This window comes from Puma concolor, chromosome D4 (assembly GCF_028749965.1).
Source record: "Puma concolor isolate L17-30 chromosome D4, mPumCon1.1.hap2, whole genome shotgun sequence".
Classification (NCBI taxonomy): Eukaryota; Metazoa; Chordata; class Mammalia; order Carnivora; family Felidae; genus Puma; species Puma concolor.
The window spans coordinates 41,050,924-41,627,639 of NC_141679.1; the positions used below are offsets into that span (position 1 = coordinate 41,050,924).

The 576,716-nt window shown below is 39.5% G+C and overlaps 3 protein-coding genes, 2 long non-coding RNA genes and 1 other non-coding gene across 19 annotated transcripts; 3 read left to right on the forward strand and 3 right to left on the reverse strand.

Annotated features, from left to right (window-relative positions):
- The first annotated feature begins 3,181 nt into the window (after positions 1 to 3,181).
- On the forward strand, positions 3,182 to 14,497 carry LOC147574819 (uncharacterized). Its single transcript, XR_015243314.1, has 4 exons — positions 3,182 to 3,744; positions 4,687 to 4,793; positions 9,085 to 9,234; positions 14,444 to 14,497. It is a non-coding gene; the product is annotated as an uncharacterized LOC147574819 (long non-coding RNA).
- Positions 14,498 to 44,045: 29,548 nt separating this feature from the next.
- SNAPC3 (small nuclear RNA activating complex polypeptide 3) lies at positions 44,046 to 90,209 on the forward strand. Of its 2 annotated transcripts, XM_086685342.1 has the most exons (9): positions 44,048 to 44,463; positions 45,191 to 45,268; positions 62,063 to 62,147; positions 65,678 to 65,782; positions 74,555 to 74,704; positions 81,226 to 81,308; positions 83,813 to 83,977; positions 87,132 to 87,239; positions 88,458 to 90,209. In XM_086685342.1, the coding sequence occupies exons 1-9, from the start codon at positions 44,147 to 44,149 to the stop codon at positions 88,603 to 88,605; spliced, it is 1,239 nt and encodes a 412-aa protein (XP_086541468.1). In that variant the 5' UTR covers positions 44,048 to 44,146; the 3' UTR covers positions 88,606 to 90,209. The 2 variants fall into 2 exon arrangements, with proteins under 2 accessions (XP_086541469.1, XP_086541468.1); XM_086685343.1 differs by lacking the exon at positions 81,226 to 81,308 and having other exon boundaries at positions 44,046 to 44,463; positions 83,940 to 83,977.
- A 1,962-nt stretch (positions 90,210 to 92,171) lies between these two features.
- On the reverse strand, positions 92,172 to 132,738 carry PSIP1 (PC4 and SRSF1 interacting protein 1). 3 transcript variants are annotated; one of them, XM_025925236.2, is made up of 16 exons: positions 132,594 to 132,738; positions 131,839 to 132,053; positions 128,686 to 128,762; positions 117,343 to 117,481; positions 114,710 to 114,814; positions 113,765 to 113,827; positions 107,825 to 107,921; positions 106,839 to 106,914; positions 101,332 to 101,560; positions 100,382 to 100,500; positions 97,670 to 97,725; positions 96,984 to 97,054; positions 96,674 to 96,775; positions 96,343 to 96,556; positions 94,598 to 94,709; positions 92,172 to 93,787 (listed from the first exon to the last, which is right to left on the reverse strand). In XM_025925236.2, the coding sequence occupies exons 2-16, from the start codon at positions 131,908 to 131,910 to the stop codon at positions 93,727 to 93,729; spliced, it is 1,593 nt and encodes a 530-aa protein (XP_025781021.1). In that variant the 5' UTR covers positions 131,911 to 132,053; positions 132,594 to 132,738; the 3' UTR covers positions 92,172 to 93,726. The 3 variants fall into 3 exon arrangements, with proteins under 3 accessions (XP_025781021.1, XP_086541466.1, XP_086541467.1); XM_086685340.1 differs by lacking the exons at positions 92,172 to 93,787; positions 94,598 to 94,709; positions 96,343 to 96,556; ... (1 more) ...; positions 96,984 to 97,054; positions 97,670 to 97,725 and adding an exon at positions 98,411 to 98,970 and having other exon boundaries at positions 132,594 to 132,737; XM_086685341.1 differs by lacking the exons at positions 92,172 to 93,787; positions 94,598 to 94,709; positions 96,343 to 96,556; ... (1 more) ...; positions 96,984 to 97,054; positions 97,670 to 97,725 and adding an exon at positions 98,411 to 99,025 and having other exon boundaries at positions 132,594 to 132,736.
- A 24,607-nt stretch (positions 132,739 to 157,345) lies between these two features.
- LOC147574820 (uncharacterized) lies at positions 157,346 to 192,926 on the reverse strand. Its single transcript, XR_015243558.1, has 2 exons — positions 192,894 to 192,926; positions 157,346 to 157,511 (listed from the first exon to the last, which is right to left on the reverse strand). It is a non-coding gene; the product is annotated as an uncharacterized LOC147574820 (long non-coding RNA).
- Positions 172,286 to 480,497, forward strand: CCDC171 (coiled-coil domain containing 171). 11 transcript variants are annotated; one of them, XM_086685347.1, is made up of 27 exons: positions 172,334 to 172,397; positions 175,016 to 175,070; positions 179,744 to 179,899; positions 190,412 to 190,547; positions 201,083 to 201,257; positions 204,051 to 204,241; positions 206,275 to 206,406; positions 215,585 to 215,731; positions 236,463 to 236,555; positions 240,727 to 240,887; positions 254,933 to 255,071; positions 276,088 to 276,190; positions 292,485 to 292,591; positions 294,363 to 294,452; positions 295,509 to 295,709; positions 298,275 to 298,442; positions 300,014 to 300,202; positions 315,352 to 315,859; positions 316,908 to 317,024; positions 335,778 to 336,004; positions 336,726 to 336,908; positions 343,511 to 343,696; positions 383,205 to 383,350; positions 385,453 to 385,507; positions 400,483 to 400,614; positions 434,929 to 435,081; positions 478,031 to 480,497. In XM_086685347.1, exons 3-27 carry the CDS (start codon positions 179,856 to 179,858, stop codon positions 478,241 to 478,243), a joined length of 3,996 nt encoding a protein of 1,331 aa, XP_086541473.1. In that variant the 5' UTR covers positions 172,334 to 172,397; positions 175,016 to 175,070; positions 179,744 to 179,855; the 3' UTR covers positions 478,244 to 480,497. The 11 variants fall into 11 exon arrangements, with proteins under 11 accessions (XP_086541476.1, XP_086541473.1, XP_086541471.1 ...); XM_086685345.1 differs by lacking the exon at positions 172,334 to 172,397 and adding an exon at positions 172,849 to 172,992; XM_086685344.1 differs by lacking the exon at positions 172,334 to 172,397 and adding an exon at positions 173,014 to 173,316.
- On the reverse strand, positions 186,848 to 186,949 carry LOC147574821 (U6 spliceosomal RNA). The gene has a single exon (XR_015243600.1). It is a non-coding gene; the product is annotated as a U6 spliceosomal RNA (small nuclear RNA).
- Positions 480,498 to 576,716: the final 96,219 nt, after the last annotated feature.

A 576,716-nucleotide genomic window follows, 5' to 3' on the forward strand; every position in this document is an offset into this window, starting at 1 on the left:
ATGAGCCGAAGTCAGGTGCTTAACCAACTGAGCCACCCAGGGGCCCCCAAACAAATCTTTTTAAATTAATCCTTATCTTCCAGTTATTTCTTCATGACTTACTCCTTTTGGTCCCCACCCCTTTGTCTTTTTTTTTTTTTAATGTTTATTTATTTTGAGAGAGAGAGCACAAAAGAGAGGCAGAGAGAGGTAGGAGAATCCCAAGCAGGGCTCCACTGCTGTCAGCAGAGCCCAATGAGGGACCTGAACTCACAACCTGTGAGATCATGACCTGAGCTGAAATCAAGAGGGGGATACTTACCGCACTGAGCCACCCAGGCACCCCCCAACCCCTTTGTCTCGTCCATTCTTCACAAATTAATTGTTTATTAGTCTAAAAGGTAGAAAAAGGGCGCCTGGGTGGCTTGGTCGGTTAAGCGTCCGACTTCGGCTCAGGTCATGATCTCACGGTCCGTGAGTTCGAGCCCCGCGTCGGGCTCTGTGCTGACAGCTCAGAGCCTGGAGCCTGTTTCAGATTTTGTGTCTCCCTCTCTCTCTGCCCCTCCCCTGTTCATGCTCTGTCTCTCTCTGTCTCAAAAATAAATAAACGTTAAAAAAAAATTTTTTTTTTAAATAAAAATAAAAGGTAGAAAAGCTTCCTGCTCTAGTCACCACTTTGGGTCTTTGTTCTCCTGTGAAGACTCCCACATACATGTAAAAATCCAGTCAAATGTGTATGCTTTCCTCCTGTTAATCTGTCTTTGTCAGTTTTTTTTTCGGGGGTCCTGAGAGGGTGAAGGAAAACTTTTTCCTCCCCTTTGCTGGCAACTCTTCTGACCATTCTGGGAGTGGTGCCCCAACAACGCAGATTTTTAAAACTTAGTGCTGATTTTTTAAAAAGTTAGAAAAGAGGGGCACCTGGGTGACTCTAGTCGGTTGAGTGTCCGACTTCAGCTCAGGTCATGATCTCACAGTTTCTGAGTTAGAGCCCGGGCTCCCTGCTGTCAGTATAGAGCCTGCTTCAGATCCTCTGTCCTGCCCCCCCCTCCTCTGCTCTTCCCCCACTCGAGTGCTCTCTCTGTCTCTCAAAAATGAACAAGAATTTATTAAAAAAAAAAAAAGGAAGAAAAGAGAAAGGTTTCTGACAAAAGACCATTTATGTGAATTTAAAAACATGCACCCAGGGATGCCTGGGTGGCTCAGTCAGTGAAGTGTCCAGCTTCGGCTGAGGTCATGATCTCACCATCTGAGTTCGAGTCCCACGCTGGGTTCTGCACTGATGGCTCAGAGCCTGGAGGCTGCTTCAGATTCTGTGTCTCCCTCCCTCTGCCCCTCCCCCACTCACTCACACTCTGTGTGTGTGTGTGTGTGTGTGTGTGTGTGTGTGTGTGTGTGTCTCAAAAAAATAAACATTAGGGGCGCCTGGGTGGCGCAGTCGGTTAAGCGTCCGACTTCAGCCAGGTCACGATCTCGCAGTCCGTGAGTTCGAGCCCCGCGTCGGGCTCTGGGCTGATGGCTCAGAGCCTGGAGCCTGTTTCACATTCTGTGTCTCCCTCTCTCTCTGCCTCTGCCCCTCCCCCGTTCATGCTCTGTCTCTCTCTGTCCCCAAAATAAATAAACGTTGAAAAAAAAATTAAAAAAAATAAAATAAAATAAAATAAACATTAAAAAAATAAAAATAAAAAAGCGACACACAAAACACCACATATTATATGAGAATACATTCAAGTTCGAAGAGGCATGTTAATACATTGGAATGATTGCTGGTTAAAGAAGGAAATGGGAGTGGAGAATTAATCCATCAAAGGTAGCAACGATGGCATTTCAAAAATGAAGTTGTATTGGTCAGAGTTCTTCATTGCAAACAGCAGAAACCAACTCTGGTTGATTTAAACGTAAAGCGGAAAAAAAAAAATGTAAGGCTACTGATTGGGTAGCTCACTGAATCACCTGGAGGACCCAGAGTCTATGCAATAAGAATCGTAACCACAAATTACACCACAGAATTGGTTGGGGGAGGCTTCAACAGTTGCGGTCTCTGAGGACCAGACTGTTTGTATTGCCTGAACAAGGAGAAACTGAAAGCTGTCAACATGTTTCTCCAATAGCAGAGGGAAGTTTGCTCACCCAGATTCTTTGCCAAAGAATGGATTCAGCTATGGATTCACTGTCTGGGGCAGATGCACCAGAATGACCAAGCCTGAGTCATGGGCAGTGCCCTATCTGCAGAGGACGCTGGCAATGACTGTGTTTAGCTCCCCAAGTGAGATGTAGTATCTGCCTCCCCCAAGACTCATAGAAATGAGAGGGATCATTCAGCAGAAGAAAAGGGTCCTGGGGCGCCGGCGTGGCTCAGTCAGTTGGGCATCCGACTTTGGCTCGGGTCGTGATTTCACAGCTTGTGAGTTTGAGCCCCTGTCTGTGCTGACAGCTCGGAGCCTGGAGCCTGCTTCGGATTCTGTGTCTCCCTCATTCTCTATACCTCACCCACTCACACTCTGACTCTCTCAAAAATAAATAAACATTAAAAAAGAAGAAGAAGAAGAAGAGGGTCCTATGGTGGGCATTCAAAAGGATGACAAAAGCTTACTAATGAAAGCATGGCCAACACTGGTAACTTCTGCACTGGGATCAAATCAGAGTCCGTTGAGTTTTTCAACTTGAAAGCCACTGGTAACATTTTCCAGAATCGTTTCACTGGAACACTAGAGGCAAGAGACAGATGGTAGGAAGATGAAGACATAATCAGTGTAGACTATTAAGGAGCTTAACTGTGAATGGAAGGGCTATGGTTTTATGTTTGAAGATAAAAGCGAATTGAGCACATTTTAGGCTAAGGAGGAGCTAGCAGAAAAGGGTTGCCATCGTTAGAAAGTAAACAGATGATTTTAAAAAGCCATAACCTAATCAGAGCCCAGGTGGAAAGTTTAACCTTAAAATGCTGTAAGCAGAGGTACGGCTTCTCTGAGAGAGGAGGAAAAATATATATATATATACGTGGCTGCATGTAAATGTTTATGTTGGGAAGTCCAGGTGGTGTCTATTGGACGGCTTTTATTTTATCTATGAAGTGGATATGCAAGAAAAACTGAAGGAAGCAGAGCTTGGGTGCTAAGCCTAAAAATAAAACTGCCAGTTCTTTTACCAGCAAAAACAGGTTTATTTGGAATAGCAGATAACTGCAATCTGGGACAAGCAAGCTGTGGCAAAACCGCAGACAAATCCAGAGGACAAAGGTAAGGAACGGACTGCTCTTTTACGGAGGAAAAGGGGGGAGCAGGGAGGGCTGTTCTAGGCAAAAAGTCCATTGGAATAAACTGGGAGTTCCAAGTATAGGGGCCTTTCCTTGGCTGAGCTGTGACAGAATCCCATTGGCTGGGCTGTTGCGGGAGCGGAAGGAAAAACCTTCTTCCTCCTGCTGGGATAGTAAAGTAGAAGCTTAAGGCGTTACCAGCTCGCAAGCTACCCCTCTTCCCTTTGGGTCTGCAATTAACCAAGGGTGGCCTGGCGTGAGAGGTCCCCGCCCCCTGCTGGCTCCTGACTGTTTTAAACCAGCTTTCCTTTTATTAATTTTCTTCGGGGTCAATGAGAGAGAGGCCTTGCCAAGAGGGGTGTAAGTCTCTACCTGCTAAACGCAAGAGGAGCTGACCACCACCAGGTTAAGAAAAAAATACACATATATTACAAGATGGGTGCCGTCATGATTGAAGAGTTTACATCCAAAGTGGTTCTGATCGGCTGATTGTTTCTCCTGCTGCTGCCCAGGTGCGGAAGCAAACAGGCAAAAGCAGGTGTGGCTCCTTGGGTGTGCGGGGCAGGTACAGACACTAGCAGACGCGAGCCTGGAGCTGGCAGGTGAGAGTGTCGTCAGAGTGATAGTGCAGCAGGCCACAGATCAGATAAGAAAGGAAATGTGGCCCGGACGGGGAGAGAGAGGGATTAAGATATTTCAGAGTTCCTCCGAGGTTGAGGGTTAAAGGTCGTGGAAGTAGAAGAGCAAGGGTGCCTGGGTGGCTCGGTTGGTTGAGCATCTGACTCTTGATTTTTCGGCTCCGGTCATGATCTCCCTGTTCGTGGGTTAGAGCCTTGCATCAGTGTGAAGCCTGCTTGGGATTCTCTCTCTCCCCCTCTTTCTCGGCCCCTCCCGCGCGCTCTCTCTCTCTCAAAATAAATAAATAAACTTAAAAAAAAAAGGAAGTAAAAGAACAAGAGCTAGAAGGATGAGAGTTTGTGGTCTCAGTGTGGGCTTTTAGAGTTTTAGATTTTTGAGGTAGAGTTAGGTCCATCCAAGACGTGACCATTAAAAAACAATAACCTTTGATATGAGGTGCAGAGGACAGAAACCATTTAGAGAAACAGCTCAGAAGCCGGAGTTTCTGAAATACCTACCGGTCCTGGCCTTGTTTTCCTTTCTTATCTAATCTGTGGCCTGATGGACTATCACTTTAACGACTCTCTCACCAGGCGGCTTCAGGCCCTCGTACCATTTTGTACCTGCCCTGCACTCCCAAGGAGCCAAACTAGCATTCGGGGGCACTTGGCTTGTTCAGTCAGTATGTGGCTCTTGATCTCGAGGTCGTGAGTTCGAGCCCCACAATGGGCATAGAATTTACTTAAAAAAAAAAAAAAGATTAAATTAAAGGAAAAGTATTGCACTCAGCAAGAACTAGTCTTAGAGATCATCACACGCCCATCTGTTACCCACAGGTGGTAGACATGACCCACAATCAGGATTCTCGAAGGCGATGGAGATAAAAGGAAAATCTGCCCTCTCAGAGGATAATCATATAAATGAAGAAAGAGTTATATCAGAGGTAGGCAATGAGACATTCCCAGGCCAGTAAAAGGGAACCGTACCTTGAAGCATCTTTGTTAACACTCCTCAAGAAAGAGGATCTGTCAGGTTGTAGTTGGGTTGGGAATTGAAGCATGAACAAGAATCAGAGACAGCGACTCTGATTTGGTAACTCTAGCACAGAGCCAGGCCAGGGGGCACGTGGCCCACGGACCAAGATAACCTGACACAGCCAGACTCCTGCTATAGATCATACCTACGTGACATCAGCCATTCAAGTCGTCCAACTGATTCCCTTTGTGCCACTTCTGTGCTCACCAAGTAATCCTACTGGAATCTGGCTTCCCACATAGATTTTGCAAATAGGACAAAAATGTACTGGGGCGCCTGGGTGGCTCAGTCAGTTAAACATCTGACTTCGGCTCAGGTCACGCTCTCACGGTTGGTGAGTTTGAGCCCCGTGTCAGGCTCCGTGCTGACAGCTCCTCCCCCTCTTGTGCTCTCTTTCTCTCAAAAATAAATCAACATTTAAAAAAAAAAAAAATGTATTGGTTAGGGACACAACTATTTGGTCGTGATAATTACAGATCTACTTAATATATGAACAATTAATTCATTAATTAACAAACAGGCATTTTAGGTTTATATATATGGTTTTGGTCAAAGAGAGTCAGGCTCCCAGACCCAAACACCTAGGGATGCCCTAACAATAGAAGTTTAGAGCCTAAAAAGCTAAGTATCATCCCCTGGAAAGTGGCATAAAACACCGGCACCACGTGAAGTCAGATTGGGGTGACAACAGTCCTCCTCTGGGTAACGCTTCTCTGGTTCCACGTCTCTCCTGTAAATCCATCCCGGATTTCTGCATGCCACCTAAACAGAAAAAACACTCGGCTTCTCTTTCTCTCTAACCAGAGAGTACAAACCAAAGTTAAACTAAGGAAGTTGGGCTGATTGGTTCTGTGGCGGCATATAAATGTATAAATACATCTGCAAGTCGGTGTGGCACTCGCACAGGATACAGGGCAAAGAAACGGGAAGGAAAAGACCTCTCGGGTCCTAAAATGATAAGGAAATGAACAGGTTCGTTGCCATCCCAGTAGGGCAAGGTTAATGATTTGGTAACCAGGCCAGAGCTAGGTAGGCCTGCGTGCAGCTGAACTCTCAGTTGGGCTCCACCCCGTGACCTATGCTGTGCAAACAAGCCTTTCTAGAGCTGTAACAATCGCTCCTACGGCTGAAACTAAGGGCGCATTGTATCAAATAGCATGCCCCGGTATCCCAGAATAAAGTAAATCTATCTTCCACTCCCCTTTGAAATAGATTTGTTGGGGCTGTTCTTCCTCTCCCCCCTGGAAGCAGGCTCTGTGGCTTTTCTAATTATTCTCAGATGATGCAAGGTCCCCTTGCCCGTTTGGAACCTACAAATTTCATGTCGCAGTTCAGGCTTTGAACTTCACGTTGAGCTGGAGCCCCTCCTCCCATCGCTCCAGCTCTGGCTCATGGCCAAACAGCAGCAGCTCCTCCTCTTTTTCTCCCACTTTGGGCTAGACTAGTCCACCCCTAACTCACTACCTGTGTTTCTAATGTTTCCAGAAAAATTTTTAGGGAGCAGGGAAATTATTACTTGCGTTATTATGCTTAACTAGCACTCTTTGGAACTGCCAGACCGTGAAAACTTTACCCTCCTCTAGCGGGCGCTTTCACGAGTTCTGTGAGACCTCTGATCAGTCAAGGTCCTACGGAAAAGAGCACTTGCCCTAGATGGTTCAAGCAGACGCCAAGAAAGGGCCTGATGATAGAGGTGTGCGGAGCGCTAATGGAAGAGATGTCCAGAAGAGAGCGCTAACAGAAGAGATGATGTCACACTGGAAAGCCGTTTCCACTCTGGACGTGAGAGGACGAGGAAAGAATAGCACGAGAACCCAGAGAGAGCTGAGGTTATAAAAAAGGAACCGCTTGGACGTAGTGTAGTCCTGGAAGGGTGCAAGCACTGCCAATGGCACAATGCCAGTACAGGGAGGCAGCAGGGGAGAAATGCCTAGAACGTCCTCTCTGATTTGCTGCTAGTATGTCAGCCTGGCCAAACCCAGCTGGTAGTGAGCCAGCAATAGAGCTCAAGTCACAGAGCTCTCAAGAGGATAGCCTCCTGGGAAGGATGAAGGATCTAGGTGAACAAGCAGAAAAACCAGTAAGCCCCCATCACGAGGGATGTCTCACCTCCACGTCCCCTGATGAAGGCAAGTGCATCCCTGTTATGACAAGTTGCTGACTCTTTCCTAACCCTCTAGGAATTACTCCTGCAATGCTATCCCTCTGCTATGTAGAGAACTACAGAAAATATTTACACATCCTGTTACATATAACATTTACTATTCACTGAGCTACTTGGAACGAGGCATTGTGCTAAGATGCCCTGCGTGCGTTCTCTTTAAACCTCATAATAGCCCATGGAAGCAGATGGTGTTTAACCAGAAAGAGTGATTGAGAGGAGAGAGAGAGAGGTGGACCCAGAGTGGTCAAGTGACTCACTCGAGCCCCAAAGCTGTCTTTCTCTACCAAGTGTTCTCTAGAAACAGCAAAAAGAACACGTCTTTATTATCATTTGTTTTTGCTCTTTATCCCTCTGCCTCGTCCTTGAAGTTGACATCAGTATATTTACTTGGACATTGCAAACAGCTGACCTTGGCTCTGAGCGCTGAGATTCCCCCTGGGGATTGCTTTGCGTCAAGCTGGTTAAAGAAACCAAATCCCATGTGCCCTCCTTAATTAGCTGGCTCATGCTTTAGCTCATTGGATGTTTCATTTGGAGTTCTTTAAGAAGAACAACTGTCCTTCTCCCCTGAGTAAGGGTTCTTTCGTGTATTGAGACATGATTTTTTAAAGGGCATCTCCCAAGGGGTGTGAACAACATATGGTATTCACATATGGAAAATTCAGCTTTCCAAAGAGATTGGTTTTCATCACCAACCATCCTCTTACTTGATCAGATCGTTAGGGGAGCTGAACGTGGGCCCTATTCATTCAGCTAGGGGAACACTCAGAGACCAGCCCAGACTGAACACAGCCTGTATTCCACTTAGAATAATGCTCCCCTGGGCTATTCCCAGTGTGGAATGAATCTTCACTGGCAACCCTCTTCCAATGTCTTAATTTCACCAAGACATGCTCTGAAGGAGCAAAGCAGCCTTACCTGGATTGCCAGGTATGAATAAGTAACAGGCCTATTGTAGTGGTTAAATCAGCTAATTGGCTCCTAGGACCCTCTATTGAAAGTCTCTGTAATAAGCCTTACAGTTTCGCTCTGAACATTATTAAACACAAATTAAACCTTTTCTTCCTTCCTCCCTCCCTCCCTCCCTCCCTCCCTCCCTTCCTTCCTTCCTTCCTTCCTTCCTTCCTTCCTTCCTTCCTTCCTTCCTTCCTTCCTTCCTTCCTTCCTCTCTCTTTCTCTCTCTTTCTCTCTCTTTCTTTCTTTCCTTTTCTTTCTTTCTTTTGTTTTTAGAAAATCTGTAGTGCTTTATTTGATTTAGTAAGTAAATAGTCTCATGGCTGGCTCAGCATGAGACTCTTGATCTCAAGGTTGTGAGTTCAAGCCCCATTTTGGGTATGGAGCCTACTTAGGAAAAAAAAAAAAAGGAAATAGAATTACTTCTTTCTGTAAAGGCGGTATTTTTTCCTACAAATTAGTTTTACTAAGATGTAATCTTCATGCAATAGAATTCACCCATTTTAAGTGTATAGTTTGATAAGTTTTGACAAACATAGTTCCGTAATCAGGACCCCAAACGACACAGAGAACATTCATCCCTTGGTGCCAGTTTGCAGTCACTCCCCGCCCCAACCCCAAGCCCAGGCAACCACTGACCTTTTTTTTTTCAACAGAGGCTTTAGAAGTAGAATTTCTTTTTTCACTTAAAAGCAAATTTCGTTAAGATTCATCAGTGTCGGGGCGCCTGGGTGGCGCAGTCGGTTAAGCGTCCGACTTCAGCCAGGTCACGATCTCGCAGTCCGTGAGTTTGAGCCCCGCGTCAGGCTCTGGGCTGATGGCTCGGAGCCTGGAGCCTGTTTCCGATTCTGTGTCTCCCTCTCTCTCTGCCCCTCCCCCGTTCATGCTCTGTCTCTCTCTGTCCCAAAAATAAATAAACGTTGGAAAAAAAATTAAAAAATAAAAGATTCATCAGTGTCTTTGCCTGTATTGGTGGTCTGCTCCTCCTTACTGGTGAGTAGTATTCCATTACATGGAATGGACCGGGGTTTTGTGATTTTTTTTTTTTTTTAACATCACAATTTGTTTGCCCATTCATCAGGTGGTGGACATTTGCATTATTTCCAGTCTGGGGCTATTGTGAATAAAGCTACCATGAACATCTGAGTATAAATCTTTGAGCGGACAGATATTTTCATCACATCTCTTGGGTAAATATCTAGCATTGAGATCGTTGGGATGTATGGGAAGTGTATTTTAACTTTATTTTTATTTATTTTTTCATGTTTATTTTTACTTTTGAGAGAGAGGGGCACAGAGAATCCGAAGAGGCTTGGCACTCAGCATGGGGCCTGCCATGGGGCTCAAATTCACGAACTGTGATATCATACCTGAGCCGAAGTCAGATGCTCAGCCAAGTGAGCCGTCCCGGGGCCCCTAACTTTATCTTTTTAAAAGTCCAGCTGTTTTTCAGAGTAGCAAGTGCTTCACATCATTGCCAAAATTAGTATTGTCCTTCATTGAATGTTATCATTCTAGCAGTCTGTAGTGTCATCAAGTTATGGTTTTAATTTGTGTTTCCCTAGTGAATAATTATGTTGAGCATCTTCCCACGTGCTTATTTGCCACTTTTTTCATGGCAAAATGTCTGTTCTAACCTTTCTCCCACTTTTAATTGCACTGCTTAGTTTACTATTGAATTGTAAAATATACATTTTAAATACAAGTTTTTTTTACAAGATGAATTTGGCAAATATTTTCCCTGTGTGACTTGTTGTTGATTTTCTTAACAGTGTCTTTGGAAGAGCAAAAGCTTTTCATTTTGATGAAATCCAGTTTATTAATGTTTCTTTCTATGGTTAACGCTTTTGTGTCCTGCCTAAGAAAACATTGCCTAACCGAACACTGCAAAGATTTCCTCCCTTGTTTTCACCTAGCAATTTTATAATTTTAAAACGTTTTTATGTTTATATCTATGATGCATTTCAGGTTAATTTTTATAAATGGCGTGAGGTAAAGGTCAAGTTCTTTTTTATAAGTATATATTTTCAAGTTCATCCAGCACCCTTTAAGACTATCCTTTCTTGCATTGAACCTTGGCACTTGTGTTGAAGATCAACGACCATATACGTGTAGGTCTATTTCTTTTTTTTTTTTAATTTTTTTTTTTTTTATTTATTTTTGAGACAGAGAGAGACAGAGCATGAGCAGGGGAGGGGCAGAGAGAGAGGGAGACACAGAATCCGAAGCAGGCTCCAGGCTCTGAGCTGTCAGCACAGAGCCTGACGCAGGGCTCGAACTCACAGACTGTGAGATCATGACCTGAGCTGAAGTCGGATGCTCAACCTACTGAGCCACCCAGTCGCCCCTGTGTAGGTCTATTTCTGCACTTGATCATCTATTCAACTGTTATCATTATACAAATATTACACGGTATTGATTACTACAGGTGTATTATAGGTGTATTACTGCAGGTGTATTATAATATATAGGTGTATATATTCCTTAAAATCAAGAAGTGCCCATCCTCCAACTTTGTTCTTCTTTTTCAAGTTTATGTTGGCTATTGTCAGTCCTTTACATTTGCACATAAATTTGAGAATCATCTGATTATTTTCTACAAAAAAGTTGCTGGGATTTTGATGATCAGGATTCCATTCAATTTACAGATAATTTGAGGGATAGTGGAATTTAACATTTTAAGAATATCGAATCTGCCGATCCCTGAATAGGTGTACATCTCCTAAGTAGGTCTTCTATTTTTTTTTAAGTTTATTTATTTTGAGAGAGAGAGAGAGAGCTCACACACGTGAATGAGAGAGAGGCAAAGAGAACAAGAGAGAACTCCAAGCAGTCTCTACACCATCAGCGCAGTGCCCAATGCAGGACTTGAACTCATGAGCCATGAGATCATGACCTGAGCCAAAATCAAGAGTCGAGCACTCAACCAACTGAGCCACCCAGGTACCCCCTAAGTAGGTCTTCTTTAATTGTTTTATTGTTTTCAGTGAATGGGTCTTAGTCTATTAAATTCATTCATAAGTATTTCATATTTTTGATGATACTTTAAATCATTGATTTAATTTTAACTTCCAATTTTCTTTGCTAAAATGTGGAAATATAGTTTATTTTTTATTATTCATCTTGGGTCCTAAAATCTTGCTGGTTCACTTATTAGTTCCAGTAGCTTTTTCATAGATTCCTTAGAATTTCCTATATAGAAAGTCATGTTGTTTGTGGCATTTTTACCACTTATTTGCCAACATTAATACTACCTGTATTCCTTTTTCCTTGGTTTATTAAACTAAGTAGGACATCCAGTATAATATTGAATGAAAATAGTAGGAGTGGACATCTGTCTGAGTCCATTTGAGCTGCAGTACCAAAATACCATAAACTGAATTGCTTATCAACACCAGAAATTTACTTTCTCACAGTTCTGGAGGCTGAAAGTCTGGGTTCACGGTTTCAGCATGGTTGAGTTCCGGTGAGAACTTGCTTTTGGGTTGCAGATAGCTGACTTCTTGTATCCTCATGTGGTGGAAAAAAAAAAAGAGGAAGCAAGATCTCATGACTCTTATAAGGACATTAGTCCCATGCATGAGAGCTCCACCCTCAGGGCCTCATCTGTTCCTAATTACCTCCCAAAGACATCACCTCTAAATACCATCATGTTGGAGAGTAGAGTTTCAGTTTAAACATTCAATCCATAACAGTATCTTGCCTTGTTCACAGCCTCATGGAGAAAGCATTCAGTCTTTCATCATTAAGTTAACGTTAGATAAAATGTTTTGTAGATGTTCTTTATCAGGTTAAGGGAATTCCCTTCTTTTTGTAGCTTGCTGAAACTTGTCGTAAATGGATGTTTAATTTTGTGAAATGCTGTTTCTGTATCTATTGAGATGCTATAACTTTTTTTCTTTCACTCTGTCAATGCAACGAATGATACTAAGTCTTGAATGTTAAACCAACCAGCCTTCCATTTCTAGATAAACTTCATACCGTAATGGTGTATTATCCTTTTGTATATGTTTCTTGATTCAATTTCCCAGTATTTAATTGAGGTTTTTGTGTCTCTTTAAGAGATATTGGTCTAGGGACGCCTGGGTGGCTCAGTCGGTTAAGCGTCCGACTTCAACTCAGGTCACGATCTCGCGGTCCGTGAGTTTGAGCCCCACGTCCAGCTCTGGGCTGATGGCTCAGAGCCTGGAGCCTGCTTCCAATTCTGTGTCTCCCTCTCTCTCTGTCCCTCCCCCATTCATGCTCTGTCTCTCTCTGTCTCAAAAATAAATAAACGGTAAAAAAAATTAAAAAAAAAAAGAGATAATGGTCTATAGTTTGTGCTTATAATAGTCTTGTCAGGCTCTGTTGCCAGAGTTTTGTTGGCCTCAGAAAACAATCTGGAAGTGTCACCTTTCTCTTTTTCTCTGAAAGAGTATGTGTAAGATTGGTGTTATTTCTTCTTTAAATTTTTGATAGAATTCACAAGTGAAGGTTTTTAAAATTACAAATGCAATTTCTTTAGCAGTGTTATGTGGCTATAATGATGTTCTGTTTCTCCTTGTATCAGTTTTAAGTTAGGTTTTTCCAAGAAATTGTATGTTTCATCTAGGTTGTCAAATTTATTGGCATAAAGCCCATCATAATATTACCTTATTATTCTTTCTCAATGATTTGTAGTCATATCTCCTTTTTTATTCTTGATATTTGTAATTTGCCTCTTCTATTTTTTACTTTAATCAGTTCTTCTCAATTTTATTAATCTTTTCAGAAAATCAACTGTTTTAATGATCGGTTCTATGTATCCGCAAAATGACCTCCTAAGGCCCAAGGAGTCTTTTTTTTTTTTTTTTTTAATTTATTTGAGAGAGAGAGAGAGCACCTCATGAGTAGGGGAGAAGGGCAGAGGGAGAGAGAGAATCTTAAGCAGGCTTCCCACCCAGCACAGAGCCAGACATGGGGCTCAATCCCACGATGCTGGGATCATGACCTCAGCCAAAATCAAGAGTCAGATCCTCAACCAACTGAACCATCCAGGTGCCCCAGGCCAAAGAGTCTTAAGACTGAAGAAATAGGCCAATGAGGCCAGCAGGATAAGATATGGTTTATTAAGGGGAGCTATGGACAGAAGGACAGAAGCATGTCTTAGGCAGCCCCAAGACAAGAACCCCACATCCTGTAAGACCTGCTATCTCCAGAGCCGATCAAAGATGTTATGCCTCAGGGTGTACTGAAGGGTGTGGTTACACTAAAAGAAAGAATGTGGGTGGGGTAGGGGCTGTGCTCTGGAAGTCCTCAGTGAGCAGAAGTACAGAAAAGTTGAATCACTGTGTTGTACAGCTGAAACTAACATAACATTGGTGTCGTGTCTAAATGTGGTGTCTCTCTCAATCAGGTGGGGGCCCCCAAATGTGGGGTGACGATTGGGTGGAAGCCCATGCACAGAGGGTGAAAGAATTCACCTGAGTCAAAACAAAGGAGATACAAGTTTATTGAATATACCACAAAGGAGCAGTGGGCAGAACAGCGAAGGAGAGCCTGTCTGCAACTAGGCAGTGGGTGGGGGGCTATTGTTGTTGTTGTTGTTTAAACTTTATTCATTTTTGAGAGACAGAGAGAGACAGACCACCAGTGGTTGAAGGACAGAGAGAGAGAGACAGACAGACAGACAGACAGACAGAATCCAAAGCAGGCTCCAGGCTCTGAGCTGTCAGCACAGAGCCCAACACAGGGCTCGAACCCACGAACCCACGAACGTTAAGATCAGACATCTTGGTTGTATCTGTGTTGGTTAAGTCCCTGACTGTCATTTCTTCCTGCTCTTTCTTTTGGGGTGAATTCCTTCGTTTCATCATTTTGAATGGAGAAAAGGAATTAATGAGGTAGAAAAAGTTAAAATTAAAAAAACTTAATTTTTTTAATTTTAATTTTTTTTAACTTTAACACACACACACACACACACACACACACAAATCGAATAAATGATGCTAGAGCCTACATGTGTTTTGTTCTGAGTGTTGAAAGTGGCTTGACAGATTAGAGAAAAAAAGGGGAAAGAAGAAAAAAAAGGAAATTGAAAATTTGAAAAACTGAATACACTGAAGAAGACTAAAATGAAATGATGGAAGTAAACTAGAATTTGAAAAAATGTATACCAAAGTAAAAAATATAGTAGAAAAAAATTAAAGAAAAATATTTTTAATAAAAATTAAAGCTGAATTTTTTTCTTTCTGTATTCAAGAAAAAGAGAAAAAATGAAAAAGAAAAAAGAAAAAAAAGGAAATCGTTTGAAAATGTGAAAAAATGAATACACTGAAGTAGACAAATAAAATGATGAAAGTAAAATAGAATTTGAAAAAGTTTACACAAAAGTAAAAAATATGGAAAAAAAATTAAAGAAAAATATTTTAATAAAAATTGAAAATAAAAATGATTTTTTTCTTTCTGTATTCAAGAAAAAGAAAGGAAATGAAAAATAGAAAAAAGAAAAAGAAAGAAAGAAGGAAAGGAAGAAGGAAGAAAAAAGAAAGAAAGAAAAAAATTGAATAGATGGACCTGATAACAGACTGAAATACAACTAAAATTACATTGTTTTCCCCTAGAAGTCAGACTATGAAGCGCTTTATAGTCCATAAAAAAAGCAGGTGGTGAGACTTCTGTTCTTGAAGAGCGAGGTTGGCCCAGTTGCGTGGGGCTTAGTGTAATGGCTCCGTTCTCCACTAGATGGCGCTGTTAGCCTAATGGGGTGGATTGTTGTGGGGCTTGTAGGTGTGTATGCACATGCAACAAAGCAGTAAAAGTGGTGTCACTCAGCTACCCAGTCTCTGGTATCGGAACTCTGTACTCCCTAATCAGCAATCGTGCACCCATTCTTTGTCTTCAGCTTTCATCCACTCCCCAGTTTTACAGTCTGTGACCAAGCCCCAGGTAGTACCTCTCTCCCGAGTTTTGTCTCAGATGCGGCTGTTTTCCCCAGCCCCTTACTTCTGAGGGACTGCAGCTTTCACCCATTCCGTCCCTCTGCGGAGGGTCTCACCGAGCAATGGCTGAGTGCCGGCCGCACCCAGGAATGTTCACGGGACCATACTGCTGCTGATGCCCAGAGACTGTGGCCAGGTGCCAGCCCGCCCTAGAAAAAGTTCACGAGATCACGTAGCAGCAGCGTTTCAGGGATTATGGAAAATCACAACACACATCTGGCACCAGGCTTCACCCTTACCGACCTTGTCCCAGCACCAGTGAATGTGGCCATTCTCTGGGGTCTGCTAGGACCAGGTGGCCTCACAGTCTCTACCAAATGTCCTTTCAGCAGTGGAACCGCTTCTCCCTGTGTGGCCCGAGAACCTCCCAGACCCCACTCTGCTCCTGGGGATTTGCCCTTCCCAGTGGAGCACCACCAGGTATCGAGCTGTGGAGTTGCAGACTCCCGCTGTTCCCGCTGTTTACAGTCTTAATGGAATTTAAACCCTCTCCTTTCTCCTTTCTCGCTTTTTAGTTCAGTCCCTGCGGCTGTTTCCAATTTTCCATTTTCTCTCCAGCTGCTTTTGGGGACGGGTGCTTTTCCCATATTCTCCCCACATCTCCATCCTCTCTCTGCATGCAGAAGGACCCCCCTGCCCTTCGCAGCTTCTCGCTCCCCAAATTCACCTCTCTGTGCCGCTTACCTGCTGAATTCTGTGGTTCAGGTTGTGCAGATTGTTGTGTTAATCCTCAGATCAGTTTTCTAGGTGTGCAGGATGGTTTAGTGTTGGTCTGGCTGTATTTCATGGATGAGAGATACACAAAAAACTTCCATGCTGTTCCACTATCTTGGCTCCCTCCTGGATTGTTTTCTTAATTTCTCTTTCTGTTGCATCATTAGTGATGTATAGAAATGCAGCAGATTTATGAATGTTGATTTTGTATCCTGGGACTTTACTGAATTAGTGTATCAAATTCTAGCCGTTTTTTGGTGGAGTTTTTCAGGTTTTCTATGTAGAATATCATGTCATCTGCAAATAGTGAAGGTCTGATTTCTTCCTTGCCAACTTAGATGCCTTTTATTTCTTTTTGTTGTTCAATGGCTGTGGCTAGAACTTCCGGTACCATGTTGAATAAAAGCAGTGAGAGTAGATATCCCTAGTTCTTGACTATAGAGGAAAAGCTCTCAGTTTTCGCCTATTTAGAATGATATTAGCTCTAGGTTTCTCATAGATGGCCTTTATTATGTTGAGGTATGTTCCATCTAAACCTACTTTGTTGAGGTTTTTATCATGAATGGATGTTGTACTTTATCAAATGCTTTTTGTTCTTCTATTGAAATGATCATATGGTTCTTATCCTTTCTTTTAATAATGTGATATATCATGTTGATTGATTTGTGAATATTGAACCACCCTTGTAATCCAGGAATAAATCCCCCTTGATTGTGGTGAATGATTTTTTAAATGTATCATTGGATTGGATATGGTTTGCTGGTATTTTGTGGAGGATTTTTACATCTATGTTTATCAGAGATATTGGCCTGTAGTTCTCTTTTTTTTTTTTTTTTTTTTTTTTTTTTGTGGTTCTTTATCTGGTTTGGGTATGAGGGTAATGTTGGTCTCAAATGAATTTGGAAGTTTTCCTTCCTTTCCTATTTTTTGGAATAATTTGATAATAATAAGTATGAATTCTTTAAATGTTTGATAGAATTCACCTATGAAGCCATCTGGTCCTGGACTTCTGTTTCTTGGGAGTTTTTTGATTACTTATTCAACTTCTTTGCTCGTCATCAGTCTGCTCAAATTTTCTATTTCTTTATGTTTCAGTTTTGGTCATTTATGTGTTTCCAGGAATTTATTCATTTCTTCTAGATTATCCAATTTGATGGTATATAGTTTTACATAATATTTTCTTATAATTGTTTGTATTTCTGTGATGTTAGTTGTTATTTCTCCTCTCTCATTTGTGATTTTATTTATTTGGGTGCTCTCTTTTCTTTTTGAGAAGTTTGGCTAGAGGTTTATCAATTTTATTAATTTTTTTCAGAGAACCAGGTCCTGGTTTTATCGATCTGTTCTATTGGGGGTTTTTTTTAGTTTCTATAATCATTTGTTTCTGCTCTAATCCTAATTATTTTCTTCCTTCTGCTGGCTTTAGGCTTTGTTTGTTGTTCTTTTTAAAATTCCTTTCAGTGTAAGATTAGGCGGGGTTTTTTTTTTTTTTTTCAACATTTATTTATTTTTGGGACAGAGAGAGACAGAGCATGAACGGGGGAGGGGCAGAGAGAGAGGGAGACACAGAATCAGAAACAGGCTCCAGGCTCTGAGCCATCAGCCCAGAGCCCGACGCGGGGCTCGAACTCACGGACCGCGAGATCTTGACCTGAGCCAAAGTCGGACGCTTAACCGACTGCGCCACCCAGGCGCCCCTAGGCGGGGTTTTTTTGAGATTTTTCTTGCTTTTGAGTTGACCTATATTGCTATATACTTCCTCTTAGAACCACTTTTGCTGCCATCCCAAAGGTTTTGGACCACTGTGTTTTCATTTCATTTGTTTACATGTATCTTTTTACTTCTTCTTTGATTTTCTGGTTCACCTATTGTTTAGTAGTATGTTATTAACCTCCATTATTTGTGGCCTTTCCAGATTTTTTCTTGTGGTACTTCCACTTTCATAGCATTATGGTCAGGAAAGGTGCATAGTCTGACTGCAGTTTTCCTTAATTTGTTGAGGCCTGTTTTGTGGCCTAATCCATGATCTATTCTGAAGAATGTCCCATGTGCACTTGAAAAGAAAGTGTATTCTGCTGTTTTGAGATGAAATGTTCTGAATATATGTGCTATGTCCAGCTGGTCCAGGGGCACCTGGGTGGCTCAGTTGGTTACACGTCTGACTCTTGGTTTCAGCTCAGGTCATGATCTCACAGTTTGTGAATTCGAGCCCCACGTCAGGCTCCGCACTGACAGATGTGGAGCCTTCTTGGCATTCTCTGTCTCCCTCTCTCTCTGCCCCTCCTTTGCTTGCTCACTCTCTCTCTCAAAATAAATACATACATACATACATACATACTTTTTAAAAAATAAAAATAGGGGTGCCTGGGTGGCTCAGTTGGTTAAGCATCCAACTTCAGCTCAGGTCATGATCTCACCACTCATGAATTCGAGCACCACGTTGGGCTCTGTGCTGACAGCTTGGAGCTGGACCCTGCTTCGAATTCTGTGTCTCCTTCTCTCTCTGTGCACCTCACCCCCCCCCCCTTAAAAATAAATAAACATTAAAAATTTCTTTAATTTATTTTTAAAATGTTTTTATTTACTTTTCAGAGATAGAGGGACAGAGCACTAGCTGGGGAGGGGCAGAGAGAGAGGGAGACACAGAATCCGAATCAGGCTCTAGGCTCTGAGCTGTCAACACAGAGCCCAACGCAGGGCTCGAACTCATGAACTGCAAGATTATGACCTGGGCCAAAGTCAGACGCTCAACTGACTGAGCCACCCAGGTGCCCCAACATTAAAAAACATTTTTTTAACAAATAAATAAACTTTATTCATTTATGAGAGACCGAGAAAGACAGAAGAGGAGCAAGAGAGGGTCAGAGAGAGAGGGAGACACAGAATCCAAAACAGGCTCCAGGCTCTGAGCTGTCAGCACAGAGCCCGATGCGGGGCTTCAACCCACAGACTGGGAGATAGTGACCTGAGCCAAAGTCAGAAGCTCAACCAACTGAACCATCCAGGTGCCCCTGTCTTGCTGCTTTTAAGATTTTTTTTCTTTATCATTACATTTTGCAGATTTAATTACAATATGTCTTGTTTTGGACCTGCTTTTGTTGATTCTGTTGGGAGTTCTCTGTGCCTTTTGGATCTGGATGTCTGATTCCTTCCCCAGATTAGGGGCGTTTTCAGTTTTATTTCTTCACATAAATTTTCTGCACCCTTTTTTCCTCTCTTATTCTCCTGGGACTCCTGTAATACAAATGGTACTACGTTTGAGGGAGTCACAGAGTTCCCTAAGTCTGTTCTCGTTTTGCATAATTCTTTTTTCTCTCTTTTGTTCAGCTTGATTACTTTCCATGAGTTTGTCTTCTAGGTCATTAATTCATTCCTCTGCTTCTTCCAGGCAGCTGTTCATGGCATCAAGTGTGTTTCTAATCTATTTATTGCACTCTGTTGATCTGATTCTTTTTTAACTCTTTTATCTCTGTGCTAAAGGGTTTCACGGTCTTCCATTCTTTTCTCAAGTCCAGCAAGTATCCTTATAATTGTTTCCTTAAATTCTCCATCAGGCATGTTACTTACACCAGTTTCACTTGGATCTCTGGCCGTGGCTTTGTCTTGTTCTTTTATTTGGGATGAATTCCTCTGTCTTCTCATTTTGTCTAAGTCTCTGCCTGCTTCTCTGTATTAGAAAAGCCAGTTATGTCTCCTGCTTCTGAAACTAACGGACTTACGAAGAAAAAGTTATGTAGTGTCCAGGATCTGGCTCTTCGGGGAGTATCTCCAGTATGTGCTGTGTCCACGCTGCTGATTTGGTGTTCTGTGTGCTCTTTCCTTTTTATTTTTGAATGTTTATTTATTTTTGAGAAAGAGAGAGACAGAGTGTGAGTGGGGGAGGGGCAGGGAGAGAGGGAGACACAGAATCCGAAGCAGCCTGACGCGGGGCTCAAACCCACGAATGGCGAGATCATGACCTGAGCCGAAGTCAGGCTTTCCCTGTGAAGCTCATTGGCTTTTAAAACTCCAAACTTTAAGCCTCTCTGGTTACAAGAACTCACAAAATTCAGCCCCTCTCGTTTGCTAAGCCAATGACTATAGGGAAATGTTCTTGTGCATTTCCCTGTATGCCTCTCTCTCTGTCACCCTTCTCTGAGACCACATCTCCCTCCCTTCCACAGCAGCCAGGATCCATTTCTCCCCTAAACACATCTCTTGCACTCCCTACCTTCTTGGACGTGGCCGCTTTTCTCCCTTTAGTTGTGGAGTTTGTCCTGTCAGCCTTCAGATTGATTTATTGAGTGTTTAGGATGATTTGATAGTTACATAGTTGTATTTGTGGGACTATTGAGTGTTTAGGATGATTTGATAGTTACATAGTTGTATTTGTGGGACAATGTGAGCCTAGAATCCTCCTACTCCACCACCATCTTTCTGTCTGTCTCTATATCCATGATTTGTGTGTGTGTCTTTTTGTTCTATGATACAACAAATTTCAGAGAGGGGAGTTAAACTCTCCAAGTAGAATTGTAGACTCATCTACTTCTTTCTTTCAGTTTTTGCTTTGCTAGGTTTCAGTGAGCCTCGTAAGTGTGCATGCGTCCCCACCTCAGCCAGTGAGCCAAGGGAGCTACCACGTGACCATTTCTGGCTACTCTCTCCTCTCCTGTCCCCTAGGCCAGTGCCTCCTCGTTGGTTCCTTGTCCCACAAACTCCAACCTTCTCAGCTGCTCCAGAAGCCCGGTGTTCTTGACTTGAGCTCTGTGTTCCGCAGTCTGGAGAATGCCCACAGGCATAAATCAGAGCAAAACAAACGTGGAGCACACATCACTTATTTTCCTCCTTTCAAGGATTATAGCCCCACCTATCTGTTATCTGTGCCTAAAAACAGCTGTTTCATAACTTTTTTTCAGCTTTAGAATCGTTTATGGTAGGAGGGAAAGAACAGAACTGGTTACTCCGTCAGTCTCTAAGTTATGTAATAACACATAGATGCTGTATATTATTACCAACAGAAGTTAATGTTATGTGTACATTTAGGTTTTTTTACTTATTAAATATAAAATCTTTTTTTTTTTTTTTTCAACGTTTTTTATTTTATTTTTGGGACAGAGAGAAACAGAGCATGAACGGGGGAGGGGCAGAGAGAGAGGGAGATACAGCATCGGAAACAGGCTCCAAGCTCCGAGCCATCAGCCCAGAGCCCGACGCGGGGCTCGAACTCACGGACCGTGAGATCGTGACCTGGCTGAAGTCGGACACTTAACCGACTGCGCCACCCAGGCGCCCCTAAATATAAAATCTTTTAATAGCAAAACTAAAACAAATTCAGGAGGAGGAAGATAAAGAAGAGTAGAAAGCATAGCTTGCGCAGAAGTGTAAACCACACTTTCTGTCCATAAACGTCTTTCCCAATATAAAAACCACTTTTCTCCCAACGGGATTTTTTAATCCTGCTGTTTATGTAGTAACTTTTTCCCACACCCCATTACATTTGGTTTACATTTTGGAGTTCTACATAAGAATTTCATTTGAAAAATATTCACTACCAAAAATGGGAAGAAAGTTTTAAACTTTTATGCACCAATCCAAAAAAGTAAAGAAGGCAATGTACCTCATGCCTGAAATAATGTTGTGTGAACCAGACTAACGCCATCTTAGACAAATTGGCCATGATGGCTGCTCTGTGACTTGAGGCCTTCTGGAGCATAAGCCCTGCCCTCCACATTCTTTCTTATGTTTAACCACACACCCTTAAGTCCACCCTTGGGGCATAGCATCCTTGATCTGCTCTGGAGATAGCAGGTGTTGTTTTTTTCATTTTATTTTATTTTTTAATTTTTTAAAGTTTATTCATTTATTTTGAGAGAGAGAGAGAGTGAGCATGACTGGGGTAGGGGCAGAGAGAGAGGGAGAGAGAATTCCAATCAGGCTCTGTGCAGAGCCCAACTCGAGGCTCAACTCAACGAACCATAAGATCATGACCTGAACTGAAATCAAGAGTCTGTGCTTAACTGCCTAACCTACTGAGCCACCCAGGCACTCCTTTTTTTTTTTTTTTAAGTGTATTCATTTATTTTGAGAGAGAGAGAGTTGCAGGAGGGGCAGAGAGAGAATGAGAGAGAGAGAAAATCCTAAGCAGCTTCTGTATTGTCAGAGCAGATGGGGCTCAAACCCAGGAACTGAGAGACCATGACCTGAGCAGAAATTAAGAGCGGGGCTCTCAACAGCCTGAGCGCCACCCAGGTGCCCCTGGAGATAACAGTTCTTACGGGAGGTGAGGTTTGGGAAATGTATTCATCTTGCAAGTGCCGGAGACATGCTTCCGTCTGTAAGTCCCTTAATAAACCATTTTTTTGTGGGCCTTTTTCTTCAATCTTATGACTCCTTTGGCCTTTGGAGGTCATTTTGCATGTACTGTCCTTTCATGGAACAACTGTATAGGTAAGTTCAAAGTTTCCTGAGAATGACAGACCACACTGATCTGGTACATTAAAAATTTTTTTTTCTAGGGGCGCCTGGGTGACTCGGTCGGTTAAGCGTCCGACTTCAGTTCAGGTCATGATCTCACGGTCCGTGAGTTCGAGCCCCGCGTCGGGCTCTGTGCTGACAGCTCAGAGCCTGGAGCCCGTTTCAGATTCTGTGTCTCCCTCTCTCTCTGCCCCTCCCCTGCTCATGCTCTGTCTCTCTCTGTGTCAAAAATAAATAAACGTTAAAAATAATTTTTTTTATTTTTTTTTTCTAAAAATTAGCAAAGGAATAATGAAGAATGTCAAGAATACACCATAACCTTTGCAGAGGCTAACAAAATGTCACACCAGTATGGCACATATCTACAGAGCAAATTACCATTCTCTAAAGCAGAAGGGATCCTTAACGGACTCAAAGGCCATGAAATCAGAAGCATGGCATGTTTAGAGCAATGCAAGAGCCTCCATTATACACTAATTCAATCTCTTCACTTTACAGGTGAGTAAACTAAGCCACCACCTAATTAATAACGCAGCTGAGCTCAAGGTTGAGATTTCCCAACCCCAAGTGCATTCCATTGTCCCTGACATCATGGCTGCTGCCATAGAGTCAGTATGGGTACAGGCCCCCGGGTGCATGTGATAAGACCTAAGAGAATCTAGAAGTCGCTGTGAAGAGGGAAAAATGAGTGTTTGGTCTGAGAACACTTTGTTCAAGTTCCTACGCCCTCTGCTATGGTCTGAACGTTTGTGTACCCAGGTGTCTGTGCAAATCCATATGTTAGCACCTATCCCCCCCACCGAGTGATGGTATTAGGAGGGGGTACCCTGGGAAGTGACTGGGTCCTGAGAGCAAAGCCCTTATGAATGGGACTAGAGAGAGAAAGGTTTTTCCCCTTCTGCCATGCGAAGTTACAAGTGAAAAGTTGGGAATCTAGGATGTGAGCTGTCACTAGACACGATCTGCTGGTGCCCTGATCTTGGACTTCCCAGCCTCCAGAGCTGTGAGAAGTAAATGCTTCTGGTGTATAAGCCACCTGGTCTGTGACAGACTGAAGCAGCTTATCTTCCTTGGCCAAGTTAATTCATCTGTAAAAAGAGGCCTCACTCAAGTGGCCATGTTGAGGATATTTTTAAATGTAATAATGCATATGCGATCTCCAACACCACGTCTGCAACACAGTTGGCACAAAATGAAGGCTAGTATCCTCCCTTTTCTCAGTCACACTGGCATGCAAGTTGGATTCAAGGCCAAATAACCTCAACTAAAAAAAATAAATAAATAACAAGCACCAGTAGTTGAGAGACAATGAAATTCGTAAGCATTTTTGTTGGTGCACTTTGTTGGGACGAAGGCAGGCTGCAGCACAGAGGAATGCTACGTGCCAGACCCCGCCTGGTTTCCAGCCTGCACATCCCTCCTACTGGCTCCCCACTCACATCCCAAGGGCAGGCGCAGTCTTCCTCCAGTTCCCAGGACCAATCTTGATCCAGGGCCAGATGTGCTCAGATGACTCCACCTCTATATCTGGCTGTCAGTCTAATTCTGACCTATTGCCCAAGTCTTGATGGCTGGATTTCTTGGTGCTTTCCTATTTGAGTCCCTGTCCCACTGACCTGATTTCTACTTTTCCCTGACCTCATTATCGTTCTGCTGTACACACCTGATAAGAAAGCCCTGACCTTGTCACATTGGCTACTCTTGCAAGCCCAAAATTACCATGGTTTCCTGGCAGATAATGGTTTCCCAGAAGCCATGAGGTTGTTGCCATGCCATCGTCTTGTCCTTAAGCTATGCCTAAATGATCTAAGGAAAGGGGCGCCTGGGTGGCTCAGTCAGTTAAGCATCCGACTTCAGCTCAGGTCACGATCTCACCAGTCATGAGTTCAAGCCGCACATTGGACTCTGTGCTGACAGCTCAGAGCCTGGAACCCGCTTTCGATTCTGTCTCCCCCTCTCTGCCCCTCCCCCACTTGTGTGTGCACGTGCACACAGTCTCTCTCTCTCTCTCTCTCTCTCAAAAACAAACATTAAAATAAATTTTTAAAAAATGATCCAAGGAAAGGGAGTGGTGATGGAACAGGTTCTTGCCTGTGAACTCTGAGAACTTAGAGACAGAACATGGTAAGAGCTGAGTCACTCCTGGTGATGTTCAGGAGAAAAGCCCATAAGCGCTTCCTGATTCTGAAGGACCCACCCTGTTGCTACCTTTCCTGAGACTTGGCTCTTTAGCTCTGCCTTCTCTTGAGAGCTTCTAGAATTCATCGAGTCTTTGCTTAAGTGATAGAAGATCCGTGTCTGGTGCTCACCTCCACATGAGCCTTATCCAGTATACGTCTCAACTGTTGACTATTTACCTGAACTCAGCGTGTCCTGCTGTGAGTCCGGGACCTCTCTTTCCATCGACGTGCCCACCCAGGCCAAGTCTTAAAGCATAAAAATACACACTGGTATTGGGGCGCCTGGGTGGCTCAGTCGGTTGAGCGTCTAACTTCGGCTCAGGTCATGATCTCACAGGTTATGAGTTCAAGCCCCGCGTCGGGCTCTGTGCTGACGGCTCAGAACCTGGAGCCTGTTTCAGATTCTGTGTCTCCCCCTTCTCTGCCCCCACCCCGCTCATGCTCCGTCTCTCTCTCTCTCTCTCTCAATAATAAATAAACGTTTAAAAAAATTTTTTTTTAAATACACACGGGTATTTCACATTGAGATTTGCCCCAGCTTCTCCAGAGGATCATAGTTTTGGGAACTTACTCTAGTAATAGCAATTTCTTCAGTCGTATTCACTTATTCATCTACCCATCCATCCATTCAGCCCTGCATGCAACATCTGCACACAAGGCACTGTCAGTGGGTCCAGGGTTATGAAAACACAGCAGATAGCATTTCCGGTTTTCAGCATCATAGACCAGTGAAGGTAACTGCCATACCAATAAATAAGGTCGGTACAAAGGCCTAAGAACTCTTACGGACATACAAATATGGGCAATGAAAGCACTGAGTTAGGAGCAAATGGTATCTTTACAAAAGGGGTCAGGAAATCTTCAAAGAGCAGCTAATGTTTAAAATGAGTATTGGAGGGGCGCCTGGGTGGCGCAGTCGGTTAAGCGTCCGACTTCAGCCAGGTCACGATCTCGCGGTCCGTGAGTTCGAGCCCCGCGTCCAGCTCTGGGCTGATGGCTCAGAGCCTGGAGCCTGTTTCTGATTCTGTGTCTCCCTCTCTCTCTGCCCCTCCCCCGTTCATGCTCTGTCTCTCTCTGTCCCAAAAATAAATAAACGTTGAAAAAAAAAATTTAAAAAAAAATAAATAAATAAATAAAATGAGTATTGGAGAGGGGCGCCTGCGTGGCTCAGGCAGTTGAGCACCTGACTTTGGCTCAGGTCATGATCTCACAGTTCATAGGTTCGGGCCCTGCACCAGGCTCTGTCCTGACAGCTCAGAGCCTGCAGCCTACTGTGGATTCTGTGTGTGTCTCTCTCTCTCTCTCCGCCACTCTCCCGCTTGTGTGCACGCCCCGCCAAAGGTGAATAAATAAACATTTAAAAATAAAATGAGTATTGGAGAAAGAATGAGTTCACCAAGAGAGAAAGGGTAGTACTGCTTTAAGAAAACACTGTAATAATGACATATTTGTTAACCATTTAACCCTGCAATCCCACTTCTGGGATTTATCCTACAGAAATATATGTACATGCAACAAATGACTTATGCATGAGATTAACAATTGCAGCACTGTTTGTAAGAATTTGAGATCATAAACAATCCACGCGTAGGGGCCCCTGGGTGGCTCAGTGTAAGTGTCCAACTTCGGCCCAGGTCATGGCCTCATGGTTTGTGAGTTCAAGCCCCACATTGGGCTCTCTGCTGTCAGCGCAGATCCCGCTTCAGATCTTCTGTCCCCCTCTCTCCCTGCCTTTCCCCTGCTTGTACGTGTGTGTGTGCACACGTGTGCTCTCTCTCTCTCAAAAATAAACATAACAATGGGGCGCCTGCGTGGCTCAGTCGGTTAAGCGTCCGACTTCGGCTCAGGTCATGATCTCACGGTCTGTGAGTTCGAGCCCCGCGTCGGGCTCTGTGCTGACAGCTCAGAGCCTGGAGCCTGCTTCGGATTCTGTGTCTCCCTCTCTCTGACCCTCCCCCATTCATGCTCTGTCTCTCTCTGTCTCAAAAATAAATAAACGTTAAAAAAATTTTTTTTGAATAAATAAACATAACAAAATCCACGTGTACATTAATAAATCCACGTGTACATTAATAAATACGGCATCTTCACTTGGTGGAAGACTATGCAGCTGTAAAAAAGAATGAAGAAGGTCTCTCTGAAAGCTCTCTAATCTGAGACATCTTTAAGATATAGTGCTCAGTAAAAAAAAAAGAATAGCAACATTTAGAACAATACTGTCTGTCTTTTTTTTTTTTTTAACTGCGGTAAAATAAGAATATACACTTGTGTTCACGTTTATATGAAAAGGCTATACACATAATAGACATCGGATAAAAATGGTTACTATTGAGTACGGGGACAGTAGAAGGGGAGAGAGTGACACTTTTCGTTAAACACTTAAGTTTTTCAGGGTTTTTTTGACAGATACCTATTAAAAACGTGAGTAATTTTGCAAAGAATATGTTGCAGGGAAACACCGAAGTTGGATACAGAGCTCAGAAGACTTTTTTCTTAACTGCTCCATGAGTCAGAAACTTTGTAGCAAAAGAAAATCAGAAGAGAATATTTTGTTTCACCTCCCTCTTACGTGGGTAGTGATACTCTAAGAGCAATGACATAATATGAGAATAGGTGTGTGCAAAAACACAAACATGAGTGGAGACTTATGGCTGATGAGAGAGCAAAACATTGTTGGCAGAGAAGCCTTCCATCTAGATTTGGAAGCAGAATTTCGATTCCTTCTTATGTGGGTGTATTCATTCAATGTACACAACATTTCTTCTGCCTTATTCCTGAAAGGATATGAAGGCTTTTCATTTAAAACCCTGGGAAAATAAAAACAAATATTACTGTGTATCCTAAAGTCATCTTCCAATTAAAAAATAATCCACTGAAATTTTAGGTTTTTTTAATGTTTATTTTTGAGAGAGAGAGACAGAGAGACAGAGTGAGGGGAGGGAGGGGCAGAGAGAGAGGGAGACACAGAATGTGAAGCAGGCTCCAGGCTCTGAGCTGTCAGCACAGAGCCCGACGCAAGGCTCGAACTCACAAACTATAAGATCATGACCTGAGCCGAAGCTGGCCGCTTAACCGACTGAGCCACCCAGGCACCCCAATCTACTGAAATTTTGAGCTTTAGAAGCCTCTTTCATGGAGAGTGTAGGATACAAGGTGGAAAAGTCTCGATTTACTCCAGGCAATGGGCCAGTGAATGTCATCAGACGGGCGTTTTATATGTTTTTTCCATCCTTTCAAGCCTCAGTGCCCTCCTCTTCAAAAGGAGAACAAAAACCCCCCTTAGCCATTTCATGCCATCTGATTATTATAAAATTCATTCAGACACTCAACCGAAAGAAGATGAAATTATGTAAACTCAGTGTCTTTCAAATTAGAGTGTCCCCTAACATTTAGTGTTACCTGAGAGTTCAGTCCTAAGTTTAGAGAGAGTTCAGTCCTGGTTTCAAAACTTTTGCTTTCAGTTCATTAAGGGTGACCAGATTTGGGGGGATTGGGTCATTCTACCAAAACTCAAGAGAATCTTGGTTGTCGTAGACAGCTGTTGTTTTTGTCTGCCCATTATTGCCTCCCTTTCTTTGGGAAATTATTCTTCTCCAGTCCACTTGCCAACTCAGATTTGGATTCTGCTGGAACTGTCAACTACAGTATCTAATATGTGGCCACAGGGTAGCGTACATCTGGCCAAACATAACAGGTCATTCCTCTAGCCCCAGTTATTGTTTCAAAGGAACAGGGACACGGTGGTTGGTGGGCATGTATTCCAAGCTGGATGAATCATCCTCCTGGGTGGTTGTTTTGGAGCTAGGTCAGAGGGAACCTTGCCTCTCAGATCACAAGAGCTGGAAAGATATAAATATGGCAGACAGCAGCCATATAAACTATATGTGAATGTTATAAATGTTTATTTATTTATTTATTTGAGAGAGAAAGTGTGAGCAGGGGAGGGGCAAGGAGAGTGGGAGACAGAGGATCCAAAGCAGGCTCTGCACTGACAGCAGAGAGCCCCACGCCGGGCTCGAACCCACAAGCCGCGAGATCGTGACCTGAGCTAAAGTCAGATGCTTAACCCACTGGGCCACCAGGAGCCCTGTGAATATTATAAAATTTGGAAAGCTACTTGATGCATTTTTAAAGTCATTTGGGTTGTTACCATTATGTATGATTAAAAAATTTTTAGTGCTGGGGTGCCTGAGTGGCACGGTCAGTTAAGGGTCCAACTCTTGATCTAGGTTCAGATCATGATCTCCCGGTTTGTGAGTTCGAGCCCCAAATCAGGCTCTGTGCTGATGGCATGGAGCCTGCTTGGGATTCTATCTCCCCTTCTCTCTGACCCTCCCCCACTTGTGTGTACTCTCTTTCTCTCTCAAAGTACATAAACTTAAAAAAAGTTATTTTTTTTTAATTTTTAGTGCTATGATTTTGTTTTTCAATTTAAAAAAAAGAAAAAAACTTCATGGGAATGTATAAAAATATCAAACCACTATGATGTACACCTGAAACCAATAGGATATTGATGTCAATTATACTTCAGTTAAATACACACACACACACACACACACACACACACACACAAGATAACAAACAGGCCGATTAAACATTTGAGGTAGTAAAGTATACAGGACAACTTAGAGAATTTGGTACAGATTGGAGTGGGAAAGCCTTCATAGAAATAAAGAATTTTAGTTGTACCTTACATGGATGAACAGAGGAAAATGGTGACCACGTTTTGTGCAGAAAAGAGAGCTAGTAAGAAGACTGACCTGACAAGAGGAAGGAGTGGGTGTCAGTAGAAGTGCAGTGGGCCAGAAAACATGAGTCGTATGTGAGAGTTTCAAGACTAAGGGAGGAGCAGGGCCAGCCCGGAGTTGAGGTAAGGGGGAGTACATAAAAGCCCCCTCCAGCCTGAGGAGTAGAGGAGGCGGCAGGAGCAGGCCTGGCGTGAGGTGCCTACCCCGGACTCACGTGCACTAGACATAATTACATTCCTAACTGCCTTGTGTCTATGGAAACAAACTCCGTGTATGCCCCTACACCCCACCTCCCCCCAGCAGCCCATCACCATGGCCTCAGCTGGTTAGAACAGAAATGGAGGCAGGACAGGGCCATCTGAATGCCCACCAATGGCCTAGCGTGGCCTGGTGCTCAGGGTTTTTCCCACACAGGGAGAACTGGGCCAATCCTCTCCTTTCTTTCTGCCTCTGGCATTTGCTTTCTCTCTCTCTGGAGAGCCAGAGAAAAGTTTCTTACAGCTCCAGGGGCTGATGTGAAAGATTATGAAGCAGGCTGTAGGCCAGGCACAGTTCTCCAGAAAAAATAAGAGTTAACTTTGAATTTCAGATCAACAATAACAACAACCATTTTTTTTTTTTTTTTTTACTATGAGTATGTGCCAGGTAGTGCACGAGACATACTTACGCTAAACATCGTTTGTTCATTATTTATAGCCGGAGGTCAAATGTAACCGACCTAGCTACATCTCCAGCTTTGTAACATTTCTAGTTACACGTTCTAGCTTTTTCACTTGCTAAATCTGGCAATCCTGTCAGGTATCCTTTAGCAGCTTGTGAGTGTGGAGTCTGTGGAGTGTTAAAAACCAAAGTTCAACTAAGTAAATTTAAAGATCTATTTGGCTTTTATTAGACAATGTATGAATAAGGCAGAAGGGCGACCCAAAGAGTTGTACAGAACGGAAGGCTTTAGTAGGAAGAAGGGTGAAGCAAGGAAGTTATTTAGCAAAAGTTGGAGCGCCTGGGTGGCTCAGTCGGTTAAGAGTCCGGTCACGATCTCACAGTTCGTGAGTTTGAGCCCCGTGTGGGCTCTGTGCTGACAGCTCAGAGCCCGGAGCCGGCTTCCGATTCTGTGTCTCCCTCGCTCTCTGCCCCTCCCCTGCTCAAGCAGCGCAGGAGCCCTCTCTCTCAAAAATAATAAGATAAACATAAAAAAAAGTGATTAGCAAAAGAAAAGAAAGGATTGTTTCAGGCAAGATAACCTTCCCTTACTGGGATGGGCATTGGGGTCTTGATGAAGAAGACCCCTGTGACAGATTACCTCAATGCTACTGATCAGAAAATTCCTGACGGACCAGTTAAGTCTACATTTCCGGGGGAGGTTAAAACTACCATTAGATTAGGCATTCGGCCCGGGTTCACTGACTTGGGGCCTTAGCCATTTGATGCTCGAGGTTTTCTTTGTAACAGGAGCAAAGCAGTGCGGATCTCTCTTTCTGCCCTAAGGAGACTCTGCCTCGATGCGGCTGGTGTGTGTCTTGTCCTCTCCCTGCTGGAGCCCCGCTAAGTCATGGAGAACACTTACTGTTCCTGCCTGGGAATCCCAGCTGCCCAGTCTTCCCTGACCGGACACCCGATGTACTATAAGTGAGCCATAGGGTTTCATCTCCATGGAGTCAGGCTGTAACTGTGCCAGACTTTATCCTCCTACACCCCAGGGAAAGCCTCCCAGACTAGGCCTTCAAAAGGAGGGAGTCTGATATAAATGCCCCCTCTCTCCTTCTTCAACCTCTCTCTAGCTAATGTAGTCTGTCTTTGAAGCCCCCATTTGGGTGCCCCCATGCCCACCCATCCCTCAGGAAAACCCTGCCCTCCCCGTAGGAGGACGTTCCTCCCCTCGGACTTTGGTAGGGACTTGCAAACTTGAGCACCCGAGAGGCTGTGCTTTGCTTAGTCACAGCTGACCCTGGGAGGGCGAGGATCATCCCCAGTGTTTGATGTCTTTGGCATCCTTAGAAATGTCCCTAAAAAGCAATGCACACCTCTCTAAGGTGTGAAACAGGGTGCTGTCGAAAAAAACCACCAGATGCCCAACAGAAGCAAGGCAAGATTTTATCCACGGCCTGGCCAAACCTGATATCCCGATCTTAAGGAGAAAAGTGCCGAGAATGGCCCCAAACAAAGGTAGCAGTGAGCTTATATGGATTTTAGCAAGTCAGAATACGTCATTATTTAGTTAACCAATTACAATTTACAACATTTCATGGTAGCCAATTATACCGTGACACACAGACGTTAGTTTTGGCGGGAACCTATCAATTTCAAGTTCTTTGTCCTAAGAGGGTTTAAAGTGGCCAGTCATAGACACCTAAGATACCATGGGGCAGTGAGTTCGTGACTTTTTACATGTTGGTCTTGGCTAGGCCAGATCTGGGTAGAAGGGGTGGGGGAGCGTTTTGCCACCTAAGTTATCCATTTAGCAAGCAGGCGAAGTTACACAAGCGAGATAGGGTGGTTAGTAATATCCGATAACCCTAATAGGGAACTACATAAGCTTTTATCTCATTACTCATGAAAGGTGAGTTTAAGCCGAAGTTACATACAATAAGCTTTCTGATATCTTATAAGTTGACCTATTACAAGGTGAGCAGTTTTTTCTCAGCTACAATCACATACAAGGGAAGGATTATTCTTCCTGGAAATGGTACATATTTGACAAGGTGCAAAAGAGTAATTGTGTTGAGAAAGGATAGCTTCTGTCCCTTAGATCTAGCTCACATGACCAGAGGTGTAGATGGCTCTCTTCCCCATCCTCAGGGGTGGTGCCAGCTCTGCTTAGATCCTTCTTTATTATACACCTCCTCCTCCTAGACTAGCTAGAAGGTGCAAGTTTTCCCAACCATTTAGCAGTCTACAGAGGGAGGAGGTGAGAACTACGTGACAGAGAGGAGAGGAATGGAGGGGAGATGCACAGTGACAGTCAAAATGCCACAAGAGAAAATGTAGCGTTGATTCCTGGTATCAGATCCTATGTTTTGGACTTCCATAAAACCTCTACATATATTTTTTTTAATGTTCTTTTATTTATTTTTTTTTAACGTTTATTTATTTTTGAGACAGAGAGAGACAGAGCATAAACGGGGGAGGGTCAGAGAGAGAGCGAGACACAGAATCTGAAACAGGCTCCAGGCTCTGAGCCATCAGCACAGAGCCTGACGCAGGGCTTGAACTCATGAACCGCGAGATGACCTGAGCCGAAGTTGGACGCTTAACTGACTGAGCCACCCAGGCGCCCCTTAATGTTCATTTTTAAGAGACAGAGAGAGAGAGACAGAGTATAAGCAGGAGAGGGGCAGAGATAGAGGGAGACATAGAATCTGAAGCAGGCTCCAGGCTCTGAGCTGTCAGCACAGAGCCCGACACAGAGCTCGAACTCACAAACCGTGATTTCATGACCTGAACAGAAGTCGGTCGCTTAACCAACTGAGCCACCCAGGCACCCCTTTTGTGTTTTTTTAAACGTTTGTTTATTTTTGAGAGAGAGAGAGAGAGAAAGAGAGAGTGTGTGTGAGTGGGGGAGGGGCAGAGAGAAAGGGAGACACTGAATCTACGAGGCAGGTTCCAGGCTCTGAGCTGTTGGCACAGAGCCTGACACGGGGCCCAACCCCACAAACGATGAGATCATGACCTGAGCCGAAGTCAGACACTTAACCAATTGAGCCACCCAGGTGCCCCATGTCTACATATGTTTATTAGAATAAATACAGCAACCAGTTTCATCTAGAAAAGGGGTCAGCCATTTTCTGTGAAGGGCCAGATAGTAAATATTTCAGGCTTCACAGGCTATACAGCCTCCAGCAACTACTCTACTCTGCATTTGTAAAAGCAGTGGTAGGTGATATGAATATGAATAAGCATGACTGTGTTCCAATAACACTTCATTTACAAAAACCAATCACAATACCATTCTCCAATAAAAGAAACCGGGACTCTTTGGGAGAAATGGCTTGTTCTAGGCACTGGGCAGAGAATGTAGGAGTCGGGAGTATCTTGTAGTGCCAGAAAGTAAGAAGACAGGGAGCATGTGAAAGGGACACAGGAGCCAAGCCGAAAGAGCTCCCCATTGTCAAAGCTAGGACAGTTTGAGCAACAAAATAAGTAAGTACAGTAAACCTCGGAACGCGAGTAATTTGTCCTGCAAGTGTTCCGCAAGAAGAGCAAATAATTCTAATAAATTTTAACTTGATAGACGAGCAATGCCTTGTAATATGAGTAGTATGTGACACCAAACATCACACGATCACAAAGGAGCCAATGGTTCTTCCCTCTCTGGGTCTCTCTCTTTCGCTGCAGGATTACAGGTGATGTCAATGCAATGTCACATTTCTGCGAAATCTTAAACAGGAGGCAAAAGCAAGTGTCATCGGATAGGTTCCTTGTTAAAGTTGCCCAAAAACATTCCATTGAGCCAATACATAGCAGTGATTCCATCAGTGATAGTGAAAGTCGTCCTACACAATAACCCTTCTCTCTCTCTCTCTCTCTCTCTCTCTCTCTCTCTCTCTCTCTCATCTCCCTCACACCAGCCCTGGAGGTTTTCAAAGGTAAGTTAATTTGTTTATTTTTCTTTATATTTTGTATTTTCTTTCTTATTTTATATTACAGTAATGTAATCATCTTATATAAATATTTTTGGATTGTAGAACAAATCATCTGAGTTTCCATTATTTCCTATGGGGAAATTCACTTTGACATACAAGTTCCTTGGATTTCAAGCATGCTTCAGGAACGAATTATGCTCACAAATCAAGGTTTTACTGTACTTTTAAAATGAAGGTTTTTTTTTCTTTTTGTCGTTCATGTATGGTGAAGGCTAACACGTCAGGCGACAGAGAGGAGGGGCAGGCCACACCACAGGGGCCACACAAGAAAGCACCAGTGTTGACCCGGAGGCCAAGGGAGCAAGGAGGAAATGTGGGCAAGAGCTCTTAATGCAGCTTCTGCAGGAAAGAATATGGTAAGGCAGGATAAGTGGGTTAAGTGGATTTGGGGCCAGTTTGAATAATTTCAGTGGCTGGGGGGCATAAGGGCTGCCCCTAATACCTGGACCTGGCGAATCAAGGCAGGGGGATAGTAGTCCTGAGTGTGAGAACCCAACAGAGGAGGTGGTAGGATGATGGCTCTGGAGTGGTTGGTTTGCATTTGAAAGGAGCACTCAAAAGAGAGTCCTTTACTATCTCTAGGAATTGGCTGTCCCTGGAGGGGTTGTCGCTTCAGGGATGTCAAGCATCAGTAACACATGGTTAATACAGTAGTATTGGATGATACCCAATGATTTATTTTACACCCGGAGTATAAGATAAATATCCAGGAGTCCACACTGGTGTAATAAAAGATTAAAAATTTAAATAAATGGAGGAGAGTCAAGTCTTCCTTATAGAATTCCAAATAACTTATGTAACTCCTCCCTACTCTAAGAGATGGAACTTAATTCCTACCTTGCTGTCTTGAGAATAAGCTGTGTGTCTGGAGTATAAGCTATGCATAGTGACTTGCTTCAGAAGAGTAGAGGATAGGAAGAGAGGGAAAAGATGTTTTTGTCCAAGAGCAGGGCAGAATCTTCTATCAGAGAGTATTTCATTATCTGTTCCCTCACTTCTAGCCTTCAATCATTTTATACCATTTCCAGGATCTATCCTCCTTACATGAGTGAATGTGTCTCATAGAGGAAGTAGGGTTGTTGCATCCACACGACTCCTGAAACAGAATGCTATGGGCACCAGTGACAGTCCCAACAAAATTTATTGCAATGAGAGGCAAGGCCAACCGATCGGGACTGACACTCTTGACCAGAGTGCGGTTTCGAACAGCCGGGGTACAGAGTTTCTGTAGCCGACCACATCGTCTTATCATCACCTGGGGACAGAACAAAGAAATCATTCCCAGATGGGGGTGGAAACAGTTCAGACATGCCCTTGCCCCAATCCAATCAAACATAAACCAGTTGATTTCCCTTGAACTTTTGTTCCCTTGATTGATAGGACAAGGCTGTTATCTCTTAATCTACAGTGTAAAAACAAAGCTGTTATTTCTTAAGGCTACAGGTTAGGCCTACACTACAATTTAACCCTTACAGGGTAACTTAAGCAGATAAAACAATATTTGGTTGGAGGGGCACCTGGGTGGCTCGGTCGGTTAAGCATCAGATTCTGGATTTTGGCCCAGGTCGTGGTCTCATGGTTCATGAGTTCTGTGCTGAGGGCGCACAGAGCCTGCTTGAGATTTTCTGTCTTCCTCTCTCTCTGCCCCTCCCCCCCATGCACACACGTGCTCTCTCTCTCCAAAATAAATACACATTTAAAAACAAAAAGGAATGTTTGGTTGCAAAATCTTAGGATGATCTTCCAGGATCATGGAAATTAGACAATGTCCCAAGTTCCCTCCATCAAAAATCGCAGCCTCTCCAAGTCTGTTCTTCACATCCATAGTCCCTATAACCAAAGGGGGCTGAACATTTTCTGATCGTTTTCTACAGTTCTATATTTTCCATTAGTGGCCATTCTTATTCCCTTTGCTCACTAACGTGGAACAGTACAGGTATTCTAAAGCAATTCATTGGAGGCAATTCAGAGAATAAAAAGAAGGTCATTATCATTATGCAAATACGTATTAACTGTTATTCAACCTTGAAAAGCATCATTGCTTACAATGGAAGGGGATGCTAGACTCACGTTTTCCACCTGGCTGTTAACATTCCTTGCATTCAGTGTCAGGCCTCTGAATAGTTCTCTTATTCCTCACTAAAATGGTTATTATTCTACCAACTGCCTTTATGACTAAGAGCACTCCAGCTGTCTTTCCCAGCCACACCATTCCATTTCTGTCCTTCTACTACTGCTCCTTTCTTTGGCAGAGAGGAAGCCCCAGGTGGTCCCCTGGCTTCAGGAAAATCTCTCTCCACCTGAACACACAATCTGTTGAAGCAGAGAAGCCAGGAACGGTACCGAGGAAAAAGATTTTCTCGTTTGCGTTTTCAAGGAGGACCCCCCAACCCTTCTCGTGGAGAAGAGCTGGCTAGTTCCTCTTTTCCTGAAGCCTCACAATGTCTAAAGGGCATTGGGTGAGGCCGAGGCCTTTGCCTCTACCCCCTGCTCACTAGAAATGCCAGAGGGTGGGCTGTGGAGGCAGGGCCTTGGAATCTGGTGGGAATGTCTGCCCCAGAGAACCTGAAGGGAAGAAGGGTCACGAAAGGCACCTTGTGACTGTCATTTACATTTTAGAATTGAGGTCTGCTCTCCTGCTAATTGTGAAGTGGTTGGTTTGCATTTGAAAGGAGGACTTAAAGAAGAGTCCTTTATTATTCCTTGGAACTGGCTATCTCAGGGAGGGGAGATCTCTTCAGTGTTTGCAAGATATCTAAGCGTCATAAACACACGGTTAAGACAGCAGTTTGGGATGATAACCCAAAGCATAAAAAATGAATCCATGATATAAATAAAAGATTAAATACTTAACTCAATGGAGAAGAGTCAAGTCTCTCTTACAGAATTCCAAATAATCTATGTAACTGGAAAATCAGTTGGCTTAGAATAAGATCAGAAACAGTGTAGCTATGGTAATTCATCAGTAGGGGTTAAGTTCAATTGAGGTAATAGATGGCAAAGAAGTATTTTTTTAGAGACACAATTTCTATTTTTCAGTTCAAACTCATCAGTGCTTTGAAACGCAGCCAACTCTCAACCAAAAGAATCCGTGTGTGTGTGTGTGTGTGTGTGTGTGTGTGTGTGTGTGTGTATTTCACAAAGGTGAAAGCAAAGGAAAGATCAAAGAAGAAGGTAAGTGGGCCTTCGCTCCCTTGTCTCCCTTTGATTGTCCAGATTTTTCCCAAACAACATGGCAGGCAACACCACAGGCCAGGTGTCCCACATTTGGAGATGCTAGCCAACAAGATGGGACTGAGGAGGAAAGCTGGTAAACGCAAATAAAAAGGACCAGCCAGATGTCCCAGGCCCGATACTCCCCTTATATGCTTTTGGCTTCTGCAGTCTTTCTCGCCTCTTGCATCAGCTAGCAGTCAGGAACCAGAAACTTGACGGTACTAGTCCTGCCCAACCCGGAAGCATGTATGTATAAAAGATCAGTAAAACCCGAACTGGATGCTCAGCCTTTGGAGGTGCCTCTGCTGGGCCGGCACTGGTGCGAAATAAACAGACTTTTCTGATTCCCCGAGTGCTTGTTGCTTGTCTCTCCCTGGACACTGAGTATTTGCTGTAACAGGATGAACAGAGTCAAAAATGATCTGAGGAATGAAGAGGCCACTGGATAGGAAAAGCCCATTCTGACCAAACTCACAGCTGAAAGGTGACTTCAATGGGTGCAATGGCATTTAGTGTTCTGAATCAATCATTCTTGGAAATAGTGCTGTTCAAGCATACAAATCTTCATGCATTTTTATTATCATCACACATAATTCTTGCCCCTGCCCTAGCAAACTCTTCTCTTTGTAAGATGTACCCTTATGTGTTGTGCTGGCTTAAACCCTAGGGCTTTGCTCCACGAGGGTCTCCTCTGGGTGTTGCATCTTCCATGCTGTCTTTCTACCACTTTTGTGCTCTCTTCTGTCTCTCGACAATCTCGTTTTTTATTATTACTTTATCTACCATCTTCCTAAACGACCCTGCAGATCTATGTCCTTAGCACGGTTCACTTTCATTTAGGTTCAGATTTTTCTCTCTACTGGGCATCTCCACTGGATTTCAAATTAGGGTGCCCTGTATATATTATCATAAAAGGATGTCCAAGATATAACCTTACGTGAACAACATGAGGTATAGAATATAGAACGTGAGGTACAGAATATACTATATATACTATATATAGTATATAGTATACTATCACTTGTGCAAATGTACGTGTGTGTGTGTATGATTTTTTGGAAAGATACCCAGGAAACTGCTAACTAGAGGTATGAATGCCTCCAGGAATCTAGGAAGGGGCTCTTGCATGGCTTGGGGAGAAGGGAGAAAGACTTTCCCTGTATATTTGTATCTTTTAAATTTTGTGCCACGTGAGCCATTGCCTGCTTAAAAATTACTGTTGTTATTATTATTATTTTAAAGTTTATTTATTTTGAGAGGGGAGGGGCAGAGAGAGAGGTAGAGAGAGAATTCCAAGCAGGCTCCACACTGTCAGCATGGAGCCCAACGCAGGGCTTGATCCTACCGACCACGAGATCATGACCTGAGCCAAAATCAAGAGTTGGATGCTTAACTGACTGAGCCACCCAGGCGCCCCTATGTTCCTATTTAAAAATTGTTTTTAAAAAATCTAGATCAGTTGTACATCTCAGAGGAAAAGAAGCTAAGGCCAGAGAAGAAGAATAAAATAGATGACTTAGGAAAATGTAGACATCAGAGAGAACTAGATGGAAATACAGCTTGGACAGTCAACACTGAAATGATGGAAACATGATTTTTGTCTCAGGTGAGGCTCTCAAGTGCCTATAGTTGAATTCTGATAAGGAGAACTTGGGGTAGAATTATTCTGGAAAGCAAACTGGAAGTTCACATGTGGAATCACATTAATTGGGAATGGGGTGGATTGTAGAGATATAATACATCAGAGATTACAAACTGTGGGCCTCAGGCCAGATGCCTCTGTGTGCTGTATTTGGTCTAAATATTATTTTTTAATTTTTTTTATATTTGTTTTTGAGGTGGGGGGAGGAGCAGAGAAAGGGGGAGACATGGAATCCAAAGCAGTCTCCAGGCTCTGAGCTGTCAGCACAGAGCCCGACGGGGGGCTCGAACTCATGAACTGTGAGATCATGACCTGAGCTGAAGTCAGACGCTTAACTGACTTCCACCCAGGCGCCCCTGAATATTATTTTAAAATGTTATATGAGCTGTTAAAAGGTAAACTGAGGTGTATGAAGAAATTTTTTTTTACAAGTCTATCTGACCAAAAGTGGACTCAAATCAGGCAGGCAGTGCCACATTGAAGTGATTAGGAGCATCCCCTGGGAGGAGCTTGGAGAGAGGTGATTATGGAGAGAAGGCAGCAGGAAAGCAAGGAAATTGACCGACTGGAGCTTAAGCCTGGTTGGCTGTTTGTGATTGGTCATCCTTAGCATTTTGATTTCATAACTTGGATACGTTGATGGACTTACATTGGGTTTGCTTACTTTGGCCACCATGGCATTAGAGCCGTCTCGGTCTAATGGCTTCTTTGTTTAACAAACTTAAATTTGTCACTTCTTTTTTGAAAGCTGAATATCTGACTTCTTTAGGACTTTTGGAGGCTCCGGTAGATGAGGCCTGCATTCCTGCACGTTGGCCATTGCAGCTCAAGGTGTCTGTGTGTTTAGAGGAACCGGTTCCTGTGCACTTGGCCTCTCACCACACCTCATGTCCTCCTGTGTCTCACACCTCTGGTTTACTGCTCCTCCTCAGTTTGCCACAGTGCTCACAAGCAAGCCAGTTTTCATCACCTGATAAGCCCATATAAGCATCTCAGGCGAGGAAACTAGAAGCTCCGAGGCAAACTTTGAGAGCTCATGTCTCCCTAATTCCTACTACTCAACCAAGAGCCAGATACTTCATAATCTTGGTTTGTGCCATTACCCAGAATCCCAACTCTTTTTTTAAAAAAATTTTTTAATGTTTATTTTTGAGAGAGAGAGAGAGAGAGAGAGAGAGAGAGAGTGCAAGCCAGGGAGGGGCAGAGAGAGAGAGGGAGGGAGACACAGAATCCAAAGCAGGCTCCAGGCTCTGAGCTGTCAGCACAAAGCCCGATGCGGGGCTCAAACTCACAAACCGTGAGATCATGACCTGAGCAGAAGTTGGATGCTTCACCAACTGAGCCACCCAGGCACCCCACCAGAATCCCAACTCTTTTTTTTTTTTTTTTCAACGTTTATTTATTTTTGGGACAGAGAGAGACAGAGCATGAACGGGGGAGGGGCAGAGAGAGAGGGAGACACAGAATCAGAAACAGGCTCCAGGCTCCGAGCCATCAGCCCAGAGCCTGACGCGGGGCTCGAACTCACAGACCGCGAGATCGTGACCTGGCTGAAGTCGGACGCTTAACCGACTGCACCACCCAGGCGCCCCCCAACTCTTAATCATAGGCCACCACCTCAACCTAATGGTTCCAATATCCACAACTGGGAAGCCTTGGAGTTTTTTTTTTTTTTTTTCCTCTGTTCAGGAATCATACAGAGCTCACCAGAATTAGAGGGACTATACCTATCCTGGGTGTGGGTATATACCCGCCTTTCTGCCTCCTTTATGCTATTGTCAAGTTCTAGGGCCAGATCCAGCAATATTCCTGTCTTCTGCCAAATTCACCAAAGGATGGGAAGCTGCCTTTGCCACGGCCTTGTTGGGAAGGAAAAACTTTTCCTCTACTCTCTGGGATTCAGCCATTGGCAGTCTGTGAATCAAACTGACCTTAAATGACTGATTAAAGAGAAAAGATAGGGGTGCCTGGGTGGCTCAGTTGGTTAAGCATCTGACTTTGGCTCAGGTCATGATCTCATGGCTCGTGAGTTTGAGCCCCGTGTCAGGGTCTGTGCTGACAGCTTGGAGCCTGGAGCCTGTTTCAGACTCTGGGTCTCCCTTTCTCTCTGATCCTCCTCTGCTTGTACTCTGTCTCTCAAGAATTAATAAATATTTTTTGAAAATTTTTGTAAAGAGAAAAAATAGATTTTTATTCACATATGTATGATGTATGGGAGAGTTCACAGAAAAATGTGACTCAAGGAGATGGTTCTAATTTTGGCTTATATACCATCTTAATAGAGGCAGAAGGGGAGAAGGGCATTTAGGAAAACAAATGACTTCATAGGGGGAGGGTAAGGGCACTTATCGGAAAATAAGTGGCTTTTAGGAAAGATAAACTGGCCTTGAGGAGAATAGATGGGAGATATGATAGTTTTATGACAATGTCCGTTTGAGCGTGTGCCCACTTCTAAGTCAATCTTCTTTGGCTGCAGGGAGGGGATTTATGACAATTGTGTTCCTTGGGGCGGCTCTGCATTTCGGCAGACGATGGAGTTCAGGGGGAAATGTGTATTCTCAAACACCTTCAGTTCAAAATACTTTTTATTCTGCAGTGGATATTATGGACCTCTTCAGCCTTATTCCAAGGGGAGGCTGCTGATAAAAAGACTCACCTGAGTACCATATTGCAATGGCCGGCTGCTGGTGCTCATCACAAATCCTTTCCCCACGAATGCTTGCAATCCACACCTCTCAAACTGCAGCTCCCAGCACCACACCTTAAAGTGATGAGAACCACCTTTCCCTGATACGATTATTCTGGTCCTGCCCCTACCCACTGCTGCTCAGGGACCATTGTGGCCTCCACTCCAGAAGTCATTGTTAACTAAATCCCAGATGTGTTTTAGAATTCTGCCTGAAGTGTGACCTCATTGTCTGGAGTGAGAGCTCCCCCTGTTGAGAGGTTTGGGTGAAGTCTTACAGGCACTGGAAGGATTGTGCAAGAATCCAACTCAAACTAGTTTAAGTTAAAACAACCACTGGCTTACATCATGAGGGGAAGATGGCTTTAGTTACAATGACACATGACTTCTCTCCACCTTCTGACTTTGCTTATTTAAACTCTTGGCTTTCTTTATTCTCTTAGGCAGGCTGTCTGGGTCACATCCTTAGGTACTCAGAAGGGAAGAAAAATTTATCAGTTTACAGATAAAACCCCAGAGGAGGATTCTGCTTGGTGCTAATTGAATAATCTACTCATCCTTGAACGAATCACTGTGGCAGAGTTGGAAGGATTCTATGTTAGGCAGCCCTAGGAGGACCAAAAGGAGTAGGAAGGTCAAGTCTAATGGGTGCCTGGTGGCTCAGTCGGGTAAGTGTCCAGTTTGGCTCAGGTCATGATCTCATGGTTTGTGAGTTCGGTTCAAGCCCTGCGTTGGGCTCTGTGCTCATGGTTCAGAGCCTGGAGCCTGCTTTGGATTCTATGTCTTCCTCTCTCTCCCTCTCTCTCTCTGCCCCTCCCCTGCTGCTGCACACATCTGCTCTCTGTCTCTTTCTCTCTTTCTCTCCCAGAAATAATAAATGGTAACTTAAAAAAAAATGAACAGTATACTAAGCAAAAACAACACATGTTTCCTACAACAATATGTAGAGAAATACCAGATCTCCTGTAAAAAGACATATAACCTAACTAAAAATTGGCAAAAGACTTAAATAGACATTCTTGCAAAGAAGATATACAATTGGTCGGTAAATACTGAAAAGATGCTCAATATCACTAGGTATGATATGCAAATCAAAACCACGAGATACCACTTCACGTCCATTAGGATGGCTACAATAAAAAAAATCAGATAATAACAAGTGTTGACAAAGATGTGGAAAAATCTGAATCCTCATACAATATTGGTGGGAATATAAAATGGGGCAGCCACTATGGAAAATGGGCAATTCTTCACATGGCTATATAGTCACATAGTGACTATATACATATATAGAGAGAGAGAGAGAGAGAGAGAGAAAGAGAAAAGAAAAAATACCTATGAAATAAATGAAAATATACATCACAAAAAACTTGTACATGAATGTTCATAGCAGCATTGTTCATAATAACCAAAATGTAAAAACTTTATATATATATATAAAATATATATATATATATATATATATATATATATATATATATATATTTTTTTTTTAATGTTTATTTTTGAGAGAGGGAGGGAGGGACAGAGAGAGAGGGAGGCAGGATCCTAAGCAGGCCCTGTGCTGAAGAGAGCCCCATGTGGAGCTTGAACTCATGAGCAGTGAGATCATGACCTGAGCCAAAGTCGGTTGCTTAACCAACTGAGCCACCCAGGTGCCCAGAAACAACTTTTTGCTGGGATAAACAGAATGTGCTTTACCACGCAATGCAATATTATTCAGCCATAAAAAGAAATAGATACATGCTACAATATGGATGGATAAGCCCAGAAAATATTATGCTGAGTGAAAAAAGCTAATCACAAAAGACCACATAAACGTGCCATTTATACTAAATGCCCAGAATCTGTGAATCTATAGAGACAAAGATTGGTGACTGGGTAGGGCTGGAGGAGTTAAGAGGATTGTGGGTGATAGCTCAAAGGTGCAGGGTTTCTTTCCGGAGCGGTTAGTTTATCCTCAAATTGATTATGGTGATGGTTGCACAACTCTGTAAATAGCCTAAAAACCACTGGATGAACATTCAAAATGGGTTAATTATATGGTGTGTGAATATATGGTATATCATACTGGTATATGATATATACCAATAAATAACCATCCAGAGCTCCTTCTATATGTCCTGCTGAGTCCTTTGGGGCTTCTGAGCGAGGGAGAAAAGTTCCATCTGAAGCTAGACAATTCCATTCCTGCTTCTATTTCCTAACAGTTAACTCCTTCCTCAACAGTTACGATGGGGCCGATAATCCCTTCCTGAGAGGGTTGTGATTTTCAAAAATATACATTAGAGTTAATAATGTATACAGTATCTGATACATAGTTGACGCTCAATAAACACTATCGTGCGTGCGTAGAGCGATGCATACGTTTATACTCAAGAACATGGGGCCGCTGGGGAGATTTTTAACGACCAGAACCTGGAGGTCCGGTAGAGTCAGTGGTCTCATCCCTCGCCCCCCAGGTCTCTCAAGCTCTGGGACAGTGAGGCAACAGCGCAGCGCACGAACCCCGGAGTCAAGGAAAAGTCTCGCATCTCGGAGCCAAATACTGCAATGATCTGGGATCAAAGGGCGTACAGAGGCCGCCCTACCTAGCAGAAAGCGACGCCACGTAACCGTGGGGGACGGGAATGCAACAACACAGGTGACCCCGCACTGAGAACCCAACCAACAGCTGCGCGTGAATCCGCGAGCGGAGAACAATGCGCTCAGCCCTGAGCGCGGAAGCTCGCGGTGCCGCGCCCGGGGGCGTGCCCGGCCCGGGGCCTGCTGGGAAATGTAGTGTCTGAAGCTGAGCCTACGCAGCCCCGCAGCCCCTCGGACCGAGCCCCGTGCAACTACAAGTCCCATTACGCTCCGCGTAGTCTTGATCGCCCGGCTTTTGCAGGGAAAGGAGTGGGTGAACATGGCTGAAGGCACCCGGATCGGCCCAACGTGCCACGGGATGGGTAGCAGGCAGGACCCCGTCTCCAGCAGTGGGAGCTGCAACTTTCCAGAGTACGAGCTTCCCGAGCTAAATACGCGTGCATTCTATGTGGGCGCTTTCGGGGAGCTGTGGCGTGGCCGGTTGCGCGGAGAAGGGGACTTGTCGCTGAAGGAGCCGCAAGCATCCGCGCTGCCAGGGAGCCAAGGGGTCGCCGAGTGGGGCCAGGAGGATGCTGCGGTGGCCCGGGATCTGGGCTGCAGCTTGGAGGCGGCAGCAGAGCTGCGGACCGTGTGCGGGTGAGTGCGCGGCCGAGGGGCTCTTGTTGCTTGGGGCCAACCTGATTGCAGCCTTGCTACTGCGCTTCCCTGGGACCCACCTTGGGAGGGCCTGTGATTTACTCCCCGGGGTAGAAGGGCCGCCCTTTGAAAGCTTTAAACCTGCTAGAGCTTTCCTGGAACCCTGGGAGATGTCCCGTGATCGGAATGCACAATTTCTGCGAGTTGGAGTGAAGGGACGGGAGAGCTGCATGAAAGATTAATTCCCCCCCTTCCCCCCGTGATTTTTTTTAAGTCCTTGTTAATATAGGAAAGCGGTCAGAGTAACGGGATGTGTACCTGCCATTGACAAGACACTTTGACAATGGAGGAGCTTTAGCAATGATGGGGCTGGAAGGAGAGGAGCGTTAACCAGATGAGCGTTAAGACCTTGATTCACTGTGGTCCCTTTTGGGGACCTTCCGGGTATGCTATTACGAAAATTTCCCCCCCAAAAGTGGCTTCAATGGGGTGAAAATATAAACAATCTCTTTCTCCATGTAATAGCATTAGCCGCCATATGTCAATCGGCCACGTATCCTTTCTTTATAGAATATCGGCACAGAAATCATTGTCTTGAATTCTGACTTCCTCTGAGCCGCCTGCCGGATTTGATCTGACTTAGTTATTTAATGATATTTGTAGGACACAAACCTGACTCTCTATGGACAAGATGGGTGATTGCTTTTCCTTTTTGTTTCTGTTTTAGCCTTGATAAATTAAAGTGCCTTGAGGCGGGTGAGGACCCAGAAGTCATCCCAGAGGACACCGACCTAGTGACTTTGGGGTATGGAAAGCTTTACTTTTATTATGTGGTACTTATTTAACTATTTTTTCAACATTATGTTATTCAGAGGTTGAAAGTACCTATAGTTATCACCCCCCCCCCCCCCCCCCATTCAACCATTGTTAACATTTGGCTGTATTTGCTTTAGCTGTGTGTGTTTGAGATACCTGCTGCAAGGCTTTATCTATTGCCGAACTATTCAGTAAGTTATCAGACAGTAATTTATACCTAAATATATCAGCGTATATCTCCCAAAAGTATCATTCTCCTACGTAATGAGTGGTATTATTACCCTAAGAAAATTAGCAGTAAATAACAACTAATGTCCAGTCCATATTCAGAGTTGAGTTTATTTAAAAAAATTAAAAAAAAATTTTTTTTAATGTTTATTTATTTTTGGAAGAGAAAGAGAGACAGCATGAGAAGGGGAGGGGCAGAGAGAGGGGGACACAGAATCCCAAGCACGCTCCAGGCTCTGAGCTGTCAGCACAGAGCCCCAACGCAGGGCTCGAACTCACGAATCATGACCTGAGCCGAAGTCAGCTGCTTAACCGACTGAGCTACCCAGGTGTCCCTTAAAATTTTTTTTAATGGTTATTTTTGAGAGAGTGAGAGAGAGGGAAGGGGAGGGGAAGAGAGAGAGGAGACAGAGAATCTAAAGTAGGCTCCTCACTGTCAGGGCAGAGCCCATCATGGGGCTGGAACCCACAAACCATGGGATCATGACCTGAGCCGAAGTCGGATGCTCAACCGACTTGAGCCAACCAGGCACCCCAGATTTATGTTTATTTTTCAATGTGTGTAGGGGCACCTGGGTGGCTCAGTCAGTGAGCTCAGGTCATGATCTCGTGGTCTGTGACTTTGAGCCCCACATCGTTGAGCCTGGAGCCTGCTTCCTATTCTGTCTCCTTCTGTCTCTGCCCCTCCCCTGCTTGTGCTGTCTCTCTCTCTCAAAAATAATAAACATTAATAAATAAATAAATAAATAAATAAATAAATAAATAAATAAAATGTGTGTTTACAAAGAATGCAGTTAATCTACTTAGATTTCAGTGTAAGTGAAATATGCTGATAGTGTTGTCAAGCTGTTGTAAAGAACCAGTTATCTTTTGTTTTCAATGTTTAATTTTTGACAAATTCATACTTTTGTAAAATAGGATACCAATGAATTACTAGGAAAGTGGAATGACAAGACAAACATTCTTGTCTGGTTTTTGATCTCAGCTCAGGTCTTGATCTCAGGGTCTTGAGTTCAATCCCTGCATTGGGCTTCTTGCTGTGTGTGAAGCCTGCGGGGGGGGGGGGGGGGGGGGCAGGGGGACAACAACCACACAAACACAATAAAAGTTTGTGGTTGTTTTTTTTTTTAGACCAAAGTTTATTATTACTATTATTTTTTGAAGATTTTTAAAAAAGGCTGTCAAAGACAACTTTTCCCAGAAAACTTCCAGGTCATTATGCATTTTGTTTTGTTTTGTTTTGTTTTCACTTTTTTTAAATATGTCATTGCCTTGAATTTGTTTTTATTGAAGTATAATTGATACACAATGCTTCGTTGGTTTCAGGTATAAAGCTTAGTGGTTTGACAGCTATATATGTTCTATGCTTACAAGTGTGGCTACCGTCTGTCTTCACACAAGGCTATTTATTACAATATTATTGACTGTATTCTCTCTGCTGTCCCTTTATCCCCATGATTACTTATTCCACAACTGAAAATTTGTACCTGTTACTCCCCTTCACCAATTTGTACCCCCCCCAACCTTTCCTGGCAACCATCTGTTCTCTGTATTTATGGGGCTGTTTTCTGCTTTTTGTTTGCTTGTTTTGTTTATTAAATTCCACATATAAGTGAAGTTGTATAGTATTTGTCTTTCTCTGTCTGAATTATTTCATTTAGCGTAATACTCTAGGTCTGTCCATGTTGTTGCAAGTGGCAAGATCTCATTCTTTTCTGTGGCTGAGTCATATTCCGTTGTGTAAGTATATCACATCTTTATCCATTCATCTATCCATGGGCACTTGGATTGCCTCCATATCTTGACTTGTAAATAATGCTGTAGTAAATCTAGGGACGCATATATCTTTTCAAATTAGTGTTTTTGTTTTCTTTGGGTGAATACCCAATAGTGGAGTTACTGGATCATATAGTATTTTTCTTTTCTTTTCTTTTCTTTTCTTTTCTTTTCTTTTCTTTTCTTTTCTTTTCTTTTCTTTTCTTTCTTCCCTTGCCTCCCCTCCTCTCCCCTCCCCTCCCCTCCCCTCCCCTTCTAGAACCTTCATACTGTTTTCCACAATGGCTGCACCAGTTAATTGCCACGAACAGTGCACAAAGGTTCCTTTTTCTCTACATCCTTGCCAACACTTGTTATTTCTTGTCTTTTTGATTCTAGCCATTCTGACTGGTGTGAGATGGTATATCATGGTGGTTTGGGATTTTTTTTAATGTTTATTTATTTAAAAAATTTTTTTAATGTTTATTTTTTTGAGAGAGAGAGAAAAAGAGAACGTGAGCAGGGGAGGGGCAGAGAGAGAAGGAGACACAGAATCTGAAGCAGACTTCAGGTTCTGAGCTGTCAGCACAGAGGCCAATGTGGGGCTCGAACCCACAAACTGTGAGATCATGACCTGAGCTGAAATTGGACTCTTAACTGACTGAGCCACCCAGGCATCCCAATGTTTGTTTAATTTTTGAGAGAGAGAGAGAGAGAGAGAGAGAGAGAGAGAGAGAGAGAGACATAGTGTGAGCAGGGGAGGGGCAGAGCGAGACGAGACATAGGCTCCAGGCTCCTAAGCTGTCAGCACAGAACCCGATGCAGGGCTCAAGCCTGAGCCAAAGTTGGACCCTTAACCGACTGAGCCACCCAGTCACGCTCATGGTGGTTTTGATTTGTATTTCCTTGATGAGTGATGTTGAGCATTGTTGGCCATTTGTATGTCTTCTTTTGGAAAACATCTGTTCAGGCCCTCTGCCATTTTTAATTGGGTTATTTGACTTTTTTGCTGTTGAGTCGTGTAAGTTCTTTATTTTGGATATTAATGCTTTATTGGATATATCATTTATATCTTCTCCCATTCAGTAGTTTACCTTTTTGTTTATTGATGGTTTTTGTTGCTATGTGAAAACTTTTTGCCTTGGTATAGTCCCAATAGTTTATTTTGGCTTTTGTTTCCCTTGCCTGCGGAGACATCTAGAAAAATATTTAGAGATTAATGTGTGTTTTCTTTTAGGAGTTTCATGGTTTCATGTCTCACATTAAGGTCTTTAATCCATTTTGAGCTTATTTTTGTATGTGGTGTAAGAGAGTGATTTGGTTTCATTCCTTTGCATGTAGCTGTCCAGTTTTTCCCAACACCGTTTGTTGAAGAAGACTGTCTTTCCACATTATATATTCTTGCTTCCTTTTTTTTTTTTTTAATTTTTTTTTTTTGATGTTTATTTATTTTTGAGACAGAGAGAGACAGAGCATGAATGGGGGAGGGTCAGAGAGAAGGAGACACAGAATCTGAAACAGGCTCCAGGCTCTGAGCTGGCAGCACAGAGCCCGATGCGGGGCTCGAACTCACGGACCGTGAGATCATGACCTGAGCCGAAGTCGGACGCTTAACCGACTGAGCCACCCAGGATCTTGCTTCCTTCTTCATAGATTAATTGACCATGTAAGTGTGGGTTTATTTCTGGGCTCTCTATTCTGTTCCATTGGTCTATGTGTCTGTTTTTGTACTGGTATCATACTCATTGATTACTACAGCTTTGTAGTATATCTTGAAATCTGGGATTGTGATACCTCCCGAATTGTTCTTTCTCAAGATTGCTGTGCTGTTTGGGTTTTTTTTTTTGGTTCCATACAAATTTTTATGTTATTTGTTCTAGTTCTATGAAAAATGCTGTTATCTTGATAGAGATTGCATTGAATCTGTAGGTTGTTTTGAGTAGTAGGGATATTTTACCTATATTAATTCTTCCAGTCCATGAACATGCAGTACTTTCCATTTCTTTGTGTTATCTTCAGTTTCTTTCATCAGTGTTTTGTAGTTTTCAGAGTACAGGTCTTTCACCTCCTTGGTTAAGTCTGTTCCTTACTATTTTATTCTTTTTGATGCAATTGTAAATGGAATTATTTAAAAAGTTTCTCTTTCTGCTACTTTATTATTACTGTATAGAAATGCAGCTGATTACTATATAATAATTTTGTATCCTGCAACTTTATTAAATTCATTTATTACTTCCAGTGTTGCTAAATGCTTACTCTCGAGAAAAAATGCTTACTCTAATTGTCTGTACTGATTGGATTACAGATAGCTGTCAGATCAGTGCTGGTCTGTCAGTCACACTTTATACTGCGCTGTGATAACACTAGAGGAAATGTGTGTGTAATAGTGATGTTTATAATTTTCCAGTTTGTAGCCCACTTCCTTCACACCACATCATCTTTCTGTAACCTTGATCCTACCCTTCCTGTTGTCCCCCTCGACCATTTAGTCAGGCGTTTCAACTCCACCCTGGTTTCTTTTATAATATCAGCCAAATCTGTTTGCCTAATCGCCATGGCTAGTGTTTACATTAGCGATGCTTGGAGCACTGTGAAAGCCTCCCACCTCTCCTGGGCCCAGTTTTTCTCCTTTTGATTTATTCATCATGCTACCACCCGAGCATGCTCATCTGCTATGGACTTTTCAATGGCTGTCCCTCTTCTCTGCGACATATTTCAGGTTCCTTAGACATATGAAGCCTTCCACCTATAGTCCAAATCTGCCTTTCAACCACTGTCTCTTTCAAATGGCTCAGGACGCACTTGGCCCCTCTCCCATCTAAAACTCCATTTATTTTGGCCCTAAGATGCCTTTCCACATGACTACAACTTCTCTCTCTTCCTTGGGAAATAGATGTACTTCTAATATCCGGAGCTCTTCGTGTAACATTCCTAAAGTTTTTGAAGGGTCTTCTAGAGTCCAGACTCTTTCATCTATGTATTGCCCTTAAGCCTATCGTGTTGTTTTGCTTCCGTTGGTGCTCTCTATTGTTGGTTGATGCGTTGGAGTTTTCTGAGGTGCACATCTGGTTGTGCCTCTCTTAAAACCTTTCAGTTTCTCTTAGGCAAAAGGCTTGAATTATTCATTGGCTCACAGGGCGTCTATCTTGCTAATGTTTTCAGCTGTATCTCTGCAATGCTTCAGCTACACTCCAGTTTGTGGTTCAGTTCCTGGAATGTGCTCTCACTCCAGGCCTTTGCCTAGAACTTTCCGTTCTTATCGTTCTGGTCTTGCTGACTTCTACTCATCCTTCAAGTCTTAACCAAAGGACTATGGACTCCCATTTAGGTCCCCTTTGATGCTCATGTAGCCCCCTGTACTTCTGTATTTTTAAAAAGTATTTATTTTTGAGAGACAGTGTGAGGTGAGGGGGCAGAGAGACAGGGAGACAGAAGATCTGGAGTGGCATTTTCGCTGACAACACAGAGCCTGATGCAGAGCTCCAGTTCACAAACATGAGATCACAACCTGAGCTGAAATTGGACGCCCAACTGACAAAGCCACCCAGGTGTCGCTTCTTCCCTCTTGAAATACTCATCAAACTTATGATACACTTGTTTACTTTTCTGTCTTCCTACCTAGACTTACTTAAAATTTCCATAAACTGTGTCTGTTGCACACACTGCCGTATCCCCAGTTCCCAGAACTTTGGCACATGATAGGGAGTCAGTAGATATTTGTAGAGTGAGTAGAATGAATGAAACGTACATAAAGCTGTGGAAGTAGTTTTAGGCAAATGGCTGAAAAAAGATTGCTACAAAGCAAACTTCTTTACTATATTAAAAAAATTTTTTTAACATTGATTTATTTTGGGGACATAGATAGAGCATGAACAGGGAGGAGCAGAGAGAGAGGGAGACACAGAACTCGATGCAGGCTCCAGGTTCTGAGCTGTCAGCACAGAGCCCGACACGGGGCTCGAACCCACAAAATATGATATCATGACCTGAGCCAAAGTCAGACACTTAACCGACTGAGCCACCCCGGTGCCCCATGCTATATTTAATAACATACCAGTTGGCTTATTTTTTTTTTAACTTTATAAAAAATTTTATTTTAAAATTTTTAAAATTTACATCCAAATTCGCATACAGTGCAACAATGATTTCAGGAGTAGATTCCTTAGTGCCCCTGACCCATTTAGCCCATCCCCCCTCCCACAACCCCTCCAGTAACCCTCTGTTTGTTCTCTATATTTATGAGTCTCTTCTGTTTTGTTTCCCTCCCTGTTTTTATATTATTTTTGTTTCCCTTCCTTATGTTCATCTGTTTTGTCTCTTAAAGTCCGTATATGAGTGAAGCCATATGATTTTTGTCTTTCTCTGACTAATTTCACTTAGCATAATACCTCCAGTTCCATCCACATAGTTGCAAATGGCAAGATTTCATTCTTTTTGATTGCCGAGTAATACTCCATTGTATATATATACCACATCTTCTTTATCCATTCATCCATCGATAGACATTTGGGCTCTTTCCATACTTTGGCTATTGTTGATAGTGCTGCTATAAACATGGGGTTGCATGTGTCCCTTTAAAACAGCACACCTGGGGGCGCCTGGGTGGCTCAGTCGGTTGAGCAGCCGACTTCGGCTCGGGTCACGATCTCGCGGTCCGTGAGTTCGAGCCCCACATCAGGCTCTGTGCTGACAGCTCGGAGCCTGGAGCCTGTTTCGGATTCTGTGTCTCCCTCTCTCTCTGACCCTCCCCCATTCATGCTCTGTCTCTCTCTGTCTCAAAAATAAATAAACGTTAAAAAAAATTAAAAAAAAAAAAAAAAACAGCACACCTGTATCCCGTGGATAAATGCCTCGTAGGGTAGTTCTGTTTTTAATTTTTTGAGGAACCTCCATACTGTTTATTGTACCAGTTGGCTTATAATGATTTTATTAAGCCATGTTGAATAGTAATTTTCAGATTATTTTACACGTTGCTTCACCTAGCTGTTGTGTATTACTAAATCAACTGAATCTCATCGGTTGTCTTCTAGTCCCTTCCATAGGAAATGTAGGAGAATTTTATGTATAATCTAATGTAAAAGGAGTCAGTACAGCATTACTCTGCTGGGATTATTTATGTGTACTTTTTTTTTTTTTTAACGTTTATTTATTTTTGAGACAGAGAGAGATCGAGCATGAATGGGGTGGGTCAGAGAGAGAGGGAGACACAGAATCTGAAACAGGCTCCAGGCTCTGAGCTGTCAGCACAGCTGGCATGGGGCTCGAACCCACGAACTGCGAGATCGTGACCTGAGCTGAAGTCAGACACTTAGCTGACTGAGCCACCCAGGCGCCCCTATTTATGTGTACTTTGAATGAAACTTTTATTTACTTATTTATTAAATATTTTATTTATTTATTTTTTGAGAGAGAGAGAACGAGCACGTGGGCAAGTGAGTGAGGGGCAGAGAGAGAGAGAGAGAATCCCAGGAGGGGCAGAGACACAGCGAGAGAGGGAGAGAGGGAGAGAGAGAAGCAGAGCTTATGCTCACCTGAGGTGGGGCTTGAGCTCACCTGATATGGGACTTGGACTCATGAACTGTGACATCAGGTCCTAAGCCGAAGTCAGATGCTTAACAACTGAGCCACGCAGGTGCCCCAAAACTTTTGTACCTAAAATATAATATTGGGGTGTCTGGGTGGCCCAGTCAGTTGGGCACCCGACTGTTGGTTTCGGTTCAGGTCATGGTCTCACAGGTTGTCAGTTCAAGCCCCATGTTGGGCTCTGTGCTGACAGTGCAGAGCCTGCTTGGGATTCTCTCTCTCTCTCTCTCTCTCTCTCTCTCTCTGTCTCTCTGCCCCTCCTTCGCTTGCTCTCTCTCTCAAAAACAAACTTTAAAAAAATAAATAAAAAATAAATAAAATATAAGTAATATTAACCTTAACAGTACTGCAAGTAAATTAGACTTGTGCCAAAAGTTAAAATCTGTATCTTTATGCTTTCTTTTTCTCTAAACTGTCCTTTCTTCTCTCCACCAGTAACTTCAAAACAAAAATAAAAACAAAACCTGATTACATGGCATAAAATAAATACATTTTATTATGGCATAAAATGAATCAAACTCTAGCACCTTCTTTGCCCTAATAAAGGAGTTACTGGGTTCATTTTATGCCTGTAAGGAGAACAAAAGTCCCTTGGAAGAGATTGATTCTCCTTTGATACATGCTACCGTGTGTATACTAAGCTAAATAACTTGTCATCAGCATTTTTCACATTTTTTAACTGCTTAAAGATTTTAATTCCTAGAAATAGGAGAGGTAATTGCTACTACATGGGTACTACTGAAACTTAATCTGTCACCCCAAAAGTTTCAACAATACTACGTTTAAGAAAATAGCAGTTTCATTTAGTCTGCCCATCCCTGTCACTTTGCTAGGCAACAAAGCACTGCTCAGTGCACCAAAAGGATTGAAAGGGGAAACTTCAGCGGCCTGCAAGAAAAAGAGAACCACAGAACTGAAGGGCTCTTAAGCCTGTCACCAAAATAGAAACAAACAAAAAAACACTCTTAATTTACCTGGACTTTGTTAGAATGACAGAAAAGAGTACCATTAAACTAGGAATCTTATAAACCCCTTCCCCACAACTAACACAGAATGAATAAGAAGAAATAAAATCCATAGGGACTTTATTGCAGAAAATCAGGAAACATCTGTTTTTACAAATCAACTGAGGAAATCTCTCCCCTTCTCCCAGAAAATAACTAAGAAACTATGAGTCTCTCCCCTTCTCCCAGAAAATAACTAAGAAACTATGAGTCTACATTCCAGACAAAATTGAATATGCTAAAACAAGCATTTGAGGGTGTGAAAACACCTTGAATCTGAAATTTTATTTTATTTTATTTTGTTTAATTTTAGAGAGGGAACATGCACACAAGCAGGGAGGGGGTGGGGGGTGGGGAGGGAGAGAGAGAGAGAATCTTAAGCAGTCTCCATGCTCAGCACAGAGCCTGATGCGGCACTCTATCCCACAACCCTGGGATCATGACCTGAGCTGAAATCAAGGGCTGGACATTCAACCACCTGAGCCTCTCAGATGGCCCTGAAATTTCAAAACTAAGAACAGGAATGATGAGAAAAAGAGGAATGGGGAAAAAAATTGATGGAATTTGGAAAACGGAAGAGAAAGACAAAATTACCTTAAATGAATTATGAAATAACTGAAACAGAATAGATGCTAATGAAAATTTACTAAGAGGCGATGAAGAAAGACATGAATACAGTTAGAATGAAGTGATGTAGGGGCGCCTGGGTGGCGCAGTCGGTTGAGCGTCCGACTTCAGCCAGGTCATGATCTCGCGGTCCGTGAGTTCGAGCCCCGCGTCGGGCTCTGGGCTGATGGCTCGGAGCCTGGAGCCTGTTTCCGATTCTGTGTCTCCCTCTCTCTCTGCCCCTCCCCCGTTCATGCTCTGTCTCTCTCTGTCCCAAAAAAATAAATAAACGTTAAAAAAAAAAAAGAATGAAGTGATGTAAAGAAAGAAGTGAGTGAGAGAAGTAGTGGGAATGGAAAACAGACAAGGAAGACAAAGTACATTCATATTATATGAGTCCCTCAAGAGAAAAAACAAAACAATTGAATAAAATTGATGCTCAATATAACCCAAAAGGAGTTTCCAGAATTGGAAAAAAATCTGAATCTACAAATTAAAAGGGTTCACTGGGTATCTGGGAAAATTAACCCAGAATTATCAATTCTGAGGCATAGCCTAATAAAACTATTAGATTTCAGAGATAAAGGTAAAACCATTAAGGCTTCTAGGCAAAAAGAACACATAACGCACAAAGGCGAAAGAATTAGAATGACATGAATTTTACAAAGAAGACAGCAGCTGAGCAGGATTTTTTTAAAAGCTCAGTGAAAGGATTTTCTATCCAGTTGAAATGTCCTTCCATATTGAGGCTATAGAAAAAGAATTGTACAAAATCTTGGATAATTACTCACCCGCCAGCCATTTCTGAGGAATATACTAAAGGATGAACTTCGTCCAACCAAATGATGAGTGGGAAATTTTCACCAGAGGACTGATAGAGGAAGGATACAGGCAGAAGGCTAATGTACAAGTGTTGTATGTTGTAACAGATTAGAAGATTGTAGCTAAAACAATGGGATAAGAAAAGAAGAAGAAGATAATGTGTAGGCAGTAAGTGGATTTTAAAAAATACTGATGAAAAACTTGACAAATTTAGTAAAATATTAAATAAGGCAATGGGTAATGAAGGGTATTAAAATATATGTAAGTACAGAGGTAACCACTGGAACAAAAATAAGTGCCAAACCCTCCTCAATTTTTAAAAAACAGACAAGCAAAAATACACATCTCCCAATGAGCACAACAGCTAATATCATAAAATACATATAATTAGAAAATGTGATATAATTGAAACCAAAAGCATCAGTTCTCTACAACCTGTTAAAAGGGGTTTAGACTTGGCTCACAAAACAAAAACCTTGTGGAGACAACAGACATATGTAAAATAAAGTGATTCAGAGAAAAATAAAGGATTGGACAAAAATATTACAGATAAATGAAAAGAGAAATTGAACAGGTGTAGCTGTTCTGATACAAGGCAAATTGAATTCAAGCCCTAACACATTAAATGTGACAAAGGACACTTCTTTTTTTTTTTTAATGTTTATTTTTGAGAGAGCACGTGAGCCGGGGAGGGGCAGAGAGAGAGGGACACAGAATCTGAAGCAGGCTCTAGCCTGCTGTCAGCACAGAGCCCGAGGACGTGGGGTTTGAACCCACAAACCATGAGATCATGACCTGAGCTGAAGTCAGGGGCTTAACTGACTGAGCCACCCAGGCGCTCCAACAAAGGACACTTCTTAATGCTATAAGCCACAAACTCCAATTAAGATAGGATACTTACGAAATATATATTCACAAATATATGTATGTATACACACATATCAACTAATACAGCAATCGGGCATCTGGGTGGCTCAGTTGGTTAAGTGTTTGCCTTTTGAGTTTGGCTCAGGTCATGAGATCATGGTTCGTGAGTTTGAGCCCCGCATCAGGCTATGTGCTGGCAGTGCGGAGCCTGCTTTGGATTCTCTGTCTTTCTCCCTCTCTCTGCCCCTCCCGTGTTCATGCTGTCTCTGTCTCTCTGAAAATAAATTTAAACTTTAAACATACTAAGAAAAAAATAATACAGCAATCAACTTTATAGAACAAAACTATAGGAGATGCAAAATGCATAGTTAAACACACTAACAATAGGACACTTTAATAACAAATGGTAAAAAAAAAAAAAAAAAAAGAGAGAAAAGCTCTCAACAACATAATAGGCTGTATTTTATGGAGATCTGTACTTAAAATTTATAACCTGATAGGAAAAGACAACGTGGCGTACTCAAAAAAGTTGTTTGTATATTAGATCACAAAGAAAACATCAGTAACATCCATAAAGTAGAAATTTTACTGTAAACAACACTTTTATAGCAACATAACAAAACTAGAGCTTACTAACAAAAACAAAAATCAGGCCAACCTACCTGGAAATTAAAATTTAGTTAGTTAGTTATGGGAGAGCACAAGTGGGGAAGGGGCATTGGAAGGGGACTAGAGGATCTGAAGCGGGCTCAGCACTGACAGGCTAACAGCAGCAAGCCTGATGTGGGGCTTGAACTGTTGGACTATGAGATCGTGACCTGAGCTAAAGTTGGATGCTCAACTGACTGAGCCACCCATGTGCTGCCCCACCAAATTGTTTTTGTGTTTGTTTATTTTTGAGAGAGAGAGAAGAGAGACAGAGGATCCAAGCCTGATGCAGTGCTTGAACTCATGAATTGTGAGATCATGACCTGAGACAAAATCAAGAGTCAGACCCCCTACCTGGAAATTTTCAAACTTTCATTAAATACACACATGCCTTGGAGATCTTGTGGGGCAATTCCAGACCACCACAATAAAGCAAACATTGCAATAAAGCGAGTCAAATGAATTTTTTTTGGTTTCCCAGTGCATATCAAAGTTATATTTACACTATAGTCTATTAAATGTGCAGTAGTTTAATGTCTAAAAAAGTACCTATTTCAAGTAAATACCTATTGGTAAAAAATGCTAAAATTTGAGCTTTCAGCAAGTTGTAATCACTGATGACAGATCACCATAACAAATATTATAATAATGAAAAAGTTTGAAATAGTAGAGGGATAAGAGTAGATAAAGAAGAAACACTAACTGTATCTGCCAGTGATACAATAGTATACCTGAAAAATTTGAAAGAAATCAATGCTAAAACAAACAAGAAAAATAAGAATTTAGTATAAGAGCAGGATACAAAATTGATAATTATAAAAAAGTAGCTTTCATATATACAAACAATTAGGGGACATAATGATGGAGAAAATCCCATTTATAATAGTCAAAAGGAAGACTAAATATGTAGGAATAAATTTACAAGAAATATGTAAAAGTTAGGTAAGGAAATTTTTAAAACATTCTGGGAAGATTTGGAAAAAGACTTAAACATTGAAAGATGTCCTCTTTTGGATAGGAATACTAAACATCATGATAACAGTTATTTATTTTTTAAATGCTTTGACCTCTGCAATGGCAGTAAAGATTTTAATTTGAAACTACAGGTTTCACCTATAAAGCTGAATTTAGCAACAAGACAAAAAATTAAATAATTTGGTAAATGCGGTGCTTTAAAAAATTTTTTTAATGTTTATTCATTTTTGAGAGACAGAGTGTGAGCGGCAGAGGGAGGACAGAGACCGAGGGAGACATAGAATCCAAAGTAGGCTCCAGGCTCTGAGCTGTCAGCACAGAGCCCGATGTGGGGCTTGAACCCACGAACCGTGAGGTTATGACCTGAGCTGAAGTCTGACACTTAACCGACTGAGCCACCCAGGCGCCCTGAAAAATATTTATATTCATAATTAGAGAAATGCAAATTAAAATGACAATATTTTTTCTCACCTATCAGACTGGCACACATTTAAAAATATGTATTCTTTTGGTGAGGCCATGGAGAAATGGGCATTTTTGTACATTGCTGATGGAAATGCAGACTGCTACAAGCCTTCTCTAGGGCAATTTGGGAATGTGTAACACAAAGGACATGGGTGCTTACCTTGTGACCCAAGCGATCCTACTTTTAAGCAGTCTCTGCTGGAGCTACACCTCCAACAGTATGAAAATACAATATGTACAGGGTTATTTATTGTTTGTTTATATTGTTGCATTGTTTATAATTGCAAAATATTAGAAATGCCCTAAATATATACATAGGAGAGTGTTGAACAAACCATAGGACATCCATACAGTTAAGTGTTGTGCAGCTATACTAAAGGCTGAGGAAGGATGAACTGATAGCATAGTTTCTAGGAGATACTGTTACATGAAAAAAGCAAAGCCCCATGGGACGCCTGGGTGGCTCAGTAGGTGAAGCTCAGGTCATGATCTCACAGTTCATGAGATTAAGCCCTGAGTTGGGGCTCTGCACTGATAGGATCCTGCTTAGGATTCCCTCTCTTCTCTCTCTCTCTCTCTCTGCCCACCCTCCCACCCCCACGTGTGCTCTCTCTTGCTCTCTCTCAAATAAACTTTATTAAAAAAAAAAAAAAACACAAAAAACAAAGTCCCAAAGCATATGCCACCTTTTATGTAAAAACTCAGTTTGCCAGGTATCAGTTTGTTGGGTCTCATCTATAAACTTGCCTTTTTTTGCCTTCTCTGTAAAAATGGGCCTTGGCCCTTATCCTTGGCCAACTGGCACATTGTTAAGCTTTGTCAGTAAAAGTGCAGAAGAGATTTTGCAAGAGGGAAGGGTTTTGCTTGCTGGGCCGCTGTTCAGGGCGCACAGCACCTGGCTGTCTGCAGCTCCCATTGCCCAGCACTGTTCCCTGCCCCTCCACCCCCCTTCGTGTTTCCCCTGTGCAGCTCCTCCTCGTACCCTGCATTTCCAGCAGTTTTGCTGCTGGAGCACCATAGCAACTTTCTCTGCCCTTCAGGGAGTCACAGCCATGGCCCCTTTAACAAACTGTGGATCTCAGTCCTGCGGGGAGAAAAGGAAGACTTCTTGGGCACTGTGTCTCAGCCCAGAGGACAGGATGCTCCTTAAGTATGCTATGCCTATATTCTGCAGTTCTTTACTTCTTACTTACTAATCACTACTCTAATCATCTGTTAAAGTTATTACTTCCTTAGATTAAGCTTTCTCTGTTCTAATTACCGTGTAGGTTTTTTTCTTCCTAAATTGAACTCTGATAGAAAAAGAATTTTTTTTTTTTGAAAGAGAGAGGGTGAGTGGGGGAGGGGAGAGAGGGAGACAGAGAGAGAATCCCAAGCAGGCTCTGCACTGTCAGTTCGGAGCCCGATGTGGGGCCAAACTCACAAACTGTGAGATCATGACCTGAGCTAAAACCAAGAGTCGGATGCTTAACTGACTGAGCCACCCAGGTGCCCCACAAAACTTAAGAAAATACACAGATATTTGCTTATTTGAACAAAACAAATGGAAAGCATAAACCACAACTGTAGAGATTGGTTGCCTACAAGGGGTGGGTGGGAAAGGGGTGGGAAGTAAGGAAGGAATGGGAACAAGTTAGTAGGGATGAGGAGGGAATGGTGCTTCTTCGGGTGTGTGTGTGTGTGTGTGTGTGTGTGTGTAAACACATTATATGTATCTATAACTCTGACCGTTAGGACCATAGTGAGGTCTCACCTATCCTTTACCTGTCTCCAAAGCAATCAATTAAAACCAGCCAGGATGTGAGTTATTTGGGGGGACCCAAAATAGAGCACAAGAACTAACAAATGACGCTGTGTCACAGATAACAACACTGAAGAGAATGAGGAAGAAAGAACTGACCTAAGTCCTGCAGAAGCGTAGCTTGATTCAGTGTTGCAAGGCTAAAAGCAAAAAGTACTGTTCATGACTTAGTGATTCTGAAACTGTGTTTTCTAGGCTTGAACAAATAAGTGAATTAACTAATGGGTAAGGGGAGCCAGGTTTCTCACCCGTGGAGAAAGAAGTTACAAGGAAAGGTTGAGGGCTAAAATGAGCCCTCTGAGTTTCGTTTGAGATTAGAGTGTCGGTATAAACTCATGGTTAAATATATACCAGATAGAAAAATACAGAAATGCAGATGTTTGTACATGCGTGGGATAATACACATCTGCATGTTTTCTGCCTCTCTCCGCTGAGAGGTTTGGAAGCACTGATGGCAGTGGCATTGAAAACACCCAGGGCTGAGACCGGGAAATACAGGGTGAGCCTTGAGCATCTTATGGTGCTAGGCGAAAGTAAGGAAATGCTCAAAAAAAGGATGAGGGTTTGTTGAAAGAACGGGAGCCAACTTGAAGGAGTTCCTGATGGCCACAGTTTGATCAGCAGAGTAATTTAATTAGATATTAGTTAACTAGGTACTAACCTACAGAATGAAGTAAATACGAGTTCGTGTTACTATAAATGACCAAATAAATGGGAGAAAAGAGACCGGTCTTTCTCATAATGCTAGTGAATAAATGTAGAAGGAGGGAAATAGAGAATTGCCACGAGGCATATTCCACAGTAATATATGTGCAGACAAAATTTTTTGTTAATTTTTTTTAACATTTATTTATTATTGAGAGAGAGAGAGAGAGAGAGAGACAGAGCATGAGCAGGGGAGGGGCAGAGAGAGCAGGAGACACAGAATCCAAAGCAGGCTCCAGGCTCCGAGCTGTCGGCACAGAGCCCGACACGGGGCTCAAACTCACAAACTGCAAGATCATGACCTGAGCTGAAGGTCGCTAACCAACTGAGCCACCCAGGCGCCCCAGACAAAATCTCCTTTTGAATGCTAAAATTCCTGGGTGAAAGTTCTAGGAGAAACAAGATTTGCATGGTTTCAAAGGATCTCCCCCTAAATACTCAGCAACTACAAAGGAAAATAAAGTATCTTTTTAGCGTAGGAATCGGGCAGACAGGAACCTAACCAAGGGCAGCCTCACCAGTAACAAGACATGTGAATATCGACACCATGAACTTCTTGGTGTGAACCGTGAGGACATCATTCTTGTGGTATTCTTGCCCCAAATGTACAACCTTACTCTAATTGTGAGTAGACAGTAGTCAGTGCAAATTCAAGGATATTCTACAAAGTAACTGAGCGGTGCTCTTCAAAAGTGTCAAGATTATGAACGGCAAGAAAAACTGAGGAACTGCAGCCACCTGGAGGGAAAGGAGAAGCAAGAAATGCAGCACAGTGTCCTACAGAGGATCCTGGCGGCGGAAAAAAGGCATCACGTTTAAAAATTTGTGAAATTCGGGGCGCCTGGGTGGCGCAGTCGGTTAAGCGTCCGACTTCAGCCAGGTCACGATCTCGCGGTCTGTGAGTTCGAGCCCCGCGTCGGGCTCTGGGCTGATGGCTCAGAGCCTGGAGCCTGTTTCTGATTCTGTGTCTCCCTCTCTCTCTGCCCCTCCCCCGTTCATGCTCTGTCTCTCTCTGTCCCAAAAAAATAAATAAACATTAAAAAAAAAAAAAAAAAAGACTTCAAAAAAAAATTTGTGAAATTCGAAAAAGACTTACAGTTAATAATGCTGTATTAATGTTAATTTTCTGATCTTGACAATTACTCTCTGATCATATAAGGCATTAACATAGGGAAACCTAATGAGAGGTGTAGGGGACTCTCTACTAATTTGACAGCTTCTCTTTAAGTCTGACATTACTTCAAAATAAAAGTTGAGTATTGAAGATACCTTGGAAGACTCAGTAAAGAATATTGAAGTTTGATTTTTCTTGTGTCTCTGGCAGGGTTAGAAAGAGGCTTCTGGAACAGCGGGAAGAAACCATAACGATAGATCGGGTTTGCAGGCAAGAAACCTTTGCTTACGAGATGGTAAGAGTCTCCTCTTTTGCACCTTTTCCCGTGAAACAATGAACTGTGTCATTAGGCGTTAGTGGTATCTCCGTGGTGGCTTTCTATTGGATATGCTTAGTTGAAAACAAACCGGAGAAACCTCGTTGGGACTGGGAACTGGTAGGAGAAACAGACCCATACCTGGGTCTTTCAGATCTCTGCCTTTATTTTTGCTTTCAGCTTAGTCTTGCTCTGTGTGTTAGGCTAACTTCATGCCTTTTCATCATCCTATTCCTGATACTTTTGTTCTGCTCCGGATTTTGATTTCACCACTTTCTTCCTTAATCTACCAGCTCTTAATGTAAACCGTCAGAAAAATTTAAGATGCGGAGTAGTGAGGAATTAAGTGTTAGTAGACATGATGGTTTTATTCAGTACATATTCTTGAGGACCTACTGTGTGTCAAATGCTGTGTTGGGCACATTATAGTACATAAGGGCATCTGTTTTCTCTCCCATGTATATTTTTATTGTAAAATTTGAGTAACATAAACCTTACTATTTTTTAAAAAATTTTTTTTTTTTTAACATTTATTTATTTTTGAGACAGAGAGAGACAGAGCATGAACGCGGGAGGACAAATGCAATATTTGTCCTTTTGTGTTCAGCATATTTTACTTAGTATATTGGTTCAAAGGTTTATCTGTGTGTTATAGGTATCAGGACTTCATTCTTTTTTTTTTGACTGAATAGTATTCCATTGTATGGATATACCACTTTTTTTAAATCTGTTCATCCTTTTTTAAGTTTATTTATTTATTTTTGAGAGAGAGCACAAGTGTGCGTGAGCAGAGGAGGGGGAGAGAGGGAGAGGAAGAGGGAGAGAGAGAGAGAGAGAGAGAGAGAGAATCCCAAGCAGGCTTCTTGCCATCATCACAGAGCCCAAAGCAGGGCTTGATATCATGAGCCTCAAGCCCATGACCTGAGCTGAAATCAAGAGTCAGATGCTCAACCGACTGTCACGCAGGTGCCCCCATCTATTTATCTTTTGATGGACATTTGGCATATTTCCACTTCTTAGCTATTGTAATAATGCTGCTGTGAACATGAATACACAGGTATCTGTTTGAGTCCATTTTCATTTCTTTTCAGTACATATCTGGGAGTGGAATTGCTCAGTCATAAGGTAATTCTAGGCTTAACATTTTGAGGAACCACCAAACTGTTTTCCAAAGGAGCTGCATCGTTTTACATTCCCACCAGCAATGCACAAAGATTCTAGTTTCTCCACATCCTCTTTAGCATTTGTTATTTTCTGGGTGTTTTGTTTTGTTTTGTTTTGTTTTGTTGAGAGTAGCCATCCTAGTGGACCTAAAGTGGTATCTCCTTATGGTTATGCATTTCCCAGGTGATAAGTGATGTTCAGCATCTTTTTATGTGCTTGTTGGCTCTCTATATATCTTCATTGGAGAATGTCTATTCAAGTCCTTCACTAGTTTTTTAATTGGGTTGTTTCTTTGTTGTTGAGTTGTAAGAGTTCTTTGCATATTCTGGATACTAGACCCTTACCATATGTGTGATTTTAAAAATATTTTCTCCCATTCTACAGGTTGTCTTTTCACTCTCTAGATAGTGCCCTCTGATACGCAAAAGTTTTAAAATTTGATTAAGTGTGGGCACCTGGGTGGCTCAGTCATTAAGCATCTGATTTCAGGTCATGATCTTGCTTGCGGTTCGTGAGTTCGAGTCCCACATCGGGTGAGCATGAACCCCACTTCGGGTGGGCTCGAGCCCGCATCAGGTGAACACGAGTCCCACTTCGGGTGAGCCCTACTTCTCTTTCTCTCTCTCTCTCTTTCTCTCTCTCTTTCTCTTTAGCATTTCTATATGGCAAGTCTAGTAGCAATGAACTCCTTCATCTTTCTTTTTTTTTTTAATCTGAAAATGTCCTTAATTTTTCTTTCATTATTGAAGGATATTTGCCAGGTATAGAATTCTTGCTTAATGGTTTTTGTTTTCCTTTCTCTCTCTCTCTCTCTCTCTCTCTCTCTCTCTCTCTCTCTCTCATGTTTTAAAATATGTTGTCCTACTCCCTTATCTCCATGGTTTCTGTGAGAAAATACCTGTTAATCTTACTGAGGAACCTGATTTCCTTTAGTTGTTTGGGGTTTCTTTTAGCTTATTGAGTGCATTTAAAAAGACTGTTGATCTAACATTTTTGACCAGTAATGTCAATATCTGGGCTTCCTCAAGGATGGTTTTTGTCAGATTCTTTTTTTTTCTTTGAATGTGACATATTTTCTTGTTTTTTGTGTGTGTGTGCTTTATAAGTTTTTATGGTTACCTGGACATTCTGAGAGTAATTTTTTACTTGTTGAGGGTTGGAGCTATCTATGACTTTTCCAAACTTTTCTCAATGTGTGTATTCCTTGTTGTGTATGTTTATGGATATTTCTGTTTCATTACCTCTGTGGGCAGCCGGTGACCTGTTGAAGATTTCCTTAAATGTCTGCCTCCACAAATGGGGGGGGGGGGGGGGAAGGCCCTGTCTCTAAATGTTCTAGTAGCTGCTGCTGTGGGAAGCCACTGCTGGCAGGAGGCTCAATACCAAGGCTAGTGTGGGCATCAGGCCATCACCAGACCAACCAAAACACCTAGTTTTGGGAAAACAGGGTCCCCACAGCTTGTCATATGACATCAGCCATTTGTTCCAGGAACACAGGCCACTATTTCCACACCTGCAGTGGAGCTAAGGAATGGGGATGGGAGCTGATTTGTACCCTGTGCTTACTTGTGAAAGATCAGTGGCTTGTTTTCTCATCAGACGCTTCCCTGCTGGATGTAACTGACCGATCACTTTCCAGAGTTTCAAAATAGTTAATTCCGGTCTCTCTCCATCTTATTGGTTGCTTTGGTGGAAGGACTGACCCCCAGAGCTGCCTACTATGCCATTTTGTTTAACATCACTCCCTCTTATATTTGTACGTGTACTTATTTTTGTACTTCTTAACTAGTCCACCCTGGTGGCCTCTATTCTGTAGTTACCGCACACACATAATAGAGGGTGTAAGGTATTAAAGATGTGATAATGTTGTAAAAAGCAAGACAGTGTTGGTTTTAGAGCTAAATAGATGTGTATTTGCATCTTAACTTGCTGATTTACCATGATTAAATCTGAACCTCTGTGCATAATCTGTCAAATAAGCGTTCATAGTGATATGAGAGGGGGTATGTAAAAGTGTTAGCAACTGTAAATGCCAGTGTTGTACCAACATTCGTTGATAGCTCCTGTTTTATCATCAGTGGCTAAGCACTTAGTGCCAAACATTGTCAGATGCTTTATGTACACACTCCCAGCAATACTTCTATAAATTGAGTATTTTCTGGTTTTTTACGGAAGAGGAAACTAAAGCCTAGAGAGATTTTTAACAATTTTCTTAAAGTAAAATTAAGAGTCAGACTCAGGGCCGTCTGACTCAAGCTCTTGCTGATGGCTGTTGTTCCATACTGCCTCTTACCTATGTCACAGTGTCTGATTTTTAAGGTCTCTTACTCGTTTTTCTCCTTCAGGAGTCACATGCCATAGGAAAAAAGCCTGAAAACCCAGCAGACATGGTTGAAGAAGGGGAGCTTATCCTATCTGTGAATATCTTGTACCCCGTTATATTTCATAAGGTCAGTAGTAAAATCTTTTGAATTTTGCAGATAATATGGTTGACTTTTGTCAAAGGGTTTCATTATTTGAAGAGTCACAATCCTTAGGGCTCAAAATAAATGAAACATATGCTGCTTTATCGGACATCCTGCCTATATCCTTGGTTTCTTGTTTTAATGAGAATTATCATAAATAAGGTCAAATTTCAAATAATCTCTTAAGAGGATTACAGTTATAACACTGGAATGTATACCTAATTGCTGCACTGGAAGCAACTGAAAGTATATGCAAATCTTCAGTGATTCTAATTATATGAATTATTGAGGGAGTTGTTTTTTTAGTTTTGTGTTTTTTTTTAATTTTTGTAGTATCAGAATACAGACATTTATTAGGTTTTAGTAGTAAGCACACGAGATGTATTTGGGTAGAAAGCTGTGAAGTTTTGACTTTTTTGTGACCATAGTAGGGAAGTGAGCCAAGGACACTGGTGGAATATGACCAGGGATCTTGGCTAAGGACGATGGCGTGAGTCTCCTTTCTGATTTCTGGAGTTTTGAGTTACCTCTTTTTAATTTTCTTTCTCTATTTATTGGTTTTTAAAATTACATCCAAGTTAGGTAGCATATAGTGCCTTAATGATTTCAGTAGTAGATTCCAGTAGATTCCAGTCCCTGTGTATAACACCCAGTGCTCATCCCAACAAGTGTGTTCCTTAATGCCCCTTGCCCATTTAGCCCAGCCCCCCCCCACAACCCCTCCAGCAACCCTCAGTTTGTTCTCTAAGAGTCTCTTGTGTTCTGTCCCTCCCTTGTTTTTATATTATTTTTGCTTCCCTTCCCTTATATTCATCTGTTTTGTGTCTTAGATTCCATATATGAGTGAAGTCATATGATAATTGACTTTCTCTAATTTCGCTTAGCATAATACACTCTCATTCCATCCACCTTGTTGCAAATGGTGAGATTTCATTCTTTTTGATTTCTGAGTAATACTCCATTGTGTGTGTGTGTGTGTGTGTGTGTGTGTGTGTGTGTGTGTGTGTGTATACACACACACATCATATCTTCTTTATCCATTCATCTGTCAATGGACATTTGGGCTCTTTCCTTACTTTGGCTATTGTCAATTGCGCTGCTATAAACATTGGGGTGCATGTGCCCTTTCGAAACATCACACCTGTATCCTTTGGATAAATACCTAGTAGTGCCATTGCTGGGTCGTAGGGTAGTTCTGTTTTTAATTTTTTGAGGAACCTCCATCCTGTTTTCCAGAGTGACTGCACCAGTTTGCATTCCCACCAACAATGCAAAAGAGATCCTCTTTCTCCACATCCTGGCCAACATCTGTTGTTGTCTGAGTTGTTGATGTTAGCCCTTCTGACAGGTGTGAGGTTGTATCTCATGGTGGTTTTCATTTGTATTTCCCTGATGATGAGTGATAAGCATTTTTTCATGTGTCTGTTAGCCATCTGGATGTCTTCTTCGGAAAAGTGTCTGTTCATGTCTTTTGCCCTATCTCACAGGATTATTTGTTTTTGGGGTGTTGAGTTTGAGAAGTTCTCTATAGATTTTGGATACTGACCCTTTATCTGATAAGTCATTTGCAAATATCTTCTCTCATTCCATCTGTTGCCTTTTAGTTTTGCTGAATGTTTCCTTTGTCGTGCAGAAGATTTTTATCTTGATGAGGTCCCATTAGTTCATTTTTGCTTTTGTTTCCCTTGCCTCCAGAGATGTGTTGAGTAAGAAGTTTCTGCGGGCTAAGTCAAAGAGATTTTTGCCTGTTTTCTCCTCTAGGATTTTGATGGCTTCTTGTCTTACGTTTAGGTCTTTCATGCATTTTGTAAGAAAGTGATTCAGGTGCATTCTTCTGCGTGTCGCTGTCCAGTTTTCCCAGCACCATTTGCTGAAGAGACTGTCTTTATTCCTTTGGATATTCTGTTCTGCTTTGTCAAACATTGTGGCCGTATGTTTGTGGCTCCATTTCAGGGTTTTCTATTCTGTTCCATTGATATATATGTCTGTTTTTCTGCCAGTACCATTCTGTCTTGATGATTACAGCTTTGTAATACATCTTGAAGTCCGGAATTGTGATGCCTCCAGCTTTGGTTTTCATTTTCAGGATGGCTTTGGCTGTTTGGGGTCTTTTCTGGTTCCATACAGATTTTAGGATTGTTTGTTCTGGCTCTATGAAGAATGCTGCTGCTATTTTGATAGGGATTGCATTGACTATGTAGATTGCTTTGGGTAGTATCAACATTTTGACAGTATTTGTTCTTCCAACCCGTAGCATGGAATAATTTTCCATTTTTTTGTGTCTTCTTCAGTTTCTTTCATACACTTTCTGTAGTTTTTAGTGTATAAATTTTTCACCTCTTTGGTTTGGTGTATTTCTAGGTATTTTATGGTTTTTGGTGCAACAGTACATGGGATCGATTCCTTGATTATTTCTCTTTCTGCTACATCATTATTGGCAACCGATTTCTGTGCATTGATTTAATATCTTGCAACTTTGCTGAATTCATGGATCAGTTCTAGCAGTTTTTTTGGTGGAATCTTTTCGGTTTTCCATATAGAGTATCATGTCATCTGTGAAAAGTGAAAGTGTGACTTCCTCCTTGCCAATTTAGATGCCTTTAATTTCTTTTTGTTGTCTGATTGCTGAGGCTAGGACTTGCAATACTATGTTGAATACCAGTGGAGAGAGTGGACATCCTTGTCTTGTTCCTGACCTTAGGGGGAAAGCTCTCAGTTTTTCCCCATTGAGGATGATATCAGTGGTCTTTCGTATATGGCTTTATGATCTTGAGGTGTGATCCATCTACCCCTACCTTCTTGAGGGTTTTTATGAAGGATGTCGTGTTTTGTCAAATGCTTTCTCTGCATCTATTGAGAGGATCATGTGGCTCTTGTCCTTTCTTTTATTAATGTGAGGTATCACATTGATTTATTTGCAGATGTTGAACTAGCCCTGCATCCCAGGTGTAAATCCCACTTGATTACGGTGAATAATTCTTTTAATGTATGGTTGGATCCAGTTGGCTAGTATCTTGTTGAGAATTTTTACATCCATGTTCATCAGGGAAATTGGTCTGTAGTTCTCCTTTCTGGTGGGGTCTTTCTGGTTTTGGAATCAAGGTAATGCTGGCCTCATAGAATGAGTTTGGAAGTTTTCCTCTCATTTCTATATTTTGGAACAGCTTCAAAAGAATAGGGTTAACTCTTCATTAAATGTTTTGTAGAATTCCCCTGGAAAGCCATTTGGCCCTAGACTCTTGTTTTTTGGGGAGAATTTTGGTTACTAATTCAATTTCTTTACTGTTTATGGGTTTGTTCAAATTTTCTATTTCTTCCTGTTTCAGTTTTGGTAGTGTATATGTTTCTAGGAATTTGTTGATTTCCTCCACATTGCCCGTTTTATTGGCATATAATTGTTCATAACATTCTCTTACTATTGTTTTTATTTCTGCTGTGTTGGTTGTGATCTCTCCTCTTTCATTCTTGATTTTATTTATTTGGGTCCTTTTTCTTTTTGATCAAACTGGCTAGTGGTTTATTAATTTTGTTAATTTTTTCAAAGAACTGTCTCCTGGTTTCATTGATCTGTTCTACTGTTTTTTTCGGTTTCAGTAGAATTGGTTTCTGTTCTAATCGTTATTATTTCCTGTCCTCTGCTGGTTTGGGGTCTTACTTGCTGTGCTTTTTCCAGCTTTTTAAGTTGTAAGGTTAGGTTGTGTATCTGAGACCTTTCTTCCTTCTTTAGGAGGTCCTGGATTGCTAATATACTTCCCTTTTATGACTGGCTTTACTGCATCCCACAAGTTTTGGGCTATGGTGTTATCCTTTTCATTGGCTTCCATGTACTTTTTAATTTCCTCTTTAACTTTTTGGTTAGCCCATTCATTCTTTAGTAGGATGTTCTTTAGTCTCCAAGTATTCATTGCCTTTCCAAATTTTTTCCCGTGGTTGATTTCGAGTTTCATAGCATTGTGGTCTGAATATATGCACAGTATGATCTTGATCATTTTGCACGTGTTGAGGGTTGATTTGTGTCCCAGTATGTGGTCTGTTCTGCAGAATGTTCCATGTGCATTGGAGAAGAATGTATGTTCTGCTGCTTAGGATGAAATATTCTGAATATATCTGTTAAGTCCATTTGGTCCAGTGTGTCATTCAAAGCCATTGTTTCCTTGTTGATTTTCTGCTTAGATGATTTGTCCATTGTTGTAAGTGGGGTGTTAAAGCCCCCTACCATTACGGTATTATCGATGAGTTTCTTTTTTTCCTTTTTTTAATGTTTATTTTTGAGAGAGAGAGAGAGAGAGAGACAAAGCTTAAGCGGGGGAGGGGCAGAAAGAGAAAGAGACACGGAATCTGAAGCAGGTTCCAGGCTTTGAGCTGTCATCATAGATAGAGCCTGATGTGGGGCTCGAACTCACAAACCATGAGATCATGACCTGAGCCAAAGTTGGATGTTTAACTGCCTGCACTACCCAGGCACCCCTGAGTGAGTTTCTTTATGTTTGTGATTAATGGATTTATATATTTGGGTGTTTCACATTGGGGGCATAAATGTTTACAATTATTAGTTCTTCTTGGTGGGTAGACTCCTTAATTATGATACAGTATCCTTCATGTCTTGTTACATTCTTTATTTTAAAATCTAGGTTGTCTCATATAAGTGTGGCTACTCCCACTTTCTTTGGTGACCATTAGCATGATAGATGGTTCTTCAACCCCTTACTTCCAATCTGAAGGTGTTGTTAGGTCTAAAGTGAGTCTCTTGTTAACAGCACATAGATGGATTTTGTTTTCTTATCCATTCTGTTACCCTGTGCCGTTTGATTGGAGTGTTTAGTCCATTGACATTTAGATTGAATATTGAAAAATCTGAATTTATTGCCATTGTGTTGCCTGTAGAGTTGGAGTTTCTGGTGGTGTTCTCTGGTCCTTTCTAGTCTTTGTTGCTTTTGGTCTTTTTTGTTATTTCTTTTCTCCCCTCAGAGAGTCCCCCTTAGAATTCCTTGCAGGGCTGGGTTAGTGGTCACGAACTCCTTAACTTTTTGTTTGTCTGGGGAACACTTTTATCTCTCCTTCTATTTTGAATGACTGGCTTGCTGGATAAAGAATTCTTTGCTGCATATTTTTCTGATTCAGCACATTGAATATATCCTTTCACTCTTTTCTGGCCTGCCAAGATTCTGTGGATAGGTCTGCTGCGAACCTGATCTGTCCTCCCTTGTAGGTGAAGGACTTTTTTTCCCTTGCTGCTTTCATAATTCTTTCCTTATCTGTGTATTTTGTGAATTTGACTATGATATGCCTTGTTGATGGTCAGTTTTTGTTGAATCTAATGGAAGTTCTCTGTTCCCAGGTTAGGAAAGTTTTCTGCTATGATTTGCTCACCTAAACCTCCTATCCCTTTTTCTCTTTCTTCATCTTTTGGGACTCCTATGATTCCGATGTTACTCCTTTTTAGTGAGTCACTGAGTTCTCTGATTCTTATCTTGTGCTCTTTAGCCTTAGTTTTCCTTTTTTTTCCTTCTTCATTATTATCTGTAATTCTACTGATTGGCTGATTTGCTGCTGTGCTTCATTCATCCCTGCCGCTGTGGTATCCATTCAAGATCACATCTCAATTATAGCGTTTTTAATTTCACTCTGACTAGATTTTACTTCTTTTATCTCTGTAGAAAGGAATTGTTTTTTTCAACCTCAGCTGGTATTCTCATTATCGTGATTCTAAATTCTAGTTCAGACTCTTGCTTATATCTGTGTTGAGTAAGTCTCTGGCTGTCTTTCCTTCCTGTTCTTTCTTTTGGGGTGAGTTCCTTCATTTTGTCATTTTGGAGGAAGAAAAAGTTAATGAAATAAAAATATTAAAAACAACACAAAAAATCAAATAAAGGAAGCTAGATCCTAGGTATGTTTTCATCTGCTTGTTGAAAGAAGCTTGAGTGAATAGAGAAAAAAGGGAAATAAGAGAAACGAAAAAGTGAGAAAATGTTTCAAAATTAAAAATAAATAAAATAGAATAAAATGAATTGAAGGTAAAGTAGAATAGAAAAGTAAATTAAAAAATAAATATAGTAGAAAAAAATTTTAATTTCACATAAAAATGGAAAATAAAAACTTTTTCTGTATCCCAGAATAAGAAGTCAAAAAAAGAAATTACAAATACCAAACCAATACACCAAAAAAACACAAATAGATGGACCAATGAACAGAATGAAATTACTACATCTAGTTTCCCTTAGAGGTCAAACTATGAACCACTTTATAATCCATACACTAAGCAGGAGGAGAGTCCTGTGGTTGTCCTTTTGGGCTTGGTTAACGGCTCCGTTCTCCACTAGGTGGTGCTGCTTAGCTTGCTGGGGTGGATCGTTGTGGCGCATATACGAATGTATGTGCTTGCGCGGGAGAGGTGAAATGGAATGCCCAGCTTCCCAGTTTCTGACTCAGGAACTCTGTGCTCTCACCAACTGGCAGTTAAGCACCCCTCCTTTGTCTCCAGCCTCTGTCCACTCCCTGCTTCTACACTATCTGTGTCCAAGCTGTCAGCCTTGCAGGTGGCACCTTCCTCCCAAATTTTATCTCCAATAGGGCTGTTTCCAAACCCCTCCCTCTGAGAGCCCTGCGGCTTGGACCGGCAGGTACTCCGGTCCTCTACGACCCTCTAGAGGAGGATCTCATGGAGCAATGGCCAGGTGCCGGCCCACCCCTCAGGAACATTCACACAAGCACGCTGCTACAGATGCCCAGAGACTGTGGCCAGGTGCCAGCCCGCCCCAGAAAAATTCCTCATGATTGTATAGCAGCAGCATTTCAGGGATTACGGTAAATCACAACACATCACCAGCGCCAGGTTTCACCACACCCTGGCATCTTTGTTCCAGTGTCAGCAATTATGCTCTCTGGGGTCCCCTGGGACCTTTGCCTGTGGGGAGGCCGGAGACCTCTGCCAAATGCCCTCCTCGCAGGGAAACTGCTTCTGCCTGTGTGGCCTAAGGACCCCTCTGACTTTTCTGCCTGCTCCTGAGGATTCACCCTTCCCACCAGAGCACCACCAAGTAATGGGCTGCGAGATTTCTGATGCTGTCCTCCCTTGTTTTTGAGTCCTGATGGAATTGAAACCGTCTCCTTTCTCCTCTCTCCCTTTCTTGTTAAGTCAGTTGTGGGTGTTGCCACTCTTTCTCTCCAGCTACATTCTGGGAGAGTGTATCTCCTGGACTCTTCCCCCTTTCTCTGTTCTCCACAAATATAGCTCCCTGCCCTCTGTGGCTTCTCTCTGCCCCACTTCACGTCTCTATGCCGTGTACCTGCCGAGTTCTGTGGCTCAAGTTATGCAGATTGTTGTGTTAATCCTCAGATCAGTTTTCTAGGTGTGCAAAATGGTTTGGTGCTGATCTAGCTGCATTTGAGGGATGAGAGAAGCAGAGAACTTCCATGCTGCTCTGCCACCTTGACCTCTCCCCTCAGAGTGTGTGTATTCTGGATTCCCAAAATAGATGAGTCATACACTTTGATAAGGTTTGCTTGCAATATTACTATACATGAGTTGTACTTTTGAATGAATAGTTACTAATGAAGCATCTGGGATATAGTTAGTACTAATTACCTTGTTTGATTAGGTTCTGAAGTTACCAATCAAACCAAACCAATAAGCCTGAACCTCTGGGGTCTGTAACATGAGAGTATAAAGATTGCTTGACTTCAGTGAGGTAACTTCCAGGATATTTTAAAACACAGTGCTGCTAGATGAAGTTATATGCCAGAGGTTCTTCTTGCTAATGTCATTTTAATAGCCTTTTGATTATAACTTTACCTTAAACTAAAAAAGTTCATTGCCAAGTGTCTTAGTCCCTTTTGGCTCCTTTAACAAAATATCACTTACTGAGTGGCTTATAAAGAGCAACTTATCTATCACAGTTCTGGGGCCAGCATGGTCAGGTGAGAGCCCTCATCCAGGTCTCAGACTTCTCATGTGGCGGAAGGGGCTCGGGAGCTCTGTGGGATCTTTTATAAGAGCACTAATTCCATTCATGAGGGCTTAACCTTCATGACCTGATCACTCCCCAAAGACCTAGCCTCCTAACACTATCACTTGGGCGTTAGGATTCCAGCACCTGAATTGGGGGCGGACACAAACATTCAGACCTTTCACCAGATGTCTCAATCGTGCCCTTGCGATTTTAACTTACGGACGTGACTGAGTGACCACACTGGAGGCCAATGCCATTGAAAGGAGACTTTTATTACTTACATTTCTTGAGAGGAGCGAGTATGCCAAGATGCAGGGCCACAGGGGGAAGCACCAGTGAATTCAGGAGGCAGAAGGAGTGGGGAGAAGCCAGAGGTGACAGCCTTTATTAAGGTTTCCATGGGAAAGGCTGGGCAGGGCAGGGCAAACAGTTTGGGATTGGCTAGTTTGGATAATTCTGGTGGGCTCTGGGGTGCAGGGGCTATCCCTAGTTGTCCGCTCCCTGACCTTACATTGATTTAGGATGGGAAATACTGGCTTGGTGTGTGAGGGTTAAACCAAGGAGGTGGTTTCAGAGAACAGGGTGTGAATCACAGGGGAGAGGTAAACAATTGTGGCCATTAGTTGGGACCTGTGATTAATGGGTTCCAAATAGGCCAGTACAGAAACCGAGAGAACACAGAACACTAAGTTATGAGGATAACTTTAAGAAAACCAGTAACTTCATTGAGATCTGGTCAGGACAGGATTTATTGTTTAATTGCTTTGTCTCTAAGTGGACACTTACTTATCTACCATTTGACTTTCAGCACAAAGAACACAAACCATACCAGACGATGCTGGTATTGGGCAGTCAAAAGCTCACGGAACTGAGGGATTCAATTTGTTGTGTCAGTGACCTCCAGATTGGTGGCGAATTCAGCAACACTCCTGATCAAGCTCCAGAGCACATAAGCAAAGTAAGATGGTTTTTGTTGTTTTTTAACCCTTATAAAATAAGAAGAAATCATCATCATCATCATCATCATCTAAGTAAGTAGTGATATTACAAGGCTGCTAGTAAATCTTCCAGTAGATGCTTTCTTCTCTGCCACTCCATCAAGCCTATCTCTTCCCTTCTTTATCTTCAATGAGACTATGCTCAATTTTGATTTCCTTATCTCCCCTTCAGCTCCCCTTCAGCCATTCAGTATACACCCTTCCTTTTAAGGCCGCAGGGACCACCTGTTGTCTAACCTCTTCTCCATGTTCATACAACTTTTCCTCACTGTGCCGGTTGAATTCACTGTTCACTGTTTCCTCTTTCAAACTCTGAATTTCAGTCTGTCATAACTGCCCCCCACCACCTGAGAGCCCCATCGGCCATAGAAGGTTCTGTCAGTCCAAGCACCGGCACCAAGCAGGGATATAGATACCAACTGATGTTGGTCTTTGTCGGTGTTTCCCACGGAGGTGCTCTCAAAAGGACAGAGAAACTCTACATAACCCATTGGGTAAGGATGGAAAGGGTCAAAGTGGTAGACCAGCCACCCACAAAGTTTCAGAAGGGATTGTTTGGCCAGTAAAGTAGTAGGTCCTTGTGAATTCCATTGGCGGGCAGACTTGAACTCCTTCTGTTACTTGGTACAGCTCTGGTAGAAGCCCTCAGGTTTACTGGCCCCCTTGAAAGGGGCAGCATCTCCTGTAGGTCAGAAAAAGATATTTGGGTCAACTAGAACGGACATGGAGTTTGGACACGAACCATCATAATCACTATTTTTGCTGGTTCCTGTGCCACCAGCCAGATAAATGTTGTTATAACCCAGGTTTCATCTTGGTTCTTCTAAATTCTCCTGGTCTTTCCCCAGTTTTCATGGTTTTAAGTGGACTCTTACCTTTGTTAGTGTCTCTCTCTTCTAGCCATGTTCTCTCCTGATTTCCAAATCGTTTCTTTTATTTTTATTTTTCTTTTCTTTTATTTTATCATTTCACTTCATTTGATTTCATCTCAGACCATTATTTTAATTGCCTCCTGGACATTTCCACTTAGCCTCACTGCTGCCTGGCATTGTATTGCATTTCTGTAGCGACTCACTCTACCGCCTTTTAGGAGAATTGTTTCTTTCATTCTGAAACTGCTGGCATCTTTTCCTCATGACTTACCGTCAGCTGAAACCCTTGCTGTTTGTTTCACTGAGAAAATAAAGTTACCAGAAAGGCATTTTCCATCACCCCTCACCTGCATTTACCCCTCTACCCGTCTGCCCGTGAGCCCTGCCTTCCCACCTGTGACGGTGGCTGGACTAAGCCTGCCGCTCCCTGCACTGGGATTCCATGTCCTCCAGCTGCTTGCCGTCACGCCATGGTTGTGCCATCCTGGCATCTCCCCCATCATTACAAGTGTGCCGTCGGATCTCCCGTCCAAACCCTCTTCTTGACCGTGCAGCTCCCTCTAGCCACCACCTCATCTTTCTACTTCCTTCTCAGCACACTGACTCATAGCAGGTAGTAATAATGAGTTAGTAATCGTACCTAAATTCATTGTTTTCTCTTTTTCTGCCACCACTTTGGCTTGCACTCACTTTTGTTCCCTACCAGTCCTCAAAAATCACTTTTACTGATGTCACCGGAGACTTTGTTCTCACCTTTTTTGACAGCTCATCGACATAAGACACAACCGAATAGTCCTTCTTCCTTGCCACATTTTCTTTACTTAGATTTTAGGATATTATATGCATTTGATTTTCCTTCTTTCTTTCTTTTTTAATATTTATTTGTTTATGAGAGAGAGCACCCAGGCATGGGAGGGGCAAAGAGCGGGGGACAGAGGATCCGAAGCAGGCTCTCCGCTGACAGGGGACAGCCAGCTGCAGGGCTTGAACTTCTGAATGGTGAAATCATGACCGGAGCTGAAGTCGGACATTCAACCGACCGATCCACCCAGGTGCCCCCAAACTCACTACATAAAATTTTTCCTGACCGTCCCTCTCTTGGGCACTCCGGCACCATTTCTTTTGGCCGTATGGTGCCTAGAATTATAGGCTGACGCTGTTTGATTTCTCTCTGCCCCACAAGGCTGCTGTGTCCCAGTCTTTTCAGTGATTGGCAAGGAGACCAGCATCGTGACTCACACGCAGATCTCACTTAAATTTAGTCACGTTGAAAATGGGTTTAAGATCATTGGTTTCTTCACATTTGACATCTTGGTGCCCTTGGAAGTAAACATTAAAGAGAAACAGGTTGAAGTTCCAGGCTGTGTGCAGAGCAGAAGTCTCTTGTAGGGTTTTCTCAACCCTACCAAAAAAGCCCCAAAAAACAGAACCAAAAAAACCCCAAAACAGGTGGAACTGTAGTTTGTAAGTTTAATAAGCAAAATCTGAATTTATTCTCCTTGCAACCGTGTCGTCAGTGCTCAAAGGAGCTCAAGTCCAATATGCGAATTCGTTTTAGCTCCAGGAACCCCAGAGAGTGTTTTTAACCAGCCTTGGCTCGTTTGTCGTGTTTGTCCATCAGGGCTGATGTCTTTCCAGCTCTTTCCAAGTGGGGAGGCCCGCTGACCCATAGTCCTCTTTTAAATATTTTCCAGCTATGCTTTGGAAAGTGACCTCAAAAATAAGTGAAATTTTGCAGATACTAACATTTGGCCCGTGGAAAGATTTTTAGGTCACCAGTTGGCATTTATGTTTTATGGTTTGGGATTTTTTTAAGTTTTGCTTTGGAATTTTTTTTTCTATTTATGTGAGTCCTCTTTCTTCTTTCTTTTTACTTTTTTTTTTTTTTTTTTGATGTTTATTATTTTTGAGAGAGAGAGAGACAGCAAGCAGGGAAGAGTCAGAGAGAGAGGGAGACACAGAATCAAAAGCAGGCTCCAGGCTCCGAACTGTTAGTGCAGAGCCCGATGTGGGGCTCAAACTCACAGACCACAGGATCACGACCTGAGCTATAGTCGGCTGCCCAACCGACTGAGCCACCCAGGCGCCCCGAGTCCTCTTTTTTCTTGAGTAGTCTGGTGGCTTGGAAAATTCTGAACATGCTCACAGGAAATGTTACGATGAGTCCTAATGTACCCATTACCCACCCTCACCAGTTCTCAGCATTTTGTCAGATTATTTTCTCTGTTCACCTCATGCCTTTGTCCCACCTGACAACATTGAAAATTGGTCCTTCAGTTATAATCCTCTTTTTGACAGCTATTTGGCATGTATTCCACTGGTGATTGTAGAAGAAAAAATCAGTGAGTGGCAGTTCTTGTAGTCGAGGAAAGGAGAATCTTTATTCCAACCAATAAGCAAGAATTTTGAACATTATCTTAGGTGGCTTAGTATGTGAGAAGTCTGGGAGAATTGGGCCAGGATATTTAAATCTCTTTTAAAAGCATATGTCTAGGGGCGCCTGGGTGGCGCAGTCGGTTAAGCGTCCGACTTCAGCCAGGTCACGATCTCGTGGTCTGTGAATTCGAGCCCCGCGTCGGGCTCTGGGCTGATGGCTCAGAGCCTGGAGCCTGTTTCCGATTCTGTGTCTCCCTCTCTCTCTGCCCCTCCCCCGTTCATGCTCTGTCTCTCTCTGTCCCAAAAAATAAATAAACGTTGAAAAAAAAATAAAAAAAAAAAAGCATATGTCTAAAACGTAGTATGTTTTGCTATAACATTTGTTTCTGGACTATAGTAGTTAAATAATGGAGTGCATTTTAAAAATGTATGTATATGATTAGTGCCAGTATTTTCTACTCAAGTGTTTTTTTTTTTTTTTGTTTTTTTTTTTTTAGTGTTTATTTTTGAGAGAGAGACTGAGCACAAGCAGGGGAGGGGCAGAGAGAGAGACACACACAGAATCCGAAGCAGGCTCCATGCTCTGAGCTGTCAGCACAGAGCCTGATGCGATTCGGGACTCGAATTCACAAACCACAAGATCATGACCTGAGCTGATGTCAGACGCTTCACCGACTGAGTCACCCAGGCGCCCCGAGTGTCTTTTGTTTTTTTTCTTTAATGGTCCTTCACATTTTAATCTCTGGTCTATTGATTTTTTTTTTTTTTTTACATTGCTCAGATTAGTTCTTTTTTTTCTTTTTGTTGGTAATCTCTTAAAGGTCTTGCGTAGAGGAAGTTTAAGAAAATACTTTGCACACCTGTTTCTCTGTTATGTATTGTAAATAAAGCCCTGTTCTAGGACACAGAGTAACAAATCTAAGTCGCAACAATTTCCTTACCCATAGTTCTTCCGCACCTTCCTCCCGTTACCATTTCTCTGACAGCAGATCCTAGGATTATTTCTGAAATTCTAATATAGCTGATTTGAATGTTAGCAAGAGAACAAGTGACTAATGGATGCCTAGAAGGCTATATAAATGACTTTGTTCCGATGATACTAGTTGTCGACAGTGACGTTGTTTCTAAAATGGAAACGGTAACAGTAGACTCTTAGGCTACATTAGAAGATAACAGAAGTAACTTCTCACACTAGCTTTTCCTTGTTGGTTGGTGATCCTCCCTCCCCAAAGTTGGTCAGCTAAATTAACTGGCAGAATAGGGGGACTGTTTAGTGAGGGTCTCTGGTTACCACTGAAAATGAAAATTACCTGGTAATGAGATTGCTAACATCTATTCTATTTGTATGCTGGGACAAGGAAAGGTTATTAATGGATGAATTAATTTAGAATTCAGATGGAAAACATTTTTGGTCTTGTAGAGTTGCCCTTCTGAAAGATCATAATGGTGCCAACCACAAGCCTTGAGTTGCCTAAATTGCCTAAAATGAAGTTCTGTAGAGGCGTTTTGTAATGAAAAAAAGTAAACTTTTGTGTTTGTTCCCCAAATAAGGCAGTATTCTTTCAGACCCTTTATTTGGGACCCTAGCTTACCTCTTTGAGTGTTCAGAAGTATATTTAGTGGCAGTTTAAAATTTTTTTTTTTTTCAACGTTTATTTATTTTTGGGACAGAGAGAGACAAAGCATGAACGGGGGAGGGGCAGAGAGAGAGGGAGACACAGAATCGGAAACAGGCTCCAGGCTCCGAGCCATCAGCCCAGAGCCCGACGCGGGGCTCGAACTCACGGACCGCGAGATCGTGACCTGGCTGAAGTCGGACGCTTAACCGACTGCGCCACCCAGGCGCCCCTTAGTGGCAGTTTATATGTTAACAGCAGCTACATATGGCACTCTAGTCCATATTATCCTTTTGTCTCTACAAGCACCTGGGAAGGAGGTACTGGTTTTACTCACATGTTACATGAGGAAACAGGGGGTCAGGGACACTTAGTGAGGGTCTGAGGAGAAACAGCACGGCCAGTCTTGTAAGGGTGTCTGATGCTGTTACCAGATAATTTATAAATAGGGGAGTGAAGAAAGAAAAATAGAAGCTTCAGGGGCGCCCGGGTGGCTCAGTCGGTTAAGGGTCTGACTTTAACTCAGGTCATGATCTCCCGGTTCGTGGGTTCAAGCCCCACGTCCTGCTCTCTGCCGTCAGCACACAGCCCACTCCGGATCCTCCGTCTCCCTCTGTCTCTGCCCCTGCCCCGCTTGTGCTCGCTCTCAAAAATAAACAAACATCAAGAAAAAGAAAAGAAAGATAGAAGCTTCCAAGGAGGAGATAAATTTGGCTTTCTTTAGAGTAAGATTTAATACCCGAAACTTACATGTTTTTATAGTTCATAAACTGTTCTGGAGTCCTGGAAGATAGCATGGCAGATGTGGTCATTATAGGTGAGGAAACTTCGGTCTGAAGAGTATATATAAACTAAGAAAAAGAACCCCCCTCCCCCAGGGGTCTGATGTATTCTAAGGACATTGTGAAGAGTGAGTCTAACATACAGAATCTCCTGGGGAGCTCGGGAAAACAGTGGTGCCCGGGTGAGTCTCATTTAACAGCTCTGAGGGGAGACTTGGGCTCTGGTGTTTCTGTGACTCTGTTGTGCAGCAAGAGACACCTGTCTGGAAAGTTGCTGGACGGAAGGTTAAGAAACCTCAGGGTTCAGACCAGCTGTGTGACTACAGCGGTACTTTGGGGCAAGATTGCTTGAGTAAGAATAGATACTCAAATTCTGCCTAAGAATTACTGAAAATTTGAAGGGAGAATTTTTATAAAAGAATGCTGAAAATATTAAAAAATAACAGAAAGACATAACTCTCTGATTGATCACTGTTATCATAGCTGGGGAAATACCAAAAACGTGACTTCCAGTTTTTAATAATTCTAGAATCCGAAATAAATCCCTGCTGTGTATGCATATAATAAGATAATATTAAAGTTTATTTCTAACTGGGTTCCTTTCATAAATCTCATGATATCTTTACGCTTTTATCCCTGGTAAGTAGCATAATACTTGTCACATAGGAGATTCTCATTAAATATTAAACTAATGAGCTAAGCATATTTTGTGCAGTTGCCTAAAGTTACTGTAAAGCACATTAATAGGTGTGATTTTATGACATACATTTTGAATTGTAGCGATTCGTAATTGTTAATAGTGGACTTTCTTTTAATACCATCTCGTTTCTTATAGGACCTGTACAAATCAGCCTTCTTTTATTTTGAAGGAACATTTTATAATGATAAGAGATACCCTGAGTGCAGAGATTTGAGCAGGTACAGTCTTCAAAAAGCTTCTGTCTTTCCTGTTTCTAGTTCTCAAAATGGTGAGAGCTCCACAAACTGGTCTGTTAGGGACCTTTGCCAAGGAATTGTTTTGTTAGACTGTTTTGTTTGTTTTGGGGTCAAAAATATCTCTGTTTCTTTTGTTTGTTTGTTTGTTTTTGAGGGAGAGAATTAGCGTGCACACAAGCAGGAGAAGGCCAGAGAAAAAGAGAGTCTTTTTTTTTTTTAACTTAAAAAAAGAACTTTTATGTATTTTGGGAGAGAGAGCATGAGCATGGTCGAGGTGGAGAATGAGGGAGAGAATCCCAAGCAGGCTTCGTGCAGTCAGCACTGAGCCCCACGCGGGGCCCGAACTCACAAACCATGAGATTATGACCTGAGCCGAAATCAAGAGTTGGACACTCAACCGACTGAGCCACCCAGGTGCCCCATGATTTGCTATAATTTCTAAGACAGTAGATAACACAAAGATTTTGAAGTGATCTATGCATACCTTTGGTCAGAAAAGTTTCTTTCTGAAGAAAAATTTTAACTTACCAGTACCTAGGGCAAGCACATGAAATAACTGAATACATTTTAACAACAGAGAGTGGCCCCTGGGTGGTTCATTTGGTTGAGTGTCCAGCTCTTGATTTCAGCTTGACTCAGGATCCCAGGGTCTTGGGATCAAGCCCCACACCTGGCTCCTACTGGGCCTGGAGGCTGCTTAAGAATTGGCGCCTGGGTGGCTCAGTCAAGCGTCCAACTCTTGATTTTGGCTCAAGTCATGATTTTACAGTTTGTGAGTTTGGGCCCCACATCGGGCTCAGTGCGGACAATGAGGAGCCTGCTTGGGCTTCTGTCTCTCTCTCTCTGCCCCTCCCCTGCTTGTGCTCTCCTCTGTCTCACTCACAATGAATAAACTTTAAAAAAAAAAAAAAAGCCAATTTACAGCAAATCTTGTATTAAGCCATAGATAAATCTAAAAAAAAAAAAATGTAAATCCCACTTAAAGAATTTATTAGTCTCTTTCATATTTAGATGATAGCAGTAAATTAATCGTTCACTATTTTTTCTGCTTGTCCAGCGTATACTGTTGTTTGCCCGATGGGAGTATGTAAATCCATGGTTAAGTACATAATATGAAAAATCTGTAGCTAATGACCATGTTAATTAGGCCATACTTCTGTTGTCAGTGTCCCAGTGACTAGAGTACATATGTGTATTTTTTTCTTGAGTGTTTATCTGCATTCTTTCATTAGAGCAACTTGTGTGTGTATTCTAATGTGGTGGTTCTCAGACTTGTTCTCAGCATTCCTCACTACTCTAAATACTTGTGGACTCCAAAGAGCTTTTGATTATGTGGGCTATAGCTATCCATGTTTACCGTATTCGAGGTTGCAACTAAGAAATAATTTAAATATCCGCTAATTTAAATGATTCCATTAAATGTTAACAATAATTTGGCGGGGGAAATAACTTTTCCACAACAAAATGAGAGGAGTGGCATTCTCCATTTCCCATTCAGTAGCTTCTGGCCTATCGGTCCTTTATGAGTGAATAGGAATTGAAAAGGGCAAATGACATTTTTTCATAAAGATAATTTTGACCTCAGGAAGCACACTTTGAGAACTGTTGCTCTAATGGATACAGAAGGAGTCAGAGTTCTTTTTTTATTTTTATTAAAAAAATTTTAACATTTATTTATTTTTTTTTTTTTTAAATTTTTTTTTTCAACGTTTATTTATTTTTGGGATAGAGAGAGACAGAGCATGAACGGGGGAGGGGCAGAGAGAGAGGGAGACACAGAATCGGAAACAGGCTCCAGGCTCTGAGCCATCAGCCCAGAGCCCGACGCGGGGCTCGAACTCACGGACCGCGAGATCGTGACCTGGCTGAAGTCGGACGCTTAACCGACTGCGCCACCCAGGCGCCTCCTAACATTTATTTTAGAGCGCACGAGCCGAGAAGGGGCAGAGAGAAAGGGAGACTGAGTCCGAAGCAGGCTCCAGGCTCTGAGCTATCAGCACAGAGCCTGATGTGGGGCTTGAACCCCCGAACTGTAAGATCATGCCCTGAGTTAAAGTCCGGCGCTTAGCCGACTGAGCCACCCAGGCGCCCCTGTTTTTATTTTTAAAATTTTTTAAAAATATTTTTGAAAGAGAGACAGAGACAGCGCAATCGGAGGAGGGGCGGAGAGAGAGGGAGACACAGAATCCCAGGCAGGCTCCAGGCTCTGCGCTAAGAGCCCGATGTGGGGCTCGAACCCACAAGCCGTGAGATCATGACCTGAACCCAAGCCGGACACTTAACTGAGTGAGCCACCCAGGCGCCCCAAGAATCCAGAGTTCTTAATTTCAACATGTATCAACCACTAAGATTTTTGCCTCAAGACGGCAACTGTCGTTGAGTGAGTGAGCCAGGTTTTAAGAAATAGTTGCGGTCATAGAGCATTTTCTGTCATTTCTAGGTTTTTGAGGAGTAATGAAATACCGTTGCCTTTTTGCCCCCTTCAGAACTATCATTGAGTGGTCAGAGTCCCATGATAGAGGCTATGGAAAATTTCAGACCGCTAAAATGGAAGATTTTACCTTCAATGACTTGTATATTAAACTGGGTTTTCCTTACTTATATTGTCACCAGGGAGACTGTGAGCATGTTGTCGTCATCACTGACATAAGGTAAGTGGCAGCATTTGGCAGCATTTTCTGTTTTTGTTTTTAACGCGAGGAATAAAATTAGTCACCGCAGCCTGGCTTGGGAGCAGCAAAACTGTCCACTTTCCATAGAATGACCATCCATTTGCACACTTTCTTTTGGGAAGATCTGTGATAAATACTTTACTGGTTATCGGAGGGTTGAAGGTCTGTAAAGAAGTGTCTCCTTTGGAGGATTAGACAGGCAGTCTCCACCCACTTTGTACGTAGCCCCTTAGCTTATTGCCAGATTTGCAACTACGTCTAAGTTGCTTGTCTCTTTGCCAGAATTTTTAAGATTTTTTTTTTTAATTTTTTTTTTTCAACGTTTTTTATTTATTTTTGGGACAGAGAGAGACAGAGCATGAACGGGGGAGGGGCAGAGAGAGAGGGAGACACAGAATCGGAAACAGGCTCCAGGCTCCGAGCCATCAGCCCAGAGCCCGACGCGGGGCTCGAACTCACGGACCGCGAGATCGTGACCTGGCTGAAGTCGGACGCTTAACCGACTGCGCCACCTAGGCGCCCCCAGAATTTTAAGATTTAAAAGCAACTGGGGGAAGGGAAGAGTAATTCTCATCTTTGACAAATGTGAAGTCTTAATGCTTTCATAAGTATAAAGGGGGAAGGACCAAAGTGGTTTAAAATCAGATTCCTTTTATTTTAAAATGAGCTAACTTTTGTGTAGCTGGCATCTCTCATGAATAAGGCCAGTCATCTCCTTATTTCGGAATCTCAGCGTATGAAGGATCAACATATAGGAATAAGCCCTGCTCTCTCCCTGCTTTGGTTCCGAGGGACTGTTTTTATGTTTTATGCAAAGCACTGATCTACCCGTGCTTTTTATTATACCGGTGGTAGGAACCGATGCCCGGACAAATCCCTGTGTCCACTTCTCTTGGGTCTTAGGGACCGGTCTCTCCGAACATCTGGCCTCCCATGCAGTCATTCTCAGGAAGCTCCCAGAGGAAGTACTTGACACAAAGAGTAAACCTTGGAATAGGGGGAGACATGAGGAGGACTCTCGGAGCCAGGAAAGGGAAATCCCAGCACGATGGCCGCGTAGCCGAGCTCGCGAGCAGCTTAGTCCCAAGACTGGGGCGCGGCCGAGAGCTCGGGAAGCACGTCTAGAAGTGCCAGACCTCCCGCTGACGCACAGCACACGTGGAGAGCACGTCTGTCCTTCTGTCAGGAAATACAGAACTGAATTAGCGACAGGTGCATCGAAACCTCATTAAGCAAATGCAAACACGAGGGCATTAGCAGCTAGAAAGCCACGTGTTACACGATAAAAGGCGCCTACGGTCAGTTGTGTGGTTTAGGTGTAAGTATTAGTTTGGCAGCATGTGAACATGCAATATTTTACCAGAATTAGTCTGGTTCCTTAGAGGAATGTCGAGGACCTAAATTTAAAAGAAACCGTTAAGAATGCAAAAACAGTTGCCCTGAGGGAAAAAGAATTGCTCAAGCCAGAGCCAGGAGAGCTCATAACCCTCAGCTTTATAGGCCTTGAAATTATGTACGTTTCTTTGATAATGTGTTAAATTTTACAGAAGCTGTCACTCAAATGAAGGGGAATGTGCCTGAGAATTAGCATAAGATGGGTGACAATCCAGTTTTTTATGATTTTAGTTTTATGGGTGTTTTTAAGTTTATTTATTTTGAGAGAGAGCACAAGCAGGGAAGGGCAGAGAGGGAGAGAGAGAACTCCAAGCAGGCCCCACACTGTCAGTGCGGAGCCGATGAGGGGCTCGAACTCATTGACTGCAAGATCATGACTTGAGCCGAAATCGGGAATCAGACGCTTAGCCGACTGAGCCGCCCAGGCCCATTTTACATTTCTTACTGAACAGCGAGCGTTACCAGTCCTTACACTCGAGGCAACTTGGGGAAACAGTTGACACTTACTAAGCATTTACAGCATGGGACTTTTCTAAGGAGTTAAAAATAAATTTTTTTAAGATTTAAAGTTTTTTAACTGTCTTTTAAAAGATTTTATTTTTTATTTTAGAGAGAACATGTGCACAAGTAGGTGAGAGGGGCAGAAGGAGAATCTTTTCTCTCTTTAAATTTATTTTGAGAGCAAGTGAGCACAAGCAGGGGAAAAAGATAGAAGCAGAGGGAGAGAGAATCCCAAGCAGGCTCCTTGCCCAACGTGGAGCCCGATGCGGGGCTCAATCTCAATAACTGCGAGATCAGGAACTGAGCTGATAACCAAATTTGGATGCGCGACAGACTAAGTCCCCCAGGTCCCCCAAGGTTGTATTTTTAAGTAATCCCTACACCCAACATGGGGCCTGAACCCACACACCCGAGGCCAAGAGTCATTTGCTCTGCCGACAGAGCAGCCAGGTGCCCCTTTTAAGGAACTTCTAGGTGTAGTTTTAGGCTACAAATCATTTTTACCTTCTAGGTGGATTAAAGTCTAAGACTTGGTAAACGGTTACAAGTGTATTAACCATTTGCTGAGGGTAAAGTTGATATATTGCTACCCTTTCTTACTAAAGGAAAATCATTACATTTTAGAATTGTCAGGGACATTCAGAATACTCTGGTGCAGTCCCTTCATTTTTGGGGTAGAGAATCTGAGGTCCAGCATGGTTCAGGGACTTATTCAAACCCAGTCATCCGATCAATGGCGTAGTTGAGAGTGCCTTCCGTTTTCAGTTTACTTAATGCTGACACCTAAAACTGAAGTCCTGTCAGCTCACATTATACCAGGAGTCAGATTTAGATTTTAATAAAGAGGACAGTAAACAGAGCCACGTACCACAGAACCAAGTGGGTAAAACAGTTGCCCAAACTATGTTTCATAAAAAGGTATTGAGTAAAGCAGGGGCTCTCTGATGGAATACCTTTAAGATATGCTCCCTCTTAGTTCAAGCATATCCCCATAAAGAGCTTTGGGAAGTTTCACAGGAAAGAAAACATTGTTTAATCCAAAATGATCTTTCGGAGAATGTTTTTGTGGAACGGTTTGGTCAGACCTAGTGAAACGAGTTTACACCTAAATCTTTTGGAAAAAAAAAAATGAAAAATATACCTACTATGTTAATGTTGAGGTACAGATACATTTAATTCTTTACAGATCACACCAATTTGCATTTTAATATCTTCATTTACTCCTCATGTACACAAGGCTTGTGCATCGTGATGACTGCTTGGATAGGACCCTTTATCCCCTTCTTATCAAGAAGCATTGGTTATGGACCAGAAAATGTTTTGTTTGTAAAATGTACACAGCCAGGTAAGTTCATAATTATTTGAGAATTCCTGGTTTTCAGTAGTCAAGTACTTTCCATTTCTAGTATTTCAGTTTTTCCTATTTTGAATTTGAATCTAGGGACTTCTACTTTGGAGGTATAAATAGAAATGGTTTTATCTGGTAGGTTAAGTGCTGCAAAGTAGGTTACAACATTTTTAAACAGTAAGGAAACAAATAATATGTAATGAAAGTCCAGGGGTGGGTCAGACTTTGGATGAATCAATTCTGTGTCATCAGGGAGCCACGCTGTGTCTTGTGTCTGCAATTTACAAAAGAAGCTTCATCCACAGCTTCTCCTCCATGAAAAAATAACACAGCGTCTCATGTATATAATGAGGTTAAAATACGGTTTCGTAAAATTTTTACTCTGTGGTACTTCACATTTAGTTTGCTTTTTAACTGTGGATCATAGTTGGAAAGAAGCATTCAGAAGAAAAGAGAGTAACTGCGTATCGTAGATTTCTTTTGGGCTCCCTGCCCCCACCGAAATATGCTTTTCTAAATGATCAATAAGAAAACATGAGATAAATCAGTTACCAAACTGGCAATCAGGGAATGTAAAAACATACCAGGAGATGCAGAATTCAAATAGACTGAAAAAGTCTTTTCATCTCACTGTGACCAGTAACATTTCAGGCCAAAAAACAAAGTATCAGTTGAATATTACCCATATTCCCATTTGTATACACACTGTAACATTTTAACCTGAATTCTAGGTAAAACAGCTGGAGTTTGCAAATTAACCAGTACTAATTTACTGGTTTACACAAAAGTTTATCAGGTCTGTAGCATATATTGTGGGTTTTTCAAAATGGTGTAAATTTTAAGTTACTTGGAGGATAAGTGAGTCGTGGCTAAAGTGTATGACACATTCACATACGAATTTGTAGTTTTCTCTACTTACCTTTAAGAAGTCTTTCAGAGAAACAGCATTCTACAGGGTTTCTGTTAAGTTGCCCTTTTGCCTTGCAGAGTATTGGTAATAATATATACATCTGTATTTATCTATATACACACATATACACATACGTACATACACAAAATAATATAAAGGATTATAAAGTATTAAGATAGAATGATAAGGCAATAGTGGGAATGTTATATTTACACATTACCACGAGTTATAACTTACAGCATGTTAAAGAAAGTCCATTGTAATGATGTTTTTTGTTGTTGTTTTTTTGTTTTTTTTAATTATAGATGGGTGACGAACAATGACAGTTTTGCACCAGAGGACCCATGTTTCTTTTGTGATGTTTGCTTTCGGATGCTCCACTATGATTCAGAAGGCAACAAACTGGGAGAATTCCTTGCTTATCCTTATGTTGATCCTGGAACCTTTAATTAATAACAAAAGTACACCCTTGTGAAGTAACTACCCTGTGGATGGTTACTTTATTTCCAAAACATGTCACTGAGGAACAGGATCCACCCGACACAATCAGCCAGTTACCCACCCCCCTGCACAAGTTCAGATCACAGGTTTTCTTACAAAGTAACTTGTGTTTAGAAATACATTAGTTTAGTATTTATTCCAAAATATGGTTATTATTTAGTGCCTGTGCCCATTAAGTGTGTTTATCTAAGTTGTAGGAGTACTTTATATATTTTGAATACAAATCCTTTGTCAGATTCAAGTGTTCTGATTTTTGCCCAGTCTGTGGCTTGTCTATTCATTCTGTGTCCAGAGTGGTTTTTGCTAATCTGTAATTAGAAAAATTCAGTTAATGATACATCAAGTGGTGGGAGTATTTTGAAAATTCTTTGAAGAGTGCAAGAGCTACACCTTGTACCGTGAGGCTTCCAAGGTAAACATCATTCAATTATCTGTAATAAAAATGAGGAACAAGAATAAAAGATTTAACAAATAACAGCATTAAGAATAGCTATTGTGTAATCTGTTCTCACAGTGGGTTCGTTTATAGTGTTTTGTTTTGTTAGAAACTAGTAGGCACACTAAACATTTTAATGAGACTCGCTGCATGAATAATGAATGTAAAAAGGATCCTGAGTATATACTCCTACCTTCACAAAAGTCACCTTTAAATTGAAGATTGATTTCTTGGGCAAGAATTGTTTCAGTTTAATGTTATTAAAAGAAAACAGCAGATTTTGAGGCACCTGGCTGGCTCAGCCGGTACAGCATGCAACTCCTGATCTCAGGTTAGAAGTTCAAGCCCCACGTTGGGTATAGAGGTTACTTAAAAATAAAATCTTAAGAATAGCGGATTTTATGTACTATGACCACTGGGACATGGGTGGGACATGGGAAGTCAAGATCCTGTGGATTGCTAGGATCACTCACTCTTGGGCAAGAATACCCAATATTCTATCAGAATCAGTTGGACCAGAGGTTTTCTGGTCCAGCTCTTTCATTTTTCTGGCCCCCTCACTCGGATAATCCTACTTATTCTCTTTCATTCTGGTCCGGAGGACACCTTTGATGAATTCCAAGATCTAGGTCATTAGAGAAAATTGTAGTTATCTAGTTGTCTGTGTTGAAATGTTTTCTGGAAACTTTTGGTGGAAAGTTTAAGACTTCTAAGAATGCTGTAAAATTGTTCCTTTTAAACGTGTCATAAATTCTGCTCTCTCTCTTCTAGGTTATTTAAAGTCAATTGAGTTCCACATTCCCTGGATGGTTAAGAGCATTTACCATACAAGTCAAAACTGATGAATCCTTTAAGCCTGTATGTTTAAAAGATTGGCAGTGAAATGTTTTGTGGACTTAAGTACCACATACCCAATTAAGTCCATTGCTGTACAGAGGACACGCACCTGTTTCTGGTATGTGTAGTGACCGTCTCTTTCACTCATTCGGTGAATACACCACCAGAGGATCAGTATAAAGAACTAAGAGATCCCTCCCTCCCTTGCCTGGCTTTAGTTGCTGCCTAAATGTTTACTTTCATGTTTCCAATGATGCTAATAAATTCAACAGATTGAAAGTTCTGCTACAAACCTATTGATTTAACCAATTCCTAGAAGTTCCAGGGGTAAAAATGAATTTCTGCATCCTTTATTTTTAAACTGTATTCCTTATAGTTCTTGCATTAGTATGCAAGGGTCTGTTTACTTCTATTCATTTTCCTTTCCTAGTCTCAAAACAGAAAATTCCAAAAAGTGCATTGTCCCAGCGGAAGCATTAATCCATATGTGGTGCCCATCAATTCATTTTAGTGGACGAAGAAGACCGTCAGTTAAAATATTACTGCTAGTAAAATTCTTACTTTATCATTAATATTGTCCTGCTGGCTCTTAAGGTTAAACTTTCCCATCAAAATTACAAAGGCTCTGATATCTTTTTATCATTTCCTTGTGAAATCTAGAGGAAGAAAGGCTAACCTTGTTACTCCCAGAATTTGCCAGTGTATTGTTGGATACACAGGTGTCCCACCAAATTCAAGTCAAAAGAACTTCTAACTTTGAAATAGTCCTAAAAGAGGTCTTGAGTGAGGGATTTTATAGCTGTAAAATTCAGTGTTAAACATGACTTAAATTACGTATTTTACCTGATGCAAAGCAAATATGAAAATACTGTAATGAACTTTATTTAATCAGTATCCTCTGTAGTTAGAATAAGATTTTGATATAATAGTAGATGAGTGTGTGCAAAAATCAGTATTTAGAAAAGCAAAATTGGTTTATGTCTTTCAACCCCTGGTATCTTGTAAGGATAATTTTACCTTCTCCCAATCCAGTCACAATATCTTTATCATCTCTAAGGTTAGAGAACTAAATTAAAAACATTTCTACCTACGTAGCGGTTCATTTCTTAAGGTTTGTAATTATGGGTTTGCTATTTCCAATAGATCATCCTTTCTCTGACCAGTGGGACAAAATAAGGTGTTAGTGAAGCCCTCACAGCCTTGTAAAAGCCTTTGCTCTTATGTAGGATTAGTTGGCAGACCTCATCTTGACCCGACCTCTTCAACCAGGTAAGTGTGTGTGGGTACACTATAATCAGTGTTATCAGCCAAAAGCGGGTAAAATATCTTCCTACTGTTTGAAATTACAGGATAAAACAGCAGAAGGCTTAAGATAGTCAAGTTGTTTATACATTGTTTCTCCAATTCAGATGGTACCTGTGAAATTTCTCCAAAGCAGCTAAGAAAACTTTAGACAATTCTTTCTATAGGGCCACAACGTACTCTCTTTTTCCAGAAAACTTTAACATTGATTTTTGAGAGAGAGGGAGACATAATCCAAAGCAGGCTCCAAGCTATCAGCACAGAGCCCACATGGAGCTCAAACTCACAAACTGTGAGATGACGACCTGAGCTTAAGTCAGATGCCCAACCGACTGAGCCACCCAGACACCCACTCTTTTAAATGTTATCCAGTGGTTGAAAAAACATGAAGTAGGTGGTTTATACCTACCAAAAGAAAAAATTTTTCCCCACTTTTGTTAGCTATCTCATTTAAATTATCTTGGTGACTTGACTTGTTCAGCACTGGAGTTTTGACCAAATACACAATTTAAATTGAGAAAATGCTCCTGAAAGTTATTGGTATTTATGACTTTTTAGGAGTTCTCACAGTGGTAGTTACCTGTGAATCAGCCTATGACAAACCGAAAATAGAAGGCCAGTTACGTTTAACACTATGTAAGTCAATGGTTTAGAGCAAGGCCAGCCCAAACACGCAGACATAAGTTATCAGAAAGCTATTATATAGATCTCCTGAAGTTGAATATTCTGTGGTTTCTCAGTAAAACTGTTATCAATCTGCTGGGTCACAGAAGAAAAGGGGAGGGTGAACAAAAAATAACATTTTTAGCTTCCTATAGATTTAGTTGTTACCCTGTCTCCCCAGGCAACACAACCTATATACCAAGTTAAGAAATTAACTCCGCTAGAAGCAAATCCAGAATTCCAAAAACATTTTTAAGTAGCAAAGAATTTACTAGTAGAGTTTGATAGAAAAATCCTTTAATCAAAACAAGTTTACAATGTTGACACTTATGGCTTAACTAGAATAAATCTGTTCAAATTTAAGTTGTATTAAGGACCAGATATAGTGTAATATCAATAGTTCCCTCAAAACAGTGGGTCCTGGTTTCATTGTAAGACCTCTCAAAAAGCAAAACTCCAACTGTTGAAATAATTCACTTTTCATCTATAGATGAAAGCAATTACCTGAGAGGTCAAAAACATACAATGCATGTCACATGCAAACACTGGTATTAGTATTAAGCCTTTTCCCCATATTCATAGTTTTGAAACATGAGAAGTGTCTTAGCTACTGAAAACCACCAACTGACCTAATATTCAAAATATCTTAGAAATTCTATCTGCTAAATTACCCTTAAGTTTTGTTAACGTTGGTTTACCCTGACTTAAGTCCATATATATGAATATAGAGACCATCGAAATACTCCTTTACTTAGTCTTACTGCCTCAGAGCAACATGTATTTCTAACTCCTCACAATTCTGTCACATGCAGGATCTCTAAATAATAATCCCCTTCTGATATAGCCTTGTTTTCAAATAGGTTAGTTTTCTTATATAGTATTTACTATTTACTGCGTAAGAATCATGGATTTTTTTTCCAATTAAAAAAATACTCAGTGACTTCCTTAAATGAGTGTGACTTTTTAAAAATTCAGAAACTTGAGACAGTTCTCAAAAATAAACTTTTATCGTTTACTTTTAGTTTCACCTACTAGTGCCTGTAAAGGATCTTAGATGGTAGAACCCTAAAGCCAGATTCATTCCTATATATACCTATTCTGCTTTCTGCAGGGAAGTCACGTGACTTCACTGAATTCCCAGCCATAAAACCTAAATTACCTTCGAAAGTTAACATGAGTTTTGTACCTCGTAGAATTGTCAGTTCAACGTCAGTTGGGTATCTAGTTGTCATACAAAAAGGCATACAGACCACAAATTGTTACAAAGCAGCAGGATAATAATGTAGCACAATGTAGACTGTGAGATTAAAATTAACTTTTGATAAAATAAGTGAGTACTTGTATAGAAGTAACATTTTATCTACCATAAAAATGCATAACTTCTACAAAACCCACAAACAGTGAAAAGACAACTCTGGTAAATCCAATATTTGTAAAAACTATGCACAAAACCCACAGTATTTGGGAAAGAGGAAAGGTTTATACAAGTAGCAGTTTTAAAAATGTAACTTTTTTCTACTATCAATTACACGTTAACATACACACACTAATTGAAATTATGCTACAACCAATGTCTGGAAAAGCAGTTTAACATTTCCTAAATGAGTTTTCCCTCACACTTAGTGAATAATGTAGCTGTTAATACTGCACAAGTACAATTAGCAATAATGTTTAATTACTTTTAAACAAATATAAAGGGATTTTTCTCCCTCCAAACAAGTTTTCAACATCAAAACCTATGCTTATAAAAATTTAAAATTTTCAGCATTCTAAATATTTCAAATGAAAACCATTACAAACTTCTCAAATGTTCTTTATATTCCAGGTATGTCAACCTAATTATCTAGTGTAGAATCCTTCAGAGATATTTCAGTCTCTCTCTCTTCATTGGATGGCCTAAAGAAAGGAAAGAAAGGTGTGTCAACTGGGATTAGGGGCTCTTTTCCTCCGGGAGGAGGGGGAAAAACACATTAAATCTGTGCATTATGTTTTTAAGGCCACCAAAAGATTAAAGAAATAATAATCTTGACTTCCTTTTGTTCAAAATTTTATTTGACCATGTTGTGTCTTCTTCCTAAAGTAATACTGGGATCAAACACAAAATAACTCAGGAAGCATCATGGCCCAGGCCCTTTCCATCACTTCCAGCTTTAAAATGAATTCTCTTTGAAAAACATGAAAAGGTTAGATCTGTGATACCAACACATTATAAACCTTAATAAAGAGAAGGGGTGACAGACACAGATGACAAGATTTCCCTGACTTTCAGAATTAGAAGGGATGCCTGATTCCAAGCCCTTCAAATGTGTAGCAGAACAAAGCCAAGACTTGGAGAACCCCAGTTCAGTTAACTAGTTATTTAGAGTGGGTGCAGCAGAGAACAGCCTGTGATTTTAGTCTAATTTTTGTATTATTCTGTCACAATTCAAGAAAGTATAAATGTAAGTCACTATTAGAGCTGCATTAGTGAAAGAAATCCAAATACTTCTTTAAACTGGAATCCTACCATCTAGCTCTAATCCTTTGAATACAGGCAAATTAACTGTAAATTGTATTTTTTTGTTTTTGCCTTTTTGATTTCCGTCTTGCTTCCTGAATTCAGGAACTGAGTGATCAAAATAGAATTCTTCTACAAATAACCTTGGAACAGCAATGTGACTTAAGAATTAAAAATCTACATGATGACCCATTAAAACCTGTCCTCACTTTTTCTTACTGCTGGCCTCATGCTTGTCTTTGCTTTCTTCACTGCTGTCTCCATTGTGCTGTGCTTGGTTACTGTCTGGAGCATCGGATCCTCCATTCAGAGTCTTTGAACCTTTAGAAGGGTTCCAAAGGAAAAACCGTTAGAGCTTCTAATGCTTTTAAGATATCCTCTAAAGAGTCAAAATAAAAAATAAAACCTGGCCCTGAGGTCTCTAGTACTTAATGTACCTCATCTGAAACTACACTGTAATCTTTTGGGTATAACTGAGGCACAGTAAGAAGCAGGGTTACTCTATATACCTATCTGTACAAGAACGGGGATTTTTTTTTTCTTTTTTAAGTTCTTTATTTTGAGAGAGAGCCAGAGCAAAAGCACAAGCAGGAGAGGGGCAGAGAGAGAATCCCAAGCTGGCTCTGCACCGTCAGCACAGAGCCTGACACGAGGTTCAGTCTCAGGAATGGTGAGAGTGACCTGAACTAAAATCAAGAGTCGGATGCTTAACTGACTGAGCCACCCAAGCACCCCAGAAAGAGCATTTTTCATCTGATTATTCTATTTCTTATAAAAATGTGAATCAGGGGCACCTGGGTGGCTCAGTCGGTTGAGCGTCCGACTTCAGCTCAGGTCACGATCTCATGGTATGCGAGTTCGAGCCCCGCGTCGGGCTCTGGGCTGATGGCTCGGAGCCTGGAGCCTGCTTCCGATTCTGTGTTTCCTTCTCTCTCTGCCCCTCCCCCGTTCATGCTGTGTCTCTCTCTCAAAAATAAATAAACGTTAAAAAAAAAATTTTTTTTAAATGTGAATCACAGTAAAAATTTTATATTTCCCATTGGTATTTTATTTAAAAATTTTTTTTTAGTGTTTATTTTTGAAAGAGACAGACAGTACGTGGGCTGGGAGGGGCAGAGAGAGAGGGAGACACAGAATCCAAAACAGGCTCCAGGCTCTGAGCTGTCAGCACAGAGCCCGACGGGGGGCTCGAACCCACGAACTGTGAGATCCTGACCTGAGGGAAGTCCGTCGCCCAACTGACTGTGCCAACCAGGCGCCCCTCTCATTGGTATTTTAGAACAAAAAGTGTCAAATGTACTATTTACTAATTGACACGATTTTATGTCCTATTACTAATTAAATGATGAGGGCACTTTCTAACAAATCTCTAAGGAGACCTGCATCATCATTCCCTAATAAATGAGTAAAAACAATCCAACTCCTTTTGAATATTTTTTCTACATTAAGCAGCTCCTAAGACATTTAATAACATGGAATTGGGGGAAATTATAATACTGTGGTTCTAGGAGTCTGTCACAGAGGTACCCTAAAATATCTGTGGTGGAAATTGCGTATCTGGAATTGGCTCCCAAATTATCTTCAGGGAGGTCACAGAGAAGCCTGATGAGAGTAAAACAGAGCAATAATCGCAGAAGCTAGGTGATGGGGACCTGGAACTTCCTTTCTTGTCTACTGTGGGGTCAGAAATTTTTCCTAATTGAAGTGAAAAGAGAATAGTAACTGCTTATAGTATTATTACTAAACACTAGTATTTACTACTACATTAAGCTTGATGAAAATGATTTAAACTGAATGAAAAAGAAAAACCCAAGTGTTTAACCTTAGCTTCTCTTTTTCTAAGTGCTTTATGAGACCTCTTCATCATTTAATGCAGAGAAGATATTAATGAAATTACATATCAAAGCCATTTTTAAAAAGCAGTCCCAGCAGCAAACAACTTATTATCACATACCTGTTTGTTCCTTTTCTAGCTTTTTGTTTGGCCCTTTCTTCCCTTGATCTTTGGTTTTATTTGCTTCCTCATGCTGTCTTTGTTCGGCAAGAGATTTATTCAGCACTTGTGTGATCACAGAATCTCCTTCACCAACCAAAAACATATTCTTAAACTTGTTATACAACATTGTGGACTTTTCCATGATAATCTGACTGACTTTGAATCGCCGTATCTGAGAAAACAAAATGTACACTCACAATTGTTTTCTTCACTGATTTTTAAACCCTTATTTCTTAACCAAGTGGTAATGAGAAAATTTTTAAAATCTGCACGATTCACGATCACTCACTTTTTTCAGCGTGGTGATCATCTCTGTGTGTTTCTGAGCTTGTTGCATCGTGACCTGAAGTGACGCAAGTTCATCCAAGGCCTCAATACATCTGTTCACGTCCTTCATGACAAAACAGTAACGTCATAACTGTTAATTACCACAGCCTGGATAACCTACTCCTAAAGAATACTTTAAAAATCTCAAACAAGGCAATACAAAATAGCCATAATAGTCCCACTTCTTAAATTATCCATACTTACAACATCATGAGAGAACATGAAGCTATAAAGGCAGTACTATATTTTTAAGTGAGGTATGAAACACTTACAAGATTATCAATTTTGAGTGAATTTTTAATTTCAGCATGTATCCTCTGAAGTCGAGAATCCATTGATGTTTCTATAAATTGAAATGTGAAACACAGTGAATAGTTTTTCCAAAACCCGTATTTCTGTATAAATCTACTAAGCAAAGCACAGTGACAAGACCTGGTGAATTTTTAAAAACGTTCTTAGTAATCTGCCCAGATCACTAAGAAGTTATTTGGCACATTTTAGGGTTTAGGAAAGCAGCGTTCATCATTTAAAGAAAAAAAAATCACCTTCTAGCTGCATAGGTGTCTAAAATAAGCTGTCTGCATCCAGTAATTAACCCCTTTATGCCAATCCTTAGACAGCTGTTTCACCTTACACATTTAACCAAATAGAGAAACTCTATCTGAAACAATGAGATCTGTCAAAAATGGGAAAACATCTAACTTTTGGCAGTGTTACAAAAACATGATCATCAAATAATGAGCAATAAAACCGCAAGCATGACTCCTTATTAGCAAGTTCACCTGATTATACTTAAAATACAAGGACTATAGAATCCGTTAGGGATCTGAAAAAGCACAATTATAGGGGATTTGAGAACTCTTACGAAATGATTTAAAAACCTACACATGAAAAATTAAATATATAACTTCCTTTCTATGTATAATTTTTATACATCTTAGGAAGGAAAATAACTAACCTCGCTTCTTCTCCACTTTCTTAACTTCTGGCTTCTTTCCTTCATCTTTATTCTGCCTATCAAATGTTAACACAAATATTTCAAAACGTTGGAACTTTGTGACTGATTACCAAATGCCCACAATCCCTTATGTAAAAGCTAAAAAAATTTTTAAGGTAGAAAATAGCCTAGATCACAAGGAATTGACTTGTAATGCATACAACTTTAGAATGCCACAGCATTAACTATAAACAAAAAACACATGTAAAAATGAACATGCTAAAATCTAGTGTTTCAGTGGCATCACAAATAATTTTGATGCTAGTCATGGTGAAACTTTTTTCCAATAGTAAATAGTGTGCTGCTTAAAGGCCCAATTTCAGGGTCAGTGGACAAACATACCATAGTGGGAAAAGAATGCTTATAAACATTTCATGAATTCTACATAATTATTTTTAAAAGTAGTATGTCAAAACAGACTAACTTTTCCCACATCTCCAAGAGGGCAGACAGTTGAAGGAGTTGTTAAGTTTCAAGGTTAAACAGACTGTTCAAAGACAATAGTATTAAAACGGGGGTTTGGCCAATACATCAAACTTAAATGACATTCACTGACATTTACATACCATTATACAAAAGAAAAAGTACCATTTTACGTAAATAACCCTTTAAAACAACTCCTAATTTCTAGTGTCTTGGCTTTGAGTTCGGGCCCTATTGTAAACCAATTGAAATAGACAAGAACAAAACAATATCTAAAAATCAGGTTTTTTTAAAAAAGACTTTATTTTAAAATTTTGGTTACAGTTTCATTTTTGTTTTCTTAACAAGTCTACTGTTTAATCTCTCAGGATTAAAAAAACAATTATTAAGGTTCTAAAGAATTAAACAACAAAGGAATGTCAAGGGAAGGGCACAACTGCCCCCATTCTCTGGGGTATAAGAGCTATTCCAGTTTAACACCTAACTTCAAAACAAAATGAATTTTTATATTTTCTAAATGAAATAATGTACAACCACCATCTTCTAACTTTCAAACACAAAGCTTCACCTTAAGCTTGGAAAAAAACCAAAAAAACAAAAAAAAAAAAACTTAACAGGAATGATGGCCGACCTTAGTATGTAGTGTGTACCTTACAGGATTTTTTTTTTTTTTAAACAATCATAACACAGTAATGCCATTAATGAAGTCCTCAATTTAGAATCTGCAACATTCTTCCATCAAGGGGGGGGAGGGGGGAATTCAGTCCAATGAGTCTGTCTCGAGATCTTCATCTCTTGTTTGCTCCACTTGTATTCTCTTTTCAGTAACTGGATTAATGCTTTGAGCCCAAAATGAGATATATTTTTTATTACTGTAGATTACATGTTGTTTGGCTGGGAATACAATACAATAAACTTTATTTTGCATAATGCATTTCACACAAGCTGCATCTGAAATGCTTTACAGAGCAAAACTGTCCAAGTACAAAGTTTTGTAATAACAGGAGAAGGAAAGAAAACACAAATATTAGAATTTGAGAAAGTTACATTCGGAGGACATTCAAAAAGAAACTGAAACACATAAAGATAACTTTGAGATACTGAAGAAGGGCCGGGCTAGATTTACTAAGCAACCACTAATTTTCTATCTTAGTTTGGGGAGCACAATAAAGTCAAAAGTAACAAACAGTCCAACAACTCTTCAGTAAAAGGATAGAAAAGGATAGGCAATAAAAAGTAACATATTTACAGAAACGGTCAAGTCTAACAGACTGGAGGGAGTAACATTTCTGAGCTTTAGATCTTTGATGTCACTCCACTCAAGCAGCTGAAACTGCTTATTATCCTCCAAACAACTAAGAAAGCAGATAGTCAAACGCTATACTTGTGAAGAGACTTTGGCTCACAACTCTATCTTATAAAGAGAAAGTACAAATTAATTAAAGAATTCATTACTTATCGTTAAATGTGTCTTAGTGACCTACAGCATGTTTTTAAAATCACTTCCATTAACAAGAAACCAAGTTTAGTCAGAATAATGCAAGACGCTTCGCAACAAAATGCTTTTCAAAGAAAACTCAGAAGTGGCAGTCTAAAGATAACTAGGAAAACAAATGTAATAAGCACATGGAGTGTAATCATCACCAGTGCTATTTTCCTCCTAATAAAATTATGTTATAGAATAAAATTAAAGGGGAAAGAAATTCCCCACGGTAAGTGCGTATTGTCTCCAAGTATCAAAACTTAAGTCAGCTTGGAGCTTTTGTATCGCACACATCCAACTCAAACCCTGTCAGCCTCTAGATTTACTTTTATTGGCTTCTCGGGTTTCCAGCTGTGCTCCTCTTATTGTTGCTGTTCTTTTGGGAAGAGGTCTGCTGGTGGTATGACAAGGATGTTTCCTTCTTCCTCCACCAACATATTATCACCACTTTCTGTATTTAATACTAAACAAGTAAACAGTAGAGGATGAGGACATTTTCAGCAAAGCCACTAACAGTTAAATCCTATCTGCACTTTCAGTTTAAATTAAAAATATTCACAAGTGATTACCTCTGAATTTCCTCCTCTTACTCAGCAAAGAATGAAGCCTGAAACATGATTATCATCATATATTGAAGACTGTTTTCTAACACAGGGGAGAAGTCACTTCTCTTAAAGGCTTCATCAAGGTCTGAAAAATGAGATTCTATCGTTTAAAAATTTCATGCTAGCTTAAAAAATCAAAATTTAGAATAAAAAAATACTTACTGCTCCGTTTCCATCTGTTCCTCTTGCTTGCGTTTTCTATCTGCTGCTTCTTTCTCATGTTGGCCTTTCAACATATTCCTTCTATGAGCAGTCTGAAAGTTTCTTCCACCTTTTCTCTTCTGTTTTGAGGATTAGGATGAATTTAGTTAACTACCAAGTCAGTGACTATGATTACAATCTTGGGAGGAAAAAAAAGCAACTGGTTTTCTTAAGGGACAAATACTTAAATGACTGATTTTTAAAAATCTCAGAATTATACATGTTGCTGTCTAAACTGAACTTTCCCTTGCTGATTCGGGGAATTAAAATCTATTTCCTGCACTGCTGTAATATACTAAGCGATGGCCTTTGGCTCAAAGTATGTCAGGCTGTTGGCCTCCACACTATGGTTCTGATTTCAGTACTGTTTACTGACAGGTACATTGCTTGGCTTCTCAAGTATTTGGAAATCAGGAAAAAAAAAAGAAAAAAAAAAGATTCACCAAACCAGGTCTGTAGATCTCCAAGGCTACATACAGTACTTATTCCTAAACAACTGTGGCATTCAAATACCACTGATAAAACGTTACACTAAATAGGCCTGAAGAGTAGTTAAGAATTTCACTGTAGGAAATAATAAAAATCCCCATATAAATGCATCGCTTTTAGGTCTTCTCTCGTCGCAGCTCATCTAGCTTAATTTCTACTTTTCTACCTTTTCTAGATAGGTGGGTTACTGGAGTAAACATTTGATTTCCGTATCATAATTGTGAAGGGTGAGATAAACTTAGAATTATAATAAAGTTTCAAGTACGGTTTTTAACACAGCTAATTCAAGTTTACTCAGAAAGGCAGGGAAATTCAGTTTTACTTTTAATCACATTCATACTTTCACAGATACTGAAAGCTTACGAGAGAAAAAGAACTACACAGGAAACCAAAAATAGAATAAGTATTTTACTTGATAGTACCTTTTCACTTTCTTGATCATCCCCTTCCTCTTCAGAATCAGAGGTTGATGTAACCCCTGTTTTAGCTGAATTTTTTCTTTTGGATTCAACTTCTTTCTTCCCCTCTTTTTTGTCTGGCTCTTTTCTTGGCTTATCTTCTTCTTTCTGGCCCTCTTCATCCTTTTTAAGCTGCTTTTTAGGTTGTTTTTCTTCTTGCCCCTTTTTCTTACTTTTGTCTTCTTCAGTTACCCTATTTTTGAAAATACAGCAATGGAAAATGAATTTTTAGGTATCATTATTCATTGTCTTTTAGCCATACTCTCCCAATCAAAGAAGTATTTTGGCTAAAAATGAGCAATAATTTACTTAGACAAATTTAACATATCTTCCAGTAAAATAGTATCTTTACCATCCAGTAATAGAAAGAAAAGAACATCCTTTTCATATAAATTAGAAGACACAAAAATCACAGTGGCATTAAGGTAATAAAGTGATTTTCCCTTTGTTTTCCCAGTTTCTTGTCATGTTACTCATTCACTGAAAAAAAGAATACAGAGTAGGACCTTCTGTGCCAAGATACTACTCTTCACTGTGGGGCCACAGCAGTACATTAGATGGGTGAAAGAGCCAGACCTTCTATTCTACATCATTATAAGAATAACAGGTTTTAAAAAGAGTAGACTGGGAAAAGTACAATTGTAGAAGTGAACTGGTTATTATCAAATATGGCCATTTTAGAATTCAAAGAAATACTCCACAAGGTAAAAGGCTCCCAAATTACGCACATAATGGTAAAATATATGGCCACTAAGCATAATGTCTAACAGTGCTAAATTCACTAGCAATAAGCATTCCCATCACCAGTGGATTTACAGACCTCATTAAAACTAAGTCAAAGCTACCAAAACTGTCCAGTAAGCGTAACATCATTGGATGACATCTATGCTAATGAATACAGCAGAAATAAATATGAATATTTAGTATTTATGATACGATGTTATTAGGCTCTAGCAGAATCAAAGGATGCCAGTGCAGGGGCCCTTGGGTGGCTCAGTTGGTTGAGCATCTGACTTCAGCTCAGGTCATGATTTCCCGGTTTGAGTTTGAGCCCCGTGTTGGGCTCTGCACTGACAGCACGGAGCCTGGAGCCCACTTCGAGTTCTGTGTCTCCCTCTCTCTCTCTCTGCCCCTCCCCTGTTCATGGTCTCTCTCTTTTTCTCAAAAATAGGTAACATTAAAAAAAAAAAATGATGCCAGTGCTAACCACATAATTACTTCTATGGTATATACGTTCAATGAAAGCAACCCCATAAAAAACTACAACAAGTTTTAACAGCTGTTTAAAAAATCTTTTTGGGGGGGCACCTGGGTGGCTCAATTGATTAAGTGTCCGACTCTTGATTTGGGCTCAGGTCATGATCTCTCAGTTTGTGAGATCAAGCCCCACGTCGGACTCTGTGCTGTCAGCACAGAGCCTGCTAGAGATTCTCTCCCTCCCCTTCTCTCTGCCCTTTCCCTGTCCATGCTCACTTGCTCTCAAAATAAACTTTTAAAAATAAAAAAATAAAATTAAGATTGATTTTTTACTGTTCTAGGAATTTCAGTGAGATTTTCAAAAATTACACAATTATATCAATGGGTCTGAGAGGTGGAAGAGACTTCAGATCATATAACTGGTCCAATATCTCAGTTCCAAATCCACTGACCACCTATCAGACACTGCTTCCTTGAACTCTTAGGAGATTATTAAACTGGAAGAGAAAAAATTCACTTTTTAACCTCTTTAGAAATTTGTCTTATTAGGGGTGCCTGGGTGGCGCAGTCGGTTAAGTGTCCGACTTCAGCCAGGTCACGATTTCACGGTCTGTGAGTTCGAGCCCCGCGTCAGGCTCTGGGCTGATGGCTCAGAGCCTGGAGCCTGTTTCCGATTCTGTGCCTTCCTCTCTCTCTGCCCCTCCCCCGTTCATGCTCTGTCTCTCTCTGTCCCAAAAATAAATAAACGTTGAAAAAAAAAAAATTAAAAAAAAAAAAAAAAAAAGAAATTTGTCTTATTAACAACCATTATTGGCTATGCTTATTTTCAAATGTCATATGGGTTTCCTCATCAATTTCTAACCGATGGAAGAAAAGGCATGCGAGTAAAATCATTTAAAATTTTAAGTTTATATAAACTTTATATCTTAAGAGTGATACATACAGTGGAATACCATTTGGCTTTTTTTTAAAACAGATTAAGAAGTGTACAATAAGGTCATAAGAGATGGGATTATTATTTCAAGGGTTTTTGAACAGTATCAAAGCAGATTGCCACAAAATTAACCATCAGAGCTTGCTATAAACAAGTATTTTCCGAATGGTCCTCCATACCGCCTTTCATGAAAAACACTTCTCCATAGCAACAATTTCCCTTTTTACTAGGTCAAGGCACAGTAGGAAACTATTTGTAAATAGTTAAAAAAACATGTTAACGTAAGCAAAAACTACTGCAAATACAACCCCAATTATCTCAGTCGCTTATAACAAATATTTCTTACTTTACGTGAGAATTATAAGATGGTTTCAGCTCTTCTGGGTTCTATACCACTGTCATTTCAGGACTCACGGCAAAAAAGCTACCACTAACACATACATTCTGTTCTCATGATGGGAGAGCAAAAGTATAAGAAAAGCTTACATAGTTTAACTGCACTCCACACTGAGTTTGTGCTCAGATACACAGCTGAGAACAGCTATAACCGATACCCAGCCTACACATAATGTGAAGTGTCATTAAGTTACCACTATGTGAGGCTGTCCATAAATTGCCTTTGCAAAAAGCTCATGGATACAGAAATTTATGTAACACAATGTGACACTGACTCTGGGGCTGAGAAATTGAAAATCCTAATATATTATTATACAATAGGTAAAACTGTCATTTGTGATAACGTGAAAGAAAATTCAGTGAATGTGTGGCTTTGAGTGACAAGTTTTCAAGACCGAATGCTAGCATCTTAAGTTGGTTGTTACCAGGATAGATTTGATAGGGTACTTCAAGAAAGGAGTTTAAAAAAATGACAAAAGGAAAACCGAAAAATTCCACGCATTTCTGTGTTTAAAGTCACCTCCATCTTGTAAAAACTTCAAATTCAGAAAAAGACTAGGGTCAAAGATCCAATCAAGGGTATGAGCTGCCAGCTTCTCCTTAAGTATTCAAATTGGGCTACCGTGGTCCTTCAGATGAACAAATAGTTTCTAGGAAAGAGACCAAGGGGTTCTCAGGAAAATCTGTAAACTCAAAGTGAGTGCAAATTAAGTATAATAAGATAAGCATGTGGGGGCAGGGGGACAGTGTGAATACAATTTTTTAAGCAAAAAAAATTGAGAAAAGGATTGAGAAAAAGGATTGAGAAAATCCTATAAAAAGACCACCTGCATGGCTCAGTTGATTAAGTGGCCAACTTTGGCTCAGGTCAGGATCTCACAGTTCGTGAGTTCGAGCCCTGCATTGGGCTCTCTGGTATCAGAGAGGAGCCCACTTCAGATCCTCTGTCCCCTTCGCTCTCCCTAAAATAAATAAATAAACTTAAATAAAAGACCACTAGGCATGAAGCTGGCTCAAATAAAACACACACACTCACAATAAAGTATTATTAGCAAATGTAATACAGCCTGCATCAAGAGAAATTAATGGAGATCTAAAAAGGAAACTTGGGTCCCTCCAACTCCCTACAGCCTGAAAGCAGACGGAATCCTACCCAGCTGATGAAGGTAATATTTTCCAATGACCTTTTCAGACACATCTAAGGACGATACTGAAAAAGTAAACTGTCACAGGATTAGCTAAAAGCCACGGAGAGATATGGTCTGGCAAGAGACTCTCAGGGAAAAACTGGGGCCTAATCAAGGGAACCTTCCTTATACCTAAAATCAGGAGATCTCACACTATTTTCCCAGAATTCTAGATTTCCTAGGGAACAATGACTACTCTATGCCTCTTAATCTTCTCCTTTCCAAACAGTCGTATTTATTTATTATGGTTCCCTATCCCAGATCTGGGTGTGTGATAAAAGGGAGAGGGGAGCAGATACCTTGTGTTTTCAGTTCCTAAGTCTCCAGATCAAGACCTTGTATCAATTATGAAATCCTAGACTTTATACCTAATGCCACGATTAGATTAGGAAGGGAATGAATAAGATTTGGCATGTTTAAAAAGAAAAACTCATCTGCATGTACCTAATTTCTTCACTGCAGCAGTTAAAACCACGTTGTAATATTGTGCCAGTATTTTTGAGGAAAATTTAATAGCTAGCTTGGCAGTAAAACTCTTTAAACACATTTTAATCAAAAAGTACAAACTTCCATGTTCTGTAACTAAAATGTCCTATAAAAATGTTTCATATAAAACACTGTAAAAGCCCCTCTTAAATGACCAACACGCTTGAGCCTTCTCTATAAAATCTTTAAACATAAGAGCTAAAGAAGACTTTTGCCCTTTGTCTAAATATATACTCTCTCTCGTGAAGTTTCCACCCAGAAAAGTCCTATAACAATACCCATATGCAGAAAAGAAAGGTGGCGGGGCGCCTGGGTGGCGCAGTCGGTTAAGCGTCCGACTTCAGCCAGGTCACGATCTCGCGGTCCGTGAGTTCGAGCCCCGCGTCAGGCTCTGGGCTGATGGCTCAGAGCCTGGAGCCTGTTTCCGATTCTGTGTCTCCCTCTCTCTCTCTGCCCCTGCCCCGTTCATGCTCTGTCTCTCTCTGTCCCAAAAATAAATAAACGTTGAAAAAAAAAAAATTAAAAAAAAAAAAAAAAAGGTGGCAAGAAAAAAATTTTTTTTTGTTGATAACTAAGTAGTTAGCATATCAAAATACTTTAAATTCACATTGCAAAAGTAATTTTAGTAGGGTTTTTTTTTTCTTTTTTCTTTTAAGTAATCTCTATACCCAACGTGGAGCCTGAACTCATGACCTGGAGATCAAGGGTCACATGCTCTACTGACTGAGCCAGCCATTACTAAGGAGCCCCTTAGTAGTATTTTTAAAAGTTATTCTAAAGGAACTAGAAAAGATTTGTGGAAATTGCTCCAAAAATACTTTGTCTGAAAATTCCTTGGGGCACCTGGGTGGCTCAGTTGGTTAAGCATCCAGCTCTTGGTCTCAGCTCAGGTCGTGATCTCACGGTTCATGAGTTCAAGCCCTACATTCGGCTCTATGCTGACAATGCACAGTCTGCTTGAAATTCTTTCTGTGACCCCCCCCACCCCGTGTGTCTCTCTTTCAAAATAAACTTTAAAAAATAGTTTGCTTAAAAAAACTATATTGCCTAACTTCTCTTTTATAGATTTACCCTGTATTATCTAAGTATCTTTATAACCTTGATATACCAAGAAAATGTCTTTAATGAAAGGATAATCACATCAGATTTTTCTGGATTCCCCATCAATTTTTACTTTTTACACAATGAAAAACTTTTCAATAGTTTTTTCCCATAATTTTTAGAATTACTAAAAAGTAACAGCAAATATCCTACATTAAAAATAAACTCACATGTCACTCTCTGAAGGGCAGGGCTGTTTTACCATTTTGGGTCTGCCTCTTGGTTTCGGAATCTTGACTTCTGTAGCTAACATTCACAAGGAAAAACAAAGTCAGTAACTACCCACTTTTCCTTTTAAGATGCAATTCTCACATATAAAGATTACAAATGGTATGTACTATAAGACTATTGGTTAGTGGTTTATTACAGATACTATCTTATTTATTAAGTTTTAAAGATAATATCCCCCAATGATTCAAATGAACAACAGAATATTTAAAAGGGGTCAATCAACAGAGTAATTTTCAATCTGTCCTTAGTATGTCTGAGAGGACTTCAAAGAACATCCCTCATTGTTTTAACAGGAATATCACAAAATTCAACTTTATAACAATACCACTTATAGTCAATCTCCATATACATATTACAATACTGTATATATATGGTACATTTACATCTCTGAAAATCTGTATAATTCACTGAATTTTCTAACACCACTAATTTGATCCATTAAAATATTAAATTCCAAAATAAAAATTATGGAAACAAATCTCAGGATTTTTCTGGGTATTATGGATTTTCCCTTTTCAAAGAATCCTATTATGCAGTAGAAAAAAATGGGCTCTATTTTGTTGATTTTCTTTGTTTTACTTTGCCTTACTATTAGAGACATATCCTTCCAAACTACAGTGAAGCTTATGCTTTCTACAGTGAGAGGTAAAATAGATCCATCATTCATGGAATTTCATCTCACCACAGCCTCATTTGCAGCTATTAGGAGACATTTAGGTAAAACAGAAAATGAAAACAGTCCCAAGCAATTATTTTAAATCTAAATACTTTATCATAAAGCAGAAACCATGTTTATCTCCTTTGAAATGTATATATTATCCATAACCAATTACCTATCCACCTATTCGAAGGTATCTGAGGTACAACACTGTAATGGTTTGAAATATTAATCACAAGCCAGAGATTTAAACATTAATAATCCTACCTGCAGGTCGCCCTCTTTTAGGACTCACTTTCAGATTAACAGATGCTGCTGCTGTTGTCACTACTCCTGCCTCCTCAGTTTCTACTTGTTTTTCTGCCTGAATCACAAAGATTTAATTAACTTACTTAGCAAACAGTAGGCATTTCAAATTTAATTCAACAGCAAAGATATCCCACTTTACGATACAAAGTTTACATGTAACTGTAACTTGTACATGATTATTATTTTTCAGTAGTGAACTCATCAGAGCGACATCCCCAAACACCACAACTAGCAGACTCTAGTGAACAATTCTAAGAAACAAAAAACATCAGGGGCACCTGGGTGGCTCAGTCAGTTAAGCATCTGACTTCAGCTCAGGTCATGATCTCGCAGTTCATGAGTTCAAGCCCTGCACTGGGCTCTGTGCTGACAGCTCAGAGCCTGGAGCCTGCTTCAGATTCTGTCTCCCTCTCTCTGCCCCTCCCCCGCTCACGCTGTCTCTCTCTCAAAAATAAACATTAACAAAACAAAAACAAAAAACATCACTTTTTAGATGTTCTCAGGCTAAAAAACACCAATTTGTAAAAATACAGCTAACACACGATGCAAAATGATGACCCAAGTATAATATGCTTAACCCACACATGCTTATAAATGTACTTTCACCGAGTACCTTAAAATCCTAACACTTTACATTGTGTACTTATGAGGGAACTTAAGTTAATATTCTAATATTAGTAAAGGGAAGAAATTAAGTTGCTGATATTTCTTATTCTTTAACTTTGTTAATATATACATGTTTTACTTTTGAATTAAGACTGAGATCTGCTGTGTTTCTCTAGGAGTTACTATTTTCTGTAAAGAGTGATTTACTACAGTAATCAATTGCAGTGCCCCTTTGCAAACTATGATGCCTGAAGAGACAAGAGCCCAAAATGAGTCAGTTTAGTGGAGTCAAGCAGTAGAGTAGAACAAAGGTTAAAACCACCAATTAGAAAGTAAATGCAAACAACTTGATCATGATGGAAATGGGAGGAAAGAGACAGTGAAGAAAACAAAGACAAGGATGGGAGGGGCCCTAGGAGCTGCTTCCCCATGACCCATTATTTAAAATTCAGCATTAACTAAATTAACAAAAAAAGGCAATAAAGCATGAAAAGACATGCACAATCCAATCTTATTGACAAAACAACTTAAAAATCTTTTAATCAACAATCTGATTCACAAACATTTAAGAGATAATGCCCAGTATTGGTAAGGAAATGAAGAATCATATACTGATTACTAATGATCAATAAACAGGCAACAGCTTTCTGAAAGAATATCTTTATATCAGCAATAAACAGGCAAATTTTTGATTTATCAATCCTACTTTTTAAGTTTTAGTTATCTATGTAATCTCTATACCCCAGGTGGTGCTTAAATTTACAACCCCTAGATATGAAAAGTCAGGCTCTTCTGACTGAGCCAGCCAGGCACCCCAGTAATCCCACTTCTAAGAATCTTTTTTATTTTAAACATTATTTTTGTTTTTATACTTTGAAAACAACAATGCATATTCAGAGCATTATCAAAAGTCAATTAACTCAGCTATGTTCACCCCTGAACTGTTCTCAAGGAACATTACAAAAATTGCTCCCTTAAACATTAGCTAAGGTTGTATTTCTAGAATTTTAATAATTTACATACCACCCCCCCCCCCTTGATTCAATAGCTCCCCTGGTGGGGAACCAGGCACCTGTTTTTTCTTTGTTTACCATTACCAAGCTCCCTACGTACCTAAGGTTGAGAACCCAAGACTGTATGACAACTCTTCCTAGTGAGGTGTTAAGAGGGCAAAATCTTCTAAAATTCAGTTCAAACTGACGAGCTTTTCAGTGCAAAAAACAAAAACAAAAAACACACACCTCTCTTTATTTACACTTTCTATTTTTGAAAATAAATCAAGACATCATACAAGAATTAAAGGTAGAATGGATCTTTTGGAGGAGATACCAATAAGAGGTAACAAATTCATAAATAATTAGTATCATAGATAAAAAGATATTAACACTAATACTGAATAAAAAAACCAGCCCTATCATGAAGATGTATTCTTCACTGTTAGAAAAATTAGGCAACTCAAAAGCTTTCCTTATGAAAATAAAATCAACTGTTAAGCTCAAAAAAAAAAAAAAAAAAAAGACTAAGTTATTTCAAATATACAAATATCCAAATCTTAAATGTAAATACACTGCAAATTAATTTCTTCTATATTTTACTTGATTCACAGAGACCTCTAACCCTTTGACACCTGCACTCATTTATCACCCCACTCTGTAGCTACTCCCTTCATCATCTTACCTAAAGCACCCCCTCCCACAAAACACCCCATGAGATTATACTATTCATATGCATCCTCAAGTCCTCTGCATTCTTGTTTTACTGCACCTGTCCCACAAATCTCCAGCAGAGAATTACTGTAAAACTCTACCTTTTCTGCTCTATTATTCCCTGATGCTGAGATCTGCTGGGGAAAAAAAAAAAAAAAAAAACCCTATACAAACATGCATTCATTTAATGCCTCTCAGTTGGAAATCTCCAAGCCATCCATTAATACCTTTACCCTGTTGTGTATGCCCTCTTCTCCCCTCACCAGCATGAACTTTCTATCCTTCCTTCCTGCCTTATACATGTAGTTCTCCCTTGAACTGGGCAGTGTAGAAGAGATTGAGGCCAGCAGGAAGGAATTCCCTTAATTCCCTAGTCTCCCTAGAATTTTTTTTTAAATTTATTTTTGAGAGCGAGTAGGGGAAGCACAGAGAGAGGTTGAGAGTGAGAGAGTGAGAGAGAGAGAGAGAGAGAGAGAGAGAGAGAGAGAGAGAGAGGCCAAGCAGGCCTCACGCTGTCACAGCACAACTTGGGGCTCAAATTCATAAACCAGGAGATCATGAACTGAGCTGGAATCAACAGTGAGATGCTTAACCGCCTAGACCACCCAGGCGCCCCTGCCTAGAATTTTTAAATAACCTTTTCCATATTTCCCTTTAATGTTAAAAAGGATGAGATGTCCATCTCCTTCTCCCTGTTATGTTTCTTCCTTCAAATGTACCTCTCCCTTCTCTCATCCAACATCTCTTTACTACAATTCATACTTGTTCCATACCTTTAATCTCTCCTAGCTTTGCAAACAACTTGTTAAATCTTTCACCATATCTTTTCACTTTAACCATGCAAATCCCTGATGCTGCATTCTTTCTACTTCCCTTCAAAAATTTCAAAAACAGCGTAACTCTACCATTAAATATTTTATTCTCCAACCTCCTTCATCTGCCCTTATCATCTGACTTTAAGTATCCTGGGGCAGGGGTGCCTGGCTGACTCAGCGGGTTAAGCCTATGACTTTGGCTCATGTCCTGACCTCACCATTAGTGAGTTCGAACCCCACATCAGGCTGTGTGCTGACAGCTCAAAGCCTGGAGCCTTTGGTTTCTCTGTCTCCCCCATCCCCCTCCTCTCTGCCCCTCCCCACTTGTGCTCTCTCAAAAATAAGCAAACTTAAAAAAAAAAAAAAAGTATCCTGGGGAAGCCCAACTGTCAAACATCTTCCAGTATCCTCTCCATTACCAAGACATAACTGACCACTCCCCTTTTTAAAAAAATTCTCTCCACCCAGGCACCAGGGTGGCTCAGTCGGTTAAGCCTCTGACTTCGGCTCAGGTCATGATTTCGGCTCAGGTTATGATTTCGAGGCTCAGCATGAGTTCAAGCCCCACATCGGGCTTTGTGCTGAAAGCTCAGAGCTTCAGATTCTGTCTCTTTCTGCCCTTCCCCCGCCCCCCTGCCTCGCACACCCATGCCCACCCCCCACACCCTCTCTCTCTCACAAATATAAACATTAAAACATTAAAACAAAATTCCTCCCTTGTTTAGCTTGACATCCTCCTTTTTTTGATAGTTCATTCTCAGCCTTTTTTTTTTTCATTTTTTTAAATGTTTGTTTTTTGAGAGACAGTGCAAGCAGGGAAGTGCACAGATAAAGAGGGAGACACTGAATCCAAAGCAGGCTCCAGGCTCTGAGCTGTCAGCACAGAGCCTGATGCAGGGCTCGAACCCATGAACCTTGAGATCATAGTTGAGTTGAGGTCAGACGCTTAACCAACTGAGCCACCCAGGCACCCCTCTCAGCCTTAACTTTACAAAGCAACTTCTCATCTCCATTATGTTCCCTCAGGGTTCTGGTTTCTGCATTCTTCCTAGTAAACTTTCTCCCTTGACTACCTCATCTATTTCCTGTCTTTGTATCAGTGACTACATCTTTAACTTTTACCTTTTCCCCTTTTGATATCAAAAGAATGTATCTTCAGTCCAATTCCCCTAGATGTTTCATTTCCTCCTCCCCACGCCTCTGCTCCCAAAACCAAGCCAACCTTGGAGTCATCCTAGATTCCTCCTTCCCACTCACTTCCAATCAACCATCAACTTTACCTCCTGAAGTGCTCTTAAATCCCGTTTCTCATTCTACACTACCAAACAACCTGCTAGAAGGTCCCTCTTCCTTCCTATCTCATGCTAACTCCTTAGAAAAGCCTTTCATGACTTAGTTATTACCAAGCCACTATCGTAACACCCCATTTTAACTCTTACTTTATGTATTTATTGTGTCTCAATAAAAATGTAAGTTCAATGAAAACAAAGACCTTATCTCCTTTATTCAATACTACTCCATTCTCTGCCTACACCTGTGAGGTCAGTACTAAAATCCTGAATGAATTAATCAGTGAATTTGTCTCACCACCCAATCTAGTCTCCATCATTCACACTGCTTTAAAAGAAGATGCATGTGAAATATTGTTCCCCTCCTCCCGCCTCCATCTGCCTGACAAGACTCAGCCTATGTTTAAAATCTTGTTAAAGTTATCATAGCCCCTTCCACAGGAAATAAAAAGCCACAATTATTTGTTTTCATATTTTACTTCCTCACAAGATACCGAAGCCTTAGTTTTCCTTGAATCTTTGGTATATGATAGTCTGAGACAATAAATACGTTAGAAAAAGGTGAAGAACAAAACTTCATATAGGGAAGAAGAAACTTATTTTTTATTATTATTTTTTTAATGTTGATTTTTGAAAGAGAGAGCTTGAGCGGTGGAGGGGCAGAGAGAGAGAGAGACACAGAATCAGAAGCTGGCTCCAGGCTCTGAGCTGTCAGTACAGATCCCAACGTGGGGCTCGCACTCACAAACTGTGAGATCATGACCTGAAGTAGGACGCCCAACCTACTGAGCCACCCAGGCGCCCCACTTACTACATTAATTAAAAGCACAGACTGTACCTCCCACTCAAGTGTCACACAGTCTCATTTTATGCAACAATGTTGCTAATACTAGAATGAACAATACTTACACAGATATTACTGTGTATCAGGATTTATTATGGATATGTAACGTGTTAATTCACTTAATCCTCTCAAAAACCTCGAGTATACATTATTATCTATTTTACAAAGAAGAGTTGAAGTGTCATTAAAAGCAATGAAAACAGATGCATTTTGTTTCCTTTACTATTCATCTTAAGGGTGCTGTCACTAAAAAGAAACAGCTAGTTTTCGTAACTGAACGGTATAACCTACCCTTTAATAAAATGAAGGATTTGGAGAAAAGGGCCAACTCTAAACTTAAAAAAAAAGTAAGGTTTCATTATCTCTACCTTCCTCAATTCAACTAAAATAAAAATTATTTTAAGATCCCTGTGGTTAAGGGGCACCTGGGCAGCTCAGTAGGTTACGCACCAAACTTCAGCTCGGGTCAGGATCTGCTGATCCAACAGTTTGAGCCCTACATCAGTCTCTGTGCTGGTGTTGTGGAGCCTGCTTGGGATTCTTTCTCTTTCCCTCGGCACCTCCCTCACTTGCATTCTCTCAAAATAAATAAATTTGAAGGGAAAAAAAAGATTCCTGTGGTTAAACAATAACATTACCTTTCTCTTTCTCCCTCTTCTGGCAGCTTTTGGAGTGGTTATGTCAATTGCTTTAGTCACATCCTAAAATTGAAAAAATATATATACAGATGAAACTGAACAAATTATATCAAGACTTAAAGAAAATTTCTTAAACTAAAAATTACAGCATATTTCACTAAAGGCGCTAGGGAAACTTGTTTTGTTTCTCTGAAATTTGAAAGCAATATCATAAAAGTGAAAGTAATAGCCAGTGTCTTAAAAAAAAAAAACAAAAAAACAACACTTTCCTCTGTCAGATAAAATAGAGGTCATGCTTGCTAGTACACATGGAAGTTTGTCTTTTTAAATTTACAAAACGACTTTTTTCTACATTTTAGGGTTGTAAATTTTAAATGGCTGAGACTCTGGAGATCATCTAACAACCCACGAGACCTGAAAAGGCTCAGGTGAGCATCTCCCCTCAAAGATAATCAAATAGAGATGGAAGTAAACCTAGATTTAACAAAATTCAGTTCAATGCCTTTTCTAGTATCTCCCCATCCCACAATATCTTGAAAAAGATTCCTAATAAACAGTAACCCACTCTCTTATGGGTGGACCTCATATTTTGCACAGCAAAACAACTTCAAATAAATATATCCGTGCATCTTTTTTTTTTCCTTCTTTTTTGGAAGTAATCTCTGCTCCTGAACTCATGACCTCAAGATCAAGAGTTGCATGCTCTACCGACTGAGCCAGCCAGGCACCCCAACCATGGCCCCAGCCATGCACCATAAAGATGCAAAAATTATTTTACAATACAGTGTTTATATTCACACAAGGAACTAAGTTTTAAACACTTTCTCATTCAGTACTCAAATACTTTAAAGATTACTTTCTATTATGAGATCAAATGATCAACCCATTTTCCAATTTCTTCCCTGCAACAAAATGGGTTTAGAATGTAAGAGAAATTAAACATACCTCATTGCTGGCTTTTTCTTCATGGTCAGTATCTTCCTTTGAAACACTTGTTTCTTTTTCTTCAACTTCAACATCAGATGATGCATTCGATTGCTTAGTTGATGCCTATAAACGACCAGGTCTATTAACTTCACAAAGTACGATTTTACCCCATTTCAAAATTTTCTACCCATGAAAAAATTCAAAAGCCTATTTAGAAGTTATAAAAGTATCTTCATTTCTGTTCCACAAAATGCTTTTAACATATACAATTTTTTAAAAAGCTTTAAATTCTATTATTCCTTTAGAAAAGTATTATAAGGGGTTGTATTCCTATAACTGAGTGTAAAGGATAAAACAGGGAGGCAGAAATGGAAGTAACATTACAAAGACCATTCTAGTGTTCTAACCAATAAATATCCAACAAGATACAATGTAACGTGATTTAGAATAGCACAGACCTATACTGTATTCAACTACTGGCATATTCTAAAGAGAAACTTATCTTAGAGCCTTAGCAAAGGACATACAAGAGCTTTCTTGAAAGACTTTGATCTATATCTCATATTTAGTTTATTTAAAATTCAGACTCTTGAGACGGGATTCTGATTTAATAGGAGGTACTGAATGGGAGTCCAATCATCATTTTTTTTTTTTTTTTCAAATTCATGAACCATAATTCAATCAGGCCAGCGATTCCTCTGGGCTCGGGGCAGCGGTGAGAACATACCCCCAGATGACAAGATACTTACACAGAAGATCTACTAGGGGCCTAAAAAGATGAGTAACAGAGATAAACACAGTACACACTGGGAGGTGAGGGTAAGCACAGGTCTATACGACGACAGCACTGCAGTCTAAACTGTGCCCCTTTCTAATGGTTTCCTTTTCAAGCCTAAACTTTTTTGCCTCTTTTATAAAAAAGGCAATGCTGATAACCCACAAAATGATAAAGTTACAACAAGAAATATAAAAGCATCCCCCCAAATTACTTCTAGCACTACAAATTTTTGTAAATCATGATGGCCAACTTTTCTATTATGTTATGTTTGAGGTTCACTGCTTTCTCCATATCCTAGGTATGTGCCACTGGGGACCTATCTGGGCCAGAAACACAGAGTATACCACATCAGCACAATCATTCATACTTTTGTTAAGGACAGTACATTGCTAGGTTTCATGCACACAAACCACCAAAAATTTCATTGTGAAATGGAAAATCCTGAATATAGATGGTGAAAACCACCCGGAGATTAAGTAGGTACATAGGAACATAGGATAGGGTGACCATGCTGGGCTATCTGGAGGATGAAGAAGTCCTTGAAGGTACAATCACAATCACAGGACACATGATCCAAGTGAAGTTACAAACCGTCAGTTTCAGGAAATAATCAATTCAGTGTCTTTGGACTCCCATTATACAGCTGAGGCAACAATGATGGGAAACCATCCAGTCTTACATTCATGGAACAGTATTTAGTGAATAGTTATTCTTGCCATGCATATGACAACGCCAGGCACATAGGACAACTTCTTTGTTCATGGAGCTAATAACCCGTGGCAGTTAAGTACAAAAGCAAACATAGTATGGTATGATTAACAAATAAATTTGGGTGATAATGAAGGTACTCAGGATCATCTAACACACTCTTGGAGCACCATTGTAAGATTTAAAACCTTCCAGACAGAATAGCACCTGAAAAGTTCTCTAAAGGTAAGAAGCAGCATGGCACATGCTACTTTTTGCTACTATCTCTTAGTTCTTACTACCTCAGTCTTATTATTTATTTTTTTAAAGTAAGCTCTACATACAATGTGGGGTTTGAACTCGTGACCGCAAGATCAAAAGTCGCATGCTCTACTGACTACCAGCCAGATGCCCCTTTCTCAATCTAATTTAAATGAACAAAACCTCTGGATACACGAAAAACAGATTAAAAAGAAAGTTTAAGTCTGCTCTTCTAAACACCAAAAACATGAAGTATACTTTGCACAGTGCTATCAGTACTTCTGTCACATATTTAATTTAACCCATATGAGGTTTGTAGTCTAATACAATTTTATGGATTTAGGAATTAAAATGAGTAAGAAAAAGGGGCTCCTGGGTGGCTCAGTTGGTTAAGTGTCCGACTCTTGATTTCAGCTCAGGTCATGATCTCATGGTTTCGTGAGATCAAACCCTGCATTGTGCTCTGTGCTGCGAGCACAGAGCCTGCTTGGGATTCTGTCTCTCCCTCTCTCTCCCCTTCTCTCAAAATAAATAAAAATAAACTTTAAAAAAAATGAGTAAGAAAAAAATACACTCTTCAAGTTATACTACCTAAATTTCAGAGAACAGTACATATGGCTTTAAATTCGGTGACACATTAAGTAATCAATCAGAAGGACTTAAATAATTGACTATTTTCCAGTATTCTGTTTACCCATGAAGGTAACATTTTCATCAGTTCATCTAGATATGAACGGTCAAGATTCAACCTCACAAATAAGCACAATTTAATCTGAAATTTACAAGGCTTTTAATATTGATATTAAATATTACATATTATTTATAATATACATATTATATGTATATTTATAATATACATATTATATGTATATAAAATATACATATTACATATAAATATTACATATTATTATGTAATATGACGCACCTGTTGACTTGAAAATTTCACTTTCGGATTATTATCTATCTCCCATAAACCTTCATTAAAGCCTTTTCGTTTATTTGGTTTGCCGTACTTTTCCTTATTTTCTGAGTAAGGAAATATATCCTTTGGGCCTAAAAAAGCACTAAAAAAGGAGAGGGAGAAAAATGTGAGTGCAAAGCATTCTCAAATATGTAAGTTATTAAACAGTACTACCCTAGGATGCAATTCTAGACAATTCTTAACCCAAAATGCAGTAAAAATCTTACATAAATTAAAGGGCAGACACAAATGATTCATTAGATTTAAGTTCAAATACTTTTGTTAAATTCAATCATAAGCTCCTAGGATCCACAGTCCCGTATTAAAAAAAACACTCAAGTTGCACGATGTGAATGTACTTAATGCCACTGAACAATACACTTAAAAATGGTTACAACGGTAAATTTTATGTATAATTTATAATTTTAAAAAGCCCCAAAATGAAAAGAACTGTGATAAAATTGCATTATCACCCAAATACTAATTTCAATGTAATCTGGTACAAGGCACAATTCAAAATACTGTCAATGAGGTACATTTGTGTGTGTGTGTGTGTGTGTGTGTGTGTGTGTGTGTGTGTGTGTCGTGTGTACACGCAGGCTTTTGGAATAAAATACGGTAAGAATTTTACTTTATTCTGTGAAGGAAATCAGAGGTTATAGCTGGTTAATTTGTTCATTCATATACTCATTAAAGTCACTCTTTTATTTGCGGTAGTGTGTTCTACAAAGTCACCACACACAATTAATGAATAATGCACACCACTGCCCAAGGGAAAACACAGGGTAGGGTTCCTGTGAGCCTCTGGTCACCTTGTCACCAAGCAATACATAATCTGGTTTTTCACATGTTTCTGTTTAAAGATCTCTTAATATGTATTAGTGACTCACTAATAATGAACTCATAGCTTCAACTTCTACACCACAGATATTCTCCATATGGCACAAAACAGCCTTCTTACACTTAGGAACGCTAAATAGCACCTTGGCACCATATCTGGGGGCTATTCCAAACTGCATAATGACCAACAAAAAAAGCACAAAAATGCAAAAATTATAGCACTACAGAAAACTGCAAAAAGGACACTTGTTTACGGTAAGAGAGTGAAAACAAGAAGGCGGCAAAGTACTGCCATGGTCAGCCTCAGCTAGGAATGTGTGCATCAAACTACTCAAATTTTTTGCCGTTTTGCTTGCACATGAAGGCACCATGAGTACTGACTGATGTGGGATTACAAATATATTTTCAGTGAGCAGGCAAATTCACAAATATGGAGTCTGTGGATGATGAGAATAAACTGTGTGAGCACCTACTGGAGATGTTCTCCAGAACAGACCCCTTGTATCTCCCTCAGTCAGTCCCGCAGAAGTCTGTCAGTTCCATAAAGGAAGATGCACCAGTATGTGGGAGTTTTTTTGTTATGTTATTTGATGTGTATGTATTCTCCAAAGGAAGAGGAAAACCAGATACTATTCATTTCCTCTAAAATGTGCTACAATTTGGGGCGCCTGGGTGGCGCAGTCGGTTAAGCGTCCGACTTCAGCCAGGTCACGATCTCGCGGTCCGTGAGTTCGAGCCCCACCGTCGGGCTCTGGGCTGATGGCTCAGAGCCTGGAGCCTGTTTCCGATTCTGTGTCTCCCTCTCTCTCTGCCCCTCCCCCGTTCATGCTCTGTCTCTCTCTGTCCCAAAAATAAATAAAAACGTTGAAAAAATAAATAAATAAAAAAAATAAAATGTGCTACAATTTAATATATAAATTATTACGTACATGTCAAATTACTTACCTGGTGAAATTCTTTAAGAATTAGGGACCTAATGACTACAGGTATCACTCCAGTTAGAGTATTTTAAAAGGCTTTAGGATGATATTTTAATTAAAAAGAGACATGGAGCTCGATTTAAGTAAAGCCAGTGCATACAACAGTCAGCTTTATAATTTAAATTCTGTAATTTAGGAATATCCCTGTATACATGAATTTTTAACTACACACTGATTAAAGCACATTTAATAATTATCTCATTTGATCCAGAAATTCAGCCTTTTACTAGGAATCATGCATTCCTACCTATCTTCCCAAATTAGAAAAACACATTTAGTTAAAATAGTAAAACAATTCTTCCTACATGTTTCAAATTCCAAGTAAATAACTTGAGTTAAATCTCCATCACAAATATACTTCTATTTAGACCAAAGCAATTCAACACAAATTATCTCTCCTAAAACCTTACAAAAACAACCCATAAGGCCAAAGACGACAAGAAAGATAATACCATCAGAGTAGAAGATGGAAAGACAACTGAAAAGGCTGGATACTAAGTAGCAATGTACAAAGTCAGCATCATCCCTTACAGTTCAAAATGCCCAACGGGCTCAAAACTGGCATCAGGAACTTCCAAAAGTGGTAGGGACCTTAAATACTTAATAAAATTATAGAGAAATGTTTTAGAACTTCAAACATGGGGTATTTTAAGATGACTCTAAACCTAAAAGCTATTCAAAAGACAGATTCTACCATGATATTACTTACCATATAAACGTTTGACAATTAAATTTACCTGGATTATTTTTCTTTTCTCAAAACAAGCAGTCCTCACTTTGCATGACAACATAAGACTTAAAAAATGACCATGCAATGGGAAAAATTATGATTGTTCCATAACTTTTAAAAATTGTCAAAACATTAAACACTATTTCTGACAGTGAAAAGACATGAAATAAAAAAAATAGTAAAACTAGTACTTAGGGTACATTGTAATTGAAAACATTAGAAAAAAAACTAAGTTAAAATAATTTGAATGGTTCTTGCCTTCTTCTGATCACATAACTTATGTGTAGAGTGAGCATATTTTCTATGCCTTGGCGAACTGTCATACTCCTTTCTAAGCCTGATCAGCTTCCAACATTTTATCCTTTGCACTTTCAATGTTGTGAAATATCTTTAATGTTTTTTGTTGGCATCATTTCCTCTGAGACATCTTTATCCCTTTTATTACAACCACTTTCCTCATTTATGTTGATAAGCTTGCCTTCACAAATTCCTCTGGCTGCATATCCAGTCTCTCCAAATGCAGCATGTCTACATTCGAAGGTTAGCGATTTCTGCTGTTAACTCGATTTACATTCAGTTCAAATTTCACTTCTAGTGTTACTGTTTCTCTGCTACACTTTCATCTATGTTGGCTAATTCCCGATTTGGTTCTGTAAGTGTAACTGGGCAAGTAGATCACTGAGAGACAGAGGCAACCCCACCCACCACTAAACACTGTGCCATCTACGCGTGAATTGAAAAACAGATGCACAGTGACCAATCACCAAGAGTCTTTTGAAAAAAGGGACATGCTATGCATTTGTCATTTACATTTTGACTTGTGGACTGAAGAGCTAGCGGCAAATTTTGTAGTTTATGCAATTAGTTAATATTCTAGGGTATGTGAAATCTGAACAATGTTGCTGGGGGAACTGGTGTTAAATCATGGTAGCCAAAATTCATGTGTACTGTGCTTATATGCTTCTCTCCTCCTCATGCTCTGACTTTAAAATTCTACTTACAGTAGACAGTATATACACTGCCATTCTTGCTCCCTGTGACATTATATTGTTTATTTGGTCATGTCTTGTTTAAGCCTTGTCTCACAAAATAAGACATAGCTAAGATCATTAATTAATCCAATCTGAAAGTCTTAACAGAATTCTATTCATACAATGTAATAATTTATATTTGTTCTAATTCACACCACCTTCTTTGCATACACACCTTTTGATTATCCTTGGATAACTGTTATTCTTACTTTTGCTGAATAGGTTTTAAAAAATTCTCCCCTGATCCTCCTCCAGACTCAGATTTCAAGCTCTACTTTCTATTATTTTACTATTCATGATGCTCACATTATAGCTGACCCTTGAACAAAATGGGCTTGAACTGTGCAGGCACACTTATGAAGGGATTTTTTTTTTTTTTAAACAGCATTGTCAAATGTATTTTCTTTTCCTCGTAATTTTAACTACATTTTCTTTTCTCTAGCTTACTTTATTGTAGGAAGACAGCATATAATACATATAACATACAAAATATTTGCTAATTGACTAAATTATTCATAAGACTTCTAGTTAACAGTAGGTGATTAGCAGTCAAGTTTTTGAGTCAAAGTTATTTGCAGGTTTTCAACTGCATGGTCAGTGCCTCTAACCCCTATCTTGTCCAACAGTCAACTATAGAAGTCATACTTCAGTCTGCATCTTTAATCAATATATCAAATTTAAGTAACTATGCCTTTCTAAATGAGAAAAACTTCATAAATCTAAATAATTTATGTTATGCACAGAAGCTTAGAACATTTACACATGAATAGATGCTCAAATCATTAGTCACCAGTAAAATGTAAATCAAAACCACAAGATACTACCTTCACACCCACTAGGATAGGTCAAATAAAAAAGAGAACACATTTTGGCAAAGATACAGAGAAATTAAAATCCTCATATATTGCTGGTAGGAATGTTTAAATGATGCATAGCTGACTTGACAACAGTCTGGCCAACTCCTGAAAGGATTAAACCTAAGTTATCATTTGACCCAGGAATTCCACTCCCACAAAAGTAAAAACATGTCCATGCAAAAACTGATACAAATCTGGCATTATTCGTAATAGTCAAAAGTGAAACAATCCATATATCTACACACTGATGAATGGATAAATAAAATGGGACAGATTAATACAATGGAATACTTGGCAATAAAAAGTAATGAAACACTATCACATGCTACAATACACATGAACCTTGAAAACATGCTACATGGAAAAGGTCAGTCATTAAAGACCACATACTGTACAGTTCCACTTATATGAAACACTCAGGACAGGGAAATAGGTTAGGGACTGCCTATGGGAAAACAGGAAGACACAATGGGGAGAAGTGGGAAGTATCTGCTAACAGGTACAGAGTTTCTTTCTGGCATTAAACGTTCTGGATAAAAACGTTTTAAAATTGTGCTAACGGCTGCACTTCTCTCTGGATATACTAAGATGAACTGTACACTTTGTCTACGATAAACTCGCTTTATTTTTTCTGAATTGTACACTTTCAATGAATTGACATATGAATTATATCTCAATAAAGCTATTGAAATATTCTTCAGTGAATACCACATCCTACCAAAGAAAACAAAAATGATCCAAAATTTTACCATCAATAGCCACTGTTTCAGCCTGCTTTTTAGCTGTATATATACATGTAAATATTAATTTGATGTATATGCTACACACTCTTGCATACTTCTTCAAATTAAAATGAACATCTCTTCGTGGCAATAATTACTAACAGCTACCTATTATTGCACTGAATGACTATATCAAAATTGACCGGCCTATTGTTGGGACTATTTTCTGTAACACATTTTCTACCATAAAATAACACAGCCACAATGAATATAACATTGCTCAATCTTTGAACCTATCTTCATAATATATCCTCAGTAGTACTGCTGGGTCATGGAATATGCTCAAGACTAAGGAACCCCTTAAGGGGAGTCAAAAAAAACCATGGAGGAAGAAAAGAAATCCTCCCACGTTCTCATCATAAATAAGAAATGATAATTATGGAACATGACGGGAGGTTTTAGCTGTCGCTATAGTGGCAATCATACTGAGATATATATGTGTATCAAATCCTGGTGGTTATTGTATTGCGATATATAAATGTATCAAATCAAAAGGTACACCTTAAATTTATACAATATTATAGGTCGGTTATATTTTAATAAAATAAGAGCACGAGCACCCCCTCCACCACACATACACACACGCTTCTCTGTGGGATGCAATCCCACAGGTTTGATAAAGAGGGTCCAGATTAGCGTTTTTTTCGGTTTTCTTAATGTTTATTTTTTAAGAGAGGACAAATAGGGGTGGGGCAGTGACAGAGGGAGATACAGAATTCAAAGCAGGCTACACGCTTTGAGCTGTCAGCATACAGCCTGATGTGGGGCTCAGACTCATGAACCACAAGATCATGAACTGAGCTGGATTCGGACACTTACCCGACTGAGCCACCCAGGTGCCCCCAGATTAGTTTTTAGACAGCCATCGCTAGTCCCCAAGGGCACAACTTGATGTGGCTATGGCCCTGATTCATTCTTCAAAGCATTCCACTTTAAAATGACATACCAAAAAATAATAATAAAAATAAAAACTAAAAATGTAAAAATAAAATAAAATGACCTACAAATCTCAAATACATCAAAACATTAACACATTTTAGGGTCATTTCTAAAAAACAGGGGTGAAAGTAATTTGTCTGCTTTTTAGAAAACTATGGGTTTTTTGGTTTTTTTTTAGTTTTAACAATGAAAAGATATACATTAATTCAAAGTTACCAAATTCCAGAGGTGAAAGGAAACTTAAGTACCACCAAAATCTTCATTTTAAGGATTAGAAAACTGAGGGTCAGAAGCATTAACTCATTCAAGCAAGGCCATCTAGCTATTAAACAGTAGAGCCTCAACTTTGTACAGAATTCCTTAACAGGGTTCCAGGGTTTCTTTTATCCAGTGTAATACAGTCTTTGAAACATCTACTAAAATACTGATACTGTACCCCTATATACATGAACTCCTGACTTTAAATACCAAAGTCATAGCCCATAAGAATCAAGATTAATGTAAAACGTCCTAAATACAGGAAATCATTAACCGTTGGCCCTTGAACAACATGGGGGGGTTTGGGATGCTGACCCTCCCATACATTCAGAAATCCGCAAGTAACTTTGACTCCCCCAAACTTAACTGCTAACAGCCTACTGTTAAACTGGAAGCCTTACCAATAACAGTCAGTCAGTCAACACACATTTTGTAGGTTGTATGTTATAAAGCTCAATTATCACACACCCGGAGCACTCTACCTTTAAAGCAAACCAGAAGTTGCACATAAAAAATGGGAAAGCTTATCAGAGCTGAAAATACAAAGCTCAAAACTCATTTAATTGTTGCCAAGTAATAAACAGAAAGTGTTATTTCTTAAAACACTGATTCTAACTTGCTGCTTCATTTCTCATTATTAAATCACAAAATATGAAATATACTGTTTTATAACTAGTTTTATAACAGCACGCATTCTTTATAATAGCAAATGACTCAAAAGACAACTGAATATATATTTATTATGTGCCACAAACCTGCTGGTATAGAGATGAGTAAACAGTTCCTCTCCTCACTACTTGGTACAAGGCTTATAACAATCTACACAAGTCCCATAGCAACACACACAGTTATGGCTAGAGTACAGAAGCTGTATATAAGAACAAGTGTAGGGGCGCCTGGGTGGCGCAGTCGGTTAAGCGTCCGACTTCAGCCAGGTCACGATCTCGCCGTCCGTGAGTTCGAGCCCCGCGTCAGGCTCTGGGCTGATGGCTCGGAGCCTGGAGCCTGTTTCCGATTCTGTGTCTCCCTCTCTCTCTGCCCCTCCCCCGTTCATGCTCTGTCTCTCTCTGTCCCAAAAATAAATAAACATTGAAAAAAAAAAAAATTATAAAAAAAAAAAAAAAAAAGAACAAGTGTAGATGAAAATAAAATCCTACACTATGATTTCATTCCTTTATTCCTTTCCTGTGGACAAGTTATACACAACCCTGACTGTCCCCTCCCCATTCACCTTCACTCCTAAAACTATGTATCTGGCAGGTTTTAGAACAGCCCGTGATAGGTATTTCTTGAAGTTCCTAGAATTGAGCATCTCAGTTAATACGAAGAGCAACCTCTTTGTATTAAGATCAGTAAGGAGATACACTCAACAAAAATACCATCTTCATTTAAATTTCCTAGACTTTAGAGATAGAACTATGAGAGTATTTCCTCCGCAAACAATAGCAAGCAGTCAGCAAAACTCAAACTGCATTTCAAACAGTTTAACACAAGTCTTCAAAAAATAATACGCAACATTATCTTTGGTAGCTGACATTTGTTTAATACATGCAAAGCGCTCTTCTAAGCATTTTTCATGTAGTATCTTATTTGCAACCCAAAATTCTGAGATAAAATATATTATTCCCATTTTACAAATGAGGAAAAAAAAAGACACAAGGCTAGGCAACCTGCCTAAGGTCATGTAGCAGGTAAATGGCAGTCAGAATTCACAGCCTTCTGACCTAGTTGTTTTAAACACTATATAAATGTTGGTTAATGGACAGTAAATTCATAATCAACATATGATTTCATCTAAAGCAACTTTCAATATCACCAAGTATTTATTTAATACCTACTATGCACCAGCACTTAAGTAAATGACGATAAACAAGATAGACCAGGTGTCCCTGCTCTCCAAGCTCACTTGTAGGTGAAGGAAAAAGAAAAACAAAATTCAGTCATCATAGCAAGGAAGAATATAAACATAAGAGGATCTGAACTAATATCTAAATGACTGAAAATCTGAAGCGCTTCCCATCAAAGAAAAAACAAGCAAGGATCTGAGACAAGAGAAAGATTTATGTAACAGTGGAAAAATGTGATGAGGCTACAGAGTTAAGCACAGGCTAATTCATAGAAGTTCTTACAACAGCACTTACAGATAAAAAGTTGGGGGTTCTGTTTGTTGGCAATGTTAATAAGGAAGCCACTGAAGATCTCTGAACAGGGAAATGACATGATCTGACTGGGATATGAAAAGTACAAACAGACCAAGATATCATTAGGACACTATTTATAAGTAAGCTGTAGAAGGGACAGACAAAAATGGACAGATCAGCATGCACTTTACAAGAGGACTTGCTAGCTGACTAAACGTGGAGGGGAAGGGGAAGACTTTAATACCTAATCGAAGATAACACCAAGACTTGGCTCCAGGAAAAGCACTAGGTCCTTGTCAGTCTCGTTTACGAAGAATCTGTCTTGAATGTTTTAAGACACCTAGCAGATGGTCACAGTTGGTATACATAAGGGCTCATTGTTGTCTAATATTCAAACTTGATTGCTGGATGAATTTACTGTGAATGTCATAAAATGTTAAGAAAAACCAATGTTTCTAGGTCAGAGCAAAAATGAAGCTACAAAAGGGTTCTGCACTAAATTAATTCACATTTTAAAAATATCTTTTAAAAAATCTTATCTATAAATCAGTTACAAATAAGTAGTTCTCCAAATTGGCATTTCTTCTCCCATGTTCTTCCTTTCCCATATCCCTAATTACAGGCTGTTAGAATAAACTCTCATATATGCAAAATCCAAACCGAAAGGCTCAAATAACCACATCCCAATGTGGGGGCGGGGCAAGGCAAATCATCAGAGACCCAGTTTCTGAAAACCTTAAATACAAAAAAAGTCACCAGACCAAAAGAGATCTAGCAATGCCGCCTTTCCAAAGATGAAGGGTATACTTATGAAAGCACGAAGGCACAAAACATTACAAGTGCATTTTGATTTTTTTTAACATTTATTTTTGACAGAGAGAGAGAGCACGCGCAAGCGAGCGCGCACAAGCGGGGGAGGGGCAGAGAGAGAGAGGGAGACAGAATCCAAAGCAGGCTCCAGGCTCTGAGCTGTCAGCACAGAGCCAGATGCAGGGCTCAAACCCACAAAACGGGAGATCATGACCTAAGCCAAAGTCAGATGCTTAACCAAGTCACCTGGGCGTCCCGACAAATGCATTTTGAAAAGAAAATTTAATATTAGCTCAATTTATATTTATTTTTGAGAGAGGGAGAGAGGGGGAGGGAGACAGTGCAAACTGGGGGGGGGGGGTGCAGAGAGAGAGAGAGAGAGAGAGGGAGACACAGAATCCGAAGCAGGCTCCAGGCACTGAGCTGTCAGCATAGAGCCCAACGAGGGGCTCGAACTCACAAACTGTGAGATCATGATCTAAGCTGAAGCCAGATGCTTGACTTACTGAGCCACCCAGGTGACCCTAGAATTCTAAACCTACAAAACTGGAAAATTCTAAAGAATGTCTACTCACTAGTGTTCCAAACTTCATCAGAATCACCTGGAAGGCTTGTTAAAGCAGATTGCTGGGTCCCACACCCGTTTCTGGTACAGTAATTATGAGGTGGGGGTCCAAGAATTTTTGCATACTAAAATTCCCATGTGATACTGGTACAGCTTGACCTAGCACCACACTAAGTAAACTGCCACTCCAGTATGCAGTACACAAATTTCTCATCAAAAGATACCTTCTCCTATTAAATTTATGGAAGCTTTTTAAATGGTAGATTACTCTAATGAATCAGAAATTCATGATTTCTTACAAAACTAAGTTTTTATATATGGGATATACCCTAAACCCAGCTCAAAGTTATTTTGAAGGCCAAACCAATTCTAGACTCAAAACTTTATTAAAAAAAAAAATTATGTGGCATTGTATGATACCATTAATATGAACTATCCAGGACTGATAAATCTACAAACAGTAAATTAGTGGTTGTCTAATTCTCAGAAGGGAATGGAGAATAACTGCTAACGGGTATGAAAATTAATGTACTAAAATCCACTGTTAAATACTTTCAACAAGTGACACTTCAGGACATAAATTTCACCTCAGTAAAGCTGTTAAAAGAAATTATGTGAAAGTTCATACAGTGGCTAAGCAACATTACACCAAATGTTGCCACTGTAGACACTCAGAAATGTATAATCCTAATTAGAATCAACAACTTTGTTTCTCCCGTCCAAGGTAAACAAGCCTACTTTACTAAAATTATTGCAAATTTTAAACTTCAAGAGCAAAATCATCAAAAATCAATGAAATAGCACCTGGAGTAGTCCTATGCACCTAAAAGTAACAGTTCAAGAATATTCAGTTGCAATCTTTGAAAACTTGATGTGCTCTACCAAATCAGTCCTCTGCCCATGTATATAGTCACAGTGGCTCTCAGGACCACATAAATAGAGAATTTCCCAGATTTCTTCTTGGTTTTCCCATAACAAACCATTTGCGTGGCTAATATCACAAAGCCTAAAATAGGGTGTCAGGTTGTCCTTATGAAAAGCATTTATTGTACCCATAACTGTATCAATACCAAATGCTCTGTTAAAACTTTCCTTACATACTGTTGCTGAAAGATTCCATACACATCCCCCTTTTATTAAGGAAAACGTCTATTCCAATAAAAGTTAAACCTGCAGTATCTAATTTTTCTGCCCTAAAAATAAATTTTAAAAGGGAAACTTGAAGACTTTTTCCAAAGTTCAAAGATTATTTTAAAGTTTCCTATTATTACTCTACTGCTTTCTCTTTGAACTAATCTCTACTTGTTTTTCATTTTATGCTCAATGACCCCACTAAATTAACTCTGATTTGCCTTTAGAGCTAAAAGGACTTACGTCTCATGAGTTCCAAAAAAGAATATGGGTAGTTTGTTTGTGGGTGGTTTTACAGCTCCATCAGGAACTTCATCTACCTAAAAGAAAGATCAGAAAAATTAAAATCTTTTAAATCATACACACCTCAACACACCAGAATAAAGTGAAAACAAGCCATCCAAAAAGGATCTGATAAAAGTAGACCAGTTCTACAGGTCATAATCCCTATCCCAATTCTGAAACCCAAGAAGCTCAAAAACCCAAAATATTTCTCAGAACTCATTTGGTGGCAAAACCTGGACTGACACTGAAGCAATTTCGTCGTATCTTTTATCCACCTAGTGTTTCTGATGCTTCTCTGCGAAGATACTCTGTTAGATTACCACGTGCCATTCCAGAAGGCCCTAACCAGGAGCAAAATACATGCCACATGTACCACTGTTACCTTTCTAAAATCCTCCAACACTGAATTGTTAAACATATCTGACCCTAAGCATTTCAGATAAGGGAGTCTGAACCTGTTCAAAAATCATAAATGATACTTCCGCACGAAGGCTATACAAATATTGGAGTCATGTAAAAGACATTAATGAAAGTTCCAAGCAGTATTTCTAAAAGTTTGAGACACACATTCTGGAAAGATCTTGCACCTACATAGTTGAATCACAGGAGGTTCTTTTCCTTTTTTCATTTCTCTTTCAGTCTTTCTAATTAAGGAAAAAAGTATTAGGTGCTGTTAAGTCTAACATCAGTAATACCTGTTACTTTCCCTTATCAACAAGGGAAAGCAGACCTGAGAGGTAAGCCATCAGGCAGTACTGTCAAGCCAGGATTTAACCTATTTTTTCATCACTTATTTAGACTTCATAATAACACTTGTGTCATAACCTTCACAAATTGAAAGACATTAAAAAAAAAATCAGTTAGCTTTGTTAAGAAGAGAGCAGACCACTCGAGGACCTACCCTGCACTCTTTATGCATTATCATGTTGAAGAAAAGACCGTGAGGGTGATTAGACTGTTTGGCAGTCTGAGGTTGCAGAAATCCATAGAATCATTATCACCTAACACTCTTAGAGACTTTAATTTCCTCACGTATACCATCATTGTACCGGTCATTTCAACTTTGTGACAAGGCCCCCAAAATTGTGAAAATGCTTAGAGCCCTTACGATAAGGGGTATTTTTCTGTTAACCCAGTTCATATGTTCTTTCTGCTAGCAAACAGTTTTAAATGTGCAGTACCTACAGAGTGTAATAAATGTTTGGCAACTTTAAGTTGACTGTAAAAACAATTATTATTGATACAGGATTACGAGAACATGCAAAACTTAAAAAGTAAGGAAGTTTGGAATGTGGAGACAGAAAATATTAAAATCAAATTAGGAACAATTGTCACAGTCACAGATGAGACCTAATCTCTCTTAAGCAAAGACATAATTTAAGATTGGAGAAGATGGAAAAATGAATATAAATTTTGCACACAGATAATATCAAACCAGAATCAGCAGCTTCTAAGAAAAAGACAAAAATTTCCCATTCCAATCCAAATGAACTTGTTGAATACAGAACTTATTAAACAAAGAAGAAAAATACTCTTGCCTTCCTAAGGTTACTTTATTTTGCTTTCAGCAGTACTAACTCAATCAAAGGAGGTAACTTTTTAAACATTTTCACTTGGCTTTTAACTGCACCGTAGCATCAAAATGTGACTACAGCTATATCCTGTAATCTCAGATTTTAGAACGCCTCAAAATAAATTTGGATGTAAAAGCCATGAAAACAAAGTGCCTTGGAGGGGTCTTAAACCTGCCCAATTTCCCTCTGCTCTAGTCACACATGGAACAGTGTTTTATATAAATACATGATTACATACTAAGGACGGGGCGGGGGGGGGGGGGGGGGGGGCATGAAGACATTCAATTTATGTCTACTGCCCTCAAGAAGTTTTCAATCTATTTGGAAGTCAAAGCATGCACGCAAGAGTTAAAATGTTATCACAAAGGAAAGAGTGTCAAATATATAGGTAAGAATTTTGAGTTAAGGATCATTCAAGATAAGGCTCCAACCAAAAAGCAGACTTGATAGACTAGGGGGAAAAAAAAATCTGTCCAGGTTTAGGAAGGAAACCTGTAAACAAGAAATGGATGGGAAAAATCAAGAAACAGTGAACACCTTACACTTGGATAGCAGTCAGCAAACACGCTGCAGGATTCTCTATGGGTATGTTTTCTCCCAGCTGACATAATTAAAACTACAGGATTTAAATGTCTTTAAGAAACACACTCCTCAAAGAAGAGCAAGTTGGTGGAAATTACAACTTTAGAATATCAAGTTTATATTTAAAAAGGCTCTTGAACATTCTAATGGATCTCAACACTCTTTTGGTTCTATCATGATCTCAGAACCTGAGTCCTACCATAAGCTAACAAAAAGACCTCTTTTTCCGAAAATGGCGCTTAGATATTAAACAGTCTCAATTCTTAAATGTCACCAAAAAACCCTAGGCCTTAATTACCTCTCTGTACCACTAGATGTGAGCCTAGGAATCGGAGTCTATTGCTTTTGCCTATGGGAAACAAAGAGGAAAAACAACTTTTTCAAGGTCATAAGGCAAACTTCACCAATAAAAATGTGAAAATACATTTACATCTTATTGTAAAATTTTCAAGAATATCCAGTCCTACATCTCTGTATGAAACAAGCAAATCCAGAGGCCTCATCAACTACAAAACGTTTTTAAAAACCCTGTGAATCCAATTTAATCACCTCTTTGACATCTAAGAGGCTGCATAAACTCCACGGATTCTCTACATTTTACTCAAAATTTCAAAACCGTCCATGTTTCATTAATTTGTAAACATCAAACCCCACACGTGATTATTTTCCCCTACAATGGAACATTAACTGGCATCCCGTTTCAATATTTCCTATTAAGAAAACCTGCCAAAGTCTGTCAAAAACAAACCATAGGGAAATGCTTAAGTAGAAACACCTGGATTTTTGCAATTCCTTGCGCGATTCCCGGGCAAAAAGCTAAAACGAAAGGTTGCAAATGAGCCCGAAGGAAAGCGAGGGGGAGAAAGGACCCGGAGAACAAAATTAAGAGGAAGGGTAGGAGGTAGGCCCCTGGGGAAGGTAGCACCGCTGAATCGAAGGCTAAAAAATCACTTACTCGAGCTGGCCAATGAGGATAACCTTTCATCTTGGCGAAGATGAGGTCTCCAGGTTTGAAATCGCGAGTCATGTTTCGGGGGCGAGGCCGGGGGTCTGAAGCCCGGGGAGGAGGCGCGGCGGTGCGCACAGCGAGGGGATGCGGGAAGGCGGACGGGAGCCCAGGCTCCCGGGGCGGCGGGAGGGGGGAAGATGCCTCCCGGCGTCCCGACGCGCCTGCGAGGGAGAGCACGGAGGGCGGTTAATGCTAAGAAACCCGAAGGGAGGGGCCGCACGGGGAGGCCCGGGGGAAGGGGAGGGGGAGGGGAGGCCCGAGGAGGGGTGGGGGTGGGAGAGTGAGGGGAGAGCCGCCTCCCGCTCCTCCCCCGCGAGTGCGCGGCCTCCGCAGCCTAGGAGCTACCCCTCCAGGCTTCGGCAGGTCCACCGCTCGACGCCCGAAGAGACGCCACCACCTGAGACAGAGATGCTTCTCAGCCCCCGATTCCCCTTTCTCCCGCCCCATCTTTCCTCTGGCTTTTTTTCTCCGGGCTTAAGCGCCGAGAGGGAGGGGGTCTGGGGAGAGGGAAAAAAAGATGGCAAAGGGAAGGGGAACGTTCCCCTCTCGTGCACACAGGACCTCTCCCCCCGACCTGCTCCCCGACGGCCGCAGCCCCGGGGCTGCCCCTGGGCTCCAGGGCGGGCCGCAGCCACTTCCCCGCTACAGCCAGGAGCGAGGCCACTGAGGGGGGGCGGGGCGAGTCCCCGCCGCCCGCTCACCTGCCGGGGCCGCGGGCGCTGAGGCTGCGGTGGCGGGCCGGCCGCCTCTGCCCGCGTCCACGCAAGCCACCTGCGCCACCAGCTGCCGCAGAGGCGTCTCAACGGCTCCGAATCGCAACCGCCGCCGCCGCTGCCGCCGCCGTCGCTGCGCTGCTCCCGCGCGGCTCCCGCTCGGCGCCCGCTAGCACTGGGGCGAGACCAACTGCTCGCCGAGGGAGGGGGGACAACGCAGCACCGGCCTGAGGTGTGTGACGCGGGAGCGGAACTTCAGAAGACGACGGATCCGCAAGTTGGCTTTTGCCCATCAGTGACAGCCAGATGCAGAGAGACGCTGGAGCGAAGGAACAAAGAAGTGGGCGAAAATAGCTCGGCCCCAGGCGGCTCCCCCCTGCGGTTTGCAGAGTGGTCGGGCCCGGCCCGCCCCTGCTGGCTCCTCTGCGTGTGTGTATTTGTATGTGTACTGTATGTAAAAGGCGGGGAGGGAGGAAACGATTGTTGTGGACGGGGTTTGGGGGCGGGTATCCGGGCCTCCAGCCCTCGGCTGTGTGTTAGGGAGAACCTGGCAGCCTAAGTTGCATGTTCTTGCATCGTTTCCCAGGGTGGAGAGGCTTTAATGCTGCACTTGCGCGGTTTGCACCATCCATCCAAAAAAGAACTGTACAAAAACCCATAGATGAAATCGGAGCAGGAGGGTGTGCAGCTTGTAGGCCTCTTACAGCTCGCTGAATGGGCCTTACAGTAGCCTTTTCCTTGAAATTGTAATATGAGAAAGCCCTATTTCTTTTATTTTAAATTTAAAGCACCAAAGAAAACTGCAATCCTAACGAATGCAAAATGTGAAAGGAATAAAACAATGACAGGAAAGCATAAGTCTTTTAGATAGGATGTGGGTTTGGGCCCGTACTAAATTTTAGCTGCATCTAAATTTTATTTCTCTAGTAGAGTGGTAGCTGGGAGGTGGAAAGTGTAGAAGTGTTTGTAAGGCTCACATAATTTATCTCTTAAAATAGTCTTCAAGGGATTTCTAAGATTTATTTTTTTGATCCTTCAGCTAATGCAGTTTTTAATATGTTGGTAGTAATATGCCCGGCTTTCTAATGTGCATTATTGGTAGCTTAATATTTTTACTGTACCAGAACTGTGTCACTAGATTGTCTAATTTTATTTAACCATTAACATTCACCCAAGTTCCTAATAAATGTAGTGAATAAAAAGGCATTTTGAAAATGAGTAAATATTAACCTTAAGCTTTGTTTCATGCTCCATTGAATCCCACTTCCCCAAAAAGTACCTACTGTGTGTCAAGCTTTTTTAGGTGCTGGGGTTACAACCGTGAACAAGCACAAATTCTTCCTGAAACAGAATGAAAACATGGAAAAGCCTAAATGTTAAACTATGTAAATAATGGCATGTAGCTCATACTTGTTTAAATGAACTCACAACTGGGAATAAATCAGGAAAAGCTGTAGTAAGTAGGTAAAAATTGAGAAGAATTCTCTAAAAGCGATACACATGTCTTCAAAAGGAATGTAGACATTCCCAGTGCAAATTGTCCTGCAGGGAATTTCAGGAGACTAAGTCATACCACAGCAACAGGCAGAGGGTTCCAAGTGTTGCAAAAAGAGAAATTGACTGGCAAGGGAAAGGGAAGGGTTAGAAAAAGGTCTTGAAGCCTTTCATCCTGATCAGTTTGATATGATGTATGCTAGGCAGCTAGGTTGCTGAGCTAGAAAGGAAAGATGAATCTTTAAAAAGTTACTCTTGCTTGCTACAAAGTAGATGACAGTAGAAAAAGCCTGGAGGTTACTGTTCTACTCCCTAAGTGACCCATTTCTAGAAGAGACTGGTGACTGAAAAAGGGAAGAGCTAAGAACACGAAAGAATGATTTTCAGGCATTAGCCATAAATCATGCACAGGAAAAGTGGAGAAAGATGTAGGGAAGAAAATTCCAAGACTGTTGAGTAGGAGAGACCAAGGCATCATCCAGCAACCATTTCTTGTGCACCTCCTTTGTTCTAAGCCTTTTAAGGCTTTGCAGTTCCAAGTCTTGGTCCTGGGCCCAGCAGCATGGGCTTCCCCTCACCAGACTTGCTAAATCAGAATCTGCATTTTAACGAGATCCCCAGGTGATTCTTCTGCATATTCAAGTTGAGAGACTTCTGCTGTGGAGGATACTACAGGCTACAGGAACACAAAATCAAGTAGGAAAACAGAACTGGAATAGATGAATTATAATTAATACTAAAAGATAACTTTTTATTAGTGCAAAATGATAGAACAAGTAAAAAGGGAGTGGTTACTGTGGGCGGGGGGGGGGCGCTTCTCAGAAAAGAAATGAAAATAGAAGGCAAATGGAAAGGCATTGGTGCTTTGGTGTTAATGTTAAAAATATAAAGTACAAACCTTGCTCTTGCTATCTTTAAGTTTGGTAATTTCAATTTGTGATAGCCTATAGGCAACAAGCTATACCCTTGAAACAAGAAGTCAGGGCAAAACGACCTGGTAGTTTAAGCCTCTACGGAACAAAAGCCCAGGATCCCTGGGAGCAAGCAGTTCAGAATGGGAGGGAAAGGGGGAGTGGGGAGGGAGGAGGGAGGCTTGTGCTCATCAGAACCACTTGGAGAGCTTTTCTGAACGGAGAGCCTGTGCCCCCCTCTCCAACCGTGCTAGATGCATCCCGCACCCATACTCGGCCTTCTTACAGGGCATGCCAGGAAAAGTACCGCAAGATAGACATTAAAGGGCAATGATGAAGTTGTAAAGAGAAAGAATACAATCTCCAAAACAAATGAGGCAAGAGGGTGGGGGGTGGGAGAGCTAAATGAATCAAGGAAGGAACATGATTCACATTCTCTCATTTTATCTGGGTGTTCTTACCCCCATTTTACAGATGAGAAAACAGGCTCAGCAACTTGCCCCCAAATCACACATCTAGTCAAGAGGCCAAGGCAACATTCCAGCCAGTCAATTCTCAGGTCCACGCCTTTGTGTGGTCCCACGCCACCTCTAGGTGGAGCAGGGGGCCAGTAGTGCTGGATACCAAGGAGCTTATAATTAGAAAAAGATGCTGGAAGGAAAAGCACCCAGCCCTTACTCTTGCAACTTCTGTCTGGACTTGGAAGTATTTCCAGCTTAAATTTCCTAATGACCTTCCTCTACCCCACCCCATTCCCCAGCTTGGCCCTATCATCGGCTCATGCTATTAACTCCCTCCAGTTTTAAGAGATTCAGCCCAAAAATCACCTCTGGAAAGGCTTCTAGCCTCATCTTAATGTGACATAATTTCTTATTTACAATCCTTATGACTAATATTTAAACTACTTAGAAATAGGCACGACCTTAGTCATCAGTGCCTGGCATTTAGCAGGCACTAAATAAAATTTTTCTCAAGAAATATTTGTTGAATGCATGAGAGGAGGGGCCAAGTGAGAAACTCCCTTGACCCCTGGTCTGAGAAAACAGATAAAAAGACACTTTAAAAGACATTTGTTTTTGTTTTGACTTTGTGAATTGTTCATGTCACAAAGCTTAGCCCTTTAAAAGCACTGATATGTTTTCATTGACTAAAATACATCCATTTACCAGTTTTGTTAAGGGAAATCTTTCTAAATAAGAGTTGATACATATCCCCCAAATTTAGCAAGAATAATCCCTTCCTTCACATCTTTTGCATAGAATACATATAATTCCCTACCTTAATATATAGTATTTGTAACATACCTTAAACTTATCAGTATAAACTCCAATTATTAAACTTTCCTTATGTGTAATACTTCAAGCCTCACAAATAGGGAAGTTAGCAAGAACATGGGGAAGACAAAGGGCATTAATCAAAGAGCTAGTTCAGTTAGAGATGTCATAAATCTGGTCTAGACCCAGCTTCACGCTTGTTTCCCTGAGCATTTGGATTTTCGGCCATATGGAAGGGAAAAACCAAGATGTGCTGGTTTGTGAGACAATGACTGAGCTACTGTACCAATGGCTATGGGGGAGTCATTCTCAGACACATGGAATAAGAGAAGTCTTAATGAGTGTGAGTGCTCATTAGAACAGCTGTCAAGAAGCAAGGCTAGGACAGGGATGGCCAGTTGACCTGTGAGTGCTGTTGGTACCTATTCTGAAGGCTGCCTAGCTGTGTGTTGTTCTAAGGGAATTTTAAAAATCACTGCACGACCTCCTCTGTAATCACTTCTTACCTCAGAAACTTGCTTTGCTTTTTTCTTAGATCTCCACATCCAGTCTCATCCTACATGCTCCTCTTTATTCTTCTGCCCATTTTTTTGTGAATTTTCCCTTTTTCATCTTCTTTCTTGTACATTCCTCATCATTGCGTGCTCTCGCTTTCTGACTTAGGTCGCCCAGAAGTACAGCTTTGAAAATGGAATGATCCCTTGTTTTGGTCAATCGGCCTACTAACGTGATAATATCTTTTATTATCTTTGTGCCTTTGGCTTTTCTAAGGGTGGAAAAATGAGTACTGATTGCCAAGGGTTAGGAATGGGATGGCTACAAAGTGGGGGATTTTCATGGCAATGGAATAGTTCTGCATCTTGATTGGGGTAGTGGTTGCCGGAATCTACACATGCTACAAAAATGGCATAAAACTGTACATGCACCTTGCACCAATGTCAGTTTCCCCTCTTTGTCATAGTACTTACAGTTGCTTAAGATGTCACCATTAGAGGAAATGGGTGAAGGGTTGTAGAGGACCTTTCGGGATTCTTTTTGCCATTTCCTGTGAATCTATAAATTTTTCAAAGTAAAAGTGAAAACACCAGGTACATATATTGACAGTTCAAGAGAGGTCTTTTGTTCAGGGCAAGGAAAATCTGCTTGTGTTTATAGGCATTAGGAAGTTAGGAACAGGGCTAGGAGAAGGAGAGAAATACAATATTGCAGTGTCTTCTCACCTATGTGTGTGGTTGGTTGTATGTGTGACACATGGCTCCTAAAATGCTTTCTTCATATGCATCATCATGAACACTTCCCTAGGGCTACCACCCTTTATAGCCATCCAAACCCCTTCCCCTTGCAATTCCTAACCATTGACAATCACTAATGATTTCTCCATCCCCATAATGTTGTCATTTCGAATTTTGTCATTTCATTTCATTATATACATGGAATCATACGGTGTGTGACTTTGCAGATGGGCTTTTTCCACTCATCTTAATACTTTTAAAATCCATTTAAGTTTTTCTGTGAATCAATAGTTCATTAATTTTTGTAAATTTACATAGTTTGTTTAGCTATTCACCTATTGAAGGGCATTTTGATCGTTTCCAGATTTTTGCTACTATAATGAAAACTGCTGTAAACATTCCTGTACATGTTTTGTGTAGCTCAAAGTTTTTATTCCTCTGGGATACATGCCCAGGAGTGCAATTACCGGGTCATATTGTAGTTGCATACTTAATTTTGTAAGAACTCGCCAAACTATTTTCCAGAATGACAGTACATTTTACATTCTCACCAACAATGTGCAAGAGATCTACTTTATGTACACCTTCACCACCATTTGGAATTGTCACTAATTTTTCCTTTCACTGTTCTAATAAGTGTGATCTTAATTTCCATTTTCTTTTTTAAAACTATTTAGTGCACGTGTGTGCGTGTGTGTGTGTGTGTGTGTGTGTGTGTGTGTGTGTGCACGCACGCATGCGCACCAGCCAGGGAGAGGCAGAGAGGGAGACAGAATCCCACGCAGACTCTGCACTGACAGATACAGGGCTTGATCTCACAAACAGCGAGATCATGACTTGAGCTGAAATCATGAGTTAGACGCTAAACTGACTAAGCCACCCAGATGTTCCTCAGTTTCCATGTCCCTAATGATTAGTGATATTAAACATCTTTTCATGTGCCTATTTACCATCTGTATATCCTCTTTGGTGACATGTCTCTTCATGTCCTTTGCCCATTTTCTAATTGGATTAGTTTTTACTGTTGAGTTTTGATCATTCTTTACATATTTTTCTTTATTTAAAAAATTTTTTTTTACATTTATTTATTTTTGAGAGACAGAGAGAGACAGAGCACAAGTGGGGGAGGGGCAGAGAGAGAGAATGAGACACAGAATCCGAAGCAGGCTCCAGGCTCTGAGCTGTTAGCACAGAGCCGGACGCGGGGCTCAAAGTCACAAAACGTGAGATCATGACCTGAGCTGAAGTTGGATGCTCAACTAACTGAGCCACCCAGGAGCCCCTCTTTATATATTTTTCATAAGAATCCTTTGTCAGAAATGATTTGTAAATATTTTCTCGCAATCTATACGTTGTCTTTTCATCTTCTTTACAGGATCTTTCACTGACTAAAAGTTGTTAATATTGATGAAGTCCTATTTATCAACGTTTTTCTTTTATAGATAACGTTTTTGTTGTCATGTCTAAGAACTCTTCACCAAGCCCTAGGTCCCAAAGATTTTTCTCCTATGTTTTCTTCTAAAAGTTTTAGAGGTTAATATCTTATGTTTAAATCTATGATCTATTTTGAGTTAATTTTTTCGGATAAGAGATGACATTTAGATGGAGGTTCTTTTTTTGGGGGGTCTATGGATATCCAAATGCTCTAGCAGCTTTGCTGAAAAACTATCTTTGTTTCATTGAATTGCTTTTTTACCTTTGTCAAAAATAATTTTACTATATTTGTGTGAGAATTTCTCTATTTTTTTCTTTTTTTTTTTTAATTTTTTTTTTAACGTTTTTTATTTATTTTTGGGACAGAGAGAGACAGAGCATGAACGGGGGAGGGGCAGAGAGAGAGGGAGACACAGAATCGGAAACAGGCTCCAGGCTCCGAGCCATCAGCCCAGAGCCCGACGCGGGGCTCGAACTCACGGACCGCGAGATCGTGACCTGGCTGAAGTCGGACGTTTAACCGACTGCGCCACCCAGGCGCCCCTATTTTTTTCTTTTTTTAAAAAACTTAAAAATATTTTTTTAAATATTTTTGAAAGAGAGAGAGACAGAGCATGAGCGGGGGGAGGAGCAGAGAGAGGAGGAGACACAGAATCCGAAGCAGGCTCCAGGCTCTGAGTTGTCAGCACAGAGCCTGATGCAGGGCTCAAAGTCATGAACTGCAAGATCATGACCTGAGCCGAAGTTGGAAGCTTAACCAACTGAGCCACCCAGGGGCCCGTCTCTATTTTTTTCAATTGATTATTTTGTCTTTCTGTCTGAGCCATGGTTTTGATTAGTGAAGTGTGATATACTATCTTGATTACTGAATCTCTATAATAAATCATAAAACAAGATAATTTCTTCCACTTTATTTTTGGCATTCAACTTTTTTTTCTGGATATTCTAGTTCTTTGGTTTTCCATAAAAATTTTAGAATAGCTTATCTATATCCATTTTAAAATCTTCCTGAGATTTTGATAGGAATTATGTTAAACTTACATGTGAGTTTGGGGAGGATTTACTTTTTTTTTTTTTTTTTTGAGGGAGAGAGAGACAGGGTATGGGTGGGAGAGGGGCAGAGAGGGAGACACAGAATCTGAAGCAGGCTCCAGGCTCTGAGCTGTCAGCACAGAGCTGGACACGGGGCTTGAACTCATGAACCATGAGATCACGACCTAAGCTGAAGTCAGATGTTTAACTGACTGAGCCACCCAGGTGCCCCAGTTTGGGGAGAATTTATATCTTTACCAGGGCAAGTCTTTTAATCCATGAACACAAATGTCTTTACACTAATTTAAATAGTCTTCAATTTCTTTCATTAGCATTTTGTAATTTTTATCCTATAAGCCCCACGTATGGTTTGTTAGATTTACAACTAAGTATTTAATGTTTTGGAGCTATTAAAATTTTAATTTTAGTGTCCATGTGTTTATTGCTAGTTGGTAGAATTGATTTTTGTAAGTTTATTTTATATTTTGAAAACTTGCAGAACTCATTTATTAGTTTTAGGAGGATTTTTGTTTGTTTGTTTTGTTTTTGTGTGGTGTCTTTGGTAATTTCTCGGGATTTCTACATAAACAATCATGTTATCTGCAAATAGAGCAAAAAACACGCTTTACATAATTTTAGTTATTTAAAAATTTTTGAGGATTGTTTTATGGCCAGCCCAGGATATGGTCTATCCATATGTCTGTGATGACTGCATATTCTGCTTTGCTGAGTAGAATTCAATAAATGTCAATTTATATCCTATTCTGCTGGTTGATGTCATTGAGTTCTTGAATATTCTTAATTATTTTTGTTTATTTGTCCTATCAATTATTGAGAGAGAGATACTGAAGTCTCCAACTAGAGTTGTAGTTTATCTATTTCTCCTTTCAGTTCTATCAGTTTCTGCTTTCTGTATTTTGTAGCTCTGAGAATTGCTATGATTTTGCCATGTTTTCTTTATCATCTTTTATCATTATTTATTATTTTTCTCTATTTCTGGTGATTTTTTTGTTCAGAAGTCTACTTTATCTGATATTAATATACCTATTCCTACTTTCTTCTGATAAATAGTTTCACAGTATGGACTCTTTCAGCCTTTACTAACATGTTTTATATTTGAGGTGGATTTCTTGTAGGCTGCAGATAGTTGAGTCATATATTTTTTTAAGATTTTCTTTTAAGTAATCTCTACATCCCACGTGGGGCTCGAACTTACAACCCCAAGGTCAATAGTTGCATGCTCTATCAACTCAGCCAGCCACGTGCCCCAGTTGGTACTGTTTTTAGTCCACAGTGCCAATCTCTGTCTTTCAGTTGGAGTATGTAGACCACTTACATGTAATGCAATCATTGATATGTTAGAGCTTGGTTCTGGTATTTTTTGTCTCCTTTTCCCCACCTTCCTGTAGGTTATTGGAACCTTTGTTAAAATTCCATTTTGATGTATCCAGTTTTTTTTAAGTATATTTCTTTGCATAAATTTTTCAGGTGTTGCTGTAGGTATTACATTATACCTACCTAATTTATCAAAGCCTACTTCTGTTGATATTTCACTAGTTTGAGCAAAGTGTAGAAATCTTACTGCTCTTTGAGTCCTTTTACTCCTCACCATTTATAAGATGATTATCTTAAATAATTCTCTTACACACACTGAGAACCACATTAGAAAGATTTGTAAGTTTTGCTTCAACCATCAAACAGAATTGATAAATACTCAAAGGGGAAGTAAAGTCTATTGTATTTACCTATATTTTTATTCTTTCCATTGTTTTCTTCTTCCTTCCTGATGTTTTAAGTTTCTTTCTTTTCTTTTTTTTTTTAAATTTTTTTTAATGTTTATTTGTTTTTGAGACAGAGAGAGACAGAGCATGAACAGGGGAGGGGCAGAGAGAGGGAGACACAGAATCTGAAACAGGCTCCAGGCTCTGAGCTGTCAGCACAGAGCCTGACGCGGGGCTCGAACTCACGGAGCGCGAGATCATGACCTGAGCCGAAGTCGGCCGCTTAACCGACTGAGCCACCCAGGCGCCCCAAGTTTCTTTCTTTTATCATGGAGGTAGGACTACAGTTTTTCTCCTTGGTGTTTGGTTAGAGTAGGTATTAATTATCTAAACTTTTCTGTCTTGCTAGGCTGCCCCTTTCCTGGTTCATTGGCTATGAAGAGCAGGCTTTTTTTTTTTTTTTTTTTTTTTTTTTTTATGGTTTCTTTTGTTTGTCCAAGCACCTAGTGCAAGATGTATGAGGCAAAAGGAAAACCCAGGAAATAATTCATCACCATTGTCATTCCTTGAATCCCAAAATCGGTAGCCAGCCATCTTTCAGAGACTTCTTATATTTGTTTTATTTACAATGGCCGGTGGACCTATTTCTCTCTTTCTTTTTGTCACCAAGCTTGTGGGGAGAAAATAGTTTACTAACAATAGTTTACCCCTACTTCATCATTCACACCTTAACCTTCATCTCCAGTGGAATTGAACTCCATGACAGCAGGGACTTGGTTTTGTTCATAACTGTGTTGCAAGGATACAGTGCTGACACAAAGAAAATCTGGTAAATATTTCCTGTCACTACATTATCCTAGTAACTTTTCCTTCTTTATTTTCTCCATGTACCATCCCAGTATAGAAACTTCATTAGCTCATGCATAAAATAAAATATGTATGCTTTTCTTCCTGTGCCTTTCTTTACACCATTATCTTACTCAGAAATGCCCTTCAATCATTCTGTTTATTAATTTTTTTTTTCTTCTCTTGAAAGTCCAAATCTAGTTACACTTCTTAGGTCTCTTCTTAGCTTCATCATCCTATTCTAAGGTCCTATATATGCTACTTTCTGCAGTACTCGTTTTTTAAAATTAACATATTGTCTCGATGAAAAATGCTTTCGGCTTTAATTAACAGAAAACTCTACTGTAGGGGTTTACGCAAAAGAAGTTAAGAGATCGATGCTGGCATTGCAGCTTGATTACTTCAAGGCCAGTGTCTCTTCAATTCACTTGACTTCTTCTTCATGCTGGCTTGTTTACTTGTGAACAGAAGATGACTGCTCTTCTGGGAGCCACATCTGAATTTTAGGTAGGAAGAAAGGGCGTAGAATGAAGAGATAGGCTACCTAGGTCCATCTCTTTTTATTTAGAAAACAGAAGTTCTTCCAAAAATCACGTCGAGCAGACTTCTCATTTTATGTTATTGAACAATATTTTCTTACACAACCACACCTAGCTGGAAAGTACAAGTGAGAAAAGGGTTATCAATAGGAATTCAGTTAGCCAAACATTGATATATCTGCCATATGTGTGTATGTATGTATGTATGTATGTATGTATGTATGTATGTATCTATCTATCTATCTATCTATCTATCTATCTATCTATCTATCTACCATGTCTCCAAACTAATTAGAGAGACAGATTTACCTAAATGTAAGATCTTTATGATCAGAGATCTAATGAGAGTTAGTCATTTCATACTTCACACCAGATGAATGTAAGGGTCCCCCTAATCTCATACATTTCTGCTACAAACAACAAAGAAAGTTCTTAAATGGGGACTTTAAACCTAACGTAATTATTTAAGAATTATTTAGTTACCTCAGTTTTTTCTGAAATTAATAACTTTTTTAGTCAGGGAGAACCACTGTGTACTCATAGAATCACTAGGAGTTATGGGAGAAGAGTTTCTTTTTTCTTGTTCTTTTTTACAAGAAGTAGACTTTACACAATCATGGGGGGAACTGGAGAAGTCAAGGTTCAAGAAACACATCAGAAGATTAGAGAGGTAGAAACTAAGGAGTCAATCTAAGAAACCAAGCATGTCCAGCTGCCAAAATAGGACTAGATAGGGAAGGCTTATGGGGAGATCTCTGGGAAATAGTGCCTCCATTCAACTACCACCTCTGTGGATCAACTGCCAAACATCCAATGTTGGGCCTGGGGCCACCTTTGGTCAACAGGGTCAAAAGTTGGGAAGAAGAGCCAGATGTGAATTGGTGGAGAATGAAGACATGCTGAAATCTGCTGGTCCTCTACATCTGTCTCTTCCAGCATCTAACCACAATGCCCTTCAGAGCAATGGCTGCCACTTCACTTCCACCTTCCAAATATCTCTGAAATTATTATTTTTTTATTTTTTTCTGTTTATTTTTGAGAGAGAGAGAGAGAGAGAGAGAGAGAGAGAGAGAGAGAGACAGCATACAAGCAGTGAAGGGGCAGAAAGAAAGGGAGACACAGAATCCCAAGCAGACTCCAGGCTCTGAGCTGCCAACACAGAGCCCAACGTGGGGCTCTAACTCACAGGGCGTGAGATCGCGATCTGAGCCAAAGTCTGGCGCTCAACCAACTGAGCCACCCAGGCTCCTCTCTCCAAAATTCTTTTGGCCAACTCAAATTTGGAATCTTTCGGGGAAGAGGATTTGGGGAAATGTGATCCAGCTTAATCAAATTAACATAGGACAAAACCATCACATTAAGTAAACTACACAAATGGAAGTTGAAACTCATCATTTAGGGACTCAAAATGACTGGAATCCCTGAAGGGCCAGGACTATGTCTTAGTCCATTTCTTCTGTCCTTTTTATCCTAGCCACTAATTTGATTCTTAAATCATGTGTTGTCCTCATCGATCTTCCTGTGCGAGCTAGTTTTTCCTCTGCCCTGGTACCCATCTCTTGGAAGGAAAAAGGAGTCCCTTCTTGGATTCAGGCATTAACATGCTGCCCAGGCAGTCTTGTCTTTTAACTTTTACTGGTCATTTGCTCTACTCTAAGTTCTTCTATTTCTGTTGGCATTCCTCTTCTGTTTCTCTATTCTGGCTACAATCCTTGTGTGTTCTTTAGTACCTTTGGCTGCTTCTCCCCTGCCTGAGTATGTTCATGTAACATTACTTTTAGGTAGTAATCTATCTTTGGGTGATGTAGTTCTCCCATTTTTGTTTTAACTAACCAATATATATTCAACTGCAGATATTTATTGAACGCCTCGGATATCATCTTACCCTCCAGAGGAATTTAAGTACAAATATATCTATATAACAAGAGAAGAAGTAGAATATACCAACATAGAGCAACAAATTTCAATAGCTCTCAGAGTTCAGAGAAGGGAATTGAATTCTGCCTTCCTGTGGGCCCTTTTCACCTTTTCCAATCAAGGAACTTCATATAAGATTTCCAAATCTTCATAATATTGCCCTAGTATTTATATTATAAGTTAGCTTTGAATAGTAAAATTAGTTGTTTTAGTACACAGAATTTAAGCAATATGAAATAAAAGAGTATTGGAAAAAGCTATATACAAATGTTTGTGAAGGAAGACGTAATAATTATTTTAAACCACATTAAAATTGAAGAAACTCTGACTGTGAAAATGTAAGTACAGAACTAGGAAAATTAGGCTGTAATTTTATTCCACTGGCTCTATTTGGAAATTATTTTCTTTTTTGCACTGCCTTAGTGACATAGACTTCTGGGGCTCAGAATTATTTAGTGTTGCCTACATTCGTTCAAGCTTAGCTTTCAATTCATAAAGGCTGTGATTTAATGGCATGAGTAAGCAATAGTGGTTTTAGAACATTTTACCCGCATACAACATCATCATCAATGAATGCCAGACACCTTTTGGGGACAGCACAGACGTAGAAAATGTTGTCTTTTTTTTTTTTTTTCAACGTTTATTTATTTTTTGGGGGGACAGAGAGAGACAGAGCATGAACAGGGGAGGGGCAGAGAGAGAGGGAGACACAGAATCGGAAACAGGCTCCAGGCTCTGAGCCATCCGCCCAGAGCCCGACGCGGGGCTCGAACTCACGGACCACGAGATCGTGACCTGGCTGAAGTCGGACGCTTAACCGACTGCGCCACCCAGGCGCCCCAGAAAATGTTGTCTTTTTAATGCAGTTGTACACTTCCCCTTTTTATAAAAATTAAATACCGTGAACTATTTCGGTTGTAGTTATAATTTCACATTGATGTTTGTGAATAGGAAAGGGAAATATGACCATGCTCATTAGGAAGTTCAAGTGTGGATTTACATATAATAAGGTCCAATTGTCCAAATAGCAGGACTGAGGAAACAGTCATAAATGTTGTGCAGAAGCAATGCTGAGAAGCTGTCATAGGTTTTCTTTTTCTTTTTTAAATTTTATTTATTTATTTTGAGAGAGAGAGAGAGAGAGAGAGACTGTGGGGGGGGGGGCATAGAGAGAGGGAGACAGAGAATCCCAAGCAGGCTCCATGCTATCAGCCAAGAGCCCACATGGGGCTCAAACCCATGAACCATGAGATCACGACCTGAGCTAAAATCCAGAGTCAGATGCTTAACCAACTGAGCCACCCAGGTGCCCCCATACTCCATTTTAGAAGTAAAAGAAATGCATAGCCTCTGATTGTCTTTAAACTACTGGTTTAATTATACAATGTAGCAAGAAAGATAGATGACCTGAAATATCCCATGATCCCAAACTGGCTTGCAGTTTGAGTTTGGAGTGGCATGTGTAAATATGAAACATGATTTTAAAGCAGGAGTCATAAATTAGAGCCCCAGAAGTTGAATCTGACAAGTAATTTCTTTCTTTTTTTTTTCTGAGAAGTAATTTTCTTTTTTATTTTTAAGTTTATTTATTTTGAGAGAGAGAGAGAGAAAGAGAGGGAGTGCACAAGCAGGGAAGGGGCAAGAGAGAGAGGGAGTGAGAGAATCCCCAACAGCCTTTGCACTGTTAGCATAGAGCCGCACGAAAGGCTCCATTTCACAAACCCATGAGATCATGACCTGAGCTGAAGGCAGGAGTCAGACCCTTAAGGGACTGAGCCACCCAGGCACCCGTCATGTGTTTTCTTTGCTGACATTTTAGGTAAGGGGAGCATAAAGATGCAGAATTTGTTCTAGAGGATGCCAAACTCAACTTCTCCTTCAGTCTAATCTCATCAATCCAGCTTAGATTTGGTCAAGCCTCTCAAATTCAATATAGTATCTTTTCACCCACTCGATCTTCATGCTTCTTGATTAGTGTAGAACAAAAAAGAGGAAAAAGATATATTGAATTTTTATCTTTATCTCCTGTTTTAGTTTACTCTCGATACGGCACCTTAAAGCTTTCAAGGGATTTTTTTTTTTTTTCCTATTTCAGGATACTTTACAAAAGCTAGGAGAGCTGCATTTAAAAAACACTTTTTTATTGTGGTAAAATATAACATAAAATTTGCCATTTTAACCATTTTTAAGTGTATATAGTTCAGTAGCATTCAGTTCATTTCCATTGTGTTGCAACCATCACCACCATCCATTTCCAGAACTCTTTCCTGATCCTAACATGAACACTTCTTGTCCTAATTTACTTGTTTGGGAGTAGGGTCATGACTCTGTGTTAGTCATGTCGCTGATTGAAAGAGAGTGAGAGTGTCTTGACCTTGGTGAGTAGCCTACTTCCAGAAGTCATAAAGAGATATGTATAGAGAACAGCTCACATAATGCACAACGTTCTTTGCTAAGGAATAATGCCTTTGATCCCCAAGGTGTAACTCTTGGATTTATTGCGCTGGGTTGAATCTCAAGGGATCTTATGGTATTTTTTTTTAATCCCTATAGTCTCAAACCTCACTACAAACAGGCTAAACTTGGCTATTCCTATGGGCTATGAAAACTTTTCTCTGGAGTTGAGAAGAGGCTCAGAAAGATAAAGCCAAAGAAAGAGTGACAAAGAAAGAGAAGCAGTTCTCTTGAAGGCATAGAGCAACAGGTCTAAGACATCTACACCCTTCCCGTCTTCTTAATCTTGGGCCCTACTCTGAATTCTCCTTGTTCTAGACAGGGTAGGGGGTGGGAAGATGAGACTCTAGGCTTTCTTACTGCACCAGCTACATAAAACAGGATAGGATTAAACAACACAAAGAAATAGGACATTGAAAAAGAAGGAAATTGCAAAACCAAAATAAAAACCTAAAATTCCAGAGGGAATAAAGCAATCAAAAATGTCCTCCCTAAAGATTCTAAAATCATGATGATCATAATAATTTTAAAAATTATTGACTGCTTATTATGTGCTCACAAAAATTCTACGAGGAAAGGGCAATTTTTCCCATTAAAAATTTTTTTCTAATGTTTATTTATTTTTGAGAGAGAGAGAAGCAGAACATGAGCAGGGGAGGGACAGAGAGAGAGAAAGACACAGAATCTGAAGCAGGCTTGAGGCTCTGAGCTGTCAGCACAGAGCTGGACCAAGGGCTCGAACCCACAAACCTGGAGATCATGACCTGTGCTAAAGTGGGACACCTAACTGACTGAGCCACCTAGGCATGTCAAATTTTTTCCCATTTTTTGATGAGAAAACTGAGGCACAGAGAGGATAAGAGGCTTTATTTAACCCATTCATTCCACTAATACTTACCTGTTTGGTGAGAGGTGCTAGGGATTCAACATATTTGATATGGGCCATCTGCCCTCATGTAATTTACAATCAAATGGAGGATGTAAATAAACAAAAATGCAAGCAGACAAAGGAATGTTTCAGGTTGAATCAGGTGATATGAAAGGAACATATGAAAAGGCAGGTGAGTTAGGGACTAATTTAGGCAGGGTACTCAGGGATGACATTTCTATAGAGATGAGGTCTAAACAGTCCCTCAAAGGAGGAGAAAGAGTGAATCATTCCAAGGGTAAAGGAGGAGGTCCAGGCAAGATGAATCGGGTATGCAAAGAGCTTGGTGTATTCCTGAAACTCAGATAAAACCTGTTTGGCTGGAGTGTGGAGAGATGGGTGGGAACAAAGCATTAGCCGATGTTGAAAGACTCCAGATCATGCTGGGCCCGTAGACCACAATAAAAGGTTTCGACTTTACTCTCTCTTTTTAATATATGCCCATATGTTAAGGTCATTAGCGCCTGGTAGTGGAGTTAGAGTTGTTTTTTTAATAGTTTTCTTTTTTTTTTAACCTGTATTTTTGAAGTTTGAAAAGCAAGCATACATTACTTATGTAAAGACAAATACAAATCTTTTTTCTTTTAAAAGTGGTCGTGATATTATATGATTGCCTATAATATTCACATTCACGTTTATGTAAAATGTCATTAAGTGGCAAATCTACAGAAACAAGGAGCAGCTCAGACTGTGCCGATGGTTGTTCAGCTGTATAAACAACAAACAAACAAACAAACAAACAAACACATATTTAATTGGTTGGGCAAATTTTACGGCATGTAAACTATACCTCAGTACATCTGCTTTGAAAACTGGAAGTGAGCACAAACATGGGATAATTTCTAAAACCAGAGACAACATAAATTCTCCATAGAAGGGAACAGAAAGGTTTGGCTGTTCTGGGCCTGTAAAGGACCTTAAAACTTTGCCCAAATTTGAGCCCTTTTGCAAAACTACTCGAGGCCACTCCTTCAAAGTCCTCTTGCTTCTAACATCTGCTCTTAATTGAAAAGGAGTTACAGTGAGAAGCAGGGTGGGGGTACAGCCAGAATATAAGAATAATTCATAATTAATTATATGTTCAAAATAATAAAATTAGCCATAACCAACTTAAAAATAAGGGCTTCAGGTGTGACCATCAAACTCCTTGAGCTTCTAGAACAGTTTCTTTCAGGGTTAAAATATCTTGCGGTGCTTAGAATCTTTTGAACAACTTCAAAATTTGAGAACTGTCCTAAGAAGGAAATCTGTTTTCTCAAATCAGAATCCCCCAACTTACGTTTCGCATGCTCTCTTGTCCCTAGGCTTGTAACCTAAGTTCCAGCAATCATAAGCATTTGCGTGAATCTTTGATTCAGAGGTGAGGACACAGGTAAGGATAGAAGCAGCCATGTCGCTGGAGGAAGTACCTGCAGAAGCAGTGTGTTTGAGTGACTGCTGGTGATAGACACTTTCTTACCAAATCTATTCTGTCGTGTGATTTTTTTTTCCCCCTCAGAGTTTGGGAGATTTTTCTGGTTATTTATTGCTGTGTAACAAACTCCTTCAAAACGTAGTGGCTTCGAAAGACAACTACATTACTATCTCTCATGATCCTGTGGGTCAAAAATTTGAACAGGGCGCAGAAGGAATAGTTCATACCTGCTCCGTGTGGTGCCCGCAGTGGCTGCGCCATCCAAGATGGCTTCTTCACTTCACGCTGGTGCCTTGGTTAGAGTCGCTCAGGTAGCTGGAGGCCGGCTGGAAGAGCCCAAGATGGGTCATATGTCTGTGGCCTTGGTTCTCGAAATTGGCAGGGCTCCCCCTCAGGGCTTCCCTGTATAGTCTTGTGCGTCCACTCCTCCATGTGGCTTCTGCAACTGGTTTCTCCCCTGGGGTAGCTGGACTTCTTATAGGCGGAGAGTTTTTCCTGAGTGCAAGAGCGAATGGTGCTAGGTCTTCCTAAAGCTTAGGACCAGAACTGGCACAGTACCACCTCACTGCATTTTATGGGCTAAAATAAGTCCCAGGGCCACTCCAGTTTTAAGGGATGAGGTCTCCATAAGGGTTTGACAACCAAGAGGCATGGTTCATTACAGGCCACCAGGTTACTGTCTCCTACACTCAGCGTAAACCTTTTCCTTCAGCCCTTCTACTCAGTAAACTCTTGTATTAAATATAATAAATACTTTCTGCTTGAAATATATAGCTTAAGATTCTCCTGACTGAAATTTTCAATGCAAATATATTCTCTATGATTGAATTAAAAACTAAGGTCCCAATAATAGTAGCAACATTATTTCTCTCCTTCTTATCCCTATGTGATTATCAAAATTCCCACATCGTCCCCTAAAACCTTCCACAGTTATTTCTAGGAGCCCATGTGGCTGTCCTAATTCTGTCAAAAATTCTCCCACCACAAAAGATGTTAGTTAGGCATAGAAGTTTTTTAAATTTTTATTTACTTTTATTTTTTTGTTTTTAATTTCTTTTCTTTTTTTTTTTTTTTTTGAGAGAGACAGAGAGACAGTGTGAGTGGGGAAGGGGCAGAGAGAGAAGGAGACACAGAAGGCTCCAGTCTCTGAGCTGTCAACACAGAGCCTAACACAGGGCTTGAACTCATGGATGGTGAGATCATGACCTGAGCTGAAGTCAGGTGCTCAACCGACTGAGCCATCCAGGGGCCCCAGGCACAGAAGTTTTAAAGGGAAGCTTTAGCAACCTTTCAAAGAAAAGGTTATTCTCGTAGTATTGAAATATGAATATGAAAAGATTGCAAATTCATTTTTACAACTAGTGTAATGCTAACGCTAAAACATAAAAAACAGCATGAAAGGAAAAGTATAGCCCAATCTCATTTATGAACACAATTACAAACTTGAAACCATGGGGCCTCAAATCCAACAGTTACTACAAATACAATAAATTCAAATATAAATTTGAATGTGCTGATCAAGTCGTCTCGGAATTACACAGATGGCTCGATGTGAGAAAATATTGATGCAACTTATCATATTCATAGGGTAAAGTAGAAAAATGATTACGTGGTAGGACATTAAACTTCACATTTCAGCTGAGGTGCTGGTCAGCTTTGAAGTGAGTCATGAGGCCCATGTAAATACAGAGAACAAACTGATGGTCGCCAGAGGAAAGGGAGTGGGGGCTTAGGCAAAACTGGTGAAGGGGAACGGGACATACAGGCTTCCAGTTATGAAATGAGTAAGTCACAAGAATAAAAGGAACAGCATAAGGAATGGAGTCATGGATATTGTGATACCATTGTACAGTGACAGATGGTAGCCTTCCATGCTAGTGGAGAGCATAGCATAACGTAGAAACTTGTTGAATCCTGGGGCGCCTGGGTGGCTCAGTCGGTTGAGCGTCTAACTTCGGCTCAGGTCATGATCTCATGGTCCGTGAGTTCGAGCCCCGCGTCGGGCTCTGTGCTGACAGCTCAGAGCCTGGAGTCTGCTTTAGATTCTGTGTCTCCCTCTCTCTCTCACCCTCCCCCGTTCATGCTCTCTCTCTGTCTCAAAAATAAATAAACATTAAAAAAAATTTTAAAAAAAAGAAACTTGTTGAATCCTTAAGCTGTGTGCCTGATACTAACATAATACCGTGTGGCAGCTACACTCAAGAACGACAACAACGATAAATTAAACAAAAGAAATACAACATCTTTCACAAGAAAGGGAAGCTTTTCTTATTTTAATTACTTGATTACGTTTATTATTTTTTTTTAAACTTATTATTTTTTTTTAAATGTTTCGTTAACCTAGAGGGAGAGAGACAGAGTGTGAGCAGAGGAGGGGCAGAGAGAGAGGGAGACACAGAATCGGAAGCAGGCTCCAGGCTCCGAGCTGTCAGCACAGAGCCCGACGCGGGGCTGGGACTCACAAACTGTGAGATCATGACCTGAGCCAAAATAAAAATTCAGATGCTTAACCAACTGAGCCCCCCAGGTGCCCCAAGATTTTTTCTTTTTTAATTTTTTAATATTTTTGAAAAAAAATTTTAAAACATTCTGGTTTATTATGATTGGTGTTGTAATTTTTTTTTTTAATGTTTATTTCTTTTTGAAGGAGAGAGAGACAGAGCATGAGCAGGGGAGGGGCAGAGAGAGAGGGAGACACAGAATCTGAAACAGGCTCCAGGCTCTGAACTGTCAGCGCAGAGCCCGACGCGGGGCTCGAACTCATTAACTGTGAGATCGTGACCTGAGCCGAAGTTGGAGGCTCAACCGACTGAGCCACCCAGGCGCCTCCAAAGAATTTTATTTTTAAGTAATCTCTACACACCCAACATAGGGCTCAAACTCGTAACTCTGAGATCAAGAGTTGCATGCTCTCCAGACTGAGCCAGCCATGCACCCCTTGATAAAATTAATTATTTATATATTATTATTTGTTTTATTTTTTGGATTATTTTGTTTATTTATTTATTTTGAGAAAGAGAGAGTGTGCATGCTCGTGTGGGATAGGGACAGAGACAGAGGGAGAGAGAGAGGATCCCAAGCAGGCTCCACACTATCAGTACAGAGCCCTACGTGGGGCTCGAATTCACAAATCTGTGAGATCATGACCCCACCCAAAACCAAGAGTTGGATGCTTTACCAACTGAGCCATCCACGCACCCCTATTTTATTTTTTTAAGATTTTATGTTTAATGTCTACACCCAAGGTAGGACTTAAACCTACAACCCCAAGATCATGAGTTGTACACACACTGTACCAACTGAGCCAGACAGGTGCCCCTGATAAAATTAATTTTGAACATTTACAGGAATAGGGGTCACCTGGGTGGCTCAGTCAGTTGAACGTCCGACTTTGGCTCAGGTCATGATCTCACAGCTTGTGAGTTCGAGCCCCACATCGGGCTCTGTGCTGACAGCTCAGAGCCTGGAGTCTGCTTCAGATTCTGTGTCCCTCTCTCACTCTGCTCCTCCCTCGCTCATGCTCTGTCTCTGTCTCTCTCTCTCTCAAGAATAAATAAAACGGTAAAAAAAAAAAAAATTGAAACATTTACAGGAATAAGCAACAATATTAAAAAAGTTTTTTTAATGTTTATTTCTGAGCTGTCAGCACAGAGCCTGATGTGGGGCTCGAACCCTACGAACTGTGAGATCATGACCTGAGCTGACATTGGGTACTTAACCGAGTGAGCCACCCAGGTGCCCCAATAAGCAACATTATTAAAAGTCCTTCCCCTTGATGTTGCTTTCCAATGCACATAGTGACTGTGATGTGGACTGATGGCCAAAAAAGACATGTATGAGATGTTCATAGCAGAATTATTCATATTAGCCAAATTGAAAGCTTTCTAAATGTTTGTCAACAGTGAAATGGATTCATACAATGGAGTATTATCCCATAGTAAATTAAAGAATGGCTTACTGAATCATTTAATAAGATTGATAAATCTCACACACACTGAGTGAAAGAAACCAGATACAAAATAGTACATTCTGTATAATTCCATTTATGGAAAAGTAAAAAAAAAAAAAAAAAAAAAGGCAAATCTAGCCTATATTGATCGCAGTTGGCATCGTGGTTGAATATAGAGTAAGCATAGTGAGTGAGAGGTGTATAAGGAAGAATTCTGGGGTGTGGCAATATCGAGATTCTTGATCTGGGCTCTAGGTACATGGATGTTGTCATTTTGTAAGATTCTATTGAGCTGTATGATGTATAATATTTTATTTTGGAAATTTACAGACACAAATTTTCCAGATCCAGAGAGTATGAGATCATCTTACTATAGCAAAAGTTAAGTATAAATTGTCTGCTCCCCTTTTACCTCCTTCCTCCAGGTAGTAAATGAGAAAAGAAATTTACTGCATTTTCCTCTATAAAAGCTAGCTTCCCACCTGAAACCAGACCCTACTTAAAGTTGTGTGTTGGGGAAATCTTAACCTTTGCATGCAGTTTAAAATGTTAATATAGATAGATTCATATATTGGATAAGACATCCAAATCTATTATTGAATCGAAAGTAGATTTTTGCCTCTTACTATGATATCTGGAGTTGATTTCAGAGCTGTGAGTTGTGAGTTCAAACCCCACAATGGGCATAGAACTTAGTCAAAACAGTCATTATTTAGAGGCAATATAATTATTACCAAAATATTCCAAGAGAATGAACTAAATGGGCATTGGCATTAAGTCTGAACTATCTTAAGGTAACCATAAGAGGAATATATTAAAAATGAATAGTTACTCTATATATTATATTTACATATTCATATTATTATATTTATATAAGGATGAACAAACAATAGGCAAAACTAATCTGTCTGATAGAGGTTAGGAATTTAGAGTAATAGTCATGAGTGAGAAGTGGTCCAGTTAGAGAATGTAATGGGGGGGTGGGCGGGAATCTCATTTACAATAGAAAAATCCAAGCCAGGGGCGCCTGGGTGGCTCAGTTGATTAAGCGTCCGACTTCAGCTCAGGTCATGATCTCACAATTTGTGAGTTCGAGCCCTGCGTCAGGCTCTATGCTGACAGCTTAGAGCCTGGAACCTGCTTCAAATTCTGTCTCCCTCTCTCTCTGCTCCTCCCCCGCTCATGCTCTGTCTGTCTCTCCTTCAAAAATAAACAAAAAGATTAAAAAATTTTTTTCTAATAAAAAAAAGAAAAATCCACACCAAACAAAAATAAACCCTTAAAACCTAGTAATAAACTTAATAAGAATTTCAAAGATTCATAGGACAAGAGCTACTAAGGTTTACTGAAGTACATAAAAGAAAGTCTAGAATAAATGGAGAGATATGACATATTCTTGGATGAGAAGACTCAATATTGTAAAAATGTCAGTATCCCCTAAGTAATCTATACATTTCATGTGATTCTTTGATAAATGGATTCTAAAGTTCCCCTGAATAGTTTCCCATCTCATTTAAAGAAAAGGTCTTATTTCCCTTCTATTATTCCTCATATCTCAAGTCTCTATTTACTCTCTATAGCTATACTGGCTTTCTTCTTACTTCTTCAACCTGCCAGGTAAGCTTCTGCTTTATATTCTTTGCAATTGCTATTCCTTCTTTCTGGAATGCTCTCTCCCTAAATAGCTGCATGCTTGCTCTCTCACCACCTACAGGTCTTTGATCAAATGGCATCCATTCAGGGAAGACTTCCTTGATCATCTCATCTAAAGTTGGAACAACCACATCTACCCACGACCCACATGCATTTCCTTTCCTTGGCTTTTTTTTTCTTTTTCATAGCACTTATGCCTATCTGTCGTGAAATATATTTTTTTGCTTTCTTGTTTATTGCCAGTATCAAGTGTTGACCTCCTCTAACACACACACACACACACACACACACACACACACACACACATGCACACCCAAAACCTGTTGATCAAAAAAAGTCAGCTTACTTTACTTTTGTTTAAGGGAGAACATCGTAATGACTGAATCTAAGGAGTGCCTCAAAATGAGGAAACTAGGGAAAGGTAAAGAGACTTAGGGCCTGGGCTAGCTGATTTAGACTGGTCTTTCAAGGTGAAGAACTCGTTGGGAAAGAGCAAAGTTTATGAAATAAGAGTTTTGGATTAGTGGCCTCAGTGAATCAAGAATGTTGAAGTGGGTCTTAATGGGCTAGCTGTTTTGATAAATAAGCGTTTTCGTCCACTTGCATTACGTTCCCCAGCCAGCAGCTAATATATTGCTTTGTTATTAGTTAACACAGGGACTTGAGAATTATGTCAGTTTGAATTCCCAGTTTCCCCTTTTATCATTCTTCAGGCTAATCGGGAAGAACATTATCATTTGGGGATATCATCAAACCAGATATATGACATGTTTGATATGTTGGTATATGACATGTTTGATATGTTGTGGTTGAGTGTATTTTCTTTTTTTCTTTTTAAGTTTATTTATTTATTTTGAGAGAGAGAGGGTGCAAGCAGGTAGGGGACAAAGACAGAGGGGGAGAGAGAGTCCCAAGCAGGCTCCACACCATCAGCGCAGAGCCCGATGCGGGGCTTGAACTCACAAACCGCAAGATCAGGACCTAAGCTTAAATCAAGAGTCAGACGCCTAACCAACGAAGCCACCCAGGCACCCCAAGTGTATTTTCTGATGGGAGTTGTTCCAATCTCTACAAGTCCTGACTTTTCTTGTTCTTGGTAGAAGTTCATCAGGACTCACAGTGACTGAACAGCAGCATTTAAGATTCTGGAGTTCCGCACTTGTACATTGCAACACGAACAGATGCTAATCTAATTTGGGTAAACATATCCTAACTAAATTAAGAAAATAGGTTCCATTTCAACTACAAAGAGTCCACAGAACCAGATATTTAGGCGTTAGACAAATTATTTGATTTCATGATATCTATATTTGTTTTTCAGATCTTTCTCGTGATATAAAGGGCCCTGGAGAAATCTGCAAAAATATAAGAACAATATTATTTCCCTTACAGAGCACACAGTCTCCTTCAGGAAAAGAGTATTATGTCTAATGACTCTATGTTTTGAGCTATCATCTGTCTAATCTCATGAAATTCTTAGGGGAGAAGTTCCATGGCCTTGGACACATTATTTAGTTTTACTATTTTCTGAACCCTAGCATGTAGGATTAGTCCTATCTTTCAGGCCTTTTGGAAAGCATAAGATGAAAAGTTTGGATATAGAAAAAGGCAGTCCAAAAAAAAAAAAAAAAGCACTTCAGTTTTTAAGTTTTTTTTTTAAATTTTAAAATGTTTATTTTTGAGAGAGACAGAATGTGAGCAGGGGAGGGGCAGAGAGAGAGAAGGAAACAGAGAATTCGAAGCAGGCTCCAGGCTCTGAGCTGTCAGCACAGAGCCTGACACGGGACTCGAACTCACGGACCACGAGATCATGACCTGACCCGAAGTCGGCCGCTTAACTGACTGAACTACCCAGGTGCTCCCCAGTTTTTAAGGTTTTTTAACTCAAATCACAGATATGTTTCCCTCCTTGCTGAATTAAATTATTTAGGTAATTAAAAAAAAATTTTTTTTAGTGTTTATTTAATTTTGAGAGAGACAGAGACAGAATGCGAGTGGGTTGGGGCAGAGAGAGAGGGAGGCACAGAATCTGAAGCAGGCTCCAGGCTCTGAGCTGTCAGAACAGAGTCTGATGCGGGGCTCGAACTCACGAGCTGTGAGATCATGACCTGAGTCGAAGTCGGACGCTCAGCCGACTCAGCCACCCAGGAGCCCCTAGGTAATTTTTTGTTGTTGTTCTGGGAAGGGAAATTTGTGGGCTAAAATAAATGCTGGGTGATACCAAGGCTTATCCTGAAAGCGGTGTCAATTAACCAAGATAACATATCTCTGTCCATTCTGCTGCTAGCAGTCAGTGTTTGTGCCACAAATTTAATACCAATTGCAAGGGGCCAACCAATGATATGTTCTTGGTGATAATTACTGTATGGCGTTGCAATATTACATATTACATATGATGGCGTTGCAATATTACATAAGTATCGCTGGTGTCAAGAAATGATATTTGTAATAAAGAGATAGCTAGGTAGCTCTAAAGTAAAAGATCTTGTGGTGAAGTACAGTAGTGTGCCTTTTGCGTAAGATCTATAAAAGTGAAACAGTCTTGGAATATACTCCATCTCTTTCTGAATCTTCTCCAAGCTCTATTTCTATTGGTTGCAAAGGCTAGCTTCTACAAAAGCTTCCTACAGTGAGTTTGTCAAAATGCAAATTTTGAGAGCACAGCTCTTCACATGCTGCCTTCACTCCAGATACCAGCCACAAATGTGGGGCTCTCCAGGGTGACTCTCCTTTCTGACCAGTTGGCTACAAATTGAGAGGGTCCCATGGCCACCTTCAGGTTTGAGAATTTACTAAAGAGACTCACAGAACTCACTAAAATTGTTACACTAATGATTGCAGTTTTATGTTAGCAAAAGGCTACAAATGAGAACCAGCCAAAAGAAGAAATGCAGAGGGTGAAGCCCGAGAGAGTTCCAGATATGAAGCTTCCATCATTCTCAGGGATGTGTTGCCCTCCCGGCAACTAAGTGTGAAAATACTCAGAGAACTAACCAGGGAACTTTATCTGACCTTCAGTGTCCAGAATTACTATTGAAGTTTTATGACATAGGCATGATTGATTGAATCATTGCCTGTGTGGTTGAACTCAATCTCTAGGCTTCCTTTCTTTCCCAGAAGTCAAGATGATGTCACATGACTCAAAACCCTAATACTGTAAGCACATGGTTGGTCTTTCTGTCATGGCCACCCCCATCTGAGTCACCTCACCGGGGGTCCACCATCACACCTCTATCACTCAGGAAATTATAAGGGTTTAGAGATTATCTCCTAGGAATTGAGGCCAAAAGCTAGCCAAATTATTTATTACACAGTCCCCAAGTATTGTTTCTTTGGAGGGGAATATGATAAGGGATTTCTGGCTGCCTGGCCTATTGTGTTACCCTAAAAAATGTCACTCTGTCACTCTGTGTGGCGCTTGGATGGCTCAGTCAGTTAAGCATCAGACTTTAGCTCAGGTCATGATCTTGCAGTTAATGAATTCGAGCCCTGCACCAGGCTCTGTGCTGACAGCTCAGAGCTCAGATCCTGGAGCTTACTTTGGATTGTGTGTCTCCTGCTTCCTCTGCCTGCACCCCCACTTGCGCTCTCTCTCTAAAATAAATAAGCATTTACAAAATTTAAAAAAAATTTAAAAAAAGTCACTGTGATTGAACTCAATTACCCAGGAAATTAATTTATTACAAGGAACCAGTATAAAAGGAAAATGAATGGCACCCTAAGGAAAGCAAATATGAATTCAAAAGTTGATTTGATTTTGTGTTTTAACCAAATCACAAGGAAAATGTAGCCAAGCATTAGACTTTTACCAAGAAACGACTAGGAATGCAAGAAGCATTATTGAGCATAGGGATTTAATAGATATCATAGTTAATTAATAATCCCAAACCTTAAAGCAACCAAGAGGAAATAAAATGGCTTGGTAAATGACAAACACAAGCTTGCTGATGGAAGCAAGGCAGTCTGTACCTCCAGTCATCCAGATTTGATTTCATGAGCCTTCGCTGGAAGTGATGTACTTCATGCAGTCATCTTATCAATCTGAAAGTCTTACGTTGTAGCTGTATCCTCCTGATGTTGTCGTTTCTGGTTAGTACAGTTTTCCAGTAATTTACAGTGACTTAAATTTCTTTAGTAGAGATGTGGTTCTAAGAAATAACACTCTAGATTTTTGCTGTCATGCTTGTTGTTTACAGTAACTGATCAGATCCTTTTCAACAAGCCTCAAAGGCTGTATTTCTCTGAAGTCTCTTCCTCAAGATGAAGTAACGTGGGACTAGAAGGCAGTAGAAGTCTTTCTTGAGATGTAACAAAAAATTAATATAGAAGGATATGATCAATGATTATCTTTTGAATAGAAACATATTATGAACAGGAAGGAGACTCCAAGGCTTTTTGATTTGTACCACAAAGTGTATTATGATGGTCCCTGATTGACAAAGGCATTGGAAGTTAATAGCCTAGAAATGAAATCTTTTTGGAGACAATTACTGTAGCAATTCTTGGACATGAACAAAAGTATATTTCTAAGATATGTCAGTCAGTGACCGGTCAGGAGACAGAAACCACATCAGTTTTTTTGAACAGGGAAAATTAATATAAAAAATTATCACTTAAAAAAAAAAGAATTATTAACTAGGAAGGGGTAGAGATAAGAGAAGACTCTAAGGGATCCAGAATAGCAGGTACAAAAGTGTAGCTACTACCTCTAGGCTGAAGGAAAAGGAGTGATACGGGAACCTGACGACTAAGAAAAGAGCCTCCTTCCATTCTCCACTCACTCCCCCGAAGGCTGAGATTCAGACCTCTTCAAAGGGGACATGACTACCACTTGCACAGCCACACAAGCTGCTAGGGGTGAAGAAACTTGCTACAGGGGTCTGTAGAGGTGATCTACCATTGCTGGAGAGTATTGGCAGACTGAGTCAGTCTGTAGAAATATCTAGCTTTTGCCAGAGGATGTAGGTGGGCCGGAACTTGTCAAAGGAGCTTTAAGAAGAGCGCACAGGCTGAAGGTACAGCTGGAGTGCCTGTATTCGTTTCCTGTCTTCAAGAATAATAATGGAAGTTGAGAGCCCAAAGGAAAAGTGTCTTCCTGCTGCTGTGGCCATGCAGTGTCACTCCATTGCCCTCTGCTGATCAATCATAACATCTCATCTGCTGGCAAAGGAGAAGGGATTGGATGGTCCAGTACTGGAATCACAAATCAGGGCAACAAAGTACAGATGCAGAGCACAGCAAAAATATTAAACTGATAACTGGTGCAGAAGAAGTTCACAGTCATTGAAAAATACCAATAATTTTATTTTTATCCTAAATTCCATAAAGAGTTATCATAATAATGTTTTAAGTTAATTAAAATTTGGAGAATATCAAAAAAAGCCTAGTTGTTTCTACTATCTTTCTTGCATAAGTGGAGGGAATGAGCCTTTGCCTTGAATTGATTGCTATTCCAGCAAACTCAAAGTTTTGATTTACAAGAAAGCTTAACAGTTGTTTTGAATTTGGGACGTGACTATGGAACAAAATCAAGAAGAGTTGTCAGAGGTGATAAGATACAAATGTAAGTCATTTTATTCAAAGACAAGAAATAGTTGTACACATAATAAATAGGAAACACACAACAATAGGTAATAATGTTATTAGGAACTTAACTTTTTTTTTTAAACTTCTTATCAAAATGATTCAGAAGCATGCCAAAAATCTAGAGAATTAACTGAATATTTTAGGACTGAAAAATAACTCTTGTTTATCCGAGCCAGAATAGGCTGTTTTACAGAAAAAAATGCAGATTCTAATTTTACTTTTTGTTTTCCATCCATATAATAATTTACAGTAAAGAATACCTAAACCTTCAAATTTGTCTCTTATTACTTTATTTATTTATTTATTTATGTTTTATTTTATTTTTTAATGTTTACTTATTTTTGAGAGAGAGAGAGACAGAGAGAGAGAGAGAGAGCATTAGCAGGGGAGGGGCAGAGAGAGGGAGACAGAGGATCTGAAGCAGATTCTGTTCCTACAGCAGCAAGTCGCATGTGGGGCTTGAACTCATCAACCGCGAGGTCATGACTTGAGCTGAGGCCACACGCTCAACCACTCAACCCACTGAGCCACCCAGGCGCCCCTAAAGCATTTTTAAAAAGATTTTTGAACTCATGCCAAAAGTTCTTAGTGTCTAGTTTTTCTTATTTAAGGATCAAAGCTATTGCCTAAACTCACCTCTGTAGTGCCTTACAGTGAAGAAATTAAGGAAGAATCTTTTCTAGAAAGATTTTTAAAGGTGGGTTTTACTAGCAAGGAACTTACTAGTGTGGCTGGATTGTTAGGCACAGTGTGGAGGAATGTCTTGAGGCAAATTATAAGAAAGCTGTTAGTCCTGATAAATAAACTGTTTAGTTCACAGCATTATCTTCTAGGAATAGGTATTTTCTGGACAAATAGGTGAATTACTTTTACTTGGTGTAAGTCCTATTTAATATATAAGCAAGAAAGCATGCTTGGTGTCATGAGGGTGTGACACGTGGGCATGGATTATGTTGGTTTCACTTTTCACCTGTGTCCCCTCACTAAAATGTAAGCTCCATGAGAGCAGAGAGTTTTGGGTATATTGCTTGCTTTTATATCCCCAGAACCTGCAATATCTAGCAAGTGTTCAATAAATATTTTTAACAAATCTAAATTAATAAGTGCATAGAATAACAAAGAAAATTTTGGAAAGTGAGGAGATGATCTAGCAGTTCAAAAATGTACTACAAAGTTACAATACTTAAAGCAGTGTCATATTGGAACACAGATCCATTGAACAGAGTAGAAAATTCAGAATATATACATATAGAGATGTACGTACCTATTTATCCATCTGTATGTATATGTATATGTATATGTATATGTATATGTATAGATAGGTATCTTCCAAATTTTACTCCACTTTAAGAGACATTTTCTCAAGTATATTTTTTTTAAATTTTTTTTTTCAACGTTTATTTATTTTTGGGACAGAGAGAGACAGAGCATGAACGGGGGAGGGGCAGAGAGAGAGGGAGACACAGAATCGGAAACAGGCTCCAGGCTCCGAGCCATCAGCCCAGAGCCCGACGCGGGGCTCGAACTCACGGACCGCGAGATCGTGACCTGGCTGAAGTCGGACGCTTAACCGACTGCGCCACCCAGGCGCCCCTCAAGTATATTTTTTAAAAGGGAAGGGATTTATCTCATGGTTGCTTCTGATCCGACCACTGCTTCTCTGTAAGCCCCCACAACGCTTCTGTGTTCCTTTGGGTGCTCACAACCTGGAATTCATTAACTGCACATTCCTCCTTCATCAGTGCTGACCTCTCCACAAGGGCTTCTTTAGAGAACTAGCAGAGGGTAATAAGGGGCAGGCCTAGCTTTCCTTCATGAACTGGTTCTTACTTCATCAACAACTCCAACTACAGAGTTGTTAATTTCTCCAATGGAGTCATGACAGTTAAAATTATACATTAGGGGCACTTGGCAGGGTGCGCTCATTTGGTAGAGCATGCAACTCCAGATCTCCAGGTCATGAGTTCAAGCCCCATAGAGCTTACTTTATAGTATTTATTTTTTATATATTTTTTTAATGTTTAGTTTTTGAGAGAGAGAGAGAGAGAGAGAGAGCAAGCACGAGTGGAGGAGGGGCAGAGAGAGAGGGAGATACAGAATCTGAAGCAGGTTCAAGGCTCTGAGCTGTCAGCACAGAGCCCGACATAGGGATTGATCCCAGGAACTGGGATATCATGACCTGAGCTGAAGTCAGACGCTTAACTGAGTGAGCCACCCAGGCACCCCAAGCTTACTTTATTTTTTTTTTAAGTTTATTTATTTATTTTGAGAAACAGCGTGTGTGAGTGGGGGCAGGCAGGGAGCGAGGGATAGAGAAAGAGTCCCAAGCAGGTTCTGCACTATCAGCGCAGAGCCTGATGGGTGGTTTGAAGTCACAAACCTCAAGATCATGACCTGAGCCGAAATCAAAAGTTGGATGCTTAAACAACTGAGCCACCCAGGCACCCCTAAAGCTTACTTTAAATAAAAACCTATAGGGGCGCCTGGGTGGCGCAGTCGGTTGAGCGTCCGACTTCAGCCAGGTCACGATCTCGCGGTCCGTGAGTTCGAGCCCCGCGTCGGGCTCTGGGCTAATGGCTCAGAGCCTGGAGCCTGTTTCCGATTCTGTGTCTCCCTCTCTCTCTGCCCCTCCCCCGTTCATGCTCTGTCTCTCTCTGTCCCAAAAATAAATAAACGTTGAAAAAAAATAAATAAATAAATAAATAAAAACCTATACATTAAATGTAAGGTTTCATGAGTTTGGGGACAAAGATGCTCAGTAAGTTGTACACTTCTTGGGGGTCCAATATGGACTCACTTGGTTTCTAAATTGTCTCTTTATTCCTCACATCCACCTCTCTTGTGCATAGTGCCTCCTTTTTCCTTTTCGGAAAGCCTAACTTCTAACCACGGAGACTGGTCTCACTGTGGGAGACATTCTTCTCCCCGGAAGTATGGTTCTTTAGATTTGAGTTATTTCATCTAGGACAATAGCTCAGAGCCTCAACAGAGAAATCTAAGGTGAGCTTTGGGAGATGAAATTCTGTCTGGCAGTCGCATACATGCAGGTTGTTCACAAATCTGGACCTCTTTCAGATCTTCCCACCCAAGATAAATGCACATACTCTCTTTACTTCTCTGGAAGTCTATCGTGTGAGTAACTATTAGATTAGAGATATGTACATTCATATCATTTAAGGATAGAGAATGCTTGCCTATATTTGCAAGTAGAAGAGAAACACTTTCCTATTACATATAATTTGCAAGAAGACCACTATTCATGGTGAAGTAATTACTTTACATTGTTTTGCATACCAATTTTAGTTCCTTTCTTCCATCATTGCCCTCACTAACGCCCTTCAACAATTCTGCTTTCCAGCCGTGCTTCTTAAATTGGTTGAGAATAATAATAATAAAAAGGCTCAATACTTATCAACATATTTCTTATAGGATACCACCTCACCTATAAAGACTTGGCTATAGCTTTATAATAATTCTTTGTAAGGCAAAAAAAAAATTCTTTGTAAGGTTATGCCAAATGCTATGGGGATTCATCTTCCCCTTGTGGGCTCTCCTGTGTGAGGGTCTATTTCTCTCTCTTCTCTGCCTCTGCGATTCTGCCCATGAGTAGCTCATGAGTCCATTTAGCTCTCCATCACATCTCTGCCCTTCCTCTCCTCCTGGATGTAGTCTCTTCTCTACATTTACTTGTGGAGTTTATTCTGCCAGTCTTCAGGTCATTTTATGAGTTGTTTATACTGATTTGAGTGTTACGTAGTTACATTCATGGGAGAGGTGAGCGTAGTTCTTCCTACTCCACTATCTTCCTTGAGGACTTCCCTGAAGTCGACGTTCTTCTTTGTAAAGTGATGAATTGAATTCTTAGGCTTGGCAAATTCTCCGTTCTAATTTCTGTTGGGCAATGGTGGTGTAACAGTGGTTTCATGCTTCCTGGAATGTAAGATTAAAATGGCATTTCTAGAGGTTACCGAACTTCATTAATGATCAGATAAATGCAAATTAAAAGAACTTTAGAACAATGATGCATCACGTTTGGCCTGTCAGATTGGAAAAGTTTCAATACTGCAAAAATATCTAGTGCTGGGGTGCCTGGTGGCTCAGTCAGTTAAGTGTCTGACTTCCTTTTAGGTCACGGTCTCATGATTTGTGAGTTCGAGCCCCGCATCGGGCTCTGAGCTGACAACTCAGAGCCTGGAGCCTGCTGCAGGTTCTGTGTCTCTCTCTCTCTCTGCCCCTCCCTGACTCACACTCTGTCTCTCTCTCTCTCAAAAATAAATAAGCACTAAAAAAAAAAAATGTAGTGCTGCCAAGGGCAGAGGGAAGCAGACATTCTCTCACAATGTTGTTATCTCTTTATTTCTTTCTTTATTATTATTATTATTATTATTATTATTATTATAATTATTATAATTTTGCCTTTATTTATATTTGAGAGAGACAGAGACAGAGTGCAAGCTGGGGAGGGGCAGAGAGAGAGGAAGACACAGAATCTGAAGCAGGCTCCAGGCTCTGAGCTGTCAGCACAGAGCCCGATGTGGGGCTTGGACTCGTGAACGGCAAGATCATGACCTGAGCTAAAGTCGGATGCTTAACTAACTGAACTACTCAGGCGCCCCATCTTTTTTTTTTTTTTTTTTTAAGTAATCTCTACACCCAACGTGGGGCTTAAACTCATGACCCATGATCTCTTGATCAGATGCTCCACCAACTGATCCAGCCAGGTGCCCCACCTCAATTTCTTAAGTGACAATGTATTATTGGGACAAATGATAAAGGTATTTGCATTTTTGAAAAAAAAGAGGATAAATGTGAAACCAATCAGCATAGTGCTTGACACATATATTTAATAAAAAATGTGTTGGAATTCAAATCTTTTATATTAATCTATATATCTTAAAACTTAAAAAATTTTTTTAATTCCAGTATAGTTAACATACAGTGTTATATTAGTTTCAGGTTTACAAGATAGTGATTCAATAATTCTATATATAACTCAGTGCTCATTGTGGAAGTGTGCTCTTAATCACCCCCCACCTATTTCACCCATCCCTCCACCCACCTCCTGTCTGGTAACCATCAGTTTGTTTTCTATGGTTTAGAGTCTTCTTTCTGGTTTGTTTCTTTTTTTCTTTGCTCATTTATTTTGTTTCTTAAATTCTACGTATGAATGAAATCATACACTATTTGTCTTTCTCTGACTTCTTTCGCTTAGCATTATACTTTCTAGACCCATCCATGTTTTTGCAAATGGCAAGATTTCATTCTTTCTTTTTCTGGATGAGTAATATTCCATTGTATATATACCACACCATCTTTATCCATTCTATGAACAGCTGGGATGCTTCCATAATTTGGCTATTGTAAATAGTGCTGCAATAAACATATATCTTTTCGAGTTTGCATTTTTGTATGCTTTGGATAAATACCAGTAGTCTAATTACTGGTAATATGGTAGTTCTATTTTTAGTTTTTTGAGTAAGCTCCATACTGTTTTCCACAGTGACTACACCAGTTTGCATTTCTACACACAGGGCATGAGGTTTCCTTTTTCTCCACATCTTTGCCAACACTTGTTGTTTCTTGTGTTTTTGATTTTAGTCATTCTGACAGGTGTGATTTAGATTCACATTTCCCTGATGATTAGTAATTTTGAGCATCTTTTCATGTGTCTGTTGGCCATCTGTATGTCTTTGGAGAAATGTCTGTTCAAATCTTTTGCTCATTTTTTTAGTTGGATTATTTTTTTGGTGTTGAGTTGCATACGTTCTTTATATATTTTGGATACTAACCCTTTCTCGAATGTGCCGTTTGCAAATATTTTCTCCCATTCTGTAGGTTTGTCTTTTAGTTGATTATTTCCTTTGCTGTGCAGAATTTTTTTATTTTGATATAATCCCAATAGTTTTGTTTGTTTGTTTGTTTCCCTTGCTTCAGGAAACGTATCTAGAAAAATGTTGCTACAGCTGATGTCAGAGAAATTACTATCTGTGATTTTGTCTAGAATTTTTGTGGTTTTAGGTCTCACATTTAGGTCCTTTATCCCTTTTGAGTTTATTTTTGTGTATGGCATAAGAACATGGTCCAATTTCATTCTTTTGCATGCAGCCGTCCAGTTTTCCTGGGACTATTTGTTGAAGAGACTTTTTCCCATTGCGTAGTCCTACATCATTTATTGAAGATTAATTGACCATATATCATTCTTAAAACTTTTAGGGGTGCCTGGGTGGCTCAGTCGGTTAAGCAACTGGCTCTCGATCTTGCCTCAGGTCATGATCTCACAGTTCATGGGATCGAGCTCTGCATCAGGCTATGTGCTGACAGTGTGGTCTGCTTGGAATTCTCTCTCTCTCTCTCTCTCTCTCTCTGCCCCTCCCCACTCAAAATAACTTAAAAAATTAAAAAAATTTAGTTTAAAAAATTTTAAAAACTTTTACTATAAGTCCTTGCCTATGTCTTACTACATTTATTCCCCCAATGTTTTGTGTTTTCCATTGCTATGTGAATGAAAGGGAGGATTTATTGTTTAAAAGGAGAAAGCAAGGCTGGAAAGGCAGGAAGGGACAAGACTAGGGGCCCTTGATTGATGAGGGAGGGGGAAGAGTTAAGTTTGGGTTTTATGCAGTAAGGACTGAGGAGCCATTAAAAGAATTGATTGATAGGGTAACATAATCTGAGTTACAATGTGATAATTATATATGTAACTCTTATTTTCCACCAATGAACTTTTGTTCAAAACAAGTCCTCCCAATTTTCTCCTTTCCTCTGTAAAAGGATGCTCTCTTCCTTTTGTTCTCTGGACTTGCCTATGGTTCACCATAGTTGGTATGTTCCGAGTTGCAATTCTTCTGCTATTTCTGAATAAACTCATTTGCTGCTTGATAACCTCTGTTGTTTAATTTTTAAGGTTGACAATGCTTTAGCAGGGCCATTTCCGTTGTAGCACACAGAACGGGGACTGAAGGAACAAAGGACCAGAGCCACTGAGAGAAACAATTATGGCGAGGTCTTGTAGTTCTGAGAATTGATACCAAAGCAGCATAATAATCAAGCACCTGGTGCTTGAACCTTCTGAGGGAGGTTACTGAAGGGTCAAAAGGATGCGGTTCATCTGGTGCTTAAAAAACCCTGGGGCTCACATGCATAAAATCAGCTCATAACACTCCCCTAGTGTCAGAAAGGTACACATGTGCCCTTAGGCCTGCTTTTGATTTTTTTTTTTTTTAAGTTTTTGATCTTCTCTCATATTTACCAGCTTAAAAATGCCCTAGGTGTTGAGTTGTCAACTTATAAAAATGTTGAGAATTTGCACAGAAAGGTGGGGAGAGTGACTTACATTAGGGCCACAGCACAGGTTCTGATCACAAGCGTCCGAATATGAAGCAGTAAAGAAACGCACACACGAAGATGTTTAGTAGTAGGTATAGAAACAAGACAGGAGAGTTAAAGGAAGTAGGATTTAGTGATTCTTAGATGTAGGAATTGGGAGCTTGAAGAAGAAGAAAGATTCTTTGAGCTTTTTTCTTTTTGTTTTTTAAGTTTATTTATTTATTTTGAGAGAGCAAGTGAGAGAGAGGGAGAGAGAGAATACCAAGCAAGCTCAGCACTGTTAGTGTGGAGCTTGATGGGGCACTCAATCCCATGAACCGTGAGATCATGATCTGAGCTGAAATCAAGAGTTGGACGCTTAACTGACTGAGCCACCTCAGTGCCCCCTGAGTTTTTTTCATTGGGGTGTCTAAGAGGTAAGTTAAAAAATTTTTTTTAAACATTTATCTAGTTTTGAGAGAGAGAGAGAGACAGACAGACAGACAGACAGAATGTAAGTAAGGGAGGGACAGAGAGAGACGGAGACACAGAATCTGAAGCAGGCCCCAGGCTCTGAGTTGTCAGCTCAGAGCCTGATGTGGGGCTTGAACTCAGAGTGAGATCATGACCTGAGCCCAAGTTGAATGCTCAACCAACTGAATCACCCAGGCATCCCAGAGATTAGTTTTATAAATTGGTAGAGGAGCGGTTTTCGGGGGGCGCTCCATGAGGAATTTAAGAAAGATCGTGTTTAGATATGTTGAATTCAATATTTCCAGATATTATTCAGATGAGAGTTAAAAATTCACAACCACAGGGGTGCCTGGGTGGCTCAGTCAGTTGAGCATCCAACTCTTCATTTTGGCTCAGGTCACAATGTCATGGTCATGAGATGGAGCCCTGAGTCAGGCTCCACTCTGAACACGGAGCCTGCTTAAGACTCTCGGTCTCTCTCGCCCTCTGCCCTTTCCCTGCTCATACTCTCATGTACTCTCTCTCTCTCTCTTTCTCTCAAAACAAAACGAAATCACAACCACAGCTGAGTTTATGACATTATATGTCACATGGACACAGGGATGGATGACATCACCGAGGACACTTATGTGGTGATATGTGAAAGTTGAGGGCAGAAACTAAGAAACTATCACCTTGAGGGGCAAGAAGGAGATAACAGTTCTCTGAGCAGCAAGCAATAAAAAGGTCAGAGAGTCGGAGAAACCAAGAGTCTTACCTATGCTGGAGAAAAATCAGAGGAGGATCAAAGTGTCAGTGAATTCAAGGGGTCTGGGATTTAGCAATGAGGTCATTATTGACTTTGGAAGCTGTTTTGGTGGGGTGCTGGGGATGAATTGAATATTACCTTGAAAGTAAAAAGAACGAGGTGATTATTGGGACTTTTAAGACTAAAAGGGTAGTGAATTTGAGAACATCCTTATGTACAGCTTTTTGTAAGTAACCTTAGGCAAACAGAAACAGCAGAGAATTAACCTTATAACTATTAGAAAAACATAGGAAACGTCCAAATATTTTAAGTCAGTCTGATTGTGTAATTATTATAACTTTTCTGCTCAACACCTTTTGTTAGCTTCATTGCTTGATAAAGTAAGTATAGTAGTAGTCCTCCCTTGTCTGTGGGGGATATGTTCCAAGACCCCCAATGGATGCCTGAGACTGGAGATAGTACTGAATCCTAGATACTCTATGTTTTTTTTTTTAATTTTATTTTTTTTAATTTACATCCAAATTAGCATATAGTGCAACAGTGATTTCAGGAGTATGTTTCTTCGTGCCCCTCACTCATGTAGCCCATTCCCCCTCCCACAACCTCTCTAGTAACCCTCAGTTTGTTCTCCATATTTGTGAGTCTCTTCTGTTTTGTCCCCCTCCCTGTTTTTATATTACTTTTGTTTCCCTTCCCTTATGTTCCTCTGTTTTGTCTCTTAAAGTCCTCATATGAGTGAAGCCATATGATCTTTGTCTTTCTCTGACTAATTTCACTTATCATAGTACCCTCCAGTTCCATCCATGTAATTGCAAATAGCAAGATTTCATTCTTTTTGATTGCTGAGTAATACTCCATTGTATATATATACCACCTCTTTTTTATCCATTCATCCATCGATGGACATTTGGGCTCTTTCCAGACTTTGGCTATTGTTGGTAGTGCTGCTATGAACACGGGGAGGGGCATGTGTCTCTTCGAAACAGCACACCTGTATCCCTTGGATAATGCCTAGTAGTGCAATTGCTGGGTTGTAGGGTAGTCTATTTTTGGTTTTTTGAGGAACCTCCATACTGTTTTGCAGAGTGGCTGCACCAGCTTGCATTCTCAGATGTTTTTTCTTATGCATACACACCTATGACAAGGTTAAATTAAAAATTAGACATAGTAAGAGATTAGCAACAACAATAATAAAAGAAAAATTATAATAATACATTGTAATAAAAGTTATGTGAATATGGTCTCTGTCTCTCGGAAAAAATATTTATTGTACCCTACTCTTTTGATGATTAAAAAAATGTGATGAGAGAAGCAAGGTGAATGATGCAGGCATTATGACATAGACTTAGGCTACTACTGATCTTCTGAATATGTGTGAAGGAGGATGATCTGCTTTCTGATCTTGTTTGACCTCAGGTAATGGAAGTCCTGGAAAGAGAAACCATGGATAAGGGGGACTAGTGTATGACCTAGAAGGTCCTTGTGATCTGGGGTTGGCTTACTTCTCCAGCCTGTTGTCTTACTCCGCCCTCTTCTCCCACTCTGAAGACTTCACACAGAACTTCTTCCAGTTTTCCAAATAAATACTCCTGCTGTTTCCTGTGCTGGCCTGTGTAGCTTCCATGTCTTCCAGTTCCTTCTGGAAGTTCCTTCCAGTTCCTTCAGCTTGATGAATCTATAACCATCTTCCCAGAGTAAGCTAACTGTACTCTTTAAAGCCTTTGGGGGTGCTCGTGGTTGTTTATTAACATTTGCCTGTTCTGATTCCCATTGTACTTATGTTAAATATCCTGTATTTCTATCACCTAGCTCCAAGCTAGGTATATAGTCTGTATTCAATAAATACTGAATGAACAAATAAATAAAGATTGCAAGGCTTCATTCTCGGCTTGAAAAAGTGCAGTAATACCTTTGCCATTTATCCTTGCCATACAATATTCAATTTTGTGATTAAAATAACTTTTTTTAATGTTTTATTTTTTTGTATTTTTGAGAGAGACACAGTGTGAGTGGCGGAGGGGCAGAGAGAGGGAGACACAGAATCCAAAGCAGGATCCAGGCTCTGAGCTGTCAGCACAGAGCTGGAGGTGGGGCTCGACCCCAAGAATTGGGAGATCAAGACCTGAGCTGAAGTCGCCCCTCGACCCACTGAGCCACGCAGGAGCCCCAATTTTGTTATTTTTTAAAAAAACATAAATAAGTCTTATAAATATTTGAAACTTGTGAAGCCAAACAAGCCCTAATCTCATTAGTCTGTTGTAATTTTCCACTGCATTTCTAAATGTTAGAGCGGGCTCGTTTTTCCTTTCCATAAACTCTTTCCTTTGAAGTAATTATCCTCTTTCTGGCGAAATTAATAGGAAGGGGGACGGGCTTCCTTTTTTAATGTAAGTGAAAACTCAAACCAATTAAGTTTCAGTGTTACAGGAATCAAGGATGTTTTAATCTCAATTTATATTTGCATTTATGACCGTTGGCTTTCCCCAAGGAGACACGGAAAAGCCGGCCCCTACACCTGGTTTCAGGTTGATTACAATTAACATGGCACAATTTTAGCATTAAAGGTTCATTTTCTATCAGACGCCTTTTTGTGCGGAGGAGGTGGAGGTGGTGAAGACAAAATCCTCAATCAAAATCCCCGCCAAATTGCATTGTTCTTTGGGGAACAGGTTTTCAAATGCCAAGGAACAAAAGAGGGTTTGGTTTTCCAATCTTCCTGGGGCGGCAGCAGATTGTGAAGCAGCGACCGGAAGAAACCAAAGTATAAATTATCAACTGGAGGAAGGCGCGTGTGTGTGCGCGTGCACTAACTAGGGGGCTTGGAGGAAGACTGGAAAGAGATGGGAGCACATGTTAAGGCTCTAAGGACTTTTTTTGCAAGGTACCTCGTTACGTAATATTTATAATGAAAGGCGCTGCAACAGTATCAGCGCGCTGACCCGTATTTTCCCGGCCCTGTTTACCACCCCAAGCTGGGCTACAATGGGGATGGGGGGAGGGAACAAGAAGCGTCTGGCAGGCAGAGAGCAGGCTAAATAGCGGGAAACCAGCCACTTGCGCAGAAGCGGAGTCCCGAGAATTTCCGTCAGGCTTTGGCACCAATCCACAGACCCCGAAGGGCTCCACTGGCCTTAGGATCCGCAGTTTAATGCACAATCGGGGATCCAGCCTCCTAAGATTTTTTTTTTTTTTTTAGTAAACGCGGAAAGGGTTTAAGGCTTAGGAAAATGCATTGTCTGTCGGCTCTGGGATTCTGAGACTGGGATTCTGAGGTCCTGGGGACCTCACGCTGAGAACAGCACATTGGAGCGTGGGCCAGGCCGTTCTCGTGGCGGGAGGGACGGGCGCGGCGCGGGAATGCGCGCGGGCACGGGCGCGCCGCTTCTCAGCAACGGCGCATGCGCCTGCTCGCCTTCCAGCGCGGCCGCGCAGCTTCGCGGGCTTAGCTCTTCCAACCCGAGCTCGGCTTTCTCCGAGTGCGTATCCTGGAGCTTCGGGCCCCGGGAGGCGGGAGGAGAGAGGTCGGCTGGGGCGGGGCCGGGAGGCCTGCGAAAGTCTGCGGAGGTCTGCGAGGGAAGCCCAGTCTCCGGAAGTGGCCGTTGTAAACACCGTCTCCCTAGGGCTTGTCCACTCCTGTCCCCTTTCTCTATTCGTTCCCCCTCCCGGGTCCTAGAGTCCGTCGGGTTCCGACAGTTTTTGCTCTGACCCCCGCGATCGGCCTAGACCTCTTTCTACCATTGAGATTTGGAGCTGCCCCTGGGGTCTTGGGTGTCTTGTCTGGACTACGGGAGCCCCCTGAGGTAACCACAGGGTGTGGGGGCTTCGAGGCGAACGACTTGGTCGGGGAGGTGTTGACAGGAACGGTATGGGTGGCTGCAGTGAGAGTTATGGGGAACCCCGAGTTAGTTTGTGGTTGTCCTGGGACTGTTGCTGTTGTTTGTGGGGACACGCCTCCAGCTCCCTGGGCTGGGCCTCTCCGCATATTTGGGGGAAAGATCCCCTTGGAGAATCTTAATCTGAGACCGCTGCAGAGGTACCCAGAGGACTGAATAGGGACCCAGAGGGCATGCCCTTGCTTCTAAGGTTTACCACTCCTGACTACCGAGCTATTCCCCTCCGATAATCCGTAAGATCTTGGAGGACAAGGACCACGTCTTTTTCATCCTTAAAAAAAAAAAAAAAAAAAAAAAATGCCAGCCACACATTAGACACTGTATAAATGTTTGATAAATGAAAGAATGAATTGTGTTAGGCTGTTATCTGTAGCTTCCACTGCTTACTTTCAGGACTCTAACAGATGTAGAAAATTTGGCTGTTTTTCCAGGGCTGTACATTTTCTACAGAAGTAGAGCCTCCTTTTGACTGTTCTTTATTTCATCGTGACAATTATCCTAGGCAAATAAATATTTTTTCATTTTAAGTAGATCTCTCATGATTCTGCGCAAGTTTACTCACCAATTTCAGTTGGTGCTCACCTCTTTCGAATACAAAACACATCGATGTTTTGTATAGTTCACATAATTTTGGAGAGAAGATCCTCCCATTTGTCACCTCCCATTTTGTCACCTGTTTTATTGAAGAGTTAGTGCCTAACAACAACAAAACGAAGGTAGAGCAGAAATTACAGTGGTTTCTCATGAAATGAAGAAGAAACAAAGGCAGTGCAACCTGCTAAGAGGAAAGAAGGGAGTGGTTTTAAGCTGGAGCTTTGTGTATTAGTCCTGGTATAGTTTTATTAGCCTAGTAACCTAAGGCCAATCACCGAAGCTTACTAGACATTAGATTCCTTATCTGTGAGATTAGGAGGATAGACTTGGTCTTTAAAGTCCTATTTAATTCTAAAATTCTTTGATTGTCTCAGCCCCCTTGTCATGGTTTGTTTTGATGAAAGAACCAGACATCCTTTTATTTATTTATTTATTTATTTATTTATTTATTTATTTATTTAACGTTTATTTATTTTTGAGACAGAGAGAGACAGAGCATGAACAGGGGAGGGGCAGAGAGAGAGGGAGACACAGAATCCGAAACGGGCTCCAGGCTCTGAGCTGTCAGCACAGAGCCCGACGCGGGGCTCGAACTCACGGACCGTGAGATCATGACCTGAGCCGAAGTCGGACGCTTAACCGACTGAGCCACCCAGGTGCCCCCAGACATCCTTTTAAAGGTGAAATACAGAAATCTGCAGATAGGATTCCCCAACACAGATGTTATTGAAGTCAGCATTGTGTTATGAAAAAGGGTGGGCTTAGGAGTCAGCCAGAGGTGAATTTGAATTCTGATCCTCCCATTGAATATCTTTATGCAAGTTACTCAGCCTATCCAAGCCTTAGTGCTCCTTATCTGTGAAATGGGCATAATCATCTCATAGACTGTCGGGAGGATTCAGTGACATCAGGGTATGGTTAGTGCAGTAAATGGCACATAGTAAGTGCTCAGTAATAGTGGCTTTTATCTTTTCATTCCCCCCTCCTCCCTTTTCCCCCTGGATCTGTACAGACACACTAAGAGATGAATACATTCTGGATGATCCACTGAAGGACTCGACTGTGAGGTAGGAAAACTTTGTACCAGCAGTGGCTCTGAAATCTAAAGTAGAATTGTGTTTCTGGCTGGTATTTACTCTTAGGATGTCTAGATCATTGATCCCTTGGTCTCAATTGCCCCATTACCTATTTCTAAATAACTTGTTATTGAAGAAGGATATACATAATATCCCTCATCTATTTTAGTAGGAATGGTGAGAATAGTCCAACTCCACTACCAACAGAAGATTAATCTATTAATACATTAACATAAAAAGCTGAATTAAACTTTGCCTTTATCGATCACTGCTACAGGATAGCCTGGTTTGGGCCCAAGCCTGTGGTAGTGCATTTGGATTGAAAATCCACTGGAGATCTGAGTCCTCCTTCATTAGGAAGCCCCTGACTTGTAGTTAGTTTGGATGGGGTAGGGGTGCAGGGAAGAATGAGATGTGTTTGAAAAATCTGCAGTAGTGAGTAGAAGTGCTTCCCTGACAAGCAACGCCTCACATGTTCTCTGGCTGGGCATGAACCATGTCTTGAAGGCCAGTGGCAAGGCACACAGCAGACCTATGGAGTCAGCCAATATGGGCTTGAATCCAGACTCTGTCGTGTACTAGAGATTTGACTTTGGACAAGTGATTGAATATTTTTAAGTCCTAGTTTCCTTAGGACGTTAACAATATCTCCCCCTTGGGTTTGGTATAGACAGAAATCAGATAATCTATAGAAAGTTTTTAGCACTCTGTCTGGAGAGGGGATCTTTGTTACAGTTGTTGTGATGATAGTAGGAGTGGCTTTGAGGTATCATAATTTGTTTATAGATAATGGCGTATTGAGTGTTTTCAAAAGGAAAGCATTATTTACAGAGTTAGATACATGTTGGAGGAAGGCTGATGTTGATTGCATGTCATAAGAAATTTGTAATTACTCGTACAGATTAGCTAAAGTGTTTATTTTAATTTGTGGCATCTCATAGAAAGTTTCAAGTAAAGCTTGGAACGCATTATGTGAGGAACCTGTAATTCTTTGACCGAACTCCCTATTTCATTGACATTTTCATTACTGTACCTAGCTACTTGCCTCATCATTCGTTATCTTCTTTTCCTTTTTTTTTAAAGTTTATTTATTTTGAGGAGAGAGCATGCACGTGTGCAGGGGAGAGGCAGAGAGAGAGGGAGAGAGAGAGAATCCCAAGCAGGTCCCACACTGTCAGCACATAGCCCAATGTAGGGCTCGATCCCACGAACCATGAGATCAGGACCTGAGCCAAAATCAAGAGTCAGACACTCAACCAACTGAGCCACCCAGGCACCCCTAATTATTGTTATTACTTTTAAAGTTTATTTTTATTTTTGAGGTGGGGGAGGGGCAGAGAGAGGAGACACAGAATCCTAAGTAGGCTCCAGGCTCTGAGCTTTCAATACAGAGCCCGATGTGGGGCTCAAACCACAAACCGTGAGACCATGACCTGAGCCAAAGTCGGATGCTTAACCGACTGAGCTACCCAGATGCCCCTAAAGGAGACTTTAGATAGGATTTTTTTCTTTTGATGATGAATTTAAAAAATTGGAGTATAACTTACATCTCAAAATTCACTGTTTTAAAGTGTACAATTCATTGGTTTTTAGCATATTCACCATGTTCTACAACAATCACCACTATCTAATTCCAGAACACTTCCATCAGTCCCAAAAAGAAACCCAGAACACTCCCCAGAAGAAACCTCATACGTATTAACATTCAGACCCAATTCCCCTTCTCCCTGTCCTCTGGCAACTACAAATCTACTTTTTGTTTCATGTATTTGCCCATTCCATACATTTTATATGCATGGAATCACAATATGTGGCCTTTTGTGTCTGGTTTCTTTCACTTAGCATACTGTTTTCAAGGTTTACCCATGTTGTGACACATATCATTACTTACTTAATTTTTTTTAAAGACTCTATTTGTGAGTAGTCTCTACACCCAACATTGGGCTTGAACTCAGTGGGCTCAAGAGTCGCATGTCCTACCAACCGAGCCAGCCAGGTGCCCCTACTTAATTCCTTTTAATTTAGCTTTCTTGGAACAACTTTATTAAATTTGGTAAACTACCTCTTCCCATACTTCTCTGCCCAAGATAAAATCAAAACACAACACAACAGACATTATTAAAGCCCTATCCTTTTCCTGTGAGTTAGGGGTTCTGTTTGTGCATTTTGTGACACATATGTATACCTGTGTGTGTGTGTGTGTGTGTGTATGTGTTTCATCTTTTTCACAAAAATAGAAACATTTTATATATCTGATTTTTAGCCTTGGACATTACTGTTAAGTATAGAAGATTTTGTTCTTTCTAGGTTTTAACTCTTTAACTTCCATTGTGAATTGTGAGGACAGTTTCTCTGAAGTCTGACCTTTGGGGGCACGGTGGTAAGGTGAAAAGATTTGGGGACTCAGTATCAGAAGAGCTTGATTAAGTCCTTAGTATCCACCATTTAGTTGGTCACTGGCCTTACGCAAGTTGTTTAGCCTTTTTGAATCAGATGAGTTTCCTCAGTTGAAGTGAGGATATAAACCTCAGGTAAGATAATCTTTGCATTGCAGTGTCATAGGGGCCAGGGTTCTGCGTATGAAGCACAGGTACAGGGTTTGGCACTGTATTAGGTGATCAGTAAACTGACAGTGGTATTTGTTTGTCTGCCACTCTTTCCAAACTTAGTCTTTAGGGTCCATGGGGAAATAGAATTCTTCCCTCCATGTTGGTAAAAATTCCATCTTTGTCTTGGGTCACACTATTGTAGTATCAGCTAAATCACTGATTGTTTTTAATTTTTTTTTTCAACGTTTATTTATTTTTGGGACAGAGAGAGACAGAGCATGAACGGGGGAGGGGCAGAGAGAGAGGGAGACACAGAATCGGAAACAGGCTCCAGGCTCTGAGCCATCAGCCCAGAGCCCGACGCGGGGCTCGAACTCACGGACCGCGAGATCGTGACCTGGCTGAAGTCGGACGCTTAACCGACTGCGCCACCCAGGCGCCCCAATCACTGATTGTTTTTAAATATCCTTAGGTGTTTGTCTGTAGGAATCATTACTAGGTTCTCAGCATCGAGGTTCTGTCTCCATCTTGATTGGCAAAGCAAAGCAATGGCCTAGACCAAACTGCAGGAGGAAACAGGGCCAGGAAATCTCAGAAACAAGCCACCATAACTTTTAACACACAAAAACACAAAACGGCATTCCATGAAGTCAGAAAAGCTTGCCTGAAGTTTGTCCCATTCTCAAAGTTTGTGTTCAGTAAAAGAGGGTAATAGAGAGTAGGGTTTGTGCTCAGTAACAGAAATGTACAGTGACTGAGAACTGTATATATGCTGGATGTATTATTTCTATCTCAAATATATGAGATTGATGTAATTATTCCCTTCTTAAGGTTGAGGAAACAGGCTCACACGGTAAGCCACTTGCCCACGGCAACACTCATAAAGATACTTAAAGGCATCCTAAGTCACATCTCTCCAAGTCCAAAGCTATGGTCTTTCTGGGATGTTGCACTTCTTCTAGGGATACCAAGGGACACTTCTGGGATCTTGATTATTTGTATCTGTTTGGGCTTAATTATTGTTATCTCTGTTTAAAATATTTCTCCAGAGATTCCTTCATACTATAAATATAGTAAAGCAACTTACTTTAAATAGTGGGCTTTGTATAATTTGGATTATCTCTCATAGAAGGGGGTTCCAGAGAGGTCAGTGTAAGTGACAACTACTCTCTTTATTCTTCCTTGGTCCCTTAAGAGAAGGACTTTAAAAATTACCATGAGATTGTTTGTTGGGAGTACTTTGGTCTCTTTGATTGTAGCATTGCATTAAAAGTATCTCACTTATGCCCAGCGCCTGGGAGGCTCAGTCGGTTAAGCATCTGACTTCAGTTCAGTTCATGATCTCATGACTCCTGAGTTCGAGCCCTGAATCAGGCTCTGCATTGACAGTGTGGAGCCTGTCTGGAATTCTCTCCTTCTCCCTCTGCCCCCCAACTTGTGCGCACGCTCTCTCTCAAAGTAAATAAATAAGCTTAAAAAAATCTCATTTATGAAAAAGGCTTTAGGGACTTAAAAACGTCCCTGGACTTCACTTTCTTTCAAACTGAATTCTGTTCCCTAGAAATAGGTTCTACATTCCTTTTCTAGTTCAAGAGTAATTGGTCACTATTTAAAAAAATTTTTTTTAATGTTTATTTTTGAGGGGGAGAGAGAGAGAGAGAGAGAGACACAGAGGGGTAGGGGTAGAGAGAGGAAGACAGAATCCACAGCAGGCTGCAGGCTCTGAGCTGTTAGCACAGAGCCCTACTCGGGGCTCAAACTCATGAACTGTGAGATCATGACCTGAGCTGAAGTTGGATGCTTAACTGACTGAGCCACCCAGGCGTCCCATTGGTCACTATTTTGTTGAGATAATTTTTCCTTTTATTAGAGAAATTAAAATAATATAATAGAAACTTGTTGTTACAAGAAGGAATATTTTTTTAACATTTTGCCATTTTTGCTTCTAATCTATCTTAAGTCAAACGTAATAGCTTTTTAAAAATATGAGTATTTAAATGTGTGTTAATGGAATAATTTTAAAAATACAAGTAAGTTGAAGAAAAACACGAAAATCACCCGTAGTCTCAAGACTCACATATATAACCACTGTTGTATTGTTTACTATGTTAACAGACTTCAGCCCATCTAACCTGTAAGCCACAGACATCTCAGACGGTTTTAATCATCAATAACGAAGTATATCATTGAGAAACAGTGGGCTATTTTGAAAGTTGGAAGACTTACCATGAGTTTAAACACTTTGAGTGATGCCCCTGTTGATACCCAAAGGTAAGCCTCCAGTCTCTTCCTTTTGTTGAGGAGAGCTTTTGGGTCGTAAGCAGCAGGGAGAAGTGGTTGGGGCTGCTGACTGTAAGGATTCTCGCAGTGTGCGAGAACGGACACACACAGTGTGCCAGAATGGACCCTCGCAGGGGGGGCGAGGCTTTGTGCGTGCGCCTGGAGGAGCAGGCAAGATGCTTCACAGGCACCAGAACAGTCTGTTTTCCTTGGTTAACTCATCCGTGAGAGTCAGAGTGTGTGTGCTTTCTCCTGTCCTTAGAGAATTGCTTATTCGTTTCTACTTCTCTAAATCTTTTGTCCTCATATTTCTGCGGCTTCACATTTCTCTGTGGTCCTTCCTTTGGTCAGCCCCAGTCTCGGTGGCTCTGGTTCTTCCTTCTTGCCCCGGTGGTAGTTCACGACTTCTGGTCAGGCATTCCTTTGGTTTTAGCTCCCATCCCAACTGCTTTTACTTGCAGTTTGTATTCCAAGAATTGCTGTTGCTCGTCTCTTTTGCACCCGGATATCAGCCTTTGGGGGAGGTGCCTACTTTTGGTTGATTCACCTCTAATGTGAAAAATATAAAACTCTAAGTCTGTCGTGTAAAACTGAGTCACTTTGGGGAGCGCAACCCAAAGGGTGGTTTACAAAGGAACAAGTACAGAAATTGAAAGTGTTTAGAAACTTTTATAATCACGTAACAGTAATTTTCTGTTCGTGGAATCTGGTAATAAAACACTTGGGGTTGTATTTTATCTGTTTTTAAAATTTCGTATTTAGTTACTCATTTTATATATATTTTAGGAGCACCTTGGTGGCTCAGTCCGTTGAGACTCTGACTGCTGATTTCAGCTCAGGTCATGATCCCTGGGTCGCAGGATTGAGCCCTGCATTGCGCTCCATGCTGAGTGTGGAACCTGCTTCAGATCCTCACTCTCTCTCTCCCTCTGCCCCTCTCCCCTGCTCATGCTCTCTTTCTTACTCTGTCTAAAAAATTAAAACATATTTTACATTTTACAAGAGCATCATGTATGGGGTTGAGGGGAATAGTGCTGGCGCATGTTTAGTTTGAGAAGAACTGATCTAGACTGCCTTTTCAGCCAGGATGTGTGGGTGGGGCAAAGACCATGACTAACATGTACTTCAACTATAAATAGGATTTGCTATAGAAACATTTTCCACCTATCTTTAGAAGCTACCTTAAGTCCTTTCTGGAGAAAGGTAGAGAATAACATATAAACTTTTTATTTTGCTGAAAGCCTTTTCACTTTTGGAGGGAACATTTTACCACATAAATATTTATCTGCCATGATTTTTAATGACTAAATCATTCTTTAGAGTTCTAGAATCTGGCTAAATGAAGTTAAACTTTGCTATATACCACTAATTTACTTTTTATTTCTATAGATTTTCCTTTTCTGAACAATTCATATAAATGGAATCACACAATATGTGGTCTTTTGTGTCTGGCTTCTTTCGCTAGGCATGTTCTTCAGGTTTATCTTATTGTTAACAGGAATCAGTATTTCGTTTCTTTTTTATTGCTGAATACTATTCTGTTGTATGGATATAGCACATTTTGGTTACCCACTCACCAGCTGGTGGACATGCAGGTTGTTTACACTTTTTGGTTATTATGAAAAATACTGTTGTGACCATTTGTGTACAAGTCTTTGGGTGGAGGTGATTTCTCTTGTGTAGATTCTTAGGACCAGCATCACTTCATTGTACAGTAAGTTTATGTTAAATTTTTTTTTTAAGTTTGTTTACTTGAGAGAGTAAGAGTAGAGGAAGGGGCAGAGAGGGAGGGAGAGAGAGAATCCCAAGCAAGCTCGTCGTTGCCAGCACAGAGCCCGATGTGGGACTTGAATTCACAAAACTGTGAGATCGTGACCTGAGCCGAAACCAAGAGTCCGGCAGACCTTTAACCGATTGAGCCACCCAGGCGTCCCTATGTTAATTTTTTTTAAGAAACTGCTAGGGGTGCCTGGGTGGCTCAGTCAAGCGTCCAACTTTGGCTCAGGTCATGATCTTGCAGTTTGTGAGTTCGAGCCCTGCGTCAGGCTCTGTGCAGACAGTGTGGAGCTTGGAGCCTGCTTTGAGTTCTGTGTCTCCCTCTCTCTCTCTCTGCCCCTCCCCTGCTCAAGCTCTGTCTCTCTTTCTCAAAAATCAATAAATGTAAAAAAAACATAAAAGAAACTGCTAGATTGTATTCTAAAATAGCTGAACCATTTTACATTTCTACCAGCAGTATATGAGGGTTTTAGTTTCTCCACATTCTTGCCAATACTTATTTTCTGATCTTTTTAAAAAATTTATTTTAATTCCAGTGTGGTTAATTAACTTGATGTGCTATATTAGTTTCAGTTGTACAATATAAGTGATTGAATTTTTTTGATTGACTTTTTGATTATAGCCATTACAGTGAATGTGAAGTGGCATGTTATGATTTTAATTTATATTTTCCTAATGAGTAATATGTTAAGCATCTTTGTATTTGCTTTTTTTTTTTTTTGCCATTTATAGATCTTCATTGGTGAAAAGCCTATTCAGATCTTTTGCTTATTTTTATTTATTTTTTATTTTTTTACTTTATTATTATTTTTTTTTAACATTTATTTTTGAGACAGAGAGAGACAGAGCATGAACAGGGGAGGGGCAGAGAAAGAGGGAGACAGAATCTGAAACGGGCTCCAGGCTCTGAGCTGTCAGCACAGAGCCCGACGCGGGGCTCAAACTCACGGACCGTGAGATCATGACCTGAGCCAAAGTCGGATGCCCAACTGACTTAGCCACCCAGGCGCCCCTTTTGCTCATTTTTAAATTGGTTGTCTTTTGGTTACTGAGCTTTAGGAGTTTTTTATATATTCTGGATACAAATCTTTTATCAAATATATAATTTACACATATTTTCTCCCATTTGTTGCCTTGGCTTCATTTTCATTTTCTTTCTTTCTTTCTTTCTTTCTTTCTTTCTTTCTTTCTTTCTTTCTTTCTTCCTTCCTTCCTTCCTTCCTTCCTTCCTTCCTTCTTTCCTTTTCTTTCTTTCTTTCTTTCTTTCTTTCTTTCTTTCTTTCTTCCTTCCTTCCTTCCTTCCTTCCTTCCTTCCTTCCTTCCTTCCTTCTTTCCTTTTCTTTCTTTCTTTCTTCCTTCCTTCCTTCCTTCCTTCCTTCCTTCCTTCCTTCCTTCCTTCCTTCTTTCCTTTTCTTCCTTCCTTCCTTCCTTCCTTCCTTCCTTCCTTCCTTCCTTCCTTCCTTCCTTCTTTCCTTTTCTTTCTTTCTCTTTCTTTTCTTTTCTTTTCTTTTCTTTTCTTTTCTTTTCTTTTTTTTCTTTCTTTCTTTCTTTCACCCAAGTGTGTGTCTCCACATGCGGGCAGGGGACGGGTAGAGAGAGAGAAAGAAATCCCAAGCAGACTCCTCACCCAGCATGCAGCCTGACCCCTGGGCTTGATCCCATGACTGACTGGCTTACTGACTGACTGACTGTGAGACTCTGACCTGAGCCAAAATTAAGAATTGAACACTCAACCCCATTGACTTCATTTTCTTAATAATGTCTCTTTGAAGTGCAAATGTTTTAAATTTTTTTGAAGTCCAGTTCTTTTTTTTTTAAGTATGCTCCATGCCCAACATGAGGCTTAAACTCACAACCCTGAGATAGTGTCACATGCTGTACTAAATGAGCCAGCCAGGCACCCCTCCAATTCTTTTCCTTTATGGACTATGCTTTAGGTTTCATATCTGTGTATTTATGAAATCTTTGCCTAACTTAAGGTCATGAAAATTTTTCTCCTATGTTTTCTTCTAAAAGTTATATAATTTCAGTTTTTACATTTAGGTCTGTGCTCCATTTTAAGTTATCTTTTATGTATGGTGTGAGGTAAGCGTCTAAATTAATCTTTTTGCATGTGTGGATAGCCAGTTGTTTCAGAACTATTTGTTGATAAGACTGTTTTTTCCCTATTGAATTGCCTTGACACGTTTATTTAAAATTAATGGGCCAAATATAAATTTGTTTCTAGTCTCAATTATGGTACATTGATCTATATGTCTTAATTTAATTCCATGCTATTTGTTTGATGACTGTAGCTTTGTAGTAAGTTTTGAAATTAGGAAGTAAAAGCTCTACCATTTGTTCTTTTTAAAGATTGTTTTAGTTATTCTGAGTCCTTTGCTTTTCCATGTAAATTTTAAGATGAGCTTGTCAATTTTTTACCAAAAAAGCCTTCTGGGATTATGATAGGGATTATGATGAATCTGTAGATCAATTTGGAGATGATTGCCACCTTAATGGTACTGACTCTTCCAGTGCATGAATGTGAATGTGCATTGTCTTTCATTTATTTAAATCTTTAATTTCTTTAAACAATAATTTGTATTTTCACTATGGAAAGCTTACACTGCTTTTGTTAAATTTAATCCTACATCTTTTTTTTAATGCTATTATACATTGAGTTATTTTTTTAAATTTAATTTTTGAATTGTTCATTGTTAATATATGGAAATGTAATTGATTTTTGTGTATTGATCTTACATTCTGTGACATTGCTAAAATCTTTTTAATTCCAGTGTTTTTGTTTCTTAATGCATTTCTTAGGATATTCTTAAAGGATCATGTCCTTTGCAATTAAAGATGGTTTTACTTCTGGGGTGCCTGGCTGGCTCAATTAATAGAGCATGTAACTCTTGATTTCAGAGTTGTGAGTTCAAGCCCCATATAGGGGCATAGAGCTTACTTAAAAAAAAAAAAAAAAGACAGTTTTACTTCTTCCCTTCTAATATATATTCTGTTTGTTTGTTTGTTTGTTTTCTTTCTGCATGATTGTACTGCCTAGAACCTCCAATAGAAGTGGACATCTTTGTTTTGCTTCCAGTCTTAAGGGAAGCTTTCAGTCTTTCACCAATAAGTATGCCAATTGTAGGTTTTTCATAGACGCTTTTTATCTGATTGAGTAAATTTTCTTATATCCCTAGGTTGTTGAGGTTTTTTTTTTAATTTATTTTTTTAACGTTTATTTATTTTTGAGAGAGAGAGAGAGAGACAGAGTGTGAGTGGGGGAGGGGCAGAGAGAGAGGGAGACACAGAATCTGAAGCAGGCTCCAGGCTCTGCGCTGTCAAGCACAGAGCCTGATGCAGGACTTCAACTCATGAAACATGAGATCATGACCTGAGCCAAAGTCGGATGCTTAACCAGCTGAGCCACCCAGGCACCCCAAGTTTTTTTTTTTTTTTAATCACAAATAGGTATTTAATTTTGTCAAATGCCTTTTCTGTATCTATTAAGATGATTGTGTAATTTTTGTCTTTTATTTTAGTAAAATGGTATATCATGTCAATTGATTTTCAGACATTAAATCAACTTTCTATTTTTGGGATAAATCCCACTTGGTCATGCTGTGTAGTCATTTTAAGATGTTGTTGGATTTGGGGGGCGCCTGAGTGGTTCACTTGTTTGAGCATCCAACTTCAGCTCAGGTCATGATCTCACAGTTTGTGGGTTCACGCCCCGCGTCGGACTCTGTGCTGACAGCTTAGAGCCTGGAGCCTGCTTCGGATTCTGTGTCTCCCTCTCTCTTTGCCCCAACCCCGCTCGCACTCTGTCTCTCTCTAAAAATAAATAAACAGGGGCGCCTGGGTGGCGCAGTCGGTTAAGCATCCGACTTCAGCCAGGTCACCATCTCGCGGTCTGTGAGTTCGAGCCCCGCGTCAGGCTCTGGGCTGATGGCTCAGAGCCTGGAGCCTGTTTCCGATTCTGTGTCTCCCTCTCTCTCTGCCCCTCCCCCGTTCATGCTCTGTCTCTCTCTGTCCCAAAAATAAATAAACGTTGAAAAAAAAATTAAAAATAAATAAACAGAAAAATATTAAAAAAAAAAGATGTTGTTGGATTTGGTTTGCTAATGTTTTGTTGAGGATTTTTTGCATCTCTATTCATGAGGGAAATTGGTCTGTAGTTTTCTTTCTTGTGATGTCTGACTTACTTTGATCTTAGGTAATGCTGGGTTAATAGAATGAGCTGGAAAGTGTTTCTACCTCCTCTAAAGTTAGGATTGGTATTATTTCCTCTTTAAATGTTTGGTAGAATTTACTAGGGAAACCATCTGGACTTGGGCCTTGTTTTTAGATTTTTTAAAATTATAAATTCAATATCTTCAGCTGTTATGAGTCTATTCAGATTTTGTTTGTTTTGGGGTTAGTTTTGATAATTTCAGTCTTTCTAGGAATTTGTTCATTTGATCTACATTGTCTAACTTGGCATACAATTGTTTGTAGTATTTATTACAATCCTTCTAGGTTGGCATTCCCTCTTTCATTGTTTATTTTTATAATTTGAGTCTTTTCTCCTTTTTGTCAATCTAGCCAAAGATTTATCAAGTTTGTTAATCTTTTCAAAGTACCAAATTTTGGTTTCATTGGTTCTCTCTATTGGTTTTTTAGTTTTATTGAAAAAAATTAACTTTACATGTATACATTATTTAAAGAATCTAATGTTCTACAAGACTTACTGCTATTAGGAAAAATGACAGTACTAATTTGCTTGATCACTGTCTTGATCCCTAGAAACAATCATTTTCAACTCTCCAAGATGATTTTTATTTAAAAAAATTATTAAAAAAATTTTTTTAATGTGACCCTCAGAATTTTTTTTTTTTTTTTAATTTTAGAGAGAGCAGGGGAGGGGCAGAGGGAGAAAGAGAGAGAATCTTAAGCAGGCTCCATACTCAGTGCAGAGCCTGACTCAGGGCTTGATCCCACGACTCTGGGATCATGACCTGAGCCTAAATCAAGAGTTGGACGCTCAGCCAACTGAGCCACCCAGGTGCCCCTTAAAAAAATTATTTTTAATTTTATTTAAAATTCTGTACTTTCTGTGTTGAAGTATAGTTGACACACAATATTACATTGATTTCAGTACAAGATAGTGATTCAACAAGTCTATATGTTATGCTATGCTCACTAAAAGTATAGCTGTAGCTACCATCTGTCACTATACTCTGGGCAGGGGCCAAGCTAATCTCTGTGTCATTCCAATTTTGGTGTATGTGCTGCCAAAGCAAGCACTGTCACCATACTCTGAGATGATTTTTAAAATCTGTATCTCTTAAAAATTTTTTGAAGTTTATTTATTTTGAGAAAAGGGGGGGGATGAGTGGGGGAGGAGTAGAGAGAGGGGAATGAGAATCCCAAGTGGGGTCTGTGCTGACAGCAGAGCGCCCGATGTGGGGCTCAAACTCATGAACTGTGACATCATGACCTGAGGCGAGGTTGGACGCTTAACCGACTGAGCCACCCAAGTACCCCTGTATCTCTTAAAATTTTTTTATATTGGTATTAGATTTTTCAGGTTTAGCCATTATCTGTTGACTACAGAAGATCATAATTTCATTTTCATTCATGCTTGCCTCCTTTTTCTGTCCCCTTTATATTTATTAATATTGCAATCTTGGTTAGTTTTCAATGATTATGGTATAATTTTGGAAACTTTCTGGTTGAGCCTCTGAGTATTTAGTTTTTTCTCTCTTGTACATTGTTTTTCTGGGATTTGATAATTGTTTCATTGATTGTTTAGTTTGCTTAATTTCTATGAATTTATCATGACTTCAACCTCATATTCCAACCAAGTTATAAGATAGTTGAAATATTCTGGTTTATTTTTAATTTTAATGCCAGCATACTTCACATACAGTGTTATGTTAGTTTCTTTTTTTTTTTTTTAAATCTTTTTTTTTTTTTTTAATTTTTTTTTTCAACGTTTATTTATTTTTGGGACAGAGAGAGACAGAGCATGAATGGGGGAGGGGCAGAGAGAGAGGGAGACACAGAATCAGAAACAGGCTCCAGGCTCTGAGCCATCAGCCCAGAGCCCGACGCGGGGCTCGAACTCCCGGACCGTGAGATCGTGACCTGGCTGAAGTCGGACGCTTAACCGACTGCGCCACCCAGGCGCCCCAGTGTTATGTTAGTTTCACTTGTACAATATAGTGATTCAGCAATTCTGTACATTTCTTGGCGCTCATCCTGATAAGTATGTTCCTAAATCCCCTTCACCTGTTCCACCCATACCCCGGAAGTATTCTGTTGTGTTCTGTTTGCATCTTCTTCAAGAAATCACTCCTGGAAGCTGTGGCCAGTCCAGTACTCCAGCTGGGACAGATTGCCATTTAGTGCTGTGCTTTACTGACCAATTATTACCTGGTGCTCCTTTCTTTACCATCCTGGAAGTCCCTTTGCTGCCTTTTTTTTTTTTTTTGGTCTTACCCTACTTTTGGGATCCCCTGTCTTTCTCAGTTTAAGTCCTTATTTTAGTGGAATCTTCCATCAGCCACTTCATAGGAGGTAAATGTTTTGGTGCTTGGTAGGTATGAACTAGAACTTTCTCATTCCCTTGTCTTTGAAAAGTAACTTGTTGGGCATAAAATTCTAAGTGGAAATTATTTTCCCTTGGAATTTTTTTTCAGGCATCCAGGAGATTTTTCTTTTACATTTACTTATTTGGCCTTTCTTTTCTTAGTTTGTGTTTTGATTTCCAAGAGTTCTTTTTTTTTTTTGTTCTCTGATTATTTCCTTCTTTATTACATTCAGTTTTTGTTTTATGGATATTAGACCTTCTCTTTTTGTCTGAAGATATGTTTTTTTCCTCTTTTTAAAGCTATCTTTCCCCTGCATAGTCTTTGAGGACTCTTCCCCTACCCCCACAATTTTGTCTCTTTCTAACTCTTGCTTCCTAACTTCTGGTGATCCTTAGCTGTCTGTTCACATTTAAAATAGGGGGATGCCTGGGTGGCTCAGTCGGCTGAGTGTCCAACTTTTGATTTCAGCTCATGTCATGATCCTAGGGTCATGGGATTGAGCTCTGTGTTAGGCTCCACGTTGAGTGTGGTGCCTGCTTGGGATTCTCTCTCTCTCTCTCTCTCTCTCTCTCTCTCTCTGCCTCTTTCCCTCACACTCTCACTCTCTCTCTCACTCTCTCTCTCTCTCAAATTAAAACAATAAAAAATAAAAAAATAAATGGAGAGGGGTGCCTGGGTGGCTCAGTTGGTTAAGCATCTGACTTCAGCTTAGGTCATCATCTCACGATTAGTGAGCCCCCTGCATTGGGCTCGCTGATGTCAGCGCACAGTCTACTGTTCCCTTCTCTTTGTACCCCTCCCCTGCTTGCACTCTCTCTCTCAAAAATAAACAAACATTAAAAAAAATAAAGGCAGGGCCTATCAAGCTGATTGGAAGCTCAGTGGGTAAGACTTTGTGTTTGTGGCATTCTCTGTAGGATGATGTAGTTAAGCTGTTCATTGGAGAACCCCTAGCATCAGTGTCTTTAGGTCTTTTTCACCTTGCTGGTTAGATTCTCTAGGGAAGACCCTTCCATTCTCTCCTTGGCTGCCATTGTTCTGGCAGGCAAGATGTTTTAGAAGACCTGGGCTCTCGCTTATTACACAATTTTTGACTTGAGTCTCCTATTTTTGGTGTGAGGTTTTACACCATTTGTATCTGATGTCTCTAATCCAGAGACCTTCTGTTTTATCCTCTCCAGGGAATAAACCCTTACCTAGTGTTCTGCCAGAGTGGGGAAGAGATTGGTACCCAGTTGTGTCATGTATAGGGTACAGAATCTGAGGATCTCATTTGTTTGGCAGACTTTCAACCAATTAATCTTGTTTTCTGCTCTACTTTCATCCCATTTGCAAAGCTGTTGTCAATTAATTGAGCTTTTGGGGGCTCAGGTGTAAATCAGGTTGCTTTCTCCACTTTTGGCTTTAAATTCAAATCTCTTATGTAAATCAATGACCACTTATCCAACTGCTTTCTAACTTCTAATATGTTATTACTATTTTCTCATCTTCTGTGTTCTTTCTCCTTGTGGATTTTTATCTCTTAATACTCTTTGCTGATATTTTCATTAACTTTTTAATTTTAATTTGGGGAGAGAGTGCTTTAGTCTGCTGTTATTTTTTTTAAATAAGTTTATTTATTTATTTTGAAAGGGAGGGAGAAAAAGTGCAAGTGGGGGAAGGTCAGAGAGAATCCTAAGCAGGCTCCATGCTGTCAGCACAGAGGCTGACGTGGGGCTTCATCTCATAAACTGTGAGATCATGACCTGAGCCGAAATCAAGAATGGGATGCTTAACCAATTATAACTGAGCCACTTAAGCACCCCTGGTCTGCTGTTTTTAAGCCTGAATCTATATTGTTACTTACACTTCATTTTGTAATATGTATCTATTACATTTGCGATAAGTAAATATAGTATTTAAAAAAGAAAAAGAATTCAATATTTTTCAAAGCTACACAGCTTGTGATAGGATCATTCTTTAAGTACCATCTTGAAATGGTGGTTTCTTTCTAGCCATACACTCCTTTGTATTTCTACCTAGATTTTGCGATCAACATCTTTTATTAGGTTGTAAGTTTCTTTAGGGCAAAAACTGTATCATGTTCCTTGTGATTTCTGAAAAATAAGTTATTAGAATATCAGAAATGTTAGAGATTATACTTAGAATTATATTTTACTATCTCATTTTATAGGCTGAAGAATGCCTCCTCTGATGTAAAACAAATGTTTAAAAGTGAAACAGACTTGGATATTACTGCTGATCTCAGAAAGAAACTTCATCGGGCTAAGAAAGAAAAATTAGAAATAACGACTAAGCACAATGCAGAGGTAGAATTTTGTTCTCTCAAAGAATGTTAAAAGCAGAGTTTGATTATTTGTGATTCACTTCATGTTACAGACTCCATGTTTAACATCCCCATGACATTCTTGTGCTTAAAGAGAATTATAAGAAAGAAAACAGGTTTTTTTTAATACAGTGGAATTAAAGTACTTAGTCTAATGAATTATGTTTATTTGTATGTTGTCTTAAATTTATTTTAATTAATGGGTTAAACTTGATAAAAAATTAATTGATGAATGATTGTAGTGACTAAAAGATTTGTAAATTAGACATTTTTGAAATTTTAATTTAGTTTTTTATGGCTCAATTGTGGAATAGTCTTAAGTAGATTTGAGTATGGAATTTTTTTTTTAGGAGAGAGAGCAAGAGAGATTGTGAGCGTGAGTTGGGGAGGGGCAGAGGGAGAGAGAGAGAGAGAGAGAGAGAGAGAGAGAGGGAGAGAATCTTAAGCAGACTCCACACCCAGCATGCAGTCTGATGTGGGGCTTGATTCCGTAATTCTGGGATCATGACCTGAGCTGAAATCTAGAGTCGGACACTCAACTGACTGAGTCACCCAGGTGCCCCATGGAATTTTAAATTACAGTGTGATTCAGGGGTGCCTGGGTGGCTCAGTCGGTTGAGCATCTGACTTCGGCTCGGGTCATGATCTCGCAGTTCGTGAGTTTGAGCCCTGTGTCGGGCTCTGTGCTGACAGCTCAGAGCCTGGAGCCTGCTTCGGGTTCTGTGTCCCTCTCCCTGCCCCACCCCTGATTGTGCTCTGTCTCTCTCTGTCTTTCAAAAATGAATAAACATAAAAAAAAATTAAAAAATACAATGTAATTCATAAATTATCCTAGTTTATTTTTGTTTTATTATATCATTATATCTTTTATTAGTATGTATGTATATGTATAAATAGATACTTCATGTTATATGTATATATTACAAAGATAGTACTTTCTTTCCTACTAAGATAATTCATAAATTATATGTTTATGTCTCTTCTGTCTGTTGTATTTTTCTCTGTTTTCTTGTTTTTCTCTGTTTAAATCTTTTTTTTTTCTCTGTTTAAATCTTACAAGTTCTTTAAGCTTAGCTTAGGCAGCCTGGTGTGGTGGGAAGAATATCGAGTTACACAAACCTGGACTCATTTCTTGGCCCTTCTATTTACAAGATATGTGACCTCTGAGTTATTTATCCTGCTCATCATTGTTTTCCTACTGTGAAATGCTGGTCTCAAAGGGTTGTTGTGATTAGGGAAATAACATTTATAAAGTGTGCACTGTAACGGTAGCTGTAATTTATTGATATTTACACATAAACAGTATATTTACCTTCCTTCTTTGTTAGATTCTGATGCTGTCCTGTCAGGAAACCTTTTAAAACCTTCCTAGGTGAAACTAATCACTCCTTTCTTTGCTCTCCTACATCCTGTTACCGTTATAGATATTTTGGACCTAAAACATGTATTTCATGCTTACCTGCTCTTCATTTGTCTGTAAGCTTCTTGAGAGCTGGAAGCAATGGCCATGCTTTGTCTCTGTATCTTCCATTTCTCACTGACACATAGTAGGCCCTCAGTGGCTGTGTGTTGAATAAAAACAAACAAACTTTTTTTTCAGGTTATTTAAGGAACAGTAGCTTCTGATTAAAATAATAAGCCATGGGGGCGCCTGGGTGGCCCAGTCAGTTAAGCGGCCGACTTCGGCTCAGGTCGTGATCTCGCAGTCTGTGAGTTCGAGCCCCGCGTCGGGCTCTGTGCTGATAGCTCAGAGCCTGGAGCCTGTTTCAGATTCTGTGTCTCCCTCTCTCTGACCCTCCCCCATTCATGCTCTGTCTCTCTCTGTCTCAAAAATAAATAAACGTTAAAAAAAAAAAAAGTTAAAAAAAAAATAACAAGCCATGAATATATGACTGTTTTATTTGTACTTTCAGTGGCAATTGAGGTCATTTTAAAGGGTAATTGAAGTAATTGCTTTTATTTGCATTGTAATATTATATACTGAATATGAAGTGATATTTGTTAAATGTATGTTATTTATAATCTTCAAAATTTATTTTTCAAAACCAAATGTACATTTTACTTGAGAATAATTGTGTCATTATAGATAATCATTCATCTATACTCTTTCACAACTACTCACAGGTGTCATCAGAAGTCTCACTTAGACCATACTATTCTCTCCCTCTTTTTTTTAAGTTTATTTATTTATTTATTTAGAGAGAAGATAGAGCGAGCAAGCACGGGTGAGGGGCAGAGAGAGAGGGGGACAGTGGATCCAAAGTGGGCTCTGTGCTGACAGCAGAAAGCCCAATGCAGGGATCAAACTCGTGAACCACAAGATCATGACCTGAGCCGAAGTCGGATGCTCAACCGACTGAACCACCAAGGCACCCTGCACTATTCTCTTTTATTTGATCAGAATGTTTTGAAATATGTGTTCACATTAAAGAGATAGGAAATTATTTCAGGGAAGAAAGATAATTCTCTCACAATAGGCAGTTACAATTGGTTCAACTCCAATTTCATATTACTATTCATTTTACTGTTTCAGTTATTTGTTTAGATAATTTTAAACTCATATAGTTCTTTTTTTAGCCACATAATCTCTAAATATGTCCCATTGTAAAGCAAGGCAGAGAGGAATGAAATTATCTAAAAACTAAGGCCATATATTAGCTTTATCAGATACTTCCAGTGCTAACACACATCATGCTGGTGATCGGCCTAAAACATCTTTAAAATCTGGGGCACCCAGCTGGCTCAGTCAGTAGAGCATGCGACTCTTGATCTCGGGGTTGTTGAGTTTGAGCCCCATGTTGAGTGTAGATATTACTTAAAAATAAAATCTTAAAAAAAAGTCTATGTCCATTAGTGGATGAATTGATACAGAAAATGCATGTGTATACACACACACACACACACAGGAATGTTATTCAGCCATAAAAAAGAATGAAATCTTGCCATTTGTGACAACATGGATGGATTTAAAAAAATTTTTTTTTAGGGGCGCCTGGGTGGCGCAGTCGGTTAAGCGTCCGACTTCAGCCAGGTCACGATCTCGCGGTCCGTGAGTTCGAGCCCCGCATCGGGCTCTGGGCTGATGGCTCAGAGCCTGGAGCCTGTTTCCGATTCTGTGTCTCCCTCTCTCTCTGCCCCTCGCCCGTTCATGCTCTGTCTCTCTCTGTCCCAAAAATAAATAAACGTTGAAAAAAAAAATTAAAAAAAAAAAAATTTTTTTTTTAAACATTTATTCATTTTTGAGAGTGAGACGGACAGAGCATGAGTCGGGAGGGGCAGAGAAAGAGGGAGACACAGAATCAGAAGCAGGCTCCAGGCTCCGAGCTCTGAGCTGTTAGCCCAGGGCCCGATGCGGGGCTCGAACTCACGGACTGCGAGATCATGACCTGAGCGGAAGTTGGACGCTCAACCGACTGAGCCACCCAGGCGCCCCAATATGGACGGATTTTGAGGGCATTATGCTAAATGAAATAATTGTCAGACAAAGAAAGACAAATACAGTATGATCTCATATATGGAATCTAAAAGCAAAAACCAAAAAAACAAGCTCAGATACAGAGAACAAATTGGTCATTGTCAGAGGTGGGGTGCAGGGAGTGGGCAAAATGAGTGAAGGGGGTCAAAAGGTACAAACCTCCAATTATAAAAGAAACAAGTCATGGGGCTGTAATATGCAGCATGGTGATTGTAGTTAATACTATATTGTGTATTTAAAAATTGCTAAGACAGGGGCGCCTGGGTGGCGCAGTCGGGTTAAGCGTCTGACTTCAGCCAGGTCACGATCTCGCGGTCAGTGAGTTCGAGCCCCGCGTCAGGCTCTGGGCTGATGGCTCGGAGCCTGGAGCCTGTTTCCGATTCTGTGTCTCCCTCTCTCTCTGCCCCTCCCCCGTTCATGCTCTGTCTCTCTCTGTCCCAAAAATAAATAAACGTTGAAAAAAAAAATTAAAAAAAAAATTGCTAAGACAGTGAATCTTAAAGTTCTTATAACAAGAAAAAATTTGTAATTATGTACAGTGACAGATGTTAACTAGACTTATTGTGGTGATCATTTTGCAATATATACAAAATATGAAATCATGTTGTGCACCAGAAACTAATACAATGTTATATGTCAATTATATCTCAGTAAAAATAAACTAAAATACATATCTTTAAAATCTCTAGGAGTTTTATTGTTGTGGGTTCTTGGATGAGTTATCTAATTTTTCTGAGCCTCAGTTTTCTTTGATAGGTATGGAAAGAGCAGATCACTGTTGAGATTTACTAGTAGGCAGCGGGTATGGAGAGAGGGATTGCTTGTAAGACTCACTGCTTCCAGATGAGACTAAGTTGTGTTGATGTGGATGATTGGATGGGACAATGCCACAAGATTTTCGGTGTTGCAGTGGTTGGTAGAATCATTTGAGCAGAGTAATACAGATGTGTGAAATAGGATATGCAAGCATGAAGCTATTCAGATGTCTCCCTGGCCGAGACGGTGATGATAGAGCAGGAAAATCTAGAGAAATGAGAATGGGAGAGGATAAAAAGAGCAATATAACTTTCTTTAGGTAAAAGGTCCTGGGAACTTAGGACCGACAAAACAGTAGACTTTTTAGGCCTCAGGACCTGAAGATACTGTTTGACTGATCCAGCCAGGCCTCTTAAGAGTAGGGGTTCTTAAACTGAGGTCCTTAGAAACAGCGAAATCAAGGAATCCATGTACTTGGATGGTTTTATTAAAAATAAAATTAAAAATTTTTTTACATTTATTCGTTTTTACATAATTCATTTTGAGACAGAGACAGAGCATGAGTGAGGGAGGGGCAGAGAGAGAGGGAGACACAGCCTCTGAAGCAGGCTCCAGGCTCTGAGCTGTTAGCATAGAGCCTGATGCGGAGCTCGAACCCACCAACCGTGAGATCGTGACCTGAGCTGAAGTCGGACGCTTAAAATTGACTGAACCATCCAGGCACCCCTAAAAATAAAAAATTGTATTTGATGTTTATTACCCTCTAACTCACATTAAGCATTTCTTTCAGTTATGAAAGGCATAGCCCAGTTAGCCCTCCTTCAACAAGCCATAGTGGTATTAGCAGGACTTTTGACTTTATCCTCACCAGAAGTCACAGATCTACAATTCAGTTATAGAAGTATTTCAAAATATTGTTTATACTTGCCACTACTTTGAAATGACAGTGGTTGTTAGACCTGTCAGTAGAGCTTGTTGTTCAGTGTGCTATTAAAGAAGTACATGATGGCATCACAAGGTTGCTTTTGTCTTATATATTTGATTTTATACTTTGATTCTTCTTGTTGTGTGTTTTATTTTATGCATTTAATTACATTATCCTGAGAAGGCTCTGCCAGATTGCACAGAGGGCCATGGCATACAAATTGTGAAAAACCTTTCTTATAGAGGCTGAGGCATGCTCTAGGGGGCATAAACGTAGATACGGGGGATGACATAGTCGGTTGAGCGTAAAGGTGTTAAAGAACGCAGACATGTTTTAAAAAGAAGGGAGACACCATTTTGTGGCTGTTGCATGTATTGAAGCTTAAGCGAGAAAACAATCTCATGGGCAGAGGATATGTTTCTCTTAGCTGTGTGGGTAGCTGAAGAAATCAAATATGGTCCAGTCAGGAAAAAAGAGGGACGTTAATAGAGGGAATTGGTTGTACACATGATGGAAGACCTAGGAATCCAAATAGGGAGTGATGAGGCCATTCAGATTAGTAAGAGCAGGAAGCCCCCACCACCTCTAGGCCAGAGGGCCAGTGGGAAGAGGTGATGTGATCAGAGTCCTGAAGTTGGGTCTGTCTGATGGAAAGTAGAGCCATGGTAAGGGCTGTTCAGTGTTGGGGTGCTGGAGGGGAGGGATGGGGACATGGACCTCAAAAGAGTGCAGCTACCGCCAGAGATGCTGCTGGAAGTAGAGATATTTGGCGGTGGAGCATGGGAATCATATAATAGAGTAGAGCGGCTGAAGGGGGTTGGGGAATGGATCTGAGATCAAACGGGCAAATGGTTGGCGGTCCACATCTTATGCTTCAGCGTTATCACCCTTATACTCGTATGTAACTCCCATACGGCAGTACCTTCCAGGCTGCAACTCAAATACCCTCTATACAAAGGTGCTCCCACACTCACCAAAATGGGCTTATTGGTCATTGCGTCCATCTCACAAATGGTGCATATTGTCACTACTGGGTCTTTATGTTGGGTGCCTCATGAATTTAATTGAAAAGTTATTACTACCAACATTTTTTTGTATGATGCCAGAGGGGAGGGGCAAAGAAAAAAACCACTAATATATATATACATGTCTTTTGAGCACTTGAAATGTGACTAGTCTGAATTAAGATGTGCTGTAAATGTAAAACACTAGATTTCAGAAACTTGGTACAAAAAATGCAAAGCATGTCACTAATCATTTTTCATAGGATTACATGTGGAAATAATGGTAACCTTGGATACATTGGGTTAAGTAAAAGATTAAAATTAATTTCATGTATTTATTTTTACTTTTTAAAATACTGGTACTAGAAAATTTAAAGTTACGTACGAGACTTGCCTTATGTTTCTATTGGACAGCGCTGCTTTAGAAGGCTGCCCATGTCTTTAATTCCTATGTACGCCATAATCAGATACCACCACAAATACTGGGGGTCAGACTGCTATGATTACTACTGTAATCCTGGTACCTACCGAGTACTGTGCTGGTTAATTGCTACCACTGGGACTTTGCCACTCTGGAAGTCCATTATTTCCATCGAAACTGGGGAGTTCATTTCAGTTGTGATATATTCCACCATTATCTCCACCATCTCCTGTAATCTCTGGCACATAGAGATTAGCTACCAGAGTTTTCTAAGGGTGCTTACGTTTTCCACTCCAGTGTATTTTATAGCATTTAATTAGGAAAAGAATATCCTTTGCACTCTTGAAGAGGATGTAGTCGGGGAAAGGGGAGGTTTTGGTTTGCTCATGATGAAATCACACCCATCTCCTTAAATCTCCATATTATGTCAGGAAAGTACTGGCATTTTGACTTTATTAAGTGATTGTAGGCTGGTGTTAAGTTCAGCTTAACAGTCACCCATCCTAGTAAACTGTTGGAACTAGCTTATTAAGTCCAAATCAATCCTATGTATGTTCTGCACATTCCTACTAATACAAGATTAGCAAGATTTTGCATTTGTTTTGCTACATAAGCTATTTTTCCTGGAGCAGGCTGCGTATTTCTCCTCCTTTGGCACACTAACATCTGGGTCAATCTATGGTGACAAAGAGTGGTGGATGTGGGTCTTCGCAAATCCTCTTGCAAGGCAACTGTTTCAGGCGCACTCATTAGTAAGTCTTTAAGCAAGAGGCTTAATAATAATAAGCAAGGCTAATTATCCCAGGGAGGAGAAGCTGCTTTTGCTGGTAAGGGATGTGTAGGGGGATTTGGAAGTTTATAATTTTCAGGTTTGTCTAATTCCAGAAGTCCTCATCCTATCTCCTACCTTCCTACTTAATGCCCAACTGATACATACTATCTTAACATTAGAAACTTGGTGAAACTCTTCATTCAACCTGTAGTGTAATTCTGCATTCCCCATAATTAGATTTTGTGTGTGGTCCTTAACCTTGTCTGCCAGGGGGTGACAAGATATAAGAGATTCTTTTAAAGTCAACATAGAAACTCTGACTTTCTGACTGTTTGAGCTGAGCTTCTAAAGCTCTGAGATTATCATTTTGTTTTTATCTAAGTTTTCTAACATAGTCACATTTAGCCTTCCCGCTCTACAGGTCTTGAAATAAACAGTGCTGCCCTAATGGTTATGTGCAGTTGCTACCTCATTTCTCCAAAGCTTGTCCTTAAATGACATTTTATTCTAAACTGCACGTGATAATTTAACAAATTGTGATCCCACTGTATGCCATGGGTCACTGCAAAAGTATCCCATTTCTGCCTGCAGAGAGGTCTTCACTGATTGATAAGAGGGACTGTCCAGAAGGATTTGAAGCAACAGGGGAGACAGAGAAGCTGCTGGAGGTAGATCCTGAGCTAGATCTAGAACCACCCTGGCTTCACTACTTCTGCCCTTATAAATGTATCACAGGTGCTTCCTATTGGCCAAACGTGAGAGGCCAGTTGTCAAGGGAGCCTGGGAAATGTAGTTCATACAATACAGAGCAGAGCTGTAGAAGAACAGGGAGGGGATCTGAGGGCAAACTGGTGAATGACTGGCACGACTGGAAATGCCCAAATATTAACAACTTTATTCTCCTTGGGCATTAGTGGGGGAGACAGTGGGCAGGGCGGGATGGAGTGATTCTGAAACAAAGTGAGTTATCTTGAATATGTAATTAAGATTCTGTGGTTTTATTCTTCACTATTAAAGGATATTTGTCAATTCTTGTTTTGTAAGTGTGTTTTGAAGACATTTACTTTTCTAAAATTTCTTAAAGACAAAGCATAAGAGACTCTTAAAAAATGAGAACAAACTGAGGGCTGATGGGGGGTGGGAGGGAGGGGAGGGTGGGTGATGGGTATTGAGGAGGGCACCTGTTGGGATGAGCACTGGGTGTTGTATGGAAACCAATTTGACAATAAGTTTCATATATTAAAAAAAATAAAATTTCTTAAAGATAAAATTAGTACTTTTTATTCTTTATATGTGGAAAAAGGTGTAACTCTTGCTGTACTCTACGTAATAACAGCTACTTGTGGTAAATTCTGAATTCTGGAATTCTTTTGTCTTTTCTTATCTGATAATGGGACCGTCTTTTTCTAGCCTGGTATAGTAGCTCAATGCTTTCCTACACGATGCCTTTCTAGCATTGTCTCTCATCCACCATCTCTTTCTCAACTGTCAGCAATAAATAATTATGTTTTCCTTGAACTATCATAACATTTTTACCTCTTTTAGAAAACCTATTCCACATGCCTTTCTATAGCATTTCATTATTTGAGATCAGGGACTCCATAATGTTTTTATATATTTCTCTGTACTTGACAAATAGGAAGTGTTTTTTTTTTTTTTTTTTAATTTTTTTTTTTTCAACGTTTATTTATTTTTGGGACAGAGAGAGACAGAGCATGAACGGGGGAGGGGCAGAGAGAGAGGGAGACACAGAACCGGAAACAGGCTCCAGGCTCTGAGCCATCAGCCCAGAGCCCGACGCGGGGCTCGAACTCACGGACCGCGAGATCGTGACCTGGCCGAAGTCGGACGCTTAACCGACTGCGCCACCCAGGCGCCCCTTGTTTTTTTTTTTTAATTTTAATGGTTATTTATTATTGAGAGACAGAGAGAGACAAAGCACGAGGGACAGAGAGGGGGAGACACAGAATCCAAAGCAGGCTTCAGTCTCCGAGCTGTCAGCACAGAGCCCGATGCGGGCTTGAACTCACAAACCGAGAGATTGTGGCCTGAGCTGAAGTCGGACGCTCAACTGACTGAGCCACCTAGACTCCCCGACACATAGGAAGTGTTTAATGTTATTTAATGAATTATTGATTGGATTATAGAATTTTAGAGTGGGAATGTACTTTATAAATCATTTAGTTCTGACTCTCTGACCTATCTTCTGTCATACTACTCATGGAAGTGTATTAGATAAATTAGATCTAGTTATTAAATATCTAGTTGTCTAGATATTAGATAAGCTAGATATTATTTCATTAAAATCCCTGAAAAATTGGCACTTTTAATACTTTATGCTCCATCAGTAATGTCATAATCAAGAGAAATAAAATAGACAGTGTTTATTAAAGTATACTTTGATGCAATTTTCTTCTTAAAAAAAATTCGTTTATTTATTTTGAGAGAGAGTGTGAGTGGGGGAAGAGTAGAGAGATGGAGAGAGAGAAAGAGAGAGAGAGAATCCCAAGCAGGCTCTGTGCTGTGAGCTCGGATCCCGACTCGGGGCATGATTTCACGAACCGTGGGGATCATGCCCTGAGCTGAAATCAAGAATTGGGCACTTAACCGACTGAGCCACCCAGGTGCCCTGATGTAATTTGCTTCTTGATTTCATATAAAGAATAGGAAGAAGAGAGGGGAGAATGAATTTTGAAGTACTTAACTATGTTCATGCATTTTTTCACTCCTTGGTCATGACTATTTCTGATGAAAACTTGCAATTATTCAGGGGTGCCTGGCTGGCTCGGTGTCTCGGGGTTGTGAGTTCATGCCCCCAAATTGGGCATAGAGCCTACTTAAAAAACAAACAAACCAAACAACAACAACAAAAAAAACCCAAAAAACCTTGTGATTTCTCCTTATTTTTGTAAGATCATATAAGAATTTTTTGCTTTTTATTTTTTTCTCTAGCGGATTCTCTAGAATTAGAAAACTAATGAGTGTCATTTGGTGAGGCTAGTGCTTCTTTTCCAGTCTTCTAGAAAAGTATAAATTGATAAATTCTTGTCTTATAAATATTATAGAAACAAATTCCTCTAAGACATTTAAATGTTTGCGTGCACGATCTCATCATCTTGGTGACATATTTTAATATTGGTTCATGATCTCGAAATCTGTTGTTAGCTGGCAAGCTATGAGAGCCAGATTGCCAAGCTGCGATCCGAGGTTGAAAAAGGAGAGGCATTGCGACAAAGTCTGGAGTATGACCTGGCTGTTGCTAGAAAGGAAGCTGGTCTCGGAAGACGGGCTGCTGAAGAAAGGTTAGCTGAGGCACATAGGATCCAAGAAAAGCTCTGTGGTAAGACTAGTTTTATTTTTCCCCATGCTGAGGGTTTTGCCCTTATTGTATATCACTGCTCCCTGTTGGGTGTGTTTACCATCTAGGGTCAGAGGTGGGGTTTTGGATTTTTGGCCTTTGATGGACAGACTTCGCTGCATGGGTATAAAGCCTTCTACAGTATGTGAACATTCATCTACTTTGCATTGATTTTTTTTTTTTTATGTTGTATATGTATGGAAAAAGGGATTCAGAATTCTTTTCATTACTTTGTAGAGCAGTTGTTCCATGAATAGTCAATCAGCAGAATCACATAGAGCTTAAAAAAAAAATTCATAGGCCTCCTATCGCATGTAGTCTGAAAGAGAATTTCTAGCTCAAGAGAATCTATATGTCCAAGAAGCACTAAAGAAGAAAAAGGCAGTGGATTTAATCCTCAAACACTGTTATATAGCATATGAACACTTAAAAATCTTTGAAGTATAATATATGTAAAGAAATGTGCCTAGTATAAGTGTATAACTCAGAAGAAGCACCCATACCATGAAATGGGAAATTACCTGCAGTCCTTCCACATGGATAACTACTACCCCCCTTTTTTTTTTAAGTTTATTTATTTATTTTGAGAGAGAGAGAGATAGAGCACAAGCAGGGGAGGGGCAGAGAGAAGGAGAGACAGAATCCCAAGCAAGCTTTGGTCCATCAGTACAGAGCCCATGTGGGCCTTGAACTCACAAACTGTAAGGTCATGACCTGAGCCGAGATCAACTGTCTGATACTGAACCGACTGAGCCGCCCAGGTGCCCTTACTACCCTGATTTTTAATAGCAAGGATAAATTGTGCCTGTTTTTTGTACTTTATATTAAATGGAATCATATAATATGTACTCTTTTATATCTGGCTTCTTTCCTTCAACATTGTGTGTGAGTTTATTCATATTGTTGTATGAACTTTGTATTGATGCTTAATATTATATTGTATGACATACCACATTATATTTATCCATTTCTGCTAACGGGCACTTGAGTAATGTCCGGTTTTTGGTTATCAAGAATAATGTTGCTATGAACATTCCTTTTTTTTTTTTTAAAGATTTTATTAATTAATCTCTACACCCAAAGTGGGGCTCGAACTCACAAGAGTCGCATGCTCTACTGACTGAGCCAGCTAGGTGCCCCAGGGTTGCTGTGAAAGTTCTTGTACGTAGCAGGTCTTAATTAAAAGAATATTGAGCATGAATTCAGAAGATTTAGGTTTAGGTCTTGGTTTTACCACTTACTTACTGATATTTGAACTTAGGTTTTTTTTTTTTTTTTTTTTAATTTTTTTTTTTTAACGTTTATTTATTTTTGAGACAGAGAGAGACAGAGCATAAACGGGAGGGGCAGAGAGAGAGAGGGAGACACAGAATCCGAAACAGGCTCCAGGCTCTGAGCTGTCAGCACAGAGCCCGACGCGGGGCTCGAACTCACAGACTGTGAGATCATGACCTGAGCCGAAGTCGGACGCTCAACCAACCGAGCCCAGGCGCCCCTAACTTAGGTTGTTTTAAGGATGAAATGAAAAAAAAAAAAAAACAAAAACAAAAAACCGAAAGTATTTTATTAAGCACGTGGGACTGAACCAATGTTAAGCTGTAGTCATTGTAAAGGTTCTGGTCCCTAACTGGCCAGCTGTCTTAGGTTATTGCCATCGGTTGGAAGTATTTTTGATTACCTCTGGCATTTAATAACCACACCACTACCTGGAACTTAGGAATATAAGAATTGAAAGGCACTAGATATACAAGTTAATGACTTTTATTTAATTATGAGGAGATTGAAGTCCAGAGAAGATAGGATGTTATTTTCCTGATGTCAAGTGATTTCAACAGACACTTTACAGAGGAAGATAGAAGAATAGCCGTTAATGAAATTAAAAATTTTTTTCTTTAAGTTTATTTTTGAGAGAGAAAGAGAGCAAGCACGAGTGGGGGAGGGGCAGATAGAGAGGAGACAGAGAATCCCAAGCAGGGTCCGTGCTGTCAGTGCAGAGCCTGATGTGGGGCTTGAACTCATGAACCATGAGATCATGACCTCAGTTGAAATCAAGAGTCAGACGCTTAATCGACTAAGCCACCCAGGCGCCCCAAGCCCACATTTTTTCTTAAAAGATTTATTTATTTAAGTAATGTCTACACTCAGTGTGGGACTTGAACCCTGAGATCAAGAGTCTCATGCTCCACTGACTGAGTCAACCAGGTGCCCCCCCCCCCAAAAAAAAACCCCACAACATTTGACTTATTTTCTTGAATAGGAGAAAAAGCAGTAGAATGTAGCTGGTGCTATAGGTACACCTAAACTTGGGCATGATTCTAGGAATATGTCATATTGGGGCGCCTGACTGGCTCAGTCGGTTAAATATCTGACTTCGGCTCAGGTCATGATCTCATGGTTTATGAGTTTGAGCATCGCTTTGTGTGAGCCCCGCTTCTCTCTCTCTCTCCCTCTCTCTCCCTCTCTCTCTCTCTCTCTTTCTCTCTCTCTGTCTCTCACTCGCACCCTCACTCTCTCAAAAAAAAAAAAAAGGAACATGTCATACTATTTCATGGCAAAATCACCATTGTCTGGAGGGGAAGAAGAGATTAGGAAATTAGAGAATAGATTGTTCTGAAACAGTGAACTCTCCTAGAGCTTACTGATGTGAAGTGGTTAAATCTTTTGTCCTAAGATCATGCTGTAAATGGAATCAACTCCAACGCCTAGGTGTTTGAACTCCTAGGGATTTAATCTGTGGTTGGAAATATACCTATTATTCTTTTATATTTTTAACAGCTCAGAATGCAGAACTTCAGGGAAAGGCAAATGAGATCGAGAAAGCATTCCAGACTTCTCAGCTGAAATGGAAAGAAGAGTGCAGAAGATTTGAACGTGATTTGGAGGAAAGAGACAATATAATTCAAAATTGCAATCGAGAACATGATTTACTTATGAAAGAAAAAAGCAGACTAGAGAAAACTCTACAGGTACCTTATTTTTATAAAGGAAATTTTCTATATTCATTGAGATGTGTTACATGTTATTTGAAGTTATCCTTGGAAAGGAAAATAACTACCAGAAATCAAGAAAATCTGGTTTCCTCTCACCCACCCTGTCTCTTTCCCTCTCTTTCCTTTCAGGAGCATTTTTGTGGGTCTCTTTTGTAATATGCTTTAGCAATACGTTAATATGTACACTGTCTCTTTTATGAAAAACAGTTTGAGATCTCTGATCAAACTAAAAGAACTCAATTTATGTGGGATTATAAGAAGATGAGAACCTATAGCCCTTTAGGTCCAGTAGCATGAAAATTTAGAATTTTAGAAATGTGGGCCCTAGATTTAGGTCTGAATATCTAATAGATACAAAAAATATTTATGTCTCTGATGTAAACTTCATTATCTATGTAGACCCCTTTCTATTTAGACATGACATCAAAAATATTTGATGACCTTTTACTGAGCTATTTATTTTCCCATTTTTTCTTTTTTTTTCTTTTTCTTTTCTTTTTTTTTATTCTCTAAAGTAAAAGTATGACTTAAGGTTGAATTTGCCTACACCTTAAAAGATAGCTTTTTGATTGCTTATATTTGCCATTTTTTTTGAAGCACCAGTTTAAAGTAAAAAATACATGATAGAAATGCTTTATATTTGCCACTGGCATATATGGCTTTTCTGAATTCTGGAAATCTTTATTAAAAGTAATTTTACACAAGCATTTAGTCAGTGTGAAAGTTTCAGTATAAGGGTTCCATGGCATTGTCAGCAGATCTTCTGATTTTCTCCATGTCAGACACAGTTTGTCTCTTGTCTTTGTGTGATGTTCCCAGACCATAGAACAGTGCCTGGTATGTGCAAGGGCTCCCTTAGTAGCTGAATGGGTGGAGCCTAGGTGCCTACTGGTGCTCCAAGTCCCTGGGTGGCCCTGTATAACCTTAGGTCTTGCGGCTACGGCTACGTGGAAAGAAACATAATGGCAGTAGCCTTCCTTAATAGTCCATCAGCCTGCACCTCAAATTATAAGATCTTTCTGTGATCTTGCCTAGCTACTGGATAGGAGAACTCTGCTTAATTTTATGCTATTGGCTTTGAATTGATCTGCACAGACTTTGCGGGTATTTGGGGTTGAATAGGAGTCACACTATTTCAGCAGAGGGGAAAAAGCTTGAGTCCCTTTGTGATGGTTTCCATTAGTGAAAGTTATAAGGGTAATCTTTATTATGCAGATCCCTTCTGTTTATTTAGACACAGAAGGCTTCTTCTCATATAAGCCACAGACTCTTTCTCCTTGTGTTAATGGGAACTTAGTTTTAAACCCTATAGATTAGAAAATTGGGCTTCTTGGGGACCTGCATTTTATATTTTTAAGAGTTTGAACCAAATTAGATCTTGTAAATGTAGTACAACTAGGAAAACCCAAAAGAAAAACCTTTTGCAAGTATTATCTGTAGAACTAGAAATTAGTTGCAGTCCAAACCTTAAAAATTTTTTTTTTGACTTTTCAAATTTTTAACATTCTGATTTGTTGCACAAAACTCCTTCCTTCTCACCTTTGGTAAATACAGGTTCTCTGTTAGATTTGTACGTAAATTACCAGGAATAATCCAGTTTGTTCATAGGTAATTAGATCTTTACATGTTACCTACTTTACGTGTAGATTTACATATAGATTACATATAATCTACTTTGTTTTTGTCTCTGTGTCATATCATTTTGTTCAAACCTCTGAAGTTAAATTTTTTAGAGAAATTGGGTTAAACATATGCCTCTCTCTCTTTCTTTCGCTCTTTCTCTCTCTCTAACGTTGTTTAAATTAAATGGATAACCTTAGTTTCTTATTCACATCTACATTCTGATGATCAAAACATGATATAGTTCTATTAATAATTTTAACATAAATTATGATGAGTTTTAGCAGTCTGTAGATAAGGCGAGCCCTTTGTATGCTTAAATTGGGGCTGAAGGAAGAAAGATGACTTTCACTGACCTAATAGTAAAGCAAGATTTTATTCATATAAAGGAAGCATTGGAAAAACATCAGCAGGAGAAGAATGAGATGGAGTGTCATATCAGGGAGACAACATTGGAGGAGTTTAGATTACAAGCAGAACAATGGGAAGCAGAAAGAAGAGAGTTACAATTTATAGTACAGGTATTTAAAAAATAATAATTCAGTTCCTTAAATGTCTTTTTAATGCTTATGATATTAAAGCATTAGTGCAATAGTTGGCTAGCTTACTCAATGTAAAAATGATTCCTAGTCTTTGATTTCTGGAAGGTCATGTTTCATTTGTAGTTACATGATAATATGGGCAACTGTTACCAGTAGATACTATCAGAATTAGAGTAGGGCGACTTCATTGCACAAATTATGTGATTTTGAGAAGGACATATATACATTTGGTATTTTATTTTTCCAATTTAAAATATGCAATGGTTCACTTTAATAGCATAAAGAAATAGAATAATTGGATTTTAGATATTAAAGGATGCTTATAAGTTAATATAGCATAGTGATTTTTCAACTCTTTTTGTTAAGAGCAAATTCTTTTTTTTTTCTTGCTTTTTACGAAGATCATATTCTTAATTATGTTCTATTTACTCCTTTCTTCCAACACACCGAATCCCCAAGGCTTCAAATAGTCCAGTTGGAAAATAACTGATTACATCCAACCCCCACCGTAGATGAGCAGATGGAGATTTATGATTTACTCAGATCATAGACCGAGTAATTAATGTGGGAAAAGACAACCAGTCACCAGATTCTCACTCTGGGGTACTTTGCATTTTATTTCAGGAGATTACACATACATTATTTTGAAGGGAAGATAAGATAAATTCAAACTGTTAATTCACTAACCAACTAACTTAAAATTTAAAAGAAATTTTCGTCATTTCTTCTTTACTTATTTTTGTATAAGGCATTTTTTCTATATAAACCAATATAGTCTTTGTACATGTCCAAGATACGCATTCTTCACAGAATGAAAAATATCCATCTAAAAATTTTGGAGTAGTTTTGTGTTAGAAACAACTGTGCAAGACAAAGGCAGCCAAAAACATGCAGAGAATAAAAGCCACCCTATTTCTTTAAGAGTAAAAGCTGGCAGTAAACAGTGGAAATACTGGATTTGTTGTATATGTAAGTATTCAAAATACCAACAAATACTCAAACCTTTGGTCTTTGGGCAATGCTTTTCTTACTAGTTACCCCATCTGTAGAATCTGGTAAAACATTACAATCACTCTGTAGACCTCTTGGTATTCTTAGAGTTTGATTGTAATTTGTGTAGTTCACTCATTCATTCATTCATTCATTCATTCCTTAAGTACACACTGAGTTTCTGCTATGGGTATTGAGGATACAAAATTGAGATACGATTTCTGTCCTAGAAGATTTTAAAGCAGAGAGATATGTAAAGAGAGAAAATATATTGTAATATAATAAAGTTTTGAACAAAATTCTGTGGGATCATAAAAGAGAAATGTATTAACTGCCTAGGAGAATGGGGAAACCATCACAGAGTAGATGATATTTGAACTGTTGATAATGTTAAAGCCTACCTAAAACAAACAAGTAAACATTAGTAAATGAAAATAACCTCTTCATTTCTAAACACTCAGAAATCTCCAGTGCCCCCAATCAGTAGCCTGAAACTTATCAAATATGATTCAGAGACCTTTATATTTAAATGTGTGGATGATGTGATTTATTTATTTTTATTTATTTTTTAACATTTATTCATTTTTTGAGAGACAGAGAGAGAGCACAAGCAGGGGAGGGGCAGGGAGAGGGGGAGACATGGAATTCGAAGCAGACTCCAGGCTCTGAGCTGTCAGCACAGAGCCCGATTCGGGGCTTGAACTCATGAAACGCCAGATCATGACCTGAGCTGAAGTCAGATACTTAACCGACTGAGCCACCCAGGGATCCCTGGATGATGTGATTTAGATGCGATTTCTAAGTCACTGAACTGTATGTCATTATACCAGACTTTGTATTATGAAGTACTAAAGGAATATGGTACCAATCTTTTTTTTTCTTTGTTTCTTTGTTTCTTTCTTTTTTTTTTTTTTTTTAAGATTTTATTATTTCTTTTAAGTAATCTCTATACTCAACGTGGGGCTCAAACTCACAACCCTGAGATCAAGTCGCATACTCCACTGACTGAGCCAGCCAAGGAGCTCCTGTATCAGTCTTTAATTATTATGCATGGGAAAGAATAGGGAATATACTCCTAGTTACTACCACCTTTTGTAAGATATATTTTTTAAAGTTTTTATTTAAATTCCAGTTAGTTAACATGTAGTGTAATGTTTGCACAAGATAAGTTTTATTGTATTTTATAACTGAAATGTTCAGAGCTCAGTCTCTCACTTTCTTGTCCTTTTAGCATTAACAAAAGAAAACTGTCTTTCCTTTTTAAAGCAAATTTAAGAAACTATTCATATTTTTAAAAGTCTTTTTTTAAACAACTTGTGGGCTAGATTGAAATTCTCTGCTCTCCCTATTGGCTGTTGATGGGTTTAGGTTTCCATCCTATAATTAGATGTTAGTATGGTATAGTGTTCTCTTTGTGTAACTAACTCTCTAAGGGAATTCAGTTTTTAAAATAAGTTAAAAAAAAAAAAAACCTTCTAAGTGAAACCCCATCTTTAACAGACAAAGCAGGTGTAGTATTTCTTTCATCTGGGCTTTAGAATTCAGACCCACTATAAAAAAAAAAATGTTAATTTTATGTCATGTCTCCTTTCTTTCCTAGTAATTGAAACGCTAAATAGAGGTGTACTTCTCTGGAATATTAATGGGAACTCTAGTACAGTTACCTCATTTTAAAAAAGTGTTTCTCATTTTTTTAATGCATGCCCTTTTTTGATAAACATAAAAACTCCCCATCTTTCTTTAGCATCATTGAAATTTCAAAACAAATCAAAGGCAAAAATCCCCCACCAAAACAACAAATCAAAGCCAATTTAATTTAAAAACAAAGTATTAATATTGATTTTGAAATATATTACCTTTTTTTATCTTTATTAAAAATTTTAATTTAAAATGGCCGTTTGTTGTGTGGTTATTAGGTTTTCTTTATTCCTGCTATAGCAATGTGAACTTTGAGGATTCTTATTTGTTCTAAGCTTTTCTATTGTAGACAATGTGGGACAGGCAGCAGTAAAGGGTTGTTTTAAACCACCGTGCCCTTTTCTTTGTCATTTTTCCAGTTCATTTCAACGTATAAGTTACCAGTAGATTGAAAGCATTTGGGAGACCAGTGTATATTTTTACATATTTATTTTGTTTCCCAAATTCTATAACTCAACCAAGGAATAAAATGATCCTTTCCTCCTTCGTTGACTAAATTTGGTTTATGTATCTAGTGATTAAGGGGTAGGAGAGTTTGTAATGGCAAAGAGTATGAGAAATGTCAATTGAAAATTATATTGTACCCTAAAGACAGAGGGGGAAGAGTGGGGAGCAGTGAAAGGAGATATTAGAGCAGACTTAGGCCCTCAGCAGGCTGCGTATTAGGGATTGGAGGGCAGTGTGTAGAGATTGACCTGGTGGGCATGACTGCTTGGAGAAAGCCACATGGACAGGAAATATTTCAGATCATTCAGAGATGATCTAGACCAGCTAGGAGCATTTCTTTGCAGTTTCCTAGGAAACTGCCCACCGGGGCCCCATGTAAGCAAATGGCATAGACAGTGACTCTGGCATTGATACTGCCTGTTATTTTCAAACGGGAAATGCCTTTATACTCAATTTATAAAATTGCTATATATTGTGCTCATTGTAAAAATGCCCTAATTTAGGGAAACTTAAAAGCAAAAGTGAAGGTCTTACGACCACTCCTCGAGTCCCACTCCTTATCTGAGGGTATATAAACATATATCATTGAATTACATAAATGGAATTATATTCTTCAGTGTGTTTGGTGTCCATCTTTTGATATCCTTATATTATTCTTATAGGTGTCTGCATGGTTTTCTGCTATGTGGACATTCCTAATATATATTAAGGAATCCCTTATTGATAGACATTTCATTTCCTTCGAAAATTTTTTGCTCTAGTTAAAAATGATCTGGGGGTGGGGGGTGCCTGGGTAGCTCAGTCGGTTAAGTGTCCGAACTCAACTAGGGTCATGATCCTGCGGTTCATGAGTTTGAGCCACACGTTGGGCTGTCTGCTGTCATTGTGGAGCCCACTTTAGGTTCTCTGTACCCCTCTCTGCCCCTCCCCAACTCGTGTGTGCGCACAAGTTTAAATAAACATTAAAAGAAAAAAAAAAGATTTGGAGCACCTGACTGGCTCAGTCGGTAGAGCATGCAGCTCTTCGTCTTGGGGTTGTGAGTTCAAGCCCCATGTTGGGTATAGAGCTTTAAAAAAACAAAGAAAAGAAAAAAAGTAAAAAGCTAACCTTCCTGGCCATATCTTTGAGCTGTTGTAAAGTTATTGAACTGTGTAAATGCCTACAAGCATCACTGCTTTGGTGTGCAAGTTTATGGATTTATAATTATGATAAGTACTACACAAAGTTAGTGCCATTTTATACTGTATGGCTGCAAACACTATTTCTGATTGTAGAACTGTGCTGGCTTTGCAGATTTAGGGAAGAACAGCTTGTTCTGGTTCTTTCAGGAGATAAGCATTACTAGGTTAAGGTGGTAACTAGCTAAATTGATATATTTCATAAGGTAAGAAGGAGGGGTACTTTAGCTCTGATAAGTTTCTTTTTTTTCTCTGATATGTTTCTAACTATACTCATAATTCTTCAGACTTGAAACTGTATTTTGGAGTCTGAGAAATGTTTATATGAGTACAAATGAAATTAATACTTTTTGGGCTATGTTTCTGAAAGATGTGGAAAGAAAGCAAGTTTATTTTCTAATAGCACAATGTGGTTTTCTGGGTTGGTAAATGTCAGTTCAAAAATAAGCCTCATTTTAAAATATTTTAAGTTCAACACCTCCCTCTAGTGGAAGAAAGAAAAATTCCTTCAATTTCCATTGTCTTTAATTATGATTTGGTTACACACACACACCCACACACGCCACACTTACTTTTTCACTGTAAGCTTTTTGTTTTATTAGAAAATAAATTCTGTGACAAAATTTTTTAAAGTTTATTTGAAAGGAGCAAATTAATCTTGATATATAAATGCAGGAACTATTTTATAGCTCTTTTGGAATTTTCTTGTATGTTATAATGCATCCCAGACTTGGATTGTGTTGATAGCACCATAAACTTAAAACAAATATTTGAACATACAAAAAGTAACAGGGATTAATATAACCAGTACCTAGTATAACCTACCAATGCCATTGATAAAACTAATATTTACCATTTAGATCGTGTGTTTGTCGTATTTGTTTCAGAATTAAAAATAGATGAGCAATAAGTTGTTATATTATTTAAGACTGTTTTTTAAAAATGTTTTTTTATTTATTTAGAGAGAAAGAGAGAGAGTGGAGGGGGATGTGGGGGGAGGAGCAGAGAGTGAGGGAGAGAGAGAGAGAATCCCAAGCAGGCTCTACGCTGTTAGCACAGAGCCCAACTTGGGGCTCGATCCCACAATGTTGAGATCATGGCCTGAGCTGAAATCAAGAATAAGACATTCAACCAACTGAGTCCCCGAGGCTCCCCAGAACTTGCCATTCTTACAGAGATTTCACTGATTTTCTTGAATAAGTGCTTATTGGATTATTGCAAGCCTATGGTTAATTTCCAGTTATGAGAAATGTATTTTGGCATTTTTTGCACATGTTCTTGCTGCTTTTATGGAGGAAAGAATTTTTGGCAGTCCTTATACTCTGCCATTCTGAAATTACTTCTGTTCTCTGAAGATATTGTCAAGTTTTATTCTCTTTATATGTGTTTCTCTCAGGTTGTTTTTCCCCTTTCTCCTTGATTTAGATTTCATCTTTTATGTTGTCCCCCCCCCACCCCCCATAACTTTTTCATATGTTTAAGAGTTGGGGACAGAAGAGCTTATTAGAAGCTCTGAGCGTTTGTATTTGTTTTTTCAACTGTGATCTTCACTGTAGGGTTGCCTGGCTAGGTATTTGAAATGGATGCGTATATAATTCTCCTACCTACCCCAAATAACTTAACAAGAGGCAGAAAGTAGAAAACCTGATAGAATCAGTGTCGGAATTCCAGGTTATATTGCTTCACCAATAAGCAAAAAGAAACTCCAAGGAGTAAATAATTTCAATCTCATATGAACTCTGACAGAGAATGGAAAAATCTTGATAACGTACCAAACTGATAAATCTCTTAAAACAGTTTTTAAATTAATTAATTAATTAATTAATTAATATTTTTTAGAGAGAGAGAGTGAGCGCATGTGAGCAGGGGAGAGGGGCAGACGGAGAGAGAGAAAGAATCTTAAGCAGGCTCCATGCTCAGCACAGAGCCCAACTTGGGGCTTGATCCCATGACCCTGGGATCATTACCTGTGCTGAAATCAAGAGTCAGAACTCAACCAACTGAGCTACCCAGGTGCCCCCCATGTTTTTATGGAGCCTAAAAGTAGGCTCCACACCCAGCGTGGGGCTTGAACTCATGACCCTGAGATCAAGAGTCCCACATGCTCTACTGTTTGAACCAGTCAGGCACCCCCCAAAAACTGATAAATCTTGATGCTAAATTGACAAAGATACAAGAAAAGATAATTATAACCAATCTCACTAATGAATATACACACAAAAGTATTATATAAAATATTAGCCAACTCAATGCAGCAAAATATAAGAGATGTAAAAAGCCTTTATGCAATAAATGCCAAGTGAGTTTAACATCAGAAAATTAATCAGTGTAATTGTAAATTAATGTAATCCCATAACTATGTAATACAAGTTTCTTGGATATGTAAATAGAATTCCTATAAAATCTATAACTATATGCAGAAAGCAGCTTTTAAAATAAAAACTGTGCGTATGTTTTTATATCCATATTCAAGAATATATAGGAATTGTCACATAATATTAGTGACTATTTGACCTCTGCATTAAAACTGATTGTTAGGTCAGAATTTCATCTACATATTGAAAGACTTTTATTTAAAAGCTATTTTACCGTGTGTGACATTTAAAATAGGTCAAATATCATAAAGTTAAAATCTCACCAATAAATACAATATGTCCTAACTGATCCATCATTGATTTTCCAGTTGTTCTTTTTTTTATAGGATTAAATTTAAACTGTCATGGAATGATGGACATGCTCTTTGTTTAGTGTAATGAAATAATTGCATGTTGTCTTTCTGTGCTGTTTATCAATAGCATGGGAATCACAAGCTATATTTTCTTATAAGTAAATTTCCTGAGACTTCCTGGATACTTTAGGTTCTTTGCTTTTTGAATAAATATCGTTTGAAATAATTGCCATCAACTAGGATATAAGCATTTTTTGGTTGTAGACTTGATTTTGTTCTTATTTCAGATTATTTGGTTTACTTTGTGATTAACCTTGTAAATGGCTGTTTATTCATTTAAAAATACACGTAGTAATTTGTGTGGACGATAGAAAGTTCGAGATTATGTGTCAATCAAGAGGGCATATAATTTAACAGTGAATTTGGATTAATGCTGGTAGTATTGACTGCTTGAAGGAGGGGGACCTATCCTCCAGAATAATAATAGTATCTCATACTTGTATAGTGCTTAATGGTCTTAAAAGTACTATTGTATGTGAAGGTACTGTTATGATGAAATTAGATTACATATGGCTGTTTATAAACCCATTTATTCCTGAATCCATCCAGAATGTTAGTAAAAACTACGAGTGCTATCTGCACAGTGCTGGCACACTTTTGCTCTGGTACCCAGCTTTGCTCTTATCTGCGGTAGTTCAAGGATTGAAAATATGTAAGTAGATGAACTTCTGTATATGAAGACGTTTCCATTCCCAGAAGAAAATAATTCTTAAGAGTTCATGTGTAGTCAGCTACAGAGTAGTAATCTCATGAATGAGGGGATGTGGAAAGAAGAAATTAAATGACGTTTTGTACTTCATCCTTTGGCTGTGGACTGTACTGCTGGGTACTTTCCAAATTAGAATCTTTTATAGAGAATTGTATTTGATGCTTGCGACATTTTCACTCAGACTCTGGTGACATCATTTGAGTGGCTAGTAATACTTGAAACCATAATAATACGTATTTGTGAAAGTCCCTGAATAAGATTGTGCTGGTGGGGGCAAGGTGGGAGAGAAGCCTTTGTCAGAGACCTCAGTGAGAATGATGAATCTAGACACGTTACTGTGGAAAATACCTTTGATACGTGTGTTACTTTATGTTTGAATTCTCACAAAATTCACCTCTGTCTGATTTCTGAGTTTAGTTGGGAAAGGGGATTGAGAGATTTAAGTAGAAGACTACCTGATGTTATCGTTCTTTCAATAATACAACAAAGAGTTGAAAACTTGAAAGCTGAAGGAAATGAAACACAGCCACCTAGTGGATGCAACTTTAAGAGCTATAACCATAGTTAAAGTACCATGAGCTCACGTAAAAATCTCTCCAGGGTCATTATTAGGCATTCAAGCTAATCATTTCTTATCACACAAAAGGGCAATGTACATTTGTATTACAGAATATTTTAAAATTTTAATGAGAGGGAAAACATTGCATATGGCTGTTGGACTACAGCATTATGTAAATAGCCTCAGAAGTCAATTGAACTAGCATAACATTATAGAGAGCTGTACACATTTTCAACTATAACATGTATTAATCAGATTTTTAAAATGTTAAAATTCCAGTAGTGTGTTTTGAACACGTGTATATTCTGAAACATCGCTGGAATATCTAGACCCCTCTTGCCTATAAGGGCAAGTGTCTATAAGACCCTTGAACAACATGGGTTTGAACTGCATGGGTCCACTCACATGTGGATTCTTTTCAATATGTTGGAAAATTTTTTGGAGCTTTTGGACAATTTGAAAAAAACTTAGAGATGAACCGTGTTGCTTAGAGATACTGAAAAAATTAAAAAGTTAGGCATTTTAAGAACACAGTATCTAATACATGTAACATACAAAATATGGGCAGTAGACTATTTGTGTTATCAGTAAGGCTACAGTAGACTACAGTCAACAGCAGGCTATTGGTAGTTAAATTTTTGCAGAGTCAATAATTAATTAATTAATTAATTAATTAATATTTTTTTTGACCGTGCATGGGTCAATGTCCCTAACCCTCATGTTGTTCCAGGGTCTATTGTGTAAATTAACCTATTGTGGTCGAAGCACAGATTTAGTTACTCGTGGTCTACTATAAAATAAATTTTTGTCATTGTTGGCTTATAAACTTAAATGAATTATTTTCCAGGAGCAAGATAATGCTGTGCAAAATATGCACAAGAAGGTAGAGAAATTAGAAGCTGAACACATGGACTGCTCTGACCTTTTACGGCAACAAACGAGTGAGCTTGAATTTAGCACTCAACGAGAAGAACGTCTTAGGAAAGAGTTTGAGGTATATTTTTCTCATTCTTTTAAAACATATATATGTTGGGGCACCTGGGTAGCTCAGTTGATAGGGTGTCCGACTCTTGATTTTAGCTGAGGTCATGATCCGAGGGTCATGGAATCAAGCCCTGAGTCAGGCTCTGTGCTGAGCATGGAGGCTGCTTAAGATTTTCTCTCTCTCCCTCTGCCCTGCTCCCCTGCTCACACACTCTCTCTCTCTCTAAAATAAAAATTAAAAAAAAACCCAAACATATATATGTTATCCAGTCAGTAATTTAAGGCCAGAGAAGGTTTTACTCTGTAATAAAATATAAAACTAATTTTTTCAGCATTTATTTATATTGAATATTTGGATTCTTTGAAAACATTGTGTCTGAGTAAATTATATTTTTCCCCTAATTTTTAAAATCTATCCATTTTTAACAATTCTCATGGAATATTTGGAAAATATGAGGGTAATTGTTTAAACTGTAAGGTTGAGGAAGCAACACAGGAAAGGTTTTTGCACACATAATATTAAATTCTAATTTTGTAGTTTGAATCCTATACTAGCTGCATGGTTTTGTGGGTAAGACTTTAAATGGGAAAGAAGCATCAATTTACAAATTAAAAATGTGATTTTTATGAGAGAATGATACTGATGATCAATTTAACTAATTTTGAGAGAAATCTATTTGTTCATTCTTCTTTTTAAAATTTCCTTTTGTTTGTGGGAAATGAAGTATTTCATTGATAAAGAAGTTTTGTTTTAAACATAATTTATAATTGTCATTAGGTAAATAAACATTTATAAAGAGAATTCCATGATAAAATGCTAGAGATGCTCTGGTTAAACTCACTGCTGTCATTTAACGTTGTTCTGGAAATTTTAGCCAAAGAAGTATATGATGGAAGAAGAGCAATAAGAATTATTATTGTGGGAAAGAAGGAGGTATGACTCTTATTATTTTCAGATGATACACTTATACCCTAAATAATCAAGAAAATCAACTTTAAAAATATTAATACTAGTAAGAACATTCAGTAAGGAGGCCAGAAAGAAAATAATATGTAATAATTATATATACATTCTTATATAGCAGCAATAATCAGAGAATAATATATTTAAAGTATTTAAAAAGTTTTCTTCACAGCGACAAAAATAAGAATATAATCAACTACAAACATCTTACAAGTTACAAAAAGTAACAGAGTCTTCAAAGAAAATGGTGAGACATTTTGGGAACACTCAACCCTATAATGATATGAATCCTCCCTAGGTTATATTATGGGGTAAAACAGTTCCAATAAAAAAATTCAGTGGAATTCTTTGGGGAAGATAGATTCAGAAATTCATGTTGAAGACTAAAGAGCTACCCGAGAGTCTCTAAAACATTTTGATAAGGGTAATGAGCGGGGACTTACTATTTCAGAAGTTAATATGCATTATAAAGCTTTAGTATTGTATTGCTTATGGTTATTTGGTCGTATGCAATAGAAACCAACTTTGGTTAGCTTAAATAGGGAATTCAGTGAAGAATATGGGAATCATATTTGCAGAATCAGGATGAAACCTGGGGAATTAGGCTCAGAAATGAATCCCAGAGCATCTCCAGAAGGCTTGGGAACAGAAATGATGGATGAAATTGAGATGAATTAGTATCCATAATTTTTATTTTTATCAGTAACAATTTGGTATCATTCGTTTTGTACTTGTATTTAGGATTCAAGTCCCAGAGAGAAAATATTTGACTGGAAGAGGTAGTTTGCCCCAAATAAATCTTTCTCAGTTCTACTAAAAATAAAGCCCAGGGGCACCTGAGTGACTCAATCGGTTAAGTGTCCGACTCTTGATTTTGGCTCAGGTCATGATCTTGTAGTTCGTGGGTTTGAGCCCTGTGTTGGGCTCTGCATTGATATTGCAGAGCCTGCTTGGGATTTTCTCTCTCACTCTCTCCCCTCTCTGCCCCTCCCCCCACTTGGACCTCTCTCTCTCTCTCTCTCCCTCAAAATAAATAAATTAAAAAAAAAAAAATTAAAGCCCACAGAGCACCTAGTTGGTTAAGCATTGAATTCGGCTCAGGTCATGATCTTGCAGTTCACGAGTTCAAGTCCTGTGTTGGACTCTGTGCTGACCTCAGAGCCTGGAGCCTGCTTGATTGGTGACTCCTTCTCTCTCTGCCCTCTCCTGCTGGCACCCTCTCTCTCTCTCTCTCTCAAAAAAATAAGTAAACTTTAAAAACATTAAAAAAAAATTAAAGCCCCAAAAAGAAATTTTTATAAAGAAAATTAGGGTCCAGTACCAAAAGAAGGGGAAAGAGATTGTTGAGTGGCTAAAAAGTACGGTAACTCTAAGAGCAGACTAATGGCATAGAATTGAAAGGCTGGTAGTAGACTTGTTGAATATATATAAAATCTAGTATCTTAAATCAGTGAGGATAGGAAAGATTATTCAGTGAGTCATGTTGAAACAATTGGTTAACTCTTTGGGACAAAATATAGTTAGATTCCCATCTTACATTATATTCTAAAATAAGTTCCAGTTGGATTAAAAAAGAGTAAAACATTAAAAACTGATAAACTAAGAAGAAGAAAATTTAAGTCCTTTTGCTCTCTGAGTGCAGTATGACTTACTACTAATCGTAAAAGCAGAGGAACAAAATCATAAAGAAATGGACTTATAGCTTTGATTATAAAAAATTAAAGTAATATACAGTAATACCTTGGTTTGTGAGCATAATTTGTTCCGGAAACATGCTTGTAATCCGAAGCACTTCTATGTCAAAGCGAATTTCCCTATAGGAAATAATGGAAACTCAGATGATTTATTCCACAGCCCAAATATATTCATATAAAAATGATTACAATACTGTAATATAATACAAAATAGCAGAGAAAATATGAAGAAAAATAAACCTACACTTAACTTTGAAAGCCTTCATGGCTGGTGTGAGGGAGATAAGAGAGAGAAGGGTTTTTGTGTAGGACAACTTTCACTATCACTAATGGAATCACTGCTATCTGTTGGCTCAATGGAATCTTTGTCTGCACGGGGGCCCTTGTATATGCTCCCACGGATGTTGACTTCAGTATAGTATTAATAAACTCTTGTCATAGACTGTATTTAATGTAACTGGCAATAAGGCAGCAGAGGAAAGGGTCTATATCTGCAGGCAGCCTGACCTAGAACCAAGCAAAGCATTCCTAAGCTTACTCTTGAATGGAAAAGGAAAGGACGGTCCAAAGGTGCTCTGAGGTGACAAAACATACTCTAGTGCCGGTTGTGGACACACCTGCCAATGTTCTGAAAAATCACTGATTTCTGCCAAACACCACGGCCTGAGATCAGGCATCTGAACATGGGAGATCACCCACAATCCTGCAGTGAATGACAGAAAGAGACGAGAGAGAGAGAGAGAGAGAGAGAGAGAGAGAGAGAGAGAACCATTGGCTTAGTTGTGATCATGTGAGTCTCGGCATCAAGTACTACTTGTATTGCAAGACATCGTTCATTTATCAGGTTAAAATTTATTAACATGTTTGCTAATCTTGCGGAACACTTGCAGAATGAGTTGTTCGCAATCCAACATTTTACCGTATAAGTAAATTCTCCACTTCAAATAAAATAAAAAGGCAAACAAATGAGAAAAGTATTTACAGGAAAGGGTAAATAAAACTCTATCTCTGTATCTCTCTATGTAAATCCCACACTATCTGATGAGAAAAAGGAGAAAACCTTTTTGAAAAGAAAAATCTACCAAGGACATCAAAGAAGATGTGAAAGATGTTCATATGGACAACAAACACATGAAAAATGCTTAATCTCACCATGATGTAAGAAAGGCTATAACACTCATTATGCTAAGATTAAAGAAAAAGAAAGCACCCAGTGTTGGCGAGGGTGATTTTAAAACTTCCTTTACCTTGCTGGTGGGAGTGTAAAGGCATAAAGCCTTGAAGGAGGTTCATTTGTCGGTGATCCTTTGCTCATTCTCATCGTCTCTGTAAGTTTTCTTGGTCCTCTGTTTTTTTCAAACATTGTTTTACATGGAAAGCTTTAAACAGATTTTAAAAGATGAACAGAATAGTATAATGAACCTAATGTACCAATCACCAGCTTCAACAATGATTTATATATGGCCAATATGTTATCATTTATACCCCCAGTCACTTTCCCCCCTTCTATATTACAGTGAAATGAATTTCAGGCATCAAATTATTTTAACCATAAGTATTTCATTGTGACTAAGAAATAAGGTGTCTTTATTTACAGCCACATTATCAATATCAAACCTGAATTGACAGTGATTACTTAATTCAGTCAAATATCCAGGCATTATTCAGACTTCAAATTGCTTCATAAACAGCAAAAACGTGTGTAAGATTGGGGTTTAAGTCAGAGTTCCAGTTAGGTCTATACGTTACAATTGGTTGATATGTTTTGTGAATCTCCTTTTTTTTTTTTATTAAAATTATTTTTTTAATGTTTATCTATTTTTGAGAGAGAGTGAAAGAGAGACAGAGTGTGAGCTGGGGAGGGGCAGAGAGAGAGGGAGGCACAGAATCTGAAACAGGCTCCAGGCTCTGAGCTGTGAGCACAGAGCCCGACGCGGGGCTTGAACTCACGGACCATGAGATCATGACCTGAGCTGAAGTCAATTGCTTAACCAACTGAGCCACCCAGGCACTCCATGAATCTCCTTTAATCTACAGATTCTCCATCTATAGTTTTGTTTGTTCCTTGTATTTGTAAGGACTCCAAATTATTTGTGGTATAGAGTTCCCACTGACTCTGCAGTTGCAGAACATCAAACATAAACAATGTTTCTTAGTATAGATCTTTTTTATTTAATGCAGGGGTGGGGGGCATGGTGAGCATTTTAGTTAGGAAACTCATGTCCTTCATTTTGAGGAATTCTTTTGTGTTATTTCTGCATGATTTTTTTCTCAGGGTTTTTTTTTTTTTGTTTTGTTTTGTTTTTGTTCTTTCTCAGGCTTTTATTATTCAAATGTTAGACCAACTGGATTGATGTTTTACTTTTTTTTTTTAATAGCCTTTCTGTTGTCTTTCTCTTTGTTTTTTACTTATTGTGGCTTCTTGGGAGATTTACTTGACTTTACTTTCTAATATTCTATTTTTTTTTTTTAATTTTTTTTTTTTTCAACGTTTATTTATTTTTGGGACAGAGAGAGACAGAGCATGAACGGGGGAGGGGCAGAGAGAGAGGGAGACACAGAATCGGAAACAGGCTCCAGGCTCCGAGCCATCAGCCCAGAGCCCGACACGGGGCTCGAACTCGAACTCGAACTCGACCGCGAGATCGTGACCTGGCTGAAGTCGGACGCCTAACCGACTGCGCCACCCAGGCGCCCCGACTTTCTAATATTCTAATTGAATATTTTCCTTTTTATTTTTAATTTCTGAGAGCTCTGGTTCTCTGTACCACTTAAAATTTTTTTTTTTTTTTTACATTTATTTATTTTTGAGAGACAGAGAGAGACAGAGCACAAGCAGGGGATGGGCAGAGAGGGAAGGAGACACAGAATCTGAAGCAGGCTCCAGGCTCTGAGCTGTCAGCACAGAACCCGATGCAGGGCTGGAACTCACAAACCACGAGATCAAGACCTGAGCCGAAGTCAGATGCTCAACCGACTGAGCCACCCAGGCACCCCTTTCTGTACCATTTTCATAGCATCCTGTTCCTATGAGTACTGTATTCATTTGTTTATTCAGTATTTATAGGGAGTTTTAGGCACACTAGGGTGCTTGAGGCATAGCAGTGAGCAAAACAAAGTTCTTCCCTCTTGAAGCTAACACTCTAGTCAGGGAGAATCACACATTAAATGAAACAAAACATGATAAGCCCTGTGGAGAGTAATAAATCAGACTAGGGGAAGTAATGAGTGATGGGACAGGATGGTTACCCTTTTAGGGTAGTGTTCATGGAAGGCTGACTTGATAAGATGGTATTTGAGTAGAGACCTAAAGGGACAGCCATGTAGATACCTGGAGGAAGAGCATTTGAGGTAGAAGGAAGTACAAAGGCCTTGAGATGTGAGTGTGCTTGGAGTGTTTGAAGAATAGCAAGTAGGCCATTGGGACTGACATGGAGAAGCTAGTAGGAGATATAGAAAGGTAGGCAGATTTTCTAGCCTTGACAGTCTTCTGTAATTCATTGTAAGAACTTTGGCTTTTGTCTGAGTGAAATGAAAGCTATTGGAAGGTTTTGAGCAGAGGCTTGATATGCTTCCTCAGATTTGTTTGAAAAGCATCATTCTTTATATACTCTTTGGAAAATAGCTTGTAAGAGACCATTTAGGACACTATTAAAGTCACCTAGATGAGATATATAGCATAGAGGAAGGGGTTGGATTTGTATGTATTTTGGATGATGGAACTGATAGAATTTGCCAATTAATTGCATCTGGCTTGTGAGAAAAAAGGAGGGAGTAAAGGAGAATGCCAAAGATTCTGGCATGTGCAAACAAGTGAATGGCATTGCCATTTACTCAACTGGCAAAGAGTGCAAGTGGTGTTGATTTGGGAGTGGTCAGGATTTTGCTTTTAGGTATGTTAGATAGGCATGCCTGGTAGACATCCATGTGGAGATTTTGAGTAGGCAGTTCAGTAGAAGTATGGGGGATGGTAAGGAATTTGGGGAAGTATTGCGTTGTGAAACTTTGAATGTTATAGGTCTTCTCTCTGTGTTGTTATAGTTTCTGCAGAGTGCTCTGCTAGTTTGCTCTGTGGTGGTTATAAAATGGAAGAAGGACATGGGGGGAGAATTCACATATCATACTGTTCAGCACACAGACTTTCCCCTGGTTTCAGTCTTGTGTACTCCCCTCCCCACCCCCTCTCTGTGTATTCCTATGTCCAGCCTCTGGTTCAGATTCACATCCTTCAGATGATAAACCTCAAGTGTGTATGGTGGTTAGGAAGGAGTAGTTGTTTGGCTACTTGAGGTGGAGATGAGTGTCTGGACGTTAAACTTCTAATGCTGATGGTATTTAAAAAATCTTTATTGAGATTCACCCATCAAGCATCCGACTCTTGATTTCAGCTCAGGTCATGATCCCAGGATCGTGGGATCAAGCCCCATGTTGGTCTCCATGCTGATTGTGGAGGCTGCTTAAGATTCTCTCTGTCTCTCTGTCTCTCTGTCTCTCTGTCTCTCTGTCTCTCTCAAAGAAAAAAATAAATAAATAAAGGAACATTTTTACCACTCAGGAAAAAAACCCATTTCTCTCAGCTCTAAGCAACTGCTACTCTGCTTTCTATCTCTATAGATTTGCCAATTCTGAGCATTTCCTATGAATGTCATCATGCAATATGTGGTCTTTTGTGATTGCCCTTCTTCGCTTAGCATGACGTTTCCACAATTCATCCATGTTGTATCATGCATCAGTACTTCATTCCTTTTTATTACTGAATAATATTCCATCGTATTATATACCACATTTTGTGTATACATTTCTCAGTTGATAGGCATTTGTGTTGTTTTCACTTTTTAGTATTATGAATAATGCCTCTATGGATATTTGTGTACAGGTTTTTGTGTGAACATGTTTTCAGTTTTCTTGGATACATACCTAGGAGTGGAGTTGCTGGGTCATGTGGTAACTCTGTATTCTATTTTTTGAGGACTGTTGCACTGTTTTGCACAGTGGTGGCACCATTTTGCGTTCCACCAGCAACGTATGAGGGTTCCAGTTTCTCCAGATCCTCACCAGTACTTGTTATCATCAGTCTTTTTGACGAAAGCCACGCTGGGTGGTGCGTAATAGAATGTTATTTTGGTCTTGGTTTGCATTTCTCTAATGACTAATGATATTGAATACTACTTCATGTGCTTGTTGGCCATTTGTATGTTATTAGAGAAATCTATTAAGATTCATTGTCCATTTTAATGGGTTATTCATACCGTACAAATGTCAGATGTTAATAATAAGGGAAACTTGGTGTGGGGTGTATAGGAACTCTCAATGATAATGCCATGTGTGAACGTGGCAAAGATAAAATTACTCACCCATGGTCTAATTTTATGTAAAGTTAGAGAACAAATAAAAAATCAGATTATATTCTAAATAATATTTGTAGCCTATTTGTCACTTGTGATGAACATTTTTTTCAGGCCAATGAATTCGGGAATATATCATCATATTTTAATTATCATTTAAAAATATTGTGTGGCTTATGGATGGCCTATTAAAAGATTAGAATAAAGTCTGAATATGCTTAGAATTAAAAAAAAAAACACCTTATTTAGAAGTCACTTTAGGAAGTGCCTGGCTGGCTCTTGATCTCAGAAGAGCGTATGACTCTTGCTCTCGGGCTTGTGAGTTTGAGCCCCACACTGGGTGTAGAGCTTACTTAAATAAGTAAACTTAAAAAAAAAAAAAGTCACTTTAGGATGTTATAAAACCCTATGATCATCACTGAAAATATTTTAATTGCCTTACAGGTGTGAAGAAATACTACATAACAGTGATTTCTGTCTTTTTTGTTTGTGTGTTTTGTTTTGTTTTGTTGTTGTTGATAAAATTCTTACAAAGCCAGTTTTGACTGAATTGAGGGAATGTCTAATGCCTAAACTTTAGGATTTGTTTTTGGATAACTTAGTATTGACTTTTCCTTGTAAAATAACTTGCCCCAGTTTCTTCTTTTATTGATTGATGTTGTAGACATAAAATTGTTTTAGCGTAGTTTTACTTTATGGTTTTCCTTAGCTACCCTGTAATTACTTTTGGTAATAACTAGGTCTCTGCTTTTGGAGAATTTGAAGCTTTGAAGTGTAGTCCAGATAGTCTCAATTTTTGTTCTGTTTATAAGAATTTTATAAGTGGACAATATAGTTCCCTGACTCATCTACAATTCTTTATATTTAAACATTTAAAATTTTAAATTAAAAAAATTTTGCTTTATATGGGCACCTGGGTGGCTCAGTTGGTCACGCGTCCGACTCTTGATGTTGGCTCAGGTCATGATCTCATAGTTTGTGAGTTTGAAACCCGCATCTGGCTCTGTGCTGATGGCACAGAGCCTGCTTGGGATTCTCTCTCTCCTTTTCTCTGCCCCTCCCCTGTGTGTGCACGTTCTTGGTCTCTCACTCTCTCCCTGTCTCAAAATAAATAAACTTAAAAAATTTTTTTTGCTTTATATTTAAGTGAATATATCTTGTCTTGGCTTTTGGCCAGATGGTGACATAGTGAAGGAAAAGTTAAATTTCCAGAGAGCATTTTATGCTACTTTTATATTCAATTGTGGAGACATTAACTATTAGTAATTCTAGGTACTTAAGTAATTGTCAGTGGTATTTTTTTAAAAAAGGATTACTATAAGATACATGAAATATGAGGATTAATATAAAAATAAATGAGACAATAATGTTAATACAGAGGGAAATTGTTAACATTTTAATTTAATAGAACATATTATCTAACGTTAATAGTATTACATTAAAGCAACTAATACAACAGATGTGTAGCCTAATCAGTGTTTTAAATTTTAGTGAAGTTTTCTAACAGTTGTATTTCATAAAACGGTGATTTCGTAACATGCTTGGATCAAAGCAGTTTATATATATATTTATATATATATATATATATATATATATATATAATTTGTATTAAAAAATCTGATAAACTATATACCACTGTGTGGCTTAATCATCTTAACACGGATCAGTGGTTTCTGAGATTTAAAAAAAGAAAGCAAACTCCCAATCCAATTTTATAAATGTGGTGCTGGATACCACAGAACCAAGGGAAAAGTGAACTGGAAAAAGAAATATCTGTGGCTTTTATAAACCTCTTTACAACTAGGGGAGCCCTTTTTTTTTTTTATCATGGGAAATAAACTTAACTCAATAAGAAAAGAGAAAAGAGAAGATGCAAACCTAATAGCGAGAGGACTGAAGAGTCCTGCGAAGATTACAGTGGAATGAGAACAGCCTGCAAATAAATTCTGAATTGCTTCTGTCAGTCATATTCTGTGGCATAGTAACAGAAAGCAGGGTAGAGTAGCTTTTTTCTCTGTATGTGTACTATACTCAAGTGAAAAAGGTAACGAAAAATGTACCTCACCTTTCCTGTTGTCCGTGAAGCCAACCTTATCTGATTTCACTTTTTAAAGGCATCATGTGTTTGTAGGAATTATTTTTAAACACCTATTTGTGTTCATTACTAATTATAAAGTAGGTAAGTGATGAAATCACCTGGGTTATGTAATTGTGCTTCGAAGTATTACATATTTTTGTTTTTATGTGCGTAACGGACTTTAAAATTGGGAGTTTATTAAAAAATTTGTTGAATACTGCAGTTTTTGTTACCAGGAAAGGTAAAGGTGATTTTTAGAGATGCTAAATTAATTTATGACCAGACTTTGTGTTGTGTCAATTCTGTCCCTGAAATTTCCTATTTTTATTTTTTGTGGTTTCTTTTATTATGTGTAAAAGTAATAAAAGCTCTTTTTTTTCCATTAAGCTGATTTACAGTCTGAATGATAGACTTCATTATTCACTCCTGGTGAATAAAAATGTGCTGCTGTATTTTCCAGTTGATTCCTGTAGTCATCAGGTTGCTTTCCTGTGTCGGTTCTGAAACTGTTAAGGCCCTGACTGTTGCTGCCCTCAGTGACTAGCTTTGTGTTTCCTCTCCTAAAACTGCGCAGTGAACCACGGTTGAGATGATGGGCATGGAGGGCTCTGAATGTTTGTACATTCACCTATTTCTTGAAACTGCTGTGTGATTTTATTTATATTTTGATGTATGTATGTATGTATGTATGTATTTATTTATTTTAAGTTTATTTATTTTGAGAGAGAGAGAAAGCACGAGTGGGTAGGGGCAGAGACAGAGGGGGAGAGAGATGCTCAAGCAGGCTCTGCACTGTCAGCACAGAGCCTGATGTGGGGCTTGAACCCATGAACCACGAGATTGTGACCTGAGCCAAAGTTGGATGCTTAACCAGCTGAGCCACCTAGGCACTCCTATTTATGTTTATTTTTAAATTAAATTGGATTTAACCATTTAGATTAAATGAACTCGAACTCATGATCCCAAGATCAAGAGTCGCACGTCTACTGATTCAGACAGCCAGGTGCCCGCAGGATAATAAACAGTAAAGGACTCATAGATTTTCTTTGTTACAGTCCTTTAATATTTGACTCCGTTTAAGTGATACGGTATTGTGGGGCTTCTGTTGTTCAAATACTTGTCAGATACTTAGAGACCTTGACCCTTTAAGATTTTTGTTTCTGATAATAAAAAATACTTTGAGATCTTCACTTTAAAGCCTCATAGTACAGGGGCGTCTAGGTGGCTCAGTCAGTTAAGTGTCCAGCTCAGGTCTGATCTCATTGTCGTGAGATCCACCGTGGGACTCGCGCCTGGCATGGAGCCTGCCTTACATTTTCTCTCTCCCTCTCTGCCCCTTCCCCGCTCATGCATGCTCGTGGGCACACACATATTCTCTCTCTCTCTCAAAAAAAAATTCTCAAAGTACAGTAACTCCTTCCCCTCCACCCCAGGTAGGAATAAGTATTGCAGTTAATTGTTTGCACAGGTATAAAAAATTATTTGCAGTCACTAAAATGTAACAAAATACACTGACCACTAAAATAATGATTAATCAGTCTATGATGATTCAGTTCCTTAGAATTATCTTCTTGAAGATGGATTATTACTCTATTGGTTACTGTGAAAGTGTCCATTAGTGGGAAATACCAGGTGATAAAATCTGGAAAAAGAGTTCAATAAACAGCCACTTTCTATTTATACAGCTGTTGACATTCTGGGGTAAACTTTGTGCAACTGTTTTGGAAACGGTGCTGTATAATGTACTAGTGAGAAATCCCTAGTATGCACTTTTGTGACATTTCCTCCCCTAGTTGTCTTGTTCATTTTAGTGAGCTAAATTTGGTGTATCAGAGCTTTGCTGCTTGACTAATTCCTTTAAGTTCACTGCTACCCTCTGAGCTGCTTATATTCTATTTGAGGAGAAAATAATGTAGTAGGAGCGGGTGTTTTTGCTCAGTCTTTCAGCAGTGTACGTGCACGTTTTCATAACTTTTGTGAAACTTTTGAAACAGGCCCATGGAAGCCACAGGAGCAGATGTGGTGCAGAGAGCAAATGTGGTCTGGAAATGTTTGGTTAGTTCTGCTGCTGAATTGGAGCTGGCGGCTTATACCCTGTGTTATGATAAAATAACATGTACCAAGGGATTGAGCCAGAGACATCCTTCTCTAAACTACCTTCTTCAAACAACAAACACTCACTTTTTAAAAGTGAAGTAGATTATCTAATTGGGCTGAACATGATTGAATGAGATGTAAATCATAAAATAATGAAATAGTTATGATGAATATATAGTATTTATTGAAGTAAAGATCTCTTGGTAGTATATTGCAGTAGGAAAGGTCACAAAAATCAGCTAATACATGATAAAATACGTGCTCATGTTGTGTTAGATAAAGAACTCTTGTTCGTAGTGTAAAGGAACAAACATGGGATAGTGTAGCACTTGTATTATAGGCAAACCTGTGTATGCTTAAATTGACCTGTGGTATGTATGAATTTGTGTTGATTTTTGTATTTTAACCTGAATCCCGTTACCACTTTTGCCCTTGCTTTGTAGAGTATGTTAGGACTGGGTACTAATGAGACAGTTCATGATTGTACTGGTTCTCTTAGACAGTATTGGAAAAAAAAATTTTTTTTGTGAACAGCACGTTGATGTTCCTCTAGCGCCCTCTGCTGGATATAAGACTTAATTCACCAGACTAGGAGATGGAAAAAAAAAATTATTAGGAGGGCCTTAATTTAATTATGTCTATCAACAAAGTCCACTTTTGGAAGTTTGTTTAAAGATTTGAAGATTTTTTTTCTGTCCTTACTGATTAATTGATAGTTTTAGTAATAACAGTTGATAGAGTTGTTTTCTTCTGGACATTCATTCAAAGCAGGAAGGTATGAAAATAAAGATGTGATCTCTGGCATATTATTTCAACCCATTTAGTTTTGGCCTGGGCAGGAATAACAGAGCCTCTCCTTGACTTTTGGAGTGTAAATCAGATGACTAATTAATTAATATGACATAACATATACATAAGAAATGAAAAGAAGACGTGAATTGTTGATTCTTTTATCATAGAATCACTGAATATTCTGTATAAAATACAGAATTATTATTCTGAAGACTATTATTTTGATAAGAGAAGCTTATGCATATGATTTTTGGAATCTGAAAAAAATTGTTAGATTGGTTTCTTCCCTCTGTCTTTATTAACTTTTTTTTTGTTCTAATTTTTTGTTTTCAGTGCCTATGGGCTATTTTCTTGTGACTGGTTAGGCTTCTTCTGACTTACAGAATCTAAGCTGAGCATTTTGTAGAGTTTACATTAAAATTTTTTTTAGGGGCACCTGGGTGGCTCAGTTGGTTAAGTGACCAACATCTGCTTAGGTCATGATCACACGGTTTCTGAGTTCAAGCCCCACATCGGGCTCTGGGCAGACAGCTCAGAGCCTAGAGTCTGCTTTGGATTCTGTGTCTCCCTCTCTCTGCCCTTCCCCCCATTTGCTCTCTCTTTCTCTCTCTCTCTCCTAAAAGTAAATAAAACATTAAGAAAATGAAAGAAAAAAGATTTAAACTAGTATTGGGCCTACCTAGAGTAATGCTCATTTTAATCTGGCTAAATATAAGAGTTTTTCTGCTATAGTAGATACCATGCTTTATACCTAAAACCAATGGGGATCCCTGTTCTAAGGATCAAAGTCAGCATTTAGAGGGAATTTTTTTCAGAAATTATGAAGTTGCCTTAGGGGGCTGTCACTTCTTTGACATTGTCTTTGGTTCTCATACTCAGGATTCTTTTTATTTTTTGTTAAGATATATTTCACATATTGTAACATTCATCCTTTTAAAGTATATTTTTAGTATATTCACAAAGTTGTGCAACCATTACCACTCTCTAATTCCAGAACATTCTCACTACTTCATGTCCATTAGCAATCACTGCTCCTTCCTCCCTCCCTCCCTAGCTACTGGCAATCACTAACACACTTTCTATCCCTATGGATTTGCCTATCCTGGAGATTTCATATAAATGAAGTCATACGATACATAGTCTCTTTGTGTCTGGTTTCTTTCATTTAACATATATTTTCAAGGTTCATGTATGTTATAGCAGGTATTGGTACTGAATGTTTTTTGGCTGAATAATATTCTATTATAGGGATACACCGTATTTTGTTCATCATTCATCAGTTGATGGACATTTGAACTGTTTCTACTTTTTGGTGGTTATGAAAAATGCTGATGTGAACATTTGTGTACAAGTTTTTGTTTGCACATGTTTTTATTTTTCTGGGGGTATATACCCAGGAATGGAAATGCTGGATATGGTGACTCTGTGTGACTTTTTAAGAAACTCAGAAACCATTTTCCATAGTGGTGGCACCAGTTCACGTTCCCACCAGTAATTTATGAGGTCTCTCTAATTTCTCTACATCCTCACCAATGCTTGTTATTTTCCACTTTTAAAATTATAGCTAGCCTCACATGCATGAAGATATATCTCTTTGTGGTTTGGATGTGTATTTCCCTGATGACTAATAGTGTTGGCCATCATTTGATATACTTGTCATTTTCATATCTTTTTTGGAAAAATGTCTATTCAAGCCCTTTACTAATTTTTTAAATTGTGTTGTTTGTCTTTTTATTGTAACAGCTCTTTGTATATTCTGCATACTAGACTCTTATCAGATACATGATTTATAAATATCTTCTGTCCTCTAGGTTGCCTTTCACTTTTTTATAATGTCCTTTGATGCTCAAAATTTAAAATTTTTATGAAGTCCAATTTTTTTTTTCTTTTGTTACTCATGCTTTTGGTGTTGTATTTCAGAATCTGTTGCCAAATCTGAGGTCATAAATTCTATGTTTTCTTCTAAGAGTTGTATGGTTTTAGCTCTTATATTTACGCCATTGATCCATTTGAATTCATTTTTATATATGATGTGAGTTAGGGGTCCACATTTATTCTTTTGAATGTGTATATCCCATTGCCTCAGCACTGCTTAATAAAAAAATGATTCTTTCTCATAGAATGGTCTAGGCTCCCTTGTCAAAAATCAGTTGACCATTGATGCATGGATGTATTTATGGACTCTCAGTTCTTTTCTGTAGATCTATACGTCTGTTCTTATGCCAGTTCCACATTGTTCCGATCACTGTAGCTTTGTAGTAGTTTTGACATCAGGAAATGCGAGTTTTCCAACTTTGCTCTAACTTTTCAAGATCATGTTAACTTTTTGGAAAGTGCTTTAGTAAAATTGGCTTTAATTCTGTGTCTGTCACCTTATGATGGTGAAATTGCTTTTTCATATAATAGCTAATAACTTTCCATGGGACTAATGTTTGGTGTGAAACATGTTTTGAGACAGGTGGTAATGAGTATGAAGGGAATATTTTATTTGATACATCTTAATATTTTGACAATATAGGTAGGAATTGATTGGTTCAAAGTCTCACCTTCCCACTGACCTTTTTTTTGCTTAGGAATGAATGGCTTAGTTTATTTTAATGATCTTTTCTGGTCAGAATACAATTTTGTTGGTAAATAATGATACCAGTACCATACTTCCCCACCATACTTCCTTTGCTTTTGTTGCTGTTTTAAAATGTTTTTCAGGGGCGCCTGGGTGGCGCAGTCGGTTAAGCGTCCGACTTCAGCCAGGTCACGATCTCGCGGTCCGTGAGTTCGAGCCCCGCGTCGGGCTCTGGGCTGATGGCTCAGAGCCTGGAGCCTGTTTCCGATTCTGTGTCTCCCTCTCTCTCTGCCCCTCCCCCGTTCATGCTCTGTCTCTCTCTGTCCCAAAAATAAATAAAAACGTTGAAAAGGAAAAAAAATTAAAAAAAAAAAACAAAATGTTTTTCAGTGTGGAAAATTTCAATCATCTGTGAAAGTCAGCAGAATACTAAAATGAACTTCATGTGCCTATTACTCAGCTTCAAGAATGATCAACTGATGGCCAACATTATTTCATGATTATCAGCTTCCCTTCCTAACCCCCGGTTTATTATTATTTTTAAAGTTTATTTATTTATTTTGAGAGAGAGAGAGAGAGAGAGAGAGAGAGAGAGAGAGAGAATCCCAAGCAGGCTCCACACTGTCAGTGTGGAGCCCAACATGGGGCTCGAATTCACAAACCGTGAGATCATGACCTGAACCAAAACCAGGAGTTGGTCACTTAACTGATTGAGCAACCCAGGCATCCCACCCCCAGTTTATTATTTTAAAGCAAATCCAGACATCATATAATTTCATCCATGAACATGTTAGTATGTATTTCAAAGAGATAGGAGTTAAAAAATACTAATTATTAAAAAAAATTTTTTTTAAGTAAACTCTATGCCCAATGTGAGGCTTGAACTCATGACCCTGAGATCAAGAGTTGCATGCTCTACTGATTGAGCCAGCCAGGTGCCACAATACCAATTACTATTACACCTAAAAAAGTAATAATAACTCTTTAGTTTTTTTTTTAAGTTTATTTTTATTTATTTTGAGAGAGAGAGAAAGCACATATGTGCACAAGTGAGGGAGGGGTAGAGAGGAAAAGAGAGAGAATCCCAAGCAGGCTCTGCACTGTGAGAGCTGAGGCTAACGTGGGGCCTGATCCCAGGGCCTGTGAGATCATGACTGGAGCGGAAATCAAGAGTTGGATGTTTAACTGACTGAGCCATCCAGGCACCCCTCTTTAGTTTTATATTTCCTCATTTCCCGTTTTTTTGAATCTTGAGTCTTGAGTTGTCAGACTAAATTATGAATATTTACCAGTTTCATCTTTCAGTGGAATGCCCGTTATTTCAAAATACTGTAGCAGTATAGGATATAAATGTCAGATTTTACCTTTAAAGATACTGTATTCTACTGACTTAAAAAAAATCATTTTATTGTTTTGGATTTAAATTCAATTTAGACCCAAAAGATCACATTTGGACTTACTGCTTTTTCTGCCCTCTGGAAGAAAGTCTTTTCTAGTAACTCACTAAGAAATATTATTGATAGGATTGCAAAATCTAACTAAAGCACATAAGTCGGTGTAAAAAAATATTTTGTGAGTTTCATATTTGTGAAACGGAGTGATTGACTGTCGAAGCAGAATTGCTTCTTGACTATGAAGGCTATTAGTAGCAAAAGGACTACAAAGTCCTCTAGAGAAGAAGGGATATTTGTGTTTTTGCTCTACTCTAAAACAAGACATCATGGGAACATGCTTTGCTCAAAAAAAACTAGTCATTTCTTACATATTCACAGACTGCTTGATTCATTTGTGAATTATCCAGTTTTTATTTATGCTGCTCCCTGTGTGATTCATTACATTACTGTCTCTGCAAAAAAAAAAAAAAAAAAAAAAAAATGGAAATAAGGAAAGGGTAGGAGGAAAGAGGAAAAATCAAATTAATCAAGTTGGGCCTTTAAAAAACTTCAGCTTTGGGGCACCTGGGTGGCTCAGTCGGTTGAGCGTCCGACTTTGGGTCAGGTCACGATCTCACAGCTCGTGAGTTCACGCCCTGCATCGGACTCTGTGCTGACAATCGGAGCCTGGAGCCTGCTTCGGATTCTGTGTGTCCCTCTCTCTCTGCCCCTAATCTACTCACATTCTGTCTCTGTCTCTCTCAAAAATAAACATTAAAAAAAAATTTTTTTTAAAACTTCAGCTTAGGCTAAATGATAAAGTAAATATAATTAATAGAAACTTCTTTCTTGTCCAGATTTTATTTGACAAGGAAATCAAATTAGTAATGCCTTACTCCATCACTATTGAACCATCTTTATTTGACAGACAAGACTCTAGGCATGGCTTTTCTTTGCTGCTGTTACCCTGAAACATCTATAGCTGTCCTTGCCCCCAACAGGCTTTTGGTCATGACCAGTGACCTCTTTGGGACTAGGAATCCAGTGCTTCCCAGGGTTGCATTTTCTGAGCAAAAATGGCATTCAAAAATAAAGCTCTTGACTTCTGATTCTGGCCAGAAGTTGACCCCTATCTGAAAATTAATAAATTGGACTTCATTATAATGAAAAAATTTTTTAAGTTTATTTATTTTGGGGGGGGGATGAGTGGGGGAGGGGCAGAGAGAGAGGGAGACACAGAATCTCACGTAGGCTCTGTGCTGTCAGTGCAGAGCCCAACGCGGGGCTCTAACTCATGAACTGCAAGATCGTGACCTGAGCTAAAACCAAGAGTCGGTTGCTTAACTAACTGTGTCACCCAGGTGCCCTGAAAACTTTTGCTTCGTGAAAGACACTGTTAACAAAAAGACAAACTATAGACTTGGAGTAAATGTTTGCAAATCACATATCCAGTCAATGACTTGTATCCAGGTTGTATAATGAACTCTCAAAACTCAATCAGTAATAAGAAAACAACCTAATTAAAAAATGGGGAAAAGATCCGAGTAGATATTTCACCAAAGAAGGTATACAGATGGTAAATAAATATGTGAGAAGATGCTCAATGTCATCTGTCATTAGGGAAATGCAAATTGAAACTGAAATGGAATACCATTACATGCCTTTTGGAATGTCTTAAATCACCCTCCTCCCAAAAACGAAAAAACAAAAATTGACCATGCCAAGTGTTGTTAAGGGTGTATAAAATTATAAACAATTCAGAAAAGTTTGGGAGTTTCATAAAACATTAAACATACACCTACCACATGACCTTGTCATTCTTCCCTTCACTGTTTACCTCCAAGAAGTCAAAGTACATGCCCTTACAAAGACGTGTGCACAAAAGCTCATAGTTTCATTTGTAATCGCCTATACTGGAAACAACTCAAATGTACGTAAACTGGTGAACAGATAAGTCAGTTGTGGTGTATCAACACAGTGGAACACTTTAACAATAAAAAGGAATAGATGGTTGATAAATGCAACCACATGGTGAATCTCAAAATAGTTATGCTGGGAGAAAGAAGCCAGGCGATATAGAATATATGCTGTATGACTCAATGTTTATGAAATTCTGGGAAATACAGAGTGATTAATAGTGACAAAACCAGATCAGTTGTTACTTGGAGATGGGGGTGGGGTGTTAAGCGCTGGAAGAAATTACCAAGAGATAGAAGGAATCTTGTAGGCGTCATGGAAATATTTCTAATCTTGATTATGGCAGTGACTTCATGTGCGTGTATATACACTTATCAAATTACACACTTTTTAAAAAATGTTTATTTGTTTTTGAGAGAGACAGAGACAGAGTGTGAGCAGGGCAGGGACAGAGAGAGAGGGAGACACAGAATCTGAAACAGGCTCCAGGCTCTGAGCTGTCAGCAAAGACCTTGATGCGGGGCTTGAACTCATGAGCCTTCGAGCTGTGAGATCATGACCTGAGCTGAAGTTGGCCGCTCAACCAACTGAGCCACCCAGGTGCTCCAAATTACACACTTTTAATGCATATAATTTATTACATATAAATTATACATCAATAAAAAAGAAAAAAAAAGCAAGGACTGGAGTATTCTTCCTGAGCATGATTTTCACACTTTTTTTTACCATGTCTTTTACAATCTTCGAAAAGCAGTTAAAATGAGGCTACAGTAATCTAAAGTGTGATTTATATCCACTTTAAAAAAAAGTTTTTAATTTTAATTCCAGTATGTTACCATACATACATTCAGGTGTACAATATTGTGATTCCACAGTTTTATACATTCCTCAATGCTCATCATGATGAGTGTGCTTTTAATCCCCTTCACCTATTTCACCCATCCCCCCCACCCTCCTCCCCACACCCCCCTCCCCTCTGGTCACCAACCATCTGTTTATCCTCTATAGTTAAGTCTGTTTTTTTTTAAATTTTTTTTTTTTCCAACGTTTATTTATTTTTGGGACAGAGATAGACAGAGCATGAACGGGGGAGGGGCAGAGAGAGAGGGAGGCACAGAATCGGAAGCAGGCTCCTGGCTCCGAGCCATCAGCCCAGAGCCTGACGCGGGGCTCGAACTCACGGACCGCGAGATCGTGACCTGGCTGAAGTCGGACGCTTAACCGACTGCGCCACCCAGGCGCCCCAAGTCTGTTTTTTTATTTGTCTCTCTTTTGTTTTCCCTTGGTTCATTTGTTTTGTTTCTTAATTTTTTTTTTTTTAACGTTGATTTATTTTTGAGGGACAGAGTGTGAGCAGGGAGGGCCAGAGAGAGAGAGAGAGAAAGACACAGAATCTGAAGAGGCTGCAGGCACTGAGCCGTCAGCACAGAGCCCGACGCGGGGCTAGAAATCACAAGCCGAGAGATCATGACCCGAGCCTAAGTCGGACGCTTAATCGACTGAGCCACCCAGGCGCCCCAATTTGTTTTGTTTCTTAAATTCCACACGTGAGTGAAATCATATGGTGTTTGTCTTTCTCTGAGTGACTTGTTTTGCTCAGCATTGTAGCTGCGTCCATGTTGTTGCAAAGATCCATGTCCACTTTAAGCACCAATGTCTGGGGCGCCTGGGTGGCTCAGTCGGTTAAGCGGCCGACCTCGGCTCAGGTCACGATCTCGTGGGCCGTGAGTTCAAGCCCCGTGTGGGGCTCTGTGCTGACAGCCCAGAGCCTGGAGCCTGTTTCGGATTCTGTGTCTCCCTCTCGCTGACCCTCCCCTGTTCATGCTCTGTCTCAAAAATAAATAAAACGTTAAAAAAAATTTTTTTTTAAATAAATAAACACCAATGTTTGTGAGCTTAACCTTTGAATTTGTTTTCAGGCAACTACTCTAAGAGTGAGGAAATTAGAAGAAAATATTGAAGCAGAAAGAGCAGCACATTTGGAGTCAAAATTTAATTCTGAAATTATTCAGGTAAAGCCTAAGCCGAAATTTTTTTGGTATGGATTTTATTAGGCAGGGAAAAGTGGGATTCTGCTCAGAGAGCTAAGGTGTGCGTTTAGAATGGGTAGCATATTAAGGCACTCATTATCATATTTGTATCAGGATATAGTTGAGGATGGTTTTTGCTATATTAGAGGAGGGGTTGACACACTACAGCCAACAGGCTAAATCTCACCCTTTGCCTGTTCGAGGGAGGTTTTGTCTTGTCTGTGGGGCTTCTGTGCTGCAGTGGCAAGGTGGGGGGGGGTTTGTGACAGAGACCTTATGGCCGGCAAAGTCCAAAATATTTACCCTCTGGCCTATTACAGAAAGATTTACTGATCAGAGTATTCTTTTTATCAACAACCGTGGGTTGAATTTCTTTTTTGAAAACACTGAAAAAATAAGCACCTCCATTTATCGTGTGTATATCTTGTGCACATTACTTATCACTGTATTAAGAGCTGAAGGTGGGGCACCTGGGTGGCTCAGTCAGTTGAGGGTACAACTTTGGGTCAGGTCATGATCTCATGGTTCTGTGAATTTGAGCCTGGCGTCAGATTCCCTGCTGTCAGTGCAGAGCTTTGGATCCTCTTCCCCCCCCCTCTGCCTCTCCCCCATTTGTCCCCCCCCCAATAAATAAACATTAAAAAAAAAAAAGAGCCCAAGGGATAAAGGTGAAAGAACTCCTTTTGGAACTTACATTTCATTACCAGAAATACTGTATATTTGTATCTGTACCTCTACATCTATACAGATACACAGATAAATGTGTGGATAGAAATATCAAATACTAAAATACTACAGGGCATAATAAAGATTAAATGTGAGGGGGAATTAATTGAAGGCATCCTTAAGGAAGGTGTCCTTTAGGTTTTAGAATGAGAAGGAATTTCTAAGAGAAGTGAAGGCATTACAACTGGGGGTTGGCAAACTACTGTGCATGGACCAAGTCTGGCCCATAGCTTGTTGTATATAAATCAAGTCTCACATAAAGTTCCAGAAATCTAAATTCCTTAATTTAATGTTTCTAAAGTGGACTCCACACCCAGTGTGGGGCTTGAACTCATGACCCTGAGATCAAGAGTTGTATGCTCTACCGACTGAGCCAGGTGCCCCTAAGTTCCTTAATTTAATTTGGATTTTTTTTTTAAGACATACACTTTCCCTTATATTAAATTTTAATTAATAAAACTTGCCAAGTTTTACCTTATTTTTTAAACATGTCTTGATATAGGGCGTAACTAAGCTCATAAGAAATTTATAATAAATTATTTTTTTACTTTTATCTTTAATGAAATGCCTCCTTTACCTGCAAAATTCTCAGGCCCATGTATTTGAGTGTTTGTATTTTAGGCAAACTTGTACAAGTTAAGCTTTTCTTTAAAAAAAAAAAAAAAGATTAAATCACCCAAAAATAAGCAATAAGGCTAAAGTTTTAAATTATGAAAGAAGCACAATTCAGAAATTAAGTTTTTCATTGTAGTTATAATTTATACCTGGATGTATAGATAGTTAATAGCTATAAAAATAATTATTACATGTATAGTTTTTACTTATATACATTAATATTTCATATTTAACTTAGGGTTTTGACTGTGAAAAAAAAGCCAAAGTTTATATTTGAACCATATACATCTATAAATACCGACAAGTATTTTCAGTGAGGTACATCTAGTAAAATTCAGATTAGTTTAAAAGCAAATGAGACAAATGAGACTACTAAATAGTTGTAATGAATCACCATTTTATCATAAACTGTAGTTAAGTTTGTTTAGATGCTATATCATAAAAATGAGAAAGTAGAGTCAGAGAGTTGACTCAATTAGTAATTTGAAAACTACTTCTCTTTCAGTTGGATTGATTTATCCTTTGTGATTGAGTGTGCTTATTTTCTGAAAGGAGATAGCAATGCAGATAGAAGAAAATGTTGTCCACATTTATTATTTTACTTGTAAACATTGGATTTAGACAAAATAGCAGAGAAAAATAAAGTTTAGGGGCGCCTGGGTGGCTCAGTCAGTTAAGTCTCCGACTTTGGCTCAGGTCACGATCTTGGGGTTCATGAGTTCCAGCCCCGTGTCGGGTTCCATGCTGACAGCTCAGAGCCTGGAGCCTGCTTCATTCTGTGTCTCCCTTTCTCTTTGCCCCTCCCCTGCTCATGCTCTGTCTCTCTCAAAAATAAATAAACATAAAAAAAAAAAAAATTGAAAAAAGAAAAAGAAAGTTTAAAAGACCGAATCTGAAAAATTACCAGGTTGTATCTCCATATCTATTCTATTTCCTTACGTTAGTGTAAGAATGTTTCAGTTATTCCAAAATATTTTTGGATAATTACAAATAATAATTCTGGTGATTATTTTTTGTATGGATTAATTTAAGAACATTTTTATGTTGTCCTAGGCTTCATTTCTTGGTGACTTAATCTTTTTTACCTCAGATTGTCTTTTGCCGTCCCCATGAGGCTTGTTCAGAGCTTTTCTCTGATTTCATGGCCCTTTGTGCCTGTTTCTGTGACAGGAGCCACTTACATATTCTCTTGTGGTGTCTCCTCTCCTAAAGACTAGGAGCTCTTCAAGAACTAAGACTGTCTATTTTCATGACTATCATATAATACCTTGAGCACTAGCTCATTGCCTGACACATATTAAGTGCTTAATAATATTTATTCAAACATTTATTAAACAAATATTATGTATTCATATGTGATATTAAGTATATATTGATATTAGATAAATATTCTCTCATTAGATCTTTGTAGCAACTCTGTAGATAGTCTGTTTATGAGGATGATGATGATGATTTACTGTTTACAGGTGAGGAACCTCAGGTTTTTGGAGGTTTAGTAATATGCCAGAGGTCACCTAAGTTAATTTGTAGAGCTAGAATTTAAACGTGAGCTTTAGGATTCTGAAGCTGATTTTCTATCTAGTATAAAGCGTTTTCTACCACCCCCCCCCTTTTTTTGAACTTAGCGTTCTAATTTTTGTTTTTAACTTAATTTTCTGAAGAAGGTAAAACATAGTTCAGAAATCAAAACAATATTAAATGGTTGAGAACTCTTGCTTTCACTTCTGTGTCTCCCTTCAATCTACCCTATTGCATCTTACTTATTCTTATTCTTTCCACTTGTTTACCCAAAATATAGACTTTATCTGGACTTTGCTTTATTGATATATGTTAACCCTACATAGAGAACCACATAGAGAACTTCCTTTTCAAAAACTCTTTTTTTTTTTTTTTGAGAGAGAGAGAGAGAGAGGGTGCAAGTGAACGAGGGGCAGAGAGAGAGAGAAGTGGGGCTCACCCGAAGCAGGGCTCGAGCTCACCTGATGCGGGGCTTGAACTCATGAACTGGGAGATCATGACCTGAGCCGAAGTCAGATGCTTAACTGACTGAGCCACTCAGGTGCCCCTCAGAAGTTGTTTTGTAACTTTTTTTTTTTTTTTTAACCGCTGCATATTCTTCTTTTATGGGAATATACTGCTTTGTTCCTCTGTTCTGCTGTCATTGTTTACATGGAATCCAGTTTTTAAAGTGTTTTATTATATAAAGTTTCAAGTATATGCAGAAGTAGAGAGAATGGAAAAATGAGCTTCCTGTGTAGCCATCACTTCAAGATTTACCTCAGGCCAATCATGTTTTTTATTTATTGCCCCGTCTACTCCCATCCCTATATCACGTTGAGGCAAATCCTAGATATCCCACATTTACAAATATTTTAGTCAAATAGTATTATTCGGTAATAAAAGTTTTACTTGTCAACAGTAAGAAACCTGTAGGAGTAAAACTTTATTGAGAGTCTAACGATGTTAATGTAACAGTGTTTCTCTTAAGAGGGGAAGAATTCTTTGCTTTTGTTTTCAAAACCACTCATTTTATTATGTTTCATACAAAGTTTTGAACGTGGATTTGTAGGTCGAAATTAGGCACTTTGATTAGGCATTTCCATTGCACAGTTAACTCTTCTCCCACTCTTCCTTCCATTAAACATGTTCAGAAAGGGAATACACTGTCTTTTGTTTATTTTCCTTTTTAAACCAAAGCAGAAAGGAAGAAGTTTAGGTAAATGATGATCTGCTACTGATAAATTACGCTGTTCAATTTGACTGACGCTAGCGTTTCCTTCCTTGCTTTAACTACTTCTCTGACATCTGGTAGTTACGGATTCGAGACCTTGAAGGAGCTTTGCAGGTCGAGAAGGCCAGCCAGGCAGAAGCTGTTGCTGACTTGGAAATGATCAAGAATGAATTCAAAGAAGTTGAAAGTGCATATGAGCGAGAAAAGCATAATGCACAAGAGAGCTTTGCAAAATTAAATTTGTAAGTCTTTTACTGTAAAATTCTTTAAATTAATGTAAAGGGTTTATGAAACCTACATAAGTATGAATGTGTAGTATTTAAAAAAATTTTTTTTTTAACGTTTATTTATTTTTGAGACACAGAGAGACAGCGCATGAACGGGGGAGGGTCACAGAGAGAGGGAGACACAGAATCTGAAACAGGCTCCAGGCTCTGAGCTGTCAGCACAGAGCCCGACGCGGGGCTTGAACCCACGGACCGTGAGATCATGATCTGAGCCGAAGTCGGACGCTTAACCGACCGAGCCACCCAGGCGCCCCATGAATGTGTAGTATTTTAGATGTAGTTCTCATTGATGTCAGTGCTAGTTTGCGGATAAAAGATTTCATAAAACAGATCTATACTTCTCTACTTTTTTGGATTTTGAAGTATCATGGCTATTCCAAGTGGTCTCAGAAATGCAATTTTTACCCTAGAAAGTAAATATGTTAATGTATTTTGTATTTGCTGATGTAATACAGTATCTTTAAAGACCTTGATTTCTAGGCCACCTGAAAAGGGCTATGTGGAGATGGATAACGTTTGAGATTTTCTCAAACTACGGGCATAATAGCAGTGGGACTAATACCACTCTTAGTGGCTCGCATGCATTGTGGCTCACTTGGCATCTAGCATTGCATGATTTCATTTAATTTATATAACACCCCATGAGGTAGCTTCTTTTTTTATCCCTGTTTTACAGATGTGGAAATTGAGGCTTAATGAGGATGGGGACACACAACTAGTAAGTGGCAGAGTCAGGATCTTTTTGATTCCTACTGATTTTAACCTTTATCAGTTCAAAAGCCTTTCATCTGGAATGTTCTGTAGGATGCTTTAAAATTCATAATTCTTTAATATGTTTCCAAAAAAAAGTTGATATTAGATTTTTTAAAATATAATTTATTGACAAATTGGTTTCCATACAACACCCAGTGCGCATCCCAACGAGTGCCCTCCTCAATGCCCATCACCACTTTCCCCTTGATAGTAGATGTTTTAAAGCATTTCTCCCCAGAGGGTGAAGTACATACCACCATTGGTACATGACATGATAATAGGTTGGTATATTAAAGTTGTGTATTTATTTTTAATGTTAGTTTGTATATGACAAATAGATCATGATTTTCCACTTACAGCAATGACATGAAGATTCCTCTTAAAATACTTCATTTGACATAAAAAATGAGTTAGAGAAAAGCATTATTAAATAGTAGTAATTATTACAGGTATAGCAAAATCATAAAGATGGCACTTGAAAGACTGACTTAAAAAACTGATGTTGAAAAAATTTAAAATTCTTTACCTGAGATTACTGTTATTGGTAATGCTTATAATATTTTAAACCAGTAATTCTGAACTGAAAGTTTTTGCTTCCTCTGGGATGACTTAGATGACCTTCTGTGAATGTTACTCTAAGGACTTATCCTCCTGTATTTCCTTTGAACCATTGCTTGAATCTGCACATTTATATATAAATATGTTTGAAGGGCCTTTATATAAAATATAGTGCAGACTTTTTAACTGTTGTTTTGAGATAATAATTAGAACCTGCAAGTGAAAGAAGCCAGACTGTACTCCCAACAAGTAAAGCTTTCACCAGTGAAATAATAGGCTACTTTGGGGAACTAGTGAGTTCTCTGTTTTGGGAGGTTCAAAACAGAAGGTAGAAGATTCTTTGTCATGGATATTGAAGAAGAGAATCCTGCAAAAGTTGGACTAGTGGAATTTTAAAAGACCTGCTAACAATGAAGCTCCAATATTTTGTTTTAAAGTAAACTCGGGGCGCCTGGGTGGCTCAGTCAGTTGAGCATCTGACTTCAGCTCAGGTCATGATCTCACGGCCTGTGAGTTCGAGCCCCGCGTCGGGCTCTGTGCTGACAGCTCAGAGCCTGGAGCTTGCTTCGGATTCTGTGTCTCCCTCTCTCTCTACCCCTCCCCATGCTCATGCTCTGTCTCTCTCTCTGTCAAAAATAAATAAACATTAAAAAGAAGTTTTAAAGTAAACTCTGCCGACAACGTGGAGCTCACACTCAGGACCCTAAATCAAGAGTTGCATGGTCCACCAACTAACTGAGCCAGCCAGGTGCCCCAATCTCCAGGATGTTAATCTATGTGCTTTTCTAATCATACCCCAAGCCAATTTTTTTCTTTAGGTTTGTTCTGGTATTATTTGTGTTTTGGTGCTTGAAAAATTTTACTCAAATTTTGTATTCCAACAAGCATCAACTAACAATTCTAAATATTAGTTACATATTCCAACTAAGCATCAGCTAACAATCCAAAATACTTTAACACAGTGTCCCTTATCCGTTCTTCGTCTCTATATAACTGTGCTATAATAATAAACAGTGAATATTAAATAGTAATTAAAGCCCACTGCTCATTTCTGTGACTCCGTTCCTGTGACTTCTCTTCTCCATCACATCTTCTTTTTCTTTGTATGTAACATGACAGCCTCTTCCGTTCCAATGATCTGTGGTACTACAGGGAATGATATGGCATGAGGAATGATTGGTTAAGCTATTTCATTGTCTATTTGTACTTCTGACTTGTCTTCAGAACCTTCTTTTTTTTTTTTTTAAATTTAATGTTTATTTTTTAGAGAGAGAGAAAGACAGAGTGCAAGCAGGGGAGGGGCAGAGAGAGAGGGAGACACAGAATCCAAGGCAGGCTCCAGGCTCCAAACTGTCAGCACGGAGCCCTACGCGGGGCTTGAACTCACCAACCGCGAGAACATGACCTGAGCCGAAGTCGGTCACTAAACCGACTGAGCCACCCAGGCGCCCCCAGAATCTAATTTAAAAAATACTTTAAAATGTTTTAAAGTCATGAACTCTCACATATTGATTTTTCAAAGTAGCTCTAAGTTTGGGATCATGTATGTCAAAAGGAAACTTAGTAGATTTTAGGTCTTTAAGGTAAATGATACCTTAAAAAAATTTTTTTTTTAATGTTTATTTTTGAGAGAGAGAGAGAGACAGAACGTGAGCAGGGGAGGGGCAGAGAGAGAGAGGGAGGCACAGAATCTGAAGCAGGCTCCAGGCTCCGAGCTGTCAGCACGGAGCCTGACTTGGGGGCTCGAACCCACGAACCGTGAGATCATGACCTGAGCCAAAGTTGGACGCTTAACTGAGCTGCTTAGGCACCCTGGTAAATGATACCTTTAATTTACAACTTTGAGACCAGGGAGTTCGGGGTAGGACATTGTTTTACCTGTTGGATAGAACTGATACAACAACTGGTGATAAAGATTTTGTAGAGAAAATGCTGCCTGAACTTTGCCTAAGGTTCTTAAGCTTCTTTTTTTTCCTGGGTAGGTCTAGGTCAGGAGAAAAATCTTGTGTGTGTATTTTGGATTTATGATTTTGGTCAATCATTTCATAACTGTGAACATTCCTGCATGAAATTATTTTAGGTGGAATATATATGTGTTTATATATATTTTACATACATATTGTAAAGATCTCAATGAAGAATTTGATACCAATAACAGGCTACTTTAAAAAAATATATATTGTATATAGAATTTTATTTTATTTTATTTATTTATTTTTTTTTTCAACATTTATTTATTTTTGGGACAGAGAGAGACAGAGCATGAACGGGGGAGAGGCAGAGAGAGAGGGAGACACAGAATCAGAAACAGGCTCCAGGCTCTGAGCCATCAGCCCAGAGCCCGACGCGGGGCTCGAACTCACGGACTGTGAGATCGTGACCTGGCTGAAGTCGGATGCTTAACCGACTGCGCCACCCAGGCGCCCCTAGAATTTTAGATAGAATAGATCCCTCTTCTGTATTTCTATAATCAAATTTTCTTAGTTATAAATTTTTTTTTTTTTTGCATCTATAAGTTGTAGTATGAAACTAAAGCTTTTAAATAATCTTTTCATTTTAGAGTTTTTTTTTATGCCAGGTCTTTATTAGCTGTGGTAACTGATTGCCTAGAATTGGTAGGGGGAAGGAGATCATGGTAACTTTACATCTAGTTTGAAATTAAATAAAAAATTTTTAATGTTTATTTATTTTTGGGGGAGAGAGGGAGGGGCAGAGAGAGAGGGAGATGGAGGGTCTGAAGTAGGCCCCCCGACACGGGGCTGAAACTCATGAACTCTGAGATCATGACTTGAGCTGTAGTTGGATGCTTAACTGACTGAGCCACCCAGGCGCCCCTAAAATTAAAATTAAAACAACACTGTTCAGGAAGAAATGGACAGGTTCCTAGAAATATATAAACTACCAAAACTGAAACAGGAAGAAATAGAAAATTTGAACAAACCTGTAACCAGTAAAGAAATTGAGTTAGTAATCAAAAATCTCCCAAAAAACAAGAGGCCAGGGACGGATGGCTTTCCAGGAGAAGTCTACCAAACATTTAAAAAAGAATTAACACCTATTCTTTTGAAGTTGTTCCAAAAAATAGAAATGGAAGGAAAACTTACAAACTCATTCTACGAGGCCAGCATTACCTTGATTCCAAAACCAAAGACCCCACTAAAAAGGGGAACTATAGACCAATTTCCCTGATGAACATAGATGCAAAAATTCTCAACAAGATACTAGCCAACCGGATTCAACAATATATTAAAAGAATTATTCACTAAAATCAAGTAGGATTTATACCTGGGATACAGGGCTGGTTCAATATCCACAAATCAGTCAATGTGATGCATCACATTAATAAAAGAAAGGACAAGAAGCACATGACCATCTCAATAGATGCAGAGAAAGCCTTTGACAAAATACAGCATCCTTTCTTGATAAAAACCCTCAAGAAAGTAGGTATAGAAGGATCATACCTTGAGATCATAAAAGCCATATATGAAAGACCCTCTGCTAATATCATCCTCAATGGGAAAAAAACTGAGCTTTCCCCCTTAGGTCAGGAACATGACAGGGATGTCCACTCTTGCCACTGTTATTCAACATAGCACTGCAAGTCCTAGCCTCAGCAATCAGACAACAAAAAGAAATTAAAGGCATCCCAATTGGCCAAGAGGAGGTCAGACTTTCACTCTTTGCAGATGAGATGATACTCTATATGGAAAACCCAAAAGATTCCACCAAAAAAATGCTAGGACTGATCCATGAATTCAGCAAAGTTGCAGGACATGAAATCAATGCACAAAAACTGGTTGCATTTCTATACACTACTAATGAAGCAGCAGAAAGAGAAATCAAGGAATCGATCCCATTTACAATTGCACCAAAAATCATAAAATACCTAGGAATAAAGCTAACCAAAGAGGTGAAAAATCTATACACTGAAAACTATAAAAAGCTTATTAAAGAAATTGAAGACAACACAAAAAAATGGAAAAATATCCCATGCTCATGGACTGGAAGAACAAATCTTGTCAAAATGTTGATACTACCCAAAGCAATCTACATATTCAATGCAATCCCTATCAAAATAACACAAATATTCTTCATAGAGCTAGAATAAACAATCATAAAATTTGTATGGAACTAGAAAGACCCCAAAGAACCAAAGCAATCCTGAAAAAGAAATCCATAGCTGGAGGCATCACAATTCTGGACTTCAAGATGTATTACAAAGCTGTCATCATCAAGACAGTATGGTACTGGAACAAAAACAGACACATAGATCAATGGAACAGAATAAGAGAACCCAGAAATGGACCCACAAACATATGGCCAACTAATCTTTGACGAAGCAGGAAAGAGTATCCAATGGAAAAAAGACAGTGTCTTCAGCAAATGGTGCTGAGAAAACTGGGCAGCGACATGCAGAAGAATGAACCTGGACCACTTTCTTACACCATACACAAAAATACACTCAAAATGGATGAAAGACCTAAACGTAAGACAGGAAGCCATCAAAAGCCTCGAGGAGAAAGCAGGCAAAAACCTCTTTGACCTCAGCCACAGAAACTTCTTACTCAACATGTCCCTGGAGGCAAGGGAAACAAAAACAAAAATGAACTATTGGGATCTCATGAAGATAAAAAGCTTCTGCACAGTGAAGGAAACAATCAGCAAAACTAAAAGGCAATTGACAGAATGGGAGAAGATATTTGCAAATGACATACCAGATAAAGGGTTAGTATCCAAAATCTATAGAGAGCTTATCAAACTGAGCACCCCAAAAACAATCCAGTGAAGAAATGGGCAAAAGACATGAATAGACACTTCTCCAAAGAAGACATCCAGATGGCTAACAGACACGTGAAAAAATGTTCCACATCACTCATCATCAGGGAAATACAAATCAAAACCACAATGAGATACCACCTCATACCAGTCAGAATGGCTAAAATTAACAACTCAGGCAATGACAGATGTTGGCAAGGATGCGGAGAAAGAGGAACCCTTTTGTACTGCTGGCCGTAATGCAAACTGCTGCAGCCACTCTGAAAAACAGTATGGAGGTTCCTCAAAAGTTAAAAATAGAACTACCCTATGACCCAGCAATTGCACTACTAGGTGTTTATCCAAAGGATACAGGAGTGCTGTTTCGAAAGGGCACATGCACCCCAATGTTTATAGCAGCACTATTGACAATAGCCAAAGTAAGGAAAGAGCCCAAATGTCATTGACAGATGAATGGATAAAGAAGATGTGGTATATACATACAGTGGAGTATTACTTGGAAGTCAAAAAGAGTGAAATCTTGCCTTTTGCAACAATGTGGATGGGACGAGAGTGTATTATGCTAAGCAAAATTAGTCAGAGAAAGACAAATATATGACTTTCCTCATACGTGGAATTTAAGATATAAAACGGATGAACATAGGAAAGTGACGCAAAAATATATAAAAACAGGGAGGGGGGCAAAACATAAGAGACCCTTAAATATAGAGAACAGGCTGAGAGTTGCTGGAGGGGTTTTGGGTGGAGGGATGGGCTAAATGGGCAAGGCGCATTAAGCAAGACACTTGCTGGGATGAGCATTGGATGTTATTTGTAGGGGATGAATCACTGGGTTCTACTCCTGAAATCATTATTGCACCATATGCTAACTAACTTGGATGAAAATTAAAAAAAAATTAATTAATTACCAAAAAACACTGTTCAAAGATATGATATTAGATGGACTGAATCTCAGTTTATCTATTTCATTACACTCAATATTTAGGAACTTCCTTATTTTTCTAAATGTAACATCCAAAAGCATAAAAATAACAAAAGTATTAAAATTTATTAGCAGAATTATTACTTACATGGTGGATAAAAGACCAAAGATGGTTATTTGTTAAAACAGTCTGTGGTGAAGTTCTTAGCTCAGCTCTTTTATTTTTATTTGTATTTTTTTTTAGATTTTTAAAAAATGTTTATTTTGAGAGAGAGTGTGTGAGCAGGGACTGGCAGAGAGAGAGGGAGAGAGAGAATCTCCTCCAGGCTCTGTTCTGTCAGCACAGAGGCCGGGATGGGGCTTGATGTCACAAACTGTGAGATTACAACCTGAGCCGAAATCAAGAGTCAGAAGCCTAACTGACTGCCACCCCAGCACCACTCAGCTGAGCTCTTTAAAAAAATAATAGCCTGGGAATCTAGTAGGAAAGAAAGCATCTTAACTATAGGTTTCCTTCCTCTCCCTTCTCTTTCTTGCCTAAATCCTCCACCTGCCAAGTCCTAGTCCTTCTTCGGAATTCAAAGAGATGGGGCTCCCTTCATTATACCCCCGCCCAACTCATTGCCCTTGGTGGGGCTTTTCAAGAAGCCCAGGAACCGATGATTTCTTGGGTTATGCATTACATTGCTGACAGTGAGGAGCGTCCCCCATTTCAGTGGACCTAGTTTGAACATGAACTCAGCCCCAAATGACAGAGGCATTTAATTTTATATTTGCTGAGTAATAATAACTTTTAACTGAAACTGTGATTTTGTCAAAATCTTGTATGTAGTCTGAAAAGTAAAATAGTACTTCAAGGTCAGCAGTTTCATACCCCTTGCTCTCTACTACCAGTTTCCACTCTTTTGAAGCAACTGTTTTTAATTCTTCAATAAAAATTTTTTTAATGTTTTTATTTATTTTTGAGAGAGAGAGAAAGAGAGAGAGAGAGAGAGACAAGTGTGCAAGCAGTGGAGGGGCAGAGAGAGAAGGAGACACAGAATCCGAAGCAGGCTTCAGGCTCTGAGCTGTCAGCACAGAGCCCAACACGGGGCTCGAACTCACAAGCTGTGAGATCATGACCTGAGCTGAAGTCAGACGCTTAACTGACTGAGCCACCCAGGTGCCCCATACTGCTTTTAATTCTTATTGCTGTTTCTTCTGATATAACCTCATATGTCTGAATAACATGCATATCCTGCCGTGTTTTCAATTTCCACCTTTACAGATGGTCTGTTGGCTCCCACTTACTTATCTCCATTGTACCCCTTCTCCCACACAGCACACTTATTCCTTCCCTCCTCTCATCCTTTCTGTGGGGTTATATTTTGGCGTTTTTTTTTTTTTTTTTCCTGTAACTTTTTTTTTGGTAACTCATCTTTATTTCTCTTCATAGGACAATTTATGATATTCTTTGTTGTTTATTGTCTTTCCTCTTACATGGATGGGAACTTTGTTTTGTTCATTGCTATCTCCCAATGCCTAGAATAGTGCCTGGCACTTAAGAGCTGCTAAGTAAAGATTTGCTCAATTATCAAATGAAGGAATAGTTAGTAATTGCCTCATTTTAAATTGGATTAGTTTATATGCACCAATTACTGAATTACTCTTAAATTACTCTCTAACAGGACTGAAAATCTCTCATTATGTTCCTACACCTCAGCAATTCTATTGTTTTAAGTTTCTTGTAGGAGACATCCATTCTGGACTCTTCTCTCCACCTTCTCCATTCTGAACAAATTATTTTTTAGGCTCCCTGTCACTGTCATCCCTTTCACCAGAATAGATCCCATACTAGGTCACAAATCAAGCCTCAGCAAGTACAAAAAGATTGAAATCATACCATTGCATATTTTCTAACCACAACTCTATGAAACTTGAAGCCAACCACAAGAAAAAATCTGGAAAGACCACAAATACATTCATCCTACTAAAGGATGAATGGATCAACCAGGAAATTAAAGAAGAAATAAGAAAATACGTGGAAACAAATGAAAATGAAAACACAGTGGTCCAAAACCTTTGGGATGCAGCAAAAGTGGTCCTAAGACAGAAGTGTGTAGCAAGACAAGTCTGCCTCTAGAAGCCAGAAAAATCTCAAACAAACAACCTAACCTTACACCTAAACGGGCTGGAGAAAGAACAACAAATGAAGCCTACAGCCAGCAGATAAAGGCAAATAATGACGATAGGGCAGAAATAAATGATATAGAAATGAAAAAAAAAAAAAAAAACCCAGTAGAACAGATTAATGAAACCAGGAGCTGGTTCTTTCAAAAAATTAAGAAAATTGATAACCCCGAGCTAAACTCATCAAAAAGAAAAGATAAAGGACCCAAACAAATAGAATCACAAATGAGAAAAAAGAAATCAACAATCAATATGACAGAAATACAATTACAAGAGAATATTATGAAAAATTATATGGCAACAAATTGGACAATTTTGAAGAAATGAATAAATGTCTAGAAACATATAAACTACCAAAATTGAAACAGGAAGAAATAGAAAAATTGAACAGACTGATAACCAACAAAGAAATTGAATCGGTAATCAAAAATCTTCTAGCAAACGAAAGTCCAGGGCCTGATGGCTCCACAGGGGAATTCTGTCAAACATTTATGTATTTATTTATTTATTTTAAAATTTTATTTATTTATTTGGAGAGATTGAGGGAGAGAGAGGGCAGAGGAGGGGCAGAGAGAGAGAGAGAGAATCCCAAGCAGGCTCCTCACTGTCAGTGTGGAGCCTGACATGGGGCTCGAACTCATGAACCGTGAGATCATGACCTGAGCCAAAGTCAGGAGCTGGTTGCTCAGTTGTCTGAGCCAAACTCAATTGCCTGTCTACCAAACTTTATTTATTTATTTAAGTTTATTTATTTTGAGAGAGGGAGCGAAACAGAAAGAGAGCGAACGTGCGTGCACAAGTCGGGGAGGGGCAGAGAGAGAGGGAGAGACAGAATCCCAAGGAGGCTGTGCACTAACAGCGCAGAGCCTGATGCGGGGCTCAAACTCACACTGCAAGATCATGACCTGAGCTGAGATCAAGAGTTGGACACTTAACCGACTGCGCCACCCAGGCGCCCCTCTACCAAACATTCAAAGAAGACTTAATACCTATTCTTCTCAAACTATTCCAAAAAATAGAAATGGAAGGAAAACTTCCAAACTTATTCTATGAGGTCAGCATTACTCTGATTCCAAAACCAGACAAAGACTCCACTAAAAAAGAGAACTACAGGCCAATATCAGCAATGAATATGGGCATAAAAATTCTCAACAAAATACTCGCAAATTGAATCCAACAGTACATTAAAAAAATCATTTGCCATGATCAAGTGAGATTTATGCCTGGGCTGCAGGGGTGGTTCAATATTTGCAAATCAATTAACATGATACACCACATTAATGAAAGAGAGGATAAGAACCATAAGAACCTCTGAATAGATGCAGAAAAAGCATTTGACAAAGTATAACATCCATTCTTGATAAAAACCCTCAACAAAGTAGGTTTTTAAAAAATGTTTTTAATGTTTATTTATTTTTGAGGTGGGGGGTGCAGTGAGAGAGGGAGACACAGAATCTGAAGCGGGCTCCAGGCTCTGAGCTGTCAGCATGACCTGAGCCGAAGTCAGATGCTTAACTGATTGAGCCACCCAGGTGTCCCAACCCTCAAAAAGTAGGTTTTGAGGGAATATACCTCAATGTAATAGAAGCCATATATAGCATACCCACAACTAATATCATTCTCAGTGGGGAAACAGCTGAGAGCTTTTCCTCCATGGTTAAGGGTAAGATAGGGAGGGGGCACCTGGGTGGCTCAGTCAGCTAAGCATCTGACTTTGGCTCAGGTCATGATCTCATGGTTCATGAGTTCAAGCCCCATGTCTGGTTCTGTGCTGATAGCTCACAGCCTGAAGCCTGCTTCAGATTCTTTGTCTCTCTCTCTCTCTCTTTCTGCCCCTCCCCCACCCATGCTCACTCTCTCTCTCTGTCTCTGGCTCTCTCTCAAAAATAAATAAAACACTAAAAAATAAAAAAAAAATACAAAAAGAACAAGGTAGTGAGGTCTACTTTCACCAGTTATTTAACATAGTACTGGAAGTCCTAGCCTAAGCAATCAGACAACAAAAAAGAAATAAAAGTCATCCAAATTGGTAAGGAAAAAGTTAAACTTTCACTATTTTCAGATGACATGATACTCTATGTAGAAAACCCAAGGACTCCGCCAAAAAATTGCTAGAACTGATGCACAAATTCAGTAAAGTTGCAGGATATAATATCAACAACATACAGAAATCTGTTGCATTTCTATACTCCAATAATGAAACAGCAGAAAGAGAAATAAAGAAATTGATCCCATTTACAATCTCACCAAAAATCATAAGATACTTAGGATTAAACCTAACTGAAGAGGTAAAAGATCTGTACTCTGAAAACTATAAAATACTGATGAAGGAAATTGAAGATGACACAAAAAAATGGAAAAACATTTCATGCTTGTGGATGGGAAGAACAAATATTGTTAAAATGTCTATACTACCCAAAACAATCTACACATTTAATGCAATCCCTATCAAAATACCACTAGCATTTTTCACAGAGCTAGAATAAACAATCCTAAAATTTGTATGTAACTATGAAAGACTCTGAATAGCCAAAGCAGTCTTGAAAAAGAAAAGCAAAGCTGGAAGCATCAATTTCAGACTGATATTACAAAGCTATAGCAATCAAGACAGTATGGTACCGGCACAAAAACAAACACATAGATCAACGGAGCAGAATAGAAAATCCAGAAATGGAACCACAACTATATGGTCAACCAATCTTCGACAAAGCGGGAAAGAATATCCAATGAAAAAAAGACAGTCTCTTCAACAAATGGTGTTGGGTAAAGTGGACAGCAACTTGCAAAAGAATGAAACTGGACCACTTTCTTATACCATACACAAAAATAAATTCAAAATGGATGAAAGACCTAAATGTGAGACAGGAAATCATCAACATCCTAGGGGAGAACACAGGCTTCTTTGACATCATCTGTAATAACTTCTTACTAGATAGGTCTTCTGAGGCAAGGGAAACAAAAGCAAAAATAAACTATTGGGACTTCACCAAGGTAAACATGTTGTACAAAGTGACGGAAACAATCAACAAAACCAAAAGACAACCTTTGTACTGGGAGAAGATATTTGTAAATGACTTCTCTGATAAAGGGTTAGTATCAAAATCCATAAAGAACATATCAAACTCAACACCCAACAAACAAATAATCCCAAATGGGCAGAAGATATGAATGGACATTTTTCCAAAGAAAACATCCAAATGACTAACTGACACATGAAAAGATGCTCAACATCACTCATTATCAGGGAAATACAAATCAAAACCATGATGAGCTACCATCTCACACCTGTCAGAATGGCTAAAATTAGCAACATAAGAAACAATAGGTGTTGCCAAGGATGCAGAGAATGGGGAACCCTCTTGCACTGTTGCTGGGAATGCAAATTGATGCAGCCACTCTGGAAAACAGTATGGAGGATACTCAGAAAGTTAAAAGTAGAATTACCCTATGATCCAGCAATTGCACTACTAGGTATTTACTCAAAGTATACAAAAATCCTGATTCAAATGGGTTCCAGCACCACAGTTTTTACAGCAGCACTATCAACAATAGCCAAATTATGGAAAGAGCCCAAATGTCCATTGACTGATGAATGGATAAAGAAGAGGTGCTGTATATGTGTGTGTATTTACACACACAAACACATACATAGTGGGATATTACTCAGCCATCAAAAAGAATGAAATCTTGCCATTTGCAATGATGTGGATGGAGCTAGAGAGTATTATGCTAAGTGAAATAAGTCAGAGAAAAACAAATACCATATGATTTCACTCATATGTGGGATTTAAGAAACAAAACAGATGAACATAAAAAAAGAGACGAGGGGAAAAAAAAGAGAGAGGCAAACCAAGAAACAGACTTGTAACTATAGAGAACAAACTGAAGGCTGCTGGAGGGAGGTGGGTGGAAGATGGGCTAAATGGGTGATGGGTATTAAGGAGGGCACTTGTGCTGAGCACCGGGTGTTGTGTTTGTAAGTGATGAATCACTATATCCTACACCTGAAACTAATATTGCACTGTATGTTAACTAACGAGACTTTAAATACAAACTTGAAAAAGAAAGAAAAGCAAAGAATTCTATGTGTTTCAATCGTGAATATGAATGTGTTTTGAGGATTCTTTCTTTTGGATTTTCTATGCCATCACACTAAGTTCCACTTGCAAGGACATTCACGAATAAAGCATTTGTTCCATTTCCAGTGTTGTATTTTAATCTGAAAATTGTTTGATAGAACTGTTTTCTGTCTTGAGGCAGTTTCTGAGCTACCTGAACTATGGTGTGGGTTTTGTTCATCAAAGATAATGGTGAGACCAAATCAACGCTAACCAAATCGATTTTGCTTATAACCTTGGGCATAGTAAAATACCTGCTAACAAAGGGGCAAGGTATTATTCCTTTAAAGTCTTTCATTTAAGAATATGCAATCCTAGGGGCGCCTGGGTGGCGCAGTCGGTTAAGTGTCCGACTTCAGCCAGGTCAAGATCTCGCGGTTCGTGAGTTTGAGCCCCGCGTCGGGCTCTGGGCTGATGGCTCAGAGCCTGGAGCCTGTTTCTGATTCTGTGTCTCCCTCTCTCTCTGCTCCTCCCCCGTTCATGCTCTGTCTCTCTCTGTCCCAAAAAATAAATAAATGTTGAAAAAAAAAATTTAAAAAAAAGAATATGCAATCCTTTCTGTTCAGAAAAACGAGAGGTGGCCTTTAAAAGCCTTTGGCACAAACACATGATAGATAATACATCTGCCAGTCATGTTAAAGCTATGTAATAGGACTTGATAAAACCATATTTGAAAAATCTGCTCTGACACTTTAACTTTTCAGATTAGAAAGAGAGTATTTCTCCAAAAACAAGAAACTAAATGAAGAGATCGAGGAACAGAAGAAAGCAATTATAGACCTTTCAAAGAGACTCCAGTATAATGAAAAAAGTTACAGTGAATTACAGGAAGAACTTGTAATGGTAAGGATAAAAAAGAAAACCCTATGGCAATTACTTTATTGGGTCAAATCTGATGTTTAACAGGTTTTTTCCCCTCACTACATGCCATGAGATAATAGTATGAAAGTAATTTTAGGACATTGATATAAAATTTTGAAACCAGAGATGCTGATTACAACAAAGATATATGTAAGAATCATCTCTTCTTTAGAAAAATTGGGAAAACTAGTCAAATTAGTGAAAACTGAATTGTAGAATATTTTAGAATTTATTCAGGGGTTTACCTTTTTCTTGCTTTTTTTTTTTTTTTCGGTGCATAGAACAATGATACCAAGATGAGAGGGGGTCAGGGTTTATAATCAATAAATCTAATGATTTCAAAGACTCCCTTTTGTAGTCATTTTGTACCTGATCATTTTGTTTCCATTCCCCAATAATCAAGCTTTCACACCATCACCACATTTGTCTTCCTAAGATATTGATCTGATCTTGTCACCCTCACTTTATTAAAAAACCATCAATGTCTGCCTGTTGTTTTCAGAATGAAGTTCAGCTTCTTGTCATACAATCTAAGGCCCTGGCTTTGTGACTCCGTGTTAACTCTTTCAGCTTCTTCTCTTTCCATTAGCCCTCTTATCTTGCTTCAGCCACATTAGCGTGCTCTTGGCTTCCTAAACACATTGTATATTTTTGTATCTTCCTGCTTTTTAAGGCTGTTCATTTTTTGGACCCACATTGACTGAACTGCGTCTTTTTTTTTTCTTTAGTAAACTCCTATGTATCCTGTAATGCCCTATTTTTTTTTTCCTTTAGTAAACTCCTATGTAACCTTTAATGCCCTATTTTTTTCCCCTTTAGTAAACTCCTATGTATCCTGTAATGCCCTGTTCTGACATCTTGCAATCTGTGATGCCTTCCATGATTCCATCTTTCCTCACTCTCCCATCCTACTAGTCAGAATTTTTCCTTTTCCCAACTTTGTTTTTCCTTAGTACTTAGTTTAGCATCTTCACCACAGTTTAGCATAACACTCACCCAAATCTGGTACGTGTATCTCTCCCATGAGATTGTGAATGCATTGAGGTTAACAATTCATTTTATATACCAAGATTCCACCATAGTGCGTGCTTCCATAAACATTTATTGGATGCATTTATTTGGGTGATGCAGCACACTGCTATTCTGCATTTGCTGGGAATCCCAAGGGCATAAAATCTAGAGTGATACCTTGTTTCTTCTTTGTCTTGTCCCCACATGTATACCTTCTGCAGATACTGGCTACTTCACTTTATAAACTCTTAGTGATATCCATTATTGAAGAAAATGAATGGGTTTTTTTTTCCCCGTGTCAAAAAAGATGGAGACTCTGGGTTATGTTAAGAAGTAGTGGCCTAATCAGTGCTGCTCAGATAGAAAGGTGGTGTTGGGATAAAAGTTATACTCTGTCACTTTCAAATTATTTAATGTTTTGTACAGTCTTCATTCAACCCAAGATATTCAATGTGTTCTGATTCAGGGACTGATATTATTTTTTTGCTGTTTGGTTAAATTAGTAGTTTGAGTACTTTGGATGTGGATTTTAGATAAGTTTAGAGCTCTCTGTGTAGCATACTTTACTGTCTGTTCACTCTTATGTGCTACCCTAAATTTCATGGGCTATCCTACCTCTTAGCTCCTGGTTCAGGAGGTGAATCAGTGGTGGAGAAAAACATGTGAGAGCCATCGAGCTGAGTCATGGATTTGGGCTTCTTGCTTAGGGACCCTGTTTTCAGTAGTTTGGAAAGTTAGCCAGTTATGACTAAGAATGTAACAGGGAAGATAGTCACAAACATAAGTTGCATGAATTTTCCTAATTTAGCCTTCTAGCACTCCAGTGACAAGGTGCAAAATAAAAGCAGCCTGGGTTTTTCACCATAGAGGATACTAGTGCTTTGTGATTAAAAAATTTTACTTGGGGGGTGCCTGGGTGGCTCAGTCGGTTAAGCGCCAACTTCGGCTTAGGTTGTGATCTCATGGCTCGTGAGTTTGAGCCCCACATCGGGCTCTGTGCTGACAGCTCAGAGCCTGGAGCTTGTTTCAGATTGTGTCTCCCTCTCTCTCTCTCTTTGACCCTTCCTTTGCTTTGTTTCTGTCTCTGTCTGTCTCTTTCTCTCAAAAATAAATAAACATAAAAGAATTAAAAAATATTAAAATAATTTTTTTACTTGGTGCCAACAAGTTTTTATTTTTCAGCTTTGCAGTGTGGCACATGATCTGAAGTAAGGCACGTTGCAGCCTTGTTTGGGTCTACTTGCTTGTTTGGGTCTCATCCTGTAAAGCACTATTGTTCTGATCATAGCGTGAAAGATTGCAGGCTGATTGTTTCTTCAAAGCTTAATGGATTACTAAATGTTGTTGCTCTGTGAATAATAGTCCTTGCTGCAGAGCTTATGGGATGTTCAGAAAACTTATTCGGGTTGTACCTAAGTGATCTCCAGTTATATGGTTCAGCCTGACTATTCGTACTTTCCTCTCTTTTCTCATTTCTCTTAAATCCATAGCTTTGTGTCATATTTTTCTTCCATCTTTCTGTTTCTTTTGCTCCTTTTGTTGCTTTTCTTTCCCTTCCTCGTAATGAGCTTTCTGACTTGTTCTGTTTTCTGATTAGAACTATTGTTCTCGGGGCGCCTGGGTGGCTCAGTGGATTAAGTGTCCGACTTTGGCTCAGGTCATGATCTCGCGATCAGTGAGTTCAAGCTCCGCGTCAGGCTCTGTGCTAACAGCTCAGAGCCTGGAGCCTGTTTCAGATTCTGTCTCTCCCTCTCTCTCTGACCCTCCCCCGTTCATGCTCTGTCTCTACCTGCCTCAAAAATAAATAAACATTAAAAAAAATTTTTTTTAAAAAAAGAAAAAAAAAGAACTATTGTTCTCTATCTCTTTACCTGGCCATAATATGAAATTCAAAAATTATTTAATGAAAAAAAAGTTTTTAAAATCAGTCTGCTTTTATTATTTATTTTTTAAATTAAATTAAATTAATTAATTTATTTGTAATTTAACTTTATTTTTTATTTTTTAAAATTACATCCAAGTTAGTTAGCACATAGTGCAACAATGATTTCAGGACTAGATTCCTTAAATGCCCCTTACCCATTTAGCCCATCCCCCCTCCCACAACCCCTCCAGCAACCCTCAGTTTGTTCTCCATATTTATGAGTCTCTTCTATTTTGTCCCCCTCCCTGTTTTTATATTATTTTTGTTTCCCTTCCCTTATGTTCATCTGTTTTGTCTCTTAAAGTCCGCAGATGAGTGAAGTCATATGATTTTTGTCTTTCTCTGACTAATTTCACTTAGCATAATACCCACCAGTTCTATCCACTTAGCTGCAAATGGCAAGATTTCATTCTTTTTGATTGCCGAGTAATACTCCATTGTACATATATGCTGCATCTTCTTTATCCATTCATCCATTGATGGACATTTGGACTCTTTCCATACTTTGGACATTGTTGATAGTGCTGCTATAAACATGGGGGGGCATGTGTCCCTTTGAAACAGCACACCTGTATCCCTTGGATAAATGCCTAGTAGTGCAATTGCTCGGTCGTAGGGTAGTTCTATTTTTGGTTTTTTGAGGAACCTCCATACTCTTTTCCAGAGTGGCTGCACCAGCTTGCATTCCCACCAACAACGCAAAAGAGATCCTCTTTCTCCGCATCCTTGCCAACATCTGTTGTTGCCGGAGGTGTTAATGTTAGCCATTCTGACAGGTGTCAAGTGGTATCTCATTGTGGTTTTGATTTGTATTTCCCTGATGGTGAGTGGTGTTGAGCATATTTTCACGTGTCGGTTGGCCATGTGGATGTCTTCTTTGGAGAAGTGTCTACTCATGTCTTTTGCCCATTTCTTCACTGGATTATTTGTTTTTTGGGTGTTGAGTTTGATAAGTTCTTTGTAGATTTTGGATACTAACCCTTTATCTGATATGTCATTTGCAAATACCTTCTCCCATTCTGTCGGTTGCCTTTTAGTTTTGCTGATTGTTTCCTTCTCTGTGCAGAAGCTTTTTATTTTGATGAGGTCCCAGTAGTTCATTTTTGCTTCTGTTTCCCTTGCCTCTGGAGATGTGTTGAGTAAGAAATTGCTGCGACCAAGATCAAAGAGGTTTTTGCCTGCTTTTCCTTGAGGATTTTGATGGCTTCCTGTCTTACATTGAGGTCTTTCATCCATTTTGTGTATGGTGTAAGAAAGTGGTTCAGGCTCATTCTTCTGCATGTTGCCGTCCAGTTTTCCCAGCACCACTTGCTGTTGAGACTGTCTTTATTCCACTGGATATTCTTTCCTGCTTTGTCAAAGATTAGTTGGCCGTATGTTTGTGGGTCCATTTCTGGGTTCTCTATTCTGTTCCATTGATCTGAGTGTCTCTTCTTGTGCCAGTACCATACTGTCTTGATGATTACAATTTTGTAGTATAGCTTGAAGTCCGAGATTGTGATGCCTCCTGCTTTGGTTTTCTTTTTCAAGATTGCTTTGGCTATTTGGGGTCTTTTCTGGTTCCATACAAATTTTAGGATTATTTGTTCTAGCTCTGTGAAGAATGCTGGTGTTACTTTGATAGGGATCACATTGAATATGTAGATTGCTTTGGGTAGTATCGACATTTTAGCAATATTTTTTCTTCCTATCCAGGAGCATGGAATCTTTTTCCGTTTCTTTGTGTCTTCTTCAATTTCTTTCATAAGCTTTCTATAGTTTTCAGTGTATAGATTTTTCACCTTTTGGTTAGATTTATTCCTAGGTATTTTATGGGTTTTGGTGCAACTGTAAATGGGATGGATTCCTTGATTTCTCTTTCTGTCGCTTCATTGTTGGTGAACAGGAATGCAACCGATTTCTGTGCATTGATTTTATATCCTGCAACTGTGCTGAATTCATGAATCAGTCCTAGCAGTTTTTTGGTGGAATCTTTAGGGTTTTCCATATAGAGTATCATGTTGTCTGTGAAGAGTGAAAGTTTGACCTCCTCCTGGCTGATTTGGATGCCTTTTATTAGTTTGTGTTGTCTGATTGCAGAGGCTAAGACTTCCAATACTATGTTGAATAACTGGAGAGAGTGGACATCCCTGTCTTGTTCCTGACCTTAGGGGGAAAGCTCTCAGTTTTTCCCCATTGAGGATGATAGTAGTGTTGGGTCACTCGTATATGGCTTTTACCGTCTCAAGGTATGATCCTTCTATCCCTACTTTCTTGAGGGTTTTTATCAAGAAAGGATGCTGTATTTTGTCAAAGGCTTTCTCTGTGTCTATTGAGAGGATCATATGGTTCTTGTCCTTTCTTTTATTGATGTGATGAATCACGTTAATTGTTTTGTGGATATTGAACCAGCCCTGCATCCCAGGTATAAATCCCACTTGGTCGTGGTGAATAATTTTTTTGATGTATTGTTGGATCCAGTCGGCTAATATCTTGTTGAGGATTTTTGCATCCATGCTCATCAGGGAAATTGGTCTATAGTTCTCCTTTTTAGTGGGGTCTCTGTCTGGTTTTGGAATCGAGGTAATGCTGGCTTCATAGAGTTTGGAAGTTTTCCTTCCGTTTCTATATTTTGGAACAGTTTCAAGAGAATAGGTGTTAACTCTTCCTTGAATGTTTGGTAGAATTCCCCTGGAAAGGCATCTGGCCCTGGACTCTCGTGTTTTGGCAGATTTTTTATTACTAATTCCATTTCCTTACTGGTTATGGGTCTGTTCAAATTTTCTATTTCTTCCTGTTTCAGTCTTGGTAGTGTATATGTTTCTAGGAATTTGTCCATTTCTTCCAGATTGCCCATTTTATTGGCATATAATTGCTCATAATATTCTCTTATTATTGTTTTTATTTCTGTTGTGTTGGTTGTGATTTCTCCTCTTTCATTCTTGATTTTACTTATTTGGGTCCTTTCCTTTTTCTTTTTGATCAAACTGGCTAGTGGTTTATCAATTTTGTTAATTCTTTCAAAGAACCAGCTTCTGGTTTCATTGATCTGTTCTCCTGTTTTTTTTTTGGTTTCAATAGCATTAATTTCTGCTCTAATCTTTATTATTTCCTGTCTTCTGCTGGTTTTGGGTTTTATTTGCTGTTCTTTTTCAAGCTTTTCAAGTTGTAAGGTTAGGTTGTGTATCTGAGACCTTTCTTCCTTCTTTAGGAAGGCCTGGATATATACTTTCATCTTATGACCGCCTTTGCTGTACCCTACATGTTTTGGGTTGTGGTGCTGTCATTTTCATTGACTTCCATATACTTTTAAATTTCTTTTTTAACTGCTTGGTTAGCCCATTCATTCTTTAGTAGGATGTTCTTCAGTCTTCAAGTATTTGTTACCTTTCCAAATTTTTTCTTGTGGTTGATTTCGAGTTTCATAGCATTGTGGTCTGAAAATATGCACGGTATGATCTCAGTCTTTTTGTACTTACTTAGGGCTGATTTGTGTCCCAGTATATGATCTATTCTGGAGAACGTTCCATGTGCACTGGAGAAGAATGTATATTCCGCTGCTTTAGGATGAAATGTTCTGAATATATCTGTTAAGTCCATCTGGTCCAATGTGTCATTCAAAGCCATTGTTTCCTTGTTGATTTTTTGATTAGATGATCTGTCAATTGCTGTGAGTGGGGTGTTGACGTCTCCTACTATTGTGGTATTACTATTTATGAGTTTCTTTATGTTTGTGATTAATTGATTATCTCCCACATTTGGCACAGAAATGTTTACAATTGTTAGGTCTTCTTGGTCTATAGACCCCTTGATTATGATATAATACCCTTCTGTATCTCTTGATACAGTCTTTATTTTAAAGTCTGGATTGTCTGATATAAGTATGGCTACTCTGGCTTTCTTTTGTTGACCATTAGCATGATAGACGGTTCTCCATCCCCTTATTTTCAATTTGTAGGTGTCTTTAGGTCTAAAGTGGATCTCTTGTAAACAGCATATAGATGGATCTTGTTTTCTTATCCATTGTGTTACCCTATGTCTTTTGATTGGAGCATTGAGTCCATTGATGTTTAGAGTGAGTACTGAAAGATATGAATTTATTGCCATTATGATGCTTGTAGAGTTAGAGTTTCTGGTGGTGTTCTCTGGTCCTTTCTAATTTTTTGTTGCTTTTGGTATTTATTTATTTATATATATATTTTCATCTTTTCTCCCCTCAGGGAGTCCCCCTTAAAATTTCTTGCAGGGCTGGTTTAGTGGTCACAAACTCCTTTAATTTTTGTTTGTGTGGGAAACTTTTTATCTCTCTTTCTATTTTGAATGACAGCCTTGCTGGATGAAGAATTCTTGGCTCCATATTTTTCTGATTCAGCACACTGAATATATCTTGCCATTCCTTTCTGGTCTGCCAAGTTTCTGTGGATAGGTCTGCTGCAAACCTGATCTGTCTTCCCTTGTAGGTTAGGGACTTTTTTTCCCTTGCTGCTTTCATGATTCTCTCCTTGCCTGAGTATTTTGTGAATTTGACTATGATATGCCTTGTTGATGGTCGGTTTTTGTGGACTCTAATGGGAGTCCTCTGTGCTTCCTGGATTTTGATGTCTGTGTCTTTCCCCAGGTTAGGAAAGTTTTCTACTATGATTTGCTCACATAACCCTTCTACCCCTATTTCTCTCTCTTCCTCCTCTGGGACCCCTATGATTGTGATGCTATTCCTTTTTAATGAGTCACTGATTTCTCTAATTCTTAAATCGTGCTCTTTTGCCTTCATCTCCCTCTTTTTTTCTGCTTCGTTATTCTAAGTTTGTCCTCTATATCGCTGATTCTCGGTTCTGCCTTGTCCATCCTTGCTGCCACTGCATCCATCCGTGATTGCAGCTCAGTTATAGCATTTTTAATTTCATTCTGGCTATTTTTTAATTCTTTTATCTCTGCAGAAAGGGATTCTACTCTGTTTTCGACTCCAGCTAGTATTCTTATATCGTGATTCTAAATTCTGGTTCAGACATCTTGCTTGTGTCCATGTTGGTTAAATCCCTGGCTGTCGTTTCTTCGTGCTCTTTCTTTTGGGGTGAATTCCTTTTGGGGATTCCTACTCCCCAAGTTCAGCTCTTCGTGTCACATACCTGCTGAGTTCTATGGTTCAGGTTGTGCAGATTGTTGTGTTAATCTTCCAATCGGTTTTCTAGGTGTGTAGGATGGTTTAATGTTGGTCTGGCTGTATTTCATGGACGTGAGGCACACAAAAAGCTTCCATGCTGTTCTGCCATCTTGGCTCCTTCCCCCAAATTTAATTTTATTTTTAAATTGACATCGAAGTTAGTTAGCATATGGTGCAACAATGATTTCAGGAGTAGATTCCTTAATGCCCCTTACCCATTTAGCCCATCCCCCCCTCCCACACCCCCTCCAGTAGCCCTCTGTTTGTTCTCCATATTTAGGAGTCTCTTATGTTTCCCCCCTCTCCCTGTTTTTATATTATTTTTGCTTCCCTTCCTTGTGTTCATCTGTTCTGTGTCTTAAAGTCCTCATATGAGTGAAGTCATATGATTTTTGTCTTTCTCTGACTGACTAATTTCACTTAACATAGTACCCTCTAGTTCCATACACGTAGTTGCAAATGGCAAGATTTCATTCTTTTTGATTGCTGAGTAATACTCCATTGTATATATAAACCACATCTTCTTTATCCATTCATCCATCAGTGGACATTTGGGCTCTTTCCAGACTTTGGCTATTGTTGGTAGTGCTGCTATAAACATGGGGGTGCATGTGTCCCTTCGAAACAGCACACCTGTATCCCTTGGATAAACGCCTAGTAGTGCAATTGCTGGGTCGTAGGGTAGTTGTATTTTTAGTTTTTTGAGAAACCTCCATACTGTTTTCCAGAGTGGCTGTACCAGCTTGCATTCCCACCAACAATGCAAAAGAGCTCTCTTTCTCCACATCCTTGCCAACATCTGTTGTTGCCTGAGTTGTTAATGTTAGCCATTCTGACAGGTGTAAGGGGGTATCTCATTGTGTTTTTGATTTGTATTTCCCTGCTGATGAGTGATGTGGAGCATTTTTTCATGTGCCTGTTAGCCATCTGGATGTCTTCTTTGGAGAAGTGTCTATTCATGTCTTTTGCCCATTTCTTCACTGGATTATTTGTTTTTTGGCTGTTGAGTTTGGTAAGTTCTTTATAGATTTTGGATGTTAACCCTTTATCTGATATGTCGTTTGCAAATATCTTCTCCCATTCCATTGGTTGCCTTTTAGTTTTGCTGATTGTATCCTTTGCTGTGCAGAAGCTTTTTATTTTGATGAGGTCCCAATAGTTCATTTTTGATTCTGTTTCCCTTGCCTCCAGAGACATGTTGAGTAACAAGTTGCTGCGGCAGAGGTTAAAGAGGTTTTTGTCTGCTTTCTCAAGGCTTTTGATGGCTTCCTGTCTTACATTTAGGTCTTTCATCCATTTTGAGTTTATTTTTGTGTATGGTGTAAGAAAATGGTCCAGGTTCATTTTTCTGCGTGTTGCTGTCCAGTTTTCCCAACATCACTTGGTGAAGAGACTGTCTTTATTCCATTGGATATTCTTTCCTGCTTTGTCAAAGATTAGTTGGCCATATGTTTGTGGGTCCATTTCTGGGGCCTCTATTCTGTTCCATTGATCTGAATGTCTGTTTTTGTGCCATAATGAATATTTATTTAATTAAAATACTGTTCCTTTACATAGTAAGTGCAGTGTTTTTCTTTTTATAAAAAATTCATCTATCACGTTTCCTTAATACATTTTTCTTGTATATATTCCTTTATTATTATTATTTTTTCCTAATTAGTGGCCTTTGGAGTGGGGGTCAAGAGTTTAAAAATTTTTTCTCTTGGGGGCACCTGAGTGTCTCAGTTAAGCATTGACTCTTGATTTCAGCTCAGGTCAAGATCTCAGTCATGGGATCAGGCCCCACATTGGGCTCTGTGCTGTCAGACTGGAACCTGCTTGGGTTTCTCTCTCCCTCTCTCTTTGCCCCTTCCCCGCTTGTGTGTGCGTGCACTCTCTCTTTCTCTCTCTAAGTAAATAAATAAATAAACATTAAACATTTTTTTTTCTAAAAAGATATCTGCCAAATTAAAAATTTTAAACCATAAAAAATGAAATGTTTCTGGTTTTGCATCCTCAGAGCTGGCTATTATTATTTTTGCTTTGAATTCATAATTGGTTTTGACTGAAGAGAAAATGACTTAAGAGAAAGCATTTACCTTTCGCTTTTGGAAATGAAACTGTATTTTATTTATTTATTTATTTAAAATATTTATTTAGTTTTGAGAGAGAGAGAGAGAGAGACAGAGTGTGAGCAGTGGAGGGGCAGAGAGAGAGGGAGACAGAGAATCTGAAGCAGGCTCCAGACTCCAAGGTGTCAGCACAGAGCCTGACATGGGGCTCAAACCCATGAACTGTGAGATCATGACCTGAACCAAAGCCAAAATGCTTAACCGACTGAGCCACCCAGGTGCCCCCACACTTATATTTTTTGAACATAATATTTTCAATATTTTATAGAATATAGATGAGAAGCATAAATTACCCACAGGTAATTTTTCTCTGCCTTTGAGGTAACAGCTTGTTTTCTAGTTTAGGTCATGTTCATGGTCATTATTCAAGTCTTTGTCTTTATCTTCTCTGTTGCATTGCAAGAGAAAATTAAAGAGAATTTCCTCTCTAAAGTTTACTATTGAAATCAAGGTGTTATTAATAATATGCAGAGACTTTGGGAAGTTTTGAGGCTTAAAAATAATAATTGTAAACTAGTTGTATAATTTAGCTTTTTAGAACTGGAGGGGTTCTTAGAGATTTTCTAGGTCAAGATGCATGATATATTAATAAGCCAGTTGGAAAGTGTTAGCTCCCCTGTTTCAGGAGATATAATACAAATACAGAACATCATTCTGGAAAAGTCCAAACTCGGTATATTGAGTCTTTTGTTGGTATTTAAGAAATATAAACCCAGAGGACTTTAATTGTACTTTTATATTAATGAAATTCCCATTCAGTGTATGGATTTGGAAGATATGATTGGTAAATGAATCATATATTATTATTATATTTAATGCCATAGAATTAATAGAATTTCAACATAAGACATCTAAAGATTTAACAAAATTAGTTTCATGTTCTGTGTTACACACTATTGAATTTGACTTTGAAAAGTTTTGATTAAAATTGAACTATTAATTTCACAATCTATGAATTTAATAATGATTTAATCAACCACTAAATAAAACTGACTTTCTAATTTAAGTTGCTTAGTGATTATGCTCATTAAAGTCCATCAGAGGCTCAACATATCCTGTTGGGTCTTTTAGTCATTACGGTGAGTTTTTATATTTGCTTCTTTCGAAGCAGGGGAGCTATCATTTTAAAATTGGTATTATTAGGATTTGCTTTGTGCTTTCTACAATGAAATTTTTTAAGTCCATCATTTCTTGAGATTTGTTTTTCTGCCACTCAGTAATATTTAGTTACAGCTCTAGGAGAGACCATATATTGAAAAGGGAATTCTGGTTCTCATGAGGTTTAGTTCAAAGAATATTTTATTCTCTAAAGAACTTGTGATTGAAAATGGTCAAGTGTATGTTTTTTCCCTGTACTTTGGGGGTTTAAGTGATTATATAATATAATGATTGCTAGCATTAGATCGGATTTTGAAAAGTGTTTTGATTGCTATGCTTTGTGGTAAAGTTAATGTTCCCTGATAATATTTTTGCTTCATATGATCTGTTAGGTTTGCTTTAGAATGACATGTCTCTGATTTTGCAGGAGGTGTTAAAAACTAATGGGCCAATAAACATTCTATTCTGACTTTTTTTTACTAAAAAATTGTTGATTCCTCCAGAATAGGGCTAGTATTTGTATGTGAACATTGTTTTTGCTTATATAAAAACCATTTTCTGTCTTTCTTAGTGGCCCTTAAAAATTTAATAGTATTAAATAGCACTAACTGAATGTGTATGTTTGTATCTGTGTATTTAAATGTTCATTAAATGGCTGGCTTTCTAAATTTATAATGTGAGCATAAAGCTTTTTTTTTAGTAAGCTTTTTGAAATTAATTCTTTTTCCTTTTATTTTGAAATTTATTCTTACATAAATTACTAAGTTTTGAAAATTCAAATTTCATCTTTGACCTGGGAATAAATAAGATGGTATTGTGTGTGTGTGTGTGTGTGTGTGTGTGTGAGAGAGAGAGAGAGAGAGAGAGAAAGAAAGAGAGAGAGAGATAGAGAGATGTCTTTATGTCAAGGCCCATATTCAGATTGGAAGGTAGCACCTATGAACAATGAACTAATTATAGATCTGCATAGGGAGGGTGACATTTCATCTTATGATACAAACAGTTGGAAGCATAGAATACTTACATCCATGGAAATAGCATAGGCAAGCAAAGTAAGAGATATTATTTATCATTAATACGATCGAGGGAGGGGTGCCTAGGTGGCTCAGTCAATTATGCCTCCAACTTTTGATTTCAGCTCCAGTCATGATCTCACAGTTGTGAGATTGAGCCCTGTGTTGGGCTCTGCGCGGAGTTTGGAGCCTGTTTGAGGTTCTCTGTCTTTTTGCCCTACTTCCCTGTTTGCACTTGTGCTTGCTCTGTCTCTCTCCCCCCGCCAAAAAAATTATGATTGAGGGAAAGCTGCAGACAGTGATGATCATGAAAGCTGACCGGATCAAATTCAGTTCAGCTGAGCAAACTCTGCTTCTGTCTTACAAATGCTTTGGGTATGTAATGATTCTTAGGACGAAGATATGATGAAAATGTGAGAGAAAGTATGTGATGTTGATTATAGATTCTGATGTTTCCCTGGTTTAGTTAGAATTCCTTCATAATGGCATAAAATATATTTGAATAAAATTTTTTTTTTTAAATTAAAGGGAAAAACAGGCACCTGGTTGGCTCAGTCAGTTAAACGTCCAACTCTTGATTTTGGCTCAGGTTATGATTTCATGGTTCATGAGATAGAGCTCTGTGTTGGGATAGAGGCTGCTTGGGATTCTCTCTCTCTCTCTCTCTGCCCCTCTCCTGCTCATGTGCACTCTCTCTCTCTCTCTTAAATAAATAAACATGAAAAAAATTAAAAAAAATTTAAAGCTTACTTGAGTTAAAAAATATTCACAGGGGCGCCTGGGTGGTTCAGTCAGTTGAGTGTCCAACTCTTGATTTCAGCTCAGGTCATGATCTCACGGTTTGTGAGTTTAAGTCCCGCATCGGGTTCCGCGCTGACAGTGTGGAGCCTGCTTGGGAGTCTCTTTGACCTGGGAATAAATCTCTCTCTCTCTCTGCTCCTCTCTGCTCACATGCATGCTCTGTCTCTCAAAATAAATGAATAAACATTTTTTAAAAGTTCAGAAATTATAAGGATTATGTATCACTGCTGCAAAAGTTCAACCTATGTTTAAAGTGAAAATTTCATTTAAAAATCTTAGTGATTAAATAAAGGTATTTATGTTGTTTTTTTCTTTTTTTTTTTTTTTACTACTTTTAACCTTATTAACAGTGTCCCTTATTTACTTTTACTGTTATTAATGGCTTGAGTCAACTTTTTCCACTGCAGATCAGGAAGACCCATTTGTCAATTTCTAGTTATGAATATTTGCATATGCTTTTTGTATGTTTCTTCAAGAGATTGCATTAGAAATTTTTATTCATATGCATATCCATTTGAGATATTTATGCATGGTTAGTAAAAAAGTGAAGGATGTGTCTTTGTAGACTAGAGAAAGATAAGATGCTTATGGAAGAAACAAAGAGAATGATGCATTAGATTGAGCCGGCAGCAATTCATTCATTTTAGCAGTGTGTGAGATATAGCATACCAGGGTGGAAATATAACTTAGGTCTTTGTCATCTCATTGTGCTTTCTGGGTAAAGGTATTTTATAACCAACCTTGACTCCTCTTTAATAATACATTAAGGTCTGCCAGTCACATATTTTTCTGAATTTTCTTTGAATATTTTTATATTTTTAGTTCCCTGTCTACACTGGTTGTAGATTCATTGTGACATCTAAAGTAGTCGTTGGTTCATCGTGAGTAATCAATAAATGTTCATCTAAACATCATCTGGTTACCCGACACAGCTTAAGAGATTTTTATTGTGAGGGTAACAAACTCTTTATGTGGATTATGTCCAAGGAAAAAAGAAGTGAGTCCTTTTATCCTACAGTTTTCCTTTTAAACTGCTGTGGATGTTTAGAATTACAGAATTATAGAATTTGTTAAGTCAATAATGTGACATTTAACCTTAACTTACTCTTTATTGACACATGATAAAACATGTTAATCAAAAATTAGAAACTTAGTATTTTATTCTTGCTTGGCACTTTGTTTTCAACCCAACAGTTTACTTAGCAGATAAATTCTGTTTTCATTCTAGAATTTTTTTGCCCATCAAAAAGCTATTAAGGGAACTAACAACTTTGGGAAAAAATATTTAAATATAAGTACAATCCACATTTCAGAAAAGCTCAAACACTTCTGATATATGAATAAAGAATGAAAGCTTCAAAATTATAAAACCAAAACGATTTATTGGGAAGGAAAATTGTCATCTGTAAAACAATGACAGTTTTTCTGGTCAGTAGTTGGTTCATAAACCTAGTTATTAAATGTAAGTTAGATTTGTATTAAGAGATTATTAGCCAGATATCTTTGTAGAAAATTATAATCTACTAATTATGAATGTAATAGCAACTTTTTGGCATATTTAATTCTTTTTAAGCCTCGTCATTGGTCAATCCTCTTCTTTATTCTTGGAAACATTTTATACTAGTCAGTGTCTCCTGGCTAATTTGCCATTAAATTTGGTTTTGAACTGTAATGGTGTTGAAATTTTAGCTTGTCTTTTAGTCAGGATTGAGCCCTATAGTTGGGAGAGAAGAATTATTGTTGAACTAGGATTTTAATTGAACCTTTATATTAAACTGACTCCAAGTGTGCAATTTGTCTGGCTTTTTACATTTATATTTCTGTTAAGTTTTATTCCTTGATATTGGTGAGGACTTAGCCTCAGTCAGCATACATTTTGGAGACAGATTGATCTGGGTTTCAGTTTCAGTCCTGTCTTGTAATAGTTGTGTGACCTTTAGTGATATTATACTTCTGAATCTGCTTGCTCATTGGTAAAATGGTGCTAATAATCTCAACTGTGCAGGATTTCTTTTCTTTTTTTTGAAAGAGCATGTGCTTGTGCACATGTGCACGGGAGGTGTGTGTGGGGAGGGAGAGGAAGAGAGAGAGGCAGAGAGAGAAACAGAGGATATTAAGCAGGCTCCACACCCAGCTGGAGCCTGACTCAGGGCTAGATCTCATGACTGTGAGATCATGACCTGAGCCGAAATCAAGAGTTGGATGCTTAACTGACTGAGCCACCCAGGCACCCCTCAAGTGTACAGGATTTTTAATGAAAAAGATACTATTACATGTACTATTAAAGATAGTACATGTATTGAAATAGCAGAGGGGCATTTTTGTGTGTGTATCTGCATATAACTTGTGAATATGATGCTGGAGTTCTTCTGGAAATATAATTATATGATAATATCCCAGGAAAATATTGATTCAGAAGATCTTTAGGATATTAAAATATATTACAGGGAAGAACTTCTGGAATGATAGTGTAAAGAGCTTGGAAAACTCTCTACTTAGCAGAACAACAATTTAACTGATGAAAAATTAAAAAAAAATCATATAAAGCTTTAGAAATTGTCCTGAGGGCAAAGGAGAAACTATTATTTAAGAAAATATACTAATCAAATTAAAAACCTTGGTCCTTTAAAGAACAGCATCAGAAAAATAAAAAGACTACTCATAAAAAGAGAAAATATTTGCAGATCATGTATCTGGTAGAATATATAACGACCTCTTACAATTCAATAATAAAAAAATCCATTTGAAAAATGGACAAAAGATCTGAACAGAGACTTCTCCAAAGAAAACCTATAAGTGGCCAATAAACACGTGAAAAGATGCGCAGTCATCAGAAAAATGCACATCAAAACCATAATGAGCTGTACTCAAAAAAATTAAAAACCATAATGACAAGTTATTTCACACATACTTAGATGGCTATAATAAAATAAAAGCAATTAATAACAGGTTATTAGTGAGGATGTGAAAAAATTGGGAATTCTCATACACTACTCTTGGGAAGGTATAATGATACCCCCCACTTTGTAAAACAGTTTGGAAGTTTTTCAAAATGGAAAAATTGTAGTTACCATATGACCTTGCAATGGTACTCTTAGGTATATAGCCAATAGAAATGAAAATATGCACTCACATGTTCATAGCAGCATTTTATATGACAGCCATAAAGCTGAAACAACCCAAATGTCCATCAACTGCTGAGTGGATGAACAAAAGTTGTTACATCCATAGAATGGAATATAATTCAGGCATAAAGAAAAAGCGAGGTACCAATCATCAAATGAAGTTCATATGGATGAGCCTTGAAAACATTAAGCTTCGTGAAAGAAGCCACACATAAAAAGCCACATAGTGTGTGATTCCATTTATATGAAATGCCCAGAGAAGGCAAATCTGTAGAGATAGGAAGTAGATTAGGGTTGCCTAGGGCTGATGGGACTAAGGGAAGATAGTAACTGCTGATGGGTATGGGGTTTCTTGCTGGTGTGAAGAAAGTGTTCTAAAATTGACTGTGGTGTTGGTTGTATAACTCAATGAATCTACTAAAAACCGTTGAATTGTATACTTTAAGTGATTTCTTTTTATGGTATGTAAACTATATCTCAAATTATCAAAAAGAAGAAAATCAATGAAATTTCAGTAAGAACAATGAGAACCTGGGGGCATTTGAGTGATGGTTGGTTCCATAACCCCTTTTCCATTGTACTCCCTGTTACAGAAGCTATACCCTGGGTGGTTGGGCCCTTCCTCTCTCCTTGGCCTTTAGGCTGGGGCTATGCTTTCTTCCTGGGAGTGGCAGATTGCTGGAATGTCTCATCCCTCAGAGCCCTGTGTTGCAGCAATTTTATTCTGGGCAGGGATGAGTGAGAGGACCAGATCACTCTTCCTCCACCCAGACCTCATTTGTAATGCTGACGCTCTATCCCAGTCTTGGCAGGTCAACAAAATTGGGGCAATTGCTCCTGCCCCAGAAGACCAGACGTTGCAATGCCCCAATGGCCACTTACAGAGCAGGATTGTTGTCCTGGAAAAAGTGGGTCTTCACACCCAAATCCAATCAGAGGCACAAGGGTTCTGCCCAGGAGGAAAGGCAGGCTGGCTTTCAGGGAAAAGGGCTCTGTACCTCTGCTTGAGGAGACTTATCTTATGTGGAGTAGAGAGTGGAAAATTCCATGGTTAAGGACATGGTTGACAACAATATAAATCTGGGTGAAGAGAGATTAAGAGGAACCTGGTACCTCTATGATATAATAAAATGACACAGCAGCCAGAAGTTTAAAATAGAGAACTAGAGAAAGAGACAGCCAAGAGGACCCCTCATGGGGTGACAGCTGAGTCGGCAGTTGGGAAGGCCGTGTACGTGTGGTAGGTGGCATCCACTCAAGAGCAATCTGAGCAGGATGTGAGGCAGACAGGAAGCATGCCTCAAGCTACACACAGACACATCAACGCAGAGTGGAAGCCTTACTGGTGCAAGGGGGCTTAAACACAACCAAAGACCGACTGAACATTAAGACCCAGAGGTGATTGCTAGGAAGCCAGGCTTCAATATAATGTCACAGTCATTCCTGACAAGTCTGTCAGACTGTGTGCATGCCCGAGGACAAGCGCTCCCAGGCATTGACATAAACTGAGGTGTGGTTGAAAGGAGTTTGCTGTGAATAACAAAAGACATCCATTTTACCTTTCTGACCCTGAAGTTATTTCAGGAATTGGGAACAAAACTGAATAATATAATAAAAGATGGACTTAGGACTGTTCCAAAAGGAAATTACCAGGGTTTTAGGAGCTATGTGCCTGGAACCATGGATAAAGACCAGAATTATATTTCTTACTATAAATCACAATATCACAGTATGCCAAATCAGTGTTTTAAAGATAAATTATCCCAGAGTTTTCAGGTAACGAGACATACATAAGAGGAAATAATGTAACTAAATCCCTGCCATATTGCTTATATCAAACAAACTTTAGATTGATCAAAGAGCCATAAAAAAAGAAGGTGAAAAGGCACTGGAAGAAAAAGGGAATTAATTATTTTATAATCTCGGAGTAAAGAAGGTCTGACACAAAATTTAGAAGTCCCAAAGCAAATTATTGATAAATTTGGTCACTTAAATACAATTTTGTTTCTACGAACATGATTGCAAGGTGAGTGACAAATTGGCAATAATGATCTGCAATATGTATGACAAAGGGATCGTTTTTATAATTTAGAAAAGACTAAGGGGTGCCTGGGTGGCTCAGTCGGTTGAACATCCAACTTCAGCTCAGGTCATGATCTCACTGTGAGTGAGTTTGAGCCCTGCGTCTGGCTCTGTGCTGACAGCTTAGAGCCTGGAGCCTGCTTCGGATTCTGTGTCTCCCTCTCTCTGCCCCTCTCCTGCTCATACTCTGTCTCTTTCTTCCTTCAAAAATAAATAAAAACATTAAAAAAAAAAGAAAAGACTATTATAAATCACTATGGTCAATATGGACAATGTAATGTAAAAACGGGCACATGATGTGGAAAGGCGTTCACAGGAAAAGAGGTACAGGTGGCTAGTAAACATGAAAAGATCCTTAATGTTAAAGTTAAAGAAATGCACATTAAAATAAGTTGATAATTCCTATCATTGGGAAGATATTGAGAAATAGGCACTTATACTGGACATGGTATTATACAAGGTAGGACTCTTTAAAGAGCAATTTGGTAACAATTGTCTGAAAATAGATGTTCATACCCTTTTACCCAGCAAATCTATTTCTAGCAGTTTATGGAACAGGTATACTTGCATGTTTATGCAAAGATATATGAGTACACATACAAGGATGTATATTGTACTATTATCAGTAATAGCCAAAAATGCAAATAACCTGTAGATTTTAGCAATAGGAGACTAGTTAATTAATGGTACATCTAAACAATACACTACTACGAAACTAAAAAAATGTGATGTGGAAAGATGTCAAAGACGTAATATGAATGGAAAAGTAAGTTATATAGCAGCATGTGTACTATGATCCTATTTGAATTAAAAATTATAGACATGTAATATGTGTTTTATATAAAAATGGTTTTTTAACTATTACTTTTGATATTCAGTATTGTCTAGGTGGTGGCAATACACTGGTGAGGACAAAACCCCTCCCATATCTCCTTTCACGGGGCTTAAATAGTATGAAATAGAGGCTAATAAAAGACCTATTCAAATAAATACAGAATCATAATTGTGATAATTGCTGAGAAGAATCTTATAGAGGGAACTGATGTAGTCAGGGGGGTGAAGAGAAGGATAACTTTTCTGAAAAAGTGATAATTGAACTGACATCTAAAGAAAGTATTATTAGTTTTACGTATTTTAAGGGTATAATTTTGCCATGTATGATCTGTTCTCCCATTTCTTCTGTATATGTAGGCACTCTTGCACTAGTGTTTCCACCTCATCAGCTTCTACAGATGCTTAAGTTTCTCATTTATTAAAAAAAACAAAACTCTTCTCTGGCTTCGCTCTTCCTTCCAACTACTTCCCTTTATTTCTCCTTCCCTTCTTACCGGGAAAGGGGTATCTAAACTTCCTGTTTCCGCTGACTTAGCTCTCAGGAAAAAAACCAAAATTCAGGCTTACTGCTTCTTCAACCTATTCCAGTCTGAATTATAACAGATTTCATCAAGGTCACCAGTAACCTCTATGCCGATTGAACACTATTTGGTCTCCATTTTGTTTGAATGTTCTGTGACATTAGACATAACTGACGTCTCTGTCTTGGAAATGTTCTCGGTTTTCATGACACTATACTTTTCTGTTTTTCTTTCTCTTTTTTCAATCGTCTTTGCTGTTTTTTTTCTTTTCTAACTATTCACTTCTGTAGTTCCTTAAGGCCTTGTCCTAGGTTCTCTTCCTGTCTAATTCTCTCTAGATAAGCCCCAGGGAATATCTGTATGTGATTTCCAAACCTATTCCTGACTTCTCTTCTGAGCATTATACCATTATGTCCAGCTGCCTCCCGTATCTTTCTATTTTATTTGTTCTTTGTTAATTCAAATATATTTATTTAAATCCTGCTATTTATCAGGTGTTGTGCTGGTACTAGGAATGTCTTAAAAGCTATTTCCAATGAAATGTGATCGAAACCAAATTCATTTGTACTCGCTGCCAAAAACAAACAAGCAAGTAAATAAACAAAAACAGCCCAAATAAGACCTTCTCTACCTTCATTGTTCTCACTGTACTACTGATATCTGCCAGATCTTCGAGCCTGAAACTTGAGATCACTCTTGACTCCTCCTTCTATCTGAGCATTTACCCAAGGTCATCAATCCAGTCCAGTCCAATCCAATCCAGTCACATCTAATCCAGTTTAATCTGATGAAATCTAACCCAGTGCAGTGTCCCACGGCCTGGTCATTCCATCTCCTAAGTATGTTGCCCCCCACTGTTCCTTTTCATGACCAAGACCCTCGCCTATGCTACCATTTCCTCTTGTGTAGACTGCTGCAGTTCCTTCTCTGTGGTCATACTGTATTCACTTTTGACCACCATCTGGCCATTTGCCACATGACTGCAATCTCGATCTCGTAACGTGTTTCCTAATTCCTCTTTGTCTCAGTTTTCTTATCTGTAAAATTGGGATAACAATAGCCCTTACCTCTTGGGTTGCTGTGGGGATAAAAAGAATTATTAAGTATAAAATAGTTCCAGGCACTAAGGCCTCAGTAAATTGTTATCGAGACCTTACACAGGGTTACATTCAGCCAAGTAAAAGGTATGATTAAGACAGAAAGAGGTTTATTAATAAGAGATTTGAATGGAGTAATTATTAGCTTGTTTATACTTAACAGTGCCATATATGTTCACACAAATCTATAGCTCTTATAATATGTGACCTTATTATGTGTAATTGTTTTCTTAATTAAAAGGCTAAGAAGCACCAGGCCTTTCTAGTAGAGACATGTGAAAATAACGTGAAAGAATTGGAATCGATCTTGGACAGCTTTACTGTGTCGGGCCAGTGGACATCAGGTTAGTTGAAGGTATAAAATGACAGTTGCATCTGTCAATGTTCCAAAGTCACTACATTTTGGGAATTCTGCAGATGCCTCTTCCAGTCCCTTATCTCAACATGTTTCGATTTGATGACATGATAAGAGCAGTTCTCACAGCGGTCAGTTGGCCTAGCTGGCTGAGAAAGGGTGACGGAATGTGGACCTGCTGCTGCCCTCCCAGAACTTGATTTACAAGTGTTGGGGTCTGTATGATTGGACAGACAAGGGCTCACTTGCTGTGTTCTGAATCCAACTGAGAAAAAAGTCCTTACAGTATACCTGCGAGGGGAACAGATGTTTCCATCAAACTGAGCCAAATTCTGAGGCAACCTTCAACAACTTAAAGGTCATGCATTCAAAAGGTTATGTAGGACACAGCCTGTAACATAGTGCATATGCTAAGCTGGTTTTCGCCTTTGCTTCCCGCTACCCTACTACACATACTCTGCAGATAAGAGCGCTTAGGAAAAATGTTTGGGTTTTAGTATTAGTGTAGCTATTAAGATAAAGAAGGATAAACATTGTATATTAGGTAGGCATAGTTTGGGAACTAGCAGAAGCGTTAGCTGGCTAATGAATGCTGTTCACTATTTCCATGTCCTTAATTTTTTTGTGTCTTTGCCATTATGTGTGTAATAGTAGCTTTGACTTAAATACTTTTACTTTTCTACCTCAGTTTCCTTTTGCCCTACTGTCGGCCTCAAGTTATTTAGTTGCTTTCTGACTTGTGTTTTTCAAAAGGCATGTAAAATTAAATTCACTCCACTTTAAAATTGAACTCCTGGACTCACGTTATTTGAAGGAATCGAATAGATATTTGGCAAATGAGTTCTTCAGGAAATTGTAAGTTCAGGATATTTGTTGTGCTTGAAAAAGCAGAGGGATATGATCGGGCCCATTTGTACCTTATAGATCTGCAGACTTGTGCTGGTGAACTGTTAGAAATTTAGTGTGTTTTGCTATTGTCTGGTGGGTTTTTTATTTTTGTCTGCTTTTTTCCTTTATACTGTTTTAGCCATAATTAAGAAATTAACAGATAACTTTTTTTTTAAACTTTTCCCCAAAACAGTAGTGTTTCATGGTTTGCTACTGTGGAAAAATCAAGGTGTATAAAAGTGGCATAAAAATATAGATATCCTTGGGGTGTCTGGGTGGCTTAGTTGGTTGACCGTCCGACTTTGGCCCAGGTCGTGATCTTGTGGTTCTTGAGTTTGGGCCCTGTGCTGTCAGCATGGAGCTCAGTTCAGATCCTCTGTCCCCTCCTCTCTCTGCCCCTCCCCTGCTTGTGCTCTCCCTCTCTCAAAAATAAATAAACATTAAACAAATAGATATCCAGTGTTCAGTTATATTTGCTAAAGCTGTGGAGGATACAATTTTCTTTTGCAGTAGTACTGAGATGTATCATTGCTTAGTGGTGTTAGGAGCTTTAAAAATTGTTAAGTTATCATGGTATATCTGATACTTCTATGTTACTTTAAATATTTCTTCAGAGTTGAATTAAAAAAACTAAAAATATTGAGGTCATATCTCCTTTCCATTTTAACATGAAATACTTGATAACAAAGCAACTCATAAACTTTTGCTAAGCCTATAGGAAAAGACTATTAAAGTTTTTTTTTTCTTTTCATCTTTCAATAACCATCCTTTTTAAACTCCTACTTTCCCATATAAATGCACACTCTATATATTATAGATAAAGCATTTCCGGAAAAGGGACCCTATGGTGATTAGTGATGTTTGTCTTGCCGTAGGTGGGTTTTGTTTCTGTGTGGTGCTGGCTCTTTTACTCTTTTACCCACCAAGAACCACTGTTTCTCTGATCCGTGGATATTTACGGAAACATGGACAGGTTCAGAGAACTAGTAAGATAGGATAGGGCGGCAAGAACAAGTAAGAGTGGGAAAGCAACCCCAGGCCCAAGCCTGAAGGGTCCGGTGGAGGACACATTGTCACAATACAAGCCACACCGTGGAGGAGGGCCTGCCCGACAAGAGCTGTGGCTGCTAAAAACTGAAGCCACTGCCAGGAATGCACCAGAGCAGAGGAAACAGAGGAAACAAACAACAGGCCATTCTTTTCTTTCCTTTTTTTTCTTTCTTCCTCCATCCTCTTAACCTCCTCCTGGTGCACTCACTGTCCAAATCCAACCAGAAGTCCGAGGGCAGAGGAGCCCAGATCATGCAGTCTGTAGAGGTCAGCCTTTACAAGGCAAAGCACTGCTTGTTAAAATAATTTACCAAAACCTGTCATTTCTGAAAATATCTTGGTTAGATTCTCTTCTGATGAACTCTTCCGAGTGTGCCATCTTTTTTCACGCTGGCACCCTGGCTGCGTTTACCTGCTTAGGACTCGATTTCCCTCTGGCCCTTGGCTTCCACAAAACAGCCCTGTAAAACTGTGAAGTACTCCCTGAACCAGGGTAAGGTTGGGGTTTTGTTACTTCCCCAAGAGAGATGTAAATAATAAACTTTATTGCTTGATATTTTGTGGAAGAACCCGGACAATTAAGATCGTCTGCTATGTCAGGCCTGGCTTCGCCTACACAAAGTTGAACAAATATTTTATTCCTTGCAAATAAAATAACATAAAAACTTATCTAGGCTAACATCCTGTGTGCATGTGTGATGTAAACATGTATATATCTCACAGTGTATATGTGTTTGAAAAAAAAAGTCTGTTTTAAACAGAGACATGTTGTTACTCTGTGATGACAGCTCAGCCTTAGAATTTGTTACAAAGTTAATTCAGCCACCTCCAGAAGGGTTTTCAAGAGAGATGGACTCTTCTCCAGTATGGCAAGTAGGGAAGAATGCTTTACTTCCTTTTTTACCTCTTTGGAGCTTTCAGTTCAATATAGACTCAGTATCTACACTCCCCAGTCCAGGAAGAGCAATCTATGGAAGAAATTTAGATGCTTACAAAATTGTTTGTTTTGACTTGCATTTTAAAATGGAAATAGCCAGATTTCATTCTTTCTCGTTGCCAAGTAGTGCTCCATTGTATATATAAACCACATCTTCTTTATCCATTTGTCAGTTGATGGATATTTAGGCTCTTTCCATAATTTGGCTATTGTTGAAAGTGCTCCTATAAACATTGGGGTACAAGTGCCCCTATGCATCAGCATTTCTGTATCCCTTGGGTAAATTCCTAGCAGTGCTATTGCTGGGTCATAGGGTACATCTATTTTTAATTTTTTGAGGAGCCTTCACACTGTTTTCCAGAGAGGCTGTACCAACCTGGATTGAACTGGAGGGTATTATGCTAAGTGAAATAAATCAGGCCGAGAAAGTCAGATACCATATGTTTTCACTCATATGTGGATCCTGAGAAACTTAACAGAAGTCCATGGGGGAGGGGAAGGGGAAAAAAAAAGTTATAGAGAGGGAAGGAGGCAAACCATAAGAGACTCTTAAAAACTGAGAACAAACTGAGGGTTGATGGGGGGTGGGGGAGAGGGGAAAGTGGGTGATGGACATTGAGGAGGGCACCTGTTGGGATGAGCACTGGGTGTTGTATGGAAACCAATTTCACAATAAATTATATTCAATATAAAAAAACACAAAATAGGGGCGCCTGGGTGGCGCAGTCGGTTAAGCGTCCGACTTCAGCCAGGTCACGATCTCGCGGTCCGTGAGTTCGAGCCCCGCATCGGGCTCTGGGCTGATGGCTCAGAGCCTGGAGCCTGTTTCCGATTCTGTGTCTCCCTCTCTCTCTGCCCCTCCCCCGTTCATGCTCTGTCTCTCTCTGTCCCAAAAATAAATAAACGTTGGAAAAAAAAAAAATTAAAAAAAAAAAAAACAAAAAACACAAAATAAAAAAAAAATAAAATGGAGTGAATGAAAATTACTTTTTTGGATGAATTTTAGTCCGGAGTTGACAGAAGCTGCCAGGTGTTCTATTCCCTGTCTTCTTCAGCTTCTGGGGACTTCTACATTAAGAAATGTTTCTGAAGCTAGAGTAACCCGTCAGCTTATCTTCAGGTAGAGGATGAAGCAAAGTTGCAGCTGGTCCAAGACATTCAGGAATTCATTTACTTAGAGGATTTAACGTGATTTTCTCACCGTTGATCAGTGTGACATTTCACACTTTGTTTCCTAATGCCTCTGACACAGCCCCCTCCTGCTAACCCGTCTCTGCTTCTCCCTGACTCTCCCTTCAGTCTGTTTTCTCTAAAGCCACCAGAATGATCATTTGAAAACCTAAGTCAGAGCCTGCCATTCCTTTGCCTTAAACCTTATTGGGCTCTGCATTTCACGAAGCATGGAAGCCAAAGTGCCAGCAAGGGCTTTCAAGACCCTACATGGTCTGCCCCTATTCTTGATCACTCCTTTGACCTCCCCTGCACCTTTCTCTGTTTGGGCCACTTTGGCCTCCTGCTGTTTCTCGGGGCCACCAAACATGCTCTTGCCCTGGGGGCCTTTGTGCAGGCCATTCTTTCCACCTGGAAAGTTCTTCACACAGATGTGTCTGCATAGCTTTCTCTCTTGTCTATTTTATTTTATTTATTTCACATTCTTTTAAATGTGAATGAGAGTTTTTATTTTTTTAAGAAAGCTCTACCCCCAATGTAGGGCTCAAACTTATGACCTCAAGATTAAGAGTTGCATGCTGAGATCTCACCCTATGAAGGCTACCGTCTGCTCACCCCCATGTCACTTGTCTCCCTACCTCTCCCTTTTCTGCTCTACGTTTTTTCTTCCCTGTAGCCCTTATGGCTGTCCAACATTTCTAACACACTACATGGTGCACTTATTTTATCCGTATTAGAATTCTCCATAGAAACAGAACCAATATATATAGGATATATATACTTCTTCAGTATGGCAAGTAGGGAAGAATGCTTTACTTCCTTTTTTACCTCTTTGTAAAGGTGTATATATATATGATATATATATATATATATATATGATATATATGGTATATATATATGATATATATGGTGTATATATATATGGTATGGTATATATATATATGCTGTATATATATATATATATATATATAGGAATGGCTCATGTGGTTATGAAGGCTGGGAAATGCCATGACCTGTGTGTCCTCTGCAAACTGAAGAACCAGGAAAGCCATTGGTATAATTCAGTCTGAATCCAAAGGCCTGAGAACCTAGGGGCTCCTGGAGTCTGAAGGAGGAGATGGAAGTCCCAACTCTAGAAGAGAGAATTTGCCCTTCTTCTGCCATTTTGTCTGTAGTGGGGTGTAGGGAGGCAATAGATTGGATGATGCCTGCCCACATTGGTGAGGGCATATCTTTACTCAGTCTACTGATTCAGATGCTAATGTCTTTCAGAAACATCTTCACAGACACATACAGAAACGTTTTGCCAGCTCTATGTGCATCCCTTAGCCCAGTCAAGTTGACACATGAAATTAATCACTACAGTGTCCAAGCTCCATGAGGGCAAAGATCTTTGTCTCTTTTATTTGCTAATGTACTTTAAGCAGCTAGAACATTCCTTGGCACAAAGCAGTCACTCAGCAAATATTTGTTGAATATTAATGAATATAAGTTTGAATGAATTAGTATCAGGTTGAATGTCTATTTTGCATTTCAGTTTTTAAGGTTATAAAGGTAGTCATGGAGTCTCTTTCCTAATTATAAGGGTCTTTTGGGTAGCAGTCCATAAGGAGTAACCAGGAAGATTGACCTTAAGTGGAGAAGATGTACAATCTAAAAATCGGCCATAGAAATGTCACCTTGATTGCCTACTTTTATTAGGCAAGATTGTCTTCATTTGCTTGAACAGGGATATTTATTTCCTATGTCTACTTTCCACCAAAACTGAAGTACTATAGCTGTTCATATCTCTTTTCTTTTCTGGTGAAAATTCTTACAGCAGGGTGTGTATGGGGAGATATCCTTTCCCACTTTGAACCTATGCAGTCTCCCTGCCTCAAGTGTTTCTTCTAATACAGTTTTACCTCTGCCTGAGGATGTTAATAAACACATAGAATGTACTTTTTCCTTGGTTAGGTACGTGAAAAAAAAAAAAAAAAAACTTTTCTTGTGGCTCAGTCTTGGATCCTCCTCAGGGTGCTTGATTTTTGTGTTGACTGAAATAGAACCTCCGACCTTCATCAACCTTTCCTTCCTTGAGGAAATCGTTTGTAATACTCTAGAGGTGTTCTTTTTCTTTCTACTGGAGAGGACCCTGGGAAATAATGGTAACAGAGTTTGATGCCTTTAGGCATATATACATCACCCAGGGATTGGGCAGTCTCAGGGACTGCTCTTAGGATAATCAGGGCAACAGATTGGACTTTTCCTCTTCTCTGTCCTGCTTTACTTCTTTAGTAAAGGACTATTGCCTAGATCTGGTATCTTCCTGAGAATTTTAATTGTCCTTGTGAACCCCATGGATAGTACTTTTTAACTGGATATTCACGGATCAATGAGAAGCTGAGGATGCCTATCAGAGCAGCACATAGGTCTCCTTAGTGTCATTTGCCAAATTCTTCTCACTTACTTCTCTCACATCCCAATCCACAGGTGTACAGACCAAAATTGGCCTACTTCATCATGCTCATAGTTTCCGTTTGTAAAATCAAAGGGAGTGACTTTAATAAGAGTGCTCTAATGGGATCATTAATTAATCACACTGTTATGAAGGCTAAGAAATCCAAGATCTGCAGTGGGTAAGCTGGAGACTCAGGAGACCTGAGGGTGTGGTTCCAGTCTAAGTTTGAGTCAAAGGGAAGGAAAAGACCAGTGTCTCAACGTGAAGACAGACAGGCAGAGAGACAGAATTCCTTCTTATTGGGCCTTTTATTCTATTCAGACCTTCAGTGAAGATTGGATGAGGCCAGCCCACTCTCGGGAGGGCAATTTGCTTTCTCAGTCTACTGATTCAGATGTCAATCTCATCCAGAAACATCCTTATAGACACACCCAGAAATAATGTTTCACTGAATATCTGTGTCCCAGTCAGGTTTATGCATAAAATTAACCATCATATCCCCTTCCCGCTTACTCTTAGCCTGTGGTAACCACTATTCTACTTTCTGTTTCTGTGAATTTGACTACTTTAGACTCCTCATATGGTGGAATCATATAGTATTAGTCTTTTTGTGAATGGCTTATTTCACCTAGCACAATGATCTCAAGTCTCATCCATGTTATAGCATGTGACAGGAATCCTTCCTTTCTGAGGCTGAATAATATTTACATTTTGTTTGTCCATTCATCCGTTGATGGACCTTTGGGTTGTTTCCACCTTTTTTTTTTAATGTTTATATTTGAGACAGAGAGAGAGAGAGAGAGAGAATGAGTGGAGGAGGGGTAGAGAGAAAGGGAGACACAGGATCTGAAGCAGACTCCAGGCTCTGAGCTGTCAGCACAGAGCCCGATGTGGGGCTCGAACCCATGAACCGTGAGACCATGACCTGAGCTGAAGTCTGGCACTTAACCGACTGAGCCACCCAGGCGCCCTGGCTTGCTTCCACCTTTTGGCTATTGGGATTACTCCTCCTATAAATGTGGAAACACCTCTTCAAGACCTTGCTTTCAATTATTTTTTTAAAATTAATTTATTTTGAGAGAGAGAGAGAAAGCAAGGGAGGGGAAGAGAGAGGGGGAGAGAGAATGCAAGCAGGCTCCACACTGTCAGTGCCCTGCCTGACATGGGGCTCAATCCAACGAACTATGAGATCATGACCTGAGTCGAAATCAAGAGTCGCATGCTTAACCAACTGAGCCAACCAGGTGCCCCTCAATTCTTTTAGATATATATGCAGAAGTGAGATTACTGGTCTATTAACTTTAAAAAAATATTTATTTTATTATTCTTTTTTTAAGTTTATTTATTTATTTATTTATTTATTTATTTATTTATTTATTTTGAGAGAGAGAGAGAGAGAGAGCAGGCAGATAAGGAAGGGGCAGAGAGAGAGGGAGAGAGAGAGAGAATCCCAAGCAGACTCCACACTGTCAGTGCAGAGCCTGATGCGGGGCTTATACTCATGAACTATGAGATCATGACCTGAGCCGAAGTCGGACGCTTATCCAACTGAGCCACCCCGGTGCTCCTAAAAAAATATTTTATTTTACAATAATTTCTACACCAAACACAGGGCTTGAACTCATAACCCCAAGATCAAGAGTTGTGTGCTCCACCGACTGAGTCAGCTAGGTTCCCCTGGTGTATTAACTTTTATCACAGAACATTAGTGTACTAAGACATGCCTTGTGGGATGTCCTGTTATTTTAGACTGCTCTAGTTTGCTTTAGACATACTACAAATTTTCCCCTGATAATCAAGGCCAATTATCCTGTATAGAAGAACCTTCTTTGCTCTTTGGTTTCCTGGTTTGAGGAGGCCAGAAATGATTAGGTGATATTCCCAGCTTGCATTTTAATGGAATGTTGGTATGTCTCATGCTGAAGCATTTCTTCTTCAAAAATCAAGACTTAGACCAAAAAAAAAAAAAAAAATCTACAGTTCTGGGATGGGAAAAGCATCACTAGTGAATCATTAGGTGTAATAGTGAGATGAGCCAGTCCCATTTCCAACATTTGATTCCAGGAACCATGAATCCTGGCTAGGGCAAAAACATACCACAAATTGATTGCTGACTCACAGCACAGTTTATATCCTGACAATATTATCCTTGTTCTTCAAAATGTTGCCATCCAGCCACTGTAATGACTCTTCAAAAGGCAATTCAACTATGCTGTATGCCAGCTACTTCAGAGTAATGGGAAACATAGTAAGACCAGTGAATTCTATAAAGATGAGCCATTTTCCATATTAATTTGCTGTAAATTGAGTTCCCTAGTTAGAAGCAGTGCTGTGTGGAGTCTGTAATTGTAAGGTGTCTTGTAAAATCACAGATGGTGGTTTCAGCAGAAATTTTATGGTCAGGGAAGGCAACTCTATACCCAGAGTTAGTGTCTACCTTAGTAAGACTAAAACATTCCATCATTCCATGATGGAAGTGACTTAGTAAAATCAACTTGCCACCAGGTGGCTGGCTGGTCTCCTAATGGGTTCACTGTTTGTCTTTGCTCTTGATAGATTTAGCATACAACAGGGGCTGTATTCCTATCAGTCTTGGTGAATGGAAGTTCATGTTGCTGAGCCCATGTATTGTCTCCATCCTTGCTGCCATGACCCTTTTGTTGTAAGGGAAACAAAGGTGGTAAGGACAAAGGAGGCTGGGAAAAGATGCTGGCTGACATCCACAGAATGCCTCATTTTGTCCTCCTGATTATTAAGATCTTTTTCTACGGGCTGGTCTCGGCACAGTGCCCATTCGGAGAGGTATACCCACGTGCTCCTGCCCAGATCACCTTGGTACCAATTTTCCGGTTGTGTTCTTTTTGAAGCCCTGACCATTTTAGTCAAATAGTTAGCTACTCCACAAATTGGTGTATATTTGCACTTTTGGTCATTCCAGGCAAAATAATAGTCAGGTCCATAACTTGTTTTTGACTACTGGGAGGATTTCACTTCATTGCTATCCTTCAGGGCCACCCTTGAGGGGGGTTGTAGTGCCACAACTGTCTACTTTTAATTAGTGCCAGCATATCATACAGTACTGTCTATATACTGAGCCCATTTTTTTCTCCCATTAGTCAATGGGTCATAGGAAATTTTTCATGGATTCAGGGTGTGGGTAAGAGAGGAAGCAATATAACAAGAATAGGGCCCATTGGAATCTGGACTATTTGCTCATGTAACTTACTTGTGCCTTCACACTGTATAGACCACTTTCATCTGATGATAGAGTGCTGTTGTGCGTGCCAAAATTTATGGATCGTGGATCAGACAATAATGATTTTATGATAGGCAATTCAGGTCACTTGGTAAATTGGTGGCCATGGATGTATTATCTGCTGAGGACTAGTAGCAAGTTTGATTTTTTAAAAATGTTTATTTATTTTGAGAAAATGAGAGAGAGAGGAGAGAGAGAATCCCAAGTAAGCTCCATGTTCAGCACAGAGCCTGGATGCCGGGCTTGATGCAGGTCTCAATCTCATGACTGTGAGATCGTGACCTGAGCCGACATCAAGAGTTGGACACTTAACTGACTGAGCCCCCCCAGGCGCCCCCTATAGCTTGGTTTTCGAGAAGAGAATAGTTATCTGTAGAAGATGACTTGCTTTGTTGCAACTCCCTGAAAGTTTACACTAAGATTCTGTAAGGACCTGCTTGAGCTTGAGCAGTCAGAATGCCATCATCAACTTGGTAGGGAGCTAAGTAGAACATGAGAGTCTTCTGGAATGAAAAGTTGATCAAGGTTCCTATAGACTGGATTGCGCCGGAGTTAATATAGCTCTGAGGTAAAGCTGTGAGGGTGTATTGGTAGCCCTGACAGCCGAAAGAAACTGTTCAGGTAGTTTTTTTTTTCTAAAAGGTTGGAAGAAATAGCTTCATTCCAGTTGCCAGGAAATGTACTGACCTGCTCCAGCAATGAAACTGCATCTTTCGCTGCAGCTGCACTTAGAATCACATGTGACTATGCTTACAGTAATATGCTGACATTCCCTAAGATTCATCTGTTTTCTGCACTAAGCCAGATAAGTTGAATGCTCACGGGGTTGAAGTCACCACCCCTGTATCTTTTAAGTCCTTAACAGAGGCACTAATCTCTGCAATCTCTCCAGAAAGGTGGCATTACTTTTGATTTACTATTTTGGTAGGTAAAAGTTCTAGTGACTTCCACTAGCTTTTTTTCTGTTTGGTTTTCCTCTGTAAATCCTTTAATGCTTGAGTCAGGTAACCAATATGGATATGGTGTCAGTTTCTGCATTTGTCTTTTCTTCGTTATGGGTTCCAAACTAGGGAAATAAGCTGGGTTCAAGTACCTACTGCACCCAATGGCGAAAGATCTGAGCCAAAATTCAGTCAGTCTCTTGACCTCTGTAAGCTCCTACCCTAACTAGTGAACCATAGTAGCATGTTAGTTCTTCAGGAATTAGTGTTCGTTCAGATCCAGTGTCTAGTTTATCCCAGTGAATAACTCCCCTTCTCTAGTGCATAGTCACCTTGGCAAATGGTTGCATGTTTCTTTGAGGAAGGCTAGGAAGAAGATTTATAGTATGACCTTCTGGCAGTATGTTGGGGTTTCCAAATGGGACCCTACCTCTTTATTCAAGGGACACCTGCTCTATGAACTAGCCCAAGTCTGATAATTGACTGAGAGCAAAGACTCTTTTCTGAGTGGATTTAAGTCCTACGTCTGGTAATCAGACTTAGAACTTTTACTCTTATACAAATCAGATAACATTTTATTTTATTAAATACATTTTTTTTAGTTTATTTATTTTTTGGGGAGAGAGGGAGAGAGAGAGCAAGCGAGCATGGGAGGGGTAGGGAGGGAGAGAGAATCCCAAGCAGGCCCCCCACTGTCATTGCAGAGCCTGATGCGGGGCTCGAGCTCACGAATGGTGAGATCATGACCTGAGCCAAAATCAAGAGTTGGATGCTTAGCCAACTGAGCCACCCCGGCACCCCGCCAAATCATATAACATTTTGTATTTTACTCCTATGAACACCATGATCAGTTAGCCAACACCTGTGATCTCTGTGGGTAAAAGCATTTTGTTTACTACTTTGATTCCATTATGGTAAACATGTCCATTTTGTTTCTGGAAGTTAAGTGCTACCACTTGGTCTTTGTCGCTCCAGATACCATTGTCTTCATTGATTTCAGGGACCCAGCCTGATGGCTGTTATCTATGGCCTTTCAGCTGCACAGAGCTTATCAAGCCATATAGAGCCAGCTCATGAAAGATTCTGGGACTCGCCTCACCAATGCATTTCTCAAACATTGGTAAAGGAAGGTTTTTTTGTTTTTTTTTTTTACTTTCCCTGGAGACATAGTTAGGGGTGGGGGAGCAAGACTTACATTATAAATATTCTCTGTATGTTAAAAAAGTTATAAGCCATTTTCCTTGAGAACTCCAGAATGGGTACCTGTGTTTACAAGATAAGGAAGAAGTTTGTTTATGATCTCAGTGAACAAAGCAAATTGATATACAGAACGTAGTCTCAGTTTGAAAAGCATAACGGCCAACAAAATGTTTATATCTAATGCTTTTAGAGTGAAAAAGGAATTTTCTTGATCATCAATGTATTAAATGTTTAGACTTTCTTAGGTGAAGGTAAAACCCATTTGTATGTTATTTTCTGTGTTTTACTATGTGATTAAAAATCCACATTAAATAGCAGGGTTTTCTTTTTCTCCCTATTCTAAGGATGAACATGACTGTTCATGTTCTACATGTATTTATACATATATACATATACACACATATATGTAGTCTAAAAAAATCTCAGTCTTTTGTCTTCTATTGTCTCTCTGTTATTTCTTTATTATTATTATTTTTTAAATGTTTACTTAGTTTTGAGAGAGAGAGACAGAGTTTGAGCATGGAAGGGCAGGGAGAGAAGGAGACACAGAATCCAAAGCAGGCTCCAGGCTCTGAGCTGTTAGCACAGAGCCCAACGTGGGACTGGAACTCACGAACTGTGAGATCATGACCTGAGCCCAAGTCAACGCTTAACTGACTAAGCTGCCCAGGCACCCCACGTCTCTCCATTGTTTCTTAATAATTCTCCCCTTTTGGAGTCTTGCAGGAGACTGAGGTAGATAAGAGAATGAATGTCTGAGAAAGTTGAAGAGATAGACTCAATTTAATGTTTCTACTGTGGAATTACAGGGTACCGAAGTAATAACACTAGCTTCAAAAGCAGTGGTTTATTTGGGTCACGTAGAAATACTTAGTTTTTGGGGTGCCTGGGTGGCTCAGTTGGTTAAGCGTCTGACTTCGGCTCAGGTCATGATCTCGCAGTCCGTGAGTTCGAGCCCCGTGTCGGCTCTGTGCTGACAGCTCAGAGCCTGGAGCCTGTTTCAGATTCTGTGTCTCCCTCTTTCTCTGACCCTCCCCCGTTCATGCTGTCTCTCCCTGTCTCAAAAATAAAATAAACGTTAAAAAAAATTAAAAAAAAAAAAAGAAATACTTAGTTTTTGAGCTTGTCTAAAAGAAAATATTTATATATTATTATTATTATTATTATTATTATTATTTTAGAGAGAGAGAGTGTGAGAGGGGAAGAGGGACAGAGAGAGAGAGAGAGAGAGAGAGACAGAGTCCCAAGCAGGTCCCACACTTAGCGTGGAGCTTGACATGGGGCTCGATCCCATGACCCTGGGATCACGACCTGAGCCAAAATCACCAGCTGGACACTCAACTGACTGAACCACCCAGGCACCCCTGAAAGAAAACATTTAAATAGAGAGCTTGTAGCCATTTTTTTCTATCTTCTCTCTGCTATGGGCTATTCATTCATTCAAAAAAAAAAGATTTGCCTTTATGTAATAATTTTAGGTAAGTCTATACCTAAGAAACATAGAAATTGGGTGCTATATATTAGGCTAGCAGTTTCTAATCTACCATGAGATAATGAAAGAAATATATGCCCTTGACAAGAGATTGATTAGTCCCAAACAAGATGGAAAATTTATTCTTCCCTGAGAACCTTCTCTGATAAGAAGCACAGCCAGTTGAGGTTGGCCTTTTCAGCCAGATAATTATGCCACAACCCTAGTGGAATTGTTAATCAGAGTCAGATTCAGGTAATTCGCCCTGAATCACAAAAGATAATAATGCTCAAGTAGGTGTCTACAAAACAAAATCATATTGTACATACCAGAAGAGAAGAATATCATTATAAATAATAAAACATTCACTGGGTTATGATATGGGTACACACACATGCATATATTTTTGTATTTAGTGTAAGTGTTATGATGTCTCGTAGTAATATGAAATAAAATGTGAAAAAAAAACCCAAACAAAAAACAAACAAACAAAAAATGTTGCCAAGGAACATCCAGAGTTGAAATGGTCTTAATATTAAAAGTGAGTGAGAGAGATTGAAGCAGATAGTGGTGATGTGCAAGTATAGGCTGGCATCCAGTACAGAGACGTACACATATAGACGACATTGGAAGGTTTTGAGTTAGTGCTGTTGAAGTATATAGAGTTCTGACACATTCTGTTCTTCATTTGGACTTTGACCTTTGAAAAGCCATTTATGACCACTTTTCAAATTGTTTTTTATTGCTCTTTATCTGCGTTTTTAGAGCTCCTTTTGATATCTTTAACTGTTTATTGTTTCTTGGGCCATGATGCAGTGGTTATTATTAGGGTAAGTCAAATTAGTCAATAAGGTCCTGGGTCCTAGTGACCTTTTCTTGTTCTTTATAAGCCTTTTGCCATGTTAAGGAACCAGGAACTATTTCTTTTTATGATGGATGTGGGTGACTTAATGTATACGTTGTACTTCAGCTGAACTTTATTGTATAAACATTTTCAAGCAAAGAAACTTTATTTTATGTAGAATATAAGAATATGCATGGGTCAGTAAGGAGAGGTCATTTTGTCCCCTTACCCCTCAACACTCATATTAAACTGGTTTTATTCTTCTGAATTTCTAAGAGGAAGTTTTCTCCCTTATTGTAAAAGCCAGCAGATTTCCCGAGTGTCCTTGAATGATTTATTCATGGCCTACTTGTGTAGTAGCAAAAGAAAAGAATTATACATTACATTTTTTTTTATCTTGTGCAAGAGCAATTTTTAAAAAAATATATTTGGTAAGACTTTTAATAAAATTTTTAATGAGTTGTCTTTCTAACTCATAGTAATTACAAAGAGTACTGTCTTCTCCATTATCATGGCTCAGAGCAGCGTCTTTTTTTTTTGCCCAGCTGGGATATGTGTTGCTTCTATATTACTTTTGGTTTTTAAGTTAAATATTCTTCTTCTGTTTAAAAAAAAGTCTAAGGTGTACCCATACTTGAGATAGTGTTTAAATTATACCTTGATGAATATAATCAATTTATTAATAACATTTTATCCAAAATTAAAACACTAAATATCAACAATGTGCTGAGATAAAGTTAGTCTGTCATTGACCCCCAAATTTTTTCTTCTTTCTCTCTCCTTTTATTTTTGTCTTTCTTTCTTCCTTTCTTCCTTCCTCTCTCCCTTCCTTCCTTCCTTCCTTCCTTCCTTCCTTCCTTCCTTCCTTCCTCCCTTCCTCCCTCCCTTCCTTCCTTCCTTCCTTCCTTCCTTCCTTCCTTCCTTCCATTATTCTTCTTTCCTTTATTATTGCCTTCTTTCCCATCTTTCCAAAGTTCCAGCAATTGAATACATGAAGAATGGATAAATGATCTCATGTAATTACTGGCTTACTATCTTTCCTCCTCTTTTTAGACTGTAAATTCTATGAGGACAGATACCACGCCAATCTTATTTACCTCCATGTATCTAATGCCTTGGATTAGTACATAGTAGGAATTCAGTAAAGTATATGAATGAATAATAAAACGTGTATTATGAATGCTTCTTTTTGAAATCACCCTTGTTGAAAATATGTTTCTTGTTTATTGAAATATTTAGATTATAAAATATGCTAGGGAGAAATTATAATATGAAAAGAAAAATCTTTTAATAAGAATATTTTAAAATTTGCTATTTGTTTAACAGAAGTACAGTGGACAATCAATTTAAAGTGGTTTTTAAAACTAAACTTTTGATTATTTTGGATTAATCTTTTGAACTACATTTGACCATGTGACCTTGATTAGCTCAACTGACTTATGGCCCAACTAAATTAAAATAGTTTGAGGGCATAATATGGAAATACTCATATTTTTACAATAAGTATCAGTTTTAAGGGTTTTAATTGAAACATGATGTGGGCCTGTGTAGATAATAGCATTTTTATTATTTATTTCAAATTGTAACTTGAGAATTTTAAGGATTGAAGAATATTTCCAAGTATAACAGAAAATGATGTGCTCTTGGGTTCAGAAATTATTAGTTAAGCAAAATAAGCCTGACTGATCAGAAACACAAGGACCAGAGTAAATGTATATAACTCCCCCAAACAATGTTAGTATATAGACCGTTCATTTAATTGTTGGATAACAGGTATGTACACATACGTTATGTAGAAGATAGGAAAAAAAGAAAAGAGCTCACTACTAACTACAGTGTGGGCCTTTGTAAGGTACGAAGTAGCCATAAGTCTGAACTTGATATATTATGAACTTAATTTGATCACTTGTTTAGAAAGGCTATTAATACTTGGCTATACAGCAGTATACTTTGGAGAATACGACTCTCCTCGATGTTTCCTCATACCTTTTCAGCTCTATCTAATTGTAATCTCTCTGTTACTCTTTGCTTAGCTTTTGTCTCTTTGTGACTTTGGGATATATTTTCATCTTACATTTTTCTCTAGGCATCCACAAGGACAAAGATAAACCTCCCAGCTTCTCTGTTGTCCTTGAGACTTTGAGGCGTACCTTGACAGATTACCAGAACAAGCTGGAAGACGCGTCTAATGAGGTAACACTGGCACTGTTTGGCTCCACACATATAGCCTTCGGCCTGCAGCAGTGCATTCCCTTGCTTGTTACAAAGGTCAGAAAGATGGGGGATGTTGAATTGACAGCTTCACAGATACAAAAAATAATAAATTGTCCGTCACTGTTCTTTCTTTAAGTGTGGCCTAAAGTGGTGTCTCACTTACGTTTTCGTAACTCTGCAGTCACACTGTGATTTTCAAAGTTGCAAAGACTCTGTCGCTTTCCTGGCCTTCAAAATGTATCTATCTTGACTTAATAAAAAACTGCACGAGTCTTCTGTGTTCATATGTTTCTATTTAAGTGTTAATGTGCTTTTATGAAATTAGGGATAGGTAGTGGAAATTGAGGCTGGGTCAATTATTTTAGGTTAAGATTTCTAGAAATTGAGGAGGTCTTAATGAAAAAAAGAGAGAAGTTCTCATTTTCTAAAGAACGTAAATGTTGTTAGAAGTTTTCAAAAACAAGCATCTGTTTGATGTAGCCTGCTAGTTTTTAATTTGCTGATTAAAAAATCTCGTGCTTCTCTTTATCATCTCATTTGTATTGTTTAATGTGTGGGTTGATAATTTTCTTGGGTATTAAAATATTTTATGAGTTTATGCTTAAAAATTGAAGAGTTTGTTTAGTTGCATCTTGTCGAATTAGAGAGTATGAAATAATTACATTAAACACAATTAGTTAGCAGAACAACAAACAGACTGTTCAAACCAAAGACAAGCCACATAGCATGGAATTTAGTGTTTATCCTTTTGTTTGTTTCTTTCAAGCAATACAAGGCCATTATATCCTTATATTTCACATTTCAAAAGAGGTTTTTTTTGCTTTAGTTTACCAAGGTCAACGAAGGAGGAAAAGTGAGCCTTCTTAATGCCCTCTGTCATTGTTCAGAAGGCAAAAGCGAAAATGACCGCTGGAATAATTAAATTGCCATAAAGAACAAATATTGCCAAGTCGCTCCCAGTGAGACAAGGCAACCTGTATTGTTAGTACTTTCTGAAACTCTTCTGAGGCCCAGGTCTGGAAGCTGCAGGGTAACTAGGAACATATTACCCACAGCGAATTGTTATTTGGGAGGATGAATGTCACATGATCCTCAGCACAGTTGAAAAGTCGACTCAGCAGGCTTTGGCTTAGTAATGTGCTTTGTTGTGAACCAGTGCCAGAGACAGCAGTGGGGAGACCAAGGGGGTGGCTGAAAAGAAAGCAAAAAGAGCAGTCTGACAGAAAGAAGAATGAACTGTCAAAGAAAATAAATCACAAGCGGAGCAGGACCAACTGATGACCTGCCACAAGCCTTCCCAGTAGGACTGCCTGTGACCGACCCTGAAGTTGTCATATGGAGGGAGAGACCAGTGAATACCCTCATGATGTATAGAGAGAACAGTCTTCAGCTCTGTCCTTTTTCTCTTTCCTTATAGATGCCACTGCTTTTGGCATGTTGGTCCAGGAGGATTTTAAGAATAAAGTTGTATTTGTTTACAGTAAGAATAAAATCCTTTATCCAGCCATCGAGTAAATGCACAGTAACATCACTGACATTTTAAGCTTGAATGCTTTTTTTTCTTTTTAGCCATGCGCACTTGTGACAGAAATGACATAGTTAACCAAAAGAAAGAATTTTTTTTAACTGTTAATCACTATTGGAACATTGGTATTTAAGTAATTGCATAAAAAACATTTAAAGATTAGCTTTTTTGAGTTACCCGTCCTTGAAAAATACAAAAAAAGTAACTTCCGTTTTCTTTCATCAGCTAAACAGCATGAATGATGCTAAGGAAAAAGCATCGAATGAACTCAGTTCTACCCAACAGAAGATAGAATCTCACACTAAAAATATTAAGGTATTAGGACTTAGAATGACTTTTTCTTTTTGTATTAAGAGACCCAAATGACTATCGAGGGAATATTTTAAGGTAGAACTATCTGAAAATGTATCTTCCTATTTTTTATTAAGTACATTTGGATACAGTTTTGAATTTTTATTGTTGATCAAAGAAACAAGAATGGTTTTTTCATTAAAAAAATAAAACTTGGTTGGAAATTATTTTGGTTAAAGGAAAAATGCATTTCCCAGATTTAATTATAATACCACAGACTGAAAAAAACGATTTAAGATTTAATGCCCAGCCTCAGATACATATTCAACATATTTTACATAAGCACATCAGTATTTGGAGTCAGTTTTCATCATTGTAGGGTGGAGCCATTGTTTTTAATGCATCAGGCCTAGTAACGGGCTGGGGCCGCACCTGGCTATGGTCCAGGACAACAGTTTATTTTATTCTCTGCACTGGTTTTATGTATTACATCTTTGCAGAATCATACTGAGGCAAGTGTGGGAGTCGGAATGTCTTTGTATTGCTTAATGTTGAGTTTGTCATGGACATACTTCAGTAGAGTTTGTTAATAAGGTTGAAGAAGAAATAATTCAGAATCTTATGTCCCACATACGAGATTTCTGTTAGAATTTGCATGTCATTGGGAAGTAAATGTTCTTATACGGAAGGTAAAAGATTTCATTTAAAAGTGTTATTTACATGTTATTAAAATGCTTTGAGCTACCAAGTTATTATTATTTTTTTTAATGATGAATTGAAAGGAAAAGTCCTTTTCAAAGAGCTTTTTGGAATTAGCTACCTTGGGAATATTTTATGTTTACATGTTAAAACTTAGCAGTTTTTTCCTAACTTTTGAGCTACAATAGCATACTTTAGAAAATACATTCAATCAAATACCTTAAAATGCCTAAGTATGTTTGGCACTGTAGTCAGATGCTTGCCTTTATGATTCTTTTATGGTAAAGCTTAGGAAGTCTTCATTATGTATTTTACATTTGCATCCTCGGCCCCTTTACTGGCCGGCCTTCATATGGTCTCTTTATTTTGTATCTCTGACAGGACCTTCAGGATAAACTGGCTGATGTCAGTAAAGAGTTAAGTCATTTACGCACTAAATGTGCAGACAGAGAGGCTCTCATAAGCACTTTGAAAGCGGAACTACAAAATGTGCTGCACTGTTGGGAGAAAGAAAAGGCTCGAGCGGCCCAATCGGAGAGTGAACTGCAGAAGCTTTCCCAGGCTTTCCAGAAGGATACTGAGGTATCACCTGAGACGGGATGCCTGGCAGGAAAGGCCTTCACTAATCTCGGTTTTAGAAATTTACATACATCACGTGGCTATTTTTACTTAATTCAAAAAAATTTAATTTAATTCAAAAAAATTGTTCTGAGCCAACCATTTTGAAATAGTCATGCCAGTCGCAAAATCGGTCACTCTTTCACTATCAGGTCATCCTAATTTGGAGAGAAGTGATAGAATTTAACCCCTCGGTCACTCGTGCCGCTTGTATCCCCAGCACTTACGCTCCTGATGGTCCTTTCAAAGTTTGCCTATTTGCCACTGACAAAACTATTTTTTATTTCAGTAGTTTAGCAGCTGAACATGGTGGGAATATGTTTCTCATGATCAGAAAGAACCAGACTTGGCTAGTGGTACTTCTGTTTGCAAAATGTGAATATGGACAAGCCACACAGCTTAGTCTCTCCACATCTTTCCTTATTTGCAAAACAGAAGTAATATCTGCTCTAATAGACAGTCTTCTTACTCTTTACAGTTACAGGGTAGTAACCAAAATGTGGAAAAATAGAAGTCACCCACAATATTAAACCTTTATTTGGATGCCCTCGAGAGTTGCCTATGCATTTTTATTTATTAATAAATTCTTAAAATATTATGGCAAAACTTTTATGTTCTGTGTGAGGCTGGGTGAATGGAATTGTTATCTTATATGTTCTTTCACCCATGGGATATAGAGCTAGTTTAGCTAGTGTGGAGCTGGTTTATCTGAGTCTTCCTGCATATTGAGTTCATTACTCCAACAAATATGGACATGAATGCCAAGAGAGTAAAAAGGAAACATTCTTTCCACTCTTCTTACAGTCTGGGATTTAAATTGTGTCCACATGAAGGGGCTGGAATTGTTCTACACATCAGATAATGATTAAAGTAAAGGAAACTAGAAGCCTGACTGTATTGTAAAGTCAGCATGTCTACAGCATTGTGGTTGGGTTCAACATGTGTGAATTGATTTTGGATCTTGAGATTCTCTTTTCACGCCAAATGGATGATTATCATGCATGGTTTGTCACAGCCCAAGCAAAAAGGACATAATGGCGACACAATGAATTATCCTTTAGGATGAACTTGATCACTTGGCAGAATGTGGAGGGTGAAGACCTTTAGTGCCTGAATATCACATTTGGTTAGTTGGATTTAATAAGGTTTTTAAGTATCTCAACCCAGTTGAAAATGCAAAAGACATCTTTAGCTGCTTAAAAAAGAAAAAGGCATAACATATTTATGAAGATTCTTCTGATATCCTAACTCAAGTTAGTGGCTGTAACTACATATTAAAATTTTTTGGCTTTAAATTGTTATATTGGGAAAAAGTAAGGTGTCATCTAGAGACAATTAAAGATACACATTTTGATATATATAGAAAAACTTTCCCCACAATTTATAAACACAAAACCTTTGCATATGCTAGATATAGTTATTCTTGTCTAGAAGGTTAGCATTTCTATTTTCCCCCCCTCAAATTTCCTTCTTTTAAAAGTTTTCTTTTCTTGCTGGTCTATTAAAAAAATCTTGAGGCAACTTATTATCTACATAAAATATCCTTTTGCAGCTTTATAATTGCCTTGTCTTGAGTTCCACTCTTTGGCAGTTTATAGATGAAACACCTTATAAAGAGAGCCATTTGGCACGTTAGTAAATAAACTTTTTGTGTGTTCAAGATGGGATCGGCTTTTTACTGAATTCTACGGCATAGTGTTTCTAGGTCGTTAAACAATGGATGGTTTAGTTACTACAATGGCAATATAATTTTAAAGAACTTTTTATTGTATATTTCTAATTGGACAGTTTTGGAAATATGTCTTGGGCAGCCATGTCCATTTCTTTTTGCCTGTTACTTTGTAATATTTAAACACCTGTAAATGCTCAATGTGCCAAATACTATATGAACTTACAGGGAAAACAGATGAGCCCCTCTTCCATATCTTTCATATCACTGTCTGCTTTGCCTAAGGGGCTTGGGATAGATTTCCTATAAGAGGTAAGCAAACTGGAATCTCTGGGGGAAGAAGAAAGCTGAGTAATTGTGTACATGTAAAGCACAGATATTGTATAACTTTGTCTTCAGTGGAACTGAGCAACAGTCTTCTCTCTATATTGGTTTTTTGACTTAAATAACATCTGTTTGGGCAGATGTAAATATGAAACTGTAGAATGACTATACCGACATCTAGTTAAAAGGGCTTAGAAACAATTAGTCCAGACATGTCATGTATCTGAGAAAGGTGATGTCTGAACAGGCACTTAGGTGACATCCTCAGTAGTAACAGAACTGGGGTCAGAACCCTGGTCTTTTGGCTTCTAGACTTCAGATTTTTGGTTTTGAATACCAAGTTTAATCAATTCTAAGTTTGTATCTGCTGTGTAGTTTTGAATGTAAAAAAAAGTACCCAAAATGACAGTATTCTGAGACTTGAACATTTTAATTCCTTCTCAAGTTTTTGAAACAAATACTTCCCCGTGCATAGTGTGTGTTTTACTTCTTACAATGTGGATATACTGGAATTATTATTTTTTTTTTTCTCACAGGAGAAGCTAACCTTTCTTCATACCTTGTATCAGCACTTGATAGCAGGCTGTGTGCTCATAAAACAACCAGAAGGCATGCTGGATAAATTCTCGTGGTCCGAGCTCTGTGCAGTCTTGCAGGAGAATGTTGATGCCCTGATCTCAGACCTCACCAGGGCTAATGAGAAGGTAACTGTCCTCAGGCACCAGATACCTCTATTAAATTCAGTGACATTTGTCCACATCACAGTATCATTAAGAGGGGCTGACATTCATCTTATTTCAAAAAGAATTTGGGTGTTAATAATTCAATACCATTAATTATGGCTTGTCTACAACTCAGTTTGATGCCATTGCTGTGGGCATGTAAATGTGACTGAAGTCTGTATGAAGTCTCTAAGCTCCACACTCTGTGCAGGACATGCTAATACTACTAGCCAGTATTAGCCACAGGGACCTAATTAAAAGAAAATAAATTAATCTTACTGATGAAGCAATTCAAAGAACTTAGTCATTTACATTAATAAACCAACTCTTTATGTTAGCATAAAATAGAAACAAGATACAGCTATTCAAAAACATGATCTTAAAATTTTTGCTCAGGAAATAATGAGGTGTTACTTTAAAAGCACTTAAAAATTTAAAATTATGTTTATGATATTTCTTGAATTATAATAAGATGTGTATTACAAAACCCTTTCCGTGCTGTAGCATGTGAGAGGTATACACGGTAGGAGAAAACAGTAGACTCTTAGGATCACTTTACCATTCATGAGCCCAGAAATTCAGTCTTTCAAAAAATTTTTTAAAAAGCCCTATTTTGGTGATGGAAAATTAAGATGGCTTAGCAGACCAACATATTTCACCATTGAAGATCTCAGTTCGTATCCTGGGTCTATTGAACTGGTCAGAACTATGTTATGTGGTCCGGTTTCCAGATCTTAGTTGAAATGGCACTTGCTCTTATGGGACGTGAAGAGAAAAATGTACCTAAGTTGCTGTTGTTGTGGTGGTTGTTGTTGTTGTTTTTAACTCTAATCTGTTGAATTAATGAAACAGCATCTTGGCCTAATTTTAGACTGAGGGCATTTTGCCTTGGTTCGATTGGCAAATACAACCACGGGCACTGAGAAGTAGGATTGAGGAAATGAGGGAATACATTGTGAGAAGCCCAGATGCTGTTCATGATTGTGAATGTGTGTATAATGGGTTTGAAAATTACTGGCAATTAAAATGAGTACATGTTTGAACCCTCTGAGATGGTATTATGTTTTAACAGTTTGTCATAGTTTCGAACATCATTAATTGTCGTACATCTCAGATGATTTTCTTTCCAGCGTTTGGAACGTGAAATAAAAAAATGGTTGTACTGTTCTGTTTTATTATATGTAAAATGTTTGTAGATTTGTAAATCTCATTGAAATGCTGTTTCCCATTGAAGAGCTTTGGTTCTAGAAATAAGAATAGTCTTCTTAATTTTCTCAGTAAAGTTGATTCTAGAGTGAGTAACTTTATTAGAAAGAGAAAAATGGTTTGTCATCTCAGCGTATGTGCATATAAATGACACCATATTCTTCTAAAATATGATTATTTGCCCTACCGATTTCTGTTTCTTAATTTTTGGGTTTTCATTTTAACTTACACTTTTTATGTGAGCTTAAGGAATGAATCATAGGTGAAAATTTTGGGTGGTTTTGGGGGAGATGTACAAAGAATGTTTTGTGAGCCTATCTCATTCTCTGTTGCATTTCCCTGTTTAGATAAGTCATCTGGAGTATATCTGTAAAAACAAGTCTGACACAATGAGGGAGCTTCAGCACACACAGGAAGACACTTTTAACAAAGTGGCAGAGCAGATCAAAGCCCAGGAGAGCTGCTGGCAGAAACAAAAGAAGGAACTGGAGTTGCAGTACTCCGAGCTCCTCTCTGAGGTGCAGAAGAGGGCACAGGTATGCTTCTCCTGCAGAGCTTTAAAAAACGGGCTGATCAAATATTTTACTATTTCAGGTGTTTTCTTTTAGTACCAATGCCAAATCCGTTTGGAACTTTTGAGAATGCCTAGAACTTATTCTGCACACATACATGTGATCATGCAAACACATACACATACTCACAAATGCATGTGTGTGTGCGTGTATATGTGTGTCTGCATGTGTATTAAGGATTGTCTTATAGTTAAGTTGGGAAGTAGGTTTCTGGTTAAAGCACCTTAGAATGCACTGATCAAGTAAATGATAACATTGCATTTCCTTTATTTATTTTTAAAATGAAAGGTTAAGAGATTTGGTCAAATGTCAGTTTTAGTCTAGATAATCCTTTTGTCCGGTTTATTACACTTGTGGGGGTTCCTATATGAACCATCATTTTATTCATTTGGGGTTGAAATTTGTTATACTTCCTAATATTATATAAGAACTAGAGTTATAATTGTAGACCCTGTAGCAAAATCATTCACTGTTGGATGAATTATTATTTTTTTTTATGTTGGATTCGACTGAGAACAGAAGTTTTGGGTAGTTAACATAGCTGTATTTTTCCCTATATAAATTATTCTCATCATAATTTATATTGTTAACTGTCATCCTTGCCCAATCAGGAATAACATACAAAGATAGTGTATACTTTTTTTGGGGGGGGGTATTGACTTTGATAATAGTTCATGTGTTCCTAAGATAAGATGCTTAGGACTCTGATTCAGTGTTTAACCTCTTTATTTGGTCCATAATTATATTGTTTCATACTTCTATTGGCAAGTTTAATTAAAAAATGTTATTTTTGTTTGTTAATAGTTTCAGGTTGCTTAAAATAAGCAACATGTGAACTTATGCCTTCTTCTATGAATTTGAATGAATTAATACACTCTCTAAAAGTAGCTATTTGTTGTGTTCAGTGTTGCAGGGTGACATGTGATATGATCTGCATTTCGAGGTGCCTGGGTAGCTCAGTCGGTTAAGCCTCCGACTCTTGATTTTGGCTCAGGTCATGATCTCAAGGTTGTGAGATGGAGCCCCACCTCCGGCTCCCTGCTGACAGGTGGAACCCAGTTGGGACTCTGTCTTTCCCCCTCTCTCTGCCCCTCCCTGGTCTCTCTCTCTCTCTCTCTCTAAATAAACTTAAAAAAAAAAAACAACTTAAAATATTTCATTATTCCAGAAAGTTCTTTTATGCCCTCTTTCAGTTTCCACTCCATGGGCTACCATTGTTCCAATCCTATCATCATAGATTACTTTCACTTGCCCTTGAGTTTCCTCTCAATGGAATCATTCAATATGTAGTGTTTGGTGGTTGGCTTATTTCACTCAAAATAGTGTTTTGATAGTCATCCATGTCGTTGTGTATTCACAACATGTTGGTAATTCATTCTTTTTTATGGTGAGATAGTATTCTATTTTATAATTACACCACAATTTGATAGATTGTGAGTGGATGGATATTTGGGTTGTTTCCAGTTTTGGGCTGTCGTAAATAAAATTGCAGCAAGTATTATTGTATGAGTATTTTGTTGACGTAAGTTTTCCTTTCTCTTTAAGAAATGAAAGTTAAGAGTGAATTCGCTAGGTCATGGTGTAGGTGTATGTTTATAAAAAAAACTATCAACATTTTTTCCATTTTTCCAAAATGGCTGTATCATATTATATTTTCATGACCAATATATGAGAATTTCCATTGTTCTACATCCTCTGCAATATTTGGTATTGTCAGTCTTTTAAATTTTAGTCACTCTAGTTGTTTTAAAAAGGTATTTCACTGTGGTTTTAATTAATGTTTTCTTGGTGATTAATGATATTCAGCACTTTTCATGTTCTTATTGGTCATTCCTATATCTTCTTTTGTGAAGTGTCTCTTCAAGTGTTTGCCCATTAAAAAATTGGGATTCTTTGTGTTTTTATTATTGATTTGTGAGAGTTCTTTAGATATTCTGGATATAAATCCCTTGTTGTACATATGTATCACAGATATTACCTTCCAGTATCTCACTTGTCTTTTCATGTTTTAATGTTTCTTTTGATGATCCCAAGTTTTAAGATTTTGATGAAATGCAACCTACAAATGTTTTTCTCTTTTGAGTATTTATTTTTATGTGGCAAGCAATGTTTCTATACCCCCAAGGTTGTTAAGATAATCTCCTAGTGTTTCTTCTGGAAGTTTTAAAGTTTTAGCATTTATGATTAGGTCTGTGATCCATCTCAAATTAATCTTTGTATGTAATATTAGGTAGAGGCTGAGGTTCATTTCTGCCCTGTATTTATTGTTCCCACACCATTGTTCACGACTTTGCTTTCCTCATTGACAAGCCTTGATCCCTTTGTGAAAAAAAGCCTGACCATATATAAGAACCACAGATTTGTTGTGTATCCCTATGGTTTTGCCTCTTCCAGAATGTCATGTAAGTGGTCCGTACAGTCTTGCCTTTTCCAGAATGTCATATAAGTGGAATCCTACAGTATGTAGCCTTTTTGGGTCTGACTTTTGTTTCACTTAGCAAAATATGTTTGGGAATTATTCATGTTGTTGCATGTATCAGTAGCAGTTCATTCCTTTTTACTACTGAGCTATATTCCATTGGATGGATACCATTGTTTGTTTATACTTGCTGATGGGCCTTCGGGTCATTGTTTTTGTTTTCTAGCAATTATGACCAAGGAAGTTTTAAATATGCATGGATAGGTTCTTGTGTGATCATAAATTTTCATTTCTCTTGGGTAAATACTTAGAGGAGTGTGGTTTCTGGTTATATGGTAAGTACCTATTTATATGTTATATAAATGGTTCTATGGTGAGAAACTATGAAATTGTTTTCCCAAGTGGCTGTACCATTCTGAGCTCCCTCTAGCAATGTAAGGGAGTTCTAACTGCTCTGTATCCGTGCCAGCATGCTGTTTCATAATTTTTTTTGTCTTTTCTAGATATCCTAGTAGGCGTGTAGTGATTGTGGTTTTAATTTCTGTTTTCCCTAGTGAATACTAATGTTGAGCATTTTTTTCATATGCTTATTTGCCATCTGTGTGAATTATCTGTTCGCATGTTTTGCCCACTTTTTTAAAAAGTTTATTTATTTTGAGAGAGCGAGAAAGAGAGATAGTGCGAGTGGAGGAGAGGCAGAGAGAGAGGGAGAGAGAGAATCCCAAGCAGACTCTGAGCTGTGAGCACAAAGCCTGATGCAGGGCTTGATCCCACGAACCTGTCCAATCAAGAGTTGAACACTTAAGTGACTGAGCCACCCAGGCACCCCTGTGCCCCCTTTTTAACTGGGTTGCTTAGTTCCTTGTCACTGAATTTTGAGAGTTGTTTATGTATTCTGGATAGAAACCTTTTGTCAGATAAGTGATTTGCAAAAATTTTCTCCCATTCACATAAAAGTCCTTTTTGCAGAGCAGATGTTTAAAATTTTTATAAAGTCCACCTTATCAATGTTTTTCTTTTATGGATTATGACTTTAGTGTTGTATCTAAGAACTCTTGGCTTAGTGTAAGGTCATCAAGATTTCCTCCTGTTTTTTCTTCTATAGGTTTTGTAGTTTTAGGTTTTAGAAATAGGTCTATGATTCATTTTCAGTGAATTTTTATAAAGATGTGAGGTATGGGTTGATGTCCATTTTTTTCATGTGGATATTCAGTTAATCCAGGACTATTTGTTGAAAGATTATCCTTTCTCTATTGAATTGCCTTTGTACTCTGTCAAAATCCATTTCCTGTATTTGTGTAAATCTATTTCTGTACTTTCTCAACTGTTCCATTTATTTATGTGTGTGTTCATTTTTAATACTATACTGAGTTGATTTTTGTAGCTTTTTAGTAAGTCTTGAAATTAGGAAGTATGATTCTTCAAACTTTCATCATTTCCTATCAGTTTTTTTAATTGGATAAATTTAACATGTAACCTTGTATAAATTTAAGTGTATATTGTGTTACTTTGATACATTTATATATGTAATATAGTTGCCATTGTAATGATATTTATCACATTACATACTTGCAGTACATTATTATTATTATTGTTCGACAAACTGTACATTTAATCTCTATGGCTATTTTAGTACTCATTACAAGTTTATACACTTAAACAGCATCCATTTAACACCCCTACTCTCTACTCTTCCATTTCCTGGTAACCACCATTTTATTTTCTGTTTTTTTTTTAATTTTTTTTTTTAGCATGTTTGGTCTTTTAAGATTCCATGTATAAGTGATACCCTATAGTACTTCTCTTTGTCTGGCTTATCCCATTTAGCATAATGTTTTCAAGGTCCATCTGTGATTTTGCAAATGATAGGATAGCCTCCTTTCTCATGGCTAAGTAATATTTTATTGTGCATATATATCACATCTTTTTTAATCCACTCATCCATTAATGGGCATTTGGTTGCTTCCCTATCGCGGCTATTGTCAATAGTGTTGCAATAAACATGGAGGTGTGTGTATCTCATCGAATTCCTGTTTTCATTTCCTTTGAGTATATTCCCAGAAATGGAGTTGCTGGAATGTATGGTAGGTATGTTTTCAAGTTTTTGAGTGACCTCCATATTGTTTTCCATAGTGGTTGGACTAATTTACATTCCCATGTTCTCGCCAGCACCTGCTGTCTCTTGTCTTCTTGATGATAGCCATTCCAGCGGGTATGAGGTGATATCTCAGTGCGGTTTTCATTTGCATTTCCCTGATGATTAGTGATGTTGAGCATCTGCTCATGTGCTTTTTAACTATTTTGATGTCCTCTTTGGAAAAATGTCTCTTTAGTTCTTCTGCCCATTTAAAAAACGAGAGTGTTTATTCATTATTAAGTTGTGTTAGTTCTCTGTATATTTTTGGATATTAACCCCGTATCTGATATGTGATTTACAAAAAATATTTCCCATGTTGAAGGCTGCCTTTTTATTTTGTTAGTTTCTTTTGCTGTGCAGAAGCTTTTGAGTTTGATGTAGTCCTGTTTGTTGATTTTTGCTTTTGTTGTTTGTGCTTTTGGTGTCAGGTACAAAGAATCATTGCTAATTATCAATGAGCTTCTTTCCTATCTTCTAGGAGTTTCCTGGTATCAGGTGTTATATTTAAGTCTTTGATCCATTCTGAGTTAACTTTTGTAAGCGGTGTGAGTTAGAGGTCCAGGTTCATTATTTTGCATGTGTTCCTCTAAATTTCCCAGTACCTTTTGAAGAGAATATCTTTTACCCATTGGGTGTTCTTGGTTCTCTTGTCGAATATTAGTTGACTGTATATGCTGAGATTTAATTCTGGGCTCTCTGTTCTGGTCTATGTGTCTATTTTTGTGCCAGTATCATACTGTTTTTATTACTATGGCTTGGTGATGATATGATCTTATATGTAGAAAACTTTAAATAACCAATCAAAAAACTTCTCGGATTAATCAGTGATTTCAGTAAAGTAGCAGGTTAACAAAATCAACTTACAGAGATCATGAAACATTAGAAAAAGAAGTAAAGAAAACTATCCCATTCACAAAATACTTAGGAATAAATTTTACCAAGAAAGTGAAAGATCTGTAGGGAGAAAACTCTTAAGACTTTGCTGAAAGAAATCAAAGACACAAACAAATGGAAAGACACCCTGTGTTCATCGATTGGACGATTTCGTATTGTTAAAGTAGCTGTACCACTCAAAAGCCATCTACAGATTCAATGCATTCCCCATCAAAATACCAAAGTCATTCTTCACAGAAATAGAAAAAACAATCCTAAAGTTTGTATGCAAACACAAAAGACCCCAATAGCCAAAGCAGTCCTGAGAAAAAAGAACAAAACCAGAGATATCACACTTCCTATTTCAAGCTATCCTATCAGTGTTATGAACTCACTTCTTTTATTCTAAATGTGCAAGAAAGCATAGCAATTCATTTTTCTAACTAAGGGGATCAGTTATCACAAATGCTAGTTTTTAAAGAGAAGCTCTTGGGGTGTCTGGATGGCTTAGTCGGTAGAGCATGTGAGGCTTGATCTCAGGGTTGTGAGTTTGAGCCCCATGTTGGGTATAGAGATAACTTAAAAATAAAATCTTTAAAAAAGAAAAGAAAAGCTCTCACTGAAGACTTTTTTCTGAAGGATGTGTAACACCGTAGGCTTTGATCCATGAGTAGGCAAATTGAAAGTATCATTTTCATTTTCTTAAAAGTACATTAATAATATAAATTGTCATATTGTTTATATTATTTATACATATGTTTACATTTTTACAAATGGTAATTGAATACACAGCAGCGATTCCTTTGGGTTTTGTATTGGGTAAACTGCTATTATAATGCATATTACAGGCTATACATTTTATTTTAGGAAATTTTGTTATGACTATTTCTGCATTTCTGCTTTTTTCCCCTCAAAGCTGCAATGCAAATTACGCTATTTTCATTTTACATTACTTAATGTATTTTCAAAAATTATGTTGATAAGAACATAAAGAAGGAAAACCCACAGTTGTGCAGGATTGTAGGTTCTAGAGGATGTTTGGTGTTAGATGAACCTGGCCATTACAAGGGGCCATATGCTGGAAAACACATGACTTATCTATAGCACCCTGTGTTTGATGTTTAGTTCTTGTAAAGAAATGGTTAGTAAAAGACAGGTGGTTCAGTAAAAACCAGTTTTTGGACTCGAATTGCTTTCATCTGAAAAGAACACAGTAGAGTTATTTGCAAGAGTTTTGACTGTGTAAGCTTTAAAACAGTACAAATGCTATTAGATAAAGGATACTTGTAGGACAGGAGCCTTGGTTCTAGTATCTCAGAATGTTTTTAGCGTTCGGTGAAATGTGCTAGCCACATGGTTGGGAACTCTCAAATTTAAATACTCTGGAGCCGTCACGTAAATACATCTCAAGCATGTGTGCCTACTGAAGCCTCTGAGCCGAGTGCCACACTATATGCCCTTACTGAGTTTGCTTTTGTAATCTTAGTATTTCTGTTCTTAAAGCTTTTCTTTCTGAAAAAGCTGGAGTTACTGGCATAGCAGCGTCCTTAGTAAAAGTAAAGGTTTTTTCCCCTATCAGTTAAGTATGGTTAGCCTTGATGTATATTTATTGTAAACACTTTAGGTTTGTTTGACATTTTAGTAAAATCCTCTTATATCACAAAATTAAAGAGTACCTTTGGCAGGAAATCTGGATTAGTGTTATTAGATGTTGAAACTTTTTTTCTTTTTAATTGAATTCCAAAAATAGTCAGAGCTCAGCTTGTTTATATTATTGGAGGTGATAGGTTATACATGCCTGCCTGGAATGGCTCACAGGGAATTAGTTCGACCCTGTCCTGGACACAGGAGGCACTGATGGACTGAGTTGGCGTGAAGGGGGCACCTCTAACGAAATATTTCCAATAATTTCATTAACACAAAAATATCTGCTTCTCAAATAATTGCTTTAGAAATTGTTTTTCTTCTTTTTTAAAAAAAATTGTGGTTTTACATTTATTTATTTTTGAGAGACAGAGAGAGACAGAGCCCAAGTGGGGGAGGGGCACAGAGAGAAGGAGACACAGAGTCTGAAGCAGGCTCCAGGCTCCGAGCTGACAGCTCAGAGCCCGATGCCGGGCTCGAACTCACAAACCGTGAGATCATGACCCGAGCCAAAGTCGGACGCTCAACCGACTGAGCCTCCCAGGCGTCCCTAGAAATTGTTTTTCTTTAAAGGCTATGAATTGAATTTGCCTAATGCTCAATAGATTTTTCATCATTTTTTCCTCACTTTGCATGCCTCCTCTGACTCGAGCCTTACCAAAACCATGCGAGATAGGTCATTTAAGAATCATTTCTAGTTTGCACATGGAGAAACTAAGGTTCAGAGAACTGATGCCACTTACGTGTTTAGCGAGAAAGTTCTAGAGCTGGGATTAGAATGGAGGTAACGGATGTAAACTATTCAGCCTCTTGCTTGACATTCAGAAATTGCAAAGTGAATGTTATGTGCTATTTTTTTTTTTTTTAATTTTCAGTCTTTTTAAAAATGTTTATTTATTTTTTTGGTGGGGGGAGGGGTAGAGAGAGAGGGAGACAGAGGATCTATCTGAAGTGAGCTCTGTGCTGACAGCAGAGAGCCTGACATGGGGCCCGAATTCATGAATGATGACATCATGACCTGAGTTGAAGTCAGATGCTCAGCCAACTGAGCCACCCAGATGCCCCTGTCCTGTTTTAATATATTGTCACCATCCTTATCTTCCTGTCCTTTTTGCGTTATGCTACGGTACTGTTTCTTTTAGAAATATATGCTGTTTTGTATGTCAAGTAATACCTGAAAATGGGTCCAGTGGCAGATCAATTTCATATTTCTTGAACTTGCATTTCCAAGTGAGTCTTAATTAATTAATGATCAAACATGATAATTATGGTGACACCCTGTCAGCTGTCCACAGATGCTAGTTCCCTTATGTCTTATTTCTCTCAGAGTTCCTTTTGTCTGAGAGACTGACTTTTTCTTACATTACATTGCAAAATTGCTGTTATAGGTAAGAGTATCAAGACAACTTTTACATAATGTATTTAATATTAACAAAAATATATCTTACGTGGTATATACCACATACAGAGGGCACTGTGTTTAATACTGTGGTACTAACAAAGAGATATAACACTTAGTTCTTTCTTCAAAAACTGTCAAATATAATTGGGAAGTCATCATATGAACACATGAGAAATTCAAGAATATAAGGTTGATCACAGCAACTGTGTTTAATTAATTCCCAAGAGAATGCTATAAACTTAGAAGAGGAGGTGTCACAGTTTGAACTATTTAAAGAGAAGACTGGAGCCAACCTGGACACCGTGGCCGGGGTCTGAAAACCCGGAAGGAAGATCTGAGGCAGATCAGAACTGAGAGGTAGTGCTGATTACCAACAGTCTGAGGCAGTATCTTTTAACAATTGACAAATGAAGCATCTTGCCCATGTTGACAGATTCATTCTCAGTCTAATGATAAGGAGAACTTTGTTCTTTTGAAGGTTTGGCTTATCCAAAGGGCATTTTGTAGTTTGTACTGCTTTAGATACAAGAGTAAACACAGGCACATAGCACTTTGGCACATAATATTTTTGCCAGGCTACACTTAGAAATGAAGATCATGTTTTTGAGTAAAGTAAATAATCATTATGGGATTTGAGTATATTTATATTATATGTTATAATATATATAATGTATATAATATATGTATATAATATTATATATTATATATATAATATATATATAAAATATATAATACAAATAAAGTCCAGACAGTAGAATTTCTAGGTCATATGGTAAACTGAGCTATTTGCAAAAGCTGATGCATCATTTTAACATCTCCACCAGTAACGTATGAGGCTTCCATTTTCTTCACTAAATGTGCATTATTTTTAACAGAGAAGCATTTACATCATAGGATAAGCAGGTGAATTTATTCATTTTGCAATATTACCATTTCATAAAAAGACAAGGTATGCAGTCTATAAAAATAAGAGAGTTTTAATGAAGTCCTTTGATGTCTATGTGTCATCGAATACCCAGTGTGCATTTTGTCTTTTGCCAATAATAAAGTCCTTTGATGTCTATGTGTCATCAAATGTCCAGTGTGCATTTTGTCTTTTGCCAACATAAAGAATAAGAACGCAGGAAGCAAAAGTGATAAAAAAAGAATTTTATTCCCTAGGGAAGTATCTAATTTCTGGTCCAAAGTCTCAAAGTTCATGGAACCCTGTAAGGCGTCCCACAGAGCCTGTGTGCTTCAGGAAGTAGGTGCGTGATTAGGCAAAAGAGGTATCTTCCCCCCCCCCCCCCCATTTTGGATGCACTTTGAATTTATCAGACAGTAGAGGAAAACTAGTGAAACTATATCGTATTTTTGATATGCCAAAGAAATCTATGTAAAAGATATCCATACTATATTTGCAAGTTTTTTTTAATTCTTCAAGATAAGAGTGTTGTTTTGGAGGAATTTGCAAATATTATTTTTGAAACTAAACACACTAAGGAGCAGCTTATTTCAGTCCTAGGAATGCTTTTGTCCCATTTGAAGGCAATATTCCTAATGTTTGCTTTAAAAATATTGGCCTTCAATCTCCTTGGGTAAAGAACATAAGATTTTTTTAAGGGAAAAATTGCTCTTACGGCTGTTTCCATTGTTATCATCAAACAAGCTTTGTTCTTCAAGAATAATTCACAGTAAATAATGCAGCACCTTTGAAGATCCCTGTGGAATATCAGAATTAATTTTAAAGCAGAATTCTGACGTGTTGATAAGTTCCAAATTATATTTAGAAATGATATCTTTTTTTCGGATTATATTTTTCTTCTCCTTACATTTATAAAGCTTTTTATTCATTGGGTATTTAGTCAGTGCCTATTATGGGCAAAAAAAAAAAACAAAAAAAAACTGTGGTAAACACCAAGGAACATCTTATAAAGGATTATTTAATTTGTTCAATATTTAGTAAATTCCTACAGGGTATAGAGCACTGTAAATAGAATATTTACTGCAGTAAATACTTCCTGGCCTCCAGGAACTAGCATTCTATTGCATTTGAGGGAGAACAGATATGCATACATGAAATAAGTAAGTAGCAGTGTCAGAATTAAATGTGTGAGTCATATAATTAAGTTCAGAGAAGGTCAAGGTCAGCATGAGTGAGAATTATAGGAAAAGGTGTCATGGAATAGATAGACCCTGAAATGGGCTCTGATGATTGCTAGGATTTGAATAGTGTTAGGGGAGTTGGAAAGGAAAAGACCTGGGAATGCTAGACAGCATTGGTTAAATTGTGAAGAGTGGTGAGGTTCGTGTCCGGATAGTAAAGAAGCAGACCATTCTCCTTTTATCATCAGGGTGAGGATTGTGGGAGAAGGTGAAGCCTTTACAGCAGAAGGCATGTGGGAGTGTTGTGACTTGAGGAGGGAACCTTGGTTCAGTAAGGACAAAGATGCTAAACAATAGGATCGGATGGACGTAATCTGACAGCGGCATGGAAGGGGGCATGAGTGGCTGGTGGTGAATAGCTGGAAGTAGGATGCGTAGCAGTAGATACAGATCAGGGCGTATTTTATAGGTAAACCCAATGGTGCTTGCTGATGGCTTTGATTTGGGACGGTAGAGGATAAGGTGAAAGGAGGAACTAAAACTGACTGCAAAGTTTTTGATTTGAACAATTTGGTGGATGTTGGTGCCATGTATTGACATAAAGAGGACTATCATGAACACGTTTAGGAGGCAAGTCAATAGTACTGGACTGGATACTTTAGCTTGAGATGGCTGTGAGGTAGCTAAGTGGAGATGCTTACCGGGAAGTCAGATCTGTGGTTCTAGATTTGAGTGGAGACAGCAGGGATGCAGAAATGTAATTGTTAAGAAATGAACAAAACTTGCATTAAGTATTAATGTTATTGAGGATTTTGTGTGGCTAACTTAATATTTGTCGATAAGAGCTCTAAAACTTTAAATGTTTAACTTCATTATTTTTAAATCTTTAATTCACCCTGCTAATAAATTCTAGTTATCTAGTTGAATATTGGTCTGGTTGATTTTTTTAAAAAATAACAATCGATACTAGGTGTCTTGATTATAATTACTTAAACCAAGAATGGCTGGGGACAGCAGATGGTTATTAGACAATTAAATAGTCTTTTGAGTTTGTTTATTTTTATTTATAAGCAGACTTCACACATATTCTTAGTCTTATTTTTACTGTTTCACCAATCTGTGAATGGCATCTGAGTCTCTGAGAAATCATGAAGCGTGGTAGTAATTAATATTAATCAATTAAGCACTTCTAAATATATAATCGCTACAAATGATCAAAATTTGGGGGCCATAGAATGACACGAGGATTTGAAAGACACGAGAATTTAAAAGATTGCTTTAGTACTTTGCCACTACTTCTAGCAGGCAGCCTAAAACGAAAACTGGCTGTGTAAGTCTGGAATCCCAATTCTGTTTTTAAGACATTCCAGCTTGTTCCTGGCTTTCTGTCTGTCGAGAGAAGTGGGGTGTTTTGGGTAATGGAGTTCAGGTTTTTATCCATTTCTCTCCACATTTTGGTTACTCTGTCATCCTCATTCCAGGACTACCTGTTTCTGGCTGCCTTTCTAAAACGCTGTTAGCTTCAATCTGATGCTCTGAAGTAGGCTAGCTGTCTTCGGTAGATCTGTCATGTGCTACAGCTAACTCTTTTCCAGAACAGGCTTGCTTTACTTTCAGCTGTCTTCCCTTTTTTTTTTTCTTAAATTTTAAAATTTTTATTTAATTTACTTTAAAAATTTTAATTCTGGTATGGTAAATATACTTTCAGCTCTCTGTCAACAACCCATTCGATTTTGCCCAATGACTTCACATGCTATTTTGAAACATTTAAAATATCATTAGCAAATGTATCTATTCACCATTTGTTTTTGTTCACAGAAGAGTACTTTTTGTTGAAAATATACTTCTGCCTCAGACTTTGAGATCTGTGACTATGTTCCACCTGGAACCTGATTAGGTTAATGTTTATTTCTACTACCTAGCTGTAACCGGTGTGGCTCTTTTATCTTGGATTGTCTATAATTTTCCTGTTTTCCCCTGTAATTGAACTGGTGGAATTGATTTTGGAGAAAATATGGAATTAGCCTTTGTAAATTCTGTTTGCTCCTCTTGTTCCATCTCCACTTCCGGCAACTTTACTGCTACCCATGGCGGTCTTTATTAATATTTCTGATTCTCCCATCCATTAGCTAAAGCAGGGCGACTTCCAGGATTTTATGGCTTCTCATGGCTTTCCAGATAGTTTAAATTCCTTAGCTTTATCATCTTTTATCCACCTACTTGTCAGTTTTCCATCATTGTCCTCTTTTCTTCAGGCGTTCTGAATTATTTGTACTTCCTTAGAATACATTATCCTGTTTTCTGGCTCTCACTCTTCCACATACTGGTCTTTCTGCTTTCTTTAGCTACAGTGCAGGTCAGCTTTCCCTTTTCTTAAAGGTTGCCTTCTTAAAGGGGTGTCTCACGTCTGCTTCCAAACAGTCCACCCGGCTAGTGCTTCTCAGAGTTTCTTGCTTCTTTCAGCTACTCCCAGTGGGACACCATTTCCTTTACAAGTGTCTTTGCATGGAGCTCTGGGACACAGTCCCGGTGATGAAATACTGCTACCACTGCTTGGCCATGGGTGGAGATGTGGTTGGGGCAAGCCACAATTCCTTTATTTCCCTATTCCTTTCTTTTTCACAGTAGTACCACAGATATGGCTGGTTCAGACTTTAGAGAAGAGTCGGAGTAAATAAAGACAATTATAGTATAGAAACATTTTTTTAAGGTTATTTATTTTGAGAGAGAGAGAGAGAGAGAGCACATGGGAGGGGCAGAGAGAGGAGGAGAGAGAGAGAATCCCAAGCAGGCTCTGTACTGCCAGCACAGAGCCCAACGCAGAGCTCAATCTCATGAGCCATGAGATCATGACTGGAGTGGAAATCAAGAGTCGAACCCTTAACTGACTGAACCACCCAGGAGCCCCTATAGTATAGAAACATTTAAAACCATGTCTAAAATACAGTGTTTCCCCTGCCCAAAGGAAGGCATCCAAGAAGTTGAATCCTTCAGAGAGTGGCTTCTTGTGTACTTCTTTAATTCATTTGTGCTCAGGACTGTACCTCTGAGGGCCTTCTTCTACTCACCGTGCACTTATTGGGAATCTCATCCACTAGCCTTGGGGTTGGATTTAGTACAAGAGTTACTTTCCTTAGCAGTATATTTCCACAAGTTTGAATTCTTTTGGCTACCGCCTATCAACATTGTCCATGGTAGGCTTTGACAACAAATCTTGTGGAGTCATCAAGGGTTTGTGTGATTTTCTCCAACTCGGATTAAATTATTTTAGGGTAGCTATGGAGCCACACTTTAGCACTAATTTTTTTTTAATTCTTTCTATTACATACCTCACCACCACTTGTCCTTTGTCATTATCCCTCCAAAAGCCTGTCAATATCATTTTGTGCAAACTCCCTTTTGGGTACCTCTGGCAGTCTGGCATAGTTTGATAGTAGCATTACACCACAGTAATTGATTTGCTTGTCTGTTTTCCTAGCACATGGAATTTAGTGACTAGTCAATAAATGTTTATTGAATGATAAATGAATCAGTAAAGGAAATTGGGATCTGTTATCTTCTGAATACTCTACCTCAGCAGTTCCTTAATGATCAGGCATAAGATTTCATAGAGAACTATTTTATTTTCTAGCAATTAAAATATGTTGTCCATAGTTAAAATTTCTTGGTGTTTCAAATTGTTTTGGATTGCAAATTCCTTGATGAGGGAAAAAGGATCAGAGAGATGCTGAGGCCCAGCTCACAGTTAGTTATCTCCTCCCACCACTGGGGCTGTGCTTTGTTCAGTCTGCTGTCTCAGGAAGGTAAGAAAGAGCTGAAATGAGAGATTTTAACCCGAGAATCAGTCCCCCCTCACCCAGTAAATGGCAGACAGTCAAGTGCTATTTGTTATATTGTTGATTTAACCCTTTGCTTATTCTGGCAAAAAGTAAAGTCTTTTCACATATAGGAAAACCTCTACTGCTGATGTAATTTGTTTAAAAAGCAGGAAATAAAAGTGAGGAATGGAAGAGGAGAAATTCTTTTTTCTAAATATGTGTGTTTCTGCATAGGTGTATGGGAAATTCATGAAGTACTTTTAGAGTTATGTGTTCTATGTTATGTAAAGTTTCTGTGCAAGAGGATTTAAAAATCAACATGCACATTTAGGGGCGCCTGGGTGGCTCAGCCGGTTAAGGGTTCGACTTCAGCTCAGGTTATGATCGCACAATTGGTGGGTTTGAGCCCCTCATTGGGCTCTGTGCTGACAGCTCAGAGTCTGGAGCCCGCTTTGTGTTTTGGAGCCCGCTTTTCTGTGTCTCCCCCTCTCTCTGCCCCTCCCCTGCTCATGCTCTGCCTCTCTCTCAAAAATAAGTAAATGTTAAAAAAAATGTTTAGATCAACATGCGCATTTAGATCTAACCTGTTGCTCCATCATACATATTTTTTGGATATTTAGAACATGGGTCTTTTGAGGAAGAATTGGTTGTCAGCAAAAGTTTGTTTTCTTTCTACAAAGAGGAAGTAATAAAATGCCTAGTTGTTTAAAATATTTTATTTGACTTCTCTTATAGAAATTTCAAGAAATTGCTGAAAAAAATATGGAAAAGTTGAACCGTATTGAGAAGTCACACGAACAGATGGTTCTCGAAAATTCACGCTTCAAAACTGTGTTATCACAGACTCAAAGGGAACAAGCATCCTTGCTGGCAGCCTGTGCATTGATGGCCGGTGCCTTATATCCTCTCTATAGCCGGTCATGTGCCTTATCGACACAGAGAGATTTTCTCCAGGAGCAGTTCAACACCTTTGAGTTGTTCAAACTGGAAGTCAGAACTCTAGCCCAGGCTTTGTCAACTGTAGAGGAAAAGAAGCAAGAGGAAGCTAAGATGAAGAAAAGGCCATTCAAAGGACTGATGATACGTGTATTCCGGAAAGGTGTAATTGCAATTTTGGCAGCAAATAGGCTCAAGATTTTGGGCCAATCATGTGCCTCTCTTTTTACCTGGATGGAGAGCTTCAAAGAAGGCATAGGCATGTTGGTGTGTACAGGAGAGCCCAAAGACAAGCATAAATTTCCAAGTAAGATAATTTAAGCTTTTTAAAATCTAAGTTGAGTGTAAGGACATACAATGTGACCAGGCTTAGCCATTGTGTAAAAACTTGAAAAATCATTTAATATGTCAACTCATGTAACATAGTCTCTCATGTGTTGTAGATATGTATGTGGGTATGGAGAAATGTATATTTATGTATAAATTAGGTTTTGATTTTTTGTTGTAAACATTAAAATTTAAAGAAAGTGGCAAATATAATTTCAACTTTGCCTAGCTTTGTGTGTGTGTGTATATATATATATATATAGTCAGCTTTATTATATTTGAATGCTCTTTTCACCGTAAAGTGGAGAGTTTATATAGTGATTTTTCAATTAAGTCGATCCAGAGACTCTCCCCTATTTAAAATTAATTAGCAGTATAATTTATTTTTACTTTCTATGAGTCAGTATAAAATGATCAGAGTTAAAAATCTATTGAGGAATTGAATGGAAATGAGACAGATGTAAATTTTCCAGTTAACTTTTTTTTTAAAAAGTTTCACTATTCTGAGGAAATAGTGATTTCAATTTTTGACTTTAAAAATCAAGCTATTAAGGGGGCACCTGGGTGGCTCAGTCAGTTAAGCTTCCGACTTCGGCTCAGGCCATGATCTTGCAGTTTGTGAGTTGGGGCCCCGTGTCCAGTTCTGTGCTGACAGCTCAGAGCCTGGAACCTGCTTCAGATTTTGTGTCTGCCCCCCTCTCTGCCCCTCCCTCGCTCATGCTCTCTCTCTCTTTCTCTCTCAAAAATAAATAAACATTAAAAAAAGTTTTTTAAATAAAAAAATCAAGCTGTTAAGTAATATAAGTAGAACTAAAGAAAAAATTCTCTTTTTTTTTTGACATCACTTAATTTATATATATAAATAAATTGTCAGTCAAATCTAACATTTCTTGTAGACTTTTCCACACTAGACAAAGTTCTGCCTACAAGTTTTGGTCTATTTCCTAAATAGCCAAACATTGCTATGAATTTTAAACATGGATTTTAAAAGTTTGTAACATCGCATAACGGATCTTCTTTTCTTGCAGGGCACCAAAAGGAGCAGTTACGTTGTTTGCAAGCACTTAGTTGGCTTACCAGTTCTGACCTTCTGGCTGCAATCATCACTTCTATGGCCGAGTTACAGGAAGTCATTAGTAAAACAGGTACGATTCCCTCTTTTAGGTCCTTGCAAATGTCTAGAAATGCTTTACAGTTCGAATTCTAATAAACCATCTAGGAAGAAAATACATTTGTTTTCATCTTTCTCCATTCAGGTACAGAGAGATTATTAAATCTCTATTTAATGATGGAGAGAATTAATGTAAATTTTGGTGGGTAATTTTGTCTTAATTTATGGGGAAATTAAATGACATTTCTTGGTGAATGTATCCACCTTATTTTTTCCTTTTAGGATCTGACATTCCAAAGGAAATCTCATCATTAACTTTTTTTTTTTAAATGAATACTGGGAATGTTCTTGCAAATGTTTTAGTCTTCCTTCATTTCTATTTCTAGCTATACATTTTAGAAGTTTGAGGAATAACTGGACCAGTAGAAAACTTTTCTCATTGGTGATATGTTTTTATTTTTCCTAATTAATTTTCAATAGAGTTAATTTGAGTAGTCTGTTTCTACCAGGTGTGGAACCACCTATAATCAGTGATTTCCAAAGGTCTAAAAATCAGTTTACTGGGGCATCTGGGTGGCTCAGTCAGTTAAGTGTCTGAATTTGGCTCAGGTCATGATCTTGCTGTTCTGGAGTTCGAGCCCTGCATCAGGCTCTGTGCTGACAGCTCAGAGTTTGGAGACTGTTTCAGATTCTGTGTCTTCCTCTCTCTCTCTCTGCTGCTCCCCTGCTCATATTCTGTTTCTCTCTCTCTCAAAAATAAGTAAACATTATAAATAAATAAATAATTAATTAATTAATTCAGTTTATTTTTTAATGACTCAGATTGCAGGATATGTTTGTATGAAAAGTTCAATGGAAACTAATTTCATACACCTACCTACTGGTTAAGCTATGTCATTGGACTAATTATGGCCATTTCAGACACATTAATAGTAAAAATAATATAATGGATTTGATAATACTTGCCTGCCTTGTGGAATGTTGTAAGCATTAATGAAGTAATAATTTGGGATGTAGTTTAATTCTTTAGACAACTCTGCTATATACATATAGATCATTTCTTGTGATTTCTGATAACTAAATCTATGTTCTTATAGTGGGAAACTTATGATGCAAAGATTAATTTTAGGTTGTGGCCCGTTGATGTTGGTAAGCAATATTCATCTCTAATATTTTGGCAAAACGTCAATGTACTGGGTTTGAAGTCTGAAATAAAAGTCTAAATAAAATGTATTTTAAGAATGTTGGCATTGTAACTTAAGAGGAACATTAACATTCTTGAGAGAACTTAATAAAAGTTATTGGAGTTAGTTTGAAAAACAGATTATTTGTGTTCATCATATTCTTGTAGGTGTGTGAACACTTAACATAGATTGGTTTCTTAAGCTACAATCCTGTGTATATTACTTTATTTATTTATTTTTTCTTTTCACTGTGCTATATATCTTCAGGAGATGACAGAAACATATATGACTTGGATCTGGACATCTAGAAAATATACATAATGATTATAGAACAAGATTGGCAATTCGTGAATAACTTTAGGCAGAAAGTAATCAAGATTGAATGAGGAAATACTGGCTTTAAATGTAAGAATCCAAGATAGGTACAGCGTAGTGGGGGCTTACTAGTATTGGGAAGGCTTCAGGGAGCCTTAACAGAAGGCCTTCGCTGGGCCTAGAAGGATATATAAGTTACATAGGAGGGACAGCATCCAGATGGAGGGCAGAGCCTGAGCAGAAATGCAGAGGTGGGAGTAGGCCCAGAATGGGAAGAGGGACATTGAGGAGATGGAATGGAAATCCATGCCTAGCATATCTGGCTTATACATGGTGATTACTAAAATGTATTTGCTGTTATAACTATATTGGAGAATCGTGGGAGAAAAGGTGGAACATTGGCATGCGATCAGATTATAGAGACTTTATAAAACTAGACAGTGATCTCCCTGAGCACATTTTCCAAAAGTGGACCCTTGTAATATCTTAAAGTTAAGATATTGACACAATGATTATTTGAGACCCTAATAAAAATATGTGTAGGTAAGACTTATCAAGGAGAAGGTAGGCCAAGAATGGTGTGTCTTTAAATGCTTGCCTCCTTCCAGGGACAGAGCTGCCTTGTTAGAATTTGGTTGTACCTCTAATGGTTTGAGAAAAGAGCAAGTTCAGGGAAACTCATCTTTAGGGAAGCCTTTAAATGTTGTTGGCTAAAGAACTCTAAGTAATTAGGGAAGAGTGAAGTGATAGTTGCTTAGAGGGGGAGAATAATTGATGTATTGAAATCCTGAAGAGTATAGGGAAGAATATGGTTGGACAGGTAAACAATTGAGTTGTTATTGGACTAGTACAAAAATGATCAGTGTGTTCCTTTTGCAGAGGCGACTTGACAAGCTGGGCTCATAGAATAATTCATTCAAAATATGATGACCAGTTAACGCATTACCTTTTCCAGGTAATGTGTTTTCATTTTCATGGGTATCCTAGTAGTAGAAATTTCCTGATACTTTAGCAGAAAGGATGGGAAAATATTTTCAGACACTTAAAGTACATGAGAGGTTATTAACAGATAATAGTGAGGGTAATAAATGTAAAGCTGTAACAGCTTACATAGTCATGTTGAGTTTATAATTGAAGTGTACAAATAACCTAAATATATGATAAGCATTAGCATATAGCAGAAAGAGCATTAGCTTTGTACCAGGCGGATTTGATTTTGTTTGCAGCTCTGCTAGTTATTAGTTGTGTGAAATTGGGCAAGTTACTTTGTTACTAGACCTCAGACTCTTTACCTAGAAATGGAGATAGTACTATCTTCCTGGTTTTTATGAGGATTTAATGAGATAACCCTTGTTGAACATTTTGTAACAGTACCTAGCATATAGTGGGCGCTAAAAAAACCTGTTTCCTTACAACCCATCTCATCATGAAAATAGTGTATCACATTCCTGAATGTAGTACACACGTCTGCCTGTATGCATTTTTAGACAACTAATTATTTTCTATTGCTATGTGTTATTCCGATCTGTTTTATTCCTCTCTGCCTTTCTGCCTTTCTGTCTGCCCACCCTTCATTTCTTCTTCTTACCCTCCCTTCTTCCTTCCTACCACCTGCTCATCCATCTACTAACAGGCTCACAAATGATATAAATGTTACCATAAGCTACATACTGTTTTATATTTGCATTTAAAAAAATTATTTTGAGAGGTGCCTGGGTGACTCAGTCGGTTACATGTCAGACTCTTGATTTCTGCTCAGGTCATGACCTCACGGTTTGCGAGTTCGAGCCCCACACTGGGCTCTGCACTGACAATGTGGAGCCTGCTTGGGATTCTCTCTCCCTCCATCTCTGCCCCTCCCGCTCTCGCTCTCTCTCTCTCTGTCTCTCAAAATAAATAAATGAACTTAAAAAATGATTTTGAAATAGTTTTAATCTTACAGAATAGTTGCAAATACACAATAGAGACTCTTTTTGCTGAATGATTTGAGAGCAAGTAGCTGACACGATGCCCATTACTTTCTCATATTTTAGCATGTATTTCAGGCAAGACATTCCTCCTCATAACCAGAGGGCTGTGATCAACGTCAGGAAACCGTTCAGACCCCCTTTGACTTACCCTAGTTGTCCCAACCATGTCTTTTACAGCAAAAGGATCTGGTTTAGAATTATGTGTTGCATTAAGTGACGTTTCTTTAATCTCCCTCAGCGTGGAAAAGTTCCTCAGTCTTTCCTTGACCATCATATTCTTGAAGATTACAGACTGATTTTTGTAAAATACCCTTCAGTTTTGATCTGTTTGATGTTTCCTCATGATTAGATTCAGTTCATGCAATTTTGGCAAGAAAATCACAGAAATGATGCCGTGTTTCACTTATGGCATGCTATAATAGCTTTAGCTTAAAAGAAGTCATGCTTTTGAAGGATTTTCTCCATTTCTATTAATATTCTTCTAGGGAATGATTATATACATGTATATATGTGTTTATTATATATTATATAAATGTTCATATATATACATATATACATATATATATATACACACACACATATATATATGTTTACTTATATTTGAGAGAGAGAGAGAGAGAAAGAGAGAGAGAGAGGCAGAGCACAAGCAGAGGAGTGGCAGTGAGAGAGAGAGGGAGACACAGAATCTGAAGCAGGCTCCAGGCTCTGAGCTGTCAGCAGAGAGCCCAATGCAGGGCTTGAACTCACAGACCATGAGATCATTACCTGAGCCACCCAGGTGTCCCTGGGGAATTATTTTTAATGTTTGGGTAATATTTATCAGTTGAGCATTTCATAATTTGTTTAACCAATTCATAATAGGATCTTTTCATCGCAGGACAGTTATCAGGAATATGAGTTCAGCTTTGATTTGTAATTGATTCATTGTCTCTTGGATCACCTAATATTATGAGTAGTATCTTAATTCATTCAACCAAGTGGGATATTGAGATGGCAAAATCTTGGTAAAGTTTATTAAGGAAATAATCTGAAAATCCTGAAATGAAAAAAGTTATTTCTTAGAGCCATATTTTTTCTTTTCTGTTCCTTCCTTCTTTCATTTTCTTTTTTTGAAGAACTTGCTGAAAATTTGAATCATTTTACATGTCAAGACTACATATTGATGGCATCAGTCACTTTTTTTTTTTTTTTTTCAACGTTTATTTATTTTTGGGACAGAGAGAGACAGAGAATGAATGGGGGAGGGGCAGAGAGAGAGGGAGACACAGAATCGGAAACAGGCTCCAGGCTCCGAGCCATCAGCCCAGAGCCTGACGCGGGGCTCGAACCCACGGACCGCGAGATCGTGACCTGGCTGAAGTCGGACGCTTAACCGACTGCGCCACCCAGGCGCCCCTCAGTCACTTTTTTTTTAAGCCTCAGGAAAACGGGTGCCGTGTGTCAATATCAAATAGTAGTTTTTAAATATATTTAATAGTAACTGCGTCACTTCTTGTATTATCTTTGTTCCAAGGTAAAAAAAAAAAAGTATATTATTCTTTTTAAAAAATACTCTTTTTAGGTACCTATCTTTTTAGAGTAAGTTCTGAATTATACACATACTGTTAATTATATAGGAGAGAAAAATTTTACCGAAGAGGGAAAATTAAACACTTAGGGTACATAGTAGTGTATGAATTAAGAACTTGGGCTCTGGATTCGAATCTGGGTCCCATTGCTTAACTTTGTGTGTGACATTGGGAAAGGTACTCGATCCCTTTCGGCCTCAACGTCTTCCCCTCTTCCCCTGTGGAATTGGGCTAAGAAGAGTTCCTCAGTTATAGAGTTATTAGGTGTGAATGTAACCTTCTCAGCCAAATCTCTTGTATATGTAGTTGCCAACCAAATGTTTATTGTTTTACCTGTCTTTTTGTGTTCTGATATCTCACACGAACTGGTATATCACTTTATGCCTCTCATGAAACGGGAAGTTCAAGAGCGACAAGCTTGAATTCACTGCTCAGAAAGTGCTAAGGGTGGCTGCTCCTGCTACCTTCTTAACTTTGAGGATGTATTTACAGGCAGTGGGCAGAGACCCCAGTTTCTAGTTTGCCTCTGTAAATACTGGACAGGTGGCAACCTTCTTGCTTTCATTAAAGTGTTTGCCCACTTGAGATAAATTACCTCTTCCAGGTATCCAAATGGTGTGCCTGCAAGAGATCATTTACCTCAAACAGGGGAGAACGTTACTTCCACTGAAGAGCTGGGATATCAATCATTATGTGAATGGACTGAAGAACTCTTTAGATAGCTAAACATTTCGTATGTCTGGTCTAGCCTGAATTTCTTTAGAAGCAAGTGCGCTGATTTGCATGGAATAATCTCTGAATAAATAGTAGATGGATATGAATAGTAAGTTCATATATTCTGTTACATATTTCCTCCATAGTTGAATCATAATTATCCAGAAGATAGACGACCCCGGTATACATGCCCCTGCTATGACTACTCAGAAGTTTCTTTCATTGTTACTTTGAGTTAACTTTGTAGAGGTCATAACAACTCTTTCAGGCAAAACTTAGAAATCTGGGTTGTATTTGGCATAACACTGAGGTTTCACATGTAGGAAGTTCAAAGCAAAATGAAGATATTTCTGTTAATAAGTAGTTATTTTATATATATTTTAAAACTAGTGTTTTATTGATTCCTAAAAAATAATAAAAAGAGCATTCTTACTTCAAGTGTGGTCTGTGGACCAACAACATCAGCATTAACGAGGAATATGTTAGAAATGCCTAATCTCAGAACAACAACAAAAAAAGAAATGCATTATCTCAGACTCTACTCCAGAACTATTCAATCAGAATCTACATTTTAATAAGGTCCTCAGATGACTTACATGCACAGTAAAGTTTGAGAAGAAGCAACTTGGAGGGCTTTGTTATTTATACAACTTCAACTTATATCTGAAATTCGAGCAAGTACATGTAGAGACTTTTGTATGTATCATTTTTGATACTTCAGTTACAAGTGTCTATTTTGGGGATCCACATTTGATTTATTGAATTTTCTTCTAATTTTTTGATTTTCTTTATTATTATTACCTTAACATGTTCCCATATTTTTTCAAACATTTTATTATCAAAAATTTCAGGTGCACAGGAAAGATGAAATAATTTTACAGTGGACACATACTTTGTTTTTCAAATTAAAATTTTACTTGCCTATCATAATTTTTAAGAACAATTTTTGAATGGGTAATTTCTCATTTGAGAATGCCGATGACTATGTAAAATTCCAGTGTCACAACTTCCATAGCGTGTATTTGTTAATAATGTTAAAATAGTATACAAAATCAAAATTATTTTAAGAAATATAGGTGAGCCTTCAGCATATTTTGCAATTTATAGGTACTTTGCAGGAAAATTCTAAGAGCCTGAAGCCTTTTCTTAGAAGGGTGTGTTGTGAATCCAGATGCTATCCAACAAAGCAGCATAATTAGTTTTTCAGATATTTGTAAAAGAATGGAGGAAAAAATTTCCTCTCAAATCTATAGTAAAATACTAGATATGGATTTAGAAATGTTATTTTACCACCACCTTGTTCTAGAAGAAAATTATGGCCATTTAAAGGTACCTGTAAAATATGACTGTATGATAATCATTAAAACTTGAGTAAGAGAAAGTGGAAGCAAATTTGAACCAGGAATGGTGTTGAAAAAGCCAGTTATGATGGCCTGCATAGTTGTGTTCAAATTCAGGTCTCAGGATTCAATTGTCAATGATGTCATTAAAGAAAAACCAGAAATTTAGAAGAAATAAAAATGTCCTTGGACTAAGAATAGATAGGAATTTGTCCTGTAGCTCTTAACCAAAAGGGACATTGTGATAGAGTGACTAACATTCTCAATAATATCAGACATAGAATTCTCTGTCTCTTCTTTTTAAGTCAGATTTATTGGGATATGATTTATGTATAATAAAGTTTAATCATTTAGCTGTAAAATTGAATAGATTAAAAAAATGTATATGCTAGAATGTATACTAGAAAATATATAGAACATTTTCTTTACCTTTTTTGAAGTCACCCCTACATACTCCTAGCTCAAGGTAGCCACTAGTCTTTTTGCTGTCACTGTAATTTTGTCTTTTCAAGCATTTCATAAAAATGGAGTCATACAATGCAAAGGTGTCCAGCTAAATTGCACCGGCAGAGGGAACAGTCCCCACATTGTTCTTACTTCAGACCCCACCTACAAATTTAAGAGTTCCTGGGGCCACTTTCACTTCACGCCAGCTGATTATGAGTTAAGGAGCTCCTATGAATTCTCTCAGGTTCCATAATTTGCTAGAAACTCCTAGAACTCAAGAAAGTGCTGTATTTAGGATTACATTTTTATTATAGCCAACAGAAACAATTTAGACCCAAAGGAAGGGATGCATAGGGTAAAGTCTAGGATTCCAGGCATCAAGCTTCCATTGTCCTTGGGACAAGATAGCCTCCTGCTATCGATTTATGACAGTACATATGGAGTATTACCAACCTGGGAAGCTCACTGGAACTTCAATGTCCAGAATCCTATTGAGGCTTCAGTATATGAACATGATTATTTGGATTGTTGGCTGTGTTGCTGAACTCAGTCTCCAGCTCCCTTCCCCTCTGTGGAGGTTGAGCTGATGTTACCTTGGCTCAAAGCCCCAACCTCTAATCACATTGTTGGTCTTTCTGACATGGCCAGTCCTTACCTTTAGTCATGTTGTTAGCATAAAGTATGAGATGCCCACCATGAGTCAGCCCATTAATATGAGCTATGAAGTGTGGTCCTGTGGGCCCACCTTGAATAACAAAGACACTCTACTCACAACAGAAATTCTGAGGTTTTGGAGGCTACCTCCCTGTCATGCTTAAACTCTGTATATCTAGCTTTCTGTGGGTATCCTAAAAACACCTCACACTCAGCATGTTCCAAAATTTAACCGTCTTCTTTGTCCCTAAGCCCCCTTCTAAATTTTCTGTCTTTGTAATAGGTATGGACATCCACCAAGTAGTCGTTAAAATAGAAACTGGGAGTCGGGGAGCCTGGGTGGCTTAGTCAGTTAAGTGTCTGTTTGTGCTTAGGTCATGATCTCACAGTTTTGTGAGTTTGAGCTCCATGTCAGGCTCTGCGCTGATGGTGTGGAGCCTGCTTGGGGTTCTCTCTCTCTCCATCTCTGCCCCTCCTCTGCTCATACTGTCTCTGTCTCTCTCTCTCAAAATAAATAAACTGAAAAAAAAAAAAAAAGAAACCTGGGAGTCTCCCTAACTTACTTTTATTCTTACTCTTATGCTCTATATTTTACATATTTTATTAGTCCACTTTTTATTCTAGCCTCATCACTATTGCTTTAGCTCCATATTTTTTGTAGGTGTTCCCCCCTTAGTTTAAAAAATTTTTTTTAATGTTTTTATTAATTTATTTTTGAGACAGAGAAAGACAGAGCATGAGCAGGGGAGGGACAGAGAAAGAGGGAGACACAGAATCTGAAGCAGGCTCCAGGCTCTGAGCTGACAGCACAGAGCCTGACGCAGGGCTCAAACTCACGGAGTGTGAGATCATGACCTGAGCTGAAGTAGGACGCTCAACCGACTGAGCCATCCAGGTGCCCCACAGGTGTTCCCCTTTTAACCTACTAATGGGTGTCCATTCTTAGATACACCGCCATTCTATCTATCTATCTATCTATCTATCATCTATCTCATATTTAGCAAAGAAATAATTTGGAGGAGGGTTGTAGAAGTAACAAGGAAGTAGCAAGTAGCATGAGTGTATTGTAAACATTTATAAAGCCTTGAAGAGTATGAGGAAATAAATATAAATTTCTTGTAATCTCTAAGAATATGATCAGTATTGATGTGTACATCTTTCAAGTTGTTTTGTATGTATTTCAATGTGACTGGATCATTTTGTAGTCATTTTTCATTGTTACTTTTTTCTTATTTTTAATGGCTGTCATACTAATGTCATCTCATTTGCTGTTGTAAGGGTTAAATGAGTTAATGCATGTAAACAGTGCTTGATCTATTGCATATCTTTGGCCTCAGTATCAGCAACAGCATTATTCCTCATTTCTTATTGTATGAATTAACTCTTTGGCAAGGTATACAAGACCCTTCTTGAACTGATTCTCATCTATTTGTATAGCTTCACCTCCCAGTACTCTCATTAATAAACCTGCAATTTAGCTGAACAGAATTGCTTGTTGTTCCCCAGATGTGAGATGCTCTCTGTCTCCAAATATATGGAAAAAACTATTTTTGCTGCTAAACCTTAGGAGAAGCTTACTACATGGATTATCAAATTGGAAACAATTGAATAACATCACAGTTTCTATCTCTAAAAGCTACTTTGTAGAAGATGCAGAAGTTTTTTTCTTGTCAGTGTTACTTATATTCATCTTCAGGGAAAACTGAGGGCATAGTGTTATATTACAGTTCCCTATGCAGCTTTCTTATTATTTACGTTGACACAGAGGCAGATGCTAAAGGATATAGATTTATAATTGGGTGACATATTCCTTAGATAAGAGGTCTTTTAACCTTGGGCTCACAGAACCCTTCTCAAAAGGGTCCATGGTCAGGGGCGCCTGGGTGGCGCAGTCGGTTAAGCATCCGACTTCAGCCAGGTCACGATCTCGCGGTCCGTGGGTTCCAGCCCCGCGTCGGGCTCTGGGCTGATGGCTCAGAGCCTGGAGCCTGTTTCCGATTCTGTGTCTCCCTCTCTCTCTGCCCCTCCCCCGTTCATGCTCTGTCTCTCTCTGTCCCAAAAATAAATAAACGTTGAAAAAAAAAATTAAAAAAAAAAAAAAAGGGTCCATGGTCAGAATTTGGGAGCAGGGATAGGGGTGCGTCAGTGGATTTGGATGGAAAAAATTGCATCTTGTTTCACTAACCACTAACCGAACTTTGACATTTCCTTCAATTATGAGTGGTGATGACAGACTATGCTAATATTAGCTGTGCAGTGACTTTGTTACTGATAGAAATCACTGATGTTTTCCCATTGTAATACAGTTGTTGCAGCTATCTCCAGATACAGCCTGTGCTCATCTTTGCTAACCAGTAATCATGAGACCTGTCACATACGTGACATGTAATTGTGGTCTTCTGTGTACACATGGATGCTGGTGCAAGTTTTCTGGATAAGTGTCAGAACAGCTTTGCACCTAATAGTTGCTCATCCATTCAAGTGAGCTTCTATGTTCTTCATGTTTATATTTTTTCTAGTATTCCCCAAATACAAAATTCTCTGTTATTTCTTTGAAAGAGCAATCTGCAAACACCTGGAAACACTTCAGAACTCTTTCAAAGGAGTTCCTGACACTACTGATGAATTTTCTGAAAAAGAAATAATGAAATTGATTCCATATACAAGCGTATCAAAAACAATAATATGTTTAGGAATAAATTTAACCAAGGAACAAATTGGTGCAGCCACTCTGGAAAACAGTGTGGAGGTTCCTCAAAAAATTAAAAATAGACCTACCCTATGACCCAGCGATAGCACTGCTAGGAATTTACCCAAGGGATACAGGAGTACTGATGCATAGGGGCACTTGTACCCCAATGTTTATAGCAGCACTCTCCACAATAGCCAAATTATGAAAAGAGCCTAAATGTCCATCAACTGATGAATGGATAAAAAAAAATTGTGGTTTATATACACAATGGAGTACTACGTGGCAATGAGAAAGAATGAAATAGGGCCCTTTGTAGCAACATGGATGGAACTGGAGAGTGTTATGCTAAGTGAAATAAGCCATACAGAGAAAGACCGATACCATATGTTTTCACTCTTATGTGGATCCTGAGAAACTTAACAGAAACCCATGGGGGAGGGGAAGAAAAAAAAAAGAGGTTAGAGTGGAAGAGAGCCAAAGCATAAGAGACTCTTAAAAACTGAGAACAAACTGAGGGTTCATGGGGGGTGGGAGGGATGGGAGGGTGGGTGATGGGTATTGAGGAGGGCATGTTTTGGGATGAGCACTGGGTGTTGTATGGAAACCAATTTGACAATAAACTTCATATATTGAAAAAAAATACAAAAAAAAAAAAATTAACCAAGGAAGGGAAGGTCTCTAATCTGAGAACTAGAAGTTATTGATGAAAGAAATCAAAGAAGACTCAAATAAATGGAAAGGTATCCTGTGCTCATGGGTTAGAAGAATTAATATTGGTGAAATATCCATACTACCAAAAACCATCTACAGATTCAATGTAATCCCTATCGAGATTCCAGTGGCTTTTTTTTTTTTTTTAGTAGAAGTAGAAAAAGCCAAAATGTATAGCCACAAAAGACTCCAAAAAGGCAAAGAAATCTTAAGAAGAACAAAGCAGGAGGCGTCATGACTTCCTGATTTCAAGTTATACTATAAAGCTATAGTAATCAAAATGTATGGTACTGACATAAAACTGGACAAATAGACCAATAGAACAGAATCTAGAGCCAAAAGCATAAACTGAAAACCCAAGCACATATGGTCAACTGATATCTGACAAGGGAGCCAAGAATACTCAACAGAGGGAAGATAGTGTCTTCAATAATGGTGCTGGGATAATTGGATATTCACATGTAAAAGAATGAAACTGGACCACACACACAAATATTAACTTGAAATGGATTAACAACTTAAATATAAGACCTGAAACTATGAAACTTCTAGAAGAAAACAAGGCTCCTTGACATAGGTCTTGATCCAGATTCTCTGGATCTGACACTAAAGCACAAGCAACAAAATAAAAAATTAACAAGTGGGACTACATTCAACTAAAAAGCTTCTGTACAGCAAAAGAAACTGTCAACAAAGTGAAAAGACAAACTACAGAGTGGGAAAATATTTGCAAACCGTATGTCTTATAAGGGGTTAATATATAAAATATATAAAGAATGGATATAATTCAATCCAAAAAACCCCAATAACCCAATTAAAGAAATGGGCAAAGGACCCAAATAGCTATTTTCCCAAAGAAGATATACCAAAGGCCAACAGGTACATGAAAAGATGCTCAACATCAATAGTCATGCAGGGAAATGCAAGTCAAAACCACAATGAGATGTCATTTTATGCCTGTTAAAATGACTATCATCAAAAAGACAAGAGATAACAGGGGTGCCTGGCTGGCTAAGTCAGAAGAGCATGTGACTCTTGATCTGAGGGTTGTGAGTTCAAGCCCTATGTTGGGTGTAGAGGTTACTTAAATATATCTCGGGGTTGTGAGTTCAAGCCCCATGTTGGGTGTACAGATTTACTTAAATATATATATGGAGAGAGAGAGAGAGAGACAAGAGATAACAAATGCTGGTGTGGAGGTGGAGAAAACTGAATCCTTGTGCACTGTTGGTGTGATTGTAAATTGATATAGCCGCTATGAAAAACAATATAGTGGATCTTCAAAAAACTAAAAATAGAGCAACCATATGATCCAGCAGTATTGCTTCTTCTTTTTTTTTTAAGGATTATTTATTTATTTTGAGAGAGAGAAAGAGTGAGCAGAGGAGGGGCAGAGAGAGAATCCCAAGCAGGTTCCATGCTGCCAACACGGGGCCTGACAATGGGGCTTGAACCCACGAACCATGAGCTCATGACCTAAGCCGAAACCAAGAGTTGGACGCTCAACCGACTGAGCCACATAGGTGCCCCCAGTAATTTCGCTTCTGGGAATATATCCAAAGGAAATGAAAACACTAACTTGACAAGATATCTGCTCCCCACCTGCCAGTTCATAGTGTTATTTACAACAGCCAATATATATAAACAGCTAAGTGTCCATTGACAGATGAGTGGATAAAGAAATTATGGTATATATACAATATTGTTTAGCCATAAAAAATGAGGAAATCCTACCATTTTCAGCAATGTGGATGGACCTTGAAAGTGTTATGCTAAAGGAAATAGGTCAGAAAAAAAAAAAGGAAATAGGTCAGAGAAAGGCAAATACTGTGCAATCTGTCTTATGTCTGAATACCCCCTCACCAAAACCAAAAACCAAATTCAAAGACAAAGAAATAAGACTTGTGGTTACCAGGGCTGGAAGGTAGGATGAGGGGGAATCAGAGGAAGTGGTTAAAGGTACAAATTTACATTTATAAGATAAATAAGTCCTGGGGATGTTGTGTATAGCATGGTGATTACAGTTAACATTACTGTGTGGGGTATAGGAAAGGTGTTAAGAGAGTAAATCCCAGGAGTTCCCATTCTTACAAGGAGAACATTTTTGTTTTTTCTTCTTTCTTTCCTTTTTATTGTATCTATACAAGATGATGGATGTTAGCTGAACCTATTGTGGTAATTGTTTCACAGTATATGTAAATCAGACCATCATGTTCTACACCTTAAACTTATACAGTGATGTATGTTAATCATTTCTCAATAAAACTGGGGGGAAAACTCCTAAAACAAAGTACTTAAGTTCCTTCTATCTTCATAGCTTCAGTTTCTTTTCATTCATTTAATAAGTATTTATTGAGTATCTATTATATGCCAGTCACTTTTTATTTATTTATTTATTTATTTTTACTGTTTATTTATTTTTGAGAGAGAGAGAGCACGAGCAGAGGAGGGGCAGAGAGAGAGGGGAACGCAGAATCTGAAACAGGCTCCAGGCTCTGAGCTGTCAGCACGGAGCCCAATGCGAGGCTGGAACTCACCAACTGTGAGATCATGACCTGAGCCGAAGTCGGATGCTTAACCAACTGAGCTACCCAGGTGCCCCGTATGCCGGCCACTTCTTTAAAAAATGAGGCATAATTGACATACAATACTATATTAATTTCAGGTGTATAACAATGATTCAACATTAATATTTATTGCTAAATAATCACTATAGCAGGTCTAGTTAACATTTTTTTTTAAAAATTAAAGTTTATTCATGTATTTTGAGAGAGACAAGGAACATGAGCAGGGAAGGGGCAGAGAGAAGAGGGAGAGAGAGGATCCGAGCACTCTCTGCACCGTCAGTATGAAGCCTGACGTGGGGCTCTATCTCACCACCATGAGATCATGACCTGAGCTGAAAGCAAGAGTCAGATGGCTGACTGACTGAGCCACTCAGGTGCCCCTAGATAACATTGGTTAACCATACCTAGTCACAAATTCTTTTTTTTTTTTTTTTTTTCCTGTGAGAAGAACTATGAGAGGATATACTCTCAGCAACTTTCAAATACATAGCATCAGATTTGAGCTATGGATTCACAATCCTTTTTCTTTAAGATCTAAATTGTATTGAATATATTGATTAAGCCAAAGATGAACTCCCTGACTTTCGGATAAAAAACTTGTCACACTATGTCTAGAAATACTGGAATTTAAATAAAATTTTGAAAAAAAAAAGAAAGCTTTGGAGACTTCTGGTGCTTTTTTTTTTTCTTTCCTAGTTTTAATTTAAATTCTAGTTAGTTAACATACAGTGTAATACTAGTTTCAGGTGTAGAATTTAGTGATTCAACAGTTCCATACAACAGCCGGTGCTCATCACAAGTGCCCCCCTGAATACCCATCACTCATCATCCATCTAGCCCATTCCCCTGCCCAACTCCCCTTCAGTAATCATTAGTTTGTTCTTTTTTTTTAAGTTTATTTATTTATTTATTTATTTATTTATTTATTTGAGAGAGAGACAGAGAAAGACAGCAAGAGCAGGGGAAGGGCAGAGAGAGAGAGAGAGAGACAGAGAGAGAGAATCCCAAGCAGGCTCTGCACTTTGAGTGTGGAGCCTGATGTGGGGCTCGAACTCTGAGATCAAGACCTGAACCAAAATCAAGAGCTGGATGCTCTCTACCTAGTAAGCCACCCAGGCACCCCCATTGGTTTGTTCTTTATAGTTAAGAGTCTGTTTCTTGGTTTGCTTCTCTCTCTCTCTCTCTCTCTCTCTCTCTTTTTTCTTCTCCCTAGAGAATTCTGGAAGTTTTTGTTGTTGTTCTTGTTTATTTTTGTTTTGTTTTGTTTTGAGAGTAGCCTACCTATATATATGTATATTTTAAAAAATGTTTTAATGTTTATTTTAGAGAGAGAGACACACACACACAGGTGGGGAAGGGCAGAGAGAGAGACAGAATCTGAAGCAGGCTCCAAGCTCTGAGCTGTCATCCCAGAGCTCCATGTGGGGCTTGAACCCACAAACTGTGAGATCATGACCTGAGCCAAAGTTGGGCGCTTAACTGACTGAGCCACCCATGTGCCCCAAGCCTACCTATATTTGTAAAGTGAACTGTGGGTGATTTAATTACCTTTGCAGCAGTATATATTTGTGAGTTGGGATTTTCATTGTTTTTAAGTACAAAACAATTTTGATGTTCAATATGGCATATATGGTGCCTTCTCGAGATCACCTTGTAGTTCAATGTTCTTAGTTTGGCTAAGCAAAAAACTTTCACTGGGCTATATCTTCTAAAAAAAATTAACTTTAGTCTGTATTTTAAATGTACTGTCTTGCATTGAATACATTAATAATCAGACTTAAAATAGGTTGATAACTGGGGCACCTGGGTGGCTCAGCCAGTTAAGTTAAGCTCTTGGCTTTGGCTCAGGTTATGATATCACGTTTTGTGAGTTTGAGCCCCACTTCGAGCTCTGTGCTGGCAGTGAGGAGTCTGCTTGGAATTCTCTCTCTCACCCTCTGTCTCTGCCCCTCCCTTGCTCATGTGCTCAGTCTCTCTCTCTCAAACAAATAAATAAATAAACTTAAAAAAAAAGCACAATTCTTTATGAATTTGTTTTAATTTTTTTTAACATTTATTCATTTTTGAGACACAGAGAGACAGGGTGTGAGTGGGGGAGGGGCAGAGAGAGGGAGACACAGAATCCGAAGCAGGCTCCAGGCTCTGAGCTGTCAGCGCAGAGCCCGATGCGGGGCCTGAACCCACGGGATCATGACCTGAGAGGCAGTCAGATGCTCAACCGACTGAGCCACCCAGGCGCCCCATTTATGAATTTGTTTTAAAGATTTTAAGTGTAGATATTGCCTTTGCTATTGTAAAAAGTCCAATAGAGTCTTCTTCTTTCTCAAAAGACACATGCTATAAAAGAGAGGGGAAGTGATTAATAAATGTATTTTACATAAACAAGAATTTGTTAAATGTAAGAAACATTTAAACAGTTTAGACAAGTTTAGACATGAGAAATTTTAGTGACCTTATTTTTGTCTCTTATTTCTGTATCATTATACAAATAACTACAACTATGTCACTAGAGGATTTTTTTGTTTCTTCATTTATTTAGTGTTGAATTAATTGTACTGTATACTGTATAATGTGAAGTATGTTATAAAAACACACTTCTTACTCATCAAAGTATAAATTATTTAGTGAGTGTTCTTTCTGTAATTCCTTGAGAGAAGTGAGGAACTAGAGTGTATGCCTCTTTCCCACTTCTTAAAAATTCAGAAGAATGCCTTGGAGAATTATATTGTCACTTAAGTTTACCTCTCAGAGTGGTTAGTATCTACACAAACACATTTCTATGATATAGTAAAAAACCGCTCTTCATTAAAATTTAATTGTAGTTAGTTTTTGCTTTCAAAGGCTTTTTGTGAAAATTTTATTGCTTTGATATACCTGAAAATTTCCCAAAATGATGAACTTTTATCTTGTTTCTTTAAAAAGAATAACTTTTGGCATATCATTAAAGTTAATATTAATTAATTTTTCTTGGTATTATTGAATGCATTCTTGCATTCTGCATTGTCGCAACTGCTGTGAAAGTAAAAAATATAATTAATCCAACAAACATACAAAATATCCATATATTCTAGACTGGCAAAGTGCAAAATACAGAGTTTACCGAGATAACAAAAGACAGACTGAAGTCCCTGCAAAGCCAGTTGAGAAACAGGGAATACATATATTAGGCACTGGAATGATGTTTTATATTGAATGTTATAGGTAAAATAAATTTTATTCATTCAACAGCGACCTATTAAATAATAGTTTAGCAATTCTTTTAAATATGTGTGCTGTATTATATGTTAATTGTTACATGAAGCTACTGAATTCTTTTTTATTCATGACTTATTTAAACAATTGATTGATAACAAAGGAACTGTGTATTTTAATAACACTTCATATGCCTCTGTCAGTGGGATTCTCAGGATGTTTATGAGAGGTATACAGAATTAAACTTATATCACCTTATGTTCTTAGAAGTCCGTGCATCGATAACTGATAAAAATAAATTATTGAAGGAGGATATTATACTTTTATCCAATTTACAATTTTTATTTTATGTGTAACTTCTAGGCAACATGGTTTCCAAAATCTGACTGCTGTATAATTTAAAAGTTTATCTTTCCTTTTGTCTACTGAGGAATAAAGGAATAAAACAAGCCTCACATTTTTGAACACAGGGCCTCTGTGATATTATTCTTTCTGACTTAGAAAACCACTGATTGATTACCTTCTCAGCCAATGTTGCTATTCATTGTTGAACCATATGTACTCTTAGAATTATAAAGCATTTTTTTCTATTGGATAAAACTGGCCAGATATACTTTTTGTGTATATTTAAATTAATTCCAACAGCAGAGACTCTGGAAATGTAGAAAGGCATACTACTGAATTTAAATAATCTCTCCATGCTTGTCATTTTACATGGATAGTATCATAAAACAAGTAACGACAGATTAAGACCTGCCTAGCAGAGGGAAAACTAAATTACATGACTTTTATTAAGGCATAAATAAACCTATTAACCATTATCTGGAATACCAATTAGTAGACAGTGCACTGACAATTTTATTTATCAACATTAAACACAATTATTAATTACAGACCTGATGAATCTAGCAGTAAGCAGGCCATGTTGGATATGCTGGGACCTTAAGTCCATTATGTGAGAGGGATGATTACCGAAATCCTGTGGGGAAATAAGTAATTGTCGTTGTAAAATTTTAATTGCCTTGGAATAAGGCAAATTATATTTTCTTGTCCGAGCATATAAATAGTTTGACATTAAGGTAACAAGCGTCAGTAGTTGTAAATAGAAAATGAATTTATGTTAGGTTTTAAAACAAAGAAAAGAGTGATGATGAATTTTTAGTGTCATAGTGGTTTAGTGTAAATGATATAATGTAAATGAATGCAGATTTTCTTTAGCTGTATTGTTTAATAGGTAATCTATTTTCTGCATTCCTTTTTTCATAGTGAAAATTAATGTGGGAGGGGACTTTTTGAATGAATTACTACAGGTGAATGGGGATTGTATAACTGAGAAAATATTTTAATTGTGTGGTGATTGGCAGAGTTGTAAAATGAGCAAGAGACAGTTCACATTTTCATCGTGTCTTTTTTTTTTTTTTTTTTTTCCGAAGATCCAAATTCCAGAATTTGTGGACATTTACTCGTAGGTGCAGCCAAGAATTCTTTTGCAAAACTCATGGATAAAATTAGTCTGGCAATGGAGAGCATACCTTTGCACAGTAGCAAGAGTATTACATATGTAGAAAAAGATTCTCTGGTTCAGAGGCTGGCTCGTGGACTTCATAAAGTAAATACACTGGCCCTGAAGTATGGTCTACATGGTCATGTGCCCATTTTGGTATGTATGCAATTTCATTACATAGTGACTTTAGTACTTGTAAATTTAATTCTGAATCACACTTATTTGTAGTTTAAATTAGTTGTGCATGAATGTATCTAGATTTCCTTTGGATTTCATGTAATCTTTTTTTTTTAATGTTTATTTGAGAGAGAGAGAGAGACAGAGAGAGAGAGAGCATGCATGAGCAGCAGGAAGGGCAGAGAGAGAGGAGAGAGAGAATCTGTGCTGTCAGCACAGAGCCTAACACGGGGCTTGATCCCACAAACCATGAGATCATGACCTGAGCCGAGATCAGGAGTCAGATGCTTAGCCGACTGAGCCACCAAGGCACCCCAGACTTCATGTAGTCTTTTAATGTAATACTAAATAGCACTTAAATGTCAAAGTGTCTTAAATATCAAAATACAAAAGTTCTGGCATGAGTTGTGGATTTACTGTTTTCTGTAAGTGGACTGCAACAGAATTCTATGAGACATAAACAGATGTCAGTTCCATTTTCTAGCCCTCTAGATTATTTATTTTCTTTCGTTGTTCATTTCATATAAACCAAATTATTGGTCACATAAAAAATAAAGCCTTCACCTCTAAGTTTCCGTTACAGCTAGTATTGTTTTCTGTATAATCTAAGATACACTTAAGTTGGTAAAAGGGCCATTGCCCCTGATTTATTAGTCAACCTGTAGTTACTGCTTGTAAAATTGCTCTTGATTAACAACAGAAAAGCACAGCATCATTACAGAAGCAGATATTTGGATTTACACAAAGACTGCACGCGGCAGAAGTGGAGCGCCGTTCACTGCGTTTGGAGGTCACAGAATTCAAACGAAACGTGAATGAAATGAAAAAGGAGCTCGACAAAGCCCAGGGTCTCCAAATGCAATTAAATGAATTTAAGCAGTCGGTAAGTATGTGTGATTTAAAATACCGTGGCTCTAGCGTGCTCTTCGCTGATACGTATGCACGCACATATGATCTGTAGATCTACAGATTTCTTTTAGCTTTTTGTTGTTTGTTTTCTCAGATAATGCAGAAGACTTCCCTTCTAAAATTTCCAACAGTACTGCATTCTATACAGTCAAAGTTGCTGGGAGACTAGATCTTAAATATTCTCACCACAAAAAGAAGGGATAATCATGTCATATGATAGAGTTGTTAGCTAGTGCAATATTGGTCATCATACTGTAACATATAAGTGTATCAAGTTACACAGGTTGCACACCTTTACACAGTCTTATATCTCAGTTATACCTCAAAAAACAGGAGTTAATACCTGATGCTTAAGGGAATACTGATTCTGTGTCAGCAGAACTCACAGCCTGTTAAAATGTATACGGTGGCTGAAAGTGTAGAAAAGAGTAAGTTATAGTTAGGAGAGATTAACTGCTTTAGCAAACAAACCCCCAAATGTGTACTAAAAGATAATAAAATGCTTCTCCCAATTGAAGAGTCTGGTGTTTGGAACAGGAGGTGGGATGTTCTCTCTTTTTCTTTTTATATTAAATATTTTGAGTACATTGGATTATTTCTTTTGAAATCAAATTGCTTTTCCAAAGAAATGTTCAATCTAACTTCCATCAAACTCATACATTATTTAAGAAAGCAGAAGATAGCTGAGCAATGGAAGGCTAGGTACCAAATAACATTAAATCAAGATCAAAATGTGTAAATATATGAAGCACAGTAACATGGAGATACACACATACTCTGCTGCCCAGGTTCGTTAGTCACACTGCTGTTTTTAATGTGGATATGGGAATATAGAGTTAAGACATTACCCTGTAACTTCAAAATTGTATTCAATTGATGACAACTAATATAAATATGAATACAAAATTTGTTTCCCAAATCTAGCAGCAAGCTACTTTTAGTACCCTCTTCTTTGGGGAATCTTTGCAAGTTCAACTTCAGTTTAAATGGCTAATTTGGAGGGGCACCTGGGTGGTTCAGTCGGTTAAGCGTCCGACTTCGGCTCAGGTCATGATCTCACAGTTCGTGAGTTCGAGCCCCGTGTCAGGCTCTGTGCTGACAGCTCAGAGCCTGAAGCCTGCTTCAGATTCTGTGTCTCCCCCTTCCCTGCTCCCACTTTGTCTTTCTGTCTCTCAAAAATGAATAAACGTTAAAAAAATTTTTAAAAAAGGCTAATTTGGAATGTGCAGTTTTAACATTTGTGGAAACAGAGGGGCAGATAGCAGTTTAGTTACTAATCCTATGATAATGTAAATTGCTAATGTTAATTATTATTTTAAATAGCTGTGCTTTCAAAGGGCAAAATTTCCTATAAATTAGGTCAAGTAATCGTGAATTACCCTTCTGATTGAAGATAAGTAATACTTCTCTTATGAGTGAATGTCTAAAGACACTGATTTTTGGGGTGCCTGGGTGGCTCAGTCGGTTAAGCGTCTGACTTTGGCTCAGGTCATGATCTTGCAGTTTGTGAGTTCGAGCCTCACTTCGGGCTCTGTGCTGACAGCTCAGAGCCTGGAGCCTGCTTCAGATTCTGTGTCTCCCTCTCTCTCTGCCCCTCCCCCTGCTTGTGCTCTGTCTCTGTCTCTCAAAAATGAATAAATGTAAAAAAAAAAAATTTTTAAAAATAAAGACACCCATTTTTCCCTCACTTTCTTAGTTTTTTGTTCAGAGAAGGTAAAATTTTAGAGCTGCCTCAACATTTTTTCTATTATAAAAGTAATACACGATAGCTATAAATAAAAATACAAAAAAGTTTAAAGAAGAAAGTTCAAATCACTGTAATCGCACTGCCCATAACCAATTACTACTGAATTGTGGATGAGTTTTGTTCCCCACATATTTTGGTGTGTTTTTTGTGTGAAGATGCAAGCTTTTATGCACAGTTGTAGTTTAGAATGATTTTGCATGTACAATTTGCAAAAAACATATATACAAATATTAATATTCACTTATAATATTATAAGCATTTCCTGTGTCACTTATTAATTTTATTTTAGATGAAATGAATGGATCATAACATAATTATAAAATAATTTATAATTATAATTATATTATAATATAATTTATAATGTATAATTATAAATGATTAGATTTTAGATTTTCCTAATTCTATCATATTGATGTATCAAAATTTGACTATTCTCTTATTTTATTTACTTTTAATGTTTATTTATTTTTGAGAGAGAGAGAGAGAGAGAGACAGAGCATGAGCGGGGGAGGGGCAGAAAGAGAGGGAGACACAGAATCAGAAGCAGGCTCCAGGCCCTGAGCTGTCAGCACAGAGCCCGATGTGGGGCTCGAACTCATGAGCTGCGAGATCATGACCTGAGCCGAAGTCGGACGCTTAACTGACTGAGCCACCCAGGCGCCCCTTGAGTATTCTCTTATTAATAGATGCTTCATTTTTTCCAATTTTTTTCCATTATACTTAAGCATAAAGAGCTATTTATTTATTTTGAGAGAGAGAGCAAGCAGGGGATGGACAGAGAGAGAGAGAGAAAGAGAGAGAGTCTCAAGCAGGCTCCACGCTGTCGATGCAGAGCCTGATGTGGGGCTCCATCTCATGAATCCTGAGATTATGACCTGAGCCGAGATCAAGAGTTGGGCACTTAACCAGCTGAGCCACCCAGGTATCCCAACAGCTGTTTATACTTTTAAAAGCCAGTTCCTTTGGAGGGTGTATCTGCCTCCTTTTGATTTGCTTTTAATTGTCTGTACTAACTAAATCTGGGATGTAGAGGTGGTCTGCCAAAATGGAAAGAAATAGCTATTGATACGATTTGAGATTTAGAATAAGTCAACTTTTTTTTAGATTTAGATAATAGTGACTTTCCTGAAAATTGGAAGATTATATATGTTGCTTTCTGGAATATGCGTGAGGAATTGTAGGTATTGTATACAATACGATTTTCTAGTCCTTAGCTAAGTAGTAGTAAAACAAGTTACCATCTTATCTTTGATTAGTTTGGAAGTAGTCAGACTCAATTTCTAGAATCCAGCAGAAGGTTAGAGTTTGAAGAAAAGTTGCTGGAAGGTGACAGAATCCTCTTATAAGAACTTTGGTTGAATAAGTGGCTTGCAGCAAAAGCTAACATGCTCCAGGAAATGTTTAGTGTGAATTACTTTCACTAAAGTGCAGAAATAAAAATAGCATTAATTGAAGTAATAACTGAATGAATGAGATATGTACCTTTATATTTGTTGATTTTTTAAAACATTTATTCATTTTTGAGAGACAGAGACAGAGCATGAGCAGGGGAGGGGCAGAGAGAGAGGGGCACACAGAATCCAAAGCAGGTTCTAGGCTCTGAGCTGTCAGCACAGAGCCCGACACTGGGCTCGAACTCATGGAACCATGAGATCATGACCTGAGCTGAAGTCAGACGCTTAACCGACTGAGCCTCCCAGATGCCCCGAGTACCTTTATATTTGGACATACAGTTGTAAGGTGTAACATTATAAAGTGATGATTTCTAACATTTAATGACACTCTTGACCATGTATAAGGCACTGACCCCTAAGCGCTTCAAGGGGTTGATTCATTTAGTCCTCTTATATCAGTAACAGTTCCAAATTATTATCTTTATTTTACAAACAAGGGATATGGGACACAGAGCAGCTAAGTAACTTGCCCAAAGTCATATAGTTAGTAAGTGGAAATGACAGCATTTGAACCTGAGTTGTCTGGCTGCAAAACTCACGCTTTTGACTACTTCACTCCAGTGGTTAATGTTTATATCTAGCTGTGTGAGTAAAAGGCTTGTTTCATTAAAAACAGAATAGATGGGAAAATGCTGCTATTTTCCTCTAAAAAATGACGAGTGTGGTTGCAATCATCATCTTTCATTGATTTCAGGCCAAATATTTTCAGGAGGAGAATAAAATAGCTTCCTTAGAGTTGGTCTGAAATTGTAACAAAGGAAAATGTCCTGCCTGCTGAAGCTATTCAGTTCTCTGCTTCTGAGCACCATGTTCACTGACCAATCTACTGACCTTTGTTCTTCAACAGCAAACTCCCATGATTTTTTTTTCTTTATAAGTTCCTCACAACTGCTTTTATACACCATCTCTTATTCTCCATTGCTATACTTGTTTCGTTCTGTTTGGTTTCTGAAGGCAGAACAGAACTGAGCCAGGCTCTGGGAGGGATAGATGGACAAGAGAGAGAGGCTAAAATTAGCTAAGTTTTAAGGTGAAGGAGAAATTTTGGAGGGGTGGAAAGAAGTCCTGCGAAATCATGGGGATCTTGATTTATAGGGGCCAAGTAACAGATGGTCACCACGAGGAGTGGTACTTTAGAACAACATAACAAATAAAAGGTAGAAGAAATACAAAAATATCTGTTCATAAGACCCAGGAGAATGCTGTGGCATCAGTGACCAGAGGGATGTTAAGACGTTGAGATGAACAGGAGTGCCCAGAAGAGGCTGTTAGAGTTGATGTTCTGGAAGTGGAGGGTTTAGTTGTAATGGCACAATGCGGAGAGTGAGGCAGCAGTTAGGAGGGAGCCAAAGATAGATGTTCGTCCAAATCTAAACCCTATAAAAGTATCAGTGATACATTAGATACGCCTTTACTGGATGGATCTCAGGAAATGATGCAACGTTCTTGTGTGCTTGTGATCGTTCCTATTATCTTGTGTCAACTTAAGTAAGTCATTTGGCATCTATTTTTATGCTATAATGTTGCTGTTGTTTATGCTATACTTTAGAATTTAATCAGTGTTGAGGAATGCATTATATATACCTTTGAAAAGGCAAATAATAGTAAGAGACAGTTGCTTCTGGAAAGTAGCACGCAAGGTACCTGGTGCCAATATACCAGAGTAATATAGAGTTAAGACTATATTATGATATAGGAAGATCCATGTAATAAACTTATCCTCAAACTTGGTTCTAGCAAAAATTTTTTTCTCTGCATGAGATGCATGCTTGGCCCATGAGGAAACTATAACTAAGCACATTTGTCTCATGTGTCAGAAAACTCAGAGATAAAGTCCACATTCAACTGCAATAATTTATATATTCCAGATGCCAAGAATCAATAGAATTTTTTTTCTGCTCTTCCTCTTCCCCCACCCTAAATTAAAAAAAAATTTTTTTTAAATCAATTTGCTTTCTACTTGTGGTTAATTATATTCACCTCAAAACCTGTTCAACAATGGGACAGTTATCAGTCTTAAATATCTATATATCTATATCTATCTACAGATCTATATCTATATAGGTGTAGATAGATAGATAGATAGATAGATCGATAGATACTGATATATACAGCATGGTTAGGTGGCTTGCATGGTTCCTTTTAGTTTTCCATATATATTTCACAGGTTACCTACCTTTTGTGAAACATTTCCTGTTCTTTGTACTTCAAGATCAAGATGTCTCTTGTTGTTTGATGTGTTAAGTTTCATTTGCTTAATTGTTTTGAACAGGAGATAATACATGTGTGTCCTGCCCTGGATTCCCCACCCCTTAAGGGATGGCCCCTGGCTAGAACTGTCTAGATAGATGTAGTGCTCTGTTCTATAAAGCAGTCATGATATTGTAAAAAAGGTGTTATATACTCTGGTGCACAGTTTTATTTGTAGATGTTTATGTCTGAATATTCTTTCATTCAACAAATATTTACTGAGTGCCTACTGAGTGCCAGGCGCTCTTCTGTGTGTTACGTGAGCATGCTGAATGGGGTCCCTACCCAGCAGAGCTCATGTCCTTAAATAAGTAGTTGATGGCAGGGTGTGGACAGGCAATAAAAATAGTGAATATATGTAGTGGATTTAGATAATGGTAATGACTATAAAGAAGACAAAGGAATATAGTAAGGAAGTGTGAGTAGTCATAGGAGTTGGGGAGGTCTGGTCTGGTAAGGATTCTTGAAGAAGGGGATTTTTGACCAGGGAGATTTGAAAGTAACATACACTAACACAGACTTTTGGGTAATCACTTCGAAGCATCGGAACTTGTGCGGTGCCTGGGTGGCTTATTCGTTTGACTAACTTCAGCTTGGGTCATGATTCTTGTGGTTCGTGAGTTTGAGCCTTGCGTCGAGTCCTGTGCTGACAGCTCAGAGCCTGGAGCCTGCTTAGGATTCTGTGTCTCCCTCTCTCTCTTTCCCTCCCCCACTTGCATTCTGTCTCCCTCTCTCTTGAAAATAAATAAACATCAAAATAATAAGCATAGGAACTTGTTAAAGGCCTTAATTCTTACAGTTATGTTCTTTATAAAAAGTGCTTGTGTATGAAATGTAAACCGAGCATTATGGATTTATTTGAACTTGAAATAAGTTTTTTAAGGTTTTATTTGACTAAAAATGACAACACTTGGGGGTATAGCTGCTCTGCTTTTAAAACAAGAGCGATGTGGTTTTTTTTTTTTTTTATCTCGACTTATGAAATTAAGAAAAACAAATTGTACTTTTGTCATGTATCGGACATTTTTGAAATGTGTGTGTTATACTCTATGTTAGCAAATATAGTTCTGAAAAGTGATGCAACAGTGCAGTTAGCTTACAAATGATTTTGTAACCTTTTTCCAGAAATTGATCACCCACGAGAAGTTTGAAAGTGCATGTGAAGAACTGAACAATGCGTTACTTAGGGAACAACAGGCACAGATGCTATTGAATGAACAGGCTCAGCAGCTACAGGAGTTGAATTACAGACTTGAATTGCATTCCAGTGAGGAAGCTGACAAGAACCAAACTCTAGGAGAAGCTGTTAAGGTAGGAAGACCTTGGTTTATTTCCTCTAGGTGTGGATCTCTGAGGGAATCATTTCTATCTCCTGAAGAGGGAGAAATCTTATCCTGTAAAAGTTTGTAAGGATGGAATGAACTTGGTTCTGAAACCTCAATTCTAAGCATGCGTTCACGTGTATTGAAAATGTAAAAGCAGTTGAAAACTACTTGCTAGGTGAAAACAAAGTAGGGATTTTTTTCCAGGAGTAATTTTCTAATTTTTTTTTTTTCATTTATCTTCCTTTGTTTCTTCTCTTCACTTCTTTTCCTTTACTTGCTTTATACCCCCTGGCCATTGAGACTCTATGTATCTTCTGGATTTTGAAGAGTTTTGCATCTGGCTCTGTCTGATTCTTATCTAAGTGCATGTCTGGGGAGGAGAAAGGTTTGTTTAGGAAGAGTTGGTCTCCCTGTCATATATTTGTGGCAAAGATACCTAGAAGGGAAAAGAGAAGTTACAATAAAATAGTTGTCGTTTAGAAAATTTCATTAGCAGATTTAGGACTATGGTATCTTTAGGAGATGTTGGCTGTGAAGTGTAATAGAATTCTTGTTTCTGATTACATTTGTGGAGTTTTCACTAGTGAAGTTATACACACCAGAATGAAATAACTAATTTCAGGAAAACAAAAATTATATAATATAGCTTCTATATTGGGTATCCTATCTAATGCAGTAAGCAACTCAGAGTTGATATATAATTTATGATGCAAATAGTATATATTTATTCTAATAGCTTAATACTATACTACTAATAAGATAGTCAAAATTTAGTGAGAGCTTCCTATTTGCCAGGCACTATGCAAAATATTTTATAAGCTATTATCTCATATAATCCTCATACTAACTCTATGGGATAACTCCCGTTTTGTAAATGAGAAAACCAAGATACAGAGAGGTTACGCACATAACCACTGCTAAGTGCTAGACCTCGGGAGTCAGATTTCACATCTGCCTTCCTAACTGTTTCATTACATTTACTATGGATTGACAGCACATGTATGCCAGACTCTGTGCTGCTATCTCTACATGAATTATTTTGTTTCATTCTTAAATTACCCCCATGAAATAGGCACTATTATTATTCCCAGTTTTGAAGTTATTATTTAAACGCCAGTTGGTTAATATACAGTGTAATATTAGTTTCAGGTGTACAATATAGTGATTCAGCAGTTCCATACAACACCCAGTGCTCATCACATTAAGTGTGCTCCTTAATCCCTGCCTACTTCACCTATCCCTTCATCCACCTTCCCTCTGGTAACCATCAGTGTGTTCTCCATAGTTAAGAGTCTGTTTCTTGGTTTGCCCCTCTCTCTCTCTTTTCTTCCCTTAGCTCGTTTGTTTTGTTTCTTAAATTCCACATGTACGTGAAATCACATGGTATTTGTCTTTCTTGGAGTGACTTATTTTGCTTAGCATAATACTCTCTAGCTCCATCCATGTCATTGCAAATGGCAAGATTACATTCTTTTTGATGGCTGAGTAATATTCCAGCATATATATATATGTGTGTGTGTGTGTATCTATCTATCTATCTATCTATCTATCTATCTATCTATCTATCTATCTCTATATATATCTCACCTCTTCTTTATCCATTCATCACTTTGTGGACATTTGGAATCTCTCCATCATTTGGCTGTTGTTGGTAATGCTGCTATAAACATAGGGGTGCATGTACCCCTTTGAGTCTGTATTTTTGTATCTTTTGGGTAAATGCCTAGTAGTGTAATTGATGGATCCTAGGGTAGGTAGTTCTATTTTTGTTTTTGAGGAACCTCCATACTGATCTTCAGAATGGTCACACCAGTTTGCATTCCCACCAATAGTGTAAGAGGGTTTCTCTCTCTGAATCCTCTGCCAACACCTGTTGTTTCTCTTTTTGTTTCTTCTTTTTTAAATGTTTATTTATTTTTGAGAAAGAGAGAGTGAGCAGGGGAGGGGCAGAGAGAGAGGGAGACAGAGAATCCCAAGTGGGCCCTGCACTGTAAGTGCAGAGCCTGACGTGAGTCTCCATTGCATGACCATGAGATCATGACCTGAGCCGAAATCAAGACACTTAAGGGACTGAGCCACGTAGGTGCCTTTGTTTTTTGTGTTGTTAGTTTAGTCTCATTGTTTTTTTGATGAAACAGAGTGTTCAGTTGACTTGCTTGGGGTCTTCTGAGCTGGGATTTAGTGTTCTAGAAAAAATTAGAAAATATTGAAATTTAACAGAAGAAAATACAGATGACCTCAAGGAAAAATCATCCCAGGATACTATTAATATTTTGGAATATATTTTTCCTGATACATATATTAAGTCAAAGCATTTCACGTTACTGTTTTTATAAGTCAAAAGCAGAAAAATGCCAGCAATTTTATATGGTTCAACCTAATATATATAGTTTTTCTTACCTAAATGAAAACATACTTATATGCTGTTTTATAACATACTACTTTATATATTAATAATAGTTGTATGCATTCTTACTAGTTGATATGACTCTGTTATATCAATGTTTTTTCCCTTTTGTAAACATAATTAATAAATATTCATTGTGTAAAAATAAGAAAATATCGATGAAGAAAAATAAAAATTAAGATTCCCAAATCATATCATCAGATATATCTACTGTCAAAATTTTGTTATATATTATTTCAGATCTTACATTTTGTGAATATGGAAATATAACCAAATCTATGTTAATAAAATGCAATCATACTATTATATGTAAATTCTAATTTAGTTTCTGAAAACATCATGTCAAGAATTTCTTTCCATGCTAAGGTATATAGCAGTATCAACGTCTTTAATGGCTGATAGAATTCTTTGAATATGCAGAATATTTTAACCTAGTTTCTTAATACAGTTTCCCTCCCTCTCTCTTCCTTCCTTCCTTCCTTGCCTTTCTTTCTTTCTTTCTTTCTTTCTTTCTTTCTTTCTTTCTTTCCTTATTTACCTCTATTATAAGTAATTCTAAGATGAGCAATCCTGTGGCTAAATATTTATACACATATCTGTAATTATTTCCTTATTATAAAATCCTAGATGAGGAATTACTAGGTGAAAAGCCACATGAAATTTAAAGTATAAATGTTATAAATTGGCCTACAGCAAATTTTTACCAGTTCACTTCTCTCATAAAATATATGGTGATTTCACTTTTTTTTAAGTTTAGTTATTTATTTTGAGAGAGAGAGAGGGAGCAGGGGAGGGGCAGAGAGAAGGGGAAAGAATCCCAAACAGGGTCTGCTATCAGTGTGGAGCCCGATACGAGGCTTGATCTCACGAACCGTGAGATCACGACTTGAGTGGAGATCAAGAGTCTGACACTTAACTGACTGAGCCACCCAGATATCCTGTGATTTCACTTTTTTTTTTTTTTTTTTAAATTTTTTTTTTTCAACGTTTTTATTTATTTTTTTTGGGACAGAGAGAGACAGAGCATGAACGGGGGAGGGGCAGAGAGAGAGGGAGACACAGAATCGGAAACAGGCTCCAGGCTCTGAGCCATCAGCCCAGAGCCCGACGCGGGGCTCGAACTCACAGACCGCGAGATCGTGACCTGGCTGAAGTCGGACGCTTAACCGACTGCGCCACCCAGGCGCCCCTGTGATTTCACTTTTTACCCAACCAGGCTATTACTATTGAAGAATTTTTTGTCATTTGATCAATATGGCATTTTTATTCTAATTTCTATTTCCTTGATTACTAGTCAAGTTGAACATTTTTAGAAATATGTTAGTCAACATTTTAATGCCTCGTGTCCCGTTAATAGATAATGAAATTAACTAGGCTTTGACAAAGTGTATAACAGTGTCCTATGGAGTCTTTTCTTTCTGTAATAACTCGTGGTTTGTATTTAGGTGTAGTATCTTCCAGCAGAGAAAAAGCTGTTCATATTCATTTCTTTAAAATGCCAGTAGCTTAAATATTGTTGTCAGGAGTGGAGAATTGTTTAATTACTATCTCTTAATTAGAACTAGCAGGTGGTAATGTGAAAATGCTCTCTTGTGGGAGATGGCATAGTTCAGCAGAAAAAGCACTGGCCTTGGAACAAGTATTTCTGAATTCAAATCCCAGTTCTGTCACTTGGGCAAATAACTTAACCTTTCTCAGCCTCAGGTTCATCTTCTGCAAAATGAGGGATAATGATACTTAAGTTACAGAATTTTTATGGGAATTAATTAAGATACTAGTTGAACAGCAAGTATATGCTTGATAAATATTCTTTTGTATTTTTCAGTAGTACGTAAGTAGTTTTTTACGTGTCCCTTTAAAAAAATAAAATGTGGGGCGCCTGGGTGGCGCAGTCGGTTAAGCGTCCGACTTCAGCCAGGTCACGATCTCGCGGTCCGTGAGTTCGAGCCCCGCGTCGGGCTCTGGGCTGATGGCTCAGAGCCTGGAGCCTGTTTCCGATTCTGTGTCTCCCTCTCTCTCTGCCCCTCCCCCGTTCATGCTCTGTCTCTCTCTGTCCCAAAAATAAAAACAAAAAAAATAAAAATAAAAAAAATAAAAAAATAAAATGTGTTGCTTCTTTATAAAAACAGAATAAGATCATGAATAGAAAATATGGAAAATACAAAAGAAAAAACAAGTTACTTATAACTTATTATCTGAAAACAACCAGTTAACACATTGGGGTTTTGTTTTTAATCATTTTCTATATGTAATAGTTTTCATAAATCATACTTTGGATGTGATGCTCAGAAAGGCCTTCCTTTATGAGACAACTATTTTTAGAGCAAGATACCTATTGTATTACAGTAGTGCATTAAAGAGAAAAGGAATCTCCAAGGACAAAACTATAACAACACCAACAAACCCCAATGAGTGGAATCAGAGTTAGCACTGTGAACAGATGCTGGGCTTACGCTGTAGACAAGTGCCAAAGTCAATGCTCGAAGTAGGAGACAAAGCTCTGGGCTCCACCAGTAGATCAGGCCTTGAACTTGTGGTTCCCACACTAAAGAATTGCCTGATAACCTGAATGGGATAATCTCAGGTCAGTAATGTCTGGGCAAAAGCTAATGTAAAATTTTCTCTGGAAAAAAGTTTGTCTAATTTAGTTTCTTTAGGAGCCCGCTCTACACCCCCACCCTGCACTCCACCCCCTTCGCCCAAACTAAAGTTGATGAAGAAATGGGCACATAAATAAATATTTTAATCTTAAAAAAAATTTTTTTTAACATTTATTCATTGAGAGAGAGAGAGAGAGACAGAGAGACAGAGAGAGAGAGAGAGACAGAGCACAAGTGGGAGAGGGGCAGAAAGAAGCAGGCTCCAGGCTCTGAGCTGTCAGCACAGAGCCCAATGTGGGGCTCAAACTCACGAACCATGAGATCATGACCTGAGCTGAAATGGGATGCTTAACTCATTAAGCCACCAAGGTGCCCCAATATGTTAATCTTATATTCAGCCACATTGCTAAACTCTCTTGTCAATTTGAATAATACTCTGTCTGTACTTTGTAGAGTTTTCTACATAGACCGTTACATTATTTGTTCTATAGTGATGGTTTTGTTTTTCTTTTCCAAACCTTAATCTTTTAATTTTTTCCCTCTCCTTACTGCACTGGCTAGGATACAATGTTGAGTAGAAGTGGAGGCAGCAAGCATCCGTACCATGCTCCCAATTTTGAAGAAGATCTTTCTTACTTTTCTCCATTAAAGAGAAGTTTGCTATAGGTTTTAGTTGATAAATTCATATCGGGTTAAAGTGGTTTTCTTCCTAGATTATGCATAAATAAAAAATCATGAATGAATTTTGGATATTATCAAATACATTTTTAAGTATCTATTGAGATAGTTATATGATTTTTCTCTCATTCTGTTAGCATGTTGAACTATATCAGGGATTGGCAAACTATGGCCCACAGCCTGGGTTTGTATGGCCTGTGACCTAATAATAACTTCACAAATTAAAGGAACTCACTGAACTATGAGCAAGATGAAAAAAATATGAATAAGCATCTAGAAACACAGTAATGAAACTATAGAATAACAAAGACAAAGAGGAAATCTTAAAATCTGTGGGCTTAGGAAAGACATTCTTTCTGTGGCTGATCTTGGATTAATGGAACTAGTTTAATAGTTATAAAATTCTCTAAGAACTCAAGTCAGTGAACGCAACATGCTTTGAAGGCAGGAATGATTTAGTTTTAGCATACCTCTCTATCATTGGGAATTATAGACAAATGGACATGGAAAGTGTAGTATGGAAAAAAATGGAACAAGTTAAAGATTTGTTACTATCTTTTCTCTACGTCCCCACTCTGTTCTTTAGATATTTTATGTTGTTGACCTGGTCTATAACATCTTTAGTGCTACTGAAACTCTAAAGCAGTTTTGTTAGGAAACCTTTATTTTTCTAAAAAAAAATTAATATTCATTTATTTCAGAGAGAGAGAGACAGAGAGAGAGAGGAAAGAAAGAGTGCACACACAAGCTGGGGAGGGGCAGAGAGAGAGGGAGAGAGAGAATCCCAAGCAGGCTCTGTGATGACAGTTCACAGCCTGATGTGGGGCTCAAACTCACGAACTGTGAGATCATGACCCAAGCCAAAATCAAGAGTAGGATGCATAACCGATTGAGCCACCTAGACGCCCCGGGAAACATTTCTTTATATGGTATATAGTTTGTTAGATAACGAAAGCTACATAGCCAATGTGTCTTATTTTTTTCTTGACTTCATGTAAGTTTAGATTTAAATTTAGTAACATTGATTCTAACCATTTTATCTTGGATCCTGCCTTACATAGTTTTATTTTTAATGACATACATGAAAGAATGATTAAAATAAAAATTTATTTATTTATTTATTTATTTATTTATTTATTTGAGAGAGAGAGAGAGAGAGAGAGAGAGAGAGAGAGCGCACAGGCAGGAGAGGGGCAGAGAGAGAGAGGGGGAGAGGAGAGGGGTCAAGATCCCACCACCTGGGATCATGACCTAAGCCAAAATCAAAAGTTAGGTGCTCAACTGACTGAGCCATCCAGGCGCCCCATAAAATAAACAGTTACTATAATGAGGGACTCAACTTGTAGGTCAAATACTTGCAGGAGCTCATACAGAAATTTGTATCTTAAACTGGGTTGCTGCTGTAACCAACATCTAAAGTATGAGGCACTGGTTTAGAACAGATTAAGGGTATAATTCTCTTATTCTACATGGCCTCGAGGTAACCACCGTTAAGTTCATGCCTGCATGCATGCTTGGATATATGGGAATAAGGAAACCAGTAGTGAGGGTACTTCCAAGAAAAAATCTTGGAGTATTTATTGGTACCTGGCACTGACTGAAAGCAAACAGATTAAAAACCTGCCAACTTTTTGAGGCAGTTGTATTGCCTAAGAAACCACAAGTCCAGACTAAAGTAGGCTTGTACTCTGAGCCTTAAACAATAAACCTTAAATGATCTATCATTTTCTTTTTTCTTTTCTTTTCTTTTCTTTTCTTTTCTTTTCTTTTCTTTTCTTTTCTTTTCTTTTCTTTCTATTCTCTTTTCTTTCTTTCTTTCTTTCTTTCTTTCTTTCTTTCTTTCTTTCTTTCTTTCTTTCCTCCTTCCTTCCTTCCTTCCTTCCTTTCTTTCGGCTTTATGCCTAGTGTGGAGCCCAACCCAGGGCTTGAACTCATGACCCTGAGATCAAGACCTGGTCTGAGATCAAGAGTCAGACACTTAACCAACTGAGCCGCCCAGGTGCTCTGATCTATCATTTAAATCAACTCCAAAGAAACCTATAGAATTCACAGAATTCCATACTGTAAATATCATTGTTTATTTAGTTATTCATCTGCTGATGGGCATCAGGTCTGTGGCATTTAAAAAATATATTATAGATTATAATAAGGGGAAACTGAATAGTTTTCCTGAAATGACATTGCTTATATGAAAAGAGATTTTTATTTTTTATTTTTTTATTTTTTAACATTTATTTATTTTTGAGACAGAGAGAGACAGAGCATGAACAGGGGAGGGGCAGAGAGAGAGGGAGACACAGAATCTGAAACAGGCTCCAGGCTCTGAGCTGTCAGCACAGAGCCCGACGCGGGGCTCGAAATCACGGACCGTGAGATCATGACCTGAGCCGAAGTCGGACGCTTAACTGACCAAGCCACCGAGGCGCCCCTGAAAAGAGATTTTTAAATTTTACTCTCTCTCTAGTAAATTTGACATTAAGAATGGCTGAATCATTAGGGGCACCTGGGTGGCTCAGTCGGGTAAGTGTCCACCTTCAGCTCAGATTATGATCTGACGGTTCATGGGTTCGAGCCTTGCATCGGGCTCTGTGCTGACAGCTCAGAGCCTGGAACCTGCTTCAGATTCTGTGTCTTCCTCTCTGCCTCTCCCCTGCTCACACTGTCTCTCTCTCTCTCTCTCTCTCTCTCAAAGATAAATAAACATTAAAAAAAATTAAAAAAAAAAGAATGACTGAATCATTAGGATTAGAATAAAGGTATAGTTATAGTTCTTCATTTTGTTTTGAGAAAAGTTAGGTATCTATTAAATTCTGATGACTTTCACTTATATCTGAAACATACTAGATGTGCTTATTATTTATAGAAAATTTAAAAATATTTATATATTTATAATATTATTTAATAAAGTTAATAATCTTTCTTTAAAGTTAAAAAATTACCTCCTGATTTATCTTTCTTAAAAAATAAATTCTGGGGGCACCTGGGTGGCTCAGTCAGTTAAGCGTTTGGCTCTTGATTTTGGCTCAGGTCATGATCTTATGGTTTATGGGATCGAGCCCCAATTCGGGCTCTGTACCGACAGCGCAGAGCTTGCTTGGGATTCTCTCTCTTGCTCTCCTTCTGCCCCTCCCCAGCTCGAGTATGTGCATGCACACATTCTGTCTCTCTCAAAATAAATAAACTTAAGAAACAATTCTGCTCATCTAATTAATACACATATTTGAGCTATTACTGTGTGGAAAGTACGGGACTTACCTTTGTGGAGAATGTAGTGAATTTAGTTAAAAAAGAATACCTTTATCTTTTTTAAAAAACTTTTTATTGTTTATTTTTGTGAGAGAGAGAGAGAGAGAGAGAGAGAGAGAGAGAGAGACAGACAGAGAGACCTCCCCCCGCAGGGACGGGAGGGACAGAGAGAGAGGGACACACAGACTCCGAAGCAGGCTCCAGACTCGGAGCTGTCAGCACAGAGCCCAACAAGGGACTCGAACTCACCAACCATGAGATCATGACCTGAGCCAAAGTTGGATGCTCAACCGACTGAACCACCCAGGTGCCCCAAGAATACCTTTATCCTAATGCTTGGTGAGATTTTTGATATCACAATGGATGAGAGCATCTGAAACTATTATAAAATCTTAAATTCTCTGAATTGTCGCAATTTTGTAATTCTGTCCATGAAATATTCTAGACATTGGTTGAGAGAGAAAGGCTTAGGAAAAAAATAAGGATTTAGTCACAGCAAGTTTCCCAAATAGTTCCTTTGTGTAACTTGGATCCAGCTCTTATTCATGTGCCCTTTTCCCTCAACTTTTATGTCACCTACCAACTTCTGCTGTGTTCTTTTATCCCACCACGTGGTAGCAGCCTCACAGGGTCTCAAAGACTTAACGCCTCTTCCAGCTGTCTGGATCATTCTTTACCTTCTTGCCACTGCTTTGGTTTTTTTTTTTTGCTTAGGTATCAGTTTTAATAGAAAATTAACTCTGTGCTTTATTATTTTCCATTCTCAAACTTAATTACACTTAGATTATGGATGGGAAAGAAGAAGCAAGAGGAAAGAAGAGTACGTTTTTTAAAGTTCAAGTGAAATAATTTGCAAAGATATTTTGGAATTGTAGTAATTGTGGCAAAGGGTCACATTTTATAAATATTTACCTTCTTTTCATTAAAAAATTCTGCCTTTTATATTATTAATAAAATTATTTGACATACTCTGGGGGTATAGAATGTGAATATTGCAGTGAAGTCATTTATTTACATAATTTTTAATAAATGCTATATTTTCTCTAGTAAACTTTTAAACAGAAGAGCCCCCAAATTCATTTACTTTAAAAAATTTAAACATTTTTCAGTTGATAAATCCTGATTATAATAATAATTAATATCTATCACATAACCTATTTTCATAAAGTAGGATTATTAACGCCATTACTTAATTTAAAAGTCTTATCATTTTTTACTTTAATCCCATATATTTTTTTATCTTCCTAATGACTTATCCCATTGAGACCTATAGGGTAGTCAATTATATTTCAAGGTCAGAGAAGACAGAATTAAGAAAATAACAGCTCTCAGGACATTTTTTAAAAATATTAATTTAGCAGAGAAGATTCAAGCTAGAATCTAGAAGATTCATAAAAAGTTGTTATTCCTGTTTTTGTTAGTCTGGACAACATAAATATATAAAATAAAATAAAATAGAATTCCTTTACTGTTTAGACATATGACATAATTTACATTGTTCAAAGTGTATGTTCTCATATATAATTTTAAAATATCTTCTCCATGTTTAAATTTGTCATCAAGAAGTGACAATTTGAGATTAGAGTTACTATGTTTCTTAATTGAGTACTAACCTTTGGTTAGGTCATATTTTAAATATTATTGAAAAATATTTTGAATCCTACAATTCAAGTTTGTATAATTTTTTTTAATGTTTATTTATTTATTTTTGAGAGAGAGAGAGGGAGAGCACAAGCAGGGGAAGGGTAGAAAGAGAGAGAGAGAGAGAGAGAGAGAGAAGAGAGAGAGAGAGAGAGATTGAGAGACCCAGAATCTGAAGCAGGCTCCAGGCTCTGAGCTGTCAGCACAAAGCCCAATGCGGGGCTGAAACCCACGAACTGTGAGATTGTGACCTGAGCCGAAGTCAGATGCTTAACCAACTGATTGAGCCACCCAGGATCCCCTGTATAAATTTTTTTACAAATGTTACATAATTTGTTTTTCTGATTAAACATGATTAAGGAAAAACTTTAAAAACACAGAACCCCCCCAAATGTGTATGAAAACCTATTATCACGCATATATAACAATTGTTAATATTTTGGCAGATAAGACTGGAAGCATGCTATATGTAGTTTTGCATCCTGTTTTTTAGGCAGATTGGCGTTATTTTTACATTTACATTCACACCATTCTGGCAACGATTAGAATGTGGAGTGTAGGTATGCAAAAGTGGAAACAGAGACACCAGTTAGAGGCTAACAGTGTAATCGAGAGCAGGGATAATGGTGACCTGGAAGAGGGTGGGAGGAGTAAAGCATGATGAGATTCTGGATATGTTTGCATTTTGATGGTAAAATGTGGAGACTTTCCAGTGGAGTAGATGTGACATATGAAAGAGATGCATCAACACCTGGGTGAATGGAATTGACAATAAATGTCAATGTTAAAATTATTTACGAACTTTATTGTCATAAGCCATATAGTATTCCATCTTAGGAATGTGCTAAAATGTATTTAACTCTTTTCTTGTTGTTGGATATTCAGACTGTGTCTATTTTTTTCACTATTAAAATGAAGATGAGGACCTTATAATTAAGTCTTTGACTACATAGTCAATTATATTCTTAGGATCGAGTTCAAGAAGCAAGATTTATTGGGTCAAAGATACAGATACTTTATTTTTTTTAAGTGTTTATTTTTGAGAAAGAGAGAGAGAGAGAGAGATAGACTGTGAGTGACGGAGGGGCAGAGAGGGGGAGACACAGAATCCAAAGCAGGCCCCAGGCTCTGTGCTGTCAGCACAGAGCCTGACGCAGAGCTCAGGCTCATGAACTGTGAGATCATGACCTGAGCCAATGACCTGAGCCATGACCTGGGCTTAACCAACTGAGCCACCCAGGGGCCTCATAAAAATACAGACACTTTAGGTTGGTGTGTGTGTGTGTGTGTGTGTGTGTGTGTGTGTGTGTGTTTAAGGCTATGAATATATTTTTTTAGATCCAAATATATAAGAGCACCTGTTTGACCCCATTCTCATCAGCATTGGGTATCATTAGGTATTACTATTAAAACACCAATAACAACAAATCAAAGCCAAGAACATTTGCCAGTGTGACAGATAAGGAAAGGTGTATTCTTTTGTTTTGCACTGAGCATAAGATGAACACTGAATTTCCCCCCATATAGGTGTTTTTTGTTCAAATAATTTTATGTAAATTTAATTTGCTTGTAGTGTAGAGAAGCAGAACAAACATTTCTGAGTATATACTTTAGTTAGACACATTGGTAAGACACTCCATAATATTTTATTTAACAGTTATGATATTTTAAGAGATAAGTATTATTGCTTACATGGGGCAAATGAAGAAACAAAAATACCAGAGAAAAACTTGACAATATACATAATGAAGCTGCTTTATATAAAAGCCAAATGTCTTTGTTAATATTGCTTAACAGGCTTTTCTTAAAGATGCTTAATAGCTTTAAAGAGTGTTCTTGTTGAAAAATTTTAATATTAATTTATCACAGGGAATTTTCATATTTTTATATTTAAAAAAATAAAATGTTTCACACCTTTTTAAAGGAAAAGTGGTAAGTACCATACATTTTTGGTGTGTTACAAGAATATTTTCATGACAGAATAAAAAATTATTTGCCTTTTGCCAAAGTCATTCATAGGTCAGTTTTAGAAGATATTATTGCTTCTAGACTTGAAGATATGAATATTCCTATTGCCTATCATATATTGCCTGCTTAAAGAAAATTCAATAGCAATGAAACTGATTTTCTCCTATCAAGCCACTTAATCATATTCTGAATTAGTCAGAATATTTTTTTTGAACTTCAAAAAAAGGAATTGTACTATTTCCATTTAATTAAAATTTCCATTTTATTAAAATTTCCATTTTATTAAAAAATGACATTGACTTTTTGGTTTTTAATCATCTTCATATGTATATATACAGATACACATTCATATATGCACGCCTGGTTATATCTATATACATACACATACTATTCAATTATATACCCTATATAAATAAATTGCATATATTTCAATTATATGTTTATATACAATATATAATACATTTATATATAACATAATTATATATTTCTACTTATATATTAATTTTATATGCAAATATACACACTGTACATATATATCTGAATGTATGAATGTATATTGAAATGTATACTGTTAGAAACCTATCTTATGACATGTTTTGGGCGTGGTCTTTGTCATTTGCATATCCATCTTCTATTGGCTCCTTGCCCTTCAGTGACTTCCGACACTTAGTGGTATGCTGCCCCCAGGTGGTAGCAAGTGCTTTGATTTACATGGTCTGGATTGAAAAAATTTGTGCTTTCGCTAAGATCTAGATTAAAATTGTGAATTTCACAGGATTTTCTTTTTTTGGTAATGAATAAAAATCTGTATTAAAATAGCTGAACATGGCAAAGTTCATGCAGGAAACTGGCTGATTTTTCTACTATAAACTCTTAGAAGTAAATATTTGTGTAGTATTTGGTATCTCTCTTATTAATCCTTTGCTGTTGCCTTATCTCTAGACTCATCATTGTACTTTGATTAGAATGGTCCCTTATAATTTGCTTGGACAGCCTTTAGGGGTCAAATCATTGCCTGAATTCCAACATGGTTCAGGATATTATTATGAGATAGTCACTATCAACGTGGCTTGAGACTTCAGGCCAGTCTGCTGTTAAAATATTTCCTTTCCTTTTGGTTCTCAGACTTGGATGGCAGTAATCCATTTATGTTTAGGGAAGTAATAATAATTAAGGAGACAGAAGGAGTTTACTTTTCTCCTGCTTTGTCTAACTCTCCCGTCTCCCCTCTTGTGTACGCAAGCAGAACATGAAGAGAATCACCCCAGCTTTTCTTCTTCCACCATCTATGGCTAAATCTCACATAACAGTACTTTTCCAGTTCATACTATTAGAACTAGAACCTATTGATTTGCTTCTGTTTACAGAATTCAGATTGCTACAGACTCCTGCCTTAAAAATATGAAGCACATAATTGATTTCTGAAAACACAGACAAGGAGTTCGTGAGACCAGGCAACGGGTAGATCAGTCATCCTAGCTTAGTTCAGAGAACGTTCCTTCGATGATGTAGGCAGACTGGGAATATGGCTATCACGCCTATGGAATCTCACGAGGACCCCGAATCATGCCAACAGTATAACCACTGTGGACCAGAAACTGTATATATACTTTCTGTAATCCTCACAATTACCTGGGAAGATACATATGATAATACATAAATATAGATACACAATGAATTAGGGATCAGAGTTATTAATACATTTGCCCAGAGTCACATGTTTGTAGGTTTTGGAGTCAGAATTTAAACTCAGGACTTCTGCAAATTCATAGCTCATCCTATTTCCAATACAGCATTTTCTTTCAGAGTTGGGGCATTTTATTTTCTCTGATGGATTTTTTTTTTTTTTTAAAGAAAATTGGTTAAAATATCTAGAACTGGAAGCTGGAGTAATTCTAGAAGTGTCTTTATCTGAAGCTTTTTAGCTTTCAAAAGTTGTCTTCAAATACGTGTTTGTAATCCAGATTACTTCAAGTGCAGGTCAGTGTTGGTGGCAAGAGAGTACCAAAATGAAGTATATGTAAGCCACGGGAGGATTGACATTCTTACCTGGGGGAATAATACTCGATAGATGTTTCAAAATTCAACCTCATTTTCTCCTGTTTTTTTTCTTTTTTTCTTATCTTTCTTTTTCTGGAACACCTATTAGTATTAGTCTGTCAGCAGGTGAATATCCTGGCTTGATCCTTTATGGTTCTTACATTTTTGCCCTTTTCCCTTAATTTTTTTTTTTTTTTTAATTTTTAGAGAGTGTACATTTGTGAGTGGGGGAGGGTCAGAGAGAGAGAGGGAGAGAGGGAATCCCAAGCAGGATCCACATTCAGTGTGGAGCCTGAACCGGGGCTCGATCCCACAAACCGTGAGATCATGACCTGAGCCAAAATCAAGAGTCTTAACCGACTGAGCCACCCAGGCACCCCTACATTTTCTCTTACATGTTCTTTTTGTTTTAGGTTCTGGTAAAGTCTGTAAATTTCATTTTTCTGTTTAAATATTTTATACTGGTCCTCATTTAAAAAAATGTTTATTTATTTTGGGAAAGAGAGAGAGTGGAGCAGCGGGGGGAGAGAGAGAGAGGGAGGGAGAGAGAAAATCTCAAGCAGGCTCCACACTCAGCATGAAGCCCCAGGTGGGGCTCCATCCCATGAACTGAGAAAGCATGACCTAAGCTGAAATCGAGAGTTGGACACTTAACTAACTGAGCCACCCAGGTGCCTCTGGTCCTCAGTTTTGATTTCTAAGAACTGCTTTTAATTCTCTAGTTCTCTTTTCATAACATCCCTTTTAAAAACATAGTTTTTATATCTTAAGTCATAGTTTGTTATTGTTTTAATAGACAAACAATTATTTAAATTCTCTTTCTTCTGAAGTCTTTATGAATTTTGTTTCTTTTGAAAAAATTTTTAATGTTTATTTTTTCTTTATTTTTGAGTGAGAGAGAGAGCAAGTAGGAGAAGGGTAGAGAGAGAGGGAGACACCGAATCCGAAGCAGGCTCCAGGCTCTGAGCTGTCAGCACAGAGCCCAACTTGGTGCTTGAACCCACAAACCTTGAGATCGTGACCTGAGCACTTAGCTGACTGAGCCCCCTCTTTTTTTAATTTTATTTATTTTGAGGGAGAGAGAGAGAGAGGGAGAGAGAGAGCAAGTGGGGAAGGGGCAGAGAAAGAGAGGGAGAGAGAGAATGCCAAGCAAGTTCTGCACTGTCAGCTTAGAGCCCAACGTGGGGCCCGAATGCACTGACCAGGAGATCATGACCTAAGCTAAAACCAAGAGTTTGACGCTTAATGGACTGAGCCACCCAGGCTCCCCTTTCTTGTTTTGTTTCTATTGCTCCCTTTCTTTCATGTTGGGGGCTGTCAAACACTATGTTTTACAGAAATGGCCACAGTGATATTTCTGGCTCCTCAAATGCTTCCAGAATCTTGCCTGTCCAATATGAAGAGGTAGAGTCTGTTTCCCTCTCTTTGAAATTGGGTGGGCCTTTGTGACTGCCCTTATGAACAACGTAAGGGAGAAGTGATACTGCATGACTCCTAGCACTAGGTCATAAAAGGCAACATGGCTTCTGTCTGTTCATTCTCTCCTGTTGGCTCTCAGCTTCTCTCGACTCTCTCCGTCAGTGTTTTTTGTTGGAACCCAGCCATCATTCTCCGGAGGCCCAGGCCACGTGGGGAACTTTGTATGGCTGTTTTCAGCTAATGGCCTCAGCTAAGGTCTCATGCAACAAGACAGTGCCCATCCACTCCCAGACACATGTGAATGAGACTTCAGATGATTTCCCTAGCCTTCAGCTGAGGCCCCAGTCATTCAGGAGCAGAGACTCGCAGCCCATGCTGTGCCCTGTCTTATTACCGAGTCCACAGAATCCATGAACCTAGTATTAAATGGTAGTTTTACACCACTACATTGTGGAATAGTTTGTTATGTAGCCCTAGTAACTGGAACCAAGGTTTCCCTCAAATTTATGGTAGGATTTGTTTGGTCATTCACATTTAAAAATGAAGAAAAAGGGAAGACTTGGTGACTGGTTTGCTTTCTTTTGAGAGAAGGGCTGTGAGCTGGCTGGGCTGGGTGACCCCCCAGACGAATATACTGGTCTTCATTTCGTGGCGCTGACACTCATAAGCTAGCTGCCTATTTCTCCCTTAGAGAACTCATCCAATTCTTGTTTGCCTTTAGTTTGTTTTATGGAATAAATGTCTCTTTCTCTCTCTCTTTTTTGTTTTTGTTTTTTTGTTTGCAGGCGAATGTCTGTTCACAGTGGGTTCTGCAGGGTTGGGGAGGGGCATGTGGGCGTGGCTGGTCATCCTGCGTATAGTGTTCCCGTGGATTTCTGACTTGCTCCTGCCCTATTTTGTGCTTTGTGTTTTCATGTCTTGAGCCCCTACCGGGGTGGAGCACCGTCCCCTTCTCCCACATGTACTCAAGGCCGAAGGCTGAAGCTTCCTCTGCCGTGTCTCATTTGAAGTCTTTCTTCTGTTGATGGCCCCTCTCCCTTTAATTTTGTTGTTGTTTGTTGATATGTTTTCCAAAAATGGAGTTTTGATAGGAGGAAGAAGCGTCATCTTGAGTTGGATTTTGGGTCTTATTGAATGGGTTTTCTGCCTGTGTATTTTTATAAAAATCTTTCATTTCATTCAAACTTGAAAATGTGTTTCATACACACATAGGACTATGCCATATTGTTCCTTCCGATCATTAAAAATTTACTTGTATGTGATATTATCAGCTCCTTCTTATTCCTAATTTTGTGTTTATGTGTTTTAATCTCATGAAGCTTGTGAGGTGAGGGTGCCCTAAAGTTTTGCTCCTTTTAGATTGACTAGTTCACTTGGGTTCAAAAATCTTGTGATTCTTGAACACCTAGTTTGTTGTAGCTGAATAAGCATTTCTGCTTCTAAGCTATCCTTTCTTCGTGCCTGAGCAGTTAATGTTAGAATTCTCCATACCTGACCCTGGATGAGCTAAAACGATTTGTCTTTTTTCTTTTTTTTAAAGTTTATTTATTTATTTATTTTTAAAGTTTATTTATTTATTATTTAAAAAATTAAAAAAAAATTTAATGTTTATTTATTTTTGAGAGAGACAGAGACAGAGTGTGAGCAGGGGAGGGGTAGAGAGAAAGACACAGAAGCTGAAACAGGCTCCAGGCTCCGAGCTGTCAGCACAGAGCCTGATGTGGGGCTTGAACTCACGGACCGTAAGATCATGACTTGAGCCAAAGCCCGACGCCCAACCAACTGAGCCACCCAGGTGCCCCTAAAAAATTTTTTTTAATGTTTACTTATTTGAGAGAGAGAGAGAGAGTGTGTGAGCAGGGGAGAGGCAGAGAGAGGTGGAGACACAGAATCCAAAGCACGCTCCTGGCTCTAAGCTGTCAGCACAGTGCCCACTGCGGGGCTTGAACCCACAAATGGTGAGATCATGACCTGTGCCAAAGTTGGACGCTTAACTGACTGAGCTACCCAGGCTCCCCTATTTATTTATTTTAATAGAGAGAGAGAGAGAGAGACAGAAAATCCCAAGCAGGCTCTGCACTGTCAGCATAGAGCCCAATGCGGGGCTTGAACCCATAAACTGTGAGATCATAACCTGAGCCGGAATCAAGAGTTGGATACTTAACTGACTGAGCCACCCAGGCACCACAAGGATTAATCTTGTTGTTACTTATAACTCATTTTTAAAAAACTTGAAGTGAGGATCTTTCTTTTTTAGAAGTCTTCAATAGTAGGGCTTCATCAGAAGGTAAAGGTAGAGGCTACAGGAATAGAGAAGAATGAAAGATGAATTAATATTTTATTGTGTAAGATTAATAGTTTTCCTAACGTAAAGAGATTAGGGTGGGACTCAGGTTGGGGAATGCGAGAAAGATTATGATTTCAACTTTTAGTTTTATTTAACTTGAGAGAATTTAAGTTTGAGTGAGGAAATGTGAAGCTGGTGGTTGCAGTGAAGTGTTGTCAAAGATGTAAGGAGGAGATGAACTGTCTTGAAGACGTGAAAGAAGAGCAGACACGTGGGAAAGACCTAAGTTTGCAAGGCAGTAGGAAAAAGAGGAGGTAGAGAAAAGCAGGACCGAGCTAGGTCCCATGTGAAGAATTACATTGGAAGTTTGCTCAGTGATGTCAAATGCCCAGAAATAGTACATAGTAACTTTGAATCTCTGCTGAAAACTTGAAGATATTTCTGCATATGCTTAGATTCATATGTAGAAACTCTTTAAAAGAAGATAGTTTTCAGGGGCGCCTGGGTGGCTCAGTGGGTTAAGCGTCCTACTTCGACTCAGGTCACGATCTCGCGGTCCGTGAGTTGGAGCCCCGCGTCGGGCTCTGGGCTGATGGCTCGGAGCCTGGAGCCTGCTTCCGATTCTGTGTCTCCCTCTCTCTCTGCCCCTTCCCAGTTCATGCTCTGTCTCTCTCTGTCTCAAAAATAAATAAACGTTAAAAAAAAATTAAAAGAAGATAGTTTTCAAAGGAAATATTTAATCAACAAATAGCGAATGTTCTTCCTGTTTCCAAGGACATCTGAGCTCATGGGGAGCACAGATATGCATACACTTATGTGTAATATAGGATAGAGAGAGGGCCGTGATAGAGACAGAGGGTGCTACAGGGGCCTGGGTGAGAGGATCTGTAAGAACTGTAGATTGTCAGAGAGTTGTTAAGTTTTACATTAAAACTGTTTTTCTGTGTAATGTTATTTTGCTCCTCTCTGCAAGCAGGTCAGCAAATTAGCTGCTGCTAATAAGTCAGTCAGAGAACGACAAGTACCATATGATTTCACTCATACGTGGAATTTAAGAAACAAAAATGAACAAAGACAAAAAAAGAAAGAGAAAAACCAAGAAACAGACTCTTCACTCTGGAGAACAGACTGATGGTTACCAGAGGGGAGGTGGGTGGGGTGATGGGTGAATAGGTGACGGGGATTAAGGAGGGCACTTGTCGTGATGAGCACTGAGGGATGTATGGAAGTGTTGGATTGCTGTATTGTACAACTGAGCCCAGTACTATATACTGTATGCCAACTGTACTGGAATTGCGATAAAAAACTTAATAAAAATTTTAAAAAACTCTCAAAAAATTAGCTTCTGTTGATTTGAAAAGATAATCACCAAGGTGCGTGTACCTTTAGTTCTTCAGTGGGCTCCTTCTCCTTGCCTGGCATATAGAAAAGGCTGGGAACTGGCCACCGGCCTGTTGGGTCCCGCCTGTGCTAGGAGAATGGTGGAGCCAGAGGTCAGATTTCACACGGCAAAGAGTAGCAAGCATTCCATTTATTGAGCGGTTACTGTCTCTGGCCCTGCTAGATACTAGAAATATATTACCACATTGAATCCTCACAAGAACCTATGATCCAGGCAGCATAATTTCCTTTTTTTTTTTTTTTTTTTTTTTTACAAGTTAGGAAAATAAGACTCAGGGTTGTTAGTAATTTGACCAAGTTTCCTCAGCTAATAAATATTAAAGCAGGGCTCTGTATTTAGATCTTTTGGCTCTAAAGTTGCTACTCTTTTATTTTATCTGGTATGTGGGTGGGGAATGAACCTAGAAGACATAATGTTTTGCTTTGGGGAAGTAAGGAAAGGCAAAAAGAAAAGATGGTACTTGATAACCTGAAGGAAGTTTGAAGAAATTAGGACTGTCCAGGTATGTCTGAATGGAAAGCCACGATTCTGAAAATAAATAAAGATGAGAAAGAATGAGAAGAAAGAGAGACATGAAAGATGTGAAGACAGGAGATTGGGGAAACAGGGCACAGGATAGTTAGCGACTAATTTTAAGGTCAAAAGCACCTAAAACTTAAGTAGCTATAAATCTGATTATACTTTTTCTCTCTTATTGAAAAGACTGCAAAATTTGCTATGCAAGAGTTTCATGTTGGATGTGTTAAAACTACGTGCAGACTAAGTGTAAGAACTATGTGAAAACTATATGTAAGAGCTATGTGACCTACTGGTAGCAAATACCAAAAGCCTCTCACTACAGACTGAGACTGGGGACGTCCGTGGAGATTGTTAAGGATAAGAAACTTAATAAGCAAAGCTGCTGTCTTAGGTAGAGGAACTGATGTTCCTGTAGTCTTGCTGAGATTTCACCGGGGTCGGTCAAGTGGTAGTACCTAGAAAATTGGAAAGGTCTTTTATATTTGTATTAACAAGTGACAAAGGCATTAAGTGAGCATCCAGTTTAAACAAAATATGCTTACAAAAAGTGTTTTTGCTGTTTGTTTCTCAGGTGGTGAAAAGTTCTGACAAGACATGAAAGACATCAGACATGGAGATGTGTTGAGATTTACTCTAGCTTTAAATGCCTCAGATATGCTGTAATCGGCGGGTACATAAACATACCTCTGCAGTACAAATAAAACCCCAGAACAATACCTGGTCTTTTCAAATGATTCTAATGATAATGAAGTCCATAATAATAGGAAGTGCAGGCATTGAGAATTAGATATTCTCATTTTATGCAGTCCTCTTTCTCCTGTGAAACTATGCACTCAAAGTCTTTGACCATAATTTCAAAACCTCTTTTCTCTGAAATACTGATTTTTGCTCATGTTGGGGAGTAGAAAGTGCAGCCACTGGATATTGGAGGCCAATCGAGAACCCATTGATATTGTCAATATTAGGCATATTTGAAGTTTGTAGAGATAGATTTCAGACGTTGTTTAAGAATTGTGTAGCACTTATGGGGCGTCTGGATGGCTCAGTCGGTTGAGTGTCCGACTTCAACTCAGGTCATGATCTCACAGTCTGTGAGTTTGAGCCCCGCATCGGGCTCTGTGCCGACAGCTCGGAGCCTGGAGCCTGCTTCGGATTCTGTGTCTCCCTCTCTCTCTGCCCCTCCCCTGCTCATGGTCTGTCTCTCTCTGTCGCAAAACGAAATAAAAACATTAAAAAACAAACAAACAAAAAGAATTGTGTAGCATTTTTAAGTACTTAGAAATTGAACATAGAGATCCTGTTGAAGAATTTCTTTCAAGTTGAGTGATTCATTATATTCTAAATGGGTTTCCTTCAGCCATTCAATTTGGCTCTTTCCCCTTCTTTTCTTAAGGTCATAACCTTAATTTTTATGATCACAAAACTGTACATTGCAAGCACTTTTAAAAAAATGTTAGCCCCTTCAGAGATCGAATGAAAATGAAACTAGAAGTTAGATCATGTGAAAGAAGAGAGCCACACTAGGAGTTTTTTTAGTGTCTAAGAATTAAAACCACACTTGACACTTTCTTAATCTTCTATTTCTATTAATTTATGAGACATGGAACTGGAGGCTTAATGGTATTATTTCTACATTGTAATTATACTAATAAACATCTTTGTCCGTGACCTTGGAATTTATAGTGCAGCAGGAAAGATTTATTGACTTATGCTTTGGAAGATATATGGGATTATTGCATAAGTAGATTGCATGTTAAGCACATGTACTTGTATGCCATTTATTCCAGTTAGTTTGAGCTGTAACTTGTCTTTTTTATTTCAAAAATAGAAAGGGTTCTTGTTAAATCCAGATTCCTGAGAGATCTTTGTTATATTATCGAGTCAACTACAAAGTAACTACTTTACCTTGAAATGTGCAAAAGGAATCAATAGGCCTACAAAACTGCCTTTTAAAAAAATGTTTGAAATCATAGTTTTCCTGGTAGCCTGAATATCAATGCATAGGACTTTACTGGGTTTCTTTCTTTCTCTGGTTTTGTTGCAATATTAAAGTCCCTTGTAGTTTGAGGGTGTTTGGGTATTTTGGTTTTGATTTCTTTTTTTGTCCCCTGCCCTGGCCTATTTGTTTGTCTTGTTTTTTTGTAAAGAAGTACGACTTACAAGGAATTTTCCTTCGGGTGCCTTTACTTTTCATCTTAATCAACTTTCCCCATGATCTCTGTTTCCTTTTCACTAAGGCTTAAGTCCACAACGATTTTTATTTTTTACACTTTTCTTTATGAGACGCCATAGAAAGGCCAGATAAGTCTACGGCGAGCCTTCACATGTCAAATCCACTTCTCAGTGATACTCGTGTTAAATCTCTTTCCCCTCTAATTCGACCTCATTCGGTTGTGGTGGGCACGTGATCTGCTGGCACTCCATACTTAAATGAAGTCATTTTAGTCTGAAATATCCATTTCGGTCTGAAAACCCGAATTCAAGTGTATGTAAACTGTAATTTTGTGAATGATATTCGTTTACATTGTGCCACATAATATATATTATGACTGAAGTCGATTTTTGCCACTGCTACAGAGTCTTTAGTTTCTGTGATTAATTGAATTCATAATATGCTAAAAATATTGTATGCAATTTAAGTATGCAATTTTATGATCTTATGACTTGTATTTTTCGGAAGGAGTTCTCCATAATTTTCGAACTGTGGCTTCAGGGACTGTGTACATTTTGTTAGTATTTGTCCTTGCATTAGATATGGTTTTCTCAGCACTCTAAGTCATTTATAGAGGATATCTTATTTAATTTTTAAAGCAATTTTTGAGTTAAATATCATCATCCATAATTTGCAGATGAAGAAGCCAAGGCACAGAGAATTTAACTTGCCCCAGGTTGTAGAGCTAGTAATTGGTGGAACAAGAAACAGAACCCAGAGATGTTTATTGATAATTCTAATAGTAAGAACTTTCTCTATTAGAAAAATTATTTCCTTTGAATGCACTATAAAAATGACCCAGATTGTACAGTTTAATTACAAACATTCCGTGGCTAACTATGAAAATACTATTATTTGTTGTTTCAATGGGTCTATTTTTAAATTAGTAAGCAGTACATTACAAGTTAAAGGGCTAATCAAAATTTATTTACTCTCTGAATGTGTTTTAGTTTTCATTAATCTGAGACTCAGTGGTGGTTTTGTTTCAGAAATAATTTAATTTAACTCTGATCAAATATAGTAACCAACTATAGAATATTACATTTGTAGTGGAATGAGCATAAATATAAATGTCTCAGACTTTGAAGGTAATTATCTAATTATATGTTTATATTTCTGACATGATTATGTGGCAATGTTTAATTCATTTTAGAGGTAATTTTACTCCTATGTGGAGCTATGTATTCTAAATCATTATATCATTCTGTTTATAGGAAACATTTAATTAACATGCTCGAGTTTAAAAAAAATTCTTTTTTAATGTTTATTTATTTTTGATAGAGAGAGGGAGAGCGTGAGTGGGGGAAGGGCAGAGATCGAGGGAGACACAGAATCCGAAGCAGGCTCCAGGCTCCGAGTTGTCAGCACAGAGCCCAATACTGGGCTTGAACTCCCGAACCGTGAGATCATGACCTGAGCCAAAGTGGGACGCTTAACCGACTGAGCCAGCCAGGCACCCCAACATGCTTGAGTTTTATTTGGAAGTTCCCAAATGTATTTCACTGTTATGTTACTAACTTAACATGAGATTTCAGAAAACCAACAGTATTTACTAATCTTGAAAAATTGCATTTTAATTTAGTATTTTCAGAGAGTTAACTAATGAATGACCTCGTCATGCTTTGATCTTATGAATGCTGGCAAGTGTTATTTACTATGTTTTAATTAAAACTGTATGTAAGGTAGTATTAACCTGTATAAAATTGGAAGGTCTGAAACTATCAAGGGTAAAGTATGTTTGTCAGTTTTGTCTTCTGATAGCCAAAGGTCTGGCCAAATTCCAAAATGTAGTTAGGGAGGTATAAGTAATAAGGATTATTGTTAAGAGTACCAACAAGGAAAATCTCTGTGATAGATGAAACAAGAAACACCTTTATGGTGGCTTTTATCTTATTTCAGCAACAAAGTCAGAGTATCAAAGCAGACCAAAATTATCAACGGCGCTTCTATGATGGAAATAGAATTTGTCTATTTTTCTGTTTTGAGTCCTGTGACACAGAACAGACATAGAGTCCTTGTGGAATTTAGAAAATCATTTGTCTATAAAGAGTGTGGATTTAGGGTGTTTATGCTGTGTCATGGCTAAAAGTATTAAAAAGAAACAACTTTAATTATGGTGGGGGTTTGACAAAATCCCCTGAATCAGATGGATGTGTATTACGATGTGACTATTAGCTTAAGAAATACTAAGACCCTTACTGCTTATTCTCTGAAAGGGAAACAAATTGAAATCTTCTCTCTCAAAAAGTTGGATAAATGATAGTGATTAAATGTAACTGTCTATTATATATATACGTATGTATATATATATCTGTATATATATATATTCCCCCTTTCATAAAAGGTTATATAACTGATTAATTTCCTTGCCTTGTTTAGTAGAGCACATTTACATAATCAATTTCAATTACTGTTGTTATGATATTGTGTATATAAATTTAAACTAAAGTTTTGTGATGAAAGTTGATCTTATGAAAATTGTGACAATCACCTAAAGTTTATACATATTATGTTAAAAATAAGGAAAAATACTGAGAATATTTATGTTGTCATTTTGGTGTATACCTTTCAAAATTTTAAATGTAAACATTAATGTGTTTATATGCATATTAGTGTAGACGATAGATCATAGATGTATTTAAAAATATGGTGTCATGACCAAAGCATTCTTGAAAAAGTAAACCAAAGCATGAGGCATCACAATCCCAGACTTCAAGCTATACTACAAAGTTGTAATCATCCAGACAGTATGGTATTGGCACAAGAACAGACACTCAGATCAATGGAATAGAATAGAGAACCCAGAAATGGACCCACAAACGTATGGCCAACTAATCTTTGACAAAGCAGGAAAGAATATCCAATGGAATAAAGACAGTCTCTTCAGCAAGTGGTGCTGGGAAAACTGGACAGCGACATGCAGAAGAATGAACCTGGACCACTTTCTTACACCATACACAAAAATAAACTCAAAATGAATGAAAGACCTCAATGTAAGACAGGAGGCCATCAAAATCCTCGAGGAGAAAGCAGGCAAAAACGTCTTTGATCTTGCCCGCAGCAATTTCTTACTCAACATGTGTCCAGAGGCAAGGGAAACAAAAGCAAAAATGAACTACTGGGACCTCATCAAAATAAAAAGCTTCTGCACAGCAAAGGAAACAATCAGCAAAACTAAAAGGCAAGCAACAGAATGGGAGAAGGTATTTGCAAATGACATACAGATAAAGGGTTAGTATCCAAAATCTATAAGGAACTTATCAAACTCAACACCCAAAAAACAAATAATCCAGTGAAGAAATGGGCAAAAGACGTGAATGGACACTTCTCCAAGGAAGACATCCAGATGGCCAACCGACACATGAAAAAATGTTCCATATCACTTATCATCAGGGAAATACAAATCAACACCACAATGAGATACCACCTGACACCTGTCAGAGTAGCTAACATTAACACCTCTGGCAACAACAGAAGTTGGCAAGGATGCAGAGAAAGAGGATCTCTTTTGCATTGTTGGTGGGAATGCAAGCTGGTGCAGCCACTCTGGAAAACAGTGTGGAGGTTCCTCAAAAAATTAAAAATAGAACTACCCTATGACCCAGCAATTGCACTACTTGGCATTTATCCAAGGGATACAGGTGTGCTGTTTCGAAGGGACACATGCCCCACCCCCCGCCTCATGTTTATAGCAGCACTGTCAACAATAGCCAACGTATGGCAAGAGCCCAAATGTCCATCAATGTTTGAATGGATAAAGAAGATGCAGCATATATGTACAATGGAGTATTATTTGGCAATCAAAAAGAATGAAATCTTGCCATTTGCAACTATGTGGATGGAACTGGCGGGTATTATGCTAAGTGAAATTAGTCAGAGAAAGACAAAAATCATATGACTTCACTCATATGAGGACTTTAAGAGACAAAACAGATGAACATAAGGGGAGGGAAGCAAAAATAATATAAAAACAGGGAGGGGGTCAAAGCAGAACAGACTCACAAATATGGAGAACAAACTGAGGGTTACTGGAAGGGTTGTGGGAGGGCGGATGGGCTAAATGGGTAAGGGGCATTAAGGAATCTACTACTGAAATCATTGTTGCACTATATGCTAACTAATTTGGATGTAAATTTTAAAAAATAAAAAATAAAATTAAAAAAATATGCTGTCATGTTTTACAGTGTTATAGTAGCCCTTTTTATTTTATTTATTTATTTATTTTTTTTTTAATTTTTTTTTTTTCAACGTTTATTTATTTTTGGGACAGAGAGAGACAGAGCATGAACAGGGGAGGGGCAGAGAGAGAGGAAGACACAGAATCGGAAACAGGCTCCAGGCTCTGAGCCATCAGCCCAGAGCCTGATGCGGGGCTCGAACTCACGGACCGCGAGATCGTGACCTGGCTGAAGTCGGACGCTTAACCGACTGCGCCACCCAGGCACCCCCAGTAGCCCTTTTTAAATTTAGAAATATATCATGGCCATTTTAAAATATCAATAAATATAATTTATTTTTGAGAAGAAGAAAAGTAACAAAGAATTGCTTAGACATATTTTTTCCTTATTATATGTTTTAGAGTGGAAAATATTAAAATAAAATATGCTATACTAAAATATAAATTAAGGAAGGCTTCAGAAGAAAATGTTTTTTATAAAGTACAGACACACAGATTAGTTTAGTTTAATCTGTAGTGTGCAACTCAATATTTTTCCATAAGGTGGCAATATACTTTTATCATGTTTTTACACTGACTAAAATCAAATGACTTGCTATGGTTTTTAATATTTAATTAAAATTCATTTCTCTACTGATGGTCTACTATTAAATCAGACTAGAAGCTGATTTTCTAAAGTATCCATTAATGATTTCATAACTGTATAAATCTTAGAGTAGATTGCTATATGTAGGAATAGAACTGTATCAGTCAGGATACTCTTTGTAATGTTGCAGTAACAAGTGACCCCAAAATTTCAGTAATCTTACAAGAGACTTCTTGCACCTTGTGTATACCCATCATGGATCAACTGGTTTCTGCTTCATGGGTTCCTCACACTGAATAAGGCTGATAGAATAACCCTTATCTTGGACACTGCTGGTCTTGTGGTAATGGTCTCTATTTAAAACATTGCTGTTCTTGTGTCTACTAGGAATTGACATTATTTTACTTCTGTCCACATTTTGTTGGCCAAAGAAAGAAACATGGAAACTCCCAAATCTTACAAGATAGGGACTATATAATCCTTTTTCCAGAAGAGACATCACCAATTATATAGTCAATCCAGATACCAGTGGAACAGGAGAGAGTATACTTTCTCTCAGGGAGGTGGAACAAATACAATCCACTACAATAACTAATTTTTTAAAGCTTTATAAATACAGAAAAGAGGAAGGCTCTGTTTTCTAGTTAGTCATATTCACTGAATTTCATATAACTTTACATTTTATCATCTGTAGCTCTAAGTTTGCTAGAAAGGCTGAAAACAGGGAACTATATATTTAGTTGCCACTTTTCCCTCTTGTTCTAGAGTTTTTATTAGTCTAAAAAGGAAAGGATTATCCAGGGTATTATGCTGTTTTTCTTTAAATAAACTTGAATGTTCTAGAATATGTAGACTGTTAACATTCCATAAAGCATTTTCTAGGGTCCGGAAGCCATAGGCCTGACATTTCAAGGAGTCACCACTAGATGGTGATCTCGCTCATTTAGAGAGATAGAAAAGCTGTGTGTTTTTCTTCAGGTGAATGGGTTGGTTACAGAGGGAACAGAAATGTAAACCATACTAATTTTATGGGAAGCTCTTTGTAATCAAAATGGTACTATTTACTGAGTATGTATACGTACATGTGTACACACACACACACACACACACACACACACATCCTCACACAGGAAAACTCCCTTTGAAGCAAAGCCATAAAAAATGTGTTTTGCTATGTTGTTACTTCCCTTGAATATGTAATATATATATATGTATATATATATATATGTATATATATATATACGTATATATATATATGTATATATATACGTATATATATATATGTATATATATACGTATATATATATATGTATATATATATGTATATATAGTATGTATATGTTGAATATATATTATATATTCAACTGCTACTATCCAAAGACGCAAGTTTTCCCCAACTACAGTTTCTCAAGAAATTGCACTAAGCCTTGGGTTCATCTCTCTGCTTTTTCCTAATACTTTGTTTTAAATTGCTAACTGTTGCTGAATCTTTGTTTTAACACTTTTGTATTACTCTTTAGTCTCTTTTTGTAATTATTAGGAGGAAGAGGGATTAAAAATTACATATTTCACTCAGATATGTTAAAATATCTGTCATGGGTTATCACATGATGGGAAAGCTGATACCAACCCTTTTAGTTATTTAGAAACCTTAATGGTTATTGCTAGTGGTAACTTTTTTCCTAACCTTTTTCTCTTTAAAATAACCCAGTATAACAACTAACTTGTTATACACTACAAGTAGTGTAGTTCTTTGAAAACAATCACTGATTTCAGTTGTTAATTGACTTTTTGGTGCTCCTAAAATAATGTATTGTTATCATATATTTCATCATAACTGAGCTGAGACTCAGTTATGGCTCTCTGTCTTATGATTCAAATAGCTTATAGGATTTCATATAGTTATTAGTAGAAATAGAAAATCTATGGCTAGGATGTTACATTTATATGAAGTAAATATTTAATATTTATTCTGCTTGAGTAATGTAAAAGTGAATTTGATATAATACTCTTTAGCATACTAAGGAAAACTATCTATTACAAGCCAGATCTTTTAAAAATACTTTTAAATCTAGTGTATCATGAATCATTATGCTCAAAGGTGAAATCTTCTCAAACCTTTGTTAGATTCCAACTGAAGATGCAAATGAGCTTTTCAGTATGGCCAGAATGATCTCGTGCATTTTTTCTAATTTGGCAGTTACGGTTTTTCATATGATCTCTGAGACCAAGATTGAAGAATGCTGCCCCAGGCCAGGAATATTGCAGTGGCTTCCCATGGCTTTCTATGACAATAGTTGGCAAGTACTTAGTCATAGACCCTTCTTTGAACATAATCTTATACAAAAGCTCATAGAAAACATTAATACAAAGTCTGGTGGAGAGAAGGAAGGGAGTTGGGAGTCTACTAATTCAAGTGTTGCCTCCAAGTTGTTTGATGCCCCTCTGTGGAACACTGTATAAAAATCATTTGAAAGATTAAAAGTCTGGTTTTCTGACCACACTTGGATTATATGTACCTTTCTAGTCTTTTCTCCTGCCATTCTCAATGGCATCCTTCAGCCAAGCCTTACCTCTTGTATTTCTCAGATGTGCCATTTTATTCTGATGAAAATGATCTTTACCATATTGAACACTTAGCTTGAAAACCAACTGCTTTCTAAATATCTTCTTGTCTTTCTAGTTAGGAAGTCACTTCCAAGAGGAGTATATTCTTTGTTTTTATGTGTTTATTTATTTACATCTCACTCTGCCTGGATTTGAACTCTGGCTCTGTGTAACCTTGGGCAAGTTAGTTGAGTTCTCTCATAAGTAAAGTGGGAATAATAGTACTGACTTCATAGAGTTGTTATAATGATTAATTGTATTAATAAGATTAGTACACAGGAAGTGTTAGCTATTATTATTATTATTATTATTATTATTATTATTATTATTTATGGCTATGGCATGGATAGGTATGATCCAGATAGATACAGTAAAGTTACATCCAGTGTTGAGGTTAGGTTTTAGGATCAGCATATAAGGCAAAAATCTTGCATAATCAGAAGTGTTTGGGGTGCCTGGCTGGCTCAGTGAGTAGAACATCCAACTCTTGATCTCAAGGTTGTAAGTTCCGAGCCCCATGTTGGGTGTAGACATTACTTGAAAATAAAATCTTTGAAAAAAAAAAGTGTCTTTTTCCTTAGGGAAATCTAATAATATTTGAAGTTATTAGTGGAAAAATGATTAAGCCATTTTATTTCTTTCAACTCCTTTCAGTCCACCCAACTCAATAAACTGTTCCTATTTATTTTCATTCCTTTAAAAAGCCCCTTCAGGTGTGGCCACATTAGAGATGACATATTCTAAACAAATTCAAGGCAGCCAGGTTTTCTTCCTGGAATATGTTGCCATTTCTTCAGTTGGGCACCGAATGAGGAGGTTGGTGTTCTTTCAGGGGTCAAGTTGAATGAAAGTACATTTTCCACACAGGAGAATCCCTCTCATGTTGACTTCCTTGTTAGGGTATTTGCAGGGTCAGAAATATGTGGGGACAACCAGGTGTCACAGCGGGTTTTGTGGTAGTTGCCGTTTGCTTTGTTCATGTCACCTGTTCCGTGCTGGCTGCAGGTGAATGTTTATGACTTGGAGTGGCACCAGACCTACTGGATTTGGATTGTTGATCTGTCAATCAATTCTTTTTCTTTCCTCCATTTGCTCTCCCCATTATTCCTTTCAAAGAAAGTATAATAGGATTCATTTAAAGTCAAATGCAATTCTGTTCTCATTTTTGATGAACACATATCAGTACGAACTACTAATTCTTCCATTACTATAATATTAAAATGCAGTCTGTGTGGTGTCTGTTCTTTAAGGGTGGCATTTTTGGATTAAATGAGGCACGTTGATGACTTTTTACACAGTCACTAAGATCTCTTTAACAGGTGGATTTAGCTGTAAGTGTTGATATTATAGAGCTTGATATATGTTACCATAGTGTGGAGATCCTATAGTAAATCTTTTAGAAGTTGAAGTTTTACGGGGCGCCTGGGTGGCTCAGTCGGTTAAGCGGCCGACTTCGGCTCAGGTCATGATCTCGCGGTCCGTGAGTTCGAGCCCCGCGTCGGGCTCTGTGCTGACAGCTCAGAGCCTGGAGTCTGTTTCGGATTCTGTGTCTCCCTCTCTCTGACCCTCCCCCATTCATGCTCTGTCTCTCTCTGTCTCAAAAATAAACATTAAAAAAAAAATAAAAAAAAAATAGAAGTTGAAGTTTTACTAGGCAGCCAGATCTCAAGATCTGAAGGGGCACTTCAATGCTATTGTTGCTAACTTATAAAGGAAAGAGAACTCCATTACTTTTCAAAAGGTTAAAAAAAAGTAGCAGCCTAATGTGGTCTTGAAATATATGAAATTCTGTACTGCAGTGCTGTGCTATATATTAATTTTTTTTTATTTCATTAGTGCATTTAAGAAATGATGTTTTCATACAGGCAATCTTGAATTGTGCATGCTTTGATTTTATTTTAATGTTTATTTATTTTTGAGAGAGAAAGAGAGCAAGGGCAGAGAGAAGGAGACAGAGGATCTGAGGCAGGCTCTGAACTTACAGCACAGAGCCTGATGTGGGGCTCAAACTGACCAACCATGAGATCATGACCCGAACTGAAGTTGGTCGCTTAACCAGACTGAGCCACCCAGGCGCCCCATGCATGCTTTGATTTTTGATGTGGAAAGTGTGCCATTACATAGCACTGAAGTCCTTGTTGAAGTTTATTTCAATATAAATAGAAAGCTGTCATTTAAATAGATTTGAATACCTTGCCTTACTTGAGAAATAGGTGAAATATTGGTTTTGCATTTCCACGCGGATTTTCCAGTTTATGGATTTTTATGGAAAATCTGGAGAGATGGTTACTAATACCATTGTGGCACAGGATAAGGAATGAGGGTTCAGTGTACTATGACTTGGGCTCACATTTTGGCATAAACCCATGCAGTAGTTATAGGACCTTGGGAACATTACTTAACTTTTCTGATTCTTAGTTTTCCCTTGTGTGTAAAATAGGAATGATAATGTGAACCATCTCATTGGACTATGAAAAATGAATCAATGTAACTGTGAGATGCTTGTATGATGACAATCATATGGTTCAGTTGTCACTCAAGCTATGTCCCCCCCCGCCCCCCCCCCCCACCCCCCGGCTTCCAGGACTTGGGGAATAATCACAAACATTTATTCAACATTTAGTCTGAGAGACATTATTCAAGAACAGGCCTAGTGCCCTCATACAAAGGTGGAATGCTCCAGATAGTCAATGTTAGTAAGGGTTTGCTGTTCAGAACTTTCCCCCCTGTGATTATACCTCTAAAATTAAGATAGAAATCAGTGGTAGAACACTTAATACACAAAAATTCATCCCATGAATAAACTTTTAAGAAAAACCTTGGACTTTGTTTTATTTACATTTATGTCTAAAAGAACCTAAGTTTATTTTTCTAATTTAAATTTGACCTTCAGATTCTCTTAAATAATTAATTTTTACTCAGCTGATATTTGATTTACTTTCATTAGTTTTATTTAATATATAGCATATTCAAGAGAGTAATTTGAATTCTGTATCACAATGAAAATATTAATGTGAGGGTATTTTAATTATTGTATAGGATTACTTAACATATTATTCAATTATATCACAAAAAGAATTCTTACAATTGAAAAATTCTTCCAACAATAATTTCTTTTTATTTAAATGTCAGCAACCCAACTATATGAAGCCCTTTATGAATTATTCATATTTTTTTCCAATTCTTCTTAGACAGTAGTTTTAGGTAATTCTCAAGCGATTTGAAAACAGCATCTAATTCTAAATGATACTTTTCTACCACCTAATTCATAGCTTGCCTCACTTAAAATATTGCCAGGGAATTCAGCAACTTCCTGGACCTTCACATGGCTAAGACTATCATCTGTGTAAAGCTTCTGGGACCTGCTGGGTAGTCTGTAACTGGTAAGGTCCAACAGAAGAACCTATGTGTGTTCCATCCCCTTGTATTTCTTAGGGATTCTCAGAGGGGACTTGGAAGCTGCGTAAGCTGATTTTTATTACAGCAACAATATGGTGGTTGTCCCCTGCAGCCGGTGTCTGTTTCGTAAGGTCTGTAGTGCAGCTAAATGCAGTTTGTTTTCTACTCTGAGAAAACATTACTGCCACATTACTGCTTACATGCCATGTGTCACAATAAATCTAGCTACCGCTGGTCTGTTCTGTCCTTTTCAGAGTGTATTTTCCAGTTGAGAGCGCTCTCATGATTCTCTTTATTATCCTCCTTTTTTTTTTTTTTTGTCATTTAAAATGTGTTTCAGCTATTTCTCTCCCACTATATCTTATTATCATCTAACACTTTTAGTCTACAAGAATGTTGTAGTGCATATGTGAGGTTTAGAACAAACAGCATTCAATATACTTTGAACACTTTTATGAGGTTCCTTTTCTTTCCATTATATTTTACTATTGATCAATTTCAGTTCGTTTACTGGGAAGGATTAACTTTTTCCTTTTATAAACTGATGGAATGTAAGAGGACATTTACAAAGGAATATGTGAGAATGTGGTACCAATAACCGTAAGCCATTACACAACAAAATCTTACAGCGTACTTTGAAATTTTAAAGGTGAAGTTTCATTGCTTCATTTGCTCCATTTTTTTTTTAATAATCATCAACCATATGGCCTATTTGTAAAAGTAAGCTATTTTACATTTAGTTTGTTAATTTCCTTTTATCTTTTCAAGTGTCATAGAAATAGTTATTAAAAAATTGTATATGTTTATATATTTGTGTGTGTGTGTGTGTATATATATATATATATATATATATATATATATGATGTGAAATAATATGGAGACTCAAAAGTTGCCACATATAGGTTGGGATTTAAAGAAGGCCATGCAATGACACTACATGGAGAAGTGTTAAGTATTGCATTAATTATGCATATTAAATTTATGTAGACTTTTTTGGTTTATAGGACACTTTCACATCTATTGTTTTACTAGACATGTGTGAGTTTTAACTGGACTGTCATTTATTCAGCCCCAAAAGTGGGTGAGTTACTTCATCTGCAGCTCCAGCTTACGATACATTCTGCATAAGACTGTTATTAGAAAATAATAAAAGACAGCGTTCCTAAGGAAGATAATTTAAAATTGCGGAACTTTTCATTCAAACTATCCATCTAAAATATAGAGCACTAAGAACTGGAATTTATCCATGTATTAATTTTACCATACCAGCATCTTTTACTATCTTATATTTATTGTAAATTGTCTGATTGCGTATCTCACAGACTTTCACGCTTTATTGTAAAATATGGAGTCCTCTAATTTCATCCCTGACTCGTGTGCCCAGTTGTAAGCTTGGTGGTTGTATCACTTTAACTTTATACTTTCTGTGGCAGCCTGCCTTGTGTGATCTACCCAGCAGCTCCTCACTTCTTGATTAATATAATTTTCTAGTTGTTACACTATTAGAGTAAGGCTGAAGACAGTGCTGTTTCCTGTCCCAATGTTAGTTTTAGTGCCCTGAGATGTTTTACCCAATTTATCACAATCTAGGAATGTTTATTCATGAATTATGGTCATAACAACAGTGAAGTTTTAAAAAATGTGTTATAGATGTTTTTTCCCCCGACCTAGGAAATGTAGCTTCATTCTTTATAACACTTGCATTGTTGTCTTGCCTTTCATTTTGTATGACTGACTTTTATACCAAATTGAATAAGCCATTAGCTTTTAGTCTGTAGGAATGTGGATCCATAGATATTTCCCATTAGACAAAAGAAAATCTATAAAAGCAGTATCTCCCGGGGCTCGGTCTTCCTAGCTGGCCTAATGGTCTAACGCACTGCTGTACTGTGCCCTTATGAGAGAGAACTATGTGGGATGATTCCCTGAACATCCAGAACTATTAATTGGAGAGGTGTGCACTTTCTTTCAGATAACCTTAACTTTTGTACTATCCCACCTTTATTAATCAAATACTCTGATTGAGGGAATTCGTGTTCTAACTTTCGTATTTTTGAAACTATTACTGAACGAAATGATAGGCTTTGTATACCTTGTGTAGTTTACAATTCAAGTTTGCCAAAATAGGAGCTACTGTATGTAGGTAGCCATGTTGTTTTGATAAGTTTTTTTTAAAGAACGTCTCCTGAAAAAAGACCTCTACTGGTGATGGTTGCATAATTCTGTGAATACACAAAACCCCACTGAAGTGTACGCTTTAAAAAGGTGAATTATGTGGTATGTGAATTATATCTCCATAAAGCTGTTATTAAAAAAATTTCCACTGCACAAAATATTTTCATAGGTGCAAACTAATAGCATTTTAGCTTATAGTTGCAATCAAAAAAATTGTTAGCTTTAATAAATTAACACTTAAAGCTTTAGAAATATGAAATCATGTGTGCATTAAAAAATAACTTGTGCTCTTACTCAGTGGTAACACATGTTTATTATGGGAACGTCAGACACTTCAAATAAGAAAAGAGACATTTAAAAATTATGAGGGTCTTTTAAATATTCGCATCTACCATGTATTCTGCACCTAAGCTTTCCCTATATTTAACTACTTCCTTGGCACCTATATTTTTCTTGCCAGCTGTCATTAGCAATAAATAGCTTTTCATGATCACCTTAGGAAAATAACCAGATGTAAAAATATCTTCTCATAAGTAGTTTAGTGAAAGCATTGGCTTTCCCCGCCCTGGACTATGAGAGGCGTAAATGAAGGTGGGCAGTGACATCATCATCCAAAGAAATACAGTCAACATATTGCAGAATAGCTTCGGATATACAGTCAGTTTGGGATTTTGTTGTCAAACGTTTTGCTTTAAAACATTTTGGCTTTAAGGTGAAAACTTAGACTTGTGCCATCAGTTCTTATACAGGCAGAATATTAGTGTGTCTTTTTAAAACACTCTTGTTATCACATTTAGCATTAGCTTTCTAATGGCTAAAATTGTTCGCAACACAGTTTAAAGATAAATGCAGTATCAGGCTTTGAATTTTTTTTCTTTTTTTGGTAAATATTAAGACCTGAGTACAAAATGAGGGCTGTACTGCGGATTAAGTGAAATATCTCAAGGCTGTGCTGTTCTGATAACTGAACCTGAAGTGACCTTTCTCAGACACAATTACAGAGCTGTATGTTTTTCCTTTAATTTCATCAGGGGTTTAATTAGTATACAAATAAAACTTCCCTTATCTTCCTTTCTACCTAATTGGCTTGTCTTCACTTATATATGAAGTATGTGAAAGTGGGCTGTAATTAGGGTGACCGTGTTAACCTTTTTTCCTCAAATGTACTGTTGCCTAAAGGCCTCAAGGCCTAAAAACAGCGCTTTGGATTATTGCTTTGCAATCACTATGGCTGTCCCACAGGTTTTCTCATGAGCAGAAGGGCTTTGGGTGCTGCAGGTTCCCACTGCTTAACAGGATCTTCATTCTTCTCCCCACTAAATGTTTATTGATTATCTCGCTGTTCCAGGCTCAGCCTCCAACAACTTAATATCAGGTGACAGTCAGGAGAGTTCTCCAAGTAATTAGAGTTGAGCATTGGGGGAACAATTAGGAGCAGAGTTATTAAACTTGATTTATCCTATTCTCTCCTGAACAGTTTCTTGGATATCAGAACATCACACTTTCACAATCTACCCTGGTTGAGAAATTAGTGGCTAACCTGCTGCTTATCATTGTTGCCTTGCTGCCTAGAGGCACACCCTCCTGGTTTCAGTTGTTCGGTTGGAAATATTAGAGTCCAGAAAGTTTATCATGGGTTTTAATTAGACAAACCTGGACAGGAGAAAAGCAAAGCTTCACTTAAAATTTTAAGTCAATATATAATATATGCTATAGATTGTATATGGCGGAGGTACGTATGTATGTACATTATATACACACACACTTAAATATGTTTTTCTTTCTTTAAAGCTCAGTGTTGAGGTTCTTAAAGATTCTAATTTTGTCATCCAAAACAAAAAAAGGTGACTATCAGGGGAAAGACATATTACTGAATCACTTTGATGTTCTGCACACATCTTTATGAATCTTAGAACCCATTGATGTATACGGATCCCATTGTACTGTACCTACCCCAACTCTTTGAAAATCGGAGTTCTGTTTCTCTCCGTCATGTGGCTCTGATCATTATCTCTTCATTTTCACAGTAAGGATGTGTGACCTCTGCAGCTTTGTTTATACCACTTTGTGTTCGTTTTCTGCAATTCCAGTCTTAGAATGGGCTAAATTCAGCTATTCTGAAATAGTGCGAGCTTTAGGAGAGTTTGGGGGCTCCCCGCCATTTCCCCTGAGAGAGGAAAATGAAAGCCAGAGGAAACAAGAAGATTTGGACATATGGTAGAAATTCTAATTCTGTGAGATATATCTTCTTTGAAAGGATGTCATAGGATGGCTGAAAAGGCAAGTGTGGCTTTACAATGCTGCCAGGGTCAGGGGTTTCTCTCAGATTGGGCCAGTGAGCTTCACTCTGGACAAGGCTGGAGACAGTACCTTGAAACCCCTCTCAGATACACACCTCTAGTCATAGGAGCTACTGAGCAAGAGCATTGGAACGGATTGGCACAAATCCGTTATTTCTGTTGGAAAAAGAATTCAAACTTTATGCATAGCTGGTAGTGGGTCGTTAATTTTATCTTCATATCTAAAAAAATAGCATTTTTTATTAACTGAAAGATGTCAGAAATACTGGCTTTAACAGGACTCAACTGGATTTTACTTTTTTAAATAAAGAAATCTCATAATACTTCAATGCCTTTAAATATCTTAACATTGGTGCAAAATACGTAGGTTTAGCGTGGCCTTTAAAAATCTATTCTTTGTTGTCTTTTTAAAGTCGGTTTGAATCAGTGACTGTTTCTATAGTGGGATGTTCTTGAAGATCTGATAATACTAAAGGCTGAAATAAAATATAATGTCTAGTAAGTAATCCCAGTTTACTTATTTTTTATTTTTTAAACGTGTACTTGTCTGGAAGCAGCTTGACTGTTTGCAAAGGGAAATACTGAATTAAAAAACTTTTAACATTTTAAAACACCTGATTTGGCAGATGATTGCTTTCGTTGTATAGCATTTAGAGTGAATTGTTTTAGCTCCGTGCAGGCAGCTTGAGTTTTCTGTACTATCTATTGTGAATGCTTTAAGAGAATACTGTAGAAAGAATTTTAAACATGAAATTATAGCTTTGTCAATTATATATATATGTTGTGAACATTCATGTGTGGCTAAACTCTGAGAAAGAAGAAAAAATATTGTGTGCATGTAACCAATTGATTAGCTAGCTCACTGTATAGCAAATTCACTTGAAAAACTGACAAGCTCATATCCTAGAAATTTCATAGGCAAAGGAATGAGCAAGGTTTCAGTGCTCAGGGATCCTGTGATGCCTATATTATTTTGAATGAAGTCTAGAAAAGACTCCTTTAGATTGTGAGGTTCTGGTTCTAAGACCGTTAGCCCGAAAGGGAGTTTGGCACTTGCATCTTGACATTTTTGTGCTACGCGAATATTTCAGATTAAAGCAAAGACCAAAATATCAATCAACAGATTTTATAGTTCTGGGGCTAGGAAAATATTTATGGGACACAAATAATTCTGAATGCAAGTATTATTTGCAACTTTCTCTGTTAGATGAAACATGTTGATTGCATTTGTGTGGCTATGTTTGACATGAGAGTTATTTAATGGGAAGTAAGGGAGTTTTATTTTGGAGTCCAGTTTGTTTGTTCCCTGAGATGCCCACAGTCACCTGTTCTGGATATATTTATAAGTTAAGTGGTGGTACTTTTAAATCTTGGGTTCCCCCTTCTCATGTAGGTGTCCTAACCCACCTTCCCCTCGCTCACAAACACAACTTTGGGCTTATGATAGTTCTTGTTTTACATAGACTCTAAATTTCATGTGCTTTCTCCCCTGAAAATCTTTATTTTGTCATCATTCAAAGAAAATGCTACTTGAGGTTTTTATAATCAGATGTTTTTTTTGTAAGAATAAGATGTATTTGCCTTATGGTATTTGAAAAAATAAAATAGAGTTGTATTTTGTAGCTAAACATTTTTCAAAATCTTCTCGGATCTATCATTTCTAATTAGTAAGTATGTAAAATTTTTGCAGAAAATTTGTTAAACCTTGATGTGTAATGACCCAAGTCTACTTCTCAGTCAGTCTGTATCCTTCTTTGTTTAATAGCCTATGGCATAAATTGAAGTTAATTATCAGGGCTGACAAGTAACTCTGTTTTCTGTCTGCTTGCAGAGTCTCTCCGAGGCAAAGATGGAGCTGAGAAGAAAAGATCAATCTCTGCGTCAGCTCAATAGACATCTTACCCAGCTGGAGCAGGACAAGCGTCGACTGGAGGAGAACATCCACGATGCAGAGAGTGCCCTCCGCATGGCAGCCAAGTGAGCATTCGGACCTTGGGGAGATCACTTAAAACAGACAAAAGATCAATTCTTACTTTCATGCTCCGGGTTTTAGCCCTGGATAATACAGTGTTAGAAAACAAAAGTACAGCTGTCTCTCTTTGAAATTCTCTGATATATCCTCAAAAAAGAAAACTCTTAACTCAACATGCTAACTGTATATTTTATTGAGAAACCTCAGAAAAGTGTGAGGTTCTATATAACCTCTAATTATGTGTATTTTGGGCTCTGTTGTACTGTTACATGTTTGAAACCATGATTTCATTAATATGAAATGGAATACACTTTATTCAAAAGTTTTTCATAGTTCCTTCTATCACATATTCCCCATTCCCTTCTGCCCCTTTGCCCCCCAAATTTTGCTCGGCATATAATATACCAATATTGCAAGTCATAGTTCCATAAAAAATGTTAATATATAATCAACATATATATCATAGCATCTTCTTAAGTGCAATAAAACACATTGATCATGGAAAAGTCACTTAATTTTATAGCTGTATATTCTAATATGTCCAACAGAAAAAAACATACTGTTTTTAGAGTGGGCATCTATGTAAATGTGATGAAAGTGGTTTTCCTTTTACCAGGTAATCAAGTTGACATACACTCTGAAGTTCAAATTGAACAATTCTCTTGGGTATTTTTATTTGTTCCTCACATCAAATTTCATGGAATACTTTAGGACAGCCCTTTGTACAACAGCATGGCTTAAAGAAAATCTATTTATGGATTAAAGAAACATCTAATGTTAATAAACTCGGTGTTTTCTGAATTTGGAATTCTGGACTCCTGTAATTACATATATATGTATGTGTGTGTGTGTGTGTGTGTGTGTGTGTGTGTATATATATGTATGTATATATACATGTATATATACATATATGTATAGTGTATACATACGTGTATGTATGTATATATACATATAAACATATATACATGTATGTGTGTATACATATGTGTGTATATATATGTATATATATATAAATTAAAATTTTTTTGAGACAGACTCTTGTTAAGCATCAAATATTGTGAAATATGAATGTAGTCTGTAAACTAAATCACAAAACAGGGAATCTGCCCTCTAGGATATCTACAGCTTTGCCATTAGGCTTGGGAAATTGCTCACACATAATGAAAAAATGAGTTTACACAAGATCAAAATATTGCTAGGTTTGAATACCCACCAGTAGTTCTTTGGAAAATTGTAAAGCTCTGTAATGTCTGTGATCTGTGACCATGATCACATGTCCTTGTAACACAAAAGAAAGTTAATTTGAAATTTGGAGAGCTCATACATTTTCAATTTATAAATTACCATTAAATTTTGTCTTCAGCATTTTCATCCAAACTTTTAATTTAATTGTATTTATATTGACGTGTAGTTGGCATTCAATATTATATTCAGGTATACAACATAGTGATTCAACTTTTGTATACACTGTGAAGTCATCACCATGATAAAACTATCACTCACTAAAAATATTCTTCCAATATTGATTATATTCCCTATTCTGTACATCTAAACTTTTTATTTCATTATTAAGGCTAAATTCAATCTAGAGAGCTGTTAGAAGAAACTAGTAACTTTACATGTTTCTGGTCAAGGTCATAGAAGAGGGTTTTTATGCAATTATTGTAACACAAAGAGCCTATGTAGAAAGGAAAATATTATTTTGCATAATATGGCCATTCATGATATATCCCCACCACTATGATTTTTAAAATCTCCTTCATTAGAAATCAAAAGAATAAAAGTTTAGCCTTTCTAGCACATTTTAAACCAATAATGTAATCATGGTTTCTTTTCTCTTCCTTTTTCACTCTTTTTTTTTTTTTTTCCCACTTTGAGGATATCCTTAAGATTTTTTTCCCCCCTCTAATTTATGGCAGGCAATATAACTAAAGGTAACGGTTAAATGTGGAAATATACCAGTGAATATGGTTGGATTTTGCACTTTTAGAAAGAGTGCAATAATAACCAACCCATGTTTTTCAATAATAGTGACTTATCCTACAATGTGTAACAGTTGTTGTAAGGCTTGGGTTTTACTAATACCTAATTTTAATTTATTTTCTAGAGACAAAGAATGTGTTGCCAATCATATGAGAACAGTAGAAAATATGCTTCATAAGGTAGTATAATTTTTCTTCAATATTGTTCAACTTGTGTTATGACATTGTTTTCCTAGTTATCAGTTTTATTACCCTCAAGATACTTTAATTAATTTTGTAACTTTCTTAGAAAATAAATTCACGAAAAGGTCCTTCCAAATGACTAACAACTTGTATTATACAATGCTGGATTGCATAACCTTCTTCAGAATTTACCTATGTCCTTGCTAAAACTATGGAAATAGTGGTTTCCCCAAACTGGTATAATTGCACTTGAGTTATTGGTGGTCTTTGCTGACTGAACCAGAGGTCATTATGATTCTTACATGTCTCATAATGATAAAATGTTTGACCACACTGTCTAACCTCTTACCGCTCTCAAACCTATCATCCTATGTATGTATACATAGAGGAGGCATAATGATATGTATCTGGCAGTACTTTTCAAGTTGTAATTTTCTTTCTTACAAAATGTATTAAGTTAGCTTTTAATTTGTAATGATGAGTCGCGTTTAAGGATGTTATGATATTACTAAGAACTTATATTAACTGTGTTTTTGGTTAACATTCCAGATTCAAAGATGTGTTGGTTATTTCATTATTTAAACATTTTCATTAGAGAAATGTTATTTATGTTATTATTAATCATGTTATTATGTTATTAATGTTATTGTCTAATAGACAATTTCTTGAAAATATAATTACCTAGTACTTTTAAGATACATGGAATTCATGAATGAGTCATATTTAGAATAATTCTTGGAATTAAATTTATTATATAATATAGTTCAGAAATCACTTAAAAATACCCCAAAACAAATCTTTTTAAGGAGATATTAAATAAACATTAGCAAACTAATACTTAATACACTTTAACCTTGTGGAAAAAACTAGGCCTGTGTATTCTTTTAGATATTGAAAGTGATTAGCATTATTTCATATCACCCAAAGCACTTTCAAAAAAATCTAATATTCTGAATGCTATGTTTTAAAGTAGTATTGTTTGAAACTGTGATTTGTCCCTCTCCCCATTTAAAAAAGTTTAGTTTAGACATAGTTACATCAAATCCATATATACTAGAAATCTGAAATTTGATTTGTAGGAAAAAAAGACATCTTTGGTTAGATTTTTTTTTGTACTTGGTGAAATCTTTGAAAGGAGAAATCGGTCATGTCATACATATAGCATAACTTTTTATATAGTTGATGTTGCCTTGAATTGTTTGTTCATTTTCCCAGCTAGAGGAAAACAAATGTTGGGTGGCATCTACAATGAGGAGTGGACTTTGACATCAGAGAAAAACCATCATCAGTATGGAACATAAATGTTGTACCTTATTCTTTCATTGTGAGAGTGGCAAAATACATATTTTAAATACGATCAAGACTGCAATAGGACAATTATAATCATACAGTTCTTCAGTTGCAGTTCATCTTTTGGGTTTTGTGTGTCATATGGAAAGAAAGATATCTATAGAATTGGCCTAGAACTGCTGGAGATTTATTTTTGGTTATAGCTTTTTTCCCCTTCAGATTTAGTTAATTATTTTAATTGATGTCTCTGGAAATTTCTATTTACAGAGTGGTTTTTAAATTATCAATTACTTTTCAAGCTTGAAGGAAAAATGTAGGGAAGGCTAATTGATGGTTGGGCGAATTCTCTGTTCTATGAAGTTTAGGTGTGAATGAAAGGATGCTAAAGAAGTGGCCCAGAGAATCGCTCATGCCAGCCCACTGGTGTTGCCTGCTGTCCTCATGCCAGCTTTGGCAAGTTTATTTTTGTGGCCCCTTCGGACTGTCCAGAGGCATTTTGCCACCTTGGAGAAACTGGAAGTGGTACAAGGGGAGGGTCTGGGCTCTTTCATGGTTAAAATGGTTGTGGTTACATCCAAACTCTTCAGAGTAGTTTACTGTACATAGCCAAAATAGCGTAGCTATTTATATTTCTCTTTTTTTAACGTTTATTTATTTTTGAGAGAGAGAGAGTACACATAAGCAGGTGAGGGGCAGAGAGAGAGGGAGACAGAGGATCTGAAGCAGGCTCTGCGCAGCACAGAGCCCCATGTGGGGCTCGAACGGATGAGCCGTGAAATCATGACCTGAGCCAAAATCAAGAGTCCGATGCTCAACTGATTGAGCCACCCAGGTGCCCCTATATTTGTTATTTTTTAAACTTGATACATTACATTCAACTTTTCAAATCCTGAAACTGTATTATACAAAGCAGTTGAGTGGATATTAATTTTAAAATTCCATTTGGGACGGATACTAGTATTTAATAAGGAAGGCCAGTCATTTTCATTTAAAAGCATATACCTTATTTCAAAGAAACAGATGTTTTATTTTAATTTCATGTAAATATATGTATGTATGTATTGTGACTTTTTAATGTAGGCCAGAAGTTAACTTTTTATTAAGAAACTTTTTGGGGGCTAATTTCCGGTTATTGGGTTAAGAAAAATAACAAAAGAAAACAAAATCACAACTTTCCATGAGGTACATTTTTGATGTACACACTTCTCTATTTAGTTGAACTCTCAGATGTTTGGGAAAAAACCAGAAGTATTGAATTAAAAAAAAGTAACCATTTCAACCATTTTAAAATGTACAATTCTGTGGCTTCCAATGCATTTATAGTGTTGTGCAACTATCACAACTCTGTTTTCAGAATATTTTTATCACCTCAAAAAGAAATCCAGACAAATTAAGCAGTCACTCCTATACCTTGTTATTCCATTCCATAGGATGTCTTTTTACTTTCTTGATAGTGTCCTTTGATGAAAAAGTTTTTTATTTTTATTATTATTTAAAAATTATTTTTCAATGTTTATTTATTTTTGAGAGACAGGTCAGAGTGTGAGCGTGGGAGGGGCAGAGAGAGAGGGAGACACAGAATCCGAAGCAGGCTCCAGGCTCTGAGCTGTCAGCACAGAGCCCGATGTGGGGCTTGAACTCACGAACCATGAGATCATGGCCTGAGCCGAAGTCAGACGCTTAACCGACTGAGCCACCCAGGCACCCCAAAAAAGTTTTTTAAATTTTGCTGAAGTCCATTTTTTTTTCTTTTGCAGATCATGTTTTTGGATTCTTATCTGAGAATACATTCATTGTCATATCTAAGATCATGAAGATTTTCCCCTGTGTTTTCTCCAAAGAGTTTTATAGTGTTAAATTCTCTGGAGTTTAAACTACAAACTTTGGAGTTACACTTTCTGTTCACTCTTATATTTAGGCTTTGTCCATGTTGAGTTAATTTTTGTACTGGTGTAATACAAAGACCAAACTTGAGTTATTCCTACAGCATTTGTTAAAAAGACTTAATTCTCCCATTCAGTGATCTCAGTACCCGTGTTGAAAATCTGTTGACTATAGATGTTTTCTTTTATTTCTGGACTCTCAATTCTGTTCCATTGATCTACCACACTGTTTTGATCACTGTGGCTTTGTAGTAAATTTTGAAATTAAGAAATGTGAGTCTTCCAACTTTGGGTTTTTCTTTCAGGATTTGTTTTGGCTTTTCAGGATTCCTTGTAATTACATATGAATTTTAGAATCAGCTTGTCCATTTCCAAAGAGGACAATTTGAATTTTGATAGTACGTCCTTCTTAACATTAAGTTTTGCATTCCATGACGTGGGATGCCTTTCCATTTATTTAGATCTTCTCTAATTATTTTCAACAGTGTTTTGTAGTTTTCAGTGTACAAGTTTTTCGCCTTCTTGCTTAAATTTATTTTTAAGTATTTTATTCTTTATACTATTGTATTTTCTTAATTTATTGGTTCCTAATTATTAGCATTTAGAAATATGAGTGATTTTTATATGTTGCTTTTGTATCTTGCAACTTGGCTGAATTTTTTAGCTCTAATAATTTCTTTTGAGGGTTCTTTAGGATTTCTCTATATAAGATCATGTCATCTACAAAAAAAGATATTTATTCTTTCTGGTTTGGATGCCTTGATTTTATTGTTTTTTGTTTATTTGTTGTTATTGTTGTTATTTTTGTTTTTGCAAAACAAAAGTTTTGCAAAATAAAAGTTACTGACTTTTATATATACCCATGCAATTTTTTATATGAGTGCTCTTTATTTCTTCATGTGGATTGGAATTGCTGTCTGGTGTTTTTTCATTTCAGGCTGAAGGACTCCCTTTAGGGTTTCTCCTAAGGCAGGTCTAGTGGTGATGAACACCCTCAGCTTTTGTTTATCTTGGATACTTTCTCTTTCATTTTTAAAGAGTATTTTAAAGAGTATTTCATTTTAAAGAGTATTTTTGTTGGATATAGAATTCTTGGATATAGAATTCTTGGATGTAGAACCCCGGCCCCCCCCCCCCCCCCCCATTAAACACTTTGAATGTGTCAACTCTGAAATTTCTATTTGGTTCCCTTTTATACTTTCTATCTCTGTGTTTGTATTTTCTATTTTGGAAGGCATTGTTCTTATAGTTTCCTTTGTTTTTTTGTACATGGTTTCCCTTAGCACTTTAAGCATATTTGAAATAATTGATTTAAAGTCATCGTGTGATAAATCCAATGTTGAGGCTTCCTCAGGGACAGTTCCCATTAGTTTCTGTTTTTATTGTGTATGGGCTAGACTTTCTTATTTCGTTGAAAACTTCATAATTTCTTGTTGAAAAGTGGATATTTTGAATAGTGCAATGTGGCAACTCTGGAAATCAGATTCTCTTCCATCCCCGGTGTTAGTTGTTTCTGCTTACTGTGGTGGTTTGTGTTTGGTCAGTGAATTTACTGAACTAATTTTTTTAAGTTTGTATTCTTTTCTTTAGAAAATATTTATTATTAAAGCATAGTTGACAGACAATGTTATATCAGGTTCAGGCATGCAACATAGTGATTTGACAATTCTGTACGTTACTTAGTGCTCACCATGTTAAGTGGTCACCCTCTGTCACCATACAATATTATGACAATATTGTGTTCTGTGAGCTTTATTTTTCATCTCTGTGTAAAGTCTGTATTCTTCATCAGGTAGGGCCACTGAAATCGCTGTTCTGTTAACTTCGTGCTCTGCTGGTGTATCAACAGAGATTTCCTTACATATTGAGATTCAGGTTTTTTTTTTTTTCTTTTTCTTGATTAAGCTTTTGTGTGGTTTCTATAAAGTTTCAGTTAGTTTCTAGAGTTCTGCAAAAGTTGATTCTGACAAATTTTGTCAGTGTATTCATTGTTTTTGTGTAGGAACTGGTTTTTGGAATTCCTTATTCCACCATTTTTGCTAACATCATTCCCTAAAGTCATATACTTTTGTTTTCCTAATGACTTTACCAGTAGGTTTCTAATATTACTGATAACAAAGACTCTCAGGAATTGATTTCTTCTTTACATTAAGAGGCTCTCCAAACATGCTTAAGTATTTCTATTTTGAGAAAAAGAAAGTACAATAATTATATTTAAAATAACGTTCAGGATAAGGTAATGAGTGGATGTACAGGATAATATCTGAATTATTTAGGGTTAGGTATGAGAAAAGTAAGTATTTATTGGGCGATAACCAAGTGCTTAACAGAGAGATGTCTTGGTTTATACTATAGCAGGGAGTAAAAGTAAGTAAATTTAGGTAAAATTGGAATGTAGAGAAGAATGAACTTTTTTTGGAGTCATTTTTTATTATTGTCAAGTTAGCAGAATGGCTGGATTCTTGAGACTTACAGAGATTGCTTGAATCCTATGAGTTCGGAACGATTAACTACAGTGTTTTCTGTATATGATTGCAGTAGCCTATGAACTTTAAAGGTACCTCTGAACATTTACTCAGAAGTATTAGCTGCCTTTTCAGTAAAATGTCTGAAAGATAAAACAGGAAGTCACAATCCAGAAGCCTCAGAAGGCTCTAGAAGACCTTGCATCTATAAGCCCTGTAAATTTATCGGGCTGAAATGACACTGAAACAATAACTAGGAAGGCACAGGAATTTTTGCTGATGTTCTTTTAGATTCCTTTCTATAGTAAAGTTACTTAAAACCTCTAATCCATCATAAAACACAATATTTAATGTGAATAGTTGAGTTCGACAAATGCTTTTTAAATGTGTATTATATTCTGGAGCTGTAGCAGTTTTGGGGGAAACAAACAACCAAAAATTATATATATATACACACACACACACATATGTGTATATATACACATATACATATATTTATACATATATGTATGTATATATACATATGTATATATGTACACATGTAGGTACATATACATATATATGTATGTGTGTATATATACATATATATGTATATATATATATATATATGTATACATATATATATATAGCTTAGTCCTTTCCCTCAAGGCAGAGACACACGTAATTGCAGTATACCGTGGTAAACACGGATCCGTAAGATGCAGTTCGACATCCATTTAGATAGTTATTCATCTATGATGCATACCTAGAAAACTCACGGGTTGTCTGGAGGTTTCCTAGAAAAGAATGAATGCCCTGATGGGGCTGAAGTGTGAGGGAAGATGGGAAAGGCATTCCAGCAGAGAGAATAGCGTGTGCAAGTTCATGGTGGCACGAATAGCCAGACATCCTCCGTTCAGCAGTGAGTGCAAGGAGAATGCAAGAGATGAGTCCAAATGAGGCACTTGGAAGCCAGGTCATAGCAGAACTCTTGTTTTGTGCGTTGGTTTTTTTTTTTTCCCATCTAAGACCTTGGATCTTTATCATGGAGGCAGTGGGAGTAAACCAGGGTTTATGCTAGGGATGAATGTGGTCAGGTTTCTTATTGAATCTGGGTTCTGGAAGGCATATTTGCAGAGTGGATATCGTAATGAAATGGTTTTAAGAGCCATGGGTCTAGGCTCAGTGAAAGCAGGAGAAGGTTTGGACCAGGGTAGTGAGGATGGGTGGTGTCAGAGAAAAGGATGTGAAACTTACTTAGTAAAATGACAAATGAAGATGAGAAGGCAACGGAGGATAACTCCCAGTATGGGCAGTGAGATCGACTGATGTTGGGAGTGCAAAAAGAGGAGCAGGCTTTTTTTTTTTTTTTTTTTTGGTAAGGAGAAGAAGGGAGACAATGATGCGTTTTGTTTTGGAAATACTCAAGTTTAAGGTAATGTGGAGTGATCAGCAGGATATGTGGGTCTGGACCACAGGGAAAAAGTCAGGCTAAAGATAAAGGTTTGAGATTGATTAATGTAATACTCACTGGCAAAGAAAGAAGGCAGTGTAGCAATTGATAGGAGAAACAAGACATTATAGATAAATGGGAGGCTAGCAAATGCATTTTGAGAGATTAATTATGCCACGAGAGTTTGAAGTCCTTGAGGGATGGAACTCTGTCTCCTTAATTTTTATATGCTCAGCATCTATCACGGCGCCTGGTACCCAGTAGGCACTTAATGAATGTTTGTTGAATGAGTCAAATTTTACCATCACCCAGTCTCTAAATAAAACTAAAGCCATCTCTAGATTTCAATGGAAGTCTTGCTGATTTTCCTTTGTTTATTTGACTGCTAAAAATAGCATGTGTATTTATTTTGCCTAATCAAGTGCTAGAGGAGAAAGCCTAGATTTGATTATAAGAATGTCTCCAGGAAAGAGAGGTATGCTAGCAACAAATTTACAGGGTGTAAGTGTCCTGTTATAACCTGTTTCTAGCTGGTTCGACTCCTATGAAGTAGAAGGATGATTACTTCTTTTGTTAGAGTGGATTCTGGAATAGATTAGAGTCAAACAGAATCTGACAGGTGAAGACACTATCTTGCCAAATCTTTAAATATGATTTCATAATCTTATCTTAAAAATGGTTAACCCAAATAGTACATAGTTGTCTTTGATTTTTAGTTTTCAGTGAATTTGTAAGGAATATAAACACCACAGAATAGCTTTTAATTCATAAAGCCGATAGCATTTTAAAAGTTGAACTATGATTTCATGCCTCTAAAACCGCAATTTTTAGTGACTCGTTACTGACTCTCTGAATGTGACTTGTGATCTTTGAACTCCTCTTCATTCTTAGTTTCCGGATATTGGTCCTGAAGATCAGCTGTGCAGGACTTACAGGTGTTAGCACAGCTGGCTTGCTGATGACAACTCTGTCCATATAGCTGTCTTGTGTGTCATCATTCATATTGTTCAGTGTCATTCTGACCTAGCCAAGCTAAAAATGGTACTCCCGCTCAAGAGGGATTTAAAAACCTTGACAAAGTAAAGATAAGACACTACAGAATGTCACGGACATGTGCTTAACAGGTTTTAGCCTAAACACATCTAAATAACTAATTTCAGTGTGCAGCTGCCTTTATCCTCTGAAATAATTTACCCTAGGAAAGAAAATATCTCTGTGTGGAGGACTGTTAACAATTCATAAACATATTTCTCTATTCTGGGTATAGGTTTTATGTTTGCTTAAATAGCTCAAGGTCACAGCCATCTATTTGTGGGGTGCATTCTATGGGATATAACCTACGCCACAGATTTCTCATGCCTTTATAAGATGCCCGTGATCAAATCACTCTGTTTTCCAGCTTGGTAATTTGATTTTGAGCGTTCGGTTTTTCAGATCCTTAACTGGGATGTAGCCAGCTTGATAATCTGATTCAAGAGATCCATTTTTTAGATCCGTAATTGGGATGTGACTATTAACGTGTGGGGTGGTGGTGGTGGCGGTGGTGGATTTGCCCTCTTTTCTGGTGACAGCAGCTGGCAGTCATTGGAGAGTTCTGGCTCTGCTCCAGAGTTGTAGGTTAAGTTAAATAACCTGCCAGCAAGAGAAGCCTAGTTTCTCACTTCCGTCTTTTCAAATTATGAGTGCGTGTGTTTGCTGCACTGTCAATGGAGTGCCTGCTTCTCCTTCCTGTGGGTGTGGAGCACAGCTGGAACTGTTGCATGTATCTTGGGACATTATAGTTTGGGGATTTTCCGTGTGAAATGGTGACCATTGTATAAGGATGATTGCTGCCCAGGTAACTTGTCTCTCAATGTAACGTGTATGTGCGTGCATGCGTGTGTGTGTGTGCGTGTGTGTGTGTGTGTGTGTGTGTGTGTGTGTCAGTGTCAGGCTGTGGCAGAAAGAAAACATGAATGAATGAGAATGCCCACAGGTCCAGTGAAACTATAGAGGAAAATAAGGATGTATAAATAATAGTCTCCATTACTTATCACAAAACTACTTTTATGAAACTTACACATTTTTTGCTAAGATTGCCAGACAACAAAGGAAAGGAAAAAACAAACAAACAAACAAACAAACAAACAAACAAACAAAACCCAGTGTTGTTGTTAGATGTAACTGTTCAGGATGTGAATGTAATCTCCATTGCATTGACGAGCTTGAATCCCTGCTTCTATCACTAGACACACACGAGAGTCCTGGAACTGCTAATTATCTTTTTTATTCTAGTCTCTCTTTCTCCTGCCTCGTAGAATTTGTGAGTGTGGAATGACATTCTTATTTGATCACATACTGCGAGCCTCTGTATGCAGAGCGGTTTTCTTGCCGCTACTGTTATTACCGAGTATATAGTTAACTCTGGCCGATGCCCTCCCTTCTCTTTCTTTTTACAAAAGCCTCTCCAGTGTGCCTATTTTACTTGTTGAACCAAATGTTATGTTGATTAGGCATTAGACTATGCGCCAGGAAAGTTAGACCCAGTCAAGTTGTACACTAGACTACCTGAAACTTGAAACTAGATCAGGAGATAGGACACTTACTTATTTATGAAACACTTATCTATGAAAAAAGAAGCCAGCAAGTATCTGTGAAATGGCATCCTGTGTTACTGATAGAAGGTTGACCTGCTAGGGATTGTTCATATATTCTCTGGTGAGATGTGGTTATTTAAAAAACTTTACAGATGGTGAAAAATATTGTCTTTCCTTCTTCTATACCTTTAAGGCAGAGGATGGCCAACATTTTCTGTAAAGGGTCACATAGTAAATATTTTAGGCTTTGTGGACCATATGGTCTCTTTCTCAACTATTCGACTCTGTCATGGTCGCAGGAAAACAGCCAAAGATAATAGGTAAATGAATGGGTGTCATGTGTTTCAATAAAACTTTATTTACAATGAGAGGCGGTGGCCTGGATTTGGTTCCCAGGCTGTAGTGTGCCAAGCACACACAGCTCTCTAGTGCAGAGGTTGAAAAATAGTGTGTAAGGTCTTCTGTGTCGGATGAAAAATAGAATAAAGGGGAAAGGGAAAGCAATACGGAGCCAGTGGAGGTGGAAGGAAGGGAAGAGGAAGCAGTGGTACAAAAGAAGGCAGGCAGCTGGAATCAAAGTAGAACATGAACACAGAGGTGTTACAGGAGACTCTGTGGATATGATGGTGGTAAGAATGTTGATTTTGAAGCCACGGAGGCCATACTAGGTTGGAGTAAGTAGAATTTTAGCCAGATTAAGGGTATGATGTAAAGTGCTAATATCACTTACTTTCCCCAGACATTAAAGATTCAGGCATTGTGTGTGTCTATATATAATATACGCACACACAATATATGTAATTATATATATACTATATATATATAGTATATATGTTTTTATGTGGTAAGTTTGTCTGAATTTCTATCTACAATCCTACTACTTTTCCTTGGTGTCCTGTCGGTAAAAACACAGCTAGTACCACATTCCGTAAGTGTTTTATTATTATTATTTTTAACTTGGAATATCAGGTCCAAAGAGATTTATAGCTGTGCATAATACAACATGAAGCTTCACATTTTGAGAGTTGAGCAGTTTTTCTTAAAATGGCAAGTTTAATCTCATCATTGAGATATCGAGCAGGAATAGCTTTTGTGGTGTTACGGTAGGAGTACAGAAAATCAGAAAACAGATTGGTGGCTTGCTAATCAGAGCAAAAGGAACAGTAAAACATGGATTTTACGAATCACTTCAATCTGGAACTAGATTGTTACAATAAACTAAATATATATTTCATAACAGCATTTTCACTTAGAAAGTTTCATTTATTTTTCTCTGTCTCGTTTCTCATGTGTCTTATAGCATATATGTTAGAAATATATGCTTTCTAAAAATTTTTTTTAATTTTTTTTTTTACATTTATTCATTTTTGAGAGACAGAAAGAGACAGTGCACAAGCGGGGGAGGGGCAGAGACAGAGAGAGACGTAGAATCTGAAGCAGGTTCTAGGCTCTGAGCTGTCAGCACTGAACCCAACGTGGGGCTCAAACCCACAAACCAGGGGATCATGACCTGAGCCAAAGTCGAACGCCCAACCGACAGCCACCCAGGCGCCCCTAAAAAAATTTTTTTTAATGTATATTTATTTTTGACAGAGAGAGAGAGAGACAGAGCATGAGCAGGGGAGGGGCAGAGAGAGAGGGAGACACAGAATCGGAAACAGGCTCCAGGCTTTGAGCTGTCAGCACAGAGCCCGACGCGGGGCTCAAACTCACAGATCACGAGATCATGACCTGAGCCAAAGTCGGACACTCAACCGACTGAGCCACCCAGGTGGCCCGAAATACATGCTTTCTGAAAGTATGTAATAAGAAAGGGAGAAAGCAAACCACTTTTCTAAAAACCAGAATCTGAGAATGTAGTAATGTAGGTATGTTTTCTTTATTCTTTGTCAAAATACTATGAAGTTGAACAGTTGTATAGAATGTAATAAAAATGTATACAATTTGACAAATGAGATTTATATTGTGAAATTCTATGAAAAAATTCATTATATGTTAAATATGAACTGTTACCCATTTTGAAGTAGAAAAACATTATTATATATATTTTATCACTCACAGCTATAAATAAATCACGGGAAAAGGATATAGAATCTTAATTAAAGGATGAATAATGATGTGCCATAAACAGAATTAAAGACAGACTTTTGAAATTATAATTTAAAATTAATTTGAAATTTGAAATTAGAATTTAATCTACAGACAGGCGACAATGATTGTTTTCATCTTAGTCCATACTAAAATCTGTATTTTAGAAGGCGAGCTTACTTCTCCTTTTAGGGAAAAAAGTGATTTTACTATTCTCATGTTGTTACTTCAAAATTCTTTTGACAGTAAAGAAATTTATTTTAGATTCTCATATTTGAAAGGAATCCTTTCATATCCACTGGGCAGCGTTTCCCAAAGAAATCCCCCTTATCTCTTTTCTGATTTTGTTTACTTTGTTCTCAGGCTGCCTGTTCTATGTTTTTCACGAACCAATTTAATGCCATACAGGAAGCTCCTATTCCTTACTGTTGTGGGTTGAATCTCTTTCCCAGTGTCCCTTGCTCACACGCTGAAATTCACACGTGCCTTCTGCCTCCTTCTGAACAGTCTCTCCTTTCCCCCTTGGGGTTTTCCTGTTCCTGGTCACCTTCCCTTCCCGCTCCTTTGCTGTGCGCGGCTGTAATTTTATTTGCCCGGCGTCACTGTTTTGCCTTCTCTCAACACGATGCTTTCATTCCCCATACCCCTTCAAATAAAGGAATTCCTAGCCAATCCTTTTTCAAGAGTGAGAAAAAACTTTTTCTAGAAATACTCGGAGAACGTGTTGGATGCCTTCTCTCAAAGTTCTGGCATAATTTAAGAGTGGAAACAACTCTTAAAATTTAGAAGAAATATTTGTGATATTATATTTATGATGTATCACAAGTCACTGTCTCTTGATGGCACTGTCAACGTTCAGCACATAATGTATCATTGAACGAACGTATTAACACGTGCATATTCAAATACTGTCGTAGTTATGATGCCATCAAAAGGACTGCATTTTGAGGTTTTTTTTTTTTTTTAACCTATCTAATGCAAAGAATGAATTTAATCTTGGAAATTAAATAATGTTGTCGTGAAGATGTTAATTTGATAAGAAGTCACAGTTTTAAATGCCAAATGCCCCGGCTTAATGTTGTTCAGCAACTTTATTCAGAGACTGCGAAACGTGGCTCCCTGTTCCTGTGGACGTCAGGCTTCACAGCTGATGTCTGGTGTCTGATAAGAATCGGGTGAAAGGACCCCCAGCGCTCGAACCGTGTTGTGGATTATACCTACATTGCTTACGGTCCCCCCTCCCCCCTTTGCCCGTATTAGCAATCTGCTTTTGTACTTTGACTTCCAGGATTTCCCTAGTGAATTTTGTCACAGAAAAAAGAGAATCATCAATATCGCAGTTAAACTTGACTTTCAAAGCTAATAGTATCTCATTTGGGGGCTCAAATTTAATAAATTTTCTTTGATTCTGGGTGAGTTTTTAAACATCAAACAATGAATTGGCCAGGGTGCAGTAAAATATTTAGATCTATTGACTATGGTTCAGAAGGGTAGAAGGCAAAACACCAGTGGTTTGATGTTGATAAATTCTCAGCACCTTAATCCACATTAATGTTTTCTTTTATCTGAGTGCACATTGGTGACCAAAAAAGAAAAAGCAGGAGAAGGTATCCATAAGTATAAACTATAAAAATTAAAGAAAATATACTTGTAAAATATTTTTTTTTATGTAAAATAAGTTAAAAGCATTCTCATCCTGACTGAAGACTCTGGAGAATGTTTGTTACAGATAAATACACATTCCAAATTGGGACTCCGCTGTGCATACAGTACTCACACCATTATCAAAATTACCTTACGGTGTATGTTTTCTAGCATACACTTTGACATTCACTTATTGACAGAAAGTCTTCTGCTCAACTTGGGAATATAAAGAGTTTTATAACCATAGATTAGCATGAACAGTTAAAGATGTCATCATATGTTTGTGTGTGTTTACTGGTGTAAGGAGACCCTACGCAGTATGGTGGTTCATTCATAAAACAAGAAATAACTCAAACAGGTTTTACAAGCTTCCCAAGTAGAATGGAAAAGCGAAGGAGAGTTTTCTATCATATATTGTCGCCAAGTTACATTTGAAGCCGCTCAGGTAAAAGTAGAGATATAAATATATTTATTTGAGAAATTAGTGCTATTTTTATAGTTCTCCCATTCTTGACCTTTACTACTTCATAAAAAACACTTTTGATCCTGTGGCTTTAAGCTAGTTGTGTAATATTTATCAAATATGTGGTAGCAAAGAGATACGTTTTTAAAACCAAGTCAGGCATAGGGAAAGTTAGAAAATATGCCTGTGTATGAAACCTACTATCATGAAACTATATAATTAAAAATGAGAGCTCACTGATATTATGGAAAACTAAACTGTGCAATTTTTAAGGCTTTTAATAACTTTGGAAATTAAAAATGAAAACAGACCGGTTTTTGAGCATTTTCTTTTATCTGTATACAGCATATAGGGAGTAGTTTCTCATTTGTCCAGAAGGTGGCAGTGTAATATCAACTGCATGTGATACCTGTATTGGCTAGAGAATGGTGTTTCTCCTGTATCTGTGATGTTTGTATTGTTGCCTTTCCGAATACTTAAAATATAGTACAAATACCACTGATTTCATTCATTATCTTATTTAGAAGTTGCGTGACTGAGTTGGTTTATATGTATTTAGTCGCTAAGACTCAAGTTTAGTAAGAAGAAAATGGGCAAATAAACCTCTGACTGGTATATTTTTAAGTCTCCTTGTGTGTTGAGTATATTTGTTTTTATTCCAGGGTACATATTATTGAAGTTTTCTTTTCAAAGACCAGTACCAAATAACTGTCTTGTCTAATATGTATCAGTTAATACCAGTTAAATTAAACATGTTATTTAAAAAATGATAATAATTAGGAGATTGCTGTTTGTTTTCGATTTTGTGGATGTTTTTTTCCTCCTTTCTTTTTTCTTTGAGGGTGGAACGGTGAAAAAATAATTCAAAACCTCTTGATCAGAAGAGCTCCAGTGACTCGTCTTCCCTCCCTCATTTCAAGCAGGAGGATGCTTTTTCTTCTTAACATTCTCCCCCAGCACTCTGAATTAGAGATTTATTTGCAACGAAAAATCAATTAGTCCTAAATTTATTCATGGATTTCAGGTCCAGCGATCAATGCAAGTCCACTCAGTGGGCTCAAGGGGACCCAGTTCATCCCAGTTAATGTGTCTGAAGGGGAATTACCATTGATGCTGTTTTTTTCCCTTTAGGTCAGAGATCAGATCTCGCTGTCACGGACTGCGGCAAGTAGGAATGACTTCACCCTGCAGCTACCCAAACTGCACCTGGAGACCTTTGCAATGGAGGGGCTCAAGGGCGGGCCAGAGGTTGTAGCGTGCCAGGTTAGAGTCTAAATAACATTGTTTGCTACTGAGACGCATAGAAAAATAAATTGCACTAACTGGAGAGAAGGAAAGCCTCAAAGTATTGTGAATAACTTAAAGGAGATGCAAATAATTCTTCTTAATTTTTCTTCTACCGTGTAACCCTATTTCACAAATAATTGTGTGTTTTTTTCTTTAAAGCCTCGAAATAGCCTGTTAAGTAAGCCAGAAAAGTATTTTTTTTTCTTACCAAGGAAAAATGTGTGTTTTATAGCTAAGTACAGTATGTAAAGAACACGCTTTCCTGTCAGCAGAGGACAATAAGACACTAGGCTGTTATCTCTTTAAGCTAGTCTCAATTTGTAGCTCTTATTGTTTTAAATAAATCACTGTAGAGAAAATTATCAGGAGAGATATTTGAAAATTTTCAATGTTAATTCCGAAGTATAGCCAATATTTCTTAGGTAGCAATTTAATTTAAGCAAATGTAGAACCTTACTGGACTTTTTGCACTGAGGAGCATTTCCCCTTGATTTTTAGTTTTAATGAACGACATAATAATATGTGCAGATTGGGTTATTTCATTTATAAAACTCAAAGTACCAAATCCTGAAACCTCAAATAATTGTAAAATCAACTTAATAAAGAAATTTTTTTTCCAGAGCATACTCCTTTTCAGATGCTGTAGGTATCTTTCTAATCAAGGTTACTATTGTGTTATTGTGGGCATTTTTTTTTTTTCCTGAGGGTTAGGACAGTTTTTTAGTTGGACGGAACAAAATTCGGTACATGCTTTATTTGCCTTTTAATGCCCAATGCCTTTATTAGAAAAACCTATCAACATTGTGTAAACTGTAGGAAGCCTGGTATTTCAAAAGAGGCTGTTCTTGTTTAGTAGCATTCTAGAATTTTCAGTGTATTGAAGAGAGAAATAGCTCTTAAAACTCAGTTTCTGTTTCGCATTTTGAGGTTTAAAATAAACTTCATCCTTCTTTAGTGTATGACTCTGTGGAATTTTAATTTTGTACAAAATTAATATCAGTCCAAGTGGGGCTCTGGTAATTTTTTTCTCCATGTTCCATACCCTAATTTAATTTGCTATTAGTGCCCAAATTAATGGTTTACAAAGAAAGAATGCTCATTTCTTTCATTAGGTTGTCCACCAATATATTTAAAATATATACGTGATTTAAAACTAAGCATAAAATGTTTTTATTTTCAGTTATAGGCTGGAATACCATACCATTATTTAGTACAAGATTAAGATGTACATTTTAAATTTGATTACCATTATTTATGAATTCATTGCAACCACAAATACAATATGATTTGAGATTTTTCTAGTGGCCATAAAATAATCCTGTACTTGGCTATCTTGATTCAGAATCTCAGAGGGCTCAGGACTTGTCATAATTCAGAAATAAAGACTTCCCCCAAACTGTAGATTTTAGTGATTTGGAAAGAGACTGATCCTCAGAATGCCAGTTTTGGGGGGAAAAGCATGAACTCTCTATGGTTCTGACATCAGTGAAGAGCCAGAAGGAAATGTAGAGACCCATATTTCAAACTGCTGTCTCTTCCAAGTTCTACTAGAAATACTTACGCACAAGGCCAATGCCTAAACACTTGGGCTTGTTTTGCAGTGACGTGCTGGGATGTACACGTCAGGTTAGTCATGAATTGAAGTTCAGTACTCCATGCGGACAAGAACACATGACTTGGGCCATAATAGTTTTTTCCACAGACACACAGACACAGGCAGGGAGACAGACAGACAGACAGACACACACACACACAGAATTGTGGTAGGCTTTGGAGTACTTTGAGAAGAAAGGCTCTGTAGTAATTGATGACCTAAATTTTCATATTAATAGCTACCGTGTCAGTGACCACTTACTATGAACGAGGTATCATGCTTAGTTCATTAAATACTTCATGCTGTCTAATTCTCACAATGGACCTGTCACATGTGGCGTTATATGTCAAATAATGGCATCATTTGCATTTTACAATTGAAAAACAACTACAACAGGTAACGCTCCACATCAACAGCAAGTAAGGGGCAGGTCCCGGAGCCTGAATTCAAGTGTAGGTGTTGTTTGACTGCAAAGCCTGAACTGGTAAAATCTGATACTGGAAGAAAGTCTAGACACCTGTGTTAAATGGTAAGCGCGCAGCCTCTGAGATGTATATAGTGGGATTTTCCTTCCGTTTACAAAATATTCATTATGCATCTATGTAAGATGTAGGTCATAGTTTATGCTGTATTGTGGACAAATTTACAGAGAAAGAAATTTTGCTTCCACTTGACAGGCTAATATTATGGAACACTACTTTTCACCTTTTTGCAGTATGTAAATATGTATATTTATGCTAAGTGTGGTACACACATATTTAGGGATTCAGTGTCCGTTTGGCTTCGTACTCGGTGCTGATGGGGCAGACTGTTCAGAGAGCACGTGTCCTTTGATCGTGCCGAGGAGAGGATCACTGTGCAGGATGTGGTAGTGTCCAACCATTCGGCCAACCTGTACAGCCATCACTGGAGCAGTAGGAGCTGTCCCCGTCTGTCTCTTCCAAAATGGGAGGCTCCAAAATGGAAGGAGGAACAGTGAGCACGAGGGAATGGTGAAGAGGCTTACCCTTTCCCCGCCGGACCCAGGAGAGCAGGTGACTTATGCTCTCCCCCGGGAGAAAATTCAGTTCAGAAAAATGTAGTCTCTGAGCTCTGCTAGCATTTAGCTTCAATTTTATTGTCCGCAAAAGAAAAAAAAAAAAAAGGCGTAGTCCTGCCAATTTCTCAGGCTTGTAGTAGCATTAAGTGAGGCAACGCATGTCAAGTAGCGAACACGGTGCTTAGCCAAGAGAGCAGGCAGTGTATGGTAGCAGTTATGACTGCAGCCACTATGGGACCCTCGTAAAGAGGAAGCTGGCACCAGTGGCTTGTTTTCATTACTTTTATTTTTTATTTTTTTTATTAAAAAAATTTTTTTTAAGCTTTATTTATTTTTGAGAGAGAGAGGAAGAGAGAGCGAGCGTGAGTGGGGGAGGAGCAGAGAGAGGGAGACACAGAATCCGAAGCAGGCTCCAGGCTCGGAGCTGTCAGCACAGAGCCCGACGCGGGGCTCGAACTCACAGACCGTGAGATCATGACCTGAGCCGAAGTCAGATGCCCAACCGACTGAGCCACCCAGGCGCCCCTGTTTTCATTACTTTTAAGGGTGTGTGTGTTTTACATGGAGGAATGGTTATTTAGGATCTTTTTCTCTCTATCTTTCCATTGGCTTCATATACTCTTCTTTGTTTCTTCAAAAGCTTTAAATAACTTTGATTAATATCAGCATCAGCTCCCTATTTACTTTTCCATGTTACTTGATGTTCCTGTGAGACCATGTCTCCAACGAAACCCTTTGCCTGAGCTCTTATGGCAAGTCCATACTATTGTTACCTGTGCTTTTATCTCCCAAACGATAGTGTTATCAGTCAACCAGAAAAAAATTAAAACACCTAGATTAGACAAGTTAGGTGTAGCTGAAAAGTCCAGTATAATGTGAATGCACAGGACTTTGTCATAAAAAATATGCTGTCCATATTTTATAAAGATAATACCGATCACTCATTATCTTATACTTTGAATTTTTTTCTCAATAATTAAGCTATGTAATGCATTAAAAATATTTTTATGTTTATTTAGTTTTGAGAGAGAGAGAGAGAGCAGTGGAGGGGGCAGAGGATCCAAAGTGGGCTCTGTGCTGAGAATAGAGAGCTCAGTGCAGGGCTCGAGTTCACGAACCCTGAGATTGTGACCTTAGCCGAAGTTGGACACTTAACTGACTCCCCCTCCCCCCCGGTGCCCCTGTAATGCATTTATTATCTGGCAAATATTAGCAGGCATGTAATAAATGTTTGTGTCTCCACCCTCATTCAATAATAAGCAACAAGGAACAATATAAATAGTTGACATTTGTTGAGTACTTATTCTGTACCAGTCACTGTGCTAGCCACTTTACATTTGCTATCTCATTTAATCCCTGCAACAACGGTATGAATAGGTGCTGTGATTTTCTCTTTTATAAAGGAAGGAGCTAAAGTTTATTGAGATGCAATAAATTGCTAGAGGTTACGTATCCAGTGAATAGGATCCATTCATGCTTTTTATTTCTGCCTTTTGTAAACCATGGCTTGCTGTGTGTGTGCGTGTGTGTGTGTGTGTGTGTGTGTGTGTGCGCGCGCGCGCGCGTCTTAAGATTGTCAAGAGGGAAAAAGAATAAAGGAAGGGTCTGTCTGTAGAATACAGTTTCATTTGTGAGGAAATAGCGGAGAGGATAAAACTGCAAAAGAGGCTAACTGGAAAAGTTACTTACTTTACTTTTTACTTACTTACTGTGTATTTTGGACTTTCATCTGTGAAGTGAAGATAACAAAAATTTCTAACTCCTAATGTTGGTGTGATGATGAATGGGTTAGCATATAAAGTGCTCAGAATAGTGACAGGTGCATTGTAAACGCTCAGCGTCTATTAGCTGTCCACTAACACGAAAGCTGCATGAGGCCAGGAACTTGGTTTTGTTCGCTGTTGCATAATTCTTTAGGATGAATGCGTGGGGTTGCTGCCTCTAAGGTTACGCACATTCGAAGGATCTGATATACATTCCTCAAGTGTCCCTGAAAAAGACTTCCAGTTTACTCCTAAATGACCTCTGTTAGGCTTTTAGTTTCCTTCTTAAAAGTTTGGTTCTTTATTTTCCATTACTAAAGGGAAGTGTTATCTCCTTTATATAATTTAGATCTTCCCTGATTTCAGATGCCCGTTGTCACTGGGTTCTTGATTTCCAGAGTTGCCAGCGTTTAGTCTAAGAGTCTCCATAGTGAGGTATAGAGAATATTTGGTGACTGCTGTTTGTTTCACAGATACTCTTTTTCATTTATTTCTGGGTGCATAGCTGTGCTCTGAGTGTTTGAGATTATTGGAAATCTGACCTTTTTGGTAATGTAATAAGGCGTCAAAAAGATTTTAAGCTTATCTAAAGTTGTTATCCAGGAGAGTGTGTGCAATTCTCTTTAACTTCTAAAATGAAAGTATCTTTTAAATGAAAGAACATAAAATGATTTTAGACTCAGGTGGTGGGGTCGAATGGAATGTTGAAATGCTACCCTCTTCAAAGGTTGGAAGGTACTGTCCAGAGAAGGGAAGAGCTGTTTGTCAGGCAAAAGCAATTAGCTGGAAAAACCATAGGGTCCATGTGAGAATAAACACGTTTTGATGAAGAATGCCATCTTTGCCTTACCCACCTGCTTGACAGCTGTAGTCTGTAGCTCACAGAGTATAAATTGTGCCAGTGAGGACTCTAGATGTCCTAGGTTTGAGGCCTAACCTGAGGATCAACGTAAGAATCAGCGTGTTTGCTCTTGCTGTTGGCACCCACAAGAGTAAATGGCATTTTCTGAGGTGGTTGTCGGAAAACTGTCTGAGGTGAGTTGTTGGAAAAGCATTTTTGTTATTTGCTAGTTAAAAGTTGAGAATCCTTCTCTGAAGATTTGATAATTTCTTCAAAATCTCCCGGTAACTGAGCTCTAAGGAAGGCTGAATGAAACAAAACAGAATGTTCAGCTGTTGATGTGTGCAGAGGACTGACTTTAAGACTGTGTTGCAAATTGGGATAACAATTAAATAATTAAGTGTGAGCGCTTAAACCTTGGCTGTGGTCATTATGAGTTAGACCTCATGGTCTTCGATCTGTTATCTGCTAAGAGTTTCGTTCTTGATGGCCCAGAAAACCCAGCGTGTCCATCATTATTGTGCACTTTGACATTGTTGTTTGCCTTCTCATCCTCCCTCTTTCCCTTCCTCATTCCTTCCCTTCTGGTGCCTGTTTGATTTGCACTTTATTTTTGGGGTGGTAATGATGGTGGTGGAGTGGGGGAAGGAAATACATCAATCAGAATTCTAGAGCAGAATGGTAGAGTAACAATGTCAAATTATGCTTTTTTTTTTGGTTCATATATTTTACCTGGTGATATATGCTACCATTCTTTTCTCAGTCCTTATACCTTATTTTTAAAGACTTATTGTAAAAAGAGGTTTTTTGTTTTTTTTTTACATTTATTGTTAAAACATAGCTTGGGTACTGATGGCTAAGATTTCTAAAAACTATTCAAGTAAGGAGTTATAAGAAGTTCTTTTAAAATATTTAGCAGATGAGATATTTTACATCTTGCATCATGGGTTTTATTTCAGATTGGTGTTTTTGATTGTTGCTGGGACTTTCATCGTTGCCTTTTGAAAAGGATAGGATGAGGGGTGCCTGGGTGGTGCCTGGGTGGCTCAGCGGGTTAAGTGTCTGACTTTGGCTCAGGTCCGTGAGTTCAAACCCTGCGTTGGGCTCTGTGCTGACAGCCCAGAGCCTGGAGTCTGCTTTGGATTCTGTTCTCCCTCTCTCTGCCCCTCGCCTGCTTGCACTCTCTCTCTCTCTCTCTTTCAAAGATAAACATTAAAAATTTTTTTTTTTTTTTTATTTTTTTTAAAAAATTTTTTTTTTTTTTCAACGTTTATTTTTGGGACAGAGAGAGACAGAGCATGAACGGGGGAGGGGCAGAGAGAGAGGGAGACACAGAATCGGAAGCAGGCTCCAGGCTCTGAGCCATCAGCCCAGAGCCCGACGCGGGGCTCGAACTCACGGAGCGCGAGATCGTGACCTGGCTGAAGTCGGACGCTTAACCGACTGCGCCACCCAGGCGCCCCAAAAATTTTTTTTAAAAAGAAAGAAATGGACAGGATGACATATGAAGAGAAGGAAATGCATCTGTATTAAGCTTCTGCTGCACAAAACCTCATATTGAGGAATCTCATAACTCCTTAATCCTTAACTCAGCTGAAAATATTCTAGAATTAGTCCCTCTGGGAGTGACCTGGTATCAGTGATCTGAACTGACACTAAGTAAAATCTGAGAGGAATTCTTTAAAAACTAGGCATGATTCATGAAGTCCTTTTTCCAGTTTTTTTTTTAAAGTTTATTCACTTATTTTTGAGAGAGACAGAGACAGCATGAGCGGGGAGAGGCAGAGAGAGGGAGAGAAAGAGAGAGAGAGAATCCCAAGCAGGTTCCGCAATGTCAGCACAGAGCCCGATGCCGTGATCCATCTCACGAAAGCAAGAGATCATGACCTGAGCCAAAACCAAGAGTGGACACTTGACCAACTGAGTCACCCAGGTGCCCCGTCCAGTTTTGTTTTTAATCACTTCTTCCTTTGTTTATTTTAAGGAAGAATAATTAGGAAGAAGATAAAATCATAGCAGAGTCAGGATCCCAGGGGTTTGAAGAGGTTATGCAACTTTACTAGAAAGTAACAGGACTGGCTGTAGAACGATGAAGTCCTTCCCCCTGTAGACACAAATCATACAGGTAGCAGGACTTGTCATTGTTTTGTCCAACTGTGTTTTTTGCAAGGAAATACACCATCCCTTCTTGTGAAGGATGAACAGGCTGACGGTGCTATTGGAGTTCTAGGCGAGGATCACTATTTTCTGTGAGCGATTGGCCCTTAGCTCTTCTGGTGCATCAGCTTGTCACCTGTAATGTAGCAGGATTCTCGCACATGGAATCGTGACAACGAGGCTTTTCTTTCTAGGAAGCAACTTTATTCCTGCCGGCACGACTCAGTTGGGTTTGTACCCAAAGAACTGAGCCCCGAATGCCATGTGGCATAGTTTTTTGTGTATTTCCTACTTCTTTGTCTCTCATATATGGTAAGACACACAAATATGCAGTCTCATTAAGTGGTCTCGTGTTACAAGGTCATAAGGGATGTTGACATGTCTGCACATAGCCAAGTTACCTTGAGTTATTTTTTTCTTTAAAAAAAATTTTTTTTTAAATGTCCTATTTTTTTTTTTTGAGACAGAGAGAGACAGAGCATGAGCAGGGGAGGGGCAGAGAGAGAGGGAGACACAGAATCTGAAACAGGCTCCAGGCTCTGAGCTGTCAGCACAGAGCCCGACAAGGGGCTCGAACTCACAAACCGTGAGATCATGACCTGAGCCGAAGTTGGACGCTTAACTGACTGAGCCACCCAGGCGCCCAGAGGTTTTGTTTTTTTTTTTATTTCCTTAGGGAGCGGACCCTACCACCGTAACACAGAAGTGACAATATGTGCCCTACTGCATCTTGGGGCAATTATGAAGGTCATATGACATATATGGAGAAAGTTTAAAAATTAAACAGCACTAATAGGTATCTTTAAAAGTGTTTTCCTTTGAATATTTGGCATATAAACATTCCTGGATCAGGTGTGAGCTTGCTTCGTTTTCAATTTCGGGTTGAGATTTTTGTCCTTCTACAAACAGGCAAGTAAGTCAGATCATAGGGAAGTTGGCAATCGTGAATCCACAATTTTCCGTGTGTCGTTGAGTTTCCTGGAAACATCATGTTGATCAGAGTAGGAATGACTTTACTAACAGCACAGTATTTGGAGGAGATAAAATAATTCTGTTTGCTTGGGAAAGAGGCGAACACCATCATATTGGAGAAAGCCTATGGGGAGAGCCAGAATGCTTGGATTCAAGTCCTGCTTGCACTGTAGCCTGGAGCCCCCCATATCCTCTGCAGGTGAGGACGTGAAGCCCGTCCAGCTTTCACTCGCAGGCCTGGGGAAATCAGACGGCCTAGTGTGCGTGCTAGGGTGCTTTTTTGCTGTAAAATGCTGTGTTAATATAAACTGTATTGGAGTGAGCTGCAAACAGGCCTGGGGGCAGGACAAGTGACTTCCGTCCATCAAGGAAAGTTTTAGTGTTTCAGCTCTTGGAGTTTTCGATTGATGACTTCTTTGGTACAATTGGCACTTGAGTAGCAGAACAGAATGTTCACAATCTTGGTGTTTCCTCACAGTTCAGAATAAAGCCCCGGTTTAACACTTTGTACTTCCATTTGAAGAATTGTTATACAAAGTAACTAAAGAATTACTAGGGGCGCCTGCGTGGCTCAGTCGGTCAACTTTGCCTCAGGTCACCATCTCCCCGTTAGTGAGTGTTACTGAGTTCTTCGAGACCCTGTGTCGGGCTCTGTGCTGACAGCTCAGAGCCTGGAACCTGCTTCAGATTCTGTGTCTCCCTCTCTCGCTGCCCCTCCCCTACTTGCTCTCTGTCTCTCAAAAATAAATAAACATTAAAAAAAAAACAAAAAAAGAATTACTACTGTTTTCATATTTTCTTTGAACTCTGTTGCCTTTATTTACACCATTTATATTTTTTTAGTGGGACTTCAGATTCCATCTCTGAAATGGTGGCGATATTTGCCTGTGTGTGAAATGTTTCAGACACATTTAGTTAAAAACAAAAACACAAAACATGAAAGTACAGAGCATTTTATTTTTTTGGTTACAACAGTCAGCTCCAAGTAGCTCCAAGTAGAAAAGCTGCTAAGTGATACGAACATAATTTCTTTGTCATTAATGTTAAGAGGCAAAAGCTGAATCCCAAACTTGACCCTTTCTCTAGCTTTTTTTCCCCTCATTTTTGAAGCCTATTTAAGTATAAGTATAACCTTACTAGATAATACCTCTTAATACTTATTATTGAGAGACCGAAGTCTGTGAGCACTTGAGCTTTCAAATGCTGCCACAGAATTGCTATCATTTTAGCTGCTTGGACAAAAAACAGTGTTTGATGGACTGACTAGGGGAAGACCTGGAAAGGGAAGGGTTATCTACAAATTGAGTGAGTTTATTATGGCTTAGTGATTTGCTGATTGATTTCATTTGCTGTCAGTTAAGGCTCTCTTAATGTCAGTTTTCTTTGCATAATGCCTCGAAATAAAGACTGATAGAAGTTCTTCAGATTGATGCCGCTTATATAAACTGACCCTGATTTGCCCTATTTTACATGACAATTTAAGTGACGGCACTTAGAGGAAAATACAGCAATGAATATGCAACTTAAGGATTAAGGGAAATGCAGTGAATCATTCAGTCTCAAACTAGGTACAAAAGTAATTTCTGGTAATAATTCCACAGATACCTTCAGTTTTATTAAACAGACTGTTACTACTTTGATGTGTGTGTGTGTGTAAAGAGAAGGGGAGGGAATTGAAATGAAAAAGGGAACTGAAAGTGACCCTAAATCTTTTCAAATTATGGTAACTCTTCCTCTCCCCACTTAAACTTGGAGTTGTTAGAATCACAGTTTAAAAAATATTTTATTTGAAGTTGCATACATGCTGTAATTAAGTAACCAATGAAATGTAGGGTGAGTAATTTTATAGCTTTAAATGCTCTTTGTTTGGTTTCAGAACCTTCTGGTAACAAGCAGTAGTACTCCTCCCCCCGCCCCCCTGCAATGGCCAGGAGTCTCACCATGCTAACTAAAAAGAGGTATAACTTTTGGGAGGCAGATTAATTTAAGAAGTAACTTGATGAAGAAAACACGAAGTACTAATATTTTAACTCCTCTTCTAAGTGAGGGCTACTTAGCTCACGCTTTTCCCTTTTCTCTGGAGAGGATATGATATCACTTCCAGGTCACAGTGCTGTGTTTTGTTACGAGTGTACTGTATAATGCATATTAACCAACATGAGCCTGACTTGGTGTAACTTCATTAGGATTGAAAGGAGGACATAGGAAATAGGGCTCTGAAGTGAAGAAAGTTCAGGAATTCTGTTCATGTAGTGGGGGCTCTGCAAACCAACACTGAAGCCTAGGTGGTATCTGTGACATATTTAAAAGAGGCACACATTCTAGGGGTGCCTGGGTGGCTCAGTCGGTTAAGTGTCTGACTTTGGCTCAGGTCATGATTTCACCGTTTGTGAGTTCAAGCCCTGCGTCGGGCTCTGTGCTGACAGCTCAGAGCCTGTGGCCTGCTTTAGATTCTGTGTCTCTCTCTCTCTCTCTCTCAAAAATAAATAAACATTAAAAAAAATTTTAAAGAACAAAAACCCCAAAATACCTAGGAATAAACCTAACCAATGAGGTGAAAAATCTATACGCTGAAAACTATGGAAAGCTTATGAAAGAAATTGAAGAAGACACAAAAAAACTTCCATGCTCCTGGATAGGAAGAACAAATATTGTTAAAATGTCGATCCAACCGAAAGCAATCTACATATTCAACGCGATCCCTATCAAAGTAACACCAGCATTCTTCACAGAGCTAGAACAAATAATCCTAAAATTTGTATGGAACCAGAAAAGACCCCGAATAGCCAAACCAACCTTGAAAAAGTAAACCAAAGCAGGAGGCATCACACTCCCAGACTTCAAGCTATACTACAAAGGTGTAATCATCAAGACAGTATGGTATTGGCACAAGAACAGACACTCAGATCAATGGAATAGAATAGAGAACCTAGAAATGGACCCACAAACGTATGGCCAACTAATCTTTGACAAAGCAGGAAAGAATATCCAATGGAATAAAGACAGTCTACAGCAAGTGGTGCTGGGAAAACTGGACAGCAACATGCAGAAGAATGAACCTGAACCACTTTCTTACACCATACACAAAATGGATGAAAGGCCTCAATGTAAGACAGGAAGCCATCAAAATCCTCAAGGAGAAAGTAGGAAAAACCTCTTTGATCTTGCCACAGCAATTTCTTACTCAACACGTCTCCGGAGGCAAGGGAAACAAAAGCAAAAATGAACTACTGGGACCTCATCAAAATAAAAAGCTTCTGCACAGAGAAGGAAACAATCAGCAAAACTAAAAGGCAACCGACGGAATGGGAGAAGATATTTGCAAATGACATATCAGATAAAGGGTTAGTATCCAAAATCTACAAAGAACTTATCAAACTCAACACCCAAAAAACAAATAATCCAGTGAAGAAATGGGCAAAAGACATGAATAGACGCTTCTCCAAGGAAGACATCCAGAAGGCCAACTGACACATGAAAAAATGCTCCACATCACTCATCATCAGGGAAATACAAATCAAAACCACAATGAGATACCACCTCACACCTGTCAGAATGGCTAACATTAACAACTCAGGCAACAACAGATGTTGGTGAGGATGCAGAGAAAGAGGATCTCTTTTGCATTGTTGGTGGGAATGCAAGCCAGTGCAGCCACTCTGGAAAACAGTGTGGAGGTTCCTCAAAAAATTAAAAATAGAACTACCCTATGACCCAGCAATTGCACTACTTGGCATTTATCCAAGGGATACAGGTGTGCTGTTTCGAAGGGACACATGCCCCACCCCCCGCCTCATGTTTATAGCAGCACTATCAACAATAGCCAACGTATGGCAAGAGCCCAAATGTCCATCAACGTTTGAATGGATAAAGAAGATGCAGCATATATGTACAATGGAGTATTATACAGCAATCAAAAAGAATGAAATCTTGCCATTTGCAACTACGTGGATGGAACTGGCGGGTATTATGCTAAGTGAAATTAGAGAAAGACAAATATGACTTCACTCATATGAGGACTTTAAGAGACAAAACAGATGAACATAAGGGAAGGGAAACAAAAATAATATAAAAACAGGGAGGGGGACAAAACAAAAGAGACTCATAAATATGGAGAACAAACAGGGTTGCTGGAGGGGTTGTGGGAGGGGAAATGGGCTAAATGGGTAAGGGGCATTAAGGAATCTACTGAAATCATTACTTCACTATATACTAACTAATTTGGATGTAAATTTTAAAAAATAAAAAAGTTAAATTAAAAAAAATTTTTTTAAAGAGGCACATGTTCTGGATTTGCAAATAAGACTTAAAATGGTCTTTAGACCTTAGATCTTTGGTTGAATGATTACCTGGTGGAATGATTTGCCCAACAAATAAATAAATTTGTTTATATGAATTTATTTATTAAATTTATTTATATATAAATTTATTTATTTAAAAATGTTTATTTACTTATTTTGAGAGTGAGAGAGAGTGTGCAAGTGCGTGTGAAGAAGGGGCAGAGAGAGAGGGAGACAGAGAATCCCAAGCAGGCTCCACGCTGTCAATGCAGAGCCTGCTGTGGGGCTCGATCTCATAAACTGTGAGATCATGACCTGAGCCTAAATCAAGAGTCAGATTTTGACATCTCAACCACGAAATTTAAAGTCTAAAAGTACAAATTCCATGTTTTTAATCTTTCCAAAATTCAGAAGAAATGATGAAATCAAAACATGCAGTTTAACCTTGTACATTTATTATGTCATAGGACAAAATGGGAAAAAATAATCTTTATGAGACATTTAGCATAGTGTCTTAGGCAAAGCCCTCAAAAGGTAAGTTATTATTATCTAGACAGTGTGTATGAGTTGAGGAATGTTAATTCTTTATCAAGTGAAAAGGAATTCTTTGAAAATGTTGGGGTATTTATAATTACTGCAAATTAAGAGGTTAAATGATTTCTTGTTAGCATTGAGTGGGAGATACAACCATGACCGATAAAGAGGAAATCCAGGAATTCTTAAAGATATTTTTCTTATTATGTCTTTGTGGTAGTATACTATGACAGGTGGATCCTGGATGTTAAAACCCATGACTAAGAGGCAAATGATCACAGGTAAAACTTTAGGGAAAGATTTGTTGATACAGAAGTTGCTAGTTTACCTCTGCAGGCATGAATGTCCATTTAGATTGCATTCGGAACACTTACTACACAAGATGGTCATGTCCATCAAATTTCTGTGATTATAGATTCATACCATTCTGAATAATTACCTAAACATAAAACATAAATCTCTACACTTGCTAAATGACACCTTAAAAAGAAATGTATATCTAAAACTAACAATACAAACTAGAAAACTTCTGAAAAATTGCTCTCTGACACATCAAACTGTATACATATGTATACATATCACTTTTATTATCAAAAACATAGTACATGCAATAATGCCCATTATAAGGATTTCATTACACCCCCAGATTTCTGTGCTTTTGTAGATACTAAGCCAAAGCCCAAGTCAAGACTTCATCTGAAATGGAAGGTTCTTGCTTAATTCATTTATTTTTTAAAGAAAAGTAATATAAAAAAAAACCCCTTAGTAAATGATTTTCTTAATAACGTCCTTTACAAATAGTAAACCTTTTTTCAAAGGAAGCATCAGGTTTTGTTTTGTTTTGTTGTTTTTAGGTTCCAAGGATTAGCCAATACTATCTAATGAGACACACTTTCTTTCATTTTTGAAAAGAGGAAAGTCTGGGACAACTTTTATTTTTTTTTTTTTATTTATTTTTTTTTTTAAATTTTTTTTTTCAACGTTTTTTATTTATTTTTGGGACAGAGAGAGACAGAGCATGAACGGGGGAGGGGCAGAGAGAGAGGGAGACACAGAATCGGAAACAGGCTCCAGGCTCCGAGCCATCAGCCCAGAGCCCGATGCGGGGCTCGAACTCACGGACCGCGAGATCGTGACCTGGCTGAAGTCGGCCGCTTAACCGACTGCGCCACCCAGGCGCCCCTGGGACAACTTTTAAAACCACTCACTCCACCCTGCTCCTGTGTTCTCTGTCTCCCCCGGCTTATTCAGCCCCAGTTGGAGGGACGAGTTGGAGCCCAGACAGGCTCCTCGTGGGGCACTAAAAGTGCTCCCAGCTGAAGTCGCAAGGGAGTGAGCTAGCGCATGGTGTAGAAGAATGGCTGGCCTTCTTTTTCGCCGTAGGCTCCTTACTAGGTAGAAACACTTCTATGGGGATATTTGCTCTGGAAAACCCCCTCCTTTTCCTGCTGGTCACTGCAGTGGACTTAAAGAAATAAGAAGGCAAAGAGCTTTTGCATACTACTTCACTTTTAAAATTTGATTTTGACATCCTGCCTTAATTTTTGTTTGTAATTCTTAGCAGATTAGTTAGAAACCATACATGTCTGCATGTGTGTGTGTATATGTGTGTGCATGTGTACGTTGATTTCTAACTCCACTGAAACTAGCAGAATATCACATCAGAGGGGCACCTGGGTGGCTCAGTCAGTTAAACATCGGACTCGATTTCAGTTCAGGTCATGATCTCACGGTTTGTGGGTTTGAGCCCTGCGTTGGGCTCCGTGCTGACAGTGTGGAGCCTGCTTGGGATTCTCTCTTTCTCTCTCTCTGCCCCTTCCCCCATGTTCATTCTCTCTCTCAAAATTAATAAATAAATTTTAAAAAATAAGCTTACACAATAAATCACTAAATAATTCATTAAAATCCTTTGTTCTTTTTATGTATGTAACTCCAGTGAAATCATGACCCTGTAGGGGCGCCTGGGTGGCTCAGTTGGTTAAGCAGCCGACTTCAGCTCAGGTCACTATCTCGCGGTCCGTGAGTTCGAGCCCCGCGTCGGGCTCTGTGCTGACAGCTCAGAGCCTGGAGCCTGTTTTGGATTCTGTGTCTCCCTTTCTCTGACCCTCCCCCATTCATGCTCTGTCTCTCTCTGTCTCAAAAATAAATAAACGTTAAAAAAAAATTAAAAAAAAAAAAAGAAATCATGACCCTGTAAATATCAGTATATATAGCAACAATCCCAAATGATACAATTTTTTCTTACAACACGAGAGTCGTTTTTCATCATTCAGGCCCGCAGCTCCACATCTGAAACTCTGAACTCCACAACTATAAACTGGTGACTTGGAGGCGAAAGTCTGACCTGACCTAATCTTGTGGCAAAACCTGAGAAGAACTGACACGAGGCCGTTTGTAGTTTTAGTTTAACCCCCTTAGTGTGGTTGTTGGAATGTTTTGAGATAGAATGGGTTTGATTATAGAGTGTGCTGCCCTAGCCTGATGAGAGTGCTACTTAATATATGGTGTATGCCCCATTTTCCCACATCCAAAAAAATCCTCCCAAACACATCTGGTTCCAAGGTTTCAAGGAAAGGGTGGTGGGAACCACACCAACATTGTAAAACAGATTCCACACAAATAATGCATCGTATGGCTACAGTGCAAGCTTTTTGTTTTTCTTATAATGAGGTACGTTCAGCCTATGGGATGATTCTGTTGCTTTGTTTTGTTTTGAGTATAGTTGATGTTAATGTTATGATAGTTTCAGGTGTTCGATTTAGTGATTTGACAAGTTTCTACATTATGCTGTGTTCACAAGTGTGGCTGCCATCCGTCAGTCTGGAATGGTATTCTGGAGTGAAATTTAAATTTAATAACTAGTATCTCTTACTCTTTGTTTGGGGTCATACAGGAATTGGGTGGTGGTTTTTGCCACCTAGAAAACTCAGACTTCAATACATATATGCAAATCACATATGGCTCTAATAGGCTTTATAGGCTCAGGTCTAATACCCGTTTGCAAACTAAATGTGCATTTCTGTTCCATGAGGGGATCCGCTGAGATGTTGTTTTAGCCCCCCTCCCCCACTTATTTTCTGAAAGCATAGTGGATGAAATTCCTTGTCCCAAACTGTGCATACTTTTTACTATTATCATCTGTCCCTCTGGATGAAGTAATGCAGACTCTTCAAGGGTCTGGAGAGGTCAGCTGTCCCGCTACCCAGGCAGTTGCTCTAGGTAAAGAGAGCAAGGTCACTGGGGAGTCCAAGGGCCTGGTTGTTTACAGCCCTGACTCCTGGTAGTCTCTAGAAGGCTTAGGAACCAGAATGTCCTTTGCTCGAGGAGAAATAGAAAGGTCATTTGAGGGTATTTAGAGATCAATGTGAACCAGGAAATTGGCTTTAGAAAAATAAAATGGCCAGCTCTCTCGATCACATAGATTTGGATATGGCTAATACCATTCAATCATGTAGTGAGCACTTGCCAAGTTCAAGGCATTGTGCTGTATTCTAGGATACAAAGGTGACTTAAATATCTTTTGAGGGGAGTATAGAATTTCCCCTGTATGGCCCCAAACAAAGAGTGATATGAGATGGAAAGCATGATTGTTGTAAGAGAGGCGTAAAGTACCATAACCTGCCCTTTAGAGATGAATGAAATTCATTCTTACACATTAGGAGAGGATTAGGAGAGGCTTCATAGAGGAGGTGGCATTTGAATGGGCCTTGAAGGTTATGTAGCTAAAAATCCCCTTTGCTATGAAATGTTTTTGTTAGGAAATACAGTTGGGAAATACCTGGGGTGTGAATCCCAGCCACTAGGTAGCTCAGGCAGTGAAATCTATGGGATGGCCTCATCTCTTTTTTGGGGGAGGGGGGTGGCCTCATCTTAATCTCCTGATTGGCCATGTTCTTTTGAGCTACCAATGTTCTGTGATACTGTGAATAAGTTATGGTCTCTGCAGGATTTCATAGAAATCTTATTATTTGTTCCTTTGTAATGTACAAAAAGTAAATTCATTTACTTAATTGAATGTCAGAAAGCACTTTAGATCCAATTTGCCCTTAAAACAATGCATACAATATTTTTTCAAAGATATAGTTTAACATACTTCAGTGGATTTTGGTATAGAGTAGAGTTTATGGGGCTTATTGAAGTAGTTGATAACCCTGAATGAAGCATGTAGATTTCTTTTTTTTTTTTTTAATTTTTTTTTCAACGTTTATTTATTTTTGGGACAGAGAGAGACAGAGCATGAACGGGGGAGGGGCAGAGAGAGAGGGAGACACAGAATCGGAAACAGGCTCCAGGCTCTGAGCCATCAGCCCAGAGCCTGACGCGGGGCTCGAACTCACGGACCGCGAGATCGTGACCTGGCTGAAGTCGGATGCTTAACCGACTGCGCCACCCAGGCGCCCCAAGCATGTAGATTTCTAAACTGATCTGGTGTGTCAGAGTCAGAATGGAATCATGGTAATAAAAGAAAATAAATAAATATTTTCTCTCTTCCTCTCTTTACTGATTTACTTTTTCCTTATATATATTGAAATTTGTTCATGTTGGATTTAATTAAACCACAAAGAAGCCCATCAAATTCTACTAATTCCAGCTAAATGGATTTTTAGCACCTCCGTCTAAGTTAATGTAAAGGTGCGGGTTGTAGATGTCCTTCGCTGAGATTCGTAAATAAAGCTGACAGTCTTGTGTGAAAAGAGGAGGGACGGAGCATTCAGTGTTGTGTGTACACGTGCATGCATTTTCTCTGTTTGTGTAAGTCCAGCTTAGATCAGTTGCACTCTCTGAAAGTGTCTGTTTGAGATGACGGGCTGAGCAGTTTTTCTTTGGTAGTGAAGAGCTAGCTCTCAGCCCTGTCAGCCACTTGTTTCTACAACTTCTCTGTGTGTATTAACACCACCCCTTTAAGATAATTTGCATACCGAATCCCCAAAAGATTAAAATTAGGATGTGTCTTTGCTACACTATCATGTTTGATTAAAGCCGCTGGATCTTTGTAGGTCGGTTATGAAACGAACAAATGAGAAGTGCTGGTTATCACTTTGTTCAGTCTCCCTAAAGTGTAAATCAGAAAGAGATTATTGGACTATAAAGTGTCCTTTGTTAAGCCCCAGTATCTTTTGAAGAAGAGAAATAGGCACTCTCAGTATAGTCCACATTATTACTGAAATTGAAAGTCTCACTAAGTCTAGAATGAAGAACCATGCCTGTATTGCATGCTGTTAATTGAATCAAGCTGAACGAGTATATTTGGAACTCCTGCTCTGTATCCAGCCCTGTGCTTGACAGACGGTTGACAGAGGGTGGATGTGCAGTCAGGGAGGAGGAGTTACCAAAAAATCACCTCAGATGTACAGCTCCTAACAGAAGAGGAACAAGACAGGCACTAATATGGGAACCTTCAAATGCGAACACCTATGCCAGCAGTCTTTGGAAAGTATAAAGATGGGGGGAGCGCCTCAATGTATCATTAACTTTGTTTTACATTCTTCTCCTCAAATTTTTTTTTTTTATCCGTTCATCAGTCGATGGACATTTGGGCTCTTTCCAGACTTTGGCTATTGTTGATAGTGCTGCTGTAAACGTTGGGGCGCTTGTGTCCCTTCAAATCAGCATTTTTGAATCTTTTGGATTAATTCCTAGTAGTGCAATTGCTGGGTCATAGGGTAGTTCTATGTTTAATTTTTTGAGGAGCCTCCATACTGTTTTCCAGAGCGGCTGTACCAGTTTGCATTCCCACCAACAGTGCAAGAGGGTTCCCGTTTCTCCACCTCCTCGCCAGCACCTGTTGTTTCCTGAGTTGTTAATGTTAGCCACTCTGACAGGTGAGAGGCGGTATCTCATTGTGGTTTTGATTTGTATTTCCCTGATGATGAGTGATGTGGAGCATCTTTTCATGTGTCTGTTAGCCATCTGGATGTCTTCTTTGGAAAAGTCTGTATTCATGTCTTCTGCCCATTTCTTCACGTTAACTAACTTGAATATAATTTTTTTTTTTTTTTTGACAGGAAGAGCCTTCCTGGCTTTTTTGAGGAGATAATATACTCTGTGTTTTATCTACTCAGTTTCCATATGAAATTTAAAAATCTGTTATTTTACCAACTTAAGAAATAGAATCACAATGTGCCATGCCTCTCTTAAAGGCATTCCTCTCTCTTCCCATCACCCTTCAAATAAACTCCAAACTTCACATCTTGCCCTTGGGCTCCTCGCTATCTGGGCCTTGCCTCTGTCCAACTTCATCTTCTAACACTCTGCCTTTCATTCACTGAGTATAGAGCAGTAAGTATATAGCAATATTGACCTTTTTGCTGTAACTTGAATACACGAAGCACAGTCCCATTCCTAGGCTCTGAGTATGCTGGTCTCCTTACTTGGCATGGCTTACGCCAAATCGTCATGAGGCTCAGTCCTTCACTCATTCATGTCTGTGCTTAAATGTCATATCATTGGGCGCCTGGGTGGCTCAGTCGGTTGAGCGTCCGACTTCGGCTCGGGTCATGATCTCACAGTCTGTGAGTTCGAGCCCCGTGTCGGGCTCTGTGCTGACAGCTCAGAGCCCAGGGCCTGTTTCGGATTCTGTGTCTCCCTCTGTCTCTGCCCCTCCCCCGTTCATGCTCTGTCTCTCTCTGTCTCAAAAATAAATAAATGTTAAAAAAAAATTAAAAAAAAAATGTCATATCATGAACAAGCCTTCTCTTGTCATTAACTAAAACAGCCACCCTTCTCCCTTTGCACTTCATAGCCTTGACCCTGTTTAATTTTCCTTCATAGCACATGACCAATATATTTGTCTATTATCTGTCTTTCACTGGAATGTAAGACCCCTGAGGGCAGGGCTTGGTCTTCACCGCTGTATCCTCAACACCTAGAATTTAAGTGCTCAGAAATATTTGTTGAATACAATAATGAATGAACTGAGATTTTCTCTATTGAGAAATTGCACACTAGGGAAAAGAACAAGGAGTTTAGAATTAGATGGACTTCGGATTTCCAGTTGTGTCATTATTAGCAATGTACTTTTTTTGTTTGTTTGTTTTTAACTAAGCTTCATGCCCAGCACAGAGCCCAGTGCAGGGCTTAAACTCATGACCCTGAGATCAAGACTTGAGCTGAGTCAGATGCTTAACCAACTGAACCACCCAGGTGACCCTAGCAATGTGCTCTTAAGAAAGTTAGGTATGGGGGCGCCTGGGTGGCGCAGTCGGTTAGGCGTCCGACTTCAGCCAGGTCACGATCTCGCGGTCCGTGAGTTCGAGCCCCGCGTCGGGCTCTGGGCTGATGGCTCAGAGCCTGGAGCCTGTTTCCGATTCTGTGTCTCCCTCTCTCTCTGCCCCTCCCCCGTTCATGCTCTGTCTCTCTCTGTCCCAAAAATAAATAAATGTTGGAAAAAAAAAAAAAATTAAAAAAAAAAAAAAAAAAAAAAAGAAAGTTAGGTATGGACTCTGATCCTCAGTAGCTTTATAGGTTAATTGGGCTAAATAATTCCTATTTTGCAAGTACAGCATAAAGCTTCAAGATGATGCATTTTGCCATGGAAAACAGAACTGTTCAGATTTGTATATGTTATTTAGTACACCTAGAAAATACCCCTCCTTTGGTTGAGGAGTCTAAATCACCCTGCACAGATGTGTCTATTACTTAAAATAAGAAGGAGAGAATAGTAGTCAAAGTAACTCTGATCTCCAAGGACTGTACTGTTAGGTATCAGAAGTGCGTATAAACATTTCTGCATTCGGTGCCAGATATTATGGTTTTGACATTTGGACAAAGCTAGACTGCCTGAATTCCAGCTCACACCAACTGAATCCCAAAACTTATCTGTACACTCCTACCATACGAAGTCTTCTTTCTCTCTGTCGATAGAATCCAAAGCAGCCTAATAACCCCCATTTTATAAAACTACCAGTGATGTCAAGACATAGTAGGTGCTCAGGAATGGGAACTCGAATAATAACATATTTTTTCCTGAAGGAGAGTTTATAAAGTAATGAGGTTAAGTCTCTTCATCATTTGCTTTGACCCATGATTAATTCTGTGTTACCCAATAACTAAACTACTCTCACTTTATCAATCTTTATTCATTAATAAACCCTGTGCCAGTTGTATAATTTACCATATGATGGACATTTTGCATGTTGCTTGATTTTTAAGTCCTAAAGCAAGGTAATTTATAATTATGATAGTAATAATGATAATTATATTATTATTATCAATCTAGCAGTATCTTCTGAGAAACTCATTTCTTTTAGAATTTGTTAAGATCACTGTTCTTTTTTATGACTTCACGTCCATATGCAAGAGTTTCCAAGAGAAACTTTTTTCTCAGTCTCTGATTATTTTGCTGATGGCTTTTCCATATTCTTGTAGGAAACCAGTGTCACGGCTTATCCCTTTGGTCTTTCTTTACAGTACCCTTTAGCATAATAAGAGCAGTAATCACCATTAGTCTAGAAGCTGCATTTAGCTTCCAGATTGGCTTTGATTCAGTTCTGGTTGGAAATAACATATTTGAAAAAGAATTGGTCTTGTTCTTGGCACATTTAAGTTGTATATGCCATGGTTGAGTGGAGGCCAGAAAAAAGTTTAGAATCTAAACACGATATAAAGCAAACATCATTTAAAAAAAAAAATCTGCTGCCGAAGTATTCTGCAACTCTGCGGAATATGGTTTCCCATGAGGCTCCTTCTCATACCTGAAAAGCTACTATATTTACATCCTTCAAAGTGGTGCCAGTAAAAATTTTGAGTGATGGCATAAGTCAAGTGCACGGCCATTTCAAATGGCAAAAAGGGGAAAATGAACTTTGATATTCTCTTTTTCTTATATATAATAACAGCAACAAACCATACCTGAACTGTATGCAATATGGAATCAAGTCAGTTCATACTATTTTGTCTTTAGTTGTGCTTGACTAAGGAGACTGTGTATTTGTGACACAATTTTTTCCTTCTAATAGCCCGACACATTTACTATCCTCATCATCGTCACCGTCATTACAATGAAGCATTTCAGTGTCTGTTTGTACATTGCATTAAATATCTAGTTACACATGTTTTTAACCATGCCCTGTACTAAATAAATAGGAGCACATAATCTTAAGTGGATGGCAGGGGCCCAGGCCAGTCTCTAAAGCAAACAGAGTAATTCTAGTACATGCAAACAGACCCCTAGGACATCTAGGGTCAAAAGGAGGTTGTCCAGGAATGGAAAAGCATCTTGTATGAGAGAGAGGTGAAACCTCGGCTCACCAAAATCCTAGTTGCTACATAAAGGAAAGGTCATTTTTCTACCAGGTAATTTTCTGGATATGAGAGGATAAAAGCCTTCTTTAGTCTTAGCAGGTAAAATGGAAATTAAGTAGAACCTCTTGGAGTCCTGTTCCTTCCATGTATATGTCCAGTATGCATGGATCTCATTTGGAATGAGAATTTATGAGTCAGAAGAACCCGTTCTGGGTGGGCAGGACTTGGGATATTGGTCTTTTGGGGTCTTGGTATTTTTCTTCTGATGTCTTTCACTGATAACGTCAGATCCTCAAGTCAAGATGTTAAGAGATGTACAACACATTGCCATTGTACATACATAAGTCAGTTAAACACACTAGAAGTTGTTTTCCCAAGGCTTCTCATTTTTCAAAATAATCTATTGTATGAATAATAGATTTGCTTTAATTTGTAAACTTAATTTTCTTCTCATTAAAATGAACTCACAGCCTTCTTTCAAATTACATTTTTCTAGAGCCCAGAGGTTTGGGGGGCCAGTATAGAAATAATGTAACATATTAGGACAGAATAAGGATTCATTAATTTGTGGCAAATGTTTATTGAACCCATTCTATAGAATGAATTAAATCCTTAAGAAAATACCACCTGAAGTTCCTTTACTTGAAGTAAATATTTATTTCCATTACATAAGTGAAAAATGGTTGTTCAGAGGTAGTGCAGTATAATAATTATTGAGTTTGAGATCTTTGAAAATCCCGGTTTTATAGCAAAATTCAAGAGGGGCTTTTCTTTTGTACCTTTTCCATCAATAGAGGAGAGAGCGTGGATTAAATTGACACTTAAATGAATGTTGTGATAGACTGGCCGTGCAATTTTTTGAAACTTGGAAAGCCTAGATTTATTCTGCTGGTTTTACTAAGAAACTTTGTATGATAGACAGCCAAAACCAAACAAACCAAAAACCCCACTAAACCAATATAAAGCAACCTGGGAAACTTGCAGCATACGGAATGAGCAGGGGCTTTGGAATTGAACAGACGTGAATTTGAATCTCAGTTCCATTATTTATGTGCTACGACCTTGGATAAGGTACTTAGAACATCATTGAGCCTTGGTTTCCTAATCTGTAAAGTAGAGATAATATGAGTCCTTAGAGGATTATTGCCAGAATTAGAAGAGTATGCAAAGCTCATACTGTGATGTTTGGCACATAGTAACTGCTTTTGCTAAGACTGGGGTCCAGGTAAGCCTTGCGGTGTGGGAACTATGAAGGAAGCCAAGAATACCTTTGGGCAAAGATTTGATCAAACCTAGGGTTTATTGACTCCCATACATCCCAACTCATTGGGTGAGATTCCTGGTGGAAGAGTGTGGGGTTCACCTCTGTCCTTGGCCTACTCTGGGGCAGACATGGGATTGACTTCGAGGGGAGAATAGAGCTGGGGGCAAATGCCCTTCAGATTGTATTGACTCCTTTGAGACCATAGGCTGTACTCTGGCCCCAGGATAGCCGTCATTGCTGTGACACTCAGTGAGCAAATACAGACAGGTGTCTGACATCCTCTCAGGTTGAATGTGATAAGCAAAATTCTAGGTTGTCTTGTTCATGTGTCTGCATGAAGGAGTCTTTGGGTTATAGGCAGAAGACTGGCTAAGATCTAAGAAGATCTAGTCCAGGCCTTTGTCAGATAAGTAGGTATCATTTAAAGGTCTTGGGAGAAGTTTTGTTCTTCTCTTGTTTACTTGTTTCTAAAATATGTTCAGATGTGTAACTAAATCTGTATATATAACCTTTTTAGTTAAACATTAGCATCCGACACACACGCATATGTACTTTGCTTTGCTTTTTTTTACCTTTTTATTTTGATATAATTATAGAGTCACAAGAAGTTGCAAAAATAGTATCCTTCATCCAGTTTCCCCCATGTTACATCCTACTTAACTTTAGTACAATATCAAAACCAGAGAAAGGACACCGGTACAGTGTGTATGTATAGTTCTGTGACATTTTATCATGTGGATATATTTGTGTAGCCTCCACCACACTCAAGATGCAGGACTGTTGTGTCACCACAGAGATCTCCATCAGCTGACCATTTTAGAGACATTTCAGCCCCTCCCCCTGAAATCACCCCTAAGCCCTGATAACCATGAAATGTTTTCTGTCTGATTTTGTCCATGATAAATAAATGAAATCCTACTGAATGTGATCTTTTGAGATTGACTCCCCCCTCCGCCCCCCACTCAGCATAGTGCCCTTGAATCCATCCAAGTTGTGTCTGTCTGTAGTTTGTTCCTTTCTGTTCTATGAGTAGTCATGTATGGATGTTCTACAATGTATATGCCATGGTTGAGGAACACTCATTGAGGAACAGCTTGGTTGTTTCCAACTTTGGGCTATTACATGTAAAGCTGTTCTGAACATTCATGTACAGATTTTTGTGTGAACAAAAAAAAAATTTTTTTAATTTCTCTAGAAAAAAAAGGCCAGGACTGATTTCTGGGCCAAATGTAATTGCATGCTTAATTTTTTTTTTTTTCAACGTTTATTTATTTTTGGGACAGAGAGAGACAGAGCATGAACGGGGGAGGGGCAGACAGAGAGGGAGACACAGAATCGGAAACAGGCTCCAGGCTCTGAGCCATCAGCCCAGAGCCCGACGCGGGGCTCGAACTCACGGACCGTGAGATCGTGACCTGGCTGAAGTCGGACGCTTAACCGACTGCGCCACCCAGGCGCCCTGCATGCTTAATTTTTAAAGAAATCGCCAAACTGTTTTCCAGAGTGACTGTACCATTTTTCATTCTTGCCATAACATAGGAGAGTTCCAGTTTCTCTGCTTCCTTGTTGGCTTTTGATGTCACAGTTTCTTCTTTTAGCTATACTGGTAGTAATATCTCACTCTGCTTCTTTTTATTCTCTAATGGCTTGTGATTTTGAAAATCTTTTAATGTGCGTATGTGAGATCTGTTATGTTCTCTTTGGTAAAATGTATCTTAGTGTCTCTTGCTCATTTTCTAATTGGAATGTTTGTCTTTTTACTGTTGAGTTTTGAGAGTTTTTAAAAAAACATATGCTAGAAACTAGTTCTTTATCAGATATGTGATTTGAAAATATTTTCTCCTATGGTAGCTTTCTTTTAACCATAGTAACAGGATCTTTTGGTGAAGTTCAGGTGAAGTTCAGTTTATTGGGTTTTTTTTTCCTTGTATGGATTATCCTTTCAGTATCATGTCTCAGAACCCTTCACCAAGCCCAAAGATGCCAAAGATTTTCTCCTATTTTTTTTCCTAAGAGTTCTATAGTTTTATGTTTTACATTTAAGTCTGTGGTCAATTTTGAGTTAATTTTTGTATAGGGTATGATAATCAGACTTCTAAGATGGCCCACAAGACCCTTCCCTTCCCCCTGGTTGTACATGCACCATGTAATTAATCTCCTTCTTTTGAGGGTGGGCAAGCAAGACCAGTAAATACGAGATCATCCTGGGTGGGCCTGACCTAATCGGGTGAGCCTTTTAAAAGAAGGTGAAGTGAGGGAGGTGCTCTGTTGCTGACCTGGAGAAAAGCAAGTAGCCATGTAGAGAAAGGAGGGGTCCATCCAGCAACAACATGAGGGCGGTCTCTAAGAGCCAAGAGTGACCCTGACTGATGGCCAACAAGAAAACAGAGACCTCGATTCTACAAACTTCAGGAAATAAACTCTACTTTGCATGGGCTTGGAAGAGGACCCTGAGTCTCAGATGAGACTGCAGCTGCATTTGACCCCTTGATTTCAGCCTGCTGGGACCCTGAGCAGAGCACCCAGCTAACCGGTGCTAGATCCACAGAAAGTACGAAATACTAAAAATGTGTTGCTGAAGCCATTTAGTTTTTGGTCATCTGTCATGCAGCAAATGGGTTTCGGTCCCCTAGAGTGGGGTGCTGCTTCTGTGCTTCTGTAGATGAGGTTCCTGGTTGTTGGCACTATATCTGGGCATCAGGGAGAGAAGTGGGATGTGCGTGCAGTCAGGTACCGTGGGCTGGTGGATTGTCTTCTGGATGTAGAGGCTGCTGGGGCCCTACTCTGCTTCTCTGATTCTAGGGCCCTCACTCTTTCAGTCTCTGGGGACAAACAGGGCTGCTGCCGTCCCCTCAGCACCAGCACATCACTAGCGTGCTTGCTTCTGGTGTGCTACCCGAACTAGTCGCCTCACAGTGTGGACGAGTGCTCTCTAAACTTGTTGATCGCTCACTCTCATTTTTGAGCAGCCGCAGTGTATGTGTATCTATTTCTTTATAACATATATATATATATATAACATATATATACATATATTACATATAATGTAGAAAACAGTTTAAAACGATGTGATTTCAAAAAATCTTAAAGAGAAAGATTTAAAAGCTAATATAAAAACTATGGAGACAGTAACAAGATCAGTGTTGTCAGGGGTTAGGGAGGAGGGCGGGATAAAAGATGGAGCGTAGGGGATTTTGAGGGCAGTGAAACTCTTCTGTAGGCTACCATAATGATGGATATACGTTATTATATATTTGCTAAAACTCATAGAATACACGCCATCAAGAGTCATTCCTAATGTGATCTGTGGACTTTGGGTGATGAACTGTCACTGCGGGTGGTAACAGGTGTACCACTCTGTGCAGGGTGTTGATAGTTGGGAGGTTTGGGTGTGTACGGGAACTCTGTACTTTCTCCCGAATTTTTCTGTGAACTGAAAACTGCTCTAAGAAATAAAGTCCGTTAAAAGAACTAAATGTAGTCGAAAATACAAGCTATATTTAGAAGTTCTTTTTTTTTTCCATTCTAACTCACTTTGGAGATCAGGTACATCCCGGTGGGTAGGCAAGACAAAGGATGCTCCCTTTTTTTCTGTAACGTAAGAAATACAATTGTTATTCTTTGAAATGGACTGGCATATCACTTGGTCCATTGTTTTAGACATTAATGTTCCCATAAGGTGTGTTAAAGGAAGGTGGAAGGATTTCACCATGAAGAGGGGCTGAGAGTGGCATCCTTGCTTGTTTCTTTACTTCTTTTGTGTTTCAGCATGAACTGTTATGTACCCTGTCTGGTTAAGTGAGTTTATGGATTAAATTATTTTACAGAGAGTAAATTTTACAATAGTGTACAATGAGTTAAAAAGTAGTCTTTAAAATCTCCTATATAATAGGTCGCTGTTTTTCTTGTGATGAAGTGCTTCAAAGTACTCTTGAACTTAGTCTGAATTATAGTATTTTCTTTCACAGAAAGAGAAGGGTTCCAAATCTGTAGTCCTTCTCTTTGATGGCAAGTGGCTGTCAAAAGCATTCTATTTAGAAAATTATTTAAAAAAACCCATCCCAGACAGGAGTACTGATGCATAGGGGCACTTGTGCCCCAATGTTTATAGCAGCACTCTCAACAATAGCCAAATTATGGAAAGAGCCTAAATGTCCATCAACTGATGAATGGATAAAGAAATTGTGGTTTATATACACAATGGAGTACTACGTGGCAATGAGAAAGAATGAAATATGGCCTTTTGTAGCAACATGGATGGAACTGGAGAGTGTGATGCTAAGTGAAATAAGCCATACAGAGAAAGACAGATACCATATGTTTTCACTCTTATGTGGATCCTGAGAAACTTAACAGAAACCCATGGAGGAGGAGAAGGAAAAAAAAAAAAAGAGGTTAGAGTGGGAGAGAGCCAAAGCATAAGAGACTCTTAAAAACTGAGAACAAACTGAGGGTTGATGGGGGGTGGGAGGGAGGGGAGGGGAGGTGATGGGTATTGAAGAGGGCATCTTTTGGGATGAGCACTGGGTGTTGTATGGAAACTAATTTGACAATAAACTTCATATATTGAAAAAAAATAAAAAAAATAAAATTCAAAAAACAAAATAAAATAAAATAAAAACCCCATCCCATCCCACTGTTGCTGGGAATGCAAACTGGTGCAGCTACTCTGAAAAACAGTATGGAGTTTCCTCCAAAAGTTAAAAATAGGACTACCCTACACCCGGCAATTGCACTACTAGGTATTTATCCAAAGGATACAAAAATGCTGATTCGAAGGGGCACCTGCACCTCAATGTTTATAGCAGCGCTATCAACAATAGCCAAATTATGGAAAGAACCCTAATGTCCATCAACTGATGAGTGGATAAAGAAGATGTGGTATATATACAATGGGATATTACTCAGCCACACACACACACAAATGAGATCTTGCCATTTGTAACAACGTAGGTGGAACTAGAGTGTACTATGCTAAGTGACATAAGTCAATCAGAGAAAGACAAATATATGATTTCACTCATATGTTGAATTTAAAAAACAAAACAGATGAACACAGGGAAAGGGAAGGAAAAATAAAGATACAAACAGAGAGGAGGCAAACCGTAAGAGACTCTTAAATATAGAGAACAAACTGAGGGTTGCTGGAGGGGAGGTGGGTGGAGGAATGGGCTAAATGGGTGATTAAGGAGGGCACTTGGGGTGAGCACTGGGTGATGTATGCAAGTGTTGAATCACTATATCGTACCCTTGAAACTAATATTACACTGTGTGTTAACTAACTGGAATTTAAAGAAAAACTTATAAGAATAACATTATAAATAGGAACTGTTTTATTATCAGTGGGAAGTTTTGTTGTTAGGAAGTAAATATTCATTGGCCTCTGAAATTCTTTGCACTCGAGGGGCGCCTGGGTGGCTCAGTTGGTTAAGCGTCTGACTCTTGATTTTGGCTCCGGTTATGATCTCACAGTTATGAGACTGAGTCCCACGTGGGGCTCTGCATGGAGTGTGGAGCCTGCTTAGGATTCTCTCTCCCTCTGCCCTTTCCTTGCTCGTGCTCACACACACGCATGCTCTCTCTCTCTCAAAAAAAAAAAAAAATTAAATTAAATTCTTTATGTTTGGAAGGCCTTTAATATATTCCATATGTGTGGAATACCTAATATTTAAAATGTTTACATCATGTCTAATCATACCCCTCAGAAATATTGAATCTTTGTTTTATGAGCTAAAAAATATTTTTCCTAATTTGATGTCATTATCTTTATGACAGCTAACATTTACCTGAGTGTTTCCTATGTTTCAGATAGGTAAGGTCTTTTCAGGTCTTAATACTCATTTAATCCCCACAAAATCTTTGTAAGGTAGGAATTAGTGGGGCACGTGGGTGGCTCAGTAGGTTGAGTGTCTGACTCTTGATTTCGGCTCAGGTCATGATCCCAGGGTCGTGGGATCAAGCTCTGCTTAAGATTCTCTCTTGCTCTCTCTCTCTTTCTCTCTCTCTCCCTATGTTTCTCTCCCACTGGTCTCCCCCTGCTCTCTCTCTCTCTCTCTCTTAAAAAAAAAAAAAAGGAATTATTATCCCCATTTTATGGGGACTTTTTATATTTCACATATTTGGTATTTTACATGGCATATTTATATAGTATATAGAAATGAAGCATATCTATAGGTATATTTAAAGTGAAACATCTGAGGTTTTTGCCTCCCAATTACTCAAAAATACAAGTAAAAGATTTACTATTTTGGCATCTAGGTCTCATGACATTTTCCCCTAATTTCTCCTCCTGACATCAGGTTCCCAAGGATCCCATTTCCCCTGAAATTCAATTTTGAAGTCGGCCTAAATTACATAATACATACATAACGAGTTATATAAATATTATCCTCATGCTCAAGTGACAGGCACCTATTTGTAGCTCAGAATTTTTTTGCACAGTAAAACACTTATACTTTTCCTTAGAATGAACAGGAGGTGGAATTTCGTTTGGATTCTCTCATCTTGTTATGTTGATTAGAAACACTCTAGATGATCTCTGAAACAAAAGGCTATTCTGGTCCAGAAACTGTCTTTTGTTCTGTTTCTCGTGTAACTAGATAAGCCCCACTGAGATACGTGGTCCAAATCCCCAGGGCCCAAGATGACACGGAATACATTCTCCAGCGCTGGGCACGCTATATGCAGTACCGTGCTGTGCTGTCGTTGTTTGCTAATGTAGAACGGTGTGATGTTTTAATATGGGCGAGAGGTGTGTTGTGAAAGCTTAGACTTGGGAGATTGATGCAGAAGTCATCAGATGCTCGCTCCTTCCTTCCCCACCCCCCTCAGTTGATCCAGACTGTCATTTCCACTTATTCTACCAACTTGATGCCTTTCTTTGTATTAAAGAGATGGATTTTCGCTAGAATCCTTTATTACACAGTTTGAATCACTTTTTAATATTGAAAGTTAACATTCTTTCTTCTTCAAAAGATCTGGTGCTTCTTTCAATAACTGCAATGTCACTGACCCCCGACCCCCACCATACCTTTCAGTTCTGAAGGAGGTTTTCATTTTAGAAAGGTGGGGTCGTTTTTAAACCTATTTGTGCCATGAAACATGTTGTATTTATCACTGTTCCTTGTTACTCTGAAAAGACATCATAGATAGGTGTTGTAAAAACAACCCTGCTTTCATCTCTCAAACAAAATGCTGCTTTAAAAGATCTTAGGGGCGCCTTGGTGGCTGAGTCTGTTGAGCATCCAACTCTTGATTTCAGCTCAGGTCATGATCTCATGGTTTGTGGGACCAAGCCCCACATCTGGCTTCGTGCTGACAGCTCAGAGCCTGCTTGGAATTCTCCCTCTCCCCCTCTCTCTGCCACTCCCCTGCTCACGCGTGTGCTCTCTCCCTCTCTCTCTCAAAATAAATAAACATTAAAAGAGAAATTCTCTCTCTCTCCTTCTGCCCCTCTCCCCGGCTTGTATCCTCTGTCTAAAATTAAAAAAGTAAATAAATAAAAGATTTAAAATGTTTAATGTTCTAAATCCTATGCAAAAACAGTTTATTTCTATATTCTTTTTAGTGTTCTAAAAAGTTTATGATTTCTCTTAATACTGCACTGAATATTAGAATTTAGTTATTAAAAGTAGATCAAGGGGGCGCCTGGGTGGCTCAGTCAGTTAAGCGGCCGACTTCGGCTCAGGTCATGATTTCGCGGTCCGTGAGTTCAAGCCCCGCGTCGGGCTCTGTGCTGACAGCTCAGAGCCTGGAGCCGTTTCAGATTCTGTGTTTCCCTCTCTCTGACCCTCCCCTGTTCATGCTCTGTCTCTCTGTCTCAAAAATAAATAAATGTTAAAAAAAAAAATTAAAAAAAAAAAAGTAGATCAAGGAAGGAGCCAAAATAATTATGACTTTTGTTTCGTCTACCATATAAAAATTCAGATGTAACTTCTCAAAAAGTCTTTTATTTTTTTTTTAAAAAGGTTTGAAGGAATATAATTTATATTATGTATTCCTTTAAGGGTATCATGTACATGAGAATTCATGAAATATGTTTCTCCAAATTTAGGAAATAGGATAACTTTTTAAATGTTGAGCTTTTTTATTCTTAAATGTTAGAGGCCAGTTCCATTGTGACATACAGTGAAATCATAATCCAGGAGCCTATTACTGATAGAAAAGTACTTTTTTTTATTCATTAAGCACTTACATATCTTTTTATGCCTTTTATACATTTTAGATCCTTATATAATAAGAACATATGTATACAAACCACCTATCACAGGTTGTCTCATTAATATCTTAGTGGAGAATTTAAAAACAGAACAGGGCGCCTGGGTGGCTCAGGTGGTTAAGTGTCCAACTTCGGCTCAGGTCATGATCTCATGGTTCGTGAGTTCAAGCCTTGGCCCAGGGCTCTGTGCTGACAGCTGGGAGCCTGGAGCCTACTTCGCATTCTGTGTCTCTGTCTCTCTTTGCTCCTCCCCGCCCTCACACTCTGTCTCTCCCTCTCTCAAAAATAAATAAACATCAAAAATAAAAATAGAGCAATGGTAATACTCAATGAAATTCAGTAGTTTACCATTTTTAGAGGGCTTTCTTATATTGCTGCAATGTAGTTGAAGGATTGAGAGAATGACTTTATCGTAGATTTTTCATTATCTGAGCCGTACAACAGGTTGGTAGTAGGCAAGAAAATGACCCTTCTTTCTATTTCATGGAGGGATAAAATGGAAGTTCAGAGAGATGACGTAACATTGGCCAGCAGTGTAAAGCTAAGTAAGTAGTAGAGTGATGACCAGACAAAGAGAGGACTTGTGATTTTTGGTTCCACTATCTCAATGGTGGAGATAAATGAATTTATAAGAGTGGAGAGAGACTTGGCATTGGAAGAAGAAGATATGGTTTTATAGTTTCTGAATTTTACATACTTTTGAAGCCCAGGGGAATATTTTGTGTTAGTATTAGCTATAAGCACACCTTGAAATAACTCAAAGTAAGGTAGAGATGTTCCCAAACATGAAGTCATACCAGGCTTATTTAGTGTTGGGTAATAGAATTCTCTTTTGTGTATCCTATCCTTTTGTGCCTACAGCCATGCTTTCACTTCTTTTTTTGATTTAAACAAAGTATGGTTAATAATTTATACATTAGAGTGTTAAGATTGTATTTCCCCAAATATCTTCATCCTTTCCTATAAGGCATTCTATGCCAACATATGGCTTCAACTTGTGGTTTTTTTATATTTTCCAGTTTTACCTTCATTCATTCATTCACTCATTCGTTCATTCAAACAAGCGCTCACCGTGGGCCACTAACATCCATGGTGATACAGAGATTCGGCATAGTGTCTGGCTTTAGGAGCTCCTCGGTCTAGTAAAGATAAACACGTAAACTAATATATTTCTGCTAAAGCAATAAACGTTATAGTAAAAGCAAGCATGAGGGGCCCACACAGGGCCAGAGTAAAAATTAACAGTGCTTTGGGTTCAAAAAAGACTTCTTGAAAAAGATGGTGTCTGAGCTTAATGTTTTAGGGCAAATAGGAATTTATTAGGCAAAAAGGTATGAATTTTCTTACTATTACCTACAAATGGCTAGTGTACTTCTGTTTCTTAGACACTGTATACACTGTTTCTCACTTTTTGTTCACCAAATTATTATTTCATGTGCATTTGGAATTGCTCAAATATCTCGTTTCTCAAAGCTTTTCCAAATCAGACCCTTCAGATTGAATATAATTTGGAAATGCTCAGACTGTCTACCATTTTACTAATATGTTGCTGTGGTTAGAACATTTTTTTTTCTTGTAAATAATATAACGTGTCTGAATATGTCTTTGAAATATTTGATTTTTGCTATATTTGAAGTATTTTAAAAGACTTTTTTGAAAAAAGGTGTGATAGTATTCTTGGGCTCAAAATTCACTACTAGTTGCTTTAGAAGAAAAAGCCTATAAAATATGAATAAAATGTAATACAGAGGTCTAACAGTCCCCCAAATAGAATTTATTTAGCGGGGAGAAAAACTTATACACACTTGCTTATGTTATTTATTTTATTATACATAGTATAAGAGCAATCTTCTATTATATGAATGAAAAAATTATGCTTTTTGTACAATATAAGAATCACATTAATTGCTCTTATCCAATTACAGGATTATTTCAGCTCCTTTTGTTTCAAAAGTTTTATTTTTTTTTAGGTGGATTGAAAATTTTAGTAACTCAGCTCATTTTAAAATATGTTGCTTCTATATATCCATCTATCGTGTGTCTTAAGATTGAAATTTAGGTCAAATTACAACTTGAATTTAACTTTACAGAGCAAATAAGTGTGCCATCTTTAAAAATTGCATTCTAAATTTTAAGCACAATAGATCAAAGTGCATCTTATTTAAATATATACTCTGGAAAAGAAATCTCAATTATTTTCTCCCAAACTTTCTTAAAATAGTCACCGTTCTCAATATAAAACGTGAAGTTTAGCTTTCTTATTTTAAAGAAAGATGAAAAGTTGTTTATTTTAAAATTTTAATGACTTTGCTTTCAAATTATGGAAGTTCTTCTTTGGGGACAGCTTTATTTGAATTGTCTGTGACATTATATTTATTTCTTAAGGCTATGATTAAAAGTTTCATGGATGTCTACCAGCTTGCAAGCACTAGAATTGCCACATTAGAGAAGGAAATGACATCTCATCGAAGTCACATTGCAACGTTGAAATCAGAACTTCACACAGCTTGTTTACGGGAAAATGAAAGTTTACAATCAGTAAGTCCTGCGATGTTTTTTTAATTTTTTCTCTGTGTCTTGGGTCACATTACGTTCGTGTTTTTATGGCTCATAAGATCACTCACCAATATATATAATTTAGCGCAAATGATCCATCCAGCAATGTAAAATTATTAGTGTGGAGAAAATTTTGAGGAAAGAAAGGCAATTAATTTTTCCATTGTATCATGTATAAAGATATGCATACTGTTATCAATGCTAAAACACAACATCAAGATTCCTTTGTGTTTGGCAGGGCAGCTGACAGTTGGATTTGGCAGTCTGCATAGTTAAAGCTTGCAACTGTCTGAAGATTCAGTGTGTCCCATTAAGACAGAATATTATTAATTATGCGTATAACCAAAATGGTAATTAGAACATGTGATGATTCTCTGTAGAAAACTAGACTTATCCATAATACATGCCTAGCTAAAGATGCATGTTGTGATTCATCTACATGATTAAAATTCAGTTTCAGCGGCCATTTTATGTCTTCAAATTTTAGCCCAGGATGAAATTTGGGCTCATTTAAGACTAAACAAAATGTTCTACATTTGAAATATGTGTTTGGGGAGTATCAAACAGTGAATAAGGGAATAAAATAAGCATTTAAACTTTTTTCTCCAAAGTCAGATGTATCAACAGTGAGATTCAGAAGATTACCAATCATTGGAATGTCTTTTTTCCTCTTTTCGTTTGATTGTAATGGATCAGGGTGACTTGTAGGGAAAAAAATGGTATCATTTTGCCATTCAGCGATTGACCCTTTTCAATGGTGTATTCAACAGAAAAAGAGTTAGCATGAAAGCAAATAGCTGCGTGGCTGTGGGTTAGTTCTTCAGCTCCGTCAGATCTTAGCTCAGGTGCTCGCGTCCCATGAAATGACCATAGTATTGAAAATTGCAGCTACCAGCCTTCCCCCAGCCCCAACCTCTGTCTCATTCTCGTCCCATATTGCCTACGTACCTTTCATCTTCCTTGTTTTATTTCACTGTAGCACTTATTATTGATTGACATAAACCTCATTTTATTTATTTGCTTACTGTCTGTTCCTTACCCTCATAGAATATAAGTTCCATAGAGACAAGCAATTTGGGGCATTTCTTCACTGCTATTTCCTCTTCGCTCTAGAGGCAAGAACAGTTTGGCCCATAGTAGGTGTTTAACTGATGCTCATTGAGTGAAAATACTGGCACTTCATCCAATAAATGAACAAACCAATTATTTGGGACCTGAGATGTTGAGTTTAGTTTGTATTTATTTATTTTTAAAGTTTATTTATTTATTTATTTATTTATTTATTTATCTATTTATTTAGAGAGAAAACACAAGCAGGGGAGGGGCAGAGAGAGAGGGAGGAGAGAGAATCCCAAATAGGCTTGGCTCTGACAGTGTGGAGCCCAACGTGGGGCTCGAACCTACAAACTGTGAGATCATGCCCTGAGCCGAAACCAAGAGTCAGGTGCTTCACCAACTGAGCCATCCAGGTGCCCCAAGTTCAGTTTTTCAAAATGACTTTGTTAATTTCTTAATGAGGGAGTAGTAAATTTGATCTCCACCAAGAGAAATTAAAGAGGAAACTTATTTAAAAAATTGAGTATTTTAAATTTATTTTAGCCTTTCTCTGAAACCTATTCAGATTTCCTCCTGTGAGCTCTCTGGTCCCATTGGTTAGTATTTCATTATACTGTTTAGTTATGTCAGCTTTGTTGGGTCATACAATTATTTATTGTTTGTTACTGCTATCCATATAAAAGTAATTACTTTTATTTTAAGAAAGGCCAAACTTGATAAGGTAGGATTGTTTCCCCATGGATTCAAAACATTTTTTTTATCAATTATTGTTCTACTAATGCCTTAATGAAAGTGTGCCTCACTACCATCATAAAACTCAACTCCTCCGCCTTTTCCCCTTCTGAACACATCTGTAAGGAGATGCTCACCATCTTATTTGTAAGAGGTGGTTCACCCTAGCAATGATTCTCAAAAGGAGACATGTGTAATGTGAAAAATCTCCCAGGCTGTGACAATGTGTCTTTCTAGGAGAACGCTGCCCGATCCTGTATCTCTATAGGATCTTTACTCTCAGGTCTCTTTCCTTATTTGAAAATGACTATTTTTGAAACAGTAATAAATTGGCATAATAATTTTATGTTTTTAATATATTTGTGTATGCTTTTTCACACTTGAACTCCTTAAGAACTCTCTGAGGAGAAGAGCCTCAGTCTCTGTATTTCATAGATGACAGGTGGTACAGTTTGGTAGATAGGAGCATGGGTTTTGGAATTATATCCGTTAGGAATACAATCAAGTGTAAATAACAGAAAACCTGACCAACATGACTTAAGAAAATCCAGGTTCTTTGTGTTCTTTTCTCCCACACATAGCAAGAAGTCTAGAAGTAGGTGTCTGTTGTCCTGTGGCTGATAGTGGTCCAACTTCTCTGTGATTTCTCTGCTGTTCCCTCATTGTCGTAAGACAGCAGCCAGATATTTACGATCACACCCAAGTCAGAAGGATGGGGTGGCTCAAAAATATCTGTTTGACAAAAGCCTTGGAAGGCTTTTCCTTTAAAAACAGTTTAAATATTTGTATTTCATATGAATTTATTTAAATACTGGTAAATTTTAATAGAAACTTAATAGATAATAGTTCATTAAATATCTAAAAATATATTCAAGTATTTATATGTTTTAAAAAGAATAGGTTTTCCCAGGAAGCTCTGAACATATTTCCACTTATATCCCATTGTCTGGAAATGGGTCGTGTGGACACTCTTAGCTATAATGAGTCGAGGGACAAGGGAATTAGGAATCAATAATGTGTGCCATAGAAGTCAATAAATGTGGATTTAATTTCAATTTTGTCAATTGCAAATTGTGTGGCTAAGTAGAGTTTTCATCTGTAAAATGGGCTAATGATCCTACTCCCTAACAGAGATACTGGGAGCTCTAGTGAGAAGTATGAAGCACTTTAGACTTGGCTTTGCTCTTAGTGAGTAGTTAGTCTAAAAAAAAGTTCACTAGTATTTTTATCACCCTTATCTTGATAGAAAGTAATTGGATTAAAAGATTATTTACTAACCTCCCATCGTCAGCTGCAAATCCTGTCATTTTGATCTGCCTCCTACTGTAGCCTTGAGTTTGTAATTCTTCCTCTGTGATCACTGTCAGTATGGTCCAGTGACTGAGCTCTCTGCCCTTTCTTGCAGCCTGTTTTTCCCTCCTTTTCACTGACACGTTCTTGAAAAGTGATCTCCTCGCTTCTTCTATATGCTTATCTCCCATTTATTCCTCAGTTTTGCCGCTCTCTGGCTTCTGAGTCTATCATTCCACTGAAACTATTTTCTCAGAGGTCACAAATTATTTTCTGCTTGTTCTGTATTCATGCCTTTTAATGCCATGTTCCTTCTCATGCCTTTTAATTCTTCTGCAACATATGAAGCTTTTAACTACTTTCTTCTTTAAGCACTCCTCTCTTGTGGTTTTTTTTCCCACTTGTTATCAACTTCCTTCTTTGGCTCTCTGGTCTCTACTTACTTGAACTCTGCTTTCTTTGTATTATATTTTTAATTCTTTATCCATTAGTTCAGTATTTATTCAGCATCTATTCTATAGTAGGCACAATTCTAGTCCTAGTAATATTATGTGAACCAAAACAGATAATTCTTGCTCTTATGAACTTAAAATCTAATAGTAGAAGAAATTATTTTCATATAATTAAACTGATGTGCAATTAATAACCAGGATAAGTGCCCTGAAAGGAAAGAACCGAAAGCACATATAAGAGTTTTTTTAAGCCAATGAGCCTACCCTAGACTAAGGTATCGGCAAAGCCTTTTCACGGTCAGTGATGCTTGAATTAATATCTGAACACTTGGTAAGAGTTATGCAGGAAGAGAGCAGTGTTCCAGATCAGCAGGAGGTGTATGGGAACATCTACAAGACTCTATGATAGAAAGAAGAAATTGAGAAATACCAGTGTGGCTGGAATAAAGAGAGCAAAGGAAAGAGTGACTTGAGTGAGATAAGAATGGTCTAGAGAGAAGGAGAGAAGTCAGACTCTGTTGCCCTTGTTTTAAGAGTAAAGGGAAAGTCATTGGAAACTTTAAAGAAGGAGTGACATTCTCAGTTTGGTTTTTTAAAAAGATGATTTTGGCTGTAACATGAAGAAACAATTGGATGCGAAGAACAAGAGAAAGGGGTATGCGAGATAATTCCTGGATTCTTTCCTTTTGGAAATGGATCAATGACCTTATTTACTGAGAGAAACAATGGAATAGTTTCATATAATTTTCATATAATTAAAGAGTTTTTTTAAGCCAATACTGTGAGTTGAATTTTGAGTATATTGAGTTTGAGGTATGTTTGAGACATCCAACTGGAAATACCAAAAAAGGTGGCTTGATAGGGAATTCAAGCAAAATGCCAACCTAGAGATGCACATTTTAGGTCATTGTCATATAGATAGGACTTGAAGCTGTTAGCAAGAATGAGACTATGTTGGGAAAGTTTTAGAGTAAGAGGAAAAAAAGGCCTAAGACTAAAGCTTGAAAAACTCCAACATACAATGCTTGAGAAGAAGAAGAAGATAAGGTTGGAAAGGAGGCTGTGAAGGAATAGGCAAAGAGATCAAATGAAAACCAAAAAAAATGTGATGCCATGAGAATAGAGTGTTTTAACAAGGGTGACATATCAATAGTGTCACATGTTGCCCAAGATCAAGTAAAGTGAGGACTGAAAATGGCCTTTGGATTTAATGCATGGAGGCCCTTGGGATCCTTAGCAAAGGCTCTTTCAGTAAGAGATGGAAAGTTAAGTGGGAGTTGACGAAAAAAGAAAAGAAAACAAAACAAAACAAACCACTGAATTTAAAAACTATCTCAAGGATTTAGCTGTTGAGTGGGAGACATAGGAATGGAATATTCAGAGAGGATTCAGGGAGTTTTGCCTTAATATGGGAGTGAATTAATCATGTTTCAATATCTTCTTGAATGAATATAGGCTTTGGTTTTGACCACGTTCACCATACTGTTCATTTTTCTAATTTCAGTTTTCAACTTTTCACACTCTAGATATTTTTTGACTAGTGTTTGCATGATATATTTTTTCCATTCTTTTAACCTGTGTTTATATTTATAGTGGGTTTCTTATAAAAAAATATAGTTTGGTTTGGTTTTGTCTATCGATTTGACAATCTCTGTCTTTTAATTGGATGATTAGACCACATACATTTAATATAATTATGGGTATTTGGGGGGTTTTGTTTACCACTTTACTTGTTTTATGGAGACAGATGCGATAAGACATGATCTCTGCTCTTATGTGTTCCTCTTCTAACAAGGGAAACAAACAGAGAAGCAAATCACAAAAATAGGCATGTGTAAAGTCTTTGGAGCACAGATGAAAGTGGTGTTCATTCTTCCTAACGTTGCCATTAAAAGATGAGATGCTTGTAGGAGCCTTTGAAGAATGTGTAGCAATTTGACACCTTGTTAAGGGGCAGAGCAATAAAAATTTATATTTTATTTTGATTTGAGGAATAGGCCTTATGGATAATACAGATGTTTAATGCATTAAATTGTGTAAGAAGTTGTTTGTTTTTTTTTGTATAATAGAAAATGTGTTGTTGCTTTAGCTCCATTCCCCTTCTCAAGTAAAGGCAGCCACCCCACCTGAACAGCCTGTACCCATCGGAACCCAAGACTGCTTGCAACTGTCACTCCAAACCCCACCTTCATATATTTCCAGTCCATTCTTGCACCATCCAATCCTCGCCTTTTACTCTATAATCTGATTTGATTCTGCCTCTGACCATTTTGCTATTGATGTTCTTATTTGGTCTTTCTAGTAACTTGTTATTTAGGCCATTCTCAAAACTCATTACGGGTTCTCAGATGAACTGGCTGTCTTGACCTTTGATAGCCACCCAACCTACCATCGCCTCCTCCCCACAGGCCCTCATCTAAGGCTTTAGAGTCAAGCAGGCCCGAATGTGCAGTGTTATTTATTATCCATACAATGTATTTATTTATCCATATAATAAATTGTTTATTATCCATACAATACTCTAAGCATCAGTTTCTGTATTTGTAACGTGTAGATAAAGTTGCCTACATTGTAGGGTTGGTCTGAGGATTAAAGATACTGTCTGGCATATTAGCAGGTGCTTTAATAAATTTATTTTCACCATAAATTTTATTTAATAAGTTAAATACATAACATTTTTGGATAGTTACATATATTTCCCACAGCTAAGCTATACACATAGCTTTAAAAAAATATATGTAACCATGAGGAAATCTTTTGATGCATAGGCAAAGACCTAAAACAACCCTTATAAGTCAGTGCTTTTAGCTCATACTAAGTACAGTGCTAATGATAGTTGTCATTGTTATCACGTATTTAAGGAACTGAAGGAAGTCAGTATATGTTCACTAACCATCTTTTCCAGCCATTTCACTATCTAAGAATGAAAAATAAATATTCATTATGAATAAAAAACTTACTATATCCTGGTGTTGTAACGCATAGAAAGAGAGATTGATCATATTGTAGACATGAATAGTCATCTTTAAAAACTTCATCCCTCTTAAGGCGCTATTGTCATTTTTCTGCTCCACAGATAGATAATAATAATGCTGGAGTGCATCGAAAAGTTCTCCTCAATTGTGCACTTGCCAGTACTTTAACATTTTCAGTGTGTTGGTCCTTGACCCATTAACTTAGGGCTGTTCTAGAGCTTTTATCTTGAGTAATAGTAACCAGAAAGGGCTTCAAGTGAAGAGCTTTCGAGCCACAGACAGCCCAGCAGAGAACGGTGCAGCAGTCAGAACCAATTACTTGTGGGTGTTTGGAGGCCGGCAGACCCATGGCCGGGGAGAAATGCGTGATATTGCAGTCTGTGAAACACAAAATGCCAAACCCGAATACTTTGCTGTGAGTTACAGTGCTGCAAGCTAGAGTATTGATTTGCCTCATTTCCCCTGTATGTTTAAGCAGTATGTTTTCAATTCTATAGTACTTTATTTATGAGAAAATAACAAATTACGCATCAGGGGAGCCTTCCAGTTAGTATCTTCCCAGGGAAGAGATCTTTGCATATTGTTCAGATTATGTCAGATTTGATAGTTGTCAAGAAGTACCGTATTGTTAATAAAGATGGAAGATTTAGATATTTTGGTTCAGGTAAGATGAAAATAAAAAACAAGAATCCCCTTTCTCTTAAGTTTTCAAGTAATAGTTTGTCACATTTGTTTCTGTTACGTTTTCTTGAGAGAGGAAGGAAGGATTATTTGTCAGTATTAGTGTCATGTGGATCGAGAAACAGACACTTTAAGTAACTTTCTTGAGTTAAGTTGCTTTCATGAACTTTCAAGTACTTTATCACAGTTGACTCAAGATGTTTATTATTGAGATTTTTAACCATTCAAGAAAAAAAATTTTTTTTTAAGTGAGCCATAAGCCATAACTTAATTTGTTGGGAAAGGCTATGCAGTGCTGTAAAGCACAGATTCTGGAGTCTCGCTGCCAGGTTTTTAATTAGAACCCAACAGATTAGAACCCAAGGCCTCTGATTTCTTGTGTGGTGCTTTTTCCTATGAGAATGAAGTGTGGCCCAAGACAAATCTCTACTGTTACGGCACTTCAGGTGTAGTGGAAAATACACTGTGAGACAAATAATTAAAAAAGAATGATGTTGAAGTCGAATCATAGAGGGCTATGAGAACGCAGAACCTGGGGACCTGATGTAGGCCTGGGATGACCCACTTGAGGAATTGAAACCTTAGTTGAAAAACATGAAGACTAGGTAGGCAGTTACCTCACACGTGTCAGAATGGCTACAATCAATGGTTACGATCAAAAACACAAGAAACAAGCGTTGGCGGAGATGTGGAGAAAAAGGAACCCTCATGCACTCTTGGTGGGAATGCAAACTGGTGCAGCCACTGTGGAAAGAAAACAGTGGCTCAAAAAATTAGAAATAGAACTATCCTATGATCTAGTAATTAATTACACTACTGGACATTCACCCAAAGAGTACAAAAACACTAATTCAAAAAGATATGTACACCCCTATGTTTATTGCAGCATTATTTACAATAGCCAAGTTGTGGAAGCAGTCCAAGTGGACAGATGAATGGATAAAGGATATAGTTTGTGTGTACACACACAATGGAATATTACTCAGCCATAAAAAGAGTGAGATCATATCATTTGCAACAACATGGATGGATCTAGAGAAAGATAAATACCTTATGATTTCACTCATATGTGGAATTTAAGAAACAAACCAACCAATCAAAGGCAAAAAAGGGACAAATAGAGACAGAATAGACTCCTAACTCTAGAGAACAAACTGATAGTCACCAGGGGGAGGTAAGTGAGGGGATGGGTGAAATAGGTGAAGGGGATTAAGAGTACACTTACGATGAGCACCGAGTGATGTATGGAAGTGTTGAATCCCTATATTGTAAACCTGAAACTAATGTAACACTATATGTTAACCACACTGGCATTAAAATAAAAAACTTAAATTAAAAAATTAGTAGTTGACGGGAAAATATGGGGTACTCAAGGATTGGAAGGCTGTCTGTGTGACTGGAGCAGAGGGAATGAGATGGCAAACTGGGAGGGATGAAATGGAGGAGGGGCCAGATCAGTGTGGTTATAAGTGAGGTTCTCAGCTGTCTGGGCTCTCTGAGGCGTCTCCGACAGCTGAACTGCAAACATCTACTCCCTCTGCTTTATGTATTTACTTTTCCCAACTCCGAATTTCATTTTTTTTTCTAGTTCTTAAAAGTCCCTGACATTTGATGCTGTAACAACACTCATTTTACCCTTTTGCTAAATACTGCTTAGTTAGATGCTCATTAAATTCTCCCGTATTTTTATCACGAGCTCCGCCTCCAGCCCCTGGAGACTAACAGAGCTAAATAAGGGAAACATAAAATATGAAAGGTAGGACAGCCCAGTCAGCATGCAGGCATTTTCCTTTGATCCTTGACACACATTTCCAAACTTTTAAAGGTTTCTCATATTCCAGAAGCTCGAGCTTTGTTTGGTATAGTGAATAGGGGCCTGAAGGTAATAATGCATATTCTATTGGCTGCACACCTCCTTTCTAGTCTTTTAGTTTTTGTATCATGTACTTTAAGACGGCCACTTTCATGATGAATGATACCTGGATAGTGGCTGTAGGGGCATGATATTCTAAATTTTATATGTATATTAATATATAAATATAATATGCTTAATTATATAAATATATAATTTATATATCTAGAATAATATGTAAACATTTTATATTAGATATATTCGATTTTATATGTAAGTATAAATATAAAAGATATATAATAAATGTAACATATTTATATAGTTCTATTCTTCAGTAATGAAATACTGCAAGGGTGGAGCAAGGAGTGGCAAGAATGAATATTTCGGGGGCTCCTGGGTGGCTCAGTTGGTTAAGTGTCCGACTCTTGGTTTTGGCTCAGGTCATGATCTCATGGTTGGTGAGTTCGAGCCCCGCATCGGGCTCTGAGCTGAGAGTGCAGAGCCTGCTTGGAATTCTGTCTCTCTCCCTCTTTATGCTCCTCCTCCACACACTCTATCAAAATAAATAAATAAGCTTAAAAAAAAAAAGAATGAACATTTCAAATTCTGATCATTGTCATCAATCAGTAATAAAGTTGTAGAAAATATAAATGGTAATTTGACAATCTAATGCTCTAATTTTTTTTTTTTTAATCTTTTTTTTCAACGTTTATTTATTTTTGGGACAGAGAGAGACAGAGCATGAACGGGGGAGGGGCAGAGAGAGAGGGAGACACAGAATCGGAAACAGGCTCCAGGCTCCGAGCCATCAGCCCAGAGCCTGACGCAGGGCTCGAACTCACGGACCGTGAGATCGTGACCTGGCTGAAGTCGGACGCTTAACCGACTGCGCCACCCAGGCGCCCCAACTAATTTTTTATACTGGTTGTTCAAAGAATAGCAACATGTGACTATGCTTACGGGTATCTCTCTTACAATTTTATCTTTCTTACTAAGTTGGGTTCTTTGAAGGGCTTCAATTGCCTGTTAGATTTTCAGGCATTTCTGCTTCAATTTTCTGCAAACACCACAGACTCACTGAGGTCCCAAACTTAACATTTCTTCAACTTTACTATTCCCCATTTTCCCCAATTCTCCATTCCCTACATTCCTTATCCCTGGCATAACTATCCACCTTGCAGGCCAAGGCAGAAGCCTTAACCTTTGCCCCACTTTCCATCTACCACCAATATTTACTCATTTGCTAAGTCTCACTGTTTCTATCACCCCAGATCCCCTAGATCCATTCTCACCTTTCTACTGTTGTGATCACAATAACTTTTCCTTGAGTTATTTCAATGGTTTTCTAATGGGTTTCCCTAAATGTAGTTTCCCCCTTCCATCTTGTCTGCCACATTAGTGTGAGAGTTTTCTTTCTTTCTTTCTTTCTTTCTTTCTTTCTTTCTTTCTTTCTTTCTTCCTTCCTTCCTTCCTTCCTTCCTTCCTTCCTTCCAGTTTATTTATTTATTTTGAGAGAGAGAGAGAGTGCACGAGTGAGTAGGGGAGGGGCAAAGACAACAGGAGAGAGAGAGAATCCCAAGCAGGCTCTGCACTATCAGCATGGAGCCCGATGCAGGGCTTGGACTCATGTACCATAAGACCATGACTTGAGCCAAAACCAAGGAAGGGTCAGACACTTAACCAACTGAGCCCCCTAGGTACCGCCAGAGTTATCTTTCTTTTTTTTTTTTTCTTTTTTTTTTTTTCAACGTTTATTTATTTTTGGGACAGAGAGAGACAGAGCATGAACGGGGGAGGGGCAGAGAGAGAGGGAGACACAGAATCGGAAACAGGCTCCAGGCTCTGAGCCATCAGCCCAGAGCCTGACGCGGGGCTCGAACTCACGGACGGCGAGATCGTGACCTGGCTGAAGTCGGACGCTTAACCGACTGCGCCACCCAGGCGCCCCCAGAGTTATCTTTCTAACACACAAATATGAGCAGACCATATCTTGCCTCAAAACATATTTTGGCTCTGAACTTTTATGATGAAGTAAAAAGTCTTTATCATTGACATTCCAGGTATATTCTGACTCCATCTGGTTTTCAGTTCATCTCCCAGTTGGCAGGAGTAAAGGTTCCCTTTTGTATACTCATTTATCAGTGCATTTATCTGTCTAAATAATTTGACTTATATAATCAATTAGTTGTGTATATATTACCATACTGTGAGTCTGTGAGGTCATGTCTTATTTATTTTTTAAAATTCATTATAATGATCTGACTTTAATAAATGCGGGTTGATTTGAATTGAAATTAATTGGAAGAATACTCCTTCAATGATATTTATTCAATACATACTTGTTATGGAACATATACTTTGCACAAACCGTAATTCCCCCCAAATTTTTCCCACAAAAAATTCTCTGAAATTCTCATCATACTATATTTCATATGCTTTTCTAGCCAACACTTCATGAGAAGGAATAGTATAATTTATATATTATTATATCTATGATAGTTTTAAGTAAATACTTTAATATAAATTGTACATTTCTTCTCCTATTCACAAACAAAAACAAAGAAAAAACTCCAAATTGTAACAAACAAGAACATTCTTTTCAGCATACCACTTAAATAATTTTAAACTTTGTCAGATTTTTTTGAGACCCCTTCTAGTATATATTTACCCACATAGACATAAATTGACCAAGTTTAGTGCCTTTTACTTACATGGTGGGTACTCAATAAATGATAGCAATGATATACCAATGATAGCAATGATATGTGCCTCGGTCTAGCAAAAAGTATGAGTGTGAGAGATTTATTTCAGAAGTAGAAAGCTTATTTTAAAAAATATATTTCCTTAAACCTTTACCTCATACCATGTATGGAAATTAACTCAAAATGGATCAAAGAGCTAAATAGAAAAGCTAAAAATTTTTAATAAAAGACATAGAAATAAATTATGATTGTGGAGTTGGCAATAGATTTTTAGATAAGATACCAAAAGCATAAGTGACAAAAGAAAAAATAGACAAATAGGACTTAATCAAAATGAAAAACCTTTGTGCATTAAAAAACACGCCACAAAATGGGAGAAAATAGTTATAATCATATATCTGGTTGGGATCTAGTGTATGGAACTCAACAACTCAGCAAAAAAGGGCAAATGACCTAATTTTTAAAATGGGCAAAAGACTGGAATAGACACTTCCCCAAAGAAGATATGCAAATTACCAACAAATGCAGGCAAAGATACTCAACATCATTAGTCAGTAGGGAAATGCAAATCAAGACCATGAGATACCATTTCCACTGACAAAGAATACCATAAAAGAAAAAAAAAAAAAAAACAGGAAAATAACGAAGGTTCATAGCAGCCCTGTTCACAAAGGCCAAAAGATGGAAGCAATGCATCAGTTGATGAATGGGTAGACAAATATGGTATAACCAGACAACAGACTATTATTCAGCCATAAAAAGGAATGAAGTACTGATACATGTTACAACATGGACGTACTTTGAAAACATTATCCTAAATAAAGAAGCCAGACACAAAAGGCCACATATTATATGATTCCATTTATACGAAATGTCCAGAATAAGCATGTTCTGTCTTCATAGAGACAGAGCGCAGATTGGTGGTTGACATGGAAAGGGGGTGGAAGGAATGGAGAATGACTATTTAATGGGAATGGGGTTTCCTTTTGGGGTGATGGAAAAGTTCTAGAGCTCTGAAGTGGTGATGGCCGCACAATACTGTGAAGATACTTGATGCCGCTGAATTGTACATTTTAACATTATGACAACAGTAAGTTTTATGTTGTGTGTGGTTTACCACATCGAAAAATATTTTGGGGGGTGCCTGGGTGGCTCAGTCGGCTGAGCATCCAGTGTCAGCTCAGGTCATGATCTCACTGTCTGTGGGTTCGAGCCCCGCGTCAGGCTCTGTGCTGACGACTCAGAGCCTGGAGCCTGCTTCGGATTCTGTGTCTCCCTCTCGCTCTGCCCCTCCCCTGCTCGTGCTGTGTCTCTCTCTGTCTTTCAAAAATGAATAAATTTTTTTTTAACGTTTATTTATTTTTGAGACAGAGAGACAGAGCATGAACGGGAGAGGGTCAGAGAGAGGGAGACACAGAATCTAAAACAGGCTCCAGGCTCTGAGCTGTCAGCACAGAGCCCGACGCGGGGCTTGAACTCACGGACCGCGAGATCACGACCTGAGCTGAAGTTGGACGCTTAACCGACTGAGCCACCCAGGTGCCCCAAAAATGAATAAATGTTGAAAACAATACTTTCTAAATATTTCTTTTCATTTTTGGGTGGTATGGATAGGCAGCTAGATCGTTGCTTACACAGAATGGCAGTGGGTTGTGCTGGAAAGTAGCATGACAGGGAATCAGAGGAAATGTGGGTTCTAGAACCACCGTTGTCACCAACTCCTCACAAAGCTTTGGAAAATAAATTATACAGTCTCCTTGGTCTTGGGTTTTCCTGGCTTTAAAACGAAGGATTTCAATTAGATGAAATCTCAATTCCCTCTCAGCTCTAAAATTCTTCAGTCGAAGTTACAAATACTGATTTTGAATATTTGGATTCTAACTATGTTTCATTTTGTTCTTGCTTCAATTTACAACAATAAAATGAGTGTGTGTTTCTAAATTTATAACATAATTATATCTTGAGTTTGGTTATATTCAGCACCAATAACCCATTTGTAAATGTACACCAGTTATATAAATCTCACAATATAACTTGTAACGAGGTAGTCAAAAAGTCCCCAAAGTAATCTGCAAATGTATTAGCGTATTTGTAAGGAGTATTTCCTTTTTTCATGTGAAGTTTTTTTGATATTTAATATGTTAGGAATGTGAACTTTTAACTCGTCAAACTATTGTAACATATTTGAAAATTATAGTAATTTGATTAAAATGTTGCCTATAAGGCAAAAGGTTTAGTTAATAGAATCCATATGTAATTAAAATGCAGAACTAAATGTAATCAGACTCCAGTGACTAGTGCCTTCATATTGATAGTTTCACAATGGCCTCTGGGGTTGAAAGTTTAAATGTTGCAGAATGCAACAACACTGTAGAAAACAGCTTCAGCTGGCAGTTTAGCTTTTTAAAGGCATCAACAGTTACTTGGTAAGATGTGAATATCACATCCTAGACTTCCATCATTTTAGGAATATCTTCAGCAGGCAGGTGGTGGGAAGTGCGTGGCTGCTGTGCGGGTGGAGAAACCCCCTCTACAGCGCTGTTATATAAACAGCCCACGATGAAGGGCCCTGCAATGAGCCAAGCCCCGGCCTCCCTCCTCCTCCTCCTCCTCCTTTTTAAATAACACAGTTGCTTTAATTTGAGTGAATTCATTTGAATCATATGAAATTTATAGACACAACACTATGCACCAAGCCACAAAAAAAAAGTTACAAAAATTTTTTTCCTGAGCTTAAAAAAAAATTATTTTCTCTGGACAGTTTTAAGAGTCGACATCCTGTGTTAGAGTTCTGTAATCATCACCAGCACAATTTACAATCAGAACACACAGAGAGCCAGTTTAGACCAGCTCATCTGTTGATCTTGGCAGAGACCCTTCATCTCACTGTGTGCAGCTGCCACTTGAGAGTTGGGGGACTCAGCAGAGAACCAGGGGAGGGAGGGATGCGAGGCTGGTCAAGGCATGAACACATAGGCCTGCTTCATTTCAACCGTTGTATGGTGCTTAAAAAAAATAGTCTTTTTATTTTACTGCCCCCCCCCCTTCTTTTTAACCTGAAATTAAACGAGGACCTCTCATGAGCCACTGCGCTCCAGGCATAAGAAATTGTAATGTCTGGCTTGCAGAAACTGTCCCGTCAAAATGTGCTTCTGATTAGGTGGCTTAATTACAGCTGTGAAAACAATGTTGATTTAGGCCTCAAGATTCCAGGCCATGTCAGCCGTTATTAGCTAACCTTGGACCGCATCCACCATTTTAAAACTCTGTACCACTAAAGTCACCCTGCTTGACAACTTTTTATTTAGGCAGAAAAGTCGCCAGAAGCAACACATTTTTAGGCAAAATGTTGTTCGATGCGCTGCTGTTTCAACTGCAGCGCCATGAGCGGTCATTAAGGAGATAGTTAGCTTTGCGCTTGATCAAGAACAAGGAAGTTCTGTTTGTAAAAACAGTAAGTTTTGAATAGTATTTTTAAAGGGTTGACTGACATAAGAATTAATTTTAATTCCTTTAATTCAGTTTTATTTCAAATCCAGCATGTTGGTTTAACCACCCAATTTTATTACACCTAAATTTTCCTGACAGTTTCATTTGCTGTGAGGAAATAAAATTGCAATTTTTTTTCAACATGGGAAATAATGGCTAGTTTTAAAAACGTTATGTTTGAAACTTCCCTTGCCTCAAGCTGGTTCAGACACAACCTCAGTTTACTTTTGGAAGGAAACGAAGCCCATTAAATAGTTTTAATATTTTAATATAAGTATGCTTTTTTTCATAGTGAGAAAACTTATTAGATTCATGTATTTACACCTGCAGGGGAAGTAAAAGTCTTAATAATTAGGTGGTTCCAATACTTTGGAATTTTCAATGCAATTGTCACTGATATCGTAAATATTATAACTACATATTTAAAGTGGTCCCTGTTCATTGTATTTTAGATGTCTGAAACTCCCATTATATGCTATGAAAGATTTTTTTTATTTGTTAGTATTTTTAAAAACGAACATTAGATATAATAAAGCAACAACAAAAACTAAGGTGGGCAGCTGAACAACAGACATAAAGACTCATAATCCTCATAATAATTTTGGAAGGAACTTGTGCTTAAAAATGCATGATTTATGCCAAACCGAATACCCAAGAGAGAGCTAAATGATTTCTTTAAAATGAAATATCCCACACCCAAGACATTAAATCCAACCAAGTGGGTGGTCAAGGCACATCTTTTTCTACTCATCAGACTCATTGAACAATTAACTGACTGAACCATGTATGGACAAGGAAACTTTTGTTCAAGATGAGTTAAGAGTTAATACATAGGTAATTCATTGTGAGGAATGGATGGGTGAGCAGTTGGGTTGATGATCTGGTATGTGTGTCTTGAAAGAGAACATTGGGCAACTGACTCAAAATAGAGTTTAAAATAGTAATCCCATAATCTAAATGACATCTTAATTGCCAGATACTGTAGAGACATCTAGATCTATTTCACCTATTATTTCAGTCTTTAATCTTTAAAAAAAATTTTTTTTAATATTTATTTTTGAGAGAGAGAGAGTGAGAGAGTGCAAGAGGGGGAGAGACAGAGAGAGAGGGAGACAAAGAATCTGAAGCAAGCTCCAGGCTCCCGGTTGTCAGCAAGGAGCCGGACACAGGGCTCAAACTCACGAACTGTGAGATCATGACCTGAGCCAAAGTCAGCCACTTAACCAACTGAGCCACCCAGGTGCCCCTAATTCAATCTTCAGTCTTCTGAGAGGAATGTTATTTCCCCTTATTGTAGATGAGGCAACGCCATCTCAGAGAGGGGATCTGTATTGAAACCCCTGTCTGTGTGCCAAAGTCCATGCTCTAAACTGAAGGTGGAAATACAATTGCCTTCAAAAATGGATTTTAGGTTATGAAATCATAGGGAAACATGAAGAATGACCAAGCTTATGTTGAGTGTGCCTTTAGGCTGTTAAGAGACAAGAGGATTTAAACTTGAATAAAAGTTTTATAGTTTTCTGTGTAAAAAAAGAGCTAATTTTTTTTTTCTTATGCTAAGAAAACGACTGTGTATGAAGACTGACAAATTCACTAGGTCTATGGTTAAGGCCTTTTACCTAGAACAAAAGGACCTTCCTTTTTCCTTCTGCTTTACACACAGAGAATTGAAAGTGTACATCCTTCCATGTTATACTGGTTTGAAGTATGGATATTTGCGTTTGTTCTTAAGATTCTGTGTTAGCTGAGAAATTGGGAAGAAATAGCTTAGTTTCCCAGAACTTTGGCTTAGGGCATACTTTGATAGAATCTGAATTCAGCTTATTCTTTTGGATATTCTTTTGTTCTTTATGTTTGCCTGACACCAATTGGAAAGATACCCTTCCAAAATGTAAGGGGCCAACTAAGGGTTACAGCTTTATGTTTCCAGTCTCCACTGTCTTATTTCTGTTAAGTTCTAACTGAAAATGTGAATTTGATTGAAAAAATGTGCTATAAACATTGTATGCAGTATAGATTATATCTAATTTTACCATGATAAAGTGATTGTTTGGATACATCATATTGTTAATCCCCCCTGGGAATTTATGACTTAATTTCAAAAAGTATTTTATTAAATAACATATTGGATATTATAGGTTCTTATGATTATAATTATGTATTCCCTAGATGTTTTTTTCCTTTTTTTTTTTGGATGGTATAACCACCTTTTGGAGAAAAGAAAAAGGCCAGAAAGGAGTTTTGAACCTAGATATGTATGTGAATCTAAATAGATACTCTATATCTTATTCCTTATAGGTACAGGTATTCATTATTCTGGCGTATTGTTATATTTTGCCTGTGGAGTAATTTTAAAGATCTTAGTTCATATACTTATATTTCCCGTTCCATATTTATTTGAATATAAAATCATCCAGTTTCTTAAAATATGCTGAAGTGTTTTCTCTAAAGCAGGTAAAAAACCAAGAAATTTGAAGGAAGGTTATTAAAATTATTCAGCTTTTATGACCACATTGTTTCTTCTTTGAATAGCACTGATGACAAAAGGCACCAGGTGTGTAGTAATATTTTTCAGCAATACCCAGAAGAGTTTAAATTGGTCACTGTTTCATTACTAAGAAAGCATGAAAAAGAATTGAGGGTTTATCATTTTTTAGAAATAGTAGTTTAATGAATCTCGTAGTTGTCCTTATCCCTGTCTTGTATGGATACCTCAGGCTGGGGATGGGGGAGGCCTAGAGAAGACAGTGTTCATTTCCCACCCCAACTAAACAGGGTAGCTTTGCTTTTAACTTATTGAGAAATTAAATTTATGAATAATATTTCATGTAACCAAAGGATTCTGCTGTTACAAAGTTTGAAGGCCGAGAGGAGAGGAGAGGAGAGGGAAACAAATCATGTTGTGATAATTTCTGTACTTTGTAAAATCATCTTTACTTGCTTTATGGCTGCTCGAAAGCCTTGCTAAGACTTGTTTTTGTTTCTTACAACAAATGTTTTTGCTTTACTTGATGCATAAGCTTTTCAAGGACTACTTACTGGTATAAGGTCTCTACTGTTGGTACTGATTTTTGTCATGAAATCTATAACTTTCCATCATTTGTTTGGGAAGAATAGTGATATACATATTTTTGGTAAAAGCATATAGTTAAGCTTTGAAGAAATAAAATCATATGTTAGGATATGTTTTGTAGGCTAGAACTTACACTTGACTTTCACAGGGTTCAATGAAAACTTTTCAGAGTACTTCACTGAAGCATGGCTTTCTCATCCACAGTCTTTGATCTACCCATAGATTGCAAAATCTTATCAAATTAAGCTTCATGTCGGTTATTGCCTATTGTCTTTTTCAATGACTGAAGGGAATTTCTAAGGGAACAAAGTACAATGGTAACTGATTTGATTCCTCATCGTCCCACTTGGTACAGACACTCAACAGAAATTCCTCATTGGGAATAAGGACAGAATCCCTTGTGTAAAGCCAACCTTATAGACCAGATTTGGAAGCCAAAAAGCATGTAAAACTTGGCCAGTCTATCAAACATTTCACTAATTGGCCAATCTATCAAACATTTCACTAATTTTCCCTCCCTTTCTTCCTGATCACAGCTGATAGATACTTACTGCTACCATAGCTTGATCTCTTCAACACTTCTGTCATTTTTGAGGTACAGAGGAGGGGAAGGGATATGCCTCAACTCAGTGCAATGGAAGGCAAACTGGCCATGGGGTCAAGAGGTATGAAAATCCTGGCACGACCACACTAGCTCTACGATCTTGGGCGAATATCCTCCCTGGGAGTTTACACAATTGTTAAAGGAGATTGGACCAGATGAGCTCTAAGATGCCTCCTGGTACTAAACAAGTGCTTTTCCTTTCACTTTATTATTTCTTTCACAACCTTCTGCTGTACTTGGTAACCTTCAGAAGTCTGGAGGTACAAATTAAAGCCTGTCTTCTCAGGGCTTTGTGTCACTTCTATGGTCCTTTACCAATCTGGCAGGTTCTTTCAGAGGATTCAGGTTCTTAATGAAGTAATGGCGTCTGTTTCAGTTTCTGTTTTTTTATATTAATAAGTGAAGCAAGTAGATATTTTCACCTTTGAAATGGAATATTTGGTAGCCTGCCAAAGAATAGAAAGTGCAGCATCTTTGTCGAGCTCACAGGTAGTACTCTTGATTCAATATTTGGTTAACTTGTTACTTAGTTCGGTTCTTCTGGATATCATTGTGATTTTAGCCATTCTTGTAGTTACACTAGCTTATTCTTATTCATACTTTATTTGCATCCATGGTGTATCATTGAATACTCAGGAAGCATAAAGAACACTGATGTTGAAATGCAGTCGTGGAAAGGAGGAACCCCCTAAAAAAGAACAATTATGGAAATGTCTTTTAGATAATCTTTGACAGATCTATAAATTCCATTCATCAGATCAAAGTTCTTATACCGCACTGTAATAAAAGAATAGAAAATTGTGAAATAGTATTGAAATTGGGTGTTCATTTATTGAAATCAAGAACTACATGTGTAGTTTGAAGGACATCGTAGACAATATTTAACAGCCTGAAAGCTTCTCATTTCACTAGTCATTTAGAAACAAAATACACAAATATTACATAAAATTAGCCAATTCATTTTTGAGCACAAAATGCCAAGACATAATATAAGGTTACCAGCTGTAGCATCTATAGGGTTACCAATCAATTTTTTTTTTTTACTTAAATTAGTAAAAAATTAGAACCAGGCTCTCAATCTCATGAGAATTGTATATACTGATTCCTTTGCTTAGAATACTATTTTCCACCTTTTACCTATTTGATTTTTTCCCCAAGTTTTAAATTTCAGGTCTCTTCCACAACACCTATTATGTTGTTATAACATTTACAGACCTTATTGTAATTGATTGTTGATTGACTCACACAATTAGACTAGAAGTACCATGAATAGAAGATTGTTCTATTTGTAGATGTCAGCGCAATACCTGGGGCATAAGTAGTTTGTTAAAAGTTCTGTCACACATTCCAAATTATGTGGCCTAACTTCAAGTACACCAGCCTGTTTAGAAGTTCAGTTATCAAAAAGCCAAGCTTGTGGCTGTAGTTGGTTCTCTGTCTCTCTGGGTCCAGAATTTCTTTATTCTTAAGATCATCTGCTATGTCAAGTAATCATTTAACAGGTTGTTTCTGTGGTCTCCCTGACTCCCTTTCTTAAGGGAAGGAATACAGGAAAGGAAAGAGATTTCTGATATGTGGTTGGATTTGAATTGTTCACCTGAGATCAGGGATTGTGTCTTTGTTTATATCTTCTTCAGTATCTAGCATACCACTGGAGTACAATAAATAAGTAATAATGGTGATGGTGAGGAACACACTAGTACGCCATCTGTAGTCCTTAAACATAACACAAAGAATAAAAAATACTATTCTTTTACGTTCTAAGTTCAAGTAAAGAGAGTGCTTTATGATACATTTCTGAGTTTCATAGAAAATCATAATTTCTGCAACAAATAATCCTTATGTGTTGACATTCCATATTCCTAAGAAAAAATACCAATTTATTTTTCTGTACCATAAGAAATATAGAGAAAGATATAGGGTGTTCTGGAATTTTAAACTATGATCAAGAGCTCTTACAACATGAATAGCAACGTAGAATAGTACATTTAAAAAAAGAAACAAAGCCATTTTAGAGTCTGGTGGTAGGAAAGTCAGCCCCCCTGAGAATAGCCCTGAACCCTGAACTTCAGCTGCTGAACCCAAACCAGACTGGATAAGGAGACAGATCCCGAGTCAAACTGCTGGCTGTCTTGTCAGCTCTATTTGATGTTAGTTTTTCCCTTGAAGAATTCCCATTTCCTCTCAAGTTCATGGCAACATAGTAATGAATCTATGCTCCACGTGTGCTTCTCAGCATTGTTAGCAGCTTTGTCACTGCTGTCACTGATGCACTTAATTCAGTGACCCTAGAACTGGCATGATGGCAGTTGGGCAGCTTCATCAGTGTGAGGAAAAGAAGAGCAGAAATCTTTAAGAGGAAATGTAAAAAGATCTTTTTACATCAGTGCCAGGAACAAACACTAATTTATGAATTCGGAACTTTGGAGATGCGTGTAGAGTACGTCATATGCAGGATGACAAGAAATTGTGCTTGCTATTCTTTCTGTAAGTGGCGAGAGAATGTCTTTAAAAAAACAGTCTCGGGGCTCCTGGGGGGCTCGGTCGGTCAAGTGTCCAACTTCAGCTCAGATCATGATATCGTGGTTCATGAGTCTGAGCCCCGTGTTGGGCTCTGTGCTGACAGCTCAGAGCCTGGATCCTGCTTTGGAGTGTGTGTCTCCCTTTCGTTCTGCCCCTCCCTGCTTGCACTCTGTCTCTCTCTCTCTCTTTCAAAAGTAAATAAACATTAAAAAAAAATTTAAAACACAGTCTCATTGATATGAAGCCATATCACAAACATGCAATAGCAGTGAGTTAATATTTATTAAATGAATAGATTTTAGCTTAAAAATCATTTATTTATTTTGGGATCATATAGGGGGATTTAGACATATTCCTCCAATTATTTATGATGGGATTTATTAGCACTTGGGTTAATAAATTCATTTTCAAGTTATCAGACTTGGAATATTTCTATTCCAACTCCTGCTAAAGTTCCAGCCTGTTCCAGGAACTGTCCTTGGTTTGGAAGAGATCTTGGGAGCATTGGTAAACTCTCTACTTTAGTGGTTCTTAACAGTTTAGGAAGAGAAATAAAAAGGATCCGGTCCCAAGAACGAACTTAACACCTTTGGGGAGTGTACCGGGTCACTATTACTCATTCAGACCAGACCTGTATTTATTTTTTTTTAATTTTTTTTTCAACGTTTATTTTTTTGGGGACAGAGAGAGACAGAGCATGAACGGGGGAGGGGCAGAGAGAGAGGGAGACACAGAATCGGAAACAGGCTCCAGGCTCCGAGCCATCAGCCCAGAGCCCGACGCGGGGCTCGAACTCCCGGACCGCGAGATCGTGACCTGGCTGAAGTCGGACGCTCAACCGACTGCACCACCCAGGCGCCCCAAGACCTGTATTTAGAACTAGATCGGGATCAAGGACTGCAGGCCTATGTACATTTTTCATTTTGCTGAGCTTGGGGTCTGGAAGTCAGGTATGGTGTGTAATCATCCTTAGTGCCCACGTGGTGCTCGACCCGCTTCTAAGTACCCAACAGAAGTTTGTTGAATCACTCAGTGAATTTTGTTCCCTTGTATGAATCCTAAAATCTTTTAGAGCTCTTTCTCTTTCCATTTCTTATGCAAGGAAGATAGTTGTATCTGCACATGGATTGAATATAAAAAGATACAATGATGGGTTGCTCATTTGTTGGAACTGATAATCTAGTTGGTGAGTCAGGACAGACTTAACATGAAGCAGTAAGATGATAAATGCTCATGGAGTTTGAAGAGATAGATTTATTTGGACTAGGGTGGTTAGGGAATATTTTTGAAAATTTGTGTTTGAGCTTGATTTTGAAGGAATGATAGGGTTTGAATAAAGAATTCTGGACAGCGAGGACTATTTGAGCAGAAACAGGATGCTGCTGGCTTGTACACAATGTCAAGCTAGAAGTCGTGGTTTTGTTTCGTTTGGTTTTCTGTAACGATGATAATTTTGTTTCTATAATTCTTCACAGCTTTCAAAATACACCCACGTACATAACCTTATAAATATTTTGTGTGATACAAGTATTATGAGATTCAGAGAACTTGGGGAGCATCACCCATAATAAGCCAAAGAGTCAGACTCCTGGCCCTTTGTAAACTATTGTGGCTACTACTTCTCTTTTTGGCCTCAGTCATCATTGTTTTCTTACTGAAGCCCCCTTATGACCAAAGGAAATTATCTTCCAGGTAAAGGCATGGTCTATGAACATGAAACAGAACAGGGTCTGTTGAGCCAGAGAGTTGGTGTGGAGCAGGAAAAGAAGGAGGAGAAAGATGAGCTAACTTTTTAATTTTTGTCAATGTTTTTATTATTTTACTTTTGAGAGAGACAGAGTGTGAGCAGAGTAGGGGTAGCGAGAGAGGAAGACACAGAACCCAAAGCAGACTCCAAGCTCTGAGCCGTCAGCACAGAGCCCGACGCTGGGCTCGAACCCACGAACCGTGACATCATGACCTGAGTCAAAGTCAGATGCTTAACCGACTGAGCCACTCAGGTGCCCCAAGATGAGCTAACTTTTATCCAGTACTTTCCCTGTGTGAGACAACATTCTCAGAATCAAATATGTGTTAACTTATTTAATACTTAAAACACCGCTATGGGTATATGGTATTTTTCGATGCCATTACCTTGATTATTTCCGTATCGTATCGCCCACTGGGTACTGAAGCAAAGATGTGAACACAGGCAGTCCAACTCCAGAGTCCACCCATTCATCGTGGCCGGGTGTGTGGGCTCTGGAGTGGGATTATTCTAATCCTGGCTTCACCTCTTGCTAACCATGTGATCCTGGTTCAATTACCAGTGTCTTCAGGAATGCTTCCGTTTCCTCAGATGTAAAAATGAGGACAATGGTAACTTCAATCTCTAGGTGTGTATGAAGATTAAAGAAAGGATATCTGCAAAGCCCCTGCTATTATTATATAATGCTATTTCCATTATGTCCTAATCAACTGAGCATAGAATTACAAGTTGTACTTGTTCTCAAAGTAGGAAGGAACCGTGGAGGCCTCACAGTACCTCCCCTGTTCTAGGCACAGAGCATGGCAGTCAGCGTGAGAGCGTCTTCTGCTTGGCATCGTGGTAGCTGTGCCTAAAAACGTGTTATTTAGTTAGTTTGCAAGATCCGTTGTAAATGCCTGATACATTGGTAGCAGGCGGAAATAGTGCTTTTATATTTTAATACTTTTTTTAAAAAAAAAACAGGTTTTATTTCTTAGGTTGAAAATTAACATGGTAGTCTGCCTCATTTTTTTTTTTTTTTGCATCAATAATATCCAATTGTATTAAACTTTTGTTCATTTAAAAAGTGAAAGACGTGATCCTAACAAATCGAGCTACTTTGGGATTTGGCAGAGACAAGAAATTGGTACAACGTGAGTTTGGGTAATGGAACAGCAAACAGTGTGTAGGACTATTATTATAAACCGTCTCTGCTTGTATTTATTAGAAATCATCATTGCACATATGTTATAGAAATTCTGAGACCTTAACATTCATAGATATTAAAAATTTCTTTCATAGGGTGTTTTTGGAATTTTTGGATGTAAGCTTATGTTTATTATGGCATCGTTGAATACGTTTTAAAAACACTCCACTGATTTCTGAACATATTTGCTTTACAATGAAAGTAAAATATTCAGCAATTAGAAATGAAGGAGAGAAAAACTTTAAGCTATTACTATGCCTAAAAAAATATTTGTTCCATTTGCTAAGTAACATCTGAAGACTAAATATATAGCTTCCCCAGAAATGATGTTCATGAACAATGATCTTTAAAAGTTAATTGGGCTTAGGAAATCCACAAGGTTTTGCTTTTGAGTTAATATTTACGTTATTATCTAAAACAGGCTGAAGCAGAACTATATAGGTGCCCTGAGCCCCAAATTTTAAAAATAATAACCCTAACTCATTTCTTTTTATGATGTTAATAGTTGGTATAGTAATGGGGTGCCTGGGTGGCTCAGTGGGTTAAGCGTCCGACTTTGGCTCAGGTCATGATCTTAGGGTTCGTGAGTTCAAGCCCCGCATCAGGCTCTGTGCTGCCAGCTCAGAGCCTGGAGCCTGCTTTGGATTCTGTGTTTCCTTCTCTCTCTGCCTCTCCCCTGCTTGCATTCTGTCTCTCTGTCTCTCAAAAATGAATAAACGGTACAAAAAAATAATAAAAAAAATAGTTGGTATAGTAGGCTGAATAGAGTCCTCTGGAAAATTCATGTTTACTGAGAACCTCAGAATGTGACCTTATTTGGAAATAGAGTGTTTGCAGATTTAGTTAAATTAAGGTGACTTCGTACTGGATTAACGTGAGCCCTAAATCCAGCATATTAACAAAGCATGGCCTGTCATTTGGGGTTCATCTCAGCCTAGGAAATACTTCCTTTATTTTATCGATCCAAATTCCTGGTCTGGTTAAGATGTTCAGTAGCTTTGGGATAGAAAAGTAGAAAGATATTTTCGGGGTGGGGTTGGGGAGAAGGAATTAAAAACATTTAAAAATGGTATTCAAGTAGAATTTTCATTTTAAATGAACCATCTATCCACGTTTTTTCAAGTTCTGGAAATAATGAGAGTGTCCTCAAATTAGACATCAAATCCTTAAAGTAAGCGTGAACAAAAATAATGCCTGTGGAACAAGAAAGAACAGCTTCATGATGGTTCCTGTTCAGATGGTTATCTGTTCAGAAAAAAAAGATATATCAGAAACTCCCCAAATTTTTAGGGAGTTTTAAAAATTTAGATATTTTCAGTTCTTATTTTTGCTGTAAAATGATACCATCAGAACTCAAACGTTTAAGTCTATGACTCATATTCTTCATGAAGAATTTTATTTTTTTATGTCATCCTGAAATGATGACTGAAGAATGATGAACTAACTAATTATTCCTTCACTACGTATTTATTGAGCACCTGTTACGTATTACATGCCGTGCCACGTACTAAGGATATAGTAGTAAGAAAATCATGACAACCAATATTTATTGAGTGCTTCCTATGTGCCAGCCATGGTACCAAGCCCTGTATGGATTTTAACTAATTTAATTACCATTTTCCTTACCTAAGGGAGGTGGTGAGCTCTTCCTTTCAGACGAAGAAAGCATCAAGTGTAGAGTCCAAGACTTGAACCTAGGCAGTGTGAACCATGTCCTCACTCTTAAGCATTATATCATATTCCATCCTTACCGGGATGAAATAAGAAACTTCCTCTCAGGGATCTGATGGTTTCTGTGAGAGGGCAGACCATATACATGAATACTTGTAATGAATTGTGATAAGTCCTATTAAAGAAGTCCCAGTGAGAAGTGACGATGATCTGTGTGAGGGCAGTAACAGCGGGCCTGGAGGAGGGTCACATAGCAGACAGACAAGGAAAAGTTGGCAGGACTTAACGAATAAGGTGGATGTAGGGTGGCTTCATAATTGCTCAGCAATTCAGTCAAGATCTCCCCTCGCCTTGAGCTTCCGGTAAGAAGTGAGCAGTGTTCAAAACAACAAATACACATTTTATGTAGTGAAAGATTTCCTTTAATTTGAAGACATGTCGCAAAGGCACTGCTACTCAAAGACCTGACTTCCAGAGCTTAGGGGGGCTTCTTCCGAGATCTGGTGAGATCAGGCACGTTCAGGGTGGTGTGGCCATAGACCAAAGCTTAGGGAGTCTTCTTAGATTCACACAGAATGGCAAGGTGTGGTTAAACTCTGCTTTGCCCTGTCGTGGCACATCACCACCAGCATTGGTTCATGGTGGTGGAGGCCGGACCTCCCCGTTCCTGTAGTTAGATTTTCACCTTTGATTACTGATAGGCTGGATACTTGGGATTGAAACCCTAACTCTGTCTTAATAATAGCTATACAGATCTGCATTTGGATGTCACTAATGAAGAGTCCTATCAGAAAATGACCTTTTCAGTGCCTTCTTCATCACAGAGCTTCACAAGGATACGTTTCCAAAGACAGTCCAGTTTATATCACTTTTCTTTTGCTTTATGTAGCTTCCCCCCGCCCCCCATAATTTTCAGATTTTCAGAGCTCAAGTAAATGGAAATGGATTATATGCTTAGGTCAGAACATACCGGGAGATGAGAGAAAATGTGTAAATTATTCAGCTATGTTTTCAAAGTAAAGCATAAAAATTTCGATTTCTTAGCCAAACATATTTTCAAGGACAATGTATTTCATCAGAAAGGCCTAATAGCACGACAAAAAGTGGCAGAAAAATTATTGTCGAATTCATCCAAAAAGTGGATGTTTATGAGCAAAGGCTACATTCCATCCTCTTGAACTGTGTGCCTAGCCGTTTCTGCCGTCACTTCTCAAATGCTATTTTTTCTTCCAAGTCATCTCTATGTAATACTGTTATTAGTGATATCGTGGAAAAGCTAACTATAAATTGATTGCTAGTTGATACTAACTTTTGGCAATCTAACACTCACACCTTTCTCTCAGAAGGGCCTAAGGAAGTTCAATTCTAAGGAATGGAACGTTAGTCATCTAGAAGTCTGCTTTTGAGCAGTTTAATGCATCACTATAATATTTCCTGTTTTCCTGTCCAATTCAATACACGGGATGACTAAATTGTAGTCACACTAGTTGTGAGCACACACGGGCAAGAAGAAAACTAGTTAAACCTCTTGCTGTGTGTGAGCAGTTCGAGGGCAGGCAGACACCGTGCACCTTGACCACCTATTATGAAGCTTTTTGCTGCCGTGTCGAGTGAAAGCGAGTTAATTGGGTGAATCTGTGGAGCATGTTAGGGGCCTGGTAAAGGGTTGCTGTCTGACAGCTGAATGTCAGCAAAAGCCAGTCAAGTGTAGCTGAAAGAGACCTGTCACAAAGTTCCCGCAGACTGGAGCACGGTTAGGAGGCTGAAATGTGGTTCCGTCTCACTTTCTCCCTCATTGAATCCAAGCACCTTAAAAGATTTTACACTGTATGTGTCAACTCTTGTTCTCTAAGCTGTTTCCCCCTAACCGTCCTGCATTCAAATGATTGAACAAAAGATGCTAATGTTTAGCAAAGTGAATGTAAATTCCCTCTTTTCCCCTTTTCTGCCCAAGCAGATAGACATTCAACTCAAGGGAAACTTTGAAGGTTCACATCAAACAATTAGATTTGGCATAGAATAGAATCTTTTTCTCAAGGGAGTGTCAAAATTAAAAATTAAAAACTGTAGAGTAAGAATGCATGTTTCTCCGATATAGAAAAATGGAGCTTAAGGGAGCTATGATTCCTGCCTGGGGGTCTTGAGCATGGGCAGTTGGCAAGATAACTTGCCTCTTGCCTTTTGTCACTGACCTCTTCCTTCTCTTTCAGAGTAGCCTAGCGTAAAGTGCCATGATGACATTCACCAGAAGGTCGAGAAAGATAAGCATAGAAGGGAACAGTGAGGCCCCTCCTGACACTTCAGACCCTCCAGAAAGGAGGGATCGAAGAAAGTCAGAATTCAAGAAAGTGAAAGTGAAACTCTGTGAATTACAAATATTTTCAGAGAGAGAAAAGTTTAATATCGAAGCATGCCCTTCTCCGTGGCCTTCCTTGGAATATAGATTACAAGCAGTCTGTTCATTCGACAGCAGCAAACATCTGGAGCACCTGCTAGGTGCCAGGCACCAGTGAAGCGACTGGTGAGAGAGGGACAAACAAACATCGGAGTTTACTGTGATGGGAACGCGGCTGTCGAGCCCGGGGCGGGTGTGTGGCTAGTGTGACTGAGGAACCGAACTTTCATTTCTAATTGAATTTTACGTTGAGTTAAAATTTAATTAATGAGAACTGGAACAACCACATGTGGCTCGTGGCCAGCGTGTTGAGCCGCATGGGTCCACGCAAACAGCAGGTTGTGATGCTGTGTTGTTATAAAAGTCGGGGCGGCTTGTTGTGATAGCACAGAGTGGGGGCATCCCACCTGAGCGTGAGGTGATAGGTGGCAGGGAATGTTTGGGGGCAAGGTGGTGCCTGAGGCGCGTCGTGAAGAACAGAACAAACCTGATGAAGCAGGCTCCTTTGAAAGGGAAGGAGCACCATGGAAAGGAGACTCTTGGACAGGAGACCGGACAGGACAGCAGTGCACGCTTCAGGATAGGGTGTTGGGTGGTACTGGGGAGCAGAGGCGTCTTATGGGAAATTGCCTCGACGCCAGGCCAGTCACCCCAGAGGCCACAGGACAGAAGGCCTCCCAGAGCACATTAAGATACTCAAGTACATGATTTATCCGATCAATTTCAGACACCTGACGAGAAGCAGAAGCGATGCGGTAGGGAGCCAGCAGCGGAAGGACCATACTCCCTGACGTTTTGGCTATGTGGTGTTCTTACGACCTGTGTCTCTCCACTGCGTCAACCTGCTCCACTCTTTGTGGGGTGGTGGGGACGGGGGCGGTGGTTTGACAAAGGGGGCTCGGGAGACAGAAGGTGCCTGGGCCACTCACCCGTACTTGTCTTCCAGGAGAGATACGGGACAAAGATGTCCGGCCACCAGCTATAGCTTGCCACTGGGGCTGCTGAGCAGCTTTGGGGTTTTTTTCCTGCAGCTCTCGGGCCAATTTAAGAATGACATTAGCCTGGAAGTGGCATATCTCTACTTTATGATGCGGTCTTTCCACGTCATCTGTAAGTAACCTGTCTTTGAGGGCACTAACTTGCTGCATTCTGAACATACGACTTCTGCCTGTGTCTCACAGCCTCTGGCAGGTTCTCCCTTTAGGCTTTACCACTTATTTTGAATTTCACGGTCCCGTTTTTTTTATTCTCTTCAGTAGCAAATTGGAATGCTCTTAAATAGCAAGGAAATATGCAATAAAGAAGGGATGAAGTAAGAAACAGAGATAAGTCTGAAGAGATAGCTTGTTTACAAATATCAAAAGTGCGTTTGGGCTACAGAAAGGGAAGAGACACTGTCTTCAATAACTAAAGAAGAAAATCTTGGTAAACAGCTTTGAAGCCGAGGTCAAAATCATTACCTTGTGGACATCCTACACTGAGCATGAACTGCATTTCAAGCAAGGGGAAGCTCTTTTGAAAAACTGGTGTGCCGGCTCTGGGGAAGTGCGTTTGAATGAGGGTTTTGATTGGTAAAGGACTAGTGGTGGAGGGTCTGTGGGCAGGTGCCCAGAGGAGATGGGAAGTGGAGAGAAATGCCTAGTGCTTCTCCATGCAGGCCTAGGGACCGGCATCTGGATTTTTAGAAAAAGGACCTACAGGTGTCAGACACGGTGAGACACTGGGTTCGTCAGAGTTGCCACAGTTTATAGGTGACAGAGAGGGAAGGGTGGGCATATGGCCAATTCTGGGTAGAGACATCACCCATATGGCACAGTGAGCCGGTTAATACGTTGCAGGCAGGAGCTGGGGGAGGGATCGCGGCTGCCCAGCAGCTCTTGAGGGGGCCTGCGCAGGGGCATTTGAGGTCTTGTGTTGAGCAGGTCAGGGAAGAACCAGGGAACTGTAACTAATTCACTCCTGGAACCTCATCTGTATCCACAGAACGATGAGGCTGGAAAACTCCCCGTGCCCCGTGTATCAAAACTTAACACTACAGTTGTGTAGTTACATGGTATTTTCGCAAATTCTAATTTAAGGAGAACTGGCTCCGGGGTGAGATTAGGACAGTGTGAGTTCCCTTGAGGATAGACAAGTTTAATGTGTGTAATTCACGGCTCTGTCACAGCACCTGGAACAATGTCTGGCACATAGTAGGCACTTGATAGATATTTATTGAAAGGATTAATGAATGGAGCTGATCGAAGATACGGTGGATGTGGGTTTAGATATGTTTTATGCATTATGCGAGCATGGGGAAAATCTGTCATATGGAATTGATAATGTGGGGAATGGGTTCCTGAAATGTAATCTGTAGGTATATTATTTTGGAATTTTGTGGTTGCTGCACTATTCTCACGGTTCTTTAGGATGTCCTCCCTAGAGAGATGGGTTTGGTTTGAGACTGTTGGAAATGTCCTGCTTCTATCAGAAATAACATTCCCGCCTATCATGTAAAGGAAATGTCATTGCCAGCTAAGTGATTTGTTTTGGAACATACTCCCCAGTGCTTGCTGTGATTTGAAGGCATTCCACAGATGTGAACCCCAGATCACATGATTTGTCTTACATCTGAAGTGTCTCTCTCTCTCTCTCCCTGGGAAATAGAGAGACTCTGTTCTTTTAACTAAAGGTAACCAGCCCCTCCAGCAAGGCCCAGCCACGGCACTGGTCAAAGAGAATAAAGACTGTTTGCAGCATTCTGTGAAGAATTGGTAGAAATTTTAGGTGTGATGTAGTAAAATGAGGGGACATAACTTAAAACAGCCGTGGATGGGAGGGGCATGGGAAAAATGAGTTTCAAATTTCCAAATGTGAATGTATCGCTAATTTGGTTGGTGTATGTGATTGATAGATGCTTTCCATGTTAGTAAGATTTAGGAAAGACTTCTCTTTCAAACAGCTTTAAATTTTAGATGACTCTTTCCTCCTTCTCCTCTTTATCTGAGAGCATGGTCATCATTTCACCCGGGGAGAAACACACCGCTAAAAGGTCTAAATTTATAGCTTTCAGATTATTGTTATATTTTTGACGTTGACTAAAAAAAAAAAAATGTGTAAGTTTAAGAGGAAATTCTTCAATAATGAAAAAGTGGTCAGAAAACTTCTGCCTAATGGCTCCCAGATAGAGCATGACACGTGTACATTTTGACCACAGAAGTTGTAATTTCGCAGCTGGAAGGGCTATTTTGGAATAAAATGAAGGCACGCAAGTTGTAAGTAGCCGCTCTACATAAGGAGTTGCTTTTGTGCAGAGCAGGAGAACAAGTTACTCCTTGGAATTACTTGTGTTTGCTCAATGTCAGATTGCAGGTATGAGTTAGGTAACGGAAGATGCTGAAATAGGAAAGTATTCTCAGCTAAATTATAAGATCTTTTCAGAATTTGCAAAACACTTGGTTAAAGACCTACCCTTTGAGACCTTTAACCACTTACATTTTCATTTTGACCACATATTTCAGAATCATAACTATACTAAAATACGGGTTTCAGTATACATAAAATCAGCCCTTTTTAATAAAAGGTTTTGGCTATAAAAGTAAGGCATGCTTATTGTAGACAATTTGGAAAATACAGAAGTTTTGAAAGAAAATGCTAACAATTCCAAACACTCAAAGCAAGTTATCACATGTGATTTCGTGTATTACCTTTTCACATATATGGTCTAGTGCAGGGGTTGGCAAAGTTTAAATCCTGTCGGCTAAATCCACCTGCCACCTGTTTTTGTATAGTCTGAAAGCTAAGTATGGCATTTACATTTTTAAATGGTTAAAAAAAAGAAAAAGAATATTTCGTGATGTGAAAATTATGTGAAATCCAAATTTCAGTGCTCATAAATAAAGTTTTATTGGAACACAGCCATACTGATTCATTTGCATATTGTCTATGGCTGCTTTGGGGCAAAACTGGCAGAATTTAGTAGTTGCAATAGAGAACATATGGCCTGCAAAGCATAAAATATTTATTATTTGATCCTTTACAGAAAAAGTTTTCTGACCTCTGGTCAAACCTAAACATTTGTCCATGTTATCCATAAATTCATAACTTTCAATTTTATAGCTGCATAATATTCCATCAAGTGGCTACAGCTTACTTAACTACACTTCTGATGCTGAATATGGGATTCTTTTTCCAATTTTTGTCCGTTATTATTAATATAGTAAACCTAGTCATGTATGGAATTGTTGGGTCAAATGGTATTATCCACTTAAAACAGCTGCCAAATTATAGTCCAAATGGTTCTATCAATTTATATAATCACTATTGACTTATAAATGCCTATTTCATAATGCCTTCACTAACATTTAGTATCATAATTTTTTTAAATTCAATTTTGATTTGCTACAAATATATTTTTATTTTCCATTTTTGATTACTGTTGGGGATTAACATTTTTTCCCACTTGTTTGCTAATCGACCTGTAGTTTTATTTTTCAGACTGCTAGTTTTGTAGTTTTTGTTTATGATTCAAATATTAAATTTTTTAAATGAAAAAATTTTAATTTTATTATTTATTTACTTATTTATTTAATTTTAGGAGTAGAGTTTAGTGATTCATCACTTCCATATAACACCCAGTGCTCATCCTAACAAGTGCCCTCCTTAATGCCCATCACCCATGTAGCCCATCCCCCCCAACCTAACACCCCTGCAGCAATCCTCAGTTTGTTTGCTGTATTTAAGAGTCTCTTATGGTTTGCCTCCCTCTCTGTTTTTATCCTATTCTTCCTTCCCTTCCCCTATGTTCACCTGTTTTGTTTCTTAAATTCCACATGAGTGAAATCATATGATATTTATCTTTCTCTGACTGACTTATTTCACTCAGCATAGTACTCTCTAGTTCCATACACATTGTTGCAAATGGCAAGATTTCATTCTTTTTGATTGCCAAGTGATACTCCATTATATATATCTACCACATCTTCTTTATGCATTTGTCAGTTGATGTATATTTGGCTCTTTCCATAATTTGGCTATTTTTTTTTAAAACTTTAACATTTGTTTATTTATTTTGAGAGAGAGAGTGCAAGCAGGGAAGGGGCAGAGAGAGAGAGAATCCCAAGCAGGCTCTGCATTGAGCCCAAAGCAGGGTTCAACCCCATGAACCCTGAGATCATGACCTGACCCGAAACCAAGAGTCAGATGCTTAACCGACTGAGCCACCCAGGCGCCCCCATAATTTGGCTATTGTTGATAGTGCTGCTATAAACATTGGGGTACATGTGCGACTTTGTGATTCAAATAGTTTTGAAAATAAAAACCATGGAAAAAATTTTGAACTTTCAAAGCTTTACCCCCTTCATTCACACTCCAAAGATAATTAACACTTTATTGTGATTTCCTTTTTCAGAAAGAAACATACGTGCATGTACGGCTGTGTGTGACTCCTTTATATTTTTAAAATACAAATGGGTTCTCTCTCTATATGCACACATAGTACTGAGACTTTTTTCACTTAGACATATTTATATATTAGTATTTACATAGTCACCTTAATTTTTTGTAATGGTTGTATTCTACAGTTGTGTCATACTTTACTTCACTTGAATAGCACTCTGTTGATGGACCCTTTGGTTTTACATAAAAACTCTTTTCCGTAAGAAACAAAACAAAACAAAACAAAAAACCTGGTGAACGTTTATAAGTGTAGCCACAGAAGCAGTGCCTAAGCAGTGGAATTGCTAGATGGATGGATAGGTACATTTAAAATTTTGTCTTCCAGGGGCGCCTGGGTGGCTCAGTCGGTTGAGTGACCGACTTCGGCTCAGGTCCTGATCTCACGGTTCATGAGTTCAAACCCCGCATCGGGCTCTGTGCTGACAGCTCGGAGCCTGGAGGCTGCTTCAGATTCTGTGTCTCCCTCTCTCTCTGCCCCCCTCCCACTCTCACTCTGTCTCTCATTCTCTCTCAAAAATAAAGATTAAAAAAAAACTTTAAAATTTTGTCTTCCTGCTAGGATGCCCCAGCTGGCATCCCTGCCTACCTACATGGTCTGAGCTTGTCTGTTTCCCTACCTTCTCAGCAGTGGGTGTCATCAGACATTGAAATTTTTGCCTACTTATAGGTGAAAGGTAGTCTTCACTGGCATGTTTTGTGTTTGTCTTTCTTTTTTTTTTTTTTTAATTTTTTTTTTTTTAACGTTTATTTATTTTTTGGGGACAGAGAGAGACAGAGCATGAACGGGGGAGGGGCAGAGAGAGAGGGAGACACAGAATCAGAAACAGGCTCCAGGCTCTGAGCCATCAGCCCAGAGCCCGACGCGGGGCTCGAACTCCCGGACCGCGAGATCGTGACCTGGCTGAAGTCGGACGCTTAACCGACTGCGCCACCCAGGCGCCCCTGTGTTTGTCTTTCTTGAATTCTGAATGAGGTTTGGCACTTTTTCATATGTTTACTGGTTATTGTATTCCTCTCTTTCTAACCAAACAGCCAATTTATATCTGGGGCAGAGGCTGCCAGTGGTTTCTTGACACCTGTTTTCTCTGTTTCTTAGTAATGGAACCTCTAAATATTACCTGGGCCACTCAGGGGGAAAAGAAGTTACATTTCTGATATCCCTAAAGTTTAGTGAGATATGCAACTCAAGTTCTGACCAATGGGATGTAAGCAAAAGTGTTATGATTTTAGAAAGTGTCTTTAAATGTAAGTGGTCCTCTTCCTTTTCTTTGTCCTTCTTTCTTCTGCCTAGAAGGCAGACAAAGTGGCTGGAACTTATGCAGTCATTTTGGGCCCTGAGGTGGAAGGCACATACCAAAGCTACGAAGCCTAAGATAGAGGTGGTTTAGATGCCTGATAGCTTCAAACAGTCATATCAGAGAGAAATAAACTATCTTATTTAGGCCACTGACAAAATTTTGAGTTTTCTGTGACAGCTGAACCCAATTTCAATACTATACTATCCTTACCCTATTTGCTAATTAGGTTCTCCTTTTTCTTTTTTTTTTTTTTTTTAATTTTTTTTTAACGTTTATTTACTTTTGAGACAGAGAGAGACAGAGCATGAACAGGGGAGGGGCAGAGAGAGAGGGAGACACAGGACCGGAAGCAGCCTCCAGGCTCTGAGCCATCAGCCCAGAGCCCGATGCGGGGCTCGAACTCACGGACCGCGAGATCGTGACCTGAGCTGAAGTCTGACGCTTAACCGACTGAGCCACCCAGGCGCCCCAGGTTCTCATTTTTCTTTAGTTGCAGGAGTCTGTTGTAAATTAAGAAAACCACTCGTATGGCTATCACGTGTATTGCACACACTTTTACCTGCTTGTCATTTCAGTTTTTCAACGGTATTTTTCTAAATAGTATGCTTACATTTTTATTTATTCAATTTTTGTACCTTTTTATATACGTGGGTATAAATGGGTATATTTACATTTCAAATTCTCTCTGAGTTGTTTGCAAATACACTTTTCTAAGACACAGTGGGAGGAAATTGCCACCTTTTGCATTTTCCGGCCATTTCTAGGGTAAGATCTTACCATAGGGTGTATCAGAATTGCCAGGGCAGGGGCAGACTGGGAGCACAGGGTTGTGAAGGGAAGTAGGAAGAGAAAAAAACCAAAGCTATCCGGGAAAATTCTTTGACTCTTTTTCCAACCTCAGTCATGTCAGGAGATCCAAGAGAGAAAAACATGGGAATTGTTATCTTGTCAGGCATGAGACATCTTTAAAGTAATTTAAAGTTAAAGTTTAAATGTTCTAGTGTAATTTAAAACTTCAGTGCTGAATTTTATCTCTGAATATAATAACATATAAGCTCCTTTGGTGAAAGGCTCGAATTTTAATTTTATGTAAATGCTATAAAATCTATTTATTTATTCCGGTACCATGGATATTCAAATGTGTGACCATAATAAAATATGTTATCAAAAATATAAACATTTATTTTTAGCCTGTAGTACAGTCTATGTATTCGTATTTCCCAGTTTCACAGATTCACAGAGATTTGTTGGGCCATTACTATGTTTATGAAAGAGCTCTGGGTATAAAATAAACCTGAGGCTGTCTTCTTTGGGCAGCGTGATAAGGTAGTGGTCAAGCATTAGGGGAGAAGAATCATAGATCAAGAGTCACATCTCTTGGGGCGCCTGGGTGGCGCAGTCGGTTAAGCGTCCGACTTCAGCCAGGTCACGATCTCGCGGTCCGTGAGTTCGAGCCCCGCGTCAGGCTCTAGGCTGATGGCTCGGAGCCTGGAGCCTGTTTCCGATTCTGTGTCTCCCTCTCTCTCTGCCCCTCCCCCGTTCATGCTCTATCTCTCTCTGTCCCCAAAATAAATAAAAAACGTTGAAAAAAAAAATTAAAAAAAAAAAAAAAGAGTCACATCTCTTTCTACTACGTTCCAAGCTGTGCAACATGGAGTGATTTATTCTACTCTCTGAGCCCCAGTTCTTCAACTGTAACATGAGGGTAGCAGTGGTACTTTCTCAGTGAGTTGTTGTGAGAAGCGAGATAATGCCTATGAAGCTAAACCTAGCACCGTGCCTGACATATGTGTTTGATACATGTTAGCTATAATGTTAAATTTGGAATTTATTATCATCTGAGAACAGTAAAAAGAGAGGTAAAGAAGGGAAGCTACTAAACGCTATGCACTTTTGTGTATATTATTTCATTTAATCCTTGTAACAACCCTAGGAGGGATTATTCTTCCTACTCGCACAGGTTCAGTGACTTGTCAAAGGTCACGTGGCCAATACATGGCAGGATCAAGTTTGGAACCCAAGGTCTCTCCAACTTCAAAGCCCATATCCTTCTGACTATACCGTGCTGCTTTTAATTGGGACATAATCCGTACATACATGAAAAAGCAAATAGCAGATAGGAGACCAACACCATGAAGTAAGAACATGAGTGGTTTGTTCACCAGATATCTTATTTAGTCCCAGATACTCTGCTAAGTGCTAGGAATACAAAGTCCTGATTCCATCACACCAGGTGCGTTATAGGGGAGATAGAAGTGAATACAAATAGGTAAAAATAGAAAAATAAATACTCATGAAGGAATATAAAAGTGTGGTGGGTGTTACAGCTAATGGCAGTTAATGAAGGGTGGGGCAAGGATCTGGAAAGGCCTAACAGAGGGAAACCTAGAACAGAGTCGGAAAGGTGGGGGAAACATTTGCCCCACAAAGGACAGAAGGATATTCAGATAGTGGACAGATAGGAAGCGGGTGTGAAGTATGGGGACATCATGTTGAGGGACTCACAAAGTTCCATGTGATTCGACTGCAGAGTACAAGCGAGGAAATGGTAGATGGGGCTGGACAGAGAAGCAAAGAGCTGCAAAGTCACATGGCCAAGGATGTGCTTACAGGGAGGCACAGAGAATCAAGGCTGCTAGTTCAATTAACCTGCCATATCAACTGGGTAGGCAAGGCTGATTTTGAACCAGATAGATCAACTTTAGAGCTCTGGCTCTTAAACCAATGCTGAATGTCTACCTGAGGACAGAACTTTTGTAATGTGAATCACGTATGTTGTTAATATCTTTTGTCTCTCTTTTATATTTGCCTCTATCTCTATGGTTGCCCTTCCTTCTGAATCTCTAGGTATCCAGGCCTCTTAGGTTGTTTTCTATCTAGACTCTCCACTGACTCACGTACCCCCACATGTGTTGACATCAGTTAGCTAAAGAGCCAAACTGGTCCGCACTAAAATTTAATGACTTATGGGGAGAAGAATGCATAAGATATTCCTGCAGGTTTGGCATTGGTAACTCAAAGTTAGAATTGGTAACTACAAGGAGTAAATATTTAATGATGTCATTGCAGGTGTATATATATGTTTATACACACACATATATGTATATGTGTGTGTATATATAATGTATGCGTGTAGCAAGTGTGTATATATATGTACACATGTTTATCAGGTGCATATAAATGTGTGCACAGGTATATGGTTGGGCATTCCACAAGAGAAAACTATACAGGTAATTTGCCAACTTTTGGCAGACTGCCGTGTCCTATGATGTCAATATGGCAGAACTGGAAAATTGGTAGAATTTGGTTATTAACTCAAAGTATTTGGAAGGAAGAAGACTCTGTGATACTGAATACTGAGACTCTAGTGGTAAGAACACATTAGCAGATAAAGTAGAGATGGCGAGAGAGCCTCATTGTAAGGCCCTCTTGTGGGTACTTTGATCCCTTCATCAGTTTTTGTGTGGCTGTGTGCTCTACTTAAAACAAGTCAATAATTTACAGAGCTTAAAACATCATCATGGAGGTCAAAGTAATAAAAAACGTACTACAGGATTTAACTGAATGAAGCCACATTATCTAAACTGTGGCTCGTCTTGTTATCTACTTGACTTTTTTTTTTTTTTTTTTTAGAACTCTGTGCAAAATGTATTCCTCCTATCTACATTCCCTCAAAATCTTAGGTACTATTTTGGGAAGCTGATTTCTGGGTCTCATCTGCAAAAGTTGGGTGTTACCACTAATGTCGTATGCCATCACACATGGCATTCTGTGGACCTATACAACTGCAGAGCTGTAAAGTATGTAGCTCCTTTTTTTGTAGGCATGGGATGTGTAGATGGACTCACTCCCATGCTTGAAATGGCCCAGCTAGATTGTAACAGAAGCAGGAGGAAAAACTGTAGTCTTTGCATCTCCAGTCCAGTATTTTTTGCTATGTGCCTGGCAGAATCTCCAGGAAGTACTATCCTGCTTACTAAATCACATCACCGCTCCCTTGTCATCATACCAGATTCTGGAAGACTTAACTCGATCATAAATGCTACACAGGAGACAAATAGCATGGTATCATTGTTTCAGAAGCCTTGGTCTGCAAAAGGGCTTTGATTTATAGACAATTTATTGAGTGATTATCTTACTATTAGACTAATGCTTTATTTACCTTTTTTTGTTGTTGGGAAAACACTCTTGGAAAACTAAGATATTAAAGCCTTGAAAAATAGCTATTGGACATGTCCAATTACTGTATTTCATAAAAATTTTAAAATGCAGAAATGTAGTGAACACATTTTGTATTGGGAATATATATTTAGCTGATGGACTATAACAGTTCAAATAGAATCATTTACAGCTTATTGAGTAAATAAAAGTGCTTCCATAAAGATTCACATGACACCTAGCTTTTATTTCAGGTAACTAATTTCGTTTTGAAAAATTGCTTAAATTTAGATTTACATGAGAGAATACCAGAATACCTCAGCAGTTTAAAAAGTCATTCAAATGACCATGGACTTCACAGATTTTAAAATGTAAGATCAGGTGGTGAATATTAACTTTTAATGGTCTCTGATAAAAAAGTTATTTAACTGTCTTGTACTCTGGGTGTTATATTAAAAGTGTTACGGTGTATTTCTGGATACTGTTTGAAACCAGAAAAATAGTTCATATTTACTTGTTTTTTTTTTTAACATCACATTCTCAAATCAAGATTTCACCAGAGATTTGTTGGCTTGTTTACAAGCTATTAAGTGACTTAAAATCAGATTTTATCCCATTTCATGAAAAAACAAATTTTTCTAGCAGTGAATAGAGTATAGCAAATGACCCTACTAACAAAAAAAGTGTTTTTACTTTACACAAAAGTAAATCTGTTTACTCGGTGGAGGGCATACCTTTTTGGGGGGTGTAAATCTTTTAAAAAAATCTCTTTTTCTAAGAGATTTTTTTCCATGGTTAAGACATAAGGTCAGAAGACAACATGCAAGAAGTAAGACTCCAATTTGAAATGCTAGACCCAACATTCCATTTCAAGCTTATTTAGTTAAAAAAAAATGTTACGTGAGATGAAAAGATGCTTTCGATCAACATGGTAGAGAAAAGACATATTAAAAAGTTAAGATGAGAAAAGGCAGAAGGCGAACCCCTTTGTAGAGTGCCAAGACCCAGAGAATATTAAGGAGAAATGAGCAGTGAGACCTTCCCTAAAGAATGGTCTTCCTAATGTGTATGTAACGCGTTTGATTGTTGGAGTCACAAGCACAGGAAAGGAAACTTGAAGAACAGAATATAGAGTTGAGTAGATCATACATCCCTTTAACATTGCCAAACAGGAGTGACGACTGGTCAGTTTGGCACAGTCGGCCTCTTCTAGTCTGAGGCGTCAGAAGGAAGTACCTTCTGAGACGACCTGTCCTTCCCCCGTCTGATTTTCACGCTCCTCTCTTGTCATGTATAGTTTTCTCGGACCAGAACTTGAAATAGAAAGATGTAACAACAAACTTTTGAAGCCTCGCCTGACAGTTTCCTTTCATCATAATAAAGAATACTATGGCTGTAACTAAATCGTATTAAGGAGGAAATCAGGCCTCGCCATCTCCTGCTTTTCCCCGCATTCCCTTTACCCTCATTCAGGTCTGGCAGAATGAGAAGCTAGCGGCTGGCACTCTAGTCTTTGCACCCGCAAAATCAATCCGGTAACGATGCTGCCCATTTAGACACACAGCAAAACAAACAAACAAACAAACAAACAAAATCAGAAAAGGTGTTTCTCTTGGCGGGAGGAGTGCAGGAATCTATAGCTCCAGCTCCTGATGTAATGAGATGCCTCTGTTCAGCTTCTGACCTGAGATGCTCAGGCCCCGTAGTACAGTTTTGTGGTTGAAACTTCATCAGTGCCGCTAATCGGGGTCAGCACCTGATCTCGGGATATCTTTTCCTTCCATCGGGATGAGCTAAGCCCTCTCCTTCATAAAGTCATCCAAGTGGTCATTTTAGGTGTTTTTTTTTAACTTCCAGCATAAAAAGGGATGATTTCCGTCAGCTGTAGGCTTGCAGTGGAGTATCAAGAAATCAAAAGAAAAGAGATCAAAGAAAATTGCTGAACTAGGTGTTAGATGCAGCCATTGATTTTTCTCCAGTTGTAGTTTTAAAAAATCCACAAAAATGGTAACATATACAACAGTTGCATGTCTATTACTTTCCTAAAGCCAGCGAGGACTTCCTTCTTGTTTTCACAGGTAGAAATGTTTTTGGAGAATGTGACATAATAAAGCAGATTCGTATAGTTTGTATATGCTGCTTTATTGTCAAAACTGTAAGAGAATCTACCAAAACAATGTTTTTAAAAAAACTCTGCAATGTAAAGTGTGGTTTTCAATGGAGACACGTATGACTAGACTTATGGTCTCAGCAACATTTATTTCCTGGGAATCTGGAAAATTCTGACGTACAATTGATCACTCATTACTTACTATCAATAAATGTCATAAAATAATACCTGGCTGCTTTACTGAGAAAACTTCATTCATGTTAACTACTGATTATCAGTGTTACTTAAGGCTTCATCAAAATATTAATCCTGTTTTCAAGTATTTCAGATGTGTGGATTTCTTAAATTTGGCTTCCAGTAGTTTCTGGATACCAGTAATGTTTTCAAACATGTGGCCAATAGTTTTCATGTTGTAATCCCATGTTTTGATATATGACCTCCAAATACTTGGAACAGTTTTTATTAAAACAGAGTGGTGGCATTATTATCAAAGGAAAAGGCAAAAGGTTCATCTAACTACCATTTTCTATCTCCGTGTGCTACTTTCTGCTGTATTTGTCAATGAAATGAGTCTGGCTGATAGATTTAAAAAACATAATACCCACCGTTCATTTTCTTTCTTTCTCTCTCTCTCTCTCTCTCTCTCTCTCTCTCAAGGAGAGAGAGAGAGAGAGAGAGCACACGAGTGTGAGCAGAGGAAGGGCAGAGAGAGAGAGAGTGAGAGAGAATCTAACGTAGGTTCTGCGCTGTCAGTGGGACCATGGCTTGGTGCTAGATTCCACGACCATGAGATCATGACCTGTGCCCACATCAAGAGGCAAACACTTAACCGACTGAGCCAACCAGGCACCCCTCGCAGTTCCTTTGCTAAGCAGTCAGATCTTCCATATTATATAGCACATATTATGTAGCACAATGAAATAAACACTCTTAGCATTGGTTTCTGTAAATTATCAGTGGAAGCAGAGGTAAAAATGACTGGTTGTATTGACTCTTTGATTCAAAAACTTTATAAAATTTCTATACAGTGTTTTACTGCTTAGGCAAACTCTCCATGTCCTGCAAAGTTTGTGCCATGGAACACATAAGGGATTCAATCACATTTGGAAAATAATATTTCTGTAGTATCATACAGATTATGGCAAAATTAAATGGCAATTCTATCCCATTTCATATTACCATGATTATTAGCCCACTTTCCTGTTTGTGGTTTTAGATTCTGTTTAAGAGTTTTCAATTCTAGGGGCGTCTGGGTGGCTCAGTCAGTTGAGAAGCTGACTCTTGATTTCGGCTCAGGTCATGGTCTCACAGTTCTGGGATCGAGACCCACATGGGGCTCTGTGCTGAGCGTGTAGCCTTCTTAAAATTCCCTCTCTCTGGCTCTGCCCCTCCCCCACATGCACACACATGTGTTCTCTCTCTCTCTCAAATAAAAAGATAAAACATTTAACAAAGAGTTTTCAATTCTATGTTTATTTATTTTTTCTTCTTTATATCATAGACAGGATCACGAGACCACTCAAATCTCTCCATTCCTTCAAGAGCTGCTCTTCCTGCTGACACAGTTGGTGTGGGGGAGTTTTTGCCATTGAAAGCGGAACTGGATACAACTTACACTTTCTTAAAGGAGACATTTATAAATCCTCTGACGTCATCCCGCTCCTCTCCAGTGACTATGTCTGCTAATGTCAAAAGACCAACTGAGATTGGATAATGACTTTATGAAATAAAAACAAAAATGCAGGAAGAGTTCACAGTACAATTAAAATCGTTTTGAAGGGGGATTTTCTTATCGGTTGACTTTTGTTTCAGCACAAGTAGCAGTGCATTTTTAAAAATCGTGTGATATCTCGATGCGTGCAGGTGCCTATACCTCCTTGAATAATGAAATAACCAACTTTTCCCCCTCTAAGTTTTATTTATTATCACAGTTGCTCATTTTTATGTAACATATTTTTAAATGTTAAAGAATGACACATTTTGGGTAATTTCCTTCAGACTTAAAAAAAATCAATAAGCCATTTTAGTCTCTATCTATCAAAGTTGTTTCATACTTGTCTATTTTAAAGCAGGACTGCAATACTTTAATAGGATTGAAAGAGCTATTTGAAATGTATGCCAATGATTCCTGTCATTTCATGGCAGTCCTGCCATGGTTCACTGAGCCCCCTCTTCTCTCTTGTCAGCTCGACTGAAGACAAGCATTTAGTTGCAAACTTTAAGCAGGTTGTGCAAAACAGAAATGATGTGACTGCTTCCCCTCCTGCACAATAATGTCACTCCTGGTCAATGTGAGAAGGTCAGGTTGCTCCTTGTAAAGCTACATGATACCACTTGCCCATTTGAACAAGTTAAGTTAACTGCTGAATCTGGTCCCTGCAGGCATTGAAAACCCAGCCTTTTATCAAGTCTGCATTTGATGAGAAAGTAGAGCAATTGTGCTGGCAGGATTTCTGTGGCACGGTTAGGCACTTCATAAGGACAGTTCCCGCACCAGGATAGCAGGTAATGCTAAATAGTGTGAGCTGAAAAACTTCCAGGTAATGGCTGTTCTGACCTTCAAAATAGACTCCTTTTTTGTTTTGGTTGTTGGTAGGACCCAAGAGTGACGCCCATCTTTGATGCTGACAGAATTTAAAACAAGGCCATTGCCCTGCATTTTCTGCCTTGTAGCACACAAAAGTAAAATTGTATGTCAGGCCGAGATGTCGGGGAGCTGACAAGATGCCCCAGTGACATTTCAGCTAGAAAGAGCAAGTGTCTTGCAACCAAGTGGTCAAATATCAAATAATAGGTCAAGCAGGAAGGAGCTGAGTTCTAACCACAAAGAGGTTTCTGGTAACTTACTTGACAAGCTTTTGGGCGCTTTGTGGCTTGACAAAGTGATGTTCTGTTGGGTATCGCTAGACAGACTGTTCTTTATCGCCTTCAGAAGATCAGACATTGACATTGATTAAACTCTTTAACCCTTAAAGGTTAAATCCTTGCAGTTTGCATCATGGTAAGTGAAGAACAAAGAAATATCTGTAATATGTATTTGTCTTTGGATTAATCTTTTAACTCCCCGGTGCTATTAATGTCTGATGTGAACTGTACTTTTTGACAGAGTTTTGATACAAAATCCATATTTTATATTATTTCTCATGATGGACTTTTTCATTATGGATACATTAGAAAATAACAGTATGTATTATGGAATCGATATTGTCTTATCTTGACAGTGACATTTGATTCAAATATAGCCAACTTCTGGGAGTTCTTTTTTATCGGCCTTGGTAAATAAAATGTGTATACTAACTACTTATGTGATTAGCCAAATTAGCCAAGTGATTTATGCCTTCTGAGGTAACACTATTACTGTCATACCATGTAGCACGATTCTATTTCTTACAGTACTGAGCCAGCAGAATTAGCTTCATATAAATCTTTAGAAAGCTGTTTATGTGAAGTAATATCATACCTTTAACCAAATTTCTCTTAATTCTTTCCCTGGAATTATTTTTATTAGCCATGTTGGGATTTGAGTATTACAGAATATGCCCTGTGGAACGTAACATGCATGAAATTGAACTGGCGAATTTATTGTAACACAGAAAACGCTATGGATTGTTTTTATGTAGATCATAGAATAATTTCTGTGCGTTTCAAAACACTCTCTTCTGGTGTTCCATACAATGATTAAGACCGTGTCTGTAGAGAAATTGATACACAGCTTTTTAGCTCCTGTGACGTCGCTGAGTTTCCAGTTCCTACACTAGAGGAAAACAGTGTTGCCCTCTATCACTTATACGTCTGGGTGCGTGTAGACATATGTGTCTTTGTGCTGAATCTATTTCCAGACTTTACTGATTTAAGAAGATCAAGCACCTATGTTAAACTTAGCCTTAGATAGTCCTTGGTTTTCTTGCCTTAATTTTACAATCTGTTAATGGGATAACACCATAAATAAATGTGTATGCCTCTCCATATATGTGCGTATCTGATTTTACAGATCCGTTTCATCATGTAAATTCTGAACCACCAATTCAAAAGGATTTTTAAATCAAATCAAATCATGTCACATTTATAACCAACTAGATGCTAAAGGCCAGAGAAACTGAAGGATGAGCCTCCCGAGCAATCATTAGTATTCACAACCAAATATAGTAATTTTTATACCATATGCTTTTTTCCCAGAAGTCAGACCCAGCAGGAGGAGAAGATTTAATGACATATCCTATGGAGATCTGAGAAACTCTAGACTGCTTCTGAGCACGCTAGTGGCCAATCGCTGCAGACTTGAGATCTGTGTTCTGTTGGCAAAGGACAGTTGCTCTATCAGCTTCTTTACCTCCTTAAGAATGATATATAAAGTAGACATTTCTCAGGAGAATGACTTCAAATATTTTTGTAAAGGAAAGGAATTTTTCTTTACACCTTAGTACGTGGAGTTTCTTACTAACCTTCTGTGATCTAGAAAAATACCTATATCATCCATCACTAGCAAAGGGATTCTTATTGTTCTGATCCCTAAGTCACACGAACTTATTGAAGCTTTGCCAGAATTTTTCCTAGAAGCATCTGGGAATGACATGACACAAATACAGAGGCGTAAGAAATCGCCAGAATGGCCAATTCGACGATAACGGCATAGGTAAATAACCTTTCAAGTAGCAGAATGTTAACTTTAATTTACCGATGTCTGACTTTATTAGACTTAGCAACACTATTTATTTCACATTTATAATACATGCTCTTATCGGGTGCTTAATGATCATTACTATTTTCATGTTGCTTTACTTAGCAATTACATCTGAATTCATTCTGTAGACCGTACTGAACAATGGTAAATTGATCTCATTTTACTGTGCACTTTTTATAAACAAGTCTTCAAAGATAAAAGGTGGAAAGTCACCTAGTAAGTAGTAGGCCCAGAGCTGTAACTCCAAAGCCCACATTATTTCCACCATGCCAGGCCTGCTCAAGAAATAATTAGCACTTTTTAAAAAAAAAAAAATTTTTTTTTTTAACGTTTATTTATTTTTGAGACAGAGAGAGACAGAGCATGAACGGGGGAGGGTCAGAGAGAGCGAGACACAGAATCTGAAACAGGCTCCAGGCTCTGAGCTGTCAGCACAGAGCCCGACACGGGGCTCGAACTCACGGACCGCGAGATCATGACCTGAGCTGAAGTCGGCCGCTTAACCGACTGAGCCACCCAGGCACCCCAATTAATTAGCACTTTTTAAAGAGGAGAAAAATTTCAAAAATTATCCCACCCAGTTAGGAATAATTTTGGGAAGTGTGTTTTGGCCTGAAGTCTAGATTCCTTATCCATTGATTAGACAAAACAAAACAAGACACAACACGCCCATCCATATGACTAGTACTGGGAAGAGTGGTCAAGTGTGTATCTATCCTTCAACCAGTGTCCTTTGTTAACATTGCCTAGTGTCTCTGGCTTGGGCTGAGAGACCTCAGAGGTGCTCTCAGAGAGACCTTCTGCTGAAAGACGGTGATGGTCAGTTAGCCTGACCAAGCTAAAATTTCCCAATGAAAATAATGACATAGGCTAAGCAAAATTGATCATGAAAGGACAAACTTGTATAATTCCTAGGATGGAGGTGAGGATTCTAAAATATGTTTTTTGGACCGGAGTGATAGACCGAACAATGACCCCCAAAGACACCCATGCCCTAATCCCTGGAACCTGTGACAGTTACCTTATATGGCAAAAGGGATTTGCAGATGTGATTAAGAATCTTGAGATGGGGAGATTATCCTGGATAATCTGGGTGGGCCCAAATGCAATCACAAGTGTCCTTGTGAGACAGGGAGGCAGAAGGGGCTCCAACTACAGAGAGGAGAAGGCTCTGTGCAGTTTTGAAGGTGAAGGAAAGGGCCAGGCACCAAGGACTACAGATGCACCTAGAAGCTACAAAAGGCCGGGAGACAGATTCTCCCTTCTGAGGCTCCAGAATGGTGAGAGAATGAATACATTCGCATTTCTTAAGCCACACTTTGGGGTAATTTGTTACAGCAGCCACAAGAAACTAATACAACTATCAAACTTTTAGTGGTTTTTAAAAAAGATGGATACATTCATATTTTAATATTTCCAAACAGGAAAATCCTTCCTTCTTTTAAATTATCCTCATCAGTTGCCTTCATAACTTGAATTTCCAAATTTGTTTTTTTAGATTTCCATTTTATATTCCTGCCTTCTTAATATCATAAACAGTGATTGTCTATATTGGGGCATTTAGTCACATTCTATTGCCATCAGTTTTGATGATTTTAAGTTAACCTATGATTTCAATAAGTTTAATTCCTACTGTATTAAAAAGGTATCTTTTAATGTATATGTTTATCATTTTTTTTTTTTTTGAGAGAGAGATGGAGAGAGAGAGTGAGTCAGGGAGAGGCAGAGGGAGAGGAAGAGAGAGAATCCCAAGCAGGCTCCATGCCCAGCATGGACCCAGCTGCGGGACTCAACATGGGACTTGATCCCACGACCATGAGATCACAACCTGAGCTGAAATCAAGAGTCGGTTGCTCAGCTGACTAACCCACCCTGGTGCCCCTGTATAAATTTATCTTAAAAGTCTACTTCAAATGATTGTTTTTATTTGAGTCCCACTTTTGTTGGCATATTTTTCTAGATTTCTTACAAAAGAAATTCAGTCTTGAAAGAAATGATATTAATCATTTGGAATTTCTAAATCATATCTTACATGTGCCAGAGCATTTTCCTTAACTGTTTACCCATGAGCTCAACATATATCCCTGGTCACTTATCCATGCCTTTTGTTACAATTAAAGTGAAGGAATTTTAATAATTTACCCAAAAAATGAAATCTTTGAAAATTCTTATTGTATAATATTTGAATCTGTCTTCTCTTTTCTTTGGTGAAATCATATAGTTTTTTTTTTTTTTTTTTTCTGACGGTTTAGTTCAATGAGAGCAATTTTCACTGAAATGATTAAGTGTTCAATATAATGAAACATAAAATATTGATGATTTAAACCCAGAGTGTTAAGTGTTTTAAGTATAGCAAAAAAACAAAGCAAATCAACAACAACAAAAAAACCCCTCTGGTTCTGTGAGGATCATACCCTGTCCTCCTGGTTAAGTGAGACATAAATGGGTACATCAACATGTTGGTAGAAGAGCTTCATCTTTTCTCTCAAACCTTAGCAGTTTTATTCTAAGACCCTTTTCTGGTTGTGGAACGTGTTGATTGGCAGACCCAGGTATCAGATGTCCTGTGAGTTCCTATGCGGGTGCTCACATCTTTGCTTTACTATGTGCTTACTCCCCACCTAATCTTTTTGTCTGTTTGTTTTAAGTAGATCTCACTCTAACGGTCTCCCAAACTGTATCTTCTGTGTAAATTAAATTTCCATTGACATCTTGAAGGGAAATTTTGTTCTTAATCTTTGCAGCAGGGAAACGTAATTGATATTGCATACTGTACATTGTTAAATACCTAGATACAGTATGGGAAGGAGATAAATCAAAACAGAGTTTTTCTTTCTTCTGAATCATCTTGTGTGTGGGTTTTGTTAGATGCTTAGGTGTGTATGTTTTCAAAGCACTGACCTTAATGCTGGCCATGCAGCAGAAGCCCACATAGGTTTTGAAAACTACTGGGTTAATGTTATCTGAAGACGGTTTTTTCACAGTTTAATTGAGTCATGCTTCATTGTCTTTTATTGCATGTTAATGTCAGTAGAATGCTGATTGTTGACAGAATCCTCCCAGTGAAGCGGCTCCAGAAATGTTGTGGTGCTGTAGGAAGCTATGTAAAATAAAAAGTCTTATTTAGATCTGAAGAAGACTCAGCTGACAGGTTAAGAGCTATCAGATATTCATAAATATTCACTAATGACAAGAATATAAGGGGAGCTACCTGTCCTCAATAGATCCCTTCTATGTTTTGGGGGTATCTATATGAGGGAAAAATCTTAAATGCAATCCAGAATGAATCCAATCATGTTGGATGCCTAGTAAAAAGCACCGCATAAGAAAAAAACATAGTAGGTATAATAAGAGGACAATCTGGTTCTTGCCTTTTTTCTTCCAAGAAAAACCAAAATATATTTATTATTTACTTTTTTTTTGGGGGGGGGGGAGGGGCAGAGAGAGAGGGAGACACAGAATCGGAAACAGGCTCCAGGCTCCGAGCCATCAGCCCAGAGCCTGACGCGGGGCTCGAACTCACGGACCGCGAGATCGTGACCTGGCTGAAGTCGGACGCTCAACTGACTGCGCCACCCAGGCGCCCCTATTATTTACTTTTTCTAAGCTCACTTATGGTCTGAAAGAAGAGGCTTCCACAGTAAAACTGTGCATGGAAAGCCCTTGAACTTGGACACTCTCTGCAAATTATTTAGGACCTGAGGTTCAAAGGCAACAGTTCATTTTGGTGACCTTGATGTATAGCTGACCATTGAACTCATTGTAAGTGCTTTTATGGTTGCAGAAGCCCCTCCTGGGAATACACTAAAGTTTTCCTCTGGGCTGAGAAGAAATATTTTAACTATGTACTATGAAGACTGTAGAAAGATTCCTAGGAGGCAAAGTTCACATTCACAGTCACAATTAAAATTTTGCCTTCAGATAATTAATGGTGGTGACGTTCCTACTGAAGTGTGCCTGGGTCTAAGACTCCTTGAAGGACATTGATGTGACAGGGATGCCAGCTAGCACAGCTTCAGAGGGCACCATCTATATCACAGTCTGTGTTACCAGTGCACAACCTGTACGCCTGCACATAACCATCCTGGCACGTGGATGCCAAAATCAGTTTCAAAGTCATTTAGTAATCTATAGGGCTTCTTATTGCCTGTAATCCATAGGGAGGCAGAATCCCTGTTCCCTGTAAGAGAAACTCTGAGGAAGTCCAACACAGTCTTCCTGAATGTCAAGTTAATGAGAGTGGGAACCTTGTTGTCATTTTATCACTGAATAACTTTCACGATTAACAATCACCCATTGACTAAGTTGATTTACTTTACAACAATTCAAATAAGAGCTCAAACACTTAGAGTGCCTACATATATTTTTTAAATTACAGCTTTATTGAAACATAATTCACATGTCATACAATTCATTCCATAGTTTTTAGTATATTCCAAGGATGTACAACCATCATCACTTTCTAATTCTAGAACATTCTTATTACTCCAAAGAAAAACTCCATACCTATTGAGAGTCACTTTCCATTCCTCATTCCCTGCCCCCCACACCCCTGTCTCTGAACCATAATCTACTTTTTGTCTCTATACATTTGCCTATTCTGGACATCTCATATAAATAGAATCATGTGTATTGCCTTTTTGTTTTTTAAGCTGGCTTCTTTTATTTAGCTCTATGGTTTCAAGTTTTATTCACACTATAGCATGTGTCGGTACTTCATATATTTTTAGGTGGAATAATATTCCATTGTACAGATTACCACGTTTTCTTTATTCATCCATTGAGTGACATTTGGTTTGTCTCTACTTTTGGGTTATAATGAAGAATACTGTTATGAACATTTCCATACAAGTTTTTGTGTGGACCAATGTCCCATGTTCATTTCTCTTGTGTATATCTCTATGAGTGGAATAGCTGGGATATGGTAACTCCAGGTTTAAGGTTTTGAGGAATTTTCAGACGGTTCTCCAAAGTGACTGTACCGTTTTACCTTCCCACTAAAAATGTATGAGGTTTCCAACTTCTCCACATGTCTTGACAACACTTGCTGTCCATCTTTGGTTTTTTTTGTTGTGTTGTTGTTTGTTTTTTTTGGGGGGGGCGCGTTATTTAGACACACACAGAGTGTGCATGTGTGTGCAAATGGGGGAGGGGAAGAGGGAGAGAGAGAATGTCAAGCAGGCTTCATGCCGAATATGGAGCCTGGTGCAGGGCTCCATCTCACGATCCTGAGATCATGACCTGAGCCAAAATCTAGAATCAGACGCTTAACTGACTGAGTCACCCAGGCGCCCGTGTCCATCTTTTTTATAATAGCCACCCTAGTGCGTGTGATGTGGTATCTCATTGTGGTTTTGATTTACATTTTGCTGATGGCTATTGGTATTGAGTATCTTTGCATGTGTTCATTAGTCATTTGTATATCTTTGGAGAAATGCCTATTCAAATCTTTTGCCTGTTTTTAAAAAAATTTTTTTTTAATATTTATTTTTGAGAGAGAGAGAGAGAGACAGAGCGCAAGCAGAGGAGGGGCAGAGAGAGAATCTGAAGCAGGCTCCAGGCTCTGAGCTGTCAGCACAGAGCCCGATGCTGGGGTTTGAAATCATGAGCCACAAGATCATAATCTGAGCCGAAGTCCATTGCTTAACTGATTGAGCCACCCAGGTGTCCCTTGCCTGCTTTTTTTTTTTTAAATTGGTGTATTCATCTTTTTATTTTTGAGTTGTAAGAGTTCTTTACATATTTCAAATACAAGTATCCATATACATATGCAAATACAAATATATGTGTGTGTGTGTGTGTGTGTGTGTGTGTGTGTGTATACATAAATAAGCAAATACTTTCTTCCATTCTGTGGATTCTTTTTCTCACTTATTTAATAGTGTCCTTTGAGGCTACAAAAGGTTTTAGTTTTGGTTAAGTCCAATTTACCGTTTTTTTTTTCTTTTGTCACTTTGCTTTTGGTGTCATCTCTAAGAAACCATTGCCTAACCCGAGTTTACAAAGATTTATTCTATTTTCTTCTAAGAGTTTTATAGTTTTAATTCTTACATTTAGGTAAATGACCCATTTTGAGTTAATTTCTATATATATAGTGTGAGATAGGTGTCCAAATTCATTCTCTTTTCATGTGGGTATCTAGTTGTCCCACCACTATTTATTTTCTTTTCAAATTTTTATTTAAATTCTAGTTAACATACAGTGCAGTCTTGGTTTCAGGAGTAGAATTCAGTGACTCATCATATCCATACAACACCCAGTGCTCATCAAGTGCTCTCCTTAATACCTATCACCCATCTAGCCCAGCCCCCACTCACCTCCCCCCCATCAACCCTCTGCTTGTTATCTATTTTTTTTAATTAAAAAAAAGATTTTTTTTTTAACGTTTATTTATTTTTGAGACAGAGAGAGAGCATGAACGGGGGAGGGTCAGAGAGAGGGAGACACAGAATCCGAAACAGGCTCCAGGTTCTGAGCTGTCAGCACAGGGCCCGACGCGGGGCTCAAGCTCACGGACCGTGAGATCATGACCTGAGCTGAAGTCGGCCGCTTAACCAACGGAGCCACCCAGGCGCCCCTTGTTATCTATTTTTAATAAAATCTCTTATGGTTTATTTCCTTCTCTCTCCCCGCCCCCCCCCAATATGTTCATCTGTTTTGTTTCTTAAATTCCATATATGAGTGAAATCATATGGTATTTGTCTTTCTCTGACCCTGCACCATTTGTTAAAAGACTATTCTTTTTCCATTAAGTTGTCTTGGCACTCTTTTAAAAAGTCATTTGACTGTAAGTATAAGGGCTTATTTCTGGACTCTTGGTTCTATTACATTCATCATATATGTCTTTTCTTAGCCAGTACTGCACTGTCTTGTTTACTGTAGCTTTGAAATTCAGTTTTACAATTGACAAGTGCTAGTCGTCCAACCCTTTTTTCACCCCAAATTTTTGGGGGCTATTTTGAGTCTCTTGCAATTCCATCTGAATTTTAGAATCAGCTTTTTGTCAGATGACTTTTGCGCGTCTATTGAGATGATCATGTGGTTTCTGTCCTTTGTTCTTTAATATGATGTATTCTATTGATTGGTTTTTATATGTTACACCAAACTTGCATTCCTGGGATAAATCCTACTTGGTTATGGTGTGGTGTATTTTTTTTTTTTTTTTATGTCACTGGATTCCATTTTCTAGAAGATGTTGAAGATTCTGCATCTCTGTTTATAAGGGTTATTGTTCTGGAGTTTTATTTTCTTGTGACGTGTTTGTCTCATATTAGGGTAATCCTGGGGTTATATAATGAATTGGGATATTCTCCATACTCTTCTAGTTTTTGGAAGACTTTGGAAAGGATTGATGTTAATTTTTCTTTATACATTTAATAGAATTCACCAGTGAAGCTATCTGAGCCTGGGATTTTCTTTATGGGAAGTTGAAAAAACTATTTTAAAAAATCTTTTTAAATTTTGGTAAAATATACAAAACATAAAATTTACTATTTAAATGATTTTCCAATAGTGCCTTCCCCCACTCACTCACTCTGTCTCAAAAATAAATAAACATAGGGGCGCCTGGGTGGCTTAGTTGGTTAAGCAACTGACTTTGGCTCAGGTCATGATCTTGTGGTTGGTGAGTTCAAGCCCTGCATCGGGCTCTGTGCTGGTAGTTCAGAGCCTGGAGCCCGTTTCAGATTCTGTGTCTCCCTCTCTCTCTGCCCCTCCCAGATTCATGCTCTGTTTCTCTCTCTCAAAAATAAATAAACATTAAAAAAAATTTTTTTAAATAAATAAACATAAAAAATTTTAAAAAAGAGGAAGAAAAAATCTTAAACTGGAAAGAGATCTAAAGACTCCCAGTGTTCTTAGGGAAAGCCTTTCCACAGAGTCACTCTCCTTTGTCTGCTGCCATGTTTCAGAGGCCAACTTACCTCTACGATAGGTATGTTCTGTGTTGTGTCTCCTTTACTCAGAGTCCAAGTACTATATCCAAACAGCGAGTCCCAGGAAGAGTGGGGAAAATAATGTCAGCATTCCTTCCCACCTACTTCCCAGGGCACAGTCTACTGACACATAATAGATAGAGTTTTAGATAGAATTATACAAAGCAGTTAATGTTTCCTGAAAAATTTAAATTCCAGATGAGGACGTGGGCTTTCCCTTCACAGGATCGAAGTCTCTTGAAGTGGCTTTCCAAAAACAAGAAAGATCAGCCCCTAGAAGTGAATTCAAGCAACTAAATTTCAGAAACAATGTGCTATTTTCAAGGTTTCAAAGGCTCCAGAACCACTTCTTAACCTGGACTCAAGTCAAAGTTCTTGAGCTTTGCCTAGTCCTGGTGTCTTCCTAGCTCATGTCCCAGAGAAGGGGTGCAGCAGCTGGTGACCCCCTCCCCCGCATCTGGATTCTATTCCTGAGACAGTAGCCTGAATGTGGGGCCTCTGCTCCCCCTGTTTTCCAATTTGGATTCTCTCAATGGAAGCCTACTAAACCTATTTTCTTAAAAGCCATTTCCCATGGCCTAAAACCATTCTCCAAGATCTTTTCTCCCACCTTCCCAAATTATAGAAGGTCCTTAGTGATTGTCCAAGGTTTATCATTCTACTTGGGGTAGACATTTGTATCCTGTTATAACATCACGGCTGCTATTCTGGAGTGTTGTTCACAGAGGTTTTTTTGTTTTTAATTTTTACATTTATTTGTAAGTTTTTTGGATGTTTATTTCTTTTTGAGAGGGAGAGAGACAGAGTGTGAGCAGGGGAGGGGCAGAGAGAGAGGGAGACACAGAATCTGAAGCAGGCGCCAGGTTTCAGCTGACAGCACAAAGCCCGAGGCAGGCTGGAATCCACAAACTGTCAGATTATGACCTGTGCCACAGTCAGTCGCTTAACCAACTGAGCCACCCAGGCGCCCCATGGTTGGTTTGCTTGAATAGTGAGTTCAAGGCATCTGCTACAGACTGAATTGTGTTTCCTCAAAATGCATAGGCCGAAGCCCTACCCCCCAGTGGGCTATTGGGAGGTAATTAAGGTCAGATGATGCCATGAAGGTAGAGCTTTCAAGATGGGATTAATGGCTTTATAAGAAGAGCGAGGGGCCTATCCACCATGTAAGGACACAGCAAGAAGGTGGCCATCTGCAAGTCAGGAGAGGGCCCTCACTAAGAACTGAATTGGCTGGCACCTTGATCTTGGTCTTCCCAGCCCCTGGAACTGTGAGAAATAAATGTTGATTAAGCCATCCCACTATGGTATTTGGTTATAGCAGCCTGAGCTAAGATAGCACCCTAACTTCCAGTAAAAGCACCCAATTAATGTAAGCACTCCTGATTTGTGGATAGTGGGGGAGACAAACAGGTGGAGAGATTTGCCTGGAGTGGACAAGCGGAAGAGTTTAAAGTCATAGACACCTAAACCATGTCAGGTGTCTTTTGTGGATAGAAATACCCATCTCATTTTAAAGTAGGCCAGAAACTACTTCAGAAACAATGCCTTACCTTTTCTTCTCTCTTCCCCAACCGCCCCCCCCCCTTCCCCACCCCTCTTTTCTGGCTCTGTCTGCCTCTTTTCCATACACTCTCAGCATGACTTCCTAAAGGTACAGATTAAATGGCTGGGGTTATTTGAAAAAAGTGTCTGAAGTTCTCCCAGCCGAAGGAATTGTACTATAAAGTAGAATAATTTGAAAGGGAGGAGTTTGTCTTTTTCATGCACAATAAAAAGCTTTCGATTCTTTTAATAACTGAAAACGTTTATAGTTCTGTTAGAGTCTCTACGAACTTCTGATAAAGTTCATATTGTAGTCGTAGTTTATTTCACGAACTGGGAGAATGCAGACTTCTTTTGCGAAGCTTCTGACTTTCTCCGACACACTTCCTCTCTTACGGAGCACACCGAAGGCTGATGTATGAGGAATGCAAATTAACGTGTTCTGCTTATAAGTTAATATAAAAGAAGAGATTATAGCACAGGCATAGCCTTTATGCGCTTCTCAGGACTTCTTATCAATCAGCAGTAACTGAGCTTGTATCGTGTTTATGGCCCGGAGCAGTGGCACGAGACTTTAGAGCCAAATTCACTCTGCAGCTGGGTGACTTTAGGCATGTCATTTAACCTCACAGACTTCAGATTCCTCTCAGGGAAGAGGGAGATAATGACACCTTTCTGGCCAAGCTCTTGTGAGCATTCCGTGAGGGAATATTTGTACACAGCTAAATGGCACACAATGGTCACTGTGTCCGATAATTTGATTACAGGCATTGGATCTTACCCAATATTGGAAGGCAAGCAGGATAATTCATGGAGCCCCAGGGCAAGGAGTGCAGCCCAGCCTGCAGAGGAAACTGAGTCCTTCTCACAATGCAGCCTCTTTCTCATCTGCGTCTGGGCCCCCTGGGCCCTTTTCACTCCTACTCTCTGCATTTCTGCTGCTTTTCCTCTCCCTCTGTTGATGGGCTCTCTCAGCTCCATTTCCGCATGGCTCAGGCATGGCCACCATTAACTCTGGTCACATAACGTTCCAGTTTAAGAAGCCAAAAGCGTAGTGTAGAACGCTTGAGTCTTTGTGGCCCACCTCCCTACAGTCGTCTGTGTGCATAGAGAGAGGGGGCTTTGTGGGGGCTGCTCCTCTCTCAGTAGAGGTGATAGAAGGAGCCTGTGGAGATGTGGTGGGGCTGAGGGCACCTCCAGAAAAGCCTCTCAAGAAGCAGTGACTTCTGTTCTCTCTTGAAGGTCCCCTCCTACTCACAAATCCACCCAATCATGCCAGTTTTTATCCCTTGATTTCATGTACAAGACTTAACTGTGGACTTGTTCCTGGCTTCCTGAAGCTCATACTGTAGCTTCCACATAAATGCACCGTTCTGGTTTTCCTCCTACTTCTTTGATAGAATCATTCCCTTTTTTGACCCCCTTTCCCCTTTTCCCCTTTTCCCCTTAAATAATCAACACTTTTTAGGGTTGTGTCTTGATGTCTATTCTCCTTTGCTCAGTTATCTGTCTCTTCTGTACTCAGGACACAAGGCTTGTCAAGTCAATGAGAGTCCTCCTAGTTTCTCTTTTTACTTGTATCTTTAATTTCATAGTAATATCTGACTTTTTTAGTTTTTTATCATTTTTTAAAATATTTATTTATTTTTGAAAGAGACAGAGACAGAGCTTGAGCGGGGGTGGGGCAGAGAGAGAGGGAGACACAGAATCCGAAGCAGGCTCCAGGCTCCGAGCTGTCAGCACAGAGCCTGATACGGGGCTCGAACCCACGAGCTGTGAGATCATGACCTGAGCCAAAATCAGACACCCAACCGACTGAGCCACCCAGGCGCCCCATATCTGGCTTAAAATATATATATATATATATGACACTGTTACTATTTTTAGCTTATTTCTCCAGACTTTTTCCTAATATTTTGAGACCTGGTGATACGTCACATTTCCTATATTTTATACAGTTTGTATTATAGGTTTTGTGATAAGTTTTGGTGTGTGTGTGTGTGTGTGTGTGTGCATGCGCATGCATCTCTGGAGTATGTTAAGAATATCTAGGAAAGCAGCTTAGTAGGTACTTAGCACCTTTTTAAGGAATCTTCAGTTCTGTTCCCAAAGTCCCACAGGCAATTGTTGCTGGATAAGTACTGTTTGGGAAATCTCTTTGAGCTAGATAATTGTGTAAGGAGTTATAATAGTCTGCTCATCGAGATGGGTGTGATTGCCTGAGATGAGAACTGTCTCTAATAATCATTTTATTGGGGCGCCAGGGTGGCTCAGTCTGTTAACTGTCTGACTCTCGATTTTGGCTCAGGTCATGATCTCACGGTCCATGCGTTCAAGCCTCACGTCGGGCTCTGTACTGACAGCTTGGAGCCTGGAGCCTGATTCAGATTCTGGGTCTCCCTTTCTCTCTGCCCCTCCCCCACTTGTTCTCTCTCTCTCTCTCTCTCTCTCTCTCTCAAAAATAAATAAAAACATAAAAATTTTTTTAAAAAAGAATCATGGTTTCATAGGCGACATTGCAAAGTTCTCATGATTTGGTGTTTGATCAAAAAGATAGGACACAAACTGTATATGGAAGCTACTCTTTTTGTTGACTTTCCACTCAAGATTTTCAGAGACGTGAACTAAGCCACACAGCAGAGCAAAGGAGATTGATTTTACCCAAGAACAACAAATGTTGTGCTAAGTTTAAAGTCACTATGGACTTTTGAACAAATGGGTTTACATTTCAGAACCAGGCCTATTTTTCTCTATGCAAAATGACTTGTTTTGTTTCTACATGTCTACATAACGTCAATGTCTATACTGGTGCATATGTGAGAGAAAGCCCGCCAGAATACTACCAGCAGTGGAATACCAGAAGTGAATAATTTTATTTCCTCTATAATTTTTATTTATTTAATTATACTTGTACATATTTATACATTTCTACTACTGACATGTGTACTCAAAAAAAAATTTTTTTAATGTTTATTTGTTTTTGAGAGAAAGAGAGAGCAACAGACCATGAGTGAGGGAGGAGTAGAGAGCGAGGGAAATACAGAATCCGAAGCAGTCTCCAGGCTCTGAGCTGTCAGCCCAGAGCCCGACGTGGGGCTCGTACTCACAAATGGCGAGATCATGACCTGAACCACAGTCAGACGCTCAACTGACTGAGCCACCTAGGTGCCCCTGGACATGTATACTTTTATGTTTAGAATAAAATCAACTCTAAACGGTGCAAAGGATTTTGTGAAGAAAGCAGCATAAGAAGGGAGGCTCCATAATGTGGCACATGGACACAGTCTTGCTTGAAACGATACAACACATCAAGTGAAAAGACTGTATGTGGTTGTTGTTGTCTTAACGAATCATGCAAATTCCTTTCCTTCCTAAATCAGGTAAGAGATGCATTTGAAGGGAAGCCACCTGACCATGTAGTCAGATTGCTTCCTTCTGTGCAGTTAAAGCTCCTTAGTCTACAGGACACCGGCGATTCCAACAGTGTTGACAGGGACAGTCCTTTATTGGGATGTGTCATGGTAGCCAAGCTCTGTGCAAAATACATTATTCACATTTATCTCATAATTTCCCAAACTGCCCTTTTGCGATTCCCTTTTACAAATGAGGATACTTAGACCCACAGAGGTTAAGTGACTTGCCCCAATTATGCAATGAGGCAATGGCAGAGTCTCCTGACTCCCCAACTTTGATATCAGAAAACACTGACAATTTGAGACCAAAGAAGCTATCCTGTGATATGTAGAATGATTGACCATCCAAAGGTGATAATTCGACACTCATGTAAAAGAGACAGAACAAGAATGGGAGTCCTCTACCCTTTGGCACCCACCTGGAGCCTCCAAAAAGTATTTGGTAGCACCCGTCAAGAAGTGACTGGCCTACTTGAGTTTTATGTGCAGCTGTAGATGAAGCCCGATCAGTTATTCAATGAAGAATTTTAGGGCATTCTTTTCTTCCCATTATTGGCTGGCTGTAAACTCTGTACTTGGTTGAAAGACACTACAGAACCAAGCGAGGAGCAAGAAGGGCTAATTTAGCAGAGGAATGAAAGCAGAATTTTAAGAAACTGCTGATGTTTAGGAAATGAAAGGGGCTGATAATAGCGATTAATGATTGTGAAGCCCAGGCCTCTGCTGTGAGTCTTAAAACCAGTTCTAAAACAGAAGAAGATTAAAATACATATTGATCTGCTGATGGGCCAAAGGTAAAGTTTAAAAGCAAAGAATTGACCAATATGTATTACATTAATTAAACCCTTCTCTGGGATGTGAATAAACACAAGCTGATAACTAGTATCTGTGAGTTCCTGAATTGATTCCGCATTGAGTATACTTCAAAGATGCAGGGCCATGTCCGTCTGCAATCACCTTCAGAAAGGCTGTCTTGCTACAGAGGAATGCCATAAGACACTCAAAGTTTTCGTGTGCAACTGATCCCCTTACTTACTTTACTAATGCAGGGGCTGTAATAGCAACAGGCTTTGAAGTGCAAAGCTTTCCTGGAGTTATGCACTCATTAAAAACCACCATGCTTTCATAAAATCCAGGAACTCTAATGGGAAGGATTTCACATTATGAGGGCAGCGAGAACCCAGACTGCCCTGATCTGTGCCCTCTTGCTTGCCTGGCACTCACTTAAGATGTGGGCTATCTTCCTTCCTTCCTTTCTTTCTTTCTTTCTCTTCTCTTCCTTTCTTTTTCTTTTCTTTTCTTTCTTCCTCGTTCTTTCTTTCTTTCTTTTCTTTCTTTTCTTTCGTTCTTTCTCTTTCTTTCTCTTTCTTTCAAATGTATTTATTCAAATTCAAGCTAGTTAACTTCAGGAGTAGAACCCAGTGATTCATCACTTTCATATAACACCCAGTAGTCATCCCCAAAAGTGCCCTCCTTAATGCCCATCACCCATGTAGCCCATCCCCCCCAACCTAACACCCCTCCAGCAATCCTCAGTTTGTTATCTGTATTTAAGAGTCTCTTATGGTTTAGGCTCCCCCTCTGTTTTTATCTTATTTTTCCCTCCCTTCCCTTATGTTCATCTTAAATTCCACATATCATATATTTGTCTTTCTCTGGCTTATTTCGCTTAGCATGATACACTCTGGTTCCATCCAAGATGTGGACCAGCGTACTCAACCTTAGACCTAGCACTCTGTAAAAGCTATGAGGACCTTGGAGAGCTTTCCTGTTGATGTACATATAGGTGATTGTTTCCATTCTGTTGTTTATCTCATCCTTTTTTTTCATATACAGTTGATTAACATAGGTTCTGTAAGGGGATCCTACAGGAACCAAAGAGCTAAGTATTGAAGAAAGACTCTGGGAATTTAGAGTGTGGCAAAGGTGATATTTCAAATCAGTGGAGGAAAGATGGCTTGTTTAGTACATGACATTAGAATCACTGAGAGTCATTTGGAAAAAAGTATTTCAGCATAGGTAGTTTATAGTCATTTGGAAAAAAAGTATTTCAGCATAAACTACCTATACTGAAACAAACTCCAGAAAATAAAAGATTTAAATACTTGCAAGCTACAAATGTACTAGAAATATACATAAGTGATTGTTTTTCATACTATTGATCGAGAGAAGGCCATTCAAGGCAGGACTCCAAACCTAAAATTTGTAACAGGAAATACTTGTAAATTTGACCATGTACAAGTTTTGTCTTATAAAAAAAAAAATACCACAAACAATGTCAGAAGATAAGCAAACAAAAGAAAACAAAACAAAACAAAACTAGAAAAAATGTTTATAACACATATCAGACAATGAGCTAGTATCTTTAATATTTAAAGAAATTTTGAAAATCAAAACAAAACAGATGAGCATATGGGAAGCAGGGGGAAAAAGAGAAGGAAACAAATCGTAAGAGACTCTTAACTATAGAGAACAAATTGAGGGTTGCTGGAGGGGAGGTGGGTGGGAGATGGGTTAAATGGGTGATGGACATTAAGGAGGGCACTTGTGATGAGCACTGGGTATTATTTGGAAGTGATGAATCACGAATTATACTCCTGAAAAAATATTCACTATATGTTAACTAACTAGAATTTAAATAAAAGTTTGAGGGGCACCTGAGTGGTCAGTCAATTAAGCGTCTGACTCTCGGTTTTGGCTCAAGTTACGATCTCGCAGTTTTGTGAGTTCAAGCCCCGCGTGGGGTTCTCTGCTGGCAACGTGGAGCCTCCTTGGGATTCTCTCTTTCTCCCTCTCTCTCTCAAAACTAATTTTAGAAAACTGAAAAAAATAAAAATAAATATAAAAAATTGAAGAAAAACAATAAAGAACTCTTAAAAATCAGTATGAAAAAGGAAATCACTCCAATAAAAAATGGACAAGCACATGGGCATCCGTTCCCAGAAAAACAAATACAAGGAGATTCACAGCAGCCGTATTTATAATGGGCAAATCCAGGATATAAAGAGTCTTCAATGATATGATTTACCAAGTTGTTATAACAGCTATGAAAAAAAAAAGAATGAAGTAGATTTACATATATTGATGTTGAAAAATGTTCATAAGTCCAAAATAATAGTTTTAATTTTAAAACACCTAGCAGGTTGGAAAACAATGTTTACTCTAATCCCATTGGTATGTAGAAATATATGTCAATTTGAAAGGACATACAGGGGCGCCTGGGTGGCTCGGTCGGTTAAGCGTCCAACCTCGGCTCAGGTCATGATCTCGCGGTTTGTGAGTTCAAGCCCCGCGTCGAGCTCTGTGCTGACAGCTCAGAGTCTGGAGCCTGTTTCAGATTCTGTGTCTCCTTCTCTCTGACCCTCCCCCGTTCATGCTCTGTCTCTCTCTGTCTCAAAAAATAAATAAACGTTAAAAAAAAAAAAAAAAAGAAAGGACACACAAATTAACAGTTGACTCTGGGGATTAGGATTGGAATATAAAAGGATAATTTGAGTTCTGCACTGTTTGATTCTACCTTGCATTATTTTTTATAAGTTAAAACACTGCTTAATTAAATAAATATGAAGACAAATTGTAGTAAAGGCTCAAACCACATAATGAAAATGGAACATAATACCAGGTACATCATGCATTGAGAAAGAATGCTCAACAAGGCTTAGTCCTGAATTGGTGTAGGGTGAGGGGATTGTCCACTTGTGTCCGAATCTCATGTTCTTTAACCGTCCATGCCATTTGGATCATTCGGGAAGCTGACACTGAGACTGAGTTGGGCCTGCAAGACTCTTATTGAGGAGTAATGATCAAGAGGGTCAAGGGGGAGGAAAAGCCTTGTCTGTGGTGCCGATCTGACACCAGTAAGAGGGACAGAAGGGAAGAAGGATTGGACAGGGAGAGCCTCAAATCACAACGAGGATCAGATGAAGCCCATCTTATGCGATGCTTTAGATCTGAAGGTCCCTGTTCGAGGAGGTCTTTTGGGGCAGAGGTTGCCAGACTCTAGTACACCGACCCTGTCAGCCGTTGGCTGTGGACTGTCCCAGGGAGTGTGGCCCGGCTCCTGCACTGTTACGGATCCCAAAGGTGCTACAGCTGGAGGCTCTCAGCTTGGGCACTTCTTGCAGCAGAACAGCAAGTTCTTTCCTGAAGGGAGGTCAGAGTGAGCCACCACCTTGGCCACCAGAGTCCAGTCCATCTCTCCATGTAGGTTCGAGGAGTAGCTCTTCCAAGGTGCCAGTGGGCTTCCCTTGTGGAGGGGAAATTTAGGGGAGGGAGGTTAGAGGGGCAAATTATGGCCCCTGATGCTGAATTTGGTCTCAGGGCTTATACCCATTCTCTTCCTGCCTCACTGTCTATTGAAAATTCCTCTCGCCCTCAGCTCTCACCTCTGCGGGTCTCCGTGACTTCCTTGGGCGCATTACCCGAAGCCTCATCCCTGGGGTTTTTGAGGCCCTGGTGACCATACCTTTCTCAGGCACATGTCTATTCACCATCGCAACTGGGCAAGGGAGGGCCAGGATGGGGACGCTACTGACTGTGGGGGCAGGAAATTCCTCATCTCCTAGAAGTCACAGTGCACATTGCACAGTGCCCTGCCTACCCAACCCCCATCACTGTGAAATCCAAAACATGCACACACATTTCCATATGTCTGCTGGCTCTGTAAAACTCAAATAGTTTGTAAACCTAGAAACCCGAAGCCTTTCTCTCATGATTATCATCCATAAAACAAATTTCAGAAACAGAAGAATGAACTCGTCTGCTTGCAACAGCCCTCTTCCCGGCAATGCGTCCCCAGAATCGCCTAAACGAGATGGGTCTCTGTGACAAAAAAGTGAGTGAAGAACAAACTGTTTAATATTTCAAAAATGTGAGGTGGAAAAAAAATTTTTTTAATCATCTTTCATGCTTTCCATTTTCCAATAAAGTTGAGGTGAGGCCATCAGCAGACCGAGGGTGGGGGGAGCACGTGTGGAGATGGGAGGAGACGAGACAGGAAGTGAAGTACTCATCTCAGAGAGTGGGGAAGATGGCTTCTGACATGGAGCCGTCAGCTCAGCCGTGCGCTTTCCTCTGGCGGTTGCTCAGGTGAAGACAGGAAGATAGTTGGGTGCATTCTGGAGTGGGCCAGACACAGGGGAGTTGGGGGCACTTGTGAGGAGATGTTATAATGAGGGGCTGTAGCACCGGGTGTGGACAAAGACTGATACTCCTCCCTGTCATCTGGTTCCTCTTAAGACTGGCTCTAGTCACTCCAGTCTTAGAAATATCCTTTCTTCGTCCCATTCACATCCCCTTCCAGCTTCCACGCTAGCTCTTGCCTCTCCTTCATGGCCAAATTTCTCCAAAGCTTTGTGTATACCTGTGTCCTCCATTTCTTTGCTTCTCATCACTCAATCCACTGCAAACCAGATTCTGCCTCAGTCAGGAACCTGTATGGTCTCATAAAAGTCACCCATCACTTCTGGGCTACTAAGTCCGATGCATATATAGGAACACGTGTTAGTGTTACCGTCTTTGATCTCTCGGGAGGATTTGGCACTTGTGACTATTCCCTCATTTCATGGAACACTGTGACATTCTCTTTGTTTTCCTCTGTACCTCAGTAACTGATCCTTCATTTTCTTCATTTTTTACTCACCCTTTTCTGTCTTACTTCTTCAGTTAGGACTGAGTAGGGATGCACTTAACAGAAAACAAAACAAACGGTAGCTAAAATAAGATAGAAAAGTAATTTTCTGTCAAACGATGGAAACCCAAAGGTAGGTCCTACAGGGAACCAGTATGTATCTTTCTGTTTCAGCATCCTAGCATCCTCAAGGTCACCTCATGTTCCAAGATGGCAGCTCTCACACCCATACATCAGGAGGCATCAAAAAGGAAGGGAGAAAAGGCAAAAATGTTGCAGCTTCTAAACCAGTCATTAGCGAAGCTTCCTGTGAGCTCCATACAACCCCTGGGTTTATATTCTGTTGACTTCCCAGCTGTAACAGATACTGGGAAGTAGTGTCTTTTAACTGAATAAATCAGGCTCCTATGACTAAAGACGAAGGGAAACATGGATCCTGGGGAGCTAATCGGTAGAGAGATGTGAGTATTCCTGGGGGCCTTATCCTGAAGGTTTCTCTTCCTCATCCTGTGCTCTTTGAGGCAAACTTATCCATATCCATGGCTTTCATTACTACATTATAACCACTGATTACAAACCCATCTTTTCCCAGGGCTTCATGCTCCCTGACCAGAACTTTTTTGGCAGACTGTTGGCCTTAGAATCCTGAATGAGCACTATACTGTGAGCTTGCAGTTGGACCTAGGTGTGCTCATCACCTCGGGCAGAGCCAGGGTTCAGGGAATACCTTCTGAATGCAAATAATGCCGGGCCTGGGGAAGCTGATGAAGCCTGAAAAGGAAAAGGTCTGAGGGAGCCATTTCTTTATGATGTAGCTCTTGTGTTGGGCATCTCTGGGATTCTTGCTGGGGAAGAGAGGGCTGAATGGCTCCACTCGCCCTTTTTCAGGGATTCCAGAGAGAGATAGATACATTGCGGTCCCCACAGGCCTTACTGCCTTCTTGTTCATCCGCCAGTGACACGTCTGCTTGTATATCCCTGCAAAATCCTGGCTAGCCTGGAGTTATCTTGCAAGCAATCTGGGTATGAAAAATATTCAGTCCAAGAAGTTTTTAATCTTCTTGAACATTATAGAACTATTAAGTTTTCACATAAAATCAACAGGGAGTGGGTGAGGGCCTATTTGGTAGAGGAACCGGGCCAGATACCGAGGGGGGGAAAGATCTCACCTCCACAAAGCTGCACCCGCTCACACTTGAGAACATCCACATTTCCACTAAGTGTAATTCAACAATTTCTTGTTTAAGTTTCTGTCCTATTCGGGGCTCTCTGTTAAAGCACTTGGGATGCAAGTGAATTACTCAGAATAGGAAATAGTTCCATTTTTCCCCCTGAATTTTAATAATGAAGAATTGAGGAGGATCAATTCTTGTTTTTGGAACAAAAAGAACATTATTTATTTTTAACGGAGTTGCCAGCATTCAATTTGCCTGTAATGCATTTTTTAGATCTAGGAGATTATTACCATTAACTGTCTACTATCAAGATTTATTTTTTTCCTCATATTCATTTTTACAGCAGCCTGAGTAAAATATGTTTTGTTAAAAATCAGTTCCATTTCCCTTTCAAATAATATTGGACTAAATAACTCAGAAGTTTATCTGGGTTAAAAAAAAACCACACCACAAATGCATGTCACTTATATTCCCATAATTCTTGTTAAAGGCATTTGGGTGCTTCTCAGTTTTCTACCAATTTGACTATTGATATATGTGGTTGCCTTTCTGCTTTGGTAGGACAATATTTAGAGCCACAAAGTGATTCTCACTTACTTACCAGAAAGAACCATAAGGGAGATGATCAAAAAGCTTAATGATAGCATATCCAAGATAAGAATATATAGTTTTTCAAAGCCCAAATTGGAAACAAGACATAACTCTTCCCCTTAAACAGTCTTTAAGTAAGGCTATTTCTAATTGGAGAATCAATAATAGAACTGAGGAAAAGCAATTGTGATACACCAGGTTCAGTAACAGGGTTCCTGGAGACTGTACCCCAATACTTGACATCCTGTTTGATAGCCAGAATAGGGTCAGGAGGGTGACTGTCTGCATTTCAAAGTGGCCGGAAGTCTATCCTTTTTTAGGTAGAAGTAGACACTGACTTCTGACCTCAGTGCAGACAGCTCTTATGATTTGAGAATGACATTTTTGTGGGCTTTATAGTTCTGCAAAATGAAAGCCAGATCTTTTTCTAGGATGGAATGTTTAAGTTAAAGAGGACCTAACTGCTGTTCATAATAATATAAAAAATGCTTGCGATGAGCCAAAATATATCTTTGTCAGATTGTGATGGTGACTTAGGGGAAGAAAAATGTTTCTTCTCCTTCAAGCAAAGGTTGAGTAGGGGGACTGATGAAGGACCTGTTTATCAGGGAGAGATGTGCCAATACTGTCACTAGGATGATGGACAGAGGACTAAGGTGGAAGATATCGAAGGCATGCTTTGTGGATGGGCAGGGTGGTTGGAACCTAGGACAGCAATACCCAATATCCAACTGCGTGTTAATGCCCCCACGTTGTAATTTGCTTCTGCTTACCCTATGCCTCAGTAAAAGTGTCTTAGGTGTTACTGCATAGTCTTAGCCATGCTCTGGGAAGTAGGGGTAAGGCTTGTGCCCATGCTTGGGGCCCAGAAATCCATGGAGAGAGACAGCATTCAGGTGCCATAACAAAATGGCAGGAATGGGGGGAGCAGAGAGAGAGGTGACTGCATTTTCAGGCAAGTGGCTAGGAGGACACACCCATGGGATACCTAAGTATTTCCTCATGACTCTTGGGAAGATTTGGGGGAAACTTGGTGAAAGAATGGCATTTCTACATCCATGAGAGCCGGCAACACTGACTATATCACATGATACTAAAGAGAGGGATGATCTATGAAAGTTAAGAATGTGGGGCTATCTGTGTCACAGACTTAGGAATGACCTTAAGGAAAAAACCTAGTAAGGGTGCCAAGACTAATAAATGGGGAAAGAATCGTCTTTTCAACAAGTGGTATTGGAACAACTGGACAGCCACATGCAAAAGAATGAAGCTGGACCCTTACCTCACACCATATATAAAAATTAACTCCAGATGGATTAGAAAATTAAATATAATAACTAGAAACAATAAAGTTCTTAGAAAACATAGGGGTGAATCTTTGTGAGCTCATCTTTGGCATTGGGATATTAAATATGACACCAAAACATGAGCAATATAACAAAAAAAATAGATGAAATGAATGTCATCAAAATTAAAAACTTTTGTGCATCAAAGGACACTATTAAAAATGTGAAAAGATGGGGCGCCTGGGTGGCGCAGTCGGTTAAGCGTCCGACTTCAGCCAGGTCAGGATCTCGCGTCCGTGAGTTCGAGCCCCGCGTCGGGCTCTGGGCTGATGGCTCAGAGCCTGGAGCCTGTTTCCGATTCTGTGTCTCCCTCTCTCTCTGCCCCTCCCCCGTTCATGCTCTGTCTCTCTCTGTCCCAAAAATAAAATAAAAAAAAAAATGTGAAAAGACAACCCAAGAATGGAAAAAAGTACTTGCAAATTATATATCCAATGAAGGTCTTGTGCCCAAAATATATAAGAACTCTAGCAGCTCAATACTAAGAAGGCAAATAACTGAATTAAAAAATGAACAAAGGGTCCACATAAACATTTCTTTAAAGAAGATATACAAAGGACCAATAAACACATGAAAAAATGCCCAACATCATTAGCTACTGGATAAATGCAAATCAAAACCACTGCATAGCCGCTAGCATGAGGATAATAACTCAGATAATAACAAGTGTTGATGAGAATGCGGGGAAATTGGAACCCTCATACATTGTCGGTGGAAATGTAAAATGGTGCAGCCATTTTTGAAAACAGTCTGGAAGTTTCTCAAACGATTCTCAAGCGGTTGCCCTATGACCCAGCAATTCCACTCCTCAGTATATACTCAAGAGAAATGAAAATGTGGGTCCGCACAAAAACTTACACCTGGATGTTTATAGCACTATTATTCATAAGAGCAAAAAAATGGAACCAACCCAAATGTCCATCACCTGATGAATGGATACATAAAATCTACTGTATCCATAAAATGGAATATTATTTGGCCATAGAAAGGAAGGCAGTACTGATTCATGCTGCGACCTGGAAGAACCTTGAAAACATGTAAAAGGAGCCGGCCACAAAGGACGGCATATTCTGTGATTCTGTTTATATGAAATATCCAGAATAGGCATACCTACAGAGGGAGAGTATCTTAATTGCTGTCTAGGGTGAGCAGAGCGGGAGTAACTGTTAAAAGATGTAGGGTTTCTTTGTGAGTTGATGAGAAAGTTCTAAAATTGACTGTGGTGACGGTTGTGCATCTCTGTGAATATACTAAAAAAATCACTGAATTGTACACTTTAGATATGTAAATTGTATGGTATGTAAATTATATCTCAATAAAGCTGATATATATTATATATTATTGATATTATATATCAAGCTGATATATATAAAGCTGATAGACTGTCTACACATACACACACACACACTCCTAGTTTGCCTTCCACTTTAGATGCAATTAGACAACTCATCTTTCCCAAAAAGCCAGATGTCAATGTTTCATAATGTTAAGGGCTTTCAGGGGAAGGAGTCTGCCATCTCTTGAAATCCCTAGCTTCAAGCAACTCCCAAGGGCAGAATACTGCCCTTCAGGAGCAGAAATGTCAGTTCTCTGGCCCGTAGGTCCTTGCTTAGCTTTACTAAGAAATCTGGATGTTCGACATCAGGATGTCAAATTAGACACCTGCGGAGACGATCCAAGTTGCAGAAATGTGTGGCCGTGGCTCAGTACAAGGGAGCAGTGGGGCATTTGGTGAACTGGGGAACATATCCCTGGGAACGTGCATGTGGAGTCACACAAACTCCACCAAAGAATTTTGAAATTAAAATGAAACAGAACAAGACACAACACAAAGGCAATACCAGGTTAAGCAAGGAAAGCATAGCACTGGGTGAGGTTTCTCTTATGGGTCACCAGTTTGTGATCTTTGCTGTACAGGAGATGAACAATTGCTCTAAATATGTTACTTTTACTTTTCCTGGATGAATTTTTTCAATATTCTCTAGGGCACGTAGTCTTAAAAAGTCATCCTTCTGTCTTTTGCTTATTTGTCATCTCTGGTGCTGGTTGTGCTCGACTAACAAATTAGTTAAAAACCCTCATTTCAAACAGGAAAGCTGCCTGTATCTCAACCTCTGCTTCGTGCCTTCGATGCTGGCTCACATTACCCAACTTTGAGTTTGCAGTGTTCACAGAAGTGGACAGACGTGAGTTGCCATTTCTTGGGCCTCCATCGTAGCTTCGCATAGCCTAGCTACATCATCTGTAAATTCCTACTTGCTTCTCTGTTCCCAGCTGCAGCGCTCATTAGTGTTGAATTGATTTCTGGGGCTGCAGCACCCGGTCAATGGCAGGCCCCCTCCCCCACCCCTCCCCCCCCACCCCCAGTGAGAAGTAAAAGGCTGCAGTCCCAGTGGGGCGCTTGTGCTTACTGTAAACCCATCCAGACTCCCCACCGCGTGTTTGCACACGGCCCTCACCTCTTCATCTCCCTTCCACAAGGACCCTGCTCCACTGTAAACATTTTAGCGAAGCGCGTTTTGGGGGGCTGAAATATGAGCTCCAACAAAACACTCTGTAGTTCAGGAAAAACGGAACACCTCAATTCTCATACATATAACACTTATTAATGGTCAAGGGTGAATACTTGGAGTTTATCTGAGCGTGGAATTCTGTTTCTAAATTCCCCTATTATCTAGAGATCAGCAGGATTAGTTTCACAGACAAATAATGAGACAGAAAAGGCCCAATTAGAGTATTTAGTCCTTATATGATACATTTCATCCAAATGTTTCAAAGCCTTTTTTGATAGTCCTAAAATTTACCCCTCCACCCTACCCCCCCCAACAGTTTACCAGGTAGGTAAATGTTATCAGCTAGCAATGTAAGTGAGACATGCAGTTGAGTCCAGGAATTTGTCTTCCTAGATGGTTCTTGACACTTATGCACCTTCTCATCGGTCTTTTTCTAACTTTCTCCAATCCATTTTGAATTTTTTTTTTTTCAACGTTTATTTATTTTTGGGACAGAGAGAGACAGAGCATGAACGGGGGAGGGACAGAGAGAGAGGGAGACACAGAATCGGAAACAGGCTCCAGGCTCTGAGCCATCAGCCCAGAGCCCGACGCGGGGCTCGAACTCACGGACCGCGAGATCGTGACCTGGCTGAAGTCGGACGCTCAACCGACTGCGCCACCCAGGCGCCCCACTCTCCAATCCATTTTGTAGCAAGTTTCCATTTGTCGTGTGTCCAGGAAGTATGAGCAAGTCATGGCATTATATGGTCATTTGATTTTTAAGAGAAGGACACTGACCTTAGGTATAAAATCCTTGAATTATAGAGCTGGAAGGGACCTCAGAAATCACCTGCTCCCATCTCCATCAGCGCAGATACTATTCAGGAGACACGGAGAGGGCGTATGACTTGCTCAAGGTCATGCTAACGACTGAGAGAGCACTAGAACTCTGGGTGTGGGAAGTTGGGAGGTGTTCGTTTGTTTGCTTATTTTGACAACCAGGAACAGGCATGTAGAAATCTTGTCAGGGGTTTTCAACACGGTGAATAGGTAGTATGAGCATTGTAATGGTGCAATACAAAAACATCAACAAGGGGCGCCTGGGTGGCGCAGTCGGTTGAGCGTCCGACTTCAGCCAGGTCACGATCTCGCGGTCCCGGAGTTCGAGCCCCGCGTCGGGCTCTGGGCTGATGGCTCGGAGCCTGGAGCCTGTTTCCGATTCTGTGTCTCCCTCTCTCTCTGCCCCTCCCCCGTTCATGCTCTGTCTCTCTCTGTCCCAAAAATAAATAAACGTTGAAAAAAAAAAAATAAATAAAAAAAAAAAAAAAAAAAAACATCAACAAACCTTTGAATCTAGGTGATTGAATGGAAGACCACTCTCACCTGCCCTCATATGTATGTATATATGCCTCCCCTTGGAAAAAGCAGCCCTCAGAGGAAGAGAAAAGAGAAAAACAGCTGTCTAGGAGTCCATTTGCTAAGTTAATCGGGGTGGTGGTGATGTGGGCACAGGTGTAGGGACAATTGGAAAGTTGAACCAGGCAGCCTGAGTCTGAGGATGTTATCTAGTTTTCTTCAAGGGAGGGAGGTTCTGTAATTAATGGATTCATCAACTGGCCGTCGATCAGATATACTCTGTAGAAAGGAAGGGATAACGCATCAGGCCATTCAGAAATTTGACAAAATATCCCACAAGATTGTTCAACAACCTTCATTCTGATTACATGCTCCTCCATCAACTATCTGATATCTACCTTGGTACCTGAGGCAACTGGATCCTAGAAGGGTGGGTCCCTCGCGAGTACACACGACCTCTGAGTCACTAGCAAGTTCTAAGTGCCATTATAAATCCGTGCATTGGCTGTCTGATTTATACATCAATTTCTTACAAGTTTGGTTACTGTGAATCAGCCAGTCATTTCTGAATGAGCCCACCTATTCAAAAGTAAAGATCAAAGATTGGACCATGACAATTCTCTCCCCCGCCACCCTCTTCTCTTTTTAATTTCTGTGACTCTGTGAGGCCCAGCTAGAGACAACCTCCCTTGTAGCATTATATGGTGCTAAAATCATACATAAGAAAAAGTGGAGTTTAGCAGGTAAGAGAAATAGGGGAGGGTAACATTTGGAGTGAAGTAGAGTGGTTGTAGCAGGTTTATGCACATAGTAGGTGAAGCAAGAGGGAGTCTTTTCTTACTGAAGAGGTGAAATTTCCAGAGTGATTTGGTATGTCACAAGGAAATAGGGAGTCAAAAGATATCTATAGATATCTGCCTAGACCTTCAGCCATCTCCCCTTTTGAAGTCCCTGGGGGAAATATAAGCAAAGAGGGTAAATCAAGACAAATGAAAGTTACTATTGACTCTGGCTTTGGTGTCACAGCTTAATCTCAAAGTCTAGGGAGCCAGAGCGGACCAACCTAGTGACGAGCGGAAGAACAAGACAGAGGGAGAATGTTCTAAGAATAGAACTGGCTCACTTCACTCCCATCCTCTTGCTGCTGCAGGGTCTTGGGCAAAAAAGAAATTCCCGAGAGATGGCAATCCTAAGGAAGAGTCCACTCTGTACTTAACACAACAGACCAAATAATGTCATTGACTTTGAGTAGCACTCCAGGGAGCATGGGGGGCGGGGGTGCAAACAAGGAGCGGCAGCTGTGGTCTGAATTGCCTCGATCTGGATCCAGGCACGGCAGAGGTGAGGGGAGGAGCCAGAAGCTCCTGCGAGATGCTGAGGACTTGTATCATGCGCCGTCAACAGTTGCCCATGGGTTGAAGGGCACTGGCCTTCTGTGTATATGATGCCCTTTGGGGGAAGGATCATAGATAGGATTTAAGCTTTAATTCAGGACAGCAGGCTCCCTGGCAAACAATGCTGGGAGTGAGTTAATCAGAGATGTCCCCACACGGGGCTGCAAAGCCCTCACGGGGAGTCAATATGTTTTAAAGACCGCAGGCAAAGAAGACCACTTCAGCAGAGACATTGAAAAGCAGCCACAGGAAGACGGCCCTGGAAGTGAATGAAAGTTGCAGTCTGAACAATAGCAGAGGTATGAAAAACGCTGTGTTTTAAATTTTTTTGCGGTGTAATTCTCTTAGAGGTGAAGTTTTAATAATCCATATGAAGTTATTACTCACAATTTTTCTGAAGAATGACAGGCGAAATGGTCTTCTCTGTTGTTAGGAGTGACAACAGGCCCAATTACGCAGTTTTGTTTTTTTTTTTTTTTAAATAACGGAACAGAACGTGCATACTTTTCAGAGGAAGGGCCGCCAGCCACTGTCACCGTCTCAACGTAACAAAGGGAGAAGTTCGTCCATTCCTCATCCGCCCGTAGGCTCATTCAGCATTCAGTGAAGTATGTACTGGGACTGGGTACATGCCGGGTACAAAATGCTGAATACGATACAGGCCTTGCTCTCCCAAAGCTTGCGGTCGACTGAGGAGCCAGAGAAACAGGACGTTACCACAAGGTGCAGAAAACTCAGCCGAGGGGTTCTTGCCTCACACCAGTCAGAGGGTTGCTTTGTGCCTTATCTTTTCAAGGGTTGCCGGCCAGACACCCTGGTGACTCAGGTCCTTCTCCCCAGTGGGTCAGTCTCCATTCCCTTGCCGTGGAGTCTGAGGAGACAAAAAGAGGAAAAGAGAGTCTCCATTCCCTGACCACTCCCTCCCTCCGATGGCCTCAGACCCACGGAACTGCTGTGCAGATAGGAAGTTCTCTCCTGGAAGTTAGGGCAGACACAAGAGGGAATGAAGACATAAGTGGGGATTTTCTCAGTGCGGTGGTGTAGGACCAAGGCAGGTCCTACGAGACTGAAGCCGTCTCAGGAGGGGTGTCTCATGTGTGGCCCCTGCTGTCCACTTTGCTCCCATGCCCACAGCATCCATGACGGTGGAGTGTCTTTTGAGCTCTGGAAGACTGTAGGGTCTCCTTACTTATCCTCGGTGTGGACGTTTTACAAGGATGTACTGTTCTGTTCCTTGTTCTGGGAACTCAGTGGCAGGAACTCCTTTGACAGGTAGACTCAAGAAGTTTTGTTCTTGTATGATGTCTTTGGTCAGAGGTTGACCCACCTGGATTGGTCGCCTGGGTCTCTTTTCTCTTAATATGTCTAAGGTCTTGTCTTGTTAACCACTAGGTCTGCTTTCTGGTATATTGCCTTGACTCAATCTCCAAATTTTATATTGAAATTTTCTTACTATGACCCTGACATTTTTGATCTCAAAGACTTTTTTATGGGCTGCTAGTTGTTCCTCTATAATAGAAGCATGTTCTCATTTCATGGATACAACATTGTCTCAACTCTCTTGCAGAATACTAATGCGAGTAATTTTGGTTCACTGGATTATGTCCAGGTCCTTGGGGGTCATTTGTGTTTGTTCTTCTCGGTCTTTCTCATTCATGTTTGCAATCTCCTCAAGTGCCTGGTATTCCTTTGTGATCTGTTCATGGATGATCGATGGGGCTGGTGTGCATGGATGGAGCATAGACTGGCTGGGTGAGCAGGCAGGGAGCCAGCCGGCATCTTGGGAACAACTGAATGCTTGAATGTGTAGGATTCAGTCCTGGGGTCCCAACTCTCACACTGGCTGCCAGAGTTTTCCTGTCTGAGTGCTTGAACTTGTCAAGCTGAGGTCTGACACCTTAACTTGCCAGTAGTCCGAGGAACATCTTCGCCGATCAGATCTGCTAGTATTTTCATCTCCAAGCACCTCGAGTTTACTCCTTTTAGAAATCTGTTTCCCTCCCTGCTTTTCCCATTTCTGAGAGTTACACTATCTTTTCAGTGTTAAAAACCCACCGGATAATGTCTGAATGATCTTATTCTCCAAATGCAGGCCGTCCCCGAGTTCTTGAAGATGATTCTTGCCTCTGTCCATCCTCCCCCTTCACACTGCACCCTCCGTGGTCAGATCAGCCTTATTTATTCTCCGGAAAAAATTCAAGTGTCTTTCTAGCCTCCTATCTCTCACTGCCAGGTCAGTGCTCCCCAAACGTAGTTCTCTTTACGTCATTCTGCTGCTCGGAATTCTTTCCTGAATCTCTTCTGTTTACTCATTAAGACCCAACTCCTTAAGCTGATGTCCAAGGGTCCAGCCCACTCCTCCCATACTACCTACAGGAGGCAGAAGCCACAGCGAGGGCTCTGGGGGCAGAGAGACATAGTCAGGGTCAGGTCTTTGCTCTCTGAGCCATACAGCTATTTCTTGGCTCTAATTTTGGGATAGTAAAAGTCCTTACTTTATGGGTTATTGAGAAGACCTCACGAGATAATGGCAGCAAAAACAGAGCACAGGGCCTGGTACGTTAAGAAGCACTCTTTGAAGGTTACACTTACAGGGGTGCCTGGGTGGCTCAGTTGGTTAAGCATCTTACTTCGGCTCAGGTCATCATCTCCCGTCTGGGAGTTCGAGCCCCCCGTCAGGCTCTGTGCTGACAGCTCAGAGCCTGGAGCCTGCTGTGCATTCTGTGTCTCCCTCTCTGTCTGTCCCTCCCCCACTCACACTCTGTCTCTCCTTCAAAAATAAATACACATTAAAAATGTAAAAAAAAAAAAAAGTTATGCTTATGGATCCAACCACTGTTATTATTTTGTTCATGACTTGCATCCACTATCTTGCAGCTGAATTGGTCTCCTCCGGGTTCCCTGACTAGAGCCCATCCCCTCACACCTCTGTGCTCTGGCTCATGCTGGGTTTGTTGTTGTTGTTTGTTTGTTTTGTTTTTTTACACCTTTAGTGCCCTTCCTCCTCTCTGCACGGTCAAAATTTTAAATACGTTTTTTTATTGTGGTAAAATATACAGAACATAAAATTAACCATGGTAACCATTTTATTTTATTTTATTTTTTTTCAACGTTTATTTATTTTTTTTGGGACAGAGAGAGACAGAGCATGAATGGGGGAGGGGCAGAGAGAGAGGGAGACACAGAATCGGAAACAGGCTCCAGGCTCCGAGCCATCAGCCCAGAGCCTGACGCGGGGCTCAAACTCACGGACCGCGAGATCGTGACCTGGCTGAAGTCGGACGCTTAACTGACTGCGCCACCCAGGCGCCCCCATGGTAACCATTTTAAATGTATGGTTCAGCAGCATTAAGTGCATTCTCATTGTTGTGCCACCAACACCACTGTCCCCTTCCAGAACTTCTCCACCTGCCCTGACTGAAACAATCATTCCCCGTTCTTTCCCTCCCTAGCCCCTGCCGACCATCATCGGATGTTCTGTCTCTACGCGTTTCACTACTCTAGGTACCTCGGGTAAGTGGAGTCATACGCCAGTCATCCTTTTATACCTGGCTTATTTTGGTTGGTGCAAAGTCTTCAAGGTCCATCTACGTCATGGCATGTATCAGACTTTTATTTCTTCTTAAGGCTGAATACTGTTCCATCAAGGAGCTACCACGTCCTTGATCCACTCACCCATGGTCGGACACTTGGCTTGCTTCCCCCCTTTGGCTGTTGTGAGTAGTGCTGCTATGAATATGGGTGTGTAAGCGTTGTTTTGGCCCAGCTCTCACTTCTTTGGCTCACACACCCAAGACTGGAATTGCTGGATCATATGTTAACTCTACATTGAACTTCTGGATAAACTGCCATACTGTTTTCCACAGTGGTGACATCTGTCAAGTTTTGCCTTTTTAATTTTTTTTTAATGTTTATTTATTTTTGAGAGAGAAAGAGAGACAGAGCGTGAACAGGGGAGGATCAGAGAGATAGGGACACACAGAATCTGAAGCAGGATCCACGTTCTGAGCTGTCAGCACAGAGCCCCATGTGGGGCTCGAACTCAAACTCACAAACCATGAGATCATGACTTGAGCCGAAGTCGGACGCTTAACCGACTGAGCCACCCAGGCGCCCCTTTTAATTATTTTTTAACATTTAATTCATTTTTGAGAAACAGAGAGAGACAGAGCACAAGTGGGGGAGGGGCAGAGAGAGGGAGACACAGAATCCAAGGCAGGCTCCGGGCTCTGAGCTGTCAGCACACAGCCTGATGTGGGGCTGGAACTCACGGACCATGAGATCATGACTTGAGCCGAAGTCAGACGCTTAACTGACTGAGCCACCCAGGCTCCCCTCTACTGTCAAGTTTTAACTATCCTCTAAGATCCCATTCTATTTCCACCTCCTCTGTGAAGCTTTTCAGATTCCCTTGTGGATAGAGCTAGGAGGGGGTGTCACGATTACGCACTCTGTCACTTGGTCACTTGGAGTTTTACTTGTAGACTGCCTCCCCTCAGCTTCCTTCAGGAGAGTCATCTTTGTTTCCTATGCTGCCCCCCTTAGATCAGGTGCTCCAAACATGTTTTGTGAAAGAAGAAAGAAAGAAAGAAAGAAAGAAAGAAAGAAAGAAAGAAAGAAGAAAGAAAGAAGAAAGAAAGAGTGGAATGAAGGAAGGAGGGAAGGAAGAAAGGAAGGAAAAGAAAGAAATAAAGAAAGAGAAAGAAAGAGAAAGAAAGAAAGGAAGGAAGAGTTGAAGGAAGGAAGGAAAAGAAAGAAAGAAAAAGAAAGAAAGAAAGAAAGAGAAAGGAAGAAAAGAAAGAAAAAGAAAGAAAGAAAGAAAGAGAGTTGAAGGAAGGAAGGAAAAGAAAGAAAGAAAGAAAGAAAGAAAGAAAGAAAGGAAGGAAGGAAGAGTTGAAGGAAGGAAGAGAAAGAAAAAGAAAAAGAAAGAAAGAGTGGAATGAAGGAAGGAAGGAAAAGAAAGAAAGAAAGAAAGAAAGAAAGAAAGAAAGAAAGAAGAGTTGAAGGAAGGAAGGAAGAGAAAGAAAGAAAGCAAGCAAGAAAGAAAAAGAAAGAAAGAAAAAGCAAGAAAGCAAGCAAGCAAGAAAGAAACGCCAGCCTCTCTCAGATCTACCAGGAGATGCTGACACCTCGGGGGGAGGGTGCAGGGGCTGAGTGAGGGGCGCCACTGCAGGAGAGACCAGCTCCCCAAAAGTGCTGGTGCCCAAACGAGGGTGGTGAGCCGCCTCCGCAGTCTCCTCACAGAGCGAGCGTCGGGCTCTTTGCCTGGCTTTCTTGGCTCCTGTCTCCTCTGTCACATTAGGAAGCAGCATGTGTTGCCAGTGTCTGGCGGATTTCCCTAATAAGGAAAAGAGGTTGCCACTCGGGTCTGTGGAGGCATTTTGGATGCATTGTATTTAAATTTTGTTTTCATTGAAAATTTATAGCCACCGCCTTCTACTCTAATGTAATGAATAATTAGAAGCAATTACAAGGAAATTTAGCAAATTACTAAGCCGTCTAGGAGTAAAAATTAGTGTTTATGGTGTTGTTCCTTTGCTGGCTGGCAATCCGAGGTGATATACGATGTGTGTGGAGACACCATGCATAGATACCTTTCTATGCACCTAGCAGTTTTCCAGTAAGATCATAAAAATCAATGCATGGCAGTAGAGTCTTGTGACATTAAAGGGGCTGCTTAATAAATATTGGATGATGGGGGAGGGGGAGTGATGAATTTGAACAGTGGAAAGAAACTTAACCACAAAAGGTTTTCTGCTGGTGCATTAGAAGTAACTTTTTTTTTTTAAGTTTATTTGTCTATTTAAAAATGTACATTTAGGGGCGCCTGGGTGGCGCAGTCGGTTAAGCGTCCGACTTCAGCCAGGTCACGATCTCGCGGTCCGTGAGTTCGAGCCCCGCATCAGGCTCTGGGCTGATGGCTCAGAGCCTGGAGCCTGTTTCCGATTCTGTGTCTCCCTCTCTCTCTGCCCCTCCCCCGTTCATGCTCTGTCTCTCTCTGTCCCACAAATAAATAAAAACGTTGAAAAAAATTAAAAAAAAAAAAAAAAAAAAAAAAGTACATTTAAAAAGATTTTTTTTAACGTTTATTTATTTTTGAGACAGAGAGAGACAGAGCATGAACGGGGGAAGGCCAGAGAGAGAGGGAGGCACAGAATCGGAAGCAGGCTCCTGGCTCCGAGCTGGCAGCCCGGAGCCCGACGCGGGGCTCGAACTCACGGACCGTGAGATCGTGACCTGAGCCGAAGTCGGACGCTCAACCGACTGAGCCACCCAGGCGCCCCTAAAAATGTACATTTTAATTAAAGAAATTGAGAGGACAAAACCAGAAAAGGGAAGAAATTTACAAATGTTGCCTCGACTCTTCTCCCAGAGAATACAGTTTCTTCTCTTTGGCATATTGACTGCATATCTTCAGTGCATGCTTTTGCATGTTTTATTTGTCATAGTTTTTACCACACACAAAAAATGTGCTATTTTGATTTCCAAATTTAATGGAATCATATAAACAGACTGCCGTCCGACTATGGCCACGTCACATAGATAACATGAGTATCTGGCATTCGCTATGATTATAGTTTTTGTTTGTTTCCCCTCTCAAGCTATTATAAATAACACGGCAGTGAGCCTCATAGTTCATAGGGCTTTTGTCCCCCCTACATTTTAAAATTAGCATTCCAAGAAGGATTCCTGGGTCACAGGTTACAGACTTTTTAAGGCTCTTGATTCTCATTGCTTAATTGCTTTTCTAAAAGCTAATACTCGTTTGTTTTTCAACCTGCCATGTTGAGAATACCTGTTTCATTGCACTAGCGCCCGTTTAAAACAGCACCAGTAACCATTTGGCTACTTGAGAGCCAATTTTCGTTTCTTCGATTGTAACTGACGTGGGATGAACTTAGAATCAGTCAGGTGCCCTAGCAGGGAACAGAATTCACCTGATCCAGTTTACAGGGATTTGTTTTACCCCATGCTTTACGGAAGCAGCAGCCCCGGGCTGGGCTCCCACAAAGGCTTTGAGAGCTCGTCCCAGAACGGGAGCGCCTGCATCACAGCAAGACGTATTCCTGCCACAGGAGGACGCCACGCTTGGTGAGTCTCTGCGGGGAAACCAGGGGCCACGGCAGCGTTTGCCAGTAGAAACTGCAGAAGGAGCACAAAACACGACCTTCTCGCGCTTCCACCTTCCAATCTAAGTCTCATCTGGAACCCCAGTTGCCAGGTGGTCCCATAAATATGGTTTTGAGATTTCCAGCTTCTGCGGTACAGGAAGATCCCCACGAGACGGAGGGCAGAATGGAACAGTGGTCAACACGCTTGTGATGTCTGTTAACCCGTTGCGTGGCCTCTTAAATGAATTGTCATTTTTAAGCCTTTTCTGAGCTAACTTGTAAAAGACGCTGCCAGAGGCAAGAAAGACACGATGTCATTATTTCTAAGAAGCTTGTGGTCTTACCCTTAGCACAGCTGGAGGCCAGAAGAACATGGAAAAGGGTAGATGACCTCACTGGCTCCATACCTCGGGGAGCGGGGGGCGGGGAGCGTCCAAAGGTCTAAGGTGGGGTTTTTTTGGTACGCATATCAATGAATGTTTAAACACAAAAAATAGTAAATATCTTGTATTGAGTATGGTACAGTACCATACTGTTATAGCAGTATGGTAATACAGATATTAGTGTTTTCCCTTCCTGTTAAACAGGAACTTAGTCACTCATTAACCTCTTAGAAAATAAATTATGATCATTTAAACATAATCATTAATCAATCAAAGTCCCCTTTGTACCCTTGGCTTGCCTCTCAGAGCTGCATGACCCTAAGGGATCGCTGTCCTCACGGAATATAATGTGACCGGGACCCTGTGGAGCTGTGCACCAGCTCCCTCAGTGGGAGGATTGGCTCTACTTTTTCTCCTTAAAATGCTTTTATGGAAGGTGCTGACACCCAGGGGAGCTACAGAGGGTTATGGGGAACTGGGGCCTTAGAAAGCCTCCCACGACGCTCTTTCAGAGCTGATGTGAATTCAGAAGGCCTCACCAGGGACCACCAACATTCCTTTACAGAGCAATCCCTTTCCAAGTCATGCCTTTTTGTCACTTGGGTTAGCAGAGAAGGTTGAATGACTGTGCCTATGGGTAAGAGGTTTTACTTTTGATGGCTGTTTAGAAGGGCGACTAAATCTGTTTTTCTTTTTTAATTTCAATTTTTTCATTATTTTTCAAAAGTTACATCCAAGTTAGTTAGCATCTAGTGCAACAGTGATTTCAGGAGTAGAGTCCTTAAATGCCCCTTACCCATGTAGCCCATCCCCCCTCCCACAACCCCTCCAGGAACCCTTAGTTTGTTCTCCATATTTATGAGTCTCTTCTGTTTTGTCCCCCTCCCTGTTTTTGTATTATTTTTGCTTCCCTTCCCTTGTGTTCATGTGTTCTGTGTCTTAACATCCTCATATGAGTGAAGTCATATGATATTTGTCTTTCTCTGACTAATTTCGCTTAGCATAATATCCTCCAGTTCCATCCACATTGTTGCAAATGGCAAGATTTCATTCTTTTTGATTGCCGAGTAATACTCCATTTGTATATATGTGTGTGTGTGTGTGCATGTGTGTGTGTGTATACCACACATCTTCTTTATCCATTCATCCATCGATGGACATTTGGGCTCTTGCCATACTTTGGCTATTGTCGATAGTGCAGCTGTAAACATGGGTGTGTCCCTTCAAAACATGTGTCCCTTCGAAACAGCACACCTGTATCCCTTGGGTAAATACCTAGTAGTGCCATTGCTGGGTCGTAGGGTAGTTCTATTTTTAATTTTTTGAGGAACCTCCGTACTGTTTTCCAGAGCGGCTGCTCCAGTTTGCATTCCCACCAGCCGTGCGAAAGAGATCCTGTCTCTTCGCATCCTCGCCAGCATCTGTTGTTGCCTGAGTCGTTAACGTTAGTCATTCTCACAGGTGTGAGGTGGTATCTCGTGGTGGTTTTGATTTGTATTTCCTTGATTATGAGAGATGAAGAGCAACTAAATCTTAAAAAAATAGTGGTTTAATTTAAGAGAGTGGGAATAAAAATCTATGGCAAAGACAAAACATTGACAGTTTACTTTCAAAGTCCCTCCCCACAAAGCCTTTAATTTGGGAATTGACTCCTAACCCATGACTTTCATGAAATTGCACCATATTGGCCTATGTACCCAAAGGAGGGGTTCTAGCTCTGATCTCTTCTCTCCAGCTGCCCCTAAGAACCAGAGGCAATCCCCTGAGTGATGGGAACAAGCCTAAGTGAGTTGATGGGTCCCATCCAATGCCTGCTGAAAGTAAATTGGGTGACGTCTGTTGGGGGGAGGAGTGGGTAGATGAAGGGCCATTCAAAATAGAGCCTAATCCCTTAGGAAGAGACCTTAAATTCTGTTGTTAGGAGGATAGAAGCATTCCTCCCCCACCCACCCCCTGCTCCAGACGTTGGGTGTTTTCAGCCACCATTTCTGGTTTTCCCATAGACAAGGGCAAGAATTGAGCTGCAAGGGCAAATTGGATTTAGATAAGGGATGGTAGGGGTGGGGGAGAGAGAGAGAGGAGACCCAGTTATGGACATGTCGCTTGTGGGAAGAGGAATAACCGTCTACTGGACAATGCTAACTCAGTTGATTAGTTGATTTACACCAGGAAGATATAAATACGAGGAGGAGTGAATTCCTTATTTTTTAAAGCATGCTCGTGGTTTTGGAAGAGCTACAATCTGTAACTGCCATATATTCTGGATTTTCCAGAGCCGTCTGGATTTTAAATATTTGCTTTCTTTATCCCCATAAAACATCAAAATATCCTGGAAATGTAAATATTTTGACAAGCAGTTAACTCAGTTTAAAGCATTACAAATGTGTGAATTCATTCTGTTGGTCCTGAGCATGAATTCAGGGACCTCAAACGGAAAGCTCTATGTCACTGATTCGGAGCTTCTGGACAACACAGAAGTCATCAATGGACTCTGGCACCAAAAAGCCTTCTCTAAAATGTAAATTAATTATTCAAGGACATGTCAAGATATGTTTGGGGAAAAAAAATGAAAATGAAGACTCACTGAACAAATAAAGTTCTTCTCACAAGTGTGAATTAGAAAATGTGCTATCAATTTCACCAGCAGATGAACAAAAATGAAGAAATATCACACTAATTGGTATGTGCTTTTTGCTATATTTTACATTTGTCATTAAAATGTTTTCTCTTTCAATAAGGCAATTGAAAAAATGTGTGACTGATTGAATTGTTATATTTCTGTAAGGTTTTTCACATAAATGAGCTCAGAAGTCAGAGGAAGTTCTCTTAGTGAGGACTCAACGTCGGTTAAAAGTGGGGCTTTGGGTGCTGACTGGACCAGGAATCAGGAGTGCCTCTTGCTAGATTTGCAATATCTTACTTAATGTGTTTAAGACTCAGGCCCTTTGTTTGAAAAGTAGGGGAAATTCAGGTGCCTGGGTGGCTCTGTCGGTTAAGCGTCCAACTTCAGCTTAGGTCATGATCTCATGGTTCGTGGGTTCGAGCCCCATGTCAGCCTCTGTGCTGATCGCTCAGATCCTGGAGCCTGCTTCAGATTCTGTGTCTCCCTCTTTCTCTGCACCTCCCCCGCTTGCTCTCTCTCTCTTTCAAAAATAAATAAACATCAAAAAAAATTTTTTTAATAGGGGAAATAAGTACCTCATAAATTTGTTGTGTGGGGATTAAGTGATTATAAAATATTTGACCCGGAGTAGATATTAAATAATTGATAGCTTCTGTGTAAAATATTAATAATGAAATGTGAACAGAAGTCTTTGAGAGTCAGTACAGGATCTGACATTTTTCTCCTTTCCCCCCCGTGTAACTGGCTATGCTCTAGAAGGTGTAGGATCTGTCAGCCTGAGGAAGGCAAATGTGGAGTAGAGCCCCCTGCTGATGAGAGATGAGAGACCAACAGGTAGAATGAGTGGAAAACTACACTTTCTCTTTATTGAACCACTGAATCGTGGGGGTTGTCCATTACAGCAGCCTGACAAGCCTCTCCTGACTGATGCAGGAGGGAACCGGAGGCTTCCACTGCTAGCTTATGTAGGACCCTGGGAGAGAGAGGATTGGGACAGTGCACTGAACCAAGGCCAAGTGTCCAGTCGTGACTGGAGGGAGCACAGCACAGTCGTGACTGGATGGGCACAACAGCAGTGAGCACCAGAGTGCATGGAACCTCACCTTCTAACAGATGTTGAAACCAGGAAAATATTGGGGTGGTATTGAATATATTGGCTCGGTACCAGAAGAGGGGGGGGGGGTGGGTCTCCAGGGATCTGGAGACCTCCCACATGTTCTTATTGCTGCCATATCTTTTACGTGTCAAAACTGACCGGGTGGAAATGTCATGTTAATTTCTGCAGAAGCGGAACCACAGGCAGGTGACGGTGGCTGCTCTGAGGGGTGTGCTGCCCTTGCCTACTGGGTCTATGGAGAGGCAAGTGACAGGGGGTAATTGTCTCACTCCTTTGCCATACCTGTTGTTCAGAATCAGCTAGGGATCCCCCAGAGGGGGACAGCTGTCATGTGTCTGGGTTCCTGGAAAAATATGACATCTAACCAGGGGGTGTTTTCAGATACAAAACAAAGTAGTCGTTCTGTATTCCCGTCAGGTGGGTACACTTCGTGGCTGAACCTGAAACAGATCGTTTGCAAATAAAATCTTTTTTTTATGGTAAAGCTTCTTTGGGCCTTTTCTCTCTCTTTCTAGGCCTCTTTGTTCCCTGCACAAAAGAAAAGATGGAGTGTTCTGCTTCTGAGGGTGTATGGTGTCCTCAATCTCACCGGCTGGCTCAGTTTATACCGGGAGAAACCTTTACAGAGTAAGATGTTGGGGCACTGGCATTTCACCTACAGCCAAAGGTTGATGAGTGGGAAACAACCTTCTGAACATGGACAGAGAACCATCATCTAAATAGCTAGTGTCCTGATTCGGTGTTTCCCAAGCCGTGTTCCATAGAACCCAAGTTATAGAGACCCAAAGAGGAGTCCTGCTACTAAGAGGTTCTGAGGTCAAAACACTTGGGGTGCACTGTAATTTTATACTTCCCTTCAGGGATTTGAATTGCTTCTTAGCTGTGACTTAGAACACTCTTAGGAACGGCTGGAGGCTCTGACAGGCCCTCAAATAAAAAAAAAAATATGTCTGACTCAAATAGATTTACTTATGTTGGGCTTTAACTGTGTTTTCTCCAATGTGTTTGAATTTGACTATGAGGGATTTTTGATTTTCTTTTTTTTTTTTGAACGTTTATTTATTTTTGGGACAGAGAGAGACAGAGCATGAATGGGGAGGGGCAGAGAGAGAGGGAGACACAGAATCGGAAACAGGCTCCAGGCTGAGCCATCAGCCCAGAGCCTGACGCGGGGCTCGAACTCACGGACCGCGAGATCGTGACCTGGCTGAAGTCGGACGCTTAACCGACTGCGCCACGCAGGCGCCCCAATGAGGCATTTTTGGTATGGCACATGATTAGCATCCTGAGAAACAGTGAATCTTGACACACCAACTTAAGAGTTGCTATCCTAATTTATTCCCCATGACTTGGGCAGCATGACCTCTGGCCTTGTCCAAAGAAACAAATTTGTGAGGCTAGAGATGGAATTCATGGGCCATGTTCTCCAGCCAAGATGTTTGCATGAAGTCCCTCAAGGAGTTAGCCTTTTGCAGCTGGGAGGCCTCCAGAGTAAGCAAAGATGTTCATGAATTTCTGGGGTCCGTTGGCAATTACCAACTGCTTGTTCAACATTTTGCTTCATTTTCACTCTGCATGTTCCAGTAACTGATCATCTTAAGATCAGTAAGGAATTCACCTGGCCAACCAAGGCCTCCTAGTGTTCAGATACGTCTGTACTAAATCAGAAAGACAGTCCCCCAAAGACGTCCATGTTCTAATCCCTGGAACCTGTGAATATGGTATTTTACATGGCAAAAGGGACTTTGCTAATGTGGTTAAGGATCTTGAGACGGGAGATTGTCCTGTTTTATCTCTGTGGGCCCAATTTAATCACAAGGGTCTTTTTAAGAAGAAAACAAGAAGGCCAAGGACCGGAGGAGATGCAATGCAGGAGGCAGAGGTAGGAGCGATACACTCCGAAGATGGAGAAAGGGGCCATGAGCCAAGGAATGCAGGTGGCCTCTAGGAACATGAAAAGGCAAGGAAATGCAGAGGAATACAGCCTTGTCTACACATTGAGTTTTAGCTGAGTGAGACTGTTTTGGACTTCTGACCTCTAGAACTGTAAGTAATAAATTTGTGTTTGTGGTAATTTGTTACAGCAACAACAGGAAACTAATACAATGCCTTCATCCTGTCTTGTCTCAAACTGGCCCAGACCCACATAATCAAAACTAGAGCACCCACCCTAAAAGGAGGTTATTCTGAAGTAGGAGTAGCCAACTCCTAACCTCTCATCCTTTCTACCTACCTGTAGGAAGTCAGGCCCCCTCTTAGGGCAAGTGCCCCCTATGGGAGTAAAGAGGTATTCATTGTTTATCATGGCTGCCTCAAGGCATAGAAGGACTGATTCAAAGGGCATGTTTGGATCACCAGAAGCAAGGGACAGTTGAGACAGAGTTAGGCATTCAGGTCCAGAACAGGGAAAGCATCTAGAACAGAGACCGTGGGCCACTTTCTTTGATGGGTTTGGTTTTATTTTCTCCTATATACCACCCCGCCATTACTCGAGCAATTCCCCCTATCCTGAGAACTAGCACACATTATCAAGAGACAGTCCCATTCTAGGAAGTCATGTGGCCAAAGGAAGTTGTGGCTGTGCATGTTGGACACACCATGGAGAATGTGTACCTACGATATGGCAGCTGGGGTTTAGAGCCATTCAGAGATAGCCCTGGGAGGCCCAGCATGTTGCCAGGTCTTGCTCTTTAGATCTGGTACTCTGCAGACAACCTCATGAAAATGATCATTTCCATTCCCTGCATAGGATCTCTATCTGCATCAGCTAGACTCTTTTTTTTTTTTCTTTCTCAAAGATCTCCTACCTCTATAGACTCCCAAGGCACTTCTTGTTTTCTTTATTTTTGTTTGTTTATTTGGGGTGGGAAGAGTAGAGAGCATTGTTTGCTTTTTAATTTCATCCCTTGGTGGGCATCTTGGTTTTAGAAGATGGTTTCAAAGCCTTGATCATAACACTTACCTAGATTGTGGCCAGGTGGAAATTCTCAACCAGGAACTGGAGCCATTATCTTTGCTGCTGTGTCTCCTAAGACAGTGTGATTAATTTGACTATTTCACTGGAAAGGACTACGGTCAGAGGAGTGGACGTGGTAACCCATCTCTCCCCTCACGTGGGAATATAATGGTATTATAGTTCTCTCCTCGGTAGATCTGAGGAGACCCAAACCCTGGCCCACCAGGCCTGGGGTCTTACAGGATACAGGTATTTTGCATAGACAGGGAGAATCAACCAGTCATCAATAATTCCTCAAACATCTCTGCTCATTTGCTTACATCTAACACAGGTTCTCTGGCTAATAATCCAGACTCCTTCTGCCCCAGGGTCTTTGGTTACAGTGGGAGATTCATAGAAAGGCCATTCCAGGCATCTGGATTCCAGCCAGTGGGTTCTCTAGGCCTTGCTCCTTCTCTGTCCTGCATCTCCTCCCACTTGACTTCCTGTGCCTCGGTTTCACTTTCTGTTTACCCTACTCTTGGACCTTAATCCTCCTTAATTCACAACTTGTGGGATTTTAGCTTGTCAGCTGACAAGGCGCATTCATTTTTGCCCATTTCTAGGCTCCCACAAAACTGGTCAAGGACATTCCCTGGCCTCAACTGCCAGGGGAGGGAGATAAGGGGTTAGTGGCACTGGGAAAATCATTGAAACCAGAGACCTAATTGGGTACCATGGTCTGAGTGTTTGTATATCCCCTAAATCATTGAAATGCTAATCTCCAATGTGGTGGTCTTAGGAAGTGGGGCCTTTGAGAGGTGATCAGGCCATGAGGGTGGAGCCCTCATGAATAGGATTAGTGCCCTTATAAAAGAGGCTCCAGAGAGATCTCTTGCCACCTTCCACCATGTGAGGACAAGGCAAGAAGTCAGCAGTCTGCGACCCAGAAGAGGGTGCTCACCTGGCCATGCTGGCACCTTGATCTTGAACTTCTCCCCTCCAGAACAGTGGGAGATAAATTTCTGTTGTTTTTAAGCTACCCAGTCTGTGGTAATTTGTTACAGTGACCCAAACGGACTAAGACACTGGGTGAAAAGGAAAAAAGCTGGGTAAAAGCATTCATGAAAATGTTTATCATCTATATTTAATTGCTCGGTAGCATAAAGCGATTATGCATATTGGTAAATATGTGTTATATTAATATATTGTCATTTTAGATTTCCCCAATTAACCCTATGAGTTTACTCAGCTTTCCTAATTTATTGCTCGTGTAACGTGGTCATCTGTTTCGAACCTAGGAAATTAGTGGGCATATTCCTCGGGCTTATGAGCGATCAGTTCTATGCCTTGACACTGTGCCTGGAGATACAGAGCAGAGGTAGTTTGGTGGTTTCTCAGCCCAAGGTTGAGTAAACAGATGTCCCGGAGTTGATTTTACCCAGAATAATTGCATCCAAAGAGCACAAATGTTTAATTAATCAGGAATCTTGTGCTTATTATCTTTTCACTGGGTTTCCACTGATAATGACCCAGAGGAAAATTCTTTTCCTTTGTGTGAATGATATTTTATTTAAAGGTTTTCATTTCATCATCTGATTTCCTCCCCTTTTTCTAGTGAGGGAGGGAGAAAGGGACTGCATGTGAGTACCTGTGCCATCAACAAAAGGAAGGCACACCCAAGCTCCTGACTGTGGAGAGGCAGGGACGTGGCTGGGTGGAGGGCGTCTTCACCGCTCAGGTCAATCTCAGAACTGTGCTCAAGTCAGAATAAATTACTATTGTATATTCACTTGATGCAAACTTCCTTTTCCCAAATCAAAGTTGGGAGGAAAGAAAGGGCGTTAAGGAAAGGAAAGGGCTGATGCACGAGAAAATGGGAAGACAGTTGTGTATGAAATGAGGTTTGAGTTTTCAGGACTTAACGTTGCAGTTCGGGCTGGCTCGCTAATGAAGGACCTACTCCCCTAACCTGGTGCATGGCACAAAACACTAATCAGGACATCGTTTGCATTAAAGGGCTGAGTTTTCCGGTGGGTAATCATCAGGGAAACCCAGTCAAGGGCGAACAAGGACGGCGGCCCTGATTAATTAAACATCTGCAGCAGGGCTAAAAGCAAGACTAACCCAGTTGCCTGTACAAGGGCTGTTGCTATTAATGCCACTCGAGGAACCAGGAAACACTGTTTGCTAAAACCCACTCTGTATGGAAAGCTTTGCATTCAGGGCATATCAGATTATGTCTATCATTTCGGCTTCTTCCCGTGTCCCTAGGTATAAGGGATTCTGGGCAGGGCAATGGTGTATGTAACTTATCTCTTCAAGGTGAAAGGAGCACTTGAGCTGGCCTTGAAGCACAGATCAAAGTTGGAAATGTGGACATCTGGGGAAAGGCTGTTCTGGAAGAGCATTGCAGGGAGGGGGACTAGTGTGAACAAAGGCAGGACGTCTGGAACTGAAGAGTATGTCCTGATAACTACCAGGTCTGGTCTGATTGGAGCCCAGGGGCTGTAAAGGTTAGTGGGAATCAGTGTGGCAAAGTTAAGGCTGAAAGCCAGCCTGTGGAATTAGAGGTCCATTCTGAAGGCCACGGGAGGAAACTATTGGAAGCTTCTTGGGTGGAGGGTGGCATGACCAGAATAGTGTTTCCAGAAGGTGATCTAGAGTAGTGGGGAGGATGGACGAGTAAGTAGGAGAGAAAGCCATGGGGAGAGGGACCTGTTTGGATTGTCCTAAATCACAGATCCAGTTCAAAAGTTAGAGGGTTGTCACAGATAAACTCAACGCGCAAAGAGCTACTGTGAAGGTTGTCTGATAAAATATAGGACATAGACTAAAAGTTATTTGTTGTTTACCTGGAATCCAAATTGAACTCTCTGTCCTGTGTTTTATTTGTCAAATTCGGCAGCCCTTGCTGCTGTGTCACCGGGCAAGGCAGTTCTGAGAACGCACCTCTTAGATCTGCAAATGCGGGAGGGTCATTCATTGGCCGAGGCCTCAGCTGCTGTCAACAGAAATCGCTGCTTTGCATTGAGACCTGCTCCCAGCCAGTGACTCAGCACAGCAAGAATACTGAAACACTGACCTCCTCTGATGGGTAACTAGCTCCAGGACCTCCAGAATTGTCGTACACCTGCACGGCTGGCCAAGGTGCTTCAGCCTTTTTTTCCCTCCTTTTCGTGGGGTCAGAACTGCCCTGCGTTAAGACAGCTCTCCCAGCCTGTCTTGGCTCCTTCCCCATTTTCTCTCATATGCCTCGCCCGAGTAAAGCTTTGCACATCTAATCCCATCCCGACATCTGCTTCTTGGAGGATGTACCTGTCTTGGTATTAGTCTTGGACTAACGTACCTGGTGTCCAAATGGAAGTTGTTAGGAGCTGGCTAGGGAAAGCAAAAGATTTGTAGCTATGGAATAGGAACCAAGGAAAGTTGTAAAGCAGCAGGTGGCAAAAGAGAGGATTTGGAAGGGGAAAAATGTTCAGGTTTGGCTTAGTTTCCTCCTTAGTCCTCAAGGAAGAACACACACCGAAAACCATGCACGAGGGGCACTTGGGTGGCTTAGTCTGTGAGCATCTGAGTCTTGATTTTGCCTCAGGTTATGATCCCGGGGTTGTGGGGTGGAGCCCCACACTGGGCTCTGCCCTGAGTGCGAAGCCTGCTTACTGTTCCCTCTTCCTCTGCCCTTCTCCCTCTCTCTCCAAATCAATCAATCAATCATGCATGATACATTTAAAAACGCCCATATTTCATGCCAGGTTTAGATCTTCCGCGTTTTTCAGGCAGCTGAGATGCCGCTGCTGAATCCTGGTTGAAGAACTTTGTAAAGGACCTAGATCGGGATGGCAAATAGACTCTGTTTGTAGAAGAACTCTGATAAATTGGTAGTGACCTTGGAGGGCTGTGCTCCAAAGGGCTGTGCAGCCATGCGGAAGGCACTGGGATTGATTAACGTGGTCTGTTATGGTTGAGGGAGTGGAGGAGCGGCAGGAGCGCTATCCTTTGACAGCCCTGACCATGCTGGGGGACTCTTAAAGGCAACATCCTGGGGCACCTGGGTGGCTCAGTCGGCTAAGCATCCGATGTCAGCTCGGGTCGTGATCTCACGGTTCGTGAGTTCGAGCCCCGTGTCAGGCTCTGTGCTGACAGCTTGGAGCCTGCAGCCTGCCTCGGATTCTGTGTCTTCCTCTCTTTCTACCCCTCCCCTGCTCTCACTGGATCTCCCTTTCTCTCAAAAATAAATAAACATTAAAAAAAAATTTTTTTTTCAACATTTATTTATTTTTGGGACAGAGAGAGACAGAGCATGAACGGGGGAGGGGCAGAGAGAGAGGGAGACACAGAATCGGAAACAGGCTCCAGGCTCTGAGCCATCAGCCCAGAGCCCGACGCGGGACTCGAACTCACGGACCGCGAGATCGTGACCTGGCTGAAGTCGGACGCCTAACCGACTGCGCCACCCAGGCACCCCTTAAAAATAAATAAACATTTTTTAAAAAAGGCAACATACTGTGTCCCAAAGGAGGCTAATGGTACAGGCTGGAGAAGAAACAAGAGGCCCTGAAATAGCTGGGGCTGGAGAGGAAAAGGTAGGGAGGTAAGTAAGTATGAGAATTATAGAACGAGAATGAGCGAGACTGGGGACCAAACTCACGCACAAGGTAAAAGAGGGGAAGAATCAGGTAGGATTCTGAGGTTTCAATGGCTGGTGTGTGTGTGCACGCGTTAACTAATCAGACTATACGCTCCTTCCCAACGGGGACTAGTAATTTGAGCTACCCTTCGGACACCTAGTAGTATTGGTGTCATCATCATCAGCCTGACTGTTGGTGGTCATTATACTCATTTGGGGGTTTTTATACGGATGGAATGTTTGGATGAAGAGATTCATTCCATTGCATCCATTCATTTGTGATCGTTCACATGCACAGATTCATGTTTGTGCAAACACATGTTTGTTCTTTATACGTACAGAAGTATATAGTAGTTTCATCTGTTCTGAAGTCATTTCAAAAGACCCCAAGTCCATAGTCCGCCATAGACATGTATTATTCAATTTCTCTTTACTGGAAATAGAATGTATCGATTTGAAGTGGCTATAGATTAAGACTACAGACATCACTGGATATCCAAGAGCAGCGGTTTGCACAGTTGTGTTAAGGACAAAAGAACATCTGTCTGGCCCTGCCTCATAGCAGGAGGCCCCGTGCTCAGTCAGGCGTGCACCCACAGGGAGGGAAGGGGGTGACAGATGCTCTGGGGTTCGTCACCACAGAATTCAGAGGACTGACTCACTTCCCTTCCCGAGATGCCGGCCATGGTTTGTGGTGGTGCTCACCACACTGGCGAGGCGCTTGCCTTTCAAGCCTCTCCTGTTCCATGTGATCTCGTCCCAAGGTGCCAGCTCCTGGCTTTCCATCTTGGGGACGCATACATTTTTTTCAAGAGGGTGGAGAGAAAATCAACATGAAGAGTAATGGACTTCAAAGCAGGGAAGGAATGAAAATACTGGGAATTTCTGCCCATGATTCAACTCGCAGGGGCACAAGAATACACTGGAGACAAGGAGGGGAACCAAATCTAGTTCTGAAGCCAGAGCCTCGAGTCGAAGAGCTCATTTAGAGGACTCACTGAATGCAATACGGCCAGGAAAATTGTTGTTGAATTCTGTCCTGTCCGCATTCTCCCCTGCATTCCCTCCCTCTTTTTTAATGGCGGTGGGCCTTAAAATGAATTTTAAGTTTAAGAGAATTCATTTAAAAAGAGGTTCTTTAGCCTGCATTTATAAAAATAATTTCTCCCAACTGGAACACGAACATATGTTCCACATATGTGGTAATTCCATTGTACAACATGTTATTTCTGAATACCACACAAAAGTAAAATACTAATCTAATTTTAAGTAGCATGGGAAATTTCTAGTGAATATCAGATTCAATATTTCACACCAAACTTTTAAAAATGCTCTGTACGAACCTAATGATAGGTGTTAGGTTGTACATATGTGGATATGGAGGGTGTACCTAGGTGAACCACTCTTCATTGTATATATCGGCAACATCTAGCCTAGCTCTACTCACACTGTTTATTGTGATATGCTAAATTACCCGATTCTGTCGTACCCTGATTTCTCTCTAAAAATCTCGAGTTGTTGCCAGAGAGCTGCTGTCTCCACTGGATCTGTATAGGGCTTTAGGGAAATCGGACGTTCAGTTAAGTTAATCACAGGTGTGAATTCCTTATGGGCCCCTAGAGGACAGCTCATAGAATGTGTTTCCAAGCTGTAAGAGGTACCCTGAATTCTAATATGTAACCACTTCCTGAGGGGAGGGTATGATCCCTGGCTGCCAAACAGGGCCATTTTTGTAGAGGTTTGATTGGGTAAAACATGTTTAGGTGGAACAGATACCATGATCTATGCCTTCAACCCCCGAGTTGGGTGAGGATGTGGAACTCACAGGGCTCAGCTGTACAAGAGCCTATAGACCTGGGTAGGGACTGAGCTTGCCCTCTGTTAATGACCACTGCTTACTCTCCAACGGGAGGAACTTAGCCAATGCCTCTCAATTTGCAAAATGGCGCCAAACGGGCCCCCAGAGAAACATTATCAAAGGTCTTTTTGTCTTAGAATGCATCAGGGCTGAGGAAGGGAATGTTATGCATGGCATGCATAGATGGGCTTTCAACCCACCCAAGTCCAAACCTCATTTTCTCTCTGGGAGAGAGGAAGGTGGCAGGAGAGGAAGCCAAGAGGCCAGGATGTTGCCAACATTCAAGTGGGAAGGGCCCTCCTCTGGAATGAGCACGTTGGCAGAGGAATGGGGCAGAGGAATGAATTTTAGAAATGTTGTGGTGAACGAGACACTGAGATTTATTTTCAAATGAAAGATTTATGAAAATAACCCGGTACCAGAGGAAAAAGAGACTTGAGGGTTGAAATAGATCACGGTTGGGGAGTGGGATGACGTGGAATGCAGGAGAATGATGTGGCAGGGTGGGAAGGTGGGGGGCCAAGAAGAGAGTCCCCGGCAGGGTACAGTGGAGGGGCACAGGCTGCCAGTCTGGAGGCTGGCTTCTGGTCCTGTTGTCACCTTAGTTCCCGCGACCTGGCAATTGGTTTCTTCTGTGCAGGGAATGGGGAACCGAAACACATTGTTACAAAGCACGGAAGGCCACCCTGGCTCCAAGAGGCAACCAGGAATTTTTTTTTTTTTTTTCCAACGTTTATTTATTTTTGGGACAGAGAGAGACAGAGCATGAACGGGGGAGGGGCAGAGAGAGAGGGAGACACAGAATCGGAAACAGGCTCCAGGCTCTGAGCCATCAGCCCAGAGCCCGACGCGGGGCTCGAACTCACGGACAGCGAGATCATGACCTGGCTGAAGTCGGACGCTCAACCGACTGCGCCACCCAGGCGCCCCGTCCAGGAATTTAATGTAAGGGTAGGCAGTAGCTCCCAGAACCCGAGGAAGGGGCGAGGATCAGGGCAGCTGCAGGGGTGCCGCAAAGCAGGAACTGATGGACAGGCTCTTCAGGGCCTGGAGCCCAGCTTTAGTTAGCTCTGAAAGTTTTCTGCCCCGGTGTTGCTCCTGTATCAGATCCACATTCCCAGAAGGGCAATTCTACTTGGTTTGGCCTGGGTCATGTTCTCAGCTGTTGGCCAGAGGAGGGCACCCAAACCATGAGCAACAGCAGAGAGGTTCTCCGGGAAAAAACAAAAAACAAAAAACAAAAAAAAAACTGAGGTGCTGTTATCAAAGAATGAGGGACTAGGATCTGGGCAAGTAAGAACACAAACGCCCACCGCATGGGGTTAGGACAAAGCCACCACAAGACTTCGTCTCGGGTACCATGGGAACATGGAATGCAAGGGGTTAATATGCACCTGACACTGTCACCTCATTTATTTCTCACAATTACCCTGAGAGAGAGAAAACCAAATGAGGACTCAGGATACGTCCTGGGACTCCCAACATCTTGGGCTGACATCTAGTTGGGGTCCTCTGCAAGTGTGCCGTCTGGTTCTTATGGTGGCCTCACAGGGAGCTCTGGTGCAAGGGCAGTGGACTAGCGTTTTCCAGCCTGAAGCTGCCCCAGAGTTCTGAACGCTCAGTATACACATAGTAGTCTTTTCATCCAAGCTTCTTAATATAAGTTTGAAGTCTGAGCGCCTATCTCATATCTTATAAATTTTCAGGAATGCCAGAAGAGAACCGCTACCCAGAAGCATTTCTGGAAAGAACTACCTGGGGAAAGAAAGATGTAATGTGCCAGGCTCAGTCCCTGTCTTTTGGCCACGGCAGAGCACTTCCTTGTTTCTTCAGCAAGATATTTGGTTCCAGTTGTTACGTTGCTGGGTTCCCACCGACAGCCCCCTCTGCGAGCGCCGCCCCCGCCGCCCCGCCTTATGATGAGATGCAAAGATTTAACGGTTTTGAGAGGGAGGCTACCTAATTTGACACACATTTGACACACACATTTGACACATTCCACGCGTTCTTGTGCTTGAATAACACCACCTGTAAGTTGGTGAGATGGTGTTTTCAACGTGCGGTAACCCGGGAAGCTGCCCTTTTCACCCCGTTGTGGGAAGGGCGGTCTCACACATTTTTTCCACAGTAATTTGATTTCATCTGAGAACAACTGCAGGAGCTACTGTTGGGAAAGCAACCCAAGGTTCAATGTTGAGGTCATTATCAGTATTGGATGTTTCAGATCTGTGACATAGTTGAGTTCTAGCAAATTCATCAAGGAAGCATCCTGTTAGGAGTTCTGTCTATCAGAATTGGCGGGGGTCCAGCATTTCACCGTCTTGATGGAGATTACCCCCATCCTGGGCAACAGGTGTTTTGAGTGTTTTGAAAAGCCAAAACAGCCCAAACTTTGCCTAACAAAGCTTCTCTGTGCCCTGGGTTGGTGCTACAATCATCTGTTTCATGCTGTGGGTTTTATTGTCCAGAGTTTTTACATGTGGAGTCCTCCTTTCCGAGTTCAGGTACTATAGGGCCAAAAGTCAGCTTGGGCAATGGGGTCTAACCTTTCTCTCCCACAAGCCAACCTTAGTAACTCAATTTGAGTAGAATAATAGCATACTTGATACGCAGACATAGTTTCAAATCAAGTCTGCTCGCCTCCATCTTTCAACCAGATGGCCACCCCTAAGACTTTTTCTAAAGACATTTTGGAGGCTTCATTAGGAGGCTGAATCTAATAAGTGGTACACTCAGAATCGAGAAGTTCTAAGCGTGGCAGAGTTCTGTAAGGGGAACTGCTTTCTTAGCTCCCAAATTTTGACTGCAGCTCTTAGCTAATCCCAATATCTATTCATAATAGCCTTTGGAGAGATCCTTGAACTTATGTTTTAAAAGCAAAAACTAGAAGAAATATTAAGAAAGAATCCACAGGACGATTCAAACTACATATATTTAAATACATGATTAACATGGGTATTTTTACACACACACAAAATAACACAGCAGTTCCCTTCAAATGTTTTTTGTTTCAGTTCCTTCCCCTTAAACTCCTAATATAGGTGTGCCTGAGAGAATTGTCTTTGTTTTTGTAGGCTGTGCTTTATCTTAATGTAACATCCAAGTTCACAGGTGATACCCTGCTGTGAGGGTCTGTATGGGATGTCACCACCCGTGACAGGGCTCTTATTAATGAACTGCAGAACATTCTCCATCTTGGTATATACACTAACTCGAAGTCCATACCAAGTTCTGAGCCTTTAAAGAGGTTACTTTCCTTCAACATTCTTTGCTAACTGCCTGCTTCAAGATACTTCTTTCTCTGGAAAAGATTTCTCTTTTTCTTAGCATGGACTTAGAGCTTTCTGTTTCTCTTTGAATACTTTCTGCCTACTGCCCCTGTGTGCTGCTTTATCTCTTTATTGCAGGGTGAAGGAAGTGTTTGATATTTTGTTCCAAGAAATTTTTTTGAATATCTATTATATCAGCCACTGGGCTAGGTTGCTATGTGAAAGAGTAAGTTCTAAATTTAATCTGAGTTGAAAACAAATTCCACTGCTAGGTAGAAACATGCTCACCTTGATCTCTTCTGGGCACTCTCCTTGGTTACAACAGCTCAAACTCTAACCCTTATCAATTTTATGCCCACAATGGAGGCTAAATGATCACTGAGGACATAACTTACACAAGAGAAGTATTGGAGAAAACTTATTGGTTGTGGGGATGCTAATTATTTCCTCCAATGATCATTTCCTCCCTTTCTCCAGGCCTCTCTGCTAGAGAAATTCTCTCTCCAAAAACAGCTCAAAAGGGAGTTTCTTAAGTGCTTTGAGACCCTGTTACTGTCTACGGCTTATTGCATTGGATATGGATTCCTGACCCAGGATAAGCCAACCACATGTAGTCTAAAGACATAGAGACTACATTAGTTGTTTTGGGAACTTAAATTGGAGAGGCAACTAATTGTGAAAGCTGAGACCTACATTCCTGGCTTCAATGATGGGCCAAATGCAGGCATTGCCAAGTAAGCCATCAGAACAGGGAGACAACAAAGGAATTTGTATTAACCAGAAATCTGTGTACAAAAAAAAAAAAGGCTCTCAGTTGTGAATCAAGAATTCTGAACCAAGAAACCAGTGCCTTACTTGGGTTTGACTTGGACTTATGCTGTATATGTGGTCCAGGAATATTTGAGATGAGACATGAACATAAAAATGTGATTCTAGGCCATGATGTCATACAATCATGGACCAAACACAAAACCCTCTATTGAGTCATACCCTCAGCCAAGGTCACTGAGGGTCATAAATAAAGCCACACTGAAGACAAAGTCACCCTCCCAAATTATAAAATATATTAGAAAACAATCCTCATGATAGAGAGTCAACAGATAGAACATACATCAGGACTAGATTCCCCGTAACTTCAGATAGTAGATCTGTTGTAGAGAGACCATAAATATGCTTAAAATGATTAGAGACATAAAATAAGCAGTCGAAAACATAACAAGTGTACAAGATATCATGTAAAAAAATACAGATCTGAAAAAGAAAAAAAATAAAAAATAAAAGTAATAACTATAGTCATTAATTTCAATGAATTAGATACAGCTAAAGAGAAAATTAATGAGCTGGAAGAGACCTCTGATTCCAATTCAGAATATATCGCAAAGACATAAATGTATGAGAGAGTAATTAAATATATGGAAGATAGAATGAGAAATAATATGATTTTCAAAGAGAATGACGGAGAAGAAATATTCAAAGAGAAAAAGGCTGAGGTATTTTTTTATAGTGGTTAAAAGATAAAAATAATAAGATTCAGGAAGCTACAGCAAGCCATGAGCTAACTAAATAAGAATAAATCCAAACTGTAAGTCCACTATAATGAAAATGCAGAACACCAAAGTCAAAAAGTTCTTAAAGCCACCACAGAGAAAAGACATGTTTCTTACAAAGGAAATATGATTAGACAGGCAGAAGACTTTTCAACAGCAACAACAGAAACCAAAAGTCAGTAAGATAACATACCCAAAAAAGTAAGAGAAACTGTCACTTCTATATCCACTTCAATTATTATTATCAACCAAGGTGAAGTTAAATTTTGTTTTAGTTACCAAAGACTTTCATGAAGGAGTTTCTAGAAGATTTATTTCAAGTAGAAGAAACTGAACCAAAAGGGAAGAAATGAGACTCAAGGAAGGGCAGTAGATTCAAACAAGATCTGTCTGTAGAAAATAACAATAATATTGACAGATTATAAGGGTGCAAAACAATGGAACTAAAATACTGGTCAACAATAAGATGTAAGAAGGGTGGGAGATGAAGGGTGGGAGATGAATGTTGACTGATTTTATACTTTTTAAAGTCAAGAACGTGTGATAAAAATGTAAGGGTAACATCCAAAAGGGTTATATGTACATGCAGACATACAAATGAGATGTAGAATGACCACATCAGTGGAATAGGAATAGAGGGGGGAAAAAGAAAACTTGACTAGTCTATGCAAAGGCAGGAAGAAAGAAAATAGAGATCATTTGGCAAAGTAAATAAAAGCCCAAAATAAGATGGCAGAAATAAATCCTAAATAAATGTAAATGGACTAAACATGTCCGTTAAAACACAGAGATTAATTTGGATGAAAAAAATAATGTATAGTGATTTACATGATACTCATTTAAAATATAAGGACAGAGAAAAGAATAAAGGTAAACGAATGGAAAAAGATCTATCAGGCCCCCCAAAAGGGGAGGAGTTAATAAATTACATTTATACCAGAATTTAGGGCAAGATTCAGGATTGGGGATCAATTGTTATAAAACATAACAATTCTAATAAGTACCTAATATTTGCCTCAAATAAAAGGCAAAAATTGAATTTACAGGAGGAATTGCCAAATATACAATTATAGTAGGTGATGGTTTAACATAACTCTTCAGATAGATAAAGCAAATTTTAAAAATTAGTACGGAAGAAGATTTGAATAAGTCATTTTTGTAATGACAATGGCAGTTGCCTAAACAGTGCTTCTGATTCCAGCTCAAAGAGGTGTAGGATCCTTCGACCTGAAATTCACTTAGGAAGGCAAACTTTCCACAGGATGCTTTTTGATGGGAAGGAGGGATCCGGATTCTCTAACCTTTGACCTGTGCAGGATTCCCTCCTGTGGACAAGGCCCATTCCAGCCTTGCTTCAAGGAGGGGTGATATTGGCACATGAATCCCGCTGTTATGTAATTTGGCTATGCTTTTTTTTTCCCCTTCTGCTTTTTAAATTAGTGCAAGCTAGTACGGCTTCAGGATTCTTTGCACACAGCTGAGGCAGCAGAAAGTCACATGCATTAGTTAAGGTGCAGGCTAAACAGCTGTCATTTAGACACTAAAAAATACAGCGGCTCAGATGAGTTTATTTCTCTCCCACGGAACATCCAGACGTGGGCGGGCAGTACCCTGGCAGGTAGGTGGCGCTGCTCCACAAAGTCCTCTAACTCCCTTCCACTCTGTTGTCCTCTTCATTCTAACATCTGCATTCTAGCCCAGGGGAAGGGCGAGTAGTGGCTCCTTTTCAGAGATGAGACCCCGAATTTGCACACATCACTTCCACTCGCTTCCCTCTTCCTGGAACTTAGTCCCGTGGCCACTCTGAGGCGCAGGGATGCTTGGGAAATACTGTCTGCAGCTGGGCAGCCATCTTCCTTTTTCCTCACTGCGTGTGGCCTTTGGGTGTGGGTCTGTTGCTAGAAGGGAAGAGATTAGACTGGATAGCATAAGAAAATGAGCCGTCACAGCCCCATTCATTACAAGTGAGGGACATGGGAACCAATTTTTCCATCTAGAAAACCATGTCTCAGAGTTGTTATTAATAGCAGTCAGATGAAGATAGTGAAAATGAGGACCCCCAGGTTTCTCTGTGGGTCCCTGGCTCTGTAGTCCCCTGTCAGCACAGAGCACAGGTCCCAGCTAGGCACAAGCTGCATTGCAGAGCCATGGGTGCTGTTGGGGGGGGGGGGGGAAACAATGGTCGACCAGCTCCTAACTCTGGCTGCTTTGCCTGGAGCCCCTCTTCCCTTCTCCTGGTCTCCCCTTCCCTCTCTCCCACCTCCCCACTGAAGGGATTGTGCAGATTGATGGACTGTCACCTGGAAGGTGGAGGCAGACCCCAGATCCCTGTGTTCTTTAAGGAAAGAAGGATTAGTGAGCCCCTTAGAGTTGTCTCTGGGCTGGAGCTCATCTTGGTGCCTGCTCTGGCTAGGACGGCCCACAGCCAAGAGAAAGGCAGGCAGCTAGCTACAAAGCTGTGGTCATGCTGCCCTGTGTGTGACCTGTCAGGTTTTGTCTGTGATCATCTGTGCCCAGTGGTGCAGGTCACACGCTGAGCTCCTCCCAGGAATCTGATTGTTTGCAGTTGTAAAGTGCAGGAGCTTGGATCTGTCCGAGCAGAGGGTTAAATCATGGAGTGTTTTACAAGGGCAGCTATAGGGAATGTCTTGTTTTCTCCTTATATGGCTATTTTTCTCAGTCCAGAATCCCAGGGTGGATTTTACGTGGTTGAAATACACAAATGGAGTCATAGTCTTAGCCAAACATGCTATGTGGCTTTAAAATTAACAAGCCTCTCTCTACTTCTGTACCCCAAACACACATTCACATGCACCATTTCCGTCGAGACTGTGGAAAGATACTCCTTCCCTTTTAGCCAAAAATATTCAATGGGGGTGGATTTCTACAATTCCGTTGCTTTATGCACGAGAAAGATTTCTTTTGATCAGAGTAGTTTCGCAAGCGTGTGGGTCAAATGTAAGTATCAAGGTTTTAATGAGTAGCTACTGTATATGAAGTGCTACCCTCACTGGCTCTGGGTGTACAGGCAGAATGGGGCACCAAACATTAAAATATGAAAAGGAAAGATGTTTAATGATGGTTCGAGACGACACTGGTCAGAAGGCAGCACATAAGAGCATGAGCTTGCCACAGGTGCTCAGGGGAAGGAGAAATCTGTTCAGGCTAGTGTGATCAGGGTGGCCTTCATGGAAGAAGTGGAGGTTTGAACTAGATGGATTTGGTTAGGTCAAGGGGCGAGGAGGAGGCATTTTGATGGGGGAAGCCTGAAGGAAAATGCATAGGAAAGAAAGTGAAGGGGCTTTGAAAAGAAGAGACAAATAATCCAGAGCGGCTAGAGCAAATAGTTCATGCAGGAGAAGAGGCATTTGGGTGGGAAAGGTAAATTAAGGCTGGAAGTGGCCTGGGAAGTTGGGGCGAAGAGCGGGGATTTTTACTGCATGATAAAGGGGAGGCGTTGAAGGCTTTGGGGTATTTATTTTGCTCTGAACAGGTCTGGGCACCAGGGTTCTCAACAATTTCTGCTTCCAAACTTACTTTTCCTTACTTTTCCTTAACTTACTTTTCCTTTTCCAAAAGGAAAAGTGAATGGGAATTCACTGAGATTTCCCATCTCAGTGAATATGGCAATCTAGAAAATTAAGATTAGATTAATTAAATATGATCTTTAGGTATTTAAAGTGAGACTCCTTATCAAGATTTCCTTCATGGTGATTTCATACATGAAAAATGCAGTATTTATTACTGAATACAAATTCTTGGCCACACCTTCTGGAACGCAAACTATAAACCCAGGGTTTGTAAGAAGTTTGATTGACCAATTTTCATAAGTTGTGGACAAAGGGGGAAACTTTGGAGGAAACATCCGGCATTAGATTCAGACCCAGAAACACCACAGTTCGAGCAAAGTTCGATGAAAATTTGCATTTCAGAACCATTTTGGAGATCAAATCTGGCATGAGAAATATGCTCCCAAAAGCCTCTTTCTGTGTCTCATTCGGTCTCTGCTTGAGTTTTCTTCCAGAGATAGAGCTGGGACTATGACGTCTCTTATAAATGTGAAGAAACTGTCAAAAAGTTTTAATGACTTTCCCAGACTCGGACAGCTCGTTTGTGGTGGAGCGAGGCTCTCAGGAGCGTGGAGGGGTCCAAGCAGCGTCCTAGCGATAGTGAGTTGGCAGTGCCTGGGTTCCAGTGGGTCAGAAGTACTGATATACAGTCAGGGAGGCAACCAAATTAGACAGGAATGCTGTCCTGGCCAAGGCGGGTGAGAGGTGATGACAAGGTGACTGGGGACGGCCCTTGTGAGGAGGAGCTTGAGGATTCTGGCCCGTGGAAAGAGTGATACCACCAATGCAAATGACAGACCCCTGCATAGGCTGGGTGGGGTAGCACCGACAGGGAAGGGCTCCCCGGTGGGGCCAGCTGGAGCAAAGATGCTGAGAGTTGGAAGACACTCGGCTCCCCAGGGACCTTGGGCAAGTCACTTGAATTTTTCTGAGCCTCGGCTTCCTCCTGTGCAAAATGAAGTGAATTATAACTTGTGAGGGCAAGGCATTGCAAGGATTAGATGAGAACATGGGGGCAAGGCATGTGGCTCAGTCCCTGGGGATGCAGCAATGTGAATACAGACTTATTTTGAATGAGTGCCATCAAGAACTATCAAGCAGGTGAGTTAGGAAGGATATGGAGACCTGCAGTTTGTCTAGGGATGAGGACGGCATTGGGTTTACATTGAAGAACAGAAGAGAAGCTGGGCTGTAAGGGATAGAAGCTCTTTCTTTTGTTATTTCTAATTTATCACTGAAAATCAGGGAGAAGAAACACATGAGTTCACATATATGCGCGTGCACGCGCGCATTCACACACACACACACACACACACACACACACACACACACAAATTGGGTAAAACTAGCGACTGCCTCTGGCTCAGGACATGCTGTAGGTGAGCAAAATGGACCACGGAAAAGGCTCTCACTCGCAGATGCCCATTGTGGGTTTATCGAGGCTCATTTAATGGTGATGCTCTTTTCCAGTTTTAAAAGCTAGAATTTTTAGCATTTGCAAGGGGGAATGCCAGGCTTCCAGGTTACTTGCGTAAGTATTGGGTGGATGTTAAGTCAAGGAAGTGTGATACTTCAAACATCTCTCATACCAGGTCAGCATTGAAATATATGAGGTCACAGGGTGGTGAAGCCAGAGAGGTTAAGGAGAAAAATCATGATATATACGGGCTCTGTATAATTGTTTGCTATCAAAATACATATTATTTGCAAATGTTTATTGTAAAATCCATTGTAGAATACAACTCATTCTTGCCTCTAGAGAGCAAAACCATTATTATGTATTGCCATGGTGTTGTTAATACCATGAATGTACCCTTATGTTTTTATGTCTTTGATAATTCTGTTATTTATTATGACGGTCTAATTCATATTGGTTGGCTCCATTACATTATCAGATGATAGCTGATTTAATAAAAGAGCTCTTGATTGCTTGATCTCTTTCAGAGTCACATTCTCGCTGATTTTTTTCCTGCATAAATTCTTTTTTTTTAATTTTTTTATGTTTATTTCTTTTTGAGAGAGAGAGAGAGGCAGAGCGTGAGTGGGGGAGGGACAGAGAGCAAAGGAGACACAGAACCCGAAGCAGGCTCCAGGCTCCGAGCTGTCAGCACAGAGCCCAACGCGGGGCTCGAACCCACGAACTGTGAGATGATGACCTGAGCCAAAGTTGGATGCTTAACTGATTGAGCCACCCAGGCGCCCCATTCCTGAAAAAAGTCTTGAACCACGTTTCTAACAAGCATGACCTGGTGTCAAAATGTCCCACCACATTATTTGTTTTGCGTTGTCCTTTTAAAAATGTATTAAGTGGGCTCAGTACCAAGAGGACCACATCTACTTGGGCCATTTCACAAATGGAACCCTTTTTAATGCCCACCACCTATCTCACCCATCAAGAGTACACTTATGATGAGCAGTGAGTAATGTATAGAATTGTTGAATCACTATATTGTACAGCTGAAACTAATATAACACTGTATGTTAACTAAACTGGAATTAAAATTTAACACTATATTCCTTCCTACTTAAAAAAGATGGAATCCTTTTGAGGAGAGACTGGCAGGATGCAGTGGAAGAGGAGATGTTTGGATATCAGATGTGGCTCCGTTCCTTCCTTCTCTTTTCTTGGATCTTCTTCTATGGCAGTATTTGAGGAACCTAAGTTATCTATCCATCTCTTCTGGTGAATTTGAGGGAGATTTCGAGAAGTCACAATACTGCATCTTGATACTGGGGCTATTTTACAAGTGTGCCATTAGGAAGAGTCAAGGTCTTGTTCGAGTTTCAAAGAACGATGTGATGCCCTGGCATTGCTCAGATGTATCCGTCTTAATTGCACTTAGGCTCGTTCCGGGAGCTGGGCTGCATGGCTAGCATAGGGCAGGCCCAGCTATGGGGAGAGCACTCGCTGCTCACCAGGGAAAACCGTGCCATTTATTCCGAGAATGTGCAGAAACAGCATTTGATTGGGAAGAGGCCTTAGGTCATTTATCTCCCACTTTTAAAATGATGAGATCGATGTGTCTCCCCAGTGGGCTGTCCCCCTTCTATTCAGCAACAATACACTACTTCTTTTCAAAGAGAAATCTGCTTCCAATAAGGGGGAGAGGAGGCAGGGGGTGGTAGCAAAGGGGATCAAGCAACTTTCATTGAAGGATTCATTTTTGATTGAAATATTTTGTTCTAATCTCCAACTTCCTTTTTAACTTGGCAGAATGACCAAAAGAAAAACAATGTCCCTCCCTAGCCCAGTTTACGGCCTGCCAGAGCAGAGGATCCAGTTACTTCTTCCAAATTGTATATGTTGGGTTGTTGGATACATTCTTTTTTTTTTTTTTCCTTCTTTTTAAATCTATTGCTCATATACATAGGGTTTTCTTTTAATGGCATGTCAAAGTGGAGTTTGGTGAAAAACCACAGGAGAAAAAAAAACAAAATGAAAAAATATAGATCAAATTTAGCTAGCTATTTAATGCTTTTTTTTTTTTCCTTTGAGTATGTTGTGGAAGGAATTCTCTGCAAGTGATACATCCTGTAACTGTAGGCAGATGTAATCCCCTGGCCGTGATACCAGCAAAGATTTCCCTTCGCGTTGGAGACGTTTGCAGCCATTTTGTTCCCTCCCACAAAGAGGAAGTGCACAGGAAGGAGGACATTCCGGGCCATGTGCACTATTTGTAATGTTCCACGGTTGTGTTTACAATTCCCAGGATGCCCTGTGAGCCTGGCCTTGGAAGGGAAAGAACCCCAGGGTGTTACAACCTGGGGCTGGGATCTGGGCAGCGCCCACAGGGGCACTTTTTCTTCTCAGAAAGCCCCTCCTCCTTCTTTCGGCCAATCTGCCTCACTTGTTGCTTTGAGCCTCCTTCAAACTCACCTCCTCAGGACACAGGCTGGAGTGTCCTAAGATGTCACTGTTTGTGTTATATTCATTTGGGCTCTTGCCTTTTCTCTATAGTGACGTTAAAAACATACTTTTCCCTCCTGGTCGGGCGTGCTTTTTCTAGTGGGAGTAGGAGATAGATTCCACCTGCTTATTCAGACCAGAAACAGCTTGAGAGATATGTTGTTTGTGACCCCCAGAAGCACACCCTGTGACAGTAGTTTGAGGGCAAATGTCTTATTGGGAGAGGGTCCTGGGAGATCCCAGTAGAGGAGTGGGGCAGGGAGGAAGGGAAGGGAAGGGAGCCACCAAAGGGCTTGTCAAGCTAGTGGCCACTGTGGGCAACTGGGTCTTAATCCTTTCCAGTAGCAACCCCCCTACACTTGGTGTGACAATCAAAAATGTCTTCAGACAGGGCCATAAACTCCCTGGGTGGGGGCAAAATGGCTGATGCTTTGGAAGCATGGACCTCTGGGCAACTGCAGATGCTGTCCATTGGAAGTCTGGCTGGCATGTACTGAGATGAGAAAGCCAACGGGATGTGCCACTACTGGGCCCTGGGGTGTCTGTTGCACCCCCTTCTAGAGGACGAAGAGGGAGCAGTCTAGAAGGGTGTCTTAGCTCAAGCTGCTATGTCAAAAAAAAAAATACCATAAACTGAGTGGTTTATAAATAAAAAAAAATATTTCTCACAGTTCTGGAGCCTGGAAATCTAAGATCAGGGTGTGGTGCAGTTGGGTTCAGATTGTATTCTCATATGGTGCAGAGCAGAGAGAGGAAGCAAGCTCTCCAGTCACTTTTTATGGCATTTATCGCATTCGTGAGGGCGCCACCCTCATGGCCTCATGTAATCCTACATACCTCCCAAAGGCTCCACTTTCTAACACCGTCACATTGGGGGTAGGGTTTCAACATATAAATTCGTGGGGGACACCAGCATTCAGTCCATAATGGGATATTTCCATCTGAGTATCCAGTGGGTGCCTTGACTTCAGTTAGAACCCACGAATCTCTCTCCAAAACTCTTAAATCTGCCCCCTTCCTGTAATCTCTTTCCAGGTGGTAACCCACTTATCAGAGAGGGTTCCTACACTTCTCCTTTTTGCCCTGCACCCCTCCACCCATCTCCCACCCAACACAGTTCATTCCACTTCCAGTAGCAAATCTATCTCCTCTTCACGACCTCCCGATATGGCTTCCGTGCAGGCAGGCTTGCTTCTTTATCCGTCCAATATTGCTACTGCCTCTGTGCTGACCTCCCTCTTCCAAGTCCTGTCTGATCATTCTTTCCAAAGGCAATACGACCATCACCAAAGTCTACTCGAAATTTAAAAAAATAGTTCCCACCACTCTCTGAATGGACTGCCAAGAGTTTATCCAGGCATGCCAAGTCCTCTGTCACCTGAGAAGGGAGACTATCAGAGTGATTTAGAGGCAATACTCCCTGGATTCAAATCTTAGCAACTCAGATAAATTGCCTGTTGTTGTTTTTCTCCTCAATCTCAGTTTCTCCAAAAGCAAAACAGGGGATCAACGGTATCTGCATGAGTAATCTATAAAAAGCACTTTTAAGAGGACCTGGCCCATATTAAGAGATCAATAAATGTTCTCTGTCATTGTTGTTGCCTGACATGCAGGGTTGTCACGAGCGTGAAGTAAGGTGACAATTGTGGAAGAGCTCTGCCCGCCGTATGTCGTCTCACTACTGCATCTTGCTACTCATCTGTGACACAGAATTGTTGGCTCTGGGCTGGATAGGGGGTGGGGACACAGGAAGGGTTAGCACATTCCCAGCACTGGCACATCAGTCAGGAGGCAAGGCCCCCAGGGGAAAAGGACACATGGAGTGTGTCTGTGTGAGGAACAGAGCTTTGGGTATCTGCTGTTCCAGAAATGAGCTCTTATGAGTTGGAGAAGCACCAATTGACTCATCAAGTTTTGACATTGGCTGCGGAGCTTGAAATGCCTCCTGTCCAAGAATTCACCACTCTGTCCTGTGAGCCTCGTGGGGAGCACAGTTAAAGGGCCTACAGTGTTCCAGGGACACACTGTCTGACTGTTTGAACTGGTGAAGAATGTGTGGAGCCCTTATTGTATATGGATGGCACACTGCGTGGCCGTTGGACCGGCCAGGAAAGGTACAGGCTGGCAGGCTGCTCCAGGGTCCCCTACCAGACATCTCTAGGAGGGAGTTGGCTCCGGGAGGGAGGACAGGAGGTGTCCTTGAGAGGGTTCACCTTAGAGAGCCAGCTGGAAGCACTGGGTGAGGGGTTGGCAGCAAACGTCACATTTTAACAAATGAGAAGATACCTCCCACCTTGCTACTCAGTAACAGAGACAGTCCCTTCGGTTACTTTAAGGGGCCCACTGTGACAATTATCCAGTAGTGGTTCAGATCACAGATTTGGGGCAAAATCCCAGGATTCAAGCCTCAGCTCTGCCACTTGTGTGACCAGATGCAAGTGGCTTCATTTTCACCATGCCTCAGTTTCCTCATCTGTGAAGGGGAATAGTAATAATACCCACCTAATGGAGTTGCTGTGACGATGCAGTGCGTATGACATGCTAGGCACTTAGAACTGTGCCCGACACATGGTAAACGCTGTGGATGGGGGTATTAGCAATGGGTTCAAGGAGGCATTTAGGCCACAGCCTCAGACTGAGGGACAGAAGCGCTGGGTTCTGGTGTGATGGTAGCCAGCAGGCCCCAGGCCTTGGTTTGTACCCCATTCCGGGAGGGTTCCAGGTTGTTCTCTCCCTCCCTGCCATCCCCGCTCATCCTCTATTCTCATCAGCCTGGGTGAATTGCTTTCTCCTTCTCCTTCTCCTTCTCCTTCTCCTTCTCCTTCTCCTTCTCCTTCTCTCGGAGCTCTCTCTTCGGGTTCTACTTGCCAGCCACTCCTTGACCTCTGGGGTCTTGTGGTGTTAGCAGCTCTCTGCTGTAACCAGCTCTCAGGTACCACCCCATGCTGTGCTGTTTTCCTAAACCCAGCTTCCCCCGCCCACCCCGGTTAAAAACATCTCTTTGTTAAACTCCCCTTCTTGCCTGACTTGAGTGTGCCATGATAGATCTGAAGTCTAACCCCAGCAGCTGGAATCCAGAATTCTCAACCAGTCCACTACACTTGTCCTCTTGGGACACAAGAGATGGGTCACATCTCTTTCATCTTCTAACGAGAACCGACTTGAGCCCCCTCCATCTTGGGGCGCTGAGAAACCCCATGCTCCGTTGGAGCCTGTCCTTCCCTCATCCAAAGAGGCCAGCAGAGGGAGGAAGGAGGGCTCTGAGGAGGGCTTGGTCCCTGTCCCGACTTCCTGCTGCAGCTTCTCTAGCATGGCATCATGGCCATCACTGGGGAAAGCTGGCCTTGCATGGTCTGGCTGTCCTTGTCTGCGGCTGCCATGAGGCAGTTTTTCCCGTCCCCGAGTGAGTGACAGCACTTCTGAGTAAAAGGCACTGCTGGATTACACGTGTGCTGCCTCATTTTATTCTTGCAAAATCCTTTTGAAGTACAGGCTTCTCTTCACACCAGAAATGAGGAAACTGAGGCCTACACAGGTTAACTAACTGACCTGCATTATTTATATTAGAACTTTCCAATTTTGAAATGAAGTGTTGGCTTCTCAAATCCAATTTCTGGCATTAGAATAATCTTAAGAGTCAACTGTGGGCCTCCGCACCCAGGGGCTGGCTCACTGGTTGACCGTGCTGTCCAGCTGATATGCTCAGTGACCCCGTGCACTGAGTCTGTCCCATCTTTATCACGTTCTCTTTCTTCTTCTCTGTTCTCTCCCCAGATCCTCTTTAACTCTCCTTCCCCCGAGTCACATTTTGAGAGGTCATTAAAATCCAGAGTGAGTTAGCAAGTTCCATTTAAACCCTTTTTCTTTTCAAACAGACCGTGAGCCTTTCCAGATTCCCCCTCCCGTCACCCACTCACCATTCAGCCACATTTAAGCCCACTGCTGACAGACGGCCCTCCCCTCTTTCCAAATGTTGCCCTCCTTAGCCAAGAATATTCTATGCGCACATTGTTGCTGGAATGGTAACATTTGCAAAGTCTTAACATTCTGAGTCTCATATCCGCGGAAATAATTCTTCTCAGAGTAGTAGCTGGACAAATCCTCACCGAAGGGTGTAAGTTCTGAAGATCATGGAATTGTAGAGCTGGGTGGCCTCTCAGAGACCTCCAGGCAGCTCCGCTCCAGACAGATGAGGAGCCTACACTGTAGAGCTCAGGGAACCTTCTCAGAGTCCACTGGGCCTGGCCCGGGAGCTGGGCCTGCTGAGCCCCAGGCAGTGCCCAGCACTTTTCCACCACTTCGAATCTTCTTCCACTTCCTGCCTAATGATAGTGCTGCCTGACGTCGTTGGTGTGGGAGAGGGTAATGAGCTGGGAGGGGCCTGGGGGACTGAGGGCAAGTAAGGCTCCTGCCTCAGCTGTGCCACTTGCTTTGTGTCTTTGGGCAAGTTAGTGCACCAGTCTGAGCCTCACTTTCTTGTCCTTGTCGTAGGCTTGTTGTGAGGATGTGAGGATGGTAAATAACTTAGTAGGGGTACTTGGTGCAGACACAGGTCAAGGAATGGCGCCTCTCTCTTCCTCATTCTCCTTTGCCTCTCCAACAAGCAGTCTGCTGGTCAGCCTGCCTCCTGAGTGTGGCCCTCACCATCAGTGGTGACGGCTACTGCTATTGCCTGTGAAGGCTGAATCCCCCATTGCTGCGCTGTTGGGCCGGAGGGAGCCCCTGACGGGCACCTGGCACGTGCAAAGGCCTTCGGGACGCTGGCTGCCTCACTGGGGCTGCAGTTCTTCATTTCGCATGCTTTTTCAAGTGATGCATTTTCAGGCATGGTTTCAAAATCACTCTACCAGGAGATTTGGGGGTCCACAGATGAGTGTAAATCTGGACATCTCTTCCCCTAGATACGTCACTGTTCATGTCATCGATGCATTCATTATCTTGTCCCTGTTAGCACCTCATTTCAGTTCCAGGGCTGAGCAAGCCTTTGTCAAGGGGGAGAGGGGCTGGCATTGGTTCCTAGCACCTGTAGACTGGCCTGACCATGCCGTTCCCTGTCTCCTGCAAGAAATCCTCCTTTCTCTTTGGGGTTCAGTGCTGTTTTCAAAGCGTGCTCGTGAGGCCTTCCTATCTCTGAGCACGGGAAGGGGGGTGGTCTTTCTTCGGGTCCACAGCTGAGCCCAGGGTGCAGCCTGTATATATTGAAGGTTGGTCCTGATTCTGGCTTTGTAGACAACAGCCAGTCTGTGGCCAGAGAGAGTGAAGGGAGATCCCTGCTCAGGGCTCCTGGAACCACACCCTAGTGACCACTGTCCTGCCATCCTGAGACTGTCTGCCCTCAAGGAGCTCTCTAGCTAGAAGGGGAAGGATCAGTAGTAGATAATCGGTACCTTGTGATAAATGCTGTTGTGCAGGTGTGCATGAAGCCAGAGCTGACACAAAGGAGAAAGGAATCCATATCTGCACGTGGAAGTCAAGGAGAGCTCCCAGAGGAGGTGACGTTTAGGTTGGATTCTCATGCACCAGCTAGATGGGGAGGGACAGTCCAGGTATAGTGAGCCCCTATAAACACTTCTTGTGTTCTCCAAAGATCCTCTCCTCTGTTTCTCCTACACCCCTGGAGATTCCTTGATTAGTGGTAGTTTCCTATGTGTCCCTGGTAGAACCAGAGGGAAGAACAAAGCAGGGAGGGCTAAATATGGAAACAGCTAACATCAAGTTCAAAAAATTCTCAGAGTAGCCATTTATTTTTTTTTAATTAAAAAAAAATTTTTTTTTAACGTTTATTTATTTTTGAGACAGAGAGAGACAAAGCATGAACGGCGGAGGGTCAGAGAGAGGGAGACACAGAATCTGAAACAGGCTCCAGGGTCTGAGCTGTCAGCACAGAGCCTGACGCGGGGCTTGAACCCACGGACCGTAAGACGATGACCTGAGCCGAAGTCGGCCGCTTAACTGACTGAGCCACCCAGGTGCCCCTCAGAGTAACCATTTAAAAATCTTCCAGGTTGTCGTCTGATGGTGCCATCATCCTTCTAAGCTGGGTCTGGGGATGAGACCCATGCATAACTGCAAATGTACAAAAAATAAAAATAATAAGTTTCAACACAATGCACTGAGTGCTGACCCTATAGCCTGAGAGTTAGGAAGGCCAACTGTGTCCCGTTTTAGTTCTGTGAACTTGAACAATGACTTCATCCTGTCTGCCTCAGGGTTCTCATCTGTAAAGTCAGGGTAATATTGGAACCTATCTCATAACGTTGCTAGGAGGAGAGGTGGGTGTGTCATAATAAAAATATGTATATTTGGCCTTTGTCCTAGTTCATAACACAGAGCTCCTAAATCCCTTGGAATTTCCTGGGTGAGAGGAACATCTTTTGTTCTAATGTGATGACTCTTGGTGGGCCTCTAGAGAGCTTCAGGATGGGTGCTGGTCACTGGAAAGACCAAACCTTGTTTAGAAGCCTGGAACTTTCTACCCACTCTCTGACTTCTGAAAAGGGAGAGGGGCTGGAGATTTAGTGAATTGCCAATTGTCAGCGATTTAATCAATTGTTCCTACATAATGAAACTGCCATAAGGACCCCTAAATTTGGGGGTTTGGAGAGCTTCTGGGTTGCTGGGAGGGTGGTTCACCTAGAGAGGGCATGGAAGCCCTGTGCGCATTCCCCCTATCTTGCCTTCCTTGTGTTTCCTCCATCTGGTTTGTCGTGAGTTGTATTCTTTAGAATAACTGATAATAAGTGAAGTACTTTCCTGAGCCCTGTGGGTTATTTCTAGCAAATTATCAAACTTGAGGAGGGGATTGTGGGAACCCCCGAAATCTATAGCAACTGACATCTAAAGTGAGAGCAGTCTTGTAGGACAGAGCCTTTAACTTGTGGATCTGATGCTATCAGGGAGAGAGAGAGGGTCAGGAGAGACTGAATTGAAGGACACCCAAGGGGAGGACTTGGTTTTGGTATGGAAAAACCCTGGAAGCGTTGTGAATAAAAGCAGCCTGGAGTGGGTTAAGCAGGTAGACAGAATAATGGCCCCACATGGTGCCGAATCCCTAGAACCTGTGAACATGTTACTGTATGTGGCAAAGGAGACTTTGCAGATGTGATTAAGTTAACAGTTTGGAGATGGGAAGATCATCGGGCTTATGTGAGTGGGCTCAATATATTCATAAGGGTCATAGATGGGGACAGCAGAGGCAGCAGATGGAGAAAGGGCCACAGTCAAGGAAAACAGGCAGCTTCTAGAGGTTGGAAAGAAAGGGCAAGGAGCAAATTCACTCCTAGAGCCTCCAGCAGGAACACGGCCCAGCTGACACCTTGATTTTAGCCCAGCGAGACAAATTTTGAACTTCTGACCCCCAGCACTGTAAGATAATAAATTCGTGCTGTTTTAAGCCACTAGGTTTGTAGTGATTTGTTACAGCAGGATTAGAAAGCTCAGTCAATGCATGGAGAGTGCTCCGAACGGAGCCTGCGTTGGGAAGTGCTCCCTATGGTTGCTGAGTTTTGTCAGGATTTCTCTCCACCAGGTTAGACTCAGGGGGGGTGACAGTGAAAAGAACAAGCCACCACCTGCAGCAAGTTCCTGACATCATGGAGTTTAAGTTCAGGAGGAGGGGACAGCACGAGAATAAAGAAGTAAATAAGTGTTAATGAGGAATAAGAAAACAAAGAAGACCAACGTTGAAGGGCTCCTGGGGTTGGGGGTCTATTGTAAGTGGTGGAGGTGGCAAAGGCCTTCTTTAAAAAAAAACTTTTTTTAATGTTTATTTTACTTCTGAGGGAGAGACAGAGCATGAGTGGGGGAGGGGCAGAGAGAGAGGGAGACACAGAATCGGAAGCAGGCTCCTGGCTCCGAGCTGTCAGCACAGAGCCTGATGCGGGGCTCGAACTCATGACCCGTGAGATTGTGACCTGAGCCGAAGTCAGATGCTTAACTGACTGAGCCGCCCAGGCGCCCCAGCAAAGGCCTTCTGAAGAGGTGACCTGGAGCAGAAGCCTGGGTGCAGAGGGAGGGGGCCAGGTGGGACTCCCCAGGCAGGTGGAGCAGCCAGTGTGAAGGCCCAGATCAGAGAGAGCAAGAGGCCATGTGGGGTGGAACAGAGTGAGGGGGACAGGAAGCAACTGAGGAGTGGGTGGAAGGTCACAGTGGAATAGGGTGCCTCCGAGGTCATAGTTAAGAAATTAGGATTTGGGGCGCCTGGGTGGCGCAGTCGGTTAAGCGTCCGACTTCAGCCAGGTCACGATCTCGCGGTCCGTGAGTTCGAGCCCCGCGTCGGGCTCTGGGCTGATGGCTCAGAGCCTGGAGCCTGTTTCCGATTCTGTGTCTCCCTCTCTCTCTGCCCCTCCCCCATTCATGCTCTGTCTCTCTCTGTCCCAAAAAAATAAATAAATTAAAAAAAATTAAAAAAAAAAATTAAAAAAAAAAAAAGAAATTAGGATTTTACTCTGAGTGGAGTGGGGAGCCACGGGGGATTTTGAACCTAGCAAAACCACACCTGGCTTAGTTTTAAAAGGATCACACAGATTCAGGGCTTCCCAGTGGGGGGCTATTGGCATTTGGGGCGGGGATAATAATTAGCTGTGAAGGATTGTCCTAAGTATTTAGGATACTCATCCTCCAGGCATTAAAGGGGACAAGCATTATTGTGAAAACTCTCAATGCTTCCACTTATTTTCAAACACCTTGGGGAGGGTGGGTTGGATGGAACCGCCCTGGCTGAGAGGTAGAGTGAAGGCTTGAGGCCCTGAGGCACTAGATAGAAGCAGAGAGAAGATGGTAGCTGGGCGGGGGGAAGTGGAGGTGGAGAAGGCAGAATTTACGAGACTTAATGATGAACTGGGTGTTGTAGAAAGCTGAGGGTGAGGAGGACCCCAAGTTTTTGAAAATTTATAATCTGCTCCCCCCCCAGCCCAGGTTTGTCGGTATGATGGAGAGAATGATGTAAAATTAAAATTACATTTTAATTTTGGGATACCCATAGGATATGTTCAGGTGGGTCTTTGAGACTGGAGATCAGAGAGAGGTCAGGAGGCAGAGAGAAGTTTGGGGGTCCCCATGGTTGGTAAAGCCATGAAGCTGACTGAGATCAGCCGGGGAGAGAATGTTAAAAGAGTGAGGCCGAAAGGCAGAATCTGGGGCTCTGGACGCTCAGACTTTCGGGAAGTGGAAAGGATCCCGCAAAGAGGATGGGGAAGGATCAGCCACTGTGGAAGGAGAACCAGAAGAGTGAAGGTTCTGGCAGTTTTCTAGAGAGAGTGTGCCAGGCACTGTATGGGGCCCTTTCAGGTAAATCACCCCATCAGCTACTCACATCAGCCCTGCGAGGCTCATGGTGTACTGCCGAGAGAATGCTCTTCGAGAACATAATCCTTTTGCTTTAGCTTTTGGCAAATGAAACGTGTAATTTCAGGGTGATTATCCTCATTCTACAGCGTGTTGCCCTTACTTAGCATCTGCTGAGCACAGCTCTAACGTAGCGGGGGATGGGTGTTCTCATGTGTGATGACACTCCAGTGGCCTCCACCATTTTTAGGAGCTCAAGAAGGGAGAGGAAGCCTCCACTCCTGTGGTCCATTGGATTTTGTGAATGTGTCTAGCAAAATACAAGTGATCAGAAACTACTGTAAAATGAAGCTATTTCTCCAGCCCCTTTTAAAGCTAGCAAATGCTATCGATTTTTAAATTTTATCTTTATTTTATTTAAAAAAAAATCTAAACCCACGCTCTTTTTATAGTAATGGCACCTCTACTTGATGAAGTATTCTGCGGCCATTGAAAATGTTTCTGAGAAACAGAAAATAATGTAGAAGAATGCCACTATTTTAAAGTTAAGAAGGCAGATTATAACATTGCAGATCCAATAGATCAAAGCCATGTAATGTAAACAAAACAGATGTGCAGGAGAAAAACCAACAGCATTGTAAAGAATCTGTCAAAATATTAATAGTGCTTTTCACTGGGGGATAGGAAAGTAAGAAATAGATTTATCTTTTTCTTGATTTTATGTATTTTCCAAATTTTTGTAATGAGTATGTATTATTTTAGAACACTGTTGTTCAATAGAACTTTCTATAATGATGGAAATAGGCTCTATTTGTACTATCTAATCCAGAGCCACTGGCCACATATGGCTAGTGTGCACTTGAAATACGATTACTGTGCCTGAGGAACTGGATTTTTAATTCTATTAAATTATACAAAGTTAAGTTTGAATTTTAGCAGCCATATGAGGTTAGTGACTACTGTATTTGACAGCAGGTTTTTAAAAATGTTTATTTCTTTTTGAAAGAGTGAGAGAGAGAGACAGAGAGGAATCAGGGGAGGGGCAGAGAGAGAGGGAGACACAGAGTCTGAAGCAGGCTCCAGGCTCCGAGCTGTCAGCACAGAGCCCAACGCAGGGCTTGAACTCACAAACGGCGAGATCATGACCCGAGCTGAAGTCAGACGCTTAACCGACTGACTTCAGGTGCCCCTGACAGCGCAGTTTTAAAGTGCAAAAATAATATGAAGAAACATATTATATCTCAATAAAGCTGTTAAAATAAAGTAAATATTTATGTGTTTACTATTAAGAAGGTTTGGAATTTTATTACGATGCAGAAGTGAATTTTGACTCCATAATAGAGACTATGGACACAGCACAGGAAAATGTTGGGGTTTTTATTTAAATAGTTTATTGTCTAACTCAATAAAAAAAAAATTAATATGGCGTTAAGCTTTTTTGTACCTGAGTTCAGTTTTAGACTAGAAAGGAGCAATCACCTGGATGTCATTAGTTGTTGTTCTGCAACAACTTTTGCTATTATGAAAAATATTCTTTTGTAAACAAACACACCGAGATCTTTACATAAGTTCAAACTATGTGAGTAAATAAATTTGTTTTGAGTTGGGCGCAAAGCTTATTATGCCCACTTTACAGATGCAAAAAATAAAGTCCAGGAGGTTTCACTTCCCAAAGACGTGAAACACGAAGCAAAGGCAAAACCCAGGGGATTTTATCATCTTTCATAATGTGGACAGAACAATATCTGACAACCTGTCTTGGGAAGAGGGTCTTCCCCAAGGAAATGGAAAGAGTTGCTATTTTAAGGTTCTTTCAACGAAGGCCTGTTTGTTTGCGTGGTTAGTTGGATTTGTTTTTGATCTGGGGCTTCTAGAACTGTCCTAATACTAGTTCACAGGAAGCAAGGCACTGTGCATCTCTCAAAGGTCACCCTTTATTTGGTTGGATCTGTGTCTTTATGCCTTTCATGGAATACCAGACAAAAACCCCTTGTCTTTCATGTGAGCTTACTCTGGACCCCCAGCCCCGAAACTCCATCCATCTTCCCTCCCTCCACCAAACACAGCCCCTCCTGGAGTTAGCCAATCTAATTCTACATTTGGAAATTTAGAGAGATTTAGAAAGGTGCAGAACTCTCCTGGGATCGTGCTCCCTGGATCACCGAGGGGCACTGGACACAGTATGAGAGAGATGACCTCAGCAGGGGCTGGCATGCTCCCGTCCCCTCCCCATCTCTCGTCATCGGTGGCCCAGGGTGTTTGCTGGGAGCAGCAGGCAGCAGCACAATTTAACACAAATGAATCCGCTGAGTGTTTTCAAACCTAAAGTCTCAATCCTTTCTGGTTCAAGTTCTAGGGAAAGGTTGGAGCCAGTTGCGATTTAAAAAAAAATAATAAATTGGTTCGCCCGTCTGTCAGAACGGCCAAGAAATATTCACATGAGGAGGACTATCCAAAAAAATGAAGAGTAGCTCTTTTCCAAGACAGATCTCTGGAACTCTCTCCCTCCCTTGCTCAGAACCACTTCCTCTCCTCAAATCTCACTTTAAAACCTTCCTGTTTGCTTTAGCCTATGACTGACTCAGGCCCCATTCATCTTTCTTTCCTCTCTCCCCATGACCACATCCTTCCACTCTCCCCTCACCGTCCACCGTGAGAACACTTGCCTGCCTCTTTCCTCCCTCCATTCCTCAGCCCCTTGCCTGTCACCCTGCCGACCTGCACAGGCCACCCTCACCTGGTCCAGACATGTTTGGAAGGGTGAGGGCCTTATCCACACGAGTGTCTGCTCCTCTCCCTGGCTCTCAGAGGCGGTAATGAATTTCAATGGTACTTCTGCCTAAAGAGGTACTTTACCAGTTGTAGTTTTAAGTTACAGGCTCAGACACTTGAGAAGCAGAACACAAAAGGACCTTGTAACAGGCCTGCAAAGATACCGACTCCCAGCCCTGTTTCCCTGGGGATACTTCAGGTAACGCCTGAAGGAGAGGTGGGAATAAAACACACGCCAAACCAGAGCTGTTGTTTTACCTTCAGAATAGAGTTATAATCATCTCAACTGCGCTTCCTATTTCCCTCAGGTAACGAGGAAAGTAAATCCCCAGTAAAGTTCCCAAGGTTGGCCCCGGGGAAACAGTCCCAGAGTAACCCCAAGTGTTTGAATTCTTTTTGTTCGGGGCATACACGCAACCCTTTCTAAAGAGTGTGGTTTCAGGTTGGTTCTCTGGACAATGGGCAAGCTGTCGCTTTCCCACAATGCATTGCTTCTGTCTTCCCAAGATGGAGCATTCTCCCACAGACGTGGAGGTCAGCCTGCACTGTCTCCGTGGTGGCGTCACTGCAAAAGAAATGCATTCGGAGCCAAGCACCCCATATTTTATCTGGTGAAACATACTCCTCTCACTTTTGGTCTTATCACAATAACAACAGCGCCATTTTTCTACTGCATATTGTTCCCGAAGCACATTTGTCTTTGTTATGGGAAGTATGGAAGGCAGGTCCCATTTTACCCTTAAAGGTTTGGCGTGACTTGCCTCAGGTCACAGAGGTAGTGAGTGGAGGAGTTGGGAATCCATATGAATCTTCTAGAGGAACTACAGACCAAACATAGACCCCCCCCAGATGAGCACATCAGTGTCTAGAGGAGAACGATCTGGACAGGGCTTCCACATGATGGGCAATGCAAATAGCACTTAGAGTTGGCTTTCCTGTTGGCTTTTGAAGGTTTTCTTTGATTTCTGGTGACAGATCTTCTTTTGCATCATACCTGCCTCATTTAAAAACGTAAGAGTGAGTCAGTGTTACCCAAGCTCACCCAAACAGGTGGCAGAATGATGGTGCCTGTGGTTAAGCCCACCTGGGATTAAGTCTGGAGAAGTTAATTCTGCTGTATGAAAAAAAATAATAAAAAACACACTTAAGAAAAACTGGTAAGGAAATAGTAAGGAAAAAACGCCAACCTAACTTTCGAGGGAAATATATTATATATATGTGTATATATATATGTGTATATATATATGTGTATATATATATGTATATATATATATATACACATATATATGTATATATATATGTGTATATATATATGTGTATATATATGTGTTATATATATATGTGTATATATATGTGTATACACATATACATATATGTGTGTGCGTGTGTATTGTAATTGAAAATTTGTATTTAATTGTGTATTGTGTATTTAATTGTGTATTTAATTGTGTATTAATTAATTAATTAATTGTGTATTAATTAATTAATTGTGTATTAATTAATTGTGTATTGTGTATTAATTGTGTATTTAATTATGTATTTTCTCCTTTCAGGGCCTTCTTTTTTATCCAGAAGTTTCTCTGAGGGCTGGTGGCTTGCCCTTCCACTCGGATGGCTTTGTAGATGCACTTCATGAAACCTTGGACAGATGTGGCAGACAATCCGGGAAGGAGATAGGGAGAGACAGAGAGCTGTTAGCATGGACACTGGGATTTTGAGAGCCATTTCTGAGTGCAGGTGGGGAAAAGGAAGCCACGGGTCCATGCATGGTGCCTCTGTGCCACACCTGGGAACGGTGACTTGAGAAGTGACTGACGTGTTTATTTGGTGTGAGGTCAGCTACAGCTCTGAGGGCAATAACACAATCCCCATAAAATAGACCCCCCAGGCTGGCCCGCTGGCCCGCTTGCTGCAAAACAAGGGTGGTGGCCTAATAAATGAGACGTTGCTTCCAACCCTCCATAGGCGGTGGATCCATTCACTTTGTGGATTACGCAGCTTCTTCCTTGCCCTCCCAGGTCGATCCGTTGGTTGCTTTTTAACCCCTTTCTGGCTCTGTGCTGCTTCTTTCAGATGAAGAGGGAGGGAAAAAAGATTTAATTTCAGTGCCTATGACCCACTCTAACAGAAGGTTTTGTGAAGAATGAAGTTGAAGCTGTTGGTAGAAGTTAGGGGGGAAAAAAGAATTCTAGTTATAAGGGCAGCAGAAAAAGACTCGCACTTCAGAGTGGACCTCAGAGGAATATGGATGAAGAACACGGGTCTCTTTTCCGAGGCCGACACAGAATGAGGATGTGTTTTATGCAGGAGCAGCTGTTCTTGCCACTGGGCTTCTGCTTGTCATTCTTTCAAATGTCACACAGTCAGACCCAGGAAATTCCCAGGGAAGTCCCCTGCATCACACAGTCTGCAGTTTCTCTGTGTATGATTCGGTTGGATCTTGAGAGACTGTTTGATCTTCAGGAAGCTGTTATCACCAAATGGATCTTCCTGCAGCCAGGAGACAGCATGGTTCCCTGAGACTAAAGGGAGAGGAGTGGGAAATGGGAATCTGAGTCCTAATATCGTTTCTGCCACCACCGGCCTGGTGGCATCGGGAAAGGCCTGTTATGTCCCTTATCTCGACAGCTTCATCTGTGAATTGGAGATGCCGACAGTGAAAGCGTCTGCTCGTGTGCTTGTAAGTGCTCAAGAAACGATTTCTTCCTGTCTGCCTACCTCAGTTTTCTTCAGTAGAGTGAAGCCTCGGCCCGGAAGATCTCCGAGGCCCCTTCCGCCGCGACCCTCCGTGGCTCTGCTGGCAACCCCTTAAAATGTCCCAACGAACACTCTAGTGAGCCTCGGTCGATCAGATTCTCTCTGATTACGATAGTGTTGTCACTGTGACTTTGTACCATAATTTTTATTTCCCCTGATCTTGATTTTTCAATTTCTCTTTTTTTTGTTTTATGGCTTTTGCCTTTTTTTAAGTTGTCACAAATCATTCAGGCAATAAGAAGAAACAAAAGTGTAACAAACTGGATGAAACAACACATTGACTGAAAGGCACGGAATAATACTGATCCAAGTACGAATACTAATACATCAGTCTTACTGGACACTTACGGTGTATGAAGAGCCGTGTGAAACACTGTACAAACATTAGGTCACTTAATTCTCATAATAACCCCGTGAAGCCACAATTATCACCTTCACTTTGTAGATGAAGAAACCAGCATTAGAGATATCAAGCAAGGTGTCCACGGCCACACAATTAATGAGCAGTAGAGCTGAGCCACAAATCCGGGTCTGGCTAAATCAGAGCAGTGGTGTGCAGAGAAGCGGGCTCTCAAAACAAAAACAAAAACAAAAACAACAAAAAACAACCAAAGCAAAACCAAACCCCTAAATCTTTTTTTTTTTTTTTTTTTCAACGTTTATTTATTTTTGGGACAGAGAGAGACAGAGCATGAACGGGGGAGGGGCAGAGAGAGAGGGAGACACAGAATCGGAAACAGGCTCCAGGCTCTGAGCCATCAGCCCAGAGCCCGACGCGGGGCTCGAACTCACGGACCGCGAGATCGTGACCTGGCTGAAGTCGGACGCTTAACCGACTGCGCCACCCAGGCGCCCCCAAACCCCTAAATCTTGATGTGCATCCTTTATTGATTTCCATTGTGTAAATACTCCCACCACAGCCAATTTCCAGTTACCAACAGCTTAAAATCAGCTCCAAAAACTCCTGAATATTTAATAAGCTGCTCTCGCAAGCCAATAGAGACCCACCCCAAAACACTCCAAGGAGAGTCTGTGTTGATAACCACTTAGCAACCCTCCCTCCCTGGATCACAGGCTGGGGCTGGAGCTGATAGAAAAGAAGGGAAAAAAGGGGAGAAGAGAAGGTTTTGGACAGAGAAAGGAAAGAGAATCAAATTCATTCATTCATTCATTTACTGAATACCAGCTAAGTGCCAGGCCTGTGATATGTGTTGGAACTCAGTCATGAGTAAGATGAGCAGGGCACCCAAGCCTAAAAAGACCAAAGTATGGTGGGGAGAGAGAGACAGGCAAACAGATCATTAAAAACGTTGTGTAATAAAAGCATGTATGAGTCTGTGGGAGACCAGGTGAGAGAGGAATGGGTTCTGCCTGATGGGCCTGAAGGATGGAGTTGGCCACATTCAACTGGAGGCTTCCACATAACACAAATTTTGCTTTCTTTCCAATTTATAGAGGGTTTTGCCTCACTGGAGAGGTGTTGTCAGCTTAGGTGCATTTTAGAAATACATAGAGAAACCGAAGACGGCCTCCAGAAAGGGACAGTGAGGCAGAAAGTCAGCTCCTGGAGTTGGGAGTGTTGTCTTATGGACCGCCATATTCTTGTCACCAAGCACCATACTGGCATCAAGTACTCAATAACTGCTTGTTGACTGGATGAATCATCAATGAATAACGAGTCATGAACTTCAGAGAACGTTGTTGAGGAAAAGGGACTAATGATAACTAATGAGTAAGCAGCGTAAGTAGTGGTGATCCCTAAGCATATAAGGGATCGTGTAGAGGAATAGAGGGAGCACCCAAATAGGACATGGGCAGGGACTCCAGATGCTCAGAGTAGAGGTGAAGTTCATGGAGGAGTGTGTGTTCTGGAGTGTTTCTTCAGCCATCTGGTGTGCCAGTGCGGGGTAGGGGGTGCATTTTCTGTGAGGACGATCTGAAGATGAGGCAAATCTCTGGCCCCCAAGAATTAGACCATTCATTGTTTTGGCTTCAAAGTTCAGTTTGGGAGAAGCTGGAAAGTAATTGGTACAGTTACTTTTGAGTTGGGGATTTCAATGGATTTCATTCATGTTTGTTTGCTCTTCTGTTCCTCCGATGATCAGACAAGTCCGCTGTTATGGAAAACCAGGAGTAGATTGGTCTTTCTTGGGACCCCAGATTGTTTTTGTAAGAAGTGTGTCTGCATGTGCAGTTTGTGGATTATTTTCTTTATTACGATGCCTTATATTCGTAGATGGTTCCTAGTTTCTCAAGATCTTTCCCATAATTACTTTTGCCGTGTCCTCTAAATGATCCCAGGAGGATGTTAAAGATGCAAATGTCTCTATTTAACTCATGGAGAAAGTTTAACTCCAAGAAGTCAAGGCACTCACTCAAAGTCACCCAGCTGAAGATCAAGGGCCCAAGATCGTTCCTTCTAGACGTGGAGACCTTTGCATTCACCCAGCTTCCCTTATGATAATGCCTACCTCCTGGAGTGAGCACGTCCTGGCTGAGGTACAAGAGCAGCTAGAAATGGTCCTTCTTACTTTTTGAGAACTTCTTTCTCTGTAGTGAAAAATTGAACCTGCCTGCCCCAGTTTCTCAGCCACCTCGTGACTCGGAGAGCAATTGCTTTAACTCTGACAAAATGAGGCCACCTCCAACCTAAATGGAGCCCGTTTTCAGAGTAAGACCCTGCGTGGAGACAGCTCTTTCCTGGAAGGATAACAAAAGCATGCTTTTGTGTGTATTTCACTTGATGGAAAGGAATCCCCAGTGAGGCCATTTTTTCCCCCTGAATTCTCTCAAGTCCAGAATATATCCAAGTTTCCAAGATAATCTCAGAAGAGCCATTCATCTATGAAGATGGCCAAATTGTCTTCCAGCTCAGTAGACAGGATATATTTGAAAGAGAAGGTGAGGGGGTGAGAAGAGGGGTGTGGGAAGAGGGTGAGGGAGACAGAGAGCAAAGGAGGGAGACGTACGAGGGGGAAATGTGTGTGGACAAACACTGACAGGGGAAGGAAAGAAACCAAAGGGCCAGCCCTGACTCTGGGGTCCCATCTGCCAGGGACACTTTCAGCTGATTCTTTTTAGGACCTGTCACGGTCTGCCTGGCGAGCTGTCACTTCTCATCACTTGGCTCTCACTGAGGATCTTTGTGTCATCACTGTCATGAAGAGACCTGGCAGCTGGCGAAGAATTTCCTGGGGCGCTACCTGATCCGCCATTATTTGCCTCTTATCATCTTAGCGGAGTAGTTAGGCTGCTGTCAGAGGTAATGGAGACCCTGCCACTAAGAAAATTGGCTGTAATTTATTTATCAATTGTTTCTGCATACCACAAAAGCGGCCTTCTACTTTACGGCTGGGTCTAAGGTATTTGAGAGCCCCCGAAGTTCATGGTTTTCCGGTATTCTAAGTTCTACTTATGGCCTTTCCTGTATATGACACACAACACCACCCTTGTGGCTTGCAGGCCGTTTTCTTCTTTGCTTTCTTTAGTCACAAATCATCCTGAGGCATCCCTTAAGTGCATTTGTATTGTTAAGTGCACCGGCTTGATTTGGTGTTAATTCAATTTGAGTGCCCTTAATATCTTGTGGGGGGTGATGCAATGCAGGCTGCCTGTACCTTGTAAAACCGGGTCCCAGGTCTGCCTGGGAGCAGAGCACCTTTCCCATAGCCATTTACCAAAGTTGCTGATAAAATTTTCATAAGGGAACCTTTTTAGTCTGACCCTATTGTGTTATTCTACCATTAAGTCTCAGAGAACTGAGCTGGCTTCTAGTGACAGCTTATCACGTTCTCCATTATTGCTGCCTGCCCGAAGAGCTAACCCACTGGGTGTAGTGCTGCTCCCCCCCCCCCCACCCTCCCGCTTCTGGTCCGTTCTGGGAAAAGCTCATGGGCCAGCACCTAGGGGCTAATGTGCGATTGTCTCTCCGTGGGTGCCAGAGAACCGAGCGCTCTTCCTAAGGAACTGGCTTCCTTTCCTTGGAAAGCTCGAGAGGCCCCGAAGCACTTCATGGAGGCTGTGTGATAAGAAAGGGAGAAGGGAAATAGGGTTAAGGGTCACAGAGCACTTCACTTACAACTCAGCCCCCGAAGCTGTGATGACAATGCCAACACCACTGACATGCAGCTTGAGTTCGAGCATATTTGAAATACTGGAGCTAGAAATCTGGCAGCATCATTAACTGAGAAAGATCTCCAAAATCTGGGGTCAGATATACCTGGGTTTGCATCCAAGTTCAGTGGCTTACTTGCTTTGTGACCTTGATGCGGTCATTTTGTCTAAGAGCTCCAGGGCTCCCATCTGTGAAATGTGACATCTACTTCCTGCGCTTCGTGTGGTGACTGAGATCACACATATAAAGACCATGAAGTGTGACTGGCACATAGTCAGCCTCTCTTAGGGTTATCTTAGAATCCAGAGGCCCCCAGAGGGTCCCAGGTGAGAAAGCCAGTTCGGATATTGAGGAAGTTATTTGGATAGTAGAAGACGAGAGACACAGTGAAGTCTGGTCTCCTGGCCCCGTCAAGGTCCCTTTCTATCATTCCCACTGTGTCCCCAGTACCGTCCCCAGACATCAGGGGCTCGGGTGGATTTGGGGTGCGTGAGACCACTTTCCCCCGCCTTGATGATGACATTTCTTAGCAGCTGGCTAACCTCTTCTTGTCATTCTGCCTTGTTTTGGGGGCTGTGTGTGCGGAATGGCTTGAGCCTGACTAACGGTGCGGGCACTGGCCCTCCTTGAGTCCGCTGCTCTGGGGGAGAAAGCATGGTGGTCAGAGAGACAGGAATGGCAGGTGCTTTTGCAAAATAACATTGAAAACTTATTCTTATAAAAGCAATGCCTATTTCACTGTAGAAATGAGAAGAATCTAGATAAAATGCAGATACTGTAGTGAAAGAAAAAAAATCATCCGTAATCCTACCACCAACCAGGAGAGAGATACTGTGCCGTGTTTTCTTCCGGCACTTTCCTAGGCACACGTGTGCGCTCGCTTGTTCTCTCCCTTGCTTGCTGTAGTGGCTAAAAGCACAGTCTGGCTCCATGACTTGGGCAAGCTGTTGAACGTTTCTACCGTGCCAGGCCTGAATGGTGACAATCATGGGCTCATTTTCAAAAGGGTTTGGTGATATTAATACACGAATCCCCACAGACCGACTCTTGGTGGGCTTTATTAGACCCATTTTGTAGGAGGGAAGATTAAGACTGAGCGGGTATTGAAGTGGCCGGATGAGGTCTCTCCAAGCAAACAAAGTGGACCTCTTGGCCGCCAAGAAATGAACTCCAGCCCATAGAACTGGCTGGGCTGCTCTTGGGCTCGGGATTTGCTTTTATGGCACCGGAGAGTTAGGCCTACGTGGAGCGAGGAATAAGGCCGAAATCAGAAGACAGGTTTTCAGAAACAAATGTCTCGTGTAACAGCTCTCCTTGATGTGTGTTCGTGTGTGCGCATCTGTGCGTATGGGTGCATGTGTGTGTGTGTTTTATCGTTTTGGTGTTTTGAAGCATCCCTTTGTGGGATTCAAACATTTCGAGAGTGAAAAATGATCATTTTAAGCCAGGTTGGGCAAGGCAGCTTCATGAATCTGGAAGATCAGGGTCCAATTTTATTTGGGTATGTATGGGTGTGTACATGTGCATGTGTGTGCATGTATGTATGTCCGTGTCTGTGTGTGTGTGTGTGTGTGTGTGTGTGTGTGTGTGTGTGTAGGCCACACGCATGGAGAAGGCACCGGTGTGAGCCTTCTGGCATGAGCGGGGAAAGGGAGGCCTCTGGAAGGGAGCTGGTTTTGATGAAATATTGGCTAACGCTCGGGGCACTGGAGGAGAGGAGGCTCCTGGTCAGGGAAACGTGCTGCATTAGAATTTGTAATAGATCAGCTTATCTGCACCTTGATATGCGAGGGTATACGGGGAGCTGAGGCTGAGGCACTTCTGCCTTGATTTTCTCAGCGAGAGGAAAGTATGTCCGTATTCCCAGCATTTCCTTCCGCACAGCCCAAGGCGGTGAGAGCTTGCTACTCGCACCCCCCACTCAGGTCATTTGGAGGAGGCTGACAGTGCCCAGGAATGCTGACATGCTTCAAAACATCACACGAGAAAGAGCCCACTCAGATTCCTAAGGGGAGTTGCTGTCGGTCCATCCCGCGCTCCCGCAGCATTGAAGGTGATTGCCACGGCCGCCCTCCCGCCGCAGACGCTGCAAATCCATATTCATCCGTGCTGTCTGCGGGACTCCCTGTCCATCTGTCTGTCTGCCTGACTCTTCCTCGCTCTCTGCGGTAAAGGGTGCTCGCTATCCTGGAAAGGGAAGCGTGCCACGATGTTCCAGATGAGCCGCCGCCGGTGATGTTGCTTCAAACGCCAATGAGCTGAAGCGGCCGGCAAAGAGCGAGCGAGGGGTGAAGTGTGGTTTGATGTCTCAGGCACTGGGGAGATGATTCATGCAACATGCGCCCTTCGGGGTCCTCGGTTAAATCCCAGCCTCGTACCCCCGGCTGAACTGGAACTCTGAAGTCCAGCCAAGGAGCATTACTGGTCTCGCCTCAGCAAACAATTGGTGGGGCAGAGGCGAAGGACAGGGGAGGGGTGATTCTTTCACTGGAAAAATTACCTGCTGGGAAAGAAGGAATTGTATGATGTGTGTGGTGGGGACGTCCAGCCAGGAAGGAGTTGGCTCTCACATTACAAGGCTGCTTTCTGAAGCCAGAGGGGCTTTTTGATTGTTGGAGAGGCCCATGGGCCTCAGCCAAAGTGGCTCTGGCATGGTTCTGGAAGGGTGTAGTGATGGGGGTGCTGAGTGCCATGCTGGGAACAATGAAGGAGGGAAGCTGGGGATGGGGCTTCACTGTCATCAGGCTCACTACTTAAGCGGGCGGTGGAGGGGGGCAGAGATGTAGGGGGGATCTAGCCAGGTGCAGTGGGGCCTCTATTGCCCCTACCTTGGCCTTTGTATGACTGCGTGTTTTGGCCACTCTGTCACCACCCCAAGCTTCTTAAAACCTTCCCGTCACCCACTGGAGCCTCTCTGCTCCTCTGAGAGCATTCATTCTCTCTTTATGGAAGTTGCAAAGCATCTTTCGTTTGGGGAGGCCCCCTCTCCCAGGGCTTAGTTCGTGTAGCTTTGGCTTGGGACACTTAGGGGTATGTTATCCAGTGCTGGCCAGGGTGTCAGCTTTAAGGATGGGCCTGTGAGTAGGGATGGTCCAATCAGAGCCAAACCTGAAACTTTCGTTGGAGACTTCTGTTGGAACTTTGGGGATGGAGGAGTTCTCTTTTATCTGAGTTGTTGAGATGAGAAGATAAAAGTCTGGAGCTTCCAAGGGTCACCATGATGAGAAAATCGGCCTAAGAGTGAAGCAGCTGGAAAGGGAAGAAGAGTGAAAAGGTGGATAGAGACAGAATTCTGATGGCGTCATTTCAGCACTGGAATCTAATCATACCTGAAGTCAGGGTCTACTCCTGGACTCTTCAGGTATACCAACCAAGAAATTTCCCGCCTCCCTTTTTTTCTTTATCCAGTTTTCTCCTGCTATGTGTAATGGAAAATGTGGTGTCTGAGGGCCAATACACCTTTTCCTCTTTGCTGCATGGAGGCCCCTCTCTCCATTTCCACTACTCATCTTTGTATGTCCCCAACTTTCTGTGTTTCCTTCTTTTCCCTTGCTCACTCAGGCTTCCCTCCAACCCTGTGGCGTCAACTATGACTTCGATGAGAATGATCCCCACGCCTGCCTTCATGTTTTTACCTTAGGTCTTGTTTCCTGAGTCCAGCCATCTACAACACGTTTCCACATGTGCATCAGACACAGGGACACCCACAGCTGCCATGTTCTCAACTTCCTCCTCTTTGACCCTCGCGTCTGGCCTCCCTAGTTCAAAGTCAGAATTGCCTTTGATTCTTTCTTCTCCTCCTTTCTGCCCCCACATTGAATCATCTGTCAAGTCTTCAAAAATTTCTGTGTCTGTTCCATTTTTTCTCCATCCATCATCATCGTCTGGTCTGAAGTCTCATCATGGTTATATCAAAAGCCTCTCACCTGGCTTTCTACCACTCACTTTAAACTAACTCACCCATCCAGTACCCTCCAGCTTATTTAACTTCCTCAAATACCTCTTTCACCTCACAGCTCACTTGGAGAAACTGGATTTCTCACTGTTGTGCATCTTCATGTCCCCCAGGTATTGGCATTCATGAGACATGAAAAGACACAAGAACATCTTTCTGGAATACTAATTTCCTGCAAGATTTCTTGGGGTATAGGAAGTTGTGTTTTAACTAGAAAGTAATTAAACACACTTTTTACATCAATCTTATGTAAAGTGGAATGCAAAACTCCTATGAATTTTAAATATTAAACATAGATTTCAAAGAAGTTCTGGGATGATAGAGGTCTACTTCTGGCCACCACCTGAGAGTTCGGGGCTTCCTTTTCCTCCACCATTGGGAAGAAAGTTTGAAGCAGCACCGACATGCTGAGCCATGTTTAACCTCCTCAATTTGGTGTCTATCTCAACTGGCCCTAACCTTCCTACCTTCTTCCTTGTCTTTTCTTGTTTCCTGGAGATAGAGGATTCTCTGGTTGCTCTTTGAACTCAACACTCTCATTCTTAACCTTGTTTTGTGCCACTGTCTCCTTTTCCAAGTGATCCCCTCCTCTTTTTTTTTTTTTTTTTTCAATTTTTTTTTTTCAATGTTTATTTATTTTTTTTGGGACAGAGAGAGATAGAGCATGAACGGGGGAGGGTCAGAGAGAGAGGGAGACACAGAATCGGAAACAGGCTCCAGGCTCCGAGCCATCAGCCCAGAGCCTGACGCGGGGCTTGAACTCACGGACCGTGAGATCGTGACCTGGCTGAAGTCGGACGCTTAACCGACTGCGCCACCCGGGCGCCCCTTCTTTTTTTTTTTTTTTTTTTTTTATCCACCTAAATCATCTGCCTTTATCAGGCATAGTCACCAGTTCATAATGGTCTCTCCCATCTTGTATTTTTGTAGCTTTTGGAATCCATGTCATTAGATGGATTATATACTGGGCAAGAGTTTGTCACCTGATCAAAACTGTGAGTCTCCCTACTGTCTGGCTGTGGGATAAAGTCCAGTTTCCTTAGCATAGCATGCTGTCTCTTGGCTGATGTGGTCCTTCCCTGATGCTTCAGTCTCACCTCTCCTTGTGACTACATTTGATCTTTGCTGTCCAGACTTCAAGAACCAGTGAAGTGCCCCCAAAGCACAGTGGTCACTCTCACCTCTATCTTGATCCTCTCCATCCCCTTCCCGTCTTGTCTTTACCCATTAGGGCTCAGTCCAGGAAGAACACCCTTCTTGGACATCCCTCCTGATCAGAATTCCATCTCAGCATCAGTTGGAGCTATCTTGCTTGCTCCATTCTCTCTTCATCTGATTGCGAGCTCTGGAAGTGCAGAAACTAATCATCTTTGTTATTACTGATATAATATTTCTCCAATGAATGAATGAGTAAACAAATGGGAGGTATCAGGAAATTTAGGATTGAATTTCCATGTCCCTTGTCTGTGTGATCTTGGGCAAGTCACTTTACCTCTCTAAGCCTGGGTATCATTTTCTGGTCAAGTCTGTTTTATGCACACAACTCTTTTGACCTCTATTTGCTTAAGGGTCCCTGGGAATATCAGTGGGTACACGTATTGGAACAAAGACTGATCCTGGGACACAAATGAGGAACTAGGGGTCGGTGGATGAGCAGGACCAAGGTTGCCTCCTCCTTTCCAAGATGGCACACCATGCATAGAAAAGCATCTGCATACTCACACATGGTTTAGGACCTCTGAGTAAAGATCAACAAACAGACAATTTTGGGTGAGACAAAGCTTATTTTTGTACATATTACTATGTCCCAGCCCACAGGGAAGCTGTCAATTCTATTTTTAAATTCCAAGAGCTCTTATTTATTTGCTGAATATCCTTTTTACTGGCACTCTGTTCTTGTTTCATGGATGTAGAATCTTCTCTTATATCTCTTAGAATATTAATTATATTGATTTAAAAATTTTTTTTGTTCCATTCCTGCTGTGTCTCTATTTCCTGTAAATTCCTTTCTGGGTCACTTCCTTTAAAGTTAGTGGTTTATCTCAAGTGCTTAGGAGTAGAAATCGTTTATATTTATACACAATTTAAGAATCAGGAACCAGAAGCTAATGGAAAAACCCACAGGTGCCAAGGTGGAACTGTTGACTGGTGGGCCTCACCAAATCATGGTCTGGCAGTTGATTGATATCAACAAGGGTAGGTCTTTTCTATTCGAGTTGTCAGATTCTGCAATCAACTGTCCCTTCCAGTCTCCAGTCTGAGGTGGGGCTAACAAACTGGGGAAGTGACTGGGAAGATGAGTTTCAAAATTCCACTTAATCTTCTTGATTTCAGTAAAGCATCTCAGTCCAACTCTCTGCTTTACCTGCCTCCAAGTCCAGAGCCCTTCTGGAACAATCTAGCCACAGTGTACACCTCTTTTCTTTTGCTTGGATGTAGGGTTGTTTCTTGCTGTCATTGGGCTAGATGAGGGGGTAGGAGGGTGTCTGCATTTTTCATAAAGACTTTCAATCAATCTGCCTGTTTTTAGTCATATATTCAACTCCTGTGTTCTGAAACACCCAGTGCCTTCAATTCCTGAGCCTTTCTAGTTCTTTGTGCTTTTATCTTGCTTCTTGCTGTTTTCCATGCCCACTGACCCCATCCAGTTTGGCTTCATTTTTATTGACTTTGATAAGCTATCTGCAGTAGCTTTCTCTTTGTTCTGGAGGATTTATACATTAAAAAAAATTATTTTACTGGCATTTAGTGAAGTTTTATGGGTGGGGGCAGAAACAGAGATGAATGCACATGTTAATTCTGCCATGTTGAACCAGAAATTGGGCTGATTTCCTTTAAAAAATATAATCCATTATTACTATACAAATACTTTTTTTTTTAATTCGTTTGTATGATATTCAGTGTCCTGGGAACTAGAAGTACGTTGGTGACTGCCACAGACACTGTCTTTTCCTCATAGAGCTTACAGTCTGGTGGGGGAGATAGAGAGTCAAGCAGGAAATTTATAAGTGAGTGGAATATTGTGAAAGGACAAGTACTTTCAAGGCTTTGTGGAAGAAGTAATATCTAATCTAACATAGTTTAGATAAGTATGAGTTAACCAGGGCAAGAGTGGGAAAGATGTTACAGCTAGAAGAACAATAAATGTCATGGTTTTGAATAAGAGAGAAAAGCATGTATGAAGAATAAAAATAGATTCAAAAAGGTTACAGAAAGTATTGAAGAATGGAGCTGGAGAGGTAAGAGGGAACAGATCACATAGGGCCTCACAAGCCCTGATATTGGACTTTATCCTGAGGACAGCAGGAAGCCATCAAATGTTGTAAGTGCAAATGTGACTACACCATTTATGCTTTTTTTGGGGGTGGGGGGAAGTTGCCTTATTTTCCATTTCTTTCAATTTTATCACTGTTACTTTATATATATTGAACCTATATTATGAGGATCATGTGTCCCAATGATGGCTATGTTGTTTTTGCTTTATTGTTCTTCATGTTATTGTTTTTACCTTGTATTCTGTTGTCAGATATTAAAATTGATACTCTGACCTTCTTTGATTCATATTTGCCTTGAATACTTTTTCAACCTTTGACTTTGTGTTTTCTTTTAACTTCTCTTATAGATCTTATATTGTTGATATATAAGAGAAAAACAGTTTTAGCTAATCTGAGAGTCTCTGTCTCTTCTACATTTTTATTTATTTATCCCTTTACCTATGTCAGATCAACCTGCATTCCATTTATCTATCATCTTTCTATTATTTATCACCTATCTGCCATTAATAATCTCTCTTTGAACACGTTGGACCTGTTAGCATGTTCTCATATCTCTTTGCTTTCCGTCCCTTTCTGCCATCCCCTTCTTGATACTGTTTAAAACTTTTGTTCAGGGTTATTACAGATACAGTTATTTTTTCCTTTGTTTCTTAATATTTTAGATAACAACTAATTCTACTAAATTATTTGAATCCCCTTTCTTCCCATATTTCTTCTAGCAACCTCTTGGTTTTACTTTTTACTTGAATTCTCTAAATAGTTCTTTGTGTGGCAAATCTGCTGAAACCTTATATGCTTGAGAATATGTCTATTCAGTTTCTGGATTTAAGTGATAATTTGGCTGAATATAGCATTCTATATTAAAATTGTTTTTTCCTTTAGGGATAACATTTACCATATTTGGCGATTTCTATTGGTGGAGGGGCTCAAATCCAGTTTCTAGAAGTGGGGCAGGGGTGAGATCCAAAGCACAGTGCTCAAGATCCCACAGAACTATAACCCATCACCCCAATTTTTGTCTCTCCATTAGGCCACAACTTTGGTCAGAATCTTCTTATAGATACTCTGAAAAAGTAACCTGGGAAGGATATTATCTCTATGAATAAGTTTTCCAAGTCCTGGGTGGCAGCTGATTAATGGGTCATGAAGTCAATATAGTGAGTCAGTTAGTATAGGGGAGGGGAAGGAGGAGGGAGAAAAGGGAGAAAGAAGAGGAGAAGGAGGTGGAGAAAAGGAGAGGAAGAAGAGGGGAGGGGAGGGAGAAGAAACAGAATAGATTGGAATGAAATGGAATGGAATGGAATGGAATGGAATGGAATGGAATGGAATGGAATAGGTTGAAAAATATAGAGTGCATCCCATAGTTAGCATGTTGTTTTGTGAAACTTTCTTCCATTTGTACAGGGCTCTGCAGTACTGAGTCACCACATAAAATGTTTTTTCTCGTTGTGGGTGGAAGTAAAAATCATTTGAAGAACACAGCTTTTGATTGTCATCCACCAGTTCTGAGGGGAGGGGGCACAGAGGAGGTAGAGGAATGAGTGCTCAAGGCCAACTGGCCAGTCTACATTTTTTTCATCATTTCCTCACCCCGCAGGGTATTGGCCCTGCCCTGGTTTTACCCACCTCTCACCTCCCACCTGTCTGATGCTTTTCCACCCTGGGGCAGATGATTATCCCCCAAAGGTAATGCAGTCAAGAGCAGAACTTGAGAGCTTCCCCTCAACATGTTCTTCATCATTTCACTGGTACCCCCAGCCCCAGGTTGGTCCCCACCACGTATTCAGTCTACCAAGGAGTCCCCCACAATTTTTATGTTCTAGTTTTGCTTCTTATTTCTGAGGTTCTTCCAGGTCGGTTGTGTGGGAAGGAACCAGGAGCTCAGGCTTGTTTTCATCATGTCGGGGAGCAGAAACCTTACTCACAACTGCACCTAGAGTTATCATGTCCTGTGCTCTGCTCTTCAGCGTCTATGCCTCTGGCAGCTTTCACCCTCTTTCCACGGCCCCACACCCTCCTACCACAGTAAATCCTCATGCTGGGCTCTCTCCCTTCCCCCATGTACTATCTATTTTGACTTCTGCCTTTGCCTGTGATTATTGGAAACCTCAGGCCCCAGCCAGCAGGGAAATTTATAGCTAAACAATTACAATGTTGAAACCCTGACAAGTCCACCCTGCTTAATGGCTCTGAAAATATGGGAGAAGTGTGAACAACTAAATCTATGACTCCATATTGTGGATCCACAAAGATAGACTTGTAGGACCTATTTACTTTAACGGGAATTTTTCGTTTTCTTTTCCTCTTACAATATTGTTCCAAATGCTAGCTTCACTCAATATGGATTCATTACCTGGAGGAGGGCTCGGATGTTTGGATAATCATCTTCTAGATAGTTTCTTTTTTTTCTTTTGCCTATTATGATTTTTGGAAATTGGCCAACAACAATGCAACAGGCAAGCAACAGACTGACGGAAACAAAGCGAACAGTGCTGGGTTGCATTAGCAAATTATCATATATTAGATGCAGGTGGGATTCTCAACTTCCCAGCCTGGCAGAAAGCTTTTAATAAAACAGCGTGAGAAGGGAGGAACTGCTTTTTAAAAGGTGGTGTCACGGAATTTGGGGAGGCAAGGGGAAGGTGGGATTAGCTCAATGGTCAAAGATGCTGCTGGAAGGGCAGGTATCTAGTGAGTTATACTGGGTGAGCCATCATGGACAGCCTGAAGAATTGGGTCTTTGCCTTACCAAGGGAAGATCAGATTATAGGTCTGACCCTGCACCTCCTTGGAGTAATGTAACACCTGCACACCTTTTACATGGCCTCATGATGGGCCTCTTGACTTCAGGACCGGCCAAGTGATTTGTTTGGCCAATGGGAGGTTTGCGGATGTTACGTGAGCACAGGCTTCAAATACACTTGTGACATTGGACTCGCCCTCGTGTACTTGCTTTTCTGCTGAGGGAAGAACATACCTCAGGTAAGTGCTGGTCCAGGGAAGGTGAGGGACAAGCAGGGGAACTCTAAACCCAACCTACAGGTTGGACCCAAGCCCAACCAAACTCAGACCGTGTCAGTAGCTAAACCTCTCTCAACTCATTGGTGTGTGAGCAAAAAAATATAAAAACTCAAAACCCTCCAAACAAACAAACACTCACACACATAAAACACCCCAGCTGTGTGTTGATTTCTACTGAAATTTGGTCTTTTGGTCGTTACGTAGCCAACCTGACTTATTTAATTAACACTCACTTAATAGGGCTGCCCTTGGATATGGGGGAGGTGGACTCTGCTATTTTCTAAGTTGAGAGCTGAGAATGAGAAGCGGAAGTGGCTTTAGAGTCCTGGAAAACTCTAAACCGTTGCTTTCTATGGAAAGATGCCGGATGCAAAGGGCAGTGTCATCCTCTCCAAGGTATTGGTCTGTCGGGGAGAGAGAGCAGAGACAGCCTCCAATACTCACTGAAGAATGGCAAAAATTGAGGGATCAATTCTGGAAAGGATCAGAGAAAAAGCATTTCCAGTGTTGCTCACAGTGGGGTTTGAAGTGAAGGCCTGTGGGTGATCTGCGTGTAATTGCGCCAAAATAAAGGAAAAAAATGTGCTGAGGGCTTTTATGATCATGGCTTAGTTAAGAGTGGACTGACGTGGCTTCTAATGTCATGCTGGAAGTTTCAGTGATTTGGCTGGACTCACACCAATCTTCAGTAGTTTGCACCATGCTAAACAAATAGGAGATGCTCAATAAATTGACTTGAAATTGATAGATTATCAGGGAAACTTAAACCTAATCACAGCACTGCCATTAATTAATTACATGACCTCAGACTAAAAGCTTAACTTCTCAATTCCCTCATGAGGATGTGAGCGTGATATTATTTGATGTTTGTAGTCTCTGTAATTGGGGGGGATAAAATAAGATGGGGATGGAGGAAATCTGCAGTGCTCCTGAAGTGACAGAATATTATTTCCCCGTAGGTACGACTCTATTGGGTGCTTGGTACCTGTGGAGCCAAAAGAAGGCTGAAGCCAGAATGTAGCCTTGAAGGAGTAACAGGGAGATACTTCCTCTGTTATCTCTATAGGAAAATGGGCAAAGGAAGTAATAGCAATATAGCTCTGTTTTTTCACCCTGTAATTTGTGAGGCCAAGTCAGGCCTGTGGGTTAAGAAATCAAGCTTTTTATTGCACCTTAAACTGAATGCTGGGAGTCCCGATTTGACCCTGTAATTGTTTTGTAAAATCATGTCCTCAATCGGCTGCAGAGCAGGATTAAACCAGCAACATCTCTGATCATCTGGCCTCTTTTTATTTTCATTTTAATTTATTTTTTAATGTTCATTTACTTTTGAGAGAGAGAGAGACAGAGTGAGAGTGGGGGAGGGGCAGAGAGAGAGGGAGACACAGAATCCAAAGCAGGTTCCAGGCTCTGAGTTGTCGGCACAGAGCCCGACACGGGGCTCAAACTCACGAACAGTGAAATCATGATGTGAGCCAAAGTCAGATGCTCAACCTACTGAGCCACCCAGGCGCCCCCATCTGGCCTCTTTTTAAAGATCCCCAGTGACATGGAATTATGGCTGGAACTGTGTCCCTCCAAATTCATATGTTGAAGTCCTAATCTGCAGTGTCTCACAGTGTGACCTTATTTGGAGGTAGGGTCTTTACCGAGAGAATCAAGTTAAAATGGGCGATTAGCGTGGGCCCTAATCCAATATGACTGGTGTCCTTATGAAAAGGGGAAATCGGGAGATAAACACATTCACACGGGAGGAATTCTATGTGAAGATGAAGGCAGAGATTAGGGTGATGCTTCTATAAGCCAAGGTGACCAAAGATTTCCAGCAAACTACCAGAAGCTAGGAGAGAGGCATGGGGCGGATTCTTCCTCATGGTCCTCAGAAGGAACCACCCCTACTAGTACCTTGATTTCTGACTTCTAGCCTCCAGAACTGTGAGGCGATGAGTTTTTGTTGTTCAGGCTACCCACGTTGTGGTATTTTGTTATCGTAGCCTTAGCAAACCAATACACATGGCATCTCTGTTTATGAGAAAGCTGGTTCTTTGTGTTAACAGCAAAGACTTACATAGTGCTTATGACTTGCCAGGCATAGTCTAAGCCCTTCACTTATAACTCATGTATTCCTCCTAAGAATCCCATGCCTTAGGGCTCAGGGTACGCCCATTTTTCAGGTGAGGAAACTGAGGCACGGAGGGTTTCATCAACCTGCTCAAGGTTACAGAGTCAATATGTGGCAGAGCCAGGATATAAACCCAGGCATGCTGGCTCTGGGGTCTGTCCCTCTGCCTGCTGTGTATGTGATATAGGGCACTTAATGGTGTTCCCTTGTTCTTATACAACTCAGGTCTGCTGTCTTGGGCTTTGCTCTTTGGAGTAACACAGAATGACTCTATTTCCGATTGTACAGCATGGCTTCTGTCTTACATCTATGATATGGTTACTCAAGCCTCTACCCTCCCAGGCACCCTCCTCTCAACATGCCTTACTTTGTCAACATCACCATTAACCCCAGACCCCAGATGTGGTCTGATCCAATTGGAAAATGGTGAAGTTATCACTTTCCATGATCTTAATATTATATTGATTTTTAAAGATGTTACATTACACTAATGATCACCTATTAAACTTGTGGTCAGCTGACAGACCCAGTCAAAACTCATAGCTATTAAGCAGGTATCCCTCTGTCTATGCAGGTGATTCTTTCAATGGAAGTAATGGACTTTGCATTCACCCCTACTCATTTTGTTGGGGTTTTTCTCGCTCAACATTTTAGACTATCCAGGTTGATGGAATCTTGTTCTATACTACATGGCCATTTATCATTGTATAGTGGACTTCTTTACTGGGGTATGCGGTGGGCAGTAGTCTCCTGGAAAATTCTATCATTTCTACCTAATTCAAGATGACTTAAATCTGGCAAGTATTTTCGTCTTAATGATATGAAAATTTCAGGCAATAATTTGTGTGTGTGTGTGTGTGTGTGTGTGTGTATGTGTGTATCTTGGTATATAGTATATTACAATTTTTAAAAATTTGGTTTGTGATAGTTTTCTTTGGTTTTTAAGCTCCTTAATTGCTTCCTATCTTCCTCCCTAGCCCCAAAGTAGCAATACCAAAGCATGCTCAGATGAAGTCCATGCCTTGTTGATCTACTCAAGAGGAGTGCTACTTAGGTCTCCTCCTCTATGACCCTCCTATGGTGATGCAGCAAGTCAGGAAGTCCAATCTGCTCACCTTTGGGGAGGTCTGGGAAGATCTTCCTTCATAAGAAACATTGTTCTTCACCTGGGAGAGAAAGCAGGTGTAGGTAGCAATGCTCTGAGTAGTTAACCAAGGGCTCTGAAACTATCTTCACATCTTTGGCTCTGAGCTCTGTCTAATAGAAATATGGACTCCCAAAGTCACCGCAGTCCCCTTTCCTTTGGCGGAGTGACTTTGCCTTCTTGAGGACATTTGGGCCTGTGGTGTCGTTGCATCCTTCATTCTGCTTCTTGTTCTGAGTCAGTAGCTGCTATTTCTGTTTTTGCTGATAAGGGGAATGTCTTTGTTTCTAGACTTTACAGCTCTTATAACAGGCTTTGATAAAGTTTCATCAGGCTATGTAAACTTATTTGCAGTGCTCTCTCTTAAGGAAATTCGAATCTATTTTCCTGGGGCTGGTGGTAGCCAGTTATAACTAGAAACACCTCTTTCTACTAACAGTGGACCACTGCCCCACACAAATTTGAGACACGCCATCCATGGGAAAATTCTTCTTGCCACTTTTTCTGGTAACCCACTGGGTTCTAAGATGGACATTGTCAATCCTTTTCTAGGTTTCATGTTCCCTTTCTTCCTCTTAACAAAACATCTGATTTTCTTCAGGTGTTCAATCGCCACCCATAATGCAGCCCAATAACTAAAGGGAGGTTCATTCAATCCCTGGTATCAGGGATGGGTCTTGATTGGTCCACCTCAGAGATAACAACCTCATCTCCTGTGCTGGTCATTATTTGTGGAACCAGGGCTTATGATAATTCACACTTGATGGTCCCCTGGCAACTATGGATCAAGGGTTGGCCATGAGACTTATGGTGGCCAAATAAGACTGCAGAAGAAGAGGTTATTTCACAATTAAGAGAGTTTTTGTCTCTTGCTTGCTGAACATGAATAAGGAAAAATAGAACCCTAGATGCTATTCATAGCCAATTTGCAATCACGAAGGAAACCAACTTAAAGATAAAGCCAACACACGTAGAAAAGCCAAATGAGAGAATTTCAAAGCAACAGAGCCTGGGTCATGAGTGCCTAGCCTCCCTGCTTTCTTCATTGACCTCTGAGAGTCAAACATTCTAATACAGACCCTTAAGAAAATAGGAATCTGTGTTCTTGCCAGGTATGGTAGGGTTCCTGAGGGGGGCTTGCATGGGGAAAAACCTAGGTTTTAAGTGATAACTTGTCAGCTATGTTGGTAGAACGCAACTGAAATACTGGCTTCTTATTGACTAGCTCTTTTAAATGGAAGATGGAGTTGCTCACTGAGCCCTCAGAAGACTTCTCTGCTGATCTAACATCTTCTCCCAATAATTCCACCTAGCTTAATTATAGAACGAATAGTGGTGATCACATGGTGAGCCGGGTGCATACCTGTAAGAACCTTAAGAAAAAGCCCCTCAAAAACCTGATGTTGATTTTGTAAAGCTGCCTAAATTATGTTGGAAAAAGGAGACATTTAGTTCATGTATGACCGAAACAAAGGAAAAAACACATCATGGCTTTTCATTTCTAGATGGCTGCCCATTAGGAAAGGTATTTGGTGCCTTCCTCACAAAAATATAAATATTCCTCATAGCATGTCATGTCTCTGGAAGCCTGGGGAACTTGGAGAATGAAGGGCTTTTTGGTGTAAAATGATTATTTCCAACATTTGTTTTTTAATTTTTAATTTTTTAATTTTTATTTTTAAAGTTTATTTATTTATTTGAGAGAGAGAGAGAGAGAGAGAGAAAGGCAGGGGAGGGGCAGAGACAGAGAGGGAGAATCCCAACCAGGCTCCACGCCGTCAGCACAGAGCCCAATGTGGGGCCTGAATGCACCAACTGTGAGATCATGACCTGAGCTGAAACCAAGAGTCGGATGCTTAAACGACTGAGCCACCCAGGTGCCCCTATTTCCAGCATTAATAATCAAACGGCTTGTAAGAAAGTGAATTGTATATGGCCCAACCTAGCTTGATGCAGAATAAACTCATGTACATCTTCATGCTTGGTGTGATGCATCTGTAAGCTTTAGACATTCCACCTTTTTTCTTTGTGACAGGCTTGTTTTCAGGCCGAAGGACTGGTAAACTCTGCTGGCCTGAATCCCAAGTTCTCTTTGGCCATTGTAAACTTTTCTTCAGTGTTTCTGCCCTGGACGTTGGGTAACTTGCTTTTTTTTTCAGGGCAAAGAAGTGTCGATTCTTGAAAAGAATAAACTTTCTTGGCTTCCTCTCAAATAACCAATGCATGGGGGCGCCTGGGTGGTGCAGTTGGTTAAGCGTCCGACTTCAGCCAGGTCACGATCTCGCAGTCCGTGGGTTCGAGCCCCGCGTCGGGCTCTGGGCTGATGGCTCAGAGCCTGGAGCCTGTTTCCGATTCTGTGTCTCCCTCTCTCTCTGCCCCTCCCCCATTCATGCTGTGTCTCTCTCTGTCCCAAAAATAAATAAATGTTGAAAAAAAAATTAAAAAAATTAAAAAAAATTTTAAAAAAAAATTTAAAAAAAAATAACCAATGCATAACTTCTAGTTTTCCTTTTAGTTGAACTTACAAATCTGTGGAGTGTATGTGTGCATCTGTGTGCATATGTACACACATGCATGAGCTTTTTATAAACCAGTAGCAAACAACTTAAGAGATGTGGTCACATAGAATGGACTGTGCATCCTTTTCTTGAGTGCGAGATAATAAATCATTCTTCTCAGGTGGAATCTTTTATTTATGCTTTGGGATTCCATTTTATTGAGAAAGCTTTGGTTTTCCTTTTTGGCTTTGTCTAAGCTGTGCTTTAGCAAGTAATTCAAATCAAGCTGACATTTATTAGTGAGGACATGGTCCACTCCGTCTGATACTCACAGACCAGCTGTTATCATACCAACTTTGCAAGCCTCCGTGTGTGATGGCCATGTTGCGAGGGTACAGATTTACTGTTTGTAAGTCAGTGGAATGAAATCACTCTCCCTTCCCACACCATAGGAATTGGTTATCGAGGGTTTTTGTTTCATCGTTACAAGAGCAATCATTTAAAATCTGGGTAATTAGATAGGGTTACCATAATCAGGAGCAGAAGATTTTAGTACTGGCTTCTGTGCTGAAAATATTCCTATTTTCTAAGACATTTTCACACTCTTATCATTTTATCCTCACAATGATCCCGGGGGTTGGGAGCGGACATGCCGTTTCCCCTGTTTTACAGCTGAAGAAAAGCAACTGAAGGAAGCAAAGTGATTGTTCCCAAGGCCAGTCCCAGTTACAAAGCAAG

Excerpts from the sequence above, each read along its gene's own strand:
- SNAPC3 (XM_086685342.1), top strand. The coding sequence starts at position 44,147 with ATGGCTGAAGGCACCCGGATCGGCCCAACGTGCCACGGGATGGGTAGC. Across the intron at positions 74,705-81,225 it reads CTCCAGAGCACATAAGCAAA|GACCTGTACAAATCAGCCTT; the intron begins GTAAGATGGTTT and ends CGTTTCTTATAG. Across the intron at positions 83,978-87,131 it reads GTCGTCATCACTGACATAAG|GCTTGTGCATCGTGATGACT; the intron begins GTAAGTGGCAGC and ends CATGTACACAAG.
- CCDC171 (XM_086685350.1), top strand. The coding sequence starts at position 179,856 with ATGAGTTTAAACACTTTGAGTGATGCCCCTGTTGATACCCAAAG. Across the intron at positions 295,710-298,274 it reads CTTTCCAGAAGGATACTGAG|GAGAAGCTAACCTTTCTTCA; the intron begins GTATCACCTGAG and ends TTTTTCTCACAG. Across the intron at positions 300,203-315,351 it reads AGGTGCAGAAGAGGGCACAG|AAATTTCAAGAAATTGCTGA; the intron begins GTATGCTTCTCC and ends CTTCTCTTATAG.
- PSIP1 (XM_025925236.2), bottom strand. The coding sequence starts at position 131,910 with ATGACTCGCGATTTCAAACCTGGAGACCTCATCTTCGCCAAGATGAAA. Across the intron at positions 107,922-113,764 it reads GAAGAGGGAGAAAGAGAAAG|GCAGAAAAACAAGTAGAAAC; the intron begins GTAATGTTATTG and ends TTTGTGATTCAG. Across the intron at positions 101,561-106,838 it reads TGCCCTTCAGAGAGTGACAT|GGTAACTGAAGAAGACAAAA; the intron begins GTGAGTTTATTT and ends TTTCAAAAATAG.